General features: G+C 39.8%; 2 protein-coding genes across 59 annotated transcripts; one reads left to right on the top strand and one right to left on the bottom strand.

Annotated features, from left to right (window-relative positions):
- Positions 1 to 22,051: 22,051 nt before the first annotated feature.
- LOC145538978 (uncharacterized) lies at positions 22,052 to 247,082 on the bottom strand. 50 transcript variants are annotated; one of them, XR_014077385.1, is made up of 12 exons: positions 75,738 to 76,839; positions 74,904 to 74,988; positions 70,823 to 70,973; positions 67,862 to 67,960; positions 65,799 to 65,852; positions 59,035 to 59,126; positions 57,874 to 58,013; positions 52,365 to 52,530; positions 51,293 to 51,406; positions 50,413 to 50,473; positions 31,095 to 31,193; positions 22,052 to 22,153 (listed from the first exon to the last, which is right to left on the bottom strand). XR_014077385.1 is itself a non-coding variant. In XM_081572069.1 (11 exons), the coding sequence occupies exons 3-6, from the start codon at positions 233,858 to 233,860 to the stop codon at positions 122,001 to 122,003; spliced, it is 531 nt and encodes a 176-aa protein (XP_081428195.1). In that variant the 5' UTR covers positions 233,861 to 233,872; positions 244,896 to 245,007; positions 246,945 to 247,082; the 3' UTR covers positions 66,550 to 67,960; positions 86,779 to 86,862; positions 87,795 to 87,866; positions 96,456 to 96,627; positions 112,937 to 113,117; positions 121,923 to 122,000. The 50 variants fall into 50 exon arrangements, 1 of the variants encoding a protein (XP_081428195.1); XR_014077394.1 differs by lacking the exons at positions 22,052 to 22,153; positions 70,823 to 70,973 and adding exons at positions 33,131 to 33,200; positions 66,142 to 66,362 and having other exon boundaries at positions 31,016 to 31,193; positions 65,651 to 65,852; positions 74,938 to 74,988; XR_014077410.1 differs by lacking the exons at positions 22,052 to 22,153; positions 57,874 to 58,013; positions 70,823 to 70,973 and adding exons at positions 33,131 to 33,200; positions 66,142 to 66,232 and having other exon boundaries at positions 31,016 to 31,193; positions 65,651 to 65,852; positions 74,938 to 74,988.
- On the top strand, positions 76,923 to 400,331 carry GAP43 (growth associated protein 43). 9 transcript variants are annotated; one of them, XM_081572064.1, is made up of 8 exons: positions 76,923 to 77,034; positions 79,306 to 79,412; positions 88,580 to 88,694; positions 126,701 to 126,778; positions 177,430 to 177,515; positions 287,914 to 288,132; positions 362,475 to 363,084; positions 399,638 to 400,331. In XM_081572064.1, the coding sequence occupies exons 6-8, from the start codon at positions 288,088 to 288,090 to the stop codon at positions 399,724 to 399,726; spliced, it is 744 nt and encodes a 247-aa protein (XP_081428190.1). In that variant the 5' UTR covers positions 76,923 to 77,034; positions 79,306 to 79,412; positions 88,580 to 88,694; positions 126,701 to 126,778; positions 177,430 to 177,515; positions 287,914 to 288,087; the 3' UTR covers positions 399,727 to 400,331. The 9 variants fall into 9 exon arrangements, 6 of the variants coding, with proteins under 6 accessions (XP_081428190.1, XP_081428188.1, XP_081428193.1 ...); XR_014077379.1 differs by lacking the exons at positions 126,701 to 126,778; positions 399,638 to 400,331 and adding exons at positions 378,520 to 378,706; positions 380,067 to 380,244 and having other exon boundaries at positions 76,990 to 77,099; positions 79,303 to 79,412; XM_081572062.1 differs by lacking the exon at positions 126,701 to 126,778 and having other exon boundaries at positions 79,303 to 79,412.
- Positions 400,332 to 466,518: the final 66,187 nt, after the last annotated feature.

Raw genomic sequence — 466,518 nt, 5'->3', positions numbered from 1 at the left:
CTCTCTTATGAGCTCTTATAGGATGCTGCACTCTTTCTCTTTTTCTAGCAGCTTGTGCTTTGTGTTTAGTCTCTCAGTCATATCCGACACTTTGCGACCCCATGGACTGTAGCCTGTCAGGCTCCTCTGTCCATGCAATTTTTCAGGCAAGAATGCTGGAATGGGTTGCCATTTACTCCTCCAGGGGGATCTTCCTTACCCAAGGATCGAACCCATGTCTCTTGCATCTCCTGCATTGCAGGCGGATTCTTTATCGCTGAGCCACCAGGGAAACTCTTCTAGTAGCATTGCCAGTTTATTATTTCTCCTGTGAGATTAAGTTATTCAAAGAAAGGGATTGTCATTTTTATGAATGCTTCTATAGGAAATTCTGCTACATTGCAGATGCACAATGATGTGTTGAGTCAATGAAAAACGAGTGCATGTATAACTTCTCCACAAACCAGAATAGAACAGACATCTAAAAGGGCATATTTCTTAGCAAAAGTCTCTAAAGATAGGATTTAAGAGCTGAACAATTTCTATTAGAATATAAGTGCCATGAAGGCAATGACTTAGCTGGTTTTATTCACTGTTGGCTCTCCAGAACCAAGAACATTGTTTAACAGACAGTAGGTACTCCGTGAAAGTGTTAAATGAAAAAGTGGAAATTAACGAACAGAGGCTCATTTGAACTAAAACCTTGTTTCAAAGTCATCTATGAGAGAGTCTCAAAGGTAACTGTAATTATAACTCGAATGGTATTTTACAGTTCACAGAATATACTTCATTTAATTCTCTGAACAACATTGCTCTGTAGATTTTATTGTAACCCAACTCCATTATGCAGAGGAGAAAACTTGATCTGAGAAAATGGCACAATCAGAACTGAAACGTAGATCTCTGACCACAAATTCTGGGATTTTTCTGCTGCACTGAACCTTTTCAATCCCTGGCATTAAATGCAATTGTTAGGTGGAAATAAAGCAGCCCCTCTGTAGAGGGAACACAGCTTTGTTTCCAAAATAAACATTTAAAAGATCTGACCATAAAATGGGACAACAACAACAATGATTCCCTGAATAACATTAAAAGAAAGGTATAAGATACAGTGTCTAGGGCGCAATTCTTTTTGAAAATAGAAGAAAAGCAACAAGACCTTTAGTATGACCGTCCTTTGATAAAGAAAATGGATTTGGTTTTTTAGCTCACTGAGTGAAACTGTCAATATGCATACCTTCAGTGACAAGAAGCTGACAAGTCTTGGAATAATTCAGAAAAAATAATTACTTGCAGGAATTAATATAAGAACTGATTGTTTGTAACTGTGCTCTAGGTAATAATAAATAATAACAAAAAATTGGAAAAACATTAAAAAGGATTCTACTCTACAGTATCTAGGGAAGAAGACATCAATTCAACTTCTAGAGATAAAAAGTTGATTGCAGTTGGATTTTTAAATAAACTCAAGGTCTTTGCATTCTATCAGCAGTATGTTTAACGGCCTTGCCCGAAATGTGATAGTTTTAAGAATGCCCTCTCAACAAAGATACCTATATCCTAACCCTTCTGCAAGGGAATTTTATCTTATATGGAAAAAAAAAAAATTTTTTTTGTAAGTGTGATTGAATTGAGAATTTTGAGATGGGGAGATTATCTTGGATTATTCTGATGGACCCCAAATGCCCATGGATTCTTATAAAATGGCACAGAGAAACTCCATCAAACAGATGAATATTTGACACAGATGGAAAAAAGGAAGGTAGTGTGACCATGGAAACAGAGCTTGGAGTGCATATCCACAAACCAAGGATTGCTGACAGCCACTGGAGCTGGAAGAGGGAAGGAATGGATTCTTCCCTACAGTATCTGGAGGGAGAGTGGTCCTGCCAGTACCCGTGAAACTGACTTCAGACTTCTGGCTTCCAGAATTGCAAAAAAATAAACTTCTATTTTTTAAGCAACTACTGTGTGGATCACAATAAACTGTGGAAAATTCTGAAGGAGATGGGAATACCAGACCACCTGACCTGTCTCTTGAGAAACCTGTATGCAGGTTAGGAAGCAGCAGTTAGAACTGGACATGGAACAACAGACTGGTTCCAAATAGGAAATGGAGTACGTCAAGGCTGGATATTGTCACCCTGCTTATTTAACTTATATGCAGAGTACATCATGAGAAATGTTGGGCTGGAGGAAGCACAAACTAGAATCAAGATTGCCAGGAGAAATATCAATAACCTCAGATATGCAGATGACACCACCCTTATGGCAGAAAGTGAAGAAGAACTAAAGAGCTTCTTGATGAAAGTGAAAGAGGACAGTGAAAAGTTGGCTTAAAGCTCAACATTCAGAAAACTAAGATCATGGCATCCAGTCCCATCACTTCATGGAAAATAGATGGGGAAACAGTGGAAACAGTGACTGACTTTATTTTTTGGGGCTCCAAAATCACTGCAGATGGTGATTGCAGCCTTGAAACTAAAAGACGCTTACTCCTTGGAAGGAACCTAGACAGCATATTAAAAAGCAGGGACATTACTTGGCTAACAAAGGTCCGTCTAGTCAAGGCTATGGTTTTTCCACCGGTCATGTATGGATGTGAGAGTTGGACTGTAAAGAAAGCTGAGTGCCGAAAAATTGATGCTTTTGAACTGTGGTGTTGGAGAAGACTCTTGAGAGTCCCTTGGACTGCAAGGAGATCCAACCAGTCCATCCTAAAGGAGCTCAATCCTGGGTGTTCATTGGTAGGACTGATGCTGAAGCTGAAACTCCAATACTTTGGCCACCTGATGCAAAGAGCTAACTCATTTGAAAAGACCCTGATGCTGGGAAAGATTGAAGGCAGGAGGAGAAGGGGCCGACAGAGGATGACATGGTTGGATGGCATCACCGATTCAATGGACATGGGTTTGGGTGGACTCCCGGAGTTGGTGAAGGACAGGGAGGCCTGGCATGCTGCAGTTCATGGGGTCACAAAGAGTCAGACACGACTGAGCGACTGAACTGAACTGAACTGAACTGAAGTTTGGCATAATCTGTTACACTTACCATAGGAAACAAATACACCCACTACACATAGAGCACCACTGGCAGGTTGTTTTGCTGAAGTGCTACCTTGATTTTGCTGAGGAGGCTTCATAAAATGAACACAAGCGACAAGAGATTTTGAACTTATCTCTGGTCCTTAAAATGGAAGACCTTCTGCTTGATACTAGAAGAGGACTCTGTTGTTTCTCTTCGCTAAGCAATTCAAATTGGATTTGAATTTTGCAGAGGGAAATATGGAGAGAATCGTCTTTCATTGAATGATCCCACTGGAAAGTTGAGGAATGACTTAGTTTTTTAGCTTGGGCAAGTAAGGCCCTTGAGGAGTTAGAGAAACCAGTTGGGATAGTATGGGCAGAAGTAGAAATCTTTTTGACACATTAAATTTAGGCCCTTTGTTAGACACCTAAGTATACACATCAAATAGGCAATTGAATATATGAAATTGAAGCTCGGGAATGGTGAAGGCAAGAGACAAGCATTTGGAAATAATCAACATAGAGTTAAAGAGAGAGTAAATGTTACTAATATAAATCTTACATACTGTTTTTTCTGAGTAGCTAAACTACTGATGTTTATTTTATTGTTTGGAGATTTTTTTTTTTACCATTTTATAACGTATTTATTTATTTATTTATTTTTATTAAATAAATTTATTTATTTTAGTTGGGGGCTAATTACTTTACAATATTGTAGTAGTTTTTGCCATACATTGACATGAATCAGCCATGGGTTTACATGTGTTCCCCTTCCTGGACCCCCCCCACCTCCCTCCCCATCCCATCCCTCTGGGTCATCCCATTGCCCCAGCCCTGAGCATTTGTCTCATGCATCGAACATGGAATGGTGTTCTGTTTCACATATGATAATATACATGTTTCAATGCTATTCTCCCAGAACGTCCCACCCTCATCTTCTCCCTCAGAGTCCATAAGACTGTTCTATGCATCTGTGTCTCTTATTCTGTCTCGCATATAGGGTTATCATTACCATCTTTCAAATTCCATATATATGCATTAGTATACTGTATTGGTGTTTTTCTTTTTGGCTTACTTCACTCTGTATAATGGGCTCCAGTTTCATCCATCTCAATAGAACCGATTCAAATGTATTTTTTTTAATGGCTGAGTAATATTCCATTGTGTATATGTAGCACAGCTTCCTTATCCATTCGTCTGCTGATGGACATCTAGGTTGCTTCCATGTCCTGGCTATTGTAAACAGTGCTGTGATGAACATTGGGGTACACGCGTCTCTTTCAATTCTGGTTTCCTCGGTGTGTAGAGATTTGTTTTTAACAGCATTATTATTTCTTGCCATTTTTCAACCCTCTCTTTGTTAATTAGGGTTATATAAACTATCATTGAATCCCCATACCAATTATTCTTTAATAAACTATGATGCTCAATGAAGTCATTTCCCTACACACAAGTAAAATATGATAAAATCTGTCCATACTGGGTATCTTTCTCTCATTAGAGGTGACAGAGATCTGAGCACTTCGTTTTTAGCAGCTTTATTTTTATCAGAAATGAGAACAAGCTGGCCTCATGCTAAAATAATCACAGAAATCAGAAAAGGAATATCATTATATGCAGCATAGTACTACATGTAATTACATGTGTGTGTGTGTATGTGTGTTTTTACTGTAGAAAGTTAAATGCTTTCCAGAGCTAACTCTTGTAAGAATAACTTGCTGTGCAAACTACTAGGGATGTTGTAGAATATTTTTTGTAAATTGAATATTTTTAAAAATTATATATTCTCTGAGAAACTCTTTATGATAATATCACTCCAGATACTCAAGTCTATAGCTAATATGAAATGTATTATAGTTGTGATACACAAATATGTTCATATAATTTTATATTTTGAATCAACCTCTTGAGTCTCCACCTTTGCTTTTATCAGCATATCCAGACTTTTTGAAATGTCCAAGAATGACAAGGTCTTAAGAGGTTGATTCAAAATATAAAATTATATGAACATATTTGTGTATCACAACTATAATACATTTCATATTAGCTATAGACTTGAGTATGTGGAGTGCTATTATCATAAAGAGTTTCTCGGAGAATGTATAATTCTCAACATTCATAAAACTAAGATCATGGCATCTGGTCCTATAACTTCATGGCAAATAGATGGGGAAACAGTGGAAATAGTGACAGACTTAATTTTGGGGGGCTCCAGAATCACTGCAGATGGTGATTGCAGCCATGAAATTAAAAGACGCTTGCTCCTTGGAAGAAAAGTTGTGACCAACCTAGAAAGCATATTAAAAAGCAGAGACATTACTTTGCCAACAAAGGTCCATCTAGTCACAGATACGGTTTTTCCAGTAGTCATGCATGGATGTGAGAGTTGAAGTATAAAGAAAACTGAGCGCTGAAGAATTGATGCTTTTGAACTATGGTGTTGGAGAAGACTCTTGAGAGTCCCTTGGACTGCAAGAAGATCCAACCAGTCCATCCTAAAGAAGATCAGTCCTGGGTGTTCATTGGAAGGACTGATGTTGAAGCTGAAACTCCAATACTTTGGCCACCTGATGCAAACAACTGACTCATTTGAAAAGACCCTGATGCTGGGAAAGATTGAAGGCAGGAGAAGAAGGGAACAACAGAGGATGAGATGGTTGGATGGCATCACTGACTCAATGGATATGAGTTTGAGTAAACTCGGGGAGTTGGCGATGGACAGGGAGGCCTGGCATGCTACAGTCCATGAGGTCACAAAGAGCCAGACATGACTGAGCGACTGAACTGAACTGAATCTACTTACATAGTCCGAAAATGGAACTCATCTACTACTCTCTCACTGAGAGAGAATTGGAGTCTGATTTGTCCACTAGCAGTGTTGTTTCTTACTGTCAAACGGTTCCACAGATGAAGACTGGTCCTACACAGCCTATTTGACTATGCTTGTCCAAGGCTCATAGTAGGGTGCTCTATGCCTGGGGTACTGAAACTTTAGCCTCAGACCTCAGCTTAACATCACCTACCAAGGATTAGCTGGTAAAGAGTTTCCTTTTCTGGTACCTATCCGTGTATCAGAATGATTTTCTTTCTAAACCTTTCAGACAACACCTTCTGAAGTTGGCTGTTATCAGAGAGTCAAAAGTGCATTATCCTTCCAAAGAAGACTTTATAAGCAATTTTGAAGGAATGTGGCAGGAGCTCCTTATCAATAATAGATAGAATCATAATTTAATTCATTTGGGCTCATTCCATTTAATAAAAGATAAATAATTCCAAGTAAATTCTAGCTTAAAAAATAAATGTGCCCTCCCACTGTTGTCCAACAGATAACTGGAAATAAGAATATAGGACTGTGTTTCCTACACAAGGGAAACAAATAAGATGAGTGCTATGATAGCCCCAGCTTGTACCCTCGAGGTATCTTCTAGACCATAAGGTAGGAAGAGACAATGAAAGCAAAGCCTGGTGTGCTCACTGAATCAAGGAGACAGAGATTAAGGATAGAGAGGTGGAGATGGTATCTGGATCTTGTAGACCAGAGAATTGAATAGAGGCAAACTATATATAAAAAGAGCTCCAGAAACTTGCATAGGGGTTCCTTATATATATTGATGAATATGAAGCTGTGCGTAATGGAAAGCACAGCTCCACATGGTCATATTAGTACTGTTGGGGAGATATAAACTGAACAATTCCAAGAGATACCAAGAACTGAGACACTTTCAAGATCTAATCAGCCAGAGTAAAGACTCTTTGTTAAATACCTGGGGTATTCAGTAGAGATCCCAAAAAAGTTGTACCACATTAGTAGGGGTAAACAAAGCCTAGAGAAATGGATACTCTAGACCTCACCATTCTTGAAAGTGAAAGTGTTAGTCACTTAGTTGTGTCTGACTCTTTGTGACCCCATGGACTGTGGTCCACCGGGCTACTCTGTCCATGGAATTCTCCAGGCAAGAATACTGGAGTGGGTTGCTTGCCCTTCTCCAGGGTATCTTCCTGACTCAGGTATCAAACCTGGGTCTCCCACATTGCAGGCTGGTTCTTTACCATCTGAGCCACCAGGCAAGTCAGGTACAATTATCACCACAATCTAATTTCAGGACATTTTTGTTATCCTGAAAAGAAACTCTATACCCATGAGTAATCAGTCATTAGTCACTCTTTCCTCTAGCCCCTAGCAAACACTAATCTACCTCTGTCCGTATGGATTTGCCTTTTTGGGAAATTTTATGTAAATGGAACCATATAGTGTTTTGTGACTGATTTCTTTCACTTAGCATAATGTTTTCAGGGATCATTCAGGTTGTAGCATGTTGCAGTAGTCCATTACATTTTATGGCTGAATAGGATTCCAGTCTATGGATATGCTTCATTGTTTATTCACTTATCACTTGATGGACATTTGGAATGTTTTCAGTTTTTAACTACTATGAACATTTTCATACAAAATTTATGTGAATGTATGTTTTCATTTCTCTTAGATTATACCTTAGTAGTGGAATTGCTGGGTCATATGGTAACTTTATGTTTCATTTTTTGAGAAACTGCTACAGTGTTTTCCAAAGTGGCTGTGACATTTTATATTCCTATCAGCATGTATGAGGGTTCCAATTTCTCCACATCCTTGGCAACACTTATTATTGTGTTTTTAAAATCTTAGTTATTTTAGTGAGTGTGAAGTGGTATTTTATTGTGGCTTTGATTCACATTTCCCTGATGACTACAGATCCTGAGCTTTGTTTGCATGTGCTTACTGGTCCCTTATAAGTCATTAGTGTACCTATTTAAGTTCTTTCCCATTTGTATTAGTCTGTGATGGCTACCATAACAAAATACCACACAATGGTTGGCTTAAACAACAGAAATTTATTTTCTTACTGTCTGGCAGATGGAAGTACAAAATTAGGGTGTCTGCAAATTTTGTTTCTCCTATGGCCTCTCTTTTTAGATTATAGATGACTTCCTTATCACTGTGTCTTCACATGACATTTTATTTCTGTGCATGTACTTCAGAACTCTTCTTATAAGGGCACCAGCCATACTGGATTAGGGCCTTAACCTTATGACTTTATTTAACCACAATTGCTTCCATAAAGGCCTCTCTCCCAGTCACATTGGAATTAGCACTTCCACATACAAATTATGAGGGGAGACCCAGTTCAGTCTGCAACACCAATTTTAAACTGGGTTGTATTACTTAATTGTTGAAATGTAGAAGTTCTTCATGTATTCTGAATACAAATATCCTGTAAAACATAAAGATTTGTGAATATTTTCTCCTATTTCATTTTTTTTTACTTTCTTGATGGTGTTCCTATAAGCATAAAGGTTTTCAATTTTGATGAAATCCAATTTATCTATTTTTGTCTTTCATCATCTGTGCATTATGTACCATATCTAAGAAATTGCCTAAACTAAGGTCACAAATATTTACTCCTATGTTTTCTCCTGGGAATTTTATAACTTTAGATTTTTTGTTTAGTTATTTGATGTATTTTGAGTTAGTTTTTGTTTATGGAATGTAGTAGGGCTCTAACATCATTCTTTTGCATGTAGATATCCAGTTCTCCCAGTACCATTTGTTAAAGACTGTTCTTTCCCTATTAAATTATCTTATCACCCTTGTTGAAGATAAATTGACCATAATGTAAAGGTTTGTTTCTGGGATATGAGTTATATTCCATTGATTTATATATTGAACCTATACCAATGCTACATTCTCTTCATTACTATAGCTTTGTAGAAAGTTTTGGAATTGGAACATACGAACCTTCCAACTTTGCATTTCCATGTAAGTTTTAGGATCATCTGGACAGCTGCATTTTTATAAGCATTATGTTAAATCTGTAGATCAGTTTGGGAAGTATTGCTATCTTAATATCATTGTCTTCTAACTCATGAACATAGGATTTCTATACATTTATTTGGTTCTTTAATTTTTTTAAACAATGTTTTATGACTTTTAGTGTGCAAATCTTACACTTCCCGAGTTAAATTTATTCCCAGGTATTTTATTCTTTTTGATACCATTGTAAAAAATGTTTTTCTTAGTTTCACTTTCAGGTGGTTCATTACTAGTATATACAAAATGATTTATTTTCATGTATTGATCTTTATCTTGCAACACTGTTTAAATTATTTATTGGTTCTAATCGCTTTTTGATGAATATTGCAGATTTTCTATGTATTAGATCATGTCATCTATACATAGAGATAGTTTTACTTCTTCCTTTCCAATTTGTATCCCTCTTATTTCCTTTTCTTGCCTATTTTTCCCAATGGAACCTCCAGTACAATGTTGACTAACAGTAGCAAGAGTGTACAGTCTTGTTTTATTCCTTAGAGAAGGCTGAAAACATTCAATCTTTCACCATTAAGTACGATATTAACTGTGGGTTTTTTATAGCTGTCTATATACAAGTTCCCTTGTATTCCTAGTTTAAGTATTTTTATTATGAAAGGTTGTTGAATTTTGTCAAATTGTATGTATTTTTGATCATATGGTTTTTGCCATTTGTTGTATTAATGTGGTATATTGATTTATTTTCATATGTTATAGCAATGTTGGCTTCCCATGTGGCTCTAGTGGTAAAGAACCTGCCTGCCAATGCAGGAGACATAAGAGACGTGGGTTTGATCCTTAGGTTGGAAGATCCCCTGGAAGCGTGAATGGCAATCCACTCCAGTATTCTTGCCTGGAGAATCCCATGGATAGAGGAGCCTAGGCATTTTTAGGATAAATGTAACTTATTTGTGGTATGTAATACTATTTACAAGTTATTGGAGTCAGTTTATTAGTATTTTGTTAAGTAATTTTGTGTCTATATTTGTATGGGATATTGGTCTGTACATACTTTTCTTGTGATATCTTCAGTTTCAGTGTCACTGGCCTCATAGAAGATGTTGAGGGATTTTAAGCAAGAGAATGGTGGTAAAACTTAACTTAGCCAGCAATAACGTAATTTTTCCGGAAGGTCACTCCGGAACATGGTGAATGGATTAGAAGATGTGAGGATGGCAGAGGTAGAATTTGAAGTCTTGGAGACCAGTGAGAAGATAATGAAATGATGCAAATTGGAAATGATGAGGTTCTGAATTGAGATTGTTGGCATGAGGATTGAAAAGAAGTGCTAAAAGCAAAATATATTGAGGCCGTATATGAGAAATCTCATTTTTATATTCTCGAACCTGTATTTTCTTGGTGTTCAAAGGATAGCTATACAGGCCCTTGGTGTTCTTTTATTTTCTTCCTGCTGACACTGCTGCTCTCCCTTTCTTTATCATGCAAGCATTGGGAAAACTATTCTCTGACTTTATATAGCTGAGATCAGATGAATTTTAGAGAAGGAATTTTGCTAAAAGACCCAAGGATAAACAAAAGAGAAATAAGAAAAGACAGCATGCAATACACACAGATGTGCCTCAAAGCAACATCAGACGAACATAATATAGGTTTCTGACATTCCAATAGCTGATTGTTGCCAAGTAAACAAGCCCAGTTCTAATTTGTACCATATACAAAGACCAAACTTGGAGAATTACCTTTTGTTTCCCTCCCATGCCCCCTTTACCAGAGTCCGTGTTCAAACAGAACAGGTAACTGTAAAATTCAGTGGTAAAAATCAGTGGTATTATAGGTACTTTAGTTAGCCTTGGTAAAACAAACTTTCCTTAAGAATCCATCATCATAGAAATTAATTGTCTGCTCAGAGGGATTCCCTTTTTCACCTCCCTTAAAGGATAAGGTCATTAAGAAAGTTGTTGCTTTCTTCTGTGTCAGAGTTCATCCTCAGACATTCAGTAATTTGGTAGAGGTATCAGTCGCTCATATCTCCCAAAGGGTAGAAAGGAGCATCTACTCATCGATTCATTTAACTTTTTCTGACAGCTCACTGTCCATCTGTCAGTAACTTACCAGGCCCTATATTCACAACAATAAAAAAACCTATCCACTGTCCCCAAGAGGAAGGAGTTGAGGGGAACAGGGAACACACCTAAAGAACCATCATAGTACAACATGATGAGAACTGTAAATGTTAGCAGGGAGAGCACATGAGAACATCTCATTTGAGCCTGATGTAAGGAAAGGGTATCTGGGGAGACTTCTTGGGAGTAGTGATTTGTGTTTGAACAACGAGTTTTGATTAGCCAAGAGAAAAAAAAAAGATATTTGTGTCAAGGAAAAGCATTAAAGCAAAAAATAAAAAACTATCTGGATTTTGTATGTATCTGCTTTCAGGACACTGTCAAGTTTCTCAAATAGTTAGGGTTGCAATAATTAGGTTGCTGCAAAAGTAATTGTGGTTTCAGGCCACGAATTTTAAATCATTACAGTTATGCTCAAACACATCTTTATTAATCAAAATAGAAACCGTTACAATAAACACATTTTTGTCAATGAGAAATAAGTTTGTTCATTACTCTAGCATAAAAATTCGTGCTTTGGGGTTTGACAAATTCTTGGAAAGCATTTTCTGCCTTTTGCTGGTTGTGGAAGCATTTTCCCTGCAGAAAGCAGTTGAGATACTTGAAGAAGTGGTAATCAGTTGGCGAGAGGTCAGGTGAATATGGCAGATGAAGCAAAATTTCATAACCCAATTTGTTCAACTTTTGAAGCGTTGGTTGTACGATGTGCAGTTGGGTGTTGTCATGGAGAAGAATTGGAACCATTCTGTTGACCAATGCCAGCTGCAGGCATTGCAGTTTTCAGTGCATCTCATTGATTTGCTGAGTGTACTTCTCAGATGTAATGTTTTTGCTGGGATCCAGAAAGCTGTAGTGGATCAGACGGGCAGCAGACCACCAAACAGTGACCATGACCTTTTTTTTGTTGCAAGTTTGGCTTTGGGAAGTGCTTTGGAGCTTATTCTCAGTCCAACCACTGAGCTTGTTTTCATATAAAATCCACTTTTGATCACATGTCACCATCCAATTGAGAAATGCTGCATTGCTGTTGCATAGAATAAGAGAAGACGACACTTCAAAATGATGATTTTTTTTTTTGATTTTCTTTTTTCGTTGTTGTTTGTTTTTTGTTGGTTTTTTTTTGATTTTCAGTCAGCTCATGAGACAACCACTTAAGGAGTTTTTTTTTTACCTTTCCAATTTGCTTCGAATGCCTAATGACCATAGAATGATCAACACTGAGTTCTTTGGCAACTTCTTGTGTGGTTCTAAGAGGATCAGATTCAATGATTGCTGCCATTTGTTCATTGTCAACATCTGATGGCCAGCTACACACTACTCATCTTCAAGGCTCTCGTCTTTTTACAAAACTTCTTGAACCACCACTGCCCTGTACATTTGTTGGCAGTTCCTGGGCCAAATGTGTTGTTGATTTTGAAAGATGTCTCTGCTGCTTTATGACCAATTTTGAACTCAAGAAAATTGCTTGAATTAGCTTTTTGTCTAACATCATGTAAAATGAACAGCAAGTAATGTCATTAGCAAAGAAACATAAAGTGAGAAATACACATTGAAATGATGTATAGCATAACCACATTTATTTAAGAATGTATTCCAATATCAAATGGCAAGTTTCAACAATGCAAAAATCACAATTACATTTGCACCAACCTAAATCCAAACCAGTCATCTGATAGAACACTGGAATGAGGCTCACAGATTACTTCCAAACTCTTACACAAGTTGCTTTATCTGTCTAAGCCTTAAAAGAAAATATCTGTATTCTTATGAACTTTATTATTCTAGCATTGTATGCTCTTCTCAGAAGAGTATTTTTTGATCTCTAAATAGGTAGTAGAGATGTCCAAAAGGGACCTTCTGTAGTGTAATTGGGATCCTGGGAGATTGTAATTCCAATCCTTGGAGAGATTTTTGGTGTGGGGCAGCTGAAAGGACTGGAATAGTAGGTAGATTGGGAGGGAGGTAGATTGGAAGTAGGTAGATTGCTGAGGCTTCATTTGGGAGTGGATCAGAGGAGGGCAAGAATGTAGTGATGGTTGTAATGCACTTGGGTTATAGAAGATTCAGAAAGGATCCTCTTCTATTTGCCATACCCATAAGTTGTGTGTGTGTGTGTGTGTGTGTGTGTGTGTGTATCATTCTGAAATTCATAAACTGTGGTCTAGTATAGCAGCAGTGTGGTTTGTGCATGTACTTATAGCCCAGGAATGAATGAATGAATTTCTACCTTTCTTTCTCTTCCTCCCTTCCCTTCTTTTTGGCTTGTTCAGAAGGAATTCTTAATCTTGTCACTTTTCCAGAAAATGCGAATAGTACTAACTGAAGAAATGTCATTCTTGAGGAAGATCCCTTTATTAAAGTGTACTACATATCAGAAACACAAGCTAGTGTTTTCTCTGGGCTGAATACTGTATGTGTTTGGCCCATAAAATATGTTTAAGGATCACAAGCCATAATTCAAAACTAAGATTTCACATCCACATTTGAATTCCTAGCTTCTTTTATAAAGTCACAAGTCTTGATAGAATTGAAACACTAGTCTTAATGACAACAATTTCTGAGGCTTGAAGGCAGGAGGAGAAGGGGACAACAGAGGATGAGATGATTGGATGGCATCACCGACTTAATGGGCATGAGTTTGAGCAAACTCCAGGAATTGGTGATGGACAGGGAAGCCTAGCATGCTGCAGTCCATGCAGTCACAAAAAGTCGGACATGACTGAGCGACTGAACTGCACTGAACTGAACTGAATAGTATTTGCCTCCTTTACATGGGATATGTGCTTCTAATCTAAGTGCTTTGTGTTCCAGTTTTCCTACCTTTACCTTTGGAGATTACAAGGGAACTTCATGATTTGGAGGGTTAAATAAATGAATATGTGTCAAGCTCTTCAACCTGTGCCTGGTAGAGAGTAACTGCCATATCAGTGTTTGCTGTGATTGTGACTATTATTCCTTCTCAATTAAATATATGCTTTACCGCTTGCTACTGTTTTCCAACTGTCTCGAGTTACTCATTTATGTTTCCAGCCTGTTTCCTGTAAATATTTGTGTTTTGATCCCTGCTGTAGGCTTTTAACATCTGTGGATTTGACATTTGTGATTTTCACCATTCTGAAGCCACCCAAATATCTACGACTCTTTGAGAGTTGTGATTTTCTTGAAGCAAAGATTAGAATCACTCATCTTGAAAGCCTGGTCGGTGGAAGTAAACCATTTAGTTTCTGAGTGGGCTTGGCTCAGCATCCACTTCTCAAGGGGTGCTGTTGTACTACTGTTCTGTGCAGTAACTCTCCTGAGGGGCCATGTAAAGGGGAAGATCTATTGCAGTGCTCATCTGACTATCAACATATGCCCTCTTTGCACTTTGCACCTCAGGATCTATGGTCTTTTTCACTGTGATACAATGTTATCCATGCATATATATATATATATATATATATATATATATATATATATACACACACACTCTAATGAAACATAATTCTATGGCTCAAAGGATTGAAACACATGAAAAAGTAAAGTTCTGGATACAATTGTGAGTAATTTGTATGAGAAGGAATCTAGTTAGAAACTAAGGGGCTGCACAGAGAGAACCTGCCACTTCGGCATTTTTCACGGACCCAAGCTCAAGATGGCAAGGCAAACATCAAAAATGAATTCCAAAAGGGGTGTCAGGTACTTGGAGAAATAGTCAAGGAAAGCAAAAATCTAACAGGAGCTTACTTTGGGGGAAAAAAAGCAACTAATAATAATAAAGGATCTTGGGTGGAAAGTAGAAAACATATAGGCAAGGCCTGCTGTTGCAGAAAAATAAATGTGATACTAAGAGATAATGAAGAGATAAAGAGAAGGCAGAACTTTCTGACTCAGGTTTTATGACCATCTCTTCTGGTAAGTGGAGGTATCCAACAATGGAATAGCTTGCCTGGCAAAGTTGTACTTGTTTTAGACATGGAAATTGTTTAAGCAATGGCTGGAAAATCAGTGGCCAAGTACAAAGCCACCAGGCTCTTGCTCCCAGAGGTCCCTCTGCTCAGGTGGACTAGGTACATGGGTTCTCCAGAGAGCCCCTGAACCCCTGTCCTGCACTGAGGAAGTACCACTAGGACAGACCTACTCTCTCAGTTCATCCCTTGCTATCTTGTTTCTGCTGCTCTTCCCAGATCCTTTGGATTGTGTTTTATTTGACTGACTCTTTAGTTTGATTCCATTTTCTTTCCAAAGTCTCTAAGGAATATTTTACCCATCTGGAGTTCAGCCTAGTATCCTGACCCTTTTCTGTAGCTTGAAACTGCTAGTCTAGGTAAAAAATTAGAGAGTTATGTTATCATAAATCTGGTGGCCAAGTGAAGGAATCTCATTTTTCTCTTCACTTTTATGGGCCTATTTTTCTTTTCTATTTGATGAGAGTCCACTGTAAGTAGAATATTTGGCTAAATCGCCGTTGTAGATTAGTCCATGTATTTGGAATATGATTGTATGATTTTAGAGCATTTGGGGAAACAGATCATCACATTTTCCTAATAAGAAGCAAAGGAGAAGAGAAGCTGACTACAGAAGTTGCAAAAAGAAGAGGGAAAAGATTTTTCTGAGGTCCCTTTATCCTGCTACTGTGTGCTCAGCTGCCTCCAACTCTGCAGCTCAATGGACTGTAGCCCACCAGGCTCCTCTGCCCATGGAATTTTCCAAGCAAGAACACTGGAGTGGGGTGCCATTTCCTACTCCAAGGGATCTTCCCAACCCAGGGATGGAACCCACATCTCTTGTGTCTCCTGCATTGGCAGGTGGATTCTTTACAACTAGCACCACACGAAGCCCCCTTGTACTAGAGTTATATATGTTAGTAAGAAGGCACGCTGCTCTGCCTCCAAACACATGGCAGGCTAGAAAGGGCCCTTACGTCTGACCATAGCATTATGCTGTAGCTGCATTTGGGGGTCCTCACAGTGCAGCTGTTACACTTCTCTTTGGCTTTATGGGCTAAACTGAAGTGCAAAGTAGAAATTGGCCCTTAGCTAAATATAACTGCAGATATCGCTTGCCCAGTTCTTGGCTATCCTAGTAGGGTTTGTTGCTGGATCACAAGAGTATAATTAATGTGCCTCACTTTCCAGCTGACAGAAGTTACCTTTAAAGAATTGGCGAAACATGTTTCTTCTGTAAGTTCCAATTCCCCCATCAGAAAATTATGAAATTCATTAAAAATGTTGCAATGATCATAATAGGTTACTTGGTATATGTGTGCTTTCAAGATACAGAGGAATATTGCTGAAATTGCACGATGGGGAAGAGGGGTGGCAGGATAGATGGAGGGGGAGAAAACACTGTGAAAAGTTCTTCCTTGTCCTTAAAAAAGTAGAAAGTATTTCTAGGGCATAGTGTTCCATAGAACATGCTGAATAGACAGTCTTGTGAAACCCAGAGGCGAACAGGAGTTTTGCCCCCACTGACCGGCCATTATGGATAATACCTCCTCTCTCTCTCTTCCCACCCTCACTTTCCACCCTTCCCCTCTCTGCCTAGTATCCTTGTCTGTTTTTGAAGCTCTGCTACCATCTACTTCTTGGACTCTGCTTGTTTCTCTTTTTCTTCCTTCTTCCTGTATCCTCTAACTTAACTTCTATGCTTCAGTTCATCTCTCTTTCATTCATTTATATAATACACTGGGACCACTTCCTCTGTCCTGCCTGTGTGTATGGGCACTCCCACCTGTCCTCAGTCACTGACTCATGGTGTTGGCATCCTTTCCTACACACCTATGCCCACACACTTCCTGTACTACATGGTTTCAATTTTTCCTTTTTTGATGTCCTCCTTTGCCAGCACTGACTCAGTGGTGCTTCCTCTGCAATTGTGTGTTGATATCTGTTTGGATCAAAGTCATTTTAGTCTGACATGCAGACAAAGTACCACTCCAAGTTGTTCCTATGGAGCAGAGAGCATGGAAAATGTACTAGGGAAAGAGAGACAATGCCACCTGACTCTAAACTCAGTAACATGACTCTTGACCCTCACTGTTCTTAATGAACCCTTGCACGCACATGTCATCTTTTTAATGAGCTCTAGGTCATTCCCCACATTAAATGGTTTAGTTTAGGAATTTTTAGTTTGTGTTTACTATTTGGTATTGTTTATAAAAATTTAATTTTATTTAATGATCTATTCATTTACTTTTTTAAAAAAGATTTTATTTTTTTAAAGAGCAGTTTTAGGTTCACAACAAAGTTAAGAGAAAGTCCTGAGGTTTCCCGTATACCCCTGCTCCTGCACATGTATAGATTCCTCCATTATCAGCATCCACCATCAAATATCTAACTTTTTAAGTTTCTAGTTGTATGTTTTTTCCAATTTGTTATGAGATTTATCTTCCAACCTAAAACCTTCTCCAGAAGGAGTTAGTTCCCTTTGTCTCTATTCTACAGTAGCAATTTGTGCCAGTAGCAATATGTTTCCATTGTGTCAGTTCTCATGCTGCATTATAGTTATATGTTTACATGCATCACTTTCTCTTGAGAAAGAATTTTTATTTTGTTTCAGTCAGTTCCAAGAAGATTGTGTAGCAACTACAGAACTGACCTTTCTAGACATGTGGCAGAATTAGTCATGCCTGTTCTCAGGAAGCACCTAAATAAACAGAAATAGAAAAATCTTAGGTTCTATAGTGCACAGTCACATAATAAGAATTGCATAATCTGAGGTGGAGGTTCAGAAATAGAAGGATCACACAAGCAAAAATTTAAGTATCCAGAACCCTTAAGATGAGTCTGTGCAATGTCCCTTTGCTAAGGAGCATACTTTTTCTCTATATGGAAGCATAAGTTATATCTGGACACCTTCATGGCCACTTCCACAGAAGGTAGAAAAAAATCTTGGGAAACTCCTTTTCAGAGTCTCTGATCTAGCTGATTCCTTTCTCCATGCTGACTGCCTACCAGCAGCACCACTGTAGATATCTTACCTCCAAAACAAAAAAGAGAGAGACCCAAGGTGCTTTGTTCACTCTGATGTAACTCTTTGTGGTTCTCCTATCATTTTGATGTTTGAGAAAGTTTGGACATGGGATTGGCCAGTGTCCATGAGTTTCTTCCTCAGTTCCTCAGATCCAGTCTTTATCTTTTTAGACCAGGGTCTAAGATAGAATTTAATGAAGAAATTGGCCACAAAATCGCAGTTTGATATTTTAAGTCCCATCATAGTCACAGGTTCTGCCCACACTCAAGGAAAGGGAATTATAAAAGGACTGTATGCCAAGGGCTAGAAATCCTTCCTCATCAAATTTTTAGTTAAACCCAAGGTTTAACTAAACTAAAGTTAATGTTATTGTGTATGGCCCCCATTAACCAATAAAGGCTTAGTGATTTGTACTTGAGGCTATAGAAATGTACAAAATGATTCATTCCCTGAAGGAATTAGTTGTAACCATGTACAAAAAGAGAACATTAGATTGAGGGAGGGGATTAAAATAATTTATACAAGTTGTATAATGCATACACGTACTGTAAAAGGTAAGTATGGGAAATGTCAGTGCAGACTGGAGTGGTATAGAAAGTTTTCTGGCAAAGATAAGTCTAAATTATGGACAGAAGCAGACATTGACGCATGTAGCAATGTTATTCCTCTATCAGTTACTGTCTGTGGGTATTCTCTACAGATACCATGAAACAGGAAGAGTACAGAGAGTACTACAGAATTCATTTTCTTGAGAGAGCTATGGCTAGATAGTCTGGTGGAGAGCACAGGTATGGAGGAAGGGATTGGCAGGTAGTACAGTGACTGCTCTCCAAGGTTCTGAACCATAGTTTATTAATTCTCCTAACCTTGACTGGGGCTTCCCTGGTGGCTCAGTTAGTAAAGAATCCACCTGCAATGCAGGAGATGTGGGTTTGATTTCTGGGTTGGGAAGATCCCCTAGAGAAGGAAATGGCAACCCATTCCAGTATTCTTGCCTAGGAATTCCCATGGACAGAGAAGCCTAGTGGGCTACCCCCATGGAGTCACAAGAGTTGGACAGGACTTAGCAGCTAAACCACCACCCACCTAATCTTGGCTGATTGGTTCAAACTCTCAGGAATGCTGAACCACATATGGGCAGAGGTGTGGAAGGGGAAGAAGAGAAGGACTAGAAAGTAAGATAGTGTCCCAGTGGTATAACCATGGGAAACTGGCAATTTTCAAATAATTCCAGAGACAGAAAAGAGTCACAGATCATCTCAGGCAAAATAATGGATAACTGTATTGGTTTCTATTGTTATGTAAAAAATTCCAACAAATTTGGTGGCTTATAAACAAAATAATTTATTATCTCTCAGTTTCTGTGGGTCAGCAGTCTAGGCATAGGTTAGTTAGGTCTTTGGTCACATCTTATTAGTAACTTTGGGCTTCCCTGATAGCCTAGTTGGGAAAGAATCAGCCTGCAATGCAGGAGACCCCGGTTTGATTCCTGGGTTGGGAAGATCCCCTGGAGAAGAGATAGGCTACCCACTCCAGTATTCTTGGGCTTCCCTTGTGGCTCAACTGGTAAAGAATCTGCCTGTAGTGCAGGAGACCTGGGTTTGATCCCTGGGTTGGGAAGATCCTTTGGAGAAGTGTTATGCTGGCCTGGAGAATTCCATGGACTGTTTAGTCCATGGAGTTGCAAAGAGTTGGACACCACATGGAAACAGAACACCATTCCATGTTCGATGCATGAGACAAGGGCTCAGGGCCGGGGCAACGGGATGACCCAGAGGGATGGGATGGGGAGGGAGGTGGGTGGGGGGTCCAGGAAGGGGAACACATGTAAACCCATGGCTGATTCATGTCAATGTATGGCAAAAACTATTACAATATTGTAAAGTAATTAGCCCCCAACTAAAATAATAAGTTTATAAAAAAAAAGAAAAATAAATAAATAAATAAACAGAGAAATTAGATAGAAATTTTATAATCTGGCTATAGGAAAACTACTCAAAACAAAACACAAGACATGAATATCATTTAAGAAAATATGTTTTAGTGAAAATTAAAAATAGAATCATTTTTAAAAAGAATAAAAGAAAAGAGAAAGTAAAATATATTGAGGAAATTTTCCTATAAAAATTAAATATGAAAATCTTATAAAGCTTTGAGAAAATAATTCTTAAAATCGAGAATTTGTATATTCTTCCTTTAGATTCTGAGGCAGCTGTACCATGATACAGATAAAGAAAAAATTACTCATCTGTAAAATACCTTGCCCTGGAGAGAAAGTTGGGGTGTCATTCTAAGATTAAATTTACTTCTTTTCCTTTTCTGTGAATAAATTTCCTGAATGTTTCTGAAAAAAAAAAAAAAGAGTTGGACACAACTGAGTGACTTTCACTCATTCAGTCATTAGTAACTTAATTATAGGAGTGGTATCTTGTCATATTCATAGGTTCTGCATCCACTCAAGGGGAAGGAATTATACAGGGAGTGCATACAGGTTGTGGAATTTGGGGGCCATTTTTGAATTCTGCCTACTACAATAAACAAAGGAAAGATAAACTTGTATAACAGCTTCTATATTAAAATTCTTTTGACTGCAAATAGCTGTATGAATTCTAAATAACTGAGGCTAAAAAATAATTAATTAGACACATATTAGGCTATCTTACTGGAGAAGGAAATGGCAACCCACTCCAGTATTCTTGCCTGGAGAATCCCAGGGACGGAGGAGCCTGGTGGGCTGCTGTCTATGGTGTTGCACAGAGTCGGACACGACTGAAGCGACTTAGCAGCAGCAGGCTATCTTACAGATTCCAAGGAAGAATTGGGCAACCAGCCATTAGTAACAGGCTCTGAGAAAGTCCTAGAGAACTCAGTTAGTGGACCAGTTCTTCAATGAACCAAAGTAATTGTGCATTTTAGTACAAAAGTATAGTAAAATCCTAGGAGAAAATTTGGAGATAAGTGTCCACCCTAAATCAGTCAAATACAACCAGGGATAGGGTCTCAGAGTAAGACATAGTTAATGAAACTCACTCCTCTGTATTGGAAATAGTTACTAATCACTGTGAACTATGCAGCTACCCCAGTGGGAATTTATGCCACTAGTGAGGCAAAATGATGCAATGTTACCAGTTATCAATGAATTTTGTGTAGACAGCTCAAAAAATGTCACCCAAATAGAAATAAAGTGATTAAAATGTTATGTTGTTTAAGTTACATTAAAATATTCAAATTTTCAGTGTTACAGATTTTTGTTTTGATTAAACCGTTGCATTTTAATTGATGCAATTTAAAGAGCACTTAACCACAGTCTATATAGTTTTATCTATTTTCAAAAGTTTTGAAATGTTTCCAGTAAGTTGGATATGTATCTTTCCTGCCTTAGAAGTTTGGAAGTGGGTGGGAAATAGTCCCTGTTCCCCAGGTAATCTCACACTATTTCTGACTTGTGAGATGGACAGTAAGGGTTAGACTGGGTGGAAGTAATTTGAGAAAAGTTTTGGCATTGTATGCTAACCACACCTGTCATTAGAAACACCCCATCTGTGTGTTAAAGGATGAAACATACTTCAGGGTTTGACACTGCAATTTCTGAAAAATTATATATATTTTACTTTTAAGTATACTTTTAAGTATATTTTACTTTTTGGAGTTATGTATACTGGGAGATCGAGGTAGAATAGTGAGATGCTTTGCTAGTGAGTGAGCACTACTGACCACCCAGTCCCTGAAACGTTGTTTAAACATTTATTTTGTCCCTACTACTGTTGTACATTTTGTAAGATGAAAGGAATTATTTGCAATAGTAGTATTCACCTTGATTTCATTAAATTTCCAGGGTGTGTTTGTCTTTTAATATAATGATCTTATGTGCAGTTTAATATATATTTATATAATACTTAGCAGATTATCAAGTGCTTTTCTATATATTGTCCCTCTTGATTCTTACATAACCCTTTAAGGCTGTCAGGAAAACCCTCTTCAGAGGGAAGAACTCAGAGGGCATTGAAAGGGAATGTTTTCAGATTCTCAACCAGAATCCCTTGTCTTTCGACTTCTACTCCTGTTCCTTTTCAATAAAAAGATGCCTTTGCTACTGTTTGAAATTGTGACTGCCGTTAACATACCTGTGAGTGCTCAATAAATATTCATTGTGATGTTTAGGCCATTTTTTTTTTTTTCCTCAACTGAGAGTCCAAGAATCTCTTAGTTAAATGTAGAATCATCCTGGTAACATTCTTTCTCTTGGGGCTCTGTTCCTGTTAGCTCTTTGAAGCACAAACAAAATAGACTCATCAATTATAATTATTTTTAAATTTCTTTCCAATATGGGCATCAGAGAGAAAAGACACTGAGCTGTAAAAAAGAAGTGATACAGAATTAGTGACAGGTTGGGCCTTGGGGAATCCCTGGGAGTCCAACGATGCAAGACACTAGTCTTAATTAACAGAAGTGAATCATACACAGGCATACACAGAGTTTAGTTATGTCTTCCATTCCCTTGTTAAGTTAAAAATTACTGGACATGAGTATGTGTGTCTGGGAGTGATGCTGGTGACACAGTGGGCTGGAAGGGGCAATGATAGGTGACCATTCTTATATTGTTTTTTTGGCCTCAGTAATCTTTCTGGACTGGTAGTTAGTCTTCTGACTCACAGCTGTATTCTGCTAGTTGGTTATGCCAGGTATCTTTTTTGTAAGTGAAAAACAAATGAAAAATAAACGCAGCATATCTGTTTGGTATTGTTTAAAGATACAATCATAACTTTTTAAATGAAATGTTGTCCTCAGGCTCTGCATAGTCCCAAAAGTCTGCTGTGTTGAAGATGTGTGTAAAACCTGAAGGTGATATTGCAGATTGAAAAAAGATTTTTGCCAAGGCAATAAACATTATGATGGTTTAGTGTCCTTCACATTATCAACCCTTTGTATTAATGTCCATTCCCTCACCACCTCTCTTTACTCCCTGTGATACAGGTTTTGAATCACTTCTTCTCTCAAGGTGATTTTTGTGGTTTAGGGGTAGTGATTTGATATTTTTCCACTTCTCTCTTCCATGTTCATTCTTTCAATTTTTGAGTTGCTTTTTTTTCATTTTTTTAACCATAACAACCATTATCTCAAGGTCTATTGAAGAGAAAAATTATCTTGGTAACTAGATAGCAATAAGGTGGTAGTAATTTCAGAAGAATTTGCATTTAAAAGAGGAAGTTTAAACAACTTTTGAACAGGGGAACTTTCTTGATCAATCAGTAGGTTTCACAGATGAGGAAGTGGGCTCAAAAGTGGTCAGGAATTAACTCAGTTAGTAGAGGATGCAGGTGAGATTTGTCTTCCTCCAAAATCTGATCCAATTTTACTGCCTAGCAATGCTGACCACAAAGGAAAGAGTCTCTTACAGAGGGAATTCCTGATAATGAGAATAATGAAATTATAGAGTTGTGAGGTCTTGCAGAGAACTCCCAGACCTCACTGTGTTCACTTACTCTGCTCGAGGAAAACCTTACTGCCCAGAAAAAACTTTGGTAAAAAGGAAACCCTGCTTTCTTCTCTTTGTTAAGGTGGGCTCATTGAGGGAAAAAAAAAAAGGTATAGCAGCGAGTGGGAAGCAGAGGAGCATCAGCTCTGTGCTATCCTCTGGTCTTCAGTTTCTCCCTGCACCCACGTGCAGATCTGTCTTTACCACAGCTTGGAGAGAATATGTCTGGCCATACTTAGAATGGGAGAGCGTAAAATAACTTACCATTTAGTACTTTGAGGGATGTAGAATCACTCTTAACCTGCCTATAAGTGTGGTTAGGGGTCAGTAGGGATTTGGGGGATAAAGCTATATGAAAAGTGAAAGTGAAAGTTGCTTAGTCATATCTGACTCTTTGCAACCCTATGGACGTAGCCTGCCAGGTTCCTCTGTCCATGGAATCCTCCGTGCAAGAATACTGGAATGAGTTGCCATGCCCTCCTCCAGGGGATCTACCCAACCCAGGGATCAAACCCAGGTCTCCCACACTGCAGGCAGATTCTTTACCAGCTAAGTCACCAGGGAAGCCCTTTACGCAATTGGTGCTATGACTGAAAAGAACAATTACGTGGAGCTCATATAGGAGTTATTTAAATTAGTAATTTTAAATTTGCTAACATTTATTGAACACATCCTCTATGTCAGACATGCTATGTTCATTATGTCATTTGATCCACTTAAAAGCCCATAATGTAGGCCCTGATGCTATCTTATCAGTGAAGATATTAACTAACTTGCGTGAAGTCCCATAGTTAATAAACAGCAAAATCAGGCATCAAACCTGGGTGTGACTGATACCAGGCTCCCATCTTAAGCACTGTACACAGAGCTTCATGAGGCTTCCCTGGTGGCTCAGATGGTAAACAAACTCCCTGCAATTCGGGAGACCTGGGTTTGATCCCTGGGTTGGGAAGATCCCCTGGAGGAGGGCATGGCAACTCATTCCAGTATTCTTGCACGGAGGATTCCATGGACAGAGGAACCTGGCAGGCTACGTCCATAGGGTTGCAAAGAGTCAGATATGACTAAGCAACTTTCACTTTCACTTTTCATATAGCTTTATCCCCCAAATCCCTACTGACCCCTAACCACACTTATAGGCAGGTTAAGAGTGATTCTATATCCCTCAAAGTACTAAATGGTAAGTTATTTTATGCTCTCCCATTCTAAGTATGGCCAGACATATTCTCTCCAGGCTGTGGTAAAGACAGATCTGCACGTGGGTGCAGGGAGAAACTGAAGACCAGAGGATAGCACAGAGCTGATGCTCCTCTGCTTCCCACTCGCTGCTATACCTTTTTTTTTTCCCCTCAATGAGCCCACCTTAACAAAGAGAAGAAAGCAGGGTTTCCTTTTTACCAAAGTTTTTTCTGGGCAGTAAGGTTTTCCTCGAGCAGAGTAAGTGAACACAGTGAGGTCTGGGAGTTCTCTGCAAGACCTCACAACTCTATAATTTCATTATTCTCATTATCAGGAATTCCCTCTGTAAGAGACTCTTTCCTTTGTGGTCAGCATTGCTAGGCAGTAAAATTGGATCAGATTTTGGAGGAAGACAAATCTCACCTGCATCCTCTACTAACTAATTCCTGACCACTTTTGAGCCCACTTCCTCATCTGTGAAACCTACTGATTGATCAAGAAAGTTCCCCTGTTCAAAAGTTGTTTAAACTTCCTCTTTTAAATGCAAATTCCTCTGAAATTACTACCACTTTATTGCTATTCAGTTACCAAGATAATTTTTCTCTTCAATAGACCTTGAGATAATGGTTGTTATGGTTAAAAGAAAAAAAAAGAAAACTAATTGTGTGGCCTGCTACTAAATGACATGCCCTGATGAAAGAGAGAAAAGAAGGGATGTGTGTGAGGGAGAGGGGTAAACCTGGCCAGATGACCCAAAGATGCTAATATAATAGGTAGCCTAGGAAGAGCCCTGGATATCCTCCTGTACTATAACCTGTGAAACAAGGCCTCCTCAGCTCTGCTCCGGGAAGGTGAATGTGCCATTTCTTGTAGTCCTCGATATGCGCTTTGTTGCAGGCCCCCCACTTTGCTTGTCTTTGCAGGGCTGTCATTGTGTGATTCATAACTCAGTATTAACTGCAGATGAGGGAGGAGTGAATAGGGGAATTTTTTTTTCATGTGACATAAAGTAACTGGGATCAGGGATTTTCCACAGAAGCATTAATTACCCTTGTCAGTCTAACCAAGAACAAATTTTACTTTAACCAAGGATCATGGTATTTCATTGGCACCCAGTGAATGTGCAATGAAAGCTTTTCCATTTATCCCTGAGTATAATAAGTTAAAGTCTCTTGTGATTTATGATTTTCCTCCTTTCTCTTTAAACTAGTATGGTACCTATTAATAATAAGCACACAATTCCAGAATGTGAGACAGACAGATGGAAGGTTATTGGTGACAAGACCAGGTTAACAATGTGGAAATTAAGTTTTTTCAGACTTTTCTATTCATTGGTTTTCTTACCGTTTTTCTTATTCTATTATTCCCTTTACTGATTGTGGAAACTAATTGAATATTAGAATTAGAAAGAGCCCAAGAGATAATCTAATCTATTTTAAGGAAAAATTGTGAAAGACTGAAATTTGATGAGTGTCCTGTTTGATTCTTATCTTTGATGAGCATGTTTTACAACTCTACCAAGATAAAAGTTAATTTATAAAAAACTGATAGTAGTGCAAATAATACCTATTTATAGAAATGCATCTGGTAGAGTGCAGTTAGTTTTTGCTCTATGGATATAGATTCATTTTACTAGTTTTGCATTTGTAAATTCAGCATTCCTTACCTGACTACAATTATGTGGCACTTTGCATTCTGTTTTGAACCAGCTGTGGTATCTTCTTGGTTCCCTCATCAAAATCTTGGCCTGTGTTCATTTTACATCTGTACAAGGAATATGATTTTCTTTTTTTTTTTAAATGATGCCTTAACATTACAGATAATGAAAAAAATAGAGAGAAAGAAAGCAAGAGAAAGTAAATTACACAAACTTTTTGTCATTGTTGGACTCAAATCCATGTCTCTTGACCTTGATTCCAGAAACTAAAATTGACACCATGAACTTTTCCCCAATCTAATTGCCTGTATTCTGTACTTCCTCACATTTTCTTGACCCTTTGAAGCCAGACCACATCTCCAAAGCACAATAATTGATAGCTTCGATATCTACTTGGTATGTATCATCCCATCCCCTCCCCCCATCAGATATGTAGCTATCACTTTGCAAAAGGTAGGGAAGATGTTAACTATGGTGTATGCTCTGAGGAGCTACTGAGATCCTCTCTACTTCCTTCTCCACACCCCTTTTCCCTGACTATTCAAAATGCATCCCCTCATCTGACCCTCACTGACACTTGGGTGAGTACTAACACAGCATCATTTATTTGACCAGAAGGAACTGATCCTAAATAAAACCCAAATATACTTAGAGGAGTAAATATAGTATTTCACACAAATGAGTTGATTGAATCATTTCCAATTTGTACGCTAGATGAAGGACAGTTGACAGAAAGAAGACTGGTTTAAAGGATGTGGACATTTGGTGTTTGGGGGGGAGAGGCTTATCCTGTCACACTCATCACTGATCTGTTTCTGTACTTCTGGTATTTGAAGGAACTGATTTCTACTCTTATGTGCTTGACTCCTGAATCATTGTGCCCCTACTTTATGTGTTCTCCCTTCACACAGGCTAAACTTAGTGGCGAGAAGTTTCCTATGACTGAAGATGCTGTGGGAACCTCTGAAATCTGCATCAGAAAATTCCATATTAGTTTGCAAAGTCATATTTTTCTACAGCTTACACGAGTTATACGGTTTATACCTTTCTCTCTTTTAACCTATTCAGCATAATGCCTTCTTAAACTGATTTGTTTACCTCTGGTGCCCTCCTATGAGCTTTCTAGGAGCTAGGAGCTATCTTCTCCTATGAACTTTCCTGATGGGCCTCATGATAATACATCACCATTCTTCTAGACCCCAGGTTTTAATCTAGTCACTAGAGACAGATATCTACCAGGTTACTTAAACTCAGTTATAATCATCTCTTTTCATATATAGGCAAGTACTAATGAAGCTTCACATATTGTGGTATTATACAATATGTTATGGAGGTTCATAATTTGTGCAGACCCTTGATCTCTGGTTATTGTTATATTCTAGTGAGTACCCACTTTTCTATATCACAGGGGCATCCTTAAATTTCTTACTTAACTTCCTTCCACCTCTTATTTCTTCTTTATTTCCCTTTTCTTTTTTTCCCACTTTTCTCTTTTTTTTTCCCTTTTCTCCTCCCTCCTTTCGTCCCTCACTAAATACTTACTAAGTTCCTAATATGTGTCTAGTACTTTGCTAGACACTATGGAATATGCTGTATCATCCAAATTAAACATTTTTCAAGTCAAAGTTTTAGAGGTTATATGAGCTTAGAATGTATAAAAGCCATTTTGCCTGGACATGATTTTCATTTGTTTTTGTAGGGAGACATGAAGAATATCTTTTGAAATTTCTACCATTTAGAAAATGTAGATAGAAAGGCCAACTTTCGGTTGGGTCATGACAAAATTTAAACTTTCAGCATGGTTAATGAGTACTTGTTTTGGTATATATTTTAAAAATAATAACAACTATGAAGATGGTAACAGTTATATACATTCTGAGCATTTTCTATCTCAGTCCTCTGTAAGGAACTTTATATATGGTTGGCATGATCAAACTTTGTCTGGGACCCAGAGCTAAAGTCCTTAACTAAGCAAAAAGAAATCATATGCAATGATAGAAGCAAGAAATTCAATTGAACAGGTACTTCTAATTGATGAGATTCTAGACTTGAGAAAGAACCTCTAAAATAGTTATTTTATTAAATGAGATATTTTTCAAGCCAGGACTCAAATTGACCAATATTAGTTCTATTGAACTCTTCCTTTTTCATTCTGGATAATTCAATAGTACTACAGATTAATCTTTGGAAAAGCATCCTTGAATTTTATGTTTGTGTGAAATTCCCCTTTATTAAACTGTTTCATGTGATAAGATGTAAGGATCAATCCTGCTGGATATGGAGAAATTGGAACCCTCACACATTGCTGGTGTGAGTGTAAAATAGTGCATTTGGGAAACAGCTTTGGCAGTTCTTTAAAATGTTAAACATAGATTTACCATATGACTCAGCAATTCTACACCAGATTTACCATATGACTCAACAATTCTACACCTAAGTCTAAACCCAGAGAAATGAAAATATATGCTCACACAAAATTCTTATATGTGAATGTTCATAGTGGCTTATTTATAATAGTCCCAAAGTGGAAACAACCCAAATATCCATCTACTGATTATTGGATAAATAAAATGGAGTATGTTCATGTAATGGAATACTGACAATCAGAAAGGAATGAATCTTTATTATATGCTACAATATGAATAAACCTTGAAAATATTATATTAAGTGAAAGAAGCCAATCACAAAAGACTGCATATTATATGATTCCATTTATATGAAATTTCCCAAGGAGCCAAATCCATAGAAAAAGAAAATAAATTAGTGGTTGCCAAGGACTGGAGTTGGGGGTAAATGGGTGATTGCTAACAGGTAAGAAGTTTCTTCGGGGGCTAATGAAAATGTTCTGGGATTAGATTGTGTGTGGTGAGGGTTGCATAGTTCTGTGAATATAATAAAACCACAAGAATTTTGTACTTTAAGTGTTTAAATGGTGAATTTTATGGTATGTGAATTATATCTCCACAGAACTGTTTAAAAAAAATAACTTTCAGGATAATATGTGTAAATGTAAAAAAGAAAAAGATCTACAGTACATAGATTTCCTTCTGTACCAAGAATAGTACCAATATATGTGAGGAAACTGAATAAATATTATTTATCTGGCTAGCTGGAAGTCTGGAGGTTTGAAGTCTTCTGAATTCTGGGCAGTTATTTCAAGGAGAGACTGGGAGAGTCAGTAAAGGCTGTGGAGGTTACTTCTACCACTAAAGGTTACTGGCTATGGCTGCTGGATTCTGTTTTCTGCTCTTTGAGAAATGACAGTAATGATGTCCCATGGTGGGGCATGAGGTGTATGTGTGAGGGAGAGATAGAGAGAGTAAGAAAGAGAAACAGCCTGACACATAGGGGTACATTATTATTTTATTACAAATGTTATCATTACCTTTATCTAGGAGAGCACAGCTTCTGTGCCTGGTGTAACATCTAGGACTTGGATTTAGCATAGGGAATATGTTAAAATAGCCACGGAGACACTTGCCCCTCAGCTCTTGCGTATCTAAAAATAATTTTCTTGTTTGTCTCAGCAAATTATCATTTTAGTGAAATAATTTTTTTCTTTCTGAATTTTCAAAGTGAACATTTTTACCCTACAATACTTTTTATGAAAGGACTTTTTAAGGAAAACCTATTTTTAAAAACTGAGGGCTACTGAGGTGAAGTACAAAATTAATTGGAAGCTATGTGAATTTAAAATCAACTGAATTTCATTATTTTTAAGACTGAAAGGATTATCAGTTTAAAGACAAAGAACAAGGCTCTAATTAGTTAATGCATCAATGGCAGAAGTATCTCTCTGAGGTGAAGAGATTTTAAGGACTCAGTTAAGGAGCCAGATATAAAAAGAGAGAAATTTGAGGTTAAAAACTACAGAGACAAAGGCAGAAAATAACACCAATGCTCCCCAAAATTCAGTGTTAAAAAGCTAGCACATTTAATGAAAATTTTAGTTAGCTTAGAGGTTAAAAAGCACTAAGTTTGAGGCATAAATGGGTTTAAAAACTTTGTTTTTCAAAGAGAAATCAAATCTTTACTCAAGAATGTGGTATGTATCGTAACATATTTTTAGAAACAACTGTAGTCACAAGTGGAATTATTGTATGTTTTCTACATCAGAAATCTAAATAATTTTCTACTTTAAAATTATAAGATAGACATATTTTTGTATTATAATATGCCTGAAATTTCAAAAAAAGTTGTTTTGAGAAATGGTAGAATTTTTTTTCTTTTTTCTTTGTTTTCTGAAAGTCTTAGTTGTGTCTGACTCTTTGCGACCCCATGGACTGTATGCTGCCAGTCTCCTCTGTCCATGGAATTCTCCAGACAAGAAGACTGGAGTGGGTTGCCATTCCCTTCTTCAGGGGATCTTCCTGATTCAGGGAAGCTGCTATCAAATCAGGGTGCTATTCAGTGACATCAGACAATTAATAAAATTGGTAAATGTTGTGTTACATTATGGCTACAGAATAGAAGTTTCCTATAATAAATCTAGACCTCATTAGACAAAGAAGTGTACTAGAAATATGGACCTTTACAAGTCAGAATTGTGTTACCACCTACAGCAACATATCGGCATGCATTTAACAGCAAAACACTGAAGTTCATTAATATTCTGAACCATATAGAATTGTGTTGTCTAATAAATGCGGCTATTTAATTTAATTGCAATTAAATAAAATAAAACATGTAGTTCCCCAGTCATACCAGCCATGTATGGGTAGCAGGTATTGGATTTTACTGTGCGGATACAGAATATTTATATCATCTCCAAAGGATAGTTGGATAGTTCTAATAAACAAAGCTACCAAAAAGATATTTGTTTTTGTTAATGGACTGGCTTTATATCTAAGTTGATTGATTGAGGTTACTCATAAGGCACAATTCTGACACCAACCTAGGGCTTTAATTTCACATAGAATTTTCTCTTTAGAGGCCATAGAAATGTCCTTAAGCATATCCAGAAGCGTCACAGACGTGTTAGTAGACCCAGGTACTGGAAGAGAGAGTATAAAATAATTATTCAATTATTCATTCATTCATCAGGTACTCGTTGAGCACCTGCTATTTTCTGAGCATATGTTCACTCATGCTAGATCCACTGGTACAAAGAGGAAGATATTGCCCTTGGCCTAAAGAAACTATATCAGAGCAGACAGAATTAAGTTAGGCTATTATGGGGAGCTCAGAGAGTAAAGAATCTACCTGCAATGTGGGAGACCTGGGTTCGATCCCTGGATTGGGAAGATCCTCTGGAGGAGGGCATGGCAACCCACCCCAGTATTCCTTCCAGGAGAATTCCCGTGGAGAGAGGAGCCTGGTGGGCTACAGTCCATGAGGTCTCAAAGAGTCCAACAGCACTGAACAGCAAAGCACACAGCACACATTATGGGGCTAGCAATAAAAGTGGGTTCTGTGGGAATACTGTGAAAGGAATTGGGTAACAAAGGGAAATTATTGTGAGTCCTACTTTAACTTTTTAAAAAGTGGTTTGTGACACTTAAAAAGAAGGTTGGTTCCATGGCAGTGAGGGAAAAGGATTGCATGGAATATTTCTCTTTTACCCCTTACAGAATCTAACATAATCCTAAATTCACAAGAGTTGATCAACACATCAACTGAATAATTTAGCAAGTACCAATCACTTAAGATTTTTTAGAGGACTTTTCTTAAAGTAGCTGTCTCTTAAAAAATAAATTTCCCCCAAAAAAGACAACCAACCAATCAAAGGAAGAACATGTCAGGATGAATCCTAAAAATGTGGGTTAGTTGTGTGAGAAGCAATTAAGAAAAATATAATTTTCTTACACATTAGTGTATTTTAAATTTACCCTTACTTAATATCAACCAAAAGGGCCTTACAGACATCAACGACAGAGGTTTTTTGGGTTTTTTTCCTAATTTATGATGTACTGTGGATGATTGACAGGGACTATAATAAGAGGTCTGAGCACTACCTACTGGGTTGGAAGTAGTCTGGACTTGGTAATACTGAGACCCTGCTAAGAGAGAATAAGAGTCAGGAGCCAGGAAGATGTGCTGTAGATTAACCAGTTGTGGTGAACAGTAGGGTGGGCATCAGCTCTCCTGAACATATTTATGGTTTGGGCAGTTCCAAACAATCATTTTATTCTTATAGTTACCACCAGATGGACTGTCCAGTTCCTCCTACTTGGTATTAAACAACATGTCTAATAAATATTCAACACTTAGCACATGCAAACTGCACTTGTTGAGCCTCCCTAACAGCCACTAATGAGGACATTAGCTTTCAATTAACTGTGTAAAGCTTTGGGTTTGGACTAGAACATTCATCCAGCACAGGCATCAATTTGTAGATCATTATAGGATATTAGCTGGTTGCTTGACAACCACATGGCCTAGCAGATTTTAGGCTGAGCTCCAATGATAAGCAAGGATTTCAACTCTTAAGTTGGGCCTTATTATCTCTTCCACCTGGACTATTATAAAAACTCTTCAAGTCTTACCTGGCAAAGATTTAGGGGAAGCAGCTGCTAAGTTCAAAACTGAAATAAAGTATGGAAAAGTAGAATATTTATCTTGAATGCACAAGTAGAAATGTTAGCATAGCTTGAGACTGGTGACAGTCTCAGCCAAACTGCTAAGAGGACTGCCACAGGATATAAGATACAATTTCACGGTTTAATTTTAGTGTCTTCTCTGGATTTACTATAGTTTAATAATTATTATTATAATAAAATTTTTCTATGAGAAATGATTTACAAATATTTTCTATAGTTTTGTTTCATTATATACTAGTATTTTCTATATGCATATCTGTGTGATTCTAAAACAAATAATATGAAAAATAGAATATAGTGTAAATATTACTTTGCAAAAGCAAATTGCTCTACCTTAATGATCTACTATTTAGTTAAGTGTTCCACAAGTGAGGCTTCCCCAGTGGCTCACCAGTAAAGAATCCACCTGCAATGCCGGAGACTTAGGAGAAGGGGTTCAATTCCTGGGTTGGGAAGATCACCTGGAAAAGGAAATGGCAATCTACTCCAGTATTCTTGCCTGGAAAATCCCATGGACAGAGGAGCCTGGAGGGTTGCAGTCCATAGGGTCGCAAACAGTCAGACACAACTGAACAAGAGCATGTTCTACAAGTAAACCTGAATAAGCAGATCTCCCAGATTGTGTAAAATAGCCACAAGACAGTATTGCCATGTTGGGATAGGCAAATAACTTGATTTGTATCTCTTACACTTTTGAGTCAGGTTTGCAAATTTTGTGAGCCCTGTCTGTGGAGTCCAGTCATCATTGTGGCCTCTGAGATTACTCTGCGGTTTGTATTGCATTATATTCATTCCATGAAGCAAGATATTGTTGTTGTTGTTCAGTCACCTAGTCATGTCTGACTATTTGTAAACCCATGGACTGCAGCATGCCAGGTTTCCCTGTCCTCCTCCATCTTCCAGAGTTTGCTCAAACTCATGTCCATTGAGTCGGTGATCCCATCCAGCAACTTATCCTCTGTTGTCCCCTTCTTCTCCTGCCTTCAATCTTTCCCAGAATCAGGGTCATTTCTAATAAGTCAACTCTTTGCATCAGGTGGCCACAGTATTGGAACTTCAGCTTCAGCATCAGTCCTTCCAATGAATATTCAGGGTTGATTTCTTTAGGATTGCCTGGTTTGATCTCCTTGTAGACCAAGGGACTCTCAGGAATCTTCGCCAACACCACTGTTCAAGAGCATCAATTCTTTGGCACTCAACCTTCTTTATGGTCCAACTCTCACAGCCATATATGACTACCGGAAAAACCATAGCTTTGACTATACAGACCTTTGTAGGCAAAGGAATGTCTCTGCTTTTTAATATGCTATCTAGGTTTGTCATAGCTTTTCTTCCAAGGAGCAAGTGTCTTTTCATTTCACGGCTGCAGTCACCATCTGCAGTGATTTTGGAGCCCAGAAAATACAGTCTGTTACGATTTCCATTGTTTCCCCACACATTTCTCATGAAGTGATGCGACCAGATGCCATGATCTTAGAAACAGGATATAGGTTCTGCCTATTCCTTCCCTATCATTAAAGGCTGACTCAAGTGCATGATATCGTATACATGGTCACTCAGTCATGTCCAACTCTTTACGACTCTATGGACTGAAGTCTGCCAGGCTCCTCTGTCCATGGGATTTTCTGGGTAAGAATACTGTAGTTGGCTGCCATTTCCTCTTCCAGGAGATCTTCTGCACACAGGGATCGAACTCACATTTCTTGCATCTCTTGCATTGCTGGCAGATTCTTTACCGCCTGATCCATCATTGTTGTTCAGTCAATAAATCATATTAGTTAGCCCCCAACTAAAATAAATAAATTTATTAAAAATAAATAAATAAATAAATAAAATAAAAATAAAAATAAATCATGTCCGACTCTGCAATCCCATGAACTTTAGCATGCCGGGCTTCCTTGTCCCTCACTATCTACTGGAGTTTGTTCTGATCCATGTCCACTGAGTCAGTGGTGCTATCCAACCCCACCTCAGTCTCTGCCACCCCTTTCTCCTTTTGCCTTCAAATTTTTCCCAGCATCAGGGTTTTTTCCAGTGAGTCGGTTGTTCACATCAGGTGGCCAAAGTATTGGAGCTTCAGCATCAGTCCTTCCAATGAATATTCAAGGTTGATTTCCATTAGGATTGACTTTTTTGATCTCCTTGCTGTCCAAGGGACTCTCAAGAGTCTTCTCCAGCACCACAATTTGAAAGCGTCAGTTCTTCAGTGCTCAGCCTTCTTTATGGTTCAACTCTCACATCCACACATGACTACCAGAAAACCCATAGCTTTGACTATATGGATCTTTGTCAGCAGAATGATGTCTCTGCTCTTAATTATGCTGTCTAGGTTTGTCATAGCTTTTCTTCCAAGGAGCAAGCATCTTTTAATATCATGACTGCATTCAACTTCTGCAGTGATTCTAGAGCCCAAGTAAAATCTGTCACTGCAAATCTGTCACTGCCTCCACTTTTTCCTCTTCTACTTGCCATGAAGAGATGCTATGGGACCAGATGCTATGATCTTAGTTTTTTGAATGTTGCATTTTAAGCCAACCTTTTCACTCTTGTCTTTCACCCTTTTCAAGAGGCTCTAATTCCTCTTCACTTTCTGCCATTAGAGTGATATCATCTGCATATCTGAGGTAGTTGATATTTCTTCCTACAATCTTGATTCCAGTTTGTGATTCACCCAGCCTGGCACTTCTCATGATGTACTCGGCATAGAGGGCTTCCCTAGTAGCTCAGCTGGTAAAGAATCTGCCTGCAATGCAGGATACCACGGTTTGATTCCTGGGGTGGGAAGATCTGCTGGAGAAGGGATAGGCTACCCACTCCAGTATTCTTGGGCTTCCCTGGTGGCTCAGACAATAAAGAATCTGCCTGCAATGTAGGAGACCTGTTATCAGTTCCTGGGTTGGGAAGATCCCCTAGAGAAGGAACAGCTACCCACTCTAGTATTCTGACCTGGAGAATTCCATGGACATGGAGATGGAGAATCCCTGTAGCCTGGCAGGCTACAGTCCATGTGGTTGAAAAGAGTCAGACACAACTGACTGACTTTCACACATACTCTGCATAGAAGTTATATAAACATTGTGACAATATATGGCCTTGACTTATTCCTTTACCAATTTTGCACTACTAGTTCCATGTGTGGTTCTAACTGTTGCTTCCTGACCCACATACAGGTTTCAGGAGACAGGTAAGGTAGTCTGGTATTCCCATCTCTTTAAGAATGTTCCACAATTTGTTGTGATTCACACAGTCAAAGGCTTTAGCATAGTCAGTGAAGCAGAAGTAGATGTTTTCCTGGAATTGTCTTGCTTTCTCTATGATGCAACAGATGTTGGCAATTTGATCTCTGGTTCCTCTGCCTTTTCTAAACACAGCTTGTACATCTAGAAGTTCTCATTTCACATTCTGTTGAAGCCTTGCAGCATTTTGAGCATTACCTTGCTAGCATGTGAAATGAGTACAATTGTGTGATAGTTTGAACATTCTTTGGCATTGCCTTTCTTTGGGATCGGGATGAAAACTGACCTTTTGTAGTCCTGTGGCCACTGCTGAGTTTTCCAAATTTGCTGGCATATTCAGTGCAGCACTTTAACAGCAGCATCTTTTAGGATTTGAAATAGCTTAGCTGGAATTCCATCACCTCCATTAGCTTTGTTCATAGTAATGCTTCCTAAGGCCCACTTGACTTTAGACTCTAGGATGTCTGGCTCTAGGTGAATGAACACACCATTGTTGCCATCAGGGAACCTCTAAAGGTTGAATTATATTTCCATAAAATTTATATGTTGATTTTGTAACCCCTAGCACCTTAGAACATGACCTTATTTGGAAACAGGGTTGTTGCATATGTAATTAATTAATATGAGGTCATGTTGGGGTGGGGTGGAGCTTCTAGATATGCACACCAGGAGAAAACCATGTGAAGATGAAGGCAGAGATCAGAGTGATGCTACCCTAAACCAAGGTATACCAAACATTGCCACAAAATCACTGGAACAAGTTTAGAGGTGTAAAACAGTTCCATAACCCTCAGAAGGAAACAATTCTGTTGACACTGTGATCTCCTTCTAGACTCCATAAATGCCATGATAAACTTCTGTTGTTTAAGCCATCCAGTTTTAGGTATTTTCTTATAGCAGACCTAGGAAACTAATGTACCTGTAGCAGTAAAGTGTGCAGATATGTATTCATTTTCTGAAGTAGTCACTTCTACCAAATATCCTGTCCTGCGGTAAAGCTTCAGGCTACTGGCCATACAACACTTTCAAAATATAGAGGAGATAGAATCAATAGACTTAGATGCTGCTAAAAATTCATTTGTGTCATCCATCAATAATACAGTCCTTGTGGCTGATCCATATCAGCTTGATTCCAGCAAGTGATTTTCAATGGTATCAAAAGAAGTCACCCCCTCTATTCATTTTCAAAAGCATGTGTCAGTACTCCCTAAAACCCACACGGATCTCTTTCCAATAGCCTCCCCTGCTTTGAGGACACAGAGAAGGACCTAGTAAAAGCCAATAAAAAAGATTTGCCATTGACTGGGGCACTTTTCTGGAGGTAACTGAAAGCATCTTATATATCTTCAGTCCATTAGGGTAAGCCACAACTGCCAGAGGCTCATTGGCAATTAAAAGTTACAAGACACTGAAGGTCCCCAGTGAGTCCTGTAAGGTGAGAGATAAATACACATTGAACTGGAAAAGTGCAATACATTATGATGCTCTTCACATCTGATTCAAGGCCATGGTTGAGCTCCATGGCCATTAATACAACTATTGTTTCTACCTGGGACTAGTCTCTTTTGAAGCAGTTTCCTAAAACTCTTCATCATACATAGTACACACTTAGAAAAATCTGATTGAATCAATGGAGGGATAAATAAATAAAACTAATTCCTTAGAGATGGTTTCTGGATTCACCCTGAAGTTGTAAGAGCCTTTTTTAAGAACCCTTGACTAGGTGTTAGCACTGTGCGATCACAATGTCTTACACACTAACAAAATAAGGTTCCTATATCTCCTTACCACAGGCTGCCCTCTTCCTATACCTCTTATCTATTATTTGGCATCAAGTTGTACCTCATTCCGCAAACTATGTCAAAATCCACCTAGATCATGGTCTGTTTCACAGAGATTGCTGACCATGTGTTCACTCAGTTGTAAAAAATAAGTTTTATATATTGATCAAATTTAGTGAACACATAAGCTGCAGCACAGATTGAAGACAACTAATTTATTGTTTGTTGGGATTTAGATTCATTTAATCTCTCCTGGAGGAGCCCTAGAACCCCTTCAGTTTATGTTATTAATTAACTAATCATTGCCATATGTGTATCCAGATATCAGCATAAACATACACACTCAGCATCATTCTCTACACTAAAGCAGTAGTAATAGAGACTGGAGTTCAGAACTCACAACTGAGATCCCCAGTAAAAGGGCAGTAGTGGATTAGCAGACATGTAAGGTCAGCAATTTTTGGCTGGTTATTCTACTAAGAAGAGAAGTGAAAGGCAAAAGAGAAAAGGAAAGACATACCTGTCTGAATGCAGAGTCACAAAGAATAGCAAGGAGAGATAAGAAAAACTTCTTAAATGAACAATGCAAAGAAATAGAGAAAAAAATAGAGTGAGAAAGGCTAGAAATCGCCTCAAGAAAATTAGAGATACCAAAGGAACATTTCATGCAAAGATGGGCACAATAAAGGACAGAAACAGTATTAACCTAACAGAAGCAGAAGGTATTAAGAAGAGATGGCAAGAATACACAGATGAACTATACAAAAAAGATTTTCATGATCCAGATAACCATAATGGTGTGATCACTCACCCACCTAGAGTCAGACATCCTGGACTGCGAAGTCAAGTGGACCTTAGGAAGCATCACTACAAACAAAGCTAGTAGGAGTGATAGAATTCCAGCTGAGCTATTTCAAACTCTAAAAATGAGGCTTTAGTGCTGCACTGAATATGCCAGCAAATTTGGAAAACTCAGCAGTGGCCACAGGATGACAAAAGGTCAGTCTTCATTTCTATCCCAAAGAAAGGCAATGCCAAAGAATGTTCAAACTACCACACATTGCACTCATTTCCCATGCCAGCAAGGTAATGCTCAAATTCCTTCAAGCTAGGCCTCAACAGTATGTGAATCAAAAACTTCCATATGTACAAGCTAGATTCAGAAAGGCAGAGGAACCAGAGATCAAATTACCAACATCTGCTGGATCATAGAGAAAGTAAGAGAATTCCAAGAAAACATCTACTTCATTGACTGTGCTAAAGCCTGTGACAGTATGGATCACAACAAAGTGCAAAAAATTCTTTTTTTTTTTTTAATAAATTTATTTATTTTAGTTGGGGGCTAATTACTTTACAATATTGTAGTGGTTTTTGCCATACATTGACATGAATCAGCCATGGGTTTACATGTGTTCCCTATCCTGAACCCCCCTCCCACCTCCTTCCCCATCCCATCCCTCTGGGTCATCCCATTGCCCCGGCCCTGAGCATTTGTCTCATGGATCGAACATGGAATGGTGTTCTGTTTCACATATGATAATATACATGTTTCAATGCTATTGTCCCAGAACGTCCCACCCTCACCTTCTCCCTCAGAGTCCATAAGACTGTTCTATGCATCTGTGTCTCTTATTCTGTCTCACATATAGGGTTGTCGTTACCATCTTTCAAATTCCATATAGATGCATTAGTATACTGTATTGGTGTTTTTCTTTCTGGCTTACTTCACTCTGTATGATGGGCTCCAGTTTCATCCATCTCAATAGAACTGATTCAAATGTATTCTTTTTAATGGCTGAGTAATATTCCATTGTGTATATGTACCACAGCTTCCTTATCCATTCGTCTGCTGATGGACATCTAGGTTGCTTCCATGTCCTGGCTGTTGTAAACAGTGCTGAGATGAACATTGAGGTACATGCGTCTCTTTCAATTCTGGTTGCCTCGGTGTGTATGCCCAGCAGTGGGATTGCTGGGTCATATGGCAGTTCTATTCCCAGTTTTTTAAGGAATCTCCACACTGTTCTCCATAGTGGCTGTACTAGTTTGCATTCCCACCAACAGTGTAAGAGGGTTCCCTTTTCTCCACACCCTCTCCAGCATTTATTGCTTGTAGACTTTTGGATAGCAGCCATTCTGACTGGTGTGAAATGGTACCTCATTGTGGTTTTGATTTGCATTTCTCTGATAATGAGTGATGTTGAGCATCTTTTCATGTGTTTGTTAGCCATCTGTATGTCTTCTTTGGAGAAATGTCTGTTTAGTTCTTTGGCCCATTTTTTGATTGGGTTGTTTATTTTTCTGGAATTCAGCTGCAGGAGTTGCTTGTATATTTTTGAGATTAATTGTTTGTCTGTTGCTTCGTTTGCTATTATTTTCTCCCATTCTGAAGGCTGTCTTTTCACCTTGCTTATAGTTTCCTTTGTTGTGTAAAAGCTTTTAATTTTAATTTTAATTAGGTCCCATTTGTTTATTTTTGCTTTTATTTCCAATATTCTGTGAGGTGGGTCATGGAGGATCCTGCTGTGGTTTATGTCAAAGAGTGTTTTGCCTATGTTTTCCTCTAGGAGTTTTATAGTTTCTGGTCTTACATTTAGATCTTTAATCCATTTTGAGTTTATTTTTGTGTATGGTGTTAGAGAATGTTGTAATTTCATTCTTTTACAAGTGGTTGACCAGTTTTCCCAGCACCACTTGTTAAAGAGATTGTCTTTTCTCTGTTGTATATTCTTGCCTCCTTTGTCGAAGATAAGGTGTCCATAGGTGTGTGGATTTATCTCTGAGCTTTCTATTTTGTTCCATTGATCTATATTTCTGTCTTTGTGCCAGTACCATACTGTCTTGATGACTGTGGCTTTGTAGTAGAGCCTGAAGTCAGGCAGGTTGATTCCTCCAGTTCCATTCTTCTTCCTCAAGATTGCTTTGGCTATTCGAGGTTTCTTATATTTCCATACAAATTGTGAGATGATTTGTTCTAGTTCTGTGAAAAATACCATTGGTAGCTTGATAGGGATTGCATTGAATCTATAGATTGCTTTGGGTAGTATACTCATTTTCACTATATTAATTCTTCCAATCCATGAACACGGTATATTTCTCCATCTGTTTGTGTCCTCTTTGATTTCTTTCATCAGTGTTTTATAGTTTTCTATATATAAGTCTTTTGTTTCTTTAGGTAGATATATTCCTAAGTATTTTATTCTTTTTGTTGCAATGGTGAATCAAAAAATTCTTAAAGAGTTATTAATACCAGATCACCTTACCTGTCTCCTGAGAAACCTGTATGCAGGCCAAGAAGCAACAGTTAGAATCATACATGAAACAACTGACTGGTTTAAAATTGGGAAAGGAGTACATAAAGACTGTATATTGTCACCCTGCTTATTTAACTTTTATGAAGAGTACATCATGAGAAATGCCAGGCTGGAATGAAGCACAAGATGGAATCAAGATTGCTGGAAGAAATATCAATAACCTCAGATATACAGATGAACCACCCTTACAGCAGAAAGTGAAGAGGAATTAAAGAGCCTCTTGATGAAAGTGAAAGAGGAGAGTGAAAAAACTGGCTTAAAATTCAACATTCAAAAACCAGGATCATGGCATCTGGTCCCATCACTTCATGACAAATAGATGGGAAACAATGGAAACAGTGACAGCCTTTATTTTCTTGGGCTCCAAAATCACTGCAAATGGTGACTGCAGCCATGAAATTAAAAGATGCTTGCTCTTGGGAAGAAAAGCTGTGACCAACCTAGAGAGCATATTAAAAAGCAGAGATATCACTTTGCCAACAAAGGTCTGTATAGTCAAAGCTATGGTTTTTCCAGTAGTCATGTATGGATGTGAGAGTTGGACCATAAAGAAGGCTGAGCGCTGAAGAAAACTGTGGTGCTGGAGAAGACACTTGAGAGTCTCTTGGACTGCAAGGAGATCAAACCAGTTAATCCTAAAGGAAATCAACACTAAATATTCATTGGAAGGGCTGATGCTGTAGCTCCAATATTTAGGCCACTGGATGCAAAGAGCTGACTCATTGGAAAAGACCCTGATGCTGGGAAAGATTGAAAGCAACAGGAAAAGGGGACGGCAGAGGACAAGATGGTTGGATGGCATCACCAACTCAATGAACATGAATTTGAGCAAACTCTGGGAGATGGTGAAGGACAGGGAAGCCTGGAGTGCTGCAGTCCATGGGGTCGCAAAGAGTTGGACATAACTGAGTGACTGAACAACCTAATAACCAATTCTACTAAGAAGGCTATGATTAATCAAAATGCATCTGGCTATTTCCTCTCCTGATCTAGATTGCTGGAATCTTTATAATTGCCTTCTTTGACATTGTGAATGACAATACTCTATCATTTAAAGGATAGAAAGTAACTTAGATTTATAGAAAGACAAAGGTCAAGTTCTGTTAGCCTTTGGGCCCAACAAAAATGGCACTGATGATACATCATCAGTGTATATGTTTACCCTTTTTTATCCAGGGGTCAGGATGGGTTTATTCTCATCTAGCTTACACATTCTTATTTGCTGTCTTTTTGAACCACACTTTGGATACATAAGGCTCTGGCCTGAATGTGGACAGTGGAAGAGAGTAGGCTTTGGCTCAGATTTAAGCCAACACAAGGTAAGGATCAACCTTATGGCTTCATCAACATGATGTTCTCATCTGAGAGAAGCAATAAAGAGTAGAGAAACCATGGTTCTCAGAGCCAGACATATCTGGAATCATATGTGTGCTACTCATCAGCTGTGCTCACTGAAAACTTATTTAAATTATCTCAGAAACTCAATTTTCTTTGTATTTAAACTCAGGATAGTAATAGTACCTTCCTTCTAAATTTGTGTATATATGTGTGTGTATCATGAGATGGCATATGTTAATAGAATAATATATTGGAAAGTATCTGCCATAGTGCCTGGCATCAAGCAGGTGTTCAATTGCTAATCCCCTTTTCTTCTTTCTTTTCAACCAGACAGCATGCTGGAAATGTTTTCTCTGACTCATATATCCCTGCTTGCTAAACACTGCCCCCTTTTAAATCAGAAACACACACACAAAAATCCAATTTGGACAAATTCTTTTTAAATCAATAAACTTCACCTTTATGATCAACAACAAAAACCCAGTTGTTCCTTTTTTAGCCAGTGCGTAATTGTTACTGCATGATCTGGAAGAGAGGTGGGTATTTTGCTGAAATACAAATGTTGTAGGCACTTTGAGTGCATGAATAATACATATCCTGTTACTACCTGTCTGCTAGAAAAATGTCATTTTTAAGATTTGGGAAATAATCAAAAGGTACAGGTATTGATAATGAATAAACCTCTTCCCAATTTGATGTATATCATATTATGTTTCCTTTTACTTGATGTTATACATTTTCTTTGTTTGAAAAATAGAGATAGTTTCATAGGTAGTAACACTTTGGCACAGGTGTTTGTCAAAAGAAGGGGCTTGTTTATGTCTCTTTTGTCTATATTTAGACAGAAGGCCCTCAAGGATCTTGGGCTCTTTTGTAATCTTTCCTCTTACTTAGCCTAGTGCTGGTTACAAAGGAAGTGAATTTTCAGTGATTAGAACTGAATGAGTCAGAACACAGAATTATGACCAAGAATAAAAGAGCAGGATGAGTCAGAGAGGAGTTAGAGGAGCCAAAGTTTGAATGGGAAAGTAGGAGGAAGAAAAAGGAGAGACTAATGTGTAGAGACTGCAACTGCTCTGGGGGTGGCCGCTGTTTGGAGAAACAGACGTACTAGAATCCAACAATCCATGTCTAAAACATCAGCCAAAAAAATCCTGTCTTACACTGTGCTGTGAAAGTAGAGGAGGACCTCACCCTATACATTTGGCTTTTCATATTAGTCTCCTTACCTCCTTCTGGGCTTTGTTTAAGTATCAAGTTACCAATTAGCTCTTCTGTGACAGCCCCACCCCTCGATCTATCCTTGGATTCCCCATAACTTTCATTATTTTTATGTTTTTCTCCATGGCACTTATCATCATCCACCAAATTACATGTTACTTATTTGTTGGTGTTGTTCAGTCGCTCAGTTGTGTCCAACTCTTTGCAACCCCACGGACTGCAGCACACCAGGTTTCCCTGTCCTTCACTATCTCATGGAACTTGCTCAAACTCATGTCCATTGAGTTGGTGATGCCATCCAACCATCTTGTCCTCTGTTTTCCCCTTCTTCTCCTGCCTTCAATCTTTCCCAGCATCAATATCTTTTCTAATGAGTCAGCTCTTCACATCAGATGGCAAGTATTGGAGGTGTTACTTATACCTCCTTTATAATGTTGGCTCTGTAATCACAGGAATTTCCCCCCTCATGTGTTAAGGATACAGAACAGTATCTGGCACATATTTGAAGCTCAACATGTGTTGAGTAAGTGAAAGAATGAACTGGATGGATGGATGGATGGATGGATTGTCTACTGTATCCCTGGTATTGTGCTGAGTGGATATGGGGGTAGGGGGGCATATGGCATAAGACAGTAAGGCAGTCTCCTTGCCCTCAAAGTGTTTATAGACAGTGGAAGTGATAGTCTCCAAAAATTATGATCTATGTCCTGAACATTTTGGTAGAGGTAAGTGTGGGTTTCTGTGGGAACAGAGAGAAGAGACCTCTATCCCTGGCTTAATGAGTACTGGACAGGCTCCAGGAAGTGTGAATGAAATTTGAATTGGGACCTGAAGAGTGGGTAGAAGTTAGCTGGATGCTAAGGAATGAAAAGGCCCTAATCGAGCTATATATGTGTTGAGTATGTACAGCTTCACTTTAAAAGGTTAAATACAGTGATCCATTAACAAAAACTAGAAACATAACTGGTTTATGCATACTTCTGACCATGCAGACCTCAATAGGCAAGGTGAGACTGGCCATCAGAATTATGATAAAATAATAGCTTCTGAAACTGAGCATTATAGATGAAGCCTTATATTAGGTGCCCCCAAATAAGGCAGATACCAAATGGCAATGAGAAGGAATCAAAGAAGGTCACAGGTATCCTGACTTGCCTGGTGGCTCAGTTGTTAAAGAATCCAGCTGTAATGCAGGAGACCCGGGTTTGATCTCTGGGTCAGAGAAGGAAATGGAAACCCACTCCAGTATTCTTGCCTGGGAAATCCCATGGACAGAAGAGCTTCAGTTCAGCTCAGTTCAGTCGCTCAGTCGTGTCTGACTCTTTGCAATCCCATAAACCACAGCACGCCAGACCTCCCCGTCCATCACCAACTCCTGGAGTCCACCCAAACCCATGTCCATTGAGTCGGTGATGCCATCCAACCATCTCATTCTCTTTCGTCCCCTTCTCCTCCTGCCCTCAATCTTTCCCAGAATCAGGGTCTTTTCAAATGAGTCAGCTCTTCGCATAAGGTGGCCAAAGTATTGGAGTTTCAGCTTCAACATCAGTCCTTCCAATGAACACCCAGGACTGATCTCCTTTAGGATGGACTGGTTGGATCTCCTTGCAGTCCAACGGACTCTCAAGAGCCTTCTCCAACACCACAGTTCAAAAGCATCAATTCTTTGGTGCTCAGCTTTCTTTATAGTCCAACTCTCACATCCATACATGACCACTGGAAAAACCATAGCCTTGACTAGAGGACTTTTGTTGTCAAAGTCATGTCTCTACTTTCTAATATGTTGTCTAGGTTGGTCATAACTTTCCTTCCAAGAAGTAAGCATCTTTTAATTTCATGGGTGCAATCACCATCTGCAGTGATTTTAGAGCCCAAAAAAGTAAAGTCAGCCACTGTTTCTACTGTTTCCCCATCTATTTGCCATGAAGTGATGGGACGAGATGCCATGATCTTAGTTTTCTGAACGTTGAGCTTTAAGCCAACTTTTTCACTCTCCTCTTTCACTTTCCTCAAGAGGCTCTTTAGTTCTTCTTCACTTTCTGCCATAAGGGTGGTGTCATCTGCATATCTGAGGTTATTGATATTTCTCCCGGCAGTCTTGATTCCAGCTCGTGCTTCTTCCAGCCCAGTGTTTCTCATGATGTACTCTGCATATAAGTTAAATAAGCAGGGTGACAATATCCAGCCTTGACGTACTCCTTTTCCTATTTGGAACCAGTCTGTTGTTCCATGTCCAGTTCTAACTGTTGCTTCCTGACCTGCATACGTTGGCCCCTACAAGGAGTACAGCTTTTACACTGAGTGAATTGGAAAAACAGTTGGATTATTTTGAGCCAGAAGAGAAACATGATTTCAATTATGTTTTAAAAGCATCACTCTGACTTCTGCTATTCGAAGTGTTGTCTATGAACCAGGAACATGGTCATCACTTGGAGCATGTCAGAAATGGCAACTCTCAGGCCCCACCCCAGATTTTCTAAACCAGAATCTGTCTTTAAGAAGATCCCCAGGTGATGTGTGTGCACAATACAACTTGAGAAACAGTAATGCAGACTGAGGAGGAGGGTAAGAGAAATATCCAGTGACCAGTAAGAGGCTCTTGCTAAACTTGTGGAAGAAGATAATAGCATAGGCCAGGATAGTGTCAGTGGAGGGGGAGAGAAGAAAAACTGAATGTAAGTTGTAAGAGAAAGAACAAACCAAGACTGACTTCATAGTTTTTGGCTGATGCAAGTGGAAGGATGGAGCTCTCATTACCTGAGTTGGGGAAAGAAAATAAGTGGAGATTTGTCAAATTATGTTTGAGATGTGTGAAGGTTAATTACAAGTGCTTACTTGGAAAATGTTTTGGACAAGATTAACATTTAAATTGGTAAACTTTGGATAAAACTGATTGCCCTCCATAATGTGTGGGCTTCATCCAATCAGTTGAAGGGAATAAAAGAAAAGCACTGATTTCCCCCAGCAAGAGGGAATTCTCCAGTAGACTGCCTTCAGACTTTATCTGAACAGTTGACTCCAGATATCTGCCTATCAGCCCATGCTGCATATTTGAATTTGCCAGCCTCCATAATCATGTAAGCCAATTTGCAAATTCCTTATAATAAATTTCCTTTTGGTTCTGTTACTCTGGAGAGCTCTAACTAGTACAAGATGTTAAACAGTTATGTAAGTTTAAATTTTAGAGAAAGAATAGATCTTTGAACATTAAAAAAATTGAGAATCACCAGCATAATCTAAAGTCATTGGATTAAATAAAACTACCAAGGAAGTGAGGTAGATAGAAAAGGGACGAAGTCAAAAGGACTAAATTCTGGGGCCCTTCAATGTTAAGAGGTCAGAGGGGAAATAAGAAATCAGCAAAAGCTGAAAAGGAGAGGTCAAGGAAGAGAAAAAAAAAAAAAAATGTGAATGTGATGCCTGGAAGAAAAGTGAAGTATTTCAACAAAGAGGTTGTGATGTGTCTAATGTTATTGATAAGTGAAATAAGATGAACATTGAGGATTACACACATGGATATGGAGGTCTCGGATGACCTTGATGTGCTCAGTGTCCATGCAGAGGTAGAACCATGGAAAACCTGACTGGAGTGAGTTTAGGGGAGAGTGGGAGAAGGAATGATTAGTTAAATGTGTGTGTATGAATATTTTATTTATTTTAAAATTATTTTTAACATCAATGACTTTTTATAGCAATAATGGGTTTTACAGAAAAATTGAGAAATACAGAAAATTCTATTCTACTTATCTCTCATAATTTCTCCTGATATTAACATCTTGAATTAATGTGATATATTTGTTACAATTTATGAACAGATATTGACACATTATGTTTTATAGCATTTTATTTATTTATTTATTTTTGACTGCACTGGGTCTTTGTTGCTGCACATGGGCTTTTCTTTAGTTGCAATGAGCGGGGTCTACTCTTCTGTTGCTTTGCTCAGGATTCTCATTGCGGTGGTTTCTTTTGTTATGGAGCACAGGCTCTCGGGTGTGTGGTCTTCAGTAGTTGCTGCATGCAGGCTCAGGAGTTGTGGCTCACAGGCTTAGTTGCCTTAAGGTAAGTGGGATCTTCCCTGACCAGAGATAGAACTTGTGTCCCCTTCATTGCAAGGCACATTCTTAACCTCTAAACCACCATGGAAGCCTCAAAACATTGTTATGAATTAAAGTCCATACTTAATATAGAGAAGAGTGAAAAAGTTGGCTTAAAGCTCAACATTCAGAAAACTAAGATCATGGCATCCGGTCCCATCACTTCATGGCAAATAGATGGGGAAACAGTGGCTGACTTTATTTTTGGGGGCTCCAAAATCACTGCAGATGGTGATTGCACCCATGAAATTAAAAGACACTTACTCCTTGGAAGGAAAGTTATAACCAACCTAGACAGCATATTAAAAAGCAGAGATATTACTTTGTTGACAAAGGTCCGTCTAGTCAAGGCTATGGTTTTTCTAGTAGTCATGTATGGATGTGAGAGTTGGACTATAAAGAAAGCTGAGTGCCGAAGAATTGATGCTTTTGAACTGTGGTGTTGGAGAAGACTCTTGAGAGTCCCTTGGAGTGCAAGGAGATCCAGCCAGTCCATTCTAAAGGAGATCAGTCCTGGGTGTTCATTGGAAGGACTGATGTTGAAGCTGAAACTCCAATACTTTGGCCACCTTATGCGAAGAGCTGACTCATTGGAAAAGACCCTGATGCTGGGAAAGATTGAGGGCAGGAGGAGAAGGGGACGGCAGAGGATGAGGTGGTTAGATGGCATAACCGACTCAATGGACATGAGTTTGGGTAAACTCCAGGAGTTGGTGATGGACAGGGAGGCCTGATGTGCTGTGGTTCACAGGGTTGCAAAGAGTCGGAGATGACTGAGCGACTGAACTGAACTGAACTGAACATTAGCGTTCACTCTGTATAGTATAATTCTATGAGTTCTGACAAGTGTATAATGGGTTAATCCATGGTTACAATGAAACTTTTGAATCACAGATCAACTGCTTACTAAGCTATGTGACCTTGAGTGAGTGGCTTCAAACATTGAATCTCTATAAATTATGCTTAAATAAGGTAAAATAGATGAAAATGCCTATCATAATTACTGGCATCATCAAGTGTTAATACCCTTCCACTCTCTTTTGAATGGAAACCAGGAGGTCTTGCCAAATACTTGCAGTTTTGTTAAAATGCAACGTTGCAGTTTTGTAATAATTTAATGTTTCCAGCTTAATGTGATTTTTTTTTTCATCTCAGGGCATCTATCTTTCCCATATAACTGTTTAACTACTATATTTGTTAGTATTTGGTCCAGATGAGTGTTGGTTCCAAGTGATGAAGTGGTCAAGTCATCATTTCATCTTTATATGGGTCAGTTAGTTCTACAATAAGAAATATGGTTACATTGCTACAGATAACACATCTCACCAACCCTCGCCATCCATCTCTTGTGGACTGACCAGCCTCAGCCTGAGCATGCAGATATCCCAGTGCAATGTTAATCACTTTTAGAAAAACAACTAATTCCATAAGACTTTCAGGTGGTTTAACACATTTTTAAGTGAAAACTATTTCCCATTAGAGTTATTGGTAGAAGGAGTTTTAACATTGCATGGAAGGTTAATTAGACAAACTTTAAGGACCCTTTCAGCCTGATTCTTACATTTATTTAACAGCTAGTAAAATAAGTATGAGATTCTGGAGTCAAAGAACAGTACTCTTATGGGAGAAAAGAACATAGACTGTTGAAAGGAAATCTGTTTGAAAACTTGAAATTTTGATGGGCTTCATAGAGCAGAAGGAAGGTGAATATTTCTCTAAGCTCTACTAGAAGGAGATTTGTTTTTTTTTCTGGAAGGTATAATGATCATTCCATAGAATCAAATTTTTTATAAGATAGTATTTTAGGAAAATATCTAGTTTGTGAGACTAATGACTAAGCTGAGCTGAAATGGATTGGTTCAGTAAGAACATAGAAACATTTTTTCCTCAGTTTTTCTGAAAAGTACATTAATTATAACCTGTCCTTTTGAATTTTTGGTGGAAGTCTGATAATACTTCTTGGGTCTCAGGTTGACAATGAGTTCTGGCATGGAGGTGGAGTTCACTAAGAGTAGTGAGTATGTTAGTAAAGGTGTTGGTAGAGGTTCAGAATGAGAAATCTACCACATAGAATAAGTTGTCAGGAGCAGTTATTATAGCTGCCCAGAGTTGGACAAGAGAAGATTAAAGTGGGCATAATTTCAGCACTATGGATTAGAGCTTCAGATAAAGAATAGGTAAGATTTAGGGTCAGGTTAACCAGATCAGGGTAAAGGAAGTCAGGAAAAGCAAAGCCAAAGACATGCCAAAGAGAATGCAAAGAGACCAAACCTTCCAGTTAAACCAGGTTGTTTCATTTTGAGTGACTGTCCTGGTTTTGGGGATAGAGCCATCGATCAGATAACTCTCTATGGCCCTCACATAATTGTTTCCATTTACTCAGTCATTCATGTAACATCTTCATCAGTTTTAGTGTATTCAAGTAACACTATATGATTAGCTACTTAGTATATTTTTTATAGAGATTTTAAAAACCTTGAACTTTATGTCTGTCTTCTTTAAAAGGGAATTTTTTTATCACTATTTAAAATATTGACACTTTTTATTATAAAAAGAAAGATAACTATAACTATAAATATAATGGAAACAAAGCAATCTTAATTAAATTATAACTAATTATTCTTTCCTGCATTTTTCCAGACTCTGATATTGATATCCATTATCTCTTTATTAAATGGAAGATTACCTTAGTATTGGATTACTGATTGAGTAGTATCAAATTGAGTCTTCCTCTCTAGTTGGAAGGGCTGAAGGAAAACAGAAAAAGGCATGATAACTTTTTCACTATTTGATTCAATGATATTTATTGCCTGTTCTAGGCATGATATGAAACCTTCTCACACAGCACCCCAAATCATCACATTTACAACTCAAATTTATTTTACATGTTGTATGTGGGGAGATACTCTGTGTGTGTATGTGTGTGTGTGTGTGTGTGTGTTAGTCACTCAGTCGTGTCTGATTCTCTGTGACCCCATGGACTGCAGCCCGCCAGGCCCCTCTGTCCGTGGAATTCTCCAGACAAGAATACTGGAGTGGGTTGCCATTTCCTTCTCCAGTGCAAATTTTAGTAGTAGTAGTTTAGTCGCTAAGTCGTGTCTGACTCTTGTGACCCCACAGACTGTAACCTATCAGGTTCTTCTGTCCATGGGATTCTCCAGGCAAGAATACTGGAGTGGGTTGTCATTTCCTTCTCCAGGGGAGATACTACTCTATAATAAAATTTCTAAAATCTGGAGAACAATTTCCAAGCCTTAGTGTATAGACTTCTGTTGATCTATCAAAGGACTGATGATGGTCCATATTGAAATAAATTTAAAAAATAGGGTAATATGTGAATTTTTTCTTAATGTTACAATTATTCAAGTAATGATTGCTATGAGATTAATCTAATTTTTTAATTGTAAAATGTTTATTGATATGAAATGACAATAATGATAGAGAATTAATTTTATTCTGTTTTTATGTTAAAACATATATAAAGGCTTATCCTTTCCAGTTTTGAGAAAAAAGTGTTTCTGATTGGTCAAGACCATAGTTTGGAAGCCTCAGGTCTAGACTTTTACCTTTAAAAGACTGCAGATTCTCTTAGTCGTGTGCCCTTTTTGCTCCATCATCTCAGAATGTGGATCTTATCCTCAAGGTTATCTTCTTGGTTCAAAATGGCTGCTACTGCTCAACTGTCATGTTAAAGTTTCAGGTTAGACAGAGGAAGAAAGGCGAACACATCAAATTGGTGCCTGATGATTTATGTCCTTTTAAGCAGCCTTTCTGGCTGTCCACACAACACTTCAGCTTACATATCATTGGCCAGAACCTAATCACATGGTGACAACCAGGTGTATAGTACACCTGGAAATGTCTTTTGACTTGGTTTCCATACAGATAGAGTTAGGTTTCTTTTACTAAGGATAAAGAGGAAAATAGATGTTGAGTGGCAACTGGTGTCTATACCACACCATCTTTCAATTCTAGCTCAAGTCATGTGGTTCTTTTTCTGAAACACACTGTCTCTTGTAGATTCTCTCACCTGAAATAGAATCTTTGCAGGATTCATTTGGGTTTTTTTTTTTAATTTTTTTTATCACATTCCACTTTCCTTGCCTTCTTGTCTTTTCTACCCAACTATATAATAAGCTCTTTGCGTGCAGGAGTTATTTTTATACCTCTTTAGAGTTACATGAAGTATCTAGCTGGTCTTATATATGTTTGATGCTTAATAAATTTTTGTCAATTATTTTATTAGGGTATCAAGAATGAATAAAGAGGTATAATGGCTGGGTTGGAAGGACAACAGTAAATCTCAACTCTCTGCACCAACGTACCTACCCTCTCCCCAAAGTTTTTCTAGGATTGACCCAGTCTGTACTTCTCAAAATCATCTGGTAGGTCATCTCTCCTATCCATGTAATTGTTACCTTTTCCCAGGGCTACATCCCCACATATAAAACTTCCTTTCAGACTTCATTTGTTTGTGTGTGTGATTCATGACCAAGAGAAAACTTTTCAGGAGTATAGATGGTTCTCTGTTAAGCAGGAGTTGGTAGCCATCCAGCTTCCCTGGGCAGAAATCCACACTACAATCTGTGAGTGTCCAGATTGGCAAGAATTCTCTGGATTCAGCAGAAAGGACACTACCTGGACAGACAGCAGAATTTGAAGTTCAAATTGCCTTTTCTGGCTTGAGTGACTCCCTAAAGCTCATTGCCAGCAGGGATGAGCTTTGCGTGTTCCACTGACTCTAAACTCTTCATGTCCTGGGCCCTCCAGTCAAGAAAGGATTAACCCGGATCTTTCTCATGGGCTATATTTTGAAAAAAGAAGAAGAAAAATGAGAAGAGAGCCTTTGTTTCTCAATCACCTGCAAGTATATCATTATAGTCTAAGAGAAGTAAAACATGGATAGTTTCCTGTAATTATCACCATATATTTACAAATATTAAAGATGAATGCTAGACCAAATAGTGAGGCTGTGTGTATGTGCATATGTACAAATCAGTATGTTAAATATATCTGGTAAATTTTTCATGTTTTTGAGGCAGTGTGTGCGTGCGTGCTAAGTCACTTCAGTCATGTCCAACTCTTTGTGACCGTATGGACTATAGCTCACCAGGCTCCTCTGTCCATGGTATTGTCTAGGCAAGAATACTGGAGTGGGTTGCCATGCCCTCCTCCAGGGGAGCTTCCTGACCCAAGGATTGAACCCAAGTCTCTTATGTCTCGTGCATTTGCAGCAGGTTCTTTACCACTAGCACCACCTGGGAATCCCCTTTGAGGCAGTGTGTGTGTGTGTGTGTGTGTGTGTGTGTGTGTGTGTGTGTGTGTTAGTTGCTCAGTTGTTTCTGACTCTTTGCGATCCCAGGGACTGTAGCCCACCAGTCTCCTTTGTCCATGGAATTCTCCAGGCAAGAATACTAGAGTGGGTTGCCATTTCCTTCTCCAGGGGATCTTCCTGACCCAGTATTTACCTCTAAATGTTTTAACCTAGTTAGCCTTTGTTACTTGGAAAGAACAGCTGAAAAAAGGAGTATGTCAGATAAATACATGAATCTGTGAACGTCACAGTGAAATAAAATCATGAAATAAAATATTCAGGGCAATCAAATAATAGCTTTTACAGACCTTCTAAGAGACAGCCAAAATTTCCAAAGAAAATACACTGGGATCAGAAATCAGTGATGCAACTATTAAAAACAATCTCAGCCATGTTCTTCTGGTTTTTTTTTTTTAGCAACTTGGAAATGTAGCCTTTATGGTGTGGACAGAAGAATCAGTGATTCCTAACACGACAGGTTTAGTGAATTGTGCTATCCTGACGACCTGAACTCAGATTAGAGCATTTGAACTGTGAGGAGGTAATTTTTGCTCACCCAGACCACTGAAGGAGGACATACGAAGTAATTTTCAGATACATACTTTCTTAATCTCTTTAGGCTTTGATTTCTTCACCTGTAAAGTGAAAGAACTGGACCAGACTATCTCAGAGGCTTGTTTCAGCTCCATGTTTTATGGTTCTACAGAATCCACTGGGTAGAATCAAGATGGTGCACTAAGTTCATGCCAAGTTTGATGAAATTTCTGACACCTTTCGTAAGGTTTTGCTGTCTGAACTAACACAGTAACATTGAACACTGATTACATTATGCTTCCTAGCCCTTCCCATTTCCTCATAAACATGGTTTGTTGCAAACAGTTTTCCTCAGGCTTAGACTGTGGCTCGGTTGAATTCTTACTGACTCCATTTGGGTCCTGTATCATTATCTAATTTTGCTCATTGCTCACTTAATCAGGTGCTTCTATGGAATGCAGTCTCCAGAATGTAAAAAGCAAATTGTTAGGCAGAGCAAGAAGTGGAAAACAGGTGCACTATGCTCAGCACTGCTATCTTAATATAGCAGAAAACTATAATCTGGTTTCTGGGGGGGCACCCAGCCCTACCTATCAAAACCTGGGTCAAGTTATTGCTTCTCCCTCATAGCTTAATCACTCACCTTCATTCTCAATATAGATGAAGCAATAACAACATCAATACCATCTCCCCCTCAGGCTATTACAGACCCGTAGTTGTGTTTTCTGATTGCTTCAGACTTCAGTGAAAATAAGGCATATATTACTTTCTTAGTCACTCTCCTTTTCCATTTATTTCACTAGAAAGTTGTGACTTTCTTTTTAATTAACAGATAACTGATCTTAAATGGCTTCACTGCCTTCATCTACTTTTGTTCATTTCTCCCACTGATCTCAAACTATCCCTGAAAATAGTATATTTCCTTTTAAACATTGAATGCAGAGTTAGGCATGTAGTAGGCCTCTGAGGAGTTTTTTGTTGTTGTTGTTGCTGAATGAATGAAATGTGTTGGGACAAGAATAAATGCAGATATAGATAAGTCTGGACCAGGGAGTCCTGGCAAAAGACTGTAATAATGATTTAAAATAATAATGCTGAAGATGAGGAGAAGAGAATGTATTTGAAAACTATTAAGGAAGTTTAACTGATGGAAATTGGTGATTTTTTATATAGGTTGGCAAAAGACAAATGAATTCAAAATGACAACCAAGTTTATGATTTAGAGAACTGGGTTGAGAAGCCCATGACATTCAAATTTGGACAAGTTGGATCTGAGATATAGTACAAATTGAAACATTCATTTGGATGTTTAAATCAGGAACCCAGGAGATAAGCTGAACATATATAGTTATCAGTGAATAAGTAATAATTAAAATCATGGAGCCTAAGTGGAATAGAATAACATGAGGACCTAAGATAAAGCTGGGAAAAAGATGGAGACTTGAGAATGCCAATCATTTTGATGGATTTTCCTGCTTCCCCATTAGTTGTGAATCACTCTCCCATCCATTGAGTTAGCTGAAACCTACTGATGAAAATTTGGGGTTCTAAATGTGAATTTTATAATGAGCCTGACCAGCAACAGAACATCACAGTAACACAGTGAATGAAAATAATAATAATCTGTACAGATAAGTAGGAAGATAATAACTGTGGTGGGCATTTTAAGTAAGAAAATTGATTCAAGGGAGACTTGTTAAAAGATTTTTGGGAATGAAACTCAGGGGAACGTGTAACTTGGTGCTCAGTTGTCGCTAAAAACTAGAATTATGTATAGAGTATAACAAGATGCAGTATCCTTGAGAACTCAGGCTAAGAACTGGCTGACCAGCCTGAGAATGAAAGTGATTGGATTTATAAAATTCACTTTTCTGAATTATACTGTGGTAAGCTGGATGCAGTGAGTTAGCTGGATGTTATGGTTAGTTTAACTGTATGAATTCCTCATCCTAGAGGAAGGCAAACTCTGTATAACATGTCTAAATAAAAAAGCCACATGCTGACATGCTACCTCAGAGGCTGTAGAATGTGAAATTAGACTGTGACCCAAAAGTAAGTTTGTTTCCTTGAACAGCAGAATTCAACAGGAGGTCTCCCAGAGGGTTTGGTATAGTAATATGGTCTAGGGTTTCACTAACCTTTGAGTTAAGAGATTCTTTTAAATTCGATCATTTTGGTTGATAATAAAGCACTTGTTCTTCCCTTAATAGGAACAGAAAATAATCACCCACTATCAGTCCTACAATACTCAGTAATATCTTAAAGATTAACCAACCCTTCCTACATTTTTTTCTTTAAGACATGTAACCTCAGCTCCTTTGCAGTTTCATACTGGTACTCGTTTCACTAATCTGGAATCATTTTTGTTTTGTCATCTTGAATTCCTCCAAGGACCCAGTATCACACGTCAGTTGTGTCACCAAAATTTCAACAGTTTTCTCATTAAATATAGACAAATATTAAAAGTAGAAAGGAAATTCAAATCTAGTCTAATATACTGTGCTTCAGCCTTTTAAAGCCTAGTAGTTTTTGTTCACAGCATTCCGTTGCTGAATGGTATTTAGCTTATGCTGAATGTAGCATCCTAACCTAGTCAGTCAGGCTTGGGAAACAAAACTGTGTTTCCCATGTCACCTAGGCCAGCCTATTGAATATCAGTTTTATGTTAAGAATATAAAAATAATCAAAGGAATTGGGAGGTGAAGATATTGACATTTAAAGGATACAAGTGTATTTGGATTTTTTTTTTTTTTTAGATAGAAGCTTACAATGGGGATTTTTTTTTTTCTTTTAATGAACATAAAGGAGATAGGAAAATTTGAAGATGTTGATAGGTAGAGTGAACTAGCATGGCTCAATCCATGGGTGGAAGAATGTTGAGAGCGAAATTTTAATCACCCTTAGTTCATTCTCTTCTCCACCAATTCTTCCTCAGGAACTCTGTCCAAAGCTTTTCTTTTCTGCTTTCCTTTATTACTGAGGTTTGTGAAAGGAAATATAGAAAACATGCCAGTCTACACACAAGTGTAAGGAATAAATAATAGCAGGGGTAAATAGGAGATAGAATAACTGAGAGACATGCCAAATAAATTCCACTATTCCATACAATTAATCCACTTCAACAATAATTTATAAAGCCCCTCCTACATACAAGGCACCATAGTAAGCACTAGGACCATAAAGGTGGAAGCTATCATGTCATCGTATTAAAGGATGTTCCAGTGTATTAAATTCAGAAATTCATTGTTTTCTTTCGACTGAAGAGAACTGTCATTTTTCCACTTTTCATCTACTGTTTTCTAGGGAGTTACCGAATATAGCAGCATCTGAAGGCTCAACAACAAAGTTCTGGGAAGGATGATGGTTTGCTGTTGTGTTGCCTGGCACAAGTGTTCATCAGAGGAATTCTGTATGTGCACAACCAGCACAGCCTTGATATTTAAGACTCTAGCATTATGCCATTACTTAATTTTATCCACCTGGAATCAAGAACAGAAAGCTAAAGCGAAGTCCTAGGGATCTGTTCTTGTCTTTAGTGTAAATGTGTTAAAAATATTTCATAGTGAAGCTTCTAAGCTGAAAGCTCCAGGCTGGCTTTGCTGTGTTTGGACACCTTTCTGCTGCACAGAGGGATGAGCTCGTGATGGTGGTGGTACTAATCAGAGGTTTCTCTCCTCAGCCCTCCATTCTTTTCTTCCCTTTCCATTTCTTTCTTAAACATCTCTTGACTCTGTACTACTACGAGCTAGGTACTATGCTCTAATAGTATTCCCTGACTCTGCTCTTTCTAACCTAAGCCCAGACATCTCGAGGACACCTATGGCATCTGAAAGCATAAGGTATATGAATCACGGAAGTTATACAGCATTTGTTAATTTCCACATACAACTTTAACATTTAATTATTTTTAATCGAAGTTTAAAATGAATTTTATTTAAGGAATCAAAGAATATATGACATTAAAAAGAAACTAACAGTGCTCTGTATCCCCATTTCCTGCTCTGCCAAGGAAAATTCTTCCGACACTAAAACTATTTCTTTTGAAATATACCTCTCTCTGTATTGCTAACACACCTAAATTGCTGCTACTTATTTCTTTTTGTTTGTTTGTTTTAGGCATTATCTATCAATTGAATGCTTTTGAAGATAAGCCTGCAGCTCTCTTTTTGTTGCTTCTCCTTAACACCTTTGCAGTTCTTAGATGGGTCAGGGTGTAATTCTTCACAGTGAAGATGGAAGAAAAGTCCACTGGGAAGTGTATTAGACATCATTATGGGGCCTGGCTCACTTTGAGCTCACCTCTCTGCTCTGGCCATGGCTGCAGCAAGCAGGCATTTATCTCAGTAGAGCTCACAGCACTTTGTCTCAGTGAATTTCTCATTTCCTGCCTTGGACCATCTCTGTACCTCCCTGTGAGGTACAGACATATTCATGCATTCCTGGAACAGAAGTACAACAGGGTTAACTTTCTGGGTCAACCCTTGTCTAATGGGGGACAGGAGCTGAGAAACAAGTGTTCCCTTCTTCTGTGTCTTGAACGGACAATCCTGAAGGATGGCCTACATGGTTCTTCAGAGGCCTCTGAAGACACAATTGCCTATGACAGTAGCCAGCTTAATAATGCATCTATACATTGACTTTCCCTCTTCTCTTGTTTCAGTCATCCTAGCCCTTCTCCCCACAAAAACTACCTCTGTGCATCTCTTATTCTAGGCTGTGTGTTTTGGGGAAATTCAGACTAGTATGGAGGCTTTGGGGAAAGATGATCCTCCCTGATTAAAAAGGAAAAGATCCATATGGAGAAAGATTTGCCCTTTAATTTCACTTTTGGACATTGCGTCGAAAACATGATGCTTGGAGTTATGAAAAGAGAGGTCAGAGAATCACGGAAGATTGAATTCGCAAAACAAAACAAAACAAAAACCCAACATAAAAGAGGAGCTCTGATATTGTTAAACTGCTTAATTAGCCAATTCTGGAAATACCTTCTTTTGGATTTCCTGTTATGTGAAATAATAGTGCTTTTAAAATGTTGCTATCTAGTAATTTTTAAATTCTAGCTAAAAGTGTTCAATACAAATTGTGATCTGTTTGGCTTTATGCTCATGTTGGTGGGTACTGAAAGCAACTTCCTCCCATGTCTTCAGATTTGCACATGCCATTCCTTCTACCTGGAATGACCTCCCATTTTCTTCCTTTTATACCTATTCTCTCTCTTCTCAGCTACCTAATTCTCATTCTTCTTTCAAGATTCAATTCAAGATCTACATTTAGTTTGGATTAAACACACCTCTTCCATGCTTGCCTAACACATTGTGTGTGCCTCCTTCAGAACAGCTAAAAGAGTATTATATAATCTTCTACTTGTCTTTATGTCTTCTTTATAGATTATAGTATCCTGAATACAGGAAATCCACTTCAGGGCTTAGGACATTGCCAAACATTTAGATATATACTTACTGAAAGATAGGCCTTGGTTGGTGGAAGAAGTATTGACAGAGATGGACAAACTCATATTGGACGCAGAATCAAGGTCATTTGGTCCAGGACTCCTATTTTATAGAAAACAAAAACAGGTTGCATATAGCTAGCCAAGAATTCCTACTGTAAAAAAAAATTACTAAGATACTATACAAAACAAATGAATAATATTAGATGGCCCCTATTATACCTTACAAAAGGCAACAAAGAGTTATATTATTTATTTTTCCTTAAATTAAAAAATATACCAGATACTGGCAGAGCAAGTCCAGGAGTCAAGTTTTCTTGACATTTAATCTTTTTAAAAAATCTCCCTTGTCACTGTTTCAATGGATACATGAATAGATATCATTATTGAAGTTGACCCAAGACAGTCAAATAATAAATGATTAAAAATGAAATAATGTGCTGGTTATCAAGGTACTGATTTTCAGATTCAAACTTAATCTTCTGTACTCTGGTCTTGCTGTGTCTGGGACTCTGCAGACTGCATTGCTGCTTTGCCAGCTGGTTATCACGAGGTTCTGTCAGCAGAGAATACTAGAGGGATTCTAGAAGGCAGGAGGAGGGAAGGAAAATGGTCACTCTTCTTCCTGTTGGCTTCCTGTTCTCACCTGAGTCATGGTTCTTTGGCCCAGCAGCAATGGTTTATAGCAGTTTGTTTCTGTTTTCAGTTTTTTCTCCATTCTCCCATACTCAGCCTTCTTCCTCACAAATGTCTGTACCAGCTGAGTCCAGCTCCCTGGGAACTCTTCTCTGAGCATCAGAGTCATCAGCATCAGCCAGGCAGTGCTTCTTCTTCGGGATTCTGGGTCTCAGTGTTCTAGGGCCATTCTCCAAACTTCTTTGTTATAATAACTCATTTCCCTCCCTGACCCCAGCCCTAGGGGGTCAGGGAGAGAATTCTGTGTATACTAACCATCTTGCATATATTTGCTCTAATTCTTCCATAGAATCTTACTGGTTAGTTATATATGTTTCATTGTACAAGTTAAGAGACAGACTGTTAGAGTCTAAGTAAATTTCCCAAGATTACATAGCTAGTTAATAGCTCTATGATTTAACCCCCCCCTTTTTTTTTTTAACTCCAGTGACCATTGTCTATTATGATGTCATCCCAGGGCCTAAGATTTGGACTTGTTAAACTGAGATTAGAAAAAATATTTAGTGTTTTTATATCAAGAGCAATGTGCTCTAATAAGCACTTGAAATTATTGTGGGCCAGTATGAGAGAGAAGAGTTTTAAAAAAACTTAAAAGTTTGAAGTTTTTTTCTTCAAAATAATACTTTTCTTACACTTTCCTAATGATCATTAAATATAGTTAAATCTACCAGTGAGCCAGTGATAGGCTTTAGTCAGATTATTCCCCTGAATTTGAATCCAATTCCCTGTTGAAATTTGAGATTTAGTTTTGATTATCTTATATCAAAAGTCCTTGGGGGCTTTTTCTTGTAAGGGTTAGTGGTTCTACCTTCTCTGTCTCTCTAAGATGATAAACTCTGTGTCATCATTAGAGAGTTATCTCTAGTAGGCATTGGTCTTATTTTCAATCACTGATCTTAGTTTTTCTGTTTTTATTTTTCTCTCCTCATCAGTTCAGTTTAGTTCAGTTGCTCAGTCATGTCCGACTCTTTGCGACCCCATGGACCACAGCACACCAGGCCTCCTTGTCCACCACCAACTCCCGGAGTTTACCCAAACTCATGTCCATTGAGTTGGTGATGCCATCCAACCATCTCATCCTCTGGTGGCCAAAGTATTGGAGTTTCAGCTTCAGCATCAGTCCTTCCAATGAATATTCAGAACTTATTTCCTTTAGGATGGACTGGTTGGATCTCCTTGCTGTCCAAGGGACTCTCAAGAGTCTTCTCCAACACCACAGTTCAAAAGCATCAATTCTTTGGCGCTCAGCTATCTTTATAGTCCAACTCTCACATCCATACATGACTACTGGAAAAACCGTAGCTTTCACTAGACAGACCTTTGTTGGCAAAGTAATGTCTCTGCTTTTTAATATGCTGTCTAGGTTGATCATAACTTTTCTTCATGGCAAAGGCCAATTCTGTACTAGAGATAAATAAGATAAAACTACTGATCTTGTCAGAACTAAATCCCCAGTTTGACCAACACTAGGGGAATTTCCCAGTGTGCATTTCTGGTAAATTTATTTCTCATCCTTTCTCACCCTTTAGAAGAACAGAACAACTCCTTTAGCTAGAACATGTATAAATTGATTCACACATATTAATAGAAAGGCTCTTAGCCTAGCAGATTGTTGCTACCAGCAGCTAGTTTCACATTTATACTACCTCATCTCAAGGGCCCTTTATGTCTTACACAAAATATTCTGAACAAAAAAATTAAACAGAATTTCTGAAATAAGATTTCCATAGATGGAAGAGAATTAAGTTTTGACAACACTGTAGGTGGGGGAATACATGTTGAGCATAGACCCAGAGCTAGTTTAAGTGAGCTAACTTTAGAGAGACTTTAGGAAGCAAAGAGAAACTATAACTCCTCTCCTAGGAATTCTCTGAGGGATGATCAGTTCAGTTCTGAGGGATGATATTGGAGGGGAAATGAGCTTGCTGTTCAAGGCAGGATTTATTGACCTCCTAATTTTTCTTGGGACTAACCCTGTTGCTGCTGCTGCTGCTAAATCGCTTCAGTCGTGTCCGACTCTGTGCGACCCCATAGACGGCAGCCCACCAGGCTCCCCCGTCCCTGAGATTCTCCAGGCAAGAACACTGGAGCGGGTTGCCATTTCCTTCTCCAATGTATGAAAGTGAAAAGGGAAAGTGAAGTCACTCAGTTGTTTCCGACTCTTAGCGACCCCATGGTCTGCAGCCTACCAGGCTCCTCCGTCCATGGGATTTTCCAGGCAAGAGTACTGGAGTGGGGTGCCATTAATCTGCATTTCCTAGAAAAGTGCTAAGTGAAGAAGATTTTCTGGTTTCAAAATTAAAAATGCAAAATGACATGTCACCCACGTATATAGTCCATTTCTTCTAATTTGAAAAGGGAAAAGGGTGCTAGTGATTTATGGAGAAATTTCAAAGCAAGAAAAGAGATTAAATATAGAAATTGCTACAAAAATTAAAAGAACCCTAATGAAGAAGATCCTATGATCCAGAAGACAATTATTATAATTTAGTGTACATTCTCTTACTGCTTAATTGCTGTTTTTCAAACCAGTCTGCTAGACATGTGGGAATGTAACACTAATTTAACCTTTTGCCTGAGAGACATATTTATGAATGCAAACTGAAGAGTACCTGTAAGAATTTATGTTAAAGAATACGGGGAATCTACTATGTATCAGACATTGCACTAGGTATTTAAAAAAAGAAAATCTTTTAATTTTGAAGTAATTAGAGAATCACATGCAATTGTAAGATAACAATGCAGAAAGAGTCTATGTATCTTTTACCCAGTTTCTTTCCTCCAATGGTAACATCTTGCAAGATTATAATATAATATGGAAAGCTTGTTTACTCTAAAAATCCAATTTTATCCCATTTGAAGTAACAAAATTTGGGGGGAGAACTTAAAATAATGCTGAACTTCACCTGGAAAAATAAATCAAAGATTAAAATTGAATTTGTTTTAGATTCACATTTTAGCTATTCACCCAAAAGCAAAAGATATCTGTGGAAAATAATGTAAAAAATAAACATTGCTAATAAACATGAGTGAATAGCCTGAGAGATACTAAAGAAAGAAGATAAAAGGAGTTAAAAATTAGAAGGTTTGGTTCCTATGAGGTATTAAAAGATGATAAATCTACAATAATAAAGAAGTTTGGTATCCATGAAGGATACCAAAATAGATCAGTAAAATAGAATACAAAGTTTAGAAATAGAACCAAATAGATACATAGTTTGAGTTTATTATAAAAGAAAAATCTGGAATTAGCACAGAAAAGATGAAATATTTAGAGACCATGAGGATAATTTGGCAAAAGAAAAAAACCTGAAATTGTACTTCATTGTATCAAAATTGCAGATGAAACCCAAATTTTAAAGGAAAAAATATAAAAATATTATAATTAGATAAGGACTTATTTTGAAAATATTACTAGAGCTGAGAAGAGCTTTATAACCATGACACAAAACCCAGAAGCTATATTGGAAAAAGGATAAATTTGACTTCATGCAAATTAAGACTATTGAATAAGGAAAATGCCATTATAATTTTAAAAATCAAACCACAAACAAGAACAAATATTTGCAATATTTATGGAAAAGAGTTAATTTCTTTTACAAAACACTCCAGCAAATCAATAAGAAAAATACCAACAACCTGGTATTAAAAAGGCAAAGAACACAAAGAGGAAGCTCAGAGATAAATACAAATGATGAGTAAGATATAGGGTAATTCTGAATATACTTGTAATGATGAAGTTGCAAAATAAAGCATTAGTGGAATGCTATTTTTCTTTTATTGGATTGGCACAAATTAAAAATTAGATATTGAACATTATTAGATAGAAGGTGGAGAAAAATAGGCAACCATGCATATATGTTTAGGGATGATAATTGCTGCATTGTTGTTAATAGCAAAACAAAGCCAAGCAAAGTAACTTAAATGTAACTTAGATGTAACTTAAATGTGCCTTAGAGACGTGTCAGTTGAGTAGAAATGGGTAGGCCTTGTACCATAGTTTAGCTCAGTCACTGATGGAACCACACTGTTGGCTCAAAAGTTGAGGTCACCCTTAAAAGGAGGCCGGAGGCATCAGTTCACCACATCCCTTGGAACTAGGCAAGAAGTTCTTTCTTGAAGGGCGTCTGAGTGGTTCAAAAGAGTAAGCTAATATGACACCACTTGTATATAGATGTTACTCATATACATGAATTTACATATACAAAAATAGGAGTTTTTTAGAATACACAAGATAATAATATTATCATAATGTAATAATATTATATATATTAATAATATTAATATTGCCCTGAGTAGTAGGATTGAGAGGAGGATATTGGGCTTTTTATATCCTGTTGTTGTTGTTGTTCAGTCACCCAGTCATGTCCAACTCTTTGTGACCCCATGAACTGTAGCATACAAGGTCTCCCTGTCCCTCACTGTCTCCCGAAGTTTGCCCAAATACATGTCCATATCCTACTATGCTCTAAAAATGTTTTAGTAAGTGTATATATTGCCTTTATACTAGTATCAAAAATTCTTGATGAATTTAGAAATAGTTTCCAAGCTTCACTGAGACCCTCTTTAGTTAAAGGCTATGTCCAACATGCTTAGAGTTTCTTATACCCTCACCTGCTCACAGATTCTCCTGCCTAAGGTATTTCCCCTGCGCTGTCTCAATCATTTTCTATTCAATTGCCCTGCTTTAATTTTCTTTAGGGTTTGTATACTTCATTCCAGTATGGGGTTTGTGTTCCCCCCCACCCTATTACAGTTGCCATTTACAAGCCCAGGTCGTAACCTCTACATTTGACCAACTGGCTTCATAGTAGAGGTTCCCATGGCCTCCTTCTGGGTTTTCACTAATTTGCCAGACTGGCTCACAGGAATCAGAGAGACATTTTACTTACTAGATCACAGGTGTATTGTAACAGGTTATAACTCAGGAACAGCCAGATGGAAGAGATGCATAGGGCAAGGAGTGGGGAAGGGGATGGAGCTTCCATGCCTCCTTGGAGCATGCCATTCTCCCCACACCTCCACATGTTTATCAACCCCTGCAGCTCTCCAAACTCATCGTGTGTGGCTGTTAGGGAGGCTTCATTATCATAGGCATGATTGATTAAATTCTTGGCCATTGTTGAATGAACTCAGTCTCCAGCCTCTCTCCCAGCCTGGAGGTCAGGAGGCAGGACTGGAAGTTCCAACCCTCTAATCACAAGGGTGGCTCCATTGGCACCAGCCCCCATCTTTGCTGCTGCTGCTGCTGCTGCTGCTAAGTCGCTTCAGTCGTGTCCGACTCTGTGCGACCCCATAGATGGCAGCCCACCAGGCTCCACCGTCCCTGGGATTCTCCAGGGAAGAATACTGGAGTGGGTTGCCATTTCCTTCTCCAGTGCGTGAAAGTGAAGTCGCTCAGTCGTGTCCGACTCTTAGCGACCCCATGGACTGTAGCCTACCAGGCTCCTCCGTCCATGGGATTTTCCAGGCAAGAGTACTTGAGTGGGGTGCCATTGCCTTCTCCGGCCCCCATCTTTAGGTGCTTTTAAAAAGTGATCTCATTAGCATGACAAAAGAGACCTTTATCACTTTTGCAACACTTAAAAAATTTGAACTGTGGAGGAAGAACAAATATATGTGAGAAGTATTAATATTTTGTGGTCATCTGAATAATCAAATATGTATTTTTTGTTACAAATCAAAATATCAAAATTTTATTCATAGCAGTTCTCATTATCTGAAATTCCTATTTGTTTACATTTTCACTCCATGGCTCCACCAATATGTACTCAACTCCAAGAGGGTAGGACTTATTACCTGAGTTGTTTACTGCCTCAGCTTCTAATAGAGTGACTGATACATAAATAGGTGCTATTCAATAAATATTTGTTGAGTGATTTAATGAATTACAAGCAATAGAAGAACGGGCTACATGTTATCTCATTTTACCTAGAAGGTAAGTTGGATTTCTCCACCTTGGAAACTTGGCTTCATTCTCTATTCTTCAATTAATACAATATACAGTTAGAACCTACTGTCTAGAAGAGCCATGAGCTGTGAGGCATAGCAAAGTCATGTCTGTCTTGTCTTCACAAACCTTAACATTGACAGATAGGTCATTTCTATCCGGCAACCATCAGCAAAGGGGTCCCTGGAACAGAAAACACCAGGCAGAGGTGAGAATGAGAGAAGTGATTTTTGTCTCATTAACTGGTGGGGTACAGAGGAGTTTTTGCTTCCCAACACCAGAAGATAGGGGACTGGAAACCACTATCACATCAAATCTGGGATTTACCCCATGTGGAGACAATTCTGATATACTATCCCTCCTCTGCCAGTGTTTCTCACACATATGGTTTCTATGGTTCCCCTGAATCTCTGATGCCTGGGAGGGACCCCTGCCATGTATGCCAGCTGGCTTGTGGGCCCTGTGTTCTCACCTCATTTCTGCCAATCCTGTTTCAGAGAGCTGGGCCTTGTTCCCAATTTATCCAGCCTATCTCTGAGAGTGTTTTTCTGAACACAGTTGTCCTCAGAACAGGAAAAGAAATGTAATCAGGATACAGCAGCATTTCAATACTCTTTGGATTTTCTGTCTGGAAATTTGTGCTATTAGAGACTTCTTGGAGTTAATACATTAGCCTCTTTGGAACTCAGATGCCTTTGGGAATAAAGAGGGGCACCTTCAAATATTAAAGCAATAAAGAAGAAGCAAACAAAACTACTAAAACCTTAGTGTGAAAATGTAAATTAGGCATTTGGATTATATCAGTAGTGAAAGATTATATGTGTGTGTGAGTGTGTGCGTATATGTATATATACTTTTTAAAAATGTTTTTTCTTCCCTCTTGTTTTCACAGCATAAGGACACAATCCTAGGAAAGCACAGAGGCTTGGCTAAGGTCACAAAAAAGTTTCTTGAATCCCTGCCCGTTTAAGAATTTGGGGGGAAGAGCTTGTCAGCTGTTAAGTGGAAATCCTTAGGACAGCAATCAACAGACTGTGACACTGAGCACCTGGGTTAGTATCATAAAGAACCATGTTTCTGGAAGCCCTTTTCAGTTATGTAACAGTTAAGGGCTTGGGTTCTGGTTACAGCAACATAGATTTAGCTCTTGCTTCACTATGCAAATTGGACAAGTAATACCATCTGTAAGTTGCAGTGTATTCACCTGTAAGAGACAGATGGTGATAGTATCTGCTTCGTAAAGGTGGTATAAAAATTAAATGAGCTGAAGAAGGAAAAGCATGGAGGAAAGTCCTTGGCTCATAGTAGATACTTGATAAACACTGGCTGTTCAAAGTAAATGATTAAAGACAAGGTTTAACTACTTCACAGTGTTGTGAAGGGCTCTTTCAACTAGCCTCTCATCCACACTGCTTCTCTACATCTCAATTTTCATAGCTCCAAAATGGAGTTGATGATTAATTTCCCCTACCTTCTTCCCAAGAATATCTCATTTTTAAATAAAACCGTTAACTTTAGATGAGACAGTGTGCCTTTGGGCATCTTCAAATCCTTACAGGAGAATATGGAAGGGCTAAGGAGTGTGGAAGAAGCAATGGAAATGGTACAGTTTTGAGATACTTAAAGTTGCCATCCACCTGTTTCCTCTGTTATCCATTGGCAGAAATGTAGTATGTATTGAAACTTGAACATTTGGAAGGCCACTGTACCCTGGAAACTCTACTCTGAGATTAGAAGTTAGGGGAAAGTTCCGTGTGGTTCCAGTATGCTCCATCCAACTCTGATTCATCTCAAAGATCCAAGAGGAATACAGAGTTTATCCAGCTAGCTTAATCCAGTAATGGAGATGGGCTCAGACCTTACTCCGAAAGAAACCAACTTCTTAAAAAAAAAAATCATGCTCTTACAGGAAAAGCAGCCTTAGGCCTTAAACACTCAAGTGAAAAGACAGTCCTTTTCTTATTCTTCTCATAATAACCTAAGCTTCTCTGAAGGTCCATGGAATCACCCATTAGTTTGAAAATGCAGATTCCTGACCTCTACCCTACAGAGAATTTGATTTGGTAGATTTGGAGTGGGGCTTGGGAATAAGAATTTTTAGTGAGTGCCCTTATCTGATTATGACTTGAGGGACCATCTGAAGCACACTTAGAAATATATGAAGTGAAATACTTGCGCATAAATTCCTGTACCAGTTAGAAAATTAACACAATCCTCATCTCTTTCATGTTCTCAACTTCTTTCTTCAGGAACCACTCAGTTTACTTGGAGCCAAGATACAGTTTCATTACCTGAGAAGTTGAATAGAACAGAGCAAAGGGATTTAGAAAAATGCACCTAATTTCAAATTTTCATATTGAAAGGAAGAAGAACAAGGTAAAAATTGCCTGCTACCATTTTTGTAACGAAAGGAAATCTGAACACACATACATATAAATAAACATCTTCAAAGGAAAACACAAGGTGGTTAACACAGAAGCTAAGGTAATTGGTTGTCTATTGGAGATGGGTGAAAACAATGCAATAATAGAGGGATTGATATTTTCTAAGTTTACGTTTCAATTTATTTTTGACTTTTAAACCACATTAGTGTTTTGTATATTCAGAAGCCATTAACAATTTATCATGCATATAGTAAAATCTAGAAATTGAATACAAACACATGACTTGAACTCTATGTCAAAGAAGAAGCAAAGCCAGAATTAATTCCAGTAGGCTTTGAACCTTACTCTGACTGCATCCCACCTTCAGTGGGATATTTTCTAAAGATGGAAAGAAACTATTGGTGGTTGAATAGTTTGAAACAATTTTGTGGGTATTGCAGAATTGAGCTAACAAGCAAATATATTGGTGTTTGGCGGGCATGGAATTCTCATGGTAGGAGATTGGCAAAAAATGGGGAAAGGGGGAAGGAGAACTCTGCTGTATTGGATTAGACTTGTAAGTATCAGTACAAACTCAAAAGAAGAGCTTAAAAGTAATTATACTTAAGTAGCAATGAATGTTATTGCTACAAGATAAGGTTATTTATCACCTTATCTTGGTTTCTAACTGCCAGCTTCCATTCAAAGGAACCAGGACTCCCTGGAAAACTGACAAACCGTAAATCTGGAGCAATGAAGTACAGGGTGAGCCAGAAGCACTGAATTGAATCAAAAAGTAAAGAAGTGCTCAAATACTGATAAGACAATGTCAAAAAATCGTGGATGCCAGATTAAAGAGGCTTACACTGGACAAATTTGTGACCACTAGAATGTTATTATAAATATTGGTCAGAATGGATTACAGTAAACCTCTCTGAGGCCATGCTGCTGCTGCTGCTAAGTTGCTTCAGTCGTGTCTGACTCTGTGCGACCCCATAGACGGCAGCCCACCAGGCTCCGTCATCCCTGGGATTCTTCAGGCAAGAATACTGGAGTGGGTTGCCATTTCCTTCTCCAATGCATAAAAGGGAAAACTGAAAGTGAAGTCGCTCAGTCGTGTCCAACTCTTAGCGACCCCATGGACTGTAGCCTACCAGGCTCCTCCGTCCATGGGATTCTCCAAGCAAGAGTACCGGAGTGGTGTGCAATTGCCTTCTCCCTCTGAGGCTATAGTGGTAGCAAAAATAATGGAGGTGAATGGAGGAAACAAAAAGAAACATTTATTTGTACAAAAGAGTAACAACTCATAAACGTAGAATGTAAAATGATGATTTTCTAAGGCTATCAATGACTATTGTAATAATTGATTCAAACAAAAATCATCAAAACATGCTAAAACTATTGTGTAAAACATTGGTCTTACAATCACCCAGTTTCAGAATTATTTATTAATAATAGAAGAAACAGGCTCTATTTACAATGGAGAAATTTGACAGCATCACCTTAACCAAATGGTGAAACTTACAATCACCAAGTTTGACAAACTGGCAGCATATGCCTCCTGAAATGATGTACTACGAGCGACACATCCTGCCAGAAATGTTTAACCTTATTCTAATCATGAGGAAGCAATCAGATCTAAATTGAGAAATGGTCTGCAAATCAACTAGTCTGGACACTTCAAAATGTCAGTGTCTTAACAGTTAAAAAGAAAAGCTAGGCACAGTTCTAGAATATAAATTATTAAAGAGATAGGATGACTAAACAATGCATTTTTTTTATTGAATCCTGGATTTTTAATAAAGCTATGAAAGACATTATTGGAACAACTTGGAAAATTTGAACATAGATTGTATGTTGCATAATATTACTTATGAAAGCTAAAATTTCCTGAAAATGATCAATTCCATTGTGAATATGTAGGAGAATGACCTTGGTCACAGAAAATACATACCACCGTAGCATTTTGGTGTCTACCACTTAATAGTTCACCAAAAAGAGAAAAGGAAAATGAAAGACAAAGCAAATGTGGCAAAATATTAACAACTGGTGAACCCTGCATAATATTATCAGGTGCTCATTTTATTACCAGTGCAACTTGTCAGTGGGCTTCCCTGGTGACTCAATGGTTAAGAATCTACCTGCAATGCAGGAGACTCGGTTTCTATCCCTGGGTCAGGAAGATCCTCCAGAGAAGGGCATGACAACCCACTCTACTACTCTTGCCTAGAAAATCTCATGGACAGAGGAGCCTGGCAGGCTGCAGTCCACAGGGTCGTACAGAGTCGGACATGACTGAAGCAACTGAGCAGCAGCAGCAACTTCTCAATAGGTTTGAAAATTTTCAAAATAAAAAGCTGGAGGGTATGGAGGGGGCAAATAAAGAGGGCAGTATTGGTTGCAACCAGCATTGGTTGCCAGAATGGTGTGGTGTATATACTTCTGTTTATCTCTTATCATGTGGGGCATGCACCTGCTAACCCATTCATTAATTCATTTCCCTCTGCTGTCTGGCTATGTCCCTCCCCCCTCCCCTCACCAGGATGTGCTTAGGTACAATAGTGAGGGCAGGAGGTGTATGGAGAACTATCTCTGTATTACCATCTCAGAGGGATATTCCCACTTCTAGCACCTCTCCGAAGGGCTAATGGCCTACAGAGCCTTATTACCATCCTGGGATAAGTTCAATTTTTTTTTTTTTATGATAGCAATTTGTTACACCAGTTTGCCACTTGCCTGCTGCTTCCTTGTTAATCCAATAATCTATATGAGAAAAGCAATTTGACTTACCTCCTTCCCATCTGCCGCCCATCATCCAATCTATATCTTAACTATCAGTGATTTATTAATGGTGTCTTTATTAAGCACATCTCCGCTCCGTTGGCGCCCTCCTTCTCAGTCACTCACTTGGATACCCTCTCTGGATGTGTTAGGAGGCAAACTCAACATGGAGATTGAAAACAACAACAGAATAATAAACTGAGCCTCAGTTCCAGGAGTTGCTCCTTTCAGACAATTAGCATTTATGCACATCCATGAGCTTATCAGATCTATTTCAGAGCCAGTCATAAGAAATGTGAGAATCTAGGATATTTCTCATCATGTTTGTCACTCTGTCTTCAAATTTGATTTTTTAAAACTGATTGAAGTTAGCCATTGAAACCTGCAAATAAACACTGTTAGCATTGCACCTGTGCTGTAACTGAATGTTTCGTTCCACATCCCCAACTTCCTGGATGTCCATTCACTTGAATTAAGGGCCCACGTGAGCCCTGGAACCTGACCTCTTTCCTGCAGAGACCAAAGGGGCAGGTAGCTATGGGCTAGATATACTGAAGCAGCTCTGAGAAAGGGCCTTTTTTTCTCGAAGGTGTGAGCCTGGTTCTCTGCACATCAGGGCATTACTTGCGATTGCCAAGCTTCATTTTTCTTTGTGTACTCTGGCCTACCCAGAAGAACAAAGGCTCCAGGCTGACACTTCCAGAGGGGGGACATAATGGAGTCGAGTGGTTGAAAATGGCACAGATAGCAATGTCTGTGGTCTGCTGTGGGCTGAAGATGCCATTCACTTTGACTTTGTGCTATCCTTTACCTATAGAAGCTAGATGCACACGGCCCCACCTAAAGCCTATGATAAGAGAAGAAACATGGGCATTGGATGGAAATTTCCAGAATCCACTGCTATTGGTATCTACTTGCAGTTTCCAGAGTCCAGTGGAACTGAGAGTCCAGATGGTATAGTGGTTAGCTCATCAGCTGATATGTTAATTCTGGCTCTGCACGTTCCTGTCTTTCTGCTCAATAGCAAGTTTCTGAATCTGGAAGATGGGACTGCTGTCACCACTTCATAAGGTGGTAATTATGAGTAACAATGATTAATCAGCAAATTATTTTTATTGTCCTTTTTCATCAAATGTGATCTGATTTTTAATTCTGTAATGACTCCTCTCCCTCCATTTTTTTTTTTTTGTAAGCAACTTTTTTCCATTAAGTCCCTCAGGAGTACTACTTGCATTTGCCTTTTGTCCTTGATTCTGTTTGTACTGATCTAACTTTTACCTGCCTTGTTTGGCTGCTCTTGGGCTTGCATCGCCTACTATTCCTGTTACCTCCATTCTAGGCAGTGACCTTGAACTCTCTGCTGGGTAAATAACATGTTGCTTGTGGTGGGGGTGAGCTGCTAATAAGTAGAGGGGTACTTTCTTGAGTTGATGGATTTTAAGAAAAGAAAAATGAAAAAAGACAGTCAACCTGGCTCTACAACCTACATTTAACATTCCCGTTCTTCCAAAGTCAACGGTGGCATCTTAAGTTGTCATCCTTTTAAACTCATCCTAGCGATATGCTTATAATAAGGCAATCGTTCTAAACAGCTGGTATCTCATAAGTGACCAAAACTTGTAATTTTGCATAGCAGTTGTTGATATAAATTTTTTATCCTTGCAAATAAATCCCAATTGCTGAAGAGTATAAACTGTCTAATTTCATTTCTTTTCCCCTCATGAAATTCAGCATTTCTCAGTAAGTGCTGGATAAATGCTTGAGGAACAAGTAACTGTGGTTTCACCTTGCAGAGTGATAACATATTTTACTTTGATTTATTTTCCTTTGAGTCATTCTCTTTCAAAACTCTCTATTAAACTTTTTCCCTCTGTTCAGGAGTTGTATTGCTTTCTAAAAACACACCCCCCCCCCCATCTTTTCTTAATTAACAGGCTTTTCCAGGACCTTTTTCTTTCTCTGTGACAGTTTCCCCCTATTGTCTGTTTGCAGCTGTTACATGGTTCAGAAGCTGAGGAGACATGCTAATGAATGCCTGGTGTGTGGGAGGAACACCTCTAAATTCTCCTGGACTGGCCTTGCAGCCTCTTCCTACTTACTTTCCCTAAAATAAGCCTCTAGTTGGCAGCCAGGGGATGGGTTATTTGCAGTTTCTTTCTGTGGAGGAAGTTCTTGCTTGGACTAGCTATCTGTGTTTCTATTTAAGCACAAATAAACATATTGCTGCTCCCACACTCCTTAGGTCTATACCACACTCCAAACTGTCAGAACTAGCCCTCCTCACAAACTCATCCAGATGACTGGAAACCAGCTGTGGTTTCTATGTTTATTTCAATTAATCAGTTAATTTAGCAAATTATGTGTTTTTCTTTTGTCCACATCCAGTCTCTTCCTACATTGGTCTTAGATATATTCTCTAGAAAATTGAGTCATTATAACACTGAATGGATTTGGTCCTTGTGATTGTCTTTGGAACTCTTGTGGCTAAAAGTGAACTCCATCGAGGAATTTTGAGCACTTCATTGTTTATTCTATCCAGGAGCCTTGAGGAAACTATACTGATAGTTCCCTTTCCAAGAGGGGTTACATAGGTGTCTGAATTTCCTTGCATCTGGGGTAACAATCCATAGTATTAATCTGAGATTCTCATTCTGAGTCATGTATTTCAGTCAGTAGGCTGGAATCAAGCTAGTTAATCCCCCTTCAAAATGTTTTGCAGCTGTTAGGATTCCATGACCTTTACGCAAAGACACAGAATCGCACTGATCAGAGAGCAAGCTGGAGGGGACGAGTTGGAAGCCCACAGAGACGGCAGGCTTTGAACAAGGCACAAGGTGATTGCCAGCCATCCTGTTAATGCAGTCAGGGTCTGAATGACAAAGATGCTTTCAGCTTCCCAGGCTGTCCTAGGACTATTCTTCTTTTCTCATGGAGCTTCTAAGGTGGCTTTTCTTTTGAAAATAAAAATCTGAAGTGACCATGCCTAGAGAAGTGCCCCTCATTAAAGACTTAAGACAGCAGGTTAAGTTCTTTCTATTTTTAGGGGCTCTTTGGAACATAACCACGGTGTCCATTAAAAACCAAGAAGCCATGTAGAAGCTGAAACTATGAGGTTTCTTTGACAAATCTTTTACCCTACTGCCCACTGAACATAGAAGGGAACTATGGAAAAACAAAATCACCTCTGAGTTTTTCTCTCAGGGGAAGAAAAACTTGCTCTGAGGAGGTAGGAATAAAGGATAGACAAAGTTAGAGTGTACGTTCTTGTGAAGGGGACTTGTCTTACTCATTTTCATTTCCTACTTCTTTGCCAATTTGTTCTTACTCCTACCTCTCCAGGACATAAGTGAATTAATCTTGGGCATGTTCCCAAAGTAATCTCATCTGTTTTCATAGATTCATATATATCGCCTGTGGTAGTAATGAGATTCAATTGAAATTAGCACCAGTTTTATTTACATGTGCCAGGAGCTGTGGACTTCCTCAGTGCCTCAAAATACAGCACCACAATTCATTCCCTGAATTCTATCCCATGGCTCAGTTGTACCACTTATGCTGCTCTAAATAAGTAGTCAGGATAAATTGCTGGTGGGCATTATCACTTTACTCGTCATTTGTCTCAGCTGGGGGAGTTTTTTATTGAAAGAGTCAGTATAAAAAGGAACTCTCACAGCTGGAGAAGTTGAAAATATGTGATGAGATAATCAACCTAATTGGCCAGGTCTGCTAATCAGTAGGTAACCCAATAATTTTGACATAGAAAACAAACAGGAGATTAAGTGGAGTACCTTAAATTTTCCAACTATGAAGAAAACAGTCTCCCTTTAAGGTATGGAGACTGTTCTGACTAGAGACACTAGGATATTTAAATTTCTTTGTATTACATATTGATTTCACTCACACACTGTGAAACTCAGTACTGATGGTTAGCTGAATAAGCACTGCAGTTTGGTTAGGATTCCTCCTAACATGGAGAAAATGTAGAGGGAGAAAACTTGAGAATATATATCAGGCCAGCTGATAGTGGACATTTTTTAATCCGGTGAATATAATGTAAATTATAGTGTAAATATAATGGCACTGCTATTACCAACAATAAAATGAAGGCAGAAATATCAACAAACCCTGCTCCCCTCTTGATGCCATGTCTCTCTGTCATCCAGTGTCTTGACCATCTGTCATCAAAAGAAATCATATCAGTAGTTCTTCCTGTGTGGTCCCACCCACCAGCCACATCTGCATCTCATGGATGCTTCTAAGAAATGCAAACTCCCAGGCCCCACTTTGGCCCTACTGAATCAGACACTCTGAGAGTGGGGCCCAGAAATCTGTTTTATCACATCTAGCAGGTGATCCTGATGCACAGTAATGTCTGAGAACCACTGGTCCACAACCTTACTACTCAGAATATGGTTTACAGACCAGCATCCAGGCAATCACTAAGAATTTGTATGTAATGAAGAATCTTGAGCCCCTGCTCAGAGTTTGCAATTTTAAGCAAATCCCTGGGTGATTAGAATGGCCATTAACCTATGTGAAGCTTGGGTCATTATCCCAACTTTCATCTTCTTTAATGAAGAACCATAATGTTTGTTCTGATACTTGAAATAAAAATTACATTTTTGAGCCTACCTTGCAAGTAGGTTTAGCAATGTGTCGATGAGTTTGGGCTACTGAAATGTAGGCAGGAGTCTTCTAGGAAGACTTCCTGTCTTTCAAGACAGAAAGCGTGAACCATTTTAGTTCTTCCTCCACTTTTCTGCCTGTAACATGGAGGTGTTGGTGCAGGCTCCTGCAGCCAGCTTTGATCATGAGAAATAAAACTTAGCCATTCATGTGGTTGGTGTGTGTATGTGCATGTATGTGTGTTAGTCAGTCATTCAGTCATGTCTGACTCTTTGCAACCCCATGGACTGTAGCTTACCAAGCTTCTTTGTCCATGAAATTCTCCAGGCAAGAAGACTGGAATAGGTTGCCATTCCCTTCTTCGGGGTATCTTCATGACTCAGGGATCAAACCTGGGTCTTCCACATTGCAGGCAGATTCTTTACTGTCTGAGCCACTAGGGAAGCCCCATGTGGTTGGTTGGTGTTCAGTTGTTCAGTCGTGTCTGACTCTTTGAGACCCTATGGACGGCAGTACAAAAGGCTTCCCTGTCCTTCAACATCTCCCAGAGCTTGCTCAAACTCATGTCCATTGAGTTGGTGATGCCTTCCAACCATCTCATCCTCTGTCATCCCCTTCTCCTCCTGCCTTCAATCTTTCCCAGCAACAGGGTCTTTTCCAATGAGTTAGCTCTTTGCATCAGGTGGCCAAAGTATTGGAGCTTCAGCTTCAGCATCAGTCCTTCCAATGAATATTCAGGATTGATTTCCTTTAGAATGGACTGATTTGATCTCCTTGCAGTCCAAGGGACTCTCAAGAGTCTTCTCCAACACCACAGTTTGAAAGCCTCAATTATTCAGTGCTCAGACTTCTTCATAGTCCAACTCTCACATCCATACATGACTACTGGAAAAACCATAGCTTTGACTATACGGACCTTTGTCAGTAAAGTAATGTGGTTGGTACTTTATTAATAAATACTTCTTTAACTCCTTCAGTTCTTGTTACCTCACTCAGAATGGCCCCACACTCATGATCTCAAGCTCTAGGTTCCCTTCCCTGATCACAACTTTTGTTCCTTCCGTTTCTTCTCTTCATTCCTATGACCAGCTCTTTGTCCTTATGACCTTCAGACCCTTGACTCCTTTTTCAAGCTCTGCTCTAGCCTCATACACCTTCTTCTCCAGCCTGTACTGTATTCTAGGTTGTTTCAATTATGAAGCTGCTACCGTTATAGAAACTCTTATCTCCTATGCTTCATGACTTTTCCAATTTTTTTCTTCTTTTTTATCTTCAGTCAGTCACTCACAGAAGATGACTTCCGCTTTAGTGTGTATTTTACCACCCCCCTCTTCTTTTGTTTCCATTTCCGAGGAGGAGGTTCTGGTCTTCTTCCTTGCCAAACCCAGGAACCTAGTCCTAGGCCTCCTGCCTCAAGATGGCATTATGGTGTCATAGAGAAAGCATGGCCTTTGGCCCCTGCCACACAATGGCTAGAATTTTAGAGCTATTGTGGATATAGATACATGTCCTGGAGCATCTTGTTTAACCTCCTTGCACCTTGTATTTTCATCTATAGTAGAAAATAATAACAACATCTTTCGCACAGTGCTGATGTGAGTACCAAATAAGAAAACATCAAAGTATCTTGCATAGTAGGGCTTTCCTGATGGCTCAGCAGGTAAAGAATCTTCCTGCAATGCAGGAGATACAGGAGACACGAGTTCAATCCCTGGGTTTGGAAGATCCACTGGAGGAGGAAATGGCAACCCATTCCAGTATTCTTGCCTGAAAAATCCCATGGACAGAGGAACCTTGACGGGCTACCGTCCAAAGGGTAGCAGAGAGTCAGACATGACTGAGTGACTGAGCATAATTTGCATAGTGTTGGGACAAAGTAAGCACAGAATGAATGTTAGTTTATTCCTTTTCCCTTGTGCTGTGTTAATAATTCTTATCCTGCTCTTGGTTTTTACATAAGCTCTCTAGCTCCTTTTCCTTTGTGTACACATGTGCTTATACATACCCTACTCGAAACAAGTTTTCCTTCATCACTAAGAAATAAATGCCATGATCTTTTGTTAGTTCTAGGAAAGTTAGTTCCTTTTCTTAGTTCCTTGGTCCCAAGGATTTATCTGATACTATTGACTACATTTTTTTCCTTGTAACTGTTACCTCCCTTGGTTTCCATAAGTAAATTGCTATCCTACCTCTTACTGCTCCTTATTTCTTAACATTTCTAGTTCTTTTTCCTGCTACTATGAACCCCAAAATAAAAAAAGTACCTCTAAAATTAGACCCCAGATTTCTGCCCTTTTCTTTCTACAGTTATTTCCCCAGTGTTTCGATTCCCTTCCATGGCCACAATTCTCACCTTTGAAATGATTTCTACTAGCAAATCTCCCACAAGGTCCAGTCCCAGATTTCCATCTACTCATCTCCACCTGCCTGCCCTAGCGATACCTTAATATTTATAAAACTGAACTCTGCATTTGCTCTTCTTAATAACTCATCCCAAGAGGTGCCATTATTATTAAAAAATAATCTTTACATTTTTCTCTACCTTGCCTCACATCTAATCAATTGCCAAGATCCCTTAAGGATACCATCACAAGTTTGTGTTTCTTTTCAGAAATTTTGGTTCCTTGTGCCGTTGCTCTACTTCTCAGACATTCATGATCTCTCCTCTGTACCTTAGAAGTACATTCCAAGCCAGTCTCCCACCTATGTCTACTTCCTCCATCAATGCTAGATATACTTAGCGACATTTCCCAACTCAAAACCCTTTGGGAAATCCCACTGCTTTCCAGCATTCCAGTTTCTTCATAATGTTGACCTGGCCTATTTGATACCATCTAACTACTTAGCACTCTTTACCCCATGACCTGCATTTCAACCAATCTGGAGTATCTGTCCTCCAAACCTGCCTTACCTCTTTTTGCCTTCATTTACTTATTTTTAGTGTACCTTCGGTCTGAAATGCCTTCTGGGTCTCTTTTTATAGTTTGCAATCCTACCTTACTTTTAAGACTCATTTCAAATCATTCCTCCTTCTTGAAGTAATTCATGTTCCTCATCTAATGTCCCTCAATTTTATGAATTTTTTTTGAGAAAGAAATTCATTTCTTCCTCATATTATTGTTATTTGTACATTTATCTACTATACACATAATATGTTGTCTAAGAGCTAAACAGTGTTTGCTCATCTTTTTCTCCCATTCTGTGCTAAAAACATTATCTTGCTAATAATATTTAAGCCACAAATATTTGTTGAATTGATTTAATTGGAAGTGCACACTGGTTTATTATGTGCAAACCAAAACTCTGATTTAAAGAAAAAAGACAGACTAAATTATTGATTGTTAGGCTTTTTGCCCATATAAGACAATATAGAAGTCCACAAAACAGTGTATAAACACAGAAAAAAATAAATAGCTGACTAAGAGTGGATAATCAGGTAACAAGTAATAGAGCAAAAAAAAAGAGAATGACTATTTAAGACTTGGCTTTAAAGGATTGCCATAGGAGCGAAAAAAAAAAAAAAAAGCATTCCATTTGGTAAGCTGGCTTCATTTTGTAGAGGATTCAGTTTAGCATTTGGGAGACAATTATTTGCTTGGCTCTTAACAGTCATTTCCAGGGAAGGTGACAGCTATAAAAATAGTAACCTTTGAAGTCTGCTACTAAACATATACACAAAGGTTAAACAAATGTCATTACTGTCTATGCCTCCATGGATTTGGAAGTGTGTGCTACATGTTTGTGCCTCAGTTCATTCATTTTTCAAATGTCACCTCCTTAGAGAGGCCCTCCTTGTCCCCTCTACCTAAATAGCATTTATCTTTCACATGACCATCATTCCCTTTACCTTTTGTTCTTCGTAGCAGCTGTGTGACCCGTATGTCTTCCTCACTGGAATGTAACCACCATCAGGGCAGTGGCTCAACTATTTTATTCTCGGCAGCCTCTCTACCCTAGAACAACCTGCTATGTGGTGAGAATTCAATATAGAAATATATTTTGTATGAATAGAAGTGCCAAAAATAATTGACCCTTCTATGATATATGTTTATTACAACCCCCAGTTTTTTGATAAGACCATGCTTTATTTTGTATCCCTCAGGTTTGGCTCACCTAGGCAATATAATTGTAAAGCTCTCTAATCCTTTCTAGAATTACTCTTTCATAAATTGGCCAACCTACGCTTTCCTTTCACTTTCCATGATTTTTTTTGATTATTACATGAGAGAAGTTGGCTCAAATTTTCCCAGTAAGTGAAAATGGGTCTCTAATTTGGGCTTTCACTCCTTATCCTTTCCTTTTAATTCATGGTCCTCCTTGTTCCTAGCTAGTCCCTGTTGACCTACTCAGAATCATTACTGGGAACCAGAAGATGGTATGTAATTGAATTGGTATCGCTGCTGTCACCATCAATTTGTGTAGGAAAAAAGGCTGAGGAAACACAAAGGCCGAAACTATAATTGAATTTGGTTGCTCCAAAGGTAAAACACAGTTGCAATTTTCAGAGAGCATGGCAGGTCAGATGGTGAATGTGTAGGGGCTGAGTGAGATGGATTATCCCTAGGGGATATGAAAACCAAAGAAATGGACTTCAGCCAAAATGGATGGTCAGATGTCTCTAAACCCACAGCTTTCACAAGGTCAATTCTTTTTCTAGGCACTCAAGTACAATGAACACTGGATTATGAGGTGAATAGGGGATACCTGGGGATATTAGTTCTAGTTCCAATTCTTCAGTGGAGGTAAAACAATAAGCAAATTATTTAATTGCCTTGGGCCACAGTCATCTCTCTTATAATATTGGGACAATAAGATAATTCCTGGCTCTCTAGGCTGCTGAGGGGACCCAATAACATGGTATTTTTGATTGCTTTTGAATAGGGCTTCATGCTGTTTGAGAGCTAAGTCATTTTATTATATGATCAATACCTTATTTCTACAGTGACTAATCATTTCAGTTAGCTTTTTATCTGTTAGAAAAAGCATACCACAGAGAATTGACTTGCTCAAATTATGTTTATTTAACTTCCAACCTCCCATTAATATGTATTATCATGACTAGGAATTTAACAGCCTTCAAGCCAGAAAGTATGGAAGTGATATTTGCATAGCATCGTTACATTTCAGTACTTCTCTTGTCACAGTGAGGGATGATATTTACCTTGAATATATTTTATCAATGTCATCCACTTATTCTGATGCCTAAACTATATTTTTGTAACTTTGTTATAAATACTACTTTGGAGGGGACCATGTGACTAGACAGTATGTCCATTATGGATCAGTCCTCTATCCTCTCTTCTACCCAGAAATTTTACCTACCATTGTTTCGCTTCTTGAAAACTTACCACGTTTGGTAATTCTAGAACTCATTTATTGCCTTATTCTAAGCCTGGCCGCAATCAGTCATTGAACAGAAAGAGTGAAAGCTGCTTAAATTGTGCTTCCCTATTTCATATGTCTCTAAAACTGTTTAAAATTTACCAACAGACTAAATCTTATTTCCTTTTGCATCATCTATTACTCTCGCAACTGGATATAAAGTTAAAAGTTTGAAATCCCAGTAAGGGTCTGGAAAGTTGTCAATTAAGGACGGGTCACCATAAAACCCAGTGTACCTAGAGGATTCTGGTTTATACCTGATGTCTAGGAATAATTATTAATTGTACTCCTCTGCCAATCACAAAATGTCTTATTTTAATCAATAAATAACATGACCACCCCGTTGAGGACAGTATTTCCACTGAGGATAGTGTGGCTATAGGTGTGATCTGAGGAAGACGTGTCACTGTAACAGCAGTGGATGACATGGAGGTCTGTGCTCCTTACAACGTTTTTGTGCCTTATGGCTCTGCCATTCCTAATCCAATCAATATACATACCCCTTCCATCTTAGTTCAGCTTGACTTTATGGCTTGATGGGTCAAAAAGACCCAGCTCAGGATGGGCACTCTTGGCTCCATAGTCAATTGACATCCCATGAGTTTCCTCTATCAGGTCCCAGGAGCATAACAAGACTTATTTTGCAAATGCTATCTTGATCTCTAGCAGTTTACTGCAGATGTTATAGCCTTATTCTAAAATATTAGAAGTCCAATTTAAAATTGGCCTACTGGGACTGATCACAAACTTCAAATATCTTTTCCCGTCATAGATAACTATTAAATACCATTAGTGTTGCAGTACTGCAGGACCATATATGTCAGCCATTCAGGCTACAGAGCCCTTTCTGACCTGGATCTTAATCAAAGCTGGTAGTCTTTTTGTGTCACATTGGTGAATGGGATGAAGCAAATTTCTGAGTATTAAATATGTCACTCTAGAACCCAAAGAGGACTTAAAAGTGTCAAACTTTATCTTAGGGGTTGTTGTAGTTGTTCAGTCACTGAGTGGTGTCTGATTCTTTGCAACCTCATGAGCTGTAGCCTTCCAGACTCCTCTGTCCATGGAATTCTCCAGGCAAAAATACTGGAGTGGGTTGCCATTTTCTCCTCCAAGGGATCTTACTGACCCAGGGATAGAGCCCTCGTCTCCTGCATTGGCAGGCAGATTCTTTACCACTGAGCCCCTGGGGAAGCCCATGAACACGTTAGCTAATACATTAGCTCACAAATATGATAGTAATCTTGGATGGTTGGGGAAGGCATGTGCCTTCCAAAGGCCATGGAACCAATACAGAAATTCTGCAAAATGTGAAGTGTGCCTGTTCCAACCTTACGTTTGGGGATTAAGGAAATGATTACATACTGAGTCCATGAACCTAGTGAACTCACTGAAATGGAACTAGACCAGATGTTTATTTATTATTTGGTTCTCATATGCTCATACTCTAATTAATGCCACATGATTCTTCAGGTCCCTTATCACTGTTCACTTAGAACCTATCTATCACACTACTTGAAATTACTGGATATTCCCATTTTTCTTGGGGCATGATTGTTAATATAGTCATAGATGCCTTGAGGAAGTACTGAGGGAATTCTCATGTGCACTTAATATGTGATTTCAGATCTCTTCCTCCTGAAGACCTGACTTCTTTAAGTAGCGGGATCTGGGGCTGAGAATTAGCTCAGAAACTGAACAAGGGATTTTGACTTTTTATTGGAATAAGTTCCCTTAACTTCCTGAGTAGATCAAGCATACCCTTGTTGACTGCCTATAGATACACTGTGGTTTATTAACTATCTCTTTGGCCCTGTGTGGGTTAGGTCTTACTGGCTCTTATTCAGACTTTCCATTTATGATGATGATTGTGATCTTGTTTTAGATAGCTCAGTGCTATCACCTAACCTGTATTATTTTGGCATTCTCTTCATTACCATCAGGGTTCCCAATTCTACAATTTCATCTTCTACCTTCAGCACTAGCCTATAGAGGACAGCAACCACTGAGCATCTTATTTATGCTGGTGATTTTCTCAAAAGTGCATTTTGTATCATTATGGTAAAGGGAGTGTCCTATGGACCCTTAAATGAAACATGGTTAGTCAGTGGGTTTCTGCTTTACATAGTACATCCTCTCTAGCAAGCCTTCTTCTCTGAACCTTTTGATCTCTTCTTTCACCATGTGCCATGGAAGTGCTGGTATTTGTAATTAGCAAAGGCCAAGCCTTTGACTGTGTGGATCACAATAAACTGGAAAATTCTGAAAGAGATGGGAATATCAGACAACCTGACTTGCCTCTTGAGAGACCTGTATGCAGGTCAGGAGGCAACAGTTAGAACTGGGCATGGAACAACAGACTGTTTCTAAATAGGAAAAGGAGTACATCAAGGCTGGATATTGTCACCCTGCTTATTTAACTTATATGCAGAGTACATCATGAGAAATGCTGGGCTGGAAGAAGCACAAGCTAGAATCAAGATTGCCGGGAGAAATATCAATAACCTCAGATATGCAGATGACACCACCCTTATGGCAGAAAGCGAAGAAGAACTAAAGAGCCTCTTGATGAAAGTGAAAGTGGAGAGTGAAAAAGTTGGCTTAAAGCTCAACGTTCAGAAAACTAAGATCATGGCATCTCGTCCCATCACTTCATGGCAAATAGATGGGGAAACAGTGGCTGACTTTATTTTTTGGGCTCCAAAATCACTGCAGATGGTGATTGCAGCCATGAAATTAAAAGACACTTACTCCTTGGAAGGAAAGTTATGACCAACTTAGATAGCATATTTAAAAGCAGAGACATTACTTTGCCAACAAAGGTCCGTCTAGTCAAGGCTATGGTTTTTCCAGTAGTCATGTATGGATGTGAGAGTTGGGCTATAAAGAAAGCTGAGCGCCGAAGAATTGATGATTTTGAACTGTGGTGTTGGAGAAGGCTCTTGAGAGTCCCTTGGATTGCAAGGAGATCCAACCAGTCCATCCTAAAGGAGATCAGTCCTGGGTGTTCATTGGAAGGACTGATGCTGAAGCTGAAACTCCAATACTTTGGCCACCTCATGCGAAGAGTTGACTCATTGGAAAAGCCCCTGATGCTGGGAAAGACTGAGGGCAGGAGGAGAAGGGGACGACAGAAGATGAGATGGTTAGGTGGCATCACTGACTCAATGGATATAAATTTGGGTAAACTCCAGGAGTTTTCCTGGATGATGGAGTTTGTGCTGGTGATGGACAGGGAGGCCTGGCATGCTGCGGTTCATGGGGTTGCAAAGAGTCGGACATGACTGAGTGACTGAACTGAACTGAATAGCTTTCCCCAAGCTTCTAAGGACCATTCAAGCAGCATGTAAGCACTGTCTCCTGGGTCACTGACAGAGTGTTAAATCTTGCATCAGAGGATAATGTTCCCATATAAATAAATTCTCCCGTATCCAAAATTGGTTTGCCTTCATTCCCCTCTCCTACTACCTTGACCCAGGATCTCAGGCTCAAGTCCCATACATTCTTTCCCAGTCCTGTTGAGTTGGCTGGGGCCTGCAGCTCTCTGGGTGCATAGTTCCTTCCTTCTGCTAGTAGACAGACCAAACACTTTGCAAGCCAGTTATGTTGTGACCCTAGTTACTGTTCTGGTGGCCAAGAGGGAAAGTGGTGAAGTGAAGGGGAAGGGAAAGGAGGTGTAGGAATGTATCTTATCTTGATATCTTGCAGAAAAAAGGATGTGATAGCTTTTAACGTGAAGAACTTCAGCATTTCTAGGGGTTCAGAGGAGACTAGAGATTCAAGATTTTCAAGGGTATCAACCCAAATAACCCCATCCCAAGCCTCAGAGCTTTACTCCTTTTCAGTTAAGGCTCTAACCTTGGTGAAGCAGATTTTCCAGGTTAACAAATCAATGTTCTCTGGAATCTACTACACTTTAAGTCACATTCTGGGTTTGGTCCTCTGCTTTCTGCCCTCAGGACCTCTGGCTTTTTAATTTTGTCCTGAATTTGAGATTAATTGCTCTCAGTCCTTCATTGTCTTTTGCTAATGCCTTGGTAGCACCCTGCCAAACCCATCTGATTCCATGGCTTTTATAATCATTACTTTCCTAGAACCTCTCGATTATCTGACAGTGCACCTGCAGTATATTCTCTTTCAGTTTCCATTCCAATTTACCATCAATGAAAGATGTAACTTTCGCATTGTTACAGTGTTCTAGGAATTACCCAAATTACATTCGATGTACCACCAGTAACAGGGTTCTCATTGTCAGCTATTCAAAGACTAATATAGCTCCAAAATTGCACTTTAAAACTTCAAAGACAAGTCTTGGTACCAACTGTTTCCCAGGAAACAGACTCTGAAGCAGAAATTTGAATGCACTATTATGGAGAGGGCTCTTAGGAAGGAAAATACTTATAAAAGAATAAGGAGAGTAGGATTAGGCAGAGGGGGAAGCTGAACGGCAGTGTGGTACCAACAGAGGACTCAGCCCATCCTATGGGGAAGCACTGAGTTGGAATGGCATTCAGAGGTCTCCCATTTTGAGTACTGGGCTTTATATACCTCCACTGACCAGTCATGGGGTATATGCTGCTTCTGGATTGGGGTGCAACTTTGTGCATGATATCTTCCTTTTATGTAAGGCAGTCCCTTCAGAAATTCTCAGCCATGTGTCGGCAACAGCCAGTACGTCTGGGAGTTGTGGAAATGTATGTCTTGATCCCAAAGGAAAGATACATGTGGGATAACACAGGAGCCATTACAGTATGTGCTTTTGTTTTTGCCGAACTGTAAGCAGTTCAGTAGGGCTCAGGTGTAGAGTATGAGAGGGAGAGGGGGATAAGTGATAAGGCCTGATGGATACGCAGTTTTCAGATCAGGAAGAGTCTTTGTCTTGCAGTGTCAATCTCCAAAGGGTAGTAATGTCCAACAGGTACTTAGACATACATTCTAGAGCTCAAGAGAAAAACTTTGATAGAGAATTATCTTATATCTGAGATACAGAGTTGAGGGTCATTAGGGGAAGCCGGTTTACTTAAGTTTGAATTCTAGTTCCACCCACGTCACTTCAAGTCCTCTGAACCTCAGTTTTCTCTTCTGTAAAGGCCTAACAGGGTTATTGGAAAGAGCAGGTGGGATGACTCATACAAAGCACTTAAGTAGAACTCTTTGCAAATGTTAAACCTTTATATGGCACATTAAACCATCCAACTTTGTTCTTAAGTCAATCCAAAGATTAATCCTGAACTGACAAAACTTCTGTCCCCATTTTTCCTTTAAAAACACTTATGAAATAAGTGTGTGCATGGTGGGAGGGGAGCTTTTATGAAGTTATTATTTGTCTTTCATAGCAGGAAAAAAATTGAAGGCTGAACTGTTAAGCTCTTTGGTTGTTATATCACAGCAGGATGAGTCAGGATAAACAATTTAGATCCTTAAACTCCTTGTGCTACTTGGCTCTGTAACCACCTAACTCATAACCTACTCGGAGAAGGCAATGGCACCCCACTCCAGTACTCTTGCCTGGAAAATCCCATGGACAGCGGAGTCTGGTAGGCTGCAGTCCATGGGATCGAGAAGAGTCGGACATGACTGAGCAACTTCACTTTCACTTTTCACTTTCACGCATTGGAGAAGGAAGTGGCAACCCACTCCAGTGTTCTTGCCTGGAGAATCCCAGGGATGGAGGAGCCTGGTGGGCTTCCGTCTATGGGGTCGCACAGAGTTGGCCATGACTGAAGAAACTTAGCAGCAGCAGCAGCATAACCTACTGGGAAAAGAAAAGGACATTGATGTATAATGCTAATCCTATAACCAATGAAAGGAACTTTAGAGTCATCTTTTTGAGATCATTGCTCCAAGGTTAGGCCCCAGGTGCTGAGAAGAACAGACATTATAAGGTCTATTGAGAAGATTCTGACAGGGCTTCATTGTCAGGTGACAGGGTGATGAGGTGGGTGATAAGATTGTACCTCAGCTCGGAGGTCAGCCTCAGGTTGAAGAAGGCAATGTATTTGATTCTGTGGAAGGGGAGGTGAATTTTCAGTGACTTCTCTCTGGAGGAAGAGATGAGAGCTAATGAACTTCTAGTCTTAGCAGACTTCCTGTCCTGGGTCTGATCAGTTCTTTAAGTTTCTTACTTTCTTATGGCCCCTTTTTATGTAGATATCATTTCAAGAAGGGAAGGCAGAGAAGCAGCCCTGGAAATCCTGGTTGTTAGTCATGTTGAAAACAAAGCTACAAACACAATATAGGGGGAAAAGAGTGAGCATCCACCTAGTGCTGTGGGGGGAAGGGATACATTCTCTGCAAAGAGATGTATTAGCTGGAGGGAGAAGGGGAGAAACAGAGAAAGAAAGGTGTGACTGGCAGCGACTATCAAACAGGAAGATTTATCTGTTTTCTGAGAAGAGAGGAGGCAAGGTGAAAGCAGAGCTTGCTAAATATAAATGTCAGCTGCAAGCCTGAACTAAAGAGTAGTGAAAATAGTCCTTGATAAAAAAATAAAATCACCAAACTCCCCTTTATTGTTATCAGATCTGTTAAATAATTCTTCTAATTTCTCTATTTGGAGTGGAAGAGGAGGAATTGGTAAATAATATAAATCAGTGCTTCTTCTTTACCCACCCCCAACTCAAGAGGCAATAGGGTAAACATTTAGGAGCATACTACTGATAAGAATCATCTGAAAAATGTGTTGAATATCCACACGATAGTCACAAAAATGAGTAATGTGGGCCCATCTACAAAGACTTTTAGCCAACTCCATAGTAATGCTGATGTGAGTGGTCTAAGAATCAGACTGTAAAAAACACTACTTTTCTACATGACCAGTGCCCATCCCAACTTTAACCCAACAATCATGGACATCTACAGCAGATAAATAAACATTTGCTTGATCAATCCAAATAAGAAAACAGGGTAAGAACATTACTATTAGTGTAGACACTTCTTCTCCCTGGCAGGTGGCAGTGGGAGTTCTTCTAACCTGGGAATCTTCAGAGGACAGCTCTTTCCAAAACAAAGGATATTCTGCCTGAAAGTTAATTCCCACTTCTTCCTAGAAGGCAGAAATTACTGGTAACTTTTAATTCATTTTTTTGTTTGCTTTTAACATTCAAAAATTACTGAAACCTAGTCTATATTCTGTTATAGGTATAATATCAAGTCCTAGCCCCAGACCGCTTTCCTCATTTCCCAAAAGCACCCGAAAGTGCCACACCCCTTAACAAAAAGGGTAAACTATTTTTACACCAAAATAATGGGAAATGGAAAGATAAACAGGATTGCTTCAGCAGGGATTACTTGTTTTCATTGTTATTTTTCTTTTTCTATTCATTTTTCTGTTAAAATATTAATATTAGGCTAAATTTAATTTCTGCCTTTTCCATTTATAGCTACTCAGGAGAACTCTTTTTGATTTGATGACTAAAACTAATGTTGGATTAGCAGTTTGATAAGGAAACTGATTCAGAATTGGCTTCTTAATATCTGAGAGTTGTAAAAGTCAGGCAGCAACAAACCAAAATATGATGATCTACTGGGGCACAGGATTGAGACTGCAATATATGGGCCCTGCACAGGTTCTCAGAGAGTACTTTTCTATCTTTGTTCATCCAGGCCCTTTGAATTTGGGACAGGAATTGGAAGTCTCATGCTAAATCATTGATTTCATATTCAAAAATGCTCTAATATCGCCAACCTTTGGAAGTAGAGGAAATCTCTTGAACTCAAATATTTTTCAAATACTACACCATTATTTTCTTTTTTCAGCCAAACTTCTTGAAAGAATTGTTCTTGGTCGATGTCTCTCCTTATTGCCACCTGTTTAGTCGTCAACTCTGTTCAGCCTTGCTTCCAGCCTACCACGGCTTTGAAACTCCTCTTGGTAAGGGAACCAATGTTACCAAATCTAACAGTTACGTGTCTGTACATGTCTAACTTGACATCTCAGCAACAGTAAATGCAGCTTACTCTTCCCTTCTCTGATTGTTTGACACTATACTCTTGTTTTTCTCCAACTTGATGGATATTCATTGCCAGATTCTAACTGGCATCTCCTCCTCTGCTTGCTTAGCTTCTTTTCTTTTTTCTTTTTTTAATAAATTTATTTATTTTAGTTGGGGGCTAATTACTTTACAATATTGTAGTGGTTTTTGCCATACATTGACATGAATCAGCCATGGGTTTACATGTGTTCCCCATCCTGAACCCCCCTCCCACCTCCCTCCCCATCCCATCCCTCTGGGTCATCCCATTGCCCCGGCCCTGAGCATTTGTCTCATGCATCGAACCTGGGGTGGTGTTCTGTTTCACATATGATAATATACATGTTTCAGTGCTATTCTCTCAGAACGTTCCACCCTCACCTTCTCCCTCAGAGTCCATAAGACTGTTCTATGCATCTGTGTCTCATTCTGTCTCGCATATAGGGTTATCGTTACCATCTTTCAAATTCCATATAGATGCATTAGTATACTGTATTGGTGTTTTTCTTTCTGGCTTACTTCACTCTGTATAATGGGCTCCAGTTTCATCCATCTCAGTAGAACTGATTCAAATGTATTCTTTTTAATGGCTGAGTAATATTCCATTGTGTATATGTACCACAGCTTCCTTATCTATTCGTCTGCTGATGGACATCTAGGTTGCTTCCATGTCCTGGCTATTGTAAACAGTGCTGCGATGAACATTGGGGTACACGCGTCTCTTTCAATTCTAGTTTCCTCGGTGTGTATGCCCAGCAGTGGGATTGCTGGGTCATATGGCAGTTCTATTCCCAGTTTTTTAAGGAATCTCCACACTGTTCTCCATAGTGGCTATACTAGTTTGCATTCCCACCAACAGTGTAAAAGGGTTCCCTTTTCTCCACACCCTCTCCAGCATTTATTGCTTGTAGACTTTTGGATAGCAGCCATTCTGACTGGTGTGAAATGGTACCTCATTGTGGTTTTGATTTGCATTTCTCTAATAATGAGTGATGTTGAGCATCTTTTCATGTGTTTGTTAGCCATCTGTATTTCTTCTTTGGAGAAATGTCTGTTTAGTTCTTTGGCCCATTTTTTGATTGGGTTGTTTATTTTTCTGGAATTCAGCTGCAGGAGTTGCTTGTATATTTTTGAGATAATTGTTTGTCTGTTGCTTCGTTTGCTATTATTTTCTCCCATTCTGAAGGCTGTCTTTTCACCTTGCTTATAGTTTCCTTTGTTGTGCAAAAGCTTTTAATTTTAATTAGGTCCCATTTGTTTATTTTTGCTTTTATTTCCAGTATTCTGGGAAGTGGGTCATGGAGGATCCTGCTGTGATTTATGTCAGAGAGTGTTTTGCCTATGTTTTCCTCTAGGAGTTTTATAGTTTCTGGTCTTACGTTCAGATCTTTAATCCATTTTGAGTTTATTTTTGTGTATGGTTTTAGAAAGTGTTCTAGTTTCATTCTTTTGCTTAGCTTCTTTTGTATGTGGGAATTCTCTGGCCCTCTGCATGGTTCTATCCACACTATCCCTAGGTGATTTCATTTAGTCTTTTAATTAAAGTACTATCTATAGCCCTATTAACCCTAAATTCACATCTCCATCTCTAACCTCTCTCCTGTATTACAACCTAATGTAGTCAACCTGCTGCTGCTGCTGCTGCTAAGTCGCTTCAGTCATGTCCGACTCTGTGCGACCCCATAGACGGCAGCCCACCAGGCTCCACCGTCCCTGGGATTCTCCTGGGAAGAATACTGGAGTGGGTTGCCATTTCCTTCTCCAGTGCGTGAAAGTGAAGTCGCTCAGTCGTGTCCGACTCTTAGCGACCCCATGGACTGTTAGCCTACCAGTCTCCTCCATCCATGGGATTTTCCAGGCAAGAGTACTGGAGTGGGGTGCCATTGCCTTCTCCAGTCAACCTGCTACTTAAACATAATATATCTAAATAAAGCTCTTGATTGCCTCAAATATTATACTTTCATGTCTTCCTTCAGTACCATATCCTTGTTTTTTCTAAACCCTTAAGTTCATTCTCTCCTCAGGGTTTACAGACTTTGTTTTTTCTGTCTAGAACCACCTCCCCACCATGTCTTCATACAATCGACTCCTTTTCATCATCTAGATCTTGGTTCAACTGTTACTTCCTCCAAGAGGCCTCTTGGCCACCCTAGCTAAGGTGGATCTCAGACATCCCAGATAAGCTCTGTCACATAACCCAGTTTTGTATTTGTGTAGCAAGTCTTGTTCACTTGTTTATTATTTACTCACTCCTCAAGCCCACTAGATTGTAAGTTACATGAAGGCAGTAACTACTCTTTAGATTAGTGCTTAGCAGATAACAGGGGTACAAAAATTATTAAGTTATAAATTTTAGGATTCTATAGAAATCATGAATTATTCAAAACCATAGAATGTTGACAATGATTGAGCCCTGTAGAATTTCTTATATTTTGCTTAGAGTAGTGGGTCCTGAAACTGAGTTATGTCTGAAGGACTGTAGTAAGTTGGTGGGTGAGAAGCTTCTTGGTATATGTTTTATTGATTTGTGTTCATTGACAATATCTTTAAGAAGGGATTTTGTGAGAAAATCCAAAGAATCCAGGAGCATCTATGGAATGGGGGTAAGGATGTGAAAGAGAGAAAAACTCTTTCTTAGTCAAATCCCAAGTACTAGAGACCACATCTATGTGGAAGAAGTTTCCAGAAGAAGCTAACAGTGCCATTTAAAAAAAATTAACTTGGTAAGAGACAAGCAATGTTGATTCAATTATCAGGTAGAAAAGTAAGACACTGTATTGGGAAAAAGGCATCTCAGCATCTCTGCACACCTGTGACTCCAGTGCAGCACAGGAACCAATGATGCTGATCCCTGTGACCTTGCAGGGGTGGGCAGCTTTGGGAGACCTTGGGAACAGTCCTCTTGGAGGAAAGTTGGAGTTCTCACTTCTTGACTCTGCTTTGTTAGGATTAGATCTTGTCTTAAGCCCCCATGATGGCAAATTGCTGAGGCAGAAGCAGACGCTACGTATTCTCTCATTCACATCCAGTGGGAAGACAGTGAAAGTTTCTTTCTAGAAATTTTAAGAAAAATTCTCACTCTGTCCCATTATCTCTGACTCATCCTAGCCCCATTTTTTAATCAATCCACCTGATGAGAGAGGAGGTACTATAATAAAGAGCTGAATCATGGGTATTCCATTTGTAGAGGTCAGGGCTGGGCTCCTCCTAAACTAAAGTTGGAAATGGTAAGATGACCCTGGCCCAGGAAGTTGAAGTGATTTCTTTTCTTTCATTCATCAGCACTTTCTGAGTTCTGACTGTGTTCTTTTCACCCACCTAGGTGCTGACAGTACCATGGTGAACAAAGCACACAAAACCCCTTCAATTGTAGCAAAATGCCTAAGGTGTCAAAGCCACCTAATTACTTTTGGCACTACCTTGGGTGACCCACTCATTTTCTAGAAACAGGGGATGAGGCCAGGGTAACTCTTCATATGGCAGGAGAGGTGAATGTTCATCAGGGTTGGCAGTTCTTTTCAATTGTAAGTTTTACATAATATGACTCCCAGGCTACCAAAAGCTACAATCACCCAGGGCAACCATCACCTGTTCCCTGAACTCAGAGGTTGTCAGCTGTTGAAATTGTCTTCACGCAATAGCCAAGCATAGGCATGGATGGAAGCTGTGAGGGAAGAGCATGGATGATGGGGTCATGGTCTCCCCTAGATGCTGGAGAAACTTCACCTGTGTCCTCCTGACAGGGAGCATTCACTGCATCTTAATATAAGGTTATTTTTTTGCAGTAATTTTACTTTCAGACTAGTGGAGAAGTGAGGCCTCAGAAGGAATGCAGATGGGGGGTTGGTAAGGGACAGAGAGCTAATAAACATTTCTTTTCTAACCAATATGAAAACACCCACATTTAAGGATATGTAGTTTGCATGAGAAAACTCAAAATGAATTACGAATTATTGATTTTTAGTAAATCAGGAACTGACATTCTACTGTTACCCCTACCCCATGCTCTCTCATTTTGGTAGTGATCAACAGAAGTCTGCCCTTCAAATACCATCTGATATTTTCATTTTACCCTCCTTTCTTATTTTCATTCTCATTGTCTCCTTTTTTTTTTCTCTCTCTCCCCCTTCCATTCTCATATCTTTCATTTTCTTGCTCCCCCTCTTTTTCCTTCTTTTTTGCTTTAGGGTGTATCCTAGCAACAGCTATTTCAATTAAAAAAGGATGGGAAGGGCCACCAGTGTTGCCAAGGTTACCAGAATTTCCTGCTGTCACCAGAGGAAGTTAACTTTTGCATTGATCATAAGGGAGTCAGCACTTTTCTACTCTGCCTTTCTCCTCAACATTCAGAGATAATGAGGGTTCTCCACATCAAAGTTTTACCAAGTTTCTCAGTGTCATGGATGTTATTATTTAGTAAGAAATTACCCTATGGCCCAGATGTTTATAGGAAAGTTTGGGGAGACATAAAATGGCAATAATAACAAAAATTAGATTTGACATCATTTAAAGGAGAAGATAGAGGAAAACAACAGAATGGGAAAGACTAGAGATCGCTTCAAGAAAATTAGAGATACCAAGGGAACATTTCATGCAAGGATGGGCAAAATAAAGGACAGAAATGGTATGGACCTAACAGAAGCAGAAGATGTTAAGAAGAGGTGGCAAGAATACACAGAAGAACTGTACAAAAAAGATTGTCATGACCCACGTAATCATGATGGTATTATCACTCACTTAGAGCCAGACATCACAGAATGTGAAGTCAAGTGGGCCCTAGGAAGCAACACTATGAACAAGGCTAGTGGAGGTGAAGGAATTCCAGATGAGCTATTTCAAATCCTAAAAGATGATGCTGTGAAAGTGCTGCACTCAATATGCCAGCAAATTTGGAAAACTCAGTAGTGGCCACAGGATAGAAAAGGTCAGTTTTCATTCCGATGCCAAAGAAAGGCAATGCCAAAAAATGCTCAAACTACAGCACAACTGCACTCATCTCACACGCTAGTAAAGTAATGCTCAAAATTCTCCAAGCCAGGCTTCAACAGTACATGAACTGAGAACTTCCAGATGTTCAAGCTGTATTTAGAAAAGGCAGAGGAACCAGAGATCAAATAGCCAACATCCTTTGGGTGATTAAAAACCAAGAGAGTTTCAGAAAAACGTCTGTTTTATTGACAATGCTAAAGCCTTAGTCTGTGTGGATCACCACAAACTGTGGAAAATTCTGAAAGAGATGGGAATACCAGACCATCCGACCTGTCTCTTGAGAAACCTTTATGCAGGTCAGGAAGCAACCGTTAGAATTGGACATGGAACAGACTGGTTCCAAATCGGGAAAGGAGTACATCAAGGCTGTATATTGTCACCCTGCTTATTTAACTTAGATGCAGAGTACATCATGAGAAACGCTGGGCTGGATGAAGCACAAGCTGGAATCAAGATTGCCAGGAGAAATATCAATAACCTCAGATATGCAGATGACACCACCCTTATGGCAGAAAGTGAAGAGGAACTAAAAAGCTTCTTGATGAAAGTGACAGAAGAGAGTGAAAAAGTTGGCTTAAAGCTCAACATTCAGAAAACTAAGATCATGGCATCTGGTCCCATCACTTCATGGGAAATGGATGAGGAAACAGTGGAAACAGTGTCAGACTTTATTTTGGGGGGCTCCAAAATCACTGCAGATGGTGATTGCAGCCATGAAATTAAAAGACACTTACTCCTTGGAAGGAAAGTTACGACCAACCTAGATAGCATGTTAAAAAGCTGAGACATTACTTTGCCAACAAAGGTCCGTCTAGTCAAGGCTATGGTTTTTCCAGTAGTCATGTGTGGATGTGAGAGTTGGACTGTGAAGAAAGCTGAGTGCCGAAGGATTGATGCTTTTGAACTGTGGTGTTGGAGAAGACTCCTGAGAGTCCCTTGGACTGCAAGGAGATTTAACCAGCCATCCTAAAGGAGATCTGTCCTGAGGGTTCATTGGAAGGACTAATGCTGAAGCTGAAACTCCAATATTTTGGCCACCTCATGCGAAGAGTTGACTCATTGGAAAAGACCCTGATGCTGGGAAGGATTGAGGGCAGGAAGAGAAGGGGACGACAGAGGGTGAGATGGCTGGATGGCATCACTGACTTGATGGACATGTGTTTGTGTAAACTCCGGGAGTTGGTGATGGACAGGGAGCCCTGGCGTGCTGTGATTCATGGGGTCGCAAAAGAGTCAGACACGACTGAGTGACTGAACTGAACTGAACTGAAGGGAGCAACAATTCTATTCACTTGATATGCCCTCAGACTTCCAATAAGATAACAATTTTGATTGCCAACAGAGCCATACTGTGATAATGCCTCAAAATCAGATATTTTTGATTTTGGGGTGGAGGAGGTAGATTAAGCCATTTTATTGAGGGGTTTCAGTGGGCTGAGAGGACAATGAGACCTGACATCCTTCTCCCAGCTGGGATCTCCCCAGCTTCACAGTTGCTGAAAGATACTTTTGCTTTTAAAAATAAAATTACCATAGTACTTTGTACCTTCATACCATTATTTAAGTGCTATACTCAATTTTTAAAAATGACAATATTTAAAAACATCTCTCCAAATTACTCTTAATGTCATAAAAATTTATTCAGCAGTATCTTTTCTGCTCGTCATAGTGTCCAAAGACTGTCTGATATGAGGCCTAGAGCACAAGCACAGGGCCCAGGAGACCTAAGGAGCAGCCTCCATGTGTGGCCCCAGTTCTGAACTCATATTCCGCAGAGTAGTCAGGTTAAAATATTTACAATTTTCCTACATCAGAGCACTTCACATTAGCATACCCTCTCACAAAGCCCTTCCTTATTCTTCCTTATTTCATGCCCACAATGGCTCTGAAAGGATGCATTTTCCCAACCTTAAAGATCATCAAACTTAAAATAAGAGATATTTATGATTCACATGGCAGAGGACCTGGCACCAGATCTTTTGACTCTCTTTCACCTTTAACTCATTGTGCAGCACCTTCCTTCCACCAGATGCTGGGGAAATAGTGTCCATGTATATTTTTCTCCCCTACTTCCTTACCAAGTCCCCCTGGAAACATTTCCTGAATAAATTACTTACACAGTAATCCTCCTCTGGGGTCAACTTCTGGAGGACCTGCCCTAAATAAGGTTTCAGCTCCTATCAGGTGCTCCAGCTCTTACTATTTTCTTCCTTCCACCCCTCATGCCTAGAGTTGGTAACCATTCCCACTGTTGCTAGTCCCAGAGAACTCGAACAGTCTTGGTGGTTCCCTTAACCCTGCTCACACTCTTTTTAGTTCTTTAACTAAAGTCTCATGAAATAACCTTAGTTCATTCTTGTTTAATGCAGATAACATAGTTGAAAAAGCCAACTCACTGATCTCCTTTCATCCTTCCCTCCCATCAATCCATTCTTCATAGAATGGCCGGTGTGACATTATTATAATCTTAATTAGATCACATCACTCCCTACTTAAAACCATCAATGGATCCCCATGATGCACAGATAATATCCAAGCTTCCTGCCAACATGCAGGAGGTCTTTCATGCTTCAGCTAATGTCTTCAGCTTCAACTCTGACTACTTCCTTCCTAATATGATGCAGCATAGCGAGCTATGTGTAATTCTGAACACAGACCAGGCTGTATCTCACCTCTGTGCTCTGGTTCAGTTATGCTGCTCCCAAAGTGTGGCATGCTCTCTTCTCTTCCAAACATCACCAATTGATGCTTCCCATTCAAGCAAGTGTCATTTCTCCAGGGAGACTGAGAGTTCTTAGAGGATGTGGATTACTCATTTATTAATTTTATCCCCTCAGTTTCGGCCTGACACAGAATAGAAAGTGTGTTAAATGAATGGCCTTTCAAGGAGTGAAAATAGTTACTACTATGATAAACAACCTTGACAAACCCTCAATTATTACCAGAGATGTCTTTGAAAAGTGAACCAATAATGTTAAGGATCACCATTTATTTTTAACAACTCTGCACCAGACACTTAATACTTACTTCAGTTCAGTTCAGTTCAGATGCTCAGTCGTGTCTGACTCTTTGCAACCCCATGAATCACAGCACGCCAGGCCTCCCTGTCCATCACCAACTCCCGGAGTTTACACAAACTCATGTCCATCAAGTCAGTGATACCATCCAGCCATCTCATCCTCTGTCGTCCCCTTCTCCTCCTGCCCTCAATCTTTCCCAGCATCAGGGTCTTTTCCAATGAGTCAACTCTTCGCATGAGGTGGCCAAAATATTGGAGTTTCAGCTTCAGCATCAGTCCTTCCAATGAACCCCCAGGACTGATCTCCTTTAGGATGGACTGGTTGGATCTCCTTGCAGTCCAAGGGACTCTCAAGAGTCTTCTCCAACACCACAGTTCAAAAGCATCAATTCTTCGGCACTCAGCTTTCTTCACAGTCCAACTCTCACATCCACACATGACTACTGGAAAAACCATAGCCCCTTGACTAGATGGACCTTTGTTGGCAAAGTAATGTCTCAGCTTTTTAATATGCTATCTAGGTTGGTCGTAACTTTCCTTCCAAGGAGTAAGTGTCTTTTAATTTCATGGCTGCAATCACCATCTGCAGTGATTTTGGAGCCTAAAAAAATAAAGTCTGCTACTGTTTCCACTGTTTTTCCCATCCATTTCCCATGAAGTGATGGGAGCGGATGCCGTGATCTTAGTTTTCTGAATGTTGAGCTTTAAGCCAACTTTTTCACTCTCCTCTCTCACTTTCATCAAGAAGCTTTTTAGTTCCTCTTCACTTTCTGCCATAAGGGTGGTGTCATCTGCATATCTGAGGTTATTGATATTTCTCCTGGCAATCTTGATTCTAGCTTGTGCTTCTTCTAGCCCAGCGTTTCTCATGATGTACTCTGCATTAATGTATGTTATTATTAACTTTCACAACAAATATATCCTGGTGGCTCAGCAGTGAAGAATCCACCTGCCAATGCAGGAGATACAGATGTAATCCGTGGGTTGGGAAGATCCCTTGGAGAAGGAAATGGCAACCCACTCCAATATTCTTGTCTGGGGAATCCCCATGGACAGAGGAGCCTGGCAGGTTACAGTCCATGGGATTGCAAAGAGTTGGGCATGACTTAGTGATTAAACAACAACAAAAACGTTATTAACTTTCACACAAATATAAGGTATTATTATTTTTTAAATATGAGAAAAGTTAAGATCAGAAAGATGAGAAATGTCCCTTAGCTCACACAGTGAATAAGGGAAAGATTTGGCATTTGAGTCCTTCCATGTCAATCTTCATTACAAGGACTATGCTCTCTCCTTAAAGAAAAGGGTCAGTGTCATAATGTAGAGTAGGATGGCACCTATGAACTCCCAGGGGCAAAACCTTCAACCACTTCCACCCCCAGTGTCCTGGTTAACATGAAGAGGAACACTTGTTGGTTTCATCTACCCATGTTTATATTAAATTCACAAAGCTTCAGCAGCATAATCACTACTTTATATGTGCATTTATTTCCAGACACTTTAGAAGGCATTTTCTTTGGAGGTGTTTCACTTGAAGAGATGGTAGAACTAGAGACAGTCAGATATTTACAGAGAATAAATAGATCCTTACTATGTGCTCTATACAATAAAATAATCATGGAACATTACTTCCCTGCAAGAGCTACTACTACAGCCTGCATTTCCATTAATATGTTTTCCCAGTTCTCTTCAGGGCTCAGCAAGGCCCTGATCACATGCTGATCACACACACAGAGCCAGTTTCAGACAATTGAAGTCATGATTTGTTTTTGTTCCCCTCAAAACTTGATAACTAAATGGTAGTAGTAGTTAATGTAGCATTTTATAAGCAACAGTGAATTACCCATGGTTAGTGACTAACAATAAATTAGTGTGGTTATACTCAACACACACACAAAAAATCCACAAATGGGAGATCATGTCACAAGCATGAAAAAGAGGAAGTTGGATCAGGTTACACAAAATCACAGAATAGGCAATTCAGGAAAACAGACCTGCCTCCTTTTGACTTTTGTCTGACTTCAGAGGTTGCCTTTAGAGTCTTTTTCATCACAGCATGATGTGGCCACTCCCACAGCAATAAAGCTCTTCTCTGCCCTCTACCACCCAATTAAGGGACCAACTTGTCCTGGTTCTGCCTAGGACTTTACTGGTTTCAATACTGGAAATTCCCACATCCCAGACTTCCAGTCATGGTAACCGTAGTAGGCAGAATATTGGCTCCCAAACGATATTCTAATCCAGGAATAATTCTAATTCCTGGAACCTATAAATATGCCACCTTTCATGGCAAGAGAGACTTTACATTGCCCCAGCCCTGAGCATTTGTCTCATGCATTGAACCTGGAATGGTGTTCTGGTTCACATATGATAATATACATGTTTCAACGCTATTCTCCCAGAACGTCCCACCCTCACCTTCTCCCTCAGAGGGATGGGATGGGGAGGGAGGTGGGAGGGGGGTTCAGGATGGGGAACACATGTAAACCCATGGCTGATTCATGTCAATGTATGGCAAAAACCACTACAATATTGTAAAGTAATTAGCCCCCAACTAAAATAAATAAATTTATTAAAAAATAAAATACAAAAAAAAGAAAAAAAGAGGGACTTTACAAATGTGAGAAAATTAAGGATCTTAAGAGGGAAAGATTATCTTGGATTATCCTATCTAATCACATGGGTCCTTCCTCAAAATCAAAGAACATTTCATAGCTATGGTCAGAAGAAGATATGACTACAGAATACTAGTTAGTGAAAAATAGCATTGCTGGCTTTGAAGTCAGAGCAAGGGGGCCTCTAGAAACTAAAAAAAAAACAGTTTTCTTTCTGCACCTTCAGAGAGAGAAACAGCCTCGCTAACATTGATCGTAGCCCAGTAACATTCATGTTGGAATTCTGATCTACAGAATTGTAAAAATAACAAAAGTCTTTGTTTCAAGCTATAAGTTTGTAGTAATTTGTTATGACAGTAATAAAAAACTAATATAATAACTCATTCTGCTTTGTCCAGGACTGTCCTGGTTTTAAAACTAAAAACCCCACATCCTGGAAAACCCTTCAGTCCTGGAAAAACAGGACAACTGGTCACTCTACTCCCACTTCTCCATTGATACCTAGGTATCCTTCAGTTGAAACCGTCTTCTGAAAAGATGCCCTAAAGCAGTGATTCTCAAACACTGATATGAATCAGGATCATCTGGAGGACCTAAAACAGAGTTTTGCCCTCCCTCGCCATCCCCAGGTTTCTGATTCAGTAGGTCAAAAACGGAGCCTGAGAATCTGCATTTTAATATGTCCTCAGGATAAGCCGTCATGTTGGTCTGAGAATCATACTTTTAAACCACTGTCCTAAGACACAAAAACTGAGAAAACCATGAACAGAGTTTCATTTCTTCATCCACATGCCAGGCACAGATAAAAATGAGATGGATTTGTGGGCATATACCAACTATTAAATCTCATCAAACACACAACTCTGAAATCTCCTCCTTGATCTGCTACAGCAGAGATTCCCAACCTCCGGGCCAAGGACCAGTAGTTCCTTTCAGATCAGCGGCAGCATCAGATTACAGATAAAGTGCACAATAAATGTAATCATCCCCAAACCATCCTCTCCACTCCTGGTCCCTGGAAAAATGGTCTTCCGTGAAATCCTTTTCTGGTGCTCAAAAGGTTGGGGACTGCCGTGCTAGAGTTCTTGTGAAAACACTTACCCTGTGACGGAGTGGAAGGGGTTCTTACCCCATTCCTGCCTTTAATAAACATCTGGACCTGGGCAAATTACCTACTGGGGCTTCCCTGGTGGCTCAGTGGTAAAGAATCTGCCTGCCAATGCAGGAGATGCAGGTTTGGTGTCTGGGTAGGGAAGATTCCCTGGAGAAGGACATGGTAACCCACTCCTGTATTCTTGCCTGGAGAATCCCCATGGACAGAGGAGCCTGAGGGGCTACAGTCCATGGGAGCAGCAAAGAGTCAGACACGACTTAGTGACTAAACAACAAATTACTTACAGTTTTGATTCTCAGAGTTGGAGCTAATGCATGTAAAGTACCTGATATGATGTCTGGGATATGAGATACGCTCAGTAAAATGATAGCTGTGCAAGAAGCCAGGCATTTCCAAAATATCACTCTCACACAGCTCATATAATCTGATAAGAATGTAGAAGGGAAAAGTGGATGTTTGCTGTTCAACCTTGGTGTGAGGATTTGAACTCTTGATTATACCATTCTAATTCAGCAATATTTGTAACACATTCCAATAATATAGGTTTTCTGGATTCTTCTATTTTTCATTAATTCAAAAACACAGTTGAAGCACCTCTTATATATAAATCTTCATGTTAAATGCTGTAGTCCCTTCTAAGGCTAGGATTCATTCATTCTACTATTTATTTAACAAAAATGTGTTAAGGGCCTACACAGTATGCCAGACTACTGTAGGTGCGGGCATTATGAGGGACCAGAAGACAGAAAAGATCTCTGCTCCCATAGAACTTTTTTTTTTTTAGGGAACTGAGACAGAAGAGAAAAGGAATGAAGACAGAGGACAGGAGAAAAGAGAATAAGAATATCAGTGGTGTTAAGCACTATGATAGGATAAAAAAAAAAAAAAAAGACAAAGTATTGCTTTGTCATAAAAAGGTAGTCAGGGGACTCACCTGGTGGTCTGGTGGTTAAGACTCCATTCTTCCACTGCAAAGGCTGCAGTTTTGATTCCTGGTTGGGGAACTAACATTCTGCCTGCTGTGTGGTGCAGCCAAAAAATAATAAATAGTTAAATGTGCCTAAGATAGTCAGGGGTGTCCTCTATAAGGAGGTGATATTTGAGTTGAGATCTGAATAATTAGGGGAAAATCACTTCAGAGAAACAGCTAGCATAATCTAAGAAAGAATGAGTTTGTGTATAACAAATAGCCAAAGGAATAACAATATGTATGAATCATGGAGAGCAATGGTTTGAGATGTAAGGATTCTCTGATCCTCTGATGCTGCAGATTGGTGTGGATTAGCATGTGGCAGCAGGAAGGCTTATAAGGTAGGAAAAAAAAATTTTATTTTAAGGTGTGTTTTCCATACATAATTAGCTGCTGATAGCTAATCTGGTTTCAACTTGTAGTAAATATTTGTTATTAATTTGCTATTATTTTCAGTTCAATATCTCTTTTTTAAAAAATTGAAGTATAGTTGATTTACAATATTATATTAGTTCAGATGTATAGCAATGTGATTTAATATTTTTATAGTTTATACTCCATAAAGATAATGGCTATAATTCTCTGTGCTATACAACTTATCCTTGTTGCTTATGTATTTTATACATATTAGGTTGTGAATCCCATAGCCCTAATTTGGTCCACTTTTTTTACCATCCCCTCACTTTCAGTTTTTGCGTGCCTCTAGCCCTGAAGTGAATTTCTTGTAGGTAGCATATCAAAGAGTCTTGTTTCTTTTATCCAATAAGCCATACTATGTCATTTTTTTCCAAAGCATTTAGTCCACTGACATTTAAAGTAATTATTAATAAGTATGTACTTATTTGCATTTTAAATCTTGTTTTCAAGTTGTTTTTTTAGTTCATCTCTGTTCATTTCTTCTTTTTGTTTCTTCCTTCATTAATTTGATGATTTTTTTTCTTAGCATGCTTGGGTTCATTTCTTTTTTGTCTTTGTTATCTATCATAGGTTTTTGATTTGTGGTTACTATGGGGTTCATATACATTGCCCTATAATTGTATATATTTTTAAAACTGGTATTCATTTAAGTTCAAGCACATTTTATTTCTCTCTCCCACATTTTATGTTACATCTTCTTGCTTTTCCCTCAAATGTTCATTGTAATTATAGCTGCTTTTACATTTTTCTTTTTGTATTTTAGTCAAAGTACTGGCTTACTTACATTGTTGATCTTCAGTTCTTACTATCTATTTGCCTTTCCAAGTAAAAACTTTCCCTTTCCTATGTATTCTTACTTCTTTTCCATTTAGAGAAGATCCTTCAACATGTTTTTGAGGGTAGGGTTAGCCAGTGTGACTCACGAGTGGAGTCCATGCTTTCATAGCCCTTCTATTTGCGCCAGCTGTCCTCCAACCAGTCAACAGGCATATCTCCTCTGAGTAGGACCCCAGGCCTGGGACCCCCCAGTCTGCGGCTTGACCCACTCACTCCCCAAAACGGGTGCCCACCTGTGTAATCTCCTTTTCCCTGAGTCCACTCCCAGGGCCACATGTCCTGACTAGATGGCTTTTCTTCCCTTCCCACCCGATATGATAATGTATTTTTTTTAATTCAGTTGTGGTTGTACAGGATTCTTGCTGCCAGTTTCCAGTTAGTTTTCAGTGAGAATTGTTCCACATGTTGATGTATTTCTGATGGGCTCATGTGGGAAGGTGAACTGCACATCCTCTTACTCTTGATCTCCTCCCCCCATATTTCTTTTTCTACAAGAGGAAACAATTTTACTCCTACCTTCTTGTTGATGGGAATGTTCCAATCAAAGTGCTACCCTAGCTACAGGGAGGTAAACAGTTGCTAGGTAAAACCAATCAGAAGTTTTCTAGGGATTTTTCTAACTGAAACTTATGGGGAACAGTTCTTTCTTCCTCACGGGACTTGAAGTTTTAAAGATAAAATTCTGAGGCAGCTGATAGATGTGGTTTCAGCCTCATGGGGTGAGCTGGTGTTAAAGGAAGGAAACAGACAAGCAGAACTGCAGTATGAGGGGACAGAGACAGACAGAGACTTGAAGCCTTTATCTTGCTAGATGAATACCACTGGATCCACTTGTCTCCCACTCTTGCCATAGTTTGCTTCTCTGAGACAAAACCTTCCTCAATAATTTAGGATCGCTTGAGATGGGCTTCAGTCCTTTCAAACAAGAGTTCTTACTGTTACATGCTTCATGGCCTCACCTTAAACCTGGATGCTTCCCAAGTCCTGTCTTTCTGGTTCTTTCCCACAGACTCCTCAGACATCCAGGCTTTAAATACATGCAGCTTTTCTTGAATCTCCCAATCTCAGGAAAGGGTGTGGCAGAGTCATTAGGACTTGAGCTTTAAAGAATCAGATTTGTGGTTGAGCTCCAGCTCACTCCAGACTTACTTCCTGGCTGAAACCAAGTTACTTAACCAAACTGAGTCTCAGTTCCTCTGCTTGTAAGGAAATGGCAATAATAAGAGTGTTTAACCAAAAGTAAGTACAACCCTCTTAAACGTGTGTGTGTGTGTTAGATGATGAAAGTAGGTCCTCAGCACTATGCCCAGCACATAGTCAGTCTTCCATCAGGGTAGCCTTCACTATAACTCAGCATTCAGATGCTACCAGTACCTCTTAACTTCCTTTGTGGGCTTGCCTTCTACTACTGGCCAAATGGAATACAATTGCTTCATTCTTTTTATTTCTCCCGTAATTATTGACTGAGCGTACATGGATGCTAAGTCACTTCAGTCATGTCCGACTGTTTGCGACCCCATGGACTGTAGCCCACCAAGCTCCTCTGTCCATGGGATTCTCCAGGCAAGAATACTGGAGTGGGTTGCCATACCCTCCTCGAGGGGAGCTTCTTGACCCAGAGATCGAACCCACATCTCTTATGTCTCCTGCATTGGCAGGCTGGTTCTTTACCACTATTGTCACCTGGGAAGTCCAATTACTGCCCCACTGACTGGTTTATCAGTTCCTAATATTTGAAAGAAAAAAGGGACTATGTGCCCATACAGATCTAAATAAACTGAGATGTGTGACCATTAGTGCTGGTGCTGTTTACTTGAGATTACTGATGCTAATTTGCAAGACACTGTATCACTGCTCTGAATGACATGAGAAAGTGAGATTGGCTGCACACGGTTTTACAGAGTGATAGGTTTTTGGAACTGAACTATGAAGCTGTTGTACCTTTGGAAGGGTTGACAAAATAATATATGCAAAGCATTTGGTTTCCTTGGAAGACAAATATGAGCAAAATCCAAAGTAGGATTAATTATTGATTATCTGTGGGAAGGAGAAATGGGGAAGCAGAGAGACATACTTCTCTTTTGGCATCTTTTACATTCAGCCTTGTATTGCAATTATTTCTTCTATCAGGTTGCAAGCTCTGGGAGGTGAGGGGCTTTGTCTTATGAATTGTTCATCCTCTATCAGTCAATTCACTTCAGTCACTCAGTTGTGTCCAACTCTGCAACCCCATGGACTGCAGCACGCCAGGTTTCCCTGTCCATCACCAATTCCCGGAGCTTGCTCAAACTCATGTCCATAGAGTCAGTGATGCCATCCAACCATCTCATCCTCTGTCATCCCCTTCTCCTCCTGCCTTCAATCTTTCCCAGCATCAGGGTCTTTTCCAGTGAGTCAGTTCTTCGCGTGAGGTGGCCAAAGTATTGGAGTTTCAGCTTCAGCATCAGTCCTTCCAATGAACACTCAGGACTGATCTCCTTTAGGATGCACTGGTTTGATCTCCTTGAAGTCCAAGGAACTCTCAAGAGTCTTCTCTAACTCCACAGTTCAAAAGAATCAATTATTTAGCACTCAGATTTCTTTATGGTCCAATTCTTACATCCATACATGACTACTGGAAAAACTATAGTTTTGACTATATGGACCTTTGTCAGTACAGTAATGTCTCTGCTTTTTAACATGCTGTCTAGGTTGCTCCAAGGAGCAAGTGTCTTTTAATTTCATGGCTGCAGTCACCATCTGCAGTGATTTTGGAGTCCAAGAAAATAAAGTCTCTCACTGTTTCCATTGTTTCCCCATCTATTTGCCATGAAGTGATGGGACTGGATGCCATGATCTTTGTTTTTTGAATGTTGAATTTTAAGCCAGATTTTTCACTCTCCTCTTTCACTTTCATCAAGAGGCTCTTTAGTTCCTCTTTGCTTTCTGCCATAAAGGTGGTGTCATCTGTATATCTGAGGTTGTTGATATTTCTCCCAGCAATCTTGATTCCAGCTTATGCTTCACCCAGTCTGGATGTACTTCGCATGATGTACTCTGTATATAAGTTAAATAAGCAGGGTGACAATATACAGCCTTGACATACTCCTCTATACTCTCTAGCAAATAAGAGGTTTCCAGCAAATACTGGTTAAATGAATATTGAATGAATTCCTGGAATATGTGTTTAATAGCAAAACAACATTTACCTTGTGTTGTTAAAGAATAAGTTGGTGAATTTCTAAACTGTGTGCTAACTGCAATAAATTATATGAACAGAGAAAAAGAATAAGTAATGAGGCAGTATGATACAAGAGGGGAGAACCGTCCAAGCTCTTTCATTCATCAGTTTTATAAACTTTGGTTGATACTTGATACACAATATTTGTGGAACTTCAATGCCCACCCAGTACTGTTGTGATGAAGGACGCTTCTCATAGCTAGAAGTTCTGTGGCCTGATCCACCAAGGTGCCCACCACCAGCATCATGTGTACAACTAGCACACTTTAATGATAGACATCTGTTTGCAATCTAGTCTGTGGGCACAGCTCACTGTCCCCAACACCCTCTCTTTGTCTCATACCTTGAAACCTCACCAATTCTTTCTAAGGTGAAAGCCAATTAAACCGATAAACTAGGTGCATTACTTTCCCTAGGGGTATATTCATATTTCAGCAAGTAGTTTATGGAAGAATAGCCTGTAAATATTTTAATATTATATTAAATATTAGTTGATAAACATTTAAACATTTTAATAATAAATACATTCCATTTATTGTACATCTAATATATTTGTCATCAAGAGTCACTTTACACCCATTATTTCCATTCCATGCCACAATCACAAAGGGGATAGATTATATTTGCAGTTTTATAGAATGAGATAACTAAAGTAATTTGCCTGAGGCCACAGATCCAACAGTGATCAAAGCTAGAAAAGGATTTTGGATTTACCTGGTTCAATCTGATTGTAATCTCTAATACAGGACTTTAGGTGTTAAAAAGAATAAACAATAATCACTAAGCCCTTTCAATACTATAATAGTAAAGTGATTTGGGATAAATAGGACTTTCAATGACATTTATATCATTGTAGCTTCCCTTCTCCATCTCAGCATATAGCTAGCTCTTTTCTGTCAGTGGTAAAGAGTCTGCCTCCCGTTGCTGGAGACACAGAAGATATGGGTTAGATCTCTGGGTAAGGAAGATCCCTTGGAGAAGGAAATGGCAACCCACTCTAGTATTCTTGCCTGGAGAATCTCCTGGACAGAGGAATCTGGCAGTCTACAGTCTATGGGGTCACAAAGAGTCAAACACAACTGAAGTGACTTAGCACTCAACATTCTGGGACCAGGTACCCTCCTGACCATTTCACATGCATTCTTTACTCTAACCCTCACAGAGTTCCTCTAACAGACGAATTATTAATCCTCCTTCACATATAAGAAAATTAAGGCCTAGAGAGGTTAATCAGTGGCAGGGCTGAACAATTCAGGGAAATCTGACTCCAAAGCTCATGCTAATATCTATTTTACTCTACTGCCTCCAACTTGCTTTATACCAAAATGTGACGAAAGCTGGTGTGTCGGATCATTTTAAAACTGGGGTGCATAACTGATACCCAGGGCTCCCCCTGAAATCACAGTAGGTAGAAGGACAGGCTTGGCAAATTCCCCTTATGTCACTATGGGAAATTTTGATCTTAAAAAAATAATAAACCTTTTCACTTTCATGCATTGGAGAAGGAAATGTTAACCCACTCCAGTGTTCTTGCCTGGAGAATCCCAGGGACGGGGGAGCCTGGTGGGCTGCCATCTATGGGGTCACACAGAGTCGGACACGACTGAAGTGACTTAGCAGCAGCAGCAGCATGAGAATAAAAGCCAAGGATATGCCTCAGAATTACAAAGTGGGTGGGGATGATCTTTTCTACAGACAATAGTCAAATGGATCCTAAGGCAGATAGGGTTGCCATGTGAAGGTGATATAGCGTGTAGTGTGTGTGCATGCTCAGTCGTGTCTGACTCTTTGAGACCCCTAGACTGTAAGCCATAAGGCTCCTCTGTTCATGGGATTTCCCAGGCAAGAATACTAGAGCGGATTGCTATCTCCTCCTCCAAGGGATCTTCCTGACCCAGGGATGGAACCCATCTTCTGAGTCTCCTACGCTGCAGGCGGATTCTTTATTGCCAAGCCATGGAACAGCTCACTTCTGGAGAGCTGTCATAATATAGTCATAGTACAGAAGGCACATTTAATTGAGTCCCAGACCTGCCACTTACTAATTGTGTGACCTTGGACAAATCACAGACTCTCAGATTCTCAGTCTCCTCATTCACAGAGAAACAGCAATCACAGTGCCCGCCTTGGTGCTCTTTCGGAACCCAACAGAACAACACGCAAATCAATTAGAAGAAAACTGCAACCATTCTCGTAAAATAGACTTTTAAGTTTTCAGTTATTTTCAGTTCCATGGAGATTTCCTTTAAGATGACCCATCCCTGTTCTCCCTGCCTCTCTCTGTGCCATTTTTCCTCAGAAAGTCACAGCAGTTTTCAGTGTTCAGGGATAGAATGTGATTTCTTGGTGATAAATCATTCAAACAAGTGGGTAAAAAAGAGTTCTCTGAGAAAGAGACCAGGATGCTCAAACCAGCAGTGAGTGGCACTGGTGACAGATGCTTAGGGAAGCACCACCTCTCACCAGGGGCCTCAGGAACCCTGGGGGCGGGGGGTGGGGGGTGGGGGTGGTGCAGGGAATCCTGCTGTTTCCTCCTGGTTTTCATCTCTGCAGGCTGGTGTTTAAGAAAAGCAAACTCCTTCCCCATTTGCCTGAGGGGGGAGATGCCTAATTACCATGCTTCTGATTTCCCTCTGGAAGGCTGGCGCCAGGGCCTGAACTCAGCTCCACCCCAAAGTCTCCAGAGACACATGCTCCGGAAAGCCTTGCTGTCACCCTTCCCCCATCACACACACTCACACACACACCCTTCCCTCCTCCCCCGCCACACACATACCCTTGAAGACACAGACAGACAAAGACTGTCATGTCAGCACCAACCCTGGCCTGTTCAACACCCCAACCCTGAGACTGGGATGGAGAGTCAGGAAGACACTGCTTTGCACAGAATACCTCTTGGAGCTTTGACCAAGCCTGTTTAAATATTCCATTCACATGTATATTCCACCACCACATTGACAGTTTTTCCCTGGTGAGCAGGCCCCGATTTTCAGATTTCTTCTCCTTGCTTTTAGAAAGCTTGCCTCATAGGAAAAAATCTCCCCTCCCCCCAATTCTGCCAGGTAATACCCCAGAGAACATTCCTGACTAAGGCTGTTTCCAGCCTCCATTCCCTGCCCCCTCCTTCTATTGCTTGGAGGAACTATATGGCAAAAACTCAGAAAATATTTCATCTCCCTTAGGAAAATGCAATTTGAATGTTTTAGGGGAAAAAAAAATCACTTCAAAAGCATTTGCTTCTACCCACCCCACCCCACCCCACCCCCATCAGCCCCAGAAGCCCGGAAACGAAGCCATGTTCTCCAGTACAGACTCCATCAAGAAGCAAACCAACACCCCAGGGACTGCAGCGAGGGGCGCTCTGCTACACAAACACCCAGCCACAGCCCATTAACTGGAGCTGGTTTAACAGGATCACAGGGCTTTCCACTGGGCTTCTAGCCCCAAGGACTCCCCTTACTTACCAGAGGGAAAGATGCTGCAGACAAGCATCTTTCCTTCTGGCGTCTGCAGGTTTTATCCATATGGTTGCCTCTTCTTTTTCACAAAATGGATAATGTTGATCCTGATGAATAAGAAGAGGCTCCAGGGGCTCCTGTTACTAGCAACACAGAAATCTATTGCTCGGTTGGTTCTGACCACATGCTATGTTTCCAATTCAGTTTTCTTTTTTCTTTCCTTCTCTTTTATTTTCTTCCCTTTCTCCCTTCTCTGCTACCATATTTTCCTCCTTTTTCCCTTAGAAGGCTCAGGAGGTTAGGAAGAAGTGGTAAGAAATAAGAAACTACAACTACAATGAAATTATGACTTGTTTCTTTCGGATTATCAGCTCCAGTTAGCCTTTAAAGCAAATACCAGTCTTGGGCTTCTTTTGTGAAAGACTGCGGGTTTCTGTGATTGGGAAAGAAGGAAACCATGGTCCCTGAGCCAGCAATATCAGCATCACCTGGGCACATGCTTAAAATGAAGGCTCTCAGTTCCTACCCTACCCCAGATCTACTGAACCAGAATCTGCACTTTAACAAGATTTCCAGGTGACTCAAATGTAGGTTAAGGTTTGAGAAGCACTGTCTATGGGATGATGACACATTTTATCTTCCTACCTGGACTTTTCCTCATCATAAATTCACACTAAGTCACAGGAAACAGTTTCTACTGTCCAATGTGTGACATTACCAAGCTTAATGTGTCCACTGACAATATACACATAGGATTCTGCACAGGCTCAGAGCTGCAGGAGGCTGAAATGTAGGGAACTGAAACACTGGGAAGGGGCCTATGGGCTCCCTGCCTACCTGGAAGTTAGTCCTGCCCAGTAACACAGCTTCTGCAGAGAAAAGACTCCCCATGGAGACAGGCTACCCCAGGGCTGGGTCTTATCAGCTGCTTCATAGCCTGTGAGGCCCTGCTGATTCTGGCATCACGGAAACAACCCTGGACCAGAAATCAGCAGGCCTGGATTCAACAGTTCCTTTCATTTCATCCTACTTTGGAACAAGTTACCAGATTTGTCCTCAGCTTCTTCATTTCTACAGTGAGATTATTAATACTAGCTCATCCTGGCACAGTAGTTCGTTGGGAGGATCAAATAAAATATCATCTTTAAAAAACTCTGCAAATTGTAGCAGTAGTCAATTTTTATTATTAATTAGTATAGAATCATAGAATACTGGAGTGGGTAGCCTGTCTCTTCTCCAGAGGATCTTCCTGACCCAGGAATTGAACCAAGGTCTCCTGCATTGCAGGCATTTTCTTTACAACTGAGCTCTGAGGGAAGCCCAAGTCAATTGTTATTATTAATTAGTATCGAATCATAGAATGGAGGTAGCTTCAAATTAGAAGTGAATCAATAGGTCTAATCTCCTTCCTTAAACAGAAATCCCTTCTTGCTAGTAAGTTCAGTTCAGTTCAGTCGCTCAGTCCTGTCTGACTCTTTGCAACCCCATGAACCACAGCATGCCAGGCCTCCCTGTCCATCACCAACTCCCTGAGTCCACCCAAACCCATGTCCATCAAGTTGGTGATGCCATCCAGCCATCTCATCCTCTGTCGTCCCCTTCTCCTCCTGCCCTCAATCTTTCCCAGCATCAGGGTCTTTTCTAATAAGTCAGCTCTTTGGATCAGATGGCCAAATTATTGGAGTTTCAGCTTTAACATCAGTCCTTCCATGAACCCCCAGGACTGATCTCCTTTAGGATGGACTGGTTGGATCTCCTTGCAGTCCAAGGGACTCTCAAGAGTCTTCTCCAACACCACAGTTCAAAAGCATCAATTCTTCAGCACTCAGCTTTCTTCACAGTCCAACTCTCATATCCATACATGACTACTGGAAAAACCATAGCCTTGACTAGACGGACCTTTGTTGACAAAGTAATGTCTCTGCTTTTTAATATGCTGTCTAGGTTGGTCATAACTTTCCTTCCAAGGAGTAAGCGTTTTTTAATTTCATGGCTGCAATCACCATCTCTAGTGATTTTGGAGCCCATAAAAATAAAGTCAGCTGCTTTCCATTGTTTCCCCATCTATCAGCCATGAAGTGATGGGACCGGATTCCATGATCTTCGTTTTCTGAATGTTGAGCTTTAAACCAACTTTTTCACTCTCCTCTTTCACCTTCATCAAGAGGTTCTTTAGTTCTTCTTCGCTTTCTGCCATGAGGGTGGTGTCACCTGCATATCTGAGGTTATTGATATTTCTCCCGGCAATCTTGATTCCAGCTTGTGCTTCCTCCAGCCCAGCGTTTCTCATGATGTACTCTGCATATAAGTTAAATAAGCAGGGTGGCAATATACAGCCTTGACGAACTCCTTTTCCTATTTGGAACCAGTCTGTTGTTCCATGTCCAGTTCTAACTGTTGCTTCCTGACCTGAATACAGGTTTGTCAAGAGGCAGGTCAGGTGGTCTGGTATTCTCATCTCTTTCAGGATTTTCCACAGTTTATTGTGATCCACATAGTCAAAGGCTTTGGCGTAGTCAATAAGGCAGAAATAGATGTTTTTCTGGTACTCTCTTGCTTTTCCGATGATCCATTGGATGTTGGCAATTTGATCTCTAGTTCCTCTGCCTTTTCTAAATGCTTGAACATCTGGAAGTTCACGGTTCTCGTATTGCTGAAGCCTGGCTTGGAGAATTTTAAGCATTACTTTACTAGTGTGTGAGATGAGTGCAATTGTGTGGTAGTTTGAGCATTCTTTGGCTATGCCTTTCTTTGGGATTGGAATGAAAACTGACCTTTTCCAGTCCTGTGGCCACTGCTGAGTTTTCCAGATTTGCTGGCATATTGAGTGCAGCACTTTTACAGTGTCATCTTTCAGGATTTGAAATAGCTCAGCTGGAATTCCATCACCTCCACTAGCTTTGTTCGTAGTGATGGCCTAAGGCCCACTTGACTTCACATTCCAGGATCTCTGGCTCTAGGTGAGTGATCATACCATCGTGATTGTCTGGATCATGAAGAACTTTTTTGTACAATTCTTCTGTGTATTCTTGCCACCTCTTCTTAATATGTTCTGCTTCTTTTAGATCCCTACCATTTCTGTTCTTTATTGAGCCCATCTTTGCATAAAATGTTCCCTTGGTATCTCTAATTTTCTTGAAAAGATCTCTAGTCTTTCCCATTCTATTGTGCTCCTCTATTTCTTTGCATTGATCTCTGAGGAAGGCTTTCTTATCTCTCCTTGCTATTCTTTGGAACTCTCATTCAAATGGGTATATCTTTCCTTTTCTCCTTTGCTTTTCTCTTCCCGTATTTTCACAGCTGCTTGTAAGGCCTCCTCAGACAGCCATTTTAGTTTTTTGCATTTCTTTTTCTTGGGGATGGTCTTGATCCCTATCTCCCGTACAATGTCATGAACCTCCATCCATAGTTCATCAGGCATTCTGTCTATCAGATCTAGTCCTTTAAATCTATTTCTCACTTCTACTGTATAGTCATAAGGGATTTGATTTAGGTCATACCTGAATGATCTAGTAGTTTTCTCCACTTTCTTCAATTTCAGTTTGAATTTGGCAATAAGGAGTTCATGATCTAATCCACAGTCAGCTCCCAGTCTTGTTTTTGCTGACTGTATAGAGCTTCTCCATCTCTTGCTAGTAAGAGAAATTACCAACTGATTCTCTTCTTTCCATCCTATAAACTCTGGAAAAGAAAAAAAAAGTAATAAGAATGGATTGGTCGGTGGGTAGACCAGATGGGCAAATGAACATCTATTGAGTATGGACACTGTGTTATGTATTTTCAAATATATTCTCTCAATGCACACCAGAGTGAGAGCACACAGACATCCTGAGGGAGATGCTGTGGTGTACTATCCTCTTCAGGAATGAAGGGCTTTTTCTTCCAGCTACTGAGAGTGCTGCTGGCAGAAAGCCCTTGATTGTCAGCCCTCTTTGAGAATTACTTTGACTAAAGAGAGTTGCTTCATCCCAGGCTGTATCCAATCACTGCTCAACACAAGGTATCGAGGCATAGCCCTCTTTCCAACTCAGGATGTCTCTGAAGTTTCACCCTATCTGTGTTTTCCTCTGAGACTGCATCAAAGCTCTACTTGTCCCTCTGCTCATTCCTGCTTCCTTCCTTTTCCTTCCATTGGAATCCATCCCAAAAGCCTTCCCAATAAACCATCTGCTTAATAATATGCAGAGCCTGCTTCCCAGGGAACCCAACCTGTGACACATCCTCATACTAATTTCTGATGTTTTGAGTGAGCCTATTTTGTCAACACATTCATAGATACCCTTGAGATCAGAGACTATAAGAGATTCACAGGGAAACAGAAACTATCCTATCAAAACTGGAAGGAAACCTGGGTATCATTTCATCCAACCATTTCATTTAATAGAAAAGATTGAGTTTAAGTAATTTAGCCAAGGTTACTTTGCTAATTAGTGGCAGAGCCGAAACCAAACCCCAGGTCTCCTGATTAGTGATCTAGTATGTTTTCTATTGCAGTGACATTGTCTAAGAAAGAGAAAAGGCCTATGTCCATACCTGAGGAAGCACACTCTAAAACAACCTACAAAGTCAAAGAGTAGCAAAGCATTCAATAACAAACCCACCAGCCCTAAGTTTTGGCATGTTTTAAGGAACAGATACATTAATATTTTGAAATATTGCTGGTTACCTATTTTTCCTTAAGATATATAACCAAATACATAAAGTTGTCTTGGCCAGCCTCCACTTTTGATGACATACTTGGGTTGGAAGATAACCAGACAAATTCAACAGGCTCTTTTCTGAGATCTGATAGGGCCAACTGTAGCACAGCTCTCTTTTGTATACTCATAATATCATCTATGGTCTTGATTTTGTACTGCCCACATTGGATTATGATTATGCTTTATGGTTCTGTCTCTCCAGTAAAATATAAGTTCTTTGCAGTTAAGTGCTGTGGTTATTCACCCAAGTGCTTTCATGTGATCAGCACTGAATGAATGTTTGCCAAATACAGGAGTTGAATAAACATCAACATTGAGATCTCCTCATACTTTCCTCAAAATATCTTTTCCATAAAAGCATTATAGGGTCCACTGACAGATGAATGGATAAAGAAGCTGTGGTACATATATACAATGGAATATTCCTCAGCCATAAAAAGGATCAAATTTGAGTCAGTTCTAGTGAGGTGGTCTGGTCAAGGCTATGGTTTTTCCAATAATCATGTATGGATGTGAGAGCTGGACTATAAAGAAAGCTGAGCACCAGAGAATTGATGCTTCTGAACTGTGGTGTTGGAGAAGACTCTTGAGAGTCCCTTGGACTGCAAGGAGATCCAACCAGTCCATCCCAAAGGAGATCAGTCCTGGGTGTTCATTGGAAGGACTGATGTTGAAGCTGAAACTCCAACACTTTGGCCACCTGATGTGAAGAGCTGACTCATTGGAAAAGACCCTGATGCTGGGAAAGATTGAAGGCAGGAGGAGAAGGGGATAACAGAGGATAAGATGGTTGGATGGCATCACCGACTCGATGGACATGGGTTTGGGTGGACTCCAGGTGTTGGTGATGGACAGGGAGGCCTGGCATGCTGCAGTTCATGGGGTTGCAAAGAGTCAGACATGACTGAGCAACTGAACTGAACTGGACTTGTGAGGTGGATGAACCTATAGCCTGTTATGTAGAGAAAAGTAAGTCAGAAAGAGAAAAAAAAAATAGCATATACTAAAGCAAATGGAATCTAAGAAAAGATGATACTGATGAACCTATTTGCAGGGCAGGAATAGAGATGCAGACATAGAAAATAGACTTGTGGATACAGCGGAGGAAGGAGAGGATGGGACAAATTGGGAGAGTAACATTGAAACATATATATTACTATATGTAAAATAGACAGCCAGTGGGAAGTGGCTGAAGGACACAGGGAGCTCAACCTGGTGCTCTGTGACAACCTAGAGGGGTGAGATGGGGTGGGTGGTAGGAGGGAGGTTCAAGAGGCAGGGGACGTATGTATACTTATGGCTGATTCACATTGTTCTATGGCAGAAGCCAACACAACATTGTAAAACAATTGTGCTCTACTTAAAATGTTTATAAAACAATTTATTCTGTTAAAAAAAAACAAAACTTGATAGGGTCTGAGGATCTCACGAGAGTTCAAAGCAGAAAGGGGCTTTAGGAATCATCTTGTGTGAATCCAATACATTTTACATATTAGGAAAAGAAGCCAGAGGGCTTAAGAGGTGAAAGAACTGTGACCCTATGCTATCAAAATAATTGTCTTGGGGATAAATGCTTAAAGGAAGTAAACAGGATCCAAAGTTTTATTAGTCCATACTGTTGTTGCCTCCCCTTGGTAAGGTTTTTCAGCTCTTTCTTCTATGGTGTAAAATGCAAATATGCCTTCTGCCCTGATCTTCATGATAAAACTGAAGTATCTGGGCCCAAAGTTACCTTCACAGGTTCCACTCTACAGAATCAGGGTTTTCAGCCATTGATTCTTCAATTCTTCTGCTTATGTGAAATGGGATGGAGCTCAGCTGGGGTGCCTACCTCAAAGTCTTATTAAACAGGGAGCTAATCTGATCAGAGTCTTGCCTTAACTGGGGCTGACTACATTTCCTCAGGGTTTTGGTGTCCCTGAGGAGGAGGGGAGTTAGGATGCAGGTCAGAAATAAAAGTGCTTTCACTGAGGCATGGTTGGATTTGCAATTCAATGCAGCAAGGAGAAAAAAAAAAAAAGCTAGTGGGCTGAGGCTGAACGCCAGGGGGTCACTGGGTTCTTTTGCAGTAGTGACTATTGAAGAGGTAGGAGGTTGTGGATCTGGGCAGAAAAAGAAGCATTCAAATGTATTCTCTGTTATTCTGGAGAGAGAGGTGACTCCTCCGAAATGAGAGGATTGCATCAGCGATTTGATTAGCAGGAGGAGTATGGCTAGGACTCGCAGGTGTGATCCTATGCACCGTGATTTTCTCAAACACCTCCATCTTCTCTTATTGTTATCACTGCTGTGTTTTATCAAACAGGCTATCAAATACAAACCAGGTGGAACTGGATAATCATAGAAATGTCATCAGTCTTGTGATTTTTTTTGTTTGTTTTTGTAATGTTACCAGTTTCTAGAAATGTGCTTGCATAAAAGTATTCCTTATTGTTAGCATTAATAATACTAACAAGTATTAATTAATACTAGCATTAATAATACTAACAAGGCCTGAGAAGCTCAAAAGATAGTGCCACACAGAATCGACAGTGGGTCCGTGACAGTAAAGCTAAGAACACAGGGGCTTGAAATAAAGCAGAGGTTAGATACCCAAAGGAGTGTGAGCCTCAGTGATAGAAAAGGAGGAACTCTAAAACTGAGCGAGGAGAGGGAAGCGGTACAGGAGCATCAAGAAGCCTACTTTTACTTTTGGATTAATTTAATGTGAGAAACAATTTAAGAATTTTTTCAAATTGTCAACTGATAAAGAAGTAAGTACATAACTTGACTGTCTGATTACTAAACCCAAGGGATGAAACATTTTCTACACCATACCAATATCTGATCATACGTATATCTATCTGATCATAAAACTGGAGGGACTAGTATTAAAATCCCAAAGTGTGGAATATCCTTGAGCGGTAAGAAACACCATAACTATACTCACCCAATGAATGTGGCCAAAATGACATCAGTTACAATAATTTCACTTAGGCGGGACTTAATGACAGAAGTATCCAGAATACCTACCTAAATACTGCACAGAAAGTATTATAAACAATTATTTTAAGCTTAACATTTGAATAAATATTTATATTTTCCAAATTACTTTTGTGTCCCTCCTGGCTTCTTGTAGTAACTGAGACAGGTATGATAGAATTATTTATCTATTTTGCCATTTTATCTCTTTTCTCTTACTTTTACATTAATTAGTGACAACAACTACATAGGCAGGTTAGGATTCATATTTGCTAATTAGTCCTATGACATTGGCTTCATTATAACATAAAGCCCAGAATTTCATTCCAGACATGTGCTTTTGGTAGCCAAGCCACAGTCTATACACACTGGAGCGTCTGTCCACCATGACACTTCATCCTGGGAAATTCAGGGCATCTGCCTCCTGTCACCATGGATCAGTTCAGGTATATCACAGCAACTAAATACAGCCATAGGAGCCAAAGAGGCCCATTAGCGTTCCAGTCTAGGAGTCACAATATAACCAGCAGGTATTTCAGACCGTATTGAATCAGCCAAATAGGGTATGTTATCCCTTTTCTGCAGACTTTTGTACGATCAGATGACACATTCTAATGCAAAGAGAGAGAGGCATAACGGAGAGAAAAAAAAGCTGCCCTTACCCCACTTTTAGTTCACATGCCTTTGGAGAGAACAGATCTCTAGAAAAAATCAGTTTAAAGAATGATAGGAATCACTCAGTATGACTCTAATTTTTCAGAAAGATCTTTAAAACTGTTCTGTAAGACATCTTTCCTTCTAGCACAATAAAAAAAAAGAGAACCCTAAATATGTGTCAAATATATTTAACATAGGCTCTATCCAGAGAACAGAGTTGTGGGGCATTTTTTCTTTCTAATTATTACATGGTCTATAATGTTTCAATTTTTAAATGTGTGCTGCATGTGTTTAGTCACTCAGTCGTATCTGACTCTTTATGACCCCATGGACTACAGCCCACCAAGCTTCTCTGTCCACAGAGATTCTCCAGGCAAGAATACTGGAGTGGGTTGCCATGCCCTCCTCCAGGGTATCTCCCCAATCCAGGGATCAAACCCAGGTCTCCTGCATTGCAAGCTGATATTTTACCATCTGAGCCACCAGGGAAGCCCAGTTTTTAAATACTATATATTAATTTTGTAATCAGAAAATATCAATAAAGACGAAAGAGAAAGATAAATCATATAGCTTCTAGGCCAGTGGCAGCATTTTAGAACAAAAACTCAAGTCAGAAAAAAAAAAAATGGGTTCATCAAGTTATATGGCTAGTTTCCATCAAAACTAAGTTATTTAGTTAAAGTGAAAGTCGCTCAATCGTGTCTGACTCTTTGTGACCCCATGGACTGTATAGTCCATGGAATTCTCCAGGCCAGAATACTGGAGTGGGTAGCCTCTCCCTTCTCCAGGGGATCTTCCCAACCCAGGGATCGAACTCAGGTCTCCCACATTGCAGGCGAATTCTTTACCAGCTGAGCCACCAGGGAAGCCCAGTCTAGTTAACTAGAGTATTGAAGCTTTTCTCAGTGTCACCATGATTACAGAATGGCACATGACCCTGAAAAACCCTTCTTGCTCTAATAATCCATGATTTTAAAAGTTGGAAGTTGCTTCCTTTTTGACCAGCTGATACAGAAGGAAAAGGACATGCTTAGTTCTTTGACGGATTGGCTCTGTACGTGGGTTCAGGTGGGGTGAATTCACCATGTGACTCCAAGTGGAACAAGGGCGTACTTATGCTGTTACACCACCTAGATCCCTTTTCAGAATTATTGATAATATATACACCCCACAGCTGTGAGTGTGTGGGCTGCTGATAGTCTGTAGTTGATATGCTTTCTTGAAACTGTCCTTGGTTGAAGGCACCTGCCTTGTCCAAAGCCACATGCCTTCCCGGGGAGCAGTCCAAACCAATCAACTGATGATACAGGAGTACAAAAGTTCAGCCTTTGTATTGCATGCAAGTATCTTCCTCAGAGTCTATTTTGCAGAGAATTGGACCTGAGGTAAATTCTCTCCCCACTTTCAGGCTTTTGAACATGCTAATAACTGTTTGAAGCATCCTTGTCTATCCTCCTCAGCTTCACCTAAGCCAGTGACTTACAAATCTTCCTTTTCATTAGAATTATTTAACTCATTTATAAAGTTAATGCTGAGGGTCTACTCCCAGAACAATGAAAATCACAGTCTCTGGGTTGGAGTCCTAAATTTTTCAACCCCATTCCCACTGCCTTGATGTCTCTGATATATAATGATAGTTAAAAACTACTAATCATACAAATGCCTGCTTGCCAATGTTTCTTTGAGTATCTACTAGCTATCATTTTTTTTCGGAGAAGTTCTCCACAGTCTAGTTCCTTACGGTCCAGACACTCAGCCCTCTGTGCTTACCTCTGGAGATTTATGCCTTCTAGATGGCTCTCTCAAACATGACCAGAAATTGTTGACTTATTGCTAGCTTTAAAAATTTTACTCTTGTCCCATGATGGCTCTGCTATTGCATAACCATATTATCAGTCATCTTATTTGTATGAATATGGCTGTATTTTCTTCCCAACCATATTTTTTATGCTTGTCTAAACTAGTAAACGAGACTGCAAGAGTTAGTGTTACCTCTAACAGTTGGCTAATAATTTATTTCCCTTTGGAAATTTACACTGAAAGAATTTAACTCAGCACTATCAGTCAGGGTTCAACCAAAGAAGCAGACCGGTAGGAGATTATATTAAGAGAGTTGTAGGTGATTACATTAAGAGAGTTATTGTAAGAAATTGGCTTATGTGATTGTGGAGGCTAGCTAGGCAAGTCTGAAACCTAAAAGGCAGGCCATGAAATCTTTGGCACAAGCTGAAACTAATGTCCACAGGCAGAATTTCTTCTTCATTCTTCATCAGGGAAGTATGGGCTCTGCTCTTGAGGCCTTTCAACTGGAAGAGTCAGGCCTACCCAGATTATCTAGGATAATCTCCTGTATATAAAGTCAATGAATTATGGGCTTTAATCACACCTACAAACTATGTTTATAGCAAATTAATAACTGAGGACTGTAGTCTAGATGAACTGACACTTCAAAAGAACATCATAAGTGCCATGGGAGAGGGCTAACTATTAAAATGTGAAATGTTATCATTGTTAGGAAAAAAAGTAGTAATTTTACTTCTTGAAACTTCAGTTTTCTCTGGAAAAAAAAAATCCAAGCAAATTGGATTTGACTGATTTTATTTGATCAATATTTATTTATTTGTTTATCTGCCAGTAGTGCACTGGGTTAGTCACTTTTATTCATTTCATCAGAAACTCCTATCAGTTCTGCCTTCAAAATATATTGAGAATTCGACTACTGCTCTGTTTACTGTTACTATCCTGCCCAAAGTCACTATTTTCTCATTTTTGGACTGTTGTAATAATACCCTTAATCCATGCTTCTCACCTTGTCCTCACTATAATCTCCATATTGTACCTAGTATAAGTCTTTTAAGACTCCAGACAGATCATATTAATTGCTCCTTTGGTTAAGTGCCCCAATCAATTCCTTTAGCAAAGTCAAAACTCAAGTCTTTTCTTTGGCCTGTGTGTACCTACTTGATCTGAGCCTAATACCTCACTCCGTCACCCAACTCTTTCACCCTCCTTTACGCTGTTCCAGCATCATTGTTCTCTCCTCACTTTTGCTCCATCACCCACAAGTATTCCCACAGTAGGGCCTTTACACATACTGTTCTCTCTGGCAAGAATGAGAAATCTGGTTTGTTTCCTCACTTGCTTCAGGTGTCAACTAAGTTGTCGCCTTTTCACAGTGATCTTTCTTGGCCACCCCTTAATAAACAGCATCCTTTGCAATGTCATAATGCTTTATCCCTTTTCGAGTGTTTTTCTTCTTTGTACGTATTACTTGGTCTGCTTTGTTTGCTGTAGTGTCTAGAATAGTACCTGGAATGTAGTAGGCATTCCAAAAATATTTGTTGAGTGAATGACAGATAGAAAGGTGTCTACTTGTGAGAGTCAGGAAAAAAAAAAAAAACACAACTAAATTCTCTTATCTGAGTACTTTACAGTGCTTTTGTGTTGAGAAAAATCTTTCTCTATATCAAATTTGGCAGGGAATTTTCTCTGCTTTTTTTCTGTTTTTGAATGTTATTGTGATGTTGTGTCTCCCATGACCATTCATTGAATATGTGTTTCTATGGTTACAGTGTTATTTCCAGTCAGAATCCTGTAGAGGAGAAACCTGAATTTTGTATCCCAATAAGTTAAGATTCCCTTGACATGCTATTAAGATATAAATGGACTTTCACAAATCAGCTTCCTGTGTCACTCACCATAATTAGTTGGAAAGACAGAGTGAAAGACATATTTAGGATTCAACTCTGAAGTTCTGAAAAATGGCATTGTAGGAAATAGGCAAAATGAGTTACTCTCATGTACGCTCATCTGTGAGGGTCTCCGTGAAATCAATCCAGTTTTATTTTGCTTCTCACCACTGGGGCCCTGGCATGCTAGCTGTCATTATGCTCCCATCTTTATACCCAATTAAGGTGTGGATTCCTTAGGCTGCTTATTCTGTCTGTTCTATTCTGGGAATAGGAATAAGAGTATAAGTGAGTATACCTCTCGAGCCTAATCTACAAGTTTACCCCAGAAAACAAATGAAGTATGGCTAATGTTGACATTTGATGAATACATAGGGATCTGGCTGTGTTAACACATCATAGAAGAGCTAACCATACAATTTAGACACATGCCTTAGTATCTTAGCTCGATTTTTACATATTTAGCTAGCATACAGTACCTCCAAGAAGACTGAAAATTTTATTTTTATCCTTGTCTCATTTTGCCTTTTGGTGTCCCCTCTCTGTCTTGGCTACACTTATTCCCATCCATCTTCAATCTGGCTCCTGTTGCTCATAATATGCCTAAAGAGTGAACCATATACAGTCCTTTTTACTGAATTATGAAAATGTGAAAACATTTATGTATTAATAGCTATGCAGATATCTTCATATAACCTTTAAAATAAGGAACATTGCAAATGCAAATTAATTTTCATATGCATGGCTCAGATAAGATGACTGTTTCATGTCCAACCTCAGTTTTATAAAGATCTTAAAGTTAGTGTCATTATTATCACTGAAAAGCAATTTATATGTTTATTGAAAAATCAACAAAATATGACAAAATAAATTGCATTTTAAAACATAGAACAACATCCCTATATGCTGTGCCTTACTGGGATTCTGTTTGATAGTTTTTTGTCCATAGGCTAACACTACTTGCTCAAGCCTGTCCTCTTAACACATTTAAAAACAAAAATGTTCAGGACTTATTATGTCCCCAGAGTACATGATATCCTTGAGAGACTAAACTTTATTTAATTTATTCATCCAACCAGCATTCACTGAGATATATACCATGTACTCTAATAAGAAGAACTGGCCTCTGAGTTCAAGAAAATCAACATATATTGTGTGTACTCTGGAACAGGATAGGGAGATATGATATAATCAGCATGTTATTGAGCAAGATGTGATAAATTCTAGGAATGAAATCAGTGCATAACGTCATGAAAGAGTTTCCAATCTTTCTGGATAACTCAATTCTTCATTTTCTTGGTGAAGAGCCTCATTGATCCTCCATCATTAAAATTTCTCCTCCACTACCCCTTCCAAATTGAAAAAAATCCAAGGCACAACTTCAACCTGAGTTTTAAGATCCACCTTTTTGCAGATGTATTTTATGATTAAATTGCTCTGTCTGTCTGACATAGGTCATTAGTTTCTTGACTAAGATCTATGCCTTTTTTCTAAGTCTATCCCTGCACTAAGTAGCTGCTATTTCACAAATAATAAATTTAAAATGGTGATGACTATCTGAGCCTTCAAGATCTACTCATTGGCTTCTAAAACACATCTTTCATTTCTTTTGCTGGTAAATATGGCAGATGCTCCTTAGAGTAATTGAAAAGTTAGTTTGGCTGTTCTAACCAACATTTTAAAAAGACTGAATGAGATTAAACAGAACAATGATTAGGTGAAGTGATTTCCTGGAACTGTAGAGATTGAGTACAAAGAATTATGGCACTTTATCTGGGTCCAAGAAGGGTACAGCTGTTTGGATTATTATTTAATCAATTACGGATGAAAGGGAAATTCTGCTTAATGAAATGGACTGAGTCACACACAGTTGGCTCTGGAGCGTGTCCCTTTCAGAAAGTGATTTGGGAGCTACATTTGCAATTCTCTTAGCCAAAATGGCCTCAGACTCCTAAGGCCTCCTTAGGAGCTCACCTAATGTAATTTCCTGAGGTTGAAATTGGAGAAGGCAATGGTACCCCACTCCAGTACTCTTGCCTGGAGAATCCCATGGATGGAGGAGCCTGGTAGGCTGCAGTCCATGGGGTCGCTGGGAGTCGGACACGACTGAGTGACTTCACTTTCACTTTTCACTTTCATGCATTGGAGAAGGCAATGGCACCCCACTCCAGTGTTCTTGCCTGGAGAATCCCAGGGACGGGGGAGCCTGTTTGGGCTCGCACAGAGTCGGACACGACTGAAGCTACTTAGCAGCAGTAGCAGCAGGAGAGGTTGAAATATTAATACTGAAAACACTACAGGTCACATGTGGCTTGAAAGCTCTGGTGGGCAGAACTGCACCAAAGTCACTTGAAGTAGGCAGGACAAGCCTAAGCATACTCCCACCCTGCTTGTCAGTCTCCTCTGACTTCATGTTGGCCTCAAAGTTATGGTTGTTTTGAAATCATCACTCTTGTTTACTTCCATACAAGGCTGACCATGTGTGTATGTAGTAGCCATAGCTATTATAATGTTAATATGTAGTCAGAAAGCCAAATGTTTGGATTAATAGGTGAAGAATATAGACAAATACCTAGTTGTTTCTAAGTTGCTGTTGGGTATCAAATGACCAAGAATTTGACTTTCTCACTAAATTTATCAGTTTTAGTCAGTCAGTGAATTGCATTCCAATTAAATATTGTTCATAGACTCATTCTTTATTTTCCCTTTTTTTATATTGCCAGATATTTGGCTATACTTATTGCCTAAGCTCTATAGACTTAAACATGGTTGTATCCATATATTTACTCACATCCTTTGACCAAATAGATAATTTAAAGAGTAGATGACTAAAATTATGTTTCTAAATTAAATCATCAAGTAACATTTAGATTTAATGTAATACAGTATTGATTATGAAGGTCATAAAGGCATAACTCTATTATGTACACTTCTAATTTGTGTAATTTGTATGAACAAAATTTAGATGTACAGACCTTCAGCAATGGTAACCCAGAACTTTGTGCATATGGATATGATGAGAAGGCGTTTAGACTGCTGCCAACTCCAGGTTTGTTATATAACATTTGAAACTGACACAGCTGCAGCATGCTACAGACCTACATATTCCTGAAGTTTCCTTTTCCACTGTGATGGCACCAGCTGTATGGAACCTGCATGAGTCATAGGTTATGCTAGAAAAAACAAATGTCTGGAGGAGCAATTCTCTTTAAATGGAGAAGGTGCTCCAAGCTTGTGATTGTTAATGCTTTGATACAGTGCTTCAGAGTCACTCTACTAGATTACTATGGACTAGTATATTTCAAGTCACAATGGTTGTTTTCGGGGTGCCTTAGTGTTCTTCACATGTGGTTTATGGATGATTGAAGATTCTCATTGGAGTAACACATCTGTTGCCCGGTGAAAATAAAAACATGACAACCTCTCAGGTAAGAATAGCCACCAGGCAACATTAAGAAGAATTCAGCTAATAGCTGCCATTTTGATAGAAGTGGCCCATCAGCTAGACGAAGTGGCTAAGGGCTTTATGATAATGGTTATGTTAGAAAAATCAGTCCCAAACAACAGACAATTGTCTCCGTCTAGTTATATATCTGTACAGTCTGTTATTGTGCCATTTGGTTGAACTTGACCTAACCTGGTGTAATTTTAGTAAAAGCTTGGTCAAACAGTCAAAAAGATAATTCATTAAAACCATCTCTACTGTTTAGGTCTTCAAATACTTGCCAAATTAAAAACAAAAGAGAAGTGATTTTCATATATGCCTTGCCTTTTCTTGTTACCTACTAAATCTTACCCCTTTTGTTCTCTTGTGTGCATTAGTCCTTTCCGACTCTTTGTGGCCTCCTGGACTGCAGCCCGCCAGGCTCCTCTGTCCATGGAATTCTCAGGGCAAGCATACTGGAGTGGGTAGCCATTCCCTTCTCCTGGGGATCTCCCCAACTCAGGGATCAAACCCAGGTCTCCCACATTGCAGGTAGATTCTTTACCTGTAGATTCATCTGAGCCATCAGGGAAGCCCCTTTTGTTCTCCAGTCTAGCAATAAAAAAGAAAAAACATAATATGAACCAAAACTTACTAATGTATTAAATGTATGTATTCTAAAAACATGTACTATGTTTGCTGTATTCTTAATAATGCCTGCTTGTGACCCCATCAAATTGTGCTGTACTTACCAACATTTCCTTCCCAAACCAGCCATCCTTGTAGCCTGCAGGGCATCTCACAATTCCCAGGAATCCTGAGATATAATTAACTTTTCTTATTAACTCCCAGAAAGTTCATGAGGTTTATTCATTCATTCAACAAGTATTTATTGAGCTGAAGATATTGGCCATACAGCATACTGAAAAAGAAACTCATACAATTCCCTGCCCTCCTGGAGGATTTTTCTAATGGGAATTTGGATGAAATCAGACCTGCCAGCTTCCCAGGATTGATTGGAACCTGCAGAGGCCCGAACAGGATTCCCCACTAACTTCACAAATCTCCCCTCAAATAGCTGATCCAAATTCCAGCACAGATCCTAATTTTTTGGAGCTTAGAGACTCTGGAATGGACCTGAGATTAAGAACTTTGTCTTAAAAGAACCAGAAATGTGGAGGATATAATACAGCCTTCCACTCCCTTTCAAACAACCCTGATTGTTTTGGTTAAGTGGACTCTCAGGGATGTGTGCAGTTGTCCATCCAAAATAAAATAAAAAACAACAAAAAAGAAGCAAAAACAAGATCAAAAAACTTCATTAAATATATTTCTTCTTGGGATTCTCTGGTGGCTCAGTGGTAAAGAATCCCCCTGCCAATGTAGGAGACACAGGTTCAATCCCTGGTCTGGAAGATCCCACATGCCAAAGAGCAACTAAGCCTGTGCACTGTATCCATTGAGCCTGTGCTTTAGAAACCAGGAGCTGCAGCTACTGAGCCCATGCACCCTAGATCCCTGTGCTCTGCAGTAAGAGGAGCCACTGCAATGAAAAACCTACACAGCACAACTAGAAAGGAGCCCCTGCTCATCACAACTGCCCCCGCGCAGCAACAAAGACCCAGCACAGCCAAATATATGTGTGTGTACTTTCTGTTCTCCATGTAGTTCTCAGGTGCAGTATCAGAGTAGTATGGAAACTTTGTTCTTGCTGTCTAGAATCTCAGGAACTATTAGTTTGACTGACAGCACAGCCCAATTCTACTCCAGTATGTGAGACTTGAAATACAGTGTCTTATACAATTCCCATGTACAACATTTGTTTCTGCACAGACCAACTGACCTGAAGTTGACCATTGGCCATGGATTTCTGGTACATGATACCCTTTCCAGATGTTTCCATAACACCAAGTAAGGCTTCTGTCTAGATCTCCCTCTGAAATTGCCTCCAGATTGGGTTCATAGAACATATTCATTACTTATTCTAATAAAAATTTCTATTTTTATGTTTAACTTTAATTCTCTGCAAAGCAGACTGTCAAAGAATTTGAGGTTTTAAAGTACTGTTTTTGAATTGTTTTTAAAATTCCCAGTAGCAGTATAAAATATTAAGGCAAAATTTTTTGTTTGTTTTGAATCTCCTAAACTTATTAGAACACTGATCTTTATTAAAATATGAGCAATACATATATTTAAGAGAGATTTAGAAACAGTTTGAAACAAAATTGTGAGGGATGTTGCTATGTGGACAACAGCAAGACAGTGCCAATGGTAAGAAAAGGTGAAAACAGCTGACCAATGTGTACAAACTTGTATAAAGATTCAGGGGTAGAAGCAGCCATTACCCATGTTGTTCAGTAGTTAAGTCATATCCAACTTTTTGTGACCCCATGGACTGCAGCACACTAGGCTCCTCTGTCCTCCACTATCTACTGGAGTTTTCTCACATTCATCTCCACTGAGTTGGTGATGCTATCTAACCATCTCATCTTCTGCTACCCCCTTCTCCTTTTGCCTTGGATCTTTCCCAGCATCAGGATCTTTTCCAATGAGTCAGTCTTTGCATCAGGGGGCCAAAGTACTGGAGTTTAAGCTTCAGCATCAGTCCTTCCAATGAATATTCAGGGTTGATTTCCTTTAGGATTGATTGGTTTGACCTTCATACAGTTCAAGGGACTCTTAAGAGTCTTCTCCGCTACGCGTATAGCTTTTCAAAGTTTGGGAAATCTATGAAGACTACATAAATTTGTAGTGCTTGACAGGAAGGTTTTGACACCCCAGAAATGACTGGGAGGAATTTTGTAAAGGTTATTTGAGAATGCCTAGGTCTTAAATATACAGCCCTTGTTCCACAACTTGAAATTTGTTTTTATGAAGAGATTCAAATCCCGGATGAACTGTCCTTATCACTTCTAAGTGTTCTAAAGTCTAAACCTAAGGTCTAGAGTGCATATCAACTGTTGCCATTGACAAGTAGTTGAAGAGTTCTGCGAGAGAGTTGCTTTGCAAAGAACATGTATTGCCGGCCACATGACACAAAGCCATCTCTTTCTGCTCAGTCACTCCTCTATTAATGTCTCCTCATTGGAGGCCTCAAGAACAGCTGCTATTGTGTTGGTGCAAGGAGTCTATCTGTAATGACCTTCTGTAGGGCCAGGAAACTGTTTGCCTGTGAACCACCCAATTATATCACTGGCTAGACAGCATCTTCTATTGGCTCTGGTGAATGGGCCAAGAAGCAAAAGGATAAATCTTTATGATTAATCTCGATTGTTGGATAGGAGCAAAAATGACCCCTAACCCCACCCTAATTTTCTTTTTCATTAGCCTCCTGATACTATCTCCTGAATAACATTGAAAGTAAGCAGCCTATAAATATTGCACAAGTTTCCAATACTAAAAGCTAGTAAAGTTTATTATACTTATAAAATAAATAGAAGAAAATGTTTTCAGTTTCCTATTTACAGATCTCTGAGGCGATTCCAGGTATAATTTATTGCTTCAATTTTAAGAATGTAGTATCCCTTCACACACACGCTCTCTTCTTTTGCTCATTTTTCTCTTTGGTATTTTATGTCTCAAACACAACACATAAGTGACTGGGTACAGACAATGTCAAGCCTTCTGTTACATACTCTTATTTTTGCTACATCTCCTTAATTACCTCTTTAAAGATAATCTTTTCATAAGTTTACATTTTCTCTCTGTTTATGTTTCCATTTTCTTCTTCTTTAGTTAACAAATAGACTTTCTTTCAATATACCTAAGCTTCTTCCTACCCATGTTTGTGTTCTGCAATCACCACCTGTGTACCCATGTCCTTATAAATTTGTGAGATTAACATATGGCTGCTAGTCTGCAACTGAAAATAAAAAATGTCCGCTTATACTAATGCCCAGACTTTGTAATTGCTTCATATGGAAGAAAAGCTTCCGGGTATTCAATGAATAGACACTGGATTTCAAATGCTTAAAAAGGGAGGTGGGGAGGTGTTTAGATAAACCTCTGGTTCCATAGATGCTCGCTTATTGATTATCCAATACTGTTCACAGGTTCTGGAAACCTGGTCTTTCCCTGATTATAAAAATGGCACTGATTGTGTAGAATATCTGGTGTGATATCTCCTTTCATTCACACCACTCACAATTTCATTATTTCTGAGGTGCTGCATTTTGAAAACAAGTTTGAACTTGAATTATCACCCTATATTTTTGGAATCAAAGTGCGTTTAACATTTCCTTCATTAATTGCATTTTACTCCACACCATATCCTGCAAGGCAGAGGTAGCAGTAGCATCTTAGCTACAGGGTGAGATGGGAGAGAATAATGTTGTGTTCTTTTATTTATCATAAAGACCAAAGGAAAAGGAGGCCATCTGAGAATGATGGCTAAGGTCGTTAGAAGTTCAAAGTTCTGCTGAGTGAGGCTTATAAAATGTAGATGTGTCTTCACCCATGCCTTTTATAAGATAGTTCTTTATATTCACATATAGAGAGACATGGTGCAAAATAAAGAATACTATTTTAGAGCATTTATGAGTTCAGCTCAGTCATTCAGTCAGGTCCAACTCTTTGCGACCCTATGGACTGCAGCTCGCCAGGCTTCCCTGTCCATCATCAACTCCAGGAGCTTGCTCAAACTCATGCCCATTGAGTCGGTGATGCCATCCAACCATCTCATCCTCTGTTGTCCCCTTCTCCTAAGTGCCTTGTTAATTATTATTTTAAAATACCTGACATTGGGTGTTTTGTACTGGGGCTTACTATGTGGCAGAAGTTGAGATACATACATATTTTCTCATTTAAATTTTGTAAGAAAACTAAGGAAAAAACTATTGTACCATTTACAGAAGAGGAAAAATAGGATTCAAATAGGTGAAGTAACTCACTGAAGGTCACATAAGTTGTAGATGGTGAAGCCAGGTTTAAAACTCAGTTCTATTTGACTCCAAATCTGTGCTTTAACCAAATATAATTTTAAAAGCCCTGTATTGAGTCACTATACGGTTTTCAAGGTAACTATTTTTTAAGATACTATGTAAGCATTTGAAACTTGTTTTTTTTTAACTTGGGGGTTTTGTTTGAGTGAAAGAAACCTGGATAAAACCTTGATATTCTTGATCTTTTATTAAAATGACATTATACTTTTGTAGCACAGGTTATATAAACAAGAGAAATATTAATAATCAAACATTATACATTGACTTTATTTTTTTTAATAAATTTATTTATTTTAGTTGGGGGCTAATTACTTTACAATATTGTAGTGGTTTTTGCCATACATTGACATGAATCAGCCCTATACATTGACTTTATATTAGCCTCTAAAATTTAAGTTTTATTTCTGAAATATAAAACATTTTTCCCTATAACTTTAGGGATAGAATTCTTTGAGACCTATTCCAAAATGCTTCATTTATCTTGTCTAACCATGGTATTAACTCTCTGCTCAGTAATGTTCTTCTAGATGTCCCGAATTTGAGTAAAAAAATAATATGCTTTATTTAAACTATTGGTCTTAAAGAGCATTGATACAGTGTAAATACTGTAACTCTTAATAAGTTACCAACCTTTTAAATTAGACACTCAAAGTGTTCAGCTGAGTGTAAATCCATTTCTGGTTTTGTGTTTTTTTGTTTTCTTTTTTTACCATACAGAACTATTCTTCAGCTAAACTGGTAGTTTTCTATGTTTTCTTCCATTTGGGATGTCTTTTCTTTTGTTAATGCCCTTCCATTATTCATGTATTTTTTGTTCTGCTTTGACTTTTCGTATTTTGTTGTTGTTGTTCAGTCTCTAAGTTGTAGCCAACTCTTTGTATGTAGAACTATTTTGTTCTATAGTTATTTGTCCAACTTCAAAACGAGGCTTGCTCCTTTTTCTCTCCCCTCAAATTTTTTAACTAATTAAAAAATTTTGACTATATGTCACTTAGTTTTCAGACCAGACTTTACTTTTAAGAACAATTTTAGATTTACAGGCAATTTAAGAAGATAGCACAGTGTTCTCATACACATCACACTCAATTCCCCCGGTTAACATCTTACCTTAATGTGGAAATTTGCCACAATTAATGGGCCAGTATTGATACATCAGTATTAATAAAGCCCCTCAGTTTATTCATATTTCCCTAGCTTTTACCAAATGTCTTTTTTTTTTTTTTTTCTGTTCTAGGATCCCATAACAATACCATATTACAGTTTTCATATCTCCTTAGGCTATGGTAAAGAATCTGCCCGCAATGTGGGAGACTCAGGTTCAATCCCTGGATCAGGAAGATCCTTTGGAGAAGCAAATGGATACCCACTCCATTATTCTTGCCTGGAGAATTCCATGGCAGAAGAGCCTGGCTGGTTATGGTCCATTGGGTGGCAAAGGGTCAGACGCAATCTAGCAACTAGCACTTTCAACACTTTAGGCTACTATTGACTAAGCTAATTCCTCAGACTTTCCTTGGTTTTGATAACCTTGGCAGTTTTGAGGAGCACTAGTCAAGTGTTTTATTGAATTCCCCTGTACTAGAATTTGTCTGTTTTTCTGATGGTTAGACTGGGGTTATGTATTTTGGAGGAAGGAAAACCTGAGATAGAATGCCAGTTTCTTCACATCACATCAAAGTATTAGTCACTCAGTCATGTCTAGCTCTTTGTGATGCCATGCACTGTAGTCCGCCAGGCTCCTCTGTCCATGGAATTCTCCAGGCAAGAATACTGGAGTGGGTTGCCATTTCCTTCTCCAGGGGATCTTTCTGATCCAAGGATTGAACCTGAGTCTGCTGCATCACAGGCAGATTCTTTATAGTCTGACCTACTAGGGAAGCCACATCATATCAAAGATACATACTATTAGCATGGTTCATCACTATTGGTATGATATTGTTCATTTAGCTAAAGCATTATTGTTTTTCAGGTTTTTCCACTGTAAAGGTACTGCCTTTCTTCCCCTTTCTCAACTTGTGTTATTCAGAAAGAAGTCACCACGTGCAACCCACACATAGGGAATATGAATTTATGGACCCTCCTCAAGGGCAGATTATCTACATACACTTTTTGGAATTCTTTTGAAAGAGATATTTGTCTTTTCTCTTTATTAATTTACTCAATCATTTATTTATATCAGTACAAACTTATGGATATTTCTTTTCTATTTTGTGTTATAGTCCAAAAGCACTTTTATTTCCTCAAATTGGGGCTTCTTTCAGTTGGCCTCTGTGTCTGTTCAATATGTTTCCATCAATGTAGGGGTGTTGTTTGTGTTTTGAGCACTCCCTCGCTTCCTGGTACTATAAGAATTTCCAGGCATATCTTTATGTCCTGCCTCAGTACAAGAATCAGCCACTTTTCCAAAGATCCCTGGTTCTTCTTACTGGAAAATGGTGTTAGAGGACAAGATCTGGATGCTAAGTATGATCATGTCACTGGTATGTCACTGTTGCTAGACACTGTCATCTGACATAGCAAAGAAATATATCTGTATCTTAACCTATGTATTGATATATACATGTATCTATAATTATTTCTATATGTAATCATCTATATCTGTATTAAGCTAAATGAAGGTTCATACTGATGTCTCCAACTTTAATATATTACCACATGGATTATTCTAGGCTCCTCCTCCTGTTTGTCTAGATCTTTCCACTCCAATGTTGAAAAACCTGGTTCCCACCAACCACCATCCACTTACTTAATTGATTCCAATAGTTTCAGACTTGGTAACCCATACTGCTATGGGACACAACTTTATCAACCAAAGTACAGAGCTTACGTGAAGTTCTTTTTGCCTCTAGTCTTATAGACTCCCTTCATTTACAAAGTTGCTTAAGTCAGCACTTTTTCACCCACTCTTTTCAGGCTTCTTTCATACATTAATAAAACAGGTCCACTTGTCACAATCTGCAGTCCTTTATGAGCTTTTCTAAATTCCTAGACTGTTTTTTTTTTAATTTGCATACATTAATGTTCATTCTTTGTGCTTTAAAGTTTTATAAGTTTTTTAAAAAAGACATAATATCTAGTGTCATATACAATAGTTTCCCTGCCTTAAAAATCTCCCATGCTCCACCTTTTCAACCCTTCTATCCTTCCCCCAATTGCCTGGCAACCACTGATGGCTCTATAGTCTCTATAGTTTTATCTTTTCTAGAATGTCATATAATTGGGATCACATGTAAGTTTTTCAGATTGGCTGTCTTAGCCATTTGCATTCAAGTTTCCCCCATGTCTTTTTTTTTTTTTTTTGACTCAATAGGTTCTATTTGTATATCTAATATAACCAGATATTTTTGCATCTTTTTTTATAAAAATAATACATCTTATTACATCTCATTAGATTTTGATCAGTCTGAGAGTACTTGAGATAAATAACATTATGAATATAATTAAAATCTTAAACTAAGAAATAATGACCTCACAGGAGGGCTAAAATCAATCCTCCATGTCTTTTTATGGTAGCTCATTTCTTTTTTCCTAAATAATGTTCTATTTTATGAATATACCACAGTTTGTTTTTCCATTCACCTATTGAATGACATCTTGGTTACTTCTGTTTTTTGGCTATTATGAATAAAGCTGCTATAAACATTTGCATGCTGGTTTTTGTGTGAATGTAGATTTTCAAATGAGGGTAAATATCTTGGAGTGTGATTGCTGAATCATATGGTAAGACTGCACTGAGATGCATAAAAAAACTGCCAACCTGTCTTCCAAAGTAGCTGTACCATTCTGCATTCCCACCAGCAAGGAAAGAGAGTTCCTGTTGCTCCAATTCCTCATGGATATTTGGTGTTCTCAGTGTTTTGGATTTTAGCCATTTTAGCAGATGTGTAATGGTATTTCATTGTTGTTTTAATTTGCAGTTCCCTGATGCCTTATAATGTATCTTTTTGTGTTTATTTGCCATCTGTATACCTTATTTGGTAAGGTGCCTATTCAGACCTTTTGCCGATTTTTAAATTGGATTATTTGTTTTCTTATTGCTGAATTTTAAGAATTCTTTTTATATTTTGGTTACAAGATCTTTACTAGATATGTTTTTTTATGAACATTTTCTGCCAGTCTGTGGCATGTCTTTTCATTCTATTAACAGTGTCTTTTACAGAGCGGAGTTTTTTAATTTCAATAAAATCCAGCTTATTATTTTTTTTCTTTAACGGATCTTACTTTTCTTGTTGTTTCTAAAAACTCATCACCGAACCAAGTGTCACCTAGATTTTCTCTTATGTGTCCTTCTACAAATTTTATAGTTCTGAATATTACACTTAAGTGTATGTTCCATTTTGAGTTAATTTTTTGTAGAAGTGTAAGAGCTGGGCTTCCCCAATGACTCAGTGGTAAAGAATTTGCCTGCAATGCAGGAAATACAGGTTAGAACACTGAGATGGGAAGATCCCCTGGAAGAGGAAATGGCAACACACTCCAGTATTCTTGCGGATAAAATCCCACAGATAGAAGAGCCTGCAGGCTACAGTCCATGAGGAAGCAAAGAGTCAGACATGACTGAGCTTGCAAGATCTATGTCTAGGTTAATTTCTTCTGCAAATGAACAGCCAATTGTTCAACATCATTTGTTGACTAGATTTCATCTCATCTCTATTAAATTGCCTTTTTGCCTTTTCAATGATCAGTTGACAGTATTTCTGGGCTCCCTATTCTGATCTATTTGTCACTGTACCTATTATTTCAAAAAAGTGGTGTCTTGATAACCATAATTTTATAATAAGTCTATAAAACAGAAAGTTGGATAGTGTCAGTCTTCCAGTTTTGTTCTTCTTTAACCAGAGATAAAATTGCCAACATATGTTGGATCATCAAAAAAGCGAAAGAGTTCCAGAAAAACATTTACTTTTGCTTTATTGGCTATGCCAAAGCCTATGACCGTGTGGATCACAATAAAGTGTGGAAAATTCTTCAAGAGATGGGAATACCAGACCACCTTACCTGCCTCCTGAGAAATCTGTATGCAGGTCAAGAAGTAGCAATTAGAAATGAACACGGAACAGAAAGGTTCCAAATAGGGAAAGGAGTACATCAAGGCTGTATATTGTCACCCTGCTTATTTAACTTAGATGCAGAATACATCATGCGAAATGTCGGGCTGGAGGAAGCACAGGCTGGAATCAAGATTGCTGGAAGAAATATCAATAACCTCAGATATGCAGATGACACCACTCTTATGGCAGAAAGTGAAGAAAATCTTAAGAGCCTCTTGATCAAAGTGAAAGAGAAGAGTGAAAAAATTGGCTTGAAACTCAACATTCAAAAAACTAAGATCATGGCATCCTGTCCCATCACTTCATGGCAAATAGATGGGAAACAATGGAAACAGTGACAGACTTTATTTACTTGGGCTCCAAAATCATTGCAGATGGTGACTGCAGCCACTAAAAGACACTTGCTCCTTGGAAGGAAAGTTATGACCAACCTAGACAGCATATTAAAAAGCAGACATTACTTTGCCGACAAAGATCCGTCCAGTCAAAGCTATGGTTTTTCTAGTAGTCATGTATGGATGTGAGAGTTGGACCATAAAGAAAGCTGAGCGCCAAAGAATTGATGCTTTTGATCTGTGGTGTTGGAGAAGACTCTTGACAGTCCCTTGGACTGCAAGAAGATCCAACCAGTCCATCCTAAAGAAAATCAGTCCTGAATATTCATTGGAAGGACTGATGCTGAAGCTGGAACGCCAATACTTTAGCCACCCGATGTGAGGAACTGACTCATTGTAAAATACCCCAATGCTGGGAAAGATTGAAGGCAGGAGGAGAAGGGGATGACAGAGAATGAAATGGTTGCATGGCATCACCGACTCAATGGACATGAGTTTGAGCAAGCTCCTGGAGTTGGCGATGGACAGGGAAGCCTGGCATGCTGCAGTCCATGGTGTCACAAAGAAATGGACATGACTGTGATACTGAACTGAGTATTATATTGGCTATTTGGGGTCTTTGACTTTCTATATAAATTTTAGAATCACTTTACAGATATTTACAAAGCAGTTTGTTGGGAGTTTGATTAGAATTGTATTGGATGTATAGAGGAGTTGAAAATATGTGACTTCTTAACAATATTTAGTTTTTTAATTCTTAAATGTGGTATTTTTATTTAGATCTTTGATTAGAATTCCGTAGTTTCTTACATACAGATCCTATATATGTTTCTTTAGATTTATTGCTAAGAATTCCAATCTTCATTTCTGTTTTGTTTAAAAAACTTTTAAATATTTATTTGTTTGCTGTGTCAGGTCTTAGTAGCACCATGCAGGATTCTCCTTGCAGCATGCAGGAGCTTTCATCCTTGTTGATATTTTAAATGGCATTGTGTTCTTAATTTCAAATTACAATTGTTCATTGCCTGTAGAAAGGAAAACAATTGACTTCTGTATATTTGATGTATCCTGGCACCTTGCTATAATTACCTATTAGTTCCAATTTTTTTTTCCATTTTTAACTCTTAGGGATTTTCTGCATAGACAGTTGTGTTGTCTGGGAACAATGGCATTTTTATTTCTTTTTGATCTGTTTACATTTCGCCCTTTTTATTGTCTAAATGGACTGGTTAGAACGTCTAGTAAAATGTTCAGTAGGAGTAGGGAGAGGAAACATCCTTGCCTTTTCTCAGTTAGAGGGAAGTTCCTCAGCTTCTTACAATCAAGTATGATGTAACTGCAGGGTTTTGGTAGATATTCTTTATAGACTTGAAGAAGTTCCTCTCTATTCCTAGTTTTTACTGAGAATTTTTGTAATGAATAAGCTTTAGATTTTGTCAAATACTTTTTCTTTACCAATTGATGTAATCCTATGGTTTAAAATGCTGAACCAGTGTTGTATAAGTAGAGTAAATTCCTCTTGGTTGTGGTTTTAAATTCTTTCTATATATTGTTGGATTTTATTTGCTAATATTTTGTTGAGGATTTTTGCATCTATATTGGTCTATAGTTTCCAATCTTATTATGTCTTTATCTGGTATGGGTATTAGGGTAATGCTGGTCTCATAGAGTGAAATAGGAAGTGCTGTCTGCTTCTAATTTCTGGAAGAGATTGTTGAGAATTGCTACCATTTTTTTCTTCAACATTTGGTAGAATTTGTATCATTCCTTCAATGATCTGGGCCATCTGGGCCTGGTACTCTGTTTTGGAAGGCTATTAATTGCTATTAATTATTGGTTTAATATGTTTAATTGGTAAATATAGGCTGGTGAGGATTGTCTATTTTTCTCTTATTCTTTAATAAAATAAAACTTTTATAAAGTTATTTATTTTATAAAATAAAATTTTATTAAGTTTTCAGTTTGTATCTTTAAAGGAACTGGTCCATTTAATCTAAGTTATCAAATCATTGGTTATAGAGTTGTTCACAGTATTCCTTTATTATTCTTTTCATGTCTATGAATCAGAAATAATGAAAACTTCTTTTATTTTTGATATCAATAATTTGTCTTCCATCTTTTCTTCCTGATTAACTTGACTAGAAGTTTATCAATTTAATGGTATTTTCAAAGAACCAGCATTTGTTTTGTTGATTATGAGGTGTCAGTCAGTTCAGTCACTCAGTCATGCCCAGCTGTTTCTGACAGCAAGGACTGCAGCACACCAGTCTTCCCTGTCCATCACCAACTCTGGGAGCTTGCTCAAACTCATGTCCATTGAGTCAATGATGCCATCCAACCATTTCATTCTCTGTCATCCTCTTTCTCCTCGCACTTTCAATCTTTGCCATCATCAGGATATTTTACAATGAGTCAGTTCCTCACATCGGGTGGCTAAAGTATTGGCATTCCAGCTTCAGCATCAGTCCTTCCAATGAATATTCAGGACTGATTTCCTTTAGAATGGGCTGGTTGGATCTTCTTGCAGTCCAAGGGACTGTCAAGAGTCTTCTCCAACACCACAGTTCAAAAGCATCAATTCTTTGGCGCTCAGCTTTCTTTATGGTCCAACTCTCACATCCATACATGACTACTGGAAAAACCATAGCCTTGGTTGGCTAGATGGACCTTTGTTGGCAAAGTAATGTTTCTGCTTTTTAATATGCTGTCTAGGTTGGTCATAACTTTCCTTCCCAGGAGTAAGTGTCTTTTAATTTCATGGCTGCAATCACCATCTGCAGTGATTTTGGAGCCCCCAAACATAAAGTCAGCCACTGTTTCCACTGTTTCCCCATCTATTTGCTATGAAGTGATGGAACCGGATGCCATGATCTTAGTTTTCTGAATGTTGAGCTTTGAGCCAACTTTTTCACTCTCCTCTTTCACTTTCATCAAGAGGCTCTTTAGGTCTTCTTTGCTTTTTGCCATAGGGTGGTGTCATCTGCATGTCTAAGATTATTGATATTTCTCCCGGCAATCTTGATTCAAGCTTGTGCTTCATCCAGCCCAGCATTTCTCATGATGTACTCTGCATCTAAGTTAAATAAGCAGGGTGACAATATACAGCCTTGATGTACTCCTTTCCCAATTTGGAACCAGTCTGTTGTTCCATGTCCATTTCTAACTGTTGCTTCCAAACCTGCATACAGGTTTCTCAAGAGGCAGGTCAGGTGGTCTGGTATTCCCATCTCTTGAAGAATTTTCCACAGTGTGTGGTGATCCACACAGTCAAAGGCATTGTCAATAAAGCAGATGTTTTTCTGAAACTCTCTTGCTTTTTAATCACCCAAAGGATGTTGGCAATTTGATCTCTGGTTCCTCTACCTTTTCTAAATCCAGCTCGAATATCTGAAAGTTCCCAGTTCACGTACTGTTGAAGCCTGGCTTGGAGAATTTTGAGCATTACTTTACTAGCATGTGAGATGAGTGCAATTGTACAATAGTTTGAGCATTCTTTAGCATTACCTTTCTTTGGGATTGGAATGAAAACTGACCTTTTCCATCCTGTGGCCACTGTTGGGTTTTCCAAATTTGCTGGCATATTGAGTGTAGCACTTTCACAGCATCATCTTTTAGGATTTGAAATAGTTCATCTGGAATTCCTTCACCTCCACTAGCCTTGTTCATAGTGATGCTTCCTAAGGCCCACTTGACTTCACATTCCATAATGTCTGGCTCTAGGTGAGTGATGATGCCATCATGATTATGTGGGTCATGATGTTCTTTTTTGTATAGTTCTTCTGTGTATTCTTTCCACCTGTTCTTAATATCTTCTGCTTCTGTTAGGTCCATACCATCTCTGTCCTTTATTTTGCCCATCCTTGAATGAAATGTTCCCTTGGTATCTCTAATTTTCTTGAAGAGATCTCTAGTCTTTCCCATTCTATTGTTTTCCTCTATTTCTTTACACTGATCTCTGAGGAAGGCTTTCTTATCTCTCCTTGCTATTCTTTGTAACTCTGCATTCAAGTGGGTATATCTTTCCTCTTCTCCTTTGCTTTTCACTTCTCTTCTTTTCACAGCTATTTGTAAGGCCTCCTCGGACAGCCGTTTTGCTTTTTTGCATTTCTTTTTCTTGGGGGTGGTCTTGATCCCTGCCTCCTGTACAATGTCATGAACCTCCATCCATAGTTCATCAGGCAATCTGTCTATCAGACCTAATCCCTTGAATCTATTTCTCATTTCCACTGTATAATCGTAAGGGATTTGATTTAGGTCATACCTGAATGGTCTAGTGGTTTTCCCTACTTTCTTCAATTTAAGTCTGAATTTGGCAGTAAGGAGTTTATGATCTGAGCCACAGTCAGCTCCTGATCTTGTTTTGCTGACTGTATAGAGCTTCTCCATCTTCGGCTGCAAAGAATATAATCACTCTGATTTCAGTATTGACCATCTGGTGATGTCCATGTGTAGAGTCTTCTCTTGTATAGTTGGAAGAGGGTGGTGGAAGATGGAATACTACTCAGCAATAAAAGGAATGGAAATGTTCTGTGTCAATATCCAGGTTGTGATATTGTAACATAGCTTTGCAAGATGTTTGAATTTAGGGGAACTGAGCAAAGGTCACATGGCATCTCTCTGCATAATTTCTTGCAACTTTTTTTTTAACCGTCCAAATACCTCAAAATAAAAAGTTTCCTTAAAAATGATGGAACATGTGTGCATGCTAAGTCGTTTCAGTCATGTCCAACTCTTTGCGACCCAACAGACTATAGCCCACCAGGCTCCTCTGTCCATGTAGTTCTCCAGGCAAGAATACTGGAGTGTGTAGCCATGCCCTCCAGGGGATCTTCCCAACCCAGGGATCAAACCTGCATCTCTTATGTCCCCTGCATTGGCAGGCAGGTTCTTTACCACTAGTGCCACCTGTACACTGTACATACACACACACACACGTGCAGGCACACACACACATATATATGTATACTATACAGATAGTTCCCTCTCTAAGCCCTTAAAACATTAACTAGATCTAACTTAATTTTACTGTATTCTTGTCTGACATTATGTTCTATTCTTGCATTCCCAACTATAACATAAGTTTCTTGTGGTGACAGACTAAGTGAAGTACTGGATACTTTTCAGGCAATCAATACACATACTATGGAATCATCTAGATATTTGCTCCAACAATTCCCCTTGGTTTACCAGCATAGACAACCCATAACTATAGACTTAGTTACACTCAATTCCTTTAACTGCTTTGTGGCTCTGTAGCATTTGACATTTTTGGCCTCTTCCTCAAAATTCTATTTTTTCTTAACTTCTATAACCAGTCTTCCTTTGATTCCCCGAGTTATTTCATCTATCTTAAGACTCATTCTCTAATGCTTCATCTTTCCAAACTCTAAATATAAATGTTACTTTATTTTATTTAGCTTCTTTCTTTTTTTCCTCTGCAATTTCCACTGATAATTTCAACATTTATGACTTTTTTATTAAGACATTTTTATGGATGGCTTCATATTTTTTGGCTTGAGGTTATACCTAATCTCCTAAACTCTAATTCCTGACTGACTGTAAAGACCCCACCAGCATCAATGACATAAACTCTATATGTCATTGTGACTAATAAAACTTCCAAATGTTGTACCATGAAACTGTCCATTTCTTTTCTGTGCTGGAAAGGACCTCCCTTCAGGATACTTCTTGTTCTCCCTGCAAAGATTATGAACAGGAGCTTTAGAGATATATAACTGATTTTAAGACAACCCTATATTTTCTCCCATTTGTTTTGGACCTCTAATGCCCCATGTCACATCATATTGCCTCACCCATTTACTTTAGCCATTGCTGCAGCAACCAGCTGCACAAAGGTATAATCTGACAGCATCTCAGATCAGTTTCACCATATATTTCTTACTTTCTGATCTGTGGCTCCTAGGCTCATGGGGCTACGTACAGAATCTCCTCAGCCTTTCTGACACACACACACACACACACACACACACACACACACACACACATGATGGGGCAAACCTTGAACTAAATAGGATATGAAAGAATGAGAGCTTATGAATTAATACGTAGTTCTTTTGCCTGTCAGGTGGGCATTTCTCAGACCTCTTCTCCATGGACCCTCAGAGATTCCCCAAGACATCTGGATCAGCTTCAGTTGTCCACAGCCCTAACCTGCACAGTAATATATCCTTGTAGTTAAGATGAGGTCATACTGGAGTAGGGTGGGCCCCTAAAGCGCTATGATTGATATTCTTATAAAAAAGGGGAACCTCAGACACAGCACACAGGGAGAACACCATGTGAAGATGAAGGCAGAGATGGGGGTGATGCTTCAGTGATCCAGGGAAAGCCAAAGATCATTAGCAACTCACCAGAAGCCAGGAGAGAGGCATGGGACAGATTTTTCCCTCAGGGCCCTCATAAGGAACTAACGCTGCCAACATGTTGATTTTGAGCTCCTAGAGTCTGGAACTGAGAGAGAATAAATTTCTGTTGTTTAAGCCATCCAGTGTTTGGGACTTAGTTTTCAGAAACTAATAGGCTAGCAACTAGATGTCCCAAGAGGTGGTACCCAATTGAGGTGGGTCTCTACAAGAGTAGAGACAGAGGACAGTGTTTCAATTTGGGGCATACGTGATATATCAAAAAGGAAACAGAGACATGAATGTAAATTGGAAATTTTGTGTGATAGGGCAAGAAACATGGCCCCCATTAATTTAGCTGGGAAAGAAAGCATTATCTGAAAAGGGCAGAACTCAACTTCTGCGTTTAATTAATGAATCTGTACTCGAAAAAGCATGCTCACTCCCTTAAGTCTAAGATGGATAGAGAAGAACCAATTAGGTAAATTGGGTGAAATTCAGATAAGGAATTTATGAGAATGGAAGATTGGCTTTAGCAAAGATGAAAGGAAAGAAATGTACTTAGCTAGACTTAAGTGATGATTAAGTGGGATTTGATGATAAGGGACACATTTTAAAGGTGAAGCTTCAAAGTAGAAGTAAAGTGATACAAAGAAAAAGATGCATCTTACCAGTCTTAGTATAAATACAAGGAAATATTTTTGTAATATGGAGGTGAGAGCCCTGTTAACATGACAACAAAGTGAGAAATCATGAGAGTAAAATGAACAAATTGAATGAGTGTCTGGAACAAACAATCAATGGCATTAAAAACAGTAAAGAAGAAATGAAAAGATTAAAAGTATTATTAATACACATGAATGATAAGGGATTAATATTGAAAATTTATGATTGCTTCTATTAGAAAAAAGTTATTAGTCTATTTATAAAATAGGAAACTTATGTGACAAGTTAATGTATTAAGGTAGATGTGTAAATAACTGACAGTTAAAAAGATACTTGAAGACACATCAAAACATGTAAATTGAAAGTACAAGATATTTTTTCTTTTCACAGTGGAAAAGTTTTTGGAGGCCTAAAATACTTAACATTGGTGAAGATACAAGGAATTCAACACTCTTGTATACTATTGAGGGGATTAAAATGGGTCTAGCCTTTTTTGAGCCAATTTCAAAATTATTCTCAAAATTTAAATGTGCATATATTTTGTTGTTTTTGTTTAATCACTAAGTCATGTCCAACTCTTTTGTGACCCCATGGACTGTATCCCACCAAGTTTCTCTGCCCATGTGATTTCCCAGGCAAGAATACGGAAGTGGGTTGCCATTTCCTTCTCCAGGGGATCTTCCCAACACAGGGATCTAATCTGCATTGGCAGGTAGATTCTTTACCACAGAGCCACCTGGGAAGCCCCATATATTTTGTTACAGTCAATCAACTTGTAGGAATTTATCCTACAGTAATATTACTACTAATTCTTAAAGAAATGTGTACCATGATATTTTATTGAACAATTGTTTGGGTAATAAAAATTGGAAGCGACCTAAATACCACTATTAATATAGAAATAGTTAAATAAATGGTGATGGTTATAACATGGAATATTATAAGGCCATTATAAAAAATGAGGTAGATTTCTGTGCAATTATTATGACCCAGGCAGATGCCTTTGACATTTTTTAAGTGCAAAAAAGGGCAAATTACAAAGTGTGTTATTCATATGAACCTTTTTTCTTAGTAAGCAGACGCATCTTTATTTATCAAAAAACCTTAACAGCGCTTATCTCTGGTAGGTGAGATCATGAATGACTGGTCCTTACACTCGGCACATGTTTATAATTTTTGAAATGTTTTTAATGTAAATGTATTTTATAATCAGACATTTAAACATAAGGATAAAAGAAACCCTAGTTGAGAAAAACATAAAAGGGAAGATGCTCCAGGAATATATTTCTGAAAGGTAGAGGAAAGCACCTGTTGAGAAAATATTTATGGATATGGGAATGTACCTGGCAGATGTGACTGACATTCCATCTAGTTAGCATTATTTTTTGCAAGATCAGTAAACTCATGATGGGACTTTGGCTTAATAAATGAGGTACAATATATCTTTGGATTTTACAGATTTAATGTTCAGAATTTCCACTGAAACTTTGTGATATAGTAACTTTTCATTTTTTCCAAGGTATAAACTTGAGTTAGGTGCTGAAAAGCTGTTTGTGGGCTACAAGTCACTTAGCTAGGAGCAAAGTTTGCAAAAGAGCAAGCACCTTAATTTCAAGAAGGCTTTAAGTTTTTTCTAATTGCATATTCTATAGCTATACTGTACCGATTATAAAGTAATAAAATCTCACTTTGTAAAAAAATGATCAATAAATGAAAGGCATTTTTAGATGAGGATATTCACTCAAGAACTTCATGTTATGTTAGTGTACAAGTCTTTCAATCTAGGCAAAGGCCACATTTTCTGTGGTTTAGTGTCTGTGCAGCACTTGCCCTCTCTTTCACCCACTTCTGGTGAAAAGGTCCTTTTCTCCCTGTCAACACATATGAGCATATGGTCAATATTTGGACAATCAGAACACCTTGTTTTCCTGATCACAGTCATTACTTAAGGGTTGAAATAGAACCTGTCTTGGATTGGGTTCCCCAAGAGTAGACCCTGAGAAGAGTACTGTGAAAATGATTTATTAGGAAATATTTCAAGAAGCATCTAGAGGAAATTTAGAGAGGAAGGATATGGTATTGGGGAAAAAGAATACCAAGCAAGGTCCTACGAAGGATGCTATGTCAGGAGTCCCCAAGACCACTCCCAAGTTTTCTGACTCACTAAGAGAATACACAGGACTCAGTATATAATCAGGTTCACAGCTATGATTCATTACAGTGAAATGATACAAAGCAAAATGAGCAAAGAAAAGGGATGTATAGGAAGAGGCTCAGAGGAGACCAGGCATAAACTTTCCTGAATCCTCCTCTAGTAGAATCACACAAAAAATACTCAGTTTCCCCAGTGAATGGATTGTAACAACACATATAAAACATTGCCAACCAGGGAAGTTCATTAGAGGCTCAGTGCCCAAGCCTTTTCTTAGGGGCTGGCACCCTCAGCCTGGCACTTAACCTAAGTTCCAAACTCCCAGAAGGAGAGCAGGTGTTCAGCATGAACCACGTGGTTTGTACAATTTAGGTACAGTAACTCTTATCAGGAAATAGTGGAGACCCTTCTGAAATCCCAGTTCCCAAATACCAACCAAGGGCCAGCCTTGCAAGTGGACCTTTTTAAGGCTAGCAGTTTCAGTCTTACTGTGTTAACTCTTTCCTACATAGATATCTTTGTTTCAATCCCATAAGAAAGCTCTGAAAACTGTGTAGGCTACACTTCACTTTTGGGTAAGGGAGATAAGACTATCCGCACACCTGTCAGTCATTGTTTAAAGACGATCTGACAGGGACATAAATCTCCAGACACTTCTGGAAATTTGTGTGGGCGGAGCAAGCTAGTTCCAGCTGTCTGAGGGCTAGTCTTCCAATAAAGAGGTGCAGGTTTTGGCTGTTGAGAGTGACAACTCACTGGGAGACATGTGCATAGTAAAAAAAAATAGACCTGACCCTGAGGGGATATGGGTGAAGTTCTGACAGCATCTGCTGCTGTGGTCCTCCCTGGGACTGTATGTACTGAGCCAACCACAGAAAAACCATCCCCTTGAGATAAACAAGCTGGCACCTGAGCCTAATGCTGCCTGTAGGTATATTCTCCACCTTGTGGAGAAGACCCTTCTGCAGTAGTTTAGAATGGAATCTACACTCAGAGAGAAGCAGAGAGACGACAAGGATAAAAAGTCCTAATACTGTTTCAAGTTCTACTAACACCTCTGACAATCAGGCCTACCAGTGGTCCTCTCTTTTTTTCCCCAATTTTATTGATTGGAATGGTGTTTGAGTTTCAGGTGTATACCATAATGATTTGACTTACGTACATCATGAAATTATTAACACAGTATTTAGTGAACATTCACCATCTCGTATAAATACAAAATAAGAGAAAATAAAGACACCTATTTTCCTCATGATGAGAACTCATAGGATTTACTCTTTCAACTTTGATAAAACAATAGCAGTTATAATTATATTATCAGGTTATACATTGCATCTTTAGAAGTTAGTTGCTTGTAACAATTCCCCCTCCCTGAGACCCCTCCCCCACCTCTGTAAATCTAATCTCTTTTTCTATGAGTATGCTTGATTTTTTTTGAAGTATTGACTTATAACACTATGTTAATCCCTGATACACAAACATGGACTTCCCAGGTGCCTCTAATGGTAAAGAACCCACCTGCCAAAGTAGGAGATCTAAGGATGCAGATTCAATCCCTGGGTCAAGAAGATCCCCTGGAGTAGAGAACGGCAATGCACTCCAGTATTCTTGCCTGGAGAATCCCATGGACAAAGGAGCCTGGTGGGCTACAGTCCATAGGGTCAAAAAGAGTCGGACAGGTCTGAAGCAACTATGCACACACGCACACAAACATAATGATTGATATTTCTGTACGTTGCAAAATGATCACCACATAAGTCTAGTTACCATCTGTCACCATACAAAGTTAGTAGTACAATTGACAATATTCCCTATACTCTACATTATGTCCTCATGACTTATTTATAACTGGAGGTTTATACCTCTTAATCTCCTTTACCTTTTTCTCTTATTCCTTCAACCCTCTACCGCTGATCTTCTTATCTGAGCCTGTACACATTTCCTTTTTTTTGCTTCTGATGACTTAATTTAGCCTTTTATAGCTGCAATCATTCCATATAGTCTTGATAAAAGTATTCTGTACATTATCTATTGCATCTCACAGATCATGGGTACCCAATTCAAAGATATTTGATATTAAATGTTATTTCCTTTTAAAGTTAGAAACTTAGATTAATAGATTCTATGTTAAATATTTCCTAAAACAGATATTTTGACAAGCTATAGCCAAATCTACCACTCCTGCCCTCCCTTCTCTAACCCACACTCTCAGTCTGTTTTTATAGGACCACAAGCAAAGAATGGGTTTTATATTTTTAAATGGTTGAGGGAAAAAAATTTAAAAAAAACATTTTGTGACACATAAAAATCATATGTAATTCAGTTTTCAGTGTTTATAAATAATGTTTTTAATTTCATAAATAAAATATGTGTGGAAATTTGTTTTCTTTCTTGTCATATGAGTACCTGAATAATAGTCTTGATTTTGCCTCTTGGTCAACAAAGCCTGAAATATTCATTATCTGGGTCTTTTCAAACATGTTTGCTAGTCTCTATCTGAGAACAATGGAAATGGAAAATTGACTAACTTTTCTTTAGGGAAGGGACCATGTGTTATTATATATTTTTAATTTATCACTTATAATAGTACTTAGGAAAACTTCTCTGCAAGTGGAAACAGGAGATAGAACTGACAAAACTGTGTGGCACTTAATATACTACCCTGGTAGAGGCAGATGGAGGAGTAACTTAATGATGGTGACCACCCATTACTAATTGATAACTAAAGACAGCTAATGCTGTCATCTGCTTGTCTTTTTCAGGAATATTAAGGGGAAGGAAAATTGAGGAAACTTTTTTCCCTGTGATTAAGTTTTGAGGTGCCAATTGAGGACTTACATAAGGTATCCAAATCTAAGATTTTAACAACTCAAAAATCAGAGGTTCAGGTGTGTTGTTGTTTAGTCACTAAGTCATGTCTGACTCTTTGTGATTGCATGGACTGTAGCACACCAGGCTCCCCTGTCCTTCCCTATCTCCCAGTTTGCTCAGATTCATGTCCATTGAGTTAGTGATGCTGTCTAACCATCAAGTGTGTTAATTAGCTTGTATTTTAAAAGTAGATGCATCTCTGAAAACTTTGAAAGAAGGAGACCTTGTGTTTGGCTCTGTATTGGGTGAGTTTTCATTCCTGTCTGCTTGAGAATTATTCCCTAAGAGTAAGATAAAGGCAAAATAGTTAACTTGAAGATGTGGGAGCAAGTGTGGGAGAAGATGTGGAGAATACCAAGGAAATTTATTTCATTTCACAATTTTATCTAGGGATCAGATCTCCTTGTATACCTGTGTTATGCTGCCTGTATATAATTAGAGAATCAGTGGGGATATGTTATTACCTTAATTTTGATGTTGAAGATACTTTAATAGACAAATTATATATGGATTCATTTAAGTTTTGTCATATAAAATTGTTTTCCTAATGCTCTTTCTGTGGCTGCATCGTGTTTTTTCCTAAGGGATTACTCAGAGCTAATAGCCATTTATAAAGCATTATTGCTGCACCATTTTCAAGGGGAATCTCTTATCAATATGAATAAAGATGGAGGCCAAGCTGGTGAATGAAGATAGCAAACCATAAGCTCCCTGACTCTTGTCCTTTCAGTCACCCATTGGGAGGAGTTCCTTGTGATCCCCAACAAGGAAGAGATCTTGTTGTCTCTCAAGGGGCTCTCCTCAACTTACTAACTGGAATTATCTGAGAAATTCGTTAAATCTTAGATTCAAATTCTGAATTTGGAGATTCTATGCAGTACACTCAATGCATATGTATGAAGAACCAACTATTTTCTCTTCAGTGTGCTCCACCTTAGATACAAGGGTGAGCAAAATAGAGAGAGAGCTTGCCCTCATGGTGCCATCAGCTACCTGGCATCTAATGTGTGTGTGACCCTCCAGTTTCCAGTAACTCAGCAGTATCCCGAATTTGTATGTGTTTAGTCTTTGATACATGCTTATTGTTATCTTCATTCCCACCTAGGATTGATCTAATAACTTAAAAAATTATGAAATCCAGTTCAGTTGGGTGAAGACAGATACATTTTATAACAATAATAACTAATTTTAAAGAGCACTTATTAAGGGTCATGAAGATTCTGGAGGAGGAAATGGCAACCCACGCCAATATTCTTGCCTGGAAAATTCCATTGTCAGAGGAGCCTCTTGGGCTACAGTCCATGGGGTCACAAAGAGTTGGACACGCCTGAGCACATTCACACATATATTAAGGGTCAAGCTCTGTGTTAAGTGCTAAGTTCACATGCATTATTTTGTATATTCCACCCAACAACATTATGTGGTAGGTAGTATATCTTTCCATTTTATAAATGAGGAAACAGGAGCTGAGAGAAGTTAAGTGATTTGCCCAAGGTCACATCATAAGTGAGCTGTGTTTCAACACAGCTCTGAGATCTTAACCACTGAGATATAATATCTTTCTATTGTACACCACTAATTATTGCCAGATAATACTTGGTTGTTATACAACTGTTAGAAAGTTAGAATCTGCAAATAAATACATTGATTAGGCAAAGTAATTCCACCTAGAGGAAAAGAACAAAACCTAGAGAGATAGAGCTAGTATGGGAGAAGGTGGAGCAGAATGTCCACAAAAACTAATGGCCAGCAGTGATGGCTCACACTGGAGTCAGGGAAACCAAAATCAGATAGGTCAATGCCATATGTGAAAATTCCTGAAAGCCCTGCACAGGAGTTTGAATTTAATGTAGCAGGCACTGTAGTGTTATGTTTGTGTGTGTTAGTCACTTAGTTGTGTCCCTCTGACTCTTTGCGACCCCATGGACTGTAGCCCTCCAGGCTTCTCTGTCTATGGATTTCTCCAGGCAAGAATACTGGAGTGGGCTACCATTTCCTTCTCCCTATAGTGTTACAGAAGTTCTTGAACTAATACAGTAGCTTGCATTTCATACAAAGATGGGCACAATAAAGGACAGAAATGGTAGGGACCTAACAGAAGCAGAAGATACTAAGAAGAGGTGGCAAGAATACACAGAAGAACTACACAAAATGGATCTTCATGACCCAGGTAACTATGATGGTGTGATCACTCACCTAGAGCCAGACATCCTGGAATGTGAAGTCAAGTGGGCCTTAGGAAGCATCACTACGAACAAAGCTAGTGGAGGTGATGGAATTCCAGTTGAGCTATTTCAAATCCTAAAAGATGATGCTGTGAAAGTGCTGCACTCAATATGTCATCAAATTTGGAAAACTCAGCAGTGGCCACAGGACTGGAAAAGGTCAGTTTTCATTCCAATCCCAAAGAAAGGCAATGCCAAAGAATGCTCAAACTACCACATAATTGCATTCATCTCACATGCTAGCAAAATAATGCTCAAAATTCTCCAAGCCAGGCTTCAACAGTATGTGAACCATGAACTTCCAGATGTTCAAGCTGGTTTTAGAAAAGGCAGAGGAACCAGAGATCAAATTGCTAACATCTGTTGGATCATCGAAAAAGCAAGAGAGTTCCAGAAAAACATCTACTTCTGCTTTATTGACTATGACAAAGCCTTTGACTGTGTGGATCACGACAAATTGGAAAATTCTTCAACAGATGGGAACCAGACCCCGTTACCTGCTTCTTGAGCAATCTGTATGCAGGTCAAGAAGCAACAATTAGAACTGGACATGGAACAACAGACTGGTTCCAAATAGGGAAAGGAGTACATCAAGGCTGGATATTGTCACCCTGCTTATTTAACTTATATGCAGAGTACATCATGCAAAATGCCAAGCTGGAGGAAGCACAAGCTGGAATTAAGGTTGCCGGGAGAAACATTAATAACCTCAGATAAGCAGAGGATAGCACCCTTATGGCAGAAAGCAAAGAAGAACTAAAGAGTCTCTTGATAAAAGTGAAAGAAGAGAGTGAGACATTTTGGCTTAAAACTCAACATTCAGAAAACTAAGATCATGGCATCTTGTCCCATCGCTTCATGGCAAATAGATGGGGAAACAATGGAGACAGTGACAGACTTTATTTTGGGGGACTCCAAAATCACTGTAGATGGTGACTGCAGGCATGAAATTAAAAGACACTCCTTGGAAGAAAATTTGTGACCAACCTAGACAGCATATTAAAAAGCAAAGACATTACTTTGCCAACAAAGGTCCGTCTAGTCAAGGCTATGATTTTTCCACTAGACGTGTATGGATATGAGAGTATGGACTATGAAGAAAGCTGAGCGCCAAAGAATTGATGCTTTTGAACTGTGGTGTTGGAGAAGACTCTTGAGAATTCCTTTTACTGCAAGGAGATCCAAACAGTCCATCCTAAAGGAAAGGACTGATGCTGAAGCTGAAACTGCAATACTTTGGCCACCTGATGCGAAGAGTTGACTCATTGGAAAAGACCCTGATGCTGGAAAAGTTTGAAGGCGGGAGGAGAAGGTGACGACAGAGGATGAGATGGTTGGATGGCATTACCGACTCAATGGACATGAGTTTGAGCAAGCTCCAGGAGTTGATGAATCAGGGAAGCCTGGAATGCTGCAGTCCATGGGGTCACCAAGAGTCAGACATGACTGAGTGACTGAACTGAACTGAAAATTGCTCTTGCAGTTTGGTTTTGAGGTGTGGTATTTGGTGAAGATTGAGCTTCCTAGTAGGAGGAGAGAAGAGAATATGAGGAGGTAAAGTTTCATTGTACTGAAAAAAAGGTAAATTTAAGATGTCATTGACTGATTTTCCAAGTAAATACACTCCTTTGACAGTTTGAATTAAGATATTGTCTTTTCATTGAGAAGCACTGGGTTTGGCAATTGGAGTCTATATTTAAGGATATTCATTGAAGAGGAAAGATGGAATAAGTGTAAATGAAGAAGAACAGAAGGCCAAGATAATAGCTTTGATGAAAACAGTTTGACCATGGCAGGAGGGAGGAGAGCCAGCAGGGAAACAAAGAAGAGCTATTCACTGAAGTTGAAGAACAAAGGAGCACAATGTCTTGGAAACCAAGAGAAGGCCAAGAATGAAGGAGCAGGTACTCAACAGTGTCAAAGTCGTAAAGAGGCTGAAAACATTCAGGAGCATGAAACCTGAGAGGAGATTGGAGATCATCGGTGACACTTGAGAGAGAGTTCAGTAGGGTAGAAAATGTAAGAAAAGATTTCAGAGAACAGTTAGGCAGGAATGTTAGTGAAGGCAATTAACATGAGAACTCTGGCACTAAGAAGGGAGAAGTTGAAGTGTTCCAGCATGACACACCCGTGGTTTCATAATAAAAAAGGCAATTGAAAAGTAGATTCATCTAAGAGAACTGTATCTGCTGGAGCCTCTATAGTTTTGTTTTTTTTTTTTGGTGGCAGGGAAACCAGTGGTATAAATTTGTCTTTTTACTACTGAATACTGAACAGCACAATTCTCTATTTCTAGGTTGCTTTCCATCAGCATTAACTTTACATTTTCCTTAACTTGTCATCTTTTCATGCTGACAGTAGAAAGGAGAAAAAAAAGAACTTGCTAATCGACTGAGATAAAAGTGGAATTTCCAAGACTGTCGATCAACTGATTTCTCTGGTGGTTTTTCCATGGCAGCAGAGTATCTAATGTTCAAGGACAAGAGGAATCAGACCACAGGGTGCCCACCAGCTCTCCAAGGGACAGAACGCTACTTTTGCAGGCATACAAATGAGCCCTGAATAGGTTGTGAGAAAAGAAGTGGTATAATGTGATAGAGCTCTGCATTGTGCAAAGGGCCCTGGACTCTCCTTGATGGGAGGGAAAGGTAGATGCTGTGTGGCTGGAGTAGATAATGACCTTAGAAAAGAATCTCTCAGAGACATGATGTATTTTCCTGGACTTCTGTGCCAAGATGGCTCGTTGTTTAATTGTGTAAAATATAACACTGAGCAGCTCCTTTCCTCTTTCCTTCCAAAAATGCTTACACTTGCAAAGGGAAAGTTTGGCATCAGTTTCCATCCATTTCAAAGGATTAAAAAATGTCTAACATGGAGATGTATTGATCTTTTGAAAGGTCAACAGCAGACTCATAGGTTATGATACTACTTCTGAATAGCCAAGAAGCTAAGTAACAGGAGGAACCACAGGAAGAAACAAGAAAAAAAAAAAAAAACAGAGGAATGTGTCCTCATGTAAAATCAACTATGTTTTATAGTCTTTGTTCCTAAAGGAAAATATACTGTAAGTGTATATACGCATTCATAGCATTATCATTTAAGATTAGGGTACAATTAACTCAGTGACTGAAAGAAATAATTGTAAATATATTTCAGTTTTATGATGTAAACTTTAAGATAAGAAAAAAGAAAGACATACAGAGAAGGGCAAGGGAAATGGAAAAAAAAAAAGGTGAGAAAGTGAGAAAAATGAAGTGAAGGGGATATTAAGAAGAAACTTGGGTAAAAATTAAGGAAAATGAGGGAGAGAGAGAAAGATAGGTGTGTATTCAGTGAGCACGTCCTGTGTTCCCTAGCATGCCTGCATGCTAAGACGCTTCAGTCGTGTCCAACTCTCTGGGACCCTATGGACTGTAACCCACCAGGCTCCTCCGACTATGGGATTCTCCAGGCAAAAACGCTGGAATGGGTTGTTGTGCCCTCCTCCAGGGGATCTTTCCAACCCAAGGATTGAATCAGCTCAGCGTCTCTTATGTCTCCTGCATTGACATGCGGATTCTTTACCACTAGCGCCACCTGGGAAGCCCCCTATGTTCCCAGAACAACATAAAGAGCTAAGAGAGAGGCAGAATGGCAGAGCAATCAATGGAAAAGAAGTCCTGACAAATTTCTGTGTTCGAGATGGTTGTGCTGGTTGGTGATCTGTTGCCCCTTTTACACATTGTTCTTTGCCTGCTTAGGGCACCAAGGGCTTCCCTGGAGGCTCAGACAGTAAAGAATCCGTCTGCAATGCGGGAGACCTGGGTTTGATCCCTGGGTTGGGAAGATCCCCTAGAGGAGGGCATGGCAACCCACTCCAGCATTCTTGCCTGGAGAATCCCCCTGGATAGAGGAACCTGACGGGCTACAGTCCATGGGGTCGCAAATAGTTGGACATAACTGAGCGACTAAGCACACAGGGACACCAAAATAGATGTGCCTGCTTGTCATCATCCTCTAAAATCAGGACTAGCTCTCTAGCAGTTTAGATCAGTCCTTTCAGAGTTTGCAATAATACATATTCTTATTTTATTTTCAAAGTTCAAAGCAAATTTTTGAAATAAAGTTTTAGTTTCCTTTGGGATCTTTGAGGTTTCTTCTTAAGTGTGAGGGAATGACTGCATTTTAGAAGCTGGCTTTGTAGTCTTAGTGATTTCATGGCACAAGCTCCTGCAGGAAATCATTTGACATTCAAAAAGCAAGACATTGCATTTTAACACCTCTGATGATTTATTTTTGGAACCAGCTATTATTTTATTGTGCTGAGCTCTCCTGGCTCCTTGTACATTCAAGGCCCCTTACTCTTTTTATGCTTTTGGTATGTCTCAGTGAGAAACACCTCATTGGGTCCATCCCTCCATCCATCCCTTTCTCCCTCCTTTGTACCTTTAGTAATGCCCACTGTAGTCCATAGCTCTTTAATTGCTCCTCTTGAACAGTGCCTTTGGGATTCTAGGGGAAGCATATTGATCTTTGACCTGCCTCGCCTAAATAACCTCATCTGAAATTTGGATAAAATCCATTAGTGTGCTGCATACCACCTGTCAACTCTAGCCCAGTTACTGAAAATCAATGTACATTTTACCTGGTTCTTTCTAAAACAATTACATTTCAGGCTGATCACAAACTTCTGAGGTATTAAATACATGTGGTATACATTTCATATATTATCTGCATGTTAAATGTTACTGTATTACAAGTTCCATGAGTATAAGGATTTTGTTTTCTACTAGACAAATTCCCCAAGGTGTGATAAATGTGTCACTTTTATCTCTGCACAGTACTGAATTGATGTAATACTGAATATCTCTGAAATGACTTTCTTAAAAATTGGATGCATACCAAGGGGGAAAGAGTAGGGTGGGAGGAATTAGGAGATGGGGTTGACATCTGTATACAGTACTGATACTATGTGTAAAATAGATAGTTACTTAAAACCTACTGTATAGCCCAGAAAACTCTACTTACTGCTCTGTGGTGACCTAAACGGGATGGAAATCTAAAAAGGGGGGGAATAGATGTATACTGATTATGTGATGTATACCAATAGATGTGTAGCTGATTCACTTTGCTGTACAGTAGAAAATAACATAACATTGTAAAGCAACTATACTCCAATAAAGTTTTTTTAAATGTGTATGTGCATGTTAACAGTATGCTGCACATATTTGCACATATATACATAGACTTTTATGGCTGACTTCTCTCACGACCACTGAGAGCTAGCACAGCGGCCTTAAACTGTACACTTCTGGCTACTAAAGTAACACATTGTTTTGCAGCTGTTTTCAATCAATGAGGGCTCTCCTATTTTATCCTACAGTGATTTTTTTTTTTTTTTTTTAATTTTGGCTGTGAAGCAACCCATGCTCCCTGCAGTAGAAGTGGGAGGAGTCCTAACCACTGAACTAACAGAGAATTCCCATTAGCTGAATTTTTTTAGTGTGGCTGTTTCTTCAATTATGTCCTCTCCCTCTGCCATTATTTCTCTTTCTTCCTTATAGCTGACAAAACCTTTGACTCAATGGTCTTCCTTTGTGACAGCTCTAATTCTGTTGAGCTGAATTGTAGCAAGCGGGTTCTACAGAGGCTGTAGTAGTCACCTTCAAGGAAATGATCAAGAAGAAAGGATAAAGGACAGGAAGCATTTATGGATTGTTAGGAGATCCTTGACATTATGAAGGGCATCATAAACTTCTCTGTAGTCTTGTAGACCTATAATTATATGTGAGATAGTTAAAAGAAACCTTGTACAGGCCTGATGTGATTCAGGAGAAGCTTTCCCTGAAAGGTGAAGAGACCATACCTCCACAGGGACTAAGTTATCACGAGGTACTCTAACTCTGCTTAGGATAGCACCGACCAAGTTAGCACTCGTGTTTCCAAAAAAAAATATCCTCCATCCTACATAGATTATACCTTTAGTGTAGAAATTGGCAAACCATAGCCTGCCAGGCAAACCCAATCTGCCACGTATATTTCCAATAAAATTTTACTGGAACACAGAAACACTAATTCCTTATGTCTTTTCTATGACTGCTTTCCTGCCACACCAGCAGGGTTAAGTAACCCACAAAGCATAAAATATTTACTATCTGGCCCTTTATTAAAGAAACAGAGAAGTGTGCCAATTCCTGCTCAAAAGGGTACAAAGAAGTGCCAAAAATTTTTGAGTCATGGAAAATACAGAATGTTTTAATTCAGGTTCTTAGTAGAAATAAATCCACTTATGCTGTGTTGCTCCATACCTAAAATGTCTCAGTATTAGGAGGAAGCTTGTGTGTGTGTGTCCACATTCAGTCATGTCCTGCACTCTTTGTGACCGCATGGGCTGTAGCCTGCCAGGCTTCTCTGAGCGTGGGATTTCCTAGGCAAGAATACTGGAGTGGCTTGTCGTGCCTTCCTTCAGGGGATCTTCCTAAACCAGGGAGTGAACCTGGGTCTCTTAACATCTTCTACATTGGCAGGTGGACTCTTTAGCACTAGTGCCACCATCTTAGAAAACACTAAGTCCACCTCCCTACTAAAGGAATGCAACTAGGAAAGTTTGCTTTGTGGTTTGTGAGAGGTTAAACTGGTAAGTGAAGTGAAAATAGTAAACTAGCTGAGGGAATGGTTTACCTATTTATGAGAACTGAGGAAGCAGCCAACGTATAAACAAGTGCATTTGTGACATAAAGAGAAACTGCCACATTTGATATGTTAATAAATAAATCATTTTTTAGTGCTAATTTACTTCAGTAGGACTAGTGCTTGGCAATATGTTCTCAAATTTGAGTTTTTCTAGACAATTAAAAGCAATAAAACTTAGTTTCTTCTATGTTATAATCCACAAATTTATGTTAATTAATGCTGTACTTCTTCCAGAGATTCTGAATCAATAAAAGTTTACTGTTTCTTATTTTAACAAAAAATGAACTTCCCTTCTCCAACTTATATATTTGGAAGTCTTTCTGTAATTCCATAGTTTGAGGGAATGGAACATCTCACTGGTGCAAAGGTAAAAGAATCATGGTACAATTCAACCTCAGTTGCCAGAGATGACAAGTTGAGATGAATGTGAAAATCCTGTAGTCGTGAAACATCTAGTATTGGGAAAATACTGAAATTTTTATCGCAAGACTCCTCTTGTAGCTTTTTCTGCTATTACTTACTGATCTAAATTGTTTGGGGATGTAAGGTATACACACTCACACACTCACACACCCACATATATATTGTTGTAGATGTTCAGTCCCTCAGTTGTGTCTGACTCCTTGCGACCCCAGGACTACAGCATACCAGCCTTCCCTGTCCTTCACTATCTCCTGGAGTTTGCTCAAACTCATGTCCATTGAGTCAATGATGCCATCCAACCGTCTCATTCTCTGTTGTCCCCTTTTCCTCTTGCCCTCAGTCTTTCCCAGCATCAGGATCTTTTCCAATGAATCAGTTCTTCGCATTGGGTGGCCAAAGTATTGGAGCTTCAGCTCCAGCATCAGTCCTTTCAATGAATATTCCGGGTTGATTTCCTTTAGGATTGATTGGCTTGATCTCCTTGCTGTCCAAGGGACTCTCAAGAGTTTTCTCTAGCACCACAGTTCAAAAGCATTAATTCTTAAATGCTCAGCCTGCTTTATGGTCCAAATCTCACAAAAACCATAGCTTTGACTAGATGAACCTATATTCACACTTAAACACACACACACACACACACACACACACACACACACACACACACCTTGGATAGCTCCTAAAATATTTTTACCATAATATTGTGTGTGTGTGTGTGTGTGTGTGTGTGTGTGTGTGTGTGTGTGTGTGCGCTCAGTCATGTTTGACTTGTGACCCCATGGACTATAGCCCACCAGGCTCCTCTGTCCATGGAATTTTCCAGGCAAGAATACTGGAGCACATTGCCATTTCCTCCTTCAGGGTTCTTCCTGACCCAGGGATCAAGCCTGCACCTCCTGCACTGGCAGGCGGATTCTTTCCCTCTGCCTCACCTGAGAAGCTGATTTTTACCATGATACTTTGAGAGAAAAAATTACTTTTGGCAAGAATTGCAAATTAACTAGAGTTTATTTTTGTAGATTTTCAATTTTTATTACAAATAGAATTAGAAAGTGAATTAAGTTAGTGAGTATCTCTTAGTAGGCTGGTAAGTCAGTCACAGGAAAAAAATGCGAATTTGTTGATTAAAACCCTTGAGGTATAGAAAAGTCAGTCTCTTTCTGAAGTCTCTTTAGCTACTTCTTCTGTCCATGGTTAATTATATCACCTCACTGAGTTCTGAAAAGTCAACATTTCTCAATTATCCGGTTATTTCAGGTATACCAAGAATTTGGTTAGTTCTTCAGAGGGCTAACTGAAATGGAAAACCTAAGGTAGATAAGCAGCAGGAGAAACAGAGATTGATTCAGGTGGAGAGGTGCTAAATTCTATGCCGCTCTTTTGGATCAGTACTTCTAAGATGCCCTGCATTGGTGTCCCAAATTCTAAACATGACATTTCTTTGGAAATCCAGGTAAATGTAGTCCAGTGCTATCATTATTTACATAAAAATTGTTTTCAAATAACCAAGCTGCCTTGATGTCAAAGAAGGAATCTACTGTGATAAATCAGAAGATGGAACAATGGCACTGATTGTGACCGAGTAAATGAAAAACAGTTTTGAGGAATTAGACCTTTGGCCGCCTTGTATATTGATGAGCTCTTTAATCTAGCAAATGTTGAAGCTTGATGATTTTTGCCAGAGATGTACAGATGCCTATACTGAGCAACAAACTTGACCAGATGACTTACTGCCTTTCAGCTAACTCTAATATTCCACAGTTTTATGTTATTGATTTTCAATTCTTGGGACAAATAAATATTCACCCATATGCATTTCAGTACAGAATAATAGGAAAAAAACACCTTACGAGGGCTTCCTCAATAGCTCTGAAGTAAAGAATCCAGCTGCAATGCAGGAGCCACATAAGACACGGGTTCGATCCCTGGGTCAGGAAATCCCCTGGAGGAGAGCATGGAAACTCACTCCAGTATTCTTGCCTGGAGGATCCCATGGACGGAGGAGCATGGTGGGCTGCAGTTCACAGGGTCACAAAGAGTGAGACACACCTGAAAGAACTTGGCACACATATATGCAGGCAAACACCTTATGAAACACAAATAATTTGGTTGTCAACAAAGACACAGATTTTCCAAATGAGTTCATTATACTTATTATTCAGTATAAATGTTTTAGAAAAATATACTACCTGATTCAGATATTATGAAAACTTTGGTGAGAATATTGAACTATAGGTAATTGATCTATATAATCTGTACAATATTGATCTGTAGGTAAACTTAGATAGTGTAGTTACCATCAGATATTCATTTAGTAAGTAATTGTTGCATGTTTCTTATATGCCAGCATTTTGCTAGGCTCTAGGAATCCAGTGATGAATGATAAACATATAGTATTACAGATCATGTAGTCTAGTTGGCTATTCTGTATGATAAAGAAATTAACCATAAAGTGAATAAGAATAATTGTAAACTGGGATAAATGTCAAGAAGGAGAGCAACATTGTGCTAATATTAAAAATAATTAAGTGTTGGAGGGCCACTTCAGAGTATTTTGGAAAGACCTCTCTGAGGAAGTTCTATCTACAAGATGTAGTCATAGGAAAGAGGGAGAGGGGCAAACACTCCAGACTGAAGGAATGGCATGTGTAAAGACCTGAGATGCGAGGTGTTGAGATATTGAAAAAAGGCCAGCAGAGCTGGAGTCTGGTGAGAAAGGTGGGCAAGGGCAAGACAGACAAAAGATGAGGTTGGAGTCACAGGCATGAGCCATGTGTTACAGAGCCTTGGAAGAGCTTTGAAGTACAAGACCATAGAGAAATTTCAAGAAGAGGATCTTTATGATCTGAACTACGTTTTGAGAAGAAACCTCTTGCATCTGCTGAAATGAAATGTGAGAGAACAGAAACAGCGGAAGGAAGGAGATGGTTAGGAAGCCATTGCTGTAATTCAAGTGAGTATTGGTCAACTCCTGGACTAGAGTGAAAAAGAAGAGGTAAAAAGAAGTAGAAAGATGTAATATTTAGTTTGCAGACAGGCTCAGGATGACATGTATGGAGGGTGATGGGAAGGAAAGAATGTCTATTGTTTTTGAATACATTAATAGGCTCCGAAAGGGTTAGTTTTTTGTTTACTGTGGTTTATTTATTTTTATGTAGGCCTGGGGTTGTTCTTAGTTATTTAGATGATTTTTTGCTGTTGCTGCTTTATCTGTTGCTACTTTATACTTATTTCTGTGTTTTGTTTTTGGTAAATAGCTTAATATTTTATTAGAGAAAAAGGCTCCATGTTTTATCAAGTTTCTTCTGTGTTTTGTTGACGATATCCCTAGTGGCTCAGTGGTAAAGAATCTGCCTGCCAATGTAGGAGATGTAGGAGACACAGGTTCAATCCCTGGGTCGGGAAGATCCCCTGGAGGAGGAAATGGCAACCCACTCCAGTATCCTTGCCTAGAAATCCCATGGACAGAGGAGCCTGACAGGCTACAGTCCGCGGGTTCACAAAGAGTCAGACACAACTTAGAGACTGAGCATGCAGACGCACTTGTTACAGATAGTATGACAATATAAGTATATTGCTTTTGGAGTTTTATTATATTTGGATTTTCTGACACTAATTGCATGATGTCTCTAGAAAGGGCTTGCACATTCTGCCTGAATAATGTGAAGATTTTTTTCATAATAGTATGCTTCCACCTGACTTGTTTACTCAGGAAACTACTCCAGTATTTTATCTCTTCATTATCTTCCATAATATTTCACATGTTTTACAACTGAAATATATTCTTTCTTATTCCATAACCAAGGATGTTCAGTGGCTATCCCTTTGTGCTATTGTTAATTCTGTAGAAAGCCTTCTTATTTTAAAAGATCGGGAGTGGAAAAATAAAATGTGATGTAGCTCTACAATGGAATACTATTCTATAATAAAATGAATAAAGTACAAAGGAACTCCTAAAAGTCAACAACAACAACAAAACTCAATTCAAAAATGGGCAAAGGACTTGAATAGACATTTCTCCAAACGAAATATACAAATGATCGAGAAGAACATGAAAAGATGCTTGACCTCACTAAATGCAATTCAGAATATCTTCTTCTAATCTCAAACTCAAGGCTGTATATTGTCACCCTGCTTATTTAACTTATATGCAGAGTACATCATGAGAAATGCTGGGCTGGAGGAAGCACAAGCTGGAATCAAGGCTGCCGGGAGAAATATCAATAACCTCAGATATGCAGATGACACCACCCTTATGGCAGAAAGCGAAGAAGAACTAAAGAGCCTCTTGATGAAAGTGAAAGAGGAGAGTGAAAAAGTTGGCTTAAAGCTCAACATTCAGAAAACTAAGATCATGGCATCCGGTCCCATCACTTCATGGCAGATAGGTGGGGAAACAGTGGCTGACTTTATTTTTCTGGGCTCCAAAATCACTGCTGATGGTGATTGTAGCAATGAAATTAAAAGACGCTTACTCCTTGGAAGGAAAGTTATGACCAACCTAGACAGCATATTAAAAAGCAGAGACATTACTTTGCCAACAAAGGTCCATCTAGTTCAAGGCTATGGTTTTTCCAGCGGTCATGTATGGATGTGAGAGCTGGACTATAAAGAAAGCTGAGTGCCGAAGAATTGATGCTTTTGAACTGTGGTGTTGGAGAAGACTCTTGAGAGCCCCTTGGACTGCAAGGAGATCCAACCAGTCCATCCTAAAGGAGATCAGTCCTGGGTGTTCATTGGAAGGACTGATGTTGAAGCTGAAACTCCAATACTTTGGCCACCTGATACGATGAGCTGACTCATTTGAAAAGACCCTGATGCTGAGAAAGATTGAGGGCAGGAGGAGAAGGGGACAACAGAGGGTGAGATGGTTTGATGGCATCACCGATTCGATGGACATGGGTTTGGGTGGACTCCGGGAGTTGGTGATGGACAGGGAGGCCTGGCATGCTGCGGTTCATGGGGTCACAAAGAATCAGACATGACTGAACGACTGAACTGAACTGAACTGAATCCCAAACTTAAAATTAGAATACTTTTCATACAAATCATGGTTTAATGACAATGATGTACTATTGTTTGATCTTGGTTTTAATGCATTATATTCATTATGTTTGGAGAAGGCAATGGCAACCCACTCCAGTATTCTTGCCTGGAAAATTCCATGGATGGAGAAGCCTGGTAGGCTGCAGTCCATGGGGTCGTTAAGAGTCGGATACGACTGAGTGACTTCACTTTCACTTTTCACTTTCATGCATTGGAGAAGGAAATGGCAACCCACTCCAGTGTTCTTGCCTGGAGAATCCCAGGGACGGGGGAGCCTGGTAGGCTGCCGTCTATGGGGTCGCACAGAGTTGGACACGACTGAAGCGACTTAGCAGCAGAAGCAGCAGCATTCATTATGCTTATTGCATATTTTCTTGTCTCTTCAATTGGATTATAAGTACATTTTTTATCTTTTTCCTACATCCTTCATGTTATCAACAGCTTCTTTTTTTCCAAGTTATATTTATAAGTGTACCACTTTGTTTCTGTGCTTTATTGTAATTTCTCTTAATTTAGAAATTCACTTTCATTTTCTTCCATTTGAACATCTTTCCCAGTTTTCCCTGTCAAAGTTAGATCTACTTAAGCAATTACTTTCTCATAATGAAAAGTCCCATTACTTTGCTATTCTTTTCCTGACTTCTCTCCCCAAGGTTGTTTGGAGAGGCTGTTCCCCAAAAAAGAAGAATTGTGATTATTCTGTGTAGCTCCCAAAGACAGAATGAAGATTAATAATGGAAAGTGCGAGGAAGAAAGACTGTAATCAGTTTGTGGAGGGCCTTTCTAATAACTACAACTATGTGATGGTCTCTGGATGTGCCCAGGTAGGAGCTGACTATTTATCAGCTCCTGGAGAAGGAATGCCAACATTGCAGTGTCATGTCTTAGAGGAATGATTCCTTCCAGATCCTTCCTGACTCTAAGATTCCATCATTCAGAAAGGTTGTTTTTTTTTTCCAACTCCCCCTCCTCCTCCCCATCTTCTTCTTTAAAGTCTAAGCGACAATTTAAATAAAAGAAAATATAAGATAAAATAAAACCTTTCTGGCATGGCCACCAAATCAACATCTTCAGGATAGTTGCAATTCTCCTGTCTGACCCTCTCTTTGACTGTGCACTTTGCAATGTTGGACTTTGTTCCCACCTTTCCAATATGTGTCTCCTTTTCTGTTATTACTAGTGCCGTCAGCTCCCAGCACTGTGATTAGTCTTAGCTGCATCTCCAAATGATTTTTTTATTTTATGTTTTTTACATTTAGCATGAACTGACATGAAAAATTAACATTGGCCTTGAGAGATTAGCAGGAAGTCTTGCCTTATTCCTATAATTCCTTAAATTTCTTTTCCCATCTATCATTTTATTAAGCTGAAATACAACTTTTTACATATATCTACTACTCAGTTGAAATACCACATTGCGTCATACATTTGTATTAGGAAAAGAATCCTAGTTTGTCAGGTTAAAAGCTTTTCCTTGATTTAAACCATCTGAATACACTTCCTGCATCCTCTTTTGCTGTAATCAGCTTTCACGAGAGTCAGCCATTTTCTGTCCCTCTGAGAACGTCCACTATGTTCAGTGTGTTGACATAAATTATGCTGTTCTAGCCAGACTTTAAGTTCAAGAGTAATTAAATTCTAAATCTGATGTCTAATATCACATAACAAAAAGACAGTAGAAATTCCACCCAAATACTGGAAGGTGGAGGAGTAAGACTGAAGTAGATTTAAGATTGGCTCCTTTTGAGAAAACCATTATTAATGTGTTGAACTTAAATGCATGTAAAGATTTCAAAAGTGGAAATTATGTGCTCTTGCAAAGATTTAATGTGTTGTGTGAGAGACTATATATGACCTAGGATAGTCCCAGTGAGCTCAGAGAAGGTACTTGCTCACTCAATGTCAGAATGACCTCATTGTTAATTAGACACATAGGATTTGCACTGGATGTTAAACATTAGAATCATAAAGGTCTTCATGGCTAATGTCACATCTTGATTGTTATTGCTAATATGTAGTTTGTGTAATCATTCATGCTCTTTATCAGCCTAGTATTTCCAGGATGAAGGATAGCATGTGTGAAAAATGCCAGTGCAGTAACAGGTACACTATAGACACTTAAAACAAGCCAGGCTCTTCTCCCTCTTTCCTTTCAACTCACTCACTAGCTTTCTGTTTTTGCCTAAGCTCTTCAGCAATAAATAATATACATAGGCACCCTGGTGGCTCCGACAGTAAAGAATCCACCTGCAATGCAGGAGACACAAGTTTGATCCTTGGGTTGGGAAGATTCCCTGGAGAAGCGAATGGCAACCCACTCCAGTATTCTTGCCTGGAGAATCCCATGGACAGAAGAGCCTGGTGGGCTACAGTCCATGGGGTCACAAACAGTCCAACATGACTGAGCGATTAAGCAGGCACACACACACACACAGGCAATAAGTAACAGACTTCCTGCCATTTCCACTTCTTTAGAAGTGGAAATCTGGAATTGGACCATTTTCTTTCAATAGGCTTATCCTGCATTATCTGTTTAAAGACAGGGCTTCTGAAGGGGCTCACAAAACAAAAATGCTACATTAACCTTTTATATGGTCTTTGAAAATCATTAAATCTGGAAAAATCTCTTTGGCCTATCATATTTATGTTTGTCTCACTCATATTTTGCCAGGTCACTTCCTTTCTCAGGAGTTAAATTTAATTTTCTCTGTTTCCTTAATGTTTCCACATTAAGTGAAAAAAAGCAACGTGTACATAACATTACCCCCATCATCATCATCACACCCAGACACACATTTGCACGTCTATCTGTAGATTTACAAAGATTATTTCATACTTGACTTCTTTTATACCCCTGCTAAATCAGCATGTTAATTTATTTTCAAGGCTACTTATAGGACTGAACATATGAAAGCTTGAGAAAAGTTGTGATTTATGTGTATGTGTTGGCAGAGAACAGGGAGACTATAATTAGTCTTGAAGGAAGCGAATGTCACAATACATACTAGCCCTCCACAAGCTCACATTTCTAGTCTCATGGTGACTGCAAATCTTGGTGAAGTCTAGTCTTTTTTTTCCCTAGGAAGAAGACTCGAAACTGCATTCTTGAGCTGAGTGGATAAATGGCTGCTAAATTATCTCAAGGAATGTAACAACAGCATGTGCCTGTTGATTCATCATTTTGAATAAGTTGTTTTCCCCTCTCACTCTAGTCCAGTGGGGAAGACATGGAACATCTTGGAAAGGGGGAAAAATACAGGAGTACTTTGGGGGAATTCTTTTAGCAAAATATAATGAAAAGTGAAGTCTGGGTATATAACAATGAACCAAAATAACAAGTGAGAGCTGTTGCTGAGGAGGGTGTGAGGTAAAGAGGGGGTGGATGGCCAAACTCTGCCAGATACGTATGCATATCAGCACATCTCCTTCTTTCTCCCTTTACTTTTTCCTTGAGTGGAGAAAGATTAAACGTTGAAATAACAGAGACTAGGCTGGGAGAAGGTATGTGAGAAGGAGATATCGAAATCCCAATCTTCTACTCCAGTCTTGGTGTTTAAGGGTCATTGAGAATCTTGAGTACATAAGTCAAGCAACTTTCCAAAGCTTCTTAAGGGTCTTTTTTTTCTAAAGAGAAGATTTTGTGCATCTCTTCTACCTCATTTTTTTCTGTTATTTTCCCAAGACTTGTGTACTCTTCAGCTGTCATAGGGTTCCCCTTAGGATACCTCACTTAGGTCCCCTGCCATCCTCTGTCAATGCCCAAATCTCCAAATGACCCCTCCCTTTCTCAGTTTATTACAATAAATTCCTAGATTCAGGATGCAATTTGTTTCACTTATGTAGGATTCAATTGATTTAATTCACATGAAATTATTTAAAAAGGCATTTAACAATTCTTGAATTTCTACTTTTATAATCTGAATCACAATAAACTGTGGAAAATTCTGAAAGAGATGGGAATACCAGACCATTTGACCTGTCTCTTGAGAAACCTGTATGCAGGTCAGGAAGCAACAGTTAGAACTGGATGTGGAACAACAGACTGGTTCCAAATAGGAAAAGGAGTATGTCAAAGCTGTATATTGTCACCCTGCTTATTTAACTTATATGCAGAGTACATCATGAGAAACGCTGGGCTGGAAAAAACACAAGCTGGAAGCAAGACTGCCGGAAGAAATATCAATAACCTCAGATGTGCAGATGACACCACCCTTATGGCAGAAAGCGAAGAAGAACTAAAGAGCCTCTTGATGAAAGTGAAAGAGGAGAGTGAAAAAGTTAGCTTAAAGCTCAACGTTCAGAAAACTAAGATCATGGCATCTGGGCCCATCACTTCATGGGAAATAGGTGGGGAAACAGTGGAAAGAGTGTCAGACTTTATTTTGGGGGGCTCCAAAATCACTGCTGATGGTGATTGCAGCCATGAAATTAAAAGACGCTTACTCCTTGGAAGGAAGGTTATGGCCAACCTAGATAGCATATTTAAAAGCAGACATTACTTTGCCAACAAAAGTCCATCTAGTCCAGGCTATGGTTCAGTGGTCATGTATAGATGTGAGAGTTGGACAGTGAAGAAAGCTGAGTGCCGAAGAATGGATGCTTTTGAACTGTGGTGTTGGAGAAGACTCTTGAGAGTCCCTTGGATTGCAAGGAGATCCAATCAATCCATCCTAAAGGAGATCAGTCCTGGGTGTTCATTGGAAGGACTGATGCCGAAGCTGAAACTCCAATACTTTGGCCACTTCATGCAAAGAGTTGACCCATTGGAAAAGACCCTAATGCTGGGTAGGATTGGGGGCAGGAGGAGAAGGGGATGACAGAGGATGAGATGATTGGATGGCATCACTGACTCGATGACCATGGGTTTGGGTGGACTCCGGGAGTTGGTGATGGACAGAGAGGCCTGGTGTGCTGCAATTCATGGGGTCGCAAACAGTCGGACACGACTGAACGACTGAACTGAACTGAATCTGAATGAAATACTAATCAAGGGTTTGAGTCTAGAATAGATGTTTGGAGGGAAGGCTTTCCCAGAGCTCTGGCCTCTTCCAAAATCTACCCCTCTCCATTTAACAAACCGTCTTTAGAATGTTTCAACTTTGCTTTGTCTGCTCACCTTTGTGAGCCCTTGTAAATATTTCTGTTTCCCATCGGACTTAGAGACAATTGTAGGAGTAGGCACATTTTCAAATGAGCAAATTCCAATCCAAAAATGGAGAATTTCCCTTTTAAAAATCAATATCTGGCTATTAATTTACTCACACACTACAGAGCTCAACTTTCAAAGATGTTAGGAAGTTTATCATACATATTTAACAAATATTCTTTATTTATGCTAATAGAAATGCACAAAACAGCCTAGCAGGTTTTTCAATAATGGTTAAATAAAAATAACCCAGAGTCATTGACTTCTTGCCTCTTTGCCTTATTATACAAATGTCTGATTTTAATTTTATTCTTTAAATGTATTTTAACTCTCAAAGCTGCAATTTTATGATACATAATATTATAGACACTCAAATATGTTATGTACATTAATATATTGAAGACCACACCTCTTATTTATTGTTTTCAGGGACTTTATGCAATCCTCAGAATAATGCTTTTTCTGTCATCCCTCTGCATCTATATAAGCTTAGTGTCACATGACATAGATTAGGAAAAGCTCTAATGCCATGTTAGTTTGTTTGTTTTTAATTCACACCTGCACATCTCTGCAGCACATGTCTACAGAGCTCATTTAAAAGCCAAGCAGCCTCAAGCACAGCTGTTTGGTACATGTTCTGCTCTTGGTTCAGAAGTCACTCGTGTGCATAAAAACATGAATGTGGGAAAGTGAAAGTGAAAGTGAAGTCGCTCAGTTGTGTGTGACTCTTTGCGACCCCGTGGACTGTAGCCTACCAGGCTCCTCTGTCCATGGGATTCTCCAGGCAAGGATGCTGTGTATTGCTGGTAGGCTTGAAATTCATTATACAAAAGGCCTTTATAGAGAGCAAGATGTTAAAATGAATTTCTTTGAAACTCATGATTTAGACTGAGTTCCCAAAAGGTCAGGGACAAAAGAAAGGTGGCAGATTCTGAATTAATCGTCCAAAATGAGATGATAAACCATCTTCCCAGAATTTGCAAAGGAAGCTTAAAGCTACTAGCTTTATGACCCTTGGCTGACCATATACCTTTAGCTTTTAAAGGGGGACACAGAGGCCTGGAAAGGAAAGGTGGGAATTTGAGAAAGGGTTTTCCCAGAGAGATGCTTAAATCAAGTCATGTGAATTCACCACCTTTACCCTCTTGAAGGTAGAGAGTAGGGAGGGCAGGGCTTCATTCTCACTTTACTAATGTGAGGAACTTCAGTGGGACCAATCTAAACGTTTAAGTAACTTTCCTGTAGTTTGAGGAACAGTAAAGTGGTGTCTGACATCGTCTTGAGGAATGAGCAGAAGGTCACATCTGAAGTTGCTTGCTTACATAAAAAACAAAAAGAGAAATAGCTATGGCAAGGACAGCCTGCATGCCCAGAGTTTGATGGGCTAAAGACCTGCAACTGTTTCCCACGGATCTAGTGTGGACTCTCTGGAGGATCTTGCTTGGGGTATTCTTAGATGCAATTTGAGAGACCTAAGGTGAGCCAGAAGATCTCAGCTAACAGACAGACCTAAGGCTAATGGAGCAATAAAGTTACCAGCTTCAGGAGATGCATTTTTACTGTAGAGCGAGCTTCGAGAGGAGATCTCCAGAAACTCAGAAGAGGGGATGTCTGAGCAATCCACAAAGCCCCTGATGAGAGGAGCCAGCAATAAACTACCACAGCTAGATGAAACCCAGGTCAGATTACAAGAATGCCAGTAAAGTAACACCATATCTATACAACCAGGCTACACACAACTCACACACACACACACACACCTCTTCCTTCAAAGGACCCTGGAATCACAGCTAATGTCTAGTTTTTAAGTGAATAAGAACTTTTTTGAATCTTGATTTTAGAGCAATTTTAGGTTCATGGCAGTATTGCTCACTGCTCCTACATGTAAAGCATTCCTCATTTTCAATATCCCCTAACAGACTGGTACCTGCCTGCTAAGTCACTGCTGTAGTGTCTGACTCTTTGCAACTGTATGTACTGTAGCTCATCAGGCTCCTCTGTCCATGGAATTCTCCAGGCAAGAATACTGTAGTGAGTAGCCATGCCCTCCTCCAGGGGATCTTCCTGACCCAGGGATTGAACCCATATCTCTTACATCTTCTGCATTGGCAAGCAGGTACTTTACCAGTGGTGTCACCTGGGAAGCCCCTAGATTAGTACATTTGTTACAACTGATGGAGTTATACCAACATATCATTGCCCCAAGTCTATAGTTTATATTAGGTTCCAGTGTTGGTATTCTGTATTCTATGGGTTTGGATAAATTTATAATGATATGCATCTACCACCGTAGTATTACTATACAGAGTAGTTTCACTGTCCTAAAAGTCCTCTGTGCTCTTCCCAGTTATCCCTAATAATCCCTTCGTCATGTACTCAGTCTTTGCAAACCTATGGGCTGTAGTCTGCCAGGCTCCTCTTCCATGAAATTTTCCAGGCAATATTATTGGAATGGGTTGCTATTTTCTCCTCCAGGGGATCTTTCTGACCTGAGGATTGAACTCGTGTCTCTTGTGTCTCCTCCACTGCAGGCAGATTCTTCACTGCTTTAGCCATCGGGGAAGTCCATCCTTTCCCCTAATCCCTGACAAACCCTGCTTTTTTTGTGTTGTCTCCACAATCAGCCTTTTCTAGAATGTAATTTAGTTGAAATCAGACAGTATGTATTCTTTTAAGATTGCCATCTTTCACTTAATAATTACATTTAGGTCTTCTCCATGTCTTTTCATAGCTTGATACGTTTTTTTTCTTTTTAACTTTGAATAATATTCTACTGTCGGGATGTACCATAGTTTATTTATCCCTTCACCTACTGAAGGACACCTTGGTTGCTTTCAAGTTCAGGCAATTATGAATAAATTTTCCATAAACATTTTTATGCAGATTTCTGTGTGGACATAAGTTTTCAGCTATTTGGTTAAATATCAAGGACAGTTGGCTGGATCAAATGGTAAAAGTATGTTTCATTTTACGAAAAACCACCGGTAAATGATGAGAATACAACAAATTCTTCTGCTTATCAACTCTCAGAGTTACTAATGTACATTCATTTCCTTAATTCTTATAAAATGTATCATGCAGTATTTTAATGGAATTTCTATTTTTTAAGACATCCTTGGTCTGTATATTGGAGTGTACCAAAACCATTTGCATCCATTGTACTTGGCAATTGTGTGGTGGCTTGAACATTCTTTGGCATTGCCTTTCTTTGAGGTCAGAATGAAAACTGACCTTTTCCAGCCCTGTGGCCACTGCTGAGTTTTCCAAATTTGCTGACATATTGAGTGCAGCCCTTTCACAGCATCATCTTTTAAGATTTGAAATAGCTCACCTGGAATTCCATCACCTCCACTAGCTTTGTTCTTAGTGACGCTGCCTGAGACAAACTTGACTTCGCACTTCAGGATATCTGGCTCTAGGTGAGTGATCACACTATCATGGTTATCAGGGTCATTAAGATTTTCTTTGTATATTTCTTCTGTGTATTCTTGCCACCTCTTCTTAATATCTTCTGCTTCTGTTAGGTCCATACCATTTCTGTCCTTTATTGTGCCCATCTTTGCCTGAAATATTCCCTTGGTATCTCTGATTTTCTTGAAGAGATCTCATCTTTCCCATTTTGTTTTCCTCTATTTCTTTGCGTTGATCACTTAAGAAGGGTATCTAATTTCTCCTTGTTATACGTTGGAACTCGGCAATCAGATGCGTGTATCTTTCCTTTTCTCCTTTGCCTTTCATGTCTTGTCTCAGCTATTTGTGAGGCCTCCTCAGACAACCATTTTGCTTTTTTGAATTTCTTTTTCTTGTGGATGGTTTCGATCATGGCATCTTGTACAATGTTATGAACCTCTCTCCATAATTCTTCAGGCTCTCTGTCTATCAGATCTAATCCCTTGAATCTATTTGTCACTTCCACTGTATAATCCTAAGGGATTTGATTTAGGTCATACCTGAATGGTCTAGTGGGTTTCTGTACTTTCTTTGATTTAAGTCTGAATTTAGCAATAAGGAGTTCAAGATCTGAGCCACAGTCTGCTCCTAGTCTTGTTTTTGCTGACTGTACAGAGCTTGTCCATCTTCGGCTGCAAAAAATCTGATTTCGGTATTGACCATCTGTTTATGTCCCTGTGTAGAGTCATCTCTTGTGTTGTTGGAAGAGGGTATTTGCTATAACCAGTGTGTTCTCTTGACAAAACTCTTACTAGTCTTTGCCCTGCTTCATTCTGTACTCCAAGGCCAAACTTACCTGTTACTCTAGGTATCTCTTGACTTCCTACTTTTGCATTCCACTCCCCTATGATGAAAAGGACATCTTTTTTTGGTGTTAGTTCTAGAAGTTCTTGTAGGTCTTATTAGAACCATTCAGCTCCAGCTTCTATGGCATTAGTGGTTGAGACATAGACCTGGATTACTGTGATATTGAATGCTTTTCCTTGGAAATGAACAGAGATGATTCTGTCGCTTTTGAGATTGCTCCCAAGTACTGCATTTCGGACTCTTTTGTTGACTATGAGGTCTACTTCATTTCTTCTAAGGGATTCTTGACCACAATAGTAGATGTAATGATTATCTGAATTAAATTTGCCCATTCCAGTCCAATCAGTTTACTGATTCCTAGAATGTTCATGTTCACTCTTGCCATCTCCTATATGACTTCTTCCAGTTTACCCTGACTCATGGACTTAACATTCCTGGTTCCTATGCAATATTGTTCCTTACAGCATTGGACTTTACTTCAATCACCTGTCACATCCACAGCTGGGCGCTGTTTTGCTTTGGCTCAGCCTCTTCATTCTTTCCGGAGCTATTTCTCCAGTAGCACATTGGGCACCTACCAACATGGGAAGTTCATCTTTTAGTGTCATATTTTTTGCCTTTTCAAACTGTTTACGGGTTTCTCAAGGCAAGAATATTATAAGTGGTTTTCTATTTCCTTCTCCAGTGGACCATGTTTTCTCTGAACTCTCCACCATGACCTGTCCATCTTGGGTGACCCTACAAGGTATGGCTCATAGTTTCACTGAGTTAGACACAGTTGTGATCCATGTGATCAGTTTGGTTAGTTTTCTGCGATTGTGGTTCAAACTACCACACAATTGCACTGATCTCACACACTAGCAAAGTAATGCTGAAAATTCTCCAAGCTAGGCTTCAACAGTACATGGACTGAGAACTTCCAGGTGTTCAAGCTGGATTTAGAAAAGGCAGAGAAACCAGAGATCAAATTGCCAACACCTGTTGGATCATAGAAAAAGCAAGAGATCCAGAAAAACATCTACTTTTGTTTCATTGACTACGCCAAAGCCTTTGACTGGGTGGATCACAACAAACTGTGGAAAATTCTTCAAGAGATGGGAATACCAGACCAACTTACCTGCCTTCTGAAAAATCTGTATACAGGTCAAGAAGCAACAGTTAGAACTGGACATGGAACAATGAACTGGTTCCAAATAGGGAAAGGAGTACAAGGCTGTTTATTGTCACCCTGCTTATTTAATTTATATGCAGAGTATATCATGTGAAATATGAGATTGGATGAACCACAAGCTGAAATCAAGATTGCTGGGAGAAATATCAATAACCTCAGATATGCAGATGACACCACCCTTATGGCAGAAAACAAAGAAGAACTAAAGAGCCTCTTGATGAAAGTGAAAGAGGAAGGAGAGTGAAAAAGCTGGCTTAAAAATTCAACATTCAAAAACCAAGATCATGGCATCTGGTTCCATCACTTCATGGCAAACAGATGGGGAAACAATAGAAACAGTGAGAGGTTTTATTTTCTTGGGCTCTAAAATCACCGTGTATGGTGACTGCAGCCATGAAATTAAAAGACAGTTGCTCCTTGGAAGAAAAGTTATTACCAACCTACACAGCATATTAAAAAGCAGAGACATTGTTTTGCTGACAAAAGTCCATCTAGTCAAAGCTATGAGTTTTCCAGTAGTCATGTATGGATGTGAGAGTTGGACCATAAAGAAAGCTGAGCACCAAAGAACTGATGCTTTTGAACTGTGAAGAAGACTCTTGGGAGTCCCTTGGACTGCCAGATCAAACCAGTCAATCCTAAAGGAAATCAGTCCTGAATATTCATTGGAAGAACTGATGCTGAAGCTGGAACTCCAGTACTTTAGCCACCCGATGCAAAGAACTGACTCATTTGAAAGGACCCTGATTCTGGGAAAGATTGAAGGCCGGAGAAGAAGGGCACAATATGGTTGGATGGCATCACCGACTCAATGGACATGAGTCTGAGCAAGCTCTGGGAGTTGGTGATGGACAGGGAGGCCTTGTGTGCTGCAGTCCATGGGGTGGCAAAGAGTCAGACATGACTGAGTGACTGAACTGATACTTGGCAAAAAACTAGAGGAGAGAATTGTGTAAAAGTCCTTTGGAAAAAATCAGACAGAGCATGTTGTATGCTTGTTCTTGCTCTGGCTGTTTTAGTGTACCTACCTTTTAGTTGCACAAGAACTGTCTCCATCCCTGCAGTAAGTGAGCTTTGTCCCATGAAAACCAAGTGATCTTCACTGCCTCTGAGAGAGTAATTTTTGATTCAGCTATTACTGATTTGCGTTATCTAATTCAATTATGTTTGATTAGGCCTTGCTAACTGAAGAGTCAATTGCAGAATCACATCACCAATGTGTTCCAGACATTATAGCAAATGTTTTTTTAAAATTGTTACAATAGTATGATTATTAAGAGTGGATAATTAGTCAAATCATTTTAGGACAATTCTATTGTTTTGATAATTTTAGTGTATATACTTCTGCGTAAAAGATCTTCCAATTCATCTGCTTTTAAGTTTCTGGATGGATTTAAAAGAGAAATATCCTAAATTATTTTTAGAAAAGCAATATCTTAAAAATGTTCAACTATTATTCTTTTGTTATTTTTTAACCTTGTCAGATTTTTTCCCACTACGTCATACTAAAACAAAATCTGGAAATGAAATATACTGTTGAGACTAAGATTTTACAGTTACTGATTAAATTTTTTCTTTTCATAAAAAGCCTTGTTCTCCTTATTTATGAGTTGTTTCAATTAGGTTATTATGAAATGATTTCACTATCATAACACATTATCAATTTTGCTTGAAGATATTTGTATAAATTTTATTTTTGAAAATTCCCACTGCTGTCAAAATTTTTTGAAAATTATTAATCTACATCAAAAGTTGAATAAACACTTTCAAAACTCATTTGTATTATAACACTCAGGAGTTGGGATTAAATAAATTATTTATATTTCAGTAAAAACTGTTATTGCATGTATAACCTATTCATTTGGACACATGGGTTTAGATTTTTATATTAGTAATGTCTACAAACCTATCTTTGCCAAACATTTTCATAAATCAGACAGGATTACAGAAGATAAAGTATTTTCAAGGCCTTTGCTTATTATCTGTTTACATACAAATAGAAAATGTTTATTAGAAATGATTCTCATCTGTTCATTAAAACAGTTCCAGAAATCTGATATTCATACATAATAATAAAGGAACAAATGAAATACAGGAATAACCAGAGTGATGAAATCAGAATTTCTATGTTGTTAGATAAATTATTGGTCAGTCAATCCAAGCACTCATTTGGTGATTGAGAACCTGTTACACTAGGTGCAGGACTTGTTGTGCAAACCAAATAATTAAAAGAAGTGGTCTTTGGTCTCACTGAACTTAGATGTGAGATTTAACTAAAAATATTTAGTTAAAATGTTTAAGTCAGTTGAAGGGAATACTAAAAGCAAAGGCTCAAGAGAATGTAACTGCCCAAATAATTAAACAGTCTGTTCTTTTCAGAGGAAGTTACTCAATCTATCCTATAGATTGTTATATGGAGGAGAGTCCCATATACATTCTTTAAAACCTGAAGAACATCCCTTTTGATAATTCAACCGAACTTTCTCATAAGTTAGGTATTCTGATGACATTTCTTATATTGGGCATTCCTTAAGATAAAATGAACATTTCTGTATGTTAGATCACAATCTGTGCATTATTAAGGATAATACTAGATTCTCAGATACAAGGTCTCTTCAGGTTCTTGTGATAGAAGAGCCCGGAAAATCTGACTAACATAGAAGAAATGGGCAGAAAGTTATTTCAGTTGAAATTTTCTAATTTTTGTGGATTATGGGTTGAATCAAAGGGTTTTTTTGCATTCTTTTCCATTATGGTTTATTACAGGATATTAAATATAGTTCCCTGTCTTTACAGTAAGACCTTTTTGTTTATCTATTTTATAAATAGCATTTGTATCTGCTAATTCTAAACTCCTGATTTATCCCTCCCCCATTCTTTTTCCTTTTTAGTAACTGTATGTTTGATTTCTAAATCTATGTCTATATCTATTTTGTAAATAAGTTCATTTATATCATATTTTAGATTTCAGATATAAGTGCTATCATATGATATTTGTCTTTGTCTGGCTTACTGCACTTAGTATGATAATTTCTAGGTATATCTATGTTGCTGTATATGAAATTATTTCCTCCTTCTTTATGACTGAGTAATGTTTCATTGTATATATATATATGTATATACTACATCTTCTTTATCTATTCATCTACCAATGGACATTTAGGTTGCTTCCATATCTTGGCTATTGTAAGTAGTGCTGCTATGAACATTGGGTTGCACATATCTTTTTGAATTAGTTTTCTATGGTTATCTGCCCAGGAGTGAGATTGTTGGATCATATGACAACTCTATTTTTAGTTTTTTAAAGAACCTCCATAGTGCTTTCTATAGTGGCTGCACCAACTTATAGATATTCCCTGGTAACTCAGCTGTAAAGAATCCGCAGCAATGCAGTAGATGCAGGTTCGATCTCTGGGTTGGGAGGATCCACTGGAGGAGGAAATGACAACTTGTTCCAGTATTCTTGCCTAGAAAATTCCATGGGCAGAGGAGACTGATGGGCTACAGTCCATATGGCTACAGAGTCAAGCACTACTGAACATGCTAGAACTTATATTCCTACCAACAGTGTAAGAGGGTTCCTTTTTTCCACACTTTCTCCAACATGGTCTTGGTAAACTTTTTAATGATGGCCATTCTGAGCAATATAACTTGCTATCTCATGGTAGTTTTGATTTGCATTTCTCTAATAATTAGCGCAATATTGAAAATCTTTTTATATGTCTGTTGGCCATCTGTATGACTTCTTTGGATAAATATTATTTAGGTCTTTTACCCATTTTAAAATTTGATTTATTGTTGTTATTGAGTTGGATGAGCTGTTTGTATATTTTGTAATTAAGCCCTTGTCATTCGTATCATTTGCAAATATTTTCTCCCAGACCATTGATGGTGTTTTCATTTTGTTTATGGCTTGCTTTGCTATATAAAAGCTTATAAGTTTGATTAGGTTTCATTTGTTTACTTTTGTTTTTATTTCTGTTGCCTTGGAACACTGAATTTAAGTCTTTAAGTATCACATTGTGGCAAGTAATTGGCAATGAAGTTAAGAAATGATAGTGATGGTGATGGAATGAGGAGGATATTGATTCCTTTAGTCAAGGATTTTTGAGCTCTGGTTCTTCCCATCTCCTTGCTCTTTTTTAAAAAAATTAATTAAGGTGAAATACCCTCTTATTCCCTTTTTCTCCTTCCTTTTGCCTATTAACCTCACCAAAAAGAAAGTTCCCTGATTCTTACAGTAAGTTCTTATTGCCACTACTTTCTATACTATATTAATTTCTCCTCCAAAGAATTTGACACTAAAACTTAAGGGCTTTCTCTCTTTTGTTTCTCTTCAGATCTTGTGTAGTCTTCTGCCGTCTGACACATTCTATTGTAATGAACATGACATGACTACAAGAAAATCTGAGGGTTCAAACTACAGTTGAATCAAATAAGTTATTGTTACGCGTTATTCAGTTACTAAGTCTATTTTCTGAGCTTTACCAGCTAAATATCTAGTCACACCATGTTCTTCTCTCTATTTTGTTCAATAATTAACTCTATCATGAATCCACTTGTAATCCACACTTACATTTCAACTCTCTGTATTAAGAAATTATCCTCCAAAATACATATAGAACTGTGTAAACTTAGATATTGTAAAGGGGAGATTGTCTAATATATCTCTTTAAATATAAAAAACGATGAGAAAAATCACTCATAGGTAATAATCACAAAACAGTGGCAGTACTAGATTCAGCAAAATGTCACCTGGCTCCAAATTTAATACTTAAACTTACTACTCCTTTTGTCACCAAGACACTAGAATTTACCTTTCTCTGTAGTGTTAAACTGTACAAATTCCAATAACTGCTATAGGAAAACCTTTCTATTCTAGCCTGTACTAAGATTTTCAAGAGTTTGGTACATAATCAAATAGTATGGTATTTTGTTATTTTATCAAGTAATAGAAAATTAAACCAGATGTGACTAGCCATGCTGTCATCATTAAAAAGCAGATTTTCTTGATATCATAGTAGGTTATTCTGAGATTAGACCTCAAAACTTCTGAATTATTAATGGCTAGAAACAGCAATAAAAAGTTATTCTAACATTTCCGTACACTTGCCTCCTCTGGTTCTGGGTTGGAAGCAGGAACTTGGGAAGCACAAATACATACTTGTCTGTGGAGCAGTCATCAAGAGCACATGTCATGATTATTCAGGCACAGTACTCACCTTTCCATTTCTTCCTTTTTCCATAGCTTCCATTTCCACCAGCTCTTGTACCTGCCTGCCATTTCCTGAAAGCCAGGGTGACTAATGAGTGCCAGAGGCAGCAGATGGGAAGGTAAGCTTTTCTCATCTGCCCTCTTATATTAACCAGTAGGATTTCTTGTTCTTTCCCATAACATCCCACTCAGTTGATCACTAAACAGTCAGAAACAGTGTAAAAGGCATTTGGTACTTGTTTAATACAGGGATTGGCATCAGAGATTATGCAAGAGATAGATGAAACATGGTTTGAATTTACTTGCGCCTCAGTCAGGAGAGTATGGTTGAGCCCCACCTGTGACGTAGTATGTCCATAGCTCACCTCCTAACTCTTGCCCTGGACCTGGCTACTGAAACTTTATTACAGCTGATGCAATTTTATAGTAGATATACCTAAACTCTGACCTCAAAATCAGCTTCGATAGACCATGTTAAATTGCTAGCAGATTCATAAAGAAATCTATCCTTCCAAATGCATGAAAGGGCTCTGAAGTCTGGTGGTCATGAACTCTGTGAAACAGTCAGCTCCAATTATTCAGGGGTTTATTTCAAGTGAGAGAATCAGAAAATTCTTCAGAATGTTCTCTTCCTTCCTATAGTAGCTGTCCTTTTGGTCATTTCACTACTCATTAGAACTTGCAGTAGGAGATCATAGAAAAAGAAGTGAACCATCAATTCTGTCTGTTTTGTGGTAGTGGGTAACAAAATAAGCTATTGTGACAATGCAGAAGATGTGGAAGCTACTGGTTGTAATGAGGTTTACAAGATTATCTTCACATCAGTTTATTGAGGTTTATTTTATGGATGTGGGAAACTGGGAACTGCTTTAGCCAACTACCTTTGCTATCATCTTTACTGTTCATTTTTTTTTATCATAAAAGCAGTGGTAATAAAAGCCTAAGCATCATATATAAGTGTGAAATAAAAACAAATTCTCTCTCTACCTCTCCTGCAGTCCCACTCCTAAGTAACCCATTTTGAACAATTTTATTTTTAGATCTATTGATGAGCTCTATTACTGTAAATAATATAATTCTACTGTTTTATTTAACACATCTAAACAGTTGTCTCTTATCTACCAACTCTGAAAGATAAAGATGAAGAATTTAGTCCATGTATATGATTTCGCTTCATGTTCATTTAAAATTTTTTGAGCATTTTCATCATTAACTTTATAACCCAAAAGTGTAGGTTTAAAAGTTTGATCAGCTGAAGCAAAGAGCTGAGTCATTGGAAAAGACCCTGATGCTGGGAAAGATTGAAGGCAAAAGGAGAAGGGGGTGACAGAGGATGAGATGGTTAGATAGCATCACCTCCTTGATGGATGTGAATTTGAGCAAATTCCAGGAGATAGTGGAGAACAGAAAAGCCTAGTGTGCTGCAGCCCATGGGGTTGCAAAGAGTCAGATACAACTTAGCAATAGAATAACAACAACATTTCAAATCACACACACACACACACACGTACAAATGCCATACAGACATGAAGTTTGCTCTAGTACTTCCACAAGAAATATTTTCCAGAAATGGTGGGTAAAAGATAAGAAGTATATTCATGACTAAAATACTGTGACTTTACCCTCCTGCTTTGCCAATATTTTGGCTGAGTGTAGCACTTCGAGGTTATATGGCATTTGTATGTGTCTGTGTGTGTGTGTGTGTGTAAGTTTGAAGGCATTTGCGGCATTGCCATCCAAGACTTTGGATGGCGACCTGTCTGTTATTCTGTTTATTAACACTCTTCCCTATTTTTTTCTTGAAAACTTTGGGGATTTTTTCCCCTCTGTCTTTGAAATTTTGATTTTTCGTTCATCCTGCTTGGCATTCTACCTACCCTGAATCTGAAAACTTGGGTAGTACTTTAGCTCTAAACCATATACTCCATCTTTTAAAATCTTACTCTTCTCTTTCATTTTCTCTGTTCTTTTTTGTAGGACAGGCATTAGATATGTGTTGAATATCTTGCCATACTTTTCTAACCTTAGGCTTTTCTATTAAATTCTGTATCCTTTTCTATGTTGATTTATATCGTGGGAAATTTCTTCGACTGTATTATGGCTTCTTTCCCAATTTAAAAAAATTTGGTTAATCACATTTGAAATTTCTAAAACCTCTTTCTTACACTCAGATTTCTTTATTTTAATTTAGTATCCTATTTTTACTTTTTGGAGTCAATATTTTCTTAAACCTTTCTGAGCATATATAATAAAATACTTTCAAGTTTTGAATTATTCTTACTTTTGAGGTCAATGGTTTAGTTTATTTTTCTTCATTTTTGTGCCACTAGTTTTCCTAAATTCTGAATGAAATCAATTTAAGACACAATCTTTTAAGATTTTTTTTTGTTCTGAATACTTTATTATTTTTTAATTTTATTTTTAATTGGAGGGTTAGTCAATATTGTGATGGTATTCTGCTCAACATGAATCAGCTATAGGTATACATATGTCCCCTCCTTCTTAAACCTCCCTTCCACCTCCCTTCTCATCAAACCCCTCTAAGTGGTCACAGAACACTGGCTTTGGGTTTCCTGTGTCATACAACAAATTCCTACTGATTATCTATTTTACAGATGGTAATGTGTATGTTGGGCTTCCCTTGTAGCTCAGTTGGTAAAGAATCTGCCTGCAATACAGGAGACCCAGGTTCGATCCATGGGTTGGGAAGATCCCCTAGAGAAGGAAATGGCAACCCACTCCAGTATCCTTGCCTGGAAAATCTCATGGACATGGGAGCCTGGTGGACTGCAGTCCATGGGGTTGCAAAAAGTCGGGCACGACTGAGCAACTAACAGTTACTAATGTGTATGTTTCAATGCTACTCTCTCAAATCATCCCACCTTCTTCCTCCCCCACTGTGTCTAAAAGTCTGTTCTCTATTCTTCATTTCCATTGCTGCCCTGTAGATATGTTCATCAGTACCTCTTTCTAGATTCCATATATATGTGTTAATATACAATGTTTTTCTCTTACTTACTTCACTTTGTTTAATAGGCTTTAGGTTCATCCACTTTATTAGAACCGACTCAAATGAAAATTGCTCTGAAATCAGGGTGTGTCTTAAAATCAGTGAAATGTCACAATTTAATTGGCAGTACTTTTTCTGTGATACATAAAAAACATGTTCTACAATTAATATCATCCTAGTTGAAAGGAAACAAATGATCTGATCATCTGCAGTTGGTTGTTAACATTCACAAGGGTTAGATCAGCTTACTTAAGCTTGTTACTTCTAAGGGCTTCCCTGGTGGCTCAGCTGGTGAAAAATCTGCCTGCAATGTGGGAGACCTGGGTTTGATTTCTGGGTTGGGAAATCTCCAGGGAAATTTCCCTGGAGAAGGGAAAGGCTACCCACTCTAGTATTCTGGCCTGGACAGTTCCGTGGACTGTATAGTTCATGGGGTTGCAAAGAGTCGGACACAACTGAGCAATTTTCACTTTCACCTCTAAGGGCATTTGTGTTGTAGGTCGTTGTGTAAGCTTTTTGATTGGTATGCTTCATTTTAGGTGCACTAGTGGAAGAAGCAGACAGGTATGTGTGTGCCCCTCCCCACACACTCTAGTAACAAATTGAAGAGAGCTTTACTCTGGGGTGTGGCACTCACATTAAAGCCTGGTTTTTCCCAGGAAGATCATTCAGTTTTCTAATGTTGTTTTGAGTCTGAAGATAAATGCTTCTACCATACTCAGGGATGTGAGTTGGAAATTAGACATTAAGTTTCATCACTATTCTCTAGAGAGATTATCTGAATTTTTGTCTTTCTTCTCATTCTTAATCTGTATACCATTTCATTGTCCATAGAGATTCTGAATTCTTCTATATCCTACCTGGGTGCAGAATTTTCTTGTTAGCATTTTGACCCTGGTTTCCTCCACTTTGATTTGTTGATCAGTATGATCATATTGGGACTTCCCTGGTGGCTCAGACGGTAAAGAATCCACCTGTAATGCAGGAGACCTGGGTTTGATCTCTGGGTTGGGAAGATCCCATGGAGGAGGGAATGACAACCCACTCCAGTATTCTTGTCTGGAAGATCCCGTGGACAGAAGAGCCTGGCAGGCTGCAGTCCATGGGGTTGCAAAGAGTTGGATATGACTGAGCAACTAAGCCCACAGCACAGCACAGCATGATCATATTAACTTCTGCTGCTTCTTCATTTAGGTCTAGATCAGTGGTTCTCACCCTAGTCTGCACATTGCAATCACCTGAGAAGCTTTATAAAAACACAAATCCCTGGATCCCACTTTCAGAGATTTTGATTTGGTGTGTAGCCTTGGTGAGTCTAAGGTGCAACCAAGATTGAAAGCTATTGGCCCAGAGCAACTCTGAAATCTAAAATGTCAAAGGGGAGGCAACATAAAATATTGACTACCAGCACAACTTCTGTAGACAAATTGCCTAGCTTTAAACTGCAGCTCTACTACTTGGTATCTGTGTGATCACAGGCAAGTGAATTTCTCTGTGACTCAGATTTCCTCATCTGTATATTGGGGGCCATAACCATGATAATGGTTCTTAAGTTTATTATATGAATTCATGAAAGTGAAAGTGTTAGTTGCTCAGTCTTGCAAGAGCCTCTTGATGAAAGTGAAAGAAGAGAATGAAAAAGTTGGCTTAAAGCTCAACAATCAGAAAACAAAGGTCATGGCATCCGGTCCCATCACTTCATGGCAAATAGATGGGAAACAGTGGAAACAGTGGTAGACTTTATTTTGGGGGGGCTCCAAAATCACTGCAGATGGTGACTGCAGCTATGAAATAAAAAGACGCTTGCTCCTTGGAAGAAAAGTTATTACCAACCTAGACAGCATATTAAAAAGCAGAGACATTACTTTGCCAACAAAAGTCCATCTAGTCAAAGCTATGGTTTTCCCAGTAGTCATGTATGGATGTGAGAATTGGACTATAAAGAAAGCTGAGCACCAAAGAATTGATGCTTTTGAACTGTGGTGTTGGAGAAGACCCTTAAGAGTCCTTTGGACTGCAAGGAGATCCAATCAGTCCATCCTAAAGGAAATCAGTCCTGAATATTCATTGAAAGGACTGATGTTGAAGCTGAAACTCCAATACTTTGGCCACTTGATGCGAAGAACTGACTCATTGGAAAAGACGCTGATACTGGGAAAGATTGAAGGTGGGAGGAGAAGGGGATGACAGAGGATGAGATGATTGGATGGCATCATGGATTCAATGGACATGAGTTTGAGTAAATTTCTGGAGTTGGTGATGGACAGGGCTGCCCGGTGTGCTGCAGTCCATGAGACTGCAAAGAGTCGGACATAACTGAGTGACTGAACTGACTGACTAAAACACACCCCTGATCTCTACGTTTTTAGACACAGCAGACTAATAGAACTTTCTCATCTGAATGGCCTAAGGAACCTCGAAAATTGATCTCATTGACTTTTCCTCAATCTTGTTTTCCTTCAAGTTTTACTGATTTTAGGAATTAGTGAATGATAATTTAGTAAATGACTTCCAACACAGAAATCTAAGACTCACTCTAGACATCACTCTAACTTTCATTTCACACTCTAGATGAGTTTTTAAGCCCAGTTGCTGCTATTTCTATAACCTCTCTTGTCTTCCCTCCTTCCTATTATTTACCTGCACTACTATTTTATTAACTCAGAATTTGATCTTTTATTGGCCAACTTTACTTTAATTGTCTTTTTACTTGCTTCTTCCATTATATCCTTTATAAGAGAATTTTTTCCAAAACTTAGGTAGAAGGAAACAAATGTCTACATATTTTAAAATGGAGATTAAACTTGTTTTGTCTTATTATCTATACCATTATAAAGAGTGATTTGACCCATTCTGTGAGAGAGGGTAAGACTATTTCATTTCCCAGGGAACAGAGATCATGCAGTTATGTTTTCTGAAGACATAGTCCATCCTGCACTGTGGGAAAGAGAAGCCAACTTTCTTCATACTAGTGAACTATTCAACTGCAGCTTTAATGGGTCACTGTGGTTGCTCTTTTGACAGAAAATAGTATAATTTTCAGGATAATAGAGATCTTTTTGCCATGTATTTTGCTTTTTTGTTGCTTTACAAGTGAGTAGAACAGAGGTTCTCAAGGTGTGGTTCCTGGACCAGAAGCATAATTATCACCTGGGAACTTGTCAGAAGCACAGATTCTTGGCTCCTACCCCAGACGTCTTAAATTTGAAATTCTGGCCATGGGATGCTGCTAATATGTGTTTTAAAAAGCTTTCCAGGCAATTCTGATGCAAGCTAAAGTCTGAGAAATACTGGCCTAGAATGATGTCTGCCAAATAGTGGGTGTTGAATAATCATTTGTTGAAAAAAAGGATGAATGTTGGTACAAAGAGATAAAAGGGCCTTGAGGTTGCTGGGTTGCTATGGAAGGCACCGTGGAAGCTTCCAGGAACCTTACTGAGTCAGAATTCACTCTAGATAATCCTTTTCTTTCTGTTAGAGGGACTCGGGTTGCCCACAACTAAGAGCTGAACCCTTTGGTGTTCTGGCTGTCAAAGAGTAGAATATCTCTTCATGTGTACCAAGAACTTTTCTTTGGAGTCAAAACTCCCAGAGCAGTCCTTGAACATCAGTCAGGGCAGTTGCAGGAAGCTTTAGTTTTGGAGCGGCTGTCAATAGTCTGAACTGGGTCAGTAAGGGACAAACACATGTTAACATATGTGTCTGGTCTCAGCTTAAATTATGTCACAGGCATATAGCACATGTGCAGTGGCCCTAAGCATTTTTCTCAGTTTGATTCTAATGAAGTCTGTATAAGGTGCTCCATTCTGTTGATTCTAATTCATTTCCCCAAGAGCAACATGAAATATGATCCACAAATTCATCTGTCTTTGATTCAGCTTTCTTAAAAAAAAAGGATGACCCCATTTCTAAGGGGAGAGCTCTGGTCAGCATAGTAAATATAGTCATAGATTAAAGTCCTATTTGCAATTACAAATAATCCCCTCCATTACTCTTAAGAGAAGTTTTCCCCTTGTTTCTGAAACAAATAATTATTGAAAATTGAGGTTTGGGGGAAGTGCTTTTCTAGAGCTAGTGAGAAAGTTATGTAAACCTTAACTAGGGAATACCCCTATGATGCTTCAAGCATACCAGGCACAGAAGCCCCCAAAATGCTGAAGGCACATGGAATAATGTCACAGAGGCTCCCTCCCACACCCCTGTGTTGACATTATCAGTATCGCCAAACTGATTAACCCTTCAATCTTTGTTCTTAATGCCTAAGCAGTGGTGAGCAGGATGAGAGCAGGAGAGCTGGGTGAGTTACTCTCCTGAATGCCTGTGAAGTTAATAAAATAGGTTCTGCAAGTACTGTGATGCTGGAGGTCTGGTTCAGAGAGCACTAGCTAAGGGAGCCTCAGACACAGGAAGTGTTAATTAGGTCCACCTGAGACTGATGCACACTCTCTGTGTAAAGTCCTGTCAGAGGACTGTGTAAAGTTCTCAGTGAACTTTACATTTTAAACTCAGCCTGCTAAAAACTGAACACTCTCCCCAAAGTTATAAATATTGGTTGGTGGGTGTCATGGTAGGTAGGAGCAAAGGAAGTGTGGCTACTTCCTGCAAAAAGAGTTGCCTCATTCAGCCATCCTCAGGAGCTGATGTAGAGGGAAACAGCAGTAGCTGAACCCCTTGAACATAGCTGTCTCTACTTCCTGGGAGTCAGCGGCTGGTGTACTTGGCTACAGGCTATCAGACAGCTGCTGAGGCAAGTGGATCCCAGTATCCCACTGAGAGGGAACTCACTCAGCTAGTTCTCACTGACATGGTCCAGAACACCCACAGGGGGATGGTAATAAGGAAGGTAGGTACTCTAGGTCCATTATCTCAGAGGATGAAGGGGGAATAGGGGCAGAGCTTGACCCCTTCCTGGAAAATTTCAGAAGAAGTCCAGGCTAGGCTGTCTTTTGAGCTTAAATTTCTCCCAGAACTGCTGGGGCCTCTGAGCGGAGAAGACTGGGCAGAAAGAGGAACTGGGCTTTCTTAGCTAGTCACAAGAGCTCATTGTATTCAAACTGCTCCATGAAAAAAACAAATTTATCCTGAAGGATAATCTTACCCAGGCCTGTTGGGCCAGAATTTCTTGAAATGAGCTGTGGGTGGTCAGTGGTTGGAGTCAGTGAGTTGTAGCCAGAACTTGAAAGCCAGTAGGGAGCCTCACTATTAACTCAAACCAGCCAGTTTAGAATGCTAGGCCCCCACTCTCAGAAGCATGCCATTTCTTGTTCACACTCTCTGTTTAGATGCCTACAGAGAATCAAGGGCACGCTCTGTGATAATTTACTCTTTTCTAAGAGTTGTATCTCCTAGACTCCTTGAGCTAAGCTTCAAGAACTTTGATTTCAGGGACTTTCCAATGTCCAAGGAGTGGAAAGAAATTGAGAAAGGAACTTTAAGCCAAGAGTAATGTTTCCTCTCACCATGATTGAAATGTGTAATGTGTTCTGGGTGAGAATGCAAACAGAACTGAATGACCCTGACCATTTGAAAAAGATCCAGAAATTGTTCATTATATGAAGTTAAGGATTTGCAAGTGAATAAATAGAAGAGTTGTCAAATAGTGGCATAACCTTTGAATCTATGCAATCCTTTTGTTTCCCACAACGATGGTGAGTAAGAAAGCCATTCTGAGAAACTGATCCTATGACTCTCTACTCACAGAGTCTTCAGATGTGAAGTTCAAACCCATGCACAGTATATAAGGTCCTCTAAAATCTAAATCCTATCAGTCTCTACAACCATAGGTCTTATCACATTTGCAGTCCCCCAAACAGTGCCCAGCCCATAGCAAACACTCAACACAAAGCTATGTAAGATAGAGTTCTGTCTGGATAATGCTTCATGTTTGAAGAACCACTCAAACTTATGAAGCCTTTCTCATGCTCCCCTTTCTCCAGATATAGCAGTTACTACTGCAAATGTAACTGGCTTCACTGGCTCAAAGAACATGAGTTTGAGCAAGCTTCGGGAGATGGTGAAGAACAGGGAACCCCAGCATGCTGCAGTCCAAGGGGGTACAAAGAGTCAGACACGACTGTGTGACTGAACAACAACAACAGTAGCATATGTACATCTCCTTATGCAAGAAGAATATTGTTCTACTCGTTCTACTCTGTTCATAGGACTAGCGTAGTCCCAGGTGTTCAGGGCATCCACAAAAATATTGAATGAATGAATGAATGAATGAATAATAAACAAGCAGCTGAAGCACAAGGATATGTAGTGGCTTAACCAACAGCATTTTGTAGAACCACAACCCGGACTGGAAATTAAATTTAAAAATCTTAGTCCCAGCTCTCTTCAAAATCCCATCACAAATTCTGTCACATGAATCCTTCTTTGCTTTGTTTTGCATTGAATATCTATAGCTATATATAAAGTGAACGCCTGGTGAGTGGGTGGGTGGTGGTGTTCACTCTTATTTAGTGAAATGTGAATATGTCAGAATTATAGAAAATAGAAAGAAAATGGTGTATGCAAAGCTGTCAGTCCTCATGCCTGTTTTTTTTTTTTTTTTAATCTGAGATGGTGCCGAGTTGGTTCAAACTTAATATTCACATCCATTTTATCACATCAAATATGATCATTAGCAAACTGTGTTTGATGGTAGCTATTTCCTGACTGACAATAGCCATCCGGTGGAACCCACTTTCCCATATGCCTGGGGCTGATACAATTCAGATAGTGTGGAAAATAGTAGGAGAAAGGAAGTAATTAAAAATGAAGGGGAAGCTGGGGTCAGGGGATGGGTACCAATTTTATCTCACAGAAGAATATCTCTACACCTATTCTCTGAAAGTTATGGGTGGGGACAGAAATGCTATTTTTAAACCTGTCTCATATCCTCAAGTTGGCATGCAGTCCTGCCCATAGGATGAGTGTCAGGAAACCCTGAGGGTGGGCACTAGTGTTTAAATAAACTCAGTCTGTAGCCTAAGAAAACAGGAAGAAATTATCTCTAGAATACTGTGGATGTAGAGGAAGCTGGAAAAGAGGATTGTGGTAAAATTATAAATTCAGTGCCCCGAGCAATATTTTATAAGTGTTTTTTACCCCCCACCATCATAAACAGAACTTTTCTCTCACCAGCAATATCTTCACCATGCAGAGCAGAGGGTGGGGGTCAGGGTAGCTGAGTGGGAGGGAGGCTGGCTGGCAGGGTTCCTAAGTATTGCAGAGTCTTCTGAAGCAACAGCATCACCCAGAAAGCCAGAGGGAAAGTGTTCAGCAATAATTTGTGAACACCGAGGATGCAAAGTGAGGGGGACTGCATTCTTAATTTCAGAAATGGCCTATTGCAAAAATTGACTGGTTATTCATTAAATTCCTGTGCTGTTCTTTCTGACTCAGCATTAACTAGATTACGTTATCCATCGTTCCCCTGTTCTCAGTCGTTCAGTCGTTTCTAACTCTTTGCTACCTCCTGGACTGTAACCCATTTCCCAGGCAAGAATACTGGAGTGTGTTGCCATTTCTTACTTCAGTCCTTCCCCTACCCCTAGTTAAATGGAGCCATGTGGTAAGTTCAGGCTAGTGAAATATGGTCAGAAGTGATTGATACCATCAGCCAGGCCTGGCTTATCATCCATTACTGTCTCTTTCTTCATTCACAGCCTGAGCAGAGAATAATCTGAGCCTCTAGAGGAGGGAAGTGCCCCAAAACAGATAGGGCCTGTGTGTGTATATGATCTACTCACAAACTGGCCAACCAAAGAGAACATACACCCCACCCACCCCCCACAGCCAGCCATTTGAATGTCATATGTCATTTGATGAAGCCACTGAGATTTGGGAGTTTATCCTTTGTAGGAGGGATACAGCTACAGCTTCCAAGTCTTTCACAAAAACGACTCAAATGGTCTCACATACCATGTCCTCTCATGTTCTCTGTCACCCTCAGGAGCACTTTCTTGACGTCTCTCCTCCTGTTTTGGGCATGCAAGCAAACTGTTCATTCAGAATGTCAAAAATTCACTTGTGGCTAGGACAGTAATGAAATTGAAATAGCCAAGAAATCAACAGAGCAATTCTTTGGATAAGAGCTTTAAAGAATTGAGGGGACATGACGAGCAAATCTTTTAGTCATCCTGGCATTCTTCTTTTCATTGATGCACACATGTAATTTCAACTAAAGTGCCAGGTCCCCATGGTTCCTGAAAGCTGTGGGGTTTAACTAGAATTTAAACAGCTTTGGTTTCTCAGTTTAAAGCTGAGATGTTGAAGTGAGATTATTAAACAAATAGAAAAATAATCTGTATATCTGGAGTGTAATCGTAGAAGATTGGAATTTGAATAGGGACTGGGAGACTCATAAAACAGGGACCCTGGTTAGCAAACTATTTCCTGAAGGTCCTGTTGCATATGTGAATTTTAATCTAGATATACAGCCCTCTTATTTACCTGAGGGATGACTGAGGATGAAGCACTCAGGCAAGGGCAAGAGCAACCTTGCATCCTGTCTGTCATTCAGTCTCATCTGTCTGTTGCTTCTACCCAAGGATAAAAAGGAAATTCTTTCTTTAATAAAGATGCTCTCCTGGTTCACTGCATTTCCTTACTGTTCTACTTCCCCCTGGGCACTTGGGCCTTGTAGTGAATGTAAAGGTAAGAGTTTATTTAAGAGCAGACCTACTTATGATTACGTGTCTTTTAATTTCATGGCTGCAGTCACCATCTGCAGTGATTTTGGAGACCAAGAAAATAAACCAATCAATCCTAAAGGAAATCAACATTGAATGTTCATTTCAAGGACTGATGCTGAAGCTGAAGCTGCAATACTTTGGCCACCTGATGCAAAGAACTGACTCCTTAGAAAAGACCCTCATGCTGGAAAAGATTGAAGGCAGGAGGAAGAGGGGATGACAGAGGACGAGATGGTTGGATGGCATCACTGACTCAATGGACATGAGTTTGAGCAAGCTCTGGGAGTTGGTGAATGACAAGGAAGGCTGGCGTGCTGCAGTCCATGGGGTCGCAAAGAGTTGGACATGACTGAGACTGAACAAAAACAACTTATGATTTAAAAGTGAAGGCAACAGCTATAGTTGCCCAAGGAAACCAGAATGCCCAGCTTCAGGAACATACCGTCTATGTGTTCCCTACAGGGTGGTTGGGGCAAAAGGAAAGGGAATCAGTCTACTCATCTTTGCCTGGGGAAGCCAGTGAACTGCTAGGGGTAGAAAAGCAAACTGTTGGTGCCTCCAGCCTGTCTGATTTTCAGGGAGACTCCTCTGAGTGTCCTCAGGAGTCCTGAGACTCCTCTGAGTGACTCAAAGCACAGGACACCATGATCATAGTCAGCAACTGCTAAGCCATGCCTTTGACCTGCACCACTTTGTTCCCTTGATGTCTTTTTTTGAACTTTCTTTTGGATTAGAAACCACCATCCCCATATATACATCTTTTGACTGTTGCTTTCTAGCAGGTTTCCTGACAGTTTTCTCTCCATTTCAGAGAGACCCTAGACAATAGTTCTAACCCAAAATGGAGGAAAGATCCCTGAGTGATAGTTAAGAAATATTCCCAAGAAAACGTCCCATCATAAAATATAGCATGATTTACAAGTACATTCACTTCCTGTAAAAATTGCTGCCTATTGATGTTAAATTCAACTGTTTGATATATTTGAGGTAAAGGAATATGAGCATACCTGGTATGGGTTACCATCTTCCAGAAGCCCTAGGAGGCATTGTGAGCTTCTGCCAGCTCTTTTGCTTCTGCTTCCTGCCATGAAATGGCCCATCCCACTCAGAGATTTCTTCTTTAGCTTGGGTCCAGGAATAAAACAATACATGGAACAGAGCAAAATGGAATCAAGCAGGGACACAGAATCTACAGTCAAACTGCAGCCACCAATTATAATGTGCTCTGTTATTGAAAGCCACTAAGATATGGGGGTCATCTGTGAATGCTACAAAGCTGATGAATATACCACCTGATCAGGAACACTAGGAATGGATTTTGTGAATGAGAGGGAAAAATGTATGAATTAAACCCCTATACGTTTTTTAGTTATTTATTTGTAATTCTGTTATATACAAATCCTTCCCCATTTCAATACCGTAGGATACTCATTAGCCCTTGAAACAGGAGGGCTATCATGATGTGCATAGGCAAGAACCTGGGTCTTCATATGGGGTAGAATTAAAAGTAACCAGCTTGAGACATCTCCAAAAAGCTGGGATAGAGGTAAACGTCCACCAACCCTATTTACTGTAAGCCAGCACATTACAGTGAAAGAGGAGAGTGAAAAAGCTGCTTAAAGCTCAACATTCAGAAAACTAAGATCATGACATCCGGTCCTATCACTTCATGGCAAAAAGATGGAGAAACAGTGGAAACAGTGGCAGACTGTATTTTTAGGGGGCTCCAAAATCACTGCAGATAGTGACTGCAGCCATGAAATAAAAAGACACTTACTCCTTGGAAGAAAAGTTGTGACCAACTTAGACAGCATATTAAAAAGCAGAGTCATTACTTTGCCAACAAAGGTCCATCTAGTCAAAGCTATGGTTTTTCCAGTAGTCATGTATGGATGTGAGGGTTGGACTATAAAGAAAGCTGAGTGCCGAAGGATTGATGCTTTTGAACTATGGTGTTGGAGAAGACTCTTGAGAGTCCCTTGGACTGCAAGGAGATCCAACCAGTCCATCCGAAAGGAGATCAGTCCTGAATGTTCATTGGAAGGACTGATGTTGAAGCTGAAGCTCCAAAACTTTGGCCACCTGATGCAAAGAGCTGACTCATTTGAAAAGACCCTGATGTTGGGAAAGATTGAAGGTGGGAGGAGAAGGGGATGACAGAGGATGAGATGGTTGGATGTCATCACCGACTCAATGGACATGAGTTTGAGTAAACTCCGGGAGCTGATGATGGACAGGGAAGCCTGGTGTGCTGCAGTCCATGGGGTCGCAAAGAGTCGGACACAAGTGAGTGACAGAAATGACTGAACTGAGCACATTACAGGCAGAGTGTGACAGCTTTAGTATGTGTGCTCAGTTGCTTAGTCACGTCTGACTCTTTGCGACCCTATGGACTGTAGCCCACCAGTCTCCTCTGTCCATGGAATTCTACAGGCAAGCATACTGGAGTGAGTTGCCATGCCCTCCTCCAGGGGATCTTCTTGACCCAGGGATTGAGCCCAGATCTCCTGCGTCTCTTGCACTGGCCCGCGGGTTCTTTACCACTGAGCCACCTGTGAAGCAGCTTTAGTATATTTCTTTGTAATAGATACTTAAAGTTGGCTTTTCTTTGTCTTTACCCTGTTTTACTCCCATATCTTCTAGTTACTGTTTCTTAGCAACATCATTTTGGAAGGAAACGTGTTCTTTCAAGCTCACACTTCAACCTGAAGATGCTTGCCATTGACCTCTAGATTCCCTGAGAAGCTGCTTAGATTCTCTAATTCTCACTCAAATCCTTTGAGTTATTCTCTCTCCATGATTCAAACATATGTCCACCTTTCTACCTACTTTTCTCCAGCTCTGCTCTTAATTAGACCTAGGATATATTATTCTGTGTTAGCCTTATTTTTGGTATCTACTTTTGACAATTTACTCTTCCTTTTCCTCACTCTCCTCTCTATATATCCAAGTGAACACCAACCTGTACCATTATATGACTGGGAGACAGTTCACCATGAATCCCTTATTTTTCTGCACAACTTGTGAGCAGAAGCACTGACAACTTTTTGTTCCAAACTGTCTCTTCAAGAGTGTATATGGCTAACCACCTTGGCAGATAGCAGCGTTGTCTTTCTCCAGAGGAGAGAGCAGGCTTGTTTGGTGTCCAGTTTAATAAAGACAATGTCTTCCTCGAGGATAAAGATTGGGTGGATTTGCTTGCAGGCCACTATAAAAGATTGGGTCTTCCTAACCTCAGGATTCCTCAGCTGTGACAAATTTGACACCATAGAAGTTATCTGTGCCTACCTGTGTCAACTCTGGGGGTCTTAGAGGACGCAGGGAAGTGGCACAAACATAAATCTAATGCTACCTGCTGAGCTGTGAGTAGTAAATTTCTTTGTCTCTGACCTATGAGACTTCTGCCAGCACTCATAAAACTATGAGAGGCTAATTAATTAGCTTGCAAGTTGGGCAAAATCTTGGATTCTTTTCTGTTTTTGACATATACTACCACTTAAATTGGCTTCTCTCATAGCTGAGTTGGTAAAGAATCGCCTGTAATGCAGGAGACCCCAGTTCGATTCCTGGGTTGGGAAGATCCCCTGGAGAAGGGAAAGGCTGCCCACTCCAGTATTCTGGCCTGGAGAATTCCATGGAGTGTATAGTCCATGGGGTCGCAAAGAGTTGGACACGACTGAGCGACTTTCACTTTCACTTTCACCACTTAATTATAATTTAAATCATGATGTACAATTTATCCTAAATTAATATTTTAAATACCTGTATTTATATCATATATAAAACGCCTCTTCCTTTAAAAAAAATAAAGTAGTAAAGCCACAATATAGCAACAACACACATGAACACAATTATCACCATGTCCCTAAATGTTTAATGCAGTTCCTTGTTCAAATAATAGTTTTGTTCAATGAATGAATTGAAAACTAGGAAGAAATTGCACATTATTTACTATCAAACCATCCACCCATTTATACTTCTAGTTACTATTGTGCTTCTGGATAGAATGGAGGAAACTCAACAATGATTTCACATCCAAAACAACAATCCAGTCTAGTTGATATCTCCCGGAAGTGGATGCACTGGTTTTATTAAGAAAGTATGAAGTCATGTCATTCCTACAGGGCTTTGTCCATCTCAGTGAATGTTTCTTATCCCCTGGCCCTGACCACACTATCGTGTACAGCACTGTAAATATTGGTTGAGTATCTCATTCAACATTGTCTTTTGAGGATCTTTTCTTTGTAAGAAAGTACTAGGGATTTAAACATGTAAATGGGCAAATTATAATTTTAAAAGTAGTAAATAATACCACATAGTAACAGTAATGGTGAATAATAATGCAATTAAAAACTCTGAGGAAGCACAGAGAAGGGTAACCAAACCTAAGGATTGAGGTAAATAGTATGTACAACACCAGTATTTATATATCCCAACCTTTTATTTTACTTCTGGCTTCTTAGACCTTGTTTTTACCATTTTGGTACAATCATCCATTCCTTTTTTCCCTGTCCTGATACCTTACTTTCAGCTTTACCTACCAACCTTTTGCACCTATAAAAAGTCCTTAGTTTGGCTTTATCTCTTATAGAATTTTATTCTGGACATCTTATTTTCATGTTCTGCTCTTGTTTTCCTGGTGCAGACCATGCAAAGTCACGCTGCTTGACTCTAATGCAGTCTGAGCCAAAGCATCTGTATTTCTTAAAGCTCCTGACATGTATTCTAATAGCAGGCATGTTTCGGAATCCTTGTCCTAGGATCTTCTACAACTCCACCAATTCTGAATTGAAATGGATTATGCATACTTGTTGGGCTTCCCAGGTGGCACAGTGGCAAAGAATCTGCCTGTCAATGCAGGAAATGCAACAGATGCAGTTTGGATCCCTGGATCGGGAAGGTTCCCTAGAGAAGGAAATGGCAGTTCACCCCAGTATTCTTGCCAGGAAAAATTCCAGAAGGCTGGTGGGTTATAATCTATGGGATCAGACACAACTGAGCACATATGCACACACATACACTCTGCATGCCTATCAGCTCATCCTGGTATCTGGCTTTTACCTAGTTAGTTTCTCTCAACTGTAGCCTAGACTCCATTTCTTCCCACTCTGAATTTTGACTTCAAAAAGAATACAGAAGCAGTGCTAAGACTGTTTCCTGATTAAGGGTTAACAATGTCATTTCAGAGATAGAAATAGAATTCAGAAGACTTACTTCAAGTCTCACAAGGTGTGGAAAATGACAAGCAGGACTTAGGGTTAGCCTCTGTCCATCCTAGACCCAATAGAGAAGAAAAGGAGAGGAGAAAGGAAAGGAGAAAAGATGACAGCTTTCCACCTCCCTGGTAGAGTAGCATACACAGAAATTAGAGAAAAGATTGGGAGTTGCCATGGTAGCCTGAAGCTCCCCTCAGAAACCAAGACCTTCCTTGTCCAGCCATGGGAGGAAGAACATCTTTCTCAGTAAGTCTCAGCAGAGGCTATGGTAGCATCATGGACTAGATGGGCACACCTGCTCCGGAGAAGCAGTCCTCTTTATTTATGCAGCAAGCAACACATTCCTAGTGTGCCTAGGCATTTAGTGGCTAGGATGCCCAAACACAAGAAACCCACTAATTTCTTTAAAATATGTAATTATAAATCAATCACACTTTTACATTTCAAACATTTTTACATGTAAAATCAAGCAACTGAATTATAATCATATTGCAGTAGTCATATTTATACTTATGTCTTTTAGTCTTCCAACTAATTTAGGTAGGAGATAATCCAAAAACCAAAGAAAGTATCATTATACTATGGTATTTTGAGGGGATATACAGCACCCTTAAAAGCACTGGCTTAAAGGTACCTGCCAGTTTGTTTGTGGAATGCTGAGTGGGCTGAATATGCCCAGGGATCCCTATCTTTATACCACTGTAATCTGAGACCCAGGGGCTGCTATTTAATCAGCCAATCGACTATCTATTTGACCAATTAATTCATAAAGCATTTGTGTTCTCAGTCTCTCAGTTGTGTCAGATTCTTTGCGATCCCCTGGACTGTAGCCCACTTGGCCTCTCTGTCCATGGAATTCTCCAGGCAAGAATACTGGAGTGAGTAGCGATTTCCTTCTCCAGTGGGTCTTTGTGACCCAGGGACCTAACCCATGTCTCCTGCATTGGCAGGCAGAATTTTTACCACAAAGCCACCAAGGAAGCCCCAGAGAGGTATATGATGTATGTAAGAGAATATATATAAAGGAGGTATATATAGTACTCTTCTCTAATGGGGCTAAAGTAACCTTAGAGTGAGGGAGAAAGGTAGGCTGTCAAGCATTTTGTAGGATTTGCAACTGAATTTATCAGTTGCAAAATGTTGAGGAAGGCAGAAATTATACAAACTAAAGAAGGATGGAGCTATGACATGCCAATAGTCCAGAATATTTGTGCAGGGAGGGAGCAACAAAAAGAGCCAGGGGTCAAATCAAGGGGGCCTTGGGACAGTAGTCGATTTATGATAGGGAATGTTTAAAACTAGAGACTGCCTTGATCAAGCTGTGTGTGTGTGTGTGTGTGTGTGTGTGTGTGTGTGTGTGTGTATAAGCCTGTGTGTTTGTATCTCAGAAATCTCTCAAACATTGGAATGGCAGTAGTCGAAGGGCTCTAGTATGATAGCAGACAAGGAGATCAGTTAAGAAGTAATAGATGATATAATTATGACCTATATCAGTGGTAGGAGTTGGAGATGTGAGAAGATACTGAGAATTGACATGGGAAAATGACTGAGTGAATGTGGGGGTGAGGAAAGGAAAGGGGTTTTATGGCTTGGATACTTGGGTGAAGAAATTGTCATTCACCAAAAAAGGGAACCTGGTTAGGGGGAGGGCAGCATGGTTGGGGATAATAAGTTATAGATGGAATGAATTGGAAATGACTATGGAATGTGTATAGAAAGATGTCTGGTAGATAGTTCTATATACAAAGAGAGATATAGACTGAATATATAAATTTGGGGCTTGTGTCTAGAGATGGAGTAGTAGATAAACTCTTCTACAGAACATGTTACAAGATTGAAAACAAAATTCTAGAAGGTGTTTATAAGGCATTCATGTGTATACAAGTCACTTGTAGATCTTATTAAAATAGAAAATTTGATTCAGGTCTTTGGAGTAGACCTGCTGTCATTTCTAACTGGCTATTAGCTGATGCTGATTCTGCAAGTATTAGACCACATATTGAGTAGCAAGGTTTTAGAAAAAACTAGTGTTTAAAGACAGACAGATATTAAGAAGTCCACAAGAAAGACTGAGTAGAAGTCAAAGATGTAGGAAAAGAATGGAGAGAAAAAGAGTTATTATCTTGGTATCCAGTGGAAAACTGAACATCATGAAAAAGAAAATACTCAGCAAAGTCAAAGGCTGCTGTCAAGTACAGTTAAGAATAGACTGATAAATGTCAACCATAAATGGGAAGTTTGAAGGTAATTTTTTAATTTGAACAGAATAGTTTTTGTATCATGAAGAGATTAGAGGCCAGTAGTAACAGAGAACTATGTGAATGGTGGGTGAGGAAAAAGAGACAGCAAGTATGAACTAGTTTTTGTAAAGAAAAACAAAACAAAAACTTGACTATTGTGGGAAAGAGATCAATTGGGTGGTAAGTGTGACAAAAGGTTGAAAATAGATCATCATTTTTAAGATAGAAAAGACATACAGTTATGGTAAACCAAATAATGCCCCCCCCCCAAAAAAATACTTTTATCCTAATCCCTAAGACCTGTGAATATATTACCTTAAATGACAAAAGAAACTTTGCAGATGTAATTAAATTAAGGATTTTGAAATGAAGAGATTATCTGGGATTATTCAGGTGGCTCAAGGTAATCACAGGGGTTAAAAGAAGAAGGCTGTAGGGCCAGGGCCAGAGGAAGAATATGGCAATAGAGGTGGGAGTGATACTAATGCTGGTTTTGAAGAAGAAATAGTCAAGGAATGTGAGCAGCCTCTAAAAGCTGGAAAAGGAAAAGAATGGGTTCTTCCTTAGAGCCTCTGGAAGGAATAGAACAAAATCCATACCTTGGTTTTTGTGCACTGAGACTTCTGAGGTCCAGAACTGTAAGATAACAAATTTATGTTGCTTTAAATCAACAAATTTGTGGTAATTTGTTACTGCAGCACTAGGGGAAACTAATACAAGGATCCTTAATATACTAACAAAAGAATCAAAGGAGAATTGGGATGTGTTACCTCAAGCAAGAGAAGGGGAAGTAGAGATCCAACAAGATATGGCTGTTACCTAACCTGGACTTGTTCCACTCACCCAACACACAGCAAAGCTAATCTGCTGACACCAGCTGTGAAGGAAAGTATAGCCTTTATTATAGATTCTAAAGCAAGATGAATGAGCAGCTCATGCTCAAAAGATCCAAACTCCTCAGTTGCTCTCAGGGAAGGGTATTGTTTTGTTTTGTTTTGTTTTGTCTTAAAGAAGGCAACATTAAGAATGTGGATTGCAGGGTGCCTGGTTAGCTCATGTTCTTCTAATTGGTTGGTGGTGAGGTAACAGGATGATGTTTCAAGAGTCAACATCATCATCCTTCTGGTCCCAGTCAGCCTCAAGTCTGAATACTTGTGGGCAGCAGTTTCCATCTGGTGTGAGTCTGATTTTTGTAAAAACAGCTATGAATGTGCATCAGATATCGTTATCTGTGTCCTTCAGCCATGTGAAAGTCGCTCACAGTCATGTCCAACTCTTTGCGACCCCATGGACTGTAGTTCATGGAATTCTCCAGGCCAGAATACTAGAGTGGGGAGCCTATCCTTCTCCAGGGGATCTTCCCAAACCAGGAATTAAAGCAGAGTCTCCTGCATTGCAGGCAGATTCTTTACCAACTGAACTACCAGTGAAGCACTTCAGGGAAGATCTAAATGTCCTGTACTGTTCTATATGACTGATCTCCTGTTTAAATGGCTACCAGATTTTTGGTACAACAGCTAGTCCTTGTTACTACTTGTTCACATTTTCTTGATCATTAAGTCTTGAGCCAGCCTTTTGAGACTCAAGGAAGACCTGAAGGAAAACCTTTTACTTCAAGAGATGGGGAACATAGTGTGTGTCGAGGAAGGGGTATCCCAAAGGGTCCTACTGGGTTTCATAGCCACTCTGGAGATCTAGTTTCCTTCAAGGCTTTACATCAAGTGTGAAGCTATGGACAGAATAACTATCCACCACTTTCTCATGTACATGATCCCAAGAGCTTCTCAGAAAGCCTGCATCTTCAGACCCTCTCTTGGCACTGTCATGAAAAGGTAAGACCATTGCAGCTGTCCCCAGCTCAGTCACTTCTAGAGCTTCACAGACTCAACCCAGTGTTGCTGAATGTCTCCTCTAGTCTCTTTGTGAACAGTTGTCATGATCTTTTCAATGAAGACGTGAGAGAGATTCACCTACAGTAAATTCCTTATGGAAAAAAAATGAGCTAGGAAGCTCAGACTGTAATCGGAAAAAAAATCTGGACTTTCATGATCATAGACTTGAGTTCAAATTTCTGTCCTTAGTAGCTATCAACTTTGAAGAGTAACATCTCTGAGCCTGTTCCCCTGTCTATAAAATAGGGGTGATCATGCCACCTCCTGAGGATAAAATGAGTGAATATATGTAGAATACCCAGGCACACTGGAGGAGTGCAGTGATCTTGGCTCCCTTCCGTTTTGAATAGGGTGTGGCAGCTGCTTCATTGCAACTAAACACAGAGACTGACTCCCCTAAATAATCTCCACATCAGGCTGAGCTCCACTGGGTACAGAAGAAATTGACCAATGCAAGGACCCTAGGATTTCTCCAGCTGTTTTTTTCTTTGAAGGTTTCTAAGCTGAAACCAAAATTAAGAGAGAATCTCAGCTCTTTCTGTTTCTACCTCATTTTATACCTTCTTCCTGAATGCAGTTTATTCTTTACCAGGTTCACCTTAACATAGGGAGGGTCTCCTTGCAGCTCCCCCAGACCCTGCCAAGCCTCTACCACATTCCTTACTGGGGCTGCAGTGTAAGCCTTCTGGTTTCCATGGAGACCCTACTAGAAGTCACCGGCAGCTAGCAGGAGGGAAACCTAGCGTTTGTATTTAAATGAGGCAAAACAGGGGAAGAGGACCTAAAAGCAGGGAGGATGGTAGAAGCAAGCATGTGAGTGTTCAAGGACTCAAATGGGGAAAAAAAATCCCATTACTGAGTCACCTCACGCTCACAGAGAACTCAAAGAGAGAGCAGCAAGGGCAGAGGGGTGCTTATTTCACATGTGAGGAGTATCTTCTAAAGGCTCATGTCTGATTTCAGGTTGTAAGGGATAGAGTTCCCCAGGAAACTGGGAACCCCTGTCCTTGTCTGGGCTCCCAACTGCTAGTCCCTTTCATTTCCTTGGACGAATGGAGACTTTTTGCTCTGCCCAGAGACCCGAGTCTTAAAGGTTCACTGCAGTTGAAGGAGAGGCAGCAAGGTTATCTTTCCTTGTCCACCCTTCCCCCTGCAATGGCACTAAGTAAAAAGCTTTAGGCTCCAGATTACCTGCTATTTATTGGCTGAATCCCTAGTGAAAGGTTGGGGGAGGAGGAAGAGTTGGTGGTTGGGCAGAATATATGTGAAGATTGAATTGCACAATGGCTCAGATGATGTCATCTTGAATAAAGGTCTGACCTACTGAATGTTAAATGTGGCTGAGTGATGAATCCTCAGAGGGGATTGATGGCAGAAACCTCTAAGAAACGACTGTGCCGCTTCTTTAAAATATTAAGCAGGTGGCTCTGCTGATTTCTGGCTAAAATTCCCAGAGCGCTGGTGGAATCTCGGCTTTCTGCTATAATCACTTAAACATTACTTACTGCCCTAGATAACTGTGGGTCACGTGGAGTTTGCACCAGAAAAGGAAATGTTTGAAAAAAGAAAAAGCCATTATAAGCCATCAGAGTGCCTGCCAGTCTTACACAGAGAAAGCAATTCAATTTAATGTACACTTTCTGAGGTCTACTGTGAGCCCAGTGGGTGCAAAGTGAGTGAAATGGTCTTTGCCTTCAAGGGGCATACACTCTGATTGGGGTGACAGATATGCTTACAAGTGATCAATAGTGCCAGGCAGCAGGTAATCAGTACCATGGGAATTCTAGGGAAGGTAAAATTAATTATAATACAGGAAAAAAAAGAACAGTTTATATTAAACGCCTCTGGAGTCTAGCCTTTTATAATCGACACAAAAAAGAGAAATACAGGGAAAACCTCTGTAGGGATAGAATAGAAAAAGAAGTTTTACAAATTGCCTGATATGAAATGCCAAGTCTGCAAATTTGTCTGTCAAGTGACATAGTGGGCTAATTTTCCACATCTTTTTTCTCTCTGATAACATTATTTCTATTGCCAGGATTTATAAGGGACTTTTGTTGGTCCTAGCTTAGCCTCTATTCCATTTTACCACTCACTAAATCACAATATTTTGATATTAGAGGTTCAAAAGCTCTAACTGGTTTAATTTTATTTATTTATTTATTTTTATAAATTTATTTATTTTAGTTGGGGGCTAATTACTTTACAATATTGTAATAGTTTTTGCCATACATTGACATGAATCAGCCATGGGTTTACATGTGTTCCCCTTCCTGGACCCCCCACCCACCTCCCTCCCCATCCCATCCCTCTGGGTCATCCCATTGTCCTGGCCCTGAGCATTTGTCTCATGCATCAAACATGGAATGGTGTTCTGTTTCACATATGATAATATACATGTTTCAATGCTATTCTCCCAGAACGTCCCACCCTCACCTTCTCCCTCAGAGTCCATAAAATTGTTCTATGCATCTGTGTCTCTTATTCTGTCTCGCATATAGGGTTAGGTTCAAAAGCTCTAACTGGTTTAATTTTAAAATAGACCCAGAGGCTAGAATTGTGAGAAAGAATGCTTTAGAATACATTAGGGTTCAGGCTGAGTAAGAACTGTATGAGTATGAAGGGTATTAAGAAACTTGCCCAGTTGAGATAGGACTGAAATAAAGAAGAATGTGTGCCAGCTGGAGCTCCTTTTCAGAGTCATGGTATGTAGGAATGAAGAGATAAGTAATAACATCACTGGAGAACATGGAGAAATTTCTGAAATACCTATCACATATGGTCTGAGTTTGGTGCATGTTGTTCAGTCATGAGTCTTCTAGTTTTCACTCTAAAATTAGGAAAAATTCAGAAATGCATTAAAGGACAAGGAAGCCAAAGGCTGTAATTTTGGGCTGTAAGCCTTCGGATAGAAGATATCATGAGTTTATAGGATTAAAGGGGGGCAGTTATTTCTTAGAAAGGAGAGAAAAAAAGAAAGCCACAAGTGCTCAAATTAGTCATCGTTTCTGTGTCATTGAGATATTGATTACTAAGGGTTTGTTTTCTAGGCCCTACTCTCAGTTGATTAAGGAATATATCTATAATAAAAACATCTCCCCAGAGTTTTGGCAATGTAGCAAAATATTAGCAATTTTTAGATGGGAAAAAAAAAACAAAACGAAAAAAGCACAGAATGCCAAGAGTCTACTTGCTTTCTTTTTTTTTTTTTCAGTCACACAGTTTACCACAGAATCTTTGGACTCCTTGTTTACTTCCTTTAAGGCCACTCTGCCAAGCTTCTGGGTAATTGATAAAACCCTCTGCCTTCTTAACTTCAAATAAACACCCACAGACACATGGATACCTCATTCATCCAAAAAGTGAAATGCAGTTATACAGTACATTTTGGTGTGTGTGTGCTCAGTCTTGTCCAACTCTTTGTGAGCCCATGGACTGCAGCCCCTCAGGCTCCTCTGTCCATGGATTACCCAGGCAAGAATGCTGGAGTGGGTTGCCATTTCATTTTCCAGGGGATCTTCTCAACCCTGGGATTAAACCTGTATCTTCTGCATCTCCTGCATTAGCAGGCAGATTCTTACCACTGAGCCACCTGGGAAGCCCTGCATTATGGTAGTGGTGGTCAATGTGGCATGATGTTGTGACTAGAAGAGTTTGGCAATTTAAGGAGCGGCTGTGTGACACAACCGAAAGCTTGAAGCAGAGATAGTAGAGACAAAATAAAAGTCATAAAAGGAAGAAATGAGTTGTAAATAATAAAAAGATGGAGAGGGTAAAAGTTAGAGAAAATCGAGATGAAAGGAAAAAACTACATAGGATGGTTTGTCTTCAGCATTTAATGAATAAGTTAGGATATGGATAATGAGTGAGGGAATTTTCCAGTTTACTCCCATTTTGATTTAAAGATGGAAATTTCAGAGTTAGAAAGGATCTGGGGATCATCCAACCTACTTTTACATTTCATAGATGAGGAAGTAGAAGTCAAGAGGAGACAAATGACTTACCTAATATCAGAGTTGATTTCATGTGAAGCCAACATTAACACCCAGGTTCCCTGACTCCAGTCCAGTGTTAGTTCTGCTAAATCATTTCCCATACTTATACAGGCTAACTGAATCCAAAGTTCTTTTGAAATTTAAGTACTTTCCCATCTTTTCTTTAACTTCTAACAAAATTTTTGCATTTATTATGTTATTTTATAGCTTACAAAGTGCTTGATCTTATTTAACTTTTATACCAATTCTGAGAAGAGTAAATATCAACAAAAAATGACACATGGGACTTATCTAATTTCCATTTATGATGTGTTTTCCCCCAAACAAATACCCATATATTGAATGTAAATTGATGCAGCCACTACAGAAAGCAGTGTGGCGGTTCCCTAAAAAACTAAAAATAGAGTTATAATATGATCTCACTGCTGGGCATATATCCAGAGAAAATTCTAATTCAAAAAGATACTTGTACCTCCAATATTCATAGCAGCACAATTTACAATAGCCAAGACAAAGAGACAACCTAAATATCCATGGAGAGATAAATGGATAAAGAAGATGTGGTACATACATACAATGAAATAATACTTGGCCATAAAAAAAGGAATAAAATAATACCATTTGCGGTAATGTGAATGGACCTAGAGATTATCATATTAAGTGAAGTAAGTTAGAAAAAGAAATATCATATGATATCACTTATATGTGGAATCCAAAGGAAATTATACAAATGAACTTATCTACGAAACAGAAACAGACTCACAGACATATAAAACAAATTTATGGTTACCAAAGGGGAAGACTGGGAGGTATAAATTAGGAATTTGGGATTAACAGATGCATTTTATTGTTGTTCAGTGGACAAGTCGTGTCTGACTCTTTTCCACACTGTGGACTGCATCACACCAGGCCTCCCTGTCCCTCACCATCTCCCAGAATTTGTTTGCCCAAGTTCACGTGCATTGAATGCCATCCAACCATCTCATCCTCTGTCACCCTCTTCTCCTTTTGCCTTCAATCTTTCCCAGCATCAGGGTCTTTTCCAATGAGTCAGCTCTTTGTATCAAATGGCATAAGTACTAGAGCTTCAACTTCAGCATCAGTCCTTTCAGTGAGTATTCAGGGTTAATTTCCTTTAAGATTGACTGGTTTGATCTCCTGGACATCCAAGGGACCTTCTAGAGTCTTCTCCTGCACCACAGTTCAAAAGCATCAATTCTTTGGTGCTCTGCCTTCTTTATGGTCTAATTCTCATGTCTTTACATGATTACTGGAAAGACTATAGTCTTGACTATACAGACCTTTGTCGGCAAAGTGCTGTCTTTGCTTTTTAATAACTGTCTAGTTTTGTCACAGCTTTCCTGCCAAGAAGCAATCATCTTTTCATTTCATGGCTGTGGTTACCATCCTCAGTGATTTTAGAGTCCCAAAAGAGGAAATCTGTCACTGTTCCACCTTTTCCCCTTCTATTTGCCATGAAGTGATGGGACCGGATGCCATGATCTTAGGGGTTTTTTTATATTGAGTTTTAAGCCATCTTGTTCACTCTGCTCTTTCACTTTCATCAAGAGGCTCTTTAGTCCCTCTTCACTTTCTGCCATTAAAGTGGTATCATCTGCATATCTGAGGTTGTTGATATCCCTCCCAGCAATCTTGATTCCATCTTGTAACTCATCCAGCTTGGCATCTTGCATGATGCCCTCTGCATATCAGTTAAATAAGCAGGATAAAAATAAACAGCCTTGTTTTACTGGCTGGTTAGTTCTCAATTTTGAACCAGTAAGTTGTTCCATATAAGGTTCTAGCTGTTGCTTCTTGATCTGCATACAGGTTTCTCAGGAGACAGGTAAGATGGTCTGGTATTCCCATCTCTTTAAGAGTTTTCTACAGTTTGTTATGATCCACATAGCCAAAGACTAGAGTAGTCAATGAAACAGAATACATGTTTTTCTGGAATCCCCTTGCTTTCTCTATGATCCAGCAGATGTTGGCAATTTGATCTCATAGCTTGTACTAGAGAAGAAGACAGACAGAGATTCATTTAGCCACATCCAACTCTTTGCGATCCCACAGACTGTAGCCTGCCAGGCTCCTCTGTCCATGGAATTCTCCAGGCAAGAATACTGGAGTGTATTGCCATTCCCTTCTCCAGGGGATCTTCTTGACCCAGGGACCGAACCTGGGTCTCCCGTATTGCAGGAAATCTGAGCCACCAGGGAAACCCATAGTTTATATTACTATGTATATGTACACATACCTACATATATATGTGTGTGTGTGTATACATATATATATATATATGAATCACTTTGCCCTATACCTGAAACTAGCACAACATTGTAAATCAACTGTACGTCAATTGAAAAAAAGAAAAACAGCAAGTACTTACCCAACTGTTATGTGTGGAGTACTTAGGTAAATTAAAAATAGACCATATTTCTACTCTTCCCCACCATATCACCAAGTAAGAACTCACTGTGCTTTGAAAAGATGAAATATGTAAGTAGGAGGATAGACAACCTGACAATAAGTAAAAGCAAGAAAGAAATAATGATGTGGATGGCAAAACAATACTTGCAAATTGGTGCTATGGGTTGTTGATCAGTAACTAAGTCAAATCTCACTTTTTGTGACCCCATGGATTGTGGCATGCCAAGTTTCCCTGTCCTCCAGTGTCTCTGCTAGCTCAAACTCTTGTCCATTGAGTCGGTAATGCCATACAACCATCTCATCCTCTGTCTCCCCCTTCTCCTGTCCTCAATTTTTCCCAGCATCAGGGTCTTTTCCACTGAGTTGGCTCTTTGCATCAGGTGACCAAAGTTTTGGAGCAATGGGTCACAGTGGTTAAAGCTGCTGCTGATTCTAGATATTTATGATAGGGGAATCACTACTTTAGTTGCTTCTGTAATGGTGAGCTTTAGTATTTCAGGAAAGTTCTCTTTGAAGCTGATGAACTCAGTTCCCAGAAAAAGACCTGGGACTGATGTTGGGGAAAAGGATCACCTCCTCCCAGGAACTGCATTCTCCAAGGCCCAGCCATCCAAGGCAGGATGGTTTCAATCACTCCTGCCATCCAGTCACCACTGACACTACTTGGCAGCCAGCCTGCCTCTAATGGAATGTGTCCTGCAGCTGGGAATTAGGTCATCAGTAATTCACTTAATAGCATTTTATGAGCTGGGCTCTGACACAAGAGAGTGATCTGGCCTTACCAGCAGGAGCTTTCCTTGATGTGAGAGGAAGAAGAGAGGAAAATATACCATCCTGAATAATAAAACGCTCCATGCATTTCCAGAAAGTTAAGGGGTGAGGGTAAGAAAACTGGGTGTTTCCTCAGACTCCCTGCATGATCAGACCAGCTTTATGAAAATCTTGGGCAAGTCAGTTTTCAATTCTGGACCTTGAAGATCTCATCCAACTCTAATACTATATACCTCTGACTCTAGGGTACTCTTTATGGAAGTTAGAAAATGTAGGATTTGTCCAATCACTCCTGTCCTTCCTTGATGGTACTCTCTGGAAAGGAACGTGAATGATCCTATTCTTCAGTCTTTAGTGTGCTCAGAAGAGAAAAGCCCTAATTTGTAGTTTGCTAATTTCCATGGTGTGTTTACAACATGGCTGATTCCCAGTCATCAATGATTTAACAACTGGTAAGCGAAAGTTCTGAAAATTGAACAATTGACTCAAGCTGGTATGAGCTGCTCCATCATGCCTTTTGTTCTCCTCTAGCTAGAAAGAGCCGCCCCAATGAATAGACACTGATGCATACACACCTAGCTGGATTGTCCACATACAAAATATGTAGCATATATATCCTTGTTTAAGTTTTGGATGAAAAATTATTTACAACTTCTTTTTTAAAAAATTCTACTCCAACTATTACTGAGAATTTATTTGAAATCCTCTCAGAGCTATGTAGAGAGTTCTCATTAGCAAAATGTTCATACTCAATCTGTACTCATACAGCTCTTCACATGAATTTTCACTTCTTCTGCCACATATTCTGGGAGACATTTGACTTTTATTTCTTTCTGACATTTGAACCCCCACATCCCTCTTGCTGAAAAACCCAATGTACCTCGTAAGTTGTTTAGCAGGTTCACTGTTCTCTGGGGCTCATAAGTTGGGAAAAAAATCACTAGAGACATTTCTCCTTTTCACTTCATGCAAGAGAAACCCTTCTTATGGGTCATGGAAATTTTTCATGCAGAATCTACCAGGTACAAGGAAGCTGGGATGGTTGAGGCTGAAATCAGCATCTGGAATGGTGGTGGATAAAATTGTGAGTCAGTTCCCCTTTATCCCTGTAGCTGAATAGTGTGTATGAAAAGTATTCCGTTAGCAATTATCTACTGAGAATTTACTACATGTATTCATCAGTGCAAAGTATTCTGAAATATAAGAGGAAGTATAAGCTATGAAACCAGCTTTCAAATTTATAATCTGGTTGAGGAGATAAGATTAACATGCACAAATTAATGAAAATCAATTAAAATCATTTTATAATCAAATGTTTAATGATGTGGCACATATTCTAAATGTAGCAAGAGCATAGAGAAAAATAAAACTACTGGAAGCAAGCATTATCCATTAAGCAAGAAAACTTAAAGACCAGCAATAGGACTTAAGCTGTGGACTTCCCTGGTGGCTCAGCGGTAAAGAATCTACTGCCAATGAAGGAGACACGGGTTCAATCTCTGGGTTGAGAAGATCCCCTGGAGAAGGAAATGACAACCCACTCCAGTATTCTTGCCTGGAAAATCCCATGGACAGAGGAGCCTGATGGGCTACAGTCCATGGGGGTCACAAAAGAGTTGGACACTCCTTAATGACTAAAGAACAACAAGGTGTGGGACTAACCAAGCTGGAGGAATTGCACTTAAAAGGCTAGTGGTATAAGACGGGGAGTGGATAGAAATAGGAGGTGGAGGAAAGAGGAAAGAAAAGTGAAATCCCTGGCTTAAAACTGGATTCTAATGTGGGTGTATGTCAGGAAGAGGGGCAAGAGATAATATACAAATGAAAAACGACAAGATCACATGTGATATTACAGCTCTGATCTACACAGTCTGTAGAAACCAGTTCAGTTCAGTTCAGTCACTCAGTCATGTCCGACTCTTTGCGACCCCATGAATTGCAGCACGCCAGGCCTCTCTGTCCATCACCAACTCCCGGAGTTTACCCAAACCCATGTTCATCGAGTCGGTGATGCCATCCAACTATCTCATCCTCTGTCGTCCCCTTCTAGAACTAACACCCAAAAAAGATGTCCTTTTCATTATAGGGGACTGGAATGCAAAAGTAGGAAGTCAAGAAACACCTGGCATAACAGGCAGGTTTGGCCTTGGAGTACAGAATGAAGCAGGGCAAAGGCTAATAGAGTTTTGCCACGAGAACGCACTGGTAATAGCAAACACCCTGTTCCAACAACACAAGAGAAGACTCTACACGTGGACATCACCAGATGGTCAACACCGAAATCAGATTGATTATATTCTTTGCAGCCAAAGATGGAGAAGCTCTATACAGTCAGGAAAAACAAGACCGGGAGCAGACTGTGGCTCAGATCATGAACTGCTTATTGCCAAATTCAGACATAAATTGAAGAAAGTAGGGAAAACCACTAGACCATTCAGGTATGACCTAGATCAAATCCCTTATGAGTATACAGTGGAAGTGACAAATAGATTTAAGGGACTAGACCTGATAGACAGAATGCCTGATGAACTATGGACAGAGGTTCGTGACATTGTACAGGAGACAGGGATCAAGACCATCCCCATGGAAAAGAAATGCAAAAAAGCAAAATGGCTGTCTGAGGAGGCCTTACAGATAGCTGGGAAGAGAAGAGAAGCGAAAAGCAAAGGAGAAAAGGAAAGCTATTCTCATCTGAATGCAGAGTTCCAAAGAATAGCAAGGAGAGATAAGAAAGCCTTCCTCAGCGATCAGTGCAAACAAATAGAGGAAAACAACAGATTGGGAAAGACTAGAGACCTCTTCAAGAAAATTAGAGATACCAAGGGAACATTTCACGCAAAGATAGGCTTGATAAAGGACAGAAATGGTATGGACGTAACAGAAGCAGAAGATATTAAGAAGAGGTGGCAAGAATACACAGAAGAACTGTACAAAAAAGATCTTCACGACACAGATAATCACGATGGTGTGATCACTCACCTAGAGCCAGACATCCTGGAATGTGAAGTCAAGTAGAAACCAGTACAGGACACTAAACCTCAGTCTCTGTAGCAACCAGTCCAGAAAGTTTGGGACTTATCAATAACTGTCAACGTCCCTAATCCCACCCCAACCCCCATCCCACCTCTTGCTTCCAGTTTAGGACCAATGAGAGATTGAAAATCAGATACTCCCCAAACCAATCCTGTAGGATGCTCTACTTCTAATTGGTTCATCTCTAGTTTCCCTGTGCCAACAGCCTTCAATCAGAGCATACTTCAAGTCTTCCATTTTTTTTCACTACAAAACTTTCCCACTCCCCTGCCTGCCTCTGAGTCTCTACCAAACTTAAGTGATGGTGACTGAACCTCTTACATGGAGCACACACTAAATAAAAGCCTGTTTGTTCTCATTTGGGCGATCTTTGTTTATTTCCACAGTGGAAGAAGTGCACACCTGTGATGATTTTGTCTCTTACTGTTCCCTAAATATACACGGACGTTCCCCTTCTCACTCTCTGTCACCCTTCCTCTTTACCTCTTGATATCTACACTGAAACGGGCTTTCTTACCAAAATCTTAGAATGCCTATAATAAGATAAGACAGATGTCAAGAGAGCTATTGCCTCCAATTCAGGGATGAATAAAATGAGGTGATCTGGGTAGCCTCTTCTGAGGACATTCATTTATTTCCTTTGGATCTAAAGGGCAGGGTGAATGCCTCAACCATACCTTCTTGACTCTGATTTACCTTTGTCCCAACAAAAGGTCTTTTTACGATTATTCTTTTATAACTCCATGTAAAAGATTTAGTCTAACAATAATGTTTTTACTATTATATTTTAATTTAAAACATCTAAAATGTTTAATCTAGGGTTTCTGATCAACACGAGATAACAAGCATTGTTATTATGCTAGATGATACATTTCCAGTTAAATCAACATACAGAAGTGTTTTAAAAAGTCAGTGCAACATAGCCTTCGAGAAATATATAGATTATATTAAGGCTTTCTAAAATTCTGAAAATAGCTAATTATCCCCTATCTCTGTTCATGTTTTTGAGAAATTGTTGTCATTCTGGGAATGCCAAGTTGGGAATGGACCCTTCGATGCAATAATAATTTTGTGTTAATTTTACTAATTCCTGGAAGCCCAATCCTTTATACCACATTCCACAAATCTAAGGCAAATTACCTTCCAGGTTTTGCAGATAGAGAGTGATCATTTTGGATATTTAAAGGAATTTTATATCCCTACCTAATATACGTGGATGGCTTGGAAGTTGACATGCAGCTAACAATGGTTTTTCGATGTAATGTCCTCTTTCTCTCTACCATATAACCAAGCAGCTAGAAGCAGTGAGTGGGGCTGGAAGGTATAATTTGGCTATGCTAAAGCTCCCCATAACTTGCTATCCATTTAAACTCTTGGGCCTGAATCTTGGGTTTGTAGACTTACACAATTTTTCAGCTCTTTCTTGGGCAATTATGCTTTGGTACATTTCTTTACACATCCTGTTATATGTTCTTACATTACTCTGAGTGTTTCCTTCTTTGCAGTTATTCCCAGCAACTAATGACACCAGCAAGAGGTCTTTATGTCACTCCTAGGAAGAGGGAGTTTACTTTAGATGATATCTCATGGTTTTTGTTTTTTCAACTTGGACACTTTTCCAGTATTTATTGTGAATAAGTTGGCCTCCTAGGATTTTTCTACAGAATCATGATTAAATAAGTAACCCAGATGCTGTCACCCCATCTTTGTGAGGAGCAGTTTGATTTCAAATTAATCAAAATCTGCTGTTAAGAGAGATTTCCCCTTATTATTATTATTTTTTTTCCTTTCTTTCAACTTGAAGTATAGTTGATGTACAATATCACATTAGTTTCAGGTGTCCAACATAGAAATTTGACATTTATATATGTTATGAATTGATCACTATAATAAGACTAGTAACCATCAGTTTACCACGCAAAGTTATCACAACATTATTGGCTATGTTCCCTATGGTGTACATTACATCCCCATGACTTATTTATTTTACACCTGGAAGTTTGTACCTCTTGATCCTCTTCTCTATTTTGCCTGAAACCCTCTTCCAGGGGAGGGTTCCTCTGGCAACTAGCACTTTGTATCTATGAGTCTGTTTCTGCTTTGTTTGTTTTGTTTTTTAGATTCACATAGGTGAAATCATACAACACTGTCTCTTATAGATGATGATTCCCTTCCATAGTAGGTACAAACCTGTTAAATGCAATCATAGAGATTGCATTTAACAGGGCCTTCCTCGCCAAGGAACTTGTCTTCTTGCTGAACTCTGCTTATTCATCTCTTGTTATAAGTCTGGGAGATGTATTTTGAGGCATGTGTTAGTTAAGATGAATTAGGCTGTTGTAATGGGCTTCCCTGGTGGCTCAGACGATAAATAATCCCACTGTAATGCAGGAGACCCAGGTTCAATCCCTGGGTCAGGAAGATCCCCTGGAGAAGGGGATGGCTACCTGCTCCAGGATTCTTACCTAGAGAATTCCATGGACAGAGGAGCCTGACAGGCTGTAGTTCATGGGGTCACAAAGAGGCATACACAACTGAGTGACTAACATTTTCACTGTTTCAGGCTGCTATAACAAACAGACCCAAAGTGAATAATGGCTCCACACAGCAAACATTTTATTTTTTGTTTGTTCAGCAGTCCAAAATGAGTATTCCTTGTTTGCACCTGACTTTTTCCATATAGTAATTTAGGAACCAAGGCTTCTTCAGTCATGGCTCTGCCCTCATCTAGGACTTTATAAGCTGCCATTGATTGAATGCCGATGGGAGAGTAAGGAGAAGCACATCTACTTCTTATACTGCCTCAACCCTGAGCTGGCACATACCCCTTCCATTCATATCCTACTTATAAGAACTAATGCAAGAGAGGCTAAGACATGCAATATACCTATGGGCCAAAGATAAGAAAAACATGAAAATTTGGCGAACACGTAGCAATCTCTAACTTAGGTATTTGTAGCCTCTGCCTACTTCTTGCCACCTACTGAAGATATTAGAAGATGAGTACAGTTTCTAATAAACCATTATACAAATGATTTGCCTTTCCCTGGCCCCACTAACTAACTCAGCAGGTAATTGTCATTGTCTTTATTGAGGAGAACTGCAGTTGATCAACCATCATTAATTTTCTCTAGTTTGTGGTGAACTCCCGGTGGCTGCTTTTGGCAGAAGTTCCTTTTAGCTCTGCCCCACTTTCCTTGAGGTCCTTCAGCAATGGAACAGAGTTATGCTTTCAGCTCTACCTCTTGAGGGCTGACTCGTGGCCTCTAGGCCTTTAGACTCTCCTAAGAGCAGCCACAGCTTAGGGCTCTACTTTAGTTAATAACAAAAGAAAAGTATTGGCAGAGTATTTGTCTCTGATTCTTCTTAGAATCACAGAATCACAAGCCTATCTTCCCTCTTTCCTTTTCAACTGTGACCACAGTCATGCCTCAGCTAATGGTCTGGGCAAAAAGGGATTTGATAACAAGATTCTCTCTAATGTCTGAATAATTGCCAACATTCTAATATCCTTTGCTAGTGGAGAGATATTTAGCATTTAGAAACAGACACTCTGTAGTGATAGGATACAGGAAATGTGAAAAATGGATAGAATGCCATTTGGGAGCAAAAATCACTTTCCTTTATTATTTTCAGAATAGTAGCTTAGGATGTATGAATGCATGCTGTTGCTTCAGTTGTGTCCACTCTTTGTGACCCTATGGACTGTAGCCTGTCAGGGTTCTCTGTCCATGGGATTCTCCAGGCAAGAATACTGGAATGGGTTTCCATGCCTCCCTCCAGGGGGATCTTCCCAATGCAGGTATCAACCCACATCTCTTACGGGTTCTTTACCACTGGTGCCACCTAGGAAGCCCAGCTTAGGATACCACTCATGTTTTCTGCATATCAAATGATCTTGTGTGCAATCTTTCATTCAATGATTCAATTATTTTTCCATTCAACACTCTTTTGAATGCTACTATATTTCAGGCATTAGGGATGTGATGGTAAACAAAGAGGATACAGTCCTAATTATTTTGCACAATGTCATTAACACCGAGTGCTGGATCCCCATAAAATGAAACATTTCAGGGATGTGTGGATTATCCAGGGGCTTTTGATCAGCTCCATCTGTGAGCCCGAGAGGTGACCTCTGTTCTTTTTCCTTTGCATCCCTCTGTGCTTCTTTGCACAGACTTTACAGTAACCCAGAGAATCATTTTCCTGAGGAAATTGGCTTTGGTCTTAAATAAATCAATATATTTGAAGCACCTAGCAAGCTCCCAAAGTAGAAGATAAGACAACTAAATGGTAGCTATTGGTAATGGTAGCATTATGCTCTTTAGGAAACCATGGGGATGGGGAATTGGTCCAGCTGATAATTTTAACTTGCTTTCATTCCTATAAAAACATGCTCAAGCCTCAGTACCTCTCTTGTGTATCAGATGATCACTGAAAATCACTTGTCCAATTCCTTACCTCAGGTACTAGTCATCAGTTGCTTCTGAACAGAAGCATGAAGTCAGCAGACTTGAGCTGATAACTCAAATGTCACAGTGTAGCTCAGTCATCGCTAGAATTTTCAATGAATGCATTTTACAGAAAAGTATGGTAGAAACCTGTGGTGAGAATACTGACAACATAGCCTAAGGATGCTGCCAGCCTCCAGTGAGCATGGCCAAGCCCTGTCCTCAGCATTCAGATGATGCCTCTGTAGAACACAGAAAAGGACAAAAGTCCAGAAGCTGGGAGCTGGCAAGGTTGGGGATTGCATCTGATGATTTTGCTACTGTTTCTACATGTTCCACTCCTTATGTTATACCTGCCACTGTACCCAAGGAGGGGGAGGCTCCCAAATGAATGATTTATGAGGATTACAACCTCACCATGAAGATGCTATGCAGTTATCACCAGGGATTAGAATCATAGATCAATCTAAGTACTCAGTGAGGTTTCTTCTACGTTGAGAACTGCCTGAGGTGCGGTGAAAGGAGGCAAGAGAAATTTATGATGTCGTCTCTACCCTTAAAGAATTTATGTGGAGACCAGACAAACACACAAAAAATTTACAGAACAATTCAATTCTGAACTGTTTAGCACTGACTCAAATTGTAATTTTAAGCTTTAGCCTGGCTTTTCTAGCCACCTGCTGGGAGGCACAGCGGGGCAGTAGAGGAGGACCAGTTTGTAGTCCAGCTCACCCCTGGTGGCTCAGAGAGTAAAGCGTCTGCCTACAATGCAGGATGCCTGGGTTCGATCCCTGGGTCAGGAAGATCCCCTGGAGGAGGAAATGGCAACACGCTCCATGGAAAATTCCATGGACAGAGGAGGCTGGTGGGCTACAGTCCATAGGATCGCTAAGAGTCAGACACGGTTTAGTGACTGCGCATGCACACACAATAGCTATCTTAAAATTTAGTTCTAATCATGCCATTTCTCCAATCAGCAACTTTCAGCATGTCCAAATTTCTTTCAAATAAACCAAAGAATCTTAACTTAGCTCTTGAAACTAACTTTGGAACTTTTTTGATTCTCTCTCTACATACTCTATGCTCCAGTAAAACAAATTACACTCTCTTCTTTGAATATACTATCCAAAAAATATTTGTTGGATTTTTTGTAATGTAAAATATTAGGGAAAAATGCAATGGAGAAAAAATTCAGATTTTCAAGAGATTAATCACCAAGTTCCACCCCAGGATGCTCCTCACACTTGCATGCACCATTGTGTTCTACGCTTCTTCATGCATAATTCATAATGACCTGAGTCAGAGACCGAGTGGATGCTTAGGATAGGCCTGCTCTATACCAACTTTGGTTAAAATTAAAAAAAAGTCAGATTTTGTTGCTATTTCAACCTAAAACCATCACAGAATTCCTTTTTCTAAAATCTAAGATTGCTAACCAAAAGTCCCCTGCTTGTAGCAATCCACTGCCTTCTTTGGCAGATTTGATAGTTGATGGCTGACAGTGTTTGGGCGTCATGTTTGGAGAGCCATGTCCCCTTCTCTGGGAATGCCCTTACCTACCTCAACATACAGGGTAAGGCCACCCATCAGCAGCCAGGTTTCTACCATGTTACCTCCTCCTTCTTATCTTGATTGATTGGACAATAAGTGTTGCCTGATGCAACCTGGGTCAATCACATTCCTCTACAGACATTTGGAATTGAAATAGAGTGACTGTGAGCCAGGCATGACATGCAGCTGGAGGACTAAGCTGTAAATAGCAGGAGCTGTGAAGAGAATGCAAAAGCTATCCTGCAGCCAGAAAGAAGAAAAAAATCAAATGACTTGAAACAAGTAGACATAAAAGAGAGTAAAAGTGTTCTGTTGCCTTTCAATTTCTGGTGTCAAACCTTCCAGGACTCTGACTCCCTCCCTTTCCTGAATTCACTGAGAGGCATTCTTCTTCTTCCCCTTCTCATGTTCTTATAGTTAGACTAACTTGATATCTCATGTTGTCTAGTCACTAAGTCATCTCTGACTCTTTGCAACCCCTCTTTATAGCCCACCAGGCTCCTCTGTCCATGGGATTTCCCAGGCAAGAATACTGGAGTGGATTGCTCTTTCCTTCTCCAGGGGGTATTCCTGACCAAGGGATCAAACCCACGTCTCCTGCTTTGGTAGGCAGATTCTTTATCACCAAGCCACTAGGAAAGCACTTGGTATCTCATACTGTCAACTAAGAGTCCTAACTAATACAATAATATCATTATTATTGAAAAATAATATTTTTCAATATTATTTGAAAAATCTGTATTTGTATTTCATCCTTCATTCATTCAACATGCATTGATTGAGCATCTACCAGATGCCAGAGACTCCATTAGCCTCCCTGCAGGGATGTATAAAGAGAGAGAAATAGATAATTATCATTGAATAAGAGAAATTGTCTGTCAGATCAATGTGCAGAATAGATAAATATGGCCAATAAATAGAGACTGAGTGGAGGGAACATAGATATTTTGAAAGAAAATGGTGCTTTTTAAAAACATTTAATTTATTTTATTTATTTATTTTTGGATGTGCTAGGTCTTCATTGCTGTGTGGGCTTTTCTGTAGTTGCAGAAAGTGAGGGCTGCTCTCTAGCTGCTGTGCGGACTCTTCTCATTGTAGTGGCTTCTCTTGTGGAGCACAGGGCACACGGGCTTCAGTAGTTGCAGCACGTGGGCTCGGTAGTTGCGGCTCCCGGGCTCTAGAGCACAAGCTCAGTAGTTGCGGTGCACGAGCTTAGTTGCTCCCTGGCATGTGGAATCCTCCCAGATCAGGAATCAAACCTGTATCTCCTGCATTGGCAGGCAGATTCTTTACCACTAGATCACTAGGGAAGCCCTTGAAAGTGAATGGTGTAACTAAACCCTAAGCCAAGGCTTTATCAAGAAAGAAGGAAGGGAGCCCAGAGAGAGACAACAGCACATGCAAAGTTGTGGAGACAAGCAGAGCTTGATCTGTCCTGGGAGACACTTACATTTGCAGTCTAGTGTAGGTACATTTGATTTCTCCATGCAGAAAAGGGTGGCAAAATGTTAAGATCTGGGCCAAATGTAGAGTATGTTCTGTCATACCTTGGATTCTCTCTTTAGGTGATGGAGGGCTATTGATAATTTTAGGCAGCAGATTTAATACCTTATTTACAATAGCTCAAGATCATCAACTTTGAAGGGCATGTTCCAGTATTTTAGCAGGTGGACTTATATAAAATAGCTCTTGTTATTTAATATTAAGTGCCTTGGAATTCAGGTAAAATTATGCTTGTCCCTCTATCTGGACTAATTCCTTTTGATGTATATGTGTGCTCAGTCACTTCAGTTGTGTCCAACTCTTTGTGATTCCATGGATTTTAGCCCATCAGGCTCCTCTGTCCATAGGATTTTCTTAATCAAGAATACTGGAGTGGGTTGCCATGCCCCCCTCCAAGGGATCTTTCCAACCCAGAGATTGAACCTGAGTGTCTTGAGTCTCCTGCATTAGCAGGCAGATTCTTTAGCACTGAGCCACCTGATATGTGGTAAAATTCCTCTTCTCCTTATGATTTTCTCTTCAACATGTTCTCTCTCTTTCTCTCTCTATACACACTCATATCTTTTCAGTCATTTTTAAAATTCTGCATGTTAATTTCTTTAATGATTTATCTCTTAACATAAATCATTTTCTAATTTTACTTTAGAGTAATTATAATTAAATTTTAATAATAGCCACATAGCAATTAATCTCATTACAATTAAAAATGACTGAATGCTGAGAGGGATATAAAACATTTTGGATGTCAAGCCAAGACCCAAAGGGATCCCCACAAACTCGAGTGATTATTGGACTCTAAGAAAATGCACATAATATTGATAAAATGTAAGGACCACATTTAGGTCCTGAAAACCCAAGTACCTTACAATAATATGGGGGATAGTGCAAGCAAGAGAGCTTTTAGCTATCCATTCACTCCAAGTGAGTGTGCCACATGGAGTGTGGCAGTGTGCCATGACTTTCCTCAAAGCAACTATGTCTCATGATCCATTTGCGGACATATACCTCTCATAAAGCAGTAGCCTAGGGTCCCACCAGAGAAGGCAGTGGCAACCCACTCCAGTACTCTTGCCTGGAAAATCCCATGCATGGAGGAGCCTGGTAGGCTGCAGTCCATGGGGTCACTAAGAGTCGGACACGACTGAGCGACTTCACTCTCACTTTTCACTTTCATGTATTGGAGAAGGAAATGGCAACCCACTCCAGCATTCTTGCCTGGAGAATCCCAAGGACGGGGGACCCCAGTGGGCTGCCGTCTATGGGGTCACACAGAGTCGGAGATGACTGACACGACTTAGCAGCAGCAGCAGGGTCCCACCATTCTCAATACTGGGTCTATGACATGAAGAGTTTTGGACTTACGAGGCTCATCACACTTTAAGAAAGATATAGAAAGTTTCTTTATCTTTCTATAAAGGTTTACCTGTTCTGAGAACTATGATATCATGAGAATTCAAAAAAGCGGGAATTTATGATATTCAGTTTGGTGAAAAGAAGAGTAAGTTGTTTTAAAATACGCAGAGAATTGTCATGCAGATGAGGAAAGGACACTGGACTTGTTCTCTACAGCACCAAAGGGAAGAAATAGGACCAGTGGGATTAGGATAGGAGATAAACATAGACAGACTTTGGTTTGGAATAAGAAATAATTTTCTGTGGGTTAAGTCTGTCTGATGACAGAATGAGCTGCCTCAGATAGAGTAATGATCTCTCTGTCCCTGAAAGTATTCAAGCTCAGGATGCATAGCTACCTGTGAAGTAGTTATAGAAGGGATTTGAACTTTACAGCTATTTTTGGGTTAGGTTTCTGAAGTTTCTTTAGGGACACTATTTTTACTGATAGGAATAACCTCTTATACTATCTTCACTTTTAAAAATCTTTCCTATCCTTTGAGACAAAAATAAAGGTCCTCTAAATAAGCTTTCTATGTAGTATAATAGAATTACTGTTTAGATAATATAAATGCACTTTGTACATATTGTACTTTTAATTTTTTTCACATTATTCCATGTAGTGGCTATGAATATGTCTTTTTGCCTCTCATAGACTATACATTCCCTCAGGAGAGAGAAAAAGCTTATTCACTTGGGTATCCCTTAAAGTGCTTTGTACAAACCAGATACATAATAAGCACTTGCTGAATGAGGGAAGGAATAAGTGGATGAACGAATGAATGAATACTGTTTATTAATGATACTCAAAGGCAAACATCCAAAAGATTTGTGTTAATTTTAATTCTTCTTTTAACTATTCTATAATTATTTCATATATGAAGTACAGTTCTAAGAGCACCATTTTCCACTTACTCAAATTTCTCATTGCTAACATTTCATTGTATTTGTTCCATGTCTTTCTTTCAGGACCTCTCTGCCTCTTTCTGTATGTACATATACATTTATATCATCTGCACATATATTGGCATATATACATTATATTTATATTATACATACATGTGTATGGGCTTCTCTGGTGGCTCAGATGGTAAAGAATCTACCTGCAATGTGGGAGTCCTGGGTTAGACCCCTGGGTTGGGAAGATCCCCTGGAGAAAGAAACAGCTACCCACGCCGGTATTCTGGCCTGGAGAATTCCATGGACAGAGGAGCTTGGTGGACTACAGTCCATTGGGTTGTAAAGAGTTGGACACAACTGAGCGACATTCACACATGTATCTATATACTTTTATATAATCTACATATATATTTGCATAGATATATATACACATATATATTATATTTTCATTATCGTTAGTCTTTAACATTTTGAAGGCAAGCGGAAAACAGTATTCCTCATCACTCATGAATATTCCAACTTGTCAAAAACAGGGACACTCCTACAAAACCCTTGGACAGGCCTTTAAATCAGGAAATCAGTAATACCACACTCTGTTCAAAACAGTTACCCTATTTGATTTCTCAAAGTATACCAACAATGATTCTTTTATCTTTTGGTCCAGAATGGCATCCAGGAACTCAGTGTATTTAGTTCTTATGCCTCTTTAGTCTCTTCCAAATCTGTGTATAGTTCTTCATTCTTTCCCTGTCTTTCATGTTCTTAATAGGAAGGGTCAATACTGGTCAGTTTAACGTAGTAGCCACTAGCCATGTATAGTTATTTAAACTAAAATTCATTAAAATTAATAATTTCACTTCTCAGTCACAATAGCCACATTTCAAGTGTTCAGTGGCCACGTGTGGCTCATGACTACCCCATTGACAACATAGCTCTAAGATATTGTCATCACCATAGTAAGTTCTATTGGACACTGCTAGTCTTCAGAATGACTTCAGGTTGGCTATTCCTAATGTTTCTTCATGACCAGTATCAGGTCATGCTATTTTGCAAGAATACCACAGAAATGATACCATACTCTTGTCAGTGCATCACATAAGGGAATATTTTTCTTAATAACTCTGTTTAGTTTGACTCTGTATTCCATACTACCATGAGCAACACTTACTATATGACTTCACAACAAAGCACATAAACCAGTCTTTAATATCAGGAAACTTGTCAATCAGAAACTGGCTATAGTGTAGTTGCTAAGAGTCCCAGCTTCAACCACACAGAGCTCTATATTTGAGTTCCAGCACTGCTGTTTCACAGAATAATCTACCTGTTCTACCAATGGGTGTTTGTTGAGTGCATACTTGAATGCAAGCCATTGCAGGAAGTAAGTTTGTGGAAGACAGAGACAGAGACCTTCTTGGTATTATTATTGCATCTAAGTTAGGTAGGCTTCCCAACAGCAGTGGATTGATGGAATGGAAGCATCCATAAATGCTGCGATGATTCAAAGACTATATAAAATTTAGTCACAGAGAAAGTTTAGGAAAGCTGTGTTGTGTCAAACACTCTTGGTAATTTTAAATGAAAGTTCTGTATTAATGGAAAGGATTATATTTAACTCATCCATCTTGGCTGCAGACCTACTTAGAGCTAACTAAGCCAACCCAGAGTAACCCATATCTCTGCATGCAGTAAGGCTGGTGAAAAAGAACAAGAGGATTAAATATTTATGCCCTTCCAAAGTCCAAGAAAAAGAGAAAGATATTATGTAGTCACACAAATTAGATTTTCTTATAAGAAATAAATCATACTATTAATCTATCACAAGTACCTACAAGCTATGGGCTGAAGTCTCCATTTTTGGCTTGCTGTTAAACACAGTCATCTTTTGGGGCCTGTGATTACATAGAATCCAAATAAAAGATGCTTGCTCCTTGGATGAAAAGCTATGACAAACCTAGATAGTATATTAAAAAGCAGAGACATCATTTTGTCAACAAAGTCCTTATAGTCAAAGCCATGATTTTTCCAGTAGTCATGTACAGATGTGAGAGTTGGACCATAAAGAAGGCTGAGTGCCAAAGAATTGATGCTTTTGAACTGTGGCTCTGGAGAAGACTCTTGAAAGTCCCTTGGACTGCAAGGAGATCAAACCAGTCCATCCTAAAGGAAATCAGTCCTGAATATTCATTCGAAGGACTGGTGCTGAAGCTGAAGCTCCAATACTTTGGTAATCTGGTGTGAAGAGCCGACTCATTGGAAAAGACCCTGATGCTGGGAAAGATTGAAGGCAAGAGGAGAAGGGAATAACAGAGGATGAGATGTTTGGATGGCATTACCAACTCAATGGTCATGAGTTTGAACAAACTCCGGGAGATAATGAAGGACAGGGAAGCCTGGTGCACTGCAGTCTATGGGGTTGCAAAGAGTCAGACATGACTGAGCAACTGAACAACAAAAAACCAGGCTTGTGACTAAAAAGCACAAACTCCATAGTCAGATTAACTCTGTGAACTTGTCCAGTTACTCACCTCTGTGCACTTCAGTTTCTCCATTTGTGAAATGTGGACAGAAGTAGATCACAGGATTCCTAGATCATAGGATTGTTTTGAGAATTAGAAGAGAAAGTGAATGTAAAGACCTTTCTTAGCACAGATCCTGATGCATCATAGGGTTTAAAACATGCTTACTGCTGTATTTTATATTTTATTTCTTCTTTGTTTGTCATAACCCTTTCTACTTCCTTTTGCTCCAATACATAAAATCATACAGCTTTTAGAACTGAAAGTGTTATTACAAGTCAGCTTGTGATTCATTTAATTTTTTAAGAAGAATAAACTGAAATTTGGTTTATTAGTACAGGTGTTGGCTGAATCTGCTACTGAAGGGCTGAGACCATGATAGAACTGCTTTCTAGTACATCATGCTGACTGGGAACCAGAACTGTTTTCTCTGGTCTGCATATTTATGAAGTACTACTATCAGCCTAGCATTAGGCTAAGCCCTGAGGATTAAAAACAAAAAATGATGACATCACCCCTTCTTGGGAAGCACTCACAAGGGACAGGGGTGGGGGATGCAGGCAGGGAATGAAGGCATAAATCCATTGAAATGCAGTAAGATATCATAGCTAAGACAGGAGTGCAAAGAGAGCTGTGAGACAATTTGACTCCCTTAAGGAGTCTGGGCTTTGACAGATCTTTTGCATAGAACCCAGAAATTCATGAAAAACCAACTGCAATCATCTTTTAAAGCAAAATACCACTGACGTGCAGGTAGTCAGCTCCCAGCTAGGATTTGACTCATTTCTGCTAATATCATATCCCCTCCTACCAGAGCTGTTGGATCAGTTTACCATTGTGTATCTATAACCTCTTCACTTTCAGCCTAATATGGTTTTTAATTGGAGAGAAGAGATAGATGAAACAATGACCTGAGAGCATAGATTTGTTTGAGTGAAATCTAATTATGCTACTGACTTGTCGTATGACTTGGTAGAAATCATTTCTTCATGCTGCCTGTGTCTACTTATCTCTAACAAAATCTTCTACTCCCCAGGGCTATTGTGGGAAAAATTTTGCCCAAGTGATGCATGATGCTTTGTAATTATCAAACATTTTGCACTAAAAATACTAAGTTCTTATATTTGTCTATTCTGTTTGATACAATTATGATATTTGCAAACATGCAAATATACCAGAAGAAAAGTAGTAAAATAGTACTTGAAGGACTGTAGAATCTCATTTGTTTTAGAATGAATATATTTAATCATTCTACAGATGGATTAAGAGCTTTCATATAAGATTTGGAACATATTCAACATGATTGCAGCTTAACTTTTGAGGCAAGAAAAGATGGAAGTCCTTAGAATAAAGGATGATAAAGAAGCTATCATCCTGAATCCTGTGATGAATTGCTGAATTCACCTTATTCATTTATTCATGCTTTCATTCAAAAGCAGTACATTGAATTCTTAAATGTCAGTTGCCAGGCCAGGCATAAAAGATACAATGTTGAATAAACACCTTTTCTAGTGGTTAGTTAATGAGTGAATGAATAAATGAATCTATAAATATCTATCTCTCTCTGCCCCATAGAGGTCCTTGTATTCTAGTAGACAAGACAGAAATATACAAAGCTAACTATAATGCAATGTGATAAATGCTATAACAGAATGATGTCCAAAGTGCCAGAGAAGGAGATACACTAGTTCTGCCTGACAGCTATGTCACAGGATGCTTCATATGGCAATATTTCACTCAAATATTAAAGAATTAGCCAACTCAGCCTATTATGGAAAGTTCAGCTTATACTGATTTATTTTAATCTTAAAAATCTTTAAATTTATTTACAGAATTATGGCTACATGGCCAAAAATTTGAAAGCCACAAGAAATAAGCTAAATATATATACATATGTATATATGTATACACATATTGTGTACATATATATTGTATGCGTGTTGGTGTATGCACATATTCAAGTATATGTACATGCACACAAATGCTCGCAATTGCCCCCATTTTTCTACAAGTGGAAGTATAGTATATATACTATTTTCTACTTCCTTTGTTGCACTTAAAACTGTTTCTTGGAAATCATTTCCCATCATATGTGTATCACTTTCAATCTTTTGCTGTAATAAAAAATAAAAATTCTTGCAACAAATATTTCTATAAATTATTATATTTAGTGGCAACAATATCAAGAAATAGGATTACAAAGTCAAGTTGCAGTTACATCGAATTTTGGTAGGTATTGCCAGGTTGCCTCACCATGCACTCCAACCAGCATGTAAAACAATGTCTGTTTCTCCACATTAGCATTAGCTATTTATTCATCATTAGCAGTTTGTTGCAAAAATTCTTTTGGTTTTTTCTAATTTATTAAATCCCTACTGCTTTTAAACACCTTAATTATCAGACATTTAATCCCTGTCTCTGACCTGGATCTGTTCTTGGCTAATGCCAAAGTCACTGAAACGTTATGATAAATTTCTGTATCTGGAAAAAAAAAGGCAGCCTAAGTGTATTTATAATTCTCACATATTTGCTTTTTGCAACTTTAGAACCATTTGGCCAGGTTATATTTAAAATGCTGCATCATATTTTGGTGTAATTTGGGAAATTTACCATTTTTATAAAATTGAATATTTTTATCAAGGTACTCAAGCCTTCTTTCATTCTATCAATAAAGCTCTTCTACTTTATTGTTTAGGCCTTGCACATTTCTTAATCTTATAATATTAAATCCACATGCAGTGTTTTTATCATTATGACTACATGAATATGGTTCTTTGTTGAGGTAAATAATAACTTATCATCAAATTTTCATCCTGACATAACTCTTCCTATTTTTCTGGAGCTGTCAATTGCCTCATATATTTTTCTATATGCTAAAATATCTTCTAAGTCTTCCCACATTCTCCAATGGCTCTGTAAAACTTCTATCAGTATTCCACATGTTCAAACCTGCCAGGCATATAAGTTCCTCCCTCCCTTTTTTCCTGGTGATCTGCCTCCCAGAGTCTTCCGTCTTCCTACTCCAGTGATCTTTGTTGCTCTGCTGCAAACCTACCTTCCTGTGTCTTCCTTTCCCAGTTACCTGGAGATGGCCTTCAGCTCTATATTTTATTGCATCCCCCGTCTCCTGGGTTCCACATCTGGGCTTCTGATTCTTAGTGTTCTCTCTCACCTCAGTGGAGTGCACCCTCAGTAGCTTCATGAAGAGAGTTTTGTCTTCCCCTCCCCTAGTTTGTCTGGCTAAAGAATTCCCAGACTAAACATGTTTCACTCACATGTGAAGTCCTTTAGAGATGGGTCACCATTATTTTCCAGATCCTTGTGTGTGTGTGCTGAGAAGTCTAAAGCTATTCTTTCCTCTTTTACACTCTGCAAATTTTGAGGATCTTGTTTTTCCTCCTAATGTTTAAAATTACCATGCTAGGAGTATCTTTTTTTGTTACTCTGCCGGGGATTCAGTGGGCTTAAGATTCATGTCTTTTGCTTCTGGAAAATGTTCTTGCATTATTTCTTTGACAGATTGCTTCTCATCACCTCCTTTTCTTTTTCAGGGACTCCTACTAATTAAATTTTGGATCTCCTGGTGTGATAATATGAATGTTGATTCATTCACCAAATGCTAACATAGATGAATTACATTATACATTATTAAATTTGAAAATAATTCTTTATGAGAGGCACACCAAAACGGAGTGTCTTGTAATGATAATATGGAATTTGTTAATACCAATAAGTGGTTAAAACTGAAACTATTGATATGCATGTTTTAAGAGTTTTAAATGTATGCATGGCTTATGCATAGTCATTTAATGGGCTACAGAAGCAGATGGACCTGGGTTAAAATTTGGCTCTAAAGAATCCGCCTGCAATGCAAGAGACCCCGGTTCAATTCTTGGGTTGGGAAGATCCGCTGGAGAAGGAATAGCCTACCCATTCCAGTATTCTTGGGCTTCTTTTGTGGCTTAGCTGGTAAAGAATCTGCCCACAATGTGGGAGACCTGGGTTTGATCCCTGGGTTGGGAAGATCCCTTGGAGAAGGGAAAGGCTACCCACTCCAGTATTCTGGCCTGGAGAATTCCATCAACTGTTTAGTCCATGGGTTTATAGAGTGGGACACAACTGAGTGACTTTCACTTCACTTTCTAACTCTTACTACCTGCCTAAATACTCTGAATCTGTTTCCACGTCTGCAAATTGGGGATAGTGATGATACTTGCAATATATATAATTGTGCTATTTAAAAGAAAAAATGTGCTTAAAGAAGTGTTCATAAAGCCTGCCACATAATAGATAGTCAATAAATAGTATATGTTGTTTCTAATGGAATGGGTTAAGGGGAAGTTGATAATGTTTAGAATACATTACCTACTAGAATTTGATTTCATAGAGAACTGCCATGTGGTTTTCTATAAACATCCTGATGTTACTTTGTAAGACATGAACACTGGACAAAATGAGCCATTCATCTGATTTTAGAATAGCATGTCTTCTACTCTTATATCCTAGAAAAGCTCCTTCTGTTTCCATACCGATGAATAGCTCAAGAAGTTCTTTATCAAATTGTGTGATTTAGTCCACTAGTCAGATACTCATTAACCTACTCATTAACCTAAGGAAGCAAGAAAGATGACTCCAAACAGAAAATGTTGGTAAGATCAGAGTAGGAAAAACAGATATAGAAGATCCAAGACCAAAGGCAGGTAATGAGGAGAGACGTGAAAAAAATCATTGGGTTAGAATGGTGTTTCCGTGAAATGGTTCTGCTAGTGTAATAAGCTAGTGGGGCTTCCCTGGTGGCTCAGATGGTAAAGCGTCTGTGTGCAATGCTGGAGACCCGGGTTCAATCCCTGGGTCAAGAAGATCCCCTGGAGAAGGAAATGGCAACCCACTCCAGTACTCTTGCCTGGAAAATCCTATGGACAGAGGAGCCTGGTAGGCTATAGTCCATGGGGTTGCAAAGAGTCGGACACGACTGAGCGACTTTACTTTACTTTTAGTGTAATAGGTGGCCTTCCCTGGAATACTCCCAGAAGCAGTCTGATGATTCAATCTTATTAGAGATAAAAATAAGAAGGTTGTTAGAGATGGAAGCACAAATCCATCAGAAGAGTTTTGATTGCCAAGGCCATTTCATGTGCAGCTAAAACCAAGAGAGATATACGTAAGTTACCAGTGGCTGCTAGGTCCATGGTGTGTAGAGCAACGGTTTTTCTTGAGAAGCATCTCACTGACAGAAAAATGTTAGTTTTTGTATCTGTAGTCCATCCACTGCCTTAACTCTATTGTCTAGTTATCTAGTTTTCCTAGTTAATCATGTTCTCTCAGAAACCAAGAGAATGGAGAAACACAAACCATGCAGTTACTTCTGGATTCTGATTTAAAGTGTTGCGATGTTGACATCAACTCACCTGATCATCCTGGAGCCCCTATTATGGATTGAATGTTTGTATTCCCCCTAAAATCATATATTGAAGTCCTAACACCTAACGTGATTGTATTAGGAGATGGCGACTTTGGGAGGTAATTAATTAGGTCACGAGGGTGAAGTCCTCATGAATGGGGTAAGTGCCTTCATCAGAAGAGGTATAAGAGACATCTTTCTGTTTGCCATCTGGGGATACAAGGAGAATACAGCCATCTGTAAACTAGGGAGAGGACCCTCACCAAATGCCTATGCTGACACCCTGATCACATAGTTCCAGCCTCCAGACCTGTGAGAAGTAAATGTTTGATTAAACCACCCAGCCAATGGGTGTTCTGTTAGTGTCTGAATTAACAGAGGAAACCCCTTAAGTACTTAGTTTCTACTAGGGTTCAGTGGCAAAAGCAGTGAACTTGTGATGACTAGAACTGTTTCGTGTATGTGGTTCTGCCAGTTGTCCTTGGGTAAATCTCCTAACTTCCTGAATACTACACTTTCCTATGCTGCGTGTATGTGTGCTAAGTCGCTCCAGTTGTGTAAGACTCTTTGTGACTCTATGGGCCATAGCCTGCCAGGCTTCTCTGTCCGTGGGATTCTCAAGGCAGCAATACTGGAGTGGGTTGCCATGTTCTTTACCACTACTGCCACCTGGGAAGCCTCACATTTTCCCATATGTGTAAAATTATTTTATTCATTTAGCTGCTAGTTGGTTCTTAAGCCCTTTAGGTCAAGGACCCTTTGAGAATCTGACAAAAGCCACAGTTCATCTCCTCAGATCATCTGTTGTAGTATTAAAGATTAGCAAGGGGTAAAGATACCCATGAAGATATCCTCTACAAATTACATTGGATTTCTATTTATCCAAAAATATAAAATATTTGGGAAATGAACTGCCACCAAGAACAGAAGCAGCTTCAGTTGATCCCAGGGTAGGTTCTCTTGGGCCTAGGTTCCTAGGCCCTAGAAGGGGGCTATTTGTGCAAAATAAGGTCTTACCTGATCCAAGAAGGAGAATGCTTGCTGTGCCACTTTGCTTTTATGCTGAGGGCTTGCTTCACCATTGATGGACTTACACTAACAGCCGGTGAGCTTCTAGTCAGGGAAAATTTTACAAAGAGCTGGTCCTTAATTCTTGAGTTACATGTCATCAGCTTGGCCGCATCCTTACCTAAGGAGAAATCATAGTCAATGCCCTGATTTCCACCTCCAGCTTTCCCGCATTTCAGAAAACAAACACACATACACATAGACAATTTGGCACATAATTTCAGAGGGTTTTCAGATCCCCACCCTTGCCCCCAATTAATCCCATGGACTCCAGGTTAAATCTCTGATCTGGATAATCTTTATGATGTGCCTGACCTCTAAAATGTTATTATTCTGAGCAAGACATTTTACTCATCACCAATATTCCTTCAGACTACAGTGGGAGGATTTGGGGGTGGAATGAGCAACTTTCGTCTTGTAGCTTTCAGAGCAGCAATATAAGATTTTCTTTTTGATCTATTTCTTTTTCTATTTTGATGGTAAAATTGACAGAGTTTGGAGCTATCATGAAAAGTTCAGAACAACTTCATCTCTCACTCCTGTTTACATTAGAGACGATTATGTCCCAGAATAATATTTCTGAAATCCAAGGTGAAAGATTTAAGGAGTCATTCTGTGCTGACTTCAGCTGAGAGTGGTATTAATGTCTTTACTGCAATCTATACCTCAACTTAATTTAACCTACTACTTTGTCTTGAGAGAAGTGTGATATCTTCCCCTTCAATTTTCATCTGAAATTTCATCTTGGCAAACTTTTATTTATCCAGAAATGGTTTCATGTTCGTGGTCACCATCATTATCAGTTCCCTTAATACTATTCAACGAAACACCCAGTGGATCTCTTGCTGACCTGTTTAGTCATTCATTCCAAAAATAATTTATGGGAATGGGTAACACTTACTAAGCATGTACCGTGTGCTAGCCACTCTGCTAAGCCCTTTGCTAATTCTATTTCCTTTCATCCTGTTTTGATTTCACCTTCTCAGGGATCCGGAAGTCATCTTCCGCTCTCTCACGGTTTGGAGCAGTAGATCATAGCTGTTTAAGGAGGTGATGCTTTTTATTTCCCTAAAATCTTGACATTACTCCTGCTGCTGCAGCTACCGCTGGGGTTAGTGAGAACCTGGAGCCAAGAATGAGGCCAGTAGCAGCTGGGAGGGAGGAGCACTGGGCTTCTGAGTACTACTGGGAGGTAACCACTCTGACTACCAACAAAGGATCCTGGAAACCCTTGGAAGTGGAGAAGGATCATGGAGCACCTCCTGAGTAGCATATTTAGTAATGTCTGCTTTTACTACATTTTATCCTCATTTAACTATGTGAGATGGGTGTTATTACTTCTCTCTGCAGAGGCCTGACGCTCAGACTGGGCCCCTGGCTAATGTATATGGAGCTGGGATTCTAACTAAGCAGGTTAGCCTTTAAAGCTAAACTTCCTTCCATTGCCTCACAATGAAGAAGAGAGAAAAGGGAAGAGAAAGGTGTAGAGGGGAGGAAATCATGCTTTCACTAAAGCAACTTGAACCCCAGAAGTTGAGACTGATGGATGAAACCTCATCTGCTGCTCAGAATCACTCACTTAGATGCTGCTGGGTTCACAGAAGGCTAGGTTTATTCCCTGAGAGGAAACACTGGAAGACAAGTAGCAAACAGACAGATAAGCGAACAACATGTTTGCTCATTTGACCAGAATGCTTCTCTTTCAATTGTTTTAGATCGTGAGCTGCACTCTCTCATCATATGTCCTGTCAACCATTTTAAGCAGCTGATCGTATTCATTTTTCAAAATGCATTTGAATCTTATTTTACTTACCTTGAGGATTTAATCACATATATCCAAGGTATGAAAAAGCCTAACTAAGCTGGTTTCTGAAAATTCTGTTACTATTTGCAAAGGAATCTCGCCAAGGGGGGAGACTCTTGCTATCGTAATTTAGCGTCTTTAAATCAGAGCGAGGAGAAATCATTTTAATTAAGGAAAACCCCTATGTCTTCCCCAACAGCTGGTTTGCTTGCAAGTAAGAAAGCCTAAAAATGAATCAGAGAAAAAAAGGGTTTGCACAATTTCTAAAATAACTTGATATATTTAGAAGTGTGACTCTGTGTGTGTGTGTTTTTGTGCAAATGTAGAAAACCCGAGAGCTTGTGTGAAAGTCTTAACCATGTTGTAATCTTCAGGATCTTCAAATATCACATGCAATACATGGCATAGTTCTACTGTTCTCCATGTAATGCTCAATTATGCCTGTGTGGGAGATCCATATTGCCATTGCAGTGTATGGAACTATGGATTTAAAGTTTTAAATTCAGGAAATAGAGCTGCTGTATGTGCCAAGACAGTAAAGAGGTTATCTTAGGTATATGATAGTGTGAGACTAAATGTCAATGAGAAACAGTACTTTAGAGAAGTGCTTTTTGTAGACAGATGTGTGCACCTTTTTTCCTCTCTCTAACCTGTGATGTTATTTGATGGTTTGGCTACAGAACAACAGGTGGTACCTAATGTTAAAAGCCGGAAAGCAGTTACTATGGAAACCAGATGCAAATTTAGATCTCTGTGTCCACTCTTTGCTGCATATAGAAAAAAAATGTGTTATACCACAAATGAAAAAACTGAAATATGATTCACATCTATGTCTTCTGAGTCTTAAAATATCTACTAAATACTGTGAGATATTGAGTAAGTTACAGCTTTTCAGCCTCAGCTTTCTATAAAATCTGTAAGAATGGTGGAATCAGAGACCACTTCTAAGATCATTACATTTCTGCATTTGTTTCCAAATTCACTTTTCTAAGTATATGTCTAAAATAAGAGCGAATCAATTTTTTAGAATACATAAAATTATACAAATGTATATATAATGAAGAATGGTATTTAAAATACTACATGCTTCCTAAATAGAATTTACAAAACATAGAAAAATGAAAGAAAAAAGTTCAAGTCACTCATAATACCAAGACTCAGAGAAAACAGCTGCAAATATCTTTATATCTTTCCTTTCAGTCTTCTTTTTATATAATGACTGAATGGGGGTGGTGCAGTGGTTAAGAATCCACCTACTAATGCAGGCGATGTAGAGATGCAGGTTTGATCCCTGGGTTGGGAAGATCCCCTGGAGGAGGGAAACCCACGCCACTATTCTCGCCTGGAGAATCCCATGGATAGAGGAGCTTGGTGGGCTATAGTTCATGAAATTGCAAAGAGTTGGACATGATTGAGCACACACATAACAACAAATCAATGCACTTTGGGTCATTTTGTTTGTACATATACTACAAATACTTTGTCTTTTTTTTTCTCATTTAACATAAACCAATACATTCCAATACATTAAAAATGCTTCATAAGTGTCATTTTAATGACCAGGATAATATATGGTTAGATGGATAGACCTTAAGGTATTTCCCTGGAGACGGAAATGACAACCCACTCCAGTATTCTTGCCTAAAGAACTCCATGGACAGAGGAGCCTGGTGGGCTACAGTCTGTGGGGTTGCAAAGAGTTGGACACGACTGAGCAACTAACACACTAAGGTATTTAATCTTCTTTGGTTTTTAAACAATTAAGATATTTGAAATTTTTTTATTATAAATGGCACTACAATGATTGAATTTGTGCATAAACCATATCCACATTTCAGATATATGCCTATTAGTAAAGTAATGGGTAGAGTATAATATCTAGATAAATATACATTACTTTTGAGATTTTATATGCATATATAGACATTTATTTTCTGTATATATGTGTGTGTGTGTGTGTTAATCACTCGGTTGTGTTCGATTCTTTGCGACCCCATGGACTGTAGCCTGCCAGGCTCCTCTGCCCATGAATTCTCCAGGCAAGAATACTGAAATGGGTTACCATTCCCTTCTCCAGGGGATCTTCCCTACCCAGGGATCGAGAACCTGGGTCTTCTGCACTGCAGGCAGATTCTTTACTGTCTGAGCCACCTGGGAAGCCCTATATATTATTTATATTTATATATTTATATTTATATGGGATCTCCATATACATATGGGAGAGAGAGAGAAAGAGACTTTTCCAAGTTACAAGTGACAGAAAATCAGCTAAAACTAGCTTTAAAAGAGGGTTTAAACAATGTTACTACTAATACTATCAAACATTTACTGAGCACATCCTATATATCAGGCACTGTTTAAGTACTTAATATTACTCATTCATTTACGTCTCAGAGCATTCAGTAGGGAAGTACCATTATGGTTCCTATTTTACTACTTTCCTATCTCTTGCCTCTGCTCTCCTCTATATGGCTGCACCTCCAGGCAGGTTCACTCTCTTTCTCTCTAATTGCTCCGGATAGATTCACATCTTCTCAAACCCAAGTCATAGGATGAATCTTTCCTCTTCTCTGGTTGCTCAGACAAAAGTTCCAGAATTGACTCTGGATCTGAAGTCCTGGCTTGACCTTGGCCCCCTTTTTATCCTTAATCCAGTTATTAGGGTACTGTGAGACCCTGATTAGCCAGACCAAGTCGGGGTGGAAATCACTTCTCTAGACAAACCAGGTACTGCTATCAAAAGCAGAGTGTTGGAAAGTAGAGAGTTAATTCCAGTACAGCAGCCAATTCCACCACAATGAGGACTCAGAAATTTTGAGTGCATTCAGAGAAGGGAATAGTGGCAACAAACTTTCTGGAAGAAAAATATCTTTCTGGTTCCAGCTTCTAAGGAGTAGTGATTATTCTTTTTCACGTTTACAGTACAGAGTACTGGTTCTAGCCTAGAAGAACTATTCAGATGCCAGACATACCTAAGATAAATGTATTCATTTACAATCAAAATTCAAATATATATGTAAAAAGGACATTTAACTAAACCCTAGTCGATTCACTTATTTTCCAACTTAAAGCACATGCCATTATTTTCCTCAACCTTTGTGGTATTTTCAAGAAATTATCTAGTTAAACAGCATTTTTCCCAACTATAAGACAAAAATATAAGGTTTCTTTGCTGATTTGCTAGTGTTTGAGGGTATAATATAGACTGTAGCTGTTCTGCGATTAGAATAATCATCCACAACTTAATGGCTGCAGTATCAGTTGCATTTACCAAGTATGCCTGTTTATTCATCTTATTGTTACTTTTTGCTATGTAATGGAGATAGTGTAGGATAGGAGAGAAAAGATGTCTGAACTGTACATGGATTGCCATGGAAACAGCAGCTGACCAATCAATGGAGAGCACTCAGAACATATGCCTCCTCTTTTCGACATTCTTGATGAATTGATGTTCTGATATTGAATCCTTTTGGCTCTTATACCAGTTGCAGTGATAGGTTTTTTTTCTAACATCTAACTTTGACACACACCTGTTATAAAAAAAATTCAGCTGTATACATTTTTAATCTTAAAATTTTTAATCTCTACAGACATACACCCACACAGGCAGTTTTTTCTTCCTCCAAAACATTCCCCAGATTTCTCATATATTCTCCTTTCTCAATCATTTAACTCAACATTTCCTCACATCCACTTGTCATCCACTTGTCTCCACCCTCCCCACCTTGACATCCCCAAGCACCATAGTCAAGTTGGCATTATCAAGAAATATCAATGTGTAAACATGAGACTGTTTAAAACTCTTTTCCATATTAGATGTAATAAAAATTCCAAGTGAAAATATATTTAGAGGAAGAGCTACAAAAGGGTCACCCACCAGAAACATGAAAAAATCAATTTCATATTTCTCTACTGAATTAAGAAAATAAAAAATAGACCTGTTTCTTAGGAAAGCTTGGGAAAAATTAATGAAGAAAAGTTAAGTTCTTGGGGGCATAGTCTATTTTATAAAAATGAGTAAATTGTATTTTGCAATAATTTGCCAGTTCTGAGACTAGTCCCATTGATTAGAAAGTGTTTGCAAATTTCTCTTCAGTGGTGAATGCTTGATCTGCAGAAAAGTTCAGGTTTTCTGGGTCTTAAATGAATCTCTTGTAAAGCGACATGTTCTCTACAAAAGCATCTGTGAGCTGGAAAGAGTATGTGCCTTGATGATAAAGATAAAATCAGGCTCTCTGGTCTTTGCTCTTGTTGCTGCATAAAGATTTGAAGAGCTGACTTCCACTGAGCATGCTGAACTATAAACAATGGCTGCTGACATTTAAACCTGTCTCCAGATCACACAGTCAACCTGTGGTGAGAACTGAGCACAAGTCTTAGGACCCCTTACTGTCCAACTCATTCACTGAGAGAACGATGGTTGATTTGCTAATATACTAATGCTCTTAATGTTTGGGCTCACTAAAGAATTAAACGTCGTGAAAAACAATTCTTTTTGTATATAAACCAGGCTTTAAAAGTGTTCAATACTTACCTCCTTGACTACGTGCAGGAATTTTTCTAGGATCTTGGGATACATCAATCAATAAAGGCTTTCCTGACCGCATGGAGCGTACATTCTAGCAGAGCAGACAAACAACAAGAATGACATATTAAGCATATTGTAGATAATATGCTAAAAAGTAAATGTTTCTGTGAAGGTGATCAGTAGCCTCTTGATTACTAAAAACTTGTCTTTCTTGATTCCCTCAAACATCATACTGTTGAACCTATTCTTCTCCGTCTGTTTTTTTTGAATGCCTGGGCATTGTGGTGGGTGCTAGGGATCCAACAGAGCACATGGCATTTTTTACTTGTTCCCTTCTCCTCTAACACTTATCTCACTTTTTTAAGCCACTGATCACTTCCTCTACCTCTTCAGCAGGCCCTTTCTCTTCTATGTGCTCCATAAAGACCAGAGGTCTACTCCTACAAGGTTTTATCCACTGTCCTCTCCTTGAGCTACACGTTTCTTTTTTTTTTTTTTTTTTTCGGTAATCTCACTGTGTACCTTCAACTATATATGAATTGATCTACAACTTGCTCAGTAGTTCGTTCATTCATTCATTTATTTCTTCATTTGATAAATACCTATTGAGCATTTACTATTTTCCAACCAACCATTACACTAGGAGCTGGGAATTTAAGAATGGATAAGAAGCACCAACCCTCATGGAGATTACAATCTGGTGAAGAAGGCAGACAAAAAGTCAGTAAAGAAGCAAATGAATAAAAATAACCATACACTTGTGACAGTTTCCATGAAAGAAACAAGAAGAAAATAAGAATATAGGAAACCTACTATGAGATGGGATAGTCAGGGTGGGCTCTGAGGAAGTGACATTTGAGCAGAAACAGAATGATGATAAAGAAGAAGCTTTGTGAGGGTCTTCAGAGGAACACCATTCCAGGCAAAGAAATTAGCATGGCTAGGTGGAGCTAGTGGTAAAGAACCTGCCTGCCAATGCAGAAGACCCCGGTTCGTTCCCTGGGTCGGGAAGATCCTCTAGAGGAGGGCATGGCAACCCCCTCCAGTATTCTTGCCTGGAGAATCCAGGTCTGTATCCAGAATCCAGTATCCTTCTCCAGAATTCAGAGGAGACTGGTAGGCTACAGTCCATAGAGTCACAAAGCATCAGTCACGACTGAAGCAACTTTCCACACATGCAGGGTGGGAAAACCTTGCTGGTCTTCCTGACTGGGTGAAAATGAACACAGGGGAGAGCAATGTCAATGTGTTTGAAGAGAAACGCAGTAACTATAATATGCAAGATCTGGAAGTCCTGAGAAAGAATTTGGATTTTATCCTAGGTAGAGCTGGGAGATATTGAATTATTTTAAGGAAAGGTTTAGTATAATATGACTCTTTGTTTTTGTTTTTCTTTTGGCTACGTGGCTTACAGAATCTTAATTCCAACCAGGGATCCACCTGGGCCCTAGCAGTGAAAGTGCCAAGTCCTAACCACTGGACCAGGGAGATCCCAAATTTGACCGTTTTTTACCCATTGCTACAAAGAGGAAAGTGAAATTACAGGTGTGAAGACAAGAAGATGGCTCTCACTTGAAAAACCACAACCCAAAGTCTTTCCCACCTGGTAGTTTTTGCCTGAAGCTCCTTTAAAGGGAAACACAATTTTTAATCACAAATAGCATTAACATTATTGAAACAAATGAAAATACCCAAGAAAGGAGCAAAAATAACCCAGGAAATTCCTTGCAGCATGCTAGGTACACTCTTAAATTTTCTGCGTATTATTTTTACATAAAATGCAATGTGAGTACAGTTGGCCCTTGAACAACCAGAGGTTAGGGGCACCAACCCTCTATGCAGTCAAAAATCTGAATGTAATTTATAGTCAGCTCTTCATACCCGCTTTCCTCTATATCCATGATTCCATGCCCCTAGATTCAAACAACCTTAGACTTTATAATACTACATTGTTTGTTATTGGAAAAAATCCACATGTAAGAGGACTTATGTGATTCAACCCCTTGCATTTAATTCTAAAGTTTATGCAGAATAAAGTCAGATTCAGAAAGAAGTTGAACATACAGGTATTTCTTGTCCTGAAGGACTGAAAATATTTGTGTTTTTAACGACTGCTTTGTATATTGCTTGATATATAATGGATTGATTGCTGTCCAGTTGATGGAAAGTGAATTTTCTTATTGCATCCTGTTTCCATTTTTTTCTATTTTTAAATGAAAGATTTGTTCTAAAGTTTTATCAGCATTAGTAGTGAAATAGTGACACAGACTTGATCATTTGGAATCCAATTATCCTAAAACCATTCTGGTTATTAAAAGAAGATATTAGAAATGGTTGATTACTTCATTTTAAGCAATGAAAACATCTGGATAACAATAGTTACTCCTCCATTTAATTAGGAGTTTTAGTGTTGTGCTAGATTGATAACCTCAGAGTTTTTTTTGAAAAAAACATCTAGGTTGTGTTTTCCTTAACTGTATGCTACTCACAAAGAGAAACACCAGAATTGTACTTTATTCATTCATCTATTCAGTTAGTTACTAATAAGAGACCTAGAAAGTTAGCTCTGGGCTATGAGATTTTGCAATAGTGAACAAGAAACCAAATGAAAGCTCTCATGGAACTTGGTTTCTAGTAGAGAAACAATAGAACAAATAATAAGTAGCATGAGATAATGATAAGTACCAGGAGAAAACATGAAATAAAGCAGAAGAGGGAAATGAGGAAATCAAAAGTTGCAATCTGAGAGGGGTCAGGGAAGACCTAAGAAGGTGGCATGGGAGAAAAAGCAAAAGGAGGTGAGGAAGTAAACCCTGATGATATCTAGAGGGAAGACTATTCCAGGCAAAGGGAACAACAGCACAAATGCCCTAATGTGGAATGTGACTGGAATATTCAAGAATTAATCCTGTGAAACAATGAGAAGATAGTAAGAGGCATTAAAGGACTTTATAACCATTCTAAAGACTTTCTCTTTAAGAAGTAGTATAAGAAGCAGGCTTTCCTGGTGGCTCAGACAGTAAAGAATCTGCCTGCAATGCAAGAGACCTGGGGTTCTATCCCTGGGTCAGGAAGATCTCCTGGAGAAGGAATGTCTACCCACTCCAGTATTCTGGCCTAGAGAATTCCAATACAGTGGAACCTGGCAGGCTACAGTCCATGCGGTTACAAACAGTTAGACATGACTGAGTGACTAACACTTTCACTTTCAAGAAGCAATTGGAAGATTCAGAGTACAGTGACATGATCTGACTTCTATTTTCATAAGTGATTACTTGGTTGTTGTGCTGAGAATAGACCATAGCTGGTAAAGTGTTGAAGCAGGGAAGTCAGAGTTAAGAGACTATGGTAATAATCCAAATGAAATCTGTGGGGTGAAGACCTGAGTGGGAAGTGGTGAGAAATGGTCAGATTCTGAAATATTTCAGAGTCAGAGCCAAGAAGATTTACTGATGGATTTGTTGTGGTGTGAAAAGAAGTCATGATGACTCCAAGGGTTTGAGTCTGAGCAAATAGAAGAATGGTGTTATTTATTCAGATGGAGAATTTTATAGGCACTGAAGTGTGGGGAAAATAACTAGAATCTGAGTTTTGGAAATGATGATTTTAAAATGCCAACTAGACATCCACATGGAGAGGTTGAGTAGGCAAGTAGATATACAAGTTTGGCATTCTGAGGAAAGGTCCCAGCTAGAGACAGAACTTCAGGAATGATCAGTATATAGATGGTATTTAAAGCCAGCAGGCTCAATGAAATCGCCAACAGAGAAGTGAGAATAGATAGAAAAGTGAAGAGGTCGAAGACCTGAACCTAGAGGCTCTCAAAATTTAAGAGTTTGGTGATGTGAGATAAAACCAGCAAAGGTGGTAGAGCATGTGTGACTAGTAAGACTGGAAGAAAACCAAGAAAATGTGGTGCTCTGAAAAACAAATTCAAAGAAGTATTTCAAGGAGGTCAATAACATGGGAGTCACTGACATCCTTGATAAAAGCAGCTTCTGTGCAAAGGTGGAGAAAAACCTACCTAGAATGAATTTGAAGAGTAGACAGGCAGAGAGAGAAGTGAGGCCAAGAGACATATTTTGTTGTTGTTGGGGTGGGAGAAATAACATCATTTTTATAAGCTTGTAGGAGTAATCTAATAGCAAGGAGAAATTGTATCCTCCAGTAGAGAAAAAAAAAAGAGAAATTGTATCCTCCAGTAGAGAAAAAAAAAAGTACCGTAGCTAATGTACCAAATGGAAGGTTAACCTTAGGAACATGGACCATAGTAACAAGAAGAAAAACAAACACAAAATGCAGAGTGTGTGGGTTCAGGTTTTAGTAGTTGGTTCAACATGGTGATAGAATCTTGTAGAAGTTCTGATTACCTCTGTTTTTTCAGTGACCTAGGAAGCAAGGTCATGAGATGTGACCAAGGTTGGGGGAGAAGGTGGTAGAGATTTGGGGAAAAGGTATGAAATAGCCATCTTAGAAAGTAAGATAGTGTACAGAGCAGGGAAATAGGGGTAGTTTTACAAACTTGCTTGAGCACATGATCAAGCATTTTTGTCTTTCTTCAGTTGCAGGAGTGCAGATAAGGAGGCAATGAAGAATTAGAATAAACTGGTGATGCAGTTTTGTTAAGTTGTGATCATGACAAAGAAAGAGGGGCAAATGGGTTGAGAATACAAGCAAGTGTATGCACTCTAATGATGAACTGTAGAATTTAATCTGTGTAAGGAGGGAAGTGTGGACTCGAGAGGGGTGAGAGACAGTAAAATGTGGCCTGATCTAGTGATGGCCAAGACTTGCTGTAGTTAGATTCCAAAGGCATTTGGGGCTCCAGTTAGCCCATGGTACTTATACAGGTTCTAGAGACAATGAGCTGCAAGGATAAAACGTGGTAGTGGTAAGGGTCTGAGAGTGAAATGAAAGGGAGGTCAATCAGGAAACCAAAATGAGGGAATTAGAAGGATTGTCTAAGTAGATATTAAAATTATCAACAATTATGACAGGAACAACGTGGAGGATAATGACAGTATTCCAAGAACTAAAACTCTCCAAAGAACTTGTTTAGAGGTTAAGTGGGTGGAAGAGAATGAAGGCTGCTCTCTTGCTTTTGTTTTTCCTGTAAGTCTAATCTGTCTCAGATGTTGGAAGCACACTAAACAGGCTTCATCTCTTCCCCTCATCCCTGGTCTTGTCTTTTTCCTACAATGCTTCTCCCTGGGTAAGAGGTCCCCATCTCTGACCCTTAGCTTCCCTATCTCTTGGTTTTTCTATTTTTATTTTTTAGCTTTCCTTTTTGGGCACCATCTCTCCTCACTTTCCAACACTCTCTTGGCTTCTTCTCTGTACTTCCTCTGTCCATATCTCAAGAGTTTCTAATGGGAGAGTGAATTTTAGGAAGATTAGGCCAGAAAGAAGGTTAGAGCCAGAGATAAAAAATATGAGAGAAAAATGAAGTTGACCTGTCTAATATCTAATTTGTTTCATCTCCTAAAATGTATTCTACTCACCTATCCACTAAGCTCTTTCAGGCATGGTCTTGGCGTATTTACCTCTTGGATATAGTGTAAAGTTGCATGCATGAGGCTCAGTATCAGAATATTACTTGAGTAGATACAAAATGCTTTATGATGTGTGCAAATGGCAAGGGTATATTTGATTATGCATTCTGAAAATGTACTCAGGGCTTCTAAAATGAACATGTTTCTACTTCTACAGAACAGCAGCAATAACGATGATTAGTATGGCAACTATTGCCATAACAAATGAAAAATCAGCTCCTTTCATGACTGAATTGAGCCTTTAGAGTTTTGCCTATGGCACAACACTGCTTATTAATCAGCTAAACCTATTATTATCTACCTTACCTATGGTTCGCATAGCATCAGTTCAGTTCAGTTCAGTCGCTCAGTCGTGTCCCACTCTCTGCGACCCCATGAATAGCAGCACGCCAGGCCTCTCTGTCCATCACCAACTCCCGGAGTCTACCCAAACCCATGTGCGTCGAGTCGGTGATGCCATCCAACCATCTCATCTTCTGTTGTCCCCTTTTCCTCCCGCCCCCAATCCTACCCAGCATTAGGGTCTTTTCCAATGAGTCAACCCTTCGCATGAGGTGCCCAAAGTATTGGAGCTTCAGCTTCAACATCAGACCTTCCAATGAACACCCAGGATTGATCTCTTTTAGGATGGATTGATTGGATCTCCTTGCAGTCCAAGAAACTCTCAAGAGTCTTCTCCAACACCACAGTTCAAAAGCATCAATTCTGCGGCGCTCAGCTTTCTTCACCGTCCAAATCTCACATCCATACATGACCACTGGAAAAACCATAGTCTTGACTAGACGGACTTTTGTTGGCAAAGTAATGTCTCTGCTTTTAAACATGCTATCTAGGTTGGCCATAACCTTCCTGCCAAGGAGTAAGCGTCTTTTAATTTCATGGCTGCAGTCACCATCAGCAGTGATTCTGGAGCCCAAAAAAGTAAAGTCTGACACTGTTTCCACTGTTTCCCCATCTATTTCCCATGGAATGATGGGACCAGATGCCATGATCTTAGTTTTCTGAACGTTGAGCTTTAAGCCAACTTTTTCACTCTCCTCCTTCACCTTCATCAAGAGGCTCTTTAGTTCTTCTTCACTTTCTGCCATAAGGGTGGTGTCATCTGCATATCTGAGGTTATTGATATTTCTCCCGGCAACCTTGATTCCAGCTTGTGTCTCTTCCAGCCCACCGTTTCTCATGATGTACTCTGCATATAAGTTAAATAAGCAGGGTGACAATATACAGCCTTGACGGACTCCTTTTCCTATTTGGAACCAGTCTGTTGTTCCATGTCCAGTTCTAACTGTTGCTTCCTGACCTGCATACAGGTTTCTCAAGAGACAGGTCAGATGGTCTGGTATTCCCATCTCTTTCAGAATTGTCCACAGTTTATTGTGATCCACACAGTCAAAGGCTTTGGCATAGTCAATAAAGCAGAAATAGATGTTTTTCTGGAACTCTCTTGCTTTTTCTGTGATCCAGCGGATGTTGGCCATTTGATCTCTGGTTCCTCTGCCTTTTCTAAATCCAGCTTGAACATCTGGAAGTCCACAATTCACATATTATTGAAGCCTAGTTTGGAGAATTTTGAGCATTACTTTACTAGCATGTGAGATGAGTGCAATTGTGCGGTAGTTTGAGCATTCTTTGGCATTGCCTTTCTTAGGGATTGGAATGAAAACTGACCTTTTCCACTCCTGTGGCCACTGCTGAGTTTTCCAAATTTGATGACATATTGAGTGCAGCACTTTCACAGTATCATCTTTTAGGACTGGAAATAGCTCAACTGGAATTCCATCACCTCCGTTAGCTTTGTTCATAGTGATGCTTCCTAAGGCCCACTTGACTTCACATTCCGGGATGTCTGGCTCTAGGTGAGTGATCACACTATTGTGAAAATCTTTTTTGTACACTTCTTCTGTGTATTCTTGCCACCTCTTCTTAATATCTTCTGCTTCTGTTAGGTCCATACCATTTCTGTCCTTTATCGAGCCCATCTTTGCATGAAATGTTCCCTTGGTATCTCTAATTTTCTTGAAGAGATCTCTAGTCTTTCCCATTCTATTGTGTTCCTCTATTTCTTTGCACTGATCACTGAGGAAGGCTTTATCTCTTCTTGCTCTTCTTTGGAACTCTGCATTCACATGGGTATATCTTTCCTATTCTCCTTTGCTTTTCACTTCTCTTCTTTTCACAGCTATTTGTAAGGCCTCCTCAGACAGGCATTTTGCTTCTTTGCATTTCTTTTTCTTGGGGATGGTCTTGATCCCTGTCTCCTATACAATGTCATGAACCTCTGTCCATAGTTCATCAGGCACTGTCTATCAGATCTAGTCCTTTAAATCTCTTTCTCACTTCCACTGTATAATTGTTAAGGATTTGATTTAGGTCATACTTGAATGGTATAGTGGTTTTCCCCACTTTCTTCAATTTAAGTCTGAATTTGGCACTAAGGAGTTCATGTTCTGAGCCACAGTCAGCTCCCAGTCTTATTTTTGCTGACTGTATAGAGCTTTTCCATCTCTGGCTGCAAAGAATATAATCGATCTGATTTTGGTATTGACCCCATCTGGTGATGCCCATGTGTAGAGTCTTCTCTTGTGTTGTTGGAAGAGGTTTGCTGTGACCACTGGTTTGCTATGACCAGTGTGTTCTCTTGGCAAAACTCTATTAACCTTTGCCCTGCTTTATTCTGTACTCCAAGGCCAAATTTGCCTGATATCCAGATGTTCCTTGACTTCCTGCTTTTGCATTCCAGTTCCCTATAATGAAAAGGACATCTTTTTTGGGTGTTAGCTCTAATAGGTCTTGTAGGTCTTAATAGAACTGTTCAACTTCAGCTTCTTCAGCATTACTGGTCGGGGCATAGACTTGGATTACCATGATATTGGATGGTTTGCCTTGGAAATGAACAGAGATCATTCTGTCATTTTTGAGATTGCATCCAAGAACTGCATTGTGTACTCTTTTGTTGACTATGATGGCTACTCCATTTCTTCTAAGGGATTCTTGCCCACAGTAGTAGATATAATGGTCAACTGAGTTAAATTCACCCATTCCTGTCCATTTTAATTCGCTGATTCCTAAAATGTCAACATTCACTCTTGCCCTCTCCTATTTGACCACTTCCAATTTGCCTTCATTCATGGACTTAACATTCCAGGTTCCTATGCAATATTGTTCTTTACAGCATCGGACCTTGCTTCCATCACCAGTCACATCCACAACTGGGGGTTGGTTTTGACTTGGCTCCGTTTCTTATTCTTTCTGGAGTTATTTCTCCACTGATCTCCAGAGCATATTGGGCATCTACCGACCTGGGGAGTTCATCCTTCAGTGTCCTATCATTTTGCCTTTTCATACTGTTCATGGGGTTCTCAAGGCAAGAATACTGAAGTGGTTTGCCATTCCCTTCTCTGGTGGACCACATTCTGTCAGAACTCTCCACTATGAGCTGTCCATCTTGGGTGGCCCTACACGGCATGGCTCATAGTTTCATTGAGTTGGCTCATAGTTTCATTCATGTTGGTACATACACATTTTGTGCCCCAGGACCTCTTTCCTTTGTGAAAGACATGGTGATGTTCAGTGGTAAGTTTCAATTCAAATGTGGATGCCTTGCTTTTTTTTTATGAGCTTGTCTATATCCTTTCTCCTGAAAATGTGATCTGTAGACTACCTGGGTATCATCTGGGATCCAGTTAGTGACACCCCACTCACACTTAATGAAACAGTCCCTACCTCAATTTACTGAAACAGAATCTGCATTTGAATAGGTTCTTTAGGCCATGGAGTCGCAAAGAATCCAGACTGAGTGACTGAACAACAACAACCAGAGTATTTATATGAGCATTAGAATTTGAGAAGCTTTGATCTTTGTGATTTCCTTAGTAGATGTAGAACAACGGAAGAGCAATACAGGAAAACCATACAGTAGACATTCATAACATTCTTATGTTTATTCAACATATATTTGAGTATCTTGTATGCACCATTCCCTCTGCCAAGAGCTAAGGATATAGCTATGAATAAGTCAGACTATACTACTGTATGTATGGAAGTTTCCAGGTACGTAGATACTTTAGCTATGGGCCCTGCACTGTACCACGTAACACAGGACTGCAAGAGAAGTGTAATTCCTTTTGTCCAATACTTATAAACAATTAGTATATGTGTAAGTGCTGTAGGAGCTACATGGATTTATAAAGGTGTAGGCACTACCCACAAGGAGTTTACATATAGTGGCAAGAAAGTTCCCAGCTCTTATAACCCATTTAAGTCAATAAGATGTACATACACAAAGTAGTTAGGGAATAATACAAATATAATAAATTGTATTATGTGAATTACAAATGGTATTGCAATTAAAAGAGAGAAAATGTGCTTCAAGTATTGGTTGGTCGAAAAGTTCATTTCAGGTTTTTCATAAGATGTTCCAGAAAACCCTGGATAAGCATTTTGGCCAACTCAATACTATTTATATTAGGTTCCAGGATGAGACCTGAGATGGCTATTGAAAAGCAAAGCATATTTATGTTAGTCTTGAGGAAAGAAGCATTTTCAAGTAAACAGTTTTTTTAAAAAATTAAATAAATCTAGATTTGGAAATTTGGAAACCATTGAGTTTCTTTATAAGAATATATGCAGTAGGATACATTAGGAAACAAACTGGGAGAGAGACCTGTATCTAGATTACAGAGTAAAGGAACAACCCAATGAAATGTGGGATATCAAACCAGTGGCATAAAGGAATAGCTTATTTCTCTACAAGGGATTTTCCCATGGACAGAGGAGACTGGTGGGCTGCAGTCCACGGGGTCACAAAGAGTCAGGCATGACTGAATAACTAACACTTTACAGAGGCTTTGAAGATGTCTGACTCACATCTGCAGCTCTACTAAGGTCCAGTCTAATGGAAAGACAGAGGTTTAGAGGTCAGAAGACCTGAAATTTTGCTTCTCAAAATCTTGCCCAAGTAATACTGTAGTAATGAACATCACAGTCCTCACTTCTTTTTCTGAAAAAAGAATGATTTCATTTCTGCCACTGTCTCAGCAAACATATGACAATCCCCAGGCCATGTCCTTCACCCCTCCCCTCCAGAGATTTTCATACATTCAGCATGACTGTCTCTCATGGAGCTTGAAAATTAAGATGATGTCTTTCTGACATAGTTGCTTACAAAGCCTCACAAAGTACCTACAACAACCTTGAGTCCTCAATCTTCCAGGATAATTCTGTTTTCAAATATTCTGTCTCAAAACCTCTCAAAGTACATTTTTTGTTCAAAATAATCAAGTGGGGAATAATGAGCTTTGAAACCAGATAGATTTGAACCAGAGTTCAAATCATCAATTACCAATCTTCTCTGAGATTTAACTTCCACGTTGGTAAAATGAAGATAATATTTACTTTACAGAATTGTCATAAAGATTATAGATAACATATGTAAGGCCTAGCACAATACTACACAAGGAGTAAACCGAAATAAAAGGTAGATTGTATAGCCATATATAGTTATATAAAATAGATGCTTTGTATATATGTATATATGTGTATTTTTCCCCATAACCACTTTACCTCTGCTATAATTTTCCATTCAGTTGTGTTCAGTCCTCATTCACTTTCCATGAGGGTTCTGTTCACTTTTCAACATCCTTTTCTTTACCCCTTTTCACTCTGTACATCAAATCTGTCATGGAAAGGTCACACATGCCATGAATGAAGGTTAAGAAGCCTCTGTAGCAGTATCTCTCCTCCTCCCCCTACTCATGACCATCTGTGCCCCCAAGAAAGAAACTACAGTCTAAGCATAGTAAAATTAGCTTGATGCTTTCTTTCTCTACTTCTCTTTTTTATGGGGCATGAGAATGAAATTTTATTTATGGTAGGTGCTCTATAAATTAAATAGGTAGATGACCATCTAATAACACCATTTTCCTTTATTAATTCATAGAGCAAAGTTGGTCTCCTGCTGTGTGTCAGTCACTGTAATACTCATGAGGTGCCAAAAAAACAATTACACACCTTTGAAAGTTCACATTCCAGTGAGAGAGTCAGATAAATACAATACAATGTGATAAGATTTATAAGGGAAATATATAATTTAGTTAATTCTGGCTGCTATATCAAAAAAATGTGCATAATGGTTCAAATATGATAAACATTTCTCATTCATATAAAGTCTGAAATGGGTGACTGATCAAAGGGCAAATTCTCCTTGAGGAGATGATTCAGGGGCCCTGGCCCCTTCCTTCTCCTAGGCTATACCATCTCCTAAGTCTGGTGGTTACCAGCAGAAATGAAATAGCAGGAAGGGGCACATGAAAGCCTTCTGCTCACATTCCATTAGCTGTAAGGCAGTCAAATAGCCATGCTTAACAGCAAGGGAAACTGAGAAATGTTGCCATGCTCTATGCTCAGGAAGAGAAGGAATCAGATGTGATGATCAGTTGGTCAGACTCGACCACCAGAGATAAGTCTAGAATGCTGCTGGATGATGACTTTCTGAATTTGTGCAAACTTTTTGAAGTCCTTGCCAGGAGTAAGGGTAGAGGTACGGTGGGGTGGGAAGTATCATAAGGTTACTTTCATTCAAAAAAGATATATTAAATACTTAAATCCTTCCAGTCATTATATTATATATTAATCAGAATAATCAGCTGCTGCCTTCAGGGAATTTATAGTCTAGGATCTTGAACCAGGAACCTCAGCATCACCAAAGAGGTTACAGGAGACCCACACCAAATGAATCAGAGGTGATTCATATGTACATGAAAGTTTGAAAAGCACTGGTCTAGGGCCTTTTATAGGTACCCCTCTCAGTTTTGAGTCCCATAGATTTGAAAGAGCCCTAAATTTCACCAGGAGGAAAGCCTGAACAGGAGATTGGTAAGCATGGGAAGGGCTGCTAAAGAGAAAGGAACTGATTGGAAGCCCAGGGTAGAGCATTAAGGGTGGGTTAATGGGGCTTTCTGGACGGGGCATCAATAGCCACATGACCAACTCATAAAGGTCCTCACAAAGATCTATGTTACACTCATCTACACTATTCCATGTGATTACTTATGTGTCCCCAAATGTAATGTTGTAGCTAAATCTTCACTCACTTGAAAATTATAAGCATTTATGAAACTGATGAATTATAAGTGTTTCTCTATATTGGGGGAAGAAAACTCCTTTTATGCAAAGCAGTTACTCAGTAGTCCTGCCCTGAATATTCTGTATCTGAATGTAAAATCGAAAACATAAATGCTGAATAAAACTATACTCCAATAAAATTTTTTTAAGTTTTAAAAAATAAAATTTCGTATTTCCTAGTTCAGACATGTGTATAGAATTTCTCAAACTGCTCTGACACAAATACACCTAAACTGTATTTAAAATCTGACAAATTTGGACTGAAATTTATGCCAGCTCTACCAGGTTAGGACTTATGACTTCATTTGCCTTAGAAGTGTGCAATATGTTTAGCTACTTCACCATTACTCATTTTTCCTTCTAACTTTTCTCTCTTCTGCTTTCTTTTGCCCCCTTGCCTCCTCTTCCTTACAAGAAAGTACTCTTGCTATTCATATGCCTTGGTAAACAGAATGACTGAAAAACTGAGATCTAAGCAGAGAGTATCACCTGGTGTAAGAGAAGATGGCTTAGAATTTATAATTAGAAGCCTATTTCAGCTTCCTTCATAGGACTGTTGAAATTATTTTCAGGGGTGTCTTGACTGCCTTGAAATTGAATGTCATTGAGGATTTTTTTTCTGCCCTCTCTTGTTTCCTTGGCAACAGGTTGGTGATGCAGCTGCTGAAATCCACTGTCTCCTTGGAGATACTGGTGTGGGCAGGTTGCAAACCATTGGTAATGTCTGTGATGGATACTGAACCTGACCAAATCTTTTCATTCCAGTCGTGCTATATACACATAAAGAAATAGACCTAATAGAAGAATGGCTTTACAGTATAATTTTTGGCATGACTCTCAATGAGGAAAGTATTAATCCTTCTTTTTAAAATAGCTTACCATTGCATACAAAACTTAATACTGAGTTCTTGAAATGTAGACGTTTCAGGTAATTGTACACATCACTTTAGTGTCAGAGTAATATATTGCCAAATAATTATTCTGTGTTAGTATAAAGTCTGAGAGGAGAAAGCAAGGAATCAGGGGACAGGACCCTCTCCTCTGGATTTTGTCAGGCATATGATCCTCCTTGGGCAGCTACATTCAACACCCACTTGCCATCATTTGAATTGTTGTTGTTTAGTCGCTAAGCCATGCCCAACTCTGTAACTCCATGGAGTGTAGCCCACCAGACTCCCCTGCCCATGGGATTTCCCAGGCAAGGATACTGGAGTGAGTTGCCATTTCCTTCTCCAGGGCATCTTCCTGACCCAGGGATTCAACCCACCTGTCCTGAATTAGCAGGCAGATTCTTTACCTCTGAGCTATCAGGGAAGCCCCATCCCTTGAATGACCTGAAACAAATCATGCCTGTGATATGCAGAGAAAGTGTGATGAGATTGTAAGTGGGTATCACCTGTCAGTGTTCCCCTCTAGAAGACAGGGAAAGGGAGTAAGTAGAGGAGAAAGGTCAGATGGGATGGGAGCAACACTTAAGATGGCCAGAGGCCATAGACATGGCTATTGAAGTTGCAGATGGGTAAGGATGTAGGGATACAGGTTGACCTACTACCAAAGATAGAATAGCCTAGACACTCAAGAAGAATGAACAAAGACTTTACATAAACATGACAAACAGAGGGAGACCCAGATATTAATTAAAAACAAACAAACATAAGATTAGTGCAACAGATCAGCAGAGAAGATGGAATTAGACAACAGAAAAATTGCAGTTGAATTCAATTGAAAAGAAGAGTTTAGAATGGAATTGCCTTATTCTTTAAATAACTGAATTCAACCAACTGCTATATTTATGTTGGGAATAGATCCAGAGAAAAAGAAAACTGGATAGAGAATGTGTTTAAACTGAAGATTATGCAGAGGAAAAGAATGCTGAGAAAATATAGTGAGTGTGGAGGCTCCTGCGATTATGTAAAGGAGAAATAGGAAAAGCAAACGATGAAGTCAGGTGGACAAGAACACTGGTCATAAAATGTCAAAGGAAAGAAAATACCTACTATGGGTAACTCAACTGAAGAAAAATATACACTAAACATATTTAGTAAACATGTACGTGAAGCAGGTAATAGTTACTATGATGCATACTAAGAAGCAATATAAAAATGATAAATTTTTCACTGCCCCCATTGTGGCTTATGAATATTCTAAGTGATGAACTACTCTGAAAGTCTAGAAAAATGTGCAGCTAGCTTGTTTTTTGTCCTCCCAGTGCTGGTAGTCCATTCAGATAGAAAGGAATAAATATCTTGGGGAAAGACATTTTCCTACAGTAGTTTTTCAAGAACATGTTCACTCTTCTAACCTTTTGGTCCCTCCATTGACATGAACAGCACAACTGAATGAATCAACACTGTAATTTTCCTTCATATGAAGGAAGAAAAAAAAAACACAGTGTAGGAATGAAATATAAAAAGAAAGAGTGATCAGAGAATTCTCTTAACTGATGGTGTTAGTGGTTAATTGCACGGGTTTTGGAGTCAGGTAGCCTGTGCTATATTGGAATCACTAATCTAGATTTTAAGAGCTGTATGATGTTGAGGGAAGTAATTAATTTATCCAGGCATCAGCATTCTATCTCTAAAATGGTGGTAATAAAAATAATACCTGCCTAATAAGGCTATCTTGGATTAAACCAGGAAATACATGTAAAACTTATCACACAGTTCTTGGCACATAAAGAAACCTTAGCTATTATAGTTTATGATGGTCAACAGACTTAACTAGTTAAACTAATTGTGAAATCATTCTTAAGTTTAACATCTGGATGGGACAACTATATTGAAGTAAATATCTCATTTCCAAGTCTTACCTGATAATATCTCTGATTCTACCTTTATATGCACAATGGGGCTTGCTAAGGCCTTCAAAATCAGTCAATGTATTAATATTAAAATGTTAGATAATGATAGACAAATCATTCTTCTATTTTCCTTTGGATATTTCCCTTTTAAAAATAGTATTTGAATTTACTTAACTTCAGTAAATATAAGTTATGCTGGATTTAGAGAAGCTCTATATTTTTAATCAAATGATGATTCATTATACAGATGCAGTGATAATTTTCAAATCATCATTTTAAAATGCTACCTCTGATAGTCTTTCTCTTTTTTTCCCTTTCTCCCCCTCTCTCTCTCTTTCTCTCTCTGTAATCTATACGGATATTTTTGAAATGAAAAAGGAGTAGAATTAAATTCATCTTGGCTAAGTATCTTTTAATATAGAGCAGAGGTCAGTTACTTGATAAAATGGGGTAAAATGTTCTAGGTCATGCTGGCACCATCAGCAGCAGTAGAGCATGAAGATAAAGCAGGATATTTGAACCAGGAGAGCAAAGTAGAGTCCATGGGAAATGAACAGACCAAAAAAGCAGTGATGATTCTACAAGAGGATAGAAATGAACACAACTAGCTGTTGGGTGGGGCTTCCCAGGTGATGCTACTGATAAAGAACCTGCCTGCCAACGCAGGAGATGTAAGAGACATGGATTCAAACCCTGGGTCAGGAAGATCCCCTGGAGGAAAGCATAGCAATCCACTCCAATATTCTTCCCTGGACAATCCCATAGACAGAAGAGCCTGTTGGGCTACAGTCCATACAAAGAGTCAGACACGAGTAAAGCAACTTAACACACACACACAGCGGTTGGATGATGAGGGAGACTTGCTGACTGGCCTGTCCTTAACAGAAGGGAAGGGCAGAGCATAGGGATAGTGTGTGCATTAAGTGGATTAAAACCAGAAATCCAAGCAGACAAGCATGTGAGGAACCACGAGAGGTGCAAGCTCAGAAGTTGATCAGGAATCCTGGTAGGCAAGGAGCAATATCAAGAATAGGCTCAACAACCAGGGAACAATTTGTCTCTTGGTTCTGCCATGGATTTCACTGTTCTGCCAACAGTTTGTCTCTTGGTTCTGTGTGGTTTTCACCCACAAATTTCTCAGAGATTTTGTTGGGGAAAGAACTCATTATGTGGACAGTCTAGAACTGGTAAATTCTAGGAGAGAGGTCTATCACCTGACTGGGAAGAAGGAAAGAAGGTGTCACAGCTCAGGACAAACCAACTCAAAATTTGTTTGATGAGTTAAATTCAGATAAATCACCAAGATCAGAAACCATCCACTCAGTAGCTTCTAAGAAATTTGCTGCTGCAGCTTTGGTATGCATGTCTAAATATGGACAGGTGGTCTTTAGCCATCACTGCTATGAAGAGAATTTTTGTTCTTTTTTCTCCAAGATTCTCTCTACCTCTGGGTGAAATACCTCATGAAAGGTCCACTGTATTTTCAAACTTGCATTTTTCAATCCAAAGGGAAGTCTCTGGGGGAAGAGATGCTTGGTAACCAGAATTGCAGGGAACAAATATGGGCCATGTTCAAGTGGCTCTGAGAAGAATACCCTGATTTAAGATGCAGGGAGTCCCTGGGCCACAGCTAACAGAGTAAGGGGAAATCACAGGAGTGAATCAGGCACTTGGGTACATGTTATAAAGCCTGGGAAACATATGACTACATAGTTAACCTTCCTCAGGGTTTACTTATTAATACTTTGACTTTTTTCCTCCCATTGATTTGGACCTTGAATAGCTGGGTGAGATGTCCTGTGTGGAAGGGTCTCCATGAAGGAAGTTGAAGGGAAGTAAAGGGTAGGACATGGAACCAAAGGCAAAGCCCTGAGCCCTCCATTAATGGAAGATCATGGAGCAAAAAAGCTAGAATGTGTTTGGTTTGGGGTACCTGGAATAGTTTAATCACCTGTGGAATTTGTTATATTTTTATATATATCAACTCTTTAATCCTTTTAGTGGAGTTGGGGTACTACATTTGGCTTTAAATCTATTCAGCAAAATTTGTGTGTTTGGCATTTTTATATAATGTTCAAGTTAAATCAAGATATAAGTAGATAGGTAGATACCTTAATAGAAGTAAAAAAGTTGAAGGAGTTTCCTGTCTTATAAGAGGAAGAGAATTGCTCCTTTAGGGCAAACTGGCTCCTTGTTCTATTGCAAAACCCACCTAAATAACTCTGTAGCTATAAAAATACAAAGCAAGAGTCTATGCATTGTTCTTTAAAACAAAACTAAAATGGAAGATCATCTTCTCTGTGACAAACTAAAAGTTCAGTTTGGTGATGTGAATTATGATGTAGGTCTGCCCAGAAAAAGATTGCTTCAAATGAGGTTGCTTTGGGGTCAGGCTGGGATGGGGTAAGGAGGATATTTATGTTCTCTATAAGGATTCTAACTACATCATGTTTATAAATTCTTGCTTATAGTTCTGGTGAATGCGTGTGTGTGTGTGTGTGTGTGTGTGTGTGTGTTTCTTGGACCCTTCAATCTGTGAGCTGAGCCCCAGAAACCTAAGAAGCACCACAGGTTGGATCTTCTCTTCCCACTGTAAAACCATTTCAACAAGATAACTAATTATGTCAAATCAATGGAATTCTATCTAGATCTGTGCTCTTGATCTATATTTTTAATATTTAAACTGATAAAGTTACCAGTAACTCTACTGCTAGATATATTGAAGAGAAATTAAAGCATATGGCCACGTGAAATCTGGTACATGCAATTTCATAGTGCATTATGATTCATAGCTCCATCATAATAGTCCAAATGTCTATCAGCTGATGAATGAATAAACGAAATGTGGTATAGCCATTCAGTGGAATATAATTTGACAATAAAAAAGAACGAAGTTCTGGTACATGCTACAACATGGACAAATCTTGAAAATATTATGCTAAGTGAAATAAGCCAGTCACATATGACCATATATTGTATGTTGGCTTATAATTCTGGTGAATGTGTGTGTGTTTTTGGATCTTTCAATTATATATTGTATGTTGTACCATATATTGTATATTTTTGTCTATGTGAAATGTCCAAAATGAGCAAATCTCTAGAGACAGAGTAGAGACAGTGGTTGCCAGGGAGTGCAGTGGGAGGGGAGCAGGAATGGGAAATGACTGGATATGAGATTTTTGAGGATGGCGTGATAAAATTGTTCTAGAACTAGATTATATTGATGGTTACACAACACAGAGAATATACTAAAACCACTGGACTGCATAGTTCAAATAAGTGAATTATAGGACTGTGAATTAAAGTCTCAATTTAAAAAATTCTGAGTGATTCAGAGTTTGGGCAGTGCACTTCTCTTGGACGTGAACCTGCATGATGTACTGGGTAGCGGCATGGACTCTGGAACCAGACTGCCTGGATTCGAATATAGGCTCAAACGTATAACAGCTGTGTGATCTTGGGCAAATTACTTAACTATTTTGTGCTTCAATTTCCTTATCTATAAAATGGGGAAAATAACTGTATGTATTCATGAGATTATCTTAAACTTTAGATGAATTAATAATTTAAGTACTTAGAACTTAACACAATATAAATATTTGTAATTATTATGACTGTCATCCTTACTGAAGTGTTGTCATATCAAGACCTGAGAACAGGGTTAGACCCTTGTGGGTAGGAAGTGGTATTTCATTTATGTGTGTGTGTATGCTAAGTCACTTCAGTCATGTCCAACTCTTTGTGACCCCATGGGCTATAGCCCACCAGGCTCCTCTGTCCATGGGATTTTCCAGGCAAGAGTACTGGAGTTGGTTGCCATGTCCTCCTCCAGGGGATCTTGCCAATCCACGGATAGAACCTGAATCTTTTTTGTATCCTTCATTGGCAGGTTGATTCTTTACCACTAGCGCCACCTGGGAAGCCCCATTTCATTTACAAGAAGTGGTTATACCCATTGGTAGTCATTCTGATAAGTCTCTGACCTTTGGATAGGTAATGAGATTTGGGAAAGTAGGATTTAACACGTCACCAAGGTTCAACCTACTGTTCTCTCTGGGCCAATGACTATTGCAAATTCTGAGGATTGTAGACTTGAGCAGACTCTCAGTGTTGGAGTTAAATCAGTCCCTGCCTCTGGAGAAAGGCTTGGAAGGATGCAGGAAGCCATAGAGAGTCGGTCAGGGAACGATTAAGTAACATGTGAATATGTACCTGGCCTTGAGCTCTGAGAGCAGCACTTCCAGAAGCAGCGGAAGGTAACTGTTGATTGTGATTCCCTCTGCCACCCAGGAACTTCATTACAGGCCCTGAAAAGGCACAGCTGACTCAACTAGGCTCAGGGGGGTGGGTGAAGAGAAGGATGCGCTCCATATTTCCAGGAGAGGAGGACAGCCTTGCTGGGTCCCACCCCAGGACTAGTGGAATGAGTACAGAATTCACTGGAAAGGTCAGAAGTCCCAGACACATAGGAGGAGCTCAGTAGAAGTGTAATCAGTTGTCATTAGATGGGGTGGAGCTTGGTTAAGTCCAGAGCACACATGATTGGAGGGAAAAGGAAAAGCTTGAACTGACAAAGGAGCCCTGACACAGCCTGGAAAGGGCTCGGTGAGTAGGTGAGGGACTGGTGTCCTACTACACAGGTGAAGCTTAGAGCAACTATATTTGGGGTTCTTGGGTTGCCATAATCTCACACATACTTGCAGGCTTAAGAAGCCCAATATTTATCACATGTGAGATGGTTCAACTTTCAAGACACAAGAGTTTAAGGCAAAGGTTTCCGAAACCAGCTCACCATCATTTTCCATAAGATGAAAACATCTCGAATTTCTCATAATTGTATCTCCTTCCAACATTCTGTATGACTGTTTGCTTGTCATTCTCAAACATAAGTTTATGAACTTTTTGAGAGAGAGAAAAAAAAAGACAAACTGTTGGATTCTTAGATGTGTAAATTTGGGAAGAAAACACATTTAATAATCCAAATGGCTTCATGAGAAGTGATGTTGCATTCTTACGCTTTACGCACTGATGGTATGTCTGAGATGGAAGAAGCTTTAAGCATCACGTAGTTTTATTTTTCAGATGATGAGTCTGAAGCCAGAAAGTTGTAAAATTTATCCGAGATCACAAAGGGAACCTGGTTGAGAACCTGTGTTTCTTAATGTTCCACCCAGGACTCCTTCACCGTATTATAGGACCTTTCCATTGCTGTTGAAAAAAAAAAATCTCTTTTTATTTTTATGTTCTAAAATAAAATGCTTAATTAAAATTTAAAACAAAAAATTGGAGGGAGCAATAAGACTGGAACATGAATACAAAAAGTTTGTGAAGTGTACCTTAAAAACAACTATTCAGTTCAGTTCAGTCTCTCAGTCGTGTCCGGCTCTTTGCGACCCCATGAATTGCAGCATGCCAGGCCTCTCTGTCCATCACCAACTCCCAGAGTCCACCCAAACCCATGTCCATCGAATCAGTGATGCCATCCAACCGTCTCATCCTCTGTCGTCCCCTTCTCCTCCTGCCCCCAAACCTACCCAGCATTAGAGTCTTTTCCAACGAGTCAACTCTTTGCAAGAGGTGGCCAAAGTATTGGAGTTTCAGCTTCAACATCAGTCCTTCCAATGAACACCCAGGATTGATCTCCTTTAGGATGGATTGATTGGATCTCCTTGCAATCCAAGGGGCTCTCAAGAGTCTTCTCCAACACCACAGTTCAAAAGCATCAATTCTGCGGCGCTCAGCTTTCTTCACCGTCCAACTCTCACATCCATACATGACCACTGGAAAAACGATAGCTTTACTAGACAGACTTTTGTTGGCAAAGTAATGTCTCTGCTTTTAAATATGCTATCTAGGTTGGTCATAACCTTCCTTCCAAGGAGTTGCTGCTGCTGCTGCTAAGTTGCTTCAGTTGTGTCTGACTCTGTGCGACCCCATAGATGGCAGCCCACCAGGCTCCACCGTCCCTGGGATTCTCCAGGCAAGAATACTGGAGTGGGTTGCCATTTCCTTCTCCAGTGCATGAAAGGGAAAAGTGAAAGTGAAGTCACTCAGTCGTGTCCGACTGTTAGCGACCCCATGGACTGTAGCCTACCAGGCTCCTCCGTCCATGGGACTTTCCAGGCAAGAGTACTGGAGTGGGGTGCCATTGCCTTACCAAGGAGTAAGCGTCTTTTAATTTCATGGCTGCAATCACAATCAGCAGTGATTTTGGAGCCCAAAAAAATAAAGTCTGACACTGTTTCCACTGTTTCCCCATGTATTTGCCATGAAGTGATGGGACCAGATGCCATGATCTTAGTTTTCTGAATGTTGAGCTTTAAGCCAACTTTTTCACTCTCCTCTTGCACTTTCATCAAGAGGCTCTTTAGTTCTTCTTCGCTTTCTGCCATAAGGGTGGTGTCATCTGCATATCTGAGGTTATTGATATTTCTCCCGGCAATCTTGATTCCAGCTTGTGTTTCTTCCAGCCCAGCGTTTCTCATGATGTACATATAAGTTAAATGAGCAGGGTGACAATATACAGCCTTGATGGACTCCTTTTCCTATTTGGAACCAGTCTGTTGTTCCATGTCCAGTTCTAACTGTTCCTTCCTGACCTGCATACAGGTTTCTCAAGAGACAGGTCAGATGGTCTGGTATTCCCATCTCTTTCAGAATTGTCCACAGTTTATTGTGATCCACACAGTCAAAGGCTTTCGCATAGTCAATGAAGCAGAAATAGATGTTTTTCTGGAACTCTCTTGCTTTTTCGATGATCCACCAGACGTTGGCAATTTGATCTCTGGTTCCTCTGCCTTTTCTAAATACAGCTTGACCATCTGGAGGTTCACGGTTCACGTATTGCTGAAGCCTGGCTTGGAGAATTTTGAGCATTACTTTACTAGCATGTGAGATGAGTGCAATTGTGCGGTAGTTTGAGCATTCTTTGGTATTGCCTTTCTTAGGGATTGGAATGAAAACTGACCTTTTCCAGTCCTGTGGCCACTGCTGAGTTTTCCAAATTTGCTGGCATATCGAGGCAGCACTTTCACAGCATCATCTTTCAGCATTTGAAATAGCTCAACTGGAATTCCATCACCTCCACTAGCTTTGTTCGTAGTGATGCTTTCTAAGGCCCACTTGACTTCACATTCCAGGATGTCTGGCTCTAGGTGAGTGATCACACTACATCAAGAACTTTTCAATTGTCCTCAAAATGGTCACTTACACTTTAGAAAAAAAATAATGAAAAAAGCAAGTATTTATGAAAAAAAAACTTCCTTCAAAGTTGAGGATACTGATGTTCAAAAGCAATTAACAGGAAATTATTTGTACACCTAAAAAAATAAATAAGAGAAACTGAAACCCAGTCAAACATTGGTGTTCTTTATGATTTCACTGTGAACCAGTTGAGTTTATGTAGCAGTCTACATACTTATGGATTTTCTTTCACTGCCTCTTTCAAAAGTTTTAGGATACCTGACAAGACCCTGATGTGGGCATCACCAAAGTATTACAAGTAAAATCCTTGCAGTTTCCATTAGAAATAGTTTTGATATTGGAAGTTGAAGGTAACGGAGTTGAAAGAAAAGGACTAAAGGCCAATGTACTTTTAAGATTTTTGAAATATACGTGTATTTTTTACATATGTAAATATATAACATATTATCTTACCTGTAATTTTCTGTACACCCAAGGAGGTTGCTCAACAGCAGCATCAGTTGGATTCACCAGGGAATCCATAGGCTTCATTTTAGAGATGAACAGACGTAGATAACCACATATGGAAAGAGAGGAGCCGGTGCTCCAGGTAGACAGATGGAATTGTGCCCTGAGTATTTATCAGGGAAATAAGAACAAGAAAAGAAAAGAGGTGGGGGTAGGAGCTAAAAGCGAATAAACACAGAAAGAGCACTAAGTTCAATGGACTCCAGGCTGAGCAGGGTGGGAGGAGCGTCTGGTGAGGAGGTTCACACCATCCTTGTCCATACTTTCTACACATTCCCAGTAGCATTAATATCTGGAGAATGTTCAAAGATTTCAGACTCCTGGGTTCCACCCACAGCTTGGTGAACTTGAGAAAGTCAGGTTGTTTCTTACTTGTGCATCAAGTCACCAGAGCACGTAAGAGCTTGGAGGAGCTGTTGCATTTTCTAAATATGTAAAAGAAGCTGTCTCATTATATTATGATGGTGGTGAATCTACTTGCTGGAGTACTTGCATAAATAATATGTGGTGGATGAGTGATTGTTTTTAACATCTTCATCTCTGAAACCAAGGTGTATCATGCTCCCTCCTATGATAAAGGAAAGGAAGGTAAGGCAATTTGAGCATCTTGGTAAAAGTAAGCAATATAGATACAACAGGAGCTTCACACTTTAAACCAAATATTTAAGCCATGTTTTGCCTACTTTTACTGGTTTTCAGAACTGTGTACAGGATAGGAGGTAATCAAGATTCCGGGTAGTTCTCATACAGTAGTGCTTCCTAAGGCTGGGTCCCTGCCTCAGTTTTTGGTATACTGGAGGGTGGGATGGTATGGTTATTAATAAAAACAGATTCTCAGGCCCCACTCTACACCTATGGAAACATAATAATAATCTCTGTGTTACATGGGGTCTGGGTATCTGGTTTTTAATAAGCTCCACAGTAGCTTTTAATGCACAACGTAGTTTAAGAATTATTGCGCTGAACTGTAAGTCCTCTGAAACAGGAATGGAAATGCATTCATCATTGTAGCCTTTTCAGTATATTGAATAGAATAGGTGGCCAAAATAACATCTGTTGAATAAACAAAGACATGAAGAAAGAAATGATTTCATCCTTGATCCTTCTAGAAGCATGTTTTCATAATCAGAGACCTTGGCAGGAGGTGTATAGGGTGAGGAAGGCAAGCTTTAAGCTATACCTCCTGATGAGGAGAGAGCTTTATATACAGAAAATGCCCCTTTCAAAATGATCCAGGAAGACTTTTAAGGAAAGCCTCCAGGGAGCTAATTAAAGAGTCAAAAGCAGACAGGCTGCTGAATTAGGTCTTTGGTAAGCCACTGAACTCAAGGAGGAAAATCGTAGTGGGCAATAACCTTCGAAAACCCGGAGGCTGGGGAGATACACACTGAAAGCAAAAGGTCAGAGGACAGATCACGGGCAGTAAACTGGTAGCTAGAAGGGACGAGGCAGCTATAATTCCAGCTTCTAGAAAGCATTAAGTCTGTGTCCAGAGTAGGGGAGAAGATTGGAACCTGAGACATATCTGAGTCTACCTTTAGTGAACCTTGGGTGGTGGAGGTAGGGGGACCCACAGGGGATGTTAATGGAGCAGAAGACCTGTCTGAGCAGTAAAACACAGAACTCGGGCCATCACTTCCTAGTTTTAAAGGAACTTTCACAATTTGTGGGTCTGGTCCCTTTGAACAAACACCTGAGGCTGCTTCAGGGCAAGGCGAAAATAGGCTTCCCTGGCATCAGAGGATGAGATGGCTGGATGGCATCATTGACTTAGTGGACATGAGTTTGAGCAAACTTCAGGAGATAGTGAAGGACAGGGAAGCCTGGAATGCTGCAGTCCATGTAATCACAAAGAGTTGGACACGACTGAGTGGTTGAACAACAGTTAATTGTTATAAATTGCCTTTTACTATGATCATATAATTAAATTTTCTGTTATAATGTTATTTGTTTTAGCCACATTGTAGTGCAATCCTTAGTGACTTACATCTCAAGCTGGCTATTACCACACATGTCCCCACATGCTTTGATATTTTCCAAATAAAGAATTCCTTTCTTTTCCAGCTTGTAGTTACATGAAACCTTCAGACAAAACAATTTAGGAGATTTTCCCAAGAATACATAGTATAGATGCTAACACTTCCCAGGACAAGAGCTGTGCCAATGGCCAGGGACCTGTGACGGTCTGATCTCACATATTACTTCATCCACAGTTTCACACAATGTTGTAGGAGCTGAGCCGGAGTGGGTGATGCAATTACTCTGAAATAGGCAGTGGAGTCCCAGTGTTCTTCTTCTGCACAGCAATGCTAATGGAGCATCCTTGACCTCAGTTCTCCAAAACCCTCGAATAGCATGAAAGAAACTGTAGAAAGGGGTAGGGCTTCCCCAGAATTCCTTTAAGATGCAAGCAATCTGGCCCAGTCCTGCGGAAACCACACAGATCTCAGCCAACTACTGCCAAATAACACAGCAAATCCTTCTAATTAGGAAGGCCAATTAAAGAATTCAAAGGGAAATGGTGAATCCCTTATCATCGAAGAAGAAGGGTGTTTTCTCTCTTTAAAACATTAATCATCTGTGAGTTATTGTCCCAGGATAAGGACCCTCAGGACCGCTTATGACCAGCATTGTGGCAAAGAGTGAGTCATCCAGCAGACACAATCCAAATGCAACCAGGCAATCCAAATTCACTGGCTGTGTTCTCTTTTCTTTTTTTATTCTTTTGCTGCTTATATCATGCTGAAAATTTCTTGCTTGATCTTCTGACCCAATAGCTCACATGAATCATGGTTTTCCTATGGATGGAAGGGTGCATGCGTGCTAAGTTGCTGCAATCGTGTCCAACTCTTTGGGAGCCTATGGGCTGTAGCCTGCCAGGCTCCTCTGTTCATGGGATTCTCCAGGCAAAAATACTGGAGTGGGTTGTCACACCCTCCTCCATGGAATCTTCCCAACCCAGGGATCAAACTCATGTGTCTTAAGTCTCCTGCATTGGCAGGTGTGTTCTTTACCGCTAACACCACCTGGATAGATAAGAAAAAGGAAGATTGGTTTGGCAAATTATGACCTTTGGCAGTGAGTCAAATGAAGAGCTTGCTAACTAAACCACCATAGGCACCTATGCCCCTCTGGTGCAAATTCCTAACTTATTTCTGACTTAGAACTTAAGGAGTTTTTTTTCAATTAAATCCACTTAGGTTCTTAAGTAGGGGAAAAATACTAAATTGCCTTATAAGGAATGTACAAAGGAAATGTATCCATCTGAGATACTAGAACAATGATGATTTCTGTCTTTCATCTACTTTTTTATCAGCTAACATTTATTGAACAGTACTGGTTACCAAACATTGGTCTATACACTTCCCCTGAACTCTCTCATTTCATCCTCATGGTGGCTTTTTTAGCTAAGTACTATGATTATCTTCCTTTGACAGATGAGAACACTGAAGCCTAGAGAGGTGAAGTAATTTGCCTAAGCGCAGATGGTAAAGAATCTGCCTGCAATGCAGGAGACCTGGGTTCAATCCCTGGGTTGGGAAGATCCCCTGGAGAAGAGAATGGAAACCCATTCCAATATTCTTGCCTGGAGAATCCCATGGACAGAGGATCCTGGCAGACTACAGTCCCTGGGGTCACAAAGAGTTGGACACAACTAAGTGACTAACACACACTAAAAACCTAGTAACAGAGACAAGACTTGTACCTGGGGCAGTCAGATCCCCAGCAGGATCTCCTAGTCATTTAATATCATCACTAGAAATACACTCTATTACCCTTGATGAGATGGCCTTTGCAAAGTGTTTTGTGAACAATGAAGTCATATCCTTACATAATATATCCATGTTATTATTACCAAAATCCATTTAGTTCTCTGATTCATTGAGACGATGTAATAGACCTATTAAAATTTAGCATATGCAGAAATGTGTAACAAATCAACAAATTTCTAGTGATTATATATCTTCTTTAAGCTCAATCATTGAGGAAAGGAAGAAGCCAATAGAATCATTGGCTGTGATTTCTTCTCATTTTTCATGTATTTGTGAAAAACAAAACAGATTCATTTGACCTATCCTCTATACTTTAATTGCAAACTAATGAAAATAAAGGAATGTATAATTAAGGATAACAAGATAGACAAAAAATATAAGCAAAGCAGTTTATAACATTATTTAATGCTTTTTGTAAATTATTTGAATAATTTTGCATGAAGTCATAATGATATGCTCTTCTTTGAGATAAATCGCTTGTTTTTTGATTCTAACATGCAAATTTTTTCACATCTTGATGTTTTTGAAATTAGTAGATGCCTTCTAATCAATGTGAACTTTTAATGTAGAATTCTTTATCCTCCTTCCACCCTCCAAGAAGCCATTATTAAAACTATGGTGAATCTTGGAATCTTAAAATAGAAGAAGCATACAGTACTTTACATTCTTATCAAGATTTATTACACTAGGTCAGTAAAAATAGAATGCCCATGGTATTGCTTGATGGACAGTTAGCTTTGCCCAAACTGGCAAATTAGACTTAATTGAAAAAACACTGACTATCCTTTAAGCTTATGTTTAAAAATATAATTGTATGCCTACATTTGGGATTCTAAGTGCCATTCTTCCACTAAAAGTGACTACAGTTCATTCCAGAACTGAAGCAGTGAAAAATCCAGGATGAACTTAGAATATCTTGCTGTGCTTCAAAATAAAGAACTGATCACAAAATGATGAGGACACATTAAATGGATACAAGAGCCAACTTGAAAGGGATCCACATAGGTTCCACTAACCGAACATGTGACATCTGTGCTTTGAAATAGGTAATTAAAGTAATTTATTATAATTTATTGAATAAAATAAGAACCCATAAATCCAAATTGATAATAAAACAGTACATAAATAAATAACAAGTGATAGGGGGAAGCTCTTCTTAAAATAGAACGCTATATGATAAATTAGAAAGAATGATAGAATTTAAAAATAACCATTTTGCAGTCATCCATAGTATTCAGTTAAGTACATCATCATGGGATGCCATAATGATGGGTAGAAGTTTGATGAGAAACAGGATATTTATAAAGTCTCAAAGTATCTTTCCAGAGATTTCTTGTTAATGTCAAGGGGGAAAATGGTGACCTTCCAATGGAGAAAACTGGCACAGAGCACTTCAACTGTGGTCAGTTTATACCACCAGCAATGGGACAGCCTGACATCAGGTGTCGGCCATCTGGTGATGTCCATGTGTAGAGTCTTCTCTTATGTTATTGGAAGAGGATGTTTCCTGTGACCAGTGCATTCTCTTGGCAAAACTCTATTAGCCTTTTCCCTGCTTCATTCTGTACTCCAAGGCCGAATTTGCCTGTTACTCCAGGTGTTTCCTGACTTCCTACTTTTGCATTCCAGTCCCCTGTAATGAAAAGGACATCTTTTTTGGGTGTTAGTTCTAAAAGATCTTGTAGGTCTTCATAGAACCGTTCAACTTCAGCTTATTCAGCATTACTGGTCGGGGCATAGACTTGGATTACTGTGATATTGGATGGTTTGCCTTGGAAACGAACAGCAATCACTCTGTCATTTTTAGGATTGCAACCAAGAACTGCATTTTGTACTCTTTTGTTGACTATGATGGCTACTCCATTTCTTCTAAGGGATTCCTGCCCACAGTAGTAGATATAATGGTCATCTGAGTTAAATTCACCCATACCAGTCCATTTCAGTTCGCTGATTCCTAGAATGTCGACGTTCACTCTTGACATTACCTGTTTGACCACTTCCAATTTGCCCTGACTCATGGACCTAACATTCCAGGTTCCTATGCAATATTGCCCTTTACAGCATTGGACCTTGCTTCTATCACCAGTCACATCCACAACTGGGGTTGTTTTTGATTTGGCACCATCCCTTCATTCTTTCTTAAGTTATTTTTCCACTGATCTCCAGTATCAAATTGGGCACCTACCGACCTGGGGAGTTCATCATTCAGTGTCCTATCTTTCTGCCTTTTCATACTGTTCATGGGGTTCTCAAGGCAAGAATACTGAAGTGGTTTGCCATTCCCTTCTCCAGTGGACAGCATTCTGTCAGACCTCTCCACCATGACCCGTCCGTCTTGGGTGGCCCCACACAGCATGGCCTATTGAGTTAGACAAGGCTGTGGTCCATGTGATCAGATTGGCTAGTTTTCTTGATTGTGCTTTCAGTCTGCCTTCTGATGCCCTCTCTCAGCGCCTACTGTCTTACTTGGGTTTCTCTTACCTTGGATGTGGGGTATCTCTTCATGGCTGCTCCAGCAAAGCAAAGCTGCTGCTCCTTATCTTGGACATGGGGTATGTTCTTTGCAGCCAAAGATGGAGAAGCTCTATACAGTCAGCAAAAACAAGACCAGGAGCTGACTGTGGCTCAGATCATGAACTCCTTATTGCCAAATTCAGGCTTAAATTGAAGAAAGTGGGGAAACCCACTAAACCATTCAGGTATGACCTAAATTAAATCCCTTATGATTATACAGTGGAAATGAGAAATAGATTTAAGGGACTAAATCTGATAGACAGAATGCCTGATGAACTATGGATGGAGGTTTGTGACATTGTACAGGAGACAGGAATCAAGACCATCCCCAAGAAAAAGAAATGTAAAAAAGCAAAATGGCTGTCTGAGGAAGCCCTACAAAAGCTGTGTAAAGAAGAGAAGTGAAAAGCAAAGGAGAAAAGGAAAGATATACCCATTTGAATGCAGAGTTCCAAAGAAGAGCAAGGAGAGATAAGAAAGCTTTCCTCAGTGATCAATGCAAAGAAATAGAAGAAAACAATAGAATGGGAAAGACTAGAGATCTTTTCAAGAAAATTAGACATACCAAGGGAACATTTTCTGCAAAGATGGGCTCAATAAAGAACAGAAATGGTATGGACCTGACAGAATCAGAAGATGTTAAGAAGAGGTGGCAAGAATACACAGAAGAACTGTACAAAAAAGAACTTCATGATGATGTGATGACTCACCTAGAGCCAGACATCCTGGAATGTGAAGTCAAGTGGACCTTAGAAAGCATCAGTACGAACAAAGCTAGTGGAGGTGATGGAATTCCGGTTGAGCTATTTCAAATCCTTACAGGTGATGCTGTGAAAGTGCTGCACTCAATATGTCAGCAAATTTGGAAAACTCAGCAGTGGCCACAGGATGGGAAAAGGTCAGTTTTCATTCAAATCCCTAAGAAAGGCAATGCCAAAGAATGCTCAAACTACCAAATGATTGCCCTCATCTCACACGCTAGTAAAATAATGCTCAAAATTCTCCAACCAAGGCTTCAACAATATGTGAACTTCCAGATGTTCAAGCTGGTTTTAGAAAAGACAGAGGAACCAGAGATCAAATTGCCAACATCTGCTGGATTATCAGAAAAGCAAGCGAGTTCCAGAAAAACATCTATTTCTGCTTTACTGACTATGCCAAAGCCTTTGACTGTGTGGTTCACCACAAACTGTGGAAAATTCTAAAAAGACAGGAATACCAGACCACCTGACCTGCCTCTTGAGAAACCTGTATGCAGGTCAGGAAGCAACAGTTAGAACTGGACATGGAACAACAGACTGGTTCCAAATAGGAAAAGGAGTACGTCAAGGCTGGATATTGTCACCCTGCTTATTTAACTTCTATGCAGAGTACATCATGAGAAATTCTGGGCTGGAGGAAGCACAAGCTGGAATCAAGATTGCCGGGAGAAATATCAATAACCTCAGACATGCAGATGACACCACCTTTATGGCAGAAAGTGAAGAAGAACTAAAGAGCCTCTTGATGAAAGTGAAAGAGGAGAGTGAAAAAGTTGGCTTAAAGCTCAACATTCAGAAAACTAAGATCATGGCATCTGGTCCCATCACTTCATGGCAAATACATGGGGAAACAATGTCAGACTTTATTTTTTGGGGCTCCAAAATCACTTCAGATGGTGATTGCAGCCATGAAATTAAAAGATGCTTACTCCTTGGGAGAAAAGTTATGACCAACCTAGACAACATATTAAAAAGCAGAGACATTACTTTCTAGCAAAGTTCCATCTAGTCAACGCTATGGTTTTTCCAATACTCATGTATGGATGTGAGATTTAGAGTATAAAGAAAGCTGAGCACTAAAGAATTGATGCTTTTGAACTATGGTGTTGGAGAAGACTCTTGAGAGTTCCTTGGACTGCAAGGAGATCCAACCAGTCCATCCTAAAGGAAATCAGTGCTGAATATTCATTGGAAGGACTGATATTGAAGCTGAAACTCCAATACTTTGGCCACCTCATGCGAAGAGCTGACTCATTGGAAAAGACCCTGATGCTGGGAAAGATTGAAGGCGGGAGGAGAAGGGGACAACAGAGGATGAGATGGTTGGATGGCATCACTGACTCAATGGACATGAGTTTGGGTAAACTCCGGGAGTAGGTGATGGATGGGGAGGCCTGGCATGCTGCAGTCCATGGGGTCGAAAAGAGTCCGCCAGGACTGAGTGACTGAACCGAACTGAACTGTTTAGCTAGTAAATATTCTCGATTAAATAACTAAACTCTTTATGTATGGGCATGCCCTTGTTTCTTTTCATAGAAAAACTGAAATATTTAGGGATAAAGAGATAGATTACAAATACTTTCAAATGGGTCAGCATAATAATATATCAATATATCACATGGAGAGAGAAAGCAAATTAGCTAAGTGTTAACAGTTAGTAAATTTGGATTAAGAGAATACAGGAGTTTTATTATTCTTAAAATGCTTCTGTAGATTTTAAATTATTTCAAAATAATTAAAATAGCTAAAATGTAGCTTAAAAATTTGTAATCCACTTGTATTCTGTTTGAATATATTTTTTAAAATAAATTTTGAAGCATTTGTGTCAATGGGTCTTTTGATAGAGGCTGGAAATTTGGAGTAAAAAAGTGATAAAAGTAGATAAACTTAATGTATAAGTTAATGATCAGCTCCAGGTTTTGAAAGAGATTCTTGGAAAGAAAAGTTGTTATATGAAGGAAAATCTATTTGGAAAGAATTATATAAAACCTTGGATTCTCATTGTAAAACGGTTCTTATTATCTGCATTGAAATTTAAAAAATTTTAAAAGTAAGGAAAATAGTTGGATTCTTGGCTAGTATAAATGCCCAGCAAAATGGGGTAAAGTTCCTTGTAAGAACATTTGATGATAAGCCAATATGTGAAAAGCAGAATATGAATCCTGGGATGCATTTGTCTCTAAGAATAAATTCTGAAAGAAGTGTTTTATAATATTTCCAAGCTAGAACCAGGATTAAATTAAGGAAACATTGATAATTGATAATAGTTAAGAATTATACATTGGTATCTTACATCATGTATTTATATTTGTTTAACGTAAATGCACATAATCCTCCAAGTAGCCTATCATTTTTGTTATGCTATCTTCCGGTTGATTTTTTGTATAATGCCATTTTCTGTATATTATCTTAGTTCACAGTTTAATTCTGCTCTCATGATACAGTTTAATATTAAAGGAATGACAAAGTGGGCTGTAGCATGTCCTAGATCTAGGCCCTCAATTATTCATGATCATAGTCCATCGAGCTATGTAAATATACCATCATTATCTAAGAGAAAGTTACCTGATTTGTATGAAAGTTGCAAAATGATTTGCTTTGGAATCCAAATCTACAACAGACAGGGGAAATGTTATTGATATGTAGTAATGTCTTGCTTTCTCTAGTACAAGTCTCAGGGTTACACTTACTTTTAAATAAAATCTTGAAAGACCAGGGCCGATAGATAAAGATGTTCCTTCTGACTACTGTTGGTAACTAATCTGTGGTGGGTACCTCAGGCAACTTTGAAGGACTTTTCTTTTTTTTTTCAACAATATGTAAGGTTATAGAAATGTGTTTCTCTCCTACTCTCTGTGTAAAGCCATTTAAAGCTGCAGTTGTCTTATCTGGCTGTCTAGACTCATAAGAATATCAAAATACTTGATAGGCTAATGAGGTGGACCTTGACATAGACATTCATTAGGGCTGAGTTTAAAAACCCTAAATTACAAAATCATCAGTTCACAAGTAGATACTCAGTACTGACTATGTGGGAAGGATCCCTCAGCTACTCTAAGAGAAACTCAGCTAAAATAGTTCCTCTGTTCTCCTGAAGCTCAACTCTATACTGACTCAACAGACATGAGTTTGACCAAACTCTGGGAGATAGGGAAGGATGGGGAAGCCTGGCTTGCTGCAGTCCGTGGGATCACAAAGATTTGGACAGGACTTAGTGACTGAACAACAGCAACATACATAGCAAAGATCCAGACGATATACTCTAAGCGTTGTGGGAGTGGCAGAGGACGAGGACCAGTGAGCCATGGGGCCACCCCCCTTGCTGCTGTGGAACCCAGCCCCGTTGTTAAGGCAGAGCTAAAGACCACAGACACTGTAATACCAATCATGTGAAAGCCAGACTCAGCGAGGTTGTTATTTGATAAGAAATATATAAGATAATTCAAGTTTCCAGCTTTTTCTGATCTGAATAAAAAATATTTCTTAGTTGGGCTTCTTAAAGCAACTGAGGCTGGGGTGGAGAAGGGAAAGGGGACAAAGGCCAGAATGGGTTCTCATCCATTACAACTATGACAGTTACTCATTGACAAACTCAACTTTCTAATTATGAAAATGAAGATAAAACTATTGTACATGCTTTGTATCTTATACCTGGTGGGTGGGTTAGGAGGATCATATGAAACTATGTGAAAGTACTTGGAAAATAATTAAGTGCTATAAAAAATGTAGAGGATTGTTAATAACATCTGACATTTATTAAGTACTTATGTGCCAGGGATTGTGCTGGCACTTTATATTCATTGCCTCCATTAACCCTTCTGCAACCCTCTGAGGCAGATACTAATATGAACATCTCAGTGAGGAAGAGACTGAAGTCTACAGTGATTGATGACATATAAGTAAGTGCCCCAGAGAGATTTCAGGCTCCAGCGACCTGATTCAAGAGTCCCCACATAATTACTATTCTTGTTGTTCAGTCGCTCAGTTGTGTCCGACTCATTGTGACCCCATGGACTACAGCATGCCAGGCCTTCTTGTCCTTTACCATCTCCCAGAGCTTGCTCAAACTCATGTCCATCGAGTCTCGTGTAGGTGATACCATCCAACCATCTCATCCTCTGTTGCCCCCTTTTCCTCCTGCGTTCAATCTTTTCCAGCATCAGGGTCTTTTTTAATGAGTCAGCTCTTTGCATGAGGTGGCGAAAGTATTGGAGCTTCAGCATTAGTCCTTCCAATGAATATTCAGGATTAATTTTCTTTAGGATTGACTGATTTGATGTCCTTGCAATCCAAGGGAGTCTCAAATGTCTTCTCCAACACCACAGTTCAAAAGCATCAATTCTTCAATGCTTGGCCTTCTTTCTGGCTCTCAATTATTATGGGTGAAACTAAAATGGACTTGTGCCTATGGTCTGTAGCTGGGCAGGAGCAAATCCTGCTCACTCTCCCAGTAGCATCCAGGCTTAGGTTCAGGGTCAGCATGGGGATAAATCGTGCACCTCACTGGGGGAGCCATAGGTGCATGGAGCATTCAAACCTTGGGCAAAAGAGCAGCTTTCCAGAGAATCACTAAATCCCTTCACTGATATATGCACAGGCATGCACACTCCAGCCCTGGGTATTTAACCAAGCTAATTTCAAACTAATATTCAAAGCTTACAACGAAGGCACTGATTAATCTATTAGCTGCACCTGGTAACGAGCTGAGAAATTATTGCTTCAACTGCTCTCTTCCTGCTCAGAAGCCCAAGAGGGGCTGCCCCATACTCTCTTCAAGCTAAGGGTTGAGTGGAAGCCCCCAGGTGAGTGAACAAGGCCGCTCAAGGAAAAGAAAGCCTCTCCTGCACAATGCTTCTGCATCCTCACCTGTAACATCTCCTGTTCCAGGCCCTACCAGGAACTAGCAATCATGTGGAATTGTGCACTGGCAGGAGAAACAGTAGCTTGAGATGAAAGTCCCTGTGCAACAAAACAAATACCTCAATGCCATCCAGTTTGGAAGAGACATCTCCGCAGATTCTGACCAGGCTAGCATGAACAACAAAAACACATTCACTCGGCTATTCTGCCTTGGCCTTCCTGACACCTTCCCAAGGAACAAGACAACAGAGGTTACGAAAGCCACTTGGGGTCCTCTGACTTCCCTCCTACAAGCCACGTATCATTCCAACCGCACCCTGAAGCTCACTGCCCTTCGGTTTGTTGGGTGTCAGGCTCTGTGCCAATCAATCACATCATCATCTTGTGTAATCCTCACAGCACTGCTAAGAAATACGTGTCATTATCACCCTCCACCTTTTTTTTTTTTCCTTACTGATAAGGAAATTAAGGCTCAGAGAGAGTAACTTGCAGGAGGTCAAACAGATACACAGAAATGAAGTTGGGATTTGAATCCATTTTGTCCAACTCCAGAGCGTGTGCACTTCTCCCCATGACTCACTGCCGACCTGCCACCCCTTGGGGTGTGCCAAGAAAGGATAGTGAAGGCGAAATCTGGCTCTGGTGACCTCAGGTCATGTGCACGTATATGTTCATGTTCGCCTGTATGCTTCTGTGCATGGTGGTGTTGGCACCATGCTCATTTTTATTCCCTTTTCTTTTTCCCAAACCCCCACCCCTTTTGTACTTCATATACTCCTTTTATCCACCTTGCCAGTTTTCTTATTCTCAATACTCTTGTCACCTGCCTTAGAAATTAATTCACACATACATGTAGAAATTTGGTAATTTAACTCTCCCCTGAATATTTCACTTTAAGAGAAAATGAAGAGTGGGAAAAATGCACCAGTCCTGAGACTTGCCAGTGGTCCGGTGGTTAAAATTTCACCTTCTAGGGGGTGTGGGTTTTTCAGGGATTTAGGATCCCACGTGTCTCTTGGCTAAAAAACTAAAACATAAGATAGAAGCAATACTGTAACAAATTGAATAAAGACTTTAAAAATGGTCCATATCAAGAAAAAAAGGCACCAGTCCTTCAAGCAGGAGTGGATCCAGATGTTTTTCAGTTCAGTTCAGTTCAGTCACTCAGTCATGTCCGACTCTTTGCGACCCCATGAATCGCAGCACTCCAGGGCTCTCTGTCCATCACCAACGCCCGGAGTTTACCCAAACCCATGCCCATTGAGTCAGTGATGCCATCCAACCATCTCATGCTCTATTGTCCCCTTCTCCTCCTGCCCCCAATCCTTCCCAGCATCAGGGTCTTTTCCAATGAGTCAACTCTTCTCATGAGGTGGCCAAAGTATTGGAGTTTCAGCTTCAACATCAGTCCTTCCATGAACCCCCAGGACTAATCTCCTTTAGGATGGACTGGTTGGATCTCCTTGTAGTCCAAGGGACTCTCAAGAGTCTTCTCCAACACCACAGTTCAAAAGCATCCATTCTTCAGCACTCAGCTTTCTTCACCATCCAACTCTCACATCCATACATGACCACTGGAAAAACCATAGCCTTGACTATACGGACCTTTGTTGGCAAAGTAATGTCTCCGCTTTTAAATATGCTATCAAGGTTGGCCATAACCTTCCTTCCAAGGAGTAAGTGTCTTAATTTCATAGCTGCAGTCACCATCTGCAGTGATTTTGGAGCCCCAAAAAAATAAAGTCTGACACTGTTTCCATTGTTTCCCCATCTATTTGCCATGAAGTGGTGGGACCAGATGCCATGATCTTAGTTTTCTGAATGTTGAGCTTTAAGCCAACATTTTTACTCTCCTCTTTCACTTTCATCAAGAGGTTCTTTAGTTCTTCTTCACTTTCTGCCATAAGGGTGGTGTCATCTGCATATCTGAGGTTATTGATATTTCTCCCGGCAATCTTGATTCCAGCTTCTGCTTCCTCCAGCCAGCGTTTCTCATGATGTACTCTGCATATAAGTTAAATAAGCAGGGTGACAATATACAGCCTTGACGGACTCCTTTTCCTATTTGGAACCAGTCTGTTGTTCCATGTCCAGTTCTAACTGTTGCTTCCTGACCTGCATACAGGTTTCTCAAGAGACAGGTCAGATGGTCTGGTATTCCCATCTCTTTCAGAATTTTCCACAGTTTATTGTGATCCACATAGTCAAAGGCTTTGGCATAGTCAGTAAGCAGAAATAGATGTTTTTCTGGAACTCTCTTGCTTTTTCGTTGATCCAGCGGATATTGGCAATTTGATCTCTGGTTCCTCTGCCTTTTCTAATACCAGCTTGAACATCTGGAAGTTCACAGTTCACGTATTGCTGAAGCCTGGCTTGGAGAATTTTGAGCATTACTTTACTAGCGTGTGAGATGAGTGCAATTGTGCGGTATTTTGAGCATTCTTTGGCATTGCCTTTCTTTGGGATTGGCATGAAAACTGACCTTTTCCAGTCCTGTGGCCACTGCTGAGTTTTCCAGATTTGCTGGCATATCGAGTGCAGCACTTTCACAGCATCATCTTTCAGCATTTGAAATAGCTCAACTGGAATTCGATCACCTCCACTAGCTTTGTTCATAGTGATGCTTTCTAAGGCTCACTTGACTCCACATTCCAGGATGTCTGGCTCTATGTGAGTGATCACACCATCGTGATAATCTGGGTCATGAAGATCTTTTTTTACAGTTTTTCTGTGTATTCTTGACACCTCTTCTTAATATCTTCTGCTTCTGTTAGGTCCATACCATTTCTGTCCTTTATCAAGCCCATCTTTGCATGAAATGTTCCCTTGGTATCTCTAATTTTCTTGAAGAGATCTCTAGTCTTTCCCAATCTGTTGTTTTCCTCTATTTCTTTGCATTGATCGCTGAGGAAGGCTTTCTTATCTCTCCTTGCTATTCTTTGGAACTCTGCATTCAGATGGGAATATCTTTCCCTTTCTCCTTTGCTTTTCGCTTCTCTTCTCTTCCCAGCTATCTGTTAGGCCTCCTCAGACAGCCATTTTGCTTTTTTGCATTTTTTTCATTTCTATTCCATGGGGATGGTCTTGATCCCTGTCTCTTGTACAATGTCACGAACCTCTGTCCATAGTTCATCAGGCACTCTGTCTATCAGATCTAGTCCCTTAAATCTATTTCTCACTTCTACTGTATAATCATAAGGGATTTGATCTAGGTCATACCTGAATGGACTAGTGGTTTTACCTACTTTCTTCAATTTAAGCCTGAATTTGGCAATAAGGAGTTCATGATCTGAGCCACAGTCTGCTCCCAGTCTTGTTTTTGCTGACTGTATAGAGCTTCTCCATCTTTGGCTGCAAAGAATATAATCAATCTGATTTCGGTGTTGACCATCTGGTGATGTCCACGTGTAGAGTCTTCTCTTATGTTGTAGGAAGAGGGTGTTTGCTATGAACAGTGTGTTCTCTTGGCAAAACTGTATTAGCATTTGACCTGCTTCATTCTGTACTCCAAGGCCAAATTTGCCTGTTACGCCAGGTGTTTCCTGACTTCCTCCTTTTGCATTCCAATCCTCTATAATGAAAAGGACATCTTTTTTGGGTGTTAGTTCTAAAAGGTCTTGTAGATCTTCATAGAACTTTTCAACTTCAGCTTCTTCGGCATTACTGGTTGGGGCATAGACTTGGATTACTGTGATATTGAATGGTTTGCCTTGGAAACGAACAGAGATCATTCTGTCATTTTTGAGATTGCATCCAAGTACTGCATTTTGGGAGAAGGGAAAATGACACTTTGGAGACTGTGAATCCCTCTCCTGGCACAGAATGGACAAACACAATAGCTCATACACACAGACCAACACCAGAGATACATGTATTAGAGAAGGGAAAAGAGACTGGCCCAATCTTATTTGAGATTGCCCAAATAAACACATTTGGGGTCTCGAAAAGGAGACTCCTCCTAGGCTCTAAGGAGCAAAGATCTTCCTGTGTTGCTGGGGCCCAGGCCAGGCAGGGTCTGGGCTAGGAGAGTCAGGGAAGAGAAGCAGGGGGTCTCGTTGGCAATGCCACTCCATGCTGCCCATCAGCCCAGGGAGACAGGCTCAGCCCATCTCTGTGCACGTGTCCCTCATTTCATGGCAGCCCTGATGTGCAATCTCAGGGTTTGTGCGGCATCCATGCAGCAGAACCTAAACTACACATTTCATAGTGACCAGGAAGCACCCTTTCTACTGTCTCACATTTAGTGTAGAAATACAGGCTGCAGAGGAGACGGAGGAGTAGGGTGGACGTGCAAAGGGAATTAGAGTATCACCCTGGTAACATCTTTTGTGGCATCATTTTTTCCCCCAGTTGCAGCACATCCCTAACACAGCCCTTTTCAGAGCTACAGCCCCCATGCAGAGAAGACAATACCCTGTGTAAATTTCCTATGTATCATGCTTATCTGATGTCTCTTCTCTCTTTCAATGCATGTGCCTTTGATGTTGGTCTGCATGTTTGTGTTCACCTGTTCTCTTCTGTGAAGCAGATCTAATCATGGTCTTTGTTTCCTTTTCAACAACTACCCCTCCTCCCCAGACAGACCACAATAAACTCTATTAGAACCAGAATTTTTGGTAATTTTGTCAACTGCTGTATTCTCAGTGCATAGAATTGTGCCTATACATAGTAAGTGCTCAATAAATATTGAATATATAGGTTTAGCAAAAAGTTTGTAGCTCAGCTTTACTATCAAGAGACACCCATTGGTATTTGACCAAATGTTCCTAGGGAAGCACCTGAAATTCTCACTGTTGGGCCCACATTAGAACACAATCACAACAGTGTTGCTTATTCAAGTAAATGCACAGGACAAGGGGTGACCTATCTAGGAGATCAACTTTCTCTTCCTGGAAATTTTAACCCCGATCTTATCCTACCTTCTGAGTCTGTGATAAGGATCATAATGTTAAAATGAGCTTCAAAAAGACAATCTATGGGGATTTCCCTGGCGGTCCAGCGGTTAGGACTCAGCACTTTCACTGCCGGGGAGGGGGTGGTACCTGGGTTCAATCACTGGTTGAAGAACTAAGATCCCATAAGCAACATAGGGAACGCCTCCCCAAAAAAAACAAAAAGGAAAGAAAAGACAACCTATGGAATGGGAAACAATATTTGCAAACCATATATCTAATAAGGGGTTGCTATCCAAAAATATATAAATAACTCATGCAAATCAATAGCAAAAAAAAAAAAAATAATGCAATTGCAAAATGAGCAAAGGGCTTAAATACACACTTCTTCAAAGATGTATGAAAGGCCAACAAGTACGTGAAAAGATGGTCATCACCACTTGTCACTAGGGAAATGCAAATTAAAACCACAGTAAGGTATCACCACATGCCTGTTAGAATGGCTGTCATCAAAAAGACATGAGATAACAAATGCTGGCAAGAATAGAACTATCATATGTTCCAGCTTCCCTGATAGCTCAGTTGGTAAAGAATCCTCCTGCAATGCAAGAAACCCCAGTTTGATTCCGGAACAGCTATCCACTCCAGTATTCTGGCCTGGAAAATTCCATGGACTGTATAGTCTCTGGGGTCACAAATAGTCTGACAAGACTAAACTACTTTCACTTTCATAATCCAGCTGTTCTGCTTCTTAGAGTATATTCTGAGGAAGTGAAATCACTTAACTGAGAAAAAAATCTGGGACTTCCCTAGTGATCCAGTGGTTAAGAATCTGGCTGCTACTACAGGAGACACAGGTTTGAGCCTGGGAAGATTTCACATACCAGGGAGGAACTCAGCCTGTGCACCACAACTACTGAGCCCATGGGCCCTAGAGCCCATGTTCTGCAACAAGAGAAGCCACTGTGATGAGAGGCCCATGCATCACAACTAGAGACTGGCCCCCACTTTCTGCAACTAGAGAAAGCCTGTACACAGCAACAAAGACCAAGTGTAGCCAAAAATAAATAAATAATTTAAAAAAAAATCTGTACCACCATGTTCATGGCAGCATTATTTGCAATAGCCAAGACATTGCCAAGACATGGAAACAACTTAGGTATCCCTTAATGGACAAATGGGAAAAGAAGTTGTGGTATACATAGTCATCCCTAAGCATCCATGTAAGATTTGTTCCAGTTCCCCTCTCAGACACCAAATTCCATGGATGCTCAAGTCTCTTAAATAAAATGGTGTAGTATTTGCATGTAACCTATGCATATCCTCCAATAAGGTTAAAATTATCTCTAGATTAAAACAATGTAAATGCTATGTAAATAGTTGTAAATACAATGTAAATGTTATGTAAATGGTTGCCAGCATGTGGCAAATTCAAGCTTTGCTTTCTATAACTTTCTGTAATTTTTGTAAAATTATTTTCAATCTGTGATTGGTTGAATCCATGGATGAGGAATCTAAGCACACAAAGGGCCAACTCTGTATATAATGGAATATTATTCAACCATAAAAATGATGAAATCATTTCACAATAAACATAAATCAAGCCATCATGCTATATGACTTATGCAGTGTTGTATGCCAATTATTTCTCAGTAAACCTGAGAGGAGGGGAAATGCAGTTTGTTCACTCATTCATTCAGTTGACATTTAGTGAAGGTAAACATAGGTCACCAGACACCCTTCAAGGTATTGTAGCCCAGTGGCAGAAACATTGACATGGCGTGTATGTCCCAGTGGAGTCATTTATGAAGAAGCAAGGGCTTCGGCAGTAAGGCCTCTGCTCTTCATTTTTTTCTAGAAGATATTTGACTAGTTGTGTAATCAAAGTGGCTGCATTTTACCTATTTTAAACAAACATTCTAGAGATGACTGTGGTGGGGAAGATCCTGGCCACCAGCCTTCCACTCTTTGGTGCAAAGAGTTGGGAGAAACATCCATAAAAAGGAACCTAAAGGGTTGATTAAAAAGGAAGGAGAATGGTGCCTCTGGGGTAAGCTGGCACTGAAAGTTCTGAAAAACAGGGGATGACCATGGGCTGATGCAGAGACATCTGAAGCTCTGAAACCTAATACCCCTAATACCACAGTGTTATTTAGTTTCTCAGGCAGGTGACTAGAGAGCAGATGTGAGCTCAGATTCTAGCATTACCTTTCCTTAGCTCCTGGTCTGGACGAAGTTCATAACCTCATTGAACCTCAATATCCTCACCTGCAGATGAAGACAATACTGTTACTTAGACCATAGGATTCTGTGAGGCTCAAGGCCCAGTGCTTAACTCATACAGTTGGCTGGATAAATGACAATTAAACTCCTGAATTATTGAAGAAGGAGAGGGAGCAGAGATGGAAGGATGACAAGAAGGTCTCCAAAGACATACCTTTGTTCTGATTTTTGCTAAAATCAGATCTTATCCCACTTCCCAGAAAATAAACATGAGTATTATTTAACTTAGGTTGAGTTCACACCTTATTTTTGTCTTTCCCTAAGCAATGATTCTTGAACTTTAGAGTATATAAAGCAAATGTGGACACTTGTCAAAAAGAATCTAAATTCCTGGATTCAAACTTGAGAAACTCTGATGTAGTACATCTGAGGTTTGGCACAAAGATCTCTATTTTAAAATGGCACTTCAAGAACTTTTAAATGACCGTTATAGGTAGATTCTACTTTGAAACCTGCAGAAGACTGCAAAGCGGAGGCTGTCTAGATGAATCCAGGACACAGAAACAGCATGAATCGTAAACAGAAGATGTAAACAGAGGTTAATGTACAGGGTATAGTAGTAATTATATTTGGGAGAGGCCTGATTCAGGATGATATTTGAAATGAGCGATATGTTGAACAGAGGCCCTGCTGTTTTTCAACCTCTCAATAAAGCAACTATCAGTTTGGCTTTTTCTATGGGACTTAAAAGCCCAAAGATATTGCCAAATATAAAGCTATTTCATAGTCAGATGGTAGCCTGAATCTGCCCCTTTTAATCTCAATGATTCAGAACTTTGTAGATGACCTTACTCGTCTAAGTCTTTACAGCAATTCTTGGTTTAAGCAAGCTATTTCTGCAATCAAGTAACTATTCACAAATAACCAATTTCACAAAATTAGCAAGGCAGGAAATAAGCAAGGGCAGACTGCCGTAAGCAGCACATGTTTCTGTGTGGATAATTGCTAAGGACTATTTCTTCTCAGAATATCAGTGTAACCAAAGGAATCTATGAAAGCAAAAGAAGCAGGGACAATGATAGGCAGTGAAAAAGCAAAATTTAAGTAGAAATGTGAAATAATAAATCATTGTTCTTTTAAGCCAAGCAATAGCAGACTGCAGACTGCAGGCCAAGTTTGGTCAACCATCTGTTTGTAAATGAAGTTTTATTGAGACACAGTCATACCTATTTATTTACATATCCATGGCAGCTTTTGCACCACAATGGCAGAGATCATATGATCTATAAAGCTGAAATGCTTACTATACAGTCTTCACAGGAAAAGTTTTCTGATGCCTGTATTAAGTCATTAACTTCAGAAATGGTTTGCTCTGCAGCAGTAGATTAATAAACAAGTCTTTCATCTAATGAAACTAAAGAAAAGTGTAAATTTGCACAAAAAGTGAGTATATGTAACAACAGGAGAAGACAGTGGACAAGAGAATAAAGAAAGAAGAGAGGACAAAATACCAAGAGAAGGAAAAGAGATGCAGGGAGATTTGATTTTTAAAAAATGATAAGAATAGAGGAAAGGGAGAGAAAAGAGAAGAGGAGGAATAGGTTTCCTGTGGAATGAATGTTTGTAGTCAAGAGTAGTGCTTGAACACTGGAATTTTCTTGGTTAATAGCTATGAAGTCTTGGGCTTCCCTGGTGGCTCAGTCAGTGATAAAGAATCCACCTGCCAATACAGGAGACATTGTTTCCATCCCTGCTCCAGGAAGATCCCATATGCCTTGGAGCAACTAAGCCTGAGCACCACAACTACTAAGTGCTCTAGAACCTGAGAGCCTCAACTGCTGAAGCCCTCTCACCCCAGAGCCCATACCCTTCAACAAATTAAGCCACTGCAATGAGAAGCCCATGCACTACAACTAGAGAGGAGCCACCACTCGCCAAAACTAGAGAAAAGTCCACACAGCAATGAAGGCCCAGCACAGCCATAAATAAATAAATAAACAAAATTATAAGAAAAAATATCTATGAAATCTTATCTTTATTTTGAGGTGATCACTATTTATATTACAGTGAGTGAAAGTGTCAGTGCTAATTGTCAACACAACACTCATTTTCCCTTAATCTGTGTCTCAGAACTATAATTTCTAATAAGTGTATAATATGCTCAGTTAAAATACTAATGACCCCAGACTACCTTCAACAAGGAGCAGCCATGTGTCTTAGTCCCTTGGGAGTTGTTATAACACAATACCATAAACTGGGTGCCTTAGAAGCAACAAAAATGGATTTCTCATGGTTCTGAAATCTAGGAAGACCCCAGATGAAGACCCCAGCATATTGGGTGTTTGGTGAGCCTCTGCTTTCCTGGTTCACAGAAGATGTCTTCCAGCTTTAAGCACACGTAATGGAAGGGCAAAGGCACTTTCTCAGGCCTCTTTCATAAGGATGCTAATTCTGTTTGTGGGGACTCCAGTCTGACGACTAATACCTCCCAAACAGTATCTCCTAATATGATCACTCTGGAATTAGGATTTCAATATATGAGTTAGGAATACAATCTGTACCATCATGTGACTCAGTTGTGGCCAGTGAGATGTAAGCAGAAATCACTGGTTTGGGACTGCCTGAAAGGCCTTTCAAAAGGACAAACTGCTGGCTTTTGCTTCCTTTTGCCTTTTGCTTTTGTCATTTTGCTCATTCTCCTGCCTAGACCTTGGATGTATTTGCATAACCATAGTTATCACCTTACAACCATGAAAATTGAAGCCCTGAGATAGGGATGACAAAGCAGGAAGACAGAATGAGCCTTGGTCCTGAAGAGTACCTCTGAATGGTTGTGTGAGTCTTGGGCTATCCACCTGCATACATTTGTTATGTGAGAAAAATGAACCTCTTCTCTGTTTATGCCACTATTTTTCAGGTTTCTGTTACTTATACTAACAGTAAATCATAACCAATCCAGATAGCATCCTTACCTTTTCTTAGGAATCCAGTACTATCTTCAAAAAGCTGGCAGATTGAAGGATGAAGAGTTGGGCTACATGAGAACTACTCTTTTTTTTTTTGAGCTATAATTTAGTGTTGATCAAGCTGCCTCTGCTCACTGTGTTTTACATGATAAAGAATAAATGCATCTTTCTGATATTTAGGCTTGTTGGGAGTGAGAAATAGACATAAGACTTAATTACTAGCAAAACCACATTAGCTTACTTCAACTAATGTATCAGAAGTGAAAGTGAAAGTTGCTCAGTCGTGTCCAAATCTTTGGGACCCCATGGACTATAGCCTGCCAGGCTCCTCTGTACACAGAATTCTCCAGGCAAGAATACTGGAATGGGTTGCCATCCCCTCCTCAAGGGGATCTTCCCCACCCAGGGATAGAACCCAGGTCTCCTGCATTGCAGGCAGATTCTTTACTGTCTGAGCCACCAGGGAAGCCCAATAACTTTTCCTTAAATTTTACATTCTTTTTAATCCACTAAGAAGGTAGATGAAAGACTTTGTAAGTTTCACTATGGAGAGATCTATAGGGCTATTAAAATAAAAATCCTTTTCTGTTTTATCTTTTATTTATTTATTTTTAATTTACGCGATGACCTTCAAACTTATCTTCTCCTCTTGGGTGGTTCTTCTGACACCAACAAATTCTCCAATTATTTGACACCAAATCAGTGTCCATTAATTCAATTCAATTTTGACTTTAACTACGTGGAGTTAGTCCAAACTCGACAGGTTAAAAGCTCAGTCCCACATAACTGCCCTCACTTCAGACACCTGTTGCAAATTCTGGGCCAACAGGATTTCTGATGAAGGAGCTATAAGTTGAGGTTCCTACAACTCCATCCTTGAGTTTGATAATTTGTTAAAATGGCTCACAGAACTCATGAAAACACTTCATGTTTACCAGTTTATTATAAGAACAAAACTCACAACAGCCAAATGGAAGAGATGCATTGAGCAAGCTAGGGGAGCAGGGACACAGAGCTTCCATGCCCTCCGGGCACTCCACCCTCCCAGCTACTGGATGTGTTCAGCATCCCAGAAGCTGAGTCTCATTCTTTGAGAGTTTTTATAACACTGTTAGCCCAGAGTTGAGGGAGGGGAGGAGGAAGCTGAGTATCCCTCTCCTCTAAGTACCTGTGTAGTCTTTCTGGGGATCAGCTTTCAACCTAAGGGCCTAAGGGCCCCACCCTAAACCACATCATTAACATAAATTTAGGTGCAGTCTAAAAGGGCTTCTTTTGAATCATAAAAGACACTCCTATCAATCAAGAAATTGCAAGAGTTTCAGAAGCTCCTGTCAGAAACCAGGAAAAGAATAAATGAATTTCCTATTATACCACATCCCCCATTCCTTTTTTGTCCTTTAACTAGCCATAACAATGGCATACACACAAAATCCATAGAGAACTTTCCCAGGCAGCTAATGGGATGAGGATGAATGTCACAAAATCTTCAACATCCGCATGTTAGAGGAAGCAACAGTAGCCAAATTTTAAAGTCAACAGATAATCCTTGAGTACTAGTTGATAAAAGTTACATACACCCCACCTGACATTTCCACCGCAAATTATCCCATAAAGTCTAGATTCTTTCCAGGCAGATGGAAAATATTTTGTATGGAGGAAAGTGCAAAGGTACTCAATCTTGGTCAATATTCTCAGAGAGTTGGATTCTCTGAAAGATGGATTCATCTATTTATGAAGAATGAAAGCCTCCCTAACATTAACTTGTCAAATCATTCAGAATCTTTGACGTCTCTGAATAGCCCAGATCAAGGCAGAAAAGAATACTGTTTCCATCTGACATCTCTAGATCGACAGCTCTTAAGAATATGGAATGATTGTTCAAGTTCATATACACTAGTGTTACCCAAAAAACTGATTTCACCTCTTGGTGGGTGTGGAGCCAAAATACACAACCAAATCAAGTATCAGGAGTAGAAAGGACTTATCATTCAATTTAGTTCAATTCAGTCACTCCATCATGTCCAACTCTGAGACCCCATGGACTGCAGCACAGCTGGCTTCCTTTTCCATCACCAACCCCCGGAGCTTGCTCAAACTCATGTCTATTGAGTCAGTGATGGCACCCAACCATCTTATCCTCTGTCATCCCCTTTTCCTCCTGTCTTCAATCTTTCCCAGCATCAGGGTCTTTTCAAATGAGTCAATTCTTCTCATCAGATGGCCAAAGTATTGGAGTTTCAGCTTAGCATCAGTCCTTCCAATGAATATTCAGGACTGATTTCCTTTAGGATGGACTGGTTTGATCTCCTTGAAGTCCAAGGGACTCTCAAGAGTCTTCCCCAACACCACAGTTCAAAAGCATCAGTTCTTCGGTGCTCAGCTTTCTTTATGGTTCAACTCTCACATCCATACATGACTACTGGAAAAACCATAGCTTTGACTAAATGAACCTTTGTCACCAAAGTAATGTCTCTGCTTTTTAATATGCTGCCTAGGTTGGTCATAGTTTTTCTTCCAAGGAGTAAGCGTCTTTCAATTTCATGGCTGCAGTCACCACCCACAGTGATTTTGGAGCCCAAGAAAATACAGTCTGTCACTGTTTCCACTGTTCCCCCATCTAATTGCCATGAAGTGATGGAACCAGATACCATGATCTTAGTTTTCTGAATGTTGAGTCTTAAGCTAGATATTTCATTTTCCACTTTCAATTTCATCAAGAGGCTCTTTAGTTCCTCTTTGCTTTCTGCCATAGGGTGGTATCATCTGCATATCTGAGGTTATTGATATTTCTCCCAGCAATCTTGATTTCAGCTTGTGCTTCATCTAGTCCAGCATTTCACATGATGTACTCTGCATATAAATTAAATATGCAGGGTTATAATACACAGCCTTGACGTACTCCTTTCCCAGTTTGGAACCAGTCTGTTGTTCCATGTCCTGTTCTGACTGTTGCTTCTTGACTTGCATACAGATTTCTCAGGAGGCAGGTAAGGGGGTCTATTATTCCCATCTCTTTAAGAATTTTCCAGTTTGTGGTGATCCACACAGTCAAAGGCTTTGGCATAGTCAATAAGGCAGAAGAGTGGATGTTTTTCTGAACTCTCTTGCTTTTTTGATGATCCAACGGATGTTGCCAATTTGATCTCTGGTTCCTCTGCCTTTTCTAAAACCAGCTTGAATATCTGGAAGTTCACAGTTCAGGTACCAGTGAAGTCTGGCTTGGAGAATTTTGAGCATTACTTTGCTTGTGTGTGAGATGAGTGCAATTATGTGGTAGTCTGAACATTCTTTGGCATTGCTTTCTTTGGGATTGGAATGAAAACTGACCTTTTCCCATTCTGTAGCCACTGCTGAGTTTTCCAAATTTGCTAAAATATAGAGTGCAGCACTTTAACAACATCGTCTTTTAAGACTTGAAATAGCTCAGCTGGAAGTCCATCACCTCTACTAACTTTGTAATGACAATTCCTAAGGCCCACTTCACTTCGCATTCCAGGATGTCTGGCTCTAGGTGAGTGATCACACCATCGTGGTTATCTGGGTCATGAAGATCTTTTTTGTATAGTTCTTCTGTGTATTCTTACCACCTCTTCTTAATATCTTCTGCTTCTGTTAGGTCCATACCTTTCTGTCTTTTATTGAGCCCATTTTTGCGTAAAATATTCCCTTGGTGTCTCTAATTTTCTTGAAGAGATCTCTAGTCTTTCCCATTCTATTGTTTTCCTCTGTTTCTTAGCTTTGCATTTATTATTGCCTGCAGCAAATAAGGAGAACACAGAGGATCTTTCCCAAAGCAATATCTTCCTGAACAGCAAAACTGAGAATTTTTAAGCTAAAGTGACATGCATTTTCATCAGGGGCAAAAAAGGTCAATTTCATCATCCTTTAGTTTCCAGTTGATCTGGTGGTTGAGCACTTTAGGCTAATCTTTACCACTGAAACAGAACTAGAAGTCTTTACAGTTGATATATTATCTTTGCTATTGTTACTTTTCTTGCCTGATAACAGTTTGTTCCTGTGTTACTTTGTTCCCTTGAGATCATTAATTCTTAAGACCTGTTCAAGGCCAAACATTGTGGCCAGGCTTAGGTCATAAGATTGCTTGTACCAAAACTTGTTTGTCATATGTTAAGATAGTCATACCTGGTTCTCTTTCTCCAGGAACTCCCTGCCCTATTTGCTTACATAAGAATAGAAGGAAATCTATAAATAGAAAAAGGGTTTAAGTGAGCTATGCTAATTGAAGGGCTTCCCGTGTGGCACAATGATAAAGAATCTGTCTGCCAATGCAGGTGATGCAAGAGACATAGGTTTGATCCCTGGATCAGGAAGATCTCCTGGAGTAGGAAATGGCAACCCACTCCAGTGTACTTGTCTTGAAAATCCTGTGGACAGAGGAACCTGACACGCTATAATACATGAGGTCACAAAGAGTTGGACATGACTGCACTACTAAGCACACACACAGATGCTAACTGATGTTCTATCTAGAAGAGGCAAATTTAGAAGTCTGAGACTTTGAGAATAAAAGGTTTCTCTGGGTTTCCCTGGTGGCTCAGATGGTAAAGAACCTGCCTGCAATGCAGTAGACCTGGGTTCAATCCCTGGGTCAGAATGATCCCCTGGAGTAAGAAATAGCAAACCACTTCTGTGTTCTTGCCTGGAGAATTCCATGGACAAAAGAGCCTTGTGGGCTACAGTCCACAGGGTCACAAAGAGTCAGACACAACTGAGTCACTAATTCTATCTGGATCTTCAAGCTTATTAAGTCTACTTGAAAACTGCTCAGACCATGGCTAGTTTCTGTATGAAGTGCTTTTATGACTCACACATCCAAAGCCCACCCATCCCCTGACTGCCTAGCCTGAAACTTTGTCTCTCTGGCTTCAAGTCAACCCCAATAACAGCTGCCTACTCTGACTCCTCTCACACCCTTACCTACCCACCATTAATCCTTATAATCAGTTCCCTGCTCTAATTGGTAGGACCTGGCCTCAAATACCATTTGTTCCTGCAGCCAAGCCTGAGACATGTGCACACTGCATCTGCAATTCAGTTATTGTGGTGATTCTCCCACTAATACAGTTTAACAACGATGATGACCAAGAAAAAACAATAACATGCACCCACATGCAGGCATACATACAAGATACACATGTATACACACAAACAGCTCAACACACAAAGCAAAAGATCAGATTGTTGTAAAGCTAATTCCTGGAAAATAAGTGATTCTGACATTTTCCCTCTTTTCTCTAAAGCTTTAATATAAGCTTTTCTCTTTAATCAAAAGTTTTTCCAGGAAATGAAGTTTTATAAAATTATTTTCTGTGCCTACATGTATTAAAGCAGTTAATCAATTCTGATAATTTCATTAAAGCAAAGAAATACAAACAATTAGTAGATTATTACCAAATAATAATAATATCAAATAAATTCTGTTTAATAAAGCACTATGTGGACCCAGCCTAGAAAAGCCAAGGGAGTACAATGCAATGATAAAACTTAGTAGAACCTGACCACTATAGAAAGAAAAGAAAATTAAAGCTGGATAAACTGAACTGATACAGTAAAGGAGATCAAACCAGTCAATCTTAAGGGAAATCAACCCTGAATACTCATTGGAAGGACTGATACTGAAGCTGAAACTCCAGTATTTTGGTCATCTAATTCAAATACCCAACTCATCGGAAAAGTCCCTGATGTTGGGAAAGATTGAAGGCAGAAGAAGAGGGCATCAAGGGGTGAGATAGTTGAATGGGATCACCAATACAATGGACATTAACTCGGGAAAACTTCGGGAGATGGTGAGGGACGGAGCACCCTGGCATGCTGCAGTCCATGGGGTTGCAAAGAGTCATCACAACTGGATGACTGAACAACAATAACAACACTAAAGTAGAATTCCAGTGAGGAAAAAATAAGTCAATCCATTTTCAAGATATGAGCATCATATTTATAGATACTAGATATTGAGATAGATGGTCTAAATATTTGAATGTGGAGGTGGCTCAGATGGTAAAGGATCTGCCTACAATGCAGGAAACCCAGGTTCAGTCCCTGGGTTGGAAAGATCTCCTGGAGAAGGGCATGGCAGTCCACTCCAGTATTCTTGCCTGGAGAATCCCATAGACAGAGGAGCCTGGCAGGCTACAGTTTCACATGGAGTCTGACACGACTGAGCAACTAACACTATAGCCAATCTATATAGGCATGGGTAGAGATAAATATAAGCTAAATATCTATATACATAAATATTGAAAAATATATATGCGACTATTTTATTTTTGCTTGTATGTAAAATATAATTTATATCAGTGTTTTGTTTAATGCTTTTAAAGAGAAGTAAGGCCAATTGGAAGGCTCATATAAATGCAGCAGAAAAAACTGAAACACAGAACAAAATAGGTTTTCTAATAAGATATAATTATTAGGGATATAAAAAGAATGATGCCTAAGAAAGGAAAGAACCAATTGATTTAAAAATCTGTTACTAACAAGATAAATTGAAGACAAATAAAGTGACAGAAACTAATGGCAAAAAGCAAGCTGGAGATAAACACTTGGTGAGCTGAGTATTCCTAAGTAATCAGAATGAAAGAACTGCATCTGAACCACAAAAGCCATGAACACTAGGAGCCAGCGTATGTTGGCAATCTTGTCTGTGTAGCTTTACTGAATTGACCAAAACACTGCCAATTTGTTTTGTTTTGTTTTCTGCCATAATAATGGATAGTTGCTGAGCAATTGATTGTATCTTTGCGCAGTTGGTTGGAGTTGGTCATTAAGATAGATGAAATGATTGCACCAAGTGTTTCATGGTCTGGTGGTCTTGGTCACCTTAACGACCCAGTTGTATTGACTGTGCAGAAACCTGACCACCATGCATTCCCTCCATCTCCAATTGACATAATCCATATGCTGTCCTTAGAGCTGTTTCCAGCTGTCTGTATTTTTTTTTAAGTCTCAGAGAACTAAGAAGCTGCTAAAGGAGACCTAAAATTAACACAACCAACAATGTAACTATATTAAGACATACAAATCTGTAAACATATTGTAGATAATGAATTCATGAACACCACCTACTACTGAGATGTTTTTTAAAAAGCTTCAAGATAAATTTTTCCTATGAAATTTATTAAATTAAGGTTTGTAGATCCTTACATGCCTTCTTCCATCCCCTAGGCAGGCTAAGTCGCTTCAGTCATGTCTGACTCTGTGCAAGCCCATGGACTGTAGCTTGCCAGGCTTCCTCTGTCCATGGGATTCTCCAGGCAAGAATACTGGAGTGAGTTGCCATGCCCTTCTCCAGGGGATCTTCCCAACATAGGGATCAAACCCGTGAATCTTACGTCTCCTGCATTGGCAGGTGGGTTTATAATTTTAGGTCAAACATTAAGTGTAAATTAGATTCTAGCAACTGCCAGGTGTGCCTGGATCTCCTGACTGCATTCACTAGTGCTGCAAACCTACGGGCTTGGTTCTGTCTCCCAGCTTGAGCCACTGCTGACTGAGCCTGCTGAGGCGTTGAAATAAATTCCTCACCTCTAGACCTTTGAGGCCTAAACATTCAACTGTGGCTCTTGGGTTTTCTTTATGCTTTTCAGTTATTCTTTGCAGTCCCTCAGCTCCAAGTGCCGGAATTCCAGGGTAAGCCCTGAATGTCTGTGTAATCTGTGTTATAGTACTACCCCTGATGTTGGCGCTGACCACTGTATCTTTTTTCTTTCAACTTCTTCCTCTTTGGTTTGCAACCAGTTATCTACTTCCTATGACCAGAGCCCCACTCTCAACAGCTGTTCATCCATCTAGGGCCTGGACCCCTAGATGGCAACTGTCAGCTCTCCACTCCAGGAACTGGAGCCTTGCCCAAACAATAGCCTTCTGGTGGGGATTCTACAACATATGGGCACACCTCCCAGTATCATGACTGCCACCTGCCTGGCTCCCAAGGGCTCCCCCACTGCTGTGCCCTGTCCTACCAGATTGGAATTGATGCCCAAGATTGCTTGAATCATGCCTGAGCTTGCTCTACAATTTCCACCTGGGTTTTGTCCTTATACTTTGGGAGACCACCTCAACAGTCCATCTTCTTGGCTCCTCTTCCACTGGCCCAATGCTTCTAATATTGAACACATTTCTCCTGCAAAACCCACTCACTTATGTGTCACCCTAGCACCCTAGTGCCCTAGCAGAGGAAACATGCAATTGAGGGCCAGGAAACCAGTGTTTCTAGCATTGTCATTTTGACCTTTTGGTTCTTGGTTACCTGACCTCTATAATGAAGGGGGTTAGAGCACATGATGCTAGAAGCTCCTTTTAAATCTGATCTTCTTTCACTCTCTGAATAGGCTTAAGATTTGGTTTAGAGATATGAAGAAAATATAAGCTGAGAATGTATACAGTTGGTGAGAAATGTTTCTATTAGGATGACTCAAAGGTCAATGTTATACATTTTGATTTGATTCTATTTAGTATTATACTCATGATCTAGAAAAGGGAATAAGCAGAACACTAGTGAAAATTGTGAGTTATATTAAAATTTAGTTGTTTATTAGCACTGGTAAAGAGAAAATAATATACATGAGCTTAAAAGGGTTAAAAACATAAGTAAAAAAAGATTAGATTTTTGCTTTAAAAAGTGCTATCAAATATATCAAGAGGGAAAAATTATTCAAAACAGATGTTGTGCATGTGGGAAAGGCAATGTAAACATTGTTTAAACTATCCAGAGATAAATTTTATACATTTTTTGAATTAAGAAAGCAGTGGAGTAATGTAAGATAAGAACCAATACAGATTGGGAAACATAGGGTAGTGATCAGATAGTTCCATATAATTTCACCCACTAACGCAGACAGGACTTAATTTCCAACCCATTTTTTATTACTTTTCTTCCACTGTAAAAGCTTAGAAGAAAAACAAGGTACTTATTTTTCTAATCTCCTTGATTTTTCAGATTGTTGCTTAATTGCTAAGTCACGTCCGACTCTCTGCAGCCCCATAGACTGCAGCCTGCCAGGCTCCTCTGTCCATGGGATTTCCCAGGCCAGAATATTGGAGTGGGTTGCCATTTCCTTCTACAGAGGATCTCCCCGACCCAGGGATCAGACTCTAGTTTCCTACTTGGCAGATGGATTCTTTATCACTGAGCCACCTGGGAAGCCCATTTTTTCAGGTATGATCACTCAACATAGTTCTGACCAATGAGTCATAGAGTAAAATTCACAGGGAAGATTCTGGGAAAGCTATTACTTTTTTTTTTTTTTTTAATAAATTTATTTATTTTAGTTGGGGGCTAATTACTTTACAATATTGTAGTGGGTTTTGCCATACATTGACATGAATCAGCCATGGGTTTACATGTGTTCCCCATCCTGAACCCCCCTCCCACCTCCCTCCCCATCCCATCCCTCTGGGTCATCCCATTGCCCCAGCCCTGAGCATTTGTCTCATGCATTGAACCTGGAATGGTGTTCTGTTTCACATATGATAATATACATATTCCAATGCTATTCTCTCAGAACGTCCCACCCTCACCTTCTCCCTCAGAGTCCATAAGACTGTTCTATGCATCTGTGTCTCTTATTCTGTCTCACATATAGGGTTATCATTACCATCTTTCAAATTCCATATATATGCATCAGTATACTGTATTGGTGTTTTTCTTTCTGGCTTACTTCACTCTGTATAATGGGCTCCAGTTTCATCCATCTCAATAGAACTGATTCAAATGCTCGCATCTGCAAGCGGCATATTACTTTCTTATAAAAGGGACAGATATCAGTGTTGCCCCTTTCTCCCCCTTCCCATACCTGCCTGGAAAGTATCTATAATATCTGGAGCTGCAGCAACCATTTTACCACCAGAGGCCACACACAGAGTTGTGGCCAGGGGGTGGGGTGGAGTGGGGAGATGCAGCTAAAAATGGTAGAGAAGAAGAAAGACCTCACTTTCTTCTAGGATCCCTAGTGATTCCAGCCATTCGATGAGTGAACTCAAACAATCGCCTATGAGCACATTTCCTGTTACAGATTACAGCTCAACTCTTATTTTTAGGTCATAATTAAATTTAGTTATTTATGGTTAGTTATTTATGGCTCTAAAATCTTCTTAATACAGCTGTTTTGTTCCTGGTTTTGTATTAGCACACACACATCCACTCCAAAAAATTTTACCCAACAATGATGACTTTTATGAAAGTAACAAAATGTGTCTACAGAATCATTTCTGGAACAGGAGACTTGGATTTGGAAAAATTCTATTTCTGTTTTCAAAACTCAAAGTGAGAAAAAAGTTTATCCCATGAAGTAATAAGTTTAATATTGGTGTATTTATCTAGAGTTGAATATTGAAAGTCTGGGTTGGGAATATAGATGTGGAAGTACTAATCTCCAAAAGCCAGCATTGATTCCCCAAGAAAGAAAGTTCATACTAGTCTCCACATTACTTCTTTTGGCTGAGGTATAAAATATTAAAGAAAGAAATTACTCATTTGTGAAAATTTACTGAGTTACCTAGGATGTACTTGGACATGTGCCAAGAAATGGAGATACAAAGATAAATAAAATTCAGTTCCTTTCTTTAACAAATTTTTTTTTAAATTTCTGTATAGTGATGGAAATAGGGAGGTAAGTAAATATGGTCAATAATGTGTGATGTGCTTGACAAGGGCCTGAATGAAATAGAAGAGTAGTAACATATAAGAAATGGCAATGGGAGAAAAGTTGTCATGTTTCACAAAGGAGAATTTACTTTAGCTGCTACTTGGAAGACTGGGAATTACTTTAGTAAACCACTGGAAAAAGTATTCTGTGAATTGTAGTCTACATATGTGACAGCAAGGAGATAATTAAGGCATAGATGTCTTTGGAAAATGCAGTGAATTAAGTGTTTAGGGATATCACTGGAGAGGTAGATTGGTAGGCTGTGGGATGCTGAGGCATTTGGACTGTTTTTTGTTGTTGTTGTTTGTTTATTTGTTTATTTTGGGGTTTTTTGCAGTTAACTGGGCATTACTGTGGGAGAGTAAGCAGAGGAGTTTCATGATCTGCAAAGGTTGTTTTAGAAAGATGACCCTGGCAGTGGGAAAAGAACCCACCTTCCAATGCAGGAGACATGAGAGATGCAGGTTCAATCCCTGCCTCAGGAAGATCTCCTGGATGAGGACATGGCAACCCACTCCTGTATTCTTGCCTGGAGAATCTCATGGGAAGAGGAGCGTGGTGGGCCACAGTCCATAGGGTCAAAAAGAGTTGGATACCACTGAAGCAACTTAGCATGCGTGCACGCACAGAGGATCAATTAAATAATTGACACTGCAGACAGGGGAAATAAAAGTTAGAAATCTGTCACACGTGCAAAAATCAGACAAGAAATGCAAACCTAAAGTATTGGTGTCTAGAAGATTTCATGACATACTGAATGTGGGTGAAGAGGAAGAGAGAGGTTTCCAGCACATTTTTGGCCCAAGCAAGTGGGTGAGTGGCCAGTCCTATAAATTAGAATAGGGATTACAGGAGGAGGTGCATATTTTGGTGACAAGATGCGGGGGGGGATGATAAGATGTTCATTTTGGGAGAGTGAATCATGAGTGTGGAGATCTGCATCCAAAGCACAATTGCAACAAGTTATCAGCTGAAAATACAGAACTGGGAGTCGTACGGAAAGACGTGGTGGTGGTGGGAGCTGTGGGCCATGCTGAGGATTCCCAGGCAAGTGGTGACTGAGGAAGAGAAATCTGACAGGAAGAAAGATGGCATTAGAGAGACGGAGAAGGGGAACTAGGCAAGTGAAATGTCACTGAAACAAAGATACAAAGAAATTAAAGAAAAAACAAAACAGAGTGGTTAGTCTTGAAGCTGAAGAGAAGCCTTATAAGGTAAGAAATAAAATGGTGTATGTGTGTGTGTGTGTGTGTGTGTAGGAGAAAGAGAGAGAGAACTACTATGAGATTCCTGGTGACCTAATTAAAGGCAATGGCTTGGTGAACACAAAAGGCAAATTGCCAAGAAGTGAGAATTAAATAGGAGGGGAAGAAGTGAAGATGGTAGGCAGATACACAATGAGATGCAGAGCTGGGGTAAAGGAGAGTGTTTTATTTATGAAGAGGTGGAAGAAGCTAGAGTATTTTAAAAGATAAAGCTGAAGATTCAGTTGAAGGAACAGGAGGACTAACTTCTCTGGGGAATTATGAGAAGATCTTTCAAATATGCAGGGGAAACCTTCATCTCCACTTTGGTGCACATAAGTCTGAGGGTGGCAAAACAACAGATGGGTGGAATCCCTGCCTGAATGCATCTACTTTCTAAGTGAAAACAAAGGTGTGGTATTGGTCATGCTGAAAATAAAGAAGAGAAATGGAATAATAAAAATGGAAAAATATGAAATATGCAATTTTCCAAATGGGAAAAGACAGCGTGAATAAAGAAAGAGTCTCCAGCACTGCTTATGTGCTATGTTGATATGCTAGTGGGGTGGAGGAAGAAGAGGGATATTGAAAAGACAAAAGAGAGGAAGCAGAATTGATGAATCCTGGAGAAAGTGATCAGTTTTGCATAGGGGAATTGTAATCTTTTTCTCTGACATAAGAAGAAGGAAGATAAGGATTTCTGGACTTCAGTCTTGTGCCTCAGAAATAGTCTCTTGAGAGTCTTATAGACGTGGTGGAGAAATTTGGACTGGATACAAAGGCAATTCAGTAAACAAATACCTTGTTGAATCAATGCTGATGAATGGTCTAGTGCTTGTGTGGAGAGAGATTTGTATTTGTGTGCCCAAGGATTTTGTCCTTGGCCCTGTCCTGTCAGGCATTTTTTTTTTAATTCAATGCCCCAGCTAGAGATATATAAGCCTTGCTCATCAAATGTGTAGATGACACAAAGCCAGAAGGGATAAAGATGACAGAAATGTGGGATGACAGAATTAGGATCTAAAGAATTATTGACAGGGTGAGATGATTGCCAACTCTAACAAGAAAAAGTAAACAAGAATATATACAATATTTTACCCAGAGAAAAAAGTGAGGTAACAACAGAACTAGACAACTTCAGGAAGGTGTGAAGGGTATTCGGTTTTGCAGGGTCACACATAGACAAAGATTTCAAGATTTTAACTGGAGTAATAAGTAGTGTGCTAGAGGTGGCTGGATAAGCTTTTGCAAATGGTTATATTTTCAGGAATTTTGCAAGCCAGTAGTTAAACACAGCATTATTAAAAAGTCAACTATTTATAAGCTAAAAGATTAAATAACTTATATTAAAAGCAAATAATAAAGGTTCAAAGCATATCACTTCCTAATTTAAATTTTTTTTAACTGTTATCTATGCTCTTGAGATTATTTACATCTATTATATCTATTTGGTGAAAATTCTATACCATGTTGTTTTGCTGTGCATCTCGCCCCAGCTCTACATTCAGTGATGTCACATTTGCAGTGCGAAAAAGGCCATGGTAAGAATATTTACACCAAGGAAATTGGCAAATAGTACAAATCATGTCTCTCCCACCCCAGCCTCTGGAGAGCCAGTCGTTGAACATATACCAGCACACCACTGACTAGGGTCACAATTCATTAATATTGTAGTGGGGCACACATATATGCACACACACATGCACACACACATAGAGCTCTTACAGTTCCGTGATATATTAATTGATACTTAACATCTAAAATTACGGAAGTGATTTATTCTTTTCTCATGCAAGCGTATTTATTAGCTAGGATGCTACATTTTAAGGGATAAAAATCATTTGTAGTGTGTCAAGGTAGGAATGTGATCAGAATGAAAGGCCTCAAAATCTTATTAAGAAGAGCTCTAGAGGTGTTTAGTGTGTACAAGACTCAGGGAGGATGGATGAATTGTATTTAAACACTTGCTGGAATAATATGTGAAAGAGATATTATTTTTGGTGGCCCCAGGGAATGCAAACAGGATTACCAGGGGATGCTTAGAGGAAGACAAATATCAGTTTCTACAGGAAAGACCATCCCAACACTTGTCAAAAGTTAAAAATGAAAAGCTTTGGAAGTAACATGGTTTCCTTCAAGCACAGGTCAAATGGAGAGTTTGGGCCAGATGACATTATAGGTGTCATCCAACCTCATGGGATCTTTGAAGCTCAGGGACAGGCAATACAAATGACTGAAGACATGCAGGGCTCGACTTCTATGAAGCTGATTATTTGAAGACTTATTAAGAAGGAGCACATATCCTCCTTGTCCATCAGACTATTAAACATGTCTACTCTGATGGAGGCCCAGAAGATGGCAATCTGCTAATGTGAAGGAAATAGACTCCTAATACATCAGATATTAGGAATGAGGATGACAAAACCTTAATGAGAGATTTCCTCAATTTGAAAAAAGGAAACTAAACTTTGGAGTCATTTGTTAGTGTCAGAAAGACAGACAAGATAACATTTTTGAGCTCCATTTTCTATAATTCTAATCTTCCAATGCTGTATAATCTAAAGACTGGGTTAAAAAAAAACATAAATATAGTATCACCTTCTAGTATTCAACATTTATATGTGGATTAGAGAGGCCATGGTGTGGTCTATAGTATAGTGCACTTATAGATAACCTGGGAGAATTATTAGATACTAATTTTGTCTGGGAAATTCAGAGAGGGGTATTTTAATCAACAAAGAATCTTGAGAAGCCTAAATGATGGAATTTTTTGTTGAGTTTTAGAGACATTTGGGATTTTGAAATGAAGGAAGAAATAAAGAACCTGGAAGTAGAAAATTAAATAATCAGTAGAGGAATTAGGGAGACTCTTACAGGTACTAGGATGGATTTAAAAGAAGATCAGATGAGGATTATTGGGAATATATACATTCCAGAACCTTAAGGACAGAGAATGTTCAAGAAAATTCCGTGGACAGAATACATTAGACTCACAGGTGTGTTTTGATGGCTTCACTGTGAATAAGTTCAGTGTAAGCAAGAGTAGACTTGGATTTCAGACAAGAAAGGATCAAGTGGGTGAAGCAAAGAAACTCAGTTCTAGTTTTGATAGAATCATGGTGAAGTAAAGAAAAGGAAAGAGGGGGGACCCACAGTGTTGGATTATAGGATGGGCTACCCTCTTTGCATGAGAGTTGAAATCAATAATGTTTAAGCAAAACCCATTAAGCTTTCAAGCCAAGGTGAGTACATTAAGTAATATGAAGCTATATATCCAAAATTTCTTTTACTATCCAACTAAGAACTATATAGACACTCAGAGGGCTCAAACAAACCTTGTGTGCACCAGGACCCAGGGACCCCACAGAGACTGAGACAGAACTGTGTTTGAGCGTCTCCTGTGGAGGTAAGGGTCAGCAGTGGACTGCCACAGGGACAGAGGCTCCGGGTGCAGCAGACTTGGGTAAGACATAAGCCCTCTTGGAAGAGGTTGCCATTAACCCCACCATAGAGCTGCCAGAACTTACACAGGACTGGGAGATAGACTCTTGGGGGGCACAAACAGAACCTTGTGTGCACCAGGACCCTGGAGAAAGGAGCAGTGACCCCACAAGAAATTGACCCAGATTTGCCAAGTAGTGTCCAGCAGAGGCATGGATCAGTGGTGGCCTGCTGCAAGGTTGGGGACAGTGAGTGTAGCAGTACTGCATGGGATCTTTTGAAGGAGATCGCCATTATCTCCATTACCTAAACCATAGTTTGTCCCCAGGTAAATAGCAAGGAGGGAACACAGCTTCACCCTCAACAGAAAATTGGATTAAAGATTTGCTGAGCATGGCCCCGCCTATCAGAAGACCCAATTTCCCCCTCAGTCAGTCTCTCCCATCAGGAAGCTTCCGTAAGCCTCTGACTCTTCTCCATCAGAGGGCAGAGAGACTGAAAACCACTATCACAGAAGCCTAACCAATCTGATCACAAGGACCACAGCCTTGTCTAACTCAGTGAAACTATGAGCCATGGCATGTAGGGCCACCCAAGACAGATGGGTCATGGTGGAGAGTTCTGACAAAATGTGGTCCACTGGAGAAGGGAATGGCAAACCATTTCAGTATTCTTGCCTTGAGAACCCCATGAACAGTATGAAAAGACAAAATGATAGGACACTGAAAGATGAACTCCCCAGGTCAGTAGGTACCCAATATGCTACTGGAGATCAGTGGAGAAATAACTCCAGAAAGAATTAAGGGGTGGAGCCAAAGCAAAAACAACACACAGTTGTGCAGGTGACTGGTGATAGAAGCAAGGTCCGATGCTGTAAAGAGCGATATTGCATAAGAACCTGGAATGTTAGGTCCATGAATCAAGGGAAATTGGCAGTCAGTCCTGAATATTCATTGGAAGGACTGATGTTGAAGCTGAAACTCCAATACTTTGGCCATCTGATGGGAAGAACTGACTCATTTGAAAAGACCCTGTTGGTGGGAAAGATCGAAGGCAGGAGGAGAAGAGGACGACAGAGGATGAGATAGTTGGATGGCATCACCGACTCGATGGACATGAGTTTGAGTAAGCTCCAGGAGTTGGTGATGGATAGGGAGGCCTGGCATGCTGCGGTTCATGGGGTCGCAAAGAGTTGGACATGACTGAGCGACTGAACTGAGCTTAACTGATGGTACATCCAGTTTTTGAAATATGTAACTTATGATTTCTTATTCCAAATAAATATTCAGTTTCATGTTTAACTTGTATTTGTCCTCTTCAATAAGGATTCCTCAAATCATATAAGCTTTAAGTCTCATAAAATCCATCTATGCTCCTGCAGGAAACACCAGAAAGTATTTAAAAAAATAAATAAATAAATGGCATTTTCAATGCAAAAATGTACATTCTAGTGAGGAGGTAAGCTGGTAAGTGAACTGCTACAATACTTGAATGGGATTGAAGAGAGGTGTGTGTAAAGTTCTGTGATTCTTTCAATGATCAATTTCATCAGTTAGACAAAATGTTCTAATTTCAGTCTCTTGTGGTGTTTTGGTAGCAGAAGTTTGTGTAAGTTGATGGAATTTTTCACATCAGCTGATTAAAACCCTCAGTAAGCCACTGAGTTCAATTTGCTCATGCAGACAATCTCAAACTTCCCTGGTCACTGTGTAGCTACTGAGTCCTAGCTCACAGCCTACATGCCTTTCATCTTCTCTTCCTCTGCTACCAGCACATGAGATACCCTTGTTCTGGGATATTGGCTACTCATATATTCAGATGGCCTCCAGAGCATGCTGGAAGGAGACAGTGTGAAAGGATTGGCGACAAGTCTGGAAAGATGGACGAAGATTTAGAGGGTCCTAAAAATGATCCAGGTCTTGGCTTAAAACTCTTGTCTGCTGGCAGAAAGTAGGATGAATTCTGGCGATGAGGCTATATGGAAATGCTCTCAGCTTAATTAATATGATGACATTACATCACAGAGGCTTGCTTGCCTTTCCTTGGAACCGGATGGAGCATGTCTGCCTGGAAGACTTTGGCAGGCTCAGACAACTTCTGAGTCTTTCTCTTACAATCTGGTCCTGTGTTGCTCTTGAACTTTTTTATTTATTTATTTTTGCACTTGGACTTTTCAATGCTTCCATAAAATTCAGAACTTACTCATCACTTCCCCTTACAATACGAGATCCCATTCTGGACCTCCACACATCTGAGATTTGTATTCTCATTCTCCAGGCTGCCCGGGTTCGATCTCCAAGCCACTTGTGATTCTTCTATTTTTCTCTTCCCTCTTGATATTCTTCTGTGAAGTAAATGAGACAGAATATGTAAAGCATAAAACATGTGATACCTGAAACATACTAGGCGTTCAACAAGTGACCATTCGCTTTCTTTTCCACCTCCCCTTCCTGGTCTAGGCATTAGAATGCCCCTCACTGAGCCCCACTGTATCTGTCTCTTCATGCATACTAGACAACGTCACTACAGGAATTCGCTACAGTGTTCCTTCTCACAAGCATTATGTCTAATCCCCTCCAGTGGGTTGACATCCTCAGAAAGCTGTATCCAAGTCCCAACCCGCAGTACCTGTGAAAGTGACCTTTCCTGGAAAAAGGGTCTGTGCAGATGTGATTAGGTGAAGGAAGATGAAATCCTCCTGGATTTAGAGTGGATCCTGGAGTCAATGACAGATGTTCTTATAAGAAGAAGGGAAGACCATGTGAAGATGGAGGCAGAGACTGGATTCATGCACCTTCAAACTGAGGAATAGCAAGGATTGCCCACAGCCCCCAGAAACTAGAATAAAGGTATGAAATGGATTTTCCCTTAGAGCCTGCAGGAGGGACTAATTGAACCAATACTTCAAATTCAGAGTTAAAAAATGTGAGAGAATACATGTGCTGTGGGAGCCCTAGGAAAGCAATACACTCCTCTTGCCTGGCCCTTGGGTCCTTCTTGGTCTCAGTGTGGCCACCTCTTCCAAGGTTCTCTCCTACTGCTCTTCTTTATAGCTCCCCCTCTTCTGTATATTGACAGTCCTGACAGTCTTGTGATCATGTGGTGGATATTTATGAATTTTGCCTTTTCTGACATAGTCCTTCTTCCTTTTCTGAAACTCTTTATGTCTTCTCTACTTGTTAACTCCTAATCATGAAATAAAAGATGTACCCTAGTCCACAGTGATTTCCGTCCTATTCTAAATTCTTAAAGCACACATTTGACATTGAATTCTCTTTGGTTCAAATGGTACATTATTTTGCATTTCACATGTGTATACCCTTAAGGGCAGGATGTTTTTGCAACACAGAAAATGTTAGATAAGAGATGAAGTCAGAAAGTGATGGTAGAGAATGCTGCTGTTACCTGCTTAATTGTCTTCTCAAAAGTCACACATTGAAGCCCTAATGCTCAGTCCCTCAGAATGTGACTGTGTTTGGAAACAGGGCCATTAAAGGGGAGAGTAAGGTTCAGTTCATTTCAGTTCAGTCGCTCAGTTGTCTCCGACTCTTTGCGACCCCATGAACCACAACACACCAGGCCTCCCTGTCCATCACCAGCTCCCGGAGTTTACCCAAACCAATATCCATCTAATCAGTGGTACCATCCAACCAACTCATGCTCTGTCGTCCCCTTCTCCTCCCGCCCTCAATCTTTCCCAGCAACAAGGTCTTTTCAAATGAGTCAGCTCTTTGCATGAAGTGGCCAAAGTGGAGTGTCAGCTTCAGCATCAGTCCTTCCAATGAACACCCAGGACTGATCTCCTTTAGGATGGACTGGTTGGATCTCCCTGCAGTCCAACAGACTCTCAAGAGTCTTCTCCAACACCATAGTTTAAAAGCATCAATTCTTCGGCACTCAGCTTTCTTTATAGTCCAACATTCACATCCATATATGTCTACTGGAAAAACCACAGCCTTGACTAGAGGGACCTTTGTTGGCAAAGTAATGTCCTGCTTTTTAATATGCTGTCTAGGTTGGTCATAACTTGCCTTTCAAGGAGTAAGCATCTTTTAATTTCATGGCTGCAATCACCATCTTCATTGATTTTGGAGCCCAAAAAATAAAGTCTGACGCTGTTTCCACTGTTTCCCCATCTATTTGCCATGAAGTGGTAGGACCAGATGCCATGATCTTAGTTTTCTGAACGTGGAGCTTTAAGCCAACTTTTTCACTCTCCTCTTTCACTTTCATCAAGAGGCTCTTCAGTTCTTCACTTTCTGCCATAAGGGTGGAGTCATCTGCATATCTCAGGTTATTGACAATTCTCCTGGCAATCTTGATTCCAGCTTGTGCTTATTCCAGCCCAGCATTTCTCATGATGTATTCTTCATATAAGTTAAATAAGCAAGGTGACAATATACAGCCTTGACGTACTCCTTTTCCTATTTGGAACCAGTCTGTTGTTCCATGTCCAGTTCTACCTGTTGCTTCCTGAGATGCATACAGATTTCTCAAGAAGCAGGTCAGATACTGTGGTATTCTCATCTCTTTCAGAATTTTCCACAGTTTATTGTGATCCACACAGTCAAAGGATTTGGCATAATCAATCAAGCAGAAATAGATGTTTTCTGGAACTCTCTTGCTTTTTTGATGATCCAGCAGATGTTGGCAATTTGATCTCTGGTTCCTCTGCCTTTTCTAAAACCAGCTTGAACACCTGGAAGTTCACGGTTCACGTACTGTTGAAGCCTGGCTTGGAGAATTTTGAGCATTACTTTACTAGCGTGTGAGATTAGTGCAATTGTGCAGTAGTTTGAACATTCTTGGCATTGCCTTTCTTTGGGATTGGAATGAAAACTGACCTTTTCCAGTCCTGTGGCCACTGCTGAGTTTTCCAAATTTGCTGACATATTGAGTGCAGCACTTTCACAGCATCCTCTTTTATGATTGGAAGTAGGTCAACTGGAATTCCATCACCTCCACTAGCTTTGTTCATAGTGATGCTTCCTAAGGCCCACTTGACTTCACATTCCAGGATGTCTGGCTCTAGGTGAGTGATCACACCATCGTGATTATCTGGGTCATTAAGATCTTTTTTGTGAAGTTCTTCTGTGTATTCTTGCCACCTCTTCTTAATATCTTCTGATTCTGTTAGGTCCATGCCATTTCTGTCCTTTATTGAGCCCATCTTTGCAGGAAATGTTCCCTTGGTATCTCTAATTTTCTTGAAGAGATCTCTAGTCTTTCCCATTCTATTGTTTTCCTCTATTTCTATGCACTGATCACTGAGGAAGGCTTTCATATTTCTCCTTGCTATTCTTTGGAACTCTGTATTCAAATGGGTATATCTTTCCTTTTCTCCTTGGCCTTAATCTTCTCTTCTTTTGTCAGCTATTTGTAAGGCCTCCTCAGACAGCCATTTTGCTTTTTTGCATTTCTTTTTCTTGGGGATGGTCTTGATCCCTGTCTCCTGTACAATGTCACGAACCTCTATCCATAGCTCATCAGGCATTCTGTCTATCAGATCTAATCCCTTAAATCTATTTCTCACTTCCACTGTATAATCATAAGGGATTTGATTTAGGTCATACCTGAATCGTCAAGTGATTTTCCCCACTTCCTTCAAGTTAAGCCTGAATTTGGCAATAAGGTGTTCATGATCTGAGCCACAGTCAGCTCCCGGTCTTGTGTTTTCTGACTATATAGAGCTTCTCCATCTTTGGCTGCAAAGAATATACTCAATCTGATTTCGGTATTGACCCCATCTGGTGATGTCCATGTGTAGAGTCTTCTCTTGTGTTGTTGGAAGAGGGTGTTTGCCATGACCAGTGCGTTCTCTTGGCAAAACTCTATTAGCCTTTGCCCTGCTTCATTCTATACTCCAAGACCAAATTTTCCTGTTACTCCAGGTGTTCCTTGACTTCCTACTTTTGCATTCCAGTCCCCTGTAAGGAAAAGGACATCTTTTTTGGGTGTTAGCTCTAGAAGGTCTTGTAGGTCTTCATAGAGCCGTTCAACTTCAGCTTATTCAGCATTACTGGTCGGGGAATAGACTTGGATTACCGTGATATTGGATGATTTGCCTTGGAAACGAACAGAGATCATTCTGTCATTTTTGAGATTGCATCCAAGAACTGCATTTTGTACTCTTTTGTTGACCATGATGGCTACTCTATTTCTTATAAGGGATTCCTGCCCACAGTAGTAGATATAATGGTCATCTGAGTTAAATTCACCCATTTCAGTCCATTTGAGTCCGCTGATTCCTAGAATGTTGATGTTCACTCTTGCCCTTTCCTGTTTGACCCCTGCCAATTTCCCTTGATTCGTGGACCTAACATTCCACGTTCTTATGCAATATCGCTCTTTACAGCATCGGACCTTGCTTCTATCACCAGTCACATCTACAGCTGTGTGTTGTTTTTGGCTCCACCCCTTAATTCTTTCTGGAGTTATTTCTCCACTGATCTCCCATAGCATATTGGGCATCTACTGACCTGGGGAGTTCATCTTTCAGTGTCCTATCATTTTGCCTTTTCATACTGTTCATGGGTTTCTCAAGGCAAGAATACTGAAATGATTTGCCATTCCCTTCTCCAGTGGACCACATTTTGTCAGACCTCTCCACCATGACCTGTCGGTCTTGGGTGGCCCCACACGGCATGGCTTAGTTTCATTGAGTTAAACAAGGCTGTGGTCCATGTGATCAGACTGGCTAGTTTTCTGTGATTGTGGTTTCAGTCTGTCTGCCCTCTGATGCTCTCTCTCAGCGCCTACCATCTTACTTGGGTTTCTCTTACCTTTTATGTGGGGTATCTCTTCATGGCTGCTCCAGCAAAGCGCAGCTGCTGCTCCTTACCTTGGATGTGGGGTATCTCCTCATGGCCACCACTCCTGACCTTGGACAGGAAAGTAATGTTAAACAAGTTTATATGAGTTTAATCCAATTGACTGATGTCCTTTAATAAGGGGAAATTTGGATACAGGGCGACACCAGGGGTGCAAGTGTACAGAGGGACCTCCTCCTCATGAAGAGGCAGTGAGAGGGCAGCCATCTGCAAGTCTGGGAGAGAGGCATGGAAGAGACCCTTCTCTCATGGCCCTCAGGGGAAACCAACCCTGTAAGCACCTTGGTCTTCTAGCCTCTAGAAATGTGAGCAAATAAATTTCTGTAGTTTAAGCCACCTAGTTTGTGGTATTTTATTATAGTAATCATAGCACACTACTACAACAGGTAAAAGGCTCACTAAAAGTTAAGGAAAAAAAAAAATGAATTCCTGCAAAGGGGAGAGAAAAGATGAAGATATTCTCTACCTGGTTGGACAATGTTTTTTTCTCAAGTAGCAGTCATAAAATGGTAGACTATCTGACAGAGCCATTAGTAAAGCCTAGCAACTCCTGGGTTTGTTATGAAAAGCAACATCACTTTAGTATGAAAGTCAAAGAGCTCTGAGAAAGTAACTGGGACCTGGCCTTCACACTCTTCACCTTCTTCTAGAATGATGTTATTGCCTAACCTATAGTCAGAAAGTTACCTGATAGTCTTGTGAATTAATCACTAGTCTAAAATTATTTTAAGAGTTTACATTTAAGGGTTTTCTGGGATTATTTATAAGTGTATACAGATTAGTGGATCCACTGAAGAGCTGGCTGGTGGGGATCGGGACAATAATATTTATTTAACTTGTTTTTATATATATATATATTTTTTTTTTTGGCCAAGATCCTATCAGTGTGTGCTTTTTTCCTTCCTCATTCTTTTTGCCATCCTATAACCTCCATTCAGCTTTCCTAGTGGCTCGGGTAGTAAAGAGTTCTCCTGCAATTCAGGAGACCTAAGTTTGATCCCTGGATCATGAAGATCCCTTGGAGAAGGGAGTGGCAACCCACTCCAGTATTCTTGCCTGGAGAATTCCATGGACAGAGAAGCCTCGTGGGCTAGAGTCCATGGGGTTGCAAAGAGTCAGACATGACTGAGTGACTAACATTTGAACCTCCCTTGCTTAAAGGAAAAGTAATGCATTAGAATTTATTCCATATTATTCAAATTAAATTTAGAATCTTGATCTCCTCTCTGGGATGTAATTTTTAGAAGCTCACTGACAGAATGTAGTATGTCCAAAGGGAGGCATCCAAAATTGTGAGGACTCTAAATGCTGAGGCAACTGAGGATGGTTGAATATATACTGAGGATATATATATATATATATATATATACACACACACTGGTTGAATATATACTGAGGTTGGATATATACTGAGGACTTGCTATTGGATGCAGGTATCAGTATGTTCCTCATGGCTCTTGAGAGTGAGGGCTGGGCTAATAGGTAGATCTTTCAGAATGCTGATTTCATTTCAACACAAAAGCTTCCACTACATGGTCTAAACTCCTAAGGATCAGAAGTAATGAAGTGTAGAAGCCCATTGAGTGTTGCTGTATTTTAGTTGTTAACGGGGTCTGGAGTTGTGGCTTTACCTCTTGTTACCTGTGTGTCCTAGTCTAGGTACTTAATTTATTAGTTTAAATAGTCCCATCAAAATGAAATGAATGATTGTATCTATTTCATTTTGAATATTAGGTGAAATAATGTATGTAAACTGCTGAGAAAACTGGGGTTAACAAATGTGGTTTAACGTACTAAGTCACAGAGTTCATCCAGGCCTGTGCCTGATTTTGAACTCTAGACTCTGATTTAATCTTGCCATGTTGTTTCCAAGTTTCCTCCCCACAAATAAAAGAGTAAAGAAGATATAAATGGGAGAGCTGAGGAGTCTATTGAAAGGGAAAGGAGTTGGCCCCTTTCCATGGCCAACTATGGTCCTTGTTAGGCCACAGTTTTGATGCAATGATCTTATCTATGAATCTGTTTAAATACCCAATTAAGCTTTCTTTTCTCTCTCTCTCTTGCTCTCAGTTCTCATTCCTCTGCTTCCTCCTTTTATCACCCTCCAGCCCTCAGCAGGCTAGGTAGGCAGACACTAATCCCAGCAGGAATGACTCTGATGAAGCTGTTTCTTACCCATTGTTTACCTCTTCTATCACTTAAATATATAGATGGCTGTTTTTGAAAACTTGGTTTTGACTAGTGTCATTACAACATTTAAAAAAATATATTAAACTCAGAACCTGATTCTTTTTTATCATTAAGTATGAAAACTAAGAAGCAAACTGAGAGGAGTAAAAGACCAAGTAAGGCTGGATCTGAAGTAGGTCATACTCAAGAAGTCCACTGGGAATAAGTTGTAACCATTACCCCACTGGGAATCTCTCTGAGATAGTCCATTCTAAGGTGAGTGTACCTTGAATTTTGTCAAAATGTACTGAGCACCTATTAAGCTTAGTGATCTTGATAACAAGTATGATAATAAGTTGTCTGGTTGACAAGTATTAAACAGGCTCATGTCTGGGATGGACCAGAAAGAAAATGAGCTATTTAATTGGGTTTCCCTGGTAGCTCAGATGGTAAAGAATTTGCCTGCAGTGTGGGAGACCTGGGTTGAATCCCTGGGTTGGGAAGATCCCTTGGAGAAGGGAGTGGCAACCCATCCAATATTCTTGCCTCAAGAATTCCACAGACAGAGGAGCCTGGCAGGCTACAGTCAATGGGATCACAGAGTTGGACATGACTGAGTGACTAACACTTTAGTTGCCTTAATTGGGAATGCTTATCATCGCTAGTGAACAACAAGAAATAGTTTGAAAAATTCTTCAAGATATTTACTTGAAAACATCACCAAAATTTCAGAAAAGTACAATATTTGAGGTAAAGCTATGTACTGAGAATGGCTTTACATGAATTATATTATTTGGTCCTCACAACATGTTGACAAGGTTGACATTATTATCTCCATTTTATCGATTAGACAACTAGGTGTGGGGACTTCCCTAGTGGCCCAGTGGCCAAGACTCTGAGGTCCCAATGCAAGAGGCCAGGATTCAGTCCCTGGTCAGGGAACTAAATCCCCCAAGCTGCAGCTAAAGATCCCACATGTCACAAGGAAGACTGAAGATCCCACGAGCTGCAACTCTGATCTGGCACAGCCAAATATATATATATATATATATATATATATATATATATATATATATATATATATATATTTAAAATCTATGTCATGTATACTTTCTTTAAAGTCATATTTTCCTCCACCCAAATTATGAAAAACCATAGATGAAATTGAAGGAATAGCCTTCATGATATATTTTCTCTTCTCATGACAGATGAATGTACTTTTCTTCTTCTTGTCCAAACTGTAAAATATCATTCTGGGCTTGCCAAACAAAGAATGTCACTAACCATCTAGCTCTGTAAGGGTTACATCATTAGCCCTGCTGTCACTGACCTTTAATACACCCTGAAAGTTCAGGGTGGAGATCAGGAATGAAGCACTCTGTGCTCTGAGAAAACTGGCAGAATTGGCCTTCCGGTGGATATGTGTAGGAAAAATTTTTAAAGAATGTGGATTGTTGCACCTTTCCATTCTTAGAAACGCACTAAAACCATTAACCAAGGTAAAAGCACTAAAACCATTAATCAAGATATCTGTTCCTTGTGTCTAGCAGTAATCTTATACCAAGATGAACCAAGCATATGTCACCAAGATCACCTGTGTGCCGACCTTCCCAGTTACCTCAGGAGCTCCTCAGAACTCTCTGAGAGCCTGTCTCCCAGGCTATAGTCCTTAACAAATCCCCAGTTTTGTAAAATGGAAAAAGTAAAATGGAAACTCAGAGCTCTCACATTGTGTTTTCACTTCAGTCGATAGACACTATTCATATTACACAGATATACTGTTCAAATGTGCTCAGCTTTTTCAGTAAAATTAGAAGAAACTCCAATTTTCAAACAGGTGTATATGCATTAAGGAAAAAAAACTACCATGTGATTTTTATATATGAATGCTAAATCCTAAACATTAGTTATTACTTCTAAACTTGAGTGCTTAGAATGTTTAGAATGCAGTCTTCATGTGGGTTTTTCAAGGCTTTTGGAGCATGTATGAGATATGTTTGTGCATGTCTAAATTTATACACATGTGTTTATTTTAAGTTATATGAGTACTGAATACAGTGTCTACAGGGTATGATATTCACATGTTTCATTTTGGGGGGAGAACTTAACCCTCACAATGATCAACTGTGCATAAAATCTAAATAGCATATATAACGTATTGTATAGGTCTGACTACTCTTTCAGAATAGCTGTTCTTTGCTTTTACAGTATTGGGAAGAGAAAAGAATTAGTAAAGAAATATTAGCATTCCTCAAGCTCCTCTTCTCTAAAACATATTCCATAAAATCTCTTGAATAGGCTGGAATACCCATCTCTGCCCCCACCCCACCATCCTCGCAATGCAGTGGGAAAGTCGGTGGGTAATTGGGTCCAGATTGGAGATGTTTAAATATTCATGAGGTTGGCAGGGGACTGGGAGGGGGTGACTGTCTAGAATGGGAGTGGGGGCTGGGGGAAGTGATTAGTCATTGAAAGCTAGTGAACAATTCTGAGAAAGAGATCCAGAGACAGGGAAGAAAAAGAGATAGGCAGAGAGTGGGTGGGGAGATGAGAAAAGAGGAAGAGAGGTAAGAGGGGAGAGTGAGAGCCAGAGAGGGAGAGCGAGCGTGTGCGGTGAGCAATAGCTGTGGACCTTACAGTTGCTGCTAACTGCCCTGGTGTGTGTGAGGGAGAGAGAGAGAGGGAGGGAGGGAGGCAGAGAGAGCGCGCTAGCGCGAGAGAGAGAGCGAGTGAGCAAGCGAGCAGAAAAGAGGTGGAGAGGGGGGGAATAAGAAAGAGAGAGGAGGAAAGGAGAGAAGGCAGGAAGAAGGCAAGGGACGATACAACCATGCTGTGCTGTATGCGAAGAACCAAACAGGTAGACCTAAAGATTTTTACTTCTTCTTGTTGTGAAATTACCAGTGTGCAATATATCCCTCTGAAGGTAGAAAAAATATTTTAACCGCTTCTGCTCTGGCCATGGTGCTCCCGTTTCCTTAGCATATGGCAACTGATGCTTGCATCCCAGCTTTTATTCTGTTCTTTCATGGTCTGGTTTTGGAATGCTGCTACTAATTAGGAGGAGGTTAGAAAAAAAAATACTCTTGTTTGGCTAGAAAAAAGGTTTGGGTTTTTTTTTTTGGCTATTAGTAAATGTTCAGCGTTTTAGATGTCTGGTTTTGCCGGTGTGGATATGAAGAGGGGTGTGGGGGAGAAAATGTGGGCTCTACCTACAAGATGCGGAGGCAATCCTTTATATTATTCGCAGAAGAAACGGGAGGTTGAAAGGATCATATTCAGTAATGAGTATTGCTTGTTCTGTCGTACAATTTTCTCACATGTGCTGCGGAAGAAGCCCTATTTCCCACATGCTTGAGCTTCACACAGGCGCAGGTATTAATGGGAAAACATGTGAAGGTTGAATTAATTTAATTATTTTTCAATGAATGAATGAAACTGTAATGTGGGAGATTTTAAAAAGAGAATACAGAGACTACCAGGGCTGGGAAAGAAATTGGCCATGTAGAAGGGGAAAATTCAGTCGATTGTGCACCAAGCTGGTCCGAGGAGAGGGTGGACCACGCCCCTAGGAGCTTTGAGCACCGACGGGATGGGAAAGACGAGCGGAGAATTACCTGTTGGAAATCGGGTCTCTTCTCCCCTTCCTTTGCATCTTTCCTGGAATTGTAATGACCAAAGACCGACTAACATTCCGGATTACAAGCATGGTGACTCATTTTCATCAGGAAAAGGGACACACAGAAGATAAGCAAGAAGCAGAGTCCCCTCCCTCTCTCCCCCACTGCTCCCACTGCTCAGGTTTTCCTTCCATTTTCCAACTGCTCACTTACTTCGTGAAAGGCATTTTAGAAACTTGACTGGGATAAGGGTGGGGAGGAATGACTAGGACGGTATTCCGCAGCAAACGACAGTGCCGCGGCTGAGCCAAAGAACGCTTTCCAACATTGATGGGAACACCTCTGAGGGATTTTGGCGAAGGTTAAGGAGGAAAATGGATGTGGGATTTGGGTGAGTGTGTGCTTGTACGTGTGTGTGCGTCTTCCTGGGAGGGGAGGCTGTCTTGGGCAAAAAAGCTCTTTGCACATTGACTGCCTTAGGGGTGGGGTGCAAGATACAGGATTTGGACATTATTTCTGTGCAGGTATTGGATGGGGGGGGCAATTTGTAATATACCTGGCGAATCCGAAGAAAGTGGAGGGGTGGGGAAGAACCTGGCTGCCAGCTTTGCACTTTTAGCCAGCGCCCTGGAAGGGGGGCGCGGGGGGGGGGGGAGGGGAGGCTCGCGGTAGTGAGGATGAAGGAGAAGGAAGAGGAAGGGAAAGGGAGACTGAAACAGAATCTGAGAGCAGTGGATGGAGAGGATGGAGAGGCCGGGAGCAAAACTAAATAAATAAATAACTAGGTAGATAGATATTAACAGATAGAGGATAGATAAAATAGCAGGCACCTGTGGTTTTGCGTGTGGTTTGTGTAAGGGTGTTTGGGGAAGGCGAAGAGTCTTACATGTGGCACTTCGCTAAACTGCTCTAGGATTCCAGAGACTGATGCTTCCGTTCGCTCATTTTTCAAACCTGGACGTTTCCTCTCCTTATCTTCCTTCATTCTAATACATAAATGCAGTAGATACAGGTGGCTGGGCTAAGCACACTGTCAAGAAAATGTTCTGAAGTTGCCTTCCTGATGAGCTGCAGAAATAAAATTTAGGAAGGCAAAGCCTTAAGGAAACCAATGCTAGTCATTAAAAAAAAGCTTTAATTTGGGGAAAGAAAAAATATGCTGGTTTACAACTTTTTGTCACCTTATGTATGCATATACATGTATATATATACATGCCCCCTCTGACAAAGGAAACCAAGCATGATATTTTGAAAGGGAATTGAGGCTAAAGAAATTCCCTTCCCCAAAGGGGACAGCTGCCTTCACATGGGTCCTCTCACTGACAGCCCCAAGCATTCACTAGGATGTGTGCAAAGTGATGAAACTAAAGAAGTGTGTTTAGGCAGTGGTAGAAATTCATATGTAAATATGTACATTATCTGCATACTTCACGTAGGACAGTCATGCATGTACTCTGTATGGTTTCCATATGCCGGCATGTGTTTTAGCATAATTCATATTCAAGAGAGAAAATTGAAAGGTATAGAAATAGTCATCTTTTGCCCATACGGTTTATACATGTGTACTTCTGTGTGAAATGGTCCTGTCCCCTACTGACCATTGCTATGTATCATTCACATAAGTCAGTATTTAGGATGCCATTAAATCAGATGGAAGGAAATGGTGTATTCAGGGCGTGGGCTCACACTGCACTGACTGGCATTTCTATAGCCTGAGTACTTAGTCTCACACAGGTTTTGTGCTTGAGGGTGAAATGATCCTATATCATTTATGACAGACTCCGATTGTGTTTATCTTTCTTCTGCCATCAATTTACCATCCTAGTGCTTAACAGGGAATAAAACAAGGGCAAAATCCTGCAAAGGTCTAAACTCTGCCACACCCATGAAATCCAGCAGAAACGTGGGAGGGGGCTGGGGGCTGCACTTCCTTCCTCTTCCACTTGAGCTGCATAAAGAAGTGGTGCTGGATTTCTGAGTTGTAATACATTGCCTATGGCTGCGAAGAAAGCATAAATGATCTTTATTAGCCACTAATTACCACTATAGATTATTATAGCAGGAAGAAGAGAATGAGAGTGGGGTGGAGAGAAGTAGATGATAAAGGAGTAGTTAAAAGAGAAATAAAAGGATCCCTGAGATTTTATTGGCTTATGATTTTCAAATGTCTTGGGGCTAACTTTAAATAGCTTAATTACCATGCATTCTGCAGATGATGAAAAACTTGCAAGATGTGATCTGTGTCCACAAAGCAATAGAACTGCGAGGTGTTTCTTTTGTTGAAAAATAAAGACTTTAATTTGTAACTGAAGTATAAAGAATACCTATGCAAGCAAGAAGCCCTCTAGCCCCCACCCCTCAACACCACCAACAGCTGCATTTTTCTGCATATGACAGATAATTCTTAGTGTGATCTGTGGTTCAGAATTCCAACCTGGCTGTGTCTTTCCCTTGCAATGATGGAAAGGTGTGGAAGGATGGTGCCTGGATGCTTGGTGCAGAGGATTCCTTCTAGTGATAAATTGAATTCTTCCTAAATTTCACTGAGCCACACCCAGTGTCATCAGGGACTAAGAGGATTAATTAAATGAAGGCATTCTACTGAATATAGTTGAAACTGCTCAGTTTTTTTCTTTTAATGGTGATTTCTACCACACATTTCCAAATTTAAACAGAAGAAGAAATCATTTAAAGGGCATTTTTTTCTACCAAATTGTCTAGACTTGCAGAGAATCTTAGAGAATTAATGGTGAATCTAGAAATGCATTAATATCTGGTGAATCTATAATTCCTTGTAACCCACGCCAGGGTGAAGATACAATGATCCCTGCTCTCTCATACTGACAGTCTATAACCCTGCTACCCTCTTTCTCCACCCATGTTGAGGCAATTGGGTTAAGAAAATGTAGGGTTAATTTTCTCTCTTGCTGAGCTGGCATAACTACAGAACCCTTTCATGTTTTATGCTAAAGGGCAGCACTCCTGTTCACTGAGAAGGAGAGTGGCTCCGGGTCTCCTTTTCCTCCATCATAGTGAAATTGTCACTGTTAAGCCTGGGGCTGATTAATCTACATACTTCGGTTTTACCTGGCGCCATAAGGAAAAGGACCGGGGTGTCCTTGCATCAGTGGTAGGCAGATATATTAACTAAATGTTCTCCTTGTTTATACTGATGATAAAGTAAGAAAAGTCTGGAACTTCCTCTAATATTAAAGGGACATTTCAAAGGGTGCACATATGTAGGTCATCTCAAGAGAAGATACAGTATTTAAATAATTACTTCCCTATTAGCTCTCATAGAGGCATTCAGGCAACCAAGTGTGTCTGTTGTCAATCAAAGAAGTGATTGTGGGCAGGAATTCTCCTTTCTGAATTTCTGCAGTGTGGTCTGGTTGCCCCTGCACCATTGTACTGATTTTCAGAACATTCTCTTTAGTGTTGGGAAGAGCACTGTGCTGAGAGTCCTTAGTGTATACCACTTACTGATTCTGTGATCTTGAATGAATCATATAATCTTTGGCTTCAATTTCCTCCTGTAGGATGGAGACTAAAAAGCCAAAAATGAAAACAAACAAACGAAAAATCCTTCCATGCTTACTTCAAAAGTTTCTGTGAGGATCAAGCAAAATTGATATGAAAACAAAGATCAATACAAATAAAAGAAACTTCTCCCTGAGGTTTGCAACATGAGGCTTGGTTTAGAAATTGCCAGTCTTTCAGGACTGTCAAGTGCCTGCTACACTTCCATTTCCTGTTGGAGAGTAGTTCCTTCTGTTCATCCTTGATTCCTCCTCTTCATCACTCCCCATTCACTATCCCACTTTTTAATAGAGGGCTTCTGTTCCCGTAATTCCACTGAAATGTGTTCTGAAAGAGATACCATATCCAGTGACTGTTTTTTAGTTTGCATCTCATTTGCTGTCTCTTTGGTATTTTATATTGTTATCCATCTCTCTTCCTGAAACTGTCTCCTCATTTGGCCCTATCATATCCTTCTTCTTCCTCCTCCCTCTCAGATAGGTCCTTTTCCATTCTTTGCTGGCTTTATTCATTCTCTCCCTCCCCAAATATCAATTATATGCCAATTATTTATCTTGATCTCTTTCTGTTATTCTACACACTAAATTCTAGGTGGTCTCACTCACCTCCAGAGTTGTAAACACCTGTGTGATTTCCAAATCTGTAAACTAGATCTCTCTCCTGAGCTCTGATCCATAGACATCTCTGTCTGGATATTTCAGAGATGCCCATGCTCATGATCAATAAAGCCAAACTCAGTGTCTCCCATTTTGTACCACTTAGTCTTCCTCCAAATTCCCGCCCTTATTGCTGTAACACCATCTATCTAGCTTCCAAACTCTAGAAAAATGGTATTGATTCTAAAAGTATTCTTTTCTTTCAGTCCCTAAATCTAGTTATGAAATTCTTAGATCCTCATTAAAAAGATTTTGAATTCATCCTCTGCTTTTTCACCTGCACCACAAATAACCTAGTTCTGACTTTCATTACCTCCTATCTGGACAAAGACAATAACTTCTTACCTGGACTCCCTACCTCCTCCATCTTGCTCTCCTTCCATTCTTGCAAATAACACTGCTCTTATCTTTACCTAAGACAAATCTGATCAGATTATTTCCTTCCTGACAATCCTCTAATGGTTCTGTATTAATGGTAAGCTAAATACAAACTCTTCAGAGCTGATGGAATGATCTAGTCTTGACTATCTTTCCAGTACTGTCTTCAGATACCTCTACTCTCAACTGATGATACCACATTGATAGTTCAGGCCTCGGTGTCTTTGCTCTATGCCTAGAAAATTTCACTTTCCTTCTAGTCTAGAAAATTTCCATTCCCTCTGCAAAAGTTAGCTTTTTTAAGCCATTGTTGACCTCCCTTGTATTGTTTTCTTCTACCTTCTTTGTGACCATGCTATAGTTTGTATAATCACTATTATATCCCTTGTTACACTATATAGCATTGCTTTTTTCCACATACTGATGTCCATACCGTGAGCTGCTTAAGGGAAACAGTGAAACCTTGATCATTTTCTATCTCCAGTGCCTACCACAATGCTTGGCACATAATGTAATGGATTTTAACTGTGGATAATCTGTTTGTTAAATGAATATAGAATTAGTTTTACAGTCTTTCCATGAGTTGTGGTGTATATAAATGGATAGAACCTCTACTAGATTTTTTAAAGACCTATTGGCACCGAATTTTGAAGTGGAGCTAAACATTATTGATTCTTGTTAATAATCAACAGACATGAAAACCATTGCTTTTTAATGAAAGCAGATACAGAATGCAAAAGGAGCCCATGTAGACTATGTTTCTCCCAACTATCATAACTGGTGCCATCTGCAAACTGCACTTTGATGTCTCCTCCCCACCACTCAGCACACTAGCCCCACCCTCTGAGGTTAGCAGAGTTCCAGGTTATGCACACACTTATCATTATCTTAGATCTTCTCAGACCCTTCCTTTGGGCCCCAGTTGCTTACACATGTTGCTTTGCTCCACAACTATTCCAAATAGACCATGACTCAATCCCTCACTACCCTTCGTTGTTTCATTGATCACACAAACTTAAAAAAAAAATGTGTGTACTTTGGCCTATGCTCAGAGGCCCACATCCAAGAATTAATTTTAGTTTCATTTGGGTTTGTTTTCTTCCCACTGAACTAGCCACATAATAATATTCCACAAAGAGAAATCTTGCATGAAGGTAAAGGGAGATTGAATGGTAAGGAGTCCCTTGAATGAATGAGAATCAATCAAGTTTATCTTTCTTAGCTTGGAATAGGGTAAAGGAATCTGGATTCTGGAGCAGGCCTATGGTGGCCAGGATGAGGCACATTGTAAATATAGCTGTACCTGAAAATACTCTTTGCCAGACCCTCAGTAGTAGATTTTTTCTGACTTAATTACCATGGCCTTGAGAACAGTAAGACCAGATGATCTATCAGTGAAGTTGAATAGTGTTTCCCAGTCTGCACACCCTCTTGCTCATGGCTCTCAATGTTTTTCTTTCAGCTTTCCTTTTTTTACTCTCCTCCCCTCATGTCCAAGTGGAGTTTTTCTAATTAAGTAATGCTAGCTCACATTTAGTGGACAAGGCCAAAATATGAGAGTTTTAAGAAAACGTATGTCCCTTCCAACTTTCCAAATAGGTGTTTTAGACAACACAGGTACATTAAGCTATGTCTGGCACATAGTAGCTTATCAATAAAAAATTATTTATTGAGGGAATAAAAGTAGAGAGGGAGAGAAAGAACCTCATGATCGGCCATGAGGGCATATGTTATGGTACAGAAGACCATAGCCTATGTACCTATTGAGAACTGGCTCTGCGTATATGCACATTCAGTTCTACTGATCCTCCTCTCAAGGGGTATATATGTGTGTGTGCTTAGTCACCCAGTCATCTGATTCTTTGCAGCCCTTTGGATGGTAGCCCATCAGGTTACTCTGTCCATGGGATTTTTCAGGCAAGAATACTGGAGTGGGTTGCCATTTTCCTCCTCCAGGGAGCTTCCTGATCCAGGGATTGAACCTGCATTTCCTGTGTCTCCTGCGTTGGTGGGCAGATTCTTTATCAGCTGAGCCATCAGGGAAGTCCTGCCCTCAAGGTGGTGGTGGTCAAAATTACAATTCTGTCTCCGTCCTGCTCAGAATAGAGTGACACCCTTGAAGTGAGTTTAGATTGTACAATGGGAGCATGATCCTATAGATTCCCTATCCTTAGTTATTTACAGATCTTATTTTCTTAGAAGTTGTGTGTTTAATGTCCTGTTTCATGTCTTTGTAGTGGAATAAACCCTACCCTGGGTTCTAGACCCGGCTCTGCCAATTGCTTGTCCTGTGACCTTGGGTAAGTAACATCATCTTTCTGAGCCTCAGTTTATCCATCTGTATAAGTGGGCGCTTAAAAAGAATACTCCAAATTCAGATCTGCCTTTTCTACTAAGTTGGTGTGAGGCTCAAATAAAGTCATAAAAATAAAAGTGTTTTGTAAACAATGTGTTTTTCAAGTGCAAAGTATTATTAATTGAGGAATTCCACATATTGAAACCTAAAGTACTCATGGTTCTATGTAAAGGAGTACTCTTGCTCTCTATAGAATATACATACATTTTCAGTTTCCACTCCTCCTCTCCTGTTCTCTAAAGACTAACATACCATGCTAATAGGTGGGAGCATGTGCTTGTGTGCTAAGTCACTTCAGTTGTGTCCAACTCTTTGGGACCCTATGGACTATAGCCCGCCAGGCTCCTCTGTCAATGGGATTCTGGAGACAAGAATGCTGGAGGGGGTTGCCATGGTCTCCTCCAGGGGAATCTTCCCAACCCAGGGATCGAACCCACGTGTCTTATGTCTCCTGCATTGGCGGGTCGATTCTTTACCACTGGCACTACCTGGCAAGCCCTCGGGTGGGTGGGAACATAGCATATCTCTATCATTTCCTTTGAAAACTTCAGTGAGAGAAGTTAAATAAGCAGATGTTCAAATTGTCATGCAACACCAAGGATTGGTTCAAAGACATTTTTCTTTTTATCCTCTATTTTTCTTTTTATCTTTTTCTGTTTTAGTCTGTTCTTCACATTTAGATTTCTATTCTCCATTTGCTAAACTGGCTGCTTCTCCCCATCCTCGTCCCCACCCCCACGTCACTTCCAAACTGTGTTCTCAGCACTAAGATTACCAGGCATGCTGTGCTCACATCAATCACTGGAGGGCCCAGTCAGGCAGAAGAGTGGAGATGAAATGTGGGGCTGATTGGGAGACTAAAAATGAGGATGGAGCCTGGTTGGGGACAGTACTGTGGAAAGGTGATCACCTAAGCACAGTCTTCATGCAACCTCAGGGTGCCTCAGCATCAGGAATTAACCTTGATCAGAAGCGATGCACAATCCTTGAACCTTTGCCAACTCGTCTCTAACACCATAAATAATCCAAACTCTCAGGACTTCCACAAAGGATCTTTCAGTTCTCCTGTGTCCCTGGTTAATTGGGATGAGTTACCTATTTAAAAATACAAAATTTATCCAATTCTGATACAAGCAATAAACTTTTACAACCCAAAGGATCTGATTTCTAATGTATGGCTAATAAAATATTTTTAAGTATAACAATTGGATCAAGTTTGTCCAAGAGATTTGTTTGTCCTAGAAGCCAAAAATTTAACATAGAAAAATTAATATCATGGATATTTTGAAAAATATTTTCATAAAGGGAGCTTATTTAGAATTTAGAAAGATAATTAGAAATTTTGGGAAAAGCAGGGCTTCCCTCGTGGATCAGACGGTAAAGAATCTGCCTGCAATGCGGGAGACCTGGGTTTGATCCATGGGTCGGGAAGATCCCCTGGAGAAGGAAATAGCAACCCACTCCAGTAATCTTGCTGAGACAATCCCCATGGACAGAGAAGCCTGGCAAGCTACAGTCCACGGAGTTGCAAAGAGTTGGACACGATTGAGCGGCTAAGCACAGAGGGAAGCAATTTTTTTTTTTATTTGGAGTATATTTATAGTTGGTTAATGATCACCTTTAATCTTTCACTTTACCTTCCTTGCTCTGTCCTCTCTCTGTCTCTATCCACATACTCACACATATGTACTTGTATTATTTATATGTCCTTTGATTGGGTATAAGTAACAGACACCACCTTTAGTGGTCTAGAAAAGGAATCTATTGAAAGGAAACTTGATATCATAATTAAGAAAGTTGAAAAGCCAAGCTTATGGGAACCAAAGTATAAGGAATTCATAGACTTTCTTTCTGGAGCCCTGCATTTAAAAGAATCAGTTACTAATAACCCCAGCTTCTCTGCCTTTCAATTAAAAATTTTAGCTGAGAGATAAAAATATATCTCTGTACACACACATATACGAAGAGCAATAAAAAGGAGATAGAGAATATGCGAAAAACAGTGAGACTGAATAAACCTGATTCGTCCTTCTCAGTTCAGCTAGTTATCAATAGACCATTCATCTCTGACTGGAGGAAGAGCTAGATCATGTGGTTTAGACAATTTCTGTAAACTCATACCTGTGGATCTAGGGAGAGACTAAGTTGGCTGAGAAAGAGTCTCCTGCATATATCCCTGTATGTCCATTATAGGGAAGCTCAGCCAATTATGAGTGATTTACCTCAAAAGTGGTAGATCACTATTATTCCTTTGGCTGTTTTAACTTTGCCTATACTATATTCTTATAATTGGTAGGGTTATCATCACTGATGACTCTGAAAGGAAGCAGTAACCACACAAATACCTGATCTCAAGAGCTCTCATACCTAACAGAGAAAGGTTAGGGCACATCTCCATACCTAGAGTTGACAAGTACTAGGCCTTCACTCTTTTCCAGAAGTTAAACTCTGGCAGGTACCCCCTGACTAAAAGGAATATCAGCTACCATATATTCTTGCTAATTTAGCATGGTGGAACTTTGATCTGTGTTTTCCCTTGGGTTTGTGGGATTCATTTCTGTGAAAGGATTGGGCAATAATGAGTATAAAACATCTCTCTTGAATTTATATCAAAGAAATGCTACTCCTTGATATTAGTCATTTCATTTTGAATGTCCTTGAATTAATTCCAGCTGTAATCATCATATGTATCTATTTTTAGAAAATTGACACTTTCTAAAATATTGAGCTGTTGTCTCCATATGCACCAGTTTGCTCTAAATGGAGAATTTTGGTAATTAGCTTTCATCCATTATTTGTAATCCTAGTTCCAATAACTATTCAGAATGTTATTTTTAAATGAAAATTTGAAAGACCCTAATGTCTTCCCATTAATGACCATATGTAAGAGCTAGATGAGGCAAAGAAAAAATAAACGAAATGATCTCCAAAGGTTAAGCAAACTCGGGAATTGGCTGCATTTCTAAATGGCTTCAGAACCTCTTAGTCAGCACAACCAGCCTAGGAACTAGCTTAAACTAGGAGCTGTTAACATGCAAATCCTCTTCCCACTCCTACTTTGCTTTTTGTTCAGAAACCAATTTACCAGTTGGAGTATAAACTGAGAAGTAAAAGCTCTTCTTAATCACCAAACTAGATCCTCAACAGCTATTCCAAGAGAGGCATTCCACAGTTCTACCCAAACTTCAATACAGGTGATTGTCTCTGATATGTACCCGCCACCCCCCCAAAAAAAAAATTAAGGCAGGATATCTTTAAAGAGAAATTATTAGTTTTTAAATAATTAACTTGCAATTAGATTTCTAGATACATATTGCATTGAGGGCAACCCAGTTTGGCTATCCAGACTCTTACTGAGTTCTAATGGGGGTTGGGGAATAAGTATTGAGTATATTTACCAGGGGCTTCCCTGGTAGCTCACTGGTATAGAATCTGCTTGCAATACAGGAGATCTGAGTTCAATCCCTGGGTCAGGTAGATCCCCTGGAGGAGGAAATGGCAATCCACTCCAATATTCTTGCCTGGGAAATCCCATGGACAGAGGAGCCTGGCAGTCTATGTTTCATGGTGTCGCAAAAGAGAGACAAGACATAACGACTAAACAACAACAATGTTTAGGGTAAACATTGCATTTTGAAGCTGTTTTTCTTGAAATCTTTATTTGAGAGATGTAAAGGAATAGTGAGACTTTATAATTGATCCATCGTAAACATCCTGCATTTCATCTTCAGCTAGGCATTTGGGCAGTTTATCTTCCACAGCTTTATTGGATTAATACTTCTAAAAATTTCTAAGATTTTCAAAAGGAAGGAGAGAATATTATCTCATTTAAAAAATACTGGCTATTTCTTTAGACAGATCCGCTTTGGGTGGGGTTGAGTTATTCAAATGTTTTTTTTCTTAAGAGTAAGCACCATTTGCAATCTTCCCTTAATGATTGCATCTCAAGGACTTCTTTACTTCAATGAAAGAGAAAGTGATTCTGTTTTCTCTATCATCCTGGAAAGCTACTCTGGAGAAATCAGGTTGGTATTTAGGATTCATTTGAATAAATCATTCATGCTGATTTAAAACCTGTGCTCCTCATGACTTTGATTGCCTTTGATTGAGAACACAGAGTGATACCTTTTGATCACTCAATCAGATTTGTGCTTCATATTGATGGACAGCTAACTGGAGAGCTGTATAGAAAACAGCAACGAGATCTAGTTTGTCACATAGTTTCTTCCATCTTGAACTTCATACCTTACCCCTTTGGAACAAAACCAGGATTGAAGAGGAAATGAAGAAGACTCTTCTTGAAAAGGGAAGAGGAGTTACAAAATAGAATTATTGTTTGGAATTGGGCCATTGCCCTCTAGTGAAAACTGTCAAGGGAACATTAAAGGCCACAAATGGCTCAGACTTCACTTCTGAACATCATCTGCAAGATAAAGTGAATCCAAGAATAAGAGTATTTAGAAAAGAATCCAAGAAGTTTGGACACTAGTATACTTAAGTATACTTGAGCAACAAATTCAGTTTTTATCCTCATTTAAGTGAAAAGAAACTTAATTCTTAGCTTAAAAAAAAAAAAGACTATATCTTTCCTGTAGGCTCTATAATTCTTCTATGTTCTCATTCTAGTGTCACTAGAAACTGGTTGAATCATATATATATAAACTGAAGTTTGTTTTACTAAATATGTTTTTCGAAATTGTTATTTTTACCATTCTTGAGTATATTGTAAAAATCCATTCATAAAGGACCAAAATTATGAGAACCACAGGAAAGTCAATAGAAAAATTAAATTTCCCATAATCTAAGATTTCCAGATACTAAAAACATTATTATTTTTCTTTATCTTTTTGTTATTACCTCAGAAAGTATCTTGTTAAGCTAATTATCTTCTCCCTAGACTAGGCCTCTGACTCCCCTACTCTTAAAATATCTTTTTGGAGAGACACCAGGCATATGAGTCAGTTATCCAACTCATAATACAGAAGTAACTGATTACTCTTCCTTCCCTCATAAAAGCCACACTATCAGTTACCAAATTCTGTTTGCAATACTTTATACATCTGTATTTTCCTTCTTCTGCCAACCTTTCTCAATCAGCATTCTAGAATAGAATCAAGCCTTAATACCCCTTAATGCCCTAGAGACCCTAATTGTACATAATGAATTAATCTCCTTCTGATACATCTAGACCCATACTAGTTATACACCATCCTTGAAAGAAGGGAGAAAACACTCAAATCATTTTTTATGTGTCTGTGGTTCAGATGAGAAACCCCAGGTAAGAAAGGCTGGATAATCACCAAAATTTCTTGCTTTTTTGGCATCACCTTTGCATACTTTCTGCTGGTTAATCTTACTTTTTACTCCCCTTTTTCTCAAAATTTCAATGGTTGTTCCTTGTTTAGAGCATTATTTCTAATTTATTTATGTATGATTGTTTTTCATGGCTTCTCAGAATCTGGTGCCAATCTTCTCATCTTGCCTTACCTCCTACTGGCTCTACCACTGACTTGGATTGTGAATTTAAATAAATTTTAATGTCTCTGGGCTATCATTTTCCTCTACATAAAATAAGAATATTGAACAAAATTGTCTCTAAGGCTTTCCAGCTCGTGAAATAAGTTCTATAGCAAAGCTCCTCCTCCACTTTGGCACTTTGTCTCAGCTGGCCAGACTGAGTATGAATGTAAATACTCATGTCCTTATACTTTTGTTCAAAAGTGTTTCCTCAACTTGAAATATCCCCTTTGTGCCTAGGTCAATTTCACCCACCCTTTGAGACCTAAATAAAGAGTTATCTCATTTGTGAAAGCTTCTTTGATGTCCAGTGACTTCTTCCCCTCTTAGATCTTCAGTAGAACATACTACCTATCCTGTTTTTTCAGCATTCATTAAACCAAGTCCTGCTTGATTATCCACTAGTATGTACCTGATCTTCCCACACTAGTCTGCAAACTCTTTGAAAATAAGGTATGGAGTTCAGAATCTGGCTCAAGATACACATTTGAGTGTTTCTGGGGAGTGTACAAGACAAAGTGATGGATCTGTAAGCTTTCAGAAAGATAAATAGAGCTATCTTGTATGACCTCTCTGGGACATTTAAAACCATGAAACATGCCTTCTCTTTATTTTCTTGGCTTCCATACTACTTATTTCTGCTGTGTTTTCTCTTCTCTATCCTTAGTTTCACATTCTTTTGTTTTCCCCTTGGCTCCTCCTTCTCTATCAACCCTTGAAATGTTGCTGTTATGCAGGTTTTGTCCTTCTTTTTGGGCTTCCCTGGTGGCTCAATAGTAAAGACTCTGCCTGCAATGCAGGAAACCTGGGTTTGATCCCTGGGTCAGAAAGATCCCCTGGGGGAGGACATGGCAACCCACGCTAGTACTCTTGCCTAGAGAATCCCATGGACAGAGGAGCCTGGCAGGCTGCAGTCCAGAGGGTCGCACAGAATTGTACATCACTGAAGCGATTAAGCAGCAGCAGCAGCAGTCCTTCTAACATGTTCTCATCTGACACAGGTTCCAAGAATAATCCATGGCTACAACTCCTACATGACTAATGGGTCTCAAATTTTCCAGGCTCTCTAGCCGCATCTACTTCCTGGGCTTTAGAGCTTTGTATCTAACTGTCCACTAGAAATCTTCTTCTGATGACCATCAGGAGCCCAGTCTCCACATGTCCTAAAAATAAGTCTTCATCTTTTGTTCCCAAATGTCTTCCCCATTCTCATTCAGTCATCAAAATGGAAATGGAAGCCTGACTCATTCCCCAAATCTCGCTTTTATGGTTAGATGCTACTACTTTTTCTAGTTTTCATAGGTAAAAAACAAACAAAATAGCTGTTCATTCTTCCTTTGCCATTGCCCTCTACCTCAAAACACATCTTATCTCTGACCCCTTTTTTCCATTTCTACTATTATCTCTAACCCAGTTGTCACTCATGAAAACTAACACAATAGCCTCTCCTTCTAATCTGCTCTCTTTCATCCTCAACCCTTTACAATCATTCTCTCCTCAGTAGAAAGAGTGGTATTTTAAAAAGTGTTTATCATATTATGTGTTTCCACGATTTAAAAATCTTTAATGCTTCCTATTCCACATAGAACCAAAACCAAACTCATTACCAAGGCCTATGAAAGTCTACACGATCCAGGACCTCCTCCTCCTCTGAATTCTTCTTATAAACATACACTTCTTGCTTACCAAGTCTACTGGCCTCATTTTAGTTTTTAAAATCCACTAAGCACATTCCCTCTTCAAAGTCTTTGCATGTGTTACTCTCTCTACCCAGAAAGCTCTTTCTCTGACTCTTGAGAGACTTTTTGTGACAAATCCATCTGAATGGTGTCCAGGTCACTTTCTAATACATTGCCCCACTTCTGTTTTCTTTAAGGATTGTTCTCAACCTGTTTTTTCTTTATAACTTTACTGGCTAATTTTCTGGTCCCTGTCTGTCTCCTCAAACTTCAAAATCTACTCCTCTTCATATCCCACACCAGGTCTTCCCTGGTGGCCCAGTCAGTAAAGAGTCTGCCTGCAATGCAGGAGACCCAGGTTCAATCCCTGGGTCGGGAAAATCCCCTGGAGAAGGAAATAGCAACCCACTCCAGTATTCTTGCCTGGAAAATCCCATGGACAGAGGAGCCTGGTGGGCTGCAGTTCATGGGGTCACAGAGAGTCAGACACGACTGAGTGACTAACACTCATATCCCACACTCCATTGCAACTGTTCAGTTTCATGGAACAACCCATGTTACTTCATTCTTTCTTCCTCTCTAAACGCTATTCCTTTTTGCTAGAATGTCTTGCTTTCCTTTTTTTTTCTACATGCTACATTTCTATGTATTTCCACAATGTGGCTAGAGTAATTTCCTTCTTTGTGGAGACTCCTTGATCCTCCAGGTAGATATGTGTTTGCTATTGTTGTATCTAGTACCTGCCTATACTACACCATTCCACAGACTTTATTATAAGTATTCACTTACAGGTCTGTCTCTTTTGCTATACTAGAAGCTCCCATTAAATAGAAGTTGAGTCAATGAAGCCCACACAAAGGACCAAATATCGGTGTCTAATGAGTCAAAATTTGGTTAGTCTAAGGCAAACATTGCCCACTTCCCACCAATTAATCATGGAACATGCCCACTCTGGCACACTTTATAATTAGGTACCTGATAGAGATCTCACACAGAGCTAAGATCTCACAGAGTTGGATTTCACCCAAGTGGTGCCAGCTGGTTGCTTCAGCAAATAACAGTCCTCATGTTGTGGAGAGATACTTCAACATGAAAAGATAGCCATGCTGGATGCTATAAACTTCTTATGGTCGAACTAAGGATGAGTAGCTGTTTAAAATGATATCGTTTTTTAACCCACTAATATGCCTTCTTCCAAGCTTGGCCTTAAATATTCAACCTTTTCATAATATCTAAAACTGAAAACTTCTGAAACCCCTCCCAGAGGAATCCTGGTGAAATTTCACATCTTTCCTCTTTGTTAATGATATGACTCGTAGTCTGCATGCATATACTCTTTTTCCTTTTACTCTCTTTAATTCCAAGTTAGAAAAAAATGTGCACTATGATGTTTAATTGTTTTGTCTGGTGCCTGTCTATGTGCTATGGAAGCATCCATCTGTCCGATCTTGTTGTATCTATCCGCAAATTGATAAACAAAAGGAAAGATTTTCCTACAGGGGAATGAAACAAATGGCCAGGTAATCACTGAGTTAGCAACACCTAACATATGTCTCTTACACACAAAACTTATTATTCTGGCTGGGGAATGGAGCTGAGCAAGAATGGGTTCCCCTTGGAATTCTGGACAGGGAGAAATAATCTCCAATGTACTCTGTTTCCTTTTTAAGAAAATAGATGAGAATCAAGAAAGGAGAAGAATGATTCATGGTCATTAGGCAGCTAGGTCCCTTTGAACTAAATCTGTATAACATGGAGATTAAAAATACTTTTTTTGTCTGGCTGGAAACTTAAAAGCTCTTTTAAATTGCTTTCTTCAGGAAATGATATTCTAAGTTTCAAGCTGCTAACTTGCAAAACAAACTTTGGAAACACATCTCATTTGTAGGTTGGGGTAATGCTTATTCCAAAATCAAATTTGGGGAGGACCAAAAGAATATAATTTTCCTGTTTAGGGAATGGATGAGCATAAGGAAGGCAAGCTGAAGCAGACTTCAGCTGAAAAAAAATGAGTCACTTTTCTCAGTTGTACATTTTTTATTTCAGTAATTATGTGGGAGGTGAACAAGATACATGAGTATTTGGGTTGCTGAGAAAGTAGATGGGAGAAGCAAGTATTCAACGTTGGAGAAGCTGGATTGGTGAGATATGATAGAACTCTGAAAGATGTACCATACATGGATGGACCCCTTGGAGCCATTTCTGGAAGAAAATTCATTTTACATCCCGCTAATCTAGCCAAACATTCTTTTGCTACCACTTTGCAGACTTTGGGGCTTCCCTTGTGGCTCAGCTGGTAAAGGATCCGCCTGCAATGTGGGAGACCTGGGTTCGATCCCTGGGCTGGGAAGATGCCCTGGAGAAGGGAAAGGCTATCCACTCCGGTATTCTGCCCTGGAGAATTCCATGGATTGTATACCCCATGGGGTCTCAAAGAGTCGGACACAACTGAGAGACTTTCACTTCACTTCACTTCCAGACTTTTCCATAGGCTGTTTTCTCAATAGATCTTTTAAAGAGTGGAAACCATTTTCACAGAAACGTTCTACCTTTTCAATTGTTACATACCCAGAGATGCCACAGTGTCAGGCCAATGTAAATTTTAAGTTGCCAATAACTTTATCATACTCCAGGAATAGTCAACAAATCTGGGTTGTTTCGATTAAACAAAATTTCAGCCAAATTCTCTGAAACTAAGAAGAAATTTTTCCTTGGACTTCAATAGAGGTTCAACAGGTTAGGCCTAAGTTGGTTCAAAAAGATTAGAGAATGGGCTAATTAAACTAGGGGATAACAAGATCTAGTAGGCATTATACATATAAGCTATGTACTGTACTCAGTCATTCAGTCGTGTCCGACTCTGCGACCCCATAGACTGCAGCCCACCAGGCTCCTCTGTCCATGGGATTCTCCAGGCAAGAATACTAGAGTGGGTTGCCATACCCTCCTCCAGGGGATCTTCCCAACCCAGGGATCAAACCCAGGTCTTCCACACTGCAGGTAGATTCTTCTGACTGAACCACCAGGGAAGCCCCAAAATACTGGAGTGGGTAGCCTATCCCTTCTCCAGGGGATCTTCCCAACCCAGAAATCAAACTGGCGTCTCCTGATTCTTTACCACCTGAGCTACCAGGGAAGCCCCATACAAGCTATACATAAAAGCTTTTATTACCTCCTAACATTAAGTGGTGCTGTCTTCTCAATCTGAAATGCTTTCTTTCCTCCATCTGCCAAACTGTATTCTGAATCCAAAAATTCTGTTGAAAAATCACCTTTTTGATAAAATCATGCCAGACCTTTCCTCATTCTCCATCTGAATCCATGCTGTAATCACTATAGTAAACTCCCTAGTAATTCTTCCTCCCCCGTGTTGTCTACATGTATGTGTATATGCTGCATATATATATATATATATACACACACCCACACACACACAGACACTCACACACAGAGAAAGAGAAAGAGAGAGAGCATTTATATGTTTTGTACTTGCTGTCCTTTCCTATTTCCCTGGACACTGCTTAAGTTTCGTTCCTGGGTTCACCACTATTTTATATTTCACAAATCACTCTACACTGCTTGCTACTAACTACCCTTTTATTTACTCTCCCAAGGAAAAGTTGTCATCCTCTCACTGTATGCCTGATGGTAATAATTATCACTGATTAGTAGGGCTAAGGGATCTTTGTTGATGTTTAGTTGTTTAGTCATGTCTAACCTCTTCTGCGACTCCATGAACTATAGCCTGCCAGGCTCCTCTGTCCTTGGGATTCTCCAGACAAGAATAATTGAGTGGGTTGCCATTTCCTTCTCCAGGGGATCTTCCCAACTCAGGGACTGAACCCAAGTCTCCTGCTTTGGCAGGTGGATTCTTTACCATTGACCCAGGGAAGCCCTGAAGAGATCTTACAGATTATCCAGTTTGTTTTTTAAATTTCTTTTGAGCCACAGAACTTCTTGTTCCAGATATTTCTCAGAAACAAATACATAAAATAGATAAAAGGTGCTGTTTGGCTAAAGCAGAGTTTGGTGGCTCAGACTTCTGTGTTGTCAGTCCTCTCCTGTCTGCCCTGATCCGCTCTGAGGAAGCCTAGGGAGCAGTTTGTGAAAAACTGATCTATATCCAACCCTCATAGTGCAGATGCTGGGAAATCAAGGTCATTCAGCTCAGCAAAGGCTAAGATGGAATTTCTTCCTGTGTCAGTGCCACTTCTTTCAGAGGGGTAAAAGAAGATCGTCCTTCAATTTCTGGATGTGTGAGTCCCTAAACATTCTAAATTTGTGCAATCAGCATTTGTGTTGTTTGTAAATGGACAGGATTCTTTAACAAATTAAGACTAAAAGTTTTTCTTTTTCTAACTTTTGATTAATTTATCTTATTTTTCAATTAGTCTTTTTCATCAGGATTCATTTTAGGAGACAATATTTTCCTCAAATGTTATGGTGGTGGTGGTGGTGGTGGTTAGTCGCTAAGTTGTGTCCAATTCTTGTGACCCCGTGAACTGCAGCCCACCAGGCTTCTCTGTCCAAGGGATTTCCCAAGCAAGAATACTGGAGTAGGATGCCATCTCCTTCTCCAGGGGATCTACCCAACCCAGGAATCGAACCCATGTCTGCTGTATTGCAGGCAGGTTCTTTACTGCTGGACCACAGGAAAGCCCTTCAAATGTTATATAGAAAACATATATTCATTCAAGAAACATTTTTTAGCCATTTACTGAGCCAGGAATTATGTGGAGTACTGAAAATGCAGAAATAATTTTCTTTAAAAAAACACACACACTCTCTACCCTCAAGCAACTCACAGTATAATGTGGTAGACTTATTTCAAAGTATGTATTCTAGACTGTGCTCTGGATAATTTTATTAATCTTAGACATATTTTCCTTATTGTTCAGGGGTGTTCTCCACTATAGGTACACACCAGTGTTTCTTCTCATGTCGATATGACTGTCCAATCTCCCTTGGAGGCCTGAAGAGTGAGTTTTGTGAATAAGAGAACATTCATAGGTATTAAGACTTAAATAACACAACGCCAAAGGATTTTAAGGATTAAATGTGCTAATATACATAAAATACTTAGAACTATACCTGGCATATAGTGAGCACTTAATGTTAGCTGTTGCTTGTTATTGTTGATATTGTTGCTGATACTGGTGTGGGATCTCTGTTTAATGAATCATATGTCTAAGTATCTTTTGGTAGGAATTCTTCAAGGACTAGTTTCTGAATTTTGAGTAGTGTATGTGTGTGTGTACGTGTGTACAAACATGTCTGAGGTTTATTGAAAATACAGTTGGTTAACTGGGAAATGAAATAATAATGTCACTGGTTTAAATTTTGCATACCTGTGCTCTCAATGGTTATATATATATGCTGCTGCTGCTGCTGCTAAGTTGCTTCAGTCATGTCCAACTCTTTGCGACCCCATAGACGGCAGCCCACCAGGCTCCCCTGTCCCTGGGATTCTCCAGGCAAGAACACTGGAGTGGGATATATACACATATATATATAGTATGGGCTTCCCTGGTGGCTCAGACAGTAAAGGATCTGCCTGCAATGCAGGAGACCCAGGGTTGGGAGGATCCCATGGAGAAGGGAATGGCTACTCATTCGAGTTTTCTTGCCTGGATAATTCCACAGACAGAAGAGCCTGGAGTCCATGGGGTTGTAAGAGTCAAGACAGGATTGAGCAACTAACACACACACACACATATGCATACATATATATGTATGTATTGGTTTAGAGTCTGGAACTCAGAATTATAATTATCTTACCTTACATATGTGGTCAATAAAATAAGAATAGAAATTTTAGCCAGCTTCACACTTAGAAGGAGGAGAGGCTTATCACTTCCAGGCAACTGGAATGTGAGCATCTCAAGACCTAGACTCAGCCACTCTGAATCTTGAAGGAATGATACAAAGATGCAAAGGCAATGATAAATTATCCTCAGTGATAGTGATATCTGAGGTCTGGTATCTATGGTGCCTGCAAACTGATGTCCTAACCAGTCAGCAGTTTTGCCTTGACTCTGTTTCCTGGGTCCAGCTTGCTTTCCTTAGTTCCTGCCTATTTTTTGAGCCTTGTTCTCTGACCTTCCCATCAATAATGGGAGCTTTGATATTATCTAAATCCAGTCTAACATGCAAGAATCTGATTGGCACAATTCTACTCTCAAGAAATCAGACCAAAGATACTAATATTTTCCTCGTATTATGGCAGCAATCTCAGGACTTTTTCACTGCTTGTTCCTTCGGCCTGAAATGCTTTGTTCATGCCTAGTCTTGTGACTTGCTCCCTCACCTCCTCAGAATTCTGCTCAGATCTCACCTGTGTAAATCTCAAGGAGGCTTTCTCGCATCGTTCTGTATAAAGAAGAACCAACCCGACTCTCTTTCTCTCCCATTTTATTTTCTTTCATTTTTCTCTTTAACCCTTGCATCCACCCAAGATATTTATTCTGTGTTATTTTCTGACACCAGTGGCATGTAAACTTCATGAAGTCTCCCTAACTCTTTTAGTTACTGATATTTCCTTGCACCTAGCTCAGTGGCTGGTACATTGAGATGATCAATAAGTATTTCTTAAATAAATAAATGAATTTAAATTCTGCTCAGATGTAATAATAACAATAAGCTAAAAATGTGCTGTGAGTTTTTCAGGCGGCACTAGTAATAAAGAACCTGCTTTCCAAAGCAGGAGACATAAGAGATTCGGGTTCAATCCCTGATCAGGAAGATCCCTTGGAGGAGGGCATGGCAACCCATTCCAGTATTCTTGCCTGGAGAATCCCATGGACAGAGGAGCCTGGTGGGCTACAGTTCATAGGGTTGCAAAGAGTCAGACACGACTGAAGCTACTTAGCGCGCACACACACACACACAGATATGCTATAGCTAATACATTCACTCCACCTTCTGCCGTGTTCTTCTTGATTTCTGCCCCTTAATCCTGACCTTCAATAGCCCATATATTTCCATCTATCTGTTGGCCCAATATATGTGATAGAGTGGATTTCCTGAGAGCAATGAAAGCAGAATTTGGTCCTGCCTACCACGACAAAATGCTTATTTATCTCTCCTTTTACATTTTAATTGTTTAAATATTTGGGGAGGATTTTCCTGCTGTGGTAAATTTATACTCATTAAATTGTCAAACGTGATGGTATTATTTATTTATTTGTTGCAGGCACTGTAGGGAGAAATGCTTGCTGTTGCCACTGGCACCATCTGGCTTTGACTGATTATTGTATTTCACCTGATAGTCTTTGGACAGGACTATCAGGGTGATGAATGGATGAGAGTGGGAGGAGTTCAAACACTGGTTGAGAAAGGATAACAAACCTGTAGCAATAAGTCAGACACCAGGAGGCATTCTAAACACCGAATAAGATAGAACATCCATCGCACGTCCTATTTGCATTCCAGGTTAATCTTCAAAGAGTCAACATGGCAAAAACACTCCAAGATAAAGATTCTAGAAAAGATTTAAGTTGCTAGGCAAAAAGAAAAATCCTTTATGGTGGTTACTGAGTTTACCATGATTCCACATGGTTGTGACTGCAGCTAGAATTCTTCATATATCTTTTCTCAGCATCAGTAACTTATAATCGTACAGAGATTTAAATAAAAATAAACCATTTCAAGACATTCCAACATTCTAAAAGATAATTTGATTTGTGGGAATTAAAGAATAGAATGGGTTTCCCTGGTGGCTCAGATGGTAAAGAACCTGCCTGCAATGAGGGAAACCTGGGTTCGATCCCTGGGTTGGGAAGATCCCCTAGAGAAGTAATGGAATGTACAATAGTGAATGGTGGCGTAATGGCCGGGCACTGGGTTCTGGTGTGATAACTTGATCTTGAACCAAAACCCAACCTGCCTGGCATTCTCAAAGATTTATCTTCATCAGAAGTTTTATTCCAGACAGAAATGAAGTGATAGCTTTGCCAATGTGGGGCATCCTCAGCATGCCTGGATCCATCTGTCTCGTTGAGACAAGGGGCCTAAAAAAGCTATTATTCAATCATTCATCTTTCCCTGGAGAGAGACATCTTTAAGGTACATGGATTATTTTGGTTTATCAGTAGATCACCTATAACTTTCATAGTATCTTCCAGTTAGAAGTGATTTTAGAAGTCATCTTGTCTGTGAAATCATTCATTTATTAATCTTTGCTGTTGTCTAGTCGCATCATGTCTGACTCTTTGCAACCCCATGAACTGCAGCATGTCAGGCTTCTCTGTCCTTCACTATCTCCCTGTGTTATTTCAAATTCTATTGAGTTGGTGATGCCATCCACCATCTCATCCTCTGTCATCCCCTTCTCCTCCTATCTTCAATCTTTCCCAGCATCAAGGTCTTTTCCAATGAGTCAGTACTTCTCATCAGGTGGCCAAAGTATTGGAGTTTCAGCTTCAGCATCAGTTCTTCCAATGAATTTCCTTTGTGGATTGACTGGTTTGATCTCCTTGTTGTCCGAGGCACTCTCAAGAGTCCAGCACCACAATTCAAAAGTATCAATTCTTCGATGCTCAGCTCTCTTTATAGTCCAACTCTCACATCTGTACATGACTACTGGAAAAATCATAGCTTTGACTATATGGACCTTTGTCAGCAAAATGATGTCTCTGCTTTTTAACATGTGGTCTAGGTTTGTCGTAGCTTTACTTCCAAGGAATAAGCGTCTTTTAATTTCATGGTTGCAGACACTGTCTGCAGTGAATTTGGAGCCCAAGAAAATAAAATCGGGCACCGTTTCCACTTTTTCCCCTTCTATTTGCGATGAAGTGATGGGACCGGATGCCGTGATCTTAGTTTTTTGAATGTTGAGTTTTAAACAAGGTTTTTCACTCTCCTCTTTTACTCTCATCAAGAGGCTCTTTAATTCCTCTTCAATTTCTGCCATTAGAGTGGTATCATCTGCATATCTGAGGTTGCTGATATTTCTCCCAGCAATCTTGATTCCAGCTTGCAATTTATCATTTATTCATTAGGAAACATTTATTAAGTGTCTACTATAAATTAAAGGATGCTGATTGAAAAAATGAATCACATATGGTTGCACCCCCTATAAGATACATGAATTTCTTTTCATGACATCATTATTAGCTTGGAGTTCAGCCTTCGCTGGAGTATCTCTGACAATTTGGATGATGGTATTATTCATTTACAGCACTCCTCAACTGAGAGAAAGCAGGTTAACCTCACTTAAAAGGGTAGAAGGGCCAAACCAAAACTTTGCTTCCCCTCATCATTCAAAAAGTCAGATGCAGAATCTTTGAAGTCAAAGTTACATACTTGAATCTCTGAAAAATTAATTTAGTGAACTGTTTCCCCCGTGTCTTCTTATCTTGACCTCTGTCAAACTTCACTGTGCCTGGCCATTTTTCATGCTCACCCAGAAGTGGGAGCTAAATACCAAATTTGGATATTTGTAACCAATGAGTTTTAGACTCTTGTTGCCAGAAAAAAGAATCCCCAAATCTTTTAATGTATTTCAGAACATTCTCTCTTCTTAATGAATGAAATTTCATCAGCTCAGTTTAGTTTTGTTTGCACAGAAAAATCAAGCTTTGGAATAAGTCTAGGGTGTTAAAATTCCTACAATTGTCCAAAGCTTTGAAATATCTCAAGAAAAAAACACTTATTGAGATTTTTTAGAATTTGGCCTTGGGCAGAATTTAGGTGTTAAGAGTTTCCCACAAAATGAAAAATAAAATGACATGCAAATATATACATATATACACAAAACCCAAACTGTGGATTGGGATTTTTAGAGATTTCAGAGATTTGTAGTTTGGGTCTAATGTAATAGTCAATTGTAATTTGTCATAACTTTGGTTTAATAATAATTTTAAGAAATTTAACAGTGGACTTGTTCAGTTGCTAAGTCATGTCCAACTCTTTGTGCTTCAATGTCCTCCACTATCTCCCTGAGTTTGCTCAAATTTGTGTCCACTGAGTCAGTGATGCTATCTAACCATCTCATCCTCTGTTACCCCCTTTACCTTTTGGACTAACTTAAAAAAAATTTTAACATGCTGCTGAAACTAAAATGTATTAGATTATGCCTCATGATAACATTTTTCTTAAACCGTGATTTCAGATCCTCCTAATATTCCCTCACTGTCAGGGTCCAGAAACTCAGGGCCAAGGGTAAGTCAGCCTTAGATAAACAGATTGTCTGGCCTAGGCCACCAATCTGTCCAGCATTTGTGACCTACAAAGATTTTTCCTGCAAGCATCTTCACTTATGCCAACTGTTTATATGCACAGTGGAAACTTCCAAAGCTGTCACTACCAGGTTAGCTTTGCTTACACAACTAACTGATACTGTTCTGGAGCATCCTTTTTTCCTATTTCCTTTTTCTCTTTCTTTCAAAACCAAGAAAGGCTCAATTAACCCATGAGTTTGGTCAAGAAAAGAAGCTGAAGGACAAGACCTAAAAAATCACAGCATTTAAACTTTGCACAGTGTCATCATGATGGAGCAGGAGCTAAGAGATGGCTACTATAGGTGGAGATACAGAAAGAGTCTAGCAAAAGAGCACAGTGGAGATTACACATACACTTTAAATCATTCTGAAGAAATTGAAGAAAACAAAAATAAGCTAAAGACAAAGAAGGCGAAGCTCTGCAGCTATTCTGAATTAAGCACAAATCCTCAGAAATTATTGCAGCGCTCTAATGAGTAGATTACCATTTCTCATGAAGAAGATATAATCAGGAAAGATCTCAACCATTGAGAATTATTTGCAATTTGGTGCTATATTGTATGTCAAAACCCCTTTTTCTCGTCCTCTTTTATATGCTATGTGTGTCTTTCCAGGAAATTAAACAACCGTCTCATGTTTCTTGAATTCTGACTGTGGACCTAACTCTGTTACTAGTATGTACTATAGGATGCATTATAATGGACAGGGCAATATAAACCCCACCATTAAGAAGGGGAAAGAAGGCTGATGTCTAAGAAATACGTACAAACTAAAGAATAACACTCATGAAAATAACAAAACAAGGTAGTCTGTAATTAAGGATATGGGTGCTGTAAGAGATCAGTGAGGGGTCACTGGATGAGGCCAAGAGACAGAAAGCTTTAAGGATGGGAAAAGTAGGAGCGTGTTTAAGATGAGAGAGAAGAAACAGTATTCCAGCTAAGCGGGATGACATAGTGCCTTGTGGAACCTTGAGGGGACCATTCTGAAGAACATGAAGAGTGTCTGATGGTAAGAGTTAGGAGGTGAAATATGAGTGTAGACTTGTCTTAGCCACACACACACACACACACACGCACACACATTAAAAAAAAAATCCTGCTGTGGTAAGAAATTGTGACATGAGCAGCTTTTGACTAAGGGAGTGACGCGATGAAAGAGGTATTTATGGTACTTGGGTATGCAAGATTGCATGGGGAGAATGGAGACAGGAAGGCAAGTTACAAGATTATTTTTAAAGAAAATAAGAATGAGCAGATGAAGCCTTGAACTAAGGTGTTCATGACTGCAATTGAAATGTAAAACTAATTGAGGACCTTTTGAGAAAAAGGGACCATTTTTAGTTCTGTGGGACATGAAGAAGTGTCTCTATCAATACATGTGGTCTGTGACCGTTCTAACTTTTTCAGACCAAGTGACATGTGGTATAGGCAGTATCACAAGGCGAGTTGTAGAAGCCTTCTTTGTTTTATACAATTACTATGGGCTCTTCTGCAGATTTATTTGTTCTTCATTTTCACTTCCCTAGTTCTTGGATTGCTAGCTCTATATACCACTTTATTTTCTGCTTCTGATCCCTTCAGGTAGACCCTATCAAATATTCTTTCTTGGCCTCTGAGATTGGGGATCCCCCGGGCACTATACGCTCAGTCCTGCTCTCTTCTCTAGACTTGGACATCTTCTAAATGCAGATATTCCTCAGAACAAGGTCTTAGTCTTTCCTTTCTCTTATTTCTAATTTTCATTAGAAATCTTATCCACCTTTATAGCTTCAAGTATCACCTCTCCATAAATATATCTCTCAGGTTTACATTTCCCATCCTAAAATGCTTCTTATATCTCCAGTTGGATTCCAACTTCTAAATGTTTGAACCTGAGTTCATTGCCTTTCTCCAAAATCCATCTTACCCTTTGAATTCTCCATTTTCTGTTAATTCTTCCAGTCTAGTGATGATTTTTCTCGTCTTAATTTCTAAAGCACATATTAGCTGTACCAGTCATTTAATTTTGGATTTATGCTACTTTACTTATTTAATTATTTAATTTTATTTCTTGTTACCATATATAATTATATATATTTGATGGCAAGAACTGCATTTTTTACATCTCTGTATTTTTGATTCCTACCTAGTATTCAGTAAATGATTTTTATTGTTAACATATCTCAACTAAGTTGCTAATATGTTGCATATTGCTTTCTATTTTGTCCATTTCTGAAAGTGTTGACAGATTTTGATGAAATTAGTAGATACGAAGATTTAACTGTGGTTCAGATCAGCATTTTGAGACAAAAAGGCAGCTAATAAATTTACTGATAAGAGATTTTTCTTTAACATTATTAACAATGGGTTCTGTACAATTTTATAAACGTTTGCACTGAATAAGTCCTGCTATTCAGAACCTCTAATAGAGTGAGCTATCAGTCAAAACTTTTTGAGTTGAAGGATCTAGAGTTAGGTTAGGTTATGCAGATACCCTTTTGAGAAGTAAGGCTGAGCTAAACATCAAAAACTGCATGCCTACACCTTATTTGAGAAAATACTGACAGCAGGGACTACTCATTTTCTCAATTTTTATTGACCAAAATGCAAGACAGTATTTTCAGCATCAAAAGAGGTTAGAAAAAGATTTAAGGAGTAGTTTCTGCCCTCACTTTGTGTTTTAGGCCATTAGTTTACCTAGGGTAACCTCTGCTTTTTAAACTTTTGTGTCTCCCAAAACTGGGTTTGCAGATGCCTAGAATTAATGAGCTAGAAAGAACTTGACTACCTAGTTTAGCTCTTGTTTAGAGATATGCTACTTGCCTCCTTTATGCCTTATCCCTGAAGCCCCGACTTTGTACTGACCCCAGAGTTTGGGTGGTGGTGGTGGTGGTGGTTTAGTCGCTAAGTCATGTCCAACTCCTGAAACCCCATGGACTGTAGCTCGCCAGGCTCCTCTGTCCATGGGATTTTCCAGGCAAGAATACAGGAGTGGATTGCCATTTCCTTCTCCAGGGGATCTTCCCAACTCAGGAATCAAACCTGGGTCTCCTGCATTGCAGGCAGAGTCTTTACAGACTGAGCTTATGAGGGAAGCCCATAGAGTTTGGGTAGTTCCATCCAAATGGAAATGTTGCTATTATAAAATATCATTTTTGCCTAGCTCATATTTAATAAATGTTTCCATCAAAAACTAGATTGACTTTTCACTTTTTAGACACTTTCCCGTGAAAAAATAGACTGATCTTTCACTTTTTAGGTACTAAATATTTGAAATTTAAAAATGAGTCCTAAAGAAGAGTTTTCAAAATATATAAAACACTAGTAGGAAGGAAACGTCACTTTCCATCTCTCTCCTTCCCATTTCTCCCTCTACCACAAATCCACTGTATATAAGATTTATGCATTGCTTCCACAATAATTCTACCATTCTTAAGTCTGGAAAATCAGTTCAGTTGACTCTCATTAGCTTGAAGTTATTTGTTCTGATGTAAAGTAATCTGTATTTCATGTATTTGGTTGTTTTAATTTATCAATTGGCCACTGCGTGTACAAAACAGAGTTGGTGCTTACAGCAAAATTCTGTACAAAGTCTCTCAAACATTGACTGTTACACCCATTTTTGGTATGACCCTAAGCAAGATCCCTTGCGTATGTGCTCAGTCACTTAGTTGTGTCTGACTCTGTGCAACACCATGGATTGTAGCCCATCAGGCTCCTCTGTCCGTGGGATTTTCCAGGCAAGAATACTGGAGTAGGTTGCCATTTCCTCCTCTAGGGGATCTTACTGACCTAGGGATCGAACCTGCATCTCCTGCATTGGTGGGCAGATTCTTGTCCACTTATCCACCTACTGTGGATGAAACAGCAAATTACAAGAGTTTATCTGAAAAGTTCTTCTCTGGAGAAAGAGACTTAGGAAATATAAACTCTCCTTACTGAAGAGCCCAGGATGATCTGAGAAAAAGACAGGTAAATCCAATACTACTTCAGCACACCTCTCTCACATCTTTTTAAAAAATCCCTATTTTATTTGAACACTAAGTTCCTGAGCCAAAAGAATGCTTCAGCCAAATCTTCCTTCCTGGGGGCAAAAGCAATCTCAGTGTTATACTCTCAGAAAGGCAGATATTGCTGAATGTTAACTGTATAAAAGATGGCTTTCTTTTTCCTTCAGCAAAAATTGCTCCAATTACTTGAGAAAGAGACACGATGTGATGTTTATTCCTGTTTACAGATGTTTAACCAGTGCCCCTTCAGAGGGTCATGTGTCTACAAACAGCATCATGGTAATTATATACATCGCTGTAAAGAACAGATGTGGAAATTGGTGGTTTCTTGGGGGAAGATAATACCAAGTCCACTTTCTAGAAATGTATCCAGTGCAACACAGCTGTAACATTCTGTGTGGTGGTCTCTTTAGTGTCTGTAACTGCATGTGTTTACATTCAAAGAATATGGGAGTTCAGTGGGGCACCCAGCAGAAAAGCCAAGGGGCACCTCAAAAAAGATGCAGATCTTTTGACATATTTGAAAATTCATAGTGATACTGGACACATCTCCATAGACAAAGAATGTAAATCTTTGATTCTAAAGTTTTCCAATCAGGAAATGTGCACTGAAAAGAGAGTAGAATGAAGAAACCTCTGTTGCTCCACACACCTCTTAGGTCTGTGCATCCTAGCTATAGCAAGACTTTTGTGAGGCTAGACTGCCTCAAAGTGATCATACTTTGACCTGTGAACACCACAGTATCCTTAAACTAATCACTGCAGGGTCTGGCAGGGATCAGGGGTCTCTGGTTGTCTCCTGAAAACTAGAATTCAATGGTTCCTTATTTTAAATGCCTATGTTACCTTGGACATAACAAGAAGAATTAGATGGAATCTAATCTGTGTCATATATTGTGTACAGAATGTTATATAGAGATCCAGTGTGTGCCTAAAGGATGAGATTTCTCCTGAATCAAGGCTATCCGTGCCTTCACATGTACCAAAGAGATGTGCAGAAGACAATATGTATCCTATAAATTAGTAATCGTGATGAAACATTGGAAATTAATTTACATTTACATTGCATACAATGATATGCAGTGACATTATGCCTAATTTAGGAATTTTGCTTCTGGGGCAAAAAAGTGTAATCTTCTTCTTGCAGGCTATGCTTTTCTGCTTTTCATGATTCCACATAAACTATCCAACAGCACCAAACTAGGTCTTTGTGATTGAAATGTAACAGAGGAGCCATCTAGTCTGCTAATCTGGATCTTTCAGGCCCAGAATGCAAGGATAATAAAGAGACCTGCCAAGTGTCTTAGGCCAAAGCATGCCTTTTGACACTAATGATCCAATTCAGCTGTCTACTTTGTCCCAATTTCAGCCTTCTCATTCTCTGTGACTCTAGGGACTCAAAGGGAAACGTAAGAGGTGAGGAGGCCTAGCCTCAGCTCTCTCATTGGTTGCTTCACTCTCTCTCTAGGCCTAGGCCTATGGAAAGACATGGTTTAATGATCTCTCCTAGGTCTTGTGTTGGGTTGAGCGTATCTACACATGTTAGAATTTAAGACAGGATTTCTTGATCATAAGAATGGTGTGTGTGTTTGCTAAGTTGCTTCAGTAGTGTCCGTCTCTTTGGCACCCTGTGGATTGTAGCCCACCAAGCTCCTCTGTCCATGGGATTCTCCAGGCAAGAATACTGGAGTGGGGTGCTGTGTCCTCCTCCAGGGGATCTTCCTGACCCAGGGATCGAAACTCCATCTCCTGCAACCCCTGTATTGCAGGTGGATTCTTTATCACTGAGCCACCCAGCAAGCCCTCATATGTGTGGGATAGCTCCCTAGTTGTCCCTAAAATCTGGAGGCAATATGGTAGGAATAGAAAATTCTGACTGTTGCTTGATATAAGCATTTTCAGTAAAATCAAGGAAGCTATTTCCAAACGGGAATGTGGCTTCAGTTTATCATCCTCATTGTGGTCTAAGCCCACTAGGATAGGGGTCCCCAGTCCCCAGGCCCAGAACCTGTACCGATCCACAGGCAGTTAGGAACCCGGGCAGCATAGCAGGAAGTAGGTGGTGGCAAGCGAGGAAGCTTCATCTGCTGCTCCCCATTGCTCCCCATGGCTCATTTGACTGCCTAAACCACCCCCCAACACTGCTGCCCACTATCTGTGAAAAAATTTGTCTTCGTGAAACTGGCCCTTGGTGCCAAAACGGTTGGGGACCCCTGCCCCAGGGTACTTATTAAAATGCATTTCAGGCCTTCTGCAGTGCTACCCAAGACTTCCTCAGTCAGCACGAGGGGAATCTGCTTTATGGAAGCACACTGGTGGTAAGATACATACACTAAGGTTGGGAACCCTCCGTCTGGGTGAATGAGCACCTTTTCTGCTCATCTGTAAGTTGGTTGAGAGAAAATCATTAGTCTACTTTAAATTTCAGTTTTGTAATAATGAAAACCATATCTATCTTTTCCGTTTCCCAGAAAATGTTAATATCTTAGTAGGACAGGCTCTTAGGAAACAGCTCTTCTTCTTCTTAGAAGAGCAAGCAATTTTTAGTTACAAATGGCTTGTTTTTCAAAAATAAACTTGATGATAAAAATGCTTTTGCTACGGAAATAACTTTAAATGGTGTTAATGTTTCCAGGCCTGGCTATAAAACTCAGGTTGATCCAAAATGTAGCTGGCATGCTATACATTTGCAATGAAAACATAGGAGAAAACAAAAATGCTGTTGGGTTTGGAAAAGTGATAGAACCAGTTCTTCATATCTAATTCCACGCACACACAACCCTAAAACTTCCTTTTTCTGATCTAGAGGTGTTGTACTAGCCTTATACTAGCCCCATTCAACAGAAGCCAGAATGGAAATTATAGTAAAACTCTTGTTTACTAGGTAACTTTGAATCACGATGGGATTCTAAAGAGGGGTGAATAAAAAGGAAATTTCTCATGTTGACTGAGCAACAGAAGAAATGTTGCAGGGAGGTGAACTCAGGGTGGGGGGTAAACAGAGAAAAGGACATTAAAGAAGAAATGAGTGGTTTGGTGAAGACCTGATTGGAAGTGTAGGAGAGGTTAGTTGCTTAGGTCTAAGGAGAACTTGTAGGATGAATGGCTGTTCCCCAACTCCCTGGCCCCGCCCATCACTCTAGGCAGAAGAGAGGAACAGTGGGTAAGAGATTTTGTCAATTACCAATAGTTACCACCTGATGGCGAAATTGATCCCAGGCCTCTTGCTACTGGTCAGTTTATTGGGAAAAAGGGAGAAGAATCTGTGTATTGCTTGGTAATTAATTCATTTATTCTACAAATACTTAATGAGTGTCCACTATGTCTGATGAACTATGCCAAGAACTGACTGATATTGAAACAGGAGGGAAGGGAGCAGGGCTCAACCTTTAAAAGAGTGACACAACCCAAGGACACAACATATGAGAACCAAATAGGTCTAAGATGGCAGACAAGTAGACTTCCTCTAGACCTTGAGCTTCAGTATACACTCATTGTAACACATCAGCAAAATGACACACCCACAGGCACTTTGAAAGTTCCAAGGCTGACCATCAAAGACCAAAAAGGAGGCAGTGGCCCAATTCCTGGAAATCTCTACCCCTTCCCCAAAATAGTTAGAATAATCTTCCCACTCATTATCCTCTGAAATTACCCAGCCCATAAAAGCTAATCACACCACATTTTGTCTCTGTACTTGCCCCTATGTAGCCCATATGCTTGTCTATGGAATGAGTTTCCCTTCAAATAAATCCACTTATAACCTATCACTTTGTGAATTCTTTCTGCGATGAGACTTCAAACCTCAACTTCCTTAGGTCCTAAAATCAGGTGTGTGATCTCAGTTGAAAGACCATGGGTTTTGGCCAGGTTCGAGTCCCAGCACATGGATTCAAGTCCCACTCTGAGGTACACAGCTTCAATATGTCCAACCTAACAAAGTCCCTGCCCTCAATGAACTTACAGTTGGGTGGTGAGCTAAATTGGCACAAGAGTTTTGTTGTTGTTCAGTGACTCTGAACAACTCATGTCCAACTCTTTGCCACCCGTTGGACTGCAGCATGCCAGACTTCCCTGTCCTTCACCATCTCCCGAAGCTTGCTCAAATTCATGTCCATTGAGTCAGTGATGTCATCCAACTATCTTGTCCTCTATTGTTCACTTTTCCTCCTGCCTTTAATCTTCCCCAGCATTAGGGTCTTTTCCAATGGGTCAGCTCTCTGTATCAGGTGGCCAAAGTATTAGAGCTTCGGCTTCAGCATCAGTTCTTCCAATGAATATTCAGGATTGATTTCCTTTAGGATTGACTGGTTTGATGTCCTTGCAGTCCAAGGGACTCTCAAGAGTCTTCTCCAACACCACAGTTCAAAAGCATCAATTCTTCAGTGCTCAGTGTTCTTTATGGTCCAACTCTCACATCCATACATAACTACTGGAAAAACCATAACTTTGACTATACGGACCTTTGTTGGCAAGGTAATGTCTCTGTTCTTTAATGTGCTATCTAGGTTTGTCAAAGCTTTTCTTCCAAGGAGCAAGCATCTTTTAGTTTCATGGCACAAGAATGGCCCTAGAATATTAGTTAATATTCCTCTTGGGTAGTGAAATACAGGCTTTCTCCTCTGGTGATTTGCCTCAATGTCAGCTCAGACAATACCAAAGATAGACAAAGCCAGTACTTCTTTTTCTCCAGGAACCTACCATACCTGGAAGACTGCCCCTTAGTTTCTCCTTCACCCCACCCATTGGTCTTCTATGAGCCAACCTTCAGTTTTCCCTCAAATAAAAATGTACTAGCCTTTGGCCTCTTGCTTTGAAAATGTTTGTCTTCACTAAGTGAACTGTATTAATCTGATTAACCTAGAGAGGTGTTACAGAATTCCTCACCTTTGATATCATTTGCATTTTAGGTAAACTTACTGAGTTTTCAGTGTTTATTTGTTTGCTTGTTTTGCTTCTTTTCCATGGTGCTTCCAAAGCCTAGTAACATTTAACCTTTTTTGGGTATTGGATACCTCTGACATTTTTAGAAAAGCTATAGGGAACCAACTGCAAAAGAATCATATGAACAAAGTACAAGGCATGTTACTTCACAATCAGGGACATCCTGAAGCCCATTCTTAGACCATCTCAGACTTAAAAAAAAAAATTATCTATCATTTCATTCAAAGAATTGATACAAACCATGGGAGTGTGTGGCACAACACTCTGAAAAGCAGCGGAAGGGGTTTAAGCAAACTTTCTTATTTTCCCTAAGCAGAGCAGGGCCTGATTTGTGTCTCTTCCCGGTTTCTGTCCAGCACAGACAGCTGACAGCTAGGTCTCTCTTCTACGAACCACTCAGCCTTTGTCTCCCAGCCCCTCCTTCCCCCTGCATTTCGACTCCGGTTTCCGTCCCATAGTCACTCTTCGCGTCTCATTTTTTCCTCCCTTAGGTGTTTCCTCCGGCCTGTCTTTAGGGTGACCTCATCCCTTTGTTTCTCTTCATCAGCCCCTCCCTACATCCTCATCCTTGGCTGAGGGCGTGGCCCAGCCGATGGTACCCTGGGGATCTCAGGGCGTGGCTCGGACCCCCTCCTCCAATACCCCAAACCTCGGGAGAGATCCAGCGCCCCCGGGAGATTGGGGAGTTTTGTTTTATCTTAACGAGCATTCACAAACTCTCCTGGGGAAATAATTGCTTCTTTCAGCCCTGCGATGTCAAAAGCATCAGCCGGCACCTCAGGCCGGTTGGTGGCTGGGCGGCGCGGGAGGCGGTGCGCGAGGGGCGTTGCGCCGGCTCCTCCTTTGCCCTCGTCAGTCCGCCGGCAGCAGCGCAGCCGCCCAGCTTACCAGGGACCGAGCCCCCAGTCACGTCTAGGTTACACAGCGGGTGAGGAAGGCGGAAGAGAGAAAGTTGGGTCAATTGCGAGTCTCGCTCCGGTCCCTCCCAGTTTTCCCTTGTTTGGGGCTGCAAGGAGCGCGTTAGCACTGCCCTGGCTGTTGGCACCTGTTTCTTTAGCGAGGGCTAGGAGCAGCGGACAGGAAGGTTTCTATGTATCAGCAGGAAAAGACCTTTGGAAACTGAACAGGAATACCATGTCCTTAGGTTACAACACAGGCAAGAAAATCAGCTAAGGTCAGGGCCCGAAACAATGAGCCTTCATCATTGAAAAAAAAAAGTTATCCACATTTCCTCACTTGAGCTTTCCATTTCCCAGGATGAAACACAAGCTCCACAGACAACTGCAAATGAGTTACTTTCAGGTGAGGATGGGGATGGGGGAAGGATGGTAAATGGAGCAGGTGGGAAGAAATGAGACACTTCCTCTAGGTGTGGCCAAATTTATACTGTCAGATTTTTTCTTAGCCTGGAATCATGGCACCAGCATGCATTTTTCATTCATTAAAGATCATTTGTTAAAATGACTTAAAAAGACAATTAAGGTGATATAAACAAACTTTATTCAACGCTTCATGAGGCCAGCAGTCTCTGGTCTCAAGGGTCTGGGCACCTGCAAAATGGGGCAGAAGTCAGGATGCTTTTATATGATAAAAAATAAGAAAGAAACAAGTATAGAGCCCATAGCTGGCCAGCATTTGGGGATTGGCTGACTGGTTACACTGTGTTTCTGGTCACATGGGTCATTTACAGGGACACAAAAATTATCTGAAGTTTCAGTTTGCTGACCTAGCACCCTGGGCAGGAGTGGCTTCATCTTGACCTGGGAGGATGGATGAGCTGCAGAGGAAGGAAAATCAACTCCATTTGCAAGTAATGAGGGTCTGAAGCTGAGGGGAGTTAGAGCTTTCTCTCCCTCTGTTCTGACCTCTTTTTCATTTTTAAATAGGTTGAAGCCAACTGCGGCAGTGGATGAGTATTTTGCATATCTTGTTTATTTATTTTTAGCAGTCTTGGATTTCTTTTCCCTAACTAGGACAGTAGATTTCATTCAGATTTTCCATGCAGATGGACAAGTTGGCTTTAAAAATTGTCAAGTAAGGCGTTCCTTTAGAAGGCTTTGCTCTCTCACACAAAGGCTTTTGGGAAAGGTGCAGCTTTGGTTCAGTTCAGTTCAGTCGCTCAGTCGTGTCTGACTCTTTGCTACCCCATGGACTGCAGCAAGCCAGGCCTCCCAGTCCATAACCAACTCCCAGAGTTCACTCAAACTCATGTCCATTGAGTCAGGGATACCATCCAACCACCTCATCCTCTGTCGTCCCCTTCTCCTCCTGCCTTCAATCTTTCCCAGCATCAGAGTCTTTTCCAGTGAGTCAGTTCTTCGCATCAGGTGGCACATCAAAATATTGGAGTTTCAGCTTCAACATCAGCCCTTCCAATGAATATTCAGGACTGATTTTCTTTAGGATGGACTGGTTGGATCTCCTTGCAGTCCAAGGGACTCTCAAGAGTCTTCTCCAACACCACAGTTCAAAAGCATCAATTCTTTGGTGCTCAAGCTTTTTGCTGACTAATAAAAGATGTGTTCTTGCATTCTGAGAGAGTTTGAATTAGGTGCTAAAAGGAAGATGGTGTCTGTTTTCCAAATGAGGAAAGTCATTTGCTGGTTCACAGAGCATGCAAGTAAAGGCATCTTGAAATGTGTTAGAATCAAGAGTCTTGGCACATGGGGTCCTGGCCAGTGGACAAATTCTGTGCTCACTCCCTTTGGTGATTCTCTCTGGGGACTGGTACTTTTCAGAAATAATGTTAGTCTCACGATATGTTCAATGTGCTACATAACTCATTTTAAAAGGTAAGTGACAGTTGATGTTAATGTGTATAGGGGAGACCCTGTCCATTTCAGAGTAAGATTCGATCACAGGAAACTTCTCTGAGGCTTTATTTTTTAGGAAAATAGAAAGATGGAACACATATACATTTGCACGCAGTTGATGCCAAAAGCTCATTTCTCTATACACTGGTGCCAAATCAAATCTTGGAGACAGACAGAAAGATTGTGGGTAAAGTAGAAAAGGATAGCTTTATCGCTTTGCCAGGCAAAGGGGAACACAGCAGGCTCATGCCCTCAAAACCATGTGTCCCCACTTGGGAAAGATAGTGACAAGTTTTATAGTAATGGTTCAAAGATGGTTTGGTCAGCTTGTGGACATTCTTCTGTTGGGTTGGTGATGAGGTAAGTAGAAGTCAATATTGTCAGCCTTCAGGTCCAGCTGGTCTGGGGTCTGCATGCTTGTGGGCCTCATATCATCTTTAATCATTAACTTCTTCCACCTGGAGGGGGCTTCAGTATCTGCAAAATAGCTCAAAGATACTGTTGTGTTTATCCCTTGATTAGGGTTTCTCAGGTGGCTCAGTGGTAAAGAATCCCCCTGTCAAGCAGAAGACCTGGGTTCTATCCTTGGGTTGGGAAGATCCCCTCAAGAAGGAAATGGCAACCCACTCAAGTATTCTTGCCTGGGAAATCCCATGGACAGAGGAGCCTGGCGGGCTACAGTGCATGAGGTTGCAAAGAGTTGGACATCACTTAGCAACTGAACAACAACAATCCCTTGATGGGGCAACAGGACCTTGCCCTAAGGCTGCGCCTGATTGTTTTCTCTCTGATCTTGCACCCCCTCCTTTCCCTAATTAACAACTGCTTGAATCTGCCCCCTGGAACTCAGGGAAGGTCATGGAAGCTGAAGGAAAGCTGTTTCCTATAATCTAAGAAATGGGGGACACAGAAAGGCCCTGTGCCCAGGTGCTCTGCAAGGCCCTGAGTGGTATCACAATTAAGACTTTGATACTTTGACTGTTTGAGTCTTGACTCTCCTAATCAACCCCCTCAGTGTACAGACACAGAAATGAAGGCCCAGAGAAGCAGAAACGTCTATGGGGTTACAGTGGAATGGGACATGTCAGATTTACAACACTGGTCTCCTGATTGCGAATTCAGGGCTTTAGCTAATTTATCTGCTGCTTCTTATTTCTTCTTATGAATTCCATAATAGAGGCATCTCTGAAATTATACTTTTCATTTGAAGAAATATTCAAAAGGAACTGTGGATCTTCCAGGACTGGCGTGTTTAGTCTGAGCACCATAGGCCAGTACATTTCACACGGTGATGTGCAAAAGATTTGTGAGAATGCCGATCCTGATGAATAGATCGGGGTTGTGGGGAGAACGGCAGGAGGTGGGACCCAGCTCTTGGAAGCGTAGACGCGGTCACTCCATGTGTTGAGCAGCAGAACAGCAGCCAGCGTCTTTCCTCCTTGCCTTTCCTTTCTCACTGATAGAAAAGCCCTGGGGATTTCAGGAGCCCTTGTTTTTCCTGTTACCAAGTCACTCACTGCTCTGTCCTCACCCAGACCTGAGACTGTTAGAAAGAGTCCCTAGAGACAGGGACTTGAGCTAGAGGGTGTGATCTTTTGTCTAGTGACCTGCACTATCTAAGTTGCTTCCACAAAACCTCTTACACATAAGCAACGGGCTTAATTCTGATGGTTAAAAAAAGTCTTTTTCTCTCGCACAAGTGGCCTCCCAGCTGCAGCTCATTTCTCTCCTTCTGGGAGTTCAGCTGGCATGCTGCAAGCTCACAGGCCTGACCCTAACCCTGGGGCTCAGCAGGTCTCTTTGTGCATTTCCCCACTTCTACCTTGCACTTCTCTAGCTGTCGTACCCAGATTCAGGTCTAAGTGCCTCTGTGCACCCTCTGAGCTGAGCAAACAGCTGAGCAATGACAGGGCAGGACTCTTCGAAGGTAGGCAAGCTTAGGACTTCGCTAGCGGTCCAGTGGTTAAGACCTCGTGCTTCCAATGCAAGGGACATTGGGTTCAATCCCTGGTAGGGGGATTAAGATCCCACATGCCTTGTAGTATGGCAAAAAAAACATATAATAATAAAGCAGTGCCAGCTTCAGTGGCATCCACTTCTCATGTCTCCCTTCTACGAAGCTTACCTGCCTCTGACGTCCTCTGCTGTGGCTCTTTAAGTTGCTCTGTCAGTTTTTTCAATCTTCCTTATTATCAACTGTTCTCAGAAAAGAAACAATTTAATCCAAACTATAACACACATTCACCAGACTTTTATTAAGGCCTTACTATGTGAAATAGGGGTAGAGTGGTAGAGAGGATGAGCTCTGGAGTCTGACTGCCTAAATAATCAAATCAGAGCACCACACTTATTAAATATGGAACCTCCGCAAGTATAGTTTTGTCATCTGTAAAAAATAATATCACTTTTCTCATACATTATAATTATCATAATACCTACCTCATGCATTTGTTATGAGATTTTCTATGCAAAACATTTAGCTCAGTGCCTTAGCAAAGTGATCAATAAATGTCAGCCTCTAAAATTAGGGTCCTGAACCCAATTCCAATGTGGCAGTGGAAGGGGTGTCCCACGCCAACAGCCATTCCCCAGATGTCAGCTATGTATCCTAAAATCAATTCAATTCCACCACCATCTACCCAAAGACAACAGATTCCACTGGTAAATGCTCAGTCCTGGAAGACACACTCCACTTCAGATACCAGTCACAAGCCCTGGTTGTTCCCTGTGCTTCTGACTGATTGGCTACTTAATCAGAGGTTCCAATGACCCACTTTGACTCAGGATCCAATTGCAAGTCCATGTTATTTCCTGTACCTCTTACAGACTGGCTGTAAATCGAGGTTCCCATGACCCTCTCCTTGGATTTGATTAATTTGCTAGAGCAGCTTCCCAGGTGGGTGCTCTGCTGTGCTTGGTCATTGAGTCATACCTGACTTTTTGCAACCCCATGAGCTGTAGCCCACTAGGCTCCTCTGTCCATGGGAATTCTCCAGGCAAGAATACTGGAGTGGATTGCCATGCCCTCTGCCAGGGAATCTTCCCAACCAAGGGATCGAACCCAGGTCTTCCGCATTATAGGCAGATTCTTTACTATCTGAGCCACCAGGGAAGCTCAAGAATACTGGAATGGGTAGCCTATACCTTCTCCAGGGGAATTTCCCTGTTCTGGGAGTGCAGCTGGCATGCTGCGAGCTCACAGGCTTGCCCCTGCCTGGGTTGATTCCGACCTAGGAATCGAACCCGGGTCTCCTGTATTGCAGGCAGATTCTTTACCAGCTGAGCTACCAGGGAAGCCCAGGTGGGTGCAGTGGTAAAGAATCGTAGTCCACTGCCAATGCAGGAGACAGAGGAGACCCAGGTTTGATCCCTGAGTCAGAAAGAACCCCTCGAGAAGGGAAAGGCAACCCACACCAGTATTCTTGCCTGGGAAATCCCATGGACAGAGGAACCTTGTGGGCTACACTCATGGCGTTGCAAAGAGTCAGACATAACTGAGCACACAGGCACACACATGGCTTCCAGGACTCAGGAAGCTCCTTTACTCACTAGTCCACCAGTTTATTGTAACAGGATATATAACTCAAGAACAGCCAGATGGAAGAGAGGCCTAAAGCAAGGTATGGGAAGGGACACAGAGCACACCGTTCTCCTTAAATCTCCACAGGTTCACCACCTGGAAGCTCTGCAAACCCTGTTTTGAGTTTTTTATGGAAGCTTCATGACACAGACATAATTGATGTAACCATTGGCTATTGTTGACTGATTCAACCTCCAGACCTTCTAGCCTTTCAGTAGGTTGGAGGGTGAGGGTGAGATGAAAGCCCCAGCCCTCTAATCATGTGGCTGGTTTTGCTGGCAACCAGTCTCCCCCAGACCCTCAAGCAGTCACTTCATTAATATAACAAAAGACACCTTTATTGCTCTCATCACAGGAAATTACAAAGGTTTTCGGAGCTCTGTGTCCAAAATGGGATGAAGATCAATATTTTTTTTTTTTACCATAAATCACAATATCTATTGAGTAGCCTCAATGGAGTAGCCTCTATTATTAAGATAATATTCCTGTCCTCAGAGAATTTACATAGTAATGGAGAGTTTGAAGAATAAGTACATGGACTACTACACTGAAAAAATGATAGATAGATACACAGATTTGCAGAGGCAGATATTTGACAAGGGCCAAATTGTGAGTGAAGTCACAGAACTCAGGGAGTAAGGAGCAATTTTTAGTGAGAAGCCTGTGGAGTTTAACATAAAGGTAAACCCTGCCCCAGAGAATAGCAAAGATTTCTGCATTTTTTAATGGTTGACAGAAAATCAAGAATAATGATATTTCACGTGCATGCTAAGTCGCTTCAGTATGTCCAACCCTTTGCAACCCCACAGACTGTAGGCTGATCTTCCCAACTCAGGGATTGAACCCAGGTCTCCTGTGTCTCCTGCATTGGCAGGTGGGTTCTTTACCACTAGCACCACCTGGGAAAGGATATTTCATGATCCCTTACAATGATGTAAAGTCCAAATTTCACTGTTCATAAATAAAGTTTTATTGGGATAGTTATGCTCATTAATTTAGGTAGCAGCTATAGCTTATTGCATGCTATAAGACAGAACTGTGACAAAATTGAGTGATTGTGACAGAAACCTGATGTCTCAGAGAGCCAAAAATATTAACTACCTGGCCCTTTGCAGAAAAAATTTTGCTGGCCTCTGAACTGCCCATCTAGGAGGGTGCCAAAAAACTCTCCAGCCAAGGTGAGGATTGGACTGAATCTTGACAGGTGTTTGGAGTTTCAAAAGACACACAAGGTAGATGTCTGTGGAAACCCACATTGTTAGTGAGCTTATAGAATTATAGGGGTGAGGAACATGTTCAGTGAGCTGCGTGTGGACCTACTTGGCTACAGTAAAGGGTGTGCTTGTGAGAGAAGCAGGTAGGGCAGACAGGGTCCATTCCATGAATTTCTCAAATGCTAAAGCAATACATATCTTCTTGGCTTGCTAAGCGATGGGAATATTTAAAGAATTGGGGGGGGCATGTAATGATGAAACCATAACTCTATTTTACCTTAATCTCGTAAAATATGTAGCACAGTGTGGAAAGCAGACCAATTAAGAGAGCTTCTACAGTGTTTGCTTTTAGTGTCTTTTTTAAACCTTAAAATAAGGGAATAATGCTTGAAGGTGGAATTTCAGACATTGATAAAAAGAGAATTTTTGTCTATGTCTTTCCTGTACACCCACTCTGCTACTGCCACCAATTATGCCATTATTACCTCAGTTCTCCACAGTAATTTAAACTTTCTGTTGTATATTTCTGGGGTGCACAGCCAGGCTGATTTGCACTCACTTACTAGAGTCTATGGAGGTACCAGGCAAGTACCAGGGTTTGCTTTTACTACGTATGCCTTTGGCTTTTGGAGAAACTAGGGGATTATTCTAACCTAGAGCCATTGAGTTGCCCCAACCATGCGGAGAGATGGCTAATGAATTGCCCTGGGGATTTTTTATTCGTGGTCTTGGGTCCAGTCCTGAGCTGACATGGAGTATCATTGATTTCTGATGAGTAAATCAGAATTGTGGGAAGAGTGGTTGCATCATCCTACCTTCCTGGAACTCTGGAATTCGGGACAGTCTCCAAGCCTTCCCCATGTTAGGACATGTCTGTAAAACTCCCCATTTTTTAGAGTTTCACAGTGCTGGACATGAACCTGGGGTTCTGTGTGACACTTTGGGTTACAACGGAAGGTTATGGAACATCTCATAGTTGTCTCTGCATCAAGAAGGGAAAGTAATTTTCATTACTTCAAGACCTCAGAATCAAACTTAATATCTCCTTAGTAGTAATAGAAGTGTTAGTCGCTAAGTTGTGTCTGACTCTTTGTGAGTTCATGGCTGCAGCCCACCAGGTTCCTCTGTCCATGGAATTTTCCAGGCAAGAATACTGGAGTGGGTTGCCATTCCTTTCTCCAGGGGATCTTCCTGACCCAGGGATCAAACCCTGGTCTCCTGCATTGCAGGCGGATTCTTTTCCCTCTGAGCCACCAGGACAGCCCCAACACCTCCTTACTTTTACTCAATTATCCAGGCTAACTGTTATGGCTCAAAGATCAGGTTATCATACATCTTTGGAAGGTAGGTTCATCTAGTTTAATCTAGAAGTTGGAGAATTTGCTTACCTAGTTTCAAAAACAAAAGAGAGAATTTTCTCTTTGATGGCTTCAAAGGGTGTGATGTTTTCTTCTTGTAGAACCACAAAGCTGATTCTTTGTGCCATGATGAGCATTGTCACTAAACTCTTCTTCCAAAAAGTTGTGTGGCATAAATAGTATGATATATTTTTTTGAGAATATAATCAGAGCAAGTATGACGTCCATGGAATAGTTCTAGATAGATTTCTCTATCTGCCTCAGTACAATTGTGAGTCGAGTAACAGGAATAGTTGGTTCAAGAAAAAGGCAATGTTTAATTCAGGAACTCTGGATTTAAATCCTCAGACTTTGGAATAAATCTTTCCCACCTGCTCAGCCCCTTTCCTCTGATAAGTATCAGCGTGACTCCAGTTTATTCATCTACTTTTCTCATGTAATTAAATAGACCTGATTCCTGACCTGAGGCCCTCCCCTCACACTTCCCCCAAGATTGCTTCTTCTGTTCTGGTGTTTTCTCTCTCTTGCTTTCAGAATTAATAGGAAACCTGGCCTCTGAGCTGTTCTCAGCATCGCAAGTGTGAACCTTCCCTGTCAAAATCTTCACAAGGAAAATGAGTCACAGCATCACCTGGGTGATGAGGTCACGATACCACAGCCCCTGCTTTAAAAATGTATTTGTACTTTTCTGTTGTAAATCGATTTTATGAGAACTATGAAATTGGGTGACAGCTCTGAAGCCTGTTCTTTTAGACACTGGTAACTGGCTCAGCCTTGGCAGGCACTGGCTGTGACCAAGTCATGCTCTGGGTTCTCCCACCATGAACTCCACTTTTCACCTTGCCTGGGAGCCTGGAGACAGTGCATGCAGTGAGTGCACCAGCCCTGTTTTCCTGGGGTCATTTTACCTCCCATGCAACTGTGCAAAGTTATGAGTTCAAACCCTGGCTCTGTTACTTACTAGCTGTGTGATTTTGAGCAAGTTATTTAACGTCCCTGTGCCTAAGCCCCTTCAGCTATAAAATAAAATTAAATTTAATAAATCTACTTTTATATTTATAACATATAATAAAGTGCCTAGAAGAGTAGTTGGCACATGGTACTATATAATTCTTCAATTTATTATTTGAATAAAGTACCCTCAGAGGGTATTTTATAGTACCTTTAAAGAGGCTTTTTGAGAGAACATTTGTTATTTTTATGAAATATGCATAGCCCTAAAAAAATTCCTCCATAATCTATCAGAGACAGAAAACTATAAAATATTTATCAAATAATGCACCTAATCCTTAGTCTCCAGAAAGTACCAACTTTCACTTCACTTGTATTGTCTTCTTCCAGGCAATTATTTATTGAGCTTTTAAATACCAGACACTTTACAAATACTGTTTTCTTTCATCCTCAAGAAAGTCGACACAGTAAATGTTAGTATCTATATGGTGGATGTAGCAGCTAAATTCTGAAGAAATTAAGTCATTTATTGCAGGTCATATATTTAAACCATGGCTGAACCAAGATTTGAACATGAATTGTTTGAGCCAAAAGCCATGCCAGGGAATATTTAATCAATGAATTCAGGGCCTGGTGACCTAAAGAGAATTTGATGCCTAAAAACAAAGGGAGGGGCAAGAAAAGAAGAGTGACAAGAATAACAACATTAGCAAATTTAGATTCAGTTATGATTTATAGGTTTTTCTAGAGTCTTGTATGTTTGCCATTACACTATCCAACAGCTTGGGGATAGAATTTCAGTTAAAATGGAAATAAGTCTATTTGTCTTGAAACTGTATGCCATTGAAGTGACATCCCCACCCCTCCTCACCAAAAATATTCATTTGTTTTTTCCACACATGAAAGAATACAACATATCTTCTAGAATCAGAAAGAAAGCATGTTGTTCTTTTTTGTTTTTCTTTAGATTTCTCATGTGCTGTTCTAAATGGGCAATAACTTACCTGGTGATTGATATAGACCATTAAGCCATGTGCAAATTACTGTTGACAGATAGCAATATGCCTGCAAAATCATCCCACCAGTCACCTCATAGAAATAAGCGTACTGTACAAAGCAGTATGCTTGCTGTGCAAATGCAGTTTCGAGAAAAATCACCCACATCCCCCTTTCAAACATGTTCCTGCTCCTAATCTCTCCTATACAGAGATTCTGGAGCCATCTGTTATAAGACCTGAAATGTAGACCAATTCTGTTCATTATAAAGTAGTGCGAGTCAAGTTAGTGCTGATATTAGCATCACTACTATAGCAGTAGTAGCATTGCTACTATTCAGTGACTCTTCTTTTTCGGAATATTTTGTATTGAATTCTTAGATTGAATTCTGTTAGGTTCCTTAAAATTCAAGGAGATTGGAAACCTAGGTTTAAGATCTGTTCTACTATTTGTTGGGCTTTCCACCAATCTGTGTTTCAGTTGCTTCGGTTTATGAAGGCGAAATCTCACTTGCTCAGCCTACTTCATTGTAATTCCTCAAGGAACACTTTTATGAGGTGGAAAGTACTTCATAACCTGAAATATATAAATTCAATTTACTGTCATTTTTTTAAAGCAAATAGCATCTCAGGTTCGTTTCCATCTTTTGTCAGCTATGTTTCATAATGACGTGCACCCTAATGACACATGTTAGGTGTGTATTAGGTACAATGACACTTGGAGGAGCTTCACTAACATCCAACGGGCGCGCACTGGTTAGAGTTGGAAGCCCTAATCTTGCTATCCCTCTGCTTAGGACCACATGCTCCTAAGCTAACCTCCCACAAAGTTTCTGGCAGCTGCATTCACTGCTTTCACCAAGGATGAGTAAACAGAGGAGCTCTCAGAACCTACAGGGCAATTGTTTTCCTGATGTGGAAGAGCTATAGACAGATAGTGAGATAGAGATGTGAAATAGTAGCTATATTAGATTTTTTCTGTTGTTGTTGGATAGGGGTAGGGGTATCAGGTAAAAGGTACATTTTGAGAAAGAACACACTACTAGTTTAAGTGAATTTCCATCACAAAGATGCTGGATCATGTGGTGGTTTAGACACAGGTAAAGTTAAAGAGGATTGGTGTGTGTTAGGAGAGAGGGATTGTGATTTATCCTTGACAGTATAAGCAGATCTTCCCCCTTCCCAAGGATAGGAAAGAACTAGATTGAGTTTTATGGCATACTTTAGATGATTTTTGTTTCTCTCTCTGAGTATAGATAGTACTATAGAGTTAAGGATCTGGACTCTCTCCTCCCTGGGTGAGAATACCAGCAGTCATAGACTCAGTCTAATGGTAATGTAGAAATTATACTGAGATGAGAGTGATGATGACAATGACTATGATGTGAAAATTAGCTGTCCCTTTTTGAGAATGTACAATATAACAGGGACTGTGCCAAGTACTTTATATATATTAACTCATATAATGCTCACAGCAACCCAGTGAGAATACCCTGTTATTCTTCCATCTTAACTGGTGGCTCAGCTGGTAAAGAATCCGCCTGTGATGAGAGAGACCTGGGTTTGATCCCTGGTTTGGGGAGAACCTGGAGAAGGGAACGGCTACCCACTCCAGTATTCTGGCCTGGAGAATTCCATGGTCTGTACAGTCCATGGGGACACAAAGAGTCGGACATGACTGAGTGACTTTCACTTTCACAGGTGGCAGAGCCAAGATTTGAACTTACGTATATCTAACTGTATAGCCTATGCTCTTACCACCAGGGAATATTGGCTTCCTACAGTCTATTTTAAAAAGCATTAAATAGGGCTTCCTTGGTAGCTCAGTGGTAAAGAATCCACTTGCCAATGCGGAAGACACAGATTTGATTCCTGGTCTGGGAAGATCCCACAAGTCAAGGAGCAACTAAGCCCACGCACCATAACTATTGAGCCTAGAGCAGGCGCTCCACAACCAGAGAAGCCACTGCAATGAGAAGTCCGTTCACCGAAACTAGAGAGTAGTCCCTGCTGTCTGCAACTAGAGAAAAGCCTGTGCAGCAACAAAGACCCAGCACAGCCAAAAATAAATAAATAAAATAATTTTTTAAAAGACAGTTTTTTTTAAAAGCACTGAGCAAAGACAGGGATTGAGGGCAAGCCCAGTCTTTAGACGCTGGATAACAGCTTTCTGTTTCCCAGTTTACCTTGATTATAAAGCAGGCACAGTGATGTAGTCCTCATAGGATTTTGATGAGAACTGAATTTAAATACTAACTATATATGTGGTATGCTGACTATAAATTAAGAGGAGAGAGAGCTATGGCTGCTGGGGAGTAGTTTGACAAAACCCCAAGCATTAGTTTTCCAGAGATAAGCAATGACACCCAGCCAGTTATCTGGGTGCTGCCCATTTACATGCTCTCTGATCACTAACACAGCATGGCATGTAGTCACTTAACAACAACCACAAATAAATATTTTGGGGGCATCAACCATGTGCCAGCCCTGTTTTACCTACCAAGGCTTTGAGGATAATACAAAACTGACAAAACCCTGCTTCCAAAGGCTTTATAGTCCAGGGGACAATTCGGTTAATAATGAGATAAAAATATATGTCAGGTGCATATAAGCACAAAGAAGGAAAAACCAGGTAAGTAGACCAACAATGACACTATTTGGGGAAGGACATATAGCAGCGTGAATGAGGAGTGTCTTTCTCACTCATTTGTTCACTGAAAAAAATTTATCCAGAACTACTGACTTAGAATGTAGTAAATTGCATTTCATAATGAAAGAAGTTTAATTAAGAAAAGAATACATCAGTCATTGCTAGTCAGTATAGTAGGAAGAATATGGTGATTTAATTAAATATTTATCTCATCGTGTTTTAATTTCCTGAACCAGAGACATTTTGCAGAGTCTTACCTGATAGGAAAGCAGAGCTTTTGGTCAAGTTCACGGGGCTCTGGGGCTTCTCTTCCTCCTGGTTGGCTCTGGGAACCTTCTCCAGCAGCTTGGGGTGTGGTTTGCTCTTGGCGATGCTCACTGGGTGGGATTCACCTGCGATGGTGCTACAAGGGACTGTCTGCCAGTCAGGCTTGTCTGTCTTTTCCCAGATGTATTGGCTGCCCTCTGCTCTCCTCTTTCTTCAGTTGTTGGCAGAGGAAGCCTCACAGTCCCACTCATCATCTGGTGTGTGAGTTCAGCCGCTTCAGCAGCCTGATAAGGAGTCCCTCTATTGTGTTCCCAGCTCAGTGCCCATTGTAGGCATAGAGACTTCTCCAAGAGCAGGATTTGGTATCTCCTCACCTTGTCCACCTCTCCTTCCTTCCAGTGTGCCACTTAAGAGGTAGTGATCACTTGTAGAGGTTGCCGTTGTTGTTGTTATTGTTGTTTAGCCGCTAAGTCATGTCTGACTCTTTTGTGACCCCATGAACTGTAATCTGCCAAGCTCCTTCTGTCCATGTGATTTCCCAGGAACGAATACTGGAGTGTGTTCCCATTGCCATTTCCTTCTCCAGGGGATTTTTCTGACCCAGGGATTGAACCCAAGTTTCTTACATTGGCAGGCAAATTCTTTACCATTGAGCCACCTGGGAAGCCAAGGTAGAGAACTGCAATCAGCAGCTCTCATCAGAGTCTGCTTCTGCTGCTCAAGCATGGAACCCCTTCCTTTCAGAGTTGACTCTCAGCTGGCATTTGCTTGAGAATCACTGACTTTGACCCTTGATTCAGTTAGCTCGCTTATACCTCTTTCACCATACCCAAAGCTTTTCTGAAAGAGTTTAGTCAAATTATTCTGTCTAGCATGGGCCCTTAGAGATTTGTTATTCAGTTGCTAAGTCGTGTTCAACTTTTGCAACCCGATGGACTGCAGCATATCAGGCTTCCCTGTCCTTCACTATCTCCTGGAGTTTGCTCAGACTCAAGTCCATTGAATTGGAGATGCCATCCAACTATCTCATTCTCTGTCATCCACTTCTCCTCCTGCCCTCAATCTTTCTCAGCATCAAGGTCTTTTCCAATGAGTTGGCTCTTTGCATCAGGTGGCCAAAGTATTGGAGCTTCAGCATCAGTCCTTCCAATGAGTATTCAAGGTTGATTTCCTTTAGAATTGACAGGTTTAATCTCTTTGCTGTCCAAGGGACTCTCAAGAGTCTCCTCTAGGACTATAATTCAAAAGCATTAATTTTATAGACCAGCAGAAATATATGCCTCATCTTAACCCTGGCCTCTTCCCAGTACCCATTTGAAGAAGGGGCCTTCCTTCCTTGAATATCTAAGGGGCCAGTCATCTCCAGCCTACAACCTTAGGCCATTAGGGCTCATTATACAGATTAAGTCTAAACAGGAAAGGCGAGAGTCTCCAATAACCTTCCCTGAATATTTTCACCTGTTTAACTTATAAAGAAGTGAGATATATATTTGAAAAATAATTTGATTGATATGATTCCAGATAACCCATGGGTAAGATGAATATGTTGGTTATTTTTTTTCTAGATTTGTTTCTCTTTCTAAGTGCTTTTAAAATGATTATCAATGTCATTTCTATAGTTTTGTGACTTGTCTGATTCCTGCTCTTTCATTTCTATAATTGGATTCTTTGTTCAACCTCACTGCAAGAAGTCAGTTATTCAGTTAGGTGCTGGGCAAACATACACTTGTATTAACCAGATGCTCTTGAAGTCCATCACTAGGAAATGAAGCATTTTAAAAGTTGACCAAAAAAATTAATCCCAGGTTAATTTGCATATCATCGTCTTTCTGAAATGGCAGTAATTGAGAGTTTCAAATTTTAAATTCATCCAACAAATATGAATTGAGCATCTACTATATGCTAGACACCATTCTAGAAACTGGAGATTCAGCTGTGAACAAAAAATGCCTTTTGTATGCTGACTTTTGTCTGTTAGAAGGTGCCAATTATAGTATGCTCTTTGCTTCATCTCCATCTGTCTTTGTGGAACAAATAGAGTCACACAGACACAAAATAAAAGATAACTCTTTTGAATGGAAACTGAGTTCTTCACCAGTAGTGCTTTATTCTGTGTTGAATATGCCACTTCATATTCTTTAGGAAGTTTTTGGGCTGCACATGTTAAATAAATAATATATGAAAGTGAGTGAAGACCCATATCTTCATCAGTATCCATTATCTGAAAAGTTCACATTATTATTCCACTTTCCAATGTGGGATTATTTGGTTTTTTACATTGTCAGTCAATCAGTGAGCATTTCTTGCCCACTTATTACGACTCTGGAACTGCAGTGCTATACTGCATGCTTCATCTGAAGAGGAAAAGAGAATTCCCTCACTACCACTGTGCCAGGATTTGCAAAGTAGCTCTTTTTTGTTTTTAAGGGAGCAGATATACTCTTAGTGTATTTCTCTCTCGCTTCTGTAAAATAATTTTATTCTGTTTTTTTTTTTTTATTTTTGAATGTGCTGGGACTTCATTACTGCTCTGGCTTTTCTTTAGTTATGGCAAATGGAGGCTACTCTCTAGTTGCAGTGCACGAACTTCTCACTGCAGTAGCTTCTCTTATTTCCTAGCACAGGCTTTCGGGTGCGCAGTAGTCACGGCATGTGGGCTCAGTATTTGCACCTCCTGGGTTCTAGAGCTCAGGCTCAATAGTTGTGGTGCACAAGCTTAATTGATCCACAGCATGTGGTATCTTCCCAAATCAAACCCTCATCTCCTGCACGGGTAGGCAGATTCTTCACCACTGAGCCATCAGGGAAGCCTGCAAAGTCAGTCTTGATGTCTCACGTTCCCCCAGAGAATTGCCCAGTTGTCATATGTCTGGGCCCCCAACTGTCTAGAAACTAAAAGAATTCTTCATTGCACTGAAGATCAGAGTTCAAAAAAATGACGGCCATTGTTGGCTGGAGCACAACAGTTTCATTGCATTTATTTACATCCTGTTCCCCATCCCCTCACACCCTTAGTAAGACTTTCAAACCAGATTGAGTGTTAAGAGATCCCCATATCCAAGCTATGCCTATTCATCTTTTAAATGACATCTTCTTTCCTAGAACTGCCTGAAAACCTGAGGACATTTCCTCTACAAAACTGTACAAGGTTGGCCCATCCTCCTTTTGCTCCTCCATAAGGGGTGATCCTCTGGATTTCTGATCTTTGACTAAATTCAGTGCAAGTACAGAAACTCCACTGAGGGTTTCTTTAATACTTGGACATGTCTCCTAAAGTATATGCTATCAACTGTGCTCAAAGCCAACTAAATAGAAAAACAGAGTGAAATTTTCTTATGTGAATTTCCCCTCAATAAATCATTAACAAAAATAGAGTGAGCCATAAGTAGATATTTATTAGATTTGTACAGATCCATCCACACTTTACTCTGGTTCTGATCTCTCTGGCCCTTCGATTTGGCTTCTTGGAAATATCTTTCGCTCAATCAAATTTGAAAATATTTTGGTTTACTAAAGATATTCTTAGAAATAAGAACTGATGCACATCAATAACTTTTTAAAAGCATTTAAAATTCAATCCTGTTTCAGAGAAAATGTACAGTATTATCACTGTAGTATTAAGAGCTAGCAGAAGTAGATACAGGGCCACATTTTTCTGTATTTGGAAGGCTGAAGTATTCCTGTGATAACTGCAAAAAGCTAAATGAATTGAAGTGTCCCAGTTGAATGGCTGATGTTATTTTAGTTCTGAAAATTAGGCATTTATAGATTTTTGCCTAAAGCTCTTTTGTAACATAATAAATGCAAATGTTTGGACATCTTAGACTGAATCCTAATTTGTCCACTTCCTCTCCCCCCAGAGGAAAAGGAAATTATTAACCAGAGCTTATTATTGGGTATGAAATAGCTGTTCCTTTTATCTGGCTTTCTTATCTGTGATTCTTAAATGGTGATGAAGAGTATTGCCCTTTCACCCAATGGACCTTAAAATTTGACTAGATCCCAACAAGTTAGTAGGCTTACCTGGTGGCTCAGTGGTAAAGAATCCACTGAGTTTGCTCCCTGGGTCAAGAAGATCCCCTGGAGAAGGAGATGGCGACCCTCTCCAGGCAAGAGCCTGGGAAATCCTGTGGACAGAGGATCCTGACAGGCTATAGTCCATGGGGTCGCAAAAGAGTCAGACATGACTTAGCAACTAAACCAACAACAACAAAAACAGCAAGTTAGTGAAATGGTTCCCTTCATCTCCTTCAAACCAATATTCATCCAAGATTTTAGCCTTAGTTGAGAAGTAAACTTTTCCCATACCTTGGTTTCCTTTAAGATCTCACAAATTACAGTGCTCCCAAAGAACTTTTCAGTAAAAATTCTCAGCTATAACAATGAAGATTTCTGAAAAAATTATGGTGACTCATCATGACCCTCTTCCTACATGTAAGGAACTGCACTGGCAGGTCCCCATTCATTAATTCATGGATAGCAACATCTCCCATGTAAAAATGAGAGGATTTCATCAGAGCTCAGCACAAAGCTTATTTGCGGCCAAGCTGAATTTAAGAAATAAATATTTTAATGAAACTATAAACTGAGTTTTTTTAGCCATTAAACACCAGGCTCTCCTGTTTTTCTGGACCTCCTCCATCTGTAACTGACATATTTAGACTATTGGCCTTACTATATGGGTTTCCCAGTGGTGGTGCTAGTGGTAAAGAACCCTCCTGCCAATTCAGGAGAGGCAAGAGACATTTGATCCCTGGGTTGGGAAGATCCCCTGGAGGAGGGCATGGCAACTTGCTCCAGTATTCTTGCATGGAAAATTCAGTGGACAGAGGAGCCTAGCAGGCTACAGTCCATGGAGCTGCAAAGAGTTGGACATGACTGAGCACACACACCCCACCATCCTTACTTTATAGATGGGTGAAAGTTCAGATGTCTCCTTGAATTCCTCGGAAATTACTGATTGCTAAATACTAGGAGGTTATTTTTTAAAAATGTATGTAAAAAAGAGTCCTGTGTGGATAGACACAGTTTCTGTCTGCTCACTAAGTATGTCTGTGGTGCCCAGCATAGGCACTCAGTTTTGTTAAATGAATAGATGAACCAGGATGTTGACATGACACTTTATGGACAGTCTGCTACGAGAAAGAGTAAGTTATTCAAGGTCACTGATGCAATAAAATTGGATTTGGAGTTGGGTAGGAAAGGAGAGGACCTGAGTTCAAATACAAACCAGACCACTGACTGATTCACTCATGCTACCAACTGAAGCAAATTTTCGGGGCACAGCTTTCCCCATTAGAAGCTGAAAGGGTTGTGCTAAATGTACTGAGTGATCTCTGATTTCCTGGGCTCACATGTTCCTTGTTTGGGGCAAGCGCTTCTATTTCCAGTTGAGCAAAGTTCTATGTGGTCTGATGTTCTGTGGCTTCCCCCACAGCCAGTCTTGGGAAACATTCTCTCCTTGTCTCCTCTCTCAGCAAAATACACTACCAATGTTATTACCTCTAGGACTGTGAAAGGAAATTTACCAGAAAATAACCTGGAGTTTGTCATATTTATGGTATTAATTACAAGCACCAAAGAAATTACACACACTTTGGCATTTTCTGGCTTAAGACCCAGTTTGTACTTAAAATATTTTTATTTCTGGATGCCTCTGTACAGTCATTTAAGTCTGACCTCATCTGAGGCTGGTTTTCCTTCCCCTCCTTCCTCCCCACTCCTCTCCTCTTCTTCCTTCCCCTGTCTTTCCTTTCCCTTTCACTTCCCTCATTGTCTCTGTCTCTTTCCCTCTATCTGTACAATTTGTATTAGTTTTCTATTCCCACTTAATTCCTAAAATCTAACTCCCCTAAATCTCTAATGATATTAAGGGGCCCAGCAGTTCCTCCTGGAGAAGCTGCATGTCTGTGGGGGTACTTTGGGCACTTCTTTGGGTGTATTTACCTCCTGGGTTCTCAGCTCATGTATGGTTGTCTCACTTCTCTGCTAACCATGTTTTTTTTTCACTTTCTCTCCCTTCCTGCCCACCCCTTCCTGTCTTGTGCCCCTTCCACTCCTGGATTGTTCAGGTGAGCCTGATCCCACAATCTTTGCACCCACGTCTAGTCTGAACCTTTCTAACTAGCCATTTCAACACAGAGGCTGTGCACAGAAGCTTAAGTCCTCATCATTTGGAGAGTTAAAGTAACAGATGATTTGATAAATTGAGACAGAGAGAGAAAAACAGATTGGGGATGAAGGTGGAAAGAACTTAGAGGGGCTCTTCCTTCATCCTTATAGAATAACCTTTATATCATTCAGACACTCAGCTTCCTTGTATTCTTTTTATCATTCAGACTTAACTTCCTTCTTTTTATATTTTCCAAAGTTTTAAGAGTTTATCCCTTTTCTTTTGTGTTCTTAAAGAGTAAAGGGTGATGCAGTTTTCTTGAGTCACCAGCGGGTCTTTTATGCCCACTTGCCTACTCAAATATTTGGCTTGTTTACTTTCACAAGTACCAGTACTTGTATTAAAGAACCATTTGGCATCAAGGCCCAAGTGCAGATGTCCTATCACATAAGATGGTGCCTCATTCAGAAAATTCAAGATAGAGTAAAATAAATTAACAACATCTTGGCTGCATGCTCCATTCACAACTGTTAATTTAACAGAGTTCTGCTTCCATCTCTGAGCAGAGGGCTCCTGGCAGGGACAGCTGCTCCCATGCCCCAGATTGTGCTGTGTGTGTCCCAGTAGGAGTCATCAAGAGCAGCAGGAGAGCGGGAAGGTGGCAGTGCATCAGAGCACCGAGCAGAGTGGCAGCATGGCACTGGGAGGGGGAAGCAGAGGGGGCCCCTCCAAAGAGTTGTCGTGCACTCCTTCATTCTCTGGGTGAATACATGTGCAGTTAATTGAAGAAAAAGAAAAACTTGCCTTGAGTTTTACTGGAAATTTATCCATCCTGCTTTTACTCTCATTGGCAGTTTATTTTCAAAAATACCTTTGTATACCCATGAGCATGTTGATAGACCTAAGCAATACAGGCCCATATGCTTGTCTGAAGAATGTCAGGTCTACATCATGATGAACAGGATCTGGGTCACTGGGACAGAACTGGTATGACAGGTGGAAAACATGCCTTATGTTGGCCTGCTGTGATTTGCATCCTAAACTGGAGCAAAGGCCAAGGTCAGGCCAAGGCTGAGATCAGGGCCAAGCAGAGGACTTGGTACATGACGATAAGCATTCTCTAATTAATGGTCTTTTCCCCATTGCCTAAGAGAGTATTCACAAAAGTTAACTAAACTTATTGTGGTGATTATTTTGCAATATATACAAATATTGACTCACTATGTTGTACATCTGAAGCTAATATAATGGTTATGTGGGAACTATAAGTAACCACACTGGGACAGCAAGGTAGGCAATGACACTAGAGAATTCTGAGTACTCACTTGCCTAGGCGTTTCTTTTCAGGACTATACCTTTTATTCCTCTCCTCTGATTCAATTTCCATGTGGAAAAAAGTTATTTGCAGCCTATGTTATGCTGTAACCTGATGAAGTGATAAAAGTTCACATTCTGGTCTCTTGCCTTCAGTACTAGGATGGCTCTATTGATGATAATATAAAACTAATTCTAAGTTTAAATTGCTTTGAGAATAAGAAATTGTGATTTAGTGAATATATGCCACTGTTTCAAAAGTGGAAGCTGTGTTTTCCACTCTTTCTTTTTAAAAAGAACTCAGGATTAATGACCATTTTCTGAATTCAAACCTTGAAGGCCTGGTATGTTCATTACTGATGCTGGACCACACACAGAGGGAAGTGGATGTTATTTTGTGACTAGCATTTTGAATTCTCAAATCCTGAACAAACCTCACAGAGCCCTGGAACTCATCTGCATTTTGCACAAGACCTTCATGGAATTTCCTGTTTAAACCTTTAACATACTCTTTCCCCCGAACCTACTGGTTTCCTGACCAAGCTTGAAATCTTGAGGAAACAAATAGATTTCCACAATACTTTTTTAAATCATAAAGTTTTTCACAGAGTCTCTCACAAAAACCTGAAAAACCAACATCTTTCAGAGCTCTTTGATGAAAACCTAGGGTGGGTGTGACTTGAATTTCCAAAGTACATCTACAAAAAGGCTGATTTAAGTTTGGCCAAAGAGAGACACTGAGTTGGGAAAAGAACAACAGATAAAATAATGCTAGTGATTCTGGAAGGCCAAAAGGACATTGATTTTCCTATAAAATAATGTGTTCTCTCCTAAGTTCTTTATCAGGGAAAGAAAGGAGGCTTGGTTTGAATTTCCAGAGTACTGCTGATTTCTTAACTCCAAGTATGGTGCCTAGCACAAAATAAGTCATTCAATAAATATGTGTTGAATGCTGTGATTTGAAGGAAAAGAACATTGTTCCATCTCTCCTTTTGTCCCCCCCTTTTCTCTATAAAGGTTGAAAAAAATGATGAGGACCAAAAGATTGAACAAGATGGCATCAAACCAGAAGATAAAGCTCATAAGGCCGCGACCAAAATTCAGGCTAGCTTCCGTGGACACATAACGAGGAAAAAGCTCAAAGGAGAGAAGAAGGGTGATGCCCCAGCCGCCGAGGCGGAGGCAAATGAGAAGGATGAAGCCGCCGTCGCCGAAGGCACGGAGAAGAAGGAAGGAGAAGGCTCCACTCCCGCGGAAGCGGCCCCAGGCACCGGCCCCAAGCCCGAGGAGAAGACCGGCAAAGCCGGCGAAACTCCTTCCGAGGAGAAGAAGGGGGAGGGCGCCCCCGATGCTGCCACAGAGCAGGCAGCCCCCCAGGCTCCTGCCCCCTCGGAGGAGAAGGCCGGCTCTGCTGAGACAGAAAGTGCCACTAAAGCTTCCACTGACAACTCGCCGTCCTCCAAGGCCGAAGATGCGCCGGCCAAGGAGGAGCCTAAACAAGCCGACGTGCCTGCTGCTGTCACTGCTGCTGCCGCCACCACCCCTGCTGCAGAGGATGCTGCTGCCATGGCAACAGTCCAGCCTCCAACGGAGACTGCGGAGAGCAGCCAAGCCGAGGAGAAGATAGGTGAGCGACCTCCAGGGTCAGATGCCAAGGTTGGGGGGAGGGAGCGGGACGGGGGGCAGGCGGCCTGTCCGGAAAGCCAGGCCACCTGTGCCATCAAGGGAGGGGGGAAAATTCGAGAAGGTGTTTTCAGGAAATCAAGCGAAGCTGCGCTGAATTCCCCAAAGTGACCGGACTGAGCGCTAACTCTGGCCACTTACATTCCCAAGTATCTCCAAGCCTGAGCGAGAACTCAGGCAGGTCTGTGTAGCAGCCGGTACTAGACAGTCTGGCAATTGCCTTGTTAATTGAATTGGCATAAAGAGTAAAGCTAGGTAATCCTGGTTGGGGGGGAAAAAAACAACATTCTGTGTGTAGGATAGACTTCGTTTAATAAGTTATTACTGAGACTACACATATTTTATGGATGGGAATTAACTAATGTGATTATCTGGCTCTAGGAAGTGCCTGGTATAAATGCAGCCAACTCCCTATTGATTCAGATGATGTAGTTTGTGAATTGCCGGCAGCAAAAACATAATCTCAGCCCACCTTTCCCTGTCCCACAATATGTTTCTGGGCATTCTCCCCACCATCAATTGGTGAATAGTGTGCATATGTGTATGTATGCTCAGAGAATGTTAATCGTAACATTAATTGAGGTCAAACTAATTAGGAAAATAAGTCTGTTGATCTTGCCAAAAACAAAAGAAAACTCCCAAATATAGAACATGTTGTGAAGTCAAACATAAATTATCGTTTTATTATTGAAGATACTACTTTTTACCATACGCATACATGATTGAGGGTTGACTCTGCTTATAAAAAGGTACTAGATTCTCTTTGGTTTGGAGCTTTAACTTGGAGTTTTTTCACTATTATTGCCCAAAGAGCCTGTGAAGTATTGGAATAGGGCTTTCCCAGTGCAAGATAAATTTAAGGGAACTTCACCCCTCAACATGACCTACCCCTCGCCCCAGCACATCCGCAGTGGTGAAGGAGGTCAACAGTTTCCAAAGTCCTTCTCTGGCCTAGTATGACACATAAATATCTTTCAGCCCCAAATCTTAAAGATAAATTTACTTCTGTGCCTGTTGGAAAAGTTGGGTTTACTCTTTTAAGATTTAGTGATTTAATGCATGTTGTGCTTGAGAACCCAGATTTGGACTGGACCACACTGTACCCTTGGGAAAGGACCTAGTCCATGAGGATGCTCTGGGAAGTGTCTTGCCATCTGACCGTTAGATTGAGAAAGTAATTATTGGACATTTGCAATGATATCCACTTCTCCACATTAGATACTGCAGGATGGTGCCAGATTATTCTAGATATTTTCAGGTCTTTGTCTTTCATCTTACTCCCTAAATTCTGTGAGTAAGAAGCCAGAGTGTATTAACCATTATTGTTGTTAGCATTCTCTAACTTCAGATAAAGCGCACATCTCTTTCTACCAGTGACTCATTTTAAATCTTTATTCTAACTACATACCTGCCCCAGGGGCCATACCTTGAGGTTAAGAAGATGGGAATGTTTCCCTGGAAAAGGTAAGGCACGTGATTATGATGGTTTTGGTTTTAATTTGCTCAGCAAGACAAACCTTGTTAACTGTTCTTCTTGAGGTGTAAGTTCCAGCCTTAGACACGATGGCTGCAAGTCACGTTGCATATGATAGACTATCTATTAGGTAATTTTCATACATCTTAGAAATTGATTATGATTTAAATATAGAAAATATTTGATACTGCTCAGATCATATTTTTAAACTGGGTTTTCTGAAGTTGTAAGTAAAGACAGAAGCATATAATGTGATTAGGTAAATGCTCATGATTTGGATTAATAGAAAGGAAAATTGCTTGAATCAATGAAAAGTCTAAAAATAATATATTTTAAAGGAAGTTCAGTTTTGTTATTTTTCAAGTTAGAATAATTCCAGTGAATTAATAAAATATTTTGAATAGTTACATGGTCAATACATGTCAAGTGATGAATGAAAACTAGACAGCATCAATTCATAACTGGACAATTCAATTCATAATCCTTTGTTTACGCATTCGTATAGTCTTCCTATAGCCTTTCTTATGCCATTCACTTATTTTATTAAAAGTGTATCTGGTCAGTGAAAGCAAGTAGAGACCATGCACTGTCCTAAATTTTACAATTTCTGACTGAAATATGTCTCAGTTAGTCTGAGTTTCGTATGTACACTGAAAGGTAATTGATGAGTATAGATGAAGTTCAATTTAAAGCTAGTCACAAATGGCAATTTATTTTACATTGTTTCTGAGCTTAGGGAGGTATTGTCCTCTTGGTTAGATCTTCAAATGCTGCCTGTAGTTTCTTCCTGGAATGATGTATCTATTAGCCTTGCCTGCTATACGTGACAAGCACAGATTACCCTGATGTAGCAAGTCTCATGGAGTTGTAGAAACTAGAGGTGACAAGGAGATCCATCACAGCACATCAAGCCCAGATTCCCATGGGCTCTGCACCACATTCTCCTCTGTATCTTATTGGATTTCATTCTCATCCAGGATAAAAGAACAATATTCCTAATTGATCTCTCCTGTCTGGGAATGGATGGCTACCCTGGGTTGCTTTAGGATTCTGTGACTGCCTGAAAGGGTGGAGAGAGCAATCCAAGAAGGTTGAGTGGGGTTGGGGGCAGAACAAGCCACAAGAGAGTCAAAATAAAAATTGCTGTCAGTGAAAGGGTCAAAATTTTGGGTCAGTTTGATCACTACTTTAATACAAATGGAAATTCTTTCTAAATTGTAAATGGTTGGGTTATTTTACTACCTTTATATTAGGGAGTTTTTAACAGATGGATCTCATTTGCAGTAGGACTTTCGGAATTTTTTTAATCCTCCAACCATATCTTCCTATCTCTGCTTTGCCACTCTGCCTGCACATCCTCTGTATATCTAAGGCCAAAAATTTTCTGTGCATTTCTGATGATGATTCCTTTATAGGAGGAGGAGCATTTATGTTATCTTTATGGCACTGTTCCCCTTCAGCCATGAAGAGAGAACCTTCAAGCCTCTTTTAATGACAGTGTCTCTGGTGTCTCTTCGCTGGATAGAATCACTGTGCTCAGTGATTCTCAGGGAAAGAATTGTTGGCTGTGTCTCTTCTTCTCCATGATAACCTGCTGACTTTCCTTGAGAGAAGAAGCCAACATTTCTTCTCTGACTATTCTAAGTGATGTTGTACTACTAAGGGAACACATCCAGGAGGCTAGAAATTGAGATGTTGACGGAGTAACCACCACAGGGTACTTGACTGTGGGAAGCAGGATGTATTACTCTAGGTTAAGCTACATTTTCTGTATGTTGAATTTGGCTGCATTTTTTTGTCATGGTCTCTTTACCTTTCTAATTGGGGTCATCAATAATGATCTAGGAAAGAGAGGAGTTCTATTTATCATCCCTCTGAATAGAAATTTAGTGTCTTCTACCTCTCTTCTTCCTTTTTCTGTCTCCTTCTTCCTTCCTTTCCTCCCTCTTCCCCTCTCTCTTTTTGTTCCTTCCTTTTTGCCTTTGCCTTTATATTAACTTTCTACCATGCCAAGCATTAGGGTCACAAAGATGAATTAGCTATGGTTGCTGATCTTAAGGAGTTCTCATTCAGGAGTGGCATGGGATGAAATTCAAGCAGTAATGTTGAAAACAATCACAGTAATAATCTCAACTCGATTGAACTCTACAAAAACAAGTGGAGTACCTTTATATGCCAGTGCACTGTGGGACAAAATATGGATGAGACAGCACTTCATGCAGTTGGGCTACATGCTAAAAAGGTTTTTAGTAATATGTGTCTCTATAACCAAATTATTAGAAAAAGAATAGCTACAAATGTTATAGTTTCTGAAATGATAATTATGTGTAAAAAAAAAATGAAATACCCAACCCATTTCTAGCATTGGAGAAATTTTTTACATTCCCCAGAACAAAATGTTCTAAGGCCCAAGGTATCCATCCATAATAGTCTTAGTTCCCCAAAGGATAGACCCACTTCCACAGCACTGTGTATTACATGTGAGATTTCCGAAGGATATTTACACTTATTTGGCAGGGTGCCTCAGAAGCAGTTTTGATTTGATATGTGGTTTCAACCACTTCCTAAATTTACACACAACTCATAAAGAGTCAAAATTTGGGTTGTGAAAGTCCATAAATGCTATAAAACATGGGCACCCTGTCAGCTACTCAGTGACATGCTGCTTAAATACTGTTGATTATTAAGCTTTCATGGCATACTTTTATATTGCTAGAGTAATCATTTTTATTGGCTTTTCTTGACAACAATTCAGTGGCATTTGATAATGTTTTTCTTTCTGCTTTTACATTCTTAAAATAGGAGCAAAGTAAATGGATATGTTGCCCATAGACACAGTGACAAAATTAGGGTCAAATTGATAGACCCCTAATCCTAACTTTAGCCTTGCAGTTCTTTACCTCTCTTTTATGTATTATCTCAATTCCTGCATTTTCTCATTATCTTAGCAGTTGCGACAATTTCTGATTATCATCAGGAAATACCAACCAGGTCCTAGGACATTTCTGTGTCCTGCACCTCCAGTAAGATAATGCTGAGGAGAGAATGTTGGACTCAAATAAGGAGACCAATATCTCAATATCTTTACTAATCAGACATGGGATACTAAGCAAGTCATTGCTTCTCTCTGGGCTTCAGTTGTCTCATCTTTTAGAGAAGGGGCTAGGAGAGTTGGTTTCTTAAGGTTTTTTCAAGGTTTAAACAATTAAGTGTCAGACCCTGTGCTATGTGGGGATTATTCCATTTAATCATCAGAACCGTTCTGTAGTATAAGTGTTGTCATCTCCCATTCCCCTTTTGCAGTTGTGGAAACTGAAGTTTAGACATATTGAGGCACCTAATCATCATCAACAGATGGCAAGGAGCTAAACCAAGAGCTGAACTCTGACAGCCTGATTGCAGAGGTTATTTATTTAATCCTGACACCCAGGGAGAAATGAAGACGAGAGGAATGTCTAAGAACCTTAGCTTCATGTCCTAATCTAAGACCACCCCATCATTTGTATAATTGGATGCTCCAACTCTTGTCTGAGAATCATTACTGATCGTGTTTATAGATGGATACCCAATAACTAACCACACTCCTTGGTCACAACTTCCTCACTGTTCCATCACCCCAGAGTTGTTAGGAATATTAAACTGGTTTTGAATCTTAAGTTCTTAGTTTAAAAATTCCTCAAGTACTGTTTGATTAGGCCTCCGAGAGCTATAAGATCAGTTAAAAATTGACTGTTCTTAACAGGAATACTGCTTACTCCATTAAATATGCCAGGAGAGCTGAAATTTAGAAATTGAGGTTTTTGGAACTCAATCAGATTGAAAGTAATTTCATCTATTCTGGACAAATCCTGCCCTGAATTTAGCTTATCAGAATTAATATCTTTTAAAATTCTTGTTTATATCTTGTTCCTCCCTTCTGGCAAATGCATTTCCAAAGGACCTTGATACTTTATACTTATAACAAAAAAAAGTGTAAAGAACTTAATAATTAGGACTGATCAGAGAACAATCACTATATCTTCAAACAAAGATTTAAGGTAAAAGATAAGAAGAGATATATTTTAGAGTCAAGAAAATCATATTGTGATATCTTTTATTTATTGGCCATTCTTTCATAGTTCATATTTAATAACTTCTATCACCTTATAAAAGAAGCCGATAAGCAGAAAAGCATGTATGTAACTCATCCCAATTTTAAATTGGTGAAAACTATATTTGGAACTTAAAATCAGTATTTCTTAAAATGTAGAATATTTTTCAAATACTAATGCATATTCATCAAGTTTTTTTTTCTCTACATACACACATGCACACACCCATATACACTCAATTCCAAAGGAATTACAAGGAAAAGAAGGAAGAACCAAGAACAGAAAGAGTTACCTAGTCAGTCCATTTGGCTAAACACAGAGAGAGAACAAAGTATCCATTTTAATGGACTAGGAAACATTGAGTGGATCATTACTCTTATTTTATTCTCACGATCATAGCTTCATTAAATGAAGAATGAAAAACTTTCTATAATCAGACATAAAAGCGAGGGAAGAAAGAAACTGACAGTGCTTCTTAAAGCTACAAAATCGGAGCCCTTGAAGGTCTCCCAAGACATATGGTTTATAGCATGCACAAAGAGGGAAAGGTTTGAAAGGATGTGGAAATTTTGCCAACCCTTAGCTGTGTTTGCATTTTGTACTATAAGAAAATAACTTAATCAGGTGCTGAATCTCAGACCAATTCATATCATCAAGAACATTTGAATCATTGCCTTCTTCAAAAACATCTCCAGCCAGTTATTAATCTCATAGCAATAAAGCTTGGCTCTTTAAGTAACTAATTTATTTTGAGGCTTGTTTAAAAGAATTGCACATAAATTTTTTTCACAAGAATGATGAATAGCATCAGGTTTTTTAATAGATCCAGTATCTTGTAGGAAGTATATAGCATTTTTTTCACAAGGATGATGAATAGCATCAGGTTTTTAATAGATCCAGTATCTTGTAGGAAGTATATAGTACAAGCGCTCTGTATTTTCAGCATAAGAGACTAAACACAATCTAAAATTAAGGGAACTAGATTCTTGCTCAGATCCTATTGATTTCAGGCCTGGTTGTTTGCCCTCTGAGCCTAGTCTAACACCTGCAAAGTAAATGCTTTCAGCTAGGTCTTCTCTGCCTTCTAACTTCAAAAGGCAAGTGTGCAGTGGTAGACTAAAGAGGCATATGGAAGAGTAGCAAGTGGTTTCTAACTCAACCATTCTCACTTCCCTGTAGGGCCTTGTTTTCTAAACTGTTAGATAGTGGGTTTAGGGAGCAGGGCAGTTAATAGAGAAGTCTGGATAGATGGGCAAAGATTTCAGAAAGAGATAGCACTAAGAAAATTTATGGTTACCCTGGAGGCCCAGGAGACTGCAAGGAAATCTCAATGGAGTTTTCTAACCCACCTTACACTTAAGGTCAAAAATGAAGAGTTGGCGATGATGTTTTCAGATATGGTTAGACTCTTGCTTTTAACCTCTCTGAGATGGAAAACTACAGCTCAAGTGGCTCTAATTTATTTTCAATAGTTTCACTTTCATTTGAGACTTAATTTATTATTAATATTTTAATGCCCATCTTATTTCATTAAAGTAATTAAAACAGCTTCAAGAGTGTAGAAAGCTTTGGATTCTTATGGAGAGCAATGGATGCATTTGACAGACAATTGTGGTTGTTAAGCTTTTTAAAGATTTTTGTCAGTAGGCTGTCATTAAAACTTAAGAATGATATGAATAAGGCTAATAAACTTTCCTCCAATCCTTCTATTCACTCTTCAGTCACAATAATTGGATCTTTGACCATCAGTGAAATTGGCTAACAGGCCCAAGTGTTTGGAATTGGGCTATTGTTCATCCCAAGAAAAGACAGTGTAGATGATACACAAGTTAGATATGGTTACTCAGCAGTTCTCATGTGTATTTTCAATTTTTGAATCACAAATTACAAGATTGTGGAAGATAAAATATTTTGGTTTGATCATCTCACACCATTCAGTTTGGAATGGAAACTGCAATATCTTCAGGGATAAAGGAAGTACCCTAGAGGGCTACTTGTCTTTCCTTATGAATCAGGTTCAATACTAATGTTCTTTTTCTGTAGACATATATGTAGTCAAGTAAGTCCTGAGGCTAGTTCTTGGTTTTTATTCTTTCCAGTATAAGTTGGTAGAATCTTACGGATTTTGGAATAGAAACCAGAAACCATTAACCTAAACGATCCCTTTCTGTGTGTGTCTCTTAGAGTGAAGATGAACATTTTTATAGCCCTGCTAGAATATTCTCTTTGGGGTATGAAAAAGTGAAGAATATAATTTAGATATACTTTAGCACTGTCCCCATGCCTGTAGCATATTCTTCTGCCAACTCAAGAGCACATATGTACACATAAAGACACTCACACATACATAGATTCAGTATGTAGGAAAGGTCTCCCAAGAGTTCAGGCCATTGGAGAAAATCTAGAAGAACAATGAACTACATATTTTTTAAATCTTCAGGCCAACAAGAAGTGGGGAATGGCTCCAGGCACATCTCTCTATCTCTAGGAAGGGGTGTGTACAGAGTGAAGTTCTTTTCTAGGCTGGTTGTGTTATTGAGATGTATTTGTGAGTTTATATTGAGAAAGGGAGAGTTAGGCATTAGTACAAAGGCTCCCTATGATGAAATTATTGTGGGTGAAAGTTAAAGTCCTGCTTAAGCTGATTAGGCTTCCCTGGTGGCTCAGATGGTCAAGTGTCTACCTGCAATGTGGGAGACCTGGGTTCAATCCCTGGGTTGGGAAGATCCCCTGGAGAAGGAAATGGCAACCTACTCCTGGAAAATTCCATGGACGGAGGAGCCTGGTAGGCTACAGTCCGTGGGGTTGCAAGGAGTCGGACACGACTGAGCAACTTCACTTTCTTTAAGTTGATTAGGGAGAGGTGGTTCTGGAAGACTTCTTGGTGTAGAGTTTCCACTACTGGATCTTAAAGGACAAGATGTATCTAATAAAAAGGGATACTTTATTTTTAAAAACTTGAGAAACCACCTTTCATTCAAAACACAAAAATACAAATAACTGTATTTAAGTCATAATTTGGCAGTCGCCTTTGAAGATTAACCCTCAATGGGAAAAGTAGTTCCATCATATGTATTGATTATTGTTGAATCTCTTGCACTTATGGAAAGTGTCAATTGCTCAGTCATGCCTGATTCTTTGTGACCACATGGTCTGTAGCCCGCCAGGCTCCTCTGTCTTTGGAGTTCTCCAGGCAAGAATACTGGAGTGGGTTGCCATTTCCTTCTCCAGGGCATCTTCCCTACCCAGGGATCAAACTTAGGTCTCCTGCATTGCAGACATATTCTTTACCATCTAAGCCCCCAGGGAAGCCCATCTTGCACCTATAGCGATGGGAAGTAGAAGGTAACTGATAAGTATTTGATGAATGAATTAAGAGTGAATAAACAGTGTTATCACAGTAAAGTCCTAAAATGACCTAAAAGACTGGATTCTAACCTCAACCCAATTCGAACTTTAAGCACACATGTAACTTGCCTAAAACTGTTGGACAGAGTGCTTCCAAATCATTACCATAGCTCAACAGTGCCTGTTATGATACATCACAACTTATTTGCTATTCTAAGTGACAAAGGGAGGCAGACACTTGCTCAAACAGAAAGCTGTGCTGCTGTCCACCTGTCTTTTATTTTGGAAGCTGAATACACAGGGTCCCTGGAAAGTTTTGTTGTTATTCAGGAGCATACGTCATCCTCAAGGTAGCCAGAATTCATACCACTTAGGGCTGTAGAGACCAATGTGAGCATTTTGCATTATGCTCAGGAACATATTGAAAACTAGAGGAAACCAAAGCTGCTCCCTCCTGAAAGCAGTTGATTAATTTCATTCTAGCCCCATGAGTGACCTGTGTATGGCTCTTGCCAGTATGTGACAGGTACACCCAGGGAAGGAATGATCTGCCAGGTTCCTTGGCTTCTTTTCCTCATCTGACATGTTTAAGTAATCTTTGCAAGGTGTTAAGAGTCTACTGAACCTGCTGTGCCCCTGCTATAGGCTGAATTGTTAATATGTTCCCAAACCAACAGTGTTGGGACAGAGACCAGAAAATCGGCTTTCCCGTTCCTGTTGCTGATTCTCCTTTTCCAGAGGAGTGTAAACATAATTTGCCTACAGCTCATGAGCCATTCAGACTGCATACCACAGGGAGGTTGGACTGGGAGGCAGAATAGATTTGCCCCTGCATGTAACTTGCAGCAACTCTCATGTATTTGATAAAAAGACAGAAAGGGCTTGTCTTTGTGAAACTGTCTCTTATTCATTTAAAGGGCTAAGAAAGACCAGGGTTTAGCAGTGTGGTTGCAGTATTCTCAGATCTATTGAGAAAGAAAAGCAGGTGGATTCTTTACCACTGAGCCACCTGGAAAGCCCTGGAATAATATCAGTTCGCAAAAAAATGTATTGGTATAGAAACACATAAATATCAACTAATAACTCTCACATACTTGTATACATATGTAAGTAAGGCCTTGAGAACTAAATTTAACATGTGCAGTGATTTCTGTTATGGATTGCACACTTATTATAAAGGTTAAGAAAAATGATAAAGTTTAGAATTATAATAATAACTGCTGAAGAGATGGATGGATATATTTCCCTCAAAAGTGTGATATGAATTGAAAGACCTTTTATCTTTTTAGAGGTGAGTTCAGCATTTGGATTGAATCGTGACCTTGGTTAACTTTTCTAACTTCTAATGTAGAGGAATGGTTGCCTCCTTCCTTTCCTCATAATTTTTAGTGCAAATGATGCTTTTAATTCTAGGCAGAGCATTGTGAAACAATGAATTCATAGACAGTAGGAGCAGAATAGGGAGTCATTTTTGAAGAGTGAAGCTTTCAAAATTCTTAGCTGGGCATCATTTGTTCAGATAAGTTTCATATATATATAATATATATATATATATATATATACACTACCCCCCCCCCAATTAGGGCTAATCTGGTTGAGGATGGTAGGCGGAAACGGTGATGGCAGGAGAGATCCAGAGTCCCTCTTCTGCTTCTGTTTCTCCCCTCTAAATGGACCTTTTTTGGCCCCTGAAGTATAGTTAGATGGAGAAGGCAATGGCACCACACTCCAGTACTCTTGCCTGGAAAATCCCATGGACGGAGGAGCCTGGTAGGCTACAGTCCATGGGGTCACTAAGAGTCGGACACGACTGAGCGACTTTACTTTCACTTTTCCCTTTCATGCACTGGAGAAGGAAATGGCAACCCACTCCGGTATTCTTGCCTGGAGAATCCTAGGGACGGCAGAGCCTGGTGAGCTGCTGTCTATGGGGTCGCACAGAGTCGGACACGACTGAAGCGACTTAGCAGTAACAGCAGCAGTATAGTTAGAAAAATACAAATTGAAGGAATTTCTCTGGTATTAACTTTCTACACATGGACAGCAAAATGGTCAAGTGAGATCTGAACCTGTCAGTCTCACTGTCATGGTCTTTGCAATGAGCTAACTAGTTAGGTGTAGATTATGTGTATTATTTAGAAGGGGAACAGAAACTCCCCCAGTGTTATAGTCCAATTGTTTAGTCGTAGATAGGATTAGTCTGTGTAACCTCCAGGCACAATGTTAGGTACATTAAACTGCATTCTATTTTGGTTCCAAATTTATTTCAAAAATAAGAAACCCAAGTTTTATTTTCCAAAGCCTTGTTCTAAAACCCTAAACCAGTGAATTTTGAGTTGTTTCCCTTGGAGCCCTGAAATTCCAGGCAGTAGGACCTCAGAGTGGATTCTGGGAATTGGGTTGTTTCGCAGTGGCCAGGTTGGTGGGCACTGAGTCCTCCACCACCCCACAATCCTCTATATTCTTCCATTAGTTCTGGATCTTAGTAAAACTTTGGCAGTTTAATTACTAATAACTGAAAATTACTGTAGTAAGCTTAAGGCTAATTTCAAAAGTCCTTGAGTTTTGGCGTGATTAAAAATCAACTGCACATACTTCAGAACTCATTTTTCATTCAGGCATCCACTCTATACTCAGCTTCAATTGTTTGTTTTACAAACCGATGATCTTCACAGATATAGGATTTGTTCAAATTCCAACTGTTTGCATTCAAATAGAAATTGTTCAAATTCTATAAAAACTTGTTTCTTATGCAAATTGTTCAAAAATGAAAGTTGGATGACTCATCCAAGGTTACTAACCAATACTAAATAAAATTTCTACATCCTTAGCTTCTGAGTCTTTAACAAAAAGAAACACACTAATAATACAATAATATTTTTTAGTTCTACTCCAATTTGCAACATAATTGTATAAACAAAGCATTTTCTCTGATGAGATACCACTTAAGGAATTCTATCCATGTAATTTTGAAATATTCACAAAAATAAGATTACTAGAAAGCCAAAGCCCAAAATCTGTCTCAAGAATTCTAAAAAATCTGTCACCTTTCTTTCTTCCATTCCTCAGTCCCAGTGAATAATAGCTATTTGTGCCTCTGTCTAAAAGGATGCCAAAAAGGAAGCACCCATGTGCAACAGGGCCAGTTCTTATTTAACTCCAGAGATGAGCATCCTAAATGTCATTTGAATGCTTAAAGTCATGTGGTGAAACAGTCCAGCTGGCTAAAGAGGAATAGATCCAATAATGGCAATATAGGCTTAGGGTTGAATGGGCTTTGACTTCTTATAGTTTCTAACAGATGACTTGAAGATCACTCATATAAAACTACAAACTTATATCTGTCCAAACAAATACCTTACATTATACCTTCCAGTGCTTACCTCTGGAATGAAATCTAAATTATAACCATGACCTGCTAGGCCCCATATGATCTCACTTCTGCATCTGCCTCTGATCATATGTCCTAGTCTGCCCTTCTTCACTCTTCTCCAACCATCCCACATTCCCTAGTGTCTCTTGAACACGCTCAGTTTGTCCCTATCTTAGGGCCACTGCATTTGCTTTCTCCCTCAATCTTCCCATAGCTTCCTCTTCACCTTGAGGTCTCCATTTGGATATCACTTGATCAAAGAAGACTTTCCCGACCATTTGACCAGAACAGCACCTCCTCTGCCAGCCCCATCAGCTCTACCCAATTTGTGTTTTTCCTATCACTCTCGGAGCCTAGAATGAATGATTTATCTATCTCTCACTACACTTTCCATTCCCTGAAGGCAGGGACGTGGCATTCTTCAGCACAGCATCCTCAGTGCTCAGACTGGACCCCTGCACATAGATAGCCCTCAATGGATGTCATTGATCAACTATTTTTTTAATATTTATTTTATTGTTTATTTATTTATTTGGCTGTGTCAAGTTAGTTGCAGTGTTGTGCATGTGAGCTCTTGCACTGTTCACACTTCACTTTACTTGTGGCACATGGGCTCAGTTGCCCTGCATCATATGGGACCTTAGTTCCCTAACCAGGAATCAAACCCATGTTCCGCACATTGGAAGGCAGATTCTTAACCACTAGAACACTAGGGAAATCTCTTGGTTGATTATTCATAGGAATCTTACCTATGGAAATATTTATCCTTGTAAGCAGCTTTAGAGAGGGAAAAGCATCATTTTATTTTTCAAATTCGAAGACCCACCAAAAACTAAGAACTTTTTAGACAAGGGTCCAACTTTCTTGCTTACAGAGAAACTCTCATAGTCTTTCTAAATCAGCATCCTCTATTCCATGACCTGTCATCCAGGCACCAGCCAGTCTGCATCTGGAGGAGAGTGTTTGGCTCAGAAGGGAAATTGGTCTGAATGTAAAAAGAAGTCTAGGAAGAGAACCAGGTGAGGTGTGGTGGCGACTGCACATTTGAAGAGAGAGCAAGCAAGGAGGAAGTAGCAGGGAGGAGGAATGAGGCAGACAATGGGAGAGGAAAAAAAGAGAAGAAAACTACTGATAGAAGAGTTCCAGAAGTGGAAATATCAGAGGATTCAGGAAGAGTTGACTCATTGGAAAAGACCCTAATGCTGGAAGGATTGGGGGCAGAAGGAGAAGGGGACAACAGAGGATGAGATGGTTGGATGGCATCACCGGCTCAATGGACTTGGGTTTGGGTAAACTCCGGGAGTTGGTGATGGACAGGGAGGCCTGGCGTGCTGTGGTTCATGGGGTCGCAAAGAGTCGGACACGACTGAGCGACTGAACTGAACTGAACTGAACTGAAAGAAAGGAAGTAGAGAAAGAAGAGAAGGTAGATATGAAAAAAAGAAAGCAGGAGGCATGGGAGAAGCAGGACGGGAGGGGCGTGATGGGCCAGCAGAGGAGAGGTATGAGCACTGTGGATGCCCTCCAGCCTTGCTGCCAGCACAGCCTCTGCAGTGGATGGTCCCATTTACCTTCCTCTCTGGTAAAAGGATATGGTTTTGAAGGTGCCTTCCTTCTCTAGCACTCTCTCCTCTCCACTTCATAAATTAGTCAGTCTGTTCAGTCACTCAGTCATGTCCAACTCTGCGACCCCATGGACTTCAGCACACCAAGCTTCCCTGTCCATCATCAACTCCCAGGGCCTACTCAAACTCATGTCCATTGCATCAGTGATGCCATCCAACCGTCTCATCCTTTGTCGTCCCCTTCTTCTCCTGCCTTCAGTCTTTCCCAGCATCAGGGTCTTTTCCAATGAGTTGGTTTTTCGCATCAGGTGTTTCACATTGGAGTTTCAGCTTCAGCATCAGTCCTTCCAATGAATATTCAGGACTGATTTCCTTTAGGATTGACAGGCCCTAAAGGCCTGCTTCACAAATAGCAGGCCCTAAAAGGACCCCCTGGCAAATGGATTTTCTGTCTCCAAGCAGATCTAAGTGGCAGATGGGGCCCAGCTCCCTAAGGAGAGAGTTGTTCCCCTCCCCACCCCCAAGGCTCACTATTGTTCAGTCCTTCAACATAGTCAGTCCCCAGCCAGCATAGCCTCAGCAAAGGGAGAGGGGCCACCTCAATCTGCTTCTAGGCAGGAAAAGGAAAAGGGGGGGTGAGCTTTACTGCCCCACGAGTTTAAATGGAGATCTTTCATCCTAATACATTCTGGATTCCAAGCATTTTTTCAAAACCAGTTTTTACTTAGAACACCTCATAGGGAAAGTTTTGGAATCGTATCACCCTGGGTTCTTACTCTATGGCTTTCATAATGTGTTTATGAAACACGTCCAGTCTCTTTATGTCCAGTCTCTTTATTTATAAGATGGAGGTAACAACACCACCCTCAAACAGAGGATGTGAGGATTTAAAAATATAACCTTGTTAAAGAATCTGTTACACGATAACCCTATATGCGAGACAGAATAAGAGACACAGAGTCTTATGGACTCTGAGGGAGAAGGTGAGGGTGGGACGTTCTGGGACAATAGCTTTGAAACATGTATATTATCATATGTGAAACAGAACACCATTCCATGTTCGATGCATGAGACAAATGCTCAGGGCTGGGGCAATGGGATGACCCAGAGGGATGGGATGGGGAGGGAGGTGGGAGGGGGGTTCAGGAAGGGGAACACATGTAAACCCATGGCTGATTCATGTCAATGTATGGCAAAAACTACTACAATATTGTAAAGTAATTAGCCCCCAACTAAAATAAATAAATTTATTAAAAAAAAAAAAAGAATCTGTTACAGAATAAGTTTTCAAAGAACATTATTTTGCTTCATCATTTTTTCTGATAATCTGAAATAGGTAGTTCTCATACTCCCCTCTCCTCATATGGAAATTCTCTGGGCAGATCTTCAACTTGGAGATGGCAAAAACAAGGATCTTCTATCATGTTTTCATTCATAAAATTGTTAGTGGAAGAGATTCTTTCATCTAGTAAATAAAGAACCACCACCTTTTTTCTTTTCATTTTGGTGACCCAATTTGCTTTTCAAGGAGTATAAAATACAACAAAACGAAAATGCATTACCTGATGGATACTGTAACAGTAGACAGAATTGCAACAGCAATGGATGTAGCTACCTCTCTTCCTTAGAGGATTGCCGTACAAGGGAAGGATCACAGGTGTTGGAATTGGATCTACTTGCGTTTGAATGAGGAGGCTTCCCTGCTGTCTCAGTTGGTAAAGTATCTGCCTGCGATGCGGGAGACCTGAGTTCAATCCCTAGGTCAGGAAGATCTCCTTGAGAAGGGAATGGCTGCCCACTCCGATATTCTTGCCTGGAGAATCCCATGGGCAGAGGAGCCTGACAGGTTACATACAGTCCATGGAGTCACAATGAGTGGGACACCACTGAGTGACTAACACTTTCACTTTTCAAATGTTTGAATTAAAGGCCTGAGCTCTAACCAGCTTTATGTCACCAGCTCAACATCAGTTTTGGTATCTGTAAGATAATACAATATCTTCATTGCTGAACTTGGTAGTTGCTAGTACTAAATCGATCACATGTAAGGACCTACTATGGTGTTTTATTGAACACATAGTGTCAAATAGAAAGTCATCATTGCTTCTGGTATGGTATTTTACTGAACACATGTGCATGCTAAGTTGCTTCAATCATGTCTGACTCTGTGTGACCCTTCAATAGTGTCAGTCCCCAGCCAGCACAGCCTCAGCAAAGGGAGAGGGTTTGCCCCAGCCTGTCCACCCTCCATGGGATTCTCCAGGCAAGAATACTGGAGTGGGTTGCCATGCCTTCCCAACCCAGGAGTTCAACCCACCTCTTACATCTCCTGTGTTTGCAGATGGGTTCTGTACCACTAGTGCCACCTGAGATGCTTTGGTGTCTATGAAATAATTTAATATCTTAGTTGCTGGACTTGGCAGTTGCTAGTACTACATAGATCACATATAAAGGGCCTACTAGGGTGTTTTACTGAACACATAGTAAGTGTCTAATAGGAAGTCATCATTGCTTCTGTTTTTTTTCAACTGAAGCTATTGAGAAACTTTATTTTTTTTTCCTTGGCGCTACTACTGACTTTATAAAGGAAATTAATGAGCAAATAGGATCTGTATTATGGCCAACAAGAGAGACACATAATGATTTGCAGTCTCTTCTGGGAGTCAGAGACTATTCTATTTGGCCTACCTTGTAGCTCAGCAAGATTACCAAGTCCTTACATTATCAGTAATGATGGAGCTTGGAAGTCAGCCAAGGCCACCAGGTAGTGATGTTAGGATTAATTTAGGCTCCATATAATTGGTCCTTGGGAAACTGCAATCTAGGGATTCAATAGAAGATGGTGGGGTCCCTTAAGGGAAATAATTCATACACTCTTTCTAGGTAGATACCAACTGTAAACTGTCACATCTTGGATTTCAGTCTTACAAATTTAGACCTAAAGGGTAACTTAAAAATCTAGATATGGGAACTGGGTGAACTTCAGCAGGTTTCTTCAATCCCCTGAAATTATTTGCAATGTATTATACTGGATGTGAATATGCATGATATTCTGGTATCCTCCTCTTTCATCAGATATTCAGCTGGGACCATGACACAAAAAAATTAAGATCCACCATACTCGGACACCCTCCAGGAGATGGTATATTGTTGTGTGTTTTAATGAAAGCTGAAACATGCTCCAGAATCCAGGTTGCATGGTCTGTCCACGGTCTCACATTGAGTTCAAATTAGAATAAAGGAGATAAACCCAGAAGTCCCAAAGACTTTATTTATTTATTAATATGCATAATTTCAGCACCACACAAGGCATTATGTGGTGCATAAAAGTGAATATCTGTTATCATGGAAGTTATAATCTGGCTGAGAAAGAAAAGTGATCTTAAAAGGGTAAAAATTCAGGGCTATTAAAGAACATTGTAAGTAAGTGCCAGCTTGCAGGCTGCAGTCTGTAATCGCAAAGAAAGGAATTCCAAGGTTGGGATGATGGGTAGTGTCCGAAGGAAAGAAACACACATCACTATGGTGTATCAGTGAAGATGCTGGCCCAATACCTCCTGTCTGTGTGCAGAAGGTAGGGTGTGCTGAACCTGCTTATTATTAGAAGCCTGAAAGTGGTTAGAGGATTTAACTCATAATATCACAGTTAATGGAAGGTGAATAGAGGGTGGTTGAAGCTTTTACTTTATTATTTTTGCTCCAAGAATGACTCTGATATTTCTATAAGGTTTACACACAAATACAGTCTATACTTACTAATAATTTTAGCTTATTCGTTAAAGTGGCTTCAATGAACAGTCTTGAGACTGAGCTTTTAATCATTTCAGAAGGACTGAATAATAAAAAGTAATTTCAGGACAACTTAAAAATAGAACCCAGTCACAATAGGCTGTTCCAACCATGAGGCATCGCTCTATCACTTGCCTGCAGCCCTTTCTTCCTGGAGAGCAAGTCCAGACTTTGACTTCCACCCAGGCTCCCAGGCTGGGAATGGAATTACGCTGGTGCCCTCTGCTGGGAGGAGATGGGAAGTTCAGCAGGAAACAATGGTGTCCTGGTCTTTGCACAGTAGCGCCTGACTGAGAGATTCAGGGCCCACAGCAGCCTCTAGGCTGGATTCATTCAGTGCTGTTTACAGGCCTCCCAGTCAGGTATGCTCTGGCATCATGCCCAAATTCATTTACAAGGATTAATTAGATTTTTATTGTGAGGAGATTGTCAGCTAATTAAAAAAAAAAAAATAGTCCAAGGAAACTGTCTCCCTTTACCCTGACAATTTGAGAACTGGAGCCTTTCACTGAACACAGTACCGTGACTTATGGTGGGAGGTGGCCATCTTGCTACTCAACACTACCTCTTGAGAGGCCAGTGAGAGACTCTGAGGCCATTTTTTAATCGTGTTCAATTATTGTTTTCTTCTAGTGGCAGGGAAAGCACATTGATATTCATCGCTGATTTCTTGGCTCAGATCATCAGAATTAATGCCATGGTGTTAAATTAGATTTAGAGCGTCTACTCTGGTGTTCCTTTGGTACACTGCTCAGCTGATTTTTTGCTAGAGGTGAAAAAACATTCAGTTGTAATTAGGAACTGGATAGGGGAGTGCTGAGAAGGAACCCAAAAGTGAGAAGAGTTTTGAATTCTCCTGTGTGCAAATTGGAGGTGAACTCCTAAAATAAAACGATGGGTGTGGGGGAGGAGAGGATGGTTTGAAATGATTGTTTCCAACATTCCACTTTTATTTTTTTTAGGATCGATAGCACGGACATGGAGGTCTGCCTGTGGTTTCCATAACAACATGGCTTTTTGAAAGACGGCAGGCTCCACAAATCCCCAATTATCAGCCTTGCAGGGCTTATTAATGGAGCTGAGGATCCCAGTGAGGCAGGCAGCTCATTGCTGGCACGTGCCTGGTAGCCTGGCAGGAGGGTGGAGGAGACGGGAAAGGGAGATGCGTGGGGAGACAGCAGCCATTTGTCCCCCTGTCACTTCGGGGGCTGTGGCCATACAGGAGGCTGTGTGAGCGTCCCTGGAAGCCTTGAGTGGTGTTGGCTGCTGTTGCAGAAATCGAAGTGGAGATTGTTGTTTCCAGTCCCGCCCCAAAAGCCATCCGTCTGGAATAAATCCATATGAATATATCACACGCCCCGTATGTTTATTGAGCTCCTATAATTAATTGAGGCTTCCTCACAAAGACAATGGTGACTCTATATTACTAATATTAACTCAAGCCTTAATTAACATGTAAAGCCAACCTAATGCATATTAGATAGCTTTGAATTATTCAGGCTTTGGTCTGGTGTTCGTTTATTAAGTCCTCACCATAGAGTAACTGCAATAGCAATAGTAATACTGATGATGATAACAATATAAATAACACTTACTTGTCAGGCTCTCTACTAAATGCTCTATGTGGAGTTTCTTGTTTAAGCTGCATAAGGACCCTACAATGAGCAGTATCATTGTCCCTTTTACGGAAGTCAGAGAACTTAAAAGACATCTTAGGTCACGTGGTTAGTGAGTGTGAATACATCGGGGTCTCATTTCTGTTGCACATAATTATTTTTATTCTCCCCTTTTATTTAACTTGGGTGTCCTCACGACAAAAAGGGAACAGCACGTTTATAGTAAATTCTGTATTCCCTAGTGTGACTGGGGAATGGAACATTCTGGCTAATCAAATGTTTTGATTAGTAATTGCCATCATGTCATTATTGGATTTTCAATTGGAAAAGGTTTGGGATATAATAAAACATGTACAACATTAAAAGTATAGTAATCATGATCATAAAATGCTTCAGGACCACTATTACAAATGTCAATTTTTACTGCGATGCAGAAGTGTTAGTTGATAAAGATGTCTGCTTGACAGCATGCCAGATGAACTGCTTTTGTAACATAGAGATATCAATGTCTTAACACTGAATTTTATATATTTCAAAATACTTTATGTGAACTACCACTAAAGTTCTATGTGATCAGAAAAAAAATATTTTGGAGTCTTTCAGAATTAAAGAATATTAGCACTTGGAAAACCTCAAACTCATCAAATACTCTGGATCCCTAGACTGTTTTTATTAAATCATAACCTTACACTATGTGGAAAATGAACTATGACACTCCGTTGAGGTGGTTCGATCCAAATCTGCTGTAGAGCACCATGAGAATAGATCAAGGTTGGCAGAGTTTTCATTATATTTGCTCAAACAATTTTTTATTCTTTTAGTCTCCAGAAGCAGTAATAGAACTTGCTCACAAGGACCATGTCTTATGAAGAATTAAATGAAATGATAGGAACTGTTCATGTTAATACTTACTGAGCACATCAACTAAGCATTTCATATATCTCATACTTTAAAACACCCTGTGAGGTAGGTACTACCCCCCATTCTGTAGATGAAGAAATTAAAGTACAGAGAGGTTATATAATGTGTTCAAAATATCACATTTGGGAAGTGTTCATACTCAGACCATCTAGCTCCTGAGTCTGTATTCATAATCACACCTACCGTCCCACCCTTCACTGAAACAACTTTTGCCAAAGTCGCAAATGACTTCCTTGTTGCTAAAATCCAGTGGTCAATTCCATGGCTTATAGTCTTTGACTTACCAATAGGATTTCATAGTTGATTACTTTCTACTCTTTGAAATACTATACTTACTATTCTAGCACATTACCTATTCCTGATTTTTTTCTCCTAACATATTGGCTATTCCTTTTCAGTTTCCTTTGTCCTTGTTTCTTTATCTCCTTGTTTCTAATCATTGGAATCTCTCACAGCTCAGTCTTGAACCTCCTCTTCTCTAATTACATTTACTTCTTTGATGATCTCTCCCAGTTCATGGCTTCAAATACCACAAATAGATACAACCTGATAAATCCCAATTGTCCATCTGTAGCCCAAACCTTTCTCCCCACTCTAGACAACCAGTCACTCAACCTGTGTATATAATAGATACCTTAAACCAAACATTTTGAAAAACAATACTCCTGTCTTTTCTTCCTGAACCTGTTCCTTCTCAAGTTTCCCCATCTCCAGAAATAGCAAGCCCATCTTTTCCTGAGGCTCAGGCCACATATCTTGGAATTATCCCTGACTCTTTTGTCTTTTCCTGTATTAAATCCGTCAGCAAATCTTGTTGGCTCCACTTTCAAAATATATCTAGAATCTGAGCACAATTTTATTTTCTTTTGCTTCCGTTTCATTTCAACAAAAACCAAGGCCTTAAAATGGTCTCCAAGCCCTGCATGATTAGCATCTTGCAGAGGTCACCACTTGGAGTTCATCTTTGCTCTCTCTCTCCTACCTCCTTCTAGCAACTCTAATATCTGTGCTAAAACACCAGTGACCACATGTGCTCACACCCAGGGCATTGCGCTACTGATCCCTCTGCCTTGAAACCTCCCCTCTTCAGATGCTCATTGAATTACTCTCTATCTTCTTCAGTTTCTGTCCACACGTCACCTTCTCAAAGAGACTTTCTCTCCGATTGTCATGCCACCTTCATTCCATCACTCTCTATTCTCCTTCCCAACATTATGTTTTCCATAGCTTTTACCACCACTTGACGTGCTACATATTTTACCTGCTTATTTATAGAATAATATAAGCTCCACAAAAGGTGTTTTTTGTTTTTCTTCTTATTATTATTATTATCTTATACATTGCTGTATTCCCAGCAGCTAGAACAGGTACAGAATGTTCAATAGATGTGTGAGAAGGTAGATACCTACTTAGTCAAACAGAGCAGTTGAATCAGTCCTGATGGTCAATGCATAGGTGGCAAAACTGATCCAAAGTCACTGTCACATTCAGTTGGTTTACTCCTTATCACCACTGAAGGAACTTCTCCTCTGCCATCTGGACAGACAATCCCCCATCTTCTTGTGCCCTTGCAAGTTCCTTGGAGACTCCTCTGATTCTAACAAGTAATAACATCCCTTCTAGTGATTGAAAGATGTTGGCAGTGACTCTGATTGGGATGTCAGTGGCACCGGAAGGCCAGAGCTGTGTCCTAGTCTCATTGTGTTATAGTCACTCCCTACATGGAACACAATCATAGAGAAGAGAGTGCTTTCATCTCCCTATGCAAGGATACATCTCTGAAAGAGAACCATTTTATTAATAACAATTCCAAACCACTAGGAACTCTGCCCTGACCAAAAATAGATGACACAGACACATTTTTGCTTAGGGGAGATCTGCCTTTCTCTCAGGTTAAGTCATCAGATCAAAGTCATGGAAGCTTTAAAGTCTAATGAAGAGTCTCTGATAGATTAAAATGTTCTGCTTATCACAAATGATAGTTATAGCTAACTCAGCATTTACCTGTTAGTAGCCCTTTTTGAGTGTGTTGAATTTGCCTCCATGTTGATTATAGCTCAAGATGACTGTAACATGTTTTCATACAAGAGTGTTTCTTTGGAGGAACAACTGCATAAAAATTTATAGATTCTCTCTCTCTCTTTCTCTCATCAGTCAGAGTCCAAGTGTTAACTCTCATATCTTCTATTAGATTGCACAATTAGAAAACAGTTTTGTAGCCAGAATACACCAATAAAATCAGAGGTCTTGTTAGACTGTAACGGTGATAGATAAGATTGCCCAAGTGAAGGCAAGACACTGCGAGACAGACAATAAAGATAGTCTGTGTAGCTGTAGACAAACTTTAGTGAGAAAGGGCAGCTCTGTATCACCAAAGGGCCTGGAGGTCCCGGCGAGGGGAGTGGGGATGGGGGCGTGTTTGTATGTGGTGGTCTTGGTCAAGGAAGTGGAGTGGAGAGATGAGGGTAGGGAGTGGGAATGGGCACAAAATTAGGTGATGAGAAGGGTAGGGGTTAGGGGAGCCAGTGATACCTAAAAATTCCCATCCAACAGGAATGTGTGGTATAAAGGGATCAGGGTTACAGAAAGCAACTGAAAAGCTTGAAAATCTGTGGATTGGAAACCTCTGATGATAGGCATCTATCTATGAAGAAGAAAGAAAAATATGTTTATATGATGGACGATTTGACCCTAAACTGGCATCTCTTCATTTCCTACTCATTCCCTCAACAATCCCGCCACCAACCTCCTTTATTTAACAGTAGCCCAGCCCTTTCCTAGGACAAAGGATAATGGGTTCAGCAGGAAGAGTGGACACTTCAGGTAGGAGCAGTTAGTAACCTTCATCTCTGAGAGCTTGTGAAAGTGGCAGCCATTCTTGAGGACCGGAATTTCCCACGCCCAAGGCTTCCTCAGAGAATTGTTGATCACATCTGTTTACTGTGGAAAGCTTTGGTTTACTGAGGCAGTACTTTGGCACTGGCAGGAGGTTGATGGGAATATAATCATTCCAGCTCAGCTATTCATCTTTAGCAACCTGTGTCCTGACATCTGCCGGTATTGCAGATTTATACCTGGTCACTGCATGTAGAGTGTGCCTGAGAAAAATGGGAACAAGGTCAATGCCCCCATTTCGCAAAGAGCTGTTTCATCTTGTTCTCCCCCCATTACTCTTAACACTCTGTGTGCCATTACTCCCAACCTTCTTCTCTCCCCACCACCAAGCTCCCAACAGAATCTCCTGAGAGTCGTTACTCCTCAGCCCACCAGCCAAAGTTGTGGGTTTCCATGGTAACCAGGCAGCTGGTGTCTAGACACTCTGAGAGATGCTTTGCAATTGAGCTGTGTGGATCCAGCTTCTATCCCACAACCCCCTCCCACCTCCTCTTTCCTCCCATTTCCTCTTATTTACAGCAGGCACTAATGCCAACACAGGGTGGAATTTCCTTTTGACAGGCCATTAAAGGAAGGAGGGGAAGAGAGAGAGGATGAAAAACTCAAACTTGTCTCATCATATCAGTGAAGTGAGAAAACAACCGAAGTGACAGACCCAATGTGGTTTGCTCTTTCTTCCTCAGGAAGGATTTTATTTAATTAAAATATGTTAAATTAGGAAGAAGTGCCACTAGTCCATTGGGAGCCATCAGCATCTTTAAAAGCCAGTAAAAGCCTTTCAGGATAGGGTTTCAGCTGATGACACAGCGCTGAGGTAGAACCTTTTCACTGTTTCTTAACAATCAATGTAATTTCTTTCTGTGCTCAGGGAGCTCACACATCCATAAGGATTCCGAGAGGGAGAACTCTGGAGGGGGACACAGGCAGTTACAAGGGAGGACCTTAACAGAGACACCTCAGATCTAGAAAAGTCAAGTTTAGCCTCTCCCCATGGAGAAGGAAATGGCAACCCACTCCAGTGTTCTTGCCTGGAGAATCCCAGGGACGGGGGATTCTGGTGGGCCGCCGTCTGTGGGGTCGCACAGAGTCGGACACGACTGAAGCGACTTAGCAGCAGCAGCAGCAGCAGCCTCTCCCCTGTTTCTTCCAAGAAAAGCAGCACCTGACAGCCAGGAGCTGGCCTGGCTGCCACAAGAGAGCCCTAGTCTTCTCCTATTAACATACACAGTTTCATAGAACACAATGTTGGAGGACTTGTGTGATGGTCTCAGACAAAGCAAGACCCTGTAATCATGTCTGCACACAGACTAAGTATGGACGGTGTCTAAAGCATAAATGGCCAAATCTTTCCCTAGCCTAGCTATATGGATGATGATTCTTACCTCAGCCATCAAATGACACTTGTGATAGCATCCAAGAAAGAGCAAAGCTCTGCTTCCTTGAATCCATCTCCAAATCCCTTCCCACAAGCTCAGATCAGTCCTTCCTAACCCCTTCTTACTGCCATGCTTCCTGATTCCCCTGGTATATGCTCTCCCTAGCTGTGCTGTGTCAATAGACCAAGTTTTGTTCAACTGTGAGTGTGTTCCTGGTAATCTTTTGGTAGACTTTACCACATAAAATTTCTTTCTGCATTAATGTGGTGGTTACCTGATTATGGGGTCAGGATTGAAGTTGTTAGAATTAGTTGTTTGATGCAGAGCTGGTGAAGAGAATGTAGAACTGAATCTTGGATTGTGTCTTGTTAGGGGATAAGAAATAAACACTAGATCCAGAATGGAAAGAAAAGCTAGGAAATAGCAAACATAAATTGAGAACTTTGTCGTCACTTAAGTTAAGAAAAAGGGGATATTTAAGAAGATCCCCGAAATAAAAATACGTCTACAATAAAGGAGCTAGTTTTGTTCAGTCTGTTACAATAGGGACCCTCAACTCCCAACATAGAGTCTTGGTAGGATGGCTTTCCCTTAGCTTTTGTAGGAGGAGTAGGTAAGTTCTAGGTGGGCGACTTACAACTGGATTTATTTTTCAATCAGGGAAAGTCTAGTCAGTTAGCGGAACAAGATTTATTTATTTCTATATCTACCCTGTGTCAGAGGGACAAACAATTCTGATCTAAGATAGTCATTCATGAAACAAAGAATGGAAAGTTCAGGGGTCTGGCTTTGTCAGTAGTTTCAGGCAAAGGAGGAATGACCTGTCTTTGGCTTTGTTGTGGGTAAACAAGGGAATCACCCATGAGTCTTCTGGAGTCATGAGAGAGAGAGTAGACAGAAGATCACTTGGGGAAGAAGGTTTTATAGTGAGCCATTTCCTCGAGTGTTAAACAGTGAGGAGACTTCAGAAAAAAAAATTATGAGAATTTCTTAACTTCCACTATTTTCTAGAACATAGAACTCAAGTAAAGGTCAACACTTTCAAAAGGAGTTGTCAGAAGAAGATCAAGAGTAGTAGTAAATGAGAAAATTCCTTCTGATTTGGATATAATTGGAGGCGGTGAATTTGAGGAGGGCACTCTTAGGAAAATGATAAAGTTAGCTCCAAAAGAACTAAGAGATGAGACAAAGAAAAGGTGGCATAATTAAAACATATTTTTTTCATGAACTTTGTTGATTGAAGAGGGAAAAGAAAACAACAGGTAGGTAAAATTCTTGAAGAAAGAGGCTATTATCTTTGCATTTTTGGACCGTCTTCTACAAAAGAAAGCATATTGAGGATATATTTTGTTTGGTGTTATTCTAGAGGAAAGAATTGCATGAAAACTTAGGGGAGGTAGATGTTAGCTGACTCTCAGGAATAATGTACAGTTAGAGCTGGAGTGGTCTGTCGAAGAGGAGGTTGTCCATCTGCTAGGAGGATTCTTCTATTAGGTGAGTTGTTGGTGGCGGGTCTCCAGCAAGATTGCTGTGTGTTGCTTTCAAATAAACAAGATTTTGAAGAAGGAAAGAGAGTAGGAGGTAGTTCTGGATATAAGGTGTGTCTTAGAAAATAGTTTTATTAGAGAAAAAACTCTGGGTGGAGGAAAGAGAGAGAGCCTTCCTAGGATGACCTTCCCCAGAGCACTGCTGTGTGATGAGCAGGACATGTATGAGTCGATGGTTCTATCTCACATAAGCTACAGACTGACCATGAATCTCATTCTTTAACTGATTATTGTCCCAATGTCTCCAAATAGCCAGGTATATTACTCTCTTTGCCACTACATAGAAGAGCTTTGAGATCTTTACTGAAAAGAGACAAATTAGCACAAATATGAATATCACTTTTTTGATACAGTTCTGGTTATGTTCCAGTGAGTGCTATTGATTCTTAAAGCAATTTTTCATTCAAAGGCAATGCTATAATTTGACAGGCCCCAGGAAACCAAAACACACAATGAGTGCAGAATGAATTGTCCCAGTGAGAGGTGAGGATTGCATCTATTTACCCACACACAAGCATATAACACAGACACCTTTTATAGGGCTTTCTTGTTACAATAATCTTTTTAAAAACTAATTTCAAAATTGAGTTAACCTCAGTCAGCTTTTGAACAATCTGCTTTCATTGGGAAGCAGAGGGAGTGACAGATGGGGAATAATATGCACTTTTATGTCTTCTTCTCTGGATCTACTACTGATCTCGTACAGATTCCTGTATCTGTAATAATTTCAGCTACTTCTGGACTTTCCTTATCCAGTAACTCTTCAATCACTTTTACTATCCAGTAACTCTTCAATCATTTCCCTGGTGGCTCAGACGGTAAAGAATCTGCCCACAATTCAGGAGCCCGGGGTTCAATCCCTGGGTCAGGAAGATCCCCTGGAGAAAGGAATGGCAGCTTATTCCAGTATTCTTGCCTGGAGAATCCCATTGACAGAGGAGCCTAGTGGGCTACAGTCCATGGGGTCACAGAGTTGGACATGACTGAGAGATTAAAACTTTCTTTTCTTCAATCACTGAGTTTATGAAGCCTAGCATAATCAATGATAACTATTTAGCCTAAGCCACTAATTGCAGAGGTCCCCATTTTTGTCCCCTCTCTATTTAGAATATTCACGTCACCTCTCACCATCTGTGCATAATGTTTTGAAGTTTTATAAAACAGTAGTCCTCAGCCCTGGTTGGGCAAGCCTCCAGCGTATCTAATATTACTTCCGGTAGCTCTTAAAGTAAAATTATATTGCTGCTGCTGCTGCTAAGTCGCTTCAGTTGTGTCTGACTCTGTGCAACCCCATAGACGGCAGCCCACCAGGCTTCCCCGTCCCTGAGATTCTCCAGGCAAGAACACTGGTGTGGGTTGCCAGTTCCTTCTCCATTACATGAAAGTGAAAAGTGAAAGTGAAGTCGCCCAGTCGTGTCCGACTCTTAGCGACCCCATGGACTGCAGCCTACCAGGCCCCTCTGTCCATGGGATTTTCCAGGCAAGAGTACTGGAGTGAAGTGCCATTGCCTTTTATTTCATAAAGGAGAGAAGGAATGGAGGGAGGGAAGAAGAGTGATGAGGAAAGGGAAAGGGAGGGTGGGAAGGGAAAGAGTGGGGAGGAACAGACTTACACAGTGCGTTTAGGACTAATAAGGAGAGATTCAAGTTTAAATCAAACAGTGGAATTCATCATCCCCAAAGAGACATTATGGTATTACAGGAGCACTGCTGAATTTTAATTAGCTGTGAGACTGGGCAAGTCACAGAAACACTCTACTTTCATTTTTTCTCAGAGTGAGGGGGCTGAGATCAGATAATCTCTAAGATCTTCAGCTTTCATTATTCTGTAATTTTACAGTTTCACAATTATGAGCTCACTCCATGACAACATATACAGATTTTGTATTTTTGTCCTGAATTATGTGGTTTATCCACTTGTAGTGATAAAATTAGCAAAACAACTGCCAAGTCTTTAGTTGTCTTTGTGCTGTGTAGATACAGCCATAAGGGAAAATTAAACAACACAGATAAATAATTGTCTAGCTAATCTCAATCACTACCCAAACACATCATGGTGAGACATGGCAAAGCATGAGCTGAATATGACTCATAAATATAGTGCTTCTATTATAAAATTTAAATGTTATCCAAGCAATAGATATTTATATGTAGGAAAAAATTTTAGACAGCTGTAGTCACTATTGGGGAGAAGGCAATGGCAACCCACTCCAGTACTCTTGCCTGGAAAATCCCATGGATGGAGGAGCCTGGTAGGCTGCAGTACGTTGGGTCGCTACAAGTCGGACACGACTAAGCGACTTCACCTTCACTTTTCACTTTCATGCATTGGAGAAGGAAATGGCAACCCACTCCAGTACTCTTGCCTGGGGAATCCCAGGACGGGGGAGCCTGGTGGGCTGCCATCTATGGGGTCACACAGAGTCGGAAATGACTGAAGTGACTTAGCAGCAGTCACTATTGGAGTGACCCTTATAGAGTTAGAATTATTTCTAGTTTGGGTTTATGCATTTTAGCTGTGGAGTCAGATAAGCAAATCATGTAATCAAATATCAGATCATGAGATCTGTCATATCTAGATCTGCTTTTGCTTTTAAAGACAAATGTTGAAAATATTTGTAATTTTTTTAATAAAGCATATTAACTCAAATATGTTAAAACATTACAAATCATTGGTTGAATTTTTAAATTATAAACCAGTATAATCTAGAAAATAGTTCACTAACTTTCTCTGGGTCTGACAGACACAAATTACTACACTTCTGATCACAAGATAAGACTTAGGAAAACTCACTGTTGAAAACAAGGAGTATAATGGAAATACCTAAGGAAATACAATAATTTGAAATAGCTGGTACAATACCTAAGCAGCCTGATTCAATCAATGTAAAAAACTTCAAGAAAGAATAGTTAAGAGTAAATTCAATGATAAATGAGCAACAGACACAATTAACCTGTTTGACATTTCCTTATCTCCTAAGTATGGACCTAAATAATTAACATCAACTACATGAGGTTTGATTTTTTAGAAAGTTATTAACTTTCTATGAAATGCAGGAAGAGGAAGTATAGATAATCTTTTGGTGAGGAGGGGGAATGCTAACTTCAGTCATGTTTGATCAAGAGTCCAAAAGAAGTATGGCATTTCTTTGCCTGGAATTCCGTGAAGAAATTTGCCACTTCTCCTCCATCTTTGATCTCTTTATTCTTCACAATATGCTGGGATTCCCCGCTTGAGAATCCAAGGACTGAGAGAGCATGTGCACAGGCAGAAGGAATAACCCTATCAGAGCAGCCGTCCACGTGGCCCCAGGGATTTCTCCCCACAAACATGCCTCGCAGATGACTGAGAGCCTTCGGGGAAATGCAAAGTTCTTTCTTATAATAAAGCTGAAAACTTTCAGTTTGATCGTTTTCCTTGAGACTAAGGGACAAGGTGTCCTGGGTTTATTTTTGAAGTCTTGGATTCAATAATTATTATTGAATCAGGGAATTTTTCTTAAAATTGGATGTACTGTCTTAAGCCTGGAGAGTTGCCATCCCCTCTGTAATTTGCCTACTGGACACAAGGTTTACTGTATGTCTGAGGGCAGGAGCTTCCTTGGTTCTTGCTCACCCAGTATAGTAAATGTATTTTTGCTACAAGCTGGAGAGAATCAAATGGAGCTAAGGCCAGGGATAAGGTGGTTACCTACAGACTGCCATGGTATGAAATAGGGAAGATTGTCCTCATCTTAAGTAAAAGCAATTGCAGAGAAGTTCCTGCCCTTTGAGACATTACTATTTAGCATCGTGGCTCTTGCATCAGAGAATCATGCCTCTCAAGTCTGGCCAACAGTCAGCTTTGCCCTGGTGATTAATTTTGGAGTTTAGACCTTGACTTCAAAGCTGTTTTTTCAAATAATTATTATTATTTTTACTCTACAAGCAAAAGCTTTATAAGGCACAGACTTCTCTCTCCCTTTCTTGGGATACTTGAAGAAAGTTTGCCTGTGGCTGTGGGCTAAGAGTAGATGAAAGTGGAAGTGAAATTCTATCAGTCATGTCCAGCTCTTTGTGACCCCATGGACTACACAGTCCATGGAATTCTCCAGGCCAGAATACTGGAGTGGGAAGCCTTTCCCTTCTCCAGGGGATCTTTCTGACCCAGCAATTCCCGGGTCTCCTGTACTGCAGGTAGATTCTTTACCAACTGAGCTATGAGGGCTTCCCTTGTGGCTCAGCTGGTAAAGAATCTCCCTGCAATGCAGGAGACCCGGGTTCGATTCCTGGATCGGGAAGATCCCCTGGAGAAGGGAGAGGCTACCCACTCTAGTATTCTGGCCTGGAGAATTCCATGGACTGTATAGTCCTTGGGGTTGCAAAAACTGTGATACAATTCACCTGTCCTATGCAGATTTCCTGTTTGAACTTCCTGATAGCTCAGTTGGTAACAGTAGATAAGCATGAATTAGTGGGGAGAGAGAGAGAACTCTTATGTATGAAACACTTAGTGACCAAGGAAATGGCACCATGGTAGGTTTTCTTTTTCTCTCATTTAATGCTCATCACAAATCTATGAGGTATATTTTATTATTTCTACTTTACTGACAAAGGAATAGCAAAGCAAGGGAAGTATATCAATATATTGACTACCAATATGTGAAAGCACTTAGCACCTGGCTTGGCACATAGTAAACATTAAACCAGTGTTAGTTCCCTTCCAATTATTTAATAATAATATTTACTGAGCAGTTTACTGAAACATGCCATTCGTTATTAAGTACTTCAAATAACTAACACATTTGAGTATTTTAATAACCACATGAAGTGGGTACCAATATTAACACCAGCTATAGGTAAGGAGAGTGAGACAACAAAGGTTGAGTAGATTACTCCAAGTCATGGTAATTGTCAGAGATGAAATTTTAAAGGAACTTAAAATGTAAATATAGTAAAAATAAAAAGCAAAAAAAGAGCAAAATATGACCACCCAAAGTCATGATCCCCAGGCTCCATGCTGACATCTGGTACCCAGCTCAAGAGGAAGACCATGTAAGTAACAAAGGGACACATGTGAGTTTGCTACTGAAATTTTTTATTACTTTCCTTTGAGCCTTTGAGGAGATGATATTTAATATTCAAGAAAAGTGAAAATCACAAGGAAAGGAAGCACATGCCCCAGCCCAGTGGTGATTGGTAGAGTAATTGTGGGCATGGCCCCAGGATGATAGCAACTTCTATTTAATAAATGTTGACAAGGCTGGGGAGAGCTGGGCAGGTCCCAAGAGATAATGTTTTACTGGGAAATCCACTCAACCTAATTTCAGTAATGTAGGGCTGTGGAGGGGCCTGGACCAGTGCCAGTAAACAGGGCCATTAGAGTGCAGTGTAGGCGCTGGCAGCTGGGAGCGCAGCCATCCCTCCTCAGCCCTGCAGCCGGTGCCTGGCTGAGCACACAAGCAGCCGCTGCTACATATGCTCCCAGTATTTGCTCACCAACAGAACTTGCAGACGTGCTATTCTCACCCTTTCCAGGAAATGAATGGAATGCACAAAGGCAAGAGCTGCTTCCGGAAACTGTTTTCAGCAAGAATCAGAAAGCCAGTTAGACATACCTGTTTCAAGGACCACTGTGAAAACATCCACGTTTAAGGCAACCACCACCCAGTTCCAGATGGATGTAGAAGTGACTTTGATTTTTATTGCTATCTTAATGAGGTCTTGATCTTTCTTAGGACTGGTAGTTGTGGGTCAAGAATATGAAAACTACTAGAGTCTAACATATTTCAAAATTTATGATATTGTTTAGAGTTATTCAACTTTGCAAGTCCAGGAGAAGTAGCCTAGGAGAAAATATGTCTTTTTAGGCTGCTCTTGTCTTGTCTAGATATTACTTTTTTCTTTACCAGCCTTCTCCCACAAACAAAGCACATGAAAATAATTACTAGCATATGAATTCCAAGAAGGCAGATTTTTGCTTGGTATTTTAGTTGCTGTATCACCATTGCAATACATCGCATTTGAAATGCATGGCACAGTGTGTGGTGTGTAATAAACGCCCAGGACCTTTTACTGAATAAATAAATGAATGAATGAACACATTTCTTTCTTCCCTTTTGAAGCACCTTTCAACTCTAGAACATGAAGAATACATAGCTTTACTGTCTATAATGTTAACTTTCTCTTTTTAAGGTAACACAGAAATGATAAAATTCATGAGGTTGCTAGTGAACATGGTGATTTCTGAGAGGTTCAGTGCTGGACATGGGACGTTCAAAGTTGACCAGTAGATACTGTCATTACCCTTGAAGATCTTAAAGGTCCCTCTCACTGCCAACATCCTATAATTTTGAATTTCATTGCCTATTAACGGTATTAATACTAAAGTCTTAAACAAGAACAAGGGTATTTTCTGGTTTTCTCACTTTTCTTCTCATTACCTGGAATAATGTCTGGCACATTGCAAGTGTTCAAAACCAGTTTATTGGACAACCAAGTGAATAATTATATTTCAAATATTTTGAAGCATTTAAGAGAAATGATATGTAGATATTGAGGCTCTTTTAATAGAGAACAGACAGCAGTGACTTCCTGTCACAATAAACAGATGCATGTCCAGCTTAACCTTTTCTCCTGGACCCAGGCAAAGGATAATAAGAAAAAGTGAGGGAATTTGGAAAGATTTAACCTGATTCTGCCTCCAAAAGTGGATTGAAAGTTTAGCTGCTTCTCAGAATTATCTGTATCTTTGTTCCTTTGATTTCCCCTTTTGAATTGTGTTCTCTTGTTCCACAAATATACCTCTGTTCTCACCTATCCTGCTTGCTTTCTCATTTTTGAGTTTCTTAACCTCCTTCAAATCATATATAATAGCTTCCAAGTTTTTGAGTAAGAGAGGTTTGAAGTCTTCTCTTGCTCCAGCAGTCAATCTTTTATGTTCTTCTAGACAGTTCAAATCAATATTCTCTTCCTTTGCAGTTTGGAGAAGGCACTAAATATGTTGTTTCTTGGAACTGGTAAGGATGGTAAAGCACTGTGGGCATATCTGTAGTCTCCAAAGGTTTGGGCAGGGCTAAGGAACTAAATAAATTATCTGAAAGAATTCCAAATTACTATAAAAAGATCTAACAAATGAATCTGGAAGCTTTCTTCTGGTAGAAAATTAAGTGATCCATCAGAGCATCGAAGTTCTGTGATCCATGAGGCACACTGCTGGTACATAGAGTATTTTGAAGATCAGAATTGAGTTAGTTTTTACCCAAAACTTTTGGTTGGAAAATGTGATCAGTGTGCTGGTTCTTCAAGAGTCAATAATGGTCACCTTGGAGGGATATAGCCTTAAAAAATCTTTATGAGTAGTTACAGATAGTCCTACTAGCATAACTACATTTTAACTTACAGTCAGTTGCAAACCCCACAAAATAGATCAGACTTTAAAACTTTGATCAAAAACAAGTCATAAGATAAAATGACCTATCATAGTTGCTGTTTACCAGACCTGGAATTTATTTATTCTTAAAACACAGACACAGTCAAACACACACACACACATTTATTTTCAAAAAGATAAGTATTTTCTCCTACTGAAGAGATTTGAAAGAATAGTATTAGATAGGTGTTCTAAAGAAGAAATTCCAAAAACTATATTTAGCAGCAATGGTCTTGTTTGGATATAAATATTCAGCTTTATCAGAATATAAATATGTAGTTGACTGATTTCAAAGAAACATTTTATGAGCTCTTCTGATAGTCTCCTAAAAGTTTCTCATTTCTCTAGTCTCAGCATCTCTCAATTCTTAGAAATATTTGTTTGAAAAATTGACTCCTTGGCTGGTATCTGGGAACTTGAATTTTGAGAGAGTTCTCACCACTTCCTAACTAAGAGTGTTCACCATGCCTAAACTCTTCGTGCCAGCAATATGGTTTATGCTGGACATCTGTTTTCCTCTAGGAGTCTGGATTTGGTATATGCTAGGGAGAGGGTGCCTACATGACTAGCCTTCAATGAAAGCCATGGACTTGTAAGCTCAAGAGAGCTTCCCTAGGCTGTGACATTTCACACGTGTCATAATTCATTGCTGATGAGGAATTAAGCACATATTGCATGACTCCATGGGAAGAGGGCTCATGGAAGCTTGTGCCTGGGTTCCTCCAAACTTTGCCCCATACAACTTTTCCCTTTGCTTGTAAAAAATATATGTATTGGGATATAGTTGCTTTACAATGCTTTAGTTTCTGCTTCATAACAAAGTGAATCAGCTATATGTATACGTATATTCCCTCTCTCTTGAATCTCCCCCTACCATCCCATCCCTCTAGGTCACCACAGAATGCCGAGGTGAGCTCTGTGTGGTATACAACAGGTTCCCCCTAGCTATTTATTTTACACATGGTAATGTATATATGTCAATCCCATCTCCTGATTCATCCCACCCCCTTAACCCACCTTGCCATGTCCGCATGTCCATTTTCTATGTCTGAGTATCTATTCTTGCCCTGCAAATAGGCTCATCTGTACCATTTTCCTGGATTCCAGATTTATGCATTAATATGTGATATTTGTTTTTCTCTTTCTGACTTACTGTATGACAGACTCCAGGTCTATCTGCATCTCTACAAATGGCCAAATTTTGTTCCTCTTTACGGCCGAGTAATATTCCATTGTTTATATGTACCACATCTTTATCTATTCATTTGCCAGAGGATATTTAGGTTGCTTCCATGACCTGGCTATTGTAAATAGTGCTGCAATGAATACTGGGGTACATGTGCTGCTTTTTTTCCTCTTCATATCCTTTCATTTAGTAAACAGTAGCCATGAGTAAAATCCCATGGACGGAGGAGCCTGGTAGGCTACAGTCCATGGGGTCGCTAAGAGTCAGACACGACTGAGCGACTTCACTTTCACCTTTCACTCTCGTGCATTGGAGAAGGAAATGGCAACCCACTCCAGTATTCTTGCCTGGAGAATCCCAGGGACAGGAGCCTGGTGGGCTACCGTCTATGAGGTCGCACAGAGTCGGACACGACTGAAGCGACGTAGCAGCGGCAGCAGCAGCAGCCATGAGTAAGACTATATGCTGAATCTTGTAAGTCCTTTAGCAAATCTCTGAACCTGAGGGGAGTCTTGGGGATCCCAACACATGGAGTTTAGTTTAATAACAGATGTGACATCAAGGTGAATGGATTCTCTTTCCATTAGGTGGCATGTTAGTAAGCTGTCTATAGTATGAAATCTGTGAGTTCTATCAGAAAACCACACAGACAAGTTATTAGAAAATCAACTCTTCCCTAAGGAAAAAATGATCCTTTATAAAGGCACAAAGTATTTCTTATTTAAAAAAACACACTTGCCTTATGGATAAGTGTAGTCATCTGGAATGTTTTTGATTGCAAAAACTAAAAACTACTACAGTGGCTTAAAGAGGTTAGTTACTTGTCTCACATTAATAGGAAAAAGCCTAAGGAAAAGTGTCCCGGAAGTACTATGGTCGATCACAAGTAGGTTTTTCCTGCTTTTCTGCTTCATCATCCTTGTGTGCATAGTGTTTCCCAGGTGGTGCAGTGGTAAAGAATCCCTGCAGATTCAGGATACACGGGCTCACTCCCTGAGTCAGGAAGATCCCCAGGAGAAGGAAATGGCAACCCACTCCAGTGTTCTTACCAAGAAAACCCCATGGGCCGAGGAGTCTGGCAGGCTGGAGTCCACGGGGTCACAAAGAGTCAGACACGACTCAGCACACATATCCTTAGTGTGTAGTTTTTGTCTTCATGGTCGCAGGCTGGCTGCTATACTACCAGGTATTGTTTGATGTCACAGCCATCAGCAATAGGAGAAAACATAGGGCAAACCCCTTTTCTAGAGTCCTCCCAGGGAAACCTGTCTTTAAATGACCATCTCTGTGTGACATGAACATCCCTACCTCCGAGGGGATTGTACAAAGACAAGTATTGTACTAACCTTTATAATATTAGAAATAAGGAGTGAGAGACTTGAAATGGATGTTGAATGAGCCAAATAGTATCTGATAAGTCTGACATTGATGCAAAAGAAATAGAAGATCAAGGACTTCTCTGGTAGTCCAGTGGTTGAAACTCCATGCTTTCAATGTAGGGAGCACAGGTTTGATCCCTGACTGGGGAACTAAGATCCTACATGCCATGCGGCAAAAAGAAAAAGAAAAGAAATACAAGATCGTTGTGGACCCTCTATTGTGGACACCTTCATTGTATAGCTGAGAGATTACAGACCATGGTAATTTCTGTTTAGTGAACTCCTTGCCCACGATATCATGGTTTGATTCCTGAGCTCTTTCCTTTGCATCACTGAGCAACTTCTTGGGGGTAACCTCTTCTGAACCTGGAAATTACATTACTGAGATAGCAATAGTCCTTTTATATCTGAAATCTTTTATGAAGCAGTATGAAAAGAAGGAATCCATCACACTGTCTTCTGAGCATATGAGATAAAATACTAACTCTCCTTCTCTCACCCTCCACCCCTCTGTTTTCTTCCTCAGAAGCTGTAGATGAAACCAAACCTAAGGAAAGTGCCCGGCAGGATGAGGGTAAAGGAGAAGAACGTGAGGCGGACCAAGAACATGCCTGAACTTTAAGAAATGGCTTTCCATGTCCCCACTCTCCCCTCTCCTGAACCCTGTCTCTCCCCACCCTCTTCTTAACTCCACTCTGAAGTTTCCCTTCCTGTCCTGCTCACATCTGTGAGTCTGTCCTCTCCGACCCACTAGCCCTCTTTCTCTCTGTGTGGCAAACATTTAAAAAAAAAAAAAAAAAAGCAGGAACGATCCCAAGTCAAACAGTGTGGCTTAAACATTTTTGTTTCTTGGTGTTGTTATGGCGAGTTTTTGGTAATGATGATCCAATCATTTGGGAAATTCTTGCACTGTATCCAAGTTTTATGATCTGGTGCGTGTGGCCCTGTGGGAGTCCACTTTCCTCTCTATTTCTCTCTGTTCCAAGTGTGTGTGCAATGTTCCGTTCATCTGAGGAGTCCAAAATATCGAGTGAATTCAAAACCATTTTTCTTTTCCTCCTTTTCAATGTGATGGAATGAACAAAAAGGAAAAAAAAAATTCAAAAAACCCAGTTTGTTTTGAAAATAAATAAATAAAGCAAATGTGCCAATTAGCGTAACTTGCGGCTCTACGGCTCCTTTTTCAATCTGAATATTAATAAACCATGAGAGTAATCACACTCCAATGGCTCTGTGTTTCTGTACCGCCTTCTTGTGAGTTGGGTTGACACACCGAGGTTCTTACATTTTGCCTTTATTTTCTGGCCTCCCAGTCTGATACCAACAACCCTGACAAAAGATGGATGAAGACATAAGGCTTCAGTCAGAACAAATGGTGTAGGTCCTTAATGGGCCTGTTGGGCGCCATATTATTTCTGTAGGACTGCTGTAACAAAGACTGGGTGGCTTAAACAAGGACCGACATTTATTTTCTAACAGTTATGGAGGCTTGAAGTCCAAAATCAAGGTGTTGTTGGCAAAGTTGAGTCCTTCTCAGGGCTGTGAGGGAAGAATCTGTCTCAGGTCTCTCTCCTCATTTTATAAATGACGGTCTCCTTCCTGCATAACTCTTAGAAACCCCCAGGCTTTTGCTTAGATAATTTATTTTTAATCCAAGTACTGACCTGTCTATTTGATTATTTTTTCAGTTTATTAACTTCTGTTAGACTCATCCCTACGCAATGCAACTGACAGACTCTTGATTAGTCATAATCATTGTCCTGCCAGTGATGATAGTATACAAAGAGAAGGTACATTTAGCACATCCACCTTTTCCCAATATCCTTCCAGTTTCTGCTTTTTAATATCCTCTACTAGGAAGTAAACAGTTCCCCTCAGAAACAAAGCAATGTCCCTAAATCTTGAAGCATCTGATGCTGTTCTTTTTCCCTCCAAATACCCTAAGTCAATTCTGGTACAAGTTCTTAACATGTTGTACTTTGCCCTGACCAATACCAGTGGACTCCCTTCAGCTTCCTACATTCATCTGCACATAGAATTTCCCAACAAGGAAGAGAAAATTGTGTCAAAGCCTTAAAATTAATGAAGATCATGGAAATAAGTGATCTTAGGAGATACAACCTACAGCTTGGTAGTTCTTCTCAGCTTTGCATGGAGCTAGTGCCTAGTTAATGCTCTGAAGAAAGCTGATGTCATGCGAAGGATGAGTCCTGGATCAAGGGGTCTTTCCTCATTACTGACAGTAAGTGAAAGAAGCACAAGGAAAAAGGTCTGTAAGAAAAAGCACAGCGACTTCCCTGATAGTCCAGTGGTTCAGCTCTGAGCTTCCACTGCAGGGGGCATGGGTTCAGTCCCTGGCTGGGGAAGTAAGATCACAGATGCCAAGAGATAAAAAAAAAAAAAAAAAAAAAAAAAAAACACAAAAATATCAAAAGGGAAGCATCAATAACATATTAAAATAATTTAAGAGTGTTTAATTTATTCTGAGTTTGTATGATTTCCACAGAGGACTTTGCAAGTATCTGGAATTAAATCTTGATCTGATTATGGTCTCATCAGATGTGAGAAAAGATTTTTAAAAAGGTCTTCCATGGGTTGGAGCCATAGTGGCAGGATATTACTTTAGGAGTTGTTTTACCCCAAAGTTTTTTTGATAGGATAAATGCTTTAATTTCTTTCCCAAATCTATACTTCAAAGCAGCATTCCTCTGACCTGGCACAATCCACCTTCTTCAAAGTATAATTCTAAACTTATCCACTGAATCTATAGTTATACTGAAAACAATAGCATATGACCTTTTAAGTCTATATTAACATTCACTGTTCAGTGGTATTACTAGTTGTGTCAGAGTCGGAATTTTGTTTTTACTTATTTTTATTTGGTTTTTAAAATATTGTCCCCTTAATAGAAATTTTAGAACAGGGGAAGACACATCAGAGAGGCTTGTAATGATCCTGAAAGACATGCCAAAGATAACTGCAGCTGTTACACTGGTACAAAACAATGTGACTCATATGTATACACAACACACACAAAATCAGCTGATACTGGGAAACAGAGACTGTTCAACACGCAAAGACAGATAGATTCTAAATTCTGTTCAGAATTTGATGATCCTAAAAGATCTACATCTGGATTACTGCTTAAAAAATAAAAGCTAGGTTGAGGACAAGTTAAAAAGGCCTCAGCATTGACAAGTGAATCTTTCAGGTGGTAATAAGATCATATTCTGGGCACCAGGCCAGATTGATAGCAGAACCATGGCCATGTCTGCATGAAATAAATTCTTTTGACAAAGCTATATTATTTAAGTCTAAAATGTTGCAGCATGATGTAATACATTTGATCTCTTTCAAGATGAAGAGGTTTCTAAAATAGAACCTTTTATTCCCCTCACCTAGCTCACAATTTGCTCTTCTTTCAGTCTTTTCCACCATCATCCACCCAGTGGTTTATTTCAAAAATCTAAAAAGCAGCCTGATTCCTCTTTTTCTCATACAACATTTATTTCATGAACAAGCCTTCTGATGTGGCTTCCAGAAGAGAATGAGGATAAAACCTGCCCCTGCAGTTCTGACCAAACCTGCGCTTTTCATAGTTACCTTGAGGTGATCTAAGGGCTTTTCTGGGTTTGTTTTGGTGGGGGGTGGGGGTGGGGAGAGGAGGTTGTTTTGTTTTCTTTTAATAGTAGTCTCTTCCCATATTCAGCTCATAAGAGAGATCAAGGGAGGATTACCAAACTCTCTATCTCAACTACCTAGGGAAAGGCAGGCTGGAGCTCTCAAAAATACATTATTTCCAACATGAGCCAGACCCAAGAAAGCTGGTTCTGCAATTGGCTTGGAATCCTGAGCAATAGGAAAATCAGATTAATGAATGATTTCCACAGAGCATTGTTAAGATCACCACAAATTCCATTAACTTTTTTTTTGACCTTCCATAAGTTGTCTGTTGTCATGGAAACACAGCTTCTGCTAAGCTGCCTATAGAAATAATTTAATGATAGGTGACCCTTCTAGCTAAATGCTAGCTAATGAACATTAAAAATGTGGGCTTTTTTATTTTTTAAAAAAATTCACTTTTCTCCCCTAGGGGATTAAAACTCATCCTGCCTATCATGCAGGAAAAGCCTGCATCCACGCTGACCACCTTTTTCAGTCACATATTGATTTGTATATAATTGCACTTTTGTCCTTCCTTCCTAGAAAGAAATTCCCAGTCATAGGGAAAGAGGGTAAGATTATAGCTATGAGTGAGTCATTAATGATGAGTCATTAAGAGTTCTTGGGGAATTTTATTAAATTGGCAAGGACATTTTGAATGTATATTTTCTAGCAGATTGGTTACCTGATTTTTTTTTAAACAGGTATGCATCCTTGTTGGTAATTATAGCATATTTAGTGTCACAGACAGTACCTTACTAAATATATTTTTGATGAAATGATATGCCTCCATACGAAGAAAATTATTGCCAGCTCACATGGCAATGAAAGCACATGGGATTGTCATAAGAACCTTAAAATAATTTTATTGCTCAATTTCTCAAATAATATGCTTTCAATGTAGAAAAGTAAAAAATATAAATAAAAAAGGTGAAAATAATCTACAGGTTACCACCCAGAATTGAGCATGTTAACATTTTGAGATACAGCTTCACCTAGCCTGTCTGCCTGCTTATCTGCCTTCTTCCCTTCCCACATATTCTTCACTTATCTATTAAGCTATATTCATACGTGTGCATAGACATATATTTAAGGCTAAAATAGGCTTATGCTGTACATATTATTTTGTGAACTGTTTTCCATACCACAGATGCTTTCATTCAGATTGCTAAATAAGAGAGGACCTTAAAGTTCACGGTTCCCATTGCTGTTTTCCTGTGCGTTGGTGAAGCCTGAGCTAAAAGGAAAAATGTGCATTTCTGTATACACTCTTAAAATATCAGTCTGTATTCTGTAGTTTGAATCAAATGGGAACGTTAATAAAAGCTCTATAATAAAACACATAACTATACATATGTATTATAGAAAGTCCCAAGTTGCCCTAACAGTTGGCACACAATCAGCCCTCAAACCCACCTGCTAGTGGACAAGGGGCACAATGCCAGGCCAGGGAGCTGATGAGGAAGGGCTGGCCCCAGTGTGCAATAACTCAGGGTCATAAAACATACAAGCAGCAAAAGCAAACAGAATTTTTTTATTGAAATTTTAATATCTTTATCATAGACATTTTAACATTAATTTTGACTTTTAAAATATTGCATTAAATGCGTATGTGTGCTCAGTTGTGTCTAGCTCTTTGCAACCCTGTGGACTGTAGCCCACCAGGCAAGCGTACTGGCCTGGGTTGCCATTTCTTCCTCCAGGGGATCTTCCCGACCCAGGGATCGAAAATGTGATTCCTGTGTCTCCTGCATTGCAGGAGGATTCTTTACCACTGAGCCACTGGGGAAGCCCTTGCATTAAGTATTATTGGTCTTTTTCGCTGATTTTTGGATGCACCTCACCCTACCCCCGGCCCTGCTTCTCCCAAAAGGAATGCTAGAATTGTGTTCTCCAGATGAACACTTTCTAATGACATTTGGGCAGCTGTGATTATGTGAGGTCTCAATGACACTCAGGGACTGTAAGGCTTGAGAGTGGGTTGGCCCCTGAGGACCTGGGAATTAAATGTCTAATATTCCCAGAAGTTTCCTTGAGAGATATAGACACGATTGAGTGGTTCCAAGCTGATCAGGGCTGGGATGAACTAAAGAATTCATAACCTATCTAAACATTCTAAAAATAATTCAAAAAGTAAACAAGAGTAACTCTGGGCTGCCAAACCAAACCACCAATGTGTGATGCCTGTTGGGCTTTCACCACCCTTTCCAGCTGTATCTATCCTGATGCCAGGGAGAGCACGGTTCTGAAGCAAGACTCAGTCACTTCAAAACTCATGTTCATGAAGTGCTCACTGATTGTACACAATGGGTACAAATTTATTTTTAAGCTATAGATAATAAGATGATAGATATTTCATGCATTGGAGTAAAAACAAGGTTATCTCTCTCTCTCCGAATTTTTTTTTTAAAGCCTGGAGGGAAGAATTATGCTTTTTAAAATTTCTTCTTCCCATTATATTAGGGAAAGAAAGATGCAGAGTAGAAACAAAAGCAAGAGTTTTGTGCCTTTTTCTGTTTTTCTACCTTCATGACCTTTTCTCCTCTTCCTTTATGTCAACTACAGTTGGCACTTGCCAAGAGCATTTGCCAGCAACTGAACAACAACAACAAGGACCTTTGCCATCTGCCTGTGCTGTTGCAGCTACTGACCTTCGACACTCCCTGAAGGGAATTCAGGGTGGACAGTGAGGCACTCTGTGCTCCCGGGATACCGGTGGAACAGGTCTTTAGATAGGTAGACATTTTCAAGAACTGATTTCATGATCCCAATCCTTGCATCTCCTCATATCTAGAAAAGTACTAAATCCCTTCATGGTGACATGCATTCCTCATGACTAGCAGAAAACCTTTTGTAAAATAAGTGCTTGATTGCACTGAACTCCCCCTTCATCAAAGCCTTATATACTGACCTTCCCCCACTGCCGCTTTGGAACTATGCCTCAGAGCTATCTGAGGCAGTGTCTCCCGGACTGCAGTCCTCATTTTGCCCCAAATAAAACTGAATTCACAACTCTCACATTGTGCATCTCCTTAGCTAACGTTTATTAAGTAGAGTGAGGACAAAGCCTAGAAACCCAGAAGTGTTCATTAAGCAAGGGGGTGCTGAGGGGCAGTAGGTGAGGAAAGCAGCCCACGGGTCCCAGTTTCTACAGCACCAAGTGTAGGGAAGCCTCCCAGCATCACTCCACCCGGGAAGGGAGGCAACCTCGCCTCTGTACTGGGGTCACCGACTCTGACAGTGACTCTGCAATGCTGCCCTTGCACACCTTCTGACTTCCTGCCAACCTAGACCTAGGAATCCTGCCTTCCCCTCCCTGACATAGCCCAGCCTGTCTGCATAAACAACTCTTGCCAGACTGCAAACTGTTTAGCTATGGGATTTTTGTCCCACTTAGTCTTGTATTCTAGTTACACAAGTATCTGAAACTAGCAGGCAGATACTGCAAGCCATGGTTCAAGAATGCATGAATGGATGAATGAATAAATGAATGAAAGGGCTTTGATTCTCACCTGTCACTCTCTGCCTCCTTTCCCCTTCCTTCAGTTTTGGAAGCTTCTCATGGGAGCTCCAAGTTGCAACTCAGGCCTCTTGTCTAAGAAGAGGGAGGAGTATTGCCCTGAGAACCTAGCACTCTCACATACCAGACCCAATGATGAACTTGGGGTAGCAGTGGCCACATAACTCTCAGAAGTCTTGATTCAGGTACTCAGTGGTGGCTGAGAAACTCCAGCCACAGGGGCCTCCTCATTGTCCATGCTTACTCCATTCCTGACGTTGCCACTTCTGTCCTCTCTGTTCCCTCTGCTTGAAATGCTCTTCCTGAGATATTCACATGGCTCTTTCAAGTCTTCCTTGAAATATTACCTTCTCATCAGAGCCTCCCATGAGCAGGATGCTCAGTGTTTTCTATCACTCTTTCCCGTGAAAATATTTTAAGCAGAGATAGGTCTTACCTCTGGTAAAATGTTATATCCTTTACTCAGTTGCTTTATTTACTTATTTTCAATCAACTAGACTATAAGCTTCCCAAAGTTAAGAACGCACTCTGTTTTGTTTCTGTCTCTAGCTCTTAAGACACTGCTGGTTCTTTAATAGAATCTCAATAAATGGAAATGAATGCACTTCTCTCAAAACTGTAATCTAGAATAGCATTGACATACATACACTACCATGTGTAAAATACCAGTGCGAAGCTGCTGCATAGCACAGGGAGCTAGCTTGGTGCTCTGTGGTGACCTAGAAGAGTGGGATGGAAGGGAAGGAGGATCAAGAGAGAGGGAAAATATGTATACATGTAGCTGATTCACGTTTTACAGGAAAAACTAACACAATATTGTAAAGCAATTATATTCCAATTTTAAAAAAAATTTTTAATTAGAAAAATTTATTTTAAGTGTTTTACCTAAATTTGGCACATACTTTTTTACCTTCTCACTTATAAAACAATAGAGTTATCCATGGACTACTGTCTCATAACTTTACTTAGCAGAGGACCTCTTTTGTTCTTGCTCACCGGCATCCTTTCCAACCCTCTGGCAATAGACTGCCTCTTTCTTCTGTTGAATCTATGCTGTTTAGTTTTAATGGAGCTAACTCAGAACCTTGTCCTTTCCTCCTCAACATAGAATAGATACAAGAACCAGGCCTGGCCGATCAGATCATACATCTCCTGGACACAGTGATTGGTTTAATCACAGGAATGTGACTTAAGCCAGTTCTCCCATGAAATTTTCTGCCAAAAACTCTTTTTCCTGGTAGGATTTCCAGACAAGTGAACGCATTTCACAAATGATGAGTCTTTTCTTACCACATGGAAAGAGCCTGCTGGCAAAATGGAAAGAAACAGAGTCTTGGTAACATCGGTTGCCTAGTTCTAACAATGCCTGAAGCAAGTGCTATTCTTGGACTTTTCAGCTATATGTGTTAATACCATTTTTTTTTTTTTTTTGGTTAAGCTAGTTTGAATGATACTTCTGCCATGTACAATTTAAAAGCTTCCTGATATATCAGCCCCTCCATACTTGCCTGAGCCCCAGTAACTTCCCATCCAGGTGTTCATGGTTTCTTGATCCTTGGATATTTTCACACTATCTGTGGCATAAGCATGGTGATTTGCTGTCCAGGGTATATAGTGCATCCTCATTCTTCCCCCCAATGTGTTCATTTGATGTTTTCAAGATTTAATGCATGTGTGCTGGCTCAATCATGTCCAAATTTCTGCAACTCTATGGGCTATAGCCCACCAGGCTCATCTGTTCATGGGATTTTCCTTGCATTGAAGGTGGATTATTTACCATTGAGCCATGGGGAAAGCCCCTGAAAATGCTAAGAGATGATGTTATTATGTCTCCTGAGGGGGAAAACATTATAATATATAGCTAAGGTTGAAAGCAAGTTTCAGGGATGCCAATGACACTTTCCCCATCCCTAAGCTCTGAGCAAAAGACATAAAGCATATTGCGTGTTTAGAAGAATGGGGTATTGGATGTGATCTAATTTTTAAACCATAGATATCAACAGAAGCAGAAGATATTAAGAAGAGGTGTCAAGAATACACAGAAGAACTGTACAAAAAAGATCTTCACGACCCAGATAATCACAATGGTGTGATCACTCACCTAGAGCCAGACATCCTGGAATGTGAAGTCAAGTGGGCCTTAGAAAGCATCAGTACGAACAAAGCTAGTGGAGGTGATGGAATTCCAGTTGAGCTATTTCAAATCCTTACAGGTGATGCTGTGAAAGTGCTGCACTCGATACGCCAGCAAATTTGGAAAACTCAGCAGTGGCCACAGGACTGGAAAAGGTCAGTTTTCGTTCCAATCCCAAAGAAAGGCAATGCCAAAGAATGCTCAAACTACTGCACAATTTCACTCATCTCACATGCTAATAAAGTAATGCTCAAAATTCTCCAAGCCAGGCTTCAGCAATATGTGAACCGTGAACTTCCAGATGTTCAAGCTGGTTTTAGAAAAGGCAGAGGAACCAGAGATCAAATTGCCAATATCCGCTGGATCATCGAAAAAGCAAGAGAGTTCCAGAAAAACATTTATTTCTGCTTTATTGACTATGCCAAAGCCTTTGACTGTGTGGATCACAATAAACTGTGGAAAATTCTGAAAGAGATGGGGATACCAGACCATCTGATCTGTCTCTTGAGAAACCTGTATGCAGGTCAGGAAGCAACAGTTAGAACTGGACATGGAACAACAGACTGGTTCCAAATAGGAAAAGGAGTATGTCAAGGCTGTATATTGTCACCCTGCTTATTTAACTTATATGCAGAGTACATCATGAGAAACACTGGACTGGAAGAAACACAAGCTGGAATCAAGATTGCCAGGAGAAATATCAATAACCTCAGAAATGCAGATGACACCACCCTTATGGCAGAAAGTGAAGAAGAACTAAAGAGCCTCTTGGAGAAAGTGAAAGAGGAGAGTGAAAAAGTTGGCTTAAAGCTCAACGTTCAGAAAACTAAGATCATGGCATCTGGTCCCATCACTTCATGGGAAATAGATGGGGAAACAGTGGAAACAGTGTCCGACTTTATTTTTCTGGGCTCCAAAATCACTGCTGATGGTGATTGCAGCCATGAAATTAAAAGACGCTTACTCCTTGGAAGGAAGGTTATGGCCAACCTAGATAGCATATTTCAAAGCAGAGATTACTTTGCCAACAAAAGTCTGTCTAGTCAAGGCTATAGTTTTTCCAGTGGTCAAGTATGGATGTGAGAGTTGGACTCTAAAGAAAGCTGAGCGCTGAAGAATTGGTGCTTTTGAACTGTGGTGTTGGAGAAGACTCTTGAGAGTCCCTTGGACTGCAAGGAGATCCAATCAGTCCATCCTAAGGGAGATCAGTCCTGGGTGTTCATTGGAAGGACTGATGTTGAAGCTGAAACTCCAATACTTCGGCCACCTCATGCAAAGAGTGACTCATTGGAAAAGACCCTAATGCTGGGTAGGATTGGGGGCAGGAGGAGAAGGGGATGACAGAGGATGAGATGGTTGGATGGCATCACCAACTCGATGGACATGGGTTTGTGTGGACTCCGGCAGTTGGTGATGGACAGGGAGGCCTGGCATGCTGCAATTCATGGGGTCGCAAAGAGTCTGACATGACTGAGCGACTGAACTGAACTGATCACCTTCAAAAATCGAATCTTATTCTGCATCAGAATAGCATATGGTATGAAAGTAATTATACATCTTAATGAACACAAATCCTTTCCTATTAGCAAACTATGTTGAACAAATATTTTTAAATATTTACACTGGGTATGTTACTGTTATGCTACAATGAGTGGGTGTTTAATGATATAAAAATTAGTATAATATTTTTTGCCTAGAGTAGCAAATACTACATACACACACATATATATACATATATATGTACTGTATACATGGGCTTCCCTGGTGACTGAGTGGTAAAGAATCTGCCTGCAGTGCAGAACCTGAGTTCGATCTCTGGGTCGGGAAGATCCCCTAGAGAAAGGAATGACAACCCACCCCAGTATTCTTGCCTGGAGAATTCCAAGTACAGAGGAGCCTGATGGGTTACAGTCCATGGGGCCACAGAGTCAGACATGACTTAGTTACTGAACAACAACAGAACACTGTATGTATACACATATGTATATGCATACTATATATACACACATAATACATACATATATGTATATATGAATATATATGCATGCATATATGTATATATACATGTTTAATATGTGTATGGCATGTGTATATATATATATATATATATTGTTGTTGTTGTTCAGTTGCTAATTTTTGTCCAACTCTTTGTGACCTCATGGACTGTAGCACACCAGGTTCCTCTGTCATCCACTATCTCCTGGAGTTTGCTCAAGTTCATATCATATATATATGTACATATATATACATATATATATAGTTTGATAAGGTATAGAAAGTGAGATAAAAAATTTTTGGAATTGTAAATAAAAACAAAAACACTGGAGCCTCACCTTAACAGCTGTAACAAAATCAATCGTCACTAGTAACTATTCTGGATTTTTTTTCCCGAAGGAATTAAGATGTAGGAAGAACTCATTTAACCAAGGTATCACTCAAAATAGAAATGATTAGCCAGCTTCCCAGGCCTACTCTGGAAAGGGGGGCTTATATTCCTGAACAGGCAAAGTCATGTTATTTTTTTCTCTCCTGGTTGCTAGCCTTTTCTTCTACATCATGCTGTGTATTATTAAACCATGCAGAGAATAATAAAGGCTTCCTGGAGGAGAAGACAAAGTTAGAGATACTTAATCTTAAGTGATAAAGAAGCCTGTTGGGTGAAGTAGAAGAAAGATACTTCAGTCAGAGAGACCACCCTTAGACTTAAAGACACAAAACAATTTGATAGAATTGGACATGGCATGAGGTCTGTATGTCTGGAGATTAGATTACAAGAGGATATGTGGTTTTGTGGACAGAAGAGGCTGGGGAAAAGTTCTGGAGATATTTGTAAATCACTTAAAAAATGAACTAAGGAGTTTTGACTTTATTGTAAAAACAATTGGTACATAGGGACTCAACTACTAGAATCCATCTGGAATAGAATTCAAGGGTTTTGTGAACTTAGATGGGAAATAAAATACATCTTTATTTTTACTGATTGTTATGTGAAATACAGTGTTTCCCTCTGTCTTTTTCTCCTGGGCTGCTGAAATAAAATACATAGACTGAATGGCTTAAACAACAGATGCTTATTTCTCACAGATTTGGAGGCTGGGTAGTCCAAGATCAAGATAAAAGCAGATTTGATTCTTTTTTTTTTTCCCAGGGAAAAAGATATTTTATTGAGAATTAGGAAGGAAGAAACATCAAAGAGCTTGGACTACCTTTTAAAATGTTTTAAAGGAGGATAATTGCTTTACAATGATGTGTTGGTTTCTGCTGTACAACAGTGTGAATCAGCCATGAATATACATGTATTTCCCCCCTCTTGAGCCTCCCTCTCACACTCAGCTCCCAGATTTGATTCTTGATGAAGACCCTCTTCCTGGCTTACAGATTGCCACTTTCTTGCTTCATTCTCACACAGCAGAGAAAAAGCGCTGGTGTCTTTCTCATCTCATAATGGCCCTAATTCCATCATGGGGGTTCCACCTCATCACTTTGAGAGAGTCAATTCCTAGGCAGGTCGATAAGAAGTCCCGGGTCCCTGAGGAGGAGAAAGGGACCTGGGGCTCTCCAAGTGGAGACAGTGGTCTCTAATTCTCAAGGAGGAGGAAAAGACAAACATCTTTTTTTCCTCTACATTCCTTAGTCTTAATCACATAATATTTTTTTTTCTTTAAGCCCAGAACTGATGATTACACAACAAACAACTCAGTTTAAACTCTGTACTAAGGATTATACAACAACAATGTACCCTGCTTGCGAACAGTTTCTCCTTCCTGAAAACCTTCTGGCTAATCCTGTTATCCTAAAATGTAAATTGTGGGAGTGGGTCTGGTAAAATTTTCACAAACTTGAGACATTCTTTGATTTATTGTAAAACTAATTTTAAAAAGTGTATAACTCCCTTGCTAACATTCGCAAGTGGAGCCCTCTCTGCCTCTCTTCTGATGTCTATGTCAGAACTTTTCTCTGTCCCTTTTCTCACTTTAATAAAACTCTGCTACACAAAAGCTCTTGAGTGATCAAGCCTGGTTCCTGGTCCCGAAGCTAAATCTTCTACTTCAGAGATCACAAATCCAACATTGTTCATGGTAAGCTATCAACCTCATCCAAATCTATTTGCCTCCTAAAGACCTCACACTTGGATATCATAATGTTGAGAATCAGGGGTCCAGTCCATGCATTTTGTGGGGAAGAGAAATATTGAGTCATAACAATTTCAATTATGAATGTAGCTAACAAAATATAGTGGTACTAGCAATACCTGTGACCCTATTCTCAAAAGAAATTGGGTATTTTTATTTCATATTTCAGTTGTTACAGACACCTTAAAAAGTTTATGCTAATCACATCCTCAAAATTTTGGTAATGTGATCCACGGCTACATCTTGTTATTAACAAAGAAGCATGTTGATAACTATCACAAATTTCTGAAAAAATTCAGTAACATTTCACAATAATTTGTGCTGTAATTATATGCATATTGTTTGATTATTTTCAGACAACATTCCGGAAAGGGAATAATAAGTGCTGATATTTGGTCAGCTGCCAAATGTTTTATGGAACAAAGAAGGTTAATAACTTTGTATCAGAGATATTTTAGAGCCTAGATTTGTGGTTTTTAAAACTGACAATACTGCAGAGTCCAAAGACGGTGTGAAGATGAAGGCTCTCATGAGGAGGCTAAAGTTATTGTTTAGGTGAGACATGATGGGGAATGAACAGACACACTGGCAATGGAGAGTGAGAAGAAGGAAGCTGTGGGAAGACATGAGGAGGAGAAGATGGGGCAGTGGAAACAGCACACGCAAAACTCTACAGTGGGCACGAGCTGGCTGTGTTCTAGGAGACAAAAGCTGAGCAATCTGGCTAGAGGTGATGATTAGAGAGGAGTGTGGGGTGGTATGAGACTGCCAGGGTAGAAGGGCCGGGTCATAAGATCATGGTGGCCTTGATAAGGAGATTGCACCTCACCCTAAGTAGAACAGGAAGCTGCTTAGAAGGTCAGAGGAGTCAATGTGATTTTATGTATCTTATAAAAAGTAAACTCTGATTGCTGTGTAAAGTGGGAATTGCAGACAAAAATGAATGGAGGTGGGACACTGAGAGATGATGGTGGCTGGGACAGGGGAAAATGGTTGTAGAGAAGGAAAGGAGGGGAGAGGGTAAATATGGCGTGACGGTAAATTTTATGGGTCAACTTGACTGGACTATGGTGCCCAGCTAATTGATCAAACATCATTTTAAGTTTTGCATGAGGGTGTTTTAGGATGAGATTCAGTTCAGTTCAGTTCAGTTCCTCAGTCGTGTCTGACTCTTTGCGACCCCCTGGACTGCAGCACACCAGGCCTCCCTGTCCATCACCAACTCCCGGAGTTTACTCAAACTCATGTCCATTGAGTTGGTGATGCCATCCAACCATCTCATCCTTTGTCGTCCCCTTCTCCTCCCGCCTTCAATCTTTCCCAGCATCAGGGTCTTTTCAAATGAGTCAGCTCTTTGCATCAGGTGGCCAAAGTAGTGGAGTTTCAGCTTCAACACCAGTCCTTCCAATGAATATTAGTATGAGATTAGTGTTTATTTATTTATTTTCACACAATGGAATATGGAATATAACTCAACCATTAAAAGGAATAGAATTGGTTCATTTGTAGAGATGTGGATGGACCTACAGAGTGTCATACAGAAAAAGAAAAAACAAATATTGTATGTTAACTGATACATGTAGGATCTAGAATAATGGTATAGATGATCTTACTTGCAAAGCAGAAATGGAAACACAGGCATAGAAAACAGATATATGAATACCAAGCAGAAAGTGGGGGGGGGGGGAATTGGGAGATTGGGATTGACATATATATACTGTTGAGACTATCTATAAAATAGGTAACAACTGAGAACATAGTGTCTAGCACAAGGAACTGTACTTAATGCACTGTGATGACCTGAATGGGAAGGAAGTTCAAAAGGCAGTGGATAATCTTTCCCTTCTCCAGGGGATCTTCCCAACCCAGGGATCAAACCCAGGTCTCCCACATTGCAGGCAGATTCTTTACCAGCTGAGCCACCAGGGAAGCCCTCACCAAGGAAACCAGAATTGAAAGAGACACGTGTACCCCAATGTTCATCGCAGCACTGTTTACAACAGCCAGGACGTGGAAGCAACCTAGATGTCCATCAGCAGACGAATGGATAAGGAAGCTGTGGTACATATACACAATGGAATATTACTCAGCCACTAAAAAGAATACATTTGAATCGGTTCTATTGAGATGGATGAAACTGGAGCCCATTATACAGAGTGAAGTAAGCCAGAAAGAAAAACACCAATACAGTATACTAATGCATATATATGGAATTTGAAAGATGGTAACGATAACCCTATATGCGAGACAGAATAAGAGACACAGATGCATAGAACAGTCTTAAGGACTCTGAGGGAGAAGGTAAGGGTGGGACGTTCTGGGACAATAGCATTGAAACATGTATATTATCATATGTGAAACAGAACACCATTCCATGTTCGATGCATGAGACAAATGCTCAGGGCTGGGGCAATGGGATGATCCAGAGGGACGGGATGGGGAGGGAGGTGGGAGGGGGGTTCAGAATGGGGAACACATGTAAACCCATGGCTGATTCATGTCAATGTATGGCAAAAACCACTACAATATTGTAAAGTAATTAGCCCCCAACTAAAATAAATTAATTAATTTAAAAAAAAGGGCAGTGGATATATGTAAATATACAGCTGATTCATTTTGCTGTAGTGTTGAAACTAACACATTATAAAGCAACTGTACCCCAATAAAAATTAATTTTAAAAAAGAGATTAAAATTTAAATTGTAGGACTTTGAGTAAAGCAGATCACCTTTAAGTATATGGTTGAACCTCACCCAATCAGTTGCAGACCTGAATAAAATAAGATTGACCCTTCCCCAAGTAAGAGAGCATTCTCCAGTAGATAGACTAAACTCAGACTGGAACATTAGCCCTTCTGGTTCTCCAGTCTGCCAAGCCATTCTGCAGATTTTGGACTTGTTAGCCTCCATAATTATGTGAGCCAATCCTTAAAAAAATCTTTTTTTTCTGTGTACATATTCTATTGGTTCAGTTTCTCTAGAGAACACTAATATATATGGTATGGTTAATAAATGTATAAAGGAACATCATCACATTAGGTATATACATTTCTTAAAGAGGTATCTCGTTTTAGAAATATTAACTAACGTATGAAAAATCCACATTTTAGGAATCAGGAAACATAATATGTCCATACTCAACTTCAAATTGTGTACCTTCCAGGTTGTGACTATCCTAGTACTCCAGGACTGCCTCTCAGTTCAAAGCCATCTTCCAGGTTTACTTCAACTACTTTATATTCAATTTAAAATTTGAGTAAATATAATGCCACTTGCAAAATGGAGCCTCTCTTCACAACTTTGGCATCCTGTTGGCTAAACTTTCTTTACCATGGATAAGCCCTTACCTGAGAGCAATTTCAAGTTATATAAAGTAATAGCAAACTGAATCATGCATCACTGACAAAATTTCCAGATCATTTCTAATTGCCTGGTCTTTGTATTATAATTCATCACAAGTAAAAGAAAGAGTAGCTGGATTTTCTGGTGATGGTAAAATTTATAATGCTGATGACTGGAAAAAAGAAAAGAATGTGTTCTGATTGGTATGACCAGTTGAATAGTTAAGAGAGGGAGAAGAACATAAATTCAGAGTCCTCAAAATCTATATTGATACTCTACGCTTATTCTTTTTTCATCTCTCTCATAGTAAGTTGGCTCATTTAGCAAATGAAAATGGAACTTTTTTAAAAGACAAAAATCTTCCCTTATGTTTCTGTAAGGAGCTGAAAGAAGGAAATATCTGCAGGGCAGTGCTGAATCACCATTATTATAAGTAGGGGTCCCTTTACCATTATTCCAACTTCAGCTTATACCTTCAGAAACAAGCATTCTCCCTGCACCAGATAGAGTTAAACTGGCAGTTGCTGAATTTGGGTGAGAAAAGTCTCTTTGTCCTACTCCTACAATACTGACTTCAGCTCTGCTGACAATGGGGAGACAGGTCTATTTCAGTGACCCGAGCGGATTGGAAGTCCATGATGACACCAGGCAACATTCCTCTTCTCCAGGAAACCATCCTCTTTGGCATTTGGTCATGTAGTGAACTCCTGAGAAATAACACAGGGAAGAATTAATCAAAAGTTGGGATGTAAAGGGTGAAAAAGAGAGAGAAACTGGAGGTGGCTGTTTGGTTGTGAGTCTGAGAATTTAGAAGGATGCTGGTGGCAAGGAAGACAGATGGACTTGTGTGATTGCAGGGACATTTGACATTAGATAAACAGCTTGGCTGTTTGCCTCTTTAAGCCCCATTTATTACTGCTTAGACTGAATTGATTTTTGCATGGCAAATATTGACTCATCTTTCAAAAGTCCCAGCTAAAATGTCACCTCTGTAGAAAAGCCTTTCAGACAATCCCTAGGCATTTAGTTGCCTCTCCAGAGCCCACGGCGTGCACAGTGCATGCACTGTTCAGGCTGCTCTATTTCCCATGCTGGAAATTGCTTCTTACACATTTTCTCTCTGTGACCGATGAGTCAGCATGACACGGTGAAAAGAGCACTGCTTTGGTATAGACAGACTTGGTTCCAGTCACAGCTCTGTCACCATAGCACAGAGAACTCAGAAGTAATTGGTTACATGTAACATGAGGACACGCAATTCTGTCGGACTGCGGTAAAGATTAAACTAGAAATGTACCCCAGAGCTTGGCACAAAGGTGGCCCTTAACTCATGATTTCCTCCCTCGTTCTTTATCTTGTTATGGTCCTGTGCCACAGTTAAGTGCAAGATTGATGGATCACCCAACCTCAAAACCCAGAATGACCATGACAAGTGTTTAGGAGGAGTTGCATTCAAGATCACCATTCGTGCATGGTAGGAGTTAGGGTATCTCCACAGAGTACCTGTTGTGTCATCTGTCTTCATTCTGTACCGGTCGCACCTGCCATTCCAGAATTATGAGACTGTCTTGAAGAAAGGTGGAGTGGTACATGACACAGGGGTAACAGCACAACGTACTTCCAGATCATAGTGTTCCATGTCCTTCAAAGGAACTGCCTTTTGAACCATGAGGAGTCACCAAAAGGGGACTGTGAACACCTGATTCTCAACATGTAGGATGGGAGTCTTGTTTAATTTTTACGTGGCTTAATTGCCAAGTGTCTAAATCTTAATGTGCTGTGCTATATAAAGATTTTATTGATTTAACTTTGGTTAGCTGTCTTTTTGATGCCAGCAAAGTTTTAGGGGATAAAATGGTACCTGACCAACATCAAATGACTTTTTGCCTGCAAGAAATTGGGCGTGTGGAAAAGTTCTGTATGTGAGGAGGAAAAAGGAAAATAAAAATGAATTTGAAAGATTAAAAAAGGCAGGAAGTAGGTTCTTGAGATCCCTGGTTCCCAGCCCAGTATAGATTTCCAATAAATGTTTTTTTGAAAGAGTAAATTGGTCCACTGTGTCTCTATGCTCTATGAAGTCACCTTTTCTTATAGTCACTGTGCAGTCATTATGTGTCCATCTTTTTCACACTGCGAAATACTCAAAAACAGTAGACCATTAATACTTGGACCAACAGAATCTCCCTGCTACTCACCAACTCTTCATGGCTCTCTACCTTCTGGCCACTTGCTGGGATGGACTTCTTGTTCTCCTTGTGGCTGTTTCTGAGTCATGTGACTAGTTCTAGTCATAGAGTTATAAGTAGTAGTAGTTTCCTAACATAAGCAAATACGTACGCATGTGAGATCTCAAATTCTTTCTTTCATCATTGCCGTTGGTAATACTCAAGATGGTCAATGGCTTGTGTCCTTGAGAGAGTACAGAGCAGAGCTCCCATCTACCACCTACAATCTAAGAAGGACAAATTACGTAGTCAAGAATACACCTTAGTTGATTTAAGCCACTTAGATATGGTTCATCATTGTAGTCCAATCTCATCTGTCCTGACTGATAGAGGCAGCAATGGATAGAATGTCTAGCACTATATTCAATAAAAGGCAACTATCAGAAGGCATGTTAAATAAATCAAACTTACAGTATTTTACTATTTAATAAGAGTTTCAGAAGTATTCTGTCATTAGCATTTCATAATCCCATGACATAGCCAAGAGAGGGATATGATTGCTGTCTTATAGATGGGGCAACTAAAACTGGCAATTGATATCCCTGAGAACTTTAGCAAGTCACACAAATTTTTTCAGAGTAAGGAGAAGAATCCATGGGTTTTGCCTTCCAGATAGTTGACCTTTGACAAAAACACACAGGAAATAGTAGAAATATATAATTCACATTGATAAAACTCCTACTCTTGAGAAGCTTACAATTTCACAGGGAGTAAAACGAACTGAAATAGTTGTAAAGCACCACTGAAAGTTTTGGCTTTGTTTAAGTTCTAAATTATAGGTATAAGGGAACGAACTATAGAAGATCAAAACCAGGTAAGATTAATTTGAAATACAAGAGTCAGGCAGAATTCTTCATAAAAAGATGAAATTTGAAATCAGATATATAGCATTTTATCTGAGAGAATTTGCTCTACTGAAACTACAAATTATATATTGTATTAGACGATTGGTTAATTCTTACTCATATTTCAAGATTCGGCTCAGATGCGAGCACCGGCTGAGAGATCTTTCCTGACTGTTCCCATCTGCGTAGAGACTCCTCTTGACGTGGCACTTAACCTCTCTACTAAAACTCCACTGCATTGTTGTTGCTGTTTAGTCACTCAGTTGTGTCCAACTCTTTGAGACAACACGTCAGGCTTCTCTGTCCTTCACCATCTCCCGGAGCTTGCTCAAACTCATTCATTGAGTCGGTGATGCCATCCAAACAGCTCATCCTCTATGGTCCCCTTCTCCTTCCACCTTCAATCTTTTCCAACATCAGGGTCTTTTCTAATGAGCCAGCTCTCCTCATCAGGTGGCCAAAGTATTGGAGCTTCAGTTTCAGCATCAGTCCTTCCACTGCAATAAAATTACCCATTTAATTGTCTACCAGTGAGTCGCTCATTAGATCCTAAATTCAGTTGTCTACTAGATCCTAGGATTCTAAAGGGAGGGACCAAGTGTTTTTTGCACACCCAGCATCTAATGCTGAGGTTGACAGTTCAGTTGTTATTCAGTTGCTAAGTACACCAGGCTCCTCTGTCCATAGGATTTCCCAGACAAGAATATTAATTTGAGTGGGTTGCCATTTCCTTCTCCAGGTGATCTTCCTGACCCAGGGATCAAACCCACATCTCCTACATTGGCAGACAGATTCTTTACCACTGAGCCACCAGATTTGGTAGTCATACAATAATATTTACAAAATGGACTGATTGTGTCTCCTATGTTGAAGCCTAATCCCCGATGTGATGGTATTAGATCACGAGGGTGGAGCCCTCGTGAATGGGATTTGTGTCTTTATGAAAAAGGGCCCCACAGAGTTCCCTCAGTCTTTCCACCAAACAGGGAGAAGTCAGCAGTCTGCCATCCAGATGAGGGTCTTCCCCAGAACCTATCCAAGCTGGCATCTTGATCTTAAACTTTTAGCCTCCAGAACTGTGAGAGAGAAATTCCCATTGTTTATAAGCAGTTTATGATGTCCTCTTACAGCAGCCTGAACTGACTAGGACAGTTTGTGAGTAGAAATTGCAGTATTTTTCAATGGCCCAGAGGAAATTCTGTTAACGTTGAGAATACTTTGCAGATTAACTGATCCCAAAATATCTTGGTCAGTGCCCACACCACCTCTGCCCTTGAGGAATTTACACAGAGCTCGTCAGTGGGAGAACAGAAGTACTCCAGTACTGCCAGAGTTCGAAAGAGACACCCTTTTGGGCTCTGAGTTGATAATGACACACACATATGGTCTGACAACTCGGAAGTGATTTTTATATTGTGTGGAGGTGGCTAAAGAGAGACAAGGGAAAGAGGCATATTTTCCCACCAGACCAGAAAGCAGAAGGTATCCCCTATTATACACCTACTGACTAAACTGGTCCTGACAGTGCAGGGGCCATTAATAAAGGTTTTCTAGCCTGTCACATGCTTGTGTGGGCTTAAAAGCCCTGTTCCCCCAGGGCCATTAGAAAAAGGACTGGATCTGCTACAACATATGCATCTGTCAGGCAGACGTTGGCTGCTTGCCACTGGAAATGCCAGGCCTGGCTGCTGACTTGACCGATGGGGCAGAAGCTGTGCACAACTGTGATTTGTAAAGAAGTTGGGAGAGGAAGATAGTTTCTACGAGCAGAGGAAAAAGTGTGAACAGGACAACACAATAATAATTTTAAAAAAAGACATTTAATAGGTGATTCATCTGTGCTCTGCGATGCATGTGTTTTGCCATGTTTAATGCTCATCACTTTATTTTAAACTGATTGCTGTATCTCTCTCCCTGATCCTCAATTCCTTCATCTTGATAAGGAATAAAATGCCTTTCAAGGTAATGCCAGTCAATGTGAGAACTCAGGATTCTTGGATGAGAAAGGCTAATCCTTAACCACTTGCTCTTTGGCCTCCTGTGCCTTTTCATGGTGATGGCACAAATCTGAAAGAATTGGCCAAGATAAGCTAGAAGGAAGAAGGCTAGAGAGGGGGTGGAGATTTTGTCGTGGTGAGAAGCATTTTATTTCATCTCTGCCTGTTTTGCTCTGAAATCGTCTTAGTACCTCCGAACATTTCATTATTCATCTCTTTCTGCATTTACAGAAGTGTATACAAGGTTTAATGGAGTCCCTTGGTTTTTCCCTTTGAAATATGTATGGGTCTTTAGCAGTTTCTTTCATGCTCACCTTCTCCTCCATCATGGAAGAGACCTCGAAGGAGACAGCTGAGAGGAAGTAGCGCAAGAGATGTGTGTGTGTGACAGGGGCTTCTCCCAGCTCCAGGAGCAGAAAGAAAGTCCTCAACGCCCCCAAGGAGCTTGCCTGCCTCCACCAGATCTGAAAGAAAGGCAGTGAGGAATGGCACATTCTGGGAAGTGAATTTTGACTATATCATTTCTCTACCTATGTCTGCCCCTCTCCCCCACCCCTCCACCAGACAGGAGTCACCAGGCATCAAATAATGAGAAAGTGCCTCCATGCAAGAGCTTAGTGAAGAGTTAGAAAACAAGATAAAATATGAATGGGCCTCATGCTTCTCAAAATGGCATCTTTGCATCACCACCTTGGAGCCCTTGCTCTACCCTCAGACCCTCTCACCCAGCTCCATTTTCTACTCGTATCCATCTATTGCCTCTCAGTCGTAGGAGTAACATAGCATCATATAGTGACACAGCAGGGACCCTTGGTGGTTTTAATCTTGGTTTACTGCAGTGAAAACAAGAAAAAAAAGTATGTATGTATATATATATATATATATATATATATATATATATATATATATATATGTATTTGTTCAGTCGGTAAGTCCTGTCCAACTCTTTGCCAACCCATGGACTGCAGCATTCCAGGCTTCCCTGTCCTTCACTATGTCCCAGAGTTTGCTCAAATTCATGCCCACTGAATCAGTGATGTTATTTAACCAACTTATCCTCTGTAGCCCTCTTTTCCCTTTGCCTTCAGTCTTTCCCAGCACAAGGGTCTTTTCCAATGAGTCAGCTCTTCGCATCAGGTGGTCAAAATGTTTGAGCTTCAGCTTCAGCATTACTCCATCCAGTGAATACTCAGGGTTAATTTCCTTTAGAAATGACTAGTTTAATCTCCTTGCAGCCCAAAGGACTCTCAAGAGTCTTCTCCAGCACCACAGTTCAAAAGCTTCAATCCTTTCTTTGGCACTCAACATTTTTTATGGTTCAGCTCTCACATCTGTACACGACTGCTCAAAAAACCATAGCTTTAACTATATGGACATTTGTCAGCAAAGTGATGTCTGTACTTTTTAATACACTATCTAGGCTTGTCATGGCTTTCCTTCCAACGAGCAAGTATCTTTTGATTGCATCGTTGCAGTCACCATCCACATGATTTTGGAGACCAAGAAAATAAAATCTGCCACTGTTTCTACTTTTTCCTCTTCTATTTGCCATGAAGTGATGGGACTGGACGCTATGGTCTTCATTTTTTGAATGTTGAGTTTTAAGCCAGCTTTTATACTCTCCTCTTTCACCCTTATCAAGAGGCTCTTCAGTTCCTCTCTGTGCCATTAGAGTGGTATCATCTGCATATCTGAAACTGCTGATGTTTCTCCCAGCAATCTTGATTTCATCTTGTGATTCATCTAGCACAGCATTTCGCATGACATACTCTGCATATAAGTTAAATAAACAGGGTGACAGTATACAGTCCTGTCGTACTCCTTTTCCAATTTTAAAACAGTCAGTTGTTCCATGTAAGGTTCTAAGTGTTGCTTCTTGATCTGTACACAGGTTTCTCAGGAGACAGGTAAGGTGGTCAGGTATTCCCATCTCTTTAAGAATTTTCTACAGTTTGTTGTGATCCACACAGTCAAAGGTTTTAGCCTAGTCAATGAGGCAGAAGTAGCTGTTTTTATGGAATTCCTTTGCTTTCTCTATGATCCAATGACTTTGACAATTTGATCTGTAGTTCCTCTGCCTTTTCTAAACGTAGCTTGTACCATCTGGAAGTTCTCAGCTCATGTACTGCTGAAGCCTAGCTTGAAGGATTTTGAGCATAACCTTACTAGCATATGAAATGTAATACAACTGCCTGCCTATCAGACGTGAATCCTTTTCTAGAGCAAAGTCTAGCTCTTTTAATAGCTGTCCTTTTCAGAGTACTTATTATGCTTCAGGTACCATAAATATCTTCTCAAACAAATCCTCTTTGAGAGAGGAGGAATTTGAGGATGAGTGAAATCAAGTAACTTCAAGCTTCTCTTGGATGAGCGAAGATTTGAACCCCACTCTAATTCCAAAACCCAAGCCTTCTTCATTCTTCTGCCTCCCTTGCTAAAAGTAGTTTGAGAGCTCAGACTCTTAATATTATTAAAACAAACAAATGTTTTTCAAGCAGAATATAGATACTCTAATTTTAAGCTTGGAGGATTGATGAATAACCCCAATTAAATAAGTTAAAAATAAAGAGCATAAATTAAATGAAAACCATAACAATTTCTCATTGTAAGCTTACATAAATATCATATAATCAGACATAAATCATGCTAAGTGGAGAAATCCCTATGGGAAGGAATTATGAAACTGTATTTATATGTATAAAGGAAAAGCTACATAAGACTTAGAGATGCAATAATATGCAAGATAAGAAAACAGTGTCTAGAAAAAATAGATTATTTATTAATACTGTTTTTTAGACCCTAAAACTGTCCTCCCTTTTCCTAGGAATTCTCCATTTAACATAATCTATAATCAGATTACATGATATTAATATAACATCTCTGTGTATTCACTGAATATGCATTTATTGAGGAATGATAACTAATATTTATTAAGTACTTATTATGGTTTCAGCACTGATCTAAGTATTTTATATTTATTGCCTCATTTAATCCTCACAATGATATGAAGTCCACATTACTTTTATTCCCATATTTAGAAAAGCACAGAAAGGCACAGAGGTTATGAAACTTGCTGAGGTTCACTCAGCACATGGCAGAAACAGAAATCAAACACAGGAAGTCTGTTTCCATACTACAAAAGATGTATCTCCTAACATTTCCCCACACATTCACAGATGTATCTTTTTGTAGGAAATGTATTTCCAGATCTCAACCTCTAATTCAGTATCCTTCACTACTTCTCAAGTGTCAGGCACTGAACTAGGCCATTAGACGACAAAGATATACACAACTCTCTCTTAAGGATCTCATAGTCTCAAAGGAAATAAAAACCTGGGATCAGACTTCTCACCCATGGCCTCTGACTCAAGCCCCCCAAATATCCCACATTCTGTTGAGATTTCAGTGAAGGCGGGTCCCAGAAACCCAGAAAAAAACACATCCACTCCCTAAAAAGAAGCTCGTGTTGAACTGTTACAGAACTGTGTAAGAGATGCACAATCAGTATAAAAGAGCATTAGAGTATTTTACACTATTCCCCTATATCACACCTCCTGAAGTAGAAAAGTAAAAATTGACATGAGGTCTACAACTGAGCTCTGATTTTATCTGAGAAACCATTTGGCCTGCTTGCCCCAATATGCTGAAAAGGCAGTTCTGCCTGGCCATGTAAAAATAGAGCTTTCCCCTAACTCACTTCTGTAGGGAGCGGGCAGGACTCCTGCTTTAACTCCTGAGATAAGAGAAGCAGAAATGAGAAATGAAACAGCAGATTAGATGGAATTAGTGCAGGGCCAGGGGCAAAGTCCCTGTCCCTCATTGCTACGGATTTTCTTCCCCTTTACAAAAGTTAATGTTCTTTGCAGGGGCTTTAAAACATAAAATGATATTACGTAATCATCCCAGCTAGGATAGAGGTTTGATAGTCTTCCTTGCCGCCTCAATTAAGTAGATCATCAGGCAATTGCTCTGCAAAGGTCAAACGAATAGAACCGTCCAGTTTCCCCATCTCTAAGGCCTGAGATGGAGCTGAACATAAGCATCAGGCATCCTCTGCATCTGCCCCACTGTGTCAGAATCTGATAAAATACAACAGGATTAGGGTCCAAAAGAGGGCCATGAGAGTGAAACAAAACTGAATCCAGAATGCCAGCCTCTTCCATAAAATATCTCCATCTCACAAAATCAGCACTTTTATGCTTCAATACAGTCTCACTGACAACCTGGTAATGACCTCATTTTCTGCTCTCATTTAAGTTAAAATATTTATTGGCAAATTGTACCTGTAGCCTGTCCCTACATATCATTAGCAACCATATGATATCCTCTGGAGCTCTCAGGTCCTTTGTTTTCAGTGAAATGTAGCTAATACTACATACTTCCTTAGATTACTGCAACAATAACATGAAATAGTATATGTAAAAATGTTAACAACATAGTTGCCTGGATGTGGTTGGTCTATTGCAAAAATTGTTACAGTTTTTGAGCCCCTTATGTGCCTGTGTCCTTTGTAATATGACTTTGGAGCTTCTTGCCTTAAGAGGTGGAGGCTATTTCCCAATCTGGGCATCTGGACTGGCCATGTACTTGCTTTGGCTAATAGAATGTAACAGAAGAGATGGTGCATCTTGTAGGCTTTTGTTCTCTTTAATGTCCCCTGGCTTTTGCTGTAAATAAGCCTGGGTGACCCTGCTAGAAGGATGCCACAGAAACATGGAGAAGAACCAACCAAGGCTGCCTTTAAACCGCACAAGCGAGAGCCTACAGCCAGTCCCCAACCTTGAGGGAATCCATTCAACTTCAGCAGAGCCTTTATCCAGATGACTGCAGATGCATGACTGAAGCCAACTGAGACCAGAGGAAGCACCCATAGGCTCCAGAGCAATAGTAAATGCTTGCTGGACTTCCCTGATGGTCCACTGGTTAAGATTCCTTGATTCCACTGTAGGAGGCTCAGGTTTGATTCCTGGTTGGGGAACTAAGGTCCTGGATGCTGTACAGCACAGCCAAAATAAATAAATAAATACATGGTTGCTGTTTTAAGCCATTAGATTTGGGAATGACTTATTATGAAGCAGGAGCTTAGCAATATCCTAAGCTTTACCTTGATCCTCTGGGTCAGAAGACACAGGAGTGAAGCCCAGGCTTCTGCAACTTCATAATATCCCAGCTTCACACCTGGGATGTCAGTTTAAAAAAAATGTACTTTTCTAGGACCTATCTCAGTTTTAAACCAGAAATTAGAAGTAAAGGGACACGAGATTTGCATGTTTAACAAGTTCCTCAGATGATTCTTAATCACTAGTAAGAACAAATGCTCTAAGACAGCCCTTTTCCCTCTTGAAAGTATATGCCACGCTTTGAATAAACTTTTCTCTGTCTATCTGGAGTTATAGAACTATAACTTCAAATTTAACATCTCTTTCAACGGAGTTATGGAGGAAAACCTTTAAAACTATGTAATAGTTTACAAACACACATCTTTACACACAAAATTTCATGAACCAAACTTTGGCAAGGGTGGGTGGCAAGGTTCAAAGGCCCTGTTGTAAAGCTTGGCTGTATATTGGAATCACCCCAGGGAGCCTTAAAAACTGAGCTGAGTCTCAGCCCCAGAAATTCTAATTTCATTGGTGTAAGGTATGGACTTGTCACTGGAGTTTTTTAAACATCATCAGATAACTGTAATGTGCAGCCAAGTTTGAGAACGACAACTCTCAATTCCGCTACACAGCGCCATTTCCAGTTAAATAAGAAAAAAATTTTAATAAATCAAACAAAACAGGTGTGTGTCTCATGGCCATTAAGATTCCCTGTGATGGTTCAAATTACCTACTCTTCAGGAAGCCTTGTAGCTCAGTTGACATCATTTATCAGCAACCTGGAAGGAATCATGGGACACGGAAATCTGGCCAGATCCTTCTTAAATTGCTAGCACATTAAATTCTCCCATGAGGTTGGATGATTTGGCCATTGATATTCTACATTTTTTTTTTTTTTTACAAATATGCACTTATTCTAGGAGTATTTTTCCCAGTACATTAAGTGTATTGTCAATTACTGTAACTGGAGCACATATTTGGTGAGGAATCTTAGTTTGAACAAAGAGCAATCCTTCCATAGCCTTGAATGGTTTCAGTCTTGGTTGACAATGGCCAACTCTACAAACATCATCATAAATAGATGCCTTGTTTAATTAAAGTGTCAACACTATTAATTAATGTAGGATGCTAATGTGATGTGCAGTCCCATACCACCCCTTCCTTTATTACTTGAAATCCAGATTAATATAATTTCTTAAAATAAGCAAGGATGGGAGGAGAAAAACATGGCATATGGGGTGACGCTTAAAATTTTTGTTGATTTGTTGTCTGGTAACTAAGCATTTTTAAAGCTATGATTTTAATTACTCAATCAAGCATAGCCTGAAACAGCTCTTCTTCTACTGGACTCATTCTTTCCTGCTGAGTCTTGATTGTGAAATAGGAATTTAAAGAAATCAATGCTCATAATTGCCTTACCTGTGATGATTATGTCAGTATAACCACCAACAGATATAAGTATTGAACACTTACTATATTCTAGAGATTGCACCAAGGTCTTTATAAGCATTGGCTTTTTTATTTAATCCTTAAAGTTGCCTTGTAAGGTAGGAGCTATTATTATTATCATTACCTGTGCTAAGGGAACTTTATGGAGATTATTTAACTTTTTTGTTCTTTAGCTTCTTTGTATTTTATATAAGAAGAAGCTAAAGAGTAAAAAAGCTAAATAATCTCCACAAAGGTCCCTCAATGAGTAAGCAAATAAATGCAGTGAAGTCAAGACTGGATCTTTGGCTGACAGACTCAACCACTAGACTAAATTGTTACATGTGGCATGCAATACATTGTTGCATGCAATGTATTGTAATGACACTTACCAGAATCAGTATGTGCAGAGTTGGGTGTAACCTTAGAGAAATTTCCAAATCCTCTGTTTTATTTCATGGTTTAAAAAATAAAATCTCAGAAAGATAAAGTGATTTGTTCCAGGTCATGCTGCAAGTTTCTGGCAGCAATAAGATTAGAATCCATGATTCCTCAGAAAATGCTCTTATATCTCCACATTAAAAAAAAAAATCTTAAAATTTGAATTATTATCCATAAAACACAAGTTCCAGGAATGTTTTCATATTCATACTCAGTTCCTAGTACACAGTGGGTACTCAAAAATATTAATACTCCCTTTGGCATTTTCACTGAGATACTTTCTTTATTAATTATTCAGAAGAATTTAAAAAATACACTTGACCTATATGCTACACACCCTCTTAAGATTCACTCTTCTTATCTTCTCCTGATTACTCTCCACCTCTGAAAAGATCACTTTCAGTCTTCTTTAAATCTTCTTTTCCTTCACCTGATCCTTAATGCTAATGTTTTCAAATTTTGTCTCCATTCTCATCTCTTCCCAGTCTATACATCCTCTCTAGCAATTTGTTCCTTGTCTATTGCTTCATCTACTTCCTGTGTGCCAATGATACTAAAAAAAAAAAAGTACCTTAAGGTAAGACATCTCTCTTGAGGTACAGTCGTACAGTTTAAACTGCCTACTGTATACCTAGATGTCATCCTCTTTGAGGTTTAGGGATATATGATTCAATGTAGATTTGAGGGGATGGTGATGATTGCAGGTACTGAAGTTCCACCCCAGTTGTCTGAAATGGATCACTGCCCTCCCTGCATTTAACAGCAAAGCTGTTCAGAGACTTCAGAGATGCCCAGTGGGTTAGCCTGCCCTGCTTACAGGTAGAATCCAGAACTCATCACTTCAAAGGTTTATTTTAGAACCTCTATTTTAGGATATGAGAGTCTTTTCTTTGTTCATTTTTTCCCTAGGCAAACTATATATTTATCTGGATGCAGAAATGTGTATTTATACATACAGATATACATACATATACATTTATATACCTAATAAACATTCATATACACATACATATACATAAATAGACATTATCTCCTTCTCATAGCATGGTTGAAAGGTAGTTGGGTGGGGTGGGAGTAGAGGCCACAACATCGACATATTTATTCATAGCATGAAAATATTCATCCAACCGCCTACGCACTTTCCAAGAATGAAATGTTTATCAAAATGTTCACAGACTGTGCCATGCTGCTATGAAGTCATCCTAACGTGCCCAGAATCATTCCAATTACCAGGTATTCATACACCTCCCACAGATCTTTCTACAGGGGTATGGCATTGAGTGAGGAGTCTGTCTGCCTGCCTTCCCAGACGCAGAGCCATCCGGAAGCTGCCTGTTTGGAGCAGCTGTCTAGAGATGGTGGAGAGCAGGCAGAAGGCTGTGCTTTCCTGGTGGGGATCAGAGCAAACACCCACTGCTGCCACAGTGCTGTAGTCCACAGGGATGGAAATGTTCACTTCCAGGTGGAGTTTAACACATAGATTCACTTTTATATTTTATGAGGGTATTCATTCTGAGTCAGACTTTCATTTTTACTCTGTGGAGGTGCATATTCCTAAATTCAATTTCCTATAGGTATAAAATATATTAGCTTGGTTTTACTCTGAATATGGAAAAACATATAAAGGAGAGGGACAATTTCCACTCCTACTTCCCACCTCAATTTATCAAACCAACCGTCCCACCCTAAAATATAATTGTCTTAATATTAGTATTATTTCAAATTCCCCCTGAACATGGATCATTGCCTATACAACTGAGGGCTTAATTAGTGCTATTATTTTATAAAATTCAGAAACATGCATGTATAAATTCTATAATTAAAGATCTCCATGAATTTTCATTTGTTATACATATATAATTAAAACTTATCTCTTCACCAGGTTTTCAATTTCTACGTATAAAATTTTACATTAATTTTAAAAGCTTGAAATCAGTGTAGCATAGTAGAAAGAGTAAGAAGCACACAATGCTTGGAATTTTACATTTCTTTTGCATTTAGTTACTGTGTGATCTTGGTCAAGTTACTTACCATCTTTTTTAGCTTTCATTTTCATATCTGTACATTGGGAATAACGATGCCTATGTCTCAGGATTAAACACCTTCTAGAAGTTAGTTCTGAGTCCCTTCCCTTCTCTAGGACATGAGAGGGAGGGTGACATGAATCTTCATCCTGTTTGGTGTGGCTAGAATATGAGGGAAAGAGATGGCTTTCATGCAGATGAAGCAGGAGCTCTGTGAGTAAGAGTAACAGTCATTGGATTCAGCCTGGGTTCTTCAGGTCCTGGGCTTCCCCAGTGGCTCAGATGTAAAGAATCTGCCTGCAATGCAGGAGACACAGAAGACTTGGATTCGATCCCTGAGTCAGGAAGATTCCCCTGGAGGAGGAAATGGCAACCCACTCCAGTGTTCTTGCCTGGAAAATCCCATGGACAGAGGAGCCTGGCGGGCTATAGTCCGTGGAGTCACAAAGTGCTGGACACAACTGAGCATGTACACATACATACATATTTCAGGTCCTAGCGATGCTCAGAATCTCTCCTCTGCCAGCCTCTGAAGCTCTCCCATGCACTGACCCCTCTAGCACTGCAGCTGCCCCCTTCTCTCTGATCCCAGTAGATTACTCATTTTCAAGCATGATTTTGGATGGAGGTGAAGTGGCAACTTTTTACTTTCTCCAGGTATCCCCCACAGCAGGAGACAAAGATGACGCAAATAAAACCAATTTGTAAGAAACTCACCAAAGCAATGGGGTTGTTTTGTTGCAAAGGGGTGTTGTTAATGCAGACACATTGAAAGCAAACCCTCTCTAGACTGTAGCCAGAAGAGAGAAACAGCAGGCTCGTCCTCAGCTATATAGCTGTGAATTAATAATTGAAAAGCTGTCCTACAGAGAAGGAGGTATCCAATCCCAGCTCTGGGAGTCAACCTGTCTTTCTTGGACAGAGCTGGAGGATGATTTTCATGGTAGCAAGACTTAAGAAGTGTAAGTTCATGGCTATGGCTTAGCTAACCTTCCTCCTTGACCACAGGGCACAGAAATGACCAATTCTTCAATGATTTAGAAGGCCTAGAGAAGGAAAAATCTGCAAAGGAAATTCTTCTGAAATAATGTGAAAAGATATATGTCTCTGTCTACAAAACTGATTAACTGTGATTTAAAATGTCTCTGTAGCACAAGGCTTTTGTTTTGGATGAAGTGGGCTATAGAGAAGGTGACAGATGACTCACACATGCTGACAAACTGAGCTGATGACTCGCTATCCTGAAGTAAACCAGAAAAGATCAAAAGATGACGAAGGTAAAGCCACATTACTACACTGCATGATGGAGGGGGCCAAGATCTCAGAGGATTCTTTTTCTCACAGTCACCACTTGTACCCTCCCTGAGCCCCAAGACCAAGGAGCAGGCAGATTAGAAAAGCGCTTTCTTATCCCACTCTATGCAGCATTAATGGCATAAAATCCCATTAGTGCACTCTGGGGGTTCATTTCAAAACAGACAATGGCCTCTGAATCAGTCTGCCATGCATAATCATTTGGCAATAGGGAAATTACACAATCAAAAATTTAGCAAAGCTCCATGAAAGGCAGCTATATGAGGTCATACCTATTCCTTCTTTTGTGCAGATGAGAGGAATCACTTTAAGGTCAACCAAATAGTATCTACTTGAATTTTTATGATCAAGTCTGGAAAGAGATTCTATATTCTTTTAGAAGAGAAAGTAAGAGGAAGTAGTTTGACAATTGTTTTATAAGCAGATAAAAATAATTCTAACCCCCACCACCCTAGATGCTCCTGTGACCAGCCCTTTCAAAGGGAACCCTCCCACATTCCCTTCTGCTGCATTCAATACAGAAGAATTGTCCTTTGTCCCTGTCTTCCCTCTGTATTTGCTCCTCAGCTGGCTAACCCTGCTTTTCCAGTAGTTTGTCAGACTTTATCGCACGAATTTCCCTCAAATGCATCTCTGATAGTAAAATATCATCATCATGTATCTCATCCTTTATTTTCAGATACATTTACTATTCCATTTATACAGTTCCATTCTGTTCTTAATGTGAATTCATATAGTAGATCATCTCCATTCCTATAACTGGGCTGTAACAAATTCTATCAGGGTTCTCTCTAATCCTTCTTTCTCTTTCTGTTCCCACTGCCATCACCCAGCTTAAAATCTTATTATGCCAAGTGAAGGTTATTGCCATCTTTATTCTGTCTGGGTTTTGTATCTTCAGTTGTTTTTTTCTTCAATTTCCCCTGCTGCTAGAGTAATCTTATAATAACAATTTCTGGTTTAACTCTCTTTTGTTTAAATAGCTTAAGTGATTGGCTTAAATAAAAGAGTTAAATTATTTATCATATAAAAAAGCCCTTCAGCCTAGCATTTATAGACCTCCATGTAAAAGGCCCAAATTACCCTTTTTTTAAAAAAAAAAAAAACCTTTCCTTTATCCATCTTTTCCCACTTGCCTCTGGAAAATTCCTCCTGGAAAAGTTCTTTGAAGAGTTCACTAAACCAGATTTTCCTGAGTAGCTCTGTGGCCCCACCCATCTGGCTACAGACGACTGGACAAGGGGTAGACAACTTGACTCAACTGGACCAATCAGATTCTCTCTCCAAGGAATTTGGATTTAGGATGCAACAGCTCAGTTGGTTATGTAATATTACTGGGCTTAGATGGAAATGTGGATGTGGGAGTGCATGGCTGTCATTTCGCCACAGCTATTTGGGGCCTATGGAATGCTAAGAACTGGATGAGAGCACTCTGCAAAGAGAAGCATGTAAATGGAGACAAAATCCAGAAAACAGCAAAAATAAGAGGCCCAAAAAGAGAGTTATTAAAAAGTAGATGCCTCAGTTCTTGAAGACATATCTGTTTTTAGTTCTACACAAATATGAGGTTTGGCTGGTCTTCCTGCCCTTGGATTCCATGAAGTACTCCACTACTTAGAATAAAGCCTCATTAATTTAAGCTAGTTTGAATGAATTTCTACTTCTTGTAACTAAACAGCCCCTGACTAATAAATATTCCCCAGGGACAACCAGATTAGCCTTCCTGCCAGGCCTGAAATACATCTTGCCATTTCTCACACCATCTGTCAGAAAGGCCTTCAATTTTCATTTTCTCACATTCTTTAGCATTTATTTCAATACCGTTTCTTTTATCTTTCATGATCACCCTCGTCTCAAAGATAGAACAACTTGCAGCAATTCTGCAATCTCAAAGTGTCAAGAGAATTTCAGGAAATGACTTCTGATCTATTGGATCTTTGGGCAAATAGTTCAAGAGAGAGAAAAAGTAGGACAGTCCTCTGTTTTGTTTCAGAAGGAAAAATCTATGTCTCACTTCTATTTAGGGACAAACCAGTTCAACAAATTAAAAGACGTTTGGGGCACTGAGTTAAATCTTCCATCTTCAGTGACCGTTTGGCCAGTGCCTTGACCTTACCCACTGTCTCTCTACCAAGAAACAATTTTTGTCTTATTTTAATGATGCAATCCCATGACCCTGGGTTAGTGGTGGGTGATATAACCTCCCTGGGTGGACTAAAGGGGCCACCCTGTTCCCTTTCCTCCTGTGTCGTGTAGCCCAAACTGGCCACTTCTGACTACCATCTGACACTGAATTTGCCACTCGCAGTCACCTCAAGGTCTCTGTCATTAGCATTAGTGTTCCGTGGGCTCCTGCTCATTATGAAGTGCTTTGGCTCTTTCCCTCAGTGATTCACCCTGAAACTCATCTTCCCCGTGTTTTCACGGATTCTGTTTTGTACTATACTGCAGAACATTTTTTTCTCTTACCTTGTGTGTTAGAGGAGCCTGATCAATTATGGGTTTCAAGCGTTTGGTCCTGACTTTGCCCTGACAACTTTGCAGTTAAAATGTGCACCGGTTTTGAATGAAGCAGGTTGTTGTGATAATTTCTCCTTCATCAGAGGTCTCCACTGATAAAGTCTCATTTGATAGCAAATACTATTTGAATTCTAAGAGTCACTATATTTGGAATTTACTTTAAAAAAGTCACTCACACATTTGTTAATTCAAGTTTTAATTTTTTCAGTCTCTTCAAGGTAAGTCTTTAATTCCGTGGAAATCATATTAAAGATTTCTGATATTATTCCACCACTTGTTCTATTGGGGCGCTCTTTCCAACCCTCATATATCCTGACACTTGCCAATCAGCTGATATGTCATCCCTAAACACTTCTCCTTGACTTCCTGGACTTGGGAACCTGCCTTTCTAGTCACATGGCACCTGCTAGTCTCTGTTCTTTATCAGAGCTCCCTTTTACGCTTCCTTCTAATCATCCTGTTCCTATGCTCTGTTATAACCCAAATTCTTTTCTGAAAAATATTCGTGTAGTATATACATTAGTCACACCTAAGCAGGCCTTTCTTCTGTAGTAGCCAGATTTCTATGACATGGCCTTTCTCCCTTCACTGTAGCTAGACATTCAATCCAAGCTCAACCATTCATCCTTTTTTCTTTTGGAGACTTGAACAGAAGTAGAAGCATCATGTTTCTATGCCTATAGGAACAATTTAGTGGAGAGCAAACACGTGATAAATCAGTAGAGAGAAAAGGGAACTAGTTGGATCAATGTCTTTGAGTAGACAAGAATCAATGAAATCTAGTCCACAAATGGAGAAATTAGTTTTAGATAAGAGTACAGGAATCATCTCTCATAACGGGAGGGAAGAGATAAACATAGTTAATAGACGCTGGTAGATGATAATGTAGTTGGCTATTTTCTACTGACTGTTTCAACTTCAAGGAAAGTGGGAAATAAGTCATGAGATGAAGCAAGGAGATGTTGGAGGTTAGAAAAGAAAAAAAAATCTGAATAGTTGTAGAGGAGGTTGGGAGAAGGAAGTGAATCACACAGATTGATTGCTTACTAGTGGTGAGAGCCCACTTGGGAGTCAAGATCATAAATTCGAAGTTAGTGTTGTTGTGTATTTTTCTCCAATTATGTTCAATAGCACAGGTGCAGTTTGAAGCAAAAACAGATTCCAGCATGAAATTTAACTAAGCGTGTACAAGAAAGCAAAAAAAAGAAAAAAGAAGAATTAAGAAAGTGATTTCAATGACTGAAGAACTCAGACGGATAAAGAGAAGAGTGCAGGTACCATGTGGGGTAGTAAAAAATAACACAACGGTGGGATCCAAAATTTGGAGACTTCACCTAGCGTCCAAGTATTGTACAGATTGGGATACTAGAGGAAATTGAGCTAGAAATTGAGAAAATGACGGACTGAGAATGGGAAGCAAGAAGATAAGATTCTAGAGGATCTGCAGCTACTGGTGATGAAAAATAATGTGAGAGTAAATGACTGAGGTTGGGGAAGAACAAGATACCTGCAGAGAGTTTCAAAAAACTGAGAGGTGAGGGTACTGGAAGGATCATCCCAGTGTACATAAAAATCATGAAGAATAAAGGTAATTATATTATTAGATGAGCCCAAAGTGCAAAGTCAAGAAAGGAGGGGAGGGCGATTTCCCTGGTGGTCCAGTGGTTAAGAATCCACCTTTCAATACAGGGAACGAGGGTTCAGTCCCTGGTCAGGGAATTAAGATTACACATGCCGTGGGGCAACTAAAGCCACAGACTGCAACAGACATCCTGCGTGCCAAAACTAAGACCTAATGCAGCCAAATAAATAAATAAATATTTTAAAAAAGAAAGAAAGGAAGGGAAAAATAGCTTAGGTCTTGGTAGATGTAAAGGGTCATAAAGGCTTCCCTTTATCCCTAATGTCATGGGATTCAAAGTTGAGGGAGTTTTAGGGAGAAGGAATAAAGAATGGTCTAAAAGTGGTGATGGGGAACAGCAGCTCAAAATGATTAGACAACCAGAGCTTATTGCGTTTATTAATTGCTGGAATATGTGCTCAGTTGCTCAATTGTGTCCAACTCTTTGTGACGCTCTGGACTGTTAGCCCCTCATGCTCTTCAGTCTGTGGGAGTCTCCAGGCAAGAATAATGAAGTGGGTTGCCATTTCCTCCTGCAAGGGATCTTCCTGGCCCAGGGATCAAACCTGCATCTCTGGCATCTCCTGCATTGGCAGGCAGATTCTTCACCACTGAGTCACCTGGGAAGTGATGAAGTAACTGTTGGGCTCAGTCTTAAGATACTAATATGTTTTAACTCATTTAATCCTTAACTATTCAATGAAGTAAATACTGTTATTACCCTTGTTTTAAAGACCCTGATACTGGGAAAGATTGAAGGCAAATGGAGGAGAACGGGGTGACAGAAGATGAGATGGCTGGATGGCATCACTGATTCAAAGGACATGAGTCTGAACAAGCTCCAGGAGATGGTGAAGGACAGGGAAGCCTGATGTGCTGCAGTCCCTGGGGTTCCAAAGAATCAGACACAACTTTGCAACTGAGCAACAACAACAAGGATGAGAAAATCAAGACCTAGAACTGTAACTTGCCCAAGGTCACACCAATAGACTGGCTCTAGGGGATGTGCTCTCTTTTCTTAAAACTTTTTCTAAAACCTTTTCATTTATAAATAATTTTAGAATTACAGAGAGGAGGCAGAAATAGTACAGTGAGTTTCCATAGTCCCTTCACTCAGCTTACTCTAACGTTAACATCTTGCATAACCAGAGCACTCATAAGAACTAGGACATGAGAGTCGGTACAAAACTATTAACTAAACTACAGACTTTATTAGAATTTAAGCAATGTTTACTCCAATGTCCTCTTTCTTGTCCACGATGAATCCAAGATCATGTTGTTGCCTTTAGTTTTGGTGTTTCTTTAGTTTCCTCTAATCTGTGATAGATCCTCATTATTCCCTTTTCTTTCATAAACTTGATGCTTTTGAAGAGTCTTGGTCAGTTATTTCATAGCAAGTTTCTTAATTTTGGTCTGTCTAGTGTTATCTCACAGTTAAATTCATGTTGTGGCCTTGGGCATGAATATCACAGAAGTGATGGTGTGTCCTTCTCAGTACATCGTTTGAGGGGGTACAAAGGTCATATATGTTATGACTGATGATGTTACTCTTGAGCACTTGGCTAAAGTGGTGTTTGTTAGACTTCCGTACCATAAAACTGTTGCTTCCTGACCTGCATACAGATTTCTCAAGAGGCAGGTCAGGTGGTCTGGTATTCCCATCTCTTGAAGAATTTTCCACAGTTTATTGTGATCCACACAGTCAAAGGCTTTGGCATAGTCGATAAAGCAGAAGTAGATGTTTTTCTGGAACTCTCTTGCTTTTTCGATGATCCAGCAGATATTGGCAATTTGATCTCTGGTTCCTCTGCCTTTTCTAAAACCAGCTTGAACATCTGGAAGTTCACGGTTCACGTATTGCTGAAGCCTGGCTTGGAGAATTTTGAGCATTACTTTACTAGCATGTGAGATGAGTGCAAGTGTGCGGTAGTTTGAGCATTCTTTGGCATTGCCTTTCTTTGGGATTGGAATGAAAACTGACCTTTTCCAATCCTGTGGCCACTGCTGAGTTTTCTAAATTTGCTGGCATATTGAGTGCAGCACTTTCACAGAATCCTCTTTTAGGATTTGAAATAGTTCAACTGGAATTCCATCACCTCCACTAGCTTTACTCATTGTGATAGTTCCTAAGGCCCACATCACTTCACATTCCAGGATGTCTGGCTCTAGGTGAGTGATCACACTATCGTGATTATCTGGGTCATGAAGATCTTTTTTGTACAGTTCTTCTGTGTATTCTTGCCACCTCTTCTTAATATCTTCTGCTTCTGTTAGGTCCATACTATTTTTGTCCTTTATTGAGCCCATCTTTGAATGAAATGTTCCCTTGGTATCTCTAATTTTCTTGAAGAGATCTCTAGTCTTTCCCATTCTTTTATTTTCCTCTATTTCTTTGCACTGATCACTAAGGAAGGCTTTCATATCTCTCCTTGCTGTTCTTTGGAACTCTGCATTCAGATGGGATATCTTTCCTTTTCTCCTTTGCTTTTCACTTCTCTTCATTTCATAGCTATTTGTAAGGCCACCTCAGACAGCCATTTTGCTTTTTTACATTTCTTTTTCTTGGGGATGGTCTTGATCCTTGTCTCCTGTACAATGTCATGAACCTCCATCCGTAGTTCATCAGGCACTCTATCAGATCTAGTACCTTCAATCTATTTCTCACTTCTACTGTATAATCGTTAAGGATTTGATTTAGGTCATGCTTCAATGGTGTAGTGGTTTTCCCTACTTTCTTCAACTTAAGTCTGAATTTGGCAATAAGAAGTTCATGACCTGCCTCTTGAGAAATCTGTATGCAGGTCAGGAAGCAACAGTTAGAACTGGACATGGAACAACAGACTGGTTCCAAATAGGAAAAGAAGTGCACCAAGGCTGTATATTGTCACCCTGATTATTTAACTTATATGCAGAGTACATCATGAGAAATGCTGGGCTGGATGAAACACAAGCTGGAATCAAGATTGCTGGGAGAAATATCAATAACCTTAGACATGCAGATGACACCACCCTTATGGCAGAAAGTGAAGAAGAACTAAAGAGCTTCTTGATGAAAGTGAAAGAGGAGAGTGAAAAAGTTGGCTTAAAGCTCAACATTCAGAAAACTAAAATCATGGCATCTGGTCCCATCACTTCATGGCAAATACATAGGGAAACAGTGGAAATAGTGACAGACTTTATTTTTGAGGGGCTCCAAAATCACTGCAGATAGTGACTGCAGCCATGAAATTAAAAGATGCTTACTCTTCGGAGAAAAAGTTATGACCAACCTAGACAGTATATTAAAAAGCAGAGACATTACTTTGTCAACAAAGGTCCATCTAGCCAAGGCTATGATTTTTCCAGTAATCATGTATGGATGTGAGAGTTGGACTATAAAGAAAGCTGAGCGCCAAAGAATTGATGCTTTTGAACTGTGATGTTGGAGAAGACTCTTGAGACTCCCTTGGGCTGCAAGAAGATCCAACCAGTCCATCCTAAAGGAGATCAGTCCTGGGTGTTCATTGGAAGGACTGATGCTGAAGCTGAAACTCCAATATTTTGGCCACCTGATTCGAAGAGTTGACTCATTTAAAAAGACCCTGATGCTGAGGAAGATTGAGGGCAGGAGGAGAAGGGGACGACAGAGGATGAGATGGTTGGATGGCATCACTGACTCAATGAGTCTGAGTAAACTCCTGGAGTTGGTGATGGACAGGGAGGCCTGGCGTGCTGCAGTCCATGGTGTTGCAAAGAGTCGGACACGAGTGAGCAACTGAACTGAACTGAACTGAAGCATAAAACTACTGTGTTTTTTCTCTTTTTTAATTGATAGATACCTTGCAAAATATACTTCAAGGCTATGTAAATATGTTTTTTTCCTCTCAACAAAGAGTCTGCTCATAACTACCATTCTATATTTCCCCTAATCAGAGTAATTTTATTGGGGAATTAAGAATGCATTAATAGAAAAGAGGGCATTTGATTTTAATCAGAAGCTAGATTTTCATAGCAGAAATAAGAGGGAAGAGTGTTCCTGGCTGAATAGATAGAATCAGCAAAGGCTCAGAAGTCTGATACCAGAGCAAGATCATCCATGCCTAGAATTCTCTGCTAAAGAACTTGGAACCTTTTCCAAGTACTTCATTTTCTTCTGTTTCCAACAAACTGCAATTTTGGTGTGGGGGGGGAGTCCTTCTTTTTAGAGTCTCTATCTTCATCTGTAAAAGGACCTCAAACAATCTCTAAGGCACCTCTCACTCATGAAGTTTTATGATTCCATGAATTGGTAACATGTTGATTCTTTCCATGGGCTTCCCTGGTGGCTCAGCTGGTAAAGAATCAACCTGCAATGTGAGAGACCTGAGTTTGATCCCTGGGTTGGGAAGATCCCCAAGAGGAGGGCATGGCAACCCACTCCAATATTCTGGCCTGGAGAAATCCATGGACAGAGGAGCCTGGCAAGTTACAGTCCATGGGATTGCAAAGAGTCAGACACTATTGAGTGACTTTCCCTTTCACTTTCTGATTCTTTCCATGCCATTGTATACATAGCTTAGTGGTTTTCAAAAAAAAATCTATCCCATGAGGCCACTTTCTCTTTTCCTCTCTTGAAATCTTACTCATAATCTGAGTTGTTTCAGCTGAAGTGGATGCAGGAACTTATTAGCCAGACTCTCCCTCCCTAGCCATCACCATTGCCTCCAATCAAAGAAAGGAAAAGAAAGGAAAGGGTTGATCAGTGAAAATGATGGATTCATGTCTGGACATAGTTATATTGATGAGATAATAGGATTTTTTAAAATCAGATAGAAAATATAGGGGTAGCTGTGAGGATCCCCTTGCTTTACTGTACAGTCTTCCATGGGTAGGTGGCAATACAATTAGAGACCAAGAACTGTTCCTTCTCCTGGAATCAGGAATTTAAAAAACTCTGAGATGGCAGTGGAGGCTTCCCTGGTGACTCAGAGGGAAAAGAGTCTGCCTGCAATGCAGGAGACTGGGTTCAATTCCTGGGTCAGGAAGATTCCCTGGAGAAGGAAATGGCTTATCCCCTCCAGTGTTCTTGCCTGGAGAATTCCATGGACAGAGGAGCCTGGCAGGCTACAGTCCATGGGGTCACAAAGAGTCGGGTATGACTGCACACACACACACACACACATGATAGTGGTAGACGGAAAAGAGAAAAACGACAAAGGATAATTGGAAAAGCAGGGCAGGATGTCAATAAATTGGCAGGAAATGTAAAAAGCACTGGTTCTGCCATGAATTTAGATACCCACCAGAAAGACCACCTTGATTCTTCCCTTAGGCATTGGGGAAGAAAAAGAAAGGGTTACTCAGATCAGCAGTTAATAAGGTTTCCTAAATCCACTCAATTCTATTAGCAAATGTGGCTTTGTAGCCAGGCTATATTAATAAAAATAATTTTACATTGCCTCATTTTTATTACTGAATGCTGTTATGCTTTATTTGAGAGCCCCAGACTGATCTTAAAATTCCAGATCAATAAGAGACAAACTATGATGGATTGTCACTAGGTTCTTGATGTTCTCCCTGAGCTTATTCTGTAATGACTCTCTGTGTACTGGGTGGTGCCTTTGATGGCTCCCTGGTGTAGACATATACAGCAATTTTGAAACCTTGCCAGTTTGCTGGACTTGTTACCTTAGATCACTTGTCTTTTTTAAAAACTAGCTAATAGTCTGTGTGAGTATAACCATTCTAATTTTTTCAAGTATGTTATCACAAATAACATCACAGTTTTTGCTTTCTGGGTTATCAGTATCAGGGATATTTTGTTTTACATTTGCATTACTTCGGGAAAGATTTAAGATGGCTTCAAGGGTACGTGCCATATATCAAGATAACATAAATTAGAAACAAATGAGAAAGAGAAAAGTTAACCATTGGGTCAGGACATAAATTAGAGTCAGAAATGAAACTAATGCAAAACCAGATTTCCAGTCTAAGCTTTCTAGAATCCATTTATATAAATTCTAAGACTGTAAGGGCTTAGGAAACAAGTTTGTCTCAGTGAGGAATAGACTTATTTCTCAGACTCTAAAACCATTTCTCTTGAGGATTTTTATGAAAACATGCCACATTATCAGGAACAAATTCTTCAACAACATTCTTATGTTTGAGGCAATGCATATTATAGGGCTGCTTCTTAAAAAAATCCCTCAAAAAAAGAAAATGTTCATGGTATCAAACTGGATACATTTTGAAAAAGCTATTCTAGAAGTCTTGGAAAGGGGTTGGTAATACAAAATCCATCAAGTTAGCAGTTCTGCTGGCTTACTTTAATCCAGAGGCAGAGTTTTACAGTATCTGGAGACACGGACGTACTGCAAACCATCAGGCTTTACCTGCTCTCTCAGCTAAGCTCATGAGGGCTACTGGGCAGCTATCATGCTATAGTCAGGGACATGGTTAGTTGGAGGGAACAGAGACCCACATCATTAGCATAAGAAAAGGATATAGGGATACAAAGAGGGCTCCCACAATTTAAATATGAGAAGTAAAAAGCAGCTGGGTTTTATGGGAAATGTATCTGAAAACTGCAAAGAAACAAAGGTGACTGATTGACCTGTTTCTTTCTCTGGGCTTACCCTATCATCTCCACCATTTTGTATCTTCTGTTTCCTTCTCATTAGAGAGGCTTTGCCACCGTAGCCCAAAACAGCTGCTCTAGCCCTCAGAATTAATAATTCAGCATCCATGGATGATAAACATCATCCATTTGAATTGCCCAAACCCAAATTCCCAGGAAAGGAACCTGACTCAGCTCTTCTTTTGGACCACCATAGGCAGCTGTTGAGCGTTAGAGAAATGACCTTTGATCAAGTGTTTCTTGGTCCAAAAAGTGTGTGTAGAGGTGTGGGGACACTCGGTACAGATCTTAGGTGTGACACTTCCAGGATAAGAGTTGTAAGTGAGGACAGGACCATCACTAAATGCGGCGTGCCACCCGGCTAGCCACACTTCTTAAGAAAACAGCCAATTGCTTGGTTGTGCGGGATGGGAGATTTTCTAGACAAGGCAAGCTAGGCCAAATCAATTCAGAGAAATCTGTTGGGGGGAGGAAGAGAGAATCATCCCTCGTCATAGCAGTGGCTACTGCGCGCTTCTAGTTTACGTCACTCAGGTGCTCCCATGCTCTGCGGCTTCATTTTAGTCCAAAAACAGAGGGAGAAACCACAGGCCTAATTGACACACGTTTTCATCATAAGTTCATCCTTAGCCCATTTATCCAAACTAGATGCCCTATTCATTGTCTAGTTATGTAAAGAGAAAGTGCGTAATAACCAAAGGGAACTTGTGTACTGTCTTCACTCATCGTACCCTTTTTGCTCTCCCTTCCCTGTGTATTACCTGGGTTCGATCCCTGGGTTGAGAAGATCCTCCAGAGAAGGGACAGGCTACCCACTCCAGTATTCTGGCCTGGAGAATTCCATGGACTCTATAGTTCATGGGGTCACAAAAAGTCAGACTGAGCGACTTTCACTTTCCCTTTCCCTCTGTATTAACTGGGGTGTGCATAATAGAGGTGGGGGAGGGGACAAAGGTCACAGATCACTGCTCCTTTCTCATCCCTTTTCTTTGATCAAACTCAAATCCAGGACAAGTTACTTGCTTAACTGCACATTTTCTAGCATTTAGGATTAACCTTTCTATCTATTAAAATATTTTAAGACAGATAGGTCTATTCAGTTAATCAGTGGTCTCTGAAGTAGCATATGTACAAGATGATTCAACAGAATGCAAAAAGAAAATATTAGAGTTTCTATTTATTTTTATTTCACTCTTTAAAAAGATTTATTATTACTGTATGTTTTAAATCACATACAGAACATTAGTATAGAAATGCAGCTACATACTTTATAAAAAATATACACTTTTGATGGTATGTGCTCAAAATTATTTTTTCTGGATTGAGCACACGAAATAAAATTTGGAGCCTACTGGCATCAAATTCTCAATAAATGGACATTATAGTATGGTTTTTATATCTAGATAAAGATGAATAGTTCCCATTTTGGGCCTGTGGCCAAATCTGACTTTAACATCCTCAAAGGACTTGGACCCATAGCACATTACATTATTCAGCACATTAGGCTTTCAAACCGCTCACCATTTATTTAAATGTTTATTTGGTATGAAACACTGTTTATTTTGTATGAAACACAGATTGGGTTATGGTCTTTTATTTATGTGTTTAATTTTGAATTAGAACTAGTCCATGATTAACACAGAGTGAGAGCCAGCTTCTGAGTATCAGCTTTCCTCAATTTACAGGGTTTCTTGGGATCCTTGTTAGAACAGTGAAGTTTTGAACAGGGAACCAGAAAGTTAGGCATCTGTTTTTGTGTGAGTGTGTGTGTGACCACTCCATTAGCTAATACGTGCCTTATGTCCTACAGTCAAATATATAGTCCCTCCACATGTATTACAATTCTTAATATATGTAGAGAGTCAATGATTGTTTAACTGGGTGGGGCTGAGATCTGAGAGGGCTCAAGGATCACTATGTCAGTGGTGAACAAGGGAACAAAGACAGAAGGCTGTGGGTGTGGGAAGAATGGACAGGCCCTAATGCTTAGGTGAGCCCTTTCCGTTTTATTCTTACAAAGATCCTGTAAAATTGGTGTCATTGTCATTAAACAAGTTGCTCCTTTCCTAAGAGCCTCAGGTTTCTCACTCAGATAATGTTACCTTGCAAGTAAGCGGTAGTGTTAAGATTTGAACCCATGACTCTCTGCTGTGGCACCTTTCCTCTCAGTAATTTAGATCTGCTCCAGAAACCCCACGTTGACACCCAAGACCATACTAATAAATATAGATATTACAAACTTAATACTTAGGAGACGTTTGGAAGTGGCACAGACTGTGAAGGATTAGAGTGAAGGATGGAATTAAAAGTACAAGTTTTAACATACTAAATATCACCCAGCATCAATATTTGTGGCTGGCTTTTTCTGAATTTGCTACTTGTGCCAGACAGGTGAGAACAGGCAATTTTTCTTCATATCTTTTTTTTTTTTTTTAATTCTTGATATCCTGTTTATCTCGTAAGACTATAGTGAATCCTCCTTGTCTTAATTTCTGTTGAAAGGTCTGGGCTGTGTGATTCTATCTGAGTTGATATGTCTTCTCCTCTGGAGTTCGTACTCTAAAATCACCTACAGCACTTTCCTCTTTGCTGATCTTTCTCCCACTGACCCTCTACAGCCCCCAAATCGGTGGTGCTAGTGGTAAAGAATCCAACTGCCAATGCAGGAGATGTAAGAGACATGAGTTTGATCCCTGGGTTGGGAAGATCCCCTGGAGAAGGAAATGGCAACCTACTTCAGTATTCTTGCCTGGAAAATACCATGAACAGAGGAGCCTAGCGGGCTATAGTCCATGAGGTCACAGAGTCATAAATGAATGACTAAGCACACATACCCACACACACAGCCTCCAAATTAGGAAAGTAATCTGATGAGTACCTAGAAAGAATATTTCTGGGCCCATAGATCTGTGATTTACTTTTGAATATTCAAAATACATTGCTTTCTCCCAAGTAGTAAATACAGTGACCTTAATGCTACAATCTTGAACATGTCTATATATATCTGGTGGCTTTCTGCTATGTCTGCTTGATGGCTAAGATGGGACCACACTGCCAAGAATTCTTTGTTTCCAGGTTAGGGCTGGCCACAAGAGACTCTGTATGCGATCTGGAAGGCAGGAGAAGCACAGCCATCCTTCTTCCTTGAAGGGAGGCACAGGTCAGGTGTGGTTACAGCTCACACAGGTTGCTGTTGATTCACTGGCTCCTGCATGTGGCTCTCATGCCTGCATAGCAGAGACCGTACGCCTTGCATGAATGATTTCTTAGTCCTTAAAAAACAATCAAGGCGACCTTTATAGTAGTCTAGTGCTTTAAATAGTGTCTTATTGCCCATTTCATTCAAAAATTTTCCATTCAACAGCAATCATTGAATACTTACAATGTGTCTGATCTATGAATTTCTATTAGGGATTCAAAAGAAATATAAGACACAGTTCCTAGTCTCAAGAAATTTATAATCTAATAGTTTTCTTTTTATGTTTAATATGCATTTTTTATTTTTCATCAATTGTAAGTTTCTAGAAAAGTTGAGTTTAGTACAAAGCTATTTTTTTTCCCTCTGAGCCAATAGAAAATGTTAGCAATACAATGCTTCATAACCCCTGAGTCCTTTATTGTGTGCATATATATATGTATATGTATGTATATGTATGTGTATATATATATATATATAAGTCTTCTATGTAACTTCACTATAATCATCAAATCAAAATTTAACATTGATACTTTGCTCCTATCCTATCTTCAGACCCCATTCAAGTTTCACCAATTATCCTAACAATGGTTTTTATAACAAAAAGAGGACATGAGTTGCATTTAGTGGTTATGTCTCTTCAAGTTTTCTTCAACCTAGAATAGTTCCTCAGTTTTTCCTGATTCATAATCTTGATAATTTTGAAGACTGCAGGCCAATTGTTTTGTAGAACACCCCTCAGTTTGGGCTTATCTACATTTCCTCATGATTATGCTCATCACAGAAGTGATGCTGTGCTCCTTCACTGCATCCTATCAGGAGCCCATGATTACTGATGATGTCCACTTCAATTCCTTAATGAAAGCAGTGTCTTCTAGACCTCACTACCGCACAGTTTCTCTTTTCCCTTTGTAATTAGTGAGTAATCACGGTGTGTGTGTGTGTGTGTGTGTGTGAGAGAGAGAGAGAGAGAGAGAGACAGGAGTGGGATGAGGCTTACCCTGAAAATATGTAAATATCTCATTCCTCATTAGATTTTCAACTTATTCATTAATTTATTTAGGTCAGTGTGATTCACCTATTTTATTCAATGATTTGTAATCTGTTGCTCTCGTACTTTAATGTTCAAATTATCCCAGATTTTTCCAGTGACAATTCATTCAAGCTTCTATTCTTTTCCTATGCTTCTCTTACTCTCAGAGCTTTTCTTTTTCTTTTTGGCTATGCTAGATCTTAGTTGCTGCACGGGCTTTTCTCTGCTTGTGGAGATCAGGGGTCACTGGTTATGGGCTTCTCATTGCAGTGGCTTCAGTTGTTGCAGAGCATGGGAACTGGGGTCTGCAGGCTTTCGTAGTTGCAGCTCCTGGGCTCGAGAGCACAGGCTCAACAGTTGCGGCACACGGGCTTAATTGCTCCAAGGCATGTGGGAGCTTCCCGGATTGGCGATTGAACCCGTGTCTCTTGCACTGGCAGACAGATTCTTTAACACGGAGTCACCAGAAAAGCCCTTGCGTAGCATTAAAAACAAAACAAAACAAAACTTTTTGACACAGTAAAATGCTCCAGGTTTATTTTATACTTTCTCTGCTCTGACCCGGGATTCAGCCAAGAGCCTTGGTTCCTTTTACTGAAGATTGGTATTTAGAAAGCAGGTTCTAAGAACTGGACTCATTACTTTGGGGTGTTACTGCTTTTAGGGGACAGTGCTAGGATTATGTCTGTGTGCACATGAGTACATGGTATACATTTAAATCTATGGTTATCTACTCTTACCTATCTGGTATCATTTATCATCTCTATTTATATCTGCCTTATAAAAAAAAAGTAAGTTCACACCAGTACCTCTGATTCCAACCTATCACAATAGAGTTCATTCTATTTTCACTATCCCCCCTTTCTTCTATGACAATGAGAAACATAGCTTCCATCATCCTCAATAACTTTATTTTTTGGGTCAATTACCCTCAGTGTTACTACTTTCCCACTGCCAGGGCCACACCGTGACACTAAGCTTCAGGGCCTCTCATGTGCCTGGACACCCATGAAAGCTGGGGTTCTAGCACCTTCCTGATGGGAAGGGAAAGTCAGGTCATAATCAGAACAATTTTGCATGTAAGCATTTTTGGTAAATTGCCTGAAAATATCTCAGAAGAAAACAACCTGATTGTGGACTGCTTCTATTATTTGTTGAGATTCTTTTCTCATTCTGAGGAACATTTACTGTTAGTAGCTAGTTTTTTAAGCAATATTTTTTTGTCCTGAGCCATCTCAAATTCTAAATGTTTACTTTCAGCAGCTTCTTAGTAAAAAATTATTATTCTTTTTCTTAGCTAGTTTCTCTAGACTGAATGAAGTTTAGGCACCCCAAATTCTGGACTTGCCTGTCGACACTATGTATTCCTGGTGCATTTTCTTATTTAGAGCTGGGCCCACAGTTAAACTTTGAGGCAAACATTGGGACTGTCAAATAAAAACACTGAACCTCTACCAACTTAGGTCATTTGCTCAAAATCACACAGCTTGGAATTTGAAGCCAGCTTTCTGACGTCAAGTCCACTGCTCTTTCTAATGTATCATACTCCCTCATGGATTACAGCCTTGATGTAATGATGGCTTGGGGTTGAAGAGCTAGTCCTTCGGGGAGCACAGAGTTTTTCTCGCTTGTTGAAATGTGAGTAGGGAAAATGTCTTTGTTTTTTCTCCACTAGGCAGGAAGTGCCTGCAAAGTGTACAGATTAGTATAGACCCTAGGGAAGACTTGACAGACTATAGCCCACAAGCCAAGTCCAGTCTGCTAACTGCTTTTCTTCCCCTGTCTGTTTGTGTACAGCCTGAGAGGTAAGCTAAGAATGGGTTTTACATCTTTTAATTGTTGAAGAAACTTTAAGAGTAATATTTTATGGCAAGTAGAAATTCACATTCCAGTGCTCATAAATAAAGTTTTATTAGGACACAGATATGTTCATTCATTTATATATTATTTCGTGTAATGATAGAGTAGAGTAGTTGCAACAGAGACTATATGGCCGCAAAGTCTATCTGATATCTACTGTGTGACCCATGCTGGGAAAAGTTTGCTGACTCCTGTACTAGAGTCACACACTCATCTGCATTTAAGACTTGGTGCCACCTCTTACTAGTTGTATGACTGTGCTCATTTTATCTAAGTTCCCATGTCTTATTTTCCTCAGACAGAAAATGGGAATAACAATGATGTCTACTTCAGTGGGTTATTATAAGAATCAAATATAGCATAAGAAGCCTTCTGTAAATGTTTTTTTTGTTGTTTAGTCCCTCAGTCGTGCCCGACTCTTTTCGGACCCTATGGACTACAGCCCACAGGCTCCTCTGTCCATGGGGATTCTCCAGGCAAGAATACTGGAGTGGGTCGCCAATTCCAGGGGATTTTCCCAACCCAGGGATCAAACCCACATCTCCTGAATTGGTAGGCAGATTCTTTACCACTGAGCCACCAGGGAAGAGGCCTGTAAATGTTAGTGTTACAAATATATGGAGAGCTGAAAAAATTACATCTCCTTATTTGTCTAAGATAAATGATGCCCCAGCTCTCACATGTCAAGATTGACCGGTAAACTTACCTCCATCATTTTTTTGAGGGGATCCTTTCCATCTCCATTGGGATCATACAAGAATCCCAGGGCTCACAAGTATCCCTACAGAGGTCACTTTAGGTAATCCCTGTTGTCTCTTTGATCCAGCCCACCTGGCCTGGCCCCAGGCAGGGAGCTCTGATGGTGAATCCTCATCCATCACTAGTACAAGAGACCATGGAACCTTCCCCGCAGCTCCCGTACCTGGGGCCCCAGGCATGACAACACTCTTCCCTCCCAAGCTTTGGCCACCTCTGGGCACTGTGCGGAAGCAGAGTTCTGATCCATTGTGACACCCTTTATGGGGCCATTTTTCCCAGGCTCCTGAATCCAATTCTGTCCTCAGATCAGCCATTCCCTTCTCTCTGTGGAGAAAGGAGCCTCCGCATGGAGCCTCCTTCTTGATAGCTCAGTTCTCCACCGGTATAAGCCCTGAGTATACCAGGAATCTCCTGTTCAGATGCCTCACAAGGCCATGCAGGTGAAAAAGCTGAGTGTAAGACAATAGGGGGAGGCAATTACCGTGGCAAACTTGCCTCTGCTCCTCGGTTCCCACCCATCATCACCATTTAAGGCCAGCATCTCCAGATGTTCTGTTTGTTCAAGGGAAGCTGTGAATCTGGGTAGTCATGTGAAAATTCCCCAAAACTCTCTGCAGGCTGAATCTTGCCTAAAGTTAGCCAGATAACCCTAGCTTCTCTAAAAGTAAATAAATATAAGTCTGCTAACTCCTCTGGAAGTGGAAAGACCCCAGACCCAGCTGCCTTCTTGGCAGGGAAAAATACCTCTCCTGCTCTCAACCTGAAACCATGGAAATATTGATAAGTTAGAATTAAATTCTCAATTGACGTTATTTTGGCATATTGCTATTAGTTATTATTTTACTACCGTTTATGTAAAAACAGTTCATGCCTGGCACACAGTTAGCTCTCAATAAATGTTTGTTATTACTATTTTATTAATGGTATTACCCCCTTTTTAGAATATTTTAGGAGTGGAATGCCAGTGGGGCACCAAGAATGTGTGTGTGTGTGCGTGCGTGCGTGTGTGTGTGTGTGTGTCTGGGGGCTGACCTACGACAAACGCATCCACAGAGCTCCAGTTCCAGCCTGAGAGCCCGCAGGTTGACATGTGCCGTTACCGCCACCTGCCGTCCAGTTAGCAGAACTGTCACGGTTCACAGCTGCGCCCGCAGGGCTGGGATGCTCGCTGGGCTGGCCCTTCGAGGCTGCAAATCCATCTTCCCCTGCAACACACACACGCACGCACACACGCGCACACACACACACACACAGACACACACTGTAGGTTTTCTCCGTTTCTGCCTGAAGAACACACACTCTCTCTCACACACACACACACACACACGCACACTGTAGGTTTCTCCGTCTGTGCCTGGCACACACGCACGCACACACACACACACACTCTGTAGGTTGTCTCCGTCTCTGCCTGACGAACACACACACACACACACACACACACACACACACACACACACACACACACACACACGGCAGGCAGGCTCCTTCTCTGCCTGGCCCCAAGGTGGCCAAACATAGAACTCCTCTTTTTGGATTTCTCCTGACCTGGCGACACGGGTGACCGGTCCAGCTACCAGGAGAGGGGGAGTAGGAGAAGCGCCTGTGGGCGCCGGGACCCCAGGGACCCAGACTGAGAGCAGCGAACAGGAACGTCGGGGAGACCCACGGCTGCGGTGGGACCCAGCGGACTCGCCCAGCTCTGCCTCTTTTCCTTCCCTTATCAGAGGCAGCAAGACTCACTCCTTTGTTTCTGGAAAAGAGGTATCTGTACTAGCTCGAGGCGGAATTCACCCCGCCCGCACTCATTAGGAATCGCTTGCTTATTCGCTGGGCCCAGCCGTGCTCGCCCTAGACGCGGGCAGAATTCTTACGCGGGCTGACAGCCGCAGTGATGGGTGACACCGAACCAGCGACCCTCCGAGCCCGCCTCCCAGGCAATCCCGGGCGTGCCTGGCCGTGGAGCTCGCCGGCCGGCGCTCACCTCTGCCCCCTGGTGGCTGGTGCGAGCATCGCAGCAGGGCCCACCCCACAGCCCACCTGCAGCCCCCCGCAGCGTCACCTCTGGGTGATTTTCAAAGGGAGCATTTTTACAGTTCCATTCAGCTGCTGGGGATAGGAGATGTGGTTCTCAGATTAATTACTAATGGATGAGAAGGTTGTGTGTGTGTGTGTGTGTGTGTGTGTGTAGGAGAGAGAAACTCTAAGAGCGTGTTTGTGACAGGATAATGGAGAGGAGAGAGAGGAATAGGAAAAAGGAAGAAAATTAAGAAGTGGGAGAAGCAAAGTGACAGTGATGAGGGAATAGAATGACAGCAAAGGATGCATAAAGAATGTGGGGAGCAACAGTTTGATGGGAAATGGGAGAGGACTTACGCACGAAAAAGGAGGGAGGATTTGACATCTGTGAGAGGGAAAGTTTCATTTCGGTGAAGTGAAGCTTGTGAACATTTGAATATACCTCTCTCCTGTTTTACATTCCATTTTGTTTGGCAGCTGCTCGAAATGAGTTTCCATTTTTCTGTCTTGTTTTAATATTCTTATGTCTCCCACATCACTAGATCATTAGAGGCAGAAACAATTATGCCATACATTCCTGTCTGACAGAACCCGGGGTGCACGCAGGCTTATTAACGCCTGGCCTTGCCCAGCCGCTACCAGCTACATCTGCTTTTGTTGTCTGATCCAGATTTCATGCTCACTCTCTCTCCGCTGACCTCTCTGGGCTAGCTTGTCCTTTGGGAAATAGACCAGTAGCTGCTCAGAATCCAAATGTACATGACAATCAGGCTCACAAAGGCTTCTGCCACCTAGTCTTCCACCAACAGACCAAGCAAAGCCCACCAGCAACATAGAGCTTCAAAAATGAGTTCTTTTGAATCACATCTGTAGCTTATGACCTAATCCTTTTCATCTTCTCTAGAAGTACGACAGAAGGAGAGAGGTTTTGCAAGGTCTCTACTAGCTATAGCTCATACAAGCCGTGAGAAGGTTGAAAGGGATTTTCCCTATCCCAGTCTCTGTTACTATTTTGTCAACATTACCCAGTCTGGTTCCAGATTTGAGGGAGGGGGGTCACATTTAGAAAGCCTGGATAGGATGATAAAAACTGTTTTGGCAGGAGATAAATCAATGCATATGGGTGTGGGCAGTGATGCCCAAACTCATTCACCACAACAAATGGTCTCCTGAAAAATGTTTTGGTCAACACAGCTAATTTTGCTATATGAGGAGCAGTTGCTTATCTGCATGAGTGAATGGGGGTGGGATGGGCATTTCATGGTCACTTGGAGGGGGCTCTCAGCAGAGTGGTCATCTTGGTGTTTGACCCTTATTCTGGAACATTCTGGGGATATTCTAGGAATGCAGTTTGGAGATAAAATATTTCTCATTGAGATGAATGGATTGTGATGCAGATAAGAAATAGGAAGAGAAAAACGTATTGGGCCCTCAAAATGCAAAACCCTTTTATAATATGGTTTCTATTATCAAGTGGGGAGACACATTATTCTTGTCTGTGTGTGAGAGTCAAAAGATGCTCCCCAGGGCCAGGGCAAGACAACACTGTGGAGGAGAAGCACAGGTTTTTGCCATAGGCTTTTCAGAAACATGAAATAATCTAAATTCCCATTGTTAAATAATTGTTTAATTATCTTCCTAATGTCTGAACATTTACATTTCACTTCCTCTTTTTTGACAGCTCTTTATGCTTGAATCTGCTTAGTGCATTTTCTTTTTTTATTTTTTAAATTAATTTATTTATATTAATTGAAGGCTAATTACTTTACAATATTGTGGTGGTTTTTGCCATACATTGATGTGAATCAGCCACGGATGTACATGTGTCCCCCATCCCAAACCCCTTCCCACCTCGCACCAGCTTTGAGTGCCCTGTTTCATGCATTGAACTCAGACTGGTCATCTATTTCACATATGGTAATATACATGTTTCAATGCTATTCTCTCAAATCATCTCACCCTCGCCTTCTCCCAGAGTCCAAAAGTCTGTTTTTTACATCTGTGTCTCTTTTGCTGTCTCGCATATAGGGTCATCGTTACCATTTTTCTAAATACCATATATATGCGTTAATATATACGTTAATATACTGTATCGGTGTTTTTCTTTCTTACTTTCTTCCCTCTGTATAATAGGCTCCAGTTTCATCCACCTCATTAGAACTGATTCAAATGCATTCTTTTTAATAGCTGAGCAATATTCCATTGTGTATATGTACCACAACTTTCTTATCCATTTGTCTGCCAATGGACACCTAGGTTGCTTCCATGTCCTATCTATTGTAAACAGTGCTGTGATGAACATTGGGGTACACGTGTCTCTTTCAATTCTCGTTTCCTCGGTTTGTAAGCCCAGCAGTGGAATTGCTGGGTCATATGGCAGTTCTATTTTCAGTTTTTTAAAGAATCTCCACACTGTTCTCCATAGTGGCTCTATTAGTTTGCGTTCCCACTAACAGTGTAAGAGAGTTCCCTTTTCTCCACACCATCTCCAGCATTTATTGTTTGTAGACTTTTGATAGCAGCCATTCTGACTGGTGTGAGATGGTACCTCATTGTGGTTTTGATTTGCATTTCTCTGATAATGAGTGATGTTGAGCATCTTTTCATGTGTTTGTTAGCCATCTATATGTCTTCTTCGGAGAAATGTCTGTTTAGTTCTTTGGCCCATTTTTTGACTGGGTCATTTATTTTTCTGGTATTGAGCTGCTTATATATTTTTGAGATTAATTCTTTGTCAGTTGCTTTGTTTCCTATTATTTTCTCCCATTCTGAAGGACATCTTTTTACCTTGCTTATAGTTTCCTTCATTGTGCAAAAACTTTTAAGTTTAATTAGGTTCCATTTGTTTATTTTTGCTTTTATTTCCATTACTCTTGGAGGTGGGTCATAGAGGATCTTGCTGTGATTTATGTCAGAGAGTGTTTTGCCTATGTTTTCCTCTAGGAGCTTTATAGTTCTGGTCTTACGTTTAGATCTTTAATTCATTTTGAGTTTATTTTTGTGTATGGTGTTAGAAACTGTTCTAGTTTCATTTTTTTACAGGTATTTGATCAATTTTCCCATCACCACTTGTTAAAGAGATTATCTTTTCTCCACTGTATATTTTTGCCTCCTTTGTCAAAGATAAGGTATCCATAGGTGCATGGATTATCTCTGGGCTTCCTGTTTTGTTCCATTGATTTATATTTCTATCTTTGTGCCAGTACCATACTGTCTTGATGACTATAGCTTTGTAGTATAGTCTGAAGTCAGGCAGGTTGATTCCTCCAGTTCCATTCTTCTTTCTCAAGATTGCTTTGGCTATTTGAGGTTTTTTGTATTCCGTACAACTTGTGAAATTATTTGTTCTAGCTCTGTGAAAAATACCATTGGTAGCTTGATAGGGATTGCATTGAATCTATAGATTGCTTTGGGTAGTATACTCATTTTCACTATATTTATTCTTCTGATCCATGGACATGGTATATTTCTCCATCTATTTGTGTCATCTTTGGTTTCTTTCATCAGTGTTTTATAGTTTTCTATATATATATGTCTTTTGTTTCTTTAGGTAGATTCATTCCTAAGTATTTTATTCTTTTCATTGCAATGGTGAATGGGATCGTTTCCTTAATTTCTCTTTCTGTTTCCTCATTGTTAGTGTATATGAATGCAAGAGATTTCTGTGAATTAATTTTATATCCTGAAACTTTACTATATTCATTGACTAGCTGTAGTAATTTTCTGGTGGTGTCCTTAGGGTTTTCTGTATAGAGGGTCATGTCATCTGCAAATAGTGAGAGTTTTACTTCTTTTCCAATCTGGATTCCTTTTGTTTCTTTTTCTTCTCTGATTGCTGTGGCTAAAACTTCTAAAACTATGTTGAATAGTAGTGGTGAGACTGGGCACACCTGTCTTGTTCCTGACTTTAGGGGAAATACATTTTCTTACCATCCTCCATCAGAGGTTCGGCCATGGAAGCCATACTTTAGCTGGGTTTCATTGAAGCTGTGACAGGCTGAATCTATTGACAATTTACTGAGTGGTCAGTGAGTACTTCTCAGCTCCATGCTCAGTGCTGGGCCATGATGAGAGCTCTTCTCACAGAATTCAGATGAATCTGTGGATCTATGCTGTGGAGCTGGGGTGGGACACTCTCTTTACTATATTCTATCGAGAGTGGAAATGTGGTGTGTGTGTGTGTGTGTGTGTGTGTATGTATAGTCTTACAATATGTGTATTAACCACCCTTCCCTAGTGGCTCAGACAGTAAAGAATCTGCCTGCAATATGGGAGATCTGGGTTCAGTCCCTGGGTTGGGAAGATCCTCTGGAGGAGGGCATGGCAACTCAGTGCAGTATTCTTGCCTGGAGAATCCCCAAGGACAAAGAAGCCTGGCAGGCTACAGTCCATGGCATTGCAAAGAGTCAGACATGACAGCAACACAGCTGTTGCAAATATTGCACACAATATTGCAAAGCAGCTCACACACACATGCATACTAATGTTTCTTCTTTTTTTAAAATTTTTATTGGAGTATAGTTGCTTTGCAATATTGTATTAGTTTGTGCTCTACAGAAAAATGAATCTGTTGTGTTTATACATATATCTTCTCTTTCTTGAATTTCCTTCCTATTTTTGTCACCACAGAGCATTAAGTAGCATTCTCTGTGCTACAGGGTATATTCTCAGTTATCTATTTCACACACAGTATCAATAGTGTATATATGTCAATCCCAATCTCCTGATTCATCCTACCTCCCCATTCTCCCCTTGGTGTCCATATGGTCATTCTCTACATCTGTGTCTCTATTTCTTCTTTGCAAATAGGTTCATTTGAACAATTTTCCTAGATTCTACATATATGGATACTCCTCCCAATGCAGGAGATGTAAGAGATGTGGATTCCTTCCCTGGGTTGGAAAGATCCCATGGAGGAAGGCATGGCAACCCACTCCAGTATTCTTGCCTGGAGAATCTCATGGACAGAGAAGCTTGGCGGGCTACAGTTCATGGGGCTACAAAGAGTTGGACATGATTAAAGTGACTTAGCACATATAGTAATTGTCACCCTAGGGTTGAAACATTAAAACATTTAGCAAAAATCTCACATGGACCAATAAGCCAGCTTTGTGTACTAGATTGCTGAAACTACTGAAACAAAATACCACAACTGAGTGAGTTAATCAAAAGAAATTAATTTTCTTATAGTTCTGGAGGCTAGAAGTCCGAGATCAAAGTGCCAGCTGGGTTGGTTTCTCCTAAGGCCTTTCCTTGGCTCTCAAATGGCCACATGCTCTGTCCTCATATGGTCTTTTTCCTGTGTGTTTGCATCCCTGCTGTCTCTTCTTTTTATAAGAAAACCATTCATATTGGATTTAGACCCCACACTTATGACCTCAGTTAACTTTGATTGCCTCTTTAAAGGCCCTATCACCAAACACAGTCATATTCCAAGGTCCTGGGGTGGGTATTTAGAGCTTCAACTATGAATTTTGAGGGGACACTATTCAGCCCATAACTCCTTCCAAGCAGATTCACATGGGCTAGTAAAGCAGGCCATTAAGTGTTCTCTTCCAGGTCCCACAGGGAGTTCAGTTCAGTTCAGTTCAGTCGTTCAGTCATGTCTGACTCTTTGTGACCCCATGAACTGCATCACGCCAGGCCTCCCTGTCCATCACCAACTCCCAGAGTTTACCCAAACCCATGTCCGTCGAGTCGGTGATGCCATCCAACCATCTCATCCTCTGTCATCCCCTTCTTCTCCTGCCCTCAATCTTTCCCAGCATCAGGGTCTTTTCAAATGAGTCAGCTCTTTGCATCAGGTGGCCAAACTATTGGAGTTTTAGCTTCAACATCAGTCCTTCCAATGAACACCCAGGACTGATCTGCTTTAGGATGGACTGGTTGGATCTCCTTGCAGTCCAAGGGACTCTCAAGAGTCTTCTCCAACACCACACTTCAAAAGCATCAATTCTTTTGCGCTCAGCTTTCTTTACAGTGAGAGAGGTCTAATATTAGACCAAAAGGCATAGAGATCAGGACCTGGGGTACCACTATTCTGCCAGCTCTGTGATGTTGGCCAGGCAGTTAATTTTCTGAGGCTTGGTTTCCTTATCTATGAAAGATGTACTAAGTCTTATTATCCCACCTTTAATTATTATTGCATTATTACTATTTGATGCCCTGAGATTATTATGTAAAGAAGTTCTGTGAAATGACATGTGCTGCTTCAATATATGGTGTTTTATAGTGAATCTTCCGAATGGTAACTTTCCCTTGTGGTCGGAGATAATATTGTGGTTAAAGAGCAGTGCCTGTGGAGGTATACAATCTGAGTTTGGATTCCAATCTATTCACTGCCTTTGGGCTATCATTTAGCTATGAAAGATTCAGTTTCTTTCTATATACCATGGAAGGAATAATGTAAATAGTCATATAGAATTCATATGAGAATTCAAGAAAATAATGTGTATAAAATGTGTGGGCTTGAAAATGGTGTATTTATCATCACTGTCAACAATGTATTTCCTTAAAATCTCTCCCTTTCCCACACTATGTTCACCTCCAAATGGAATTCAGTCCTACTCTTGATTTGGGGTTCCTGAATAATCTTTATGACACCCTTCTGTGCCAATGATAGCAATTTATTTTTCAGTAAGGTCTCTTTCCTTTCCCTCCTTTTCCCTAACCAGCTTTCAGTGGGATGAAGCTCTGCGCCTTTGCAAAGATGGAAAAAAACTCCTTTCAGACACATCATCTCCAGTTCCTTAAAGCAATCCCATATCCAACATGAGCATCGTAAGCAGTTCTTCCACTATGCAATGCTGATTTACAGACATATATATATATAATGGCATCTCACTTAACATCTTTCAAAACATCTCTCTCAACCTGAAGCTTGAGAAAGCAGCTGGAGATGAGGATTAAAAAAAAACAACAACAACAGGATTCCTCTTCACTCACAAGGGCCTCCCAGCCCCTAGCAGAGCACCCAGCAAGTAGTGAGAGCCAACAAATACTTGGGTAATGAATGATTACACAAATGGTGTGTTGACAAGAGAGTAGCCAAAACACTAAACCTGTTTTTCCAGTGACAGATAATAAATGGGGAAAATTCCAGAGGGGATAATGATGGAGGAAAGCATGAAGCTTAAAGTTAAGGAAACATTGTGTATGGGTATGAAAGAGAGAATGGAGCAGGAAGTATAGTTCAGAATCAAATAGTTTTTTTTTAATTGAATGAAAGATTTTTTAAAATTTACAGTGCTTTACAATGTTTCACACACATGATTTCATATAATCCTATAATAACCCATTTCTTCTCCTACCCGTCCCTTCACCGCCCCTCCCCTTCCCTCTCCCCAAGAATCAAATAGTTTAAAAAGAAAAGGAGGAATCAGGACACAGCACATGAAAAAGAGTGCTGAAGAGCTGTGTCTTCTCTTTATAAACCATGTTCACAGCCCCACCTCTCAGGGATCCCAGTTTGACTTGAACCCACCTCTAGGCATTCAGAGTCTGGCCAGACAGCGGGACTCTGAAAGGGTGGTTAAAATGGCATATCTGCATCATGAAAGAATTGACTTATAAACCATTGTCAAATATCTGTCTTTCCAGCCAGATTTGAACTCCAGTGGATCCAAGCTTGCCTTTGGGGAACAAGTGAATCACTGAGCATGGTGCCCGGTCCACTACAGCCTCTTCGTGAAGAACGAATACCACAGTGGTTGGTACCTCTGTATCTCTCCAGAGTGGTCTTCGTATTTCTCCAGCGTTTTTCCACCACTCGCACTGAACCACTTGTTAATTACTAAGCAGTAACCTTGCATCTGTAGCTGCCACATTCTTCTGCACGCGCCTCCCTTTCCAGGTTGAATTTTGTCCCATGTCAACAAATGGTGGTTTTCTCTCTCTGCCTCGACTGGCCACGGATGTCTTCATCAGCTTTCCTTCCTTCTCACCACTACATCACACGTGTTGATCTCCAGTTAGTTCTTTTGTTATTTATGTGATGATATTTTAGGGCGTATTCATTTCAAAAAGGATAATATACTTAGCAAATGTTATACATGCAGGAGGTTTTAAGTGGGACTAAATGCAGCAATTAATGCTAATGAGTCTGCTGTTAGCGTGTAATATTCTTGTTTTTATAATCATGCATTACTGGATGTGGAGCCTCAGTTTGTTCAACAGATGCCGATCTTAATGGCTACATTCTCTTCCCATGGATAAGTTAGCTTTAGTTAAATGTACCATTAAAAATACCCATTTAAAATGCTAATGAAAACAGAGGCTGTATCTATCAGGAATTTTGTTTTAACCTCTGGTTTTACTACTTGTTTTCAAAAGGACTTTGGGAAGAGGAGGAGCCTTTTGTCTACTTAAGGTGCTTTAAACAGAAAAAGAAAAGTTCAGTTCATCGCAGTTCACATGTAGTATCTGTAGGCAAAGTCAAGAAAAAGGGATTCACAGTGAAGGTCAATGTCACTGCAGCCCGGGGACTGCAGGCCTGCCTTAATAACGCTGACCATACTTGGAAACTGACTCTCCTGTGGTTGGCATCTCTTGTTTCTTTTCAGTGTTCATTTAGGATGTGAGTCAAAATTGAGCAGTTCGAGTTATTGGTAGTTCTACTGGTTAATATCCAAATATAGTCTTTGTGAAAGTATCATGATTCTATCACAGATTAGGATCAAAGAGGGAAAAATACCAGGATGTTGCTGCTTAGGAATGAATACCTGATCCTTCCTGAACATCAAGAGGCCTAGTTTGGGCTTTCTCATGGGAAGATGGAGTTTGTCTAATGAAGGATTAATAGATGCCCAGGGAGAGCTCCGTACCTTTCTTTATTGCATCCCTAGTGATGCCCTAAAACAAATTCTCCAGGTCTCTGAATGTGGCTGCATGGTGACCAGGATAGGGTCAAGGGATGTCTGTGTGTTGGGAGAGCCCATGTGTATTTAATGGTTATGACCCAGGCCTCCTAGACCTTCTAGTTTCTTGGCTGAGCTATATACCTCTCCAGGCTAAATCAGTTCAGAGCAGGGTAGCTGGTACATGCTGGGAAGGGTTACATGAGGATCGATTAGCTGGACCCAGGAAGCATGTTTATAAGGAGCTTTTTCAAGTGTGCAATCTAACTCTCTTGTTTGTAGAAAGTGACTCCATCCAGAAGGAATTCTCATTCCTTCCCCTGATAAGTCCTCTTGGTTCTGGGAGCTTTTGTTTTCTCTTTTTCTTTCAGAATTTACTCAAATAATAATGTATCTGGGGAAGAACCAATGCTACTTGAAGGCAATGCAATCTCAGGATTGTTGGTTCAGAGCTTGGGAGCTTATACACTAAGGTAAAAACTCAGTAGAGCAAGTTAGGCTAATGATCTGGTAGCCAGAAAATAATGAAAGGACAGAAAGGCATGTTCATAGTCTGAGGATTTGGAGTCAAAGTGTTTACAGAACAGAGGTCTATGAATGGAGCCTGTGGTTGCTGCCACATTTTTCTCATTGACAGTTGCCCAGGCGCTTTTGAAGGCTTTTAAGATGGAGCTGCTTGGAGCTACAACTGCACCATTTCTCTTAACCAGACCAGCATCCTTTCTGATTTTGAGGTTTTTGATCATGTCCACCTCTGGATTTTCTCCCATTAGTAGGAACATCTTTTCCAGGCATGCAGAACCTGAGGTAGAGGTTCTTTGGGAAATAGGAACCTTTGCTACCCGATCAGTGGATGTCTAGTCTGATCTGGGAGATTCAATAGGGCAGGGTGAGCAGATAGAATGACACAAAGTAAAGATAACACGGCCAGTGAAAATTTCACACTGTCTTCTGGAGTGAAAACTTGATGTCTTGTTTTAAAATACATGCCAAATCAGCTAGCACCTTCTCACTGAGAATGGTTGGGTCTGTGAGAGATTGTTCAGTTAGATGGTGCATTGTGTCCATGCATGTTCTTACATACAGCTCCCAGGGTTCACTATACCTCCTCAATAGTTTGAGATTCTTTGGTCAAGAAATAGCTTTGACTGATGGAAATCTACCTTAACTGTTCAGTTGCCAGTCTAGGGAATAGAAGAGAACAACTTAGGTAGGAAGTGGAAAGAGGACATTTTCCTCTTCACAACAAAGACCATTTCAACTTCAGTCTTGGGACTCTAGGCAGCCAAGTTTTCATATTTGTGTAACAGTTTTTGTGTATGTGTAAGGGAGGAATCTGCCTGTTGTTCCAAAGTTTTAAATTCAGTCATCTTCCACAGTTGTGGTGAGGTTATAGTGATTGGTAAAAAAGAATTCCATGTGGACTAAATTTGTTGGTTGCATTGAACATGCTTCAATTCTATTTTGAAAAATGTTTGCTAAGCCACTGGGGCCTTTTACCATGCCAGGTCTGAAAGAATCACAAGAGTGGAAAAGACATGGTCCTTTCCTTAAGAGATCACGGACTCACCTTTTTCCCAATCTCACCTACTGCTTTGAATGTATTTTTAAATAGATGGGTATTAAGGGGGTAGAAAATGGGAGTGTATAAGAAAGAATTTCTTCTGGGTTACTAAGAAACTTCTCATTTGATAGCAAAGCTACAGCTGATGTTAACTTTTTAATGTGAAGCTTCTGTGACTTAAAGGAAATAGAATCTCAAATCAGTTGGGGGACAATGCTCGTTGAGACACAAGTGATTTTTCAGAAGATCGGTAAACGGAGGTGTATAATAAAGATTTTAGCTAACCTTTGTCCCTAGTTCCTGGGAGGTAGCCTCTAAATCCTTGGAATTTTTCTAAGTCATAGGTGTTTCTTTGTCATGTCCCGTTGGGCTCTCTTGGACCACACTTAATAGTTTTTGTTGATGAGGGGATTCATGGTGGGACCCTAGATGGTTTATGTTAACAAGAGGACTCAAAGTGGGGTTGGCTGTGCCAGAAAGACCCACCCACTACGTGATTAGAGCAGTGGGGCAGTAGAGGGGGCCTGGAACACTGAGGTCAACTGTGTAGCCAGTGAATCACTCAATCATGCCTAAAAGCAATGAAAGTCCAATAAGAACTCTGGGCACCTCAGCTTGGGAGAACTTCAGCTGGCAGCACTGTGCATTGCCACCCATCAACGTGCTGGGACAATGGACTCATGCTTGGGGCTGTCTCAGACTTTGCCCTACACATCTCTCCCTTTGGCTGATTCTTTTCTTTTTGTAAACATTTTTACTGTGACAGATGTTCAGACAATATATTCCTAGTGGTCATCAAATACTTTTTCTTGGCCACATGGCATTTAGGATCTTAGTTCCTCACCAGGGATGAACCAGGCCCCCTCCACTAGGAGCTCAGAGTCTTAACCACTGGACTGCCAGGGAAGTCCTTCCCTTTGGCTGACTCTGACTTGTATCCTTCTGTATAATAAAACTGTGATCATAAGTATAACATTTTCCTGAGTTCTGTGTTATCCTAGAAATTATCAAGCCTGAGAGGCTAATGGGAACCCCTGAAATTGTAGTCAGCTGATCAGTCATCCTGGCCTGAGGATGCTGAATTTGTGTCTGACACCTGATGTGAGGGCAATGTTTCTTGAGAATTGTGTCTTAAGCTTGAGTTTGGCAAACTCATCTAAGAAGGAGTTTCACATAAAATTCAGATTGGGGCGATGGGCTCATACACTGTCTCTTTGAAGTGAAAGGAAGCAGAGGTTCTGCTTCTGTATGAAGCCGCTGCTGATTCAACAATCAAAGCAATCGTTATTGCTCAACTCCTTCACCCTCTCCCCAGCCACCCCAATTCGGGATCAGTTCTTTTGTTTATTTTGACCCAATTTGGCAGCTCAGAGTCAAACCTCAGACCCTCCAGACCACTTCTGATGCACAATTTATCAGCCTCACCTGTTTGGATTGCTCGTTTCTCATTTTCTGCCGCCATCTCCTGTCTGTCCTGTGCAATGCTGCTGGGGTTCTATGGAGAGTCTGAAGATATTTTGTGAAGGTATTAACGGCTCTCACCAAGAACAGAGAACAAACAGCTTATTTCAGAAGTTAAAAAAAAAAAAAAGTGACTTCAGAAGATAATTTATTTCCTCCTCCTGCTATCAGGTTGGATCTTATTAAAACTAAACCTTAAAGGATGACCTTTATTATGGAGATTTTAAAGGAGTATATCCCCTAATGATTTTTGGTATCATATCCAAAGGTCTCACTCAAGTCTAAAACTCACAGAGTCTTAATGCTTTATCTGTAGCTTCCCAATGGTAATTTCTGCTTATTTCTTATTATCCCTTGAGGGAAGAAAAGAAAAACTTTCAGAAACTCTCTTTGCCGAGATAAAGACAGTTATTGTAAATGCCACGTTCCCTTCTGTGACAGAAGAGACACGGATAGAGGGCCTTCCAGTGATTCTTCAGTGTCTGGTCTACCCCTTCTTTACATATTTTTCATTATCATTGGCTTCATTTCCTATCTTATTAATGAAAAACTTCCAAGAAGCAGTGCAGTCAACCACAAGATCACTGACTCAGGTCAATGAAGACACATCTCCTTTTCACGTTTATTTCATTTTGTTTTAAGATCACAGAAGAGCAGAGCATTCATACGTGTAAAGTAACAAAAGAGAGAAACTGAATTCAAATACATTTAAAAAGAAAAGGAAAAAAGCTTTTTTAATTTTAATTTTTTTTTAAACACACACTTGCACTTTTTATTTTCCTTCACAGAGCTAGTATCCAGGGAAAAAAATCCCCCCAATAAACAAATATTAAAAAAAAAAAAACCTTGAACAACAAAAAACCCAAACAAAAAATGGCCATGAGTTTTTGTCATCAAGGAAAGTTTTGCTTATGTCTATAGGGATGAAAAAAGGGATATATTCATATATATATATTTATATGTATATAACACTGTTAATAAGGAGAATTCTAACCAAGAGCAGGATTTATACACCCTTCAGTAGAGCAGTGAGAAGGAAGGGGTGAATCAGTGCCGGGGAAGGAAGTTGGAGGTTTTCTCCCATGCTTCTCTCCTTCTGTAATTTCCACTTCACCCTTCTCCCACTCCCAGTAAATACTTAGGGAGCAGAACTTGGTCGTAATTCACCAGGATGAACCTTTAACATTCTCTAGTGAAGAACGAAGACTAAGTAAGGGAGTTGTTGTTTTTTGTAAAGGCTCCAAATAGCTTAGAATTATTGCCGCGTGCCAGAAAACTAGTGGTCCCAAGGGTTTTCTTCATTTGCAAGAAACAGATTTTCACTCTGTGCCTGGCTTTACATAGAGAGGGCTTGTGCAGAGAAGAACATAGCTGTAGGAGTTGGTCTAGGAGCATCACTCAAAGACACCTCTGAAATCACCCTGGAAGTGGGGAGTTGTCCATGGGCAGGTCACTTTCCCACTTAAAGAGAGTTTCAGATCTACTCTAATCACATTGCAAATTGTCATTTATATAAAGTGATACTAATGCTGGGAAGTTTGAATAATCCTTGCTTTTCAGTGCACAGAAGACTTATATTATTTCTGTCCTCTTAAGCAATGCATGAAAAGCCACCATTGGACAGATGCTAAATTGAGCATCCAGGATAGTATGGGGCTATACTTTGACAGGTCAAGACAAGCACACCTGTGTTCAGGCCATCCAGAACATGGTGCATGATGGTAATTCCTCATTAACTGCCTGAGAAACCATCCTATTTACCTTCTGCTAGGAGTATTTAACTTTCACATTTGATTTTGACCTTCACAACTCCTATTACATTCAGCTCTGTAACCTGCTAAAATGTGTTTATTTTTGTCTTGTTTTCAATTTGTCTCTTTAAAATCGTATTGATTTGTATTTTGTGAACATGAGGTTTGTTTTCTCTCCATCCATTTACTTGACTACATAGCCTATAAGTCAAATTTAGAGAAACTTATGCCATGAGATGTTTTTTCCAAAACAAAATGTATTATCTTGCTCACTTCTCCTAGAACAGACTTTTGAACCTACCTGGGATCACTTGCTTATGGCCACCAGCACAAGCAAAGAGGTTTCAAGGACAACCATTTACTATTAAGAGGCACTTGGCCCAGGAGGAGAAGACTGATGTTTCCCTTCCCTTCACATAAACAACTTCCTCACTAGTTATGTGACCAATACCTAGTCTGGCTATTTTCTCCCTATGAAAAATTAGTAGAATATAGTCCAACAGTTGGATTTTATAACATTTCAATTAAAGAAACAACTCCAGCTCTCTCAGTGCCATCGGTATAATTTGAATGTGTCCCTTCTCTACATTACTAAGAAATTTTGATCAGGAGAGAATTATAGAACCAGTCCAGGGACCCTGTATTCTAGAAGTTTTGACTTTTGACATGGAGATGATGGAAGGATGGTTCCAAGAAGTGAAGATCAAACTAGATCAAAGAGATCAAACCCGAAACGACAAATAGCTGCTTAGAATGACAAGCTGGGCACAGTGCTACATGAAGATAATTCTTATTCAGAATCAGAGAGTTTGGAGATGGCAGAGGTTTTAGGGAAATCATTCGAATTTCTCACTTTCAGGATGAGAAAACCAAAACTCAGAAAGTTTAACTAATTTGCCTACGGTCATATGACTTGCTTATAGGCCAGACCCAGGGCTAGAACTCATTTCTCCTGACTCCCAATCCACTTTCCACCTACTTCACTTTATAAAGTTATCATTTGTCTTGGGTAGAGGAGTATACTTTAAGCATAATATTAATTTGACCCAAATTTCTTTCGATAACAGTCTTTGCAGAAAATTCATGTGGTCCCTGAAGAGATCTCTTTGATGACTCCTTATGTACCAGCTGTGCTGATCACAGAAGACATATATATGCCATTCTGTTAAACACATCAGATACTTCAAAAAGACTTCAAGAGAACATGCTGAGAGAGATACTTCCAATGAAAATGATTCTGTCCTCATTTGCAATAGTCAGTATAGAAATATAGGAAATAGACCCACCAGATTAAGCAAGAGTAATTCTTTCCCAGAGTGATTTAGCAAGATATTTCTCAAGGACATAACATTTTTCAATATCCCTTAATTTCTTAGGATTGAGATGACGAAGAAACTATCCCAACGTTTCTGTTGAATGGAAAATAAAGACTGAGCAATACTGTGCTCATCAAGTTATCACTGACTGACTTTCCTTGGAGCTATTGAAATGAGACTTTTTGGGTTGTAAGTAAGAAGTAACAACAGCAACAACAAAAAAAAAACACTTGACAGTTGATGTAACAGACACGTGAGCCCTTCAAACTCTGTCCTCCCTGTCTCTTCATTTCCTTTGCTGTGGGGTCAGGCGAGGCAGCTGTGGTAAGTGTTGGACAGAAGTCCTGACTTCCTAAGTCCTAAGCCCTAAGTCAGCACTTAGGTCCTGAAGGAACAAAGAGGTGACCTCTTGGGAACAGAGCAGGATGTGAGCCTATACCGGTTCTGTGGGTCTGCTTCCTTTTGCTGAGACAATCTTATGTTTGGGCCATTAGTCATCTTTCATCCCATTCTGACCTGTGACAGGCTTTGGTTTTTATTTATTGTTATTTGATTTTTTTTTCCTTTCAGATTCATATGTTTAGCTGAACTTGGGCATTGCATGAAAAATGAAGTTTACATAGTTTATATTATGTACATAAACTACCGATTTACACTGATTTACACATGATTGGTGCCTAATTTATTAATC

This window comes from Giraffa tippelskirchi, chromosome 2, assembly GCF_054371585.1.
Source record: "Giraffa tippelskirchi isolate mGirTip1 chromosome 2, T2T-mGirTip1v1.2.pri, whole genome shotgun sequence".
Taxonomy (NCBI): Eukaryota; Metazoa; Chordata; class Mammalia; order Artiodactyla; family Giraffidae; genus Giraffa; species Giraffa tippelskirchi.
Note: the sequence above shows the minus strand (reverse complement) of the source record. Positions and strands in the feature narration are given on the sequence as shown.

What these genes read in the sequence shown, in the direction of transcription:
- LOC145538978 (XM_081572069.1), bottom strand. Translation starts at nt 233,860, where the DNA reads ATGCGGTCAGGAAAGCCTTTATTGATTGATGTATCCCAAGATCCTAGA. An exon ending in CATTCTCCTTCTTGGATCAG is followed by an intron (nt 125,480 to 227,398) that starts GTAAGACCTTAT and finishes TTTTATTGCTAG; the next exon opens with ACTGGAGAACAAAAGGGGCT. An exon ending in CACACAAGAGAACAAAAGGG is followed by an intron (nt 122,047 to 125,239) that starts GTAAGATTTAGT and finishes TTCACTCTTTAG; the next exon opens with GCATATTATGAGCAACAGGA.
- GAP43 (XM_081572064.1), top strand. Translation starts at nt 288,088, where the DNA reads ATGGATTCTTTATCACTGAGCCACCTGGGAAGCCCATTTTTTCAG. An exon ending in TGGGAAGCCCATTTTTTCAG is followed by an intron (nt 288,133 to 362,474) that starts GTATGATCACTC and finishes TTCTCTATAAAG; the next exon opens with GTTGAAAAAAATGATGAGGA. An exon ending in CCAAGCCGAGGAGAAGATAG is followed by an intron (nt 363,085 to 399,637) that starts GTGAGCGACCTC and finishes TTTCTTCCTCAG; the next exon opens with AAGCTGTAGATGAAACCAAA.